The 576716-nt window shown below is 43.2% G+C and overlaps 19 protein-coding genes and 1 non-coding gene across 45 annotated transcripts; 7 read left to right on the forward strand and 13 right to left on the reverse strand.

Annotated features, from left to right (window-relative positions):
- Nucleotides 1-16131: 16131 nt before the first annotated feature.
- On the reverse strand, nucleotides 16132-21037 carry card9 (caspase recruitment domain family, member 9). Its single transcript, NM_001140277.1, is given in 11 exon segments — nucleotides 16132-16723; nucleotides 16888-16952; nucleotides 17159-17268; nucleotides 17462-17507; nucleotides 17893-18081; nucleotides 18409-18534; nucleotides 18878-19030; nucleotides 19448-19618; nucleotides 19803-20128; nucleotides 20471-20608; nucleotides 20836-21037. Coding segments are annotated over 11 exon segments (1596 nt in total). The 5' UTR covers nucleotides 21008-21037; the 3' UTR covers nucleotides 16132-16623.
- A 3017-nt stretch (nucleotides 21038-24054) lies between these two features.
- Nucleotides 24055-52468, reverse strand: LOC106580121 (snRNA-activating protein complex subunit 4). Its single transcript, XM_014160815.2, has 25 exons — nucleotides 52297-52468; nucleotides 51803-51937; nucleotides 44209-44249; nucleotides 44022-44127; nucleotides 43879-43910; nucleotides 43614-43754; nucleotides 43385-43510; nucleotides 40257-40335; nucleotides 40054-40135; nucleotides 38159-38260; nucleotides 36265-36337; nucleotides 36011-36175; nucleotides 35581-35731; nucleotides 35186-35292; nucleotides 33365-33459; nucleotides 33115-33206; nucleotides 32918-33003; nucleotides 32370-32828; nucleotides 31880-31969; nucleotides 31317-31497; nucleotides 31107-31177; nucleotides 28229-28285; nucleotides 28037-28076; nucleotides 25647-27538; nucleotides 24055-25551 (listed from the first exon to the last, which is right to left on the reverse strand). The coding sequence occupies exons 2-25, from the start codon at nucleotides 51921-51923 to the stop codon at nucleotides 25432-25434; spliced, it is 4509 nt and encodes a 1502-aa protein (XP_014016290.2). The 5' UTR covers nucleotides 51924-51937; nucleotides 52297-52468; the 3' UTR covers nucleotides 24055-25431.
- Nucleotides 52469-62956: 10488 nt separating this feature from the next.
- entr1 (endosome associated trafficking regulator 1) lies at nucleotides 62957-67490 on the reverse strand. 2 transcript variants are annotated; one of them, XM_014160811.2, is made up of 9 exons: nucleotides 67356-67490; nucleotides 67114-67276; nucleotides 66471-66589; nucleotides 65842-66267; nucleotides 65658-65731; nucleotides 63833-63944; nucleotides 63584-63646; nucleotides 63365-63504; nucleotides 62957-63186 (listed from the first exon to the last, which is right to left on the reverse strand). In XM_014160811.2, the coding sequence occupies exons 2-9, from the start codon at nucleotides 67157-67159 to the stop codon at nucleotides 63096-63098; spliced, it is 1071 nt and encodes a 356-aa protein (XP_014016286.1). In that variant the 5' UTR covers nucleotides 67160-67276; nucleotides 67356-67490; the 3' UTR covers nucleotides 62957-63095. The 2 variants fall into 2 exon arrangements, with proteins under 2 accessions (XP_014016286.1, XP_014016287.1); XM_014160812.2 differs by lacking the exon at nucleotides 67114-67276.
- On the forward strand, nucleotides 67424-75605 carry LOC106580118 (serine/threonine-protein kinase Chk2-like). Of its 3 annotated transcripts, none has more exons than XM_014160807.2 (15): nucleotides 67424-67591; nucleotides 68374-68625; nucleotides 70160-70284; nucleotides 70395-70527; nucleotides 70718-70808; nucleotides 70939-71038; nucleotides 71121-71174; nucleotides 71904-71968; nucleotides 72149-72248; nucleotides 72443-72529; nucleotides 72689-72852; nucleotides 73079-73197; nucleotides 73374-73459; nucleotides 73605-73694; nucleotides 73907-75605. In XM_014160807.2, the coding sequence occupies exons 2-15, from the start codon at nucleotides 68400-68402 to the stop codon at nucleotides 73991-73993; spliced, it is 1527 nt and encodes a 508-aa protein (XP_014016282.1). In that variant the 5' UTR covers nucleotides 67424-67591; nucleotides 68374-68399; the 3' UTR covers nucleotides 73994-75605. The 3 variants fall into 3 exon arrangements, with proteins under 3 accessions (XP_014016282.1, XP_014016284.1, XP_014016283.1); XM_014160809.2 differs by having other exon boundaries at nucleotides 73605-73691; XM_014160808.2 differs by lacking the exon at nucleotides 67424-67591 and adding an exon at nucleotides 67668-67849.
- On the reverse strand, nucleotides 75458-78151 carry gstt2 (glutathione S-transferase theta 2). The gene is made up of 5 exons (XM_014160813.2): nucleotides 77950-78151; nucleotides 76838-76925; nucleotides 76602-76752; nucleotides 76257-76433; nucleotides 75458-76059 (listed from the first exon to the last, which is right to left on the reverse strand). Exons 1-5 carry the CDS (start codon nucleotides 78077-78079, stop codon nucleotides 75913-75915), a joined length of 693 nt encoding a protein of 230 aa, XP_014016288.1. The 5' UTR covers nucleotides 78080-78151; the 3' UTR covers nucleotides 75458-75912.
- Nucleotides 78152-83228: 5077 nt separating this feature from the next.
- Nucleotides 83229-103007, reverse strand: slc2a11b (solute carrier family 2 member 11b). Of its 3 annotated transcripts, none has more exons than XM_045702960.1 (12): nucleotides 102587-103007; nucleotides 100338-100436; nucleotides 99318-99478; nucleotides 99012-99136; nucleotides 98721-98850; nucleotides 98460-98608; nucleotides 97702-97889; nucleotides 90270-90380; nucleotides 85818-85919; nucleotides 85074-85149; nucleotides 84814-84941; nucleotides 83229-84397 (listed from the first exon to the last, which is right to left on the reverse strand). In XM_045702960.1, exons 4-12 carry the CDS (start codon nucleotides 99121-99123, stop codon nucleotides 84200-84202), a joined length of 1194 nt encoding a protein of 397 aa, XP_045558916.1. In that variant the 5' UTR covers nucleotides 99124-99136; nucleotides 99318-99478; nucleotides 100338-100436; nucleotides 102587-103007; the 3' UTR covers nucleotides 83229-84199. The 3 variants fall into 3 exon arrangements, with proteins under 3 accessions (XP_045558916.1, XP_014016281.1, XP_045558915.1); XM_014160806.2 differs by lacking the exon at nucleotides 102587-103007 and adding an exon at nucleotides 101470-102580; XM_045702959.1 differs by lacking the exon at nucleotides 102587-103007 and adding an exon at nucleotides 100977-101450.
- Nucleotides 103008-103420: 413 nt separating this feature from the next.
- si:dkey-98f17.5 (uncharacterized) lies at nucleotides 103421-120399 on the forward strand. Of its 2 annotated transcripts, XM_014160803.2 has the most exons (12): nucleotides 103427-103592; nucleotides 104896-105007; nucleotides 105578-105671; nucleotides 108189-108243; nucleotides 112874-113014; nucleotides 113484-113644; nucleotides 115682-115780; nucleotides 117070-117215; nucleotides 117482-117653; nucleotides 117865-117977; nucleotides 118118-118205; nucleotides 118353-120399. In XM_014160803.2, exons 1-12 carry the CDS (start codon nucleotides 103451-103453, stop codon nucleotides 118404-118406), a joined length of 1377 nt encoding a protein of 458 aa, XP_014016278.1. In that variant the 5' UTR covers nucleotides 103427-103450; the 3' UTR covers nucleotides 118407-120399. The 2 variants fall into 2 exon arrangements, with proteins under 2 accessions (XP_014016279.1, XP_014016278.1); XM_014160804.2 differs by lacking the exon at nucleotides 104896-105007 and having other exon boundaries at nucleotides 103421-103592.
- A 1545-nt stretch (nucleotides 120400-121944) lies between these two features.
- Nucleotides 121945-174025, reverse strand: LOC106580115 (apoptosis-inducing factor 3). Of its 5 annotated transcripts, none has more exons than XM_045702962.1 (21): nucleotides 173808-174024; nucleotides 173593-173663; nucleotides 138439-138662; nucleotides 132777-132993; nucleotides 132530-132639; nucleotides 132296-132405; nucleotides 132142-132186; nucleotides 131954-132050; nucleotides 130250-130362; nucleotides 128081-128167; nucleotides 127784-127875; nucleotides 127517-127647; nucleotides 127219-127334; nucleotides 126664-126735; nucleotides 126119-126182; nucleotides 125864-125940; nucleotides 125492-125609; nucleotides 124899-124997; nucleotides 124309-124384; nucleotides 123993-124097; nucleotides 121945-123507 (listed from the first exon to the last, which is right to left on the reverse strand). In XM_045702962.1, the coding sequence occupies exons 3-21, from the start codon at nucleotides 138467-138469 to the stop codon at nucleotides 123465-123467; spliced, it is 1803 nt and encodes a 600-aa protein (XP_045558918.1). In that variant the 5' UTR covers nucleotides 138470-138662; nucleotides 173593-173663; nucleotides 173808-174024; the 3' UTR covers nucleotides 121945-123464. The 5 variants fall into 5 exon arrangements, 4 of the variants coding, with proteins under 4 accessions (XP_045558918.1, XP_045558917.1, XP_014016277.1 ...); XM_045702961.1 differs by lacking the exon at nucleotides 173808-174024 and adding an exon at nucleotides 163484-163554 and having other exon boundaries at nucleotides 173593-173799; XR_006760859.1 differs by lacking the exons at nucleotides 173593-173663; nucleotides 173808-174024 and adding an exon at nucleotides 163484-163762 and having other exon boundaries at nucleotides 124238-124384.
- A 3659-nt stretch (nucleotides 174026-177684) lies between these two features.
- On the reverse strand, nucleotides 177685-190382 carry lztr1 (leucine zipper like post translational regulator 1). Its single transcript, XM_014160799.2, has 20 exons — nucleotides 189768-190382; nucleotides 189567-189629; nucleotides 189398-189454; nucleotides 187330-187409; nucleotides 187131-187239; nucleotides 186931-187014; nucleotides 186782-186839; nucleotides 184884-185023; nucleotides 184515-184719; nucleotides 183507-183551; nucleotides 182631-182741; nucleotides 182341-182433; nucleotides 181825-181920; nucleotides 181223-181421; nucleotides 180771-180940; nucleotides 180368-180651; nucleotides 179962-180111; nucleotides 179672-179777; nucleotides 179476-179556; nucleotides 177685-178933 (listed from the first exon to the last, which is right to left on the reverse strand). Exons 1-20 carry the CDS (start codon nucleotides 190055-190057, stop codon nucleotides 178817-178819), a joined length of 2538 nt encoding a protein of 845 aa, XP_014016274.2. The 5' UTR covers nucleotides 190058-190382; the 3' UTR covers nucleotides 177685-178816.
- Nucleotides 190383-192365: 1983 nt separating this feature from the next.
- Nucleotides 192366-213629, reverse strand: gal3st1a (galactose-3-O-sulfotransferase 1a). 2 transcript variants are annotated; one of them, XM_014160797.2, is made up of 3 exons: nucleotides 213249-213629; nucleotides 199440-199587; nucleotides 192366-196233 (listed from the first exon to the last, which is right to left on the reverse strand). In XM_014160797.2, the coding sequence occupies exons 2-3, from the start codon at nucleotides 199565-199567 to the stop codon at nucleotides 195078-195080; spliced, it is 1284 nt and encodes a 427-aa protein (XP_014016272.1). In that variant the 5' UTR covers nucleotides 199568-199587; nucleotides 213249-213629; the 3' UTR covers nucleotides 192366-195077. The 2 variants fall into 2 exon arrangements, with proteins under 2 accessions (XP_014016272.1, XP_014016270.1); XM_014160795.2 differs by lacking the exon at nucleotides 213249-213629 and adding an exon at nucleotides 211971-212325.
- Nucleotides 213630-216737: 3108 nt separating this feature from the next.
- On the reverse strand, nucleotides 216738-235017 carry pes (pescadillo). The gene is given in 16 exon segments (NM_001139866.1): nucleotides 216738-217494; nucleotides 218565-218750; nucleotides 219239-219348; nucleotides 219350-219364; nucleotides 222445-222629; nucleotides 223428-223553; nucleotides 223728-223858; nucleotides 224368-224457; nucleotides 224664-224741; nucleotides 225060-225176; nucleotides 230434-230523; nucleotides 231302-231473; nucleotides 233615-233724; nucleotides 233872-234025; nucleotides 234280-234359; nucleotides 234888-235017. Coding segments are annotated over 16 exon segments (1752 nt in total). The 5' UTR covers nucleotides 234912-235017; the 3' UTR covers nucleotides 216738-217410.
- Nucleotides 235018-237002: 1985 nt separating this feature from the next.
- On the forward strand, nucleotides 237003-241885 carry LOC106580269 (P2X purinoceptor 2). The gene is made up of 12 exons (XM_014161090.2): nucleotides 237003-237209; nucleotides 237957-238092; nucleotides 238421-238492; nucleotides 238747-238822; nucleotides 238946-239042; nucleotides 239172-239252; nucleotides 239468-239615; nucleotides 239948-240078; nucleotides 240360-240450; nucleotides 240574-240639; nucleotides 240761-240838; nucleotides 241287-241885. Exons 1-12 carry the CDS (start codon nucleotides 237070-237072, stop codon nucleotides 241389-241391), a joined length of 1221 nt encoding a protein of 406 aa, XP_014016565.1. The 5' UTR covers nucleotides 237003-237069; the 3' UTR covers nucleotides 241392-241885.
- A 2640-nt stretch (nucleotides 241886-244525) lies between these two features.
- On the reverse strand, nucleotides 244526-273514 carry pole (polymerase (DNA directed), epsilon). Its single transcript, XM_014160794.2, has 47 exons — nucleotides 272917-273514; nucleotides 272184-272319; nucleotides 271590-271670; nucleotides 271439-271483; nucleotides 271250-271342; nucleotides 270730-270884; nucleotides 270219-270363; nucleotides 269922-270002; nucleotides 269586-269693; nucleotides 268018-268128; nucleotides 267819-267904; nucleotides 267592-267711; nucleotides 267295-267427; nucleotides 266875-266988; nucleotides 266570-266782; nucleotides 266366-266473; nucleotides 265851-265979; nucleotides 265600-265702; nucleotides 263395-263541; nucleotides 263141-263286; nucleotides 262715-262863; nucleotides 262465-262557; nucleotides 260430-260732; nucleotides 258593-258788; nucleotides 258078-258292; nucleotides 257822-257924; nucleotides 257567-257647; nucleotides 257192-257314; nucleotides 256676-257104; nucleotides 256188-256331; nucleotides 255826-255966; nucleotides 255314-255467; nucleotides 254940-255046; nucleotides 254583-254759; nucleotides 254033-254256; nucleotides 253567-253787; nucleotides 252284-252488; nucleotides 251914-252087; nucleotides 251498-251623; nucleotides 250851-250983; nucleotides 250498-250693; nucleotides 250222-250353; nucleotides 249710-249903; nucleotides 246087-246287; nucleotides 245584-245709; nucleotides 245247-245336; nucleotides 244526-245151 (listed from the first exon to the last, which is right to left on the reverse strand). The coding sequence occupies exons 1-47, from the start codon at nucleotides 272982-272984 to the stop codon at nucleotides 245032-245034; spliced, it is 6879 nt and encodes a 2292-aa protein (XP_014016269.1). The 5' UTR covers nucleotides 272985-273514; the 3' UTR covers nucleotides 244526-245031.
- On the forward strand, nucleotides 273430-316777 carry LOC106580110 (acetyl-CoA carboxylase 2). Of its 10 annotated transcripts, none has more exons than XM_014160783.2 (54): nucleotides 273430-273543; nucleotides 276793-277441; nucleotides 285030-285162; nucleotides 285443-285581; nucleotides 285792-285901; nucleotides 286102-286183; nucleotides 286325-286423; nucleotides 289379-289488; nucleotides 289813-289923; nucleotides 290140-290349; nucleotides 290580-290750; nucleotides 290985-291146; nucleotides 291254-291417; nucleotides 291743-291893; nucleotides 292009-292112; nucleotides 296110-296191; nucleotides 296399-296544; nucleotides 296683-296833; nucleotides 296956-297090; nucleotides 297420-297566; nucleotides 297864-298052; nucleotides 298740-298840; nucleotides 298944-299032; nucleotides 299140-299264; nucleotides 299608-299721; nucleotides 299917-300030; nucleotides 300122-300211; nucleotides 300307-300425; nucleotides 301641-301664; nucleotides 302214-302354; nucleotides 302782-302881; nucleotides 303184-303294; nucleotides 303538-303594; nucleotides 304085-304126; nucleotides 304258-304473; nucleotides 304653-304808; nucleotides 305113-305316; nucleotides 305767-305922; nucleotides 306017-306139; nucleotides 306291-306560; nucleotides 307145-307242; nucleotides 307610-307730; nucleotides 307867-307977; nucleotides 309230-309373; nucleotides 309659-309779; nucleotides 309976-310072; nucleotides 310540-310636; nucleotides 311084-311219; nucleotides 311557-311734; nucleotides 311875-311987; nucleotides 313594-313748; nucleotides 314896-315066; nucleotides 315321-315457; nucleotides 315585-316777. In XM_014160783.2, the coding sequence occupies exons 2-54, from the start codon at nucleotides 276813-276815 to the stop codon at nucleotides 315709-315711; spliced, it is 7383 nt and encodes a 2460-aa protein (XP_014016258.2). In that variant the 5' UTR covers nucleotides 273430-273543; nucleotides 276793-276812; the 3' UTR covers nucleotides 315712-316777. The 10 variants fall into 10 exon arrangements, with proteins under 10 accessions (XP_014016258.2, XP_014016257.2, XP_014016263.2 ...); XM_014160782.2 differs by lacking the exon at nucleotides 273430-273543 and adding an exon at nucleotides 274247-274391; XM_014160788.2 differs by lacking the exon at nucleotides 273430-273543 and adding an exon at nucleotides 274247-274391 and having other exon boundaries at nucleotides 304100-304126.
- A 1597-nt stretch (nucleotides 316778-318374) lies between these two features.
- LOC106580109 (forkhead box protein N4) lies at nucleotides 318375-341051 on the reverse strand. 3 transcript variants are annotated; one of them, XM_045702966.1, is made up of 10 exons: nucleotides 340669-341051; nucleotides 339870-339970; nucleotides 336545-336732; nucleotides 327818-327930; nucleotides 327580-327690; nucleotides 326564-326691; nucleotides 326248-326344; nucleotides 325587-325794; nucleotides 320965-321348; nucleotides 318375-320543 (listed from the first exon to the last, which is right to left on the reverse strand). In XM_045702966.1, exons 2-10 carry the CDS (start codon nucleotides 339947-339949, stop codon nucleotides 320242-320244), a joined length of 1611 nt encoding a protein of 536 aa, XP_045558922.1. In that variant the 5' UTR covers nucleotides 339950-339970; nucleotides 340669-341051; the 3' UTR covers nucleotides 318375-320241. The 3 variants fall into 3 exon arrangements, with proteins under 3 accessions (XP_045558922.1, XP_014016255.2, XP_014016256.2); XM_014160780.2 differs by having other exon boundaries at nucleotides 318375-320498; nucleotides 340669-341043; XM_014160781.2 differs by having other exon boundaries at nucleotides 320520-320566; nucleotides 340669-341045.
- Nucleotides 341052-358017: 16966 nt separating this feature from the next.
- Nucleotides 358018-404423, forward strand: LOC106580107 (unconventional myosin-Ih). The gene is given in 31 exon segments (XM_045702967.1): nucleotides 358018-358143; nucleotides 358340-358455; nucleotides 361825-362023; nucleotides 362342-362422; nucleotides 362815-362994; nucleotides 363159-363257; nucleotides 363398-363511; nucleotides 363619-363690; nucleotides 363849-363998; nucleotides 364068-364135; nucleotides 364232-364337; nucleotides 375084-375164; nucleotides 375366-375457; nucleotides 375580-375674; nucleotides 375834-375880; nucleotides 376747-376827; nucleotides 377689-377794; nucleotides 377970-378087; nucleotides 385130-385243; nucleotides 385333-385409; nucleotides 385491-385559; nucleotides 387885-387969; nucleotides 388182-388344; nucleotides 388456-388539; nucleotides 397196-397289; nucleotides 401101-401156; nucleotides 401376-401511; nucleotides 401766-401836; nucleotides 402097-402194; nucleotides 402369-402468; nucleotides 403090-404423. Coding segments are annotated over 31 exon segments (3105 nt in total). The 3' UTR covers nucleotides 403117-404423.
- A 1269-nt stretch (nucleotides 404424-405692) lies between these two features.
- On the reverse strand, nucleotides 405693-409380 carry LOC106580234 (uncharacterized). Its single transcript, XR_006760860.1, has 5 exons — nucleotides 409032-409380; nucleotides 408774-408889; nucleotides 407977-408189; nucleotides 405865-405951; nucleotides 405693-405744 (listed from the first exon to the last, which is right to left on the reverse strand). It is a non-coding gene; the product is annotated as an uncharacterized protein (transcript).
- Nucleotides 409381-437222: 27842 nt separating this feature from the next.
- On the forward strand, nucleotides 437223-463909 carry LOC106580104 (ubiquitin-protein ligase E3B). Its single transcript, XM_045702968.1, has 27 exons — nucleotides 437223-437967; nucleotides 438125-438294; nucleotides 438377-438488; nucleotides 438685-438744; nucleotides 438852-438956; nucleotides 439077-439173; nucleotides 439291-439376; nucleotides 439488-439570; nucleotides 439838-439943; nucleotides 440085-440205; nucleotides 440405-440582; nucleotides 448020-448183; nucleotides 448396-448563; nucleotides 448655-448826; nucleotides 449032-449150; nucleotides 449306-449420; nucleotides 454328-454427; nucleotides 454534-454653; nucleotides 454850-455026; nucleotides 455266-455376; nucleotides 456158-456295; nucleotides 456654-456719; nucleotides 456801-456859; nucleotides 457455-457637; nucleotides 457865-457976; nucleotides 460378-460470; nucleotides 460844-463909. Exons 2-27 carry the CDS (start codon nucleotides 438134-438136, stop codon nucleotides 461033-461035), a joined length of 3198 nt encoding a protein of 1065 aa, XP_045558924.1. The 5' UTR covers nucleotides 437223-437967; nucleotides 438125-438133; the 3' UTR covers nucleotides 461036-463909.
- Nucleotides 463910-467632: 3723 nt separating this feature from the next.
- Nucleotides 467633-473944, reverse strand: mmab (metabolism of cobalamin associated B). Of its 2 annotated transcripts, none has more exons than XM_045702969.1 (9): nucleotides 473910-473944; nucleotides 470872-470936; nucleotides 470693-470786; nucleotides 470548-470605; nucleotides 470388-470460; nucleotides 470185-470282; nucleotides 468153-468217; nucleotides 467990-468049; nucleotides 467633-467897 (listed from the first exon to the last, which is right to left on the reverse strand). In XM_045702969.1, exons 1-9 carry the CDS (start codon nucleotides 473927-473929, stop codon nucleotides 467813-467815), a joined length of 618 nt encoding a protein of 205 aa, XP_045558925.1. In that variant the 5' UTR covers nucleotides 473930-473944; the 3' UTR covers nucleotides 467633-467812. The 2 variants fall into 2 exon arrangements, with proteins under 2 accessions (XP_045558925.1, XP_014016253.1); XM_014160778.2 differs by lacking the exon at nucleotides 473910-473944 and adding an exon at nucleotides 471406-471689.
- Nucleotides 471706-498079, forward strand: mvk (mevalonate kinase). Of its 3 annotated transcripts, none has more exons than XM_014160776.2 (10): nucleotides 471706-472069; nucleotides 486468-486615; nucleotides 487011-487158; nucleotides 487957-488112; nucleotides 488715-488818; nucleotides 489164-489209; nucleotides 489650-489740; nucleotides 491208-491327; nucleotides 491542-491695; nucleotides 497083-498079. In XM_014160776.2, exons 1-10 carry the CDS (start codon nucleotides 471992-471994, stop codon nucleotides 497232-497234), a joined length of 1197 nt encoding a protein of 398 aa, XP_014016251.1. In that variant the 5' UTR covers nucleotides 471706-471991; the 3' UTR covers nucleotides 497235-498079. The 3 variants fall into 3 exon arrangements, with proteins under 3 accessions (XP_014016251.1, XP_014016252.1, XP_014016250.1); XM_014160777.2 differs by lacking the exon at nucleotides 471706-472069 and adding an exon at nucleotides 484512-484823; XM_014160775.2 differs by lacking the exon at nucleotides 471706-472069 and adding an exon at nucleotides 484864-485260.
- The last annotated feature ends 78637 nt before the right edge of the window (nucleotides 498080-576716 follow it).

The following is a 576716-nucleotide window of genomic DNA, read 5'->3' on the forward strand; positions in this document are numbered from 1 at the left end:
ACACATGCACATTTGTGGCCTGCTGGAGGTCATTTTGCAGGGCTCTGGCAGTGCTTCTTCTGCTCCTCCTTGCACAAAGGCGGAGGTAGCGGTCCTGCTGCTGGGTTGTTGCCCTCCTACGGCCTCCTCCACGTCTCCTGATGTACTGGCCTGTCTCCTGGTAGCGCCTCCATGCTCTGGACACTACGCTGACAGACATAGCAAACCTTCTTGCCACAGCTCGCATTGATGTGCCATCCTGGATGAGCTGCATTACCTGAGCCACTTGTGTGGGTTGTAGACTCCGTCTCATGCTACCACTAGAGTGAAAGCACCGCTAGCATTCAAAAGTGACCAAAACATCAGCCAGGAAGCATAGGAACTAAGAAGTGGTCTGTGGTCACCACCTGCACAACCACTCCTTTATTGTGGGGTGTCTTGCAAACTGCCTATAATTTCCACCTGTTGTCTATTCCATTTGCACAACAGCATGTGAAATGTATTGTCAATCAGTGTTGCTTCCTAAGTGGACAGTTTGATTTCACAGAAGTGTGATTGACTTGGAGTTACATTGTGAGGTTTAAGTGTTCCCTTTATTTTTTTGAGCAGTGTATAAAAGGTAAATATGACTTGAGAAGATAATATTTTTATTGTATGTGATTGGGAAATAGGCTATAATTTCATAAAATTGTTAGATTTTTTAAATTATGTTTTAATTGTGTGTATTTAGGATACATTGTATGCTAGCTGTTCAACTCGAGTTAGCGTGCTAGAATCCCTGCTATTTATGACCAAATACTGTTAAAATATCATTCCCACCACATGTCATTACCACCACATAATGAACTGTGATGTAAGGGCAGAATGTGGTGGTAATGACAAAATGTACTAGTTCATACATTTTTACTTACCTTAAGACCTGAAAAAAATGGTCTGTCCTACGTTGTAACACTCACTACTGAGTTCCAAACTGCCTCTGGAAGCAACGTCAGCAAAATAACTAAGTCGGGAGCTTTATGAAATGGGTTTCCATGGCCGAACACAAGCATAAGCTCACCATGCACAGTGAGTGGTGTAAAGCTAGCCGCCAGTGGACTCTGGAGCAGTGGAAACGCATTCTCTGGAGTGATGAATCACGCTTCACCATCTGGCAGTCCGACAGACAAATCTGGGTTTGGCGGATGCCAGGAGAATGCTACCTGCCCCAATGCAGAGTGCCAACTATAAAGTTCGGTGGAGGAGGAATAATGGTCTGGGGCTGTTTTTCATGGTTTGGGCTAGGCTCCTTAGTTCCAGTGAAGGGAAATCTTAACACTACAGCATACAATGACATTCTAGATGATTCTGTGGTTCCAACTTTGTGGCAACAGTTTGAGGAAGGCCCTTTTCTGTTTCAACATGACATTGCCCCCATGCAAAAAGCGAGGTCCAAACAAATTGGTTTGTTGAGATCGACGTTATCACATCTACTCCCACTCCTCCCCTCCAGCGTTCGACGTCACCGGTTTACTAACCACCGGTCCTGGCATTCATCATTAGGCACACCTGGACTCCATCACTTCACCGATTACCTCCCCTATATCTGTCACTCCCTTAGTCAATACTGCCTGGGGAATGGAACTATGCGTTTCATGTCTATACACTACTCGTGTTTGTTGTATTGGTCTATGTTCCGTTTATTATTAAACTCACCACCTGCACTTGCTTTCCAACTCCCAGTGTATATGTTACAGGTGTGGAAGAACTTGACTGGCCTGCACAGAGAGCCCTGACCTCAACCCCATCGAACACCTTTGGGATGAATTGGAACAAATGGTCTGTTCTATATCTTCAATCAAATTAAACATGTACAACTGTGACATTAAAATGTTTAAAGATATTTTTCATCAGTTTTGTATGAAATGTAATTTCCACCACACTCAGTTATTACCACAATGCTTAGTCATTACCGTCACGGTACATATTTTTGATGCAAAGGTGTATTAAATTCTAATTGATATTGATGATTTTTTTCACGTGTACCTTATATGATTGTGCTTAAGATCATTTCAAAAGTAATGTTAAATACATGTTTCTGAATATCATCAAGGCATATATAGACATTTAGACATGACAATGAAGAATACATATAATTAAGAACAACAAGAAAAAAAAAGCATTTAATGTGAAACCTTAGGTGTAAGAACTGGAGATGAGCAGGTACAGGGAGTGAACATTTAATGACCGGACATGTGCCAGAACAGGGATCATATTATTCTTAAATAATATGGTCTCAGCCACTATTAGTATCTTGTTTCCAGACAGAGTGAAGAAAAGTGAAGAAATTATTCAGACAGATAAAAAGCAGTTTCAAGAGGATTCATTTTCCAAAATATTTGCCCGTATTTGTAAAATCAACCACAAACTATATACATTTTACGGACACAGTATATTTTACAATAGTTATCTTATGTTTGTTTTTAGTCGCATCCTTCAGCTCCACTCAACCCCTCCCATCTTTCTCTGAACACCATCCGGTTTTGATATCAATTTGCCATATATTTTTCAGATGTGCTGTTATGTTTCACAAACATTCTGAACCATTCTATTCTCATAGATTCTACATATTGTAAATTTAAAAAAAAATGTTTTGCTAAGACTGTCATTATATTATTGATCGATTGTCTATGACTTTTTAAATCACCTAGCAGCGCTATTTGCAGAAGGGGACATAACTTGGCAGGGGTCTAGGGGGCCTCCCATTTTTGGGGGCATCTAAAGCACATTTCCTGCATTTCTACACAATATAAAATGACCCATGGCCCTTCTAGCGTCTCTATTTAGAACAAAAAGTAAGCAAAAATGCCAACAGTCATCAAGCTAGGTAAGAGATTACTAAATATGTTTAACATTTACATTACATTACATTTAAGTCATTTAGCAGACGCTCTTATCCAGAGCGACTTACAAATTGGTGCATTCACCTTATGATATCCAGTGGAACAACCACTTTACAATAGTGCATCTAAATCTTTTAAGGGGGGGTTAGAAGGATTACTTTATCCTATCCTAGGTATTCCTTAAAGAGGTGGGGTTTCAGGTGTCTCCGGAAGGTGGTGATTGACTCCGCTGTCCTGGCGTCGTGAGGGAGCTTGTTCCACCATTGGGGTGCCAGAGCAGCGAACAGTTTTGACTGGGCTGAGCGGGAACTGTGCTTCCTCAGAGGTAGGGGGGGCAGCAGGCCAGAGGTGGATGAACGCAGTGCCCTTGTTTGGGTGTAGGGCCTGATCAGAGCCTGAAGGTATGGAGGTGCCGTTCCCTTCACAGCTCCGTAGGCAATCACCATGGTCTTGTAGCGGATGCGAGCTTCAACTGGAAGCCAGTGGAGAGAGCGGAGGAGCGGGGTGACGTGAGAGAACTTGGGAAGGTTGAACACCAGACGGGCTGCGGCGTTCTGGATGAGTTGTAGGGGTTTAATGGCACAGGCAGGGAGCCCAGCCAACAGCGAGTTGCAGTAATCCAGACGGGAGATGACAAGTGCCTGGATTAGGACCTGCGCCGCTTCCTGTGTGAGGCAGGGTCGTACTCTGCGAATGTTGTAGAGCATGAACCTACAGGATCGGGTCACCGCCTTGATGTTAGTGGAGAACGACAGGGTGTTGTCCAGGATCACGCCAAGGTTCTTAGCACTCTGGGAGGAGGACACAAGGGAGTTGTCAACCGTGATGGCGAGATCATGGAACAGGCAGTCCTTCCCCGGGAGGAAGAGCAGCTCCGTCTTGCCGAGGTTCAGCTTGAGCTGGTGATCCGTCATCCACACTGATATGTCTGACAGACATGCAGAGATGCGATTCGCCGCCTGGTTATCAGAAGGGGGAAAGGAGAAGATTAATTGTGTGTCGTCTGCATAGCAATGATAGGAGAGACCATGTGAGGATATGACAGAGCCAAGTGACTTGGTGTATAGCGAGAATAGGAGAGGGCCTAGAACAGAGCCCTGGGGGACACCAGTGGTGAGAGCGCATGGTACGGAGACAGATTCTCGCCACGCCACCTGGTAGGAGCGACCTGTCAGGTAGGACGCAATCCAAGCGTGGGCCGCGCCGGAGTTGCCCAACTCGGAGAGGGTGGAGAGGAGGATCTGATGGTTCACAGTATCAAAGGCAGCAGATAGGTCTAGAAGTATGAGAGCAGAGGAGAGAGAGTTAGCTTTAGCAGTGCGGAGAGCCTCCGTGACACAGAGAAGAGCAGTCTCAGTTGAATGCCCAGTCTTGAAACCTGACTGATTAGGATCAAGAAGGTCATTCTGAGAGAGATAGCAGGAGAGCTGGCCAAGGACGGCACGTTCAAGAGTTTTGGAGAGAAAAGAAAGAAGGGATACTGGTCTGTAGTTGTTGACATCGGGAGGGATCGAGTGTAGGTTTTTTCAGAAGGGGTGCAACTCTCGCTCTCTTGAAGACGGAAGGGACGTAGCCAGCTGTCAAGGATGAGTTGATGTGTTTAAGTGATTGATAAGACTGAACTAGATCCATGTGTCACGCTCTGACCTAAGAGAGCTGTTTTTTCTCTGTTTAGGTAGGGCAGGGTGTGATAGGGGGTGGGCATTTTATGTTTGTATTTCTATGTTTTGGCCGGGTATGGTTTACAATCAGAGGCAGCTGTCTATCGTTGTCTCTGATTGGAAGCCATACTTAGGCAGCCTTTTTCCCCTTGGTTTCCGTGGGTAGTTTTCTGTTTCGTTGTATTTACCTGACAGAACTGTTGGCTGTCATTTTGTTTATTTTGTCTAGTGTTCGTTTTCATTAAAATATCACGATGAGCACTCAACACGCTGCGCCTTGGTCTCCTCTATATGACGCCTGTTACACCATGATATTTCAATAATCAATATTGTGTTGCACCTTTAACCAATAGCCTAACAAATTAACAGCTCTTACAAATAAAGTACAAAGACAAGTTTTGATTGTCTTTAAGACATCCACTATATCAAATTTCAGCCAGACCGCCCAGACAATCAAATTTTTGCCTGTTATGCATGTTATTTTGGCATTAATACGTGTCACATATCAGTTTGCAAACAATGTTAAAAAAATATATATCACTGAGTTAATAAAGCTGCATACAAACATGGTCTCTTTTTTGTTTTCTTGAGTAAGGCAGCTCCAAAATGCAGGTGTTTCATCCCAGCTCAGTGCTTTCTGTGGTGGTGGGGCAAGCCAGCAGAAAATACAGAGCGTTGCACCGTGATTGGCTCAGTGTTCTGTCAGTCATGGGGAAACTACGTCACCGCGAAGTCTAAGGGGTGACCTCGAGAATTTGAGTCCTTTGGGTATTGACATAAAGATACATTAGAAGTGCCCATCCAAGAAGGCTCAAGGTCATTGGCCACAGATAAAATGACGTCAAATCACGTTATATGTACAGTAGCTTTGATTGAACTGATCATGTCAACATCATACTTTCAAAATCTTAGCAAGCCATCATAATCATGTCGACAATCTACTGGCAAATCCTTTTTAATTCTTGTCATATGAAGAGAAATTATAGATAAAACGTATCGGTGCTCATCGGCCATTGGACATAAACTTTGTTGTCCCTCTCTGTGGTCGCAGGTCCATCTGCTGGATAGTAGTTCATCAGAGAGTCTCTGGTTGCGTTCCCCATAAGTCCCAAGGTCTTTCGTGGTTGTAGTTGTTATAATGGACACTTCAGAATACCATTTGGAAATGTTCTTAGATCGACTGCGTTTACCAGACTAAAGTATTTAAACAGCTGCAGTCTGAATAATTGTTCTTTAGTTTGTAGATTTCTTAGCCATTTCAACGTGGGGGACCTCATCCCCGTGTTTTTAACTCTTGTAGAGTTGCCAACCATTTCAACATGTAGCTACCGCTTCATGGTTTCAGATCTCCTTAACCATTCGAGACGTCCGGCTTACCGTGGGTCTCTTTGGCATAAAATGTCAATTTTGTCACGGGTGGTTTTATACTCTGTGGAAGAAGGGGGCTTTCGATGAAAATGTCTGTACTCACAGGGGCGTGGTCACTGACTTGTTAAACGTTATATGAAAATACATACTCTCATTTAGAAGGCACATCACATTTAATCTTTTCACAAATAGTTTCATATGTAATCATATACGTTTCATAGCATTTAGATGTAAACCCCATAATTGAGACGTGGACACAACCAAAGACACAGTAATGTGTGTTTCCTGTCCTTCATGAGATCGCCAAATGAAACACACTCGACATGACTGTCCCTTAAGTGTCCACGGACCACTCCCACATTCTCAAAAATATAAATACTGTTTAATTATTCAAACTTTTGATGTCCAAGAGTATCTCTGTGTTCCACAGTTTACATTCCAGTCTCAAACACTACAGAGCATAGAGGCAGCGTATTTTACGACCGCCATAAAATAACCGACTTCCAGTTCTGCCCCTACACGAGAGAGAACACGCTGACCCACTGTAACCTCATCCTTCAGATAGTCACAAAAGAGTTATGACAGTGTACAGGGAGAATACTGTTAGAATGGCCCATGTTCTGAATTCTGTCGCTGTACATTTGAAAAATGCGGAACAAATAGTTATATTGACAACGTCCATCCTAGCTCGCTCATTAATGTCTTAATCAAAATTACGGATTGCCTCTTATCCGCTCGTCGTTCCCTTATGCCATAGTTTGTACATCTCAATTGTCAGTAGAAACCACATTTGTTTAAGCAAGTCAGCCATATCAGCTATGTTTTTTTAACAGGCAGTAAATGAGACTGAATGAACTGTTTCACTGCCAGACAAGGCTCTGCTGATAGCCAGGTGTAGCAGTGGTAAGGATTCACTCCATGGTGCTGAAAAGAAAGCTCTGCTGTTGGGACAGCTTTATGTAGGCCCTAACTGTTTGTGGGCACCGTTTGTCACCGTTATAGTGCAATTAATGTATTGTTTTGTTTTGTGTTGTGGCTTTGCTTGCATGCATAATTATTTTTTGTATTTTTCTTGCCCCACCAAGATTGACATGCTAAAATCGCCACTGATAACTTGACATTTCTTCCATACCTTGTGGGAGGATAACCAACCTTTCAATGAATGGCAATGCAGGTATTATAAACTATAAAATGCTAGGTTACACAAGTTACACAACATGTTTGGTGTTCTTAGACGACATCATAGTGTTTGGTCGTACATTCCAAGAGCATGTGAAGCGTTTAGACAAGGTTTTCAGCAGATTGGAGCAGGCCGGACTTAAGGTGAAGCCATCTAAGTGCCATTTGTTCAGGTCGCAGGTGAGCTACCTGGGACACATCATCTCAGCTGAGGGAGTGTCCACTGACCCCATGAAAACAGAGACAGTCAGGTCATGGCCGAGCCCCAAGTCACTCACAGAGGCAAGAAGCTTTTTAGGTCTGGCGTCATACTACAGTAGGTCATACCAGATTTTGCAGCCATGACGGGGCCGTTGTACAGATTGACAGATAAGGGGAACATTTTTGAGTGGAAAGAAGCGTGTGAAGTGGCTTTAAATGACTTAAAGTGCGAGCTTACCACATCCCCCATCCTTGCTTTCCGGACCCAAATCTAGATTTCATAATAGATACTGAGGCATATGACACAGGCATAGAGAGAGAGTAGTAACATATGCTAGTCGGGCACTGTCAAAACAGAAGAGGAAGTATTCAACTACCAAGAAGGAGCTTCTTGCTGTGGTAGTGTTTCTTAAACATTTCAGACACTTTTTGCTGGAGAGGAAATTTCTACTGAGAACTGATCACAGCTCACTGAGGTGGCTGGCTAACTTCAAACAACCTGAGAAACTGGATCAGTTTGACTATGATATTGTCCACAGGCCAGGGAGACCGCACAGTATTGCAGATGGTGTATATCACGCCGACACATGTATACAGAGAGTGTAGACACAGCCATCTCACAGGAGGCCACTGTCAATCTGAGAGCCATCGTAAACAAGCCTCAGGATGTCACTATTGAGCCTGTAGTTGGAGCTCAAACAAGCCAGGCAGTACCCAAAAATGCAGCTTTCCTTCTGGAAGCACAGGATAGAGACCCAGTGGTCTCCCAGATAAAGAAATCGGAGCCAAAGTTCAGGCCTTTCAAACAAGTGTGGGGGCATTACATGTGAAGAATGGGGTGTTATGCCTTAAGAGTCAAAACTATGAGACAGATGACACCATCTGGAGAGGGGTTGTACTAGATGAGCTCATACATGAGATATCCACAATGACAGAACAAGACGCCATTTAGGAATTGAAAAACTCACCAGTAAAATCAGAGCAAGATTTTATTGGCCAGGCAGGCAGAGAGCCATAAAGCAGTGGTTTAAGGGCTGTGTGGCGTGCGCTGCATACAAGTTACAGGGCCCAGCCCCCAGAGCGCCCATGACAAGTTCTGTCACAGGCTGCCCTTTTGAAAGGATAGCTGTGGACTTATTGGGTCCGTTTACAGAGATGACTTTGCTAGGTGGTCAGAGGCATATACCATACCCATTCAGGAAGCAGTAACAGTGGCCAAGAAGCTAGTAGAGGAATTTGTGTTGAAGCTAGGCGTTCCTCGCTCTATCCATAGTGACCAGGGGCGACATTTTGATTGCACATTTCTCTAAAAAGACTACAATCTTTTACAAATGAACAAAACACGAACCACTCCGTATAACCCACAATCAGATGGTTTAGTGGGGAAAATGAACAGAACTCTGATCAATAGGCTGTCACTTTTTCTTGACGACAATCAAAGAAATTGGGATGAGATACTCCCATATGTGTTGATGGCATACAGGAGTAGAGTTCAATCTTCCACAGGTTTCACACCATACAGGGTGCTGTTCGGCACTGAAATTACTTTATCGCTTGATGTGGTTATGGGAACACAAAATGAAGGAAACAGTACGTTTCTCCGTATGTGCAAAAGGTGCAAGGGTATTTAAGCTGTAAAGAGAAATCGCCTAACAGCCACAGGTAAACAAAAGCAATACTTTGATCTAAAGGTGACCCCCCAGAGGTATGAGGAAAATGAATGTGTGGTTTCGAGACTACCAGAGGAAAAAGGGGTTGTCACCCAAACATGAGAAAGAAATTCAAGGGTCCTTTCAAAATTGCAAAGAAACTATCAGAGGTGCTGCATGAAGTAGTTCAGTGTAATGGACTTATCATGCCGTGGTACACTACAACAGGCTCAAACCTTACTTTGGGGTTGTTTCAGAGCATGAGGTCACTGGCACGGGACAACAGACTGAGTTGAGCACTGACTCATTTGTGCCTAGTAAGACATTACTACCCCCCGAAGAAAAAGCAACCAATTTTGCCTAGTTTATCCTTCAGGAGAAGGGTGGGGGACATTGTGAGACTGTGGGCTCCAAGGCATGTTAATGCCTCAGTGGAATGGGAACTGGACACTGTCAGGACAGAAAGCTCAGTTGAAGACAGAGACTCATACCACGCAAACGGATGTGAACACTGAGTTGCCCTGTGCACCTGAAGAGAATGTGTCTCCTTTGAGACGGGTCAAGCACCTGAGTCAATTGCAGCAGAAGATCACATGGGTCAGGGAGGTAGACCCCAAATAACTATTAGGAGGCCTGTTTGGCAAGATGGTTTTGTGTTGAACTTGGTCAATGCATTCTGAATGTGTTTGGTTACTGTACACTTCTCAGAGGTTATTTTGTGTGTGTTTATCCAGTTTAAGAAGTCTCTCAGCCTATCACACAATGTTATGCAAATGAGTTACTGTATGTGAGGATGCGGGAGGTATGCTGGGGGAGAGTTATTGGGAAGGCGTTTTGTGCGGCGGGTCAGTGTTCTGTTCTTCCAAATAAAATACAACTTGATTATTTCATGGGAAATCAGTGTTTACGCTAGCCAACAAACAATGTGCGAATTCCGGTGGCTTTACAGTTTAGTTACAATAGTAGTAATAGCCACCCCATATCGCTATCTGACAGATAACTAGAAGCTAGAGCTGACCTGGCTGTGGTAGCTACTCAGTAGCGTAGCTTATTCATTCACCTCAGTCGAGACCTAACTCAGCTAACTAGCTTACTAGCTCAGTATTGCAAATAAACACACATTTTTTCCCCAGTTAAGTTAAACAGCAGTTGCCTTGCCAGCTACATCAGTCAACTAAAGAGTAGCCCATTTCTGTTCCTTTTACAACTCGGTGGTGAAAAAGCTTAACGGGTACACTGATCTATGCTCAGCTCTCCCTGCTGGTCCAACAAGCCTTCCAGAAGCTTTGCCTTCACACAGCCTGTCAGCCCGCTTTGTGGTGTCCGCATGGTCCTAAATCCAGTCGAATTCACACTCCAAAACAACCTATCCGACGCTCTGGGGCGTTCGCATGGTCCTAAAGCACACCGCTGCCTTGGTTTGTATCACATTCCAATGATAAAACTGTGGGGGACAAAAATGCAATTTCAGAATGTCCCCAGTGAAAGTTGCGTCCCTGGAGAAAACAGAGAAAGACACACACAATGGCACAGATTAAGCCTACTGATGCCATTTAATATTTTGGCTGTATATTACATGAAATAGTAGGCTAACTAATTAGGGAAGGGGGAATTCAGGGGAACACATATGACAGGCACTAACTTGCAATAACCTAAAAAGCTGTTAGATTGGCTTTTATAACACATAAGCGAATAGCCATCTATTAGACTTTAAATACAGTGCTACTGCTTTTTATTAAATGCAAGTCATCATGTTTTACAATAAAACATCCATAGATTTAGCAACAACAAAAAAACAACGACTTGGTCGCATCTCTGGCAACCGAACCGATAGAACAAACGACCAGACGGCTTGGGTAGCAACCCTAGATTTGTGTTGGGACTATATCTCGTGAAAGGATGAAATAGTATGAATAAATTCATCAAAATACATTTTTTACTGAAAACATATCTATCATTATTTGAATATGTTTGTAACCCGTTGTATAAAAGTGATTTGCCCTCAAAGCCGGTGTTTGGAGGATAGATATATTGGCACGGTTTGCCAGCCCTCGACTTTGTCTCGGGCCTAACAACACCGCGCCAATATATCCTCCAAACACTGGCTTCTCGGGCATTATCACTTAAATGGTCATCTATAAGTGATTTATTCTGTGATTTTCTTCTTTGTCTAATATATGTGTTTATTCATTCACAACTAGGATGGGTAACACTTTATTTTAAAGGTCTGTTATAAACCCATTAATTAAAAGGCATTTATACATTGTGTTCGCCATTTATTAATCATTACTCCCACATTAATAAACCATTCACTAATCATTAGTAAAGTATTTTTGCAGTCCCTAATCTAAAGTGAGTGCTATTTATACTCTGTTGTTTTGAGTGACCAGTGTAATTCCTCACAAAAAGATGTGCACGCCATTGGTAGATATTCCTGCTGTACCTGGTAAAAGAATAAGCACACAACGCAGGATGTTTAAGGTAATATCCGCTTTAAATGACATGCAGCTTATAAAGCCTTCATAAACACTACATAAATGTGTTATAAATCTATAACCATATGTCATGCTTTATAAAAGGTTCATAAATGTGGCATAACTGTGTGACATAACTACCAATGTCAAATGTGACAACCCACTATGTGAAATATAACTTAAACCTGTGCTTTATAAAAGATGGCATAAGCGCCGCTTAATAAAGGCCGTATAAATAATATTAAATTGAGGCTTCACAAAGCATTTATAACCCTGTCATGCATCTTGCATTGCCAGGATATTGGGTACGATTCCCAGCCATACGTAAAAATGCTTTGGGTAAAAGCGTCTACTAAATTGTATATATTATATGTCACTAAAACATTTCTAGGGTGGCCCAACCTCTTTTCACTCTTGGGTGCATATTCAATGTTGGCCCTCAACTTGCCCCAAAATGCTGTCCTGCAAGTTAACACACATTCTAAAGTGCAGTCATGCACAGCAAAAAACATTGGTAGGGCCTTTTACAATCCATTTTTTTGGGGCCTACTTATGTTTTCTTCCTAAATTCAATTTTCATGGTTTTTCCAGGTTTCGGATGTCCCCCATTTCTTTCTAGGTTATCAGATTTTTTCACACTTTTCTCTGTAGAAAAATGCTTTAACCACATCAGGGGATGACTTTTGAGGTCTGTGAAACCACATCAGGGGATGACTTTTGAGGTCTGTGAAACCACATCAGGGGGTGACTTTTGAGGTCTGAGAAACCACATCAGGGGATGACTTTTGAGGTCTGAGAAACCCCATCAGGGGATGACTTTTGAGGTCTGTGAAAAATCTAAGAAACTGCGATTTTTGAGTGTAGTTGCCTTATAATTCTGTGAGCATGCCCTGCACTGTTGTTTGGTTAGCGGATTTTCTGTAGCGCAGTTAAGCACATGTGATGTGATTCCGCTGCCAATGGAATGGGTGGAGTAAAAGGGGGCTCCCGAGTGGCACAGGACACCTTACCCAAACCGGTCGCGCACGTGCGCTATCGTGCGCCAATTGATTTTGTCTCCCCACACCAAACGCGATCACGACGCGCAGGTTGAAATATCGAAACAAACTCTGAACCAATTATATTAATTTGGAGACAGGTCGAAAAGCATGAAACATTTATGGCAATATAGCTAGCTAGCTTGCAGTTGCTGGCTAATTTGTACTATTTAGCTAGCTTGATGTTGCTGTTATATTTTAGCCCTTGGCAATGCAGACGCTCGTTGGCATGCGTGAACAGTGTGGGTGTAATAATTGAATAAAATGTATGTTTAACTTTAATTTGCAACGCTCGCACACGCGATGCGAGCGGTGTGGTCAGCATGTGAGGCAGTAGATCTCAGTGCTAGAGGCGTCACTACAGACCCTGGTTCGATTCCAGGTGGTATCATAATCGGCCGTGATTGGGAGTTCCATAGGGAGGCGCACAATTGGCCCAGCGTTGTCCGGGTTAGGGTTTGTCCGGGTTAGGCCGTCATTGTAAATAAGAATTTGTTCTTAACTGACTTGCCTAGTTAAATAAAGGTTAAACACATTTTAAAATATGACACCATATAATATTATGTATATACAGTCTTTTCGGAAAGTATTCAGACCCCTTGACTTTTTTCACATTTTGTTACGTTTTACAGCCTTATTCTAAAATGGATGAAAAAAAAATCCCCTCGTCAATCTACACACAATAACCCCATAATGAAAGAGCAAAAACAGCTTTTTAAATATTTTTGCAAATGTATTAAAAATAAAAAACTGAAATATCATATTTACATAAGTATTCAGAACCTTTACATAGTACTTTGTTGAAGCACCTTTGGCAGTGATTACAGCCTCGAGTCTTCGTGGGTATGACGCTACAAGCTTGGCATACCTGTATTTTGAGAGTTTTTCTCTGCAAATCCTCTCAAGCTCTGTCCGGTTGGATGGGGAGTGTCGCTGCACAGCTATTTTCAGGTCACTCCAAAGATGTTCGATCGGGTTCAAGTCCGGGCTCTGACTGGGCCACTCAAGAACATTCAGAGACTTCTCCCAGAGCCATTCCTGCGTTGTCTTGGCTGTGTACTTAGGGCTGTTGTCCTGTTGGAAGGGGAAACTTCGTCCCAGTCTGAGGTCCTGAGCAGGTTTTCATCAAGGATCTCTCTGTACTTTGCTCCGTTCATCTTTCCCTCAAGCCTTACTAGTCTCCCAGTCCCTGCTGTGGAAAAACATTTCCACAGCATGATGCTGCCACCACCATGCTTCACCGTTGGGATGGTGCCAGGTTTCCTCCAGACGTGACGCTTTGCATTCAGGCCAAAGAGTTCAATCTTGGTTTTATCAGACTAGAGAATCTTGCAGGCTGTCATGTGCCTTTTACTGAAAAGTGGCTTCTGTCAGGCCACTCTACCATAAAGGCCTGATTGGTAGAGTGTTGCAGAGATAGTTGTCCTTCTTGAAGGTTCTCCCATCTCCACTGTGTTCTAGGGGACCTTCAATGCTGCATAAATTGTTTTGTGCCCTTCCCCAGATCTGCGCCTTGACACAATCCTGTCTCGGAGATCTACTTACAATTCCTTCGACATCATGTCTTGGTTTTTGCTCTGACATGCACTGTCAAATGTGGGACCTTATATAGACTGGTGTGTGCCTTTCCAAATCATGTCCAATCAATTTAATTTAACACAGGTGGACTCCAATGAAGTTGTAGAAACATCTCAAGGATGATCAATGGAAATAGGCTGCACCTGAGATAAAATTAGAGTCTCATAGCAAAGGGTCTGAATACTGTTCTCTTGTTATACATTTTCCACAAACAAAAAAGCTGTCGACGTTAGTCAATATTGGGTATTGTGTGTAGATTGATGAGGAAAAACATTTATTTAATCATGTGGAAAAAGTCAAGGGGTCTGAATACGTTCTGAATGCACTGTCTATATATATTTATAAAGTGGGTGGTTCGAGCCCTGAATGCTTATTGGCTGACATCCGTGGTATATCAGGTATATACAGTTGAAGTTGGAAGTTTACACACACTTAGATTGGAGTCATTATAACTCGTTTTTCAACCACTCCACAAATTTCTTGTTAACAAACTATAGTTTTGGCAAGTCGGTTAAGACATCTACTTTGTGCATGACACAAGTAATTTTCCAACAATGACATTATGGGAAAATGAAAAGAAATCAGCCAAGACCTCAGAAAAAAATCTGTAGACCTCCACAAGTCTGGTTCATCCTTGGGAGCAATTTCCACACGCTTGAAGGTATCACGTTCATCTGTACAAACAATAGTACGCAGGTGAACATATTTTGGTGCGAAAAGTGCAAATCAATCCCAGAACAACAGCAAAGGACCTTGTGAAGATGCTGGAGGAAACAGGTACAAAAGTATCTTTTTCCACAGTAAAACGAGTCCTATATCGACATAACCTGAAAGGCCGCTCAGCAAGGAAGAAGCCACTGCTCCAAAACTGCCATAAAGAAGCCAGACAACGGTTTGCAACTGCACATGGGGACAAAGCTCGTACTTTTTGGAGAAATGTCCTTTGGTCTGATGAAACAAAAATAGAACTGTTTGGCCATAATGACCATCGTTATGTTTGGAGGAAAAAGGGGGAGGCTTGCAAGCCAAAGAACACCATCCTAACCGTGAAGCACGGGGGTGGCAGCATCATGTTGTGGGGGTGCTTTGCTACAGGAGGGACTGGTGCACTTCACAAAATAGATGGCATCATGAGGATGGAAAAGTATATGGATATATTGAAGCAACATCTCAAGACATCAGTCAGGAAGTTAAAGCTTGGTCGCAAATGGGTCTTCCAAATGGACAATGACCCCAAGCATACTTCCAAAGTTGTGGCAAAATGGCTTAAGGACAACAAAGTCAAGGTATTGGAGTGGCCATCACAAAGCCCTGACCTCAATCCCATAGAAAATTTGTGGGCAGAACTGAAAAAGCGTGTGCGAGCAAGGAGGCCTACAAACCTGATTCAGTTACACCAGCTCTGTCAGGAGGAATGGGCCAAAATTCACCCAACTTATTGTGGAAAGCTTGTGGAAGGCTACCCGAAACATTTGACCCAAGTTAAACAATTTCAAGGCAATGCTACCAAATACTAATTGAGTGTATGTAAACGTCTGACCCACTGAGAATGTGATGAAAGAAATAAAAGCTGAAATAAATAATTCTCTCTACTATTATTCTGACATTTCACATTCTTAAAATAAAGTGGTGATCCTAACTGACCTAAGACAGGGACTTTTTACTAGGATTAAATGTCAGGAATTGACTTTAAATGTATTTGGCTAAGGTGTATGTAAACTTCTGACTTCAACTGTATGTATGTGTATATATATATATATTTGGAACTCAGTCGGGGTCTCAACTTATTATTGAGAGTTATAATTTTTCTCTCTACCCAATGACAAAATGAGTAGAATTGAATAAAATTTGTTACAAAATTGCAACATTTTCTCTCCACCTCATAGCAAAATGTGTTGAATTGCAGGAAATTAACCGCTAAAATGGATTGGGCAAAAAAAAATATTTGGGCCCCTTAAAGGCTAGTGCCAGCTCTGACTGCATGTGTGGGTATGGATGTGGGTTCACAGACCCACGAGCCACTGCAGCCCCTCATGATGAGTTCAGATTTTTTTGTGGCCCCTACCCCCATCAAAGTTGCTCATCCCTGCTCCAAGTTATGGGGGCTCCATTTGCAACATGTAACATTTTGTGAAAACATTTTATTCCGTGACACAAAATGCAAAGATTGTAACTTTTTGTGTCCATAAATTCCAAACAGTGTCTGCATTTTGTGGACAAAGTGCAAGTGTGTACCACGCCTCTTTATCGAATATTTCTATACAAATTTTATCTTTACTTTTCTTCGCCATTCATTATCCCCACTTTCCTCTGCTTTTGCATTTCTTCTAAAATGCACATGAAGAGATACAAGCAAAGATATCAGAGGAAGGTTTTGATACCATCTCTGGTAGAAGTGACTTGCATCCAAAAACACATTCATCATGCAATCACGGTTCAAAATATAAAAATATTATTGGAAAAATACAAAGATTAAACATATTCATATTCATTCACAACAAAATGATTATTTCAATTGATTAAATAATTCAAAATGTTTTGTTTAAGAATGTAAACTAGCCTGTGTCTGAAGGTCCTTGCCATGTCACCCAGCCCCTCCTCTGTTCCCCCTCTCTCAGTCATATTCCATCCGAGTCAGTGTTGCCACTTCCACTGCTGTTGTCTAGGTGACAAGGTGTGTGTTCCTTCCATGTGGGCTTTGACCTGAGGACACGTTTCCTGTTGTTGAAGAATGAAATTATTATTAAAAAAATTCTAAGAACAAGCAGCATAAAACAAGCCTCGTTACCATACCAAAATCACTCCCATGCATAACCCCTATGGAGACAATTTATGACAAAATACAGATTTCAACAAATGTTCCCTAAAACATATGAACCAACCTTCTGTAGTAGAAGTTACACCTCGATCTGGGCTTGCTGCAGCCTAAGACCTCATCCACTCTTTCCTGGCGCATGAAACAAAGAAAAATACATTTACAATACACATTAACTTCACATCGGTTTCCTTTTAAACTGAAACAAAATTTGACGTGTGTTCCATCCAGATGGAGAGAAGTGATTTCAGTTGACGCGACTACTGATAAGTGGTTTGCTATGTACGGTAATAAGAAAACCTCAACTAGTCAAGAGATAAACAATTGAAGGTACTTACTGTTGAGATATTCTCCTCCCTGGGCCCTCCTGCACACAGCTGGTTGTCTTGCGAAGCAATGCACACATCATACTCCCCTGATGTCGGACTTTGCAGCTCCACACTACTAGCTGTGATAAAAAAAATATATGTTTTTTAAATAGCTAACATAGAATGCTAGGATTTCAAAAAAGCACGGTCAAATCACATCTTAAGCCAAGCTCATGATTAGCCAGAGCACAACAACTAGAACTTTTCTGATCGTTATTGAATATCTTTTTTGTTGTTGTGATGGTTATTTGTCACTTGTCATGGATTACTTGCCTTTGGTTAATTTATCTTTGCAGTCTTCCTCACTGGTCTGACTTTTCTGTGGAAGAGAACACACGGGAAAAAAAGCACACTCAATCTAAAGTGGGTTGCAGAGACAGGAAAACACATGAGTTGCCAAAACAGAAACACCGATTTCAAAAGTAATAATACCGCATTGTTATAAATCAGGAAGCAAATGACATTTACAATTTCTCCAAGGAACCATGCTCAAAGTCTGACGTCTGAGACTGAAAGACGTTAATTCATGTAAATATGTTTCCAAAATCAAAAGGCTATCCTAGGCTATCCTTTCCCAAAACATTTTATGGAAACAATTAATGGAGAGAGAATCTGAGAAGCTTGCAATTCAGTGAATCCAGTAATATTCTAGGTTTGAATTAAAACAGATCTAAATGAAAGCGGTTGGTGGAACCCATTCTCACATCATGTTTGGAGCAGGTGTGTCTGTGAAGCCTGGTCTGTAGTGCAATAACCTCTCCCTCTGTCCGGAACAACTGGACCTGCAGCTCATCACAGCGCTCACCCAGCTCCCGAATCTGTTTCCGGTACTGGTCCTTATCCTGGAGGCTCCGGCAATTCTCCTGGTGGTACTCCTCTCGAGAGGCGATGGCCTATCGCAACAATAGAGGAAAGACAAAACAGGGGCTTTGGTTTGCTTTGCTGTAGTGGTTTATATGAAACAGATGGCAAGTGTGGTTGGATGAACATCTGATCACAACCACTCAGATAGTCAATTCTTTCATTTTGATCAAACAGAAGTAAACTCTTTTGGATCAAATTAAAATAAGCACTATGGGACGAATCTTAGCCTTCACTTGAATTTTCACTTAGTCATGCATTGACATCAATGCATGACTAAGTGAAAGGGGAAGTTAGGATTTGCCACGAAGCCAGTGAAGTCGTAGAATGACACAGTTCTAGAATCACAGCATGTTCACCTTGTCTCTCTCCCTGATAACCTCATCCATCTGTTTCAGGATACCCTCCAATCGGTCACGATACATTTTGGCATCCTTCTTCAATGTTGTGCATTTCAAGTCAAGAACCTCGTTCGCCTCCAAGTACTGCAAGAATAAATCAAACTTACTTATTACAATTAGAACAACAGAACTTTCCCCATCACGGGAAAACCCAACTTGCACAATTTAACACACAGGCAGCTATTCCAATGAATGAGGAACAAGCTTGGGCAGATGACAAAAATAAGGACATTTATGAATTCCGATGCTGAGGATCAGCATTCTGAGGAAATAATGTGATTTGTGTTATACATTTTGCACCTGTGTTGAAAGAACAGTTGAATAACTTATATTTAAAAAAAAATGCTAATATAATTAGTAGTCTTCTCTACAACTAATCCTAAACAGTGCTCATTGTTGTGGAAAAATATCAGGTTGTGATGTATACCCTATTCCGCAGTGCCTCAGCATCGTGCAGATCTCTGCGCAGGGTGTAGATGTTGTCGACCAGCTCCTGGTGCTGAGCCTGAGAGTGCTGCTTGTAGTCCTCTAGACTTTCAGCGCTCAGCCTCTCTTGATCCAAGGGGGCTGGAGCTGTCCCCTGTTGGAACATACAGATGAATCCTGTCACACTACTCAAGACAATACTTTTACCACACTACTGTACCGGCCTGAATCGCACTGTTGCAGATTCAGATATTTTCTTTTCACGTTGTCCTTTTCAGCAGAGTTCCCTCAAACTATAGTGGATGTGTAACCAAGCCAGCACAGTACAGCTCTGCTCTGCTCAGCTCAGCACGACTTGGCTCAGAAGTGCGAAAAGGGTACAATTGTGCATCTGAAAAATCACATGTACTTTATTTGCAAATACATTTTTCTTGCGGCGCACAAAATGGCACTCTTAGTTGTTATTCCAAAATGGGTCTAGTGCAGCGCATTGTCCTTTTTATTTCACTGCATATCCAAACATTTGTTGAGAAATGATCACTGAAACTGATTGAGGAGAGATTAAAGGTACCTGAGCAGACGCCTCCAGTTCCTGGATGCGCGCTGTGAGCAGCTGATTGTGTCTCTGGAGCTGCAACATCCTGTCCTGACTGGGTCTCTGCTCCATGGCGTTCTTCAGTTTCACAGTTCTGATTTTTGAGTCGCTCTCTGCGTTCATCAGGCAGTGCTTCAGCTTCTCTATCTATTGATCAATAAAAATCCCGTAAAAACTGTATTCGCTGTTGCTGATTGAGTTTGTGCTGTTCTCTAACAAAATGTGTCAACATGTATGACTGCAGAGGTATTTTTATACTAAAAATGTTAACCATTCGTCATAAGTTGTTGGGTTTGGGTTTGCCAGAGCTGCAACCCCCCCACCATCTCACCTCCAGCTGCAGATCACGGTTGGACATGAGGGCACTGTTCTTCTCTTCGCTCAGCTTGGTAACATTGTGCATTAGGCTGTAGTTCTCATCCTTCAGGTGGCGTACCTCCTCCCACTGCCGGTCCTTCTCTTCCCGCATACGACGCACACGCTCCTGTTGCTTCCGCAGCTCCCTCTCCCTAACCTGGTGTTGGCGGACAGCGTCCTCCTGCGCGGCTACAGCCGCAGCGGCCTCTTGTCTGCGCCGGCGTTCCTCCTGCAGTCCTTTCTGCAGACGTGTGACCTCATTCATCAAGAACTGAGTCAGTCCTGACTCACCCACCGTGTCTATGATGTCAGAGAGAGGACAGTATGTTATGCAGTGGAGGCTGCTGAAGGGAGGACAGATCATAATAATGGCTGGAACGGAGTAAATGGAATGTCAAACACATGGAAACCATGTGTTTGATACCATTCCGCTCCAGCCATTACCACGAGTCCGTCCTCCTCAATTAAGGTGCCACCAACCTCCTGTGATGTTATATTATGGTCAAATCCATTGTTACAGTCAGACATTGGCACTCTGAAGGATCTGAGCAATACATTTAACTCATAACTTACAAAAATGTATAAAAGCTTGAATGGAAAATTCACAACTTTTCTACAGACAGATGGTTCATAGCTACTCACCAACTAGTATAGAGAAGACCCGGGCAGGTTCTTTGCCAGTAATTTTGCGATACAGTTGAGGATAGTCCAGCTCCAAACTCTCGAGGAATGCAACGTAGCCTTTGTGTCCAGTTCTTTGAAGAATATCCAATAGTGCACCTGTGAGCATGAATCTGAGGTTTAAAAGTAAGGTATGGACATGCATTTCAGTTCATCTTTATTTGGCAAATTATCACATCTCTCAATGGCTGAACTGATATATAGCAATCATCTGAGATGCGCAGTGCAATTGCAATAAAGATGACCTGGAATGCAACTTAATTGTTGTAAAAAGTGGAACACTTGACCGTTTTCTCAGTAACCTGAAATAGAAGACAGTGCCTTACCTACTTTACGTCGGCGGACGACCAGATTGGGGTCATTGAATATCTGCTCCTCATCATCACAGTTTAGCACCTTGCACTGCCGCAGGTAGGGAGTGATTTGCGACGGCTCAATGGTCTTTATCAGCAGCAGTCTGTATTCCTCCAGCTGGACCCAGCATTCCTCATCCTCCATATCTGACACACTGACTGTCAGTCCCAATTGTCTCTGGGTCCCTGCTGCTCTAATAACTCCTTCACTAAGGGTTTATCAACTTGGTGCGAACTCTAGTTGTTAAAGTGGCTACAATCCAAATGTGGAACTGTTAAGTGGAACTGCTGTTTTATGATGCAAGAGTCAAGTTCCTTTTTTGTAGAAGTTATTTCAGTTTTTCCATTTCCCCCATTTCACAAGTATTTGTGCTGAGACAAACTCTTCAAGAAATGTTTAATAGGGAAAATGTAACAACAGTACTGACTTCTTGAAAAGGTGTTTATAATCGACCTACCAACATACAGCATGTTCCTTTTTCCTAATAAGCCAACACAGAATTATGGAGTGATTAGAGTGATAGAGTATTGACAGTAGTACGGACATCTGCAGTTACTCACCCTCTTCTTTAATGACTTTGAGGCAATGACTGACTGACTCGCTCAATCATTTTCTTTCATCTTGTTTGTTGCTAAAACAGTTCTGGTGATAAAACGACTTAATTACTCTAGTTTTGAAAGTTAAGGTAAAATAATGGATTTTCTTCATTGCAAATAATATTCAAAACAAGTTCCTCATTGAGTATTGACTAGTTTATATACACACACAATATAATATTAATACATTTATTAACTAGGATTGCAGAATTCCAGTAACTTTTCCAAAATTCCCAGGTTTTCCCAGAAATCCTGGTTAGAGAATGTCAGATTTCCTGCTTATTCCCTCCTGATCCCGGGAATATTTCAGCCAGGATTTTTGGGAAAGTTACCAGAATTTTGCATTACTATTAGCTCATGGAACCGCACAATTGTTCGTTTTAGGCTAATAAACTTTTGCATCCTGGATAAATAAAACATTTGTTCACAGGCAGAGAGGTGTGCCCCTTTGAGGTAATTTCTGGCCAAACTTTGACCACAATTAAACCAACCTGCCAGATTATAATGAGTGTTATAAACCAGGTGATTTGAGCCCTGAATGCTGATTGGCTGAATGCTGTATTATTTCAGACCATATACCATGGGTGTGACAAGCAATTACTATTTACTGGTCTAATTACAATGGTAACCAGTTTATAATAGCAATAAGGCACCTTGGGGGGTTGTGGTATATGGCTAATATACAGTGCCTTCAGAAAGTATTCAGACCCCTTGACTTTTTCCACATTTTGTTACGTTACAGCCTTATTCAAAAATGCATTAAATAAAAAAATCATCCTCAGCAACGCAAAGTACCTGGATGCAGCCCTTAGCCATGGTACTATAGACAGGTGTGTGCCTTTCCAAATCATGTCCAAGGTTGAATTTACCACAGGTGGACTCCAATCATGTTGTAGAAACATCTCAAGGATGATCAATGGAAACAGAATGCACCGGAGATACATTTCCAGTCTCATAGCAAAGGGTCTGAATACTTATGTAAATACATTTTTTTGGTTTTTTTGTTCTTAAAACCTGTTTGATCAATGGAAACGGGATGGACCGGAGATACATTTCCAGTCTCATAGCAAAGGGTCTGAATACTCAGACTGGAAATGTATCTCCGGTGCATCCTGTTTCTATTGATCATCCTTGAGATGTTTCTACAACTTGATCGGAGTCCACCTGTGGTAAATTCAATTGGTTGGACATGATTTGGAAAGGCACAAACCTGTCTTCAGTACCATGGCTAAGGGCTGAATCCAGGTACTTTGGGTTGCATTGTGCCCAAGAACAGCCCTTAGCCGTGGTATATTGGCCATATATACCACACCTGTTCGGGCCTTATTGCTTAATTAAAGTATTTTTTGCAGATTTATACTACACTGAACAAAAATATGAATGCAACATGTAAAGTGTTGGTCCCATGTTTCATGAGCTGAAATAAAAGATCCCAGATATGTTCCATACACACAAAAATCTTATTTCTGTCAAATGTTGTGTTTACATCCCTGTTAGTGAGCATTTCTGCTTTGCCAAGATAATCCATCCACCTGACAGGTGTGGCATATCAAGAAGCTGATTAAATCGCGTGATCATTACACAAGTGCACCTTGTGCTGGGGGACAATAAAATGCCACTCTAAAATGTGCAGTTTTGTCACACAATGCCACAGATGTCTTAAGTTTTGAAGGCGTGTGCAATTGGCATGCTGACTGCAGGAATATCCACCAGAGGTGTTGCCAGAGGATCGACTGTTCATTTCTCAACAACAGTCCACCTCCAAAGTCATTTTAGAGAATTTGGCAGTACGTCCAACAGGCCTCACAACAGCAGACCATGTGTATAGTGTCGCGTGGGCGAGTGGTTTGCGGATGTCAACGTTTTCAACAGGTTGTCCCATGGTGGCGGTGGGGTTACGGTATGGGCAGGCATAAGCTATGGACAACAAACACAATTGCATTTTATCGATAGCAATTTAAATACAGATACCGTAAAGATATCCTGAGGCCCATTGTCATGCCATCCATCCGCCGCCATCACCTCGTGTTTCACGACAATGCACGGCCCCATGTCATAAGGAGCTGTACACAATTCCGGGAAGCTGAAAATGTCCTAGTTTTTCCATGGCCTGCATACTCACCAGACACGTCACTCACTGAGCATGTTTGAGATGCTCTAGATCGACGTGTATGACAGCGTGTTTCAGTTCCCGCCAATATCCAGAAACTTGGCATAGCAATTGAAGAGGAGTGGGACAACATTCCACAATCAACAGCCTGATCAACTCTAGGCAAAGGAGATGTGTCGCACTGCATGAGGCAAGTGGTGGTCACACCAGATACTGACTGGTTTTCTGATCCACGCCCCTACATTCTTTGAAAGGTATCTGTGACCAACATATCTGTATTCCTAGTCATGTGAAATACATAGATTAGGGCCTAATAAATTTAAATTTACCCCATTTACTTATATGAACTGTAACTCAGAAAAATCTTTGACATTTTTGCTCAGTATATTATTGACCATGGAAATGGGTATATGGACTGTGATCTGCAAATAAATTGCTGAGGGTCAACTTGAGCCGAGTGCTCTGAAGATCCATCCAGACATTTCTTTTTAAACAAGTAGAATGATTTATTACAAAATATGTACAAGTCAACATAACTTTCTCTTTTCACAATATGTATAAGAAAAATTCAATTATGAACAAAAACAAGTACAAATATGAACCATTAGTTTAGTGCAGTGGTCACCAACCCGTCGATCACCAACCATTTCTGTAAAAAAAAAAAATAAGCCACGCTATTTTTTTTTCCCCCGCACTGTTGGCAGTAGGTGCACTTGATTCAGCGGCCCTAGCACAGGGAAGACTGTGTTCCCATTTATCAATTTCATGTGTCCGAAGGTAGAGCAAATCAAGTGAACCTATAGGCCTGCCACTAACCAATCAGATAGCTCAGATCACCATGTCTGCAGTGTCCTTGTGCCTTAGACTGTAAAAAGAAGCCTTGAACTCACAGCAAAGTTGATACTGTCAGAATTAAAAAAACATGACTCGAGACTCAACGAATACAGCAAAAAGCTGCTGTTTTTATAAGTTCATGTTTAAGTTATTCAGCCCTGTCAACACTTTTATAAGCCATCATAGAATGCATAGAATACTTCCAATCACGCTGCAATGAATGAGTATAGAAAAGCATTCCGATAAGCTTATTATTAGCCGCTTGTCTTTAATATCGAGGAATATTTCACTTTCTCTGGTTATAGGAGTAACAACATTCATTTGTGCACGAGGCAGAAATAATGCAGTGCAACTTGACTTTTGCCATCAGCTGGAAGACTGTGTCCCCTTTTCTCAGCAGAGGGCGGGAGAGCGGAGGGATGGCGAGTCGGGTGAGAGGAAGCCTCAGAGCTGCTCCTTCTCCTCAGATTGACCATCAGATGCAGGCCATCAGTCCAGTAAAAAAATAAAGGCAAATTATTATGCTCACTCAGCTGTGCCTCACAAGTAATACAACAAATTATCTATTACCAGTGTGATGATATACCAAATGTTGTGTGTGATATATTTATTTTCAAACTGGTCTATCTGAGAAGGACATTGCCAGGGCAATTCGAACTGAACAAATATGCAGTGATAATGTATTGGGGCCTATAGCCTACTGCACTAACTTCATGGCTACAGAACTGGTTAATGTTACATAGGCTTACATTTTTTAAGTCATGTTTATTTCAAAAATATGAGCGGTAGATCAGCTTGCATTTTGACTCAAAGTGATCTTGATTCAGAACAGGTTGGTGACCACTAGTTCAGTGCAAATTCAACAGCTTAAAATTCGTCTGAACTATTCTGTATTGAGGGAAATAGAACACATCTATCCACTGCTATCTTCTATCAATTCCAGTAACATTGATTTCTATGACAGTGACGTCACAACAAAATTGGCAAGAACTTTCAAACAAAACCTGGTTAACCCGTAAAACCACACGTCATTCCAAAACGACTCCATTTGCTTTGTCCGTGTTGAGGTAGCGACTTTTATTTCTTGTGGTGATTCCAGAGAAGAAGGTGGCAGGAGGTCCTTTTCCGTCAGTGCTTAGCAGAGGAGCCTGAGAAAAGATCATAACACAAGCTAAGCGGTTGAGTGAAAGGAGGAGGACAGCATGGCAGTGTTTACAAACACATGGTTTGAGACTGAACTCACCTGGAGTGTTGTTGTCTGCTCCACTGGATGGTTCCTGAAAGGTTCCTCCTCCACATCACCGTGGTCCGGGGTGGGGGACTTGGAGAGTTTCACCGGATTGATAGTAGCCAAAAGAGCAGGCATGGTGAAACAGGACAAGAAGCGAGCCTTCAGGAGCAGGTAGCCTGGGTTATGGCTGAAGCGCTCTGCCACAAAGCTCCGCACTGCAGCTACCTGCTTCTGCTCTTCCTGGTTCTCTTTCTCCTCTGGGGGCAGGAGCTGCATTGCACGAACTGCCAACGTCTTTTTACATTTCAGGAGGCCCGATAGGGTATTAAGACTGCTGACAAAGGGGGGTAGGTAGGGCAGAGTGACGTCCAAATCCGGAAGAGAAACTCCTCGCTTGCCGCTCAACCACTCTCTCACTTGTGCCGGGTCCTCCATGAACATCAGGTTGGGATCAAACTGCATTAGCTCAGGATTGCGGGGTGGAGGGCCACTTTTAGGGTGGTTAAGCTGCACAATTCGGAGGGCTCCCCCCTGTGGAAATGAGGCTGGAAGGGAGCCTGGAGGGACGTTGAGGACTGAAGCCTGTGGACGGCCAGTCTGTGGTCTGATGGGAGCCGAGATGACCGTGTTCATGGGAACAGGTGAAACTGCATTGAGCTGAGGACAAGTGGTTGCCACAGTCTGCATGACTGGGTTAGTTATTCTCATGCGTTTCACTGGGTTGGTCATTCTTAGAGCAGTGTTGTTTGTGATGGTAATGGAGGTGGAGAGAGAGGTTAACACAGATGGGGAGGCAGTTCCCTGTGCTACGGATGAAGCAGGAGATACCATGAGGGCAGATGGGTCTTTAGGGGTAGAGGGAGATGGGCAGATATAGGTCATATTGGGAGAGGCTTGTGTTGCAGCAGCATTTAGTGTTAGAGGGACTTGCTGGTTGATAATAATAGGAGATGGACAAGCAGGTGCAAGAGCATTTCGTGGTAGATTCTGAGGTGTCATCTGGATGCCAATGCCACTGATTGGCACAAGTCCAATGGGCGTCAGGACCCAGGCAGTTTGTGGAGGGGACAGAACCACGTTAGGCTGGACAACTAGGCTCTCTTTGGTACGGGCTTTCTTGCGTTTGGGCGACTCTTCCATGGACTTTTTAGCAATCGCAGCATCCTTGAGGGCCTGTGCTTTCTCGGTAGGTTTACGATTGCGTTTTTTTCCTGAATGATTCTCATTAGCCTCCTCATTCACCCGGTCTATTGTAGTTGAGGATTGGATGGAAAGGGGAGCAGGGAGTATAGGTCGGTTGGGGGTCGATGGTATAAGTTGACCGGGTGTGGAGGGTATGGGTAGGCTGGGGGTAGAGAGTACAGGTTGACCGGGTGTGGAGGGTATGGGTAGGCTGGGGGTAGAGAGTACAGGTTGACCGGGTGTGGAGGGTATGGGTAGGCTGGGGGTAGAGAGTACAGGTTGACCGGGTGTGAAGGGTATGGGTAGGCTGGGGGTAGAGAGTACAGGTTGACCGGGTGTGGAGGGTATGGGTAGGCTGGGGGTAGAGAGTACAGGTTGACCGGGTGTGGAGGGTATGAGTAGGCTGGGCGTAGAGAGTACAGGTTGACCAGGTGTGGAGGGTCTAGGTCGGCTGGGGGTAGAGGGTCTGAGTTGGGTGGGGGAAGAGGGTCTGAGTTGGGTAAGTGCGGAAAGCATGAGTTGTTGTCTGGAAGTTGGAGTGGAGGGGACCGCAGGATGTGGGATGGACTGTACTACAGGCGGTGCAATGACAAAGGTCTGAGGGATCATCATCACAAGTTGACTGTTCTGCTGCTTACTGTTCTGCTGCTCTTTTCCCTTCTGGTTTAGCATACTGGCCACTGTTCTGGGACCATGGCGTTGCTTTGGGTTTTTCAATGAAGCTAGAAAAAGTAAATAAAAACAGGGGTATTTACATTAAACTCACATTATAAGTGTAATATCGATGAATAGATGTATTTAAAAACAATATATATATAAAATACTGTGCAGTTGACCATCACTGAGTACTGAGCCTCTTAGCTAATGTATAAGTGATTTTGGGTAGTAAAAATACACTGAAAGTAACCAGGAAGTGACTGCCCCTCAGCCTTGTAGTTTTTAAACGTTTGTATTTTTTATTTTTTTATGGTCTTCAATGCCCAAAGACGTAGCGTACTGGTCTTCAAGCACAGAACTTCATAAAAGGCATCTGGTAGAAGTAAATTCCTCTACAAACACACATCATTTTATATCTTAACTGACAGCGTTAAGATGAATTGGCTTTGTGATTGTGTCATGAAATTCAAAACAGCATGGTAAACGATACGGAAGTACAGCGGAAGTGGCCGTCACTTCACAGGGTATGACATATTCAAGGCCATATACAAATATAATGTTACCCTGTTTCGCTTCCCAAGATTTGTTTCCCGTGAGTACAGCCTGAAACAGATAAACTGACATCAGAATTGTTACAATAAGCCCTGTTCAAATTAATTCTAAGTAGAAATGACTTTAGATGCAAAAATGTAAAACCGTATGAAGGTTGTAAAGTAGGATCACTTTTTGTTTATAGCGTAGTAAATTATACTCACTTGGTTGTTACGCATTTTAATGATCTGCTTACAGCCTTCTGCATCTAAACGGAGGACCTGTTTCAGATCACAACATTAGAAAATGAGCAATGCATAATATAATTGGTCATACTATCAGGATCGGCTGACAATGGATTCAAAATATGGTACTTTAATCAGTTAACCTTTTTCAGATATTCTGGGCTGATGTTATGATGCATTAATTGTGTACCATAATAACTAGTCATGTGCTCTTGATATGCCAATAAAGAACATTTGTAAAACGTGTTCAATCTTTCCTGTACACTACCTTTCAAGAGTTGGGGTCACTTAGAAATGTCCTTGTTTTTGAGAGATAAGCACATTTTTTTTCCCATTAAAATAACATCAAATTGATTAGAAATACAGTGTACAGTCGTGGTCAAAAGTTCTCCAAAGTTTGCTGCTTCAGTGTCTTTAGATATTTTTGTGAGATGTTACTATGGAATACTGAAGTATAATTACAAGCATTTCATAAGTGCCAAAGGCTTTTATTGACAATTACATGAAGTTGATGCAGAGTCAATATTTGCAGTGTTGACCCTTCTTTTTCAAGACATCTGCAATCCGCCCTGGCATGCTGTCATTTAACTTCTGGGCCACATCCTGACTGATGGCAGGATGCTAGGAGTTTGTGGGTTTCTGTTTGTCCACCCGCCTCTTGAGGTTTGACCACAAGTTCAATGGAATTAAGGTCTGGGGAGTTTCCTGGCCATGGTTTCCTCAAGCCACTTAGTTATCACTTTAGCTTTATGACAAGGTGATCCATCATGCTGGAAAAGGCATTGTTCGTCACCAAACTGTTCCTGGATGGTTGGGAGAAGTTGCTCTCGGAGGATGTGTTGGTACCATTATTTATGGCTGTGTTCTCAGGGAAAATTGTGAGTGAGCCCACTCCCTTGGCTGAGAAGCAACCCCACACATGAATGGTCTCAGGATGCTTTACTGTTGGCATGACATAGGACTGATGGTAGCGCTCACCTTGTCTTCTCCGGCCAAGCTTTTTTCCGGATGCCCCAAACAATCGGAAAGGGGATTCATCAGAGAAAATGACTTTACCCCAGTCCTCAGCAGTCCAATCCCTGTACCTTTTGCATAAAATCAGTCTGTCCCTGATGTTTTTCCTGGAGAGAAGTGGATTCTTTGCTGCCCTTCTTGACACCAGGCCATCCTCCAAAAGTCTTTGCCTCATTGTGCGTGCAGATGCACTCACACCTGCCTGCTACCATTCCTGAGCAAGCTCTGTACTGGTGGTGCCCCGATCCCGCAGCTGAATCAACTTTAGGAGACGGTCCTGGCGCTTGCTGAACTTTCTTGGGCGCCCTGAAGACTTCTTCAGAACAATTGAACAGCTCTCCTTGAAGTTCTTGATGACCACATTGCCCATCTTAATTATTTTATTGGCCAGTCTGAGATATGGCTTTTTCTTTGCAATTCTGCCTAGAAGACCAGCATCCCGGAGTCGCCTCTTCACTGTTGAAGTTGAGAATGGTGTTTTGCGGGTACTATTTAATGAAGCTGCCATTTGAGGACTTGTGAGGCGTCTTTCTCAAAAACAAGGACATTTCTAAGTGACCCCAAGCTGTTGAACGGTAGTGTATGTTACTATACTGGCCAGAATATCTGCATAGGCCTACATCAGGGGTTCGCAAACCTTTTTGGCCCATGACCCCATTTGAATATATAAAAAGTGAATGTAATCAGCCAATGTTTACTTTTTAATTCTATTCAGTCTATTACAAATCAGTCTGACACCACTTTTGACAGTACAGTATTTCAATACGAAGGTAGTATGGTTTAAATGACTAAAATGCACCAGAAAGGTATTGGGAAGTACAGACGATCATCAGGCAAGAATTTTGAATGATCTTTTGTGTAGAAAAGCACATCATTGATGTTATTTTTTTCCCCCCAGTCCGAGTTAGTGCCTAGTCTGTTCACTCTGTCCTAATGAGTCCTGCTCAGCTTGTGGGTAAATATACACTGAGTGTACAAAAAACATTAAGGACACCTTCCTAATATTTGAGTTGCACCCCCCCTTTTTTGCCCTCAGAACAGCCTCAATTTGTCAGGGCATGGACTCTACAAGGTGTCGAAAGCATTCCACAGGGATGCTGGCCCATGTTTACTACAATGCTTCCCACAGTTGTGTCAAGTTGGCTGGATGTCCTTTGGGTGGTGGACCATTCTTGATGCACACGGGAAATTGTTGAGGGAAAAACAGCAGCGTTGCAGTTCTTGACACAAACCGGTGTGCCTGGCATCTACCACCATACCTCGTTCAAAGGCACTTAAATATTTTGTCTTGCCCATTCACCCTCTGAATGGCACACATACACAATCCATGTCTCAATTGTCTCAAGGATTAAAAATCCTTCTTTAACCCATCTTCTCTCCTTCATCTACACCGATTGAAGTGGATTTAACAAGTGACATCAATAAGGGATCATAGTTTCCACCTGGTCAGTCTATATCATGGATAGAGCAGCTGTCCTTAATGTTTTGTACACTCAGTGAATGTGTTCCTGAAAGTCTTTCAGTGATGGGGTCATAATATTTTGTAGCTTAAACGGTTCAAAAGATAGAGGCACATTTGTAGGAAAAAACATAACACCCCCCCCCCCCGTTTATTACAACCACTGACGTAACCCCGGTTCTATGAAACCAAGCACAATTTGATTTATTTCCCTCAGAGTTTCTCTCACGACCCTATTTTCAAAATCAGGCGATCTCGACCCCTAGTTTGGAAAACGCTGGCCTAGGAGCTTGAATCCTTAAGTAAAACCTGACTGGCATAATATGAAATTACATAATTGTGCTCATTCATAGAAAATGTTATATTTGTGGGTTCATCTCCTACCTGCAGAAAGAACAAGAACACTGGGCTATTGGTGAGTCCAATGCTCTCTGCTCTCTCTCGCACCATGTCCGCTAAAAAAAAACAAGAGATCGTAGGATCAAGTCATCGGTTCAGTCCTGAAACAACTATGAAACCACCAAAATGCAAATTGTCGTTTTCTACAAGTGAGAGAGAAGTTGTGACTTATTGCCTTGACATCTCGTAAAGTACCTTCACGGCGCTTGTTTGAAGAGGGTGGTGGGGGCATAAGCACATTGCCCACCCAGGGAGTGACTGCCAACTGAAGGGAATAGTTGAGAGTGATGCAGGTTTCACTGTTGGCAGAGGACTCCTTTTGTCTTGAGGACTTGTGGGCTGTCCCCTGGTCACCGCTCATAGACCCACTGTTTTTCTGCAGAGACAAATGCATGGGATAGAAAACAGAAGACCTGTATCGCAGGCTTCACAAGGAGAAGACCTCTGTACTAAGAAAGCTCAATCTGTGTCAGACTGAGCTGGATGGGCCATGCAACTAACGCGTCGAGCACACAACTATGACAACATATTTTGTTCACTCCCTTCCAACCTTGATTCAACAGTTTATAATCTACGTATTTGTATGAAATGGTCAGATGCATTGATGGATTGTAATAATAATAAGCAACATTTTTATTAAAATTTATACAGACAAATGAATAAAAATGTACCCACTGGAAACAACTTTGTTTGGGATAAAAAAAAAAGCAATTGAAACACCCGTTTCACCACAAAGAGAGCGTCACCTGGCGACTTACGTGTTTTCTGGCATTGGCTTTCTTCCAAGCGATCAGGTTTCTCACCTCTCCGTAGCACACCTTCAGCATGGCCAGGTCACTGTTGTAATCCTTTAGAAGGAACACGTACAGAGAATGTCACATGCTACTTTATGTCACAAAGCCGGATCAATGGGTTAGCTTGCCAACTTTCCCAACATATTCTGAAATAAGAATCATATTTCAGAGGTCATAAACAGTGACACTCACTTCAAAATGAGCATGGTGTAATTGACGCCACACTCCAAACCGCTGATGAATGTTAACTGCCTAGCTTAATGATCCTGTTTTGTGATACACTCTGATTAAGTAAATATTTATGGTTACCGATGCAGATCCAAAGTGTGCTTTATGATGAGTGCTATTTAGGAACAAAATGACAATAGGGACAGGTGTTGAAAATGTGCACAAGTTCAACACATAATGGTGCAACACACCACATGACTGTTTAGAAATAAATAAATGCCGGTACCTTCTTTGCTAGGATTGGGGGGTTTTGTCCGATGACAGTGGCAGCAGGCTTGCCAAAGCAGTCCAGGATGGTGGAACGTACCACTATGACCTTGCGTGCTGCATCCTGGCTGTCCGTCGTTGCCTGCTCTTGCGTTGTGTTCTTGCTGGGCCGTTCAACCATCATGCTCCTCACCTTCCCCAGCCCTTCAAACTCCTTCTCTAGCACGGGGATCCATTGCTCCATGTCTGGTTGGGTGTAGTCTTTGATAATGTCACTTTCCTGATCAGACCAGTGCGGTTCAATGAACTTCTGTTTCTTCTCGTCGTCACTGTCCATAAACTCAATCTCGAAGTTCTCCTCCTCATCGGAGCTTGAGTGCACATCATCGTCTAGCCTCAGCTTACTCTTGATGCTCCTCACAGCCGCGACCTTTCTCCTTCGCTGCAATGCTCTGTTCCTTCTGTCCCTCTGTCTGGGCTGTTTACAAAAACAAGAGAAGAATTAACTGTGTCCAGTGTCACAGATTGAGTTAAGAGGGACATGAACGCTACATAGTCAACACTGACCTTGTACCCAGTCATTCTCCTCCACTGTTGAAGGACCTGACAGTCAATTCTGTTGGGAATCTCGGCAGCTATCTTAGACCATTTACCTATAAAAAAAAAAAGGACAAAATGAACTGTTAGACGATTATTATCAAGAAAGACGATGGATTATTTTGATATAGTTTCTGTGCGAGTCATCTTTCTATAACAGTTCCTACGTCCATATTTCTCCACCAATCGTCTGAGCTGTGCCTTTTCCTTCTCGTCAAAGGGACCCTTCTTCACGTTCCCAACCAGGACGTCCACGTACCTACAGAACAAAATAAAGTTCGTCAGTGACCGTATGTTCTAACACTTTTTAAGTTTGAGTTAACTAAAATGGGTTGGCCATCAGGGAAATGGTCAGGGAATGTTGTGAAAGTTTGGTCAATGTATTAGCTCTATCAATCAGTCCATATTAGTCCTCACCTGTCCCTACACTGGCCATCATTTCTGCCAGGCACATCCTGACGGATCTTCCACCAGTTCCCCACCCCGTGTTTAGCCACTGCTCTCAGTAGCATCTGCAACAACAACCAAAAATAGGAGCACAACTTATATTATCAAATAACTATACACTACCGTTCAAAAGTTTAGGGTCACTTAGAAATGTCTTTGTTTTTGAAAGAAAAGCACATTCAAATAACATCAAATTGTCCATAAAAATAACACCAAATTGATCAGAAATACAGTGTACACATTGTTAATCTTCTAAATGACTATTGTAGCTGGAAACTGCTGATTTTCTATGAAATATCTACATAGGCGTATAGAGGCCCATTATCAGCAACCATCACTCCTGTGTTCCATTGGCACATTGTGTTAGCTAATCCAAGTTTATCATTTTAAAAGTCTAATGGATCATTAGAAGACCCTTTTGCAATTATGTTAGCACAGCTGAAAACTGTTGTTCTGATTAAAGAAGCAATAAACTGGCCTTCTTTAGACTAGTTGAGAATCTGGACCATCAGCATTTGTGAGTTCGATTACAGGCTCAAAACGGCCAGAAACAAATAACTTTCTTCTGAAACTTGTCAGTCTATTCTTTTTCTGAGAAATGAAAGCAATTCCATGTGAGAAATTGCCAAGAAACTGAAGATCTCGTACAACGCCGTGTACTACTCCCTTCACAGAACAGTGCAAACTGGCCCTAACCAGAATAGAAAGAGGAGTGGGAGGCCCTGGTGCAAACCTGAGCAAGAGGACAAGTACATTAGTGTCTAGTTTGAGAAACAGACTCCTCACAAGTCCTCAACTGGCAGCTTCATTAAATAGTACCTGCAAAACACCAGTCCCAACGTCAACAGTGAAGAGGCGACGCCGGGATGCTGTCCTTCTAGGCAGAGTTGCAAAGAAAAAGCCATATCTCAGACTGGCCAATAAAAAGAAAAGATTAAGATGGGCAAAAGAACAGATACTGGACAGAGGAAGATTGGAAAAAAGTTTTATGGACAGACTAATCTAAGTTTGAGGTGTTCGGATCACAAAGAAGAACATTCGTGAGACGCAGAAAAAATGAAAAGATGCTGGGGGAGTGCTTGACGCCATCTGTCAAGCATGGTGGAGGCAATGTGATGGTCTGGGGGTGCTTTGGTGGTGGTAAAGTGAGAGATTTGTACAGGGTAAAAAGGATCTTGAAGGAAGGCCATCACTCCATTTTGCCATGCCGTGGACAGCGCTTAAATTGGAGCCAATTTCCTCCTACAACATGACAATGACCCAAAGCACAGCTCCAAACTACGCAAGAACGAGTTAGGGAATTAGCAGTCAGCTGGTAGTCTGTCTATAATGGAGTGGCCAGCACAGTCACCAGATCTCAACCCTATTGAGCTGTTGTGGGAGCAGCTTGACTGTATGGTATGTAAAAAGTGCCTATCAAGCCAATCCAACTTGTGGGAGGTGCTTCAGGAAGCATGGGGTGAAATCTCTTCAGATTACCTCAACAAATAGACAACTAGAATGCCAAAAGGTCTGCAAGGCTGTAATTGCTGAAAATGGAGGATTCTTTGGACGAAAGCAGTTATTTCAATTGAAAAAAAAAAAAACATTTATAACCTTGTCAACATCTTGACTATATTTCCTATTCATTTTGCAACTCATTTCATGTATGTTTTCATGGAAAACAAGGACATTTCTAAGTGACCCCAAACTTTTGAACGGTAGTGAACATATCTCAAAGTGTCCTTGTAACAGAGTAGATGAATCACATCAATTTCCCCCCCAAAAATCCCCAAACCCTCCTGACCATACCTCATCTTCTTCTTTAGACCAATAGCCTTTTTTGAGGGTGGGGTCCAGAACCTGAGTCCACCGATACATCAGCTGGCATGAATCCCGGCCCTCCATGAAATAGGAGACTGGAGTAAAACAGAAATCACGGAGAAAGCAAGTGAAATTTCCAGAACCCAACACACGATGCACTACAACGACAAGCTACAGTATCTTGTATTGAACAAGCACTCTGTCTAGAGAAACTAGTTTGTAGACTAGAGCAGTGGACAGTAAGTAGTATCCCGAGAGCTTTTCGCCCCACTGGAGCATAACAGTGAAGGGGACATCAATAACAACAACCGTCACCGATGTGCACAAACAAAAAATGTTCATGCGCAAAACCCCAGGGTGTACACTGGGTGGCGGGGACTTACTCTGGGTGTACGGGATGTAGTTCCCGATACGCATCTTCTCCACCAGCTCTCGAAGGATCTCGTCCTCCACGCCGCCCCACCTCCTCCTCCTGAAGTCGGTGCAGATGTAGCGCTGGTACGTCTGGAGACACATGAAGGCTGTCCTGTTGGTCTGTGTGTGAGACGGGGGGGAGACACGAGTTCAGAATGGATAACGCTGAATCATTTACACATTCAAAGAAATGGTTTGTGTGAAGACGTTCAGGGAATTACACTTCATCTACCTACTACCGAGAAACTTAAACAGTTCAGTCAAGCACTTATCTCTAAGCAAAGTCCAATCAATCAAACTGTGCAAATCAGGACTGGAAATAGCGCCTCTGGATCCCACTGATAGGAAAGGGTAATAACCACGAGTCATGATTGGCCAATACTATACATCTGCTCTTACCCCAAGTTTATCAGCAATCTGATCCCAGTTGCGGTGCCCATGTTTTACAGCGACTTTCTTGAGCATCTCAATTTCGTTTTCCTTCCAACTGGATTTGTTAATGGAGGGATGCAGGTAGTTCTGCCAAAAGCTTTTTATGTGTTCAGCTTCACGGATGCCTTCAAACTGGATAGGAATAAGATTTCAGTCAACACTTAAGCCTTTTTAACAATAGGAAAACTAACGGGGGAGATGACAGAAGTTACTCAACCCACATCAATATTGGAAATCTTTTGCCAATCATGGTCATCATAGCGGCCACCCATCAGCTCATCCTCCTTCAGTGCACTGTAATGTAAAGCAGATCCGGAAACGATTATACAGCAATGGTTTGTGAACTGTGAAGGACCTGATCTCTCTTTTGACAAACATATCAAGACTGTTTCAAGGAGAGCTTTTTTCCCCATCTACGTAACGTTGCAAAAATCAGAAACTTTCTGTTAAAAAATGATGCAGAAAAATGAATCCATGCTTTTGTCACTTCTAGGTTAGACTACTGCAATGCTCTACTTTCCGGCTACCCGGATAAAGCACTAAATAAACTTCAGATAGTGCTAAACACGGCTGCTAGAATCTTTACTAGAACCAAAAAATGTGATCATATTACTCCAGTGCCAGCCTCTACACTGGCTTCCTGTTAAGGCAAGGGCTGATTTCAAGGTTTTACTGCTAACCTACAAAGCATTACATGGGCTTGCTCCTACCCATCTTTCCGATTTGGTCCTGCCATACATACCTACACGTATGCTACGGTCACAAGACGCAGGCCTCCTTACTGTCCCTATAATTTCTAAACAAACAGCTGGAGGCAGGGCTTTCTCCTATAGAGCTCCATTTTTATGGAATGGTCTGCCTACCCATGTGAGAGACGCAGACTCGGTCTCAACCTTTAAGTCTTTACTGAAGACATATCTCTTCAGTAGGTCCTATGATTGAGTGTAGTCTTGCCCAGGAGTGTGAAGGTGAACGGAAAGGCACTGGAGCAACGAACCGCCCTTGCTGTCTCTGCCTGGCCGGTTCCCCTCTCTCCACTGGGATTCTCTGCCTCTAACCCTATTACAGGGGCTGAGTCACTGGTGCTCTTCCATGCCGTCCCTGGGAGGGGTGCGTCACTTGAGTGGGTTGAGTCAAAGACGTGATTTCCTGTCTGGGTTGGCGCCCCCCCCCCTTGGGTTGTGCCGTGGCGGAGATCTTTGTGGGCTATACCCGGCCTTGTCTCAGGATGGTAAGTTGGTGGTTGAAGATATCACTCTAGTGGTGTGGGGGCGTTGTGCTTTGGCAAAGTGGGTGGGGTTATATCCTGCCTGTTTGGCCCTGTCTGGGGGTATCGTCGGATGGGGCCACAGTGTCTCCTGACCACTCCTGTCTCAGCTGCCAGTATTTATGCTGCAGTAGTTTGTGTGTCGGGGGGCTAGGGCAGGTCTGTTATATCTGGAGTATTTCTCCTGTCTTATCCGGTGTCCTGTGTGAATTTAAGTATGCCCTCTCTTTCTCGGAGGACCTGAGCCCTAGGACCATGCCTCAGGACTATCTGACCTGATGACTCCTTGCTGTCCCCGGACGTGCTACTCTGAATGATCGGCTATGAAAAGCCAACTGACATTTACTCCTGAGGTGCTGACCTGTTGCACCCTCGACATCCACTGTGATTATTATTATTTGACCCTGCTGGTCACCTATGAACATTTGAACATCTTGGCCATGTTCTGTTATAATCTCCACCCGGCACAGCCAGAAGAGGACTGGCCACCCCTCATAGCCTGGTTCCTCTCTAGGTTTCTTCCTAGGTTCTGGCCTTTCTAGGGAGTTTTTCCTAGCCACCGTGCTTCTATACCTGCATTGCTTGCTGTTTGGGGTTTTAGGCTGGGTTTCTGTACAGCACTTTGAGATATCAACAGATGTAAAAGGGCTTTATAAATACATTTCATTTAATTGAGTCAGGAATGAACATTACCATACATATTGATTAAACAATTAAAATCCATTTAACCTCTTCGCGTAAAGTGAGAACAAACTCAAAACAGACCTGTCTGACAAGATAACCTGACGCATCTTGGAATTAATAGGCTAGATCATTATTTCCCATTAAAGAGTTATGACGGTAATCACCTGATGGCTTCAATGTCCTTTTCGATTTCAGTGACTTGTTTCCGCAGGATTTGCTTTTCCACATTTTCAGCGTTGACCATTTTCTGTGTAAGGTATTCCACCCTATGAGACAAAAGAAACTTCATGTCATTCATGAAGGCCATTGGGTTAATAATCATAATCTATTCAACTTCTATAGAGCTTTTCTTTACAGAAATAATCTCAAAGTGCTTGAAAACACAAAACAAAGAGGAATAAAATACAACGCTATGACAGTAGGTCTGCACTACTATTTTCAGCCAGAGTAGAACGTTTTCAGTTGTCAAAGCCTCCAGATGGGCCGACACCAATCCTCAATAAATGTTAACCTACATTTCATGCACCCTGTGTAAAAATCAGAAGTTTTGCTACATTTTGAAAAGCACAGGAGCGAATAACAAATAATAATAAATTACCATTTCAAATCCCATCTACACTTTTTTCACATTTTGTTGCTTTACAAAGTAAGATTGAAATCGATTTAACTAAGTTTTTGTCAATGATCTACATAAAACACTAATGTCGGTGGAAGAAAAATTCAAATAATTTTTAAAGATGAATGAAAACTTAACACTAATATAGCGTGAATAGATAAGTATTCACCCCGAGTCAATAAATGTTAGAAACACCTTTAGCAAGTGTGCAAAGCTCATGCACACCTGTATTGTGCAATATTTGCCGATTATTATTTTCTAAATTCTTCAAGCTCTGTCAAGATGTTGGGGATCATGACTAGACGTACATTTTCCAGTCTTGCTATAGATTTTCAAGCAGATTTAAGTCAAAACTGTAACTTGGCCACTCAGTAACATTCACTGTCTTCTTGGTAAGCAACTCCAGTGTAAGTGTGGCTTTGTGTTGGAGTTTATCGTCCTGCTGAAAGGTGAATTCCTCTCTGTATCTGGGGTAAAGCAGACTGAAGCATGTTTTCCTTTAGGATTTTGCCTGTGCTTAGCTCCATCCCGAAAAACTCCCCAGTCTTTGTTGATGTCAAGCATACCCATTCCATGATGCAGCCACCACCATGCCCTAAACATAAGGCTTTGCATTTAGGCCAAAAAGTGTACTCCTTTTCAGTATTACTTTTGTGCCTTGTTAAATACACATTCATGTTTTGGAATATTTTTTCATTCTGCATATTTTTCTTCTTGTCCTTTAGGTCATTATTTTTGAGTCACTACAATGTTGTTGATCCATCCTCAATTCTCCTATCACAGCCACACTCTGTAGTCTTTTTAATACATCATCCATAACATCATTATTAACTTGACCATGCTTAAAGATATATTCAAATGTCTGATTTATTATTGTTACCCATCTACCAATCACTGCCGTTCTTTATGATGCTTTCGAAAATCTCCCTGGTCTTTGTAGTTGAATCTGTGCTTGAAATTCAATACTTGACTGAGGGACCTTACAGATGTTGTATTTATGGAGGACAGAGGTAGTCATTCAAAAATCATGTCAACCCCTATTATTTCACACAGAATCCATATAACTTTTGTGATTTAAGCCAAATTTGACTTCTGAACTAATTTAGTCTTGCCTAAACAAAGTAGGTGATACTTATACAACAACTATACTTTATTTTTTATTTGATTTTTTTAAATATGCATTTTCTTTTCGCTTTGACACTACGGTGTGTTTTATGTAGATCAACGACCCAAAAAATATCACAATTACATCTATTTCAATCCCACTTTAAAATGCAACAAAATGTGAAAAAAGTTCAAACGTTGCAGTTTAAATTTGTGTTATCGATTCTTCTTCCATAGGCTCAAGTGGGTGTAGACTTTCTATAGGCACAGTACATGATGAAAAAAAATAAATGTATAAAATACTTTTCAGGGGAAAACATCCCTTTACTCTTTACTTACTTGGACAGCTTGGGCTGTATCATGCGTTTCATGCTGTCTTTCATGACAGCATTTATCAGCAGAGTCTTCTGCCACCCTTCCCCTGAAAATACAAAATCGGCAATTTAAAAAGTAATCAAGACGCCACATTCTGATAGTGGTGATGTCACATAACAAGGATGCAAGAAGCACTAAGGTCTAACATTTATTATTTTTGTACTCACATCTTTTCATCTTGACGTCGTCAGTAGGTCCGATCCTTTTACTCATCTTCTCTCTGGCTTCTGGATTAGCAGGTGGGCCCTGTGGGAGTCGGAGAGGTAATGTTAAAACATGGAGATATACTGTACCAGTCAAAAGTTCGGACACACCTACTCATTCCTGGATTTTCTTTATTTTTACTATTTTCTACATTGTAGAATAATAGTGAAGACATCAAAACTATGAAATAACACATATGGAATGATGCTGTAAACAAAAAAAAAGTGTTAAACAAATCAAAATACAGTTTATATTTCAGATTCTTCAAAGTAGCCACCCTTTGCCTTGATGACAGCTTTGCACACTCTTTGTATTCTCTCAAACAGCTTCACCTGGAATGCTTTTCCAAGAGTCTTGAAGGAGTTCCCACATATGCTGAGCACTTGCTGGCTGCTTTTCCTTCACTCTGTGGACCAACTCATCCCAAACCATCTCAATTGGGTTGCAGTCCGGTGATTGTGAAGGCCAGGTCATCTGATGTAGCTCTCCATCACTCTCCTTCTTGGTCAAATGGCCATGCCACAGCCCGGAGGTGTGTTGGGTCATTGTCCTGTTGAAAAACAAATGATAGTGGGACTAAGCGTAAACCAGATGGGATGGCGTACCGCTACACAATGCTGTGGTAGCCATGCTGGTTAAGTGTGCCTTGAATTCTAAATAAATCACAGTGTCACCAGCAATGCACCCCCACACCTCCATGCTTCATGGTGGGAACCACACATGCGGCGAACATCCGTTCACCTACTCTGCATCTCACAAACACACGGCTGTTGGAACCAAAAATCTCAGATTTGGACTCATCAGACCAAAGGATAGAGTTCCACCAGTCTGATGTCCATTGCTCGTGTTTCTTGGCCCAAGCAAGTCTCTTCTTATTATTGGTGTCTTTTAGTGGTTTCTTTGTAGCAATTCGATCATGAAGGCTTAATTCACGCAGTCTCCTCTGAACAGTTGATGTTAAAATGTGTGTGTTACTTGAACTCTGTGAAGCATTCATTTGGGATGGAATTTCTGAGTCTGGTAACTCCAATGAACTTATCCTCTGCAGCAGACGTAACTCTGGGTCTTCCTTTCCTGTGGCGGTCGTCATGAGAGCCAGTTTCATTATAGCGCTTGATGGTTTTTGCGACTGCACTTGAAGAAACTTTCAAAGTTCCTGAAATTTTCCGGATTGATTGACCTTCATGTCTTTCAATAATGGTAGACTCGTTTCTCTTTGCTTATTTGAGCTGTGCTTGCCATAATATGGATGTGGTCTTTTACAAATTAGGACTATCTTGTCACAACTGACTGGCTCAAACACATTAAGTAGGAAAGAAATGACAAATTAACTTTTAACAAGGAACACCTGTTAATTAAAATGCATTCCAGGCGACTACCTCATGAAGCTGGTTGAGAGAATGCCAAGAGTGTGCAAAGCTGTCATCAAGGCAAAGGGTGGCTACTTTGAAGAATCTCAAATATATTTTGATTTGTTTAACACTTTTTTAGTTACTACATGATTCCATGTGTTATTTCATAGTTTTTATGTCTTCACTATTATTCTACAATGTAGAAAATAGTACAAATAAAGAAAAAACCTTGAATGAGTAGGTGTGTCCAAACTTTTTTACTGGTACTGTAGTAACCAAAAAAGTGTTTAAACAAAGCAAAATATATTTTATATTTGAGATTCTTCAAAGTAGCCACCCTTTGCCTTGATGACAGCTTCGCACACTCCAGGCATTCTCTTAACCAGCTTCATGAGGTAGTCAATTAACAGGTGTGCCTTATTAAAAGTTAATTTGTGGAATTTCTTTCCTTTTTAAAGCGTTTGAGCCAAATCAGTTGTGTTGTGACAAGGTAGGGGTGGTATACAGAAGATAGCCCTATTTGGTAAAACACCAAGTCCATATTATGGCAAGAGCAGCTCAAATAAGCAAAGAGAAATGACAGTCCATCATTACTTTAAGACATGAAGGTCAGTCAATTGGGGAATTTAAGAACTTTGAAAGTTTCTTCAAGTGCAGTCACAAAAACTGTCTCATGACCGCCACAGGAAAGGAAGACCCAGAGTTACCTATGCTGAAGAGGATAAGTTCATTGGAGTTACCAGCCTCAGAAATTGCAGCCAAAATAAATGCTTCAGAGCTCAAGTAACAGACATCTCAACATCAACAGTTCAAAGAATGCGTGAATTAAGCCTTCATGATCTAATTGCTGCAAAGAAACCACTACTAAAAGGACACCAATAAGAAGAAGAGACTTGCTTGGGCCAAGAAACACGAGCAATGGACATTAGATCGTGGAAATCTGTCCTTTGGTCTGATGAGTCCAAATCAGAGATTTTTGGTTCCAACAGCCGTGTCTTTGTGAGATGCAGAGTAGGTGAACGGATGTTCGCCGCATGTGTGGCTCCCACCATGTTGCATGGAGGAGGAGGTGTGATGGTGCTTTGCTGGTGACACTGTCAGTGGTTTACTTAGATTTCAAGGCACACTTAACCAGCATGGCTACCACAGCATTCTGCTGCGATAAGCCATTCCATCTGGTTTGGGCTTAGTTGGACTATCATTTGTTTTTCAACAGGACAATGACCTAACACACCTCCAGGCTGTGTAAGGGCCATTTGACCAAGGAGAGTGATGGAGTGCTGCATCAGATGACCTGCCCTCCACAATCACCCGACCGCAACCCAATTGAGATGGTTTGGGATGAGTTTGACCACAGAGTAAAGGATAAGCATCCAACAAGTGCTCAGCATATGTGGGAACTCCTTCAAGACTGTTGGAAAAGCATTCCAGGTGAAGCTGGTTGAGATAATGCCAAGAGCGTGCAAATCTGTCAAGGCAACGGGTGGCTACTTTGAAGAATCTCAAATATAAAATATATTTTGATTCGTTTAACACTTTTTTGGTTACAACATGATCAAATATGTGTTATTTCATAGTTTGTCTTCACTACTATTCTACAATGTAGAAAATAGTCAAATAAAGAAAAACGCTTCAATGAGTAGGTGTGTCCAAACTTTTGACTGGTACTGTACCTTTGACCAAAGCTATATTCGCCTGACCCTGCTCATATTGTGCTGAATCTGCAGTCTGATACCCACCAGAAATGTGACTTTATCTCTGAAATAGGGCTTCAGAAAGCTCCCCAAGAAAAGCTTCAGTGTGGGTTGTCCAGAAGTGGTAGCCTGGGGAGTTCCTGTGCCAGAGAGCTGAGTCATAATCTCTTTCTGTAGGGAAAGACGGACATTATTACATGGCACAGCTTCATTTAACAGATTCCATACGGCACCTTTAAGAAAAGCTGTATGCTTTTAGTTGTTGGCCTCTTACTTGTTGGTGTTGATTGGCTGATAACAGTTGCTCCAGCTCCTCTAATTTCTCTTTCAACACTTCCTGGTAAACAAGGTTCATTTGCAGACATGTATCTGTGTTCTGGGGTAGATCCAGCTCCTCAGCACTGTCCTCTTTGCTCTACCAGACGTGGGAGAAAGGAGAGGGCAGGCATTTTACAGACACCTTACTTGACATACTGTATTATTTACATCATGTGATAAACTGGAGTGATAGAATAGTGAAAATGATAATCAATACGAACCGATTCTGTTTCACTTCCTTGGACATCCTCATCTGTTTCAACACATTATAAAAAAAAGTCACACGTGGTAGAAATGCAGGAAAATGTATTCATGAAACAATGCATAACCTGTTTAAAGAACACAAGGCAAGGGCAATGGCTACCTGACATCATCTCAGCATTAGATGCATTTGGGCCAAGAGTGCACTCCAACTCTTCAATCTCTCTCTGTATTTGCTCCCGCTCTGCCTCCAGGTTCCCCGGAGGACCCTAGAAGAGCAGGTTAACATTATTTCTCAATTCATCTGAGCTAAATCACACGGTACTATTGGTGATGTCAATGAGTCTTACCAAATCTTCTGGTTGAGATGCATTATCGTCTGATCCGTCATCTGACAACAGTAAAAAAAATAAAAAAGTTAAAGTACATTTAGGAAGCCCTTAGCCAAGCAAACACAGCCAAGGAGTTGGAGACTAAATTGCATTCTATGATTAGACTAGGGTCCAGTTTTTCAAGTTATCGATAGGATTAAAAGCATAGAAATATAATTAATAGAATGGAAGTTCCCATTCATGTCAATGATTTGTAATTGTTATACATTTAATACTATCCATAGGCGAAACCTATATCGATAACTTCTGAAAAACTGGGGGTCAGGGTCTCTCTCTGCAAGCTCACTGCAACAATAATGCGGAAGCAACCCCCCACCCCCCCTTCCCAAAAAAAGAATGAATAAACATAATTTTCTGTGTTTCATCATTGTCCTTCAATTCGCAACAGGCTGAATGTACTTCACAAGAGAAAGCATCCAAGCGAGCGAAACAGCCCCCCCCCCTCTCGCTCTACGTGTAAGCCATCTATCTGACGCGGTCTGGTCCAAACGAGTATGACATTGTTGTCGCCCGTAACATTGAAGCAAGGGAAGCCAGTGAGGATCTGGCCTCCTTTGACCAAAAAAAGTATTACAAAATGTGCCAATCAGCGTTGAGCTAAACTGAGCGAGCTCAACAGTGAATGGTCCTGGCGCACCAAAAAAAGTATCAAGGGAAGCCAGTTTGGATTTGGCTTCACTCCTATTAAATCCCATTGAGAGCATGCCTCATTGACAGAAAAACATGAATAGTTGCATCATTGCGTTGTTGTCCTCCGGTGGCTACCTAGCCAGCTAGCTAGAATTGACCCTTTCCTAAATTAGCCATGGAGATATGGATTTGGACTTGTGGTTTTACTTAATTCTCCGTACTGGCCAATGATTATAATGGTGATTCTGATCCAACCATTAATTCATACATTGTTGTTGCCCTGGTCTTAAGAGGATGGAAGTTCAATCTGTAGAAGGCTAATGTTGACTAGCTAACGTTGCCCATGAATAGAAGTTAGGCTAGTGAGCAAGCATTTTAGCCAGGTAGCCTAGGACAACAAAAAAACATAAGCATGTACTGTATGACAGAGTGATAGACCGTTTCGTCAACATGAAAAAAAGGTCATTGGCGTTTCTCTACAAGTAGGGTGAGTCAACATGTTTTCGACTTGCCCAAACACACAGAAATCAGAACCATGGACAGCCACATCATATTTAGCTAACATTGATTGGACTAAACAGTCACTGTATTAGACTAAGCAGAGGTGATTTTATGATGTTGAAATTTGCGACTTGCAGTAACTCGGTGATTCTAAATCAATAGTTGTTTAGTGGTCCGAAGATTTCGTTAACATGAACTTGCTAGGTCATGTAACTGTCTGTCACAATACAGGCAATATGCTGTGTGGACTTCTCGGGACAGAGGTTGCTACCGGTTTTGTGATAAACCAAGGTGTGGTTGAATTTATTCTGCAACTGTCTTCTTATAGTCTCGGCCGGCCTTGTGTGTGTGTGTGCGCGTGTGCGTGTGCGTGTGTATATATATATATAGTAACGAACCCTATTGGACTGGTCCCCCCTACCACACGGAACCCCACTAATCTACAGACGGAAACGCACGAGGTGGCTAAAAACAGACTTCCCTCCATCTTCTACCAGCTTGCTACCTATGGCTCGGCTAGCTATCTAATTCTCACTGGACCCTTTGATCACTCGGCTAAGCATGCCTCTCCTTAATGTCAATATGCCTTGTCCATTGCTGTTCTGGTTTGTGTTTATTGGCTTATTTCACTGTAGAGCCTCTAGCCCTGCTCATTATACCTTACCCAACCTCTCAGTTCCTCCACCCACACATGCTATGACATCTTCTGGTTTCAATTATGTTTCTAGAGACAATATCTCTCTCATCATCACTAAATGCCTAGGTTTACCTCCACTGTATTCACATCCTACCATATCTTTGTCTGTATATTATACCTTGAAGCTATTTTATCGCCCCCAGAAACCTGCTCCTTTTTGTCTCTATTCCGGACGTCACAGACGACCAATTCTTATAGCTTTTATCCGTACCCTTATCCTCATCCTTCTCTGTTCCTCTGGTGATGTTGAGGTGAATCCAGGCCCTGCAGTGCCTTGTTCCACTCCTACTCCCCAGGTGCTCTCTTTTGATGACTTCTGTAACCGTAATAGCCTAAATTTCATGCATGTTAACATTAGAAGCCTCCTCCCTAAGTTTGTTTTATTCACTGCTTTAGCACACTCTGCCAACGTGGATGTCCTAGCCATGTCTGAATCCTGGCTTAGGAAGACCACCAAAAACTGAAATCTTCATCCCTAACTACAACGTTTTCAGACAAGATAGAACGGCCAAAGGGGACGGTGTTGCAATCTACTGCAGAGATAGCCTGCAGAGTTCTGTCCTACTATCCAGGTCTGTACCCAAACAATTTGAACTTCTACTTTTAAAAATCCATCTCTCTAAAAACAAGTCTCTTACCGTTGCCGCCTGCTATAGACCACCCTCAGCTGTGCTCTGGACACCATATGTGAACTGATTGCCCCCCATCTATCTTTAGAGCTCGTGCTACTAGGTGACCTAAACTGGGACATGCTTAACACCCCAGCCATCCTACAATCCAAGCTTGATGCCCTCAATCTCACACAAATTATTAATGAACCCACCAGGTACCACCCCAAAGCCTTAAACACTGGCACCCTCATAGATATTATCCTAACAAACTTGCCCTCTAAATACACCTCCGCTGTTTTCAACCAAGATCTCAGCGATCACTGCCTCATTGCCTGCATCCGTAATGGGTCAGCGGTCAAACGACCTCCACTCATCACTGTCAAACGCTCCCTGAAACAATTCAGCGAGCAAGCCTTTCTCATCGACCTGGCCCGGGTATCCTGGAAGGATATTGACCTCATTCCGTCAGTAGAGGATGCCTGGTTATTTTTTTTAAATGCCTTCCTCACCATCTTAAATAATCATGCCCCATTCAAAAAATGTAGAACCAGGAACAAATATAGCCCTTGGTTCTCCCCAGACCTGACTCCCCTTAACCAACACAAAAACATCCTGTGGCGTTCTGCATTAGCATCGAACAGCCCCCGTGATATGCAACTTTCCAGGAAAGTTAGAAACCAATATACACAGGCAGTTAGAAAAGTCAAGGCTAGCTTTTTCAAGAAGAAATTTGCTTCCTGCAACACAAATTCAAAAAAGTTCTGTGACATTGTAAAGTCCATTGAGAATAAGAACACCTCCTCCCAACTGCACACTGCACTGAGGATAGGAAACTCTGTCACCACCGATAAACCCACTATAATTGAGAATTTCAATAAGCATTTTTCTACGGCTGGCCATGCTTTCCACCTGGCTACCCCTACTGCAGTCAACAGCACTGCAACCCTCACAGCTACTCGCCCAAGCCTTCCCCATTTCTCCTTCTCCCAAATCCATTCAGCTGATGTTCTGAAAGAGCTGCAAAATCTGGACCCCTACAAATCAGCCGGGCTAGACAATCTGGACCCTTTCTTTCTAAAATTATCTGCCGAAATTATTGCAACCCCTATTACTAGCCTGTTCAACCTCTCTTTGGTGTCGTCTGAGATTCCCATAGATTGGAAAGCAGCTGCTGTCATCCCCCTCTTCAAAGGAGGGGACACTCTTGACCCAAATTGCTACAGACCTATATCCATCCTACCCTGCCTTTCTAAGGTCTTCGAAAGCCAAGTCAACAAACAGATCACCGACCATTTCGAATCCCACCGCACCTTCTCCGCTATGCAATCTGGTTTCAGAGCTGGTCATGGGTGCACCTCAGCCACGCTCAAGGTCCTAAACGATATTGTAACCGCCATCGATAAGAAACAATACTGTGCTGCCGTATTCACTGACCTGGCCAAAGCTTTTGACTCTGTCAATCACCACATTCTCATCAGTAGACTCAATAGCCTTGGTTTCTCAAATGATTGCATCGCCTGGTTCACCAACTACTTCTCTGATAGAGTTCAGTGTGTCAAATCGGAGGGCCTGTTGTCCGGACCTCTGGCAGTCTATGGGGGTGCCACAGGGTTCAATTCTTGGGCCGACTCTTTTCTCTGTATACATCAATGATGTCGTTCTTGCTGCTGGTGAGTCTCTGATCTACCTCGACGCAGACGACACCATTCTGTATACTTCTGGCCCTTCTTTGGACACTGTGTTAACAACCCTCCAGACGAGCTTCAATGCCATACAACTCTCCTTCCGTGGTCTCCAACTGCTCCTAAATACAAGTAAAACTAAATGCATGCTCTTCAACCGATCGCTGCCTGCACCTGCCCGCCTGTCCAGCATCAGTACTCTGGACGGTTCTGACTTAGAATATGTGGACAACTACAAATACCTAGGTGTCTGGCTAGACTGTAAACTCTCCTTCCAGACTCACATCAAACATCTCCAATCCAAAGTTAAATCTAGAATTGGCTTCCTATTTCACAACAAAGCATCCTTCACTCATGCTGCCAAACATACCCTCGTAAAACTGACCATCCTATCGATCCTCGACTTCGGCGATGTCATTTACAAAATAGCCTCCAATACCCTACTCAACAAACTGGATGCAGTCTATCACAGTGCCATCCGTTTTGTCACCAAAGCCCCATATACTACCCACCACTGCGACCTGTACGCTCTCGTTGGCTGGCCTTCGCTTCATAATCGTCGCCAAACCCACTGGCTCCAGGTCATCTACAAGACCCTGCTAGGTAAAGTCCCCCCTTATCTCCGCTCAAAGCCAATTCCTCCTTTGGCTGTCTCTCCTTCCAGTTCTCTGCTGCCAATGACTGGAACGAACTACAAAAAAATCTCTGAAACTAGAAACACTTATCTCCCTCACTAGCTTTAAGCACCAGCTGTTAGAGCAGCTCTCAGATCACTGCACCTGTACATAGCCCATCTATAATTTAGCCCAAACGACCACCCCTTCCCCTACTGTATTTATTTATTTTGCTCCTTTGCACCCCATTATTTATTTCTACTTTGCACTTTCTTCTACTACAAATCTACCATTCCAGTGTTTTACTTGCTATATTGTATTTACTTTGCCACCATGGCCTTTTTTGCCTTTACCTCCCTTATCTCACCACATTTGCTCACATTGTATATAGACTTATTTTTCTACTGTATTATTGACTATGTTTGTTTTACTCCATGTGTAACTCTGTGTTGTATGTTGTCGAACTGCTTTGCTTTATCTTGGCCAGGTGGCAATTGTAAATGACAACTTGTTCTCAACTTGCCTACCTGGTTAAATAATGGTGAAATAAATAAAATAAAAATAAATAAAATAAGCTTGGATATGGAATCTGCCGCTTGAGCATTATTTTGGGGCACAGTCGATAGTGCGCGGGACTTTGGGCTAGAAGGTTGAGGGTTCGAGACTTGGTCCCTGCCCGTTTCATTACTAGATATTGTAATGAAACAGCAGGGAGCAGGTCTCGAACCCTCGACCTTCTAGCCCAAAGTCCCGCGCACTATCGACTGTGCCACAAAAGCATGCTCAAGCGGCAGAGTCGATATCCGCGCTTATAAACCCAGGGTCGTTACACTACTCCCGCCTTTCAAAGAGCGCGTCCTCGCGCCAGCTTGCAACTAAGTTTTACAGGTACGCGCGCACCGGCCAAGCATGCAAGGTCCGATCACTTCTGACACCAATGTAACGAAGCTGGCAGGGAGCAGGTCTCGAACCCTCGACCTTCTAGCCCTAAGTCCAGCGCGCTATCGACTGTGCCGCAAAAGCATGCTCAAGCAGTAGAGTCGATATCTGCGCTGGACTTCGAGCTAGAAGGTCGAGGGTTCGAGACCTGCTCCCTGCCTGTTTCATTGGTGTACAGTTGTGGCCAAAAGTTGAGAATGACACAAATATTCATTTTCACAAAGTCTGCTGCCTCAGTTTGTATGATGGCAATTTGCATATACTCCAGAATGTTATGAAGAGTGATTAGATGAAAGTCCCTTTTTGCCATGCAAATGAACTGAATCCCCCCAAAAAATGTTCACTGCATTTCAGCCCTGCCACAAAAGGACCAGCTGACATGTCAGTGATTCTCTCGTTAACACAGGTGTGAGTGTTGACGAGGAGAAGGCTGGAGATCACTCTGTCATGCTGATTGAGTTCGAATAACAGACTGGAAGCTTCAAAAGGAGGGTGGTGCTTGGAATCATTGTTCTTCCTCTATCAACCATGGTTACCTGCAAGGAAACACGTGCCGTCATCATTGCTTTGCACAAAAAGGGCTTCACAGGAAAGGATATTGCTGCCAGTAAGATTGCACCTAAATCAACCATTTATCAGATCATCAAGAACTTCAAGGAGAGCGGTTCAATTGTTGTAAAGGCGGCTTCAGGGCGCCCAAGAAAGTCCAACAAGCGCCAGGACCATCTCCTAAAGTGGATTCAGCTGCGGGATTGGGGCACCACCAGTACAGAGCTTGCTCAGGAATGGCAGGCTGGTGTGAGTGCATCTGCACACACAGTGAGGCCAAGACTTTTGGACGATGGCCTGGTGTCAAGAAGGGCAGCAAAGAAGCCACTTCTCTCCAGGAAAAACATCAGGGACAGACTGATATTCTGCAAAAGTTACAGGGATTGGACTGCTGAGGACTGGGGTAAAGTCATTTTCTCTGATGAATCCCCTTTCCGATTGTTTGGGGCATCCGGAAAAAAGCTTGTCCGGAGAAGACAAGGTGAGCGCTACCATCAGTCCTCTGTCATGCCAACAGTAAAGCATCCTGAGACCATTCATGTGTGGGGTTGCTTCTCAGCCAAGGGAGTGGGCTCACTCACAATTTTCCCCAAGAACACAGCCATAAATAAAGAATGGTACCAACACATCCTCCGAGAGCAACTTCTCCCAACCATCCAGGAACAGTTTGGTGGTGAACAATGCCTTTTCCAGCATGATGGATCACCTTGTCATAAGGCTAAAGTGATAACTAAGTGGCTCGAGGAACAAAACATAGATATTTTGGGTCCATGGCCAGGAAACTCACCAGACCTTAATCCCATTGAGAACTTGTGGTCAATCCTCTAGAGGCGGGTGGACAAACAAAAACCCACAAATTCTGACAAACTCCAAGCATTGATTATGAAAGAATGGGCTGCCATCAGTCAGGATGTGGCCCAGAAGTTAATTGACAGCATGCCAGGGCGGATTGCAGAGGTCTTGAAAAAGAAGGGTCAACACTGCAAATATTGACTCTTTGCATCAACTTCATGTAATTGTCAAAAGACTTTGACGCTTATGAAATGCATGTAATTATACTTCAGTATTCCATAGTAACAACTGACCAAAATATCTAAAGACAATGAAGCAGCAAACTTTGTGTCATTCTCAACTGTTGGCCACAAGTGTGTGTGTGATAGATAGATATATATATATATATCTATCTATCATGGTCGCAAGGCATATGAATTAACAGGGTTATAAAGTAAACAACGCAATTATCCCAACACATAGGTTGTAATATGTCTTCCTTAATGATTTTACCCACGCACCCCTAACTTACTGCTTTAATATACTTCAGATACCCACCAGATGAACAACTGTCTGAAGATAGTTCAATGGAGTTGCTTTCGGGACCAAGGGTGCGCTCGAGCACCAAAATTTGGCGTTCGACTTTCTTCCTCTGTGCAATTAGGTCATCCGAGGACATAATGGATGAGACACCTTTATAATAATAAAAATTTAAAAAAAGTTAAATGAATGATAACAAAACCAGGGATACATTTATTGTAGGACAATATGCATTGAAAATACAGGACGTTACAGTAGCTAGCTGACAACATTGAAAGGAAGCTGGGGGAGCGTGCTGGAATCCAACCCCATTCGCGAGCAGCAACATCACATTTGCAGGTAGCTAACGTACTTTAGTAACTAGCAAACAACATCTGAACTAAACCCAACGTGCACAAAAAAGCAACATCCCTCAACTTAAGCATCAGTCAAAAGTGTTCTAATTTAGCTAGCTAGCTAGCCATGCAGTCTTGACCAGGAGGAGCATCTGAAAGCTTGCTAACGCTACTTACCAAGACTGTCATCCAAGTTAACAGATGTGTCTTCTTATGTTATACATAAAATATTATGTAGAAACAAATATATTTAACTAGCTAAGTCCCACTGAAATTGTCTGACATGCTATTTCACTGAAGATCTCTACGTGCTACAAACGACACTGCTGGAATATTAACATATTTCCCAGAGTGCAATTGTGAAGGAATCAAAGTTTGTTGTTTTTAAAAATTATATTATTGTTTATCATGCATAAACAATCTAGACACATATTCACCGAATATTCCTACTCAAATACTATTACTTGATTAAAAATAATCAAATGTTACGTTGTAATATTCAAATATCCACAATGCAACGCGGGTATCATAGTAAACGTCACAGCCTTGTACAGAGTCGCTAATGTTGTTGAAGCCAAAGATGATCGATATACTGACAAGATACATGTCTCTTCGCCATAATAATGGGAGTCGTTGTCCACAAAGAGGCAACGCCTATCCTTTCTTTGGATTGGTGAATACATCCTATTATTGTAATCAGTTTTGGATTATTCGATAACGGTTGTTGACGCCTGTATTCAATGGGAGAGATGCTAGTATGCTACTAGCCTCATACCATGAATACACATAGCCATCTCGAATATAAATTGTTTTTCCTCAAAGTTGCCGGGATATCACGTGTCCTACTTATGTCAGTAAACTCATAACGTAAGCATTACGAAACTTCTATTAGTGCAAATAAACCTCAGGTAGCAAATAAGCCATGAATTACTTTGTTGACCAATTCGACTCTCGTTGGGCTCCATACAAAAACGCTTGGGAGGGTTCGGGTCCCCGTTTTTGGCCTTGTGTGAGATCTGTCGACGTGCCCTTGAGCAGGGCATTGACCGTAGATGTTTCTGTGTGTCGCTCTGAATGGGAGTCTGTTGGGTGACTGGTGTGGTGTAGTTGTTGAGCGGCTTCACTGAAAGTATATTGCATGTTTTGGATATTCAATAAAATGAAAACTCATGACTTGGTGGGCGAAACGCCGAAAAAACGCCACCTGCTAGTGGGAGACAGATTTTTCCTCCGAGTTGGGCCTCTCTCTTCCTCTTCCTCTCTGTTGCAGCACAAGTTTATCAAAGCCACCACACAATTGTGACAAACTGCTGGAGCAGTTCAACCTTATTGGGCACAGGGGGAGGGTAGTGTTTTTTTCCCCCCTGATTTACATTCGCTCTTTTGCAGGTTTTAATATACCATTTCTTCCATTCTTGCCAAATTCCTAATCTGCTTGCATGCACCTCCCCTATATCGAAGTGTTTTGGTACTTCCCTTATGCGCTATGCTTTTCAGTGTGCTAACTTTTATTATAAATAAGGTATATATCTATATATGGTTTTTTTTTAGGTGCAAAAACATCTAAACCTGTTTTTGCTTTGTTGTTATAGGGTATTGTGTGGAGATTGTTGAGGAAATGTTTTAATTTAATTAATTTTAGAATAAGGCTGTAACGTAACAAAATGTGGAAAAAGTAAATGGGTCTGAATACTTTCCGAAGGCACTGTACCACGACTAAGGGCTGTTCCCTGCACGACACAGCCTTTAGCCGTGGTATATTGGCCATATATCACAAACCCCCGAGGTGCATTATTGCTATTATTAGCAACATTAATTAGAGCAGTTAAACTAAATGTTTTGTCATACCTGTGGTATACGATCTGATATACCACAGCTGTCAGCCAATCAGCATTCAGGCCTCGAACCACCTAGTTTATATAAGTATTCAGACCCTTTGCTATGAGACTCAAAATTGAGCTCATGTACACCTTGTTTCCATTGATCATCCTTGAGATGTTTCTACAACATGATTGGAGTCCACCTGTGGTAAATTCAATTAACTGGACATGTTTTGGAAAGGCACACACCTGTCAATATAAGGTCCCACAGTTGACAGTGCATTTCAGAGCAAAAACCAAGCCATGAGGTCGAAGGAATTGTACGTACTGCTCCGAGACAAGATTGTGTTGAGACACAGATCTGGGGAAGGGTACCGAAACATTTCTGCAGCATTGAAGGTCCCCAAGAACACAGTGGCCTCCATCATTCTTAAATGGAAGAAATGTGGAAGCACCAAGACTTCCTAGAGCTGGCTGCCCGGCCAAACTGAGCAATCGGGGGAGAAGGGCCTTGGTCAGGGAGGTGACCAAGAACCCGATGGTCACTCTGACAGAGGTCCAGAGTTCCTCTGTGGAGATGGGAGAACCTTCCAGAAGGACAACCATCTCTGCAGCACTCCACCAATCAGGCCTTTATGGTAGTGGCCAGACGGAAGCCACTCCTCAGTAAAAGGCACATGACATCCCGCTTGGAGTTTACCAAAAGGCACCTAAAGACTCTCATACCATGAGAAACAAGATTCTCTGGTCTGATGAAACCAAGATTAAGCTCTTTGGCCTGAACGCCAAGCGTCACATCTGGAGGAAACCTGGCACCATCCCTACGGTGAAGCATGGTGGCTAAGACAAATGCCTCTCTGTCAAGGATGTTGTCAGCCATTTTAACTGTAAGAACTTCAGCTGGGAAAGTCACTTTTCCACAGTGTTCGGCCTCCATTGTGGGACTAGAGGTCACTGACAGATCGCCCTTGTGAACAGATCACGATATTATTGTAAATATGTGAGAAACTGCCAGACACCAGAGAGCAACTACCATCAAGAGCAGTCACTTGAGAAGTAGTGAAACTTGAGCTATGGCGGCTTGATGCTCTTAATTGAAAATCATGAAGATCTCTGCTTGTGGAGGCCAAAAGTTGAGACTAAATTCCCTCAGCATATTCTGCGACCTTTTAGCAAGCCGAAGCACCACGGGTAGAGATTTCACTTTTGTAAAAACTGATTGTGCGATACACTTCATATGCCTCACAAAGGAATCCATCATTTCAGAGGCTTCAGAACCCACATTAACTGTAGTAGTTAAATGTTCCTCTGGCATAGCTGGCAGATTTGTTTGACTGGCCAGATTACTTGTAGGAGACTCAGGTGTGCAAGCAGAAATGTGTGCAGGTAGACATCTGCTAGACCTAATGAGCACCTCGATAATAGCTTTACTCGCTTCTGACTTCAGGTCAACACTAGAGTTTCTTAACGGTTGACATTACTGTGTCACGCCCTGATCTGTTTCACCTGTCCTTGTGATTGTCTCCACCCTCTCCAGGTGTCACTTATTTTCCCTGGTGTATATACCCCTGTGTTTCCTGTCTCTCTGTGCCAGTTCATCTTGTATGTTTAAGTCAACCAGGGTGGTTGTGCTCCTGCTTTTCTATTCTCTTTTACTAGTCCTCCCGGTTTTGACCTTTGCCTTTTTTTCTGAACTCCATTCCCGCCTGCCTGACCATTCTGCCTGCCCTGACCTTGAGCCTGCCTGACATTCTGTACCTCGGAACTGGTTTTGACCTTTTGCCTGTCCATGACCATTCTCTTGCCTACCCCTTTTGGATTGTTAATAAACATGTTGGACTCTAACCATCTGCCTCCTGTGTCTGCATCTGGGTCTCGCCTTGGGGAGATCCAATCATTGTGTCAGAGGGTGAATGTATGAGCATGTTTTGACTCACCATGCTGCCAGAGGATACTGTCTCTTTTGAATATGCTTTTCTCTGATGCAGAGTCTACCAGAATAAGACCACCAACACAATCCCTTGATGCTAAAATAAGTTTGTGTGCAAATCATGAAACACATCCATTGTTCCTTGCTCTCGTCCCTGGCATTCTCCCGAGTCCAAAATGTCAGCAATGACTTCTCCTGTCAATGGTGCAAGGCAAGCCTTAATGTCCCTATCCTCCTTAGATGCAGTGGTCTTGGATTGAGGCGCAGTCTGGCCAGTGACTTCAAAAGCACCGCAGAGATAAGACACCATCTTTTCAGTGGCTTGTATGGCATATCGCCTCCCAGTGTTACAACACACAGGGCTTGATTTACCTGAGCTGGAACAGGAGATGATCAGTGAGATGTTAGATTTAACCTGACCCACGACATCTCTGACCATAGATCTGGCCAATCCAGGTGAGCCAGAAGAGCTGAATTGATCACCCAGTGCCTGAAGAATTGTGTCCTTGGTGATCCCAAAGAGGACATTCAAAGAATTTGTCAGGGGAGCCTCTCCTCCATGTACCCTCTGCAACAAGGTCAGGGAACTTGATCAATCTTGTCTAATGTTTACATATTGATCACTAACAATTGTTACTTTGAATTAACCAATACTTCATTATCTAACCAATGTGTAATAGTTTGTTATCTTAAGTGGTTATACACTGAGTGTACAAAACATTAAGAACACCTGTTCTTTCCATGACATAGAGTGACCAGGTGAAAGCTATGATCCCTTATTGATGTCACTTGTTAGTCAGTGTAGATGAAGGGGAGGAGACAGGTTAAAGAAGGATTTTTAAGTCTTGAGACAATTGAGACACGGATTGTGTATGTGCCATTCAGAGGGTAAAAGGGCAAGACAAAATATTTCAGTGCCTTTGAACGGGGTATGGTAGTAGGTGCCAGACGCACCGGTTTGTGTCAAGAACTGCAACGCTGCTGGGTTTTTCCACACTTAACAGTTTCCCGTGTTTATCAAGAATGGTCCACCACCCAAAGGACATCCAGTCAACTTGACACAACTGTGGAAAGCATTGGAGTCAACATGGGCCAGCATCACTGTGGAACGCTTTCGACACCTTGTAGAGTCCATGGCCCGATGAATTGAGGCTGTTCTGAGGGCAAAAGGGGGGGGGGGTGCAACTCAATATAAGGAGGTGTTCCTAATGTTTTGTATACTCAGTGTATGTGGTGTCTGCATTCTTTACAATAAACATTTTAGTTTCTTCGCTTTGTAACCTTAACTGTGAAATGCTGTGTAATGTGTGGAAAGGTTAACCTGAATGGAGTAGTGGGGAAAGGGGAATACCTAGTCAGTTGTACAACTGAATGCCTTCAACTGAAATGTGTCTTCTGCATTTAACCCAACCCCTCTGAATCAGAGAGGTGCAGGGGGCTGCTTTTATCAACATCCACGTCTTCGGCGCCCGGGGAACAGTGGGTTAACTGCCTTGCTCAGGGGCAGAACGACAGATTTTTACCTTTCGATTACTGGCCCAACGCTCTAACCACTAGGCTACCTGCCACCCATTTGGGTCAGGCACACCGTTGAGGTGTGGTTGGTGAACAGACAGTACCTTCTAGAAGAATGTGAGGTGGGTGTGTGGGAGCTAAAATAATGTCTGCCACTGCTGCTCTTCCTCAATTCTTTGCTGTGGTAACTGTTCGCGGATCAACACCAAGCTCTGTTCAAATTCAGTGGATGAGGAGTAGGGAGTCTTGATCCCTTGACTGCACAGAAACTTTCCACTGCTAGGCCTTGTGGGTGGATCTTTGTCATTAAACTTCACCATGCGTGACTGCTTAAAGTGAGTGGTGGAGGGGTAGGGAGTCTTGACCCATTGGCAGCACAGAGACTTTTCATTGCCAAGCCTCTTTGGTAGACCTTCTTCATTAAACCTCACCACACGTTCCTGAATGCTTGTAATGGTGTAGCACTCTGATCCAAAAAGATATCCCTTGATGCCGCTTGCTTAGCGGCGTCAAGCTTTAATATGTGTGCAAGGGATGAGGATCTCAATCGCCATATGGGAAACCATGTTCGCTATCACATTTTGGTAAGATGTACTTTGGTCATCTGTTTCAATACAAAAAATAATCTTTATTTTGATAGATTGTGGTGTAAAGTGCTTAGTAATCAATATGATAAACTTTGTGTCAAACTTTCTATGAAATTATCACAGATAAGCTGACCCGATCGCTCATGCCCTCTTGAATCACCTTCCACTGCCTGATAAAGAAAACAAAAGTAAACGTGTTCAGTTGTTTTGTCGTGATGAGCCAGGTTGTTGTATATAGAATGCATAGTACTGAAAGATTTCCTCTATTTTGGTATTGATCCGAAGACTGAGCTCTGGATGAACAGAATACCACATGGGGACCTAAAGGACAACAAGCAAAATGACTGAGGTCTAATCCAAATACCTATACAACATTTACCATGATCTCAATAATCTACTACTAGACCAAATTCATTTTACATTTTTGTCATTGGCTAAACTAGGATATTAATTGCATTAATGAAAGCCACCTGCCCTTTTATCAAATGAATCTTCCTTTGAATTGATTGTGTGACTTTTAAGTGGTTTTGATTGAAATACTGAATCTGCACAAGAAATGGCACACTAATCATACTAAACAGAGTAACATCAAGTCAAAGCAGCCCATTATTTAGCAAATGCATAGACAGATAGATTCAAACCTAGCAAAGAACCCAAATGACCAGAAAACCAATCTTACCTTCCCAGACTTCTCCTTCTTCTCATCTTTTAGCTAAGCAACTGGCTCTTTTTCCTTTACCTCCTTCTCCATCTGTTTCTCCTGGTGACTATCTTCCAAGTCCTGTTATAATCAAGCGTTGTTACAATCATCATAGCCTATACAAAAGGAAGCTTTTTACAATGTTTGTAGACATTGTAGACCATTTTTGTTGAAAACGCTAACTCCAAGCTGCCAAAATAGACCTACCTTCTTTTTCGTCTGACATTAAATCAAGTTTATAAAAACGAAACCAACAAGTGCAGATGTGTGCTAGTGCTAGTCCAGCTAAACATGTACTGTATGTACCGTGGACACAGCAGAGGGTCTGAACTGCAGAAACCAAAGTAGCCTAAAGATAAACCCATATTGACCTTGATGTCATAGTGTACAACAGTGGCCCTTGACAGGAACTTGCATGCATGCAACCATGTCCCATTAAATTAGCCTAATAATGTAGTAATAATTCAGCCTGTTGTAGGCATAGGCCCAATAACTGGTTCTACACAGCTAGGCCTATGTGACAATATTTCCTTCATCACTCGCAAGTCAACTTATTCTTAAAAGTTAAACCTGGTCATTGATAAAAAAAAATTAAAAAGACTGCTATTCCTTGCTCACCATTTTGTACATTCTGTCTTCATCCATGTTCATGCACTATTTTGAAGACCTGTGTGGTGACTTTGTCACAGGACTATTCTTAAAAGTTAGATGGTGCTAAGTAGGCCTAAACAACAAATAGCCGGGATCAGAGATTCAGCACCATTCTACCTGACAGCGACTGAATCAGACTCTCATGATCTGACTTTCAGCACCACAGTGCAGAGGACAGCGGCCCTCTCAAGCGCAGTCCAATTCCTGTTACAGCAACAAACAAAAAAGTGTGGTGGGGCTACCGTGACCTTTGGCTGAAATAAGACAAATGTGGGCAAAAAAAAAACAAGGACATGTGTCGCCCATAGTAGGCCACTAAATCAGTAAATTCTTATTCTAGGGCTATTTTTTACGAATATACAATAAATGGTAACGTGGGTAGGCTAACTTACTGGTAACATGGGTTATAGGCGATTCCATAGCAAGACTAACCTACCAAGATATCAATGCACAGTTCAGTCATAAGCTAACCAAATTGGTATAGTTGTATTCAGGGGTGGAAATTGGAAGAAATCACTCCTGAAACCCTCCAACGTAAAATCCATGAATTCAACGTAACAAAATAAAATAATAATATTTTAAAAAGTGTAAACAATTATTCCACTCACAGAACCTAGAACTTCCTGTGGTTGGATGTATTAGATCAGGTAGTGGTAGCCCCAGGGGTACGCTGAATTCTGTCGGGGGTATGCCAAATAAAAATGTGATTCAAATGTGATTTATTTGAAAACAGTTTTTCTTCTTCACGTTTTCAAACAGTCCATTTATATTTTCCAACGGGGCTATACATTTGGGTGAGGTTTTTTTCTCGCCTGAGTATCCTCGTTTCACTGTCAAAAATGAAATTAAACATTTAGTGTTCAGCGAAATAACAACACAAATACAGGTAGCCTAGTCAAATAATTAACATCCAATCACATTAACCGTTACTCTCTCGAGGGAAACCTTCACTCTTGCACAGACATTTAGAAACAAAACATGATCATTTGAAAAATAAGCCAGTTTTTTGAGCGTGAATAAAGACGACTTTCAAGTTGTAAGACGTATAAAAGCAACAGATACCATTAATAAGAAGGGTCTAGAAGCGTCTTATATGGTGAGCTACTGAGTGGCTAGGACAGGCAAGCCACATACTATTGTGGAGGACTTAATTATTCTTGCTGCTGAGGATATGGCTGGGACAATGCTGGGGGAAAAGGCCAAAAATAACTCTACAGACAATGACTTCATCAAACAACACTGTTTCACAACGTATCAGTGACATGGCAGGAGATGTTTTGGAACAATTACTGCTTTGCATACAAGCCAGTGAATTCTATGCGTTACAGCTGGATGAATCAACAGACGTGGCGGGCCTGGTACAGCTCCTGGTATATGTCCGTTACGTTTATGGGGGGTCAATTAAGGAAGACATCCTCTTCTGGAAACCAGGACAACATGAAAGGGTATTTTTTAAGTACTGGATAGCTTTGTGACATCAAATGGACTTTGGTGGTCAAGATGTGTTGGTATTGTACTGATGGCGCCATGGCAGGGAGACAGTGGAGTGGTAACACGCGTGCAAGCAGATGCTCCTGACGCCACTTGGTACACTGCAGCATCCACCGAGAGGCTCTAGCTGCCAAGGGAAAGCCTGACAGCTTGAAATACAGTGAAAATGATTAACCTTGTTAATTAAAGCAAGGCCCTTGAACTCTCGTGTATTTTCTGCACTATGCAATGATATGGGCAGCGACCATGTAACGCTTTTACAACATACAGAAGTGCGCTTGTTATCAAGGAGCAAAGTATTGACATGTTTTTTTTAATTGAGAGACGAGCTTAAAGTTTTCTTTACTATGCATCATTTTCACTTGTCTGACCGCTTGCATGATGATGAATTTCTCACACGGCTGGCCTATCTGGGTGATATTTTTCTCGCCTGAATGAAATGAATCAAGGATTACAGGGACTCTCCTCTACTATATTCAATGTGCGGGACAAAATTGAGGCTTTGATTAAGAAGTTGGAGCTCTTTTCTGTCTGCATTAACAAGGACAACACACAGGTCTTTCCATTATTTTATGATTTTTTTGTGTGCAAATGAACTCAAGCTTACAGACAATGCCAAATGTGATATAGCGAAGCATCTGAGTGAGCTGGGTGTGCAATTACACAGGTACTTCCCCCAAACAAACAACACAAACAACTGGATTCGTTATTCCTTTCATGCCCTACCTCCAGTCCACTTACTGATATCTGAACAAGAGAGCCTCATTAAAATTGCAACAAGCGGTTCTGTGAAAATTGAATTTAATCAGAAGCCACTGCCAGATTTCTTGATAGGACTGTACTCAGAGTATCCTGCCTTGGCAACTCGTGCTGTTAAGACACTGATGCCCTTTGCAACCACATACCTATGTGAGAGTGGATTCTCGGCCCTCACTAGCATGAAAACTAAATACAGGCAGTGACTGTGTGTGGAAAATGATTTAAGACTGAGACTCTCTCCAATACAACCCAACATTGCAGAGTTATGTGCATCCTTTCAAGCACACCCTTCTCATTAACCTGTGGTGAGTTATTCACCATTTTTGTTAAACAAATCAGGTTTTATATGTAAGATGGCTAAATAAGAGCAAAATTGATTATTATTTTATTATTTGTGACCTGGTCCTATAAGTGCTATTTGTCACTTCCCACAAGCCGTGTTGTGACAAAAACTCACTAATTCTTATGTTTAATAAATATATCGTATAGTGTGTGTGTGTGGCAGGCTTACAATGATGGCAAAAAAAAATAACATTTGAGAGTGCGCTGACCCTGGTGCTAGAGGGGGTACGCAGCTGGAGGTTGAATGTTTGAAGGGGTACAGGACTATAAAAAGTTTGGGAACCACTGTATTAGATTATGATGGAAAGTACAAAACCAAACTTTTCCTTGTCATATTACTGTTATACATCAGAGCAGAGGAGGCTGGTGGGTGGAGATACGTTTGATACCATTCCAGCCATTACAATGAGCCTGTCCTCCTATAGCGCCTCCCACCAGCCTCCTCTGTATCAGAGGTGTGTGTTTTTGTGTTGGGGGGCACAGTATTAAGATTAAGGATTGAGATGTGTACCCGTTTTTATAGCTCTCTGCCTCCCTCCAGTGGTTAAAATAATACATGATACCAGAGATGATTTAGAGCAGGGGTATTCAACTCTAACCAGCAGGATCCAGACCTCGTAGGGTTTCTGTATCAAAGTCACTCATCGCAAATACCCTCATTACTAACCAGACTTTCTGACAGTCTCAGAAAAAGTGGATGAAATACAATACATTAAAGGGGATCAGAGGTCGGAAAACTTGGCCAATAATTTAGCTAGCTACAAACGATCTCCAGAGAATCTCTACTCGCATAGAATGGCTATGTTCAAGCAAAGTTTGTGGAACAAATGCAGTGTAAAATGCTCACAAAATAAAAACAACCAACTTTGAAGGATGTCTAGTCACATGTTTATTAATCACAATATTTGAGTCATATTTGCCTCAGTGGTAAATACATCTGTTGTTAGTATATATTGTTTTCAAATCGCCTGTTAAAGTGATTTAAAACTAAACATTTTATAATGTACAAGTAAAAAAGATGTGCACTATTTTTTTTGGGGGGGGGGGGGGGTCACAAATCAGTGCACCCACCACAACTTCAAATTCTCGTTTGAGTGTTGTGTGACACACCATAGTTGTTTTCCAGTTCCTTGTTGCTGGATGGTACTAGATCAGAAATCTCTAGTGTCCTTTAAACTCCATCAGCCTTCATTGTGAATCTCAGATAGGTTGTCGATGGACTGCAGCAGTTGAGATACTAGACAAAGACTCTCTGCGCTTGTAAGTAATTGCCTGTGGACAGAATCAAACCGATAGCCTGAACTTGGAGCAAATACCACAATGTTTAATTAGGGGTTATGTAGAAAACACTATGAACTGATATTGCACATTACCCAATACCCACACAATCAATATGAGGGACTGTTTTTATCCCACCTGTATGTAGATGACACTATGGGAGAGAACTCACTTGATGGAAGTCTCTGCATTGAGTGCTGCTTTGTTAAGGTACTCCGAGGCCACTTGCGCATTATGTTTCATTGTATTTAAGGCAGCTGTCTCTCCGGCTCGAAGTCTCTCATTCTCATACCGGTACCCCTCTACTTGGCCCTGCAATATAAAGAGGATCACATTATGCAATCATATGTCACTGAAGTTTACCAACCAGTAACACCAGTAAAGGTCAAACCTGTAATTGATGCAGCTCCTGTTTGAGTTTTGATACAATGTTTTCAGCCTTAACTGCTCGTTTCTGTCAAGAAGAAAAAGGTCAAAATAATGAATTAAGACTTCATATCTCAACACACTTCTGTTTAGTAACTAATCATGCCATTTGCTTGTAATCTTATTGAGACATATTACAGATAATCAGTGAACAAAGATTATTCTTCATCTTTGTCAAACGGATGAACTAGGAGAAAGAGGGACAGATGCATACGGTCATTAACTGCAGGTTCTGCTCGACGGAATGAACCATGGTCTCTAAAGCCTGAGCCTCCTTCTCTTCCTGCAGTCTTCTCTTGTGCAACTCATCTGTGACGTGTCGAATTCTATGGGGCAGTCAGAGAGACATGATGATGAGCATAGGTTAAACACTACTCCTTCAAGGGTTATTCTTTATTTTTTACTATTTTCTACATTGTAGAATAAAAGTGAAGACATCAAAACTATGAAATAACACATATGGGATCATGTAGTAACCAAAAAATATAGTAGTATATAGCAATATAGTTTATATTTTAGATTCTTTAAAGTAGCCACCCTTTGCATTGATGACAGCTTTGCACGCTCTTGGCATTCTCTCAAACAGCTTCACCTGGAATGCTTTTCCAACAGTCTTGAAGGTGTTCCCACATATGCTGAGCACTTGTTGGCTGCTTTTCCTTCACTCTGCGGTCCAACTCATCCCAAACCATCTCAATTGGGTGAAGGTCAGGTGATGGTGGAGGCCAAGTCATCTGATGCAGCACTCCATCACTCTCCTTCTTGGTCAAATAGCCCTCACACAGCCTAGAAGTATGTTTTGGGTAATTGTCCTGTCTAAAAACAAATGATAGTCCCACTAAGAGCAAACCAGATGGGATGGCGTACTGCTGCAGAATGCTGTGGTAGCCATGCTGGTTAAGTGTGCCTTGAATTCCAAACAAATCACTGACGGTGTCACCAGCAAAGCACCATCACACCTCCTACTCCAGGCTTCATGGTGGGAACCACACATGCAGAGATCATCCGTTCACCTACCCTGCGTCTCACAAATACAAGGCTGTTGGAACCAAAAATCTCAAAATTTGGACTCATCAGACCAAAGGATAGATTTCCACCGGTCTAATGTCCATTGCTCGTGTTTCTTGGCCCAAGCAAGTCTCTTCTTATTGGTGTCCTTTAGTAGTGGTTTCTTTGCAGCAATTTGACCATGAAGGCCCGATTCACGCAGTCTCCTCTGAAGAGTTGATGTTGATGTATCTGAAGCTTTTATTTGGGCTGCAATTTCTGAGGCAGGTAACTATAATGAACTTATTCTCTGCAGCAGAGGTAACTCTGGGTCTTCCTTTCCTGTGGCGGTCCTCATGAGAGCCAGCTTCATCATAGCGCTTGATGGTTTTTGTGACTGAACTTATTTGTGACTGCACTTACTTATTGACATTTTCCATATTGACTGACCATCATGTCTTAAAGTAATGATGGACCGTTGTTTCTCTTTGCTTATTTGAGCTGTTTTTGCCATAATATGGACTTGATCTTTAACCAAATAGGGCTATCTTCTGTATACCACCCCTACCATGTCACAACACAACTGATTGGTTCAAATGCATTAAGGAAAGAAATTCAACAAATTAACAAGGCACACCTGTTAATTGAAATGCATTCCTGGTGACTACCACATGAAGCTAGTTGACAGAATGCCAAGAGCATACAAAGCTGTCATCAAGGCAAAGGGTAGGTACTTTGAAGAATCTCAAATATAAAATATATTTTGATTTGTTTGACATGATTCCATGTTTTGATGTCTTCGCTATTATTCTACAATGTAGAAAATAGTACAAATAAAGAAAATCCCTGGAATGAGTAGGTGTCCAAACTTTTGACTGGTACTGTATGTGTACAGTTGACATCTTAAATGAACATCTAAAGAGTAATATTCAAAGCATTACTCCCATGCCATAACATAATATAGGCTTTAACACCGTCCCTTAAACCCTTCTCATGCACCAGGTAGGTCTGTACTCTGCAGAACATATCAACTGGCAATTCTATCCACCTACCTTCGATCATCATACTCAGACTTTTTCACAAGATCTTTAATGTGCTTCCTGAGCTGCGCATTTTCCTCCCTCAGCTTAAAAAGAGAAACAGAAATAATCAAAATAAAGGACTTGTGACTAATCCCACGTGATATCCAATCACACGTGTGCATCTGTAAGCAAAGCCTTGAGAGAGGAAAATGACCTTTTGTTGATCCCTATTGCCATTCTCGGTACTACTCTTCTTGGTCTTGTAGGTGAGCTCTGCCATTGATGTCTCGTCATCTCCCTCATAATTCACTGGGGCCCTTCTGGACTGGTGGGCCTCTGGTGAGAACTCTTCATCCACCTGCCATTGGGAGGTTGAAGTCTCCTCTTCTTCCTCTGTGCACAGGGAGGACTGACCAGAGCATGTGCTGCTGTCTGCTGCTGCAGTGCCACACAGTCCAAACTCATGTGCCTCCTCAATGGCTGATGGCTGGTAACTCCCAGCCCACTCCTCCTTAGTGTCATTTTCCAGAAACTGAGGAAACGGTGTGTGGTCCATGTAAAACTGACCCTGGAAATCTTGATCGAAGCTCTTTGGGGCAGTATATTCCCCCTCTGCCAGGAATGTGCTCCCATATGCCTTCTACAACACAAGAAGCAGCAGTAAGGTAAGTCACATTCACACCAAAATTCCACCAAAACTAATATTCTTAACAGTCTGAACAGGCCTTGTATATTATGCTGTGACTTTTTCCAAGGACCTAACACCTCATTTCATGCATAGGCTTTGTAACAGTTCATCTCTAGGGTTTAATGTAAGACTGGTTCATTTGAAATGTTCAGCACCTTTCGCGTTGAGTAATTCTTCTCATCTGGATCCCCTTTCATATCTGGGTACTGGTTTTTACTGCGGATGAACTCCTTGAAGGAGAAAGGATTCATCTCGCCATCTTCTCTGACTTCATCTATGAAATAAGACATGTCGGTAAATATTTGGATGATAGTTATTTTCAAACTGTCTGGCTGCCATTATTGGAGAAATACAAGAGCTGGATTTTGTTGTGGATGTGTAGGGGCCAATACCCCATCCTACTCCAGCAACAAGTGCCATGGGATTTGTAAATCCAGATTGTCTCACTAAAGGATAGCACTGTGCCAGGGCAGGGTGTCTGGGTCATGGAGTTCTTAGACCAGAGGAAAGAGTGCCACACTAATGGCCCTCCAACACCATGCCAGCAGAATTAACTCTGATCCTGGTACCAACCATGCCAAACCCAGCACTAGACACTTGTAACACAAATTAATGCACCATCACTTGCTGATCAGATGTGCCCCTGTCTATTGCATCCAACGATGTGAATATCAAGTAGCCTATGTCTATGGTTGCATGCATCATGTCATTTGAATACTGGATCAGCTAGATATCGCTAGTTTAGAACCTGCAAATGAATATTGGACAGATGGATTTGCTATGGAAGTAACAACTTACCAACTTCGATTATATTATTTTTTTCAGAGGTTTTATGCTTTGCCATGTTGACGGTTAACCAGTCAATCGGTGATGCTATGAGCGGTTGTCAGCTAACTTCAGTGGCTAACGCGTAGTTAGCTAGCTAACACAGACAGTTTACGTTAGCTAGCTAGCTAGCTTGCTGAAAACAGAAGCGTGTGCATTGATTATTAACTATCGAAATAATGTACTAGCAAATTACTGGATGTCGACTAAATTACCTGTCATACGAAAGATAATTGATCAAAATGACATATTTCTGATGTGGTTGTTGTTAGTCAGCTGTGTACGTCGACGCACGAAAGGTTAGCTAGCTGCTGAAAATCACGTGGACAATCCTAAACTTCTCACTGGCTACGACTCAGATGACGTTTTAGGGAAAATAAACAACATTTCCCAGGAGTCGATCCGATTTCCCGGCTAATTTTACACGTGCCGCGATTCATTCGAAATCCTGGTAAGTGTAAAAGTGTATTTGATTAAATTGTCATTCTCATACATGTTTAAAATATTGCCATGTTCAGTTGCACACGTCATAGCCGGCGAGTCGTCACATTTATTCGGTTAGCAAACAACCACTTAATTCCGCCGTCGTGCTAGCTGGACTAGCTAGCTAACTACAACAACGGAAATGAATAGGGCACTTGTGAAACTGATTTAGATTTGCTTTATTTGTGCTTGGTGAGGATAAAAATACAGTTAACTCGCATGACAGGTTAGTCAATAACACTATTGGCAAGAAAGGGGCAGAACGACAGATTTTTACCTTGTCAGCTCGAGGATTTGGTTTGAATACTAAGATCAAATCCCCGAGTTGACAAGGTAAAAATCTGTCGTTCTGCCCCTGAACAAGGCAGTTAACCCACTATTCCTAGGCTGTCATTGAAAATAAGAATTTGTTCTAAACTGACTTGCCTAGTTAAATAAAGGTTAAAAAAAAAACCTTCTCAATGTATCAGTTTGGATAAAGGTCAAATTTAGAAGACAGTGGCATAGGTTTAGAATCTTCTGGCTAGCTACAAGAGTTGCCAAGATTATGGATTTTCCAAAATGAATACATGGGCAGATCATTCATATCAATCTTTCATTCATATTCATGATGCACGGGGGGGGCTAGGATTCTCCGATGCAAGTTATACATGAGGACTTTGCGTAGTTTACGGACGTGGGGAACATTGCTTTGGAAAATTGAAAGATGTCATGATAACCTGAATGATGTGTTATTATTTACTTTAATAGACTCAGACTGAGGAGAAATATTGACCATGTCCCAGGAGAAGCCAGATGCTGGCAGCCAGACACAGACACAGTCGCAGCCTCTGACTCAGTCCCAGACTCAGTCCCAGAGTGGCTCCAGCTCCTCCTCTGGGTCAGGCACTGTCAGCTCAGTGGACACCATCCCTGTTAGGGACCTTGGCTCCATACCAGAGGAGCCTGAGCCACAGCCATGGGGTCGCCTGCTGCCTATGCAGAGAGGCTTCAGAGCCCACAGTGAGTGCAACCACAAGACATGCCCCGGTTTTCTGGGTAGATAGGATACCTTCAGTTTGGTCTGTGACAGTCATGGAATTTTGGTTGACAGATATTGGTCAACCAAATGATCGTGGTCACCGTTTTAATCGTTTGAATAGCCAAAATAATAGACGCACATTTTCTCCTCTGCTCTGCTCCTGACTGTATGTGCTGCTGCAGTAGTCGGGATGGGGGCGTTGCCCAAGGAAACCGAAGACTGTTTGTTACAACACCTTGCTGTTTCAGCCATAGAAATCCATTCTAATTCCTAATTCTATGGTTTCAGCAAGGAGCAACTAAGTTTGATCACGTTGTAGAGTCCATGTTACAGCAGAAACGGACTCAACTGCACAAATGCTCAGCTGGCAATTTTTTTTTTTACGCCATTGTGACTGTTCTTTTATTTTCATGAAGGTCTTCATCCATAACCGTCGGTTATACAGTAATTGTGCCAGCCCTACTTTCAGGCATAGCTGTGGAATTGTAACACGATATGTGATGGCTCCATATCTATCTGGCGTTATGGCTTAGCTTCTGGAAAACGCAGCCACACATTTTTCAACTAACCTGGTCTTGGAGATACTTTCTTCGTTTTGATTCAGAAGAAAGGTGTATCTTATAAATGTCTGTGTAATTACAGGTGGTTCTACAAAAAAAAAAACGGAACATTTTGGAAGCTGTAAAAATCCATGTTTTTGTACTGTGCAAGGAGGTTCCTTGCCATCTTAGCTGCTGCACATCTAGCATTTCCCAGCATCTTTGCGCTAGTCGGTTCTATGCGGTCACGTGTAGAAGTAGATGACAGTGCAGCCAAAACAAAGAAATACACACATGCCATTTTTCACTCGATACAAAACATGGATTTAATATCTTTCTGAATTTTCTGGTTTTTGAAGAACCACTTGCAACTGGACATGGACATTTCTAAGATACTTTCTTAGTCATCGATTTAGAAGAAAAGTGTATCACCAAGACTAGGTAAAAAAAAACATGTAGCAGTGTTTTCTATTAGCTAATCTGTAAACCCAGATACGGAGCCATCACATATCGCGTTACAATTCCGTTGCTACTTTAGGCAGTGAATACAGGGGCACATTTAGTTATTACAAATTTTGCTACAGTTTGTACTGAACGACATGTTTTCCCACCACTGTGCGCACCATTACTCAACATTCTTTGAAGTATATTTGATCCCGTTTGTGTGTGGCGGGGTGGGACCTGATCAATATGGGTGTGGCCATTTTCAAATTGCAAACTTCTGCTGCAGCACAATGTACAAAATCGCCCTCTGAGCCACCATAATCAGTAATAAAAATGTTCTTCAACTGGTCATCCAGAACAGCACTGTTTCCATTCAATTGAACAACGTTGTGTCCTGCTGAACGCGGTCCATGTGGAAACTGTGTGTGTGTCTGTGTGCAGTTTGCTTTGTTTGTGTGAGATTCTTTGTATTTCTCATCTGTGTATTCTCTTCTCTATTGAAGTGATGGTGTTTCGTTTGACTTTTTTTCAGACTGTGTTGAGGACGACACTTGGTTTGGCCGGGACAGTAAATGTAACTATTGCTTTGATGACCCCATACTGAAGGAATCGCCCAGATTTGCGACATACAGCAAAAAACACTTCCGAATATTCCGAGTAGGTCTATTCATTTGACAAAATGATGCATTTCATATTTTGTTTACAGAAGCAAATTGTTTTGTTCACAATGTTTGCTCAGTAATGACGGTTAGATCGTTACCTTGCAGGAGCAGAACATTGTCTATGTCTTTGACAACAGTGGCAATGGCACGTTTGTTGACGGTATACTTCTTGGGCAAGGAAACACTTTGCCTCTAGCAAACAATGCAGTGCTGTCCCTAGCTGAGGAACGCCATAAAGGTAACCTTGTTGCAGAGTTTTATTTTCAAGTCATTTCTGTTTTAGGTCACTGATACTCAAAAGTCTAGCATTCCACTATATTCCCTGTCGCTCTCAATGTTAAGTGTACTGCATCATTCCCTAATTGGTGATGCCTGTTTTAGTTTTTGCATTTATAATCAATGAGATTGATAGTTTCTCCCCTCATTAGTGTTTGTGTTCATTGATCTCATGGCGGATGAACAGTCCAACCTCCCCAAAGAGTTCAGTGAGAAATACCTGATTACCAAAAAGATTGGAGCGTAAGTGAGCATTTTGATTAATTTCAATTTGTGTATTTTACAAAATCCAGATATTTGTTTTGAATTACAGAGTGACATTCTAATATGATCAATGTGTGTAAACGTGGCTGATAACGATTTGTTATACCAGTGGTGTGTGCGGGGAAGTGAAGCTTGCCTTTGAGAGGGCCACTTGCAAAAAGGTGGCTGTGAAGACAATCAACAAGAAGGACTTCCCAGCATCTCTCGGCGTAAGTCTTTTCACCATTTTCCTCGTTTTCTAGTTGATGAATATTACTGCAATAAAAGTAACTCTTCTTTGTGCAATTATAGACTGCCACACGAAATGCGGAACGAGAGATCCAGATCCTCAAAAAGATAGACCATGTAAGTAAGTATTTTTTTAATAGCCTGTTTATACACTGAGTGTACCAAACATTATGAACACCTCCTCTTTCCATGACTGATCAGGTAAATCCAGGTGAAAGCGATGATCCCTTATTGGTGTCACTTGTTAAATCCACTTCAATCAGTGTCGATGAAGGGGAGGAGACAGGTTAAGGAAGGATTTTTAAGCCTTAAGACATGGATTGTTTATGTGTGCCATTCGGAGGGTAAATGGGCAAGACAAAATATTTAAGTGCCGTTGAACGGGGTATGGTAGTAACTGTCAAGAACTGCAACTCTGCTGGGTTTTTCACCCTCAACAGTTTCTTGTGTGTATCAAGAATGGTCCACCACCCAAAGGATATCTAGCCAACTTGACACAACTGTGGGAAGCATTGGAGTCAACATGGGCCAGCATCCCTATGGAAAGACATCTTGTAGAGTCCATGCCCTGACGAACTCAATATTAGGAAGGTCTTCATAATGTTTTTTACACTCAGTGTACATCTAGAACATATTATGCTGTAATGACTGCCAAGGGAAGGAACCTAGTAAAACAATGGTTATATTCATGACCAACCATGTTTTCTGGGGTAGTCAAATACCATAGAAGTAGTCATTTTCAACTTGTTTTCTAATGGATAAAGCCAATCATAACACTTAAAAAAAAACACCTGTAGTATTTGCCTGCAATTTTTCTGTGTAACTTTTTCCTCCTGTCTTTTCCAGCCATGTCTGATCAAAACAGAAGACTTCTTCCAAACAGACGACTCCTACTACATTGTTTTAGAGCTGTGAGTTTAGTATTTAATTCAAGTAGACACTTTCTTTTTTTAATCAATGACAAACCATTATCATTACATTGCATGTAATATTTTCTGTAGCCCACCTCAGAAGTGCAATTTTCACAAGCATCGTATTTCCTTTCCCCTTTGATTTATTCTGTTTCAACTGACCGCATGTATGTGTTTCAGCATGGAGGGTGGAGAACTCTTTGACAGGGTCAAAAGCAAGAACCAGATAGAGGAGTCAATTGCCAAACTCTATTTTTACCAGATGTTGAAAGCAGTAGAGGTGGGTGGATTGATGTATTTCTCAATTTTTTTCCATTCTAATTTCTAGAAGAGTGGTAGGCTTTATTAAATAGGCTCTGCTGTGATATCAAAATACGCCATACCTATCATGTTTTATACTGGAGATAGTTACTGTCGCTTGTGTAGTTTTACACAGCTTCCTTATTCGGGTTTATTTCACATTCCTTCCACTAGTATCTTCACAACAATGGCATCATCCACAGAGACCTCAAACCTGAAAATGTGCTGCTTTCGTCTCAGGATGATATTTGTGTCATCAAGGTAAGATTTGTCAAGTCATCGTGTGGGTAATTTCTCCACAATATTTGAACATGGTAAGTGAGGGTAGATAAAGTTATCCACCTGAAAACTCATTGTCTTCCTGAAGGGGGGGGGGACTGAACACTTGGTTGAAGAGTGACAGGCCTCTCTATGTGACAGATCACAGACTTTAATCAGTCCAAGATACTGGAGGAGTCTGCCCTGATGAGGACCCTTTGTGGAACACCCACATACCTTGCACCTGAGGTGTTCACCGACGCAGTCACCGTGGGCTACAGCAGCGCCGTAGATGCTTGGAGTTTAGGGGTCGTCTTGTTTGTGTGGTAGGGATCCATACTCCTGATGACAGGGTAACATAAATGACAGCGCTGCGTGCTCTGACTAGTAGGAAGTGGCATGTAACTTGTTTCTGTCAACATTTAAAGGGAATTGTAATGCAATTATTTCAAATCATTTACAAATAACTTGGGCCAAGAGCACGCAAGGTTTTCCTGTTCACAGATTCACATAATTTATTCAACTGGAGCTTACTTCCTGTCTCCCTCACAGCTTGGCAGGCTATCCCCCATTCCACCCTAATGCACAAACTGGTTTGTCAGTCAGGGATCAGATCACGCAGGGAATATATACATTTATTCCATCCAAATGGGACGGCATCTCGGATGACGGTAAGAGACTACTGTCAATCCTGTTTGGCTCTGTCGTGTGTGAGAGCACATAGAAATTCGAAAACAGATTCTTCCTGTCTCAGGTTGGGAAAGAACTTTGGGTACTTTACTACAGTCATATTGATAATTCAGTAAATGCTGTCCAATAGTTATTTTACTTATCCAATCATGTCTAGCTAAAGACGTCGTGAAGAGGCTGCTTTTAGTGGACCCCAATGCCCGCCTCACCATTGAGGAGGCTTTACACCATCCCTGGCTGATGGTAAGAGCTTTATTGCCGTCTCTCATTGCCTGGCCCTAGTGCCATCAAGGCGGGTACGTTTACTGGATGGAGGGGTATTTGGGGCTAGACAGTGTTCTAAGTGGCAACAGTGAATAATCTCTGGTCCCATCAATCTCCGTTTCAGGATGAGGCCATGAAGGAGACTGCTGAATGCATCATGTACCCCAGGGACTCCGGAGATGCCGCAGAAGCTGATGCCGCAGAAGCTGATGTAGTGAGAAACAATGTCATTCTACTACAGCAGTGTTTCCCACCCCTCTCAGGGGGGGACCACTAGACAGTTCATATTTTTGTTGTAGCCCTGCACTGACACACCTGGTTTAACGAAGGTATTGGTGATTAGTGATTCCGTGTAGGGCTAGAACGCGCACACACACACAGAGAGGTGTTGCTAACAAAATTGAACTATGTCTCTTGTTACTTTAGGCTTCAACTACAAAGAGGTCAAGAGAAGATGATGATGATGAGCAGCAGCCAGCAAAGAGACCAGGCCCATCCACAGAGGCAACATGAGTCACATTTCATCATCACCACATTGGAGACTCCCCCCAGGTAGTTTTCCACCGGCAACTAGGCCCCCTGGAAATCTACCAGTATATTGTATTTTATCACACTTCTATAGCTCCATTTCCGTTAACTTGTCCAATGATTTTAGACATTTAGAACGTTCGAATAGAAAAATAGATCCGACAATTGCCTTCTGCGGTGTGTTTCCATTTAACTCTCGTCGATAGAAACAGCTATATGTAATGGTCACACGTACTTTTTTTTGCAAAAAAAAATAGTTTATCATAAAAATTGGCCACAGCCTGTATGCCCTCCCACCTATCTGTTTTATGTCTCAGGTAGCCCGCAAAAGCCAGCATGGATAGAATGCAAGAATTGCCATATTTTAGTCATTCTTATGTGCCAACATATCGCCATGGTGAAACTTGCATCCAGCCAACCAGAATAGCAAGGCGAAGCAATTCAGGCTTTCTTGAAAGTACAGACAATTGCCCTGCAAAGAAACATTATTTTTATAGTTGAAAAATAGATTGAGCAAGCAGTAGGCATTTAGAATTAAATGTGGAGTGGAGCTTCCAAATTCGGCAATCATCATTTATTCGAAAAACTACTTTTCCATCAAGTTCGAGAAACGTAAAATCCACCCGTCGAACAGATAAAAATGTTGATCTTTGGAACATGTCTTCTATAGCTGCCGTTTCTATTACATCATGGTGCAATCATCTGAAATGTACTTGATTAACGTTACTATATACTGAACAAAAATATAAACGCAACCATTTTACTGAGTTAGAGTTCATATAAGGAAATCAGTCAATTGAAATAAGAGGCTCTAATCTATGGATTTCACATGACTGGGAATACAGATATGCATCCGTTGGTCACAGATACCTTTAGAAATATGGGAGTCAGGATCTCGTCAGTGTCTCTGTGCATTCAAATTGCTATCAATACAATTTTATTTTGTTTGTTGGCCGTAGCTTATGCCTGCACATACTATAACCCCACCGCCACCATGGGGCACTGTTCACAACCGCTCGCCCAGACAACGCCATACATGTGGTCTGCGGTTGTGAGGCCTGTTGGCCGTACTGCTAAATTGTCTAAAACGGTGGCGGCTTTTGGTAGAGAAATTAATATTAAATTCTCTGGCAACAGCTCTGGTATACATTCCTGCAGTCACCATGCTAATTGCACGCTCCCTCGACTTGAGATGTCTATGGCATTGTGTTGTGACAAAACTGCACATTTTAGAGTGGCCTTTTATTGTCCCCAGAACAAGGTGCACCTGTGTAATGATCATGCTGTTTAATCAGCTTCTTGATATGCCACAACTGTCAGGTGGATGGAATATCTTGGCAAAGGAGAAATGCTCACTAACAGGGATGTAAACAAATTTGAGAGAAATCATATTTTTCTGCGTATGGAAAATTTCTGGGATCTTTTTCAGCTCATGAAACATGGGACCAATACTTTACATGTGCATTTATTTTTGTTCAGTGTATATGTTGATTTCCAACTTGTGGGCACATACTGAGCTATGCCTACTGGAAATCCAGTCCTGTTTTGTAAATAATTGGTTTTGTACAGCTACTATTGAATAAAACATTTTCCACTTGTTTTTGTTATGCATCCCTTAATTCTAGGCATTTTTTGTCATTTGAGAAATATATTATCTTACTCTATTCAACATTTCCCATCTCCACTCCAGATCAAGGTCCATAATGATGAACCATCTAGCTAGTAATTTTGTAGCAGATCATACAGAGGTTAATGTAAGACAATGATCACTCTCCCATTGAGCCAATAAACAACCTCAATCTCGAGGTCAACATGGACAGCACAAACATAATCAGTGAAGACATCTGGTAGTAGTGTTGCTTTCAAGCATTGTGCAAGCTTTTATATAAAACCATATTGAGATTTCATAGCTTTGCTTTGGACCTGTCCCGGAGACTGTACAGCACTGTGTGTGCCTTGTCAAAGGAATCACCCAGCGCAGACTGGACACGACTTTTCCAGCTCAACAGCTTGGGACGATCCTTCAGGATGTCTCTGCCGCCACCTAGGGGCTGAGAACAAAGCAGTCAATTCATTTAGTAGGCTGAAATGGGTAGAAATCCATACATCAAAATGTATTGTAAGTGGTCAAACAGAGTCTGTGATTTGACATATTCCTGACTACATTGTAGGACCATTTTCTCAGCAGAGGTGGCTGGTTCACCCAGTGGCTAAGCTCTGGTGGACCAGTTGACCCACTGCTCCTCACCTGCATGAGTTCACACATGGCCAGCAGGTCAGCCAGGCTGATGTCATCTCCACAGAGGAAGGGTTGCCTCTTGAGGAACATGTTCTCCAGCTTCTCCAGAGTGTCACTCAGGTCTGCCAAAGCCCTCTCCACCTTCAGTGGGTCTGCTGGCTGCCCAGTCATATGGGGCAGTAAAACCTACAGCACAAAGCAGCGATGCGTGCCATAAACAACAACCACAGAACATGAGATATAACATGTTCCATAACAGTAAAATGATAATGCATAAATGTGTAATACCCTGCAAAAAGATGGCTGTGGGACTAGACTACATTTCACCTGCCAAGTTCCATGAGCAAGCCTTACCTCCATGAGAAAGACCTTGGCCGCATGTGGCCGGGTGTTGGTATGGTGCCAGGCTGTGTATTCATCCACTCTCGCCCTCCTCTCTGGGTGGCGTGGGTACCAGTTACCTGGGACATCGTATTTGGTGGCCAGGTATTTTAATATGGCATCACTGTAACAAGATGAGGGAAGGGAAATGCCCCTTTATTTATTTTTTTTGAAACATTTTAAACTACAGAGTGAATGAAGAGTGTTACCTCTCAGTCAGAACAAAGTCCTTGTCGACCATCACAGGGACCTTCTGCATGGGATTGAGTTTTGTATACTCTGGTGTCCTATTCTCCCCTATATATAAACAAAGTTATTGAGATACAGTATGTTAATTACATTTCTTCTACATTTCTAACATTTCAAATTTCTAATTACATTTCTATATTGAACAAAAATATAAATGCAATATGCAACCATTTCAAAGTTAAGAAGCCGGATGTGGAGGTCCTGGGCTGGTGTCGTTACACGCGGTCTGCCGTTGTGAGGCGGGTTAGACGTACTGACAAATTCTCTAAAATTACTTTGGAAGCAGTTTATGATAGAGAAATTAACATTCAATTCTCTGGCAACAGCTCTGGTGGACATTCCTGCAGTCAGCATGCCAATTGCATGCTCCCTCAACTTGAGACATCTGTGGCATTGTGTTGTGACAAAACTGCACATTTTAGAGTGGCCTTTTATTGTCCCCAGCACAAGGTGCTCATGTGTAATAATCATGCCATTTAATCCACTTCTTGATACGCCACACTTGTCAGGTGGATGGATTATCTTGGCAAAGGAGAAACGCTCACTAACAGGAATGTAAACAAATGTGTGCACAACATTTGAGAGAATTAAGCTTTTTGTGCGTATGGAACATTTCTGGGATTTTTTTTTCAGCTCATGAAACCAACACTTTACATGTTGGGTTTATATTTTTGTTCAGCGTATTTGTCCAAATTTGAAGACATGGACGATTGTGAAATAATAATAGCATACTGTTGTCATTCTGAATAGCTAGTTGGCTAGTTAGTAACACATTCGGGACAACTATCAACAGACAACAAGCATGCTGCTGTACAGAGTAGGACAAAGTTCAAGGTACAGTAGGTCTAAGTTCAATGCAGGACAGAGCAGATACATTTAGCTTTTTAAACAATGTGGCGTTCAGTCTGTTTATAAATATATCAAACATATATATGCATTTCCAATTAACATTAACAATCTTGCTTTAGTAGCAACCAAAACGATAGCTATATTGATTGCATGTTTAGCTAGATGATGTTGGTAACTAACGTTAAACGTTAGCTAACGTTCGCCCAGCCCGCTTGAAACTCACCTTTTCGTATTGCAACTGTTCTCACCTTGTGTGGAATTTTATTGCAGTTAAGAAATATATGTATTGCTCTACATGGTTGTGACAATAAATCTAAATACACTTCTAGTTTTACGGCCTTTCTACCAGCCATGATAAACGTATTTGTATTGATTGCCAACGTTAGCTAGGCACTATTAGTATTTTGCCAGCAGCACAAATTATGTCACTTTGTAGGGTAATGACGAAACCTTCCAAATAAAAGCCCCCGTTTCAAACCATTGCAAGGTGGATAACTAATTCAAATTATATTGAATTTGAATCAATGGCCACTTTAATTGTGCCAACATGAAAATGCAAGAAGTAATTTATGAAAACAAATAAAAAATGTGGCGGCAGGCAGCCTAGCGGTTAAGAGCGTTAGTAACCAAAAGGTTGCTGGTCCGAGTCCCCAAGCCGACTAGGTATAAAAATCTGTCGCTGTGCCCTTGAGTAAGGCACTTAACGCTAATTGGTCCTGTAAGTCACTCTGGATAAGAGTGTCATGTAAAAAAAACAATGTTGACACTGCTATGTTGAGAATATTGGTCTGTAGCGAGAATTTTTCTACCCGTCTCAGCTAAAGTGGGGTGGAAAATACTCAGTAGGGTCTCTACTAACCAAATATGGTTAGTTTTGGATGGGGACTGTGTCACACGGCCTGCTGCTGGCTTTTCACTCTGCCCGTCCATAGCTCCCAATGCAATACACTGTAATAGACTGTACATGGGATACATATTGGCTGTAGGAAGAACTGTTCTTCCTGTCTCAGCCGAAGTAAGGTGGGAAATACTCAGTAGGGTCTCTACTAAACAAATATGTGTCCCCCCTCCAAAACGAACCATATTTGGTTAGTAGAGACCCTACTGAGTATTTCCCATCCCACTTTAGCTGAGACAGGTAGAAAAAAATGTCTCTCCACAAGCCAACAAGTATCCCATATACTGTGTATTGCATTGCAGTAAATGGAGTGGGTGGAGTTAGGAGTCACCAGTACTCTGTATTAAACCTGTTGCCCAGCACAATTGACCCATTTAAGTTTTGCAGACTCTATTGAGTAATTCCAATAACAAATATTTGTATTTTATTAAAGTGTATTTCTTTAAATATACACTGAGTGTACAAAACATTAAGGACACATTCCTAGTATTGAGTTGCACCCCCTTTTGCCCCCAGAACAGTCTCAATTCGTCGGGGCATGGACTCTACAAGGTGTGGAAACCGTTCCACAGGGATGCTGGCCCATGTTGCTTCCCACAGTTGTGTCACGTTGGCTGGATGTCCTTTGGGTGGTGCACCATTCTTGATACACACGGGAAACTGTTGAGTATGAAAAACTCAGCAGCGTTGCAGTTCTTGACACAAACCGGTGCACCTGGCACCTACTACCATACCTCAAAGGCACTTAAATATTTTGTCTTGCCCATTCACCCTCTGAATGGCACACATACATAATCCGTGTCTCAATTGTCTCAAGGCTTAAAATACTTCTTTATCCTGTCTCCTCACTTTCATCTACACTGATTGAAGTGGATTTAAATAGTGTCATCAATATGGGGTCATAGCTTTCACCTTTATTCACCTGCTCAGTCTATCTATGTCATGAAAAGAGCAGGTGTCCTTAATTTTTTGTAAACTCTGTGTAGTCTACACAGTAGCTTTCAACATACCAGTATGTGTAAACTTTCAAAATAAATGATTGTATAAATAATCCAACATACAATAAAATACGTCAAATTATATATTTTTCAAAGGTGGTTGCAGTGCGGTTCAAAAACAGTTGTACTGCACTAGACTGCAAAACAAATTATATTCCCAATTTATTGTGTCTTTGCAGAGGGACTCTTGTTTTGAAAAGAAACAACTGCGATCGTACTACCAGCATACTATTCTGTTGCCAGGAGAACGGTAATCTGTAAAGAAAATGGTCATCAACTGAGTCAAAACAAAAGTCATGCAGGGCGTGATCAATGGATGGTCGAGCGGAAGATTTCCCATAATCTTTTTAGATTTTAGCTGAGGGTTTAAGAATTTTTTCTAGTATAAAATAACGCTTAAAATCAATTTCGTGAGTACATGTTTGTAGTTCATGCTCCGTTTTTTAAAGTTTACATTATGGCTGTAAAAACAACAACAACATTATACACCGTCAGTTAAAATGGTATATTTACTTGAACCTAGATAATGAATTTACGCGATAACGTCATGCGAATATTACAAAAGCGTGATTACTAGGCTTCTAAATGAGAACAAAGTTTTTCCAGGAACGACATAGGGGAGAGTTTCTGGGCACATGGCAGAAAGTGCCCTACCGACTGGTTGTCATTCAGCTTGTGCTTTACCATCTTTAGCTGTGAGGTACTCGCAGGTTGACTCTTGTCAGTGCGATAGGTATGCATGAACAGGACGGGGCTCATTCTCAGAATGTACTTTTAGGAAAATTGACTATTAGTTTGTGAGATATCAGTTGAGATCACAGCTTTGCAAATGTCTGTATATAGCAGCAAGCATAAAGCACAGACTGAGCATGGGGTGGCATCAGTTTCTTGTTTTAAATGACAAGGAATATATTAGGTTTCTTGTTTTAATTCACATGGAAGATATATCTCCATCTGTGTTTTCAATATAAAATTGATCTCTCAATTTCTGTAATAACTTATTTTATTTGTATCTATACCCGTTATGGCATTTTCCTTCCTCTTTACCCTGAATTATTCGAACATCATAGTGTGGAAATACATGTAAAACACAGGAAAATCACGTTTTAGACTACTGGGCCTAATAGAATAAACATGGCAAAAACAAATGTAGACATTAATAAATGCATTTATATAGCCTCTAAAATATTTTATACAATGGTGGGGGAGTGCCAAGATGGAGAAGCGATGGTCGTGTCAGCGGTGGTCTCGTCGGAAAATTAAGATGGTTCTGCCGAGTTCATCTTCAGAGTTATTCGAGGAAGGAAAGAGAGGAAGGCTCCGTACCACTCTCTCACTTGAGTATCTTAACTAGTTATTTTCAGATGATCTCATTTTGCTCTTTTGTAGCTTTGAATACTATGTGTGTGTTTTCTATACTTGTTCGCTCCTCTCCCTGTAGACTTTACAGACGCTCCCCAACTCTTGGCTGCAACCCTTCTAATTTAGTGTACCCTGCACACACAACCCATGTGGAATTCCTGGTCTCTGGCAGCGTTTGGAACTGTCAAGTTCATCTCAGCCTATGCTGCCCTTCAGTCCCTTGACTTTTTGGCCCTGAAGGAGACATGGATCACACCAGAGAACTCCAGATGCTCTCTCTTCATCTGACTATGTTTTCTCTCATAGTACAAGAGAATCTGGTCGTTGCGGTGGTGGCACAGGGCCTACTCATTTCTCTTGAGTGGAGATTTTTAATTTTTCCCCTTGCTCACCTGTCCATCTCCTCATTTGATTTCTATGCTATCACTGTCACTTGGCAACTCAAGCTTAACATTGTTGTCATCTATCGCCCAGCAGAGAGTTCCTGAATGAGCTTGACACCTTAATAAGTACATTTCCTGATGATGGCTCACCGCTCTTCATACTTGGCGACTTCAACCTCCCAACATCTGCTTTCGATTTATTTACTCTTTCTTTCTGCCCTCCGTGCCTCTTTTGACCTCACCCTTTCCCAGTCCCCTCCCATTCACAAGGCAGGCAATACGCTTGACCTCATCTTTACTAGAGGCTGTTCGCCTACTAATCTCACTGCAACCCCCCTCCAAGTCTCTGATCACTACTTAATGTCCTGTTCGGTCTCCCTCTCCTCCAACCGTAGCCACACAAACCCCTCCCAGATCATCATGCGCTCTCCGACTACTCTCTCCTCTTCTATCCTATCATCTCTCCCTTCTGCTAAATCCTTCTCCCTCCTGTCTCCTGATTCTGCCTCTTTGACCCTACTCTCCTTCCTTTCCGGTCCTCATTTACTCAGCCTATTGAGTCCAATGGTCCCACACATATAGAGCTACCCTACACCTTGACCGCTTTCTTCCCTCCCTTGACCGCTCAAAAAACTGCCCGCTTGACCCCATCCCATCCTCCCTTCTCCAGACCATCTCTGGATAACTTTTCCCATTCCTCACTTCCCTGATCAACTCATCCCTGACCACTGGCTGTATCCCCTTTGACTTCAAAATGACTCGAGTCGCTCCCCTCCTCAAGAAACCAACACTCAACTCCTCTGACGTCAATAACTACAGATCAGTATCCCTTCTATCTTTTCTTTACAAAACACTTGAGCGTGCTGTCTCTGACCAACTCTCACTATCTCTCTCAGAACAATCTCCTTGACCCTAACCAGTCAGGCTTCAAGATGCGTCATTCAACCGAGACTGCTCTTCTCTGTGTCACGGAGGCTCTCCACACTGCCAAAGCTGACTCTCTCCTCTGTTCTCATCCTCCTAGGTCTATCTGCTGCCTTTGATACGTGAAACATCAGATCCTCCTCTACACCCTCTCAGGTCTGGGTGTCTCAGGCTCTGCACACTCTTGAATTGCATCCTACCCGAAAGGCCGCTCCAAGCAGGTGATGCGGAGAGGATCTGTGTCTGCACCACATACTCTCACTACTGGTGTCCAAAGGGCTCAATTCTAGGCCCTCTCCTTTTCACACGATACACTAAGTAACTCGGCTCTGTCATATCCTCAAATGGTCTCTCTATCATTGCTATGCGGATGACACTGAGCAACTAATCTCCTTCTCATGACACCCAGGTGGCGACACGCACCTCTGCAAGCCTGGCCGATATCTCAGCTTGGATGTTGGCCCACCACCTCAAGCTCAACCTCGACAAGACGGAGCTGCTCTTCCTCCCGGGGATGGCCTGCCCGCTCCAAGTCCTCTCCATCACGGTTGACAACTCCACGGTGTCCCCCTCCAAGAGTGCAAAGAACCTTGGCGGGACCCTGGACAACACCCTTTTGTTCTCTACAAACATCAAAGCAGTGACTCGCTCCTGTAGATTCATGCTCTATAACGGCCGTAGAGTACAACCCTACTTCACACAGGAAGCGGTGCAGGTCCTAATCCAGGCACTTATCATCTCCCGTCTGGACTACTGCAACTCGCTGTTGGCTGGCTCCCTGCTTGTGCCATCAAACCCCTGCAACTTATCCAGAACGCTGCAGCCCGCCTGGTGTTCAACTTTCCCAAGTTCTTCCATGTCACACCGCTCCTCCGCACACTCCACTGGCTTCCAGTCGAAGCTCGCATCCACTACAAGACCATGGTACTTGCCTACGGAGCAGCAATTGGAATTGTCACTCCCTACCTTCAGGCTATGCTCAAACCCTACACCCCAACCCGAGCACTCCGTTCTGCCACCTCTGGTCTCTTGGCCCTCCCAACCCTACGGGAGGGCAGCTCCTGCTCAGCCCAGTCCAAGGTCTTCTCTGTCCTGGCACCCCAAAGGTGGAACCAGCTTCCCACTGAAGCTAGGACAGCAGAGTCTCTGTCCATCTTTAGAAAACATCTAAAACCCTACCTCTTCAAAGAATATCTTAAATAATCCTACAGCACCGACCCTCTCACCCTGACACCCCCCCAAAAAACAGCCTTTTGTGAACAAACACTCACACTTTACCTTTTCCCTCTTACTAGCTCTGACTTTGCTGATAGCTACTTTATTGAGGAAAACACACTAACTGTAAGTCGCTCTGAACAAGAGCGTATGCTAAATGAATAAAATGTCAAATGTAAATCTCATGCATATATAAATCATTGATCTGGACTTATCAGCAACATTAAAGGGATACTAAAGGATTTTGGCTTTGAGACCCTTTATCTACTTCCTCAAAGTCAGATTAGCATAATGTCTGGATTGGCATAATGTCTGCAAGTCAATGGTACTGACTTTAAGTCATTGCGCTAACGTTATTTAGCAATTACGCTAGCACTAGTAAGCAATTTTCGTTAAACTGCACGCAGACACATAAAAATGGTATCTCCGAGTTCATCTGACTCTGGGGAAGTAGATAAATGGCCTCATTGCCAACATCCCAGAGTATCCCTTTAACAGTATCTAGTTAATTTTGTTGATTCCTGTGTTCCAATTACTATAATGTCTACACTTCACAATCCCTGACAAAGAACACACATTCTGGAACTTTGTATCAATATGACAATGAGATATTCATAGCACTGTCAGTTGTTGAATAATAAGTAATGTGGTACAGGTTTGACAAGTCCTTTCAGCAAACACTGGAGCTGTGTTTCACAGAGGGGTTGACAACAATGTTGTCCTTGGGCCGTCATCTGCTTTTGAAGCCTTCCTCTTGTCTCCGGACTGGAACTCCGTATGGATCTCCAGGAAGGTTTTGTTCTTGGTCTCAGGGACTACCAGGAATATGTATACAGCCACCAAGACAGAAATCACCAAGAACACCAGGAAACAGTACTGCTGCAACTTAGTCTGTGGAGGTAAAAGAGCAGACCAAACCCATCTAGAACCAGCTCTCAAAACAGCCATCTCTCCTAATTTAATATCAACCGACAGTACGGATCAAACTACTCTAGTATTGTATAACCTACTGTTACACAATTTTTTATTTTTTTTTATTTAACCTTTATTTAATTAGGCAAATCAGTTAAGAACAAATTCTTATTTACAATGACGGTCTACCCTGGCCAAACCCGGACGACGCTGGGCCAATTGTGCGCCGCTTTATGGAACTCCAATCATGGCCGGATGTGATACAGCCTGGATTCGAACCAGGGACTGTAGTGACGCCTCTTGCACTGAGATGCAGTGCTTTAGACTGCTGCGACACTAACCATACTCCTTAATTTAAAGTTGAAGTACCACGGTTGCAAACACTTGGAACCTACCACAATAAATGGAAACACCATGCCAATGACGAAGAAGCTGAGCCAGTTCACGGACCCACCGATCATGTACGCAGCAGGCCGACTGGTTTGAGTGAATAACTCAGTGGTCAAGATGTTTGTCACACCACCTCCAAAGGACAAAGTGAAGGTATAGTGTTAGTTTTAAATAAATGTATAATCAGATAATGAATAATATTGTTGCCAGATCAAAGTTTGGCAATACTGGCCTAAATGGGCAATAAGTAAGTTCTGTCGGTTACCTGGTCCCAAGCCAAAGCTGAGTATGAAAGCAAAGACGCATCCCATGCTAAGATAAGGCATCCATAGGCCTGCTCCCTGCGTTCAATGAAAGAAGACAACAATTCAATCATAGAAAACTAGTGTTCTCAAAGTGGCCAGCCAAGCAACATGAAATGTCCAATGCAGCCATTTTTATCTCAATATCAAATAATTTATGGGTAACAATTAAGTACCTTACTGTGATTGTTTTCAATTAAAATTGTCAAAAAGAAACAAAAATAGCTTCTTAGCAAAGAGCAATTTCTAAAGCAAGAATTTTGCTTGGACTGTCTGAGAGTGTGGAGGGGAAAACTAGCTGTTATTGGCAGAGGTTTTGAACTTTCTTTTTTATTGGTCTATTAACTAATTTACTGCCTGGTGATGTGACCAGGCAGGCCTAAACTCCATTCCACCAAAACAGCCTAAAATTTCAGGCGGTCTTTTCAAACAACTCTTACACCAAAAGGGCATTATCATAATTGTTTAAATGTCACAGTATTATTCCAACCTCATAGTGTGGAAATATATACAGTAAAACACAGGAAAATCACATTTTTGACTGCACTGGGGCTTGTTACCCAGAAATGATTTGATATTGAGATACAAATTGCTACATTGGACCTTTTAAGGGTTGGTTTAATCAACCATAACTTAAGTGCAACACAGGTCTCTTATTCTGATTAATAAGAGACTGAAATGGAATTGTTAGATCAAATATACTTTACTTGGAAGGTGAGGGTCAGAGTGAAGCAAATGCACCAGAAAGCCATGAGGGTATACCCTCCGATGATAAGCACTTTTCGTCCCAGAGATTCGATCAGCATGCCCTGAAAGACACAGCATCTCATATGGCATACCAGCAGAAGTATACGATCATGGAGAAATAAGATCAGAGTGAAAAAAAAACTACAGCTGTAGGATATTCATTTGATTAACCTGTTTAGGATAGGGGGCAGTATTTTCACGGCCGGATAAAAAACGTACCCGATTTAATCTGGTTATTACTCCTGCCCAGAAACTAGAATATGCATATAATTATTTGATTTGGATAGAAAACACCCTAAAGTTTCTAAAACTCTTTGAATGGTGTCTGTGAGTATAACAGAACTCATATGGCAGGCCAAAACCTGAGAAGATTCTATATGGGAAGTGTCTGACCATTTCTTGTCCTTCTATAGCCTCTTTATCGAAAATAGAGGATCTCTGCTGTAACGTGACATTTTCTAAGGCTCCCATAGGCTCTCAGAAGGCGCCAGAACGGGGAATGATGACTCTGCAGTCCCTGGGCGAAAAACAGTAGGGGTTTTGGAAAGTGGTCGTTCTGAGAACAATGACACTGGCGCACGCGTGCATGTGAAGACTCCATTTTCTATTTTCAGTGTTTGAACGAAAACAAGGTCTCCCGGTCGGAATATTATCGCTATTTTACGAGAAAAATCGCATAAAAATTGATTTTAAACAGCATTTGACATGCTTCGAAGTACGGTAATGGAATATTTTGAAATTCTTTGTCACGATACGCGCCGGCGCGTCACCCTTCGGATAGTGTCTTGAACGCAAGAACAAAACGCAGCTATTTGGATATAACTATGGATTATTTGGAACCAAAACAACATTGGGTGTTGAAGTAGAAGTCCTGGGAGTGCATTCTGACGAAGAACAGCAAAGGTAATCCAATTTTTCTTATAGTAAATCTGAGTTTGGTGAGTGCCAAACTTGGTGGGTGTCAAACTAGCTAGCCATGATGGCCGGGCTATCTACTCAGAATATTGCAAAATGTGCTTTCACCGAAAAGCTATTTTAAAATCGGACACCGCGATTGTATAAAGGAGTTCTGTATCTATAATTCTTAAAATAATTGTTATGCTTTTTGTGAACGTTTATCGTGAGTAATTTAGTAAATTCACTGGAAGTTTTCGGTGGGTATGCTAGTTCTGAACGTCACATGCTAATGTAAAAAGCTGGTTTTTGATATAAATATGAACTTGATTGAACAAAACATGCATGTATTGTATAACATAATGTCCTAGGAGTGTCATCTGATGAAGATCATCAAAGGTTAGTGCTGCATTTAGCTGTGGTTTTGGTTTTTGTGACATTATATGCTAGCTTGAAAAATTTGTGTGTGATTATTTCTGGCTGGGTATTCTGCTGACATAATCTAATGTTTTGCTTTCGTTGTAAAGCCTTTTTGAAATCGGACAATGTGGTTAGATAAAGGAGAGTCTTGTCTTTAAAATGGTGTAAAATAGTCATATGTTTGAAAAATTGAAGTTTTGGGATTTTTGAGGAGTTTGTAATTCGCGCCACGCTCTATCATTGGATATTGGCGAGGCGTTCCGCTAGCGGAACATCTTAACCTGTTGCAAGAGAACTTTCTTTTAATGCAGGACATTTAAAACTTGTAGTGTATTTGAGGTTTAAAAAGGCTTCTGAAGTTTGGAATTTCGACTTTAAAATTTCAGACTTGATTTTCCTTTACTGAAAATGTATCAACTCCTAAAAAAATGGCCATTAATTATAAATCCACATAATTCACATTTCCTGTTGCTGCGGGATAAAGATCCTACAGCTGTAGTCAACACATCTTAAATATGTTAATCCACCAGATGAATAGTAACATAAATCATAGCATAGCATTCAATGAGAACAGTACTGTCATACCAGCATAACATGATGAAATTAGCGATCAGTCATTAAAGAGGATTCTAAAAGACTCATAAATCCATGCAAAGAGGCATGGGGTTGTATGATATTTCCGCTCTACGATGGACTCCATGCATGCTACTAAATACTTGGAAATATACAGTACCAGTCAAAAGTTGACACACCCTACTCATTCCAGGGTTCCTCTTTATTTTTACTATTTTCTACATTGTAGAATAGTAGTGAAGACAAACTATTAAATAACACATATGGAATCATGTAATAACCCCCAAAAAAGTGTTAAACAAATCCAAATATATTTTATATTTTAAATTCTTCAAAGTAGCCACCCTTTGCCTTGATGACAGCTTTGCACACTTGGCATTCTCTCAACCAGCTTCATGAGGTAGTGTAACGAGTGCGCTGAGAGTCGCGAAGCAATTACAGGGAGTGAATATTTAATAAATGGAACATAATACAAAACAAGAAACACGAACAGCACACAGACATGAAACTGAAATAATAACGCCTGGGGAAGGAACTAAAGGGATCCCGGGAATCAGGAGCGGACCTGTCACCTCTGCTGAGGCGCGGGAACCTGTCGAACCGGCTGAGGCACGGGAGCCTGGCGACCTAGAGCGCCGGAGAGGGAGTATATGTGACAGTACCCCCTCCCTGGCGCATGGCTCCAGCCACAGGACGCTGACCAACGGGACGATCCCGGGGGTCAGGAGCGGACCGGTCGCTCCGCTGAGGCGCGGAAATCTGACGAACCGGCCGAGGCGTGGGAGCCCGACGAGCCGGCCGAGGCGTGGGAGCCCGACGAGCCGGCCGAGGCGTGGGAGCCCGACGAGCCGGCTGAGGACACCCGGACCCGACATCCCTTCCAACACACAAAAAAAACACTCCGTGATGCTTCCCTTAGGTGAGGCATTATTCTGTAACGAGTGCGCTGAGAGTCGGGACGCAAGTACAGGGAGTGAATATTTAATAAATAAACAGAACATAATACAAAACAAGAAACATGAACAGCACACAGACATGAAACTGAAATAATAACACCTGGGGAAGGAACCAAAGGGAGTGACATAAATAGGGAAGGTAATCAGGGAGGTGATGGAGTCCAGGTGAGTCTGATGATGCGCTGGTGCGTGTAACGATGGTGACAGGTGTGCGCATCATGAGCAGCCTGGTGATCTAGAGCGTGAGTGACAGTATATGTGACAAGTAGTCACCTGGAATGCATTTAAATTAACAGGTGTGCCTTGTTAAAAGATAATTAAGTAATGCGTTTGAGCCAATCAGTTGTGTTGTGACATGGTAGGGGTGGTATATAGAAGATAGCCCTATTTGGTAACAGACCAAGTCCATATTATAGCAAGAACAGCTCAAATAAGCAAAGAGAAACAACAGTCCATCATTACTTTTCGACATGAAGGTCAGTCAATCTGAAAAATGTCAAATCCTTGGATAGTTTCTTCAAGTGCAGTCGCAAAAACCATCAAGCACTATGATGAAACTGGCTCTCATGAGGACCACTAAAGGAAATGAAGAGTAAGGAAGTTCAGAGTTACCAGCCAGAAATTGCAGCCCAAATAAATGCTTCACAAGTAACAGACACATCTCAACATCAACTGTTCAGTGGAGACTGCATGAATCAGGCCTTCATGGTTGACTTGCTGCAAAGAAACCACTAGTAAAGGACACCAATAAGAAGAAGTGACTTGCTCGGGCCAAGAAACACGAGCAATGGACATTAGACCAGTGGAAATCTGTCCTTTGACCTGATGAGTCCAAATTTGAGATTTTTGGTTCCAACTGCCGTGTCTTTGTGAGACGCAAAGTAGGTGAACGGCTGATCTCTGCATGTGTGCTTCCACCATGAAGCATGGAGGAGGTGTGATGGTGTGGGGGTGCTTTGCTGGTGACACTGTCTGTGATGTATTTAGAATTCAAGGCACACATAACCAGCAAGGCTACCACAGCATTCTGCAGCGATACGCCATCCCATCTGGTTTGCGCTTAGTGGGACTATCATTTGTTTTTCAACAGGACAATGACCCAAACACACCTGCAGACTGTGTAAGGGCTATTTGACCAAGAAGGTGAGTGATGGAGTGCCTCATCAGATGGCCTGGCCTCCACAATCACCCGACCCCAATCCAATTGAGATTGTTTGGGATGAGTTAGACCGCAGAGTGAATGAAAAGCAGCCAACAAGTGCTCAGCATATGTGGGAACTCCTTCAAGACTGTTGGAAAAGCATTCCAGGTGAATACCTCATCAAGCTGGTTGAGAGAATGCAAAGAGTGTGCAAAGCTGTCATCAAGGCTACTTTGAAGAATCTAAAATCCTAAATATATTTAGATTTTTTAACACTTTTTTTGGTTACTACATGATTCCATATGTGTTATTTCATCATTTTGATGTCTTCACCATTATAATGCAATGTAGAAAATAGTAAAAAATAAAGAAAAACTACCAACTGTTGAACGGTACTGTATGTACTATGACCAATAGTTGACACTCACACAGGTAAGGGCAGTGAGGCATTCACAGGCTCCTGTGCCCACAGTTACGTAGGGTATGTTAACATCTGGAATTCCGGCCTCCTCAAACACATAATCTGTATAAAAATAAATCTGCAAGAGAGAGAGTGATAGAAAACAAATGAAACACAGGTCCTTCACACTATACCCTATAGTGTATACCAGGGATAGACATGCAGTCAGAGCGAGCCCTAGCCTTTTGGGGCCCTAAGTAAAATTTTGTTGGGGGGGGGTTGATCCGCAAGCCAACAAAAGGGGGGCTGCAGCCAGTTGCCTATACCTGGTGTATACCATATATCACAGTTGAAGTCGGAAGTTTACATACACCTTAGCCAAATACATTTAAACTCAGTTTTTCACAATTCCTGACATTTAATCCTAGTAAAACATTCCCTGTTTTAGGTCAGTTAGGATCACCACTTTATATTAAGAATGTGAAATGTCAGAATAATAGTAGAGAGAATGATTTATTTGAGCTTTTATTTCTTTCATCACATTCCCAGTGGGTCAGAAGTTTACATTCACTCAATTAGTATTTGGTAGCAGTGCTTTTAAATTGTTTAACTTGGGTCAAACGTTTCGGGTATCCTTCCACAAGCTTCCCACAATAAGTTGGGTGAATTTTGGCCCATTCCTCTTGACAGAGCTAGTGTAACTGAGTCAGGATGTAGGGCTCCTTGCTCTCACACGCTTTTTCAGTTCTGCCCACAAATTTTCTAAGGGATTGAGGTCAGGGCTTTGTGATGGCCACTCCAATACCTTGACTTTGTTGTCCTTAAGCCATTTTGCCACAACTTTGGAAGTATGCTTGGGGTCATTGTCCATTTGGAAGATCCATTTGCGACCAAGCTTTAACTTCCTGACTGATGTCTTGAGATGTGGCTTCAATATATCCACATAATTGCCCATTCCTCATGATGCCATCTATTTTGTGAAATGCACCAGTCCCTCCTGCAGCAAGCACCACCACCACATGATGCTGTCACCGCCGTACTTCACGGTTGGGATGGTGTTCTTCGGCTTTCAAGCCTCCCCCTTTTTCCTCCAAACATAACGATGGTCATTATGGCCAAACAGTTCTATTTTTGTTTCATCAGACCAGAGGACATTTCACCAAAGACTACTATCTTTGTCCCCATGTGCAGTTGCAAACCATAGGGCTATTTACAGATTGGCTATGTACAGGTGCAGTGATCTGTGAGCTGCTCTGACAGCTGGTGCTTAAAGCTAGAGAGGGAGATATAGTCTCCAGCTTCAGTGATTTTTGCAGTTCGTTCCAGTCATTGGCAGCAGAGAACTGGAAGGAAAGGCTGCCGAAGGAGGAATTGGCTTTGACCAGAGAAATATACCTGCTGGAGCGCGTGCTGCGGGTGGGTGCTGCTATGGTGACCAGTGAGCTGAGATATGGCGGGGCTTTACCTAGCAACGACTTATAGATGACCTGGAGCCAGTGGGTTTGGCGACGGATATGAAGCAAGGGCCAGCAAACGAGAGCATACAGGTCGCAGTGGTGGGTAATATATGGGGCTTTGGTGACAAAACGGATGGCGTGATAGACTGCATCCAATTTACTGAGTGAGTATTGTTACTGAGAGTGTTGGAGGCTATTTTGTAAATGAAATCGCAGAAGTCAAGGATCGGTAGGATAGTCAGTTTTACTAGGATATGTTTGGCAGCATGAGTGAAGGATGCTTTGTTGTGAAATAGGAAGCCGATTGTAGATTTAATTTTGTTTTTGGAGATGCTTAATGTGAGTCTGGAAGGAGAGTTTACAGTCTAACCAGACACCTAGGTATTTGTAGTTGTCCACATATTCTAAGTCAGAACCGTCCAGAGTAGTGATGCTGGATGGGTGGGCAGGTGTGGGCAGCGGTCGGTTGAAGAGCATGCATTTAGTTTTGCTTGCATTTAAGAGCAGTTGGATGCCACGGAAGGGAGAGTTGTATGGCATTGAAGCTCGTCTGGAGGTTAGTTAACACAGTGTCCAAAGAAGGGCCAGAAGTATACAGAATGGTGTCGTTTGCGTAGAGGTGGATCAGAGAATCACCAGCAGCAAGAGCGACATCATTGATGTATACAGAGAAAAGAGTCGGCCCGAGAATTGAACCCTGTGGCACCCCCCATAGAGACTGCCAGAGGTCCGGACAACAGGCCCTCCAATTTGACACACTGAACTCTATCAGAGAAGTAGTTGGTGAACCAGGCGAGGCAGTCATTTGAGAAACCAAGGCTGTTGAGTCTGCTGATAAGAATGTGGTGATTGACAGAGTCGAAAGCCCTGGCCAGGTCGATGAATACAGCTGCACAGTATTGTCTCTTATCGATGGCGGTTATGATATCGTTTATGATATCGTTTAGGACCTTGAGCGGTGCTGAGGTGCACCCATAACCAGCTCGGAAACCAGATTGCATAGCGGAGAAGGTACGGTGGGATTCGAAATGGTCGGTGATCTGTCTGCTTTTGAAGACCTTAGAAAGGCAGGGTAGGATAGATATAGGTCTGTAGCAGTTTTGGTCTAGAGTGTCTCCCCCTTTGAAGAGGGGGATGACCGCGGCAGCTTTCCAATCTTTGGGGATCTCAGACGATACGAAAGAGGGGTTGAACAAGTTAGTAATAGGGGTTGCAACAATTTCGGCTGATCATTTTAGGAAGAGAGGGTCCAGATTGTCTAGCCCTGCTGATTTGTAGGGGTCCAGATTTTGCCGCTCTTTCAGAACATCAGCTATCTTTATTTGGGTGAAGGAGAAATGGCGGAGGCTTGGGCAAGTTGCAGTGAGGGGTGCAGGGCTGTTGACCGGGGTAGGGGTAGCCAGGTGGAAAGCATGGCCAGCCGTGGAGAAATGCTTATTGAAATTCGCAATTATTGCGGATTTATCAGTGATGACAGTGTTTCCTAGCCTCAGTGCAGTGGGGAGCTGGAAGGAGGTGCTCTTATTCTCCATGGACTTTACAGTGTCCCAGAACTTTTTGGAGTTAGTGCTACAGGATGCAAATTTCTGTTTGATAAAGCTAGCCTTTGCTTTCCTAACTGCCTGTGTATATTGGTTCCTAACTTCCCTGAAAAGTTGCATATCGCGGGGGCTATTCGATGCTAATGCAGAACGCCACAGGATGTTTTTGTGGTGGTCAAGGGCAGTCAGGTCTGGAGTGAACAAAGGGCTATATCTGTTCCTAGTTCTACATTTTTTGAATGGGGCATGCTTATTTAAGATGGTGAGGAAAGCACTTTTAAAGAATAACCAGGCATCCTCTACTGACGAAATGAGGTCTATATCCTTCCAGGATACCCGGGCCAGGTCGATTAGAAAGGCCTGCTTGCTGAAGTGTTTTAGGGAGCGTTTGACAGTGATGAGGAGTGATCGCTTGACCCGCAGACCCATTACGGACGCAGGCAATGAGTCAGTGATCGCTGAGATCCTGGTTGAAGACAACAGAGGTGTATTTGGAGGGCAGGTTAGTTAGGATGATATCTATGAGGGTGCCCGTGTTTACGGATTTGGGGTTGTACCTAGTGGGTTCATTGATAATTTGTGTGAGATTGAGAGCATCAAGCTTAGATTGTAGGATGGCCGGAGTGTTAAGCATGTCCCAGTTTGGGTTACCTAACAGCACGAGCTCTGAAGATAGATGGGGGTCAATCAATTCGCATATGGTGTCCAGGGCACAGCTGGGGGCAGACGGTGGTCTGTAGCAAGTGGCAACGGTAAGAGACTTGTTTCTGGAGAGGTGGATTTTTAAAAGTAGAAGCTCAAATTGTTTGGGCACAGACCTGGATAGTAAGACAGAACTCTGCAGGCTATCCCTGCAGTAGATTGCAACTCCGCCCCCTTTGGCAGTTCTATCTTGTCGGAAAATGTTATAGTTAGGGATGGAAATTTCAGGGTTTTTGGTGGTCTTCCTAAGCCAGGATTCAGACACGGCTAGGACATCCGGGTTGGCAGAGTGTGCTAAAGCAGTGAATAAAATAAACTTAGGGAGGAGGCTTCTGATGTTAACATGAATGAAATCAAGGCTTTTACGGTTACAGAAGTCAACAAATGAAAGCGCCTGGGGAATGGAAGTGGAACTAGGCACTGCAGGGCCTGGATTAACCTCCACATCACCAGAGGAACAGAGCAGGAGTAGGATAAGGGTACGGCTAAAGGCTAAAAGAACTGGTCGTCTAGTACCTTCAGAACAGAGAGTAAAAGGAGCAGATTTCTTGGCAAGGTAGAATAGATTCATGGCATAATGTACAGACAAAGGTATGGTAGGATGTGAATACAGTGGTGGTAAACCTGTGCATAGGGTGACGATGAAAGAGATATTGTCTCTAGAAATATCATTTAAACCAGGTGATGTCACCGCATGTGTGGGAGGTGGAACTAAAGTGTTAACTAAGGCATATTGAGCAGGGCTAGAGGCTCTACAGTGAAATAAGGCAATAATTACTAACCAAAACAGCAATGGACAAGGCATATTAACGTTAGGGATAGGCATGCGGAGCCGAGTGATCATAGGAGTCCAGTGAGTGGCTTCAGACAGCTAGCGGGCCGGGGCTAGCAAGCTAGCAGAAGGGCCTTTGAGGGACGTCGCGACGGAAGAAAGTCTGTTGTGGCCCCCTCATGCTGTTACGTCGGCAGACGGATCAGCAGGGCTCCGTGTGGTAAACCAGGCCAATTGGCAAAATAGGTATAGTGGCCAAAGAATTTGTCCGATGGGCCTCTTAAGCTAAAAACTATAGTTTGTTAACAAGAAATTTGTGGAGTGGTTGAAAATTTGTTTTAATGACTTCAACCTAAGTGTATGTAAACTTACGACTTCAACTGTATATACTGTACATGTATACTCAGTGTCAAATTTAGGTATAGGCGACATGGGCAGCCGCCCAATGCGGAATCTTGCCGGGGGTGGCATGGGGTGCCGCACAAAAAAAATTGGAATGGTGACATTTGCGCGATCGGTTTTCTATCGCTCATTTCCACGTCACGTCAATGATATCATGTCACCGTGTGGGACTGTGGGTCAATTAACCTTGTCGAAGTGGGCGCCCTGATTCTAGTTTGTGAGGTAGGCAGGCTACTGCCTGGGAAGGTCTCCCACTCAGAAGTACGCGATGGGGAGGGGGGCGGTGGTAGGTTGACCTTAGGTCTCCCCACTGGAAGCCCGAGGTAGTGGGGAGTGGGGAATCTATCAAATAGCACACCTCTAACTTTGTACTGTACTAATGCAATTAGTCAAATCCGTCACACTACGAAATGCTACCAAATAAACCACAATTCATTCATAATACTGTGAATATACAGTTGAAGTCAGAAGTTTACATACACTTAGGTTGGAGTCATTAAAACTTGTTTTTCAACCACTCCACAAATTTCTTGTTAATTAACAAACTATAGTTTTGGCAAGTCGGTTAGAACATCTACTTTGTGCATGACACAAGTAATTTTTCCAACAATTGTTTACAGACAGATTATTTCACTTATCATTCACTGTATCACAATTCCAGTGGGTCAGAAGTTTACATACACTAAGTTGACTGTGCCTTTAAACAGCTTGGAAAATTCCAGAAAATGATGTCATGGCTTTAGAAGCTTCTGATAGGCTAATTGACATCATTTGAGTCAATTGGAGTTGTGTGTACCTGTGGATGTATTTCAAGGCCTACCTTCAAACTCAGTGTCGCTTTGCTTGACATCATGGGAAAATCTAAAGAAATCAGCCAAGACCTCAGAAAAAAATTGTAGACCTCCACAAGTCTGGTTCATCCTTGGGAGAAATTTCCAAATGCCTGAAGGTACCTCGTTCATCTGTACAAACAATATTACGGAAGTATAATCACCGTACTTTGGTGCGAAAAGTGCAAATCAATCCCAGAACAACAGCAAAGGACCTTGTGAAGATGCTGTAGGAAACAGGTACAAAAGTATCTATATGCACAGTAAAACGAGTCCTACATCTACATAACCTGAAAGGCCGTTCAGCAAGGAAGAAGCCACTGCTCCAAATCGCCTTGAAAAAGCCAGACTACAGTTTACATCTGCACATGGGGACAAATATTGTACTTTTTGGAGAAATGTTCTCTGGTCTGATGAAACAAAAATAGAACCGTTTGGTCAAAATGTTTGTAGGAAAAAGGGGGAGGCTTGCAAGCCGAAAAACACCTTCCCAATCGTGAAACACGGGGGTGGCAGCATCATGTTGTGGGGGTGCTTTTCTGCAGGAGGGACTGGTGCACTTCACAAAATAGATTGCATCAGAAATGGGAAATTATGTGGATATATTGAAGCCACATCTCAAGACATCAGTCAGGAAGTTAAAGCTTGGTCGCAAATGGGTCTTCCAAATGGACAATGACACCAAGCATACTTCCAAAGTTGTAGCAAAATGGCTTAAGGACAACAAAGTCAAGGTATTGGAGTGGCCATCACAAAGCCCTGACCTCAATCCCATAGAAAATGTGTGGGCAGAACTAAAAAAGCGTGTGCGAGCAAGAAGGCCTACATCCTGACTCAGTTACACCAGCTCTGTCAAGAGGAATGGGCTAAAATTCACCCAACTTATTGTGGGAAGCTTGTGGAAGGATACCCGAAACGTTTGACCCAAGTTAAACAATTTAAAGGCAATGCTGCCAAATACTAATTGAGTGTATGTAAACTTCTGACCCACTGCGAATGTGATGAAAGAAATAAAAGCTGAAATAAATCATTCTCTCTACTATTATTCTGACATTCCACATTCTTAAAATAAAGTGGTGATCCTAACTGATCTAAGACTGGGAATTTTTACTAGGATTAAATGTCAGGAATTGTGAAAAACTGAGTTTAAATGTATTTGGCTAAGGTGTATGTAAACTTCCGACTTCAACTGTATAGTTTCACAGACATATTGTTGCATTTTTTTTCTGGTTTGTGCGAAATCGTTGAGAATAATATAAAACCAGTCTGAACACCACCAAGGTGAATTGGTTTAGTCTGGACTCTTGGTTGACAGTGTTGGGGGATGGGTCATGTATTGATACTCGAGTGCCAAATCAACACATATTTCTTTCTAGTTCTCTGTTACTTCTTTTTGATATTTATGAGTCTTATTTTTGTATTTATTTTTTATATTTATATAGTTTTCAATGTTATGATTATTTATTTGTGTTGTTCCAATTACAGTTAGTACAGAATTATGCTTTTTGGGGGGGGGGGCTGAAGGGGGGGGTTCGCCCATGGAGCCATACAAGCTAGAACCGCCACTGTGTATGCCCTATAACAATCTGAATGTCCTGCAGGTATATGCATTTAACATGAGAGTTCTGTGAATGGAATATTGTACATTTAAACCAACGTCTTCTGATCTCAACTGACTTCAGTTCATACTGATAAACATGGCAGCCCCGAGGGGACATAGGGTCATGTGTGGAAATTTGGTCTGTTGCTAACGTACAGCGTTGATGCCGTTGAGCTGCTGGGCAGCGTTGAGCAGGATGATGGTGAGGACTTGCCAGCGGAGGCTGCGGTCCATGAACAGCTGCCAGGGCTTCTTGGGTTTAATGCCAATGGCGCTGACCCTCTCCCTCTCCATGTCCTCCCACTCGCGATCAAAGTTATCCGCGCCGTGGAGTTGCTTCATCGCTGTCCACAGGAAACACAAGACACAGCTCACATGGTCTCTCTCCACTCCACGCTTCATTTATTATCCCTCATACTCATAACAGGAATCCACTCATTCACCCAGCCAGCGTAACCAAACCAAATCAGACAGACACAGCGGGATACACAGAGGTATTTATTTGATTAGCTAGGATTGTGTGAGTAATGAGAGACATTGCCGATTCGCAGTGTAACATGCTGTTACAGTATGCACTGCAGTCATGTGCTTGACCCAGTATGTCTCTCAAGGGGAAAGATTTGTACAATTTATGTTTCCCGACCCTTCTGATCTCAGATAAAGGAAGAATCATCACCCCCTCCAAACGTTCCGTAATGTCAAATCAATGTTCAGGTACGGAGTGACACAGCTCGGCTCTCTTTTTTTAGGTGAATGATCGTAGGTTACGTTACAATTTAGGTTTGCACACTTTGATCCTGCTTCTTTGCTAAAACAACTGTTTTCTGTCTCAATACTTTTCAGCACGATGACTGTTGTCAGTCCTTATGCGAGAGAGCTCGTGGTAGATCTTTTGACATGTGATTGGAACATACCTTTTCTACATCCGACGTCATCCCCTCTGTCGATCAGCAGGTAGCGAGGGCTCTCTGGGAACCAGGGCAGTATGATGAGCTGCAGGAACGCTGGGATACAGGTGGTGCAGAGCAGGATGGGCCAGTGTTCTTCTTTACCGAGGAGCTCACTGCAGGATCATAGACACTCATTATAGGAACCACACAAGACATTATGTGCAGTCTTCATTTCAAAGTACTCTGGAAGTTAGTGGGCAATAGTCCAGGATGATCTAAACTTACTTAAGCCCAATCACCTGTCCAGTAAGGATGCCCCCGGTGATGAAAATAGAAGTCCCCATCGCCATGGCACCACGAAGTGCCCTTGGGGCGATTTCCCCCAGATACAGTGGCTGAACGCATATGCCGATACCTGGCAATCAGCATATTATTTGAACAAAGTGTGGCACAGTAACTTACAGACAAGACAGAACCTTCAATAAATATACATTTTTCAACACATCCAGCTTAGAAATAAAGACTGCAAACTGCTGATGTCAACACTTCACTTGACTAACGCACTGACATATTTACCCGCATTTACTCCTGTGAAAAATCGTCCAACGATGAGCAGTTCAAATAATCCAGTGGGGTAGCTCAGGCCCATCAACAGAGCAGCCAGTAAGGCAAATGCGTTGTTCATCATTAGTGTCCCCTTTCTTTGACACAGAATAATTGCCGTTAATTAAACTTGTATTGAAAGTGCCTTGTTTGGCTAAAAAAATGCATGCAGTCTAATGGATATTGCCAAAATAGTAATAGTCTATGTGTAAAATTGGAGACTGACACAAATATCCAAATGAGGATTCAAGGCACTATTAACAAAACACTTCTTTATACCTCCCAAATCTAATGGCCAGTGTTCCACCTATACTTGCTCCAATAAATCCTCCTATTGTGAAAATGGACACGATGTTGGACCACAGGAGAGTGAGGTATTGCTCTGAGATGTCCTCATCATAGCGCTCCAGCCAGGTTTGGTTGATGAAATTCTGCACAGACTGAGAAAAAAAAGCACCCCTAACTCAACATAGCCTTGAAAATCAGATGCACTGCTCACAGCTGAAATGGAATTGTAATTTGCATGACTTAAGAACGTATTATACCTCTGAATGTGCGTGACAAATGTACCAACACACAGCAGTTGCACAATACTGAAATGAAATGGTAGAATTCATCTGTTTTTACTCAAAAGGATTACATGTTACATGCTCGTAAGTGTTACATTTTTTTTTGTCACGATTCCCTTGTAATGTGCCCTAAGATTTACATGGAGCCTCCAGGGCTGCGTGTGACTACTTAGACTGACTGTTTTCTGAACACACAGACATGGTCCAATGAGGACAGAATACAAATGATTATCCAATGTCAGTATCATCTTCTCATGAATTCAATAACACCAAAACATTTTCTATTTAGCCATCTAAGTATATTCAACTTAAAGGAGCAATCTGCGGTTGAAAGAATGACAAAATGTAATCCCCTCCACTGTTTCAGTAAAAAGCTGAGGGAGGGGTCTGGATAAATGTAACCAAGCTCAAATTCATAGACCGAGCTATTGATGCAATGGCTGGACCATCCATGATATACAAATTATAGTTTAAACCATGTTTTAAGGCTATACAGTGTTTACATTGACTTTGTTTACAAACATTGGAATAAAATAAGCTCACATTTTGGGTTGTGATGGGGTACAGCAGTTGAACTAAGTTATATTTAAAAGTTATATTTATAAGTTATATTTAAAAGTGATATTCTTAAAGAATAAGTAGGTCCATGTCATTAATTAAGTCCCAAAATGGATGTAGCAACTTCCGAACCCCCCTTTTAAGTAGACACATATTGACAATGATGTCTTACCTTGGTGGGGGCATTGATGATCGAAATATTATAACCATATTGAAAGGTTCCTCCAATGCAAGCTGCACAAATTGCCAGTAGAAGGGATTTGTTTGGACGCTGCAACCAATAACACACATAATTGGTGGTTTAGCATCAGATAATATGTGCAGATTCTATGCTGTACTTTTCAACTTTCAGTATTGAACAGAAAAAAGGATAACTCTAACAGGTGTAGCCCAATCATGATCATATTTTACTATTAGATAGCTGTTAGAAGTTCAAATGAGGCACAAATACATATCAAATATATTTTAGCTAAGGTTATTAATTACAATAGCCAAGTGTAGACAATGAAATAGGCTATAGGTTGCTTTAATTAAATAACTTTATAATAATTTGAGTCCCTGTTTGCAGGTGAAGGACACCAAAAACAGTGGGCTTAGTTAGTTTAAAACAAGATATGTATTATAATGCATGTATTTATTATTTATCATTGATTAAATATAACTTAGAATTCACACTAATGATAATAATAATAACAACAACAATACAAATAATAACAATACATGCATTATTACTGTTGTTATTATTATTACTAATATAGCAATAACACTTCTTCTTCTTCTTCTCCTTCTTCTTTATTATTATTATACATACCTTAATTTTCTCTTTTGTTTCTGTGCTGCCTTCAAGCAAAAGTTGATATTCCGTATCTCCTTTAGTCATTTTGAGTCCTGTTTTTTGTTTTATCTACAGTATGTACAACTTCAGATTGTATACAGGTTTTTCTGTCTAGCCAAAGGCAAAGTGCAAAAGTTGCTCTCTCCTAGGCTAATGTAGACTACTCATCCTCAAGTGGAGTGCCTTTCGAGGATGTGGTCGGGAAGCGCAGTAAATATAGTGAGGAAAATACAATTGATCAGTTGTTCCTTGGATGACCCAGTGTCCCCTCGTCTGAGCATAACATTGCATTACAGACTTCTCTCTTTTTTACGAGTGGGAAACTCTGCACTCTTTACACACAGTAACCATTAAATATGCCATGAAACACCTTTCTCTATCACACACCGGTTACAGATAATACATTTTGTGCGGAAATCTTCATCAAGCAGTAGGCTATTTTTACCTTTCTCATGAATAAAAGGCCTACCTCTTTCTTTAATTCTGCAGACACTTCATTGCTATCCATTTTGAATCTCGTTCATTGAGCCCAACAAATAAAAAGGCACTATTTATACAAGTAAAGCAACTGCAGCCTACTTATGGATTAAACCTAGGCTATTTATGGTCTGGTCACACCCATACTAGTTGTAGGTGTGATGATTCCATTGTAGCCTAGGCTGTGTTATTATCACTAGCATGAAGGTGTTTAATGAACTCTTGACAGCATTCCTTTAGGCTACTCTGTGCTATCAGTAGGCCTATGAAAGGTGCAATTTAAAAGGTATAGCCCAGGTCTTATTTGAAAACCATGCACAAAAACTAAGAAGAGGTATATTGAATTATTGGATTTGACCTATTTTATGGTCATCAGTGTGGCAATTTTCCTTTTTGATTATAAAGACCTCATTGTTTGTGAAGTCAAGTGACCAGAAAAGCTCATAAGCCCCTTCTTGGTTAGCAGGATGGTCATTCCACTGTTTCCAGATAGGCTACATGCCTTTGCTATAATTTCAATGATTTCCATTTCTACATTAATTTTCACAATGGGAAAAAACTGAAACCTCTTTCTTCAGTTTATTGACTATAGCCTATAGAGTCTAGCTAGCCCTATGGACTGCATACCTTTCACTAGACCTACAGTATATAGTAGCCTAACCTTACAAGTTTACACAAACATATTGGACTTGGAATGTCAAAATGCCTAAATTCTTACCCAATTTGTAGACAAAGAGACCCTTGTATTTACTTATATTATATGATGTAGTCTACTAAATTAATACTACTGTGAACAGTGCTACTGACATAGGCCTTGTTCAATTGAGCTGTACTTCTACATTTTTGTCTCTGGGCGGCGCTGTCAAGCCTTCTAAGGGATGTGACTAGACGGGATACGGTTTATGTCAGAATGGCACAGAATATATTTTTAGAATTTACGCAGCAGGTTAGGATAATTAACGTAGCAAGTTTGGATAATTCAATTATTACACAGATTACACTATTCCAAAACCAAACTGCATAGGATATTTCCTGGTACATCCCCTATGTGTGATAAATGTCAGGCTGAGCAGGGTACACTACTCCACTGCTTTGCGCTATGCTCTAACCTGTATGGGTATTGGTGTGGAATTGTTGGGGTCCTCTCTGAAGTTCTGGAGACATCAATAGACCCAGACCCGCTTCTGATAATCCTGGGAGTGTCCGATTCCCTAAACGGATTAACCAACTCCCCAAAACAACTCATTTCTTACAGTCTCAATTCGGCAAAAAAAATAAAATCTAATCTTGTTGTTTTGGAAAAAGAGGGAAGCGCCCTCTACCAAATGATGGCTCAGCGAATTGGCAAACACTGTACACTTAGAAAGAATTAGATATATTCTGAACAATAAATTATCAACATTTGATCAAATCTGGCAGCCTTTCCTCTCTTACTTGGACCAGGCGGCGCTGTGAATTTGCACTTTTTAACGCAAATCAATTGTCATATGGTAATCTACCTTTGGGCAGCATGTGCTGGCCCCGCCACCAGAGCAGTTGGGAGGGGAATAGGGTGGAATAAAGGGGGGTATAAATGGGGGGGATTACATCGACCCTTTTTTCTCTCTACCTGTCCTTGTTCTGTATGTCTTGTTTTGTAATATTTGTTTTTTGCCCAGAACTCTGGGTCTTTTGGTTAATGTCTGTTCTCTTATGTTTAGATAAGAACTGTAAACTTATTTTATACCTATACACCATTCTTGTGTGTGTGTTCAATAAAAAATATTTGAACGAGGATAATTCAATTAAGGTTCGAGAAAAATGTTGAGTTAGCTAAAATGCTAAACTGCACACAAAACAAATCTACTTTAGACGTCAATTTGGCAACTGTATTCAATCTAGCCGTAACCTCGTCTAAAACGCAAATTGTTCTATCTGTGAGCAAATCATAGACACTGTGCAACACCGTAAACGTTCCCCCTGTCATTTTAAAGATGGTGGAAGGTAGTTATACAGCTGTCATGTCGGGCGGTAGAAAGCCCCGTTCTGTGGCAAACCCTCTGGAATCCGCGATCACCACACCTAGTGAACGAATCTTGAGAGAATGCCACAATTTATATATCGACAGCGAAAACGGTAAATAGCAAGCTATTTCTACACACATAGCCTATAGGATCAATATATCAGCCGTGCATATTCGTCATGCCTGCTGTGCAACAAAGTAGCAATTCATTTAAAAGTTCATGCTTGTGTTACACGTGTTCGAATATTCTACTCTGATCATCAAGCGTTGTCTGTCACTATCCAGTAATGTCACCCACCCCAAACAAACAGGGTATTTTACAGTGGTAAACGTCTTTGTGTTGTTGTTTTAACCAAGTCTTTAACCAAGTGGTTGGGTGTGTATTTGGCATTAAGAAAATGTACAATATTGGTCATATGTCATATTTTAAATAAGAAATATAGCCTACAGTTTGTCAGTGGTGGAAAAAGTACTCAATTGTCATACTTGAGTAAAAGTAAAGATACCTTAGTAGAAAATGACTTAAGTGAAAGTCACCCAGTAAAATACCACTTGAGTAAAAGTCTAAAAGTATTTGGATTTAAATATACTTAAGTGTCAAACGTAAATGGAATTGCTAAAATGTACTTAAGTATCAAAAGTAAAAGTATAAACCATTTCAAATTCCTTATAATAAGCAAACCAGACTACATAATTTCCTTTTTATTTATTTATTGGCAAATAGCCAGAGGCACAATTCAACACGCAGACATCATTTACAAATGAAGCGTTTGTGTTTAGTGAGTCCGCCAGATTAGAGGCAGTAGGGATGACCATTAAGTGTGTTAATTGGACCATTTTCCTGTCAAATTGTAACAAGTACTTTTGGGTGTCAGGGAAAATGTATTGAGTAAAAAGTACATTATTTTCTTTAGGAATATAGTGAAGTAAAAGTTGGCATAAATATAATTAGTAAAGTACAGATACCCTAAAAAAAACAATGTAAGGACTACTTTAAAGTATTTTTACTTCAATACTTTACACCACTGCAGTTTGTTGACCAGATCATGCTCTCGGGGCCTAGGGCCTACTCTATGTTCATGGCCTATTCCCTGAACTAGATAACATCATATGTTCATTTTTGGGAAATGAAGGCATAGATACATTTTTCAACCATTTTTTTTTCTTCTTAAAAATGTGGCATAAGTAAATGTTGTGATATCTGGATAAAGATGGAAAAGGGGTCTTAGAAAACATTGTTGGAAAAAGGACCCATACGTAAGCATTTCACTGTTAGTCTACACCTGTTGTCTACAAAGCATGTGGCAAATAAAATTTGATTAGATTTGATATCACGGCTTGCCTGACCCATACTGAAACGGTAGTGTCCGAATGAAACGAAAGCCAGCTGATCTGTGTATGTCTGTGTGTGTTCAGGGCTGGTGAAGATAGCAAGCCGACTGGGTCTCCGGCTCCTTCCTCCACGGAAGAAGATCATTGTGATGATAATGGGGAACCACTCTGCTGGAAAAAGCTCATTTATTAATTGGTAATATAGCTCCCTAGTATAACTGCTAAGGATCAGCACAGGCTAGGCCACAATCAAGAGCCGAGTCGAGTGTAGGAAGGAAGGAAAGAGAGCAAGAGAAAGAAAAAGGAAGAGGCAAAAATGTTTGTTAAAATGAGGCTGACGAATGTCCACACAGGGACGTGGATTGGAGGTGCTACAAGATACAGTATTAGCCTAGACGTTGTGGTCTAACAATCCGGTGACTTATTTATCCGAGACCTTTCCTAATGGAAAGAAAGGAATCTATCAATTTAGCGAGGATGTGAAATACCTAAGAATGTAGATGCATGATTCTGTTTAATGAATATGACATGTAGAGATTCAGTTTTTGTTTTGCATTTGCTTTGTGTAACATTTTCATTATCACTGTATCCTAAAGGATATCATGAATCTCATAGTCACACATACATTTGAAATCAATAATAACTAGCAAGTTTGATTCTGTGATTTAAAAAAAATATATATTCCCCCAGTGATGGAATTTGTCAATGTGCAGTGGGTTTCACACAATTGTTGACCCAATTTCAATTTCGCTTGCTGCCATTTCAGGTATGTGGAAGAACATATACAGAAAACAGGCGTTGCCATAGAAACGCAGGGATTTACATTCATAACAAGTGGTCGGAAAAGAGAATCACTGACGGTAAGTTTGTAGCACCACGCCACCGCTGCTGCGAATGTCTCTCAAAGCACTTTTAACCACGTTGTGAAAAAACTTGCTTCGTATTCAGCCAGGGGCGATTGAATAGCATAATAATAAGCCTTGTGGTATGCTAATAATTGCTTACCAATGGTTTACTGTTGCTGGCGCCATGAATCTCACTCATTATAGCCATAACTATGATCACTGGAGCCTGTTGTTGGTCACCACTGGTACATATTCAGGAAATCTTTACAGCGTTGGTGCTGTCATGTTAGATGTACACTTTCAAATCATTTCCACTCATTTGGGATTTAGGCAAATGGCTGGATCTACACATTGATGTACAGTGCCCTCCGTAATTATTGAGACAGTGACACACTTGTTGTTGTTTTGACTCTGTACTGCAGCACTTGCAAGTATAAATGATATAATGACTATGAGGTTAGACTGTCAGCTTTAATTTGAGAGTATTTTCATCCATACCGGGTGAGCCGTTTAGAAATTACAGCACTTTTTGTACATAGTCCCCCTGTTTTAGGGGACCGAAAGTATTAGTACAAATTAACCTATACCGTATATATTAAAGTAGTCAAAAGTTTAGTATTTGGTCCCAAATTCCTAGCACGTAATGATTACACCAAGCTTGTAACTCTACACACTTGTTGGATGCATTGGCTCTTTGTTTTGGTTGTGTTTCAGACTATTTTGTGCCCAATATAAATGAATGGTAAATAATGTATTGTGTCCTTTTTGGAGTCACTTTTATTGTAAATTATAATATAATATGTTTCTTAACACTTCTACATTCATGTGGATGCTACCATGAATATGGATAGTCCTGAATGAATCGTGAATAACGACAAGTCAAAGTTAAGAAATGCTAACCACTCACCATAACAATAACAGGGGAGGTTAGCATTTTTGGGGGTATGACATTTGTGTGTCTTAACTTTCTCACTCATCATTATTCACAATTAATTCAGGACTATCTGTAACCATGGTAGCATCCACATGAATGTAGAAGTGTTTAGAAGCATATTATATTCTTATTTACAATAAAAGTGACTTGAAAATTACACTACATTATTTACCATTTGTATTTATTGACTTTTTGTATTTGTATTAATTAGGGATCCCCATTAGCTGTTGCCAAGGCAGCAGCTACTCTTCCTGGGGTCTAGACACATTAAGGCACTTACATTACATGTACAATAAAACAGTACGTCATATGGCATTATTACACTACTACATATCTACAGTACAAAATGTATAATACCACCATACTACAATGTACGTGCGTGTACTAGCGCTTGTGTGCGTATGCAATGTTTCTGTACTTTGTGTGTGTCTCTTCACAGTCCCCGCTGTTCCATAAGGTGTATTTTTACCAATTATATTCTATTGGGCACAAAATAATCTAAAACGCAACCAAAACAAACAGCAAATTCATCCAACAACATAGGTTAACAAGCTTGATGTAATTATTGGGTGCTAGGAATATGGGACCAAATACTACACTTTTGACTACTTTAATATACATATAAGTGAATTTGTCCCAATACTTTTGGTCTCCTAAAATGGGGGGACTATGTATAAAAAGTGCTGTAATTTCTAAACAGTTCCCCCGATATGGATGAAAAGACTCTCAAATTAAAGGGGATAGTCTGCACTGTGTCATTTCAAATCCAAGTGCTGGAGTACAGAGCTAAAAGAAGAAAATATGCTTCACTATCCCAGTAATTATGGAGGGCAATGTATTCACATATGAATGTAAGTTCCTTTGGATAAAAGCTTCTGCTAAATTACATATGATATATTCTGTATATTACATTGGGACGTGGTTGCATCTTGATATATTACTCTACTTTTGAGGTCTGAAAAAAATCGAACAAACTTTCATTTGATGACTTGAATAATGTCACTGCAGTGAAATTGTGCTAGTATGAGTTAGGTTAGTTTAAATAAACCAAGCGTGCATGTACCATGCAACACACAGATAATGCTGCACGCATTACATCTAGTTTTGACATTATTTTAACTCCTTATAGTTGTACAATGCGATGAGATGCATGTATGCCCGTGTAAACGTAATGGTACATACAGTGGTGACGGCTCACTCTGCATGCTGCTACATCCCCAGAAGGGCTGGGCTGCACGCAGAGAGAGAGAGAGAGAGAGAGTGGCATATTTGCAGTATCATCAGGCTAGGCAACAAGCTTCTTTCTTTCTCTCTCTCGCTCTCCCTCCCTCCCCTACCTTGGTGAAGGAGATGAAGATGAATAATGTAATTATAGTGAAGGACTGGAAGGATGATCTGCTTTATATACAGGAAGGGCTTAAAGCCATGCGCGAGCTGCAGCAAAGCCCCTGGCATTGAGACCAAGACTATCGCCTCGCCTGGCTACTCCAGGAGGAAGACATCTTTCTGACCAGCTGGGCTCCCAACAAGTCCACACGTAGCTAGACATTTTCTGTCTGTTCCTACCACCTCTCTCACTATCTTTTTATCTTCCACAGGGAAATGCCACGCTCCATCTCTACCCTCATTTCCGACCACTCCTGGAGTTCAAAGGTAGGGTTTCCCCTGTCGTCAGAAATTCTTTCCAGTGTACCTGGTATGAGTCTGTTTGTGGCACAATTTATGTTTTTCTCTTGCGTGAGTAATTACAGAGTAAAAACTTCCACAGCTTTATATTCTGCCTATTTCACTGTTTTTTTTTTTTTTTAATGCTGTATTCCTATTTTGAACCCATTGTCGTTTTCACAGCGGCAGGAAAGTCTGCACACCTGTAACTTCATGACTCATTTGTGTGCTTCTGTCCATTATTCTTATGGTAGGCACATTTTGGTGCACCTCAGAACCACCTAAATGTGTTTACTCTGGAGCAGATTTTGCTCCTGTTAAGTTTTCATCTATTCTGTTCAGGGAGGACTAAAACACACAAATGTTAGTAAATACAGACCATTTCACGGTAAACTGTTTTAATTCCCTTTAATTAATGCAAACTTTACGCTGGTGTAAAGGCTTAAAAGAGCAATGCAGTCAAAAACATTATTTTCCAGTGTTTTATATATATTTCCACACTGAGGTTGGAATAATACTGTGAAATTGTGAGAATTATGATTAATGCACTTTTTAGTGTATGCGCTGTTTGAAAAGACCGCCGGAAATGTCATATTCATTTTCACTCTGTCAGGCGGTCTATGTTTTTAATAGACCAATAACAAACAACAGATCGTTTTCAAGTTACACGTCCCTCCCATTCGGCTCCTCCAATTAGGCCCCTCTCTCAGACCACTCCCAGACAGTCCTAGCACAATTCTTGCTTGAGAAATTGCATTTTGCTAAGAGGCCATTTTTTATTGTTTTCAATTAAAAGTGTAAAAATTATCACAGTAATTGTTACCCAGAAATTATTTGATATTGAGATTAAAAATGTCCTGGATACAGCTAGCTATTTATCTCCACATCACCACCGACACCAACGCCGTTCTCCAAAGACATGTTGAGATGTTATTAAGCGGTGGAGGATGACTCATCAAAATCTGTCCTCCGTGAGATTATTGCCATTTGTTTGCTGGTTTACACTGTCTTTCAAGACTAATGTCCCTATTTGCTTGATACTCTTGTCAGAACAAGCGTGTGCACTCTTGAGGAACAGGTGTTTAATCAAGTAATATGTTTAGTGTCATTTCCACAGTGTTGGAACAGCATTCTTTAATCAAAGTCATGTCAAGAGGTTACATGTTCAGATCTCAAATTTGATGTACTGCATCGAAATGGCATGTCAAGTTATCCGTTTTGACAGCCGTCAGTTTGGTCCAACTCTGGTTGGGTAACCTATACTACAGTACTTGAGTTTGCCTGGATTGGGTTTAACACAGGCGGCTCTGGAGCCATGTGTATCAAACTAGATCGGCGTCCCCTGTCCCTACAATCTTATTAATTGTGACCTAAAAGGCTAAACTGATCATAAATCGGCACTTCTACTTCGAGACACTTGATATAAACACCCCCATGCCATGTGCTGCCCCGCAGGGTCACGTTGTCTTGCAGTCTTGGGTGATGCAGCATTTTTTCGCAGCCTTTGACCTTATCCTGGTGCACTGGATATGCCGGGTATCTATCCCTCTGTCTGTGGGGGCAAGCCCAGCACTAGCAGGGCCAGAATAGAATATCACTCTCTTTACCTTTTCACCTTTCAAGAGGCTTATTGGTGGGGGCCTCTTGCAATGAAGGATTCTATCCCATACTGGGGCAGCATGTCTGTATCTAATCTATTTGATTTGTCTATTTTTAGATGTTCTTCTTGCATAATGACAATGGTAAAAGCACAAGTTGTCTTCTGTCTGTCAACCCCTATAGGGACGGACACAGGAGTCTGCGCTGCACCCTTAATGTCTTAGAACTGGACCCAACTGGAGCGCAGTAATGGGCGCTGGACCTCATTTAACTGTGTTTGACATGCCCCTCTGTTGTGCCGTGAAAGGGACCTTGTCCTTGAGTCTTGGTTGTGCTGGGATTGGAGACAGGGCCGTGTGGGTGGAAATCTATGGAGACGTCTCATCTCGTCTCGAGCCGCTAGGGAGATTGACGCATTAGGGGAGCGAGCAGCCGCGTTGATATAGGAGAATGTTGGGAATGCTAATGTGCACCAACAGCAAGAGCAGCACAAGGCTGTGATTTGTACTGACTGGTAACACCTGCCTCTCGCAATGATAAAGCCCCAGTGTCATCCCAAGTGGGGGAGGAAGGTGGGTATGTGTCTCTCAACAGTCATCCTGTTCTGATTCTGAGAGGGAAGGGGTTGGGGGGAGGGGGAGTGTCAGTCATAGCTAGAGTACATGGTGTGTGTGTGTGTCATGTAACCCCCACTGTGCGTTGCTTCACAGTCGTTCTTCACTGGCTAGCTTTATGTCTCACTCCCCTCTGTAAAGCTGCCAGTTGAAGAGCTGTTGTGGGTAACTATGACTACAGACCTCTCTGCAGATGGGGACGGTAAAGGCATAATTCAGACCTTACGAGTCAAATTGAGGGTTGATCTGAGGCCGTGTTTTGTTTTTGTCTGAGTAGAGGGTTTTTAGTGAAGTAGCCTACTGCACTGTACTACTTGTTCTGGATCCAATCAAAAGGTTATTGAAATTGTTTACAAATGGTTCATCCTAATTGTTACTGCAGGCGTATGCAAAATCGTAAAAAAAGAAAAGAAAGTAGAGTAGACAGTCTTTGCATTCTTGCAGACTAGCGCTGCGGGCATCGTCCTCAGCTTTCCAAGTATTGACCGCACTGCAGCTTTATGGGCAACAAATAAAACAGATTTTAGTGGTGACAGCCTTCAACGGGACTCCACTTCTTATTTATCACCCACAACTTCTCCAGAAGGGACACACTTTAGTCCAGCCTCCTTTACAGCGCCTTTGACTTTTTCTACATTTTATTGTGTTTACAGCCTGAATTTAAAATGGATTCAATTTTAGATGTTTTTTGTCACTGGTCTACACAAATAATGTCACTGGTCTACACACAATACCACATCATGTCAAAGTGGAATCATGTTTTCCATTTTTTTTTTTACAACTTAATTACAAATGGAAAGCTGAAATGTCTTGAGTCAATAAGTATTCAACCCCTTTGTTTTTGGCAAGCTTAAATAAGTTAGGAGTAAAAATGTGCCTAACAAGTCACATAATAAGTTGCATGGACTCACTCTGCATGCAATAATAGTGTTTAACATGGTTTTTGAATGATTACCTCATCTCTGTACCCCAATTATCTTTAAGGTCCCTTAGTCGAGCAGTGAAATTCACAGATTCAACCGCAAAGACCAGGGAGGTTTTCCAATGCCTCGCAAAGAAGGGCACCCATTGGTAGATGGTAAAAAATGAAAAGCAGACATTGAATATCCATTTGAGCATGGTGAAGTTATTAATTAAAATTGGTGTCTCAATACACCCAGTCACTACAAAGATACAGGCGTCCTTCCTAACTTAGTTGCCGGAGAGGAATGAAACCGCTCAGGGCTTTTCACCATACCAATGGTGACATTAAAACAGTTAGAGTTTAATGGCTGTGATAGAAAACTGAGGATAGATCAACAGCATTGTAGTTACTCCACAATGTTAACCTAATTGACAGAGTGAAAAGAAAGAAGCCTGTACAGAATTTTAAAAAAGATTCCAAAACATGCATCCTGCACTAAAGTAATACTGCAAAGCAATTCACTTTTTGTCGAGAATACAAAGTGTTATGTTTGGGGCAAATTCAATACAACCCATTACTGAGTACCACTCTCCATATTTTTAAGCATAGTGGTGGCTGCATCATATTATGGGTATGCTTGTAATCATTAAGGACTGGGGAGTTTTTCAGGATTAAAAAGAAACGGAAAGGAGCTAAGTACAGGCAAAATCCTAGAGGAAAACCTGGTTGAGTCTGCTTTCCACCAGACACTGGGAAATTAATTCACCTTTCAGCAGGACAATAACCTAAAACACAAGGCCAAATCTACACTGGAGTTGCTTACCAAGACGACAGTGAATGCTCCTGAGTGGCCGAGTTACATTTTTGACTTAAATCTATTTGGAAAATCTATGGCAAGACCTGAAAATGGTTGTCTATCAATGATCAACAACCATTTTGACAGAGCTTGAAGAATTCTTAAAGAATAAATGACAAATGTTGCACAATCCAGGTGTGGAAAGCTCTTAGAGACTTACCCAGAAAGACTCACAGCTGTAATCGCTGCCAAAGATGCTTCGACAAAGTATTGACGCAGTGAATACTTATGTAAATTAGATATTTATGTATTTCATTTGCAAACATTTAAAAAAACATGTTTTCAGTTTGTCATTATGGAGTATTGTGTGTAGATGGGTGAGGGAAAAAATATATTTAATAAATTTTGAATTCAGGCTGTAACACAACAAAATGTGGAATATGTCAAAGGGTATGAATACGGTATGAATACTTTCTGAAGGCACTGTATGCACACAGACAGTCCCGATTCACTCCTTACCTCTTCTTCTTGGCCCGTTCAATGGTTGCAGATATGGAAGGTAGAAGCAATATGGTGGAAGCTCCACCACTACACTGCTTACACCTATACAGACCTTACAGATCTGATCAAGTTAAAGGGTTCGGGCCAAGGGGGAGGGATAGGGAGAAAATTGGGTCCGGCTGACTTTGTTGGCGTGTGTTGTAGGTGTTACGGACTATCTGTCGGCTGAGATCTCCACCTCCAAGCAGAAGAAGTTTAGTCTGGTGACGTTCGTGGACACACCGGGCCTGGTGGATGGGGACATGGTCTATCCCTTTGATGTCAACCGCGCGATCACCTCGTTTGGTATGACTCATTCCCTTCGCTGGTGTGGCTTGATATATTGTTAAAGCACACATTCTCACCCACACACACACCCTGATCCCGTCACATAGGCAGGACTGCATCACCTTGTGTAATCATTCTGTTATGTTGGTGCGTGGGGGAGGATGGGATAGCACAAAGAGGATCTTTTGTAATCACTCTGATGCCTAGTCACTTTACCCTGCCTTCATGTACATATCTACCTCAAATACCTCCTACCCCTGCACATTATCTGGTACTGCTACTCCCTGTATATAGCTACATTTTTATTTATTTTATTCCTCTTGTGTTGCTATTTTTAAACTCTGCAATGTTGGGAAGGGCTCTTAAGCAAGCATTACACGGTAAAGTCTACACACCAGTTATTCGGCGCATGTGACAAATATTTTTTTGGGGGGGATTTGATTGTATCTTTTATAAACGCATTCTACATGGGGGTGCCTCTTTCCAGGGGAGCAGGCGGACCTGATCTTTGTGTTCTTCGACCCCATGGGCCAGGCGCTGTGCAAGCGCACACTCAACATTGTGGAGAAGCTGAGCGATAAGGTTGCGGACAAGCTGCGCTTCTACCTCAGCAAGGCAGATGAAGCCGGGAGGGAGACGGACAGACAGGTCAGTTACTCTTTGACGATGTACTGTCCATTTAACCTCCATCTAGATCCCTCTGCTGTCCATGCAGTGACTGGATCGATGTCTGTGGAGAGAATTGTGTGTTGGTTTATGCTAGCTGGTTCAGAATGGATTAGATTTTGAAGCCCATTATAGCAGTTGCTGTATGGTATAACAAATTTGATTTAACTTGGCAATTTTAATTACATCTACTATTTTTATCACATCCTAATTAAGCAATAAGGCCCGAGGAGGTGTGGTATATGGCCAATATACAACGGCTAAGGGCTGTGTCCAGGCACTCTGCGTATACCATAGCCCTTAGCCGTGATATATTAGCCATATTCACAAATCCCTGAGGTGCCTTATTGCTATTATAAACTGGTTACCAATGTAATTAAAGTAGTAAAAATAAATGTTTTGTCAACCCGTGGCATACGATCCAATACAGTGTATTCAAAAAGTATTCAGACCCCTCCCCCTTTTCCACATGTTGTTACTTTACAGCCTTATTCTAAAATGGATGAAATAAAATAAAAAATCCTCATCAATCGACACACAATACCCCATAATGAGGATTTTAGAAATGTTTGCACATTTATTAAAAATAAAAAAGATACATAAGTATTCAGACCCTTTGCTATGAGACTCGAAATTAAGCTCAGGTGCATCCCGTTTCTATTGATCATCCTTGAGATATTTCTACAACTTGATTGGAGTCCACCTGTGGTAAATTAAAAATGATTGGACATGATTTGGAAAGGCACAAACCTGACTATATAAGATCCCACAGTTGACAGTGCATAACAGAACAAAAACCAAGCCATGATGTCCAAGGAACATAGAGTTCTGAGACAGGATTGTGTCGGCACAGATCTGGGGAAGGGTACCAAAACATTTCTGCAGCATTGAAGGTCCCCAAGAACACAGTGGCCTCCATCATTCTTAAATGGAAGAAGTTTTGAACTACCAAAACTCTTCCTAGAGCTGGACGCCCAGCCAAACTGAGCAATCGGGGGAGTAAGGGCCTTAGTCGGGGAGGTGACCAAGAGCATGATGGTCACTCTGACAAAGCTCCAGAGTTCCTCTGTGGAGAACCTTCCAGAAGGACAACCATCTCTGCAATACTCCACCAATCAGGCCTTAATGGTAGAATGGCCAGACGGAAGCCACTCCTCAATAAAAGGCACAAACCAAGATTGAACTCTTTGGCCTGAATGCCAAGCGTCACGTCTGAAGGAAACCTGGCACCATCCCTATGGTGAATTATGTTGGTGGCAGCATCATGCTGTGGGGATGTTTTTCAGAGGCAGGGACTGGGAGACTAGTTAGGATCGAGGGAAAGATGAGCGGAGCAAAGTACAGAGATCCTTGATGAAAACCTGCTCCAGAGCACTCAGGACCTCAGACTGGGGTGAGGGTCCACCTTCCAACAGGACAACGACCCTAAGCACACAGCCAAGACAACGCAGGAGTGGCTTCGGGACAAGTCTCTGAATGTCCTTGAGTGGCCCAGCCTGTGCTCGGACTTGAACCGGATCGAACATTTTCTGGAGAGACCTGAAAATAGCTGTGCAGCAACGCTCCCCATCCAACCTGACAGAGCTTGACAAGATCTGCAGAGAAGAATGGGACAAACTCCCCAAGTACAGGTGTGCCAAGCATCATACCCAAGAAGACTCGAGGCTGTAATCGCTGCCAAAGGTGCTTCAACAAAGTGCTGAATAAAGTAAGTCTGATATTTCAGTTTTTGCCTTGTCATTATGGGGTATTGTGTGTAGATTGATCAGGGGGAATAAACGATTTAATCCATTTTAGAATAAGGCTGTAATGTAACAAAATGTGGAAAAAGTCAAGGGATCTGAATACTTTCCGAATGCACTGTACACCACGGCTGTCAGCCAAGCAGCATTCAGGGCTCGAACCAACTAGCTTATAATATGTGTTATAGCACATATTACTTCCCCAAGCTTAGAATATTGCATACATGGAATCTCTCTAGAATACTTTTGTTTTCTTTTGTTGTTTTCCCATGAACAGCGTGTCATGATGCAGATAGTTCAGGAACTGTGTCGCCGACCGGGGCTGAACAAGTGTGGCTTTGAGATGCCCACCATATACATCCCTAACCCCCAGAAGGTAAGACATCATGGACTAAGGCTAGATCTATCCCAGAGACCTCGTTCAAAATATAAAACTCTGCGCAAAGTCACAAATGTAGGTTGAAAAGTATTCTCAAAGCATTTCCTGATATTTCAATGTGTGTGGACAATGAGAACAAAATGTATTGGTGTTTTTTCACAGGATATTTAGGCCCTACCGCTCTCTGCCCCATTTAGCTTGCCTCACAGTTAATTTGACAAAGTCATTCAAGTAGTGGTAAAGATGAAGATTGCATTTTCAGCTACTACTTTACCAGGTATTTGTTTTATACATTTCTACAGAACTGATCATTAATAGGGCAAGTAGGATATATATGAGGCTTTTATGTGCAAAATAATTACATTTTGAAACCATGTGGACGGATGAGAATCCCCAAAAATTGCTTTAGTAAAATATTGAACCCATGACACTGTCCTCTGGAGGGAGGCTATGGAGTTGTTTGAGAGCATTTCCGTCAAGTGTAGCCTACTCCCTTTAATCGATCTTCAGCTTTTGAACATAGTTTGGTTAGGTCTGGATTTAAGGCACTCTTGCTGTGGAAGGTAAATCCTCCTGATCAGGAGATCTGATGGCTGTGGATGGCTGAGAACAGGATGAATCACTTGTGTTATGACAGCTGGGAGAGTTATATTCCGTCTCAGTGGGACTAGGGGTTATAAACCAACTGGCCTGATCAGCCACCTTTAGCAGCCTCAGACCTGAGTAATGGTTCCCTCATCCGGTGATCAATGGTCGTCAGGCTGTGCGATGGATGGTCGGTGGATTTTTGCGTTCGTCCTGCACCGATGAATTACTGCTGAGAGAGGGAGGCCCCACTATACCAGAAAGTACACGATGTGACGGAGTCAGTGATCTAAGCACCCGACTCTGGACTACAAAGTCCCCTGGCAACAGGGGTTCGAGCCCCGTCTCGGCCGCTCTCTGTCTATACTCCTACTATCTGTCTCCCTCTCTACATTTACCGCTGTACTGTGAAGAAGAATTTTTTTTTTTTTAAAGTGTATGTATGTATATATACAGACATAAATCAAAGTGCACATGGCTGTTAAAAAGAACTAGATATAACCACAACTAGGGGGGTCAGGGTAGGAGTTAACACCTCTTTAGATTTTAGCACCAAACTTTCCAGTCTTTCCTTCTCAAAACTCCAAGACACATACAGTAAATCAACATCAGAAGTGAATCAAAATGCATTGTGTACTTTATGGACGATGATGTTGTGTGACAAAGAGGTTGGCTGCTTATTCCTCTGTCCTGTTGTCCAGCCGAGCCGGTGTGTGAACCAGATCGACGGAGTGTGTCAGACGATAGAGAAGACCATCAACCAGGCCGTCCAGAAGACTCTGGACCAGCTGGAGAAGGACTGTGACCTCATCTCCTCCACAATCGACAGCAAATTGTCCCAGGACAGGTAAGAGAAGGAAACAGTAGGTATCCTAGTGGTTTGCGAGGTGGACCAGTAACACGAAAGGTTGCTCGTTCAAGTCCCGGGTCGGGTGACGCAAAAGTGGGGCTTGAACTGGCCACTGGAGAGCTGCTGGTGTCATTCTACCCTTGTGCCCTTAAGCAAGGCACTGAACCCCAAAAATATGGGACCAGGCTATTCCTCTCTTATTGCCTTTACATGCCACAAAGCTCCATTAACCCCAGGGCCTCTGTCTGTCTGTGTTCCTGCAGGGCGGACGTGAGTTTCAACAGCAGTGTCCGTCTGCACTCCTTCCTGTGTGGGGCACTGGGCATCCTACTGCCGTGCCTTTTCATCCTCAGCTTCATCGTTAACACCCTCACCCCAGAGGAGCTGCAGGAGCTACTGGGAGATGGGCTGGCCAAAGCCCTTGGGCTCTCCATGGTAGGTAACCTCTGACTCCTAACCCCTGACTCTAACATTCATACCCTGAATTTCAAATCGCCCCCCTAGCCACTCCTGTAGATGCATTACGATGCAGCTCTAATGCATTTTAAGACTTGTCATGAGCATGACCAACCAAGAATAAGAATAATATCCCGTTTGCCTCAAAATACTGTTCTAAATACTGCTGTTGTTATGCTCGTCTCAACAGGGTGTAGTTGTCTTTCTGTGGACCTGGATACCAGAGGATTTCCAGATATTGTTTATGATCATATTTGGTGTACTCTGCTACTTTTTCTTTTGTCTTGCCAAGTATTTTGCCCGGTAAGCAAAATCACTGTTTCTCTCTTTTTCTCACGCACAAAAAAACACACACTAATCCTTTGCTTACTCCATTTTTTCCCCCTCATGGAAAACGTTTCCCACTTTGATTGACAGCCGTTGTCATGTGATTGTGTCCTCAGCCAAGGGAATAGGACTCTGACGAAGAAGGAGAAGAGAAGCCTCACAGAGTACAGCGATTACGTCCAGGATGTCGTCAAAGCCAAGAAGGTGCGATTTCATTGCAATAATTCTCATTCGGCAATTCGGTCGAAGAAGTTGTGTATTCAAGTGTGTCGATTTAGATATATTTCTGAGGCATGAAATGCGCTACTGGGTACATATCATCTGTATTCCATTCTCAACTTATTTCAACAGGGAAAGCTATACGAGGAGTATCTCGCGCAGTGTGCTGCTGAATATGACTTCTGATAAGGGGCGGATCCATCTGAAATCTACATGCCGGACTTTCTCGTGGATTAATTGTTTTGTAGGACGTCTTCGTGTTTTCATAATCACACTGGTCAAGGGCTCACATGCCTAGGATTGCACCATTTGGGAAGCTTGCTGGTACATTTATAAACATTTACATGCCACTGCGGGGGGAGTAGTTATTTCTGTAAAAAAACTCATTCTGATTGGCTGGGCCTGGTTCCCAAGTGTGTGGGCCTATGTAGATTAGGGCCTAATTTATAAATTTATATTGACCGATTTCCTTATACAAACTATAACTGAGTACAATTTTTGAAATTGTTGCATTTTGCATTCATATTTTTGTTCAGTGTATAACTCAATTTGTGAGATACAGTATATACTGTGAGAGAAATATAAAGTGCCTTTTTAGTTGGAAAACTGTGATTTTAAGAAGTATCTCAATCTGAAATTTCTCGTGACTTTTTCAGGACGTGTATGTATTTACATCTGAAAGCATGTATGGGACTGTTTACTTGTTTATAGGCTACCTTTCTTAAATGACTCTCTAAGCTAAAAAAACAAACTATTAGCTAGCAAGGTGTTTCTTGATGTCTTTTTGAAACATCTTAGATTATAATGTTGGAACGTGCTTGGGGGATCCTTTGACATTTTGTAATGAATATGTTGTATTACAAACTACAGTATCAGTAGAAGTGTCTATTCTGGACAAGAAATCAAAAATCTCCATAATGCTGATTAACACGAACAAGTGTGTCGACAGTGATTTTTGTTTTCTTCTATGGGAATGCAAAGGTAGAGATGATGATGACGTGTCAACACTGTGTGGCAGGGAATGCTATTTTATAGCAATATATGGAGACACATCAACTATTTTAAAAGGCCTGACTTTTGTACCAGACTGCTTCCACATGGTTAGCAAATTAAATACAACGGTCAGTTCGGTCAGGGCTTTCTCCTGCCTCCTATTTCCGTTCATGAATAAGATTCCCAAAACAGAATGTAGAATGGTTCGCACAGCACAGTATAGTAGTGAAAGGTGTGAGAAGTATTTTTAAGCAATAACGGCCAGAGGTGTGGTATATCGGCAATATACCACGGCTAAGGGCTCTTCTTAAGCACGACGCAACGCGGAGTGCCTGGACACAGCCCTTAGCCGTGGTATATTGGCCATATATCACAACCCCCCCCCCCCCAGGTGCCTTATTGCTACTATAAACTGGTTACGAATGTAATTAGAGCAGCACAAATAAATGTTTTGTCATACCCGTGGTATACGGACTGATATACCACGGCTGTCAGCCAATCAGCATTCAGGGCTCGACCCACCCAGTTTATAATCCTGCTTGTGAAGTGAAGCCCTGACTAAGCACTGATGTGTATTTCACCTCCTGAATGTCTCATGTTGTTTGGTAGTACATGGTTATAATACTTAATTATATGGATTAGTATACCGTTTGTCTTACTGCTAGTCGTTGGACCAGTGAAACGTAAAATAACTTACCCGACAATGCCTTCAATGAATACAGTATATATTTATTGGCCTCATAAGGTGCCCTGTTTGAGGTCATTTATACTTGTACAATGCAGAATACCTCCACTGTGTGCTGTTTGCAATAATGTTTCAAACTGTAAACACAACGTTTGGATCTGTCTTCGATGTAGCTTTAGGGAATAATCACAACTGAAGTTCTTGTGAAATGGTGCTGTTCTTACATGTATTAGGATTCTTGTGTACTGGTGTTTTCAGATGTTATTTATTTTTCAATATAATATACTTGTTAAATTATGTAAATGTATCCTGTTTTTTGCATTTTCCTTAAAGCATATACTTTTTGCTTGTATAACTTCTAGAATGTCTTTCTTCAACTGTCTGATAAGCTGAAGCCTAGTTTACATGTTGCAGTGCCTCAAAGTAGGAGGCCTCATACATTTTTAAGATATACTCTGTAACAACAATGTAATATAAGTTAATTAAATGTTTTCTGATTAATCCTGTGTATTGTTATTTATATTTTCTATCACGATCACAAACCAGGGATCAGTTTCTGAGAACTAGAACGTTGCATTTAAAACTGGTCCAGTGTCTATATAGGTTCTGACACTGTTTTGTGTAAAGCTCTATTTACATATTTCCCAGAGTGCCTTGCCTTTTGGGTGAAGTGTAGTTACTACCCATAAATGTATTTGACAGAGACATGCTTGTTGTATTCATCCATTTTCAGTCTTGTACCCTTCAAGGGAGATCCTAAGCAAATTTAACACAATACAACAAGCTTTTCGTAAGGCCTTATTTTTGAGGTGTAGTTTTACCCTGAAATTCATGGTTTACAGCAGTGATGGGAAACTGAGGCTTTCTGTCCACAATGCACATTAGTGACATCTGCTGGTCAGCAATATGGCAGTGTGATTTAAAAAAAAGAAATGATTCGCCACTGTTTTAATCAAAACTCCGTGGTGCAGTGGTAAATTGTCCTTAGTAGCCTATAACCAGGTTCTCATCACGCTTCCCTTTTTGCCTTCAAGTTGACCATTTTTTTAAAAATGTAATCGATGTCATTATTTGGGATGCTTAATTAAGCAATAAGGCACGAGGGGGTGTGGTATATGGCCAATATACCACGGCTAAGGGCTGTTAGGCACAGCCGTGGCATATTGGCCATATGCCACAAACTCCCGAGGTGCCTTATTGCTATTATAAACTAGTTAGCAATGTAATTAGAGCAGTAAAAATACATGTCATATCCGTGGTATACGAATATGTAGAGGCAGTTGCTGTGCGTTCTGTGTGGCGCATACGTTTGATTTATCGAAGTATGAGTCAAATTGTATGCGTAGACTGCTAGACAGAAATGGTAGCAGAAGGTAAATGTTTAACTTTTGTTAAACATATCCAGATGATGCTGGATATGTGCAACGACACTGTCGGTGGGATCAAGGCGTTAGCAATTTTGACTCATGCTTTGGAGCTCTGGTATCAACCGTAACATCACTAGTTTACAGGCCACATCAGCCCTGCAAGTCACATTATGCTGGCTTGCAAAGTGATGTGTAATTCCCATTGGAATCCAGCCCGAGTGGGGATAGCCAACATTTGGAATGACTGCTGGGTTGATCAGACTAAGGTAGCCCACAAGACTACCCAAACCATCTTAACAGGAACAACCATTTCAGTAACGGTTGCAAAAGTCATACAGAGAAAGTTGGATTAGTTTAGAAAAACATATGTTATTTATATTTAAGTAGCAAAAAAATGTATTTTGGAAACAGACAATTCCAAAAAATGCACTGTACCTGCAATAGAGCATGCTGGGAAATATAATGATGGTCGTGGTTTTTGTTTAACACCACACAGAGTGAATGAAACACCTGAATCAACACTAGAAATGTTACACTGAAAAATCAACACTAGGTATCGCTGGCCAATTTGCTGTGTAAAAATATCCTCTTTTGTCATTCGTGTAAAGGGCTTTGTGTGGTCTTTTATAAAAGATAATATAGCTTTAATTCCAATACATACTGATAGCAGAACAGGAAACATTGTTGAAGACTTTTATTTCAAAGTTTCCATTATAAAAAAAAAAACTACCATTTAAACTTCTCTGTATGAAGAAGGTCTTTTAAAATGTGGTCTTGTTTTTCACCTCAGGGCTCAAGTATTTTGGAATCTTCCAACATGCCAAAATGGAGATGGGAATACTTCCTCCTCTACACATCTAAGGAAATGATAAGCAAGTTCTGAAAACAAGACCTCTTCAAATACAGAGAACCAATATATGGTAAGAAAATAAAAGCAACAAGTACATTTTTTTTTTTGCCAGAGGACCAACCCCAATGTGACCAGGCCTCGAACTTCAGTTCCCTGAGTTAGTAACAAAGAGCATTCATAGCCTTCAGCAAATATTACATGACCATATCTAAAAGAACAGTCATTTAAGTTTCGTTAGAAAGCACAGACATACCTTTTCTATTGCGCAAGCATTAACATCGATTAAAGTACATTTCAATTTCTCGTTTGTGCAAGCTACAGATGTAGTATCTTAATTTGATCACCCTGATGCAGGAAATGCAAATCTTGTAGCTAGTGTATTCCATTTTTAAAAAGGCTTCTAAAAGTTTTACATTTCCACTTAAACGTTTCAGACTTGATTTGCCCTAACTAAAAATGCATCAAATTAAGATCCTGCATCTGTATGAGCAAGGCAACAAAGGTCACCACCAATAAAAAGGGATGCATTGTATTCCTTAAAAGAATGATTTGTAATCATATTGTGAGGATTTCATGTGTGCGTGCACGTGCATGTACGCTTCAAGTGGGGAAAGGGACATTCAATTGCTGCAACTACGGATTAGGTGTAGTTTATCTTATATTTGCATGGTGGAGGCAAACATTGCAGTTGAAGATCTAAATGCAAAGCTGACAAACCTAAGCGTTGTTTTTGTGTGGCTTCGATAGGTAACGATGTCTTTGTTCAGCCCCAATTTATAGAAGCAATCTATAATAAATCCTATTATTTCAACTACCAGATACTGTACATGGTCTGTTTTAGCCCACATGAGCATACTCAACTAAATTAGTTTGATCTCAACCATAGAAAACTCCAGTTTAAAATTGTACATCCCGGTTTTGTTACAGTGTATTGAGGATTATAACTATATACAAAGTTGCATATACAAAAATATTCAACACCCCTCTCCGGCCCTTTATAAACAAAGTGTACAGGTAGATGCATAACGCAGAAGCACAGAGACTGCATCCAGGATTGCTTTACTGTGAAATCGCAGAACATAGCTATGAGCACACAGTCTGCCACACTGTCGGCATTGGAGCATGTTAAAACCGTGTATGGCTCATGTTATTGGTAAGAATACAGTATGTAATCCATCACCGTAGACGTTCTCTGTAGAACCATCTCAGTCTCGATTCCAGGGGAGTGACTCCAACAGTCCCAGACAGGGGTCTGCTGCTGTATGTCCACACGGCATCTCACCAGCACCAAAAGTGTCCATATTCTAGTGTCCAACAGACCCCAGACGCACTGAGACGTGGAGGCTCGCTCACTGCGACCCTTTGTCTATCAACCAAGACATGTCCCCTGTCCTGCAATGCGGAGGAAACAAAACAAAAAACATCACTCAGAGTGCATATTATGCAGTTTAAACAGGAATGACGTGGATAATGTAGTCTAGGCTCTGAACAACAGAAAACAAGAGTGCAAGACTGGAACTGAACTGCATGTATAGAATAAGCATGCCGAGGCTGATTTTTGTGTGTTCTGACAGTGTTTCACATGAGGTGATTGTTAGTGGAGAGATTGAGAAATGCATGCGTCATAGATTTCATACTTGCGTTGTCGGGTTAACAGCCTTCATTTTTATATGAGTGCACAATTAAAAAAATGAAAGATCAACATTAGAAAGTAAGACGGTGTTTACAGTAAAGCATTGCAGTACACATCTTAAAACGGACAGACACCCACTGGCAAATGTATGTAAACCCTCCTCTGCTTATTAACATAGGAAATGTCTTTCAGTTATCGCACATCATTTGGTAACATTTGTAGAGGAGCATAGACATGCACTTACTCCACATCTCGCTTTCTAATCGTCTTTCCGGACCCTAAGACCTCTGCCACACGGGATACAATGGGGTCATAGTTCATGCTGGCAACGGCAACCACCTCCTCACTCCTATAGGTGGGAGAGATACCCCCGAACAACTTTTAGACAACAAATTAGGTTTAATGGAGCTCATTCTGTGGTAAGGATGAACTCTACTGGATTATATAAGAACTAAACATGACAAACAAACAAAAAAATAGAGGATTTACTTTACAAAACAACCAGGACTGATGGCTGAAAGCATCTCAGTAGATAGCCACGATGGTGTTTGGACACCTACCTGGTGTAAAAGGCCACAAACTTTAGTTCGTCCACGTCCCCTTGTATGACGACATCGTCAAATCCCTCCCCGTAGCCTTGGTGATAGAATAGATACACTTTAGGTCTGTAAACAGAGTGCCACACCACCACCATACCGATCACGATGGCCTACTTCTAAATCCTAAAATGACTGAAAAGCCTCAGTGTCTGACCTCAAAGCTAGGTGGCAGTACAGGCACTACAATCTCAACAGAGGCATTTGGAGGAGAGCATTGCTAGTAGTCTTACCAACTCACTATTTGCAGATTGCTTTCCCCCCCCCACCTATTCAGTCCCAGTTTAACACTTCCCAAACAATGAATACAGTACATGAACAACACTTGTATAACTATGTAAAAATACAAAAATAAATCCAATGGTTCAGTGGGTTAGAATGAGTACGGTGCTGGCAACACCATTGTGGAGGTTTTGAAACGCTCACAGGACACATATACTAAATAGATGTGTCACTGTCACATTTGACAGTTCTGCCATGTGCTTTGGATAAAATCTGCTAAATGACCCTACCTGTATTAAATGATATTACTTGTGGAATGAGGCTCTGTTTACCTGCGTAGCGTAGGCTTTTCCCAAACATGGCCGACCAGAAATAGGGCACCGTTTTGATCTCAGTGGGTCTTCCCATCATGCCGAGCGCTGCCACTCTCCCTGTCAATCACAAACAAATAGAAAAAGGTCCCATAAAAACAATCCCCTGCAAATCCAGCCCCAGATACGCAGCTGAGTGTTTGACCCTTTAGGGCAGGGGTGAGCAAATCCAGTCCTTGAGGGTCTGATTGGTGTCACACTTTTTCTCCATGCCTAGCAAACAAAGCTGATTAATCAAATTGCATTCTAAACTGAAGATCATGACTAGGTGATTATTGGAGTCAGGTGTGTTAGCTGGGGCTGGGGCAAAACTGTGACATCAGTCAGGCCCTCGATGACTGGAATTACCCACCCCTGCTTTAGGGGGAAATGTGAAAATTCTACTCCAAAATGATCTTTTGGTATTTGTTTAATTTGTCCATTGTTGACATAGTCCCAAAATGTTTTGCTAGTCAGCAATCATTTTTTCAAGATATGTAACTTTCAAAATACAGAAATCATCCCTGTGATGCAGTTTCCTTTAACACTTTATTAACAAAACAATAAACACTTACCGTGCACATGGGCCATTTGCCAGTGTGGGATGTTCACCTTCTTATTGCTGCGCCCCGGAAAAGGAAACGTCACAATGTCTCCTCCGGCATAGACACCATCAATGTTAGTCTGCATTGTCTGAGGGTTAGAGGGTTATCCAGAAGAATACAGGAGCCAATGTTGAAATCAGGAGGATCTCTTACTAGACAAGCCACCTGACAAATTAGACAACTGACGAAAAACTCATCAGCTCTAGCTCAACAAATGATCCAGTAACACTTGTACATCATTGCAATACAGTGGCACTGAAATGAATAGTTTGAATAAAATGAGTGCATTCAAAGTATTTGTGTGTCATCAGAATTGTTGCGCGTCGTCATTGTCGGTTCTACCTTGTTGACGGGGACGAAACCCTTGGAATCCACGTGAACTCCGCTCTGTTTCAGGAATCCAGTGGCTGGGCCTGACCCTGCAGGTTGAAGAGACATCGGCCACCATTAATTCACCACCGGGAATCAGAGTAACATTAGTGGTTGAGTTTGTTGAACTCTGCATTACACTCCTGCACGACCACTGAAATGAGCGAGTGTGCTAAAGTTGAGGCTATTGCGGAACGAGCGTTTGTGTGTCGGAGCTAGCCGCCTCACCTGTGCCAATAATACACACGTCCGCCCTTAGTACTTTCCCACTCTTCAGAACCACCTCTTTCAACTGTGGAACATTAAAAAAAAACATTGACAAAAACAGTGAGGCAACACACATAATATTACCACTAGATTACCCGCAATTCTGCTACTTTCCTTCTTGAGTACAAAGTATCATTTTTTTTGTTGCAAAACCAGTATTGGCACATGCTTCTTTTACTGAGTCACACTTCAAATGGAGGTTGTAACTGGTAGTTATCTGGGCTGCTTATCCTTTGTTCGTTGGCACTCTGTGGTCTACTTGGGTCAATCGCATCCATTTATCAGCGTTTAATGGCTGGATACCCATTCTCTTCTTCTCCCCAAGTGTATACTTGCACACTTCCTCTCATAGAGTTGTGTGTCATTCGCAGGAGTTTCCACCAAGCGAAATCCATGGTAGAGAATCTAGGCAAAGCCTGAAAATGGTCTTGACTGGCCAGCAGTGAGAAGGAAGGAGAGAGCCAACTGTGCATCATGTCATGCTGTTTCTCTCACTTTCGGAATACCTGTCCATGATGGCCAACCATCTCCGACACTTCATTCAACATGTAGAACTTCACCCTGTTCATCTCAAACAGCTGAAAAGACAGACAGAGAGAGCACTGGGTTAAGGTTCATAAGATCAAAGCTACTTCTCAAAGAGTTGAGTTTAACTGGCGCTGAGGCGGCAACTCTTCCTCTGAATGCCCTCTTCATAATGGATTATTAACACTGTGTATTATGGTACAAGGCATGACTGTTTCCACAGTCTCCCTCTGCTGTGTCTTATCAGCAGGGAACATGCACACACATGACCGTGCATGCATGCACACACCAGGGATACACCCGGTGTACCCTCCCCTGAAAAAAACAAGATTAATGGACAATATATACCTGGTTGTCTAAATAAGTGCATGAGCACCGATAAGAATATATTGTTCTAGACATATTTCCTTTTGGTGCCTGGTGCATTGAGCCCAACGAACATGATTCACATTTAGAGTATATGTTTCTATGTGTAGAAATGCTGATGAGGGTGTTCTAGAGGTAGTAGGGTAGATTTCCCAGGGGTGGGACCCTACCTTCATTATGGCTTTCCCTACTTTCTCCCCCAGAGCTTTCCGGAAAGGGACTGCTTCTATCCCAATGATGGAGACAGAGTGGGCCTTGTCGGTGAGAGCAGCAGCCACTTCCATACCTAACGCAGAACACTGATGATTACTCATTCACACATAGAAGTGCTGCAAATTACAGTACTACTATAAATACAAAGATTCCACAAACTGCAACCTTTAAGGCTTAACGTAGCCTTCGTAAACCCTTTATAAAAATTAGACATATGTGAATTTACATCTACTGCGTGTCTGTCATCTCTCTCACCAACAAATGATGTTCCCACAATCACAGCATTCTTGTTGTTGGCCAACCTGGCAACGTTATTAGCATCTTCAGGGGTCTTGAGGTGAAACACATTCCTAACGTCCTGGCCTTTATAGTTCATTGGCTTGGGTCTTACAAAAGACAAAGAACAGTTGTATATCAGTGTCAATAGAACAATGAGTTGTCAAAACTGGTCATATCAATTACAACAGAATTTAATTCCATTTTATTGCATTTAACCAAAGACTATTTCCAGTCACTCCTCACTTGCTTCCTGTGGCAATGAAAAGCTTCCTGTATTCCATCCTAGAGCCATCTTGAAAAGTCACAGCCTTCGTCTTGACGTCCACTGCCACAGCCTATGACATCCAAACATCACAGTTAGAAAGAAAACATGGATGTCACAAAGGGGATGTGTTCATTAGGGCACACCGAACTAAAGGTTTTGCAACGGAAAACTCAAATCTTCTTATTGGAAGATGTTCAGGTAGCCAATCCACTTCAAAATTCCCTACTTAACATGGATTCAAATGTAGCCTATATAATCAGTGTTTCAGGTCTCACCTCCTTCTCCGTGAGCAGCTCGATGTCATGGGCTTGGAGGAAGTCTATGGAGCGCAGCTGGAGCTGCTCTGCTGTGCTCTCTAAGGACTGAGGGGGAGACAGTTAGTTACAGTACACCACAGACTGGATTTTATGGGGTGACGTTCATTAAGTTGAAATGTTATAGGTGAAGTTCATTGAAGAAATGGCACTTTTATGATGCTAATGCAACATTAATTTGTTGGTTTCGTTTTCAACATTATCCCAATTTAAATCGCAATGTCAGCAAACCGTTTTCCCATAGATATCATGGACAAATGTCAACATTGGCCAGGACTAATATTATCCCAAGATTACAGGCTAAAGATGGGTTCAGATTGGGTTAATACTAGCAATAACAAAATGGTAAGTATTTTGGACATCTCTGGGTAGAATATACACTGCTCAAAAAAATAAAGGGAACACTTAAACAACACAATGTAACTCTAAGTCAATCACACTTCTGTGAAATAAAACTGTCCACTTAGGATGCAACACTGATTGACAATAAATTTCACATGCTGTTGTGCAAACGGAATAGACAACAGGTGGAAATTATAGGCAATTAGCAAGACACCCCCAATAAAGGAGTTGTTCTGCAGGTGGGGACCACAGACCACTTCTCAGTTCCTATGCTTCCTGGCTGATGTTTTGGTCACTTTTGAATGCTGGCGGTACTTTCACTCTAGTGGTAGCATGAGACGGAGTCTACAACCCACACAAGTGGCTCAGGTAGTGCAGCTCATCCAGGATGGCACATCAATGCGAGCTGTGGAAAGAAGGTTTGCTGTGTCTGTCAGCGTAGTGTCCAGAGCATGGAGGTGCTACCAGGAGACAGGCCAGTATATCAGGAGATGTGGAGGAGGCCGTAGGAGGGCAACAACCCAGCAGCAGGACCGCTACCTCCGCCTTTGTGCAAGGAGGAGCAGGAGAAGCACTGCCAGAGCCCTGCAAAATGACCTCCAGCAGGCCACAAATGTGCATGTGTCTGCTGAAATGGTCAGAAACAGACTCCATGAGGGTGGTATGAGGGCCCGACGTCCACAGGTGGTGGTTGTGCTTACAGCCCAACACCGTGCAGGACGTTTGGCATTTGCCAGAGAACACCAAGATTGGCAAGTTCGCCACTGGCGCCCTGTGCTCTTCACAGATGAAAGCAGGTTCACACTGAGCACGTGACAGACGTGACAGAGTCTGGAGACGCCATGCAGAACGTTCTGCTGCCTGCAACATCCTCCAGCATGACCGGTTTGGCGGTGGGTCAGTCATGGTGTGGGGTGGCATTTCTTTGGGGGGCCGCACAGCCCTCCATGTGCTCGCCAGAGGTAGCCTGACTGCCATTAGGTACCGAGATGAGATCCTCAGACCCCTTGTGAGACCATATGCTGGTGCGGTTGGCCCTGGGTTCCTCCTAATGCAAGACAATGCTAGACCTCATGTGGCTGGAGTGTGTCAGCAGTTCCTGCAAGAGGAAGGCATTGATGCTATGGACTGGCCCGTCCGTTCCCCAGACCTGAATCCAATTGAGCACATCTGGGACATCATGTCTCGCTCCATCCACCAACGCCACGTTACACCACAGACTGTCCAGGAGTTGGCGGATGCTTTAGTCCAGGTCTGGGAGGAGATCCCTCAGGAGACCATCCGCCACCTCATCAGGAGCATGCCCAGGCATTGTAGGGAGGTCATACAGGCACGTGGAGGCCACACACACTACTGAGCCTCATTTTGACTTGTTTTAAGGACATTACATCAAAGTTGGATCAGCCTGTAGTGTGGTTTTCCACTTTAATTTTGAGTGTGACTCCAAATCCAGACCTCCATGGGTTGATAAATTGGATTTCCATTGATTATTTTTGTGTGATTTTGTTGTCAACACATTCATCTATGTAAAGAAAAAAGTATTTAATACGAATTTTTCTTTCATTCAGATCTAGGATGTGTTGTTTAAGTGTTCCCTTTATTTTTTTGAGCAGTATATAATCTACTATGAAACACAGTAGGGCATAACTGGTAGACCTTCGATCAGCAATTTCAACAATGTTTGTATCCAGAAGAATCCTCAACTGAAAGAACCCTCATGGACACGAAGTCTTTATGGGGATAGTCCTTGTGTAGTCTCTGTGGTGTGTTCTGGAGCTCTGTACAAACCTTACTCAGTTTAGGCCTGTCATAGGGTGGGTATTTGTCCATGGTGCACATGACAATGCGATCGGTGAAGCCTTCCTGTCTCAACGTCTCAGCGCACACCAGCCCTGCTGGACCTGGAGACACAAGACACTAATTTAACGTCTATGTAGGATCTTAGATCCTTGCTATCCGAACTGAACCCATGCTCCGTTTACCAGAACTATTGAGAGAAAAAAAGAATAGTGAATCAGAGAGTGTATTAAATTTAGATACCAGACAATCTTAGAGTGGTGTAAACATAAACAAAACTTTGCCAAAGAGCATACAGTAAAATGTGTAAAAAAAGCACCATGAATAGGGTTGCAAAGGGAGGGTATATTACTGGGAACTTTCTACGTTTACCAGTAAACTACCAGAATTTTGGTATCTTTCAAGGATTTTATGTAATCTATCACAAGACATCTAGTGGCCCTTTTGGGTACTTCAGATTATCACAAGTCTCTGTAATTATCTTTGTCCCTCTGTGTGGCCTTATCACATGTAAAATACACTGAGTGGACAAACCATTAGGAACACCTTCCTAATATTGAGTTGCGCCCCCTTTTGCCCTCAGAACAGCCTCAATTTGTCGGGGCATGGACTCTAGGAGGAGTAGAAAGCTTTCCACATGGATGCTGGCCCATGTTGACTCCAATGATTCCCACAATTGTGCCAAATTGGCTGGATGTCCTTTGGGTGGTGGACCATTCTTGATACACATGGGAAAATGTTGAGTGTGAAAAGCCCAGCAGTGTTGCAATTCTTGACACACTCAAACCGGTGCGGCCGGCACCTACTACCATACCTCGTTGAAAGGCACTTAAATATTTTGTCTTGTCCATTCACCCTCTGAATGGCACACATACACAATCCATGTCTCAAGTCATAAAAAATCCTTCTTTAACCTGTCTCCTCCCCTTCATCGACACTGATTGAAGTGGATCATCAATAAGGGATCATAGCTTTCACCTGGATTCACCTGGTCAGTCATGGAAAGATGTCTTAATGTTTTGTACACTCAGAGTATATTAACTCATTTAACAAGAGGATTTTAAAATAAAAAACAGAACGACAAAGCTGTAAAACATTATCCCAAATATAAACCATTAACTTAGTGAATACCATTGGTGTTTAATATGAGGGTTGCAGCATGAAATATCATTTATATATCGTTTTACAAACTTGTATTTATTTTACTATGTCAATACGTATTTGTTGTCACTGTTTTGGCGTCAACCTGGTGGCAGTTGTGAAAAAAGTCGATAGTTGGAAGAGTTGCAGAGTTAAGTTGAAAATAATGCCATTGTTGATGCTTTTTTCATTCATTAGGCTATCTACTAGAAACTCATGGACAATATTGACACAGATATAATAAATTAATACTATATATGAATACATTTTTTAAATGTTATTCGTATAAATGATCAAAGTTACAATAAATTGTCATAGATTTTCTATTAATTACCCAAAATCTTGGTCAATTACCGGTAGCTTTGCAACACTAACCATCACCTAAAAACCTGGTTGTTGCAGTAATGTTTGGGAGCTGCCATCTATCCTTTTTTGGAATACTCAGGACCTATAATGAACTTAACACAGATGGTTCCAGTCCTAGTCGACAGTTTGAACAGACTTCTATTTACCAGCGGTGTGTGAGTGCAAGGAGATGCTCAATGGCCAACTCACCTGATCCAACGATGAGGATGTGGCTGAAGCCAGTGCTGGAGTTAATTACTGCTGAACATCGGGCCATGGCCTTTGACCTCTTCTGTGACTGAAGATCCTGGAAGATGAAAAGGTTTGCCAGGTCAACAAAGGGAGATCAGTTGATTTAGAACAATGATCTGTTCTAGATAGTCCCAGAATATCTTTACCTGTTTATTAGCGCGAATTATCACCTTGTCCTTTTCAACTCGGACCTGAAGCAAACAGACATGAGCGATGTGTACACGGTTTTGACGATGCTTAGAGACAGTATGTGAAGGCAGGGAATGTGAATGGCACGGCGAACCGAACGAGGAAGGTCACCTGGAAGGTGGGCAGGCTGTCCAGCCCAGGAAAGTCCTCAATGTCTCCTGTAGCGATGTTGAAACAAGCTCCGTGCCAGGGGCAACGCACGTGCCCTTTGGACAAGACACCTGCAACACACAAAGATATGTATTCCACCAATCAATCTCAGAGCTTGTTTAGAACATAAGACAGCAAAAAGATACCATACCAATATTCCATCAAAAAGCAAACACAATGCAGAACCGGACTCACCTTTGACCAGCGGTGCCCCATAATGTGGACACTTGTGCCCAATGGCAGAAAACTCTCCATGTTCTTTGATGAGCAGCGCTCTGCCACTTCCCAAATCAACCTCTCGCATCCTATGCAGGGATAAGAGCATACACACACACACACACAAGGAAGAGAGAAAATATCTGAGTGAAAAAAAGTACTGGTTGCAGCCATAACAATTCCAGGTAATTGACCTTCTAATATGTTGTCTTTTGTTTGGTCTTACTGTCCATTTTCCATGTCCTTGACATGACACACTGAGGCCTCCACGTAGTCGCGGGGTTTGTAGAGCCTAAGGGGGGCGGCAGCGGCATCCTCGTCGGAGCAGTGTCCCAGTGCTCCGTTGGGCCTGCAGTCAGAGAAGGGGCTTGCCTTTCCATTGGGTGACATCACATCTGCTTCCTTGTCTTTCTCCAAGAGGGTAAGCTCCACTTTCACCTCAACTGCAGGACAGACCATTAGAAATATGACACACTTTTCAGGCTGATCTTCGCCCCGTCACTTGTTTTTATTCTTATCATATAGTACAGTTCATCATTTTCACCCACATCATCCTCCTCAACTTTTAAGTCACCAGCCGCCCCTGAAATTCATATTTCCTTTGATTACCATACCCAGCAGACTCCCAATGGAGAAGGGGTTCTGTATCGAATGAAACTGACTTGACCATGAAAATGATTTTGCTGTGTGACAACATGCTGTGTGACAAAAGGTCCAGAACAGTCATTCTGAATTCCCTGTAAAATGCCCTTTTGAGTGACTAAAATACACTACATGGCCAAAAGTATGTGGACACCTGCTCGTCGGACATCTCATTGCAAAATCATGAGCATTAATATGGAGTTGGTCCCCCCCTGCTATAACAGCCTCCACTCTTCTGGGAAGGCTTTCCATTAGATATTGGAACATTGCTGTGGGGACTTGCTTCCATTCAGCCACAAGAGCATTAGTGAGGTCGGGCACTGATGTTGGGCGATTAGGCCTGGCTCGCAGTCGGCGTTCCAACTCATCCCAAAAGTGTTCGATGGGGTTGAGGTCAGGGCTCTGTGCAGGCCAGTCATGTTGGAAGCACACCAATCGACAAAACATTTCTGTATGAACCTTGCCTTGTGCACGGGGGCATTGTCATGCTGAAATAGGAAAGGGGCCTTCCCCAAACTGTTGCCACAAAGTTGGAAGCACAGAATCATCTATAATTTAATTGTATGCTGTAGTGTTAAGATTTCCCTTCACTGGAACTAAGGGGCCTAGCCATAACCAAGAAAAACAGCCCAGGTAGCATCTCCTGGCATCTGCCAAACGGTGAAGCGGGATTCATCGCTCCAGAGTCCAATGGTGGCGAGCTTTACACCACTCCAGCCGATGCTTGGCATTGCACATGGTGATCTTAGGCTTGTGTGCGGCTGCTCGGCCATGGAAACACATTTCACGAAGCTCCCGACAAACAGTTCTTGTGCTGACGTTGCTTCCAGAGGACAGCCGATTTCTACTCACTAAGCGCTTCAGCACTCGGCTGTCCCGTTCTCTGAGCTTTTGTGGCCTACCACTTTGCGGCTAAGCCGTTGTTGCTCCTAGACATTTCCACTTCACAATAACAGCACTTACAGTTGACCGGGGCAGCTCTAGCGGGGCAGAAATTTGACGAACTGACTTGTTGGAAAGGTGGCATCCTATGACAGTGCCACATTGAAAGTCACTGACCTCTTCTGTATGGGCCCTTCAACTGACAATGTTTGTCTATGGAGATTGCACTACTGTATGCTTGATTTTATACACCTGTCAGCAATGGGTGTGGCTGAAATAGCCGAATCCACTAATTTGAAGGGGTGTCCACATCCCTTGTTTGCCATGTAGTGAATCACCCATAATATTTTTGGGGAAAGGAAATGCTCAACATTTGAGAAAAATGTATATCTCTCTCATAGTTAACTACCAGGAAGTACTACCAGAAAAGACCGGCTGAGTGGGAGGAGAGCTTATATTTATGAGCTCGCTTGACTGACAGCTCTTTGAAACATCCATGTCAAGCAACTTGGAGGCAGAGAGCAGTGTTGCAGTAAAATCATCGCAAGCAATTTTGATGATGCACAAAGCAACTCAAACAACATTTAAATTGCATCAGTGACGTCAATTTGTTATATACATCCGTAGTTTGGCATGTCTGTTATGGTCGGTTCACAGCAGCACTGACGGATGCGTTGACATGACAACTGCATCAGAGTTTTGAATGACAACCCCCCTTTTGTTCCATGCTGGCTGAAGACCTAGCTAGCCAGTAACTAGCTAACATCAGACACAGATGAAAAAGGAAGCATAAGTATCTTTGCCATAGACAAATAGTGTAAACTTTTCATTATATTTGCAGATAGCTATATAAACCACACCTCTCTGCAAACACACCTCCTCTGACGTTGGTTAAAAGGCTGTATTCATTTAAATTAGGTAAGAGAATATTACGTTACCATTGGTGTATTAAAACGAGAGTTAGAGTGATGTCACTATCCCCTTAATAATCCCGCCTCCTGAATCCAAGTGTTTGACATGGGGGGAGGGGACCAGTAACTTTATGATCACACTTTATCAATGTAGAAGCAACAGTCACTTTTCATACTTTGGTCATCATACTTTGATCTGGTTTCATCCAAATATCATCCAATTTCATGAAAAACATGATTTTGACTGTTCAGATACAGTATATATTTCGGATCACTACACCATGCATTAGATACGTTCCTGAATAACACACAGGGATAAGCCTAAGTGGATGTGTGGGTTTCTTTGTTGTGAGGTGCCCAAGAGCCATTTGATGACAGTTGCCTCTAGGGTTTTGTATTTCTTCATTCGAAGAAATGGTTTTGTAACCCGTTTTCACTGCAGCTAGCTTTATCTCTTCGGCTGGAGAAATGTGCTGACCATCCGGTTCTTACATGGTAATCTGGCAGGAATGTTCACCTGCTGAGCGAGTCTTAATTAAAATCACTGGAAAATCATGAGAGTGACTGCAATCGCAGGAGAGGAAAGGGGAGAGGCTCCATCCCCAGACTAATATGGGATCTTTCTAGACTAATATGAGAGATATTATAGAATCTTACAGAAGAGGAATTCACAATTTGTACATTAGATTTGCTATAGAGATATATATCTTTTTTGATGATCTTTCTTTTGATTTTAAATAGCATAAAAATCCCATCCACAGGTCAGGACCATTCTGAATCCATAAGTTGATACTCAACCATACGCTCCATGCTGAAGTCAGAATCTCTCCTAAACATCAGATGCATCTTTAAAATGTCCAGTAATTGCCACATGTATTTCATAAGAGATATACAGGAAATAAATACAATGACGAGTAACACCATCATTTAACATTAAATAACGAACTCAATCATTATTTCATTCTAATGTAAGCGGCACAGCCCATTCATGTGCATTAGCATTTAATAAAAATATTTTTAAATCATCATTAAAATCATATAGAACGTGTATATTATGGTCCTCTACTCATCTTCTCCTGGACAGGGGTTTATTTGTCAATGATTAGCAAACTATGTCAGATGACTCTGTCCTAAAACCTGTTACATTTAACTGATTCCTTGGCTATCTGCCCATGATGTGTAGCTGTGTAACCAAGCCATTACTTTCATACTGTAAATAACATGTATAAATTGTCTTTTTTACCATCATATACATTGCTAAAAAATAAGGGTGATTTGCAGTTCTATATATCATTTTTTCTTCTAGCAATGCAAACTGCTTTGTTTTTGGATTCTACCTGCTTTGTTAAGGGACCTTTCTCTCCACTGAGATTCTCCAATGCATCAAAGAGCAAAACGGAGTGAATTGTACACCTCAGGACAAACATACCCTTGCTTGTCATTGAAGGAAGAGATACTCCGACATAGGGGAGATTATACTGCATTCTATCACGTCATCCCCCCTTTCCCACACACTCACCCCTTTTCTTTATCTTCCTACTATTTTTTTCCATTCAGAAGCATCATGTGCTGTATCTTTTTGAGTGGGCACTGATGGACTTTCTAGTCTTAGAAACAATTCTGTGTTTACAATATGTTGCTCAAATATTTTATTGGACCAAATTGAGGGGCCACGTGCATGACGACATTTCAGCTCCCACTAACACATCTGCTTTTCACTGATTCTGCAGAAACTCAGTGTTCTGGAATATTTTGACTAAGCCCACGTTTTTCTGAAATTTGCAGCATCGTGACAATACACTTAGATAATTACCATAATTTTCAATGTTCCTCTTTATGATTGAATTTTTAACCCTAAGTACAGTGTAAGCACAGTGTAACAATACAGGGGTTATTACAATACATGTTCATCTGTACTTACAGGAATAACTACAGAGTAGTAAGGACACGAATGTAAAGTTTTACCCTGATGGTGTGATACTGTATTTTACAGATTGAAAACATGTATTTATCTCACATTGTGTAAAATCTGTTTTTGTCTGGTTCAGCGTCTGATTTTGTTGACTATACTGGTACTCATCACTGCTGTGTCCAAGGTTCCATTCAGGGGCCCATTTGTTTCCTACAGACTCTGACTAATTAGACTTTCACAGTGGGGGGCATCTATTCCAACACACCACCCTCAAAAAAATCTCCCTATAGTACTGGAGACAAGTTCCCTATCCCCTACACTTGATCGTATTGCGGTGGTTGTTTTTGTGAAAATTATGTTTAAAAAAACCACAAACGAATTAGTCGCTCTCCCTAAGCACTATTGACAGTCAAAGATTTAAGAACAACCAAAGATTTCATTTCAGCACCTACGGCCCCCCTTCAACAAGTTGACTGCATTTAAACAGCGATGTGTTTGCTTTGAAACAGCCATACATCCGCAATCATAACTTTCAGTTTAACTGCTACAGTATGCAGCCAAATCAGACCCAGTGATCGAGATAGCGTTGCTACCCTTCATAAGTGTCTTAATGACATCAAATGTGGGATGTCGGACAAATTTCAGTGATAAGAAATCAGAGGTTGTTTTTATTTGCCTCTCACCTTGCTCGAACCCATACTGTAAATAACCTTGCTCATTTGGCCACCAATGTAAAGCCTACGGCCAGATACGTTGACGTCTTCTTTGACCCTGACCTGAAGCTCGAGTTCCATGTAAAAAAAAAATGCTGCAGCTAGCCGTTTAACAGGCACCAGGAAATGTAACCATTGCACACCTATTTTGGATTCTCTACGTTGGCTACCAGTCACTTTGAGAATAGATTTTAAAATTGTACTAATGACATTTAAGGCTTTATTATCTCCATCCTATAACTCTGATCTTTTATCTCCCTACGAGCCAGGACACAGCCTGAGATCCTCTGGCAGGGCATTGTTGACCATTCTAAAGTCTAGGTTGAAAACGAAAGGAGACCGGGAATTTGCCATTAGGGGCACTAGACTTTGGAAAGGTCTGCCAGAGGACATCAGGCTTGCAGATTCAACATCTCTTTTGAAATCCCTACTGAAGACACACTTCTATAAAGATACTTTGAATGTAGGATTTCAAATGTATGATTTTAACTAGCTATCTTTTTTCATTCTCCTTCCTCCGGTCTTTGTTTGTACTTTAAATTTTTTATTTTATGATGTGAAGCACTTTGTTACTTGTATTGAAAAGTGCTGTACAAATAAAGTTATTATTGTTACATTGTGCCATACGTTTCAAACTCATATTTGACTATGTAACCCTTTTGAAGGCAATGCAATTGAGAGCATAACAATTCATCCTCCACAACATGCCATGCTACAAAGGCAGTCAGGAGGGGAGTTTGTATGACCTATATATAGCTGGAGAACAAGTGACAATTATTCCAGGATTTTAAAGGAGGGAAGGAAAACGAGGTTGGCGAAGGTGGTCACCTGGTTTGCTTTTGGAGAGGCATCCTCCCATGATGGGCCCAGGGTAGAGCCAGGAGGCCTGGCTGGAGGAAGCCCAGGGGAGGTGAGGGGGAGACGGGGTCAGATCCTGGGGTTGGGTTGCTGGGTTGGGAGGTAATGACGACAACGTTGAAATGGGGGTATCAGCACGTGCAGGTGTAGGTCCAGGCCAGCCATTGTAGACCTCAGCACCTCCACATCACCACCTGGGAAGAGGGAGAGTGATGAACAACGGAGTGTCTGAAAAGCCCAGTGGAGGCTGGTGGAGGGTGAAAAATGTGTTGATTACATTGAGCCCGTCCTCACATTTATCCCTCCACCAGCGTCGCTGGAAAAGCCCGAACATCAGACAGCACCACTAGACAGCTCTATAAAGGTTCTCACATGACTACTCGTCGTTCTATTTCAAATACTCGTTTCGATTTTCTCACTATGGGAATGCGCCTGGGCGTGTCCATAAGCCCGAAGTATCCAATCACATAGCGTCTTATTGGAGACAGACAGGTCGAGTGGCGAATGAGGTGAGCCCCTCTCGAGTTTCAAGTTTTAATGTCACATGCACAAGTACAGTGAAATGCCTTTCTTGCAAACTCTAAACCCAACAATGCAGTAATCAATAACCATGTAATACTAAAAATAACAAGGTAGAACAAAAACACACGAGATATAAAAAGAAGAACACGATAACGTAAGTAAACATACTATATACAGGGTCAGTTCCAGTACCATATCTACAATGTACAGGGATACTGGGTCGATAGAGGTAGATATGCATAGGGGTAAGGTAACTAGGCATCAGGATATATGATAAACAGAGTAGCAGCAGTGCACTGTTTATGATGATTGTATGTGAGTGAGTGTGTAGCGTCAGTATAAATGTATGTGCATATTATGTGTGTGTGTGAGCAAATGATGGAGTGAGTGTTTGTATGTGTGTCAGTGTGCGTAAGTGTGTAGAGCCCGTGTAGCCAAACTGGTCATTCTGGCCTCTCTTTGCTACAGCGCACCTTAGCAAGGATAGCTGCTAGCTAGCTAAACGCAGCACTAGCCTCGCGGCTGTAGCGTTCCCACTGTGCACATCCTAGCTAGCTTTAGCAAGGTTTCTACGAACTAGCTTACGCCTAACTAAAGCCCAGAACTTACACATTGTTTTACAACAGGCATTTTCAGCATAACCCTGTTTTACACAATGGCCACTGCTGCCCCAACCCTTCCCTGTGGCTCAGTTGGTAGAGCATGGTGTGTGCAACGCCAGGGTTGTGGGTTCGATTCCCACGGGGGGCCAGTACAAAAAAGGTGAAATGAAATGGATGCATTCACTATTGTAAGTCGCTCTGGATAAGAGCGTCTGCTAAAATGACAAAAAAAAAAAAAAACATGTAGACGAGCCTACCACAGCACTCAAACAACCACATTCTTGTGCTTGTAGCTCCATGATAGTTGGAAGGATTTTCACCCTCTATGCAACAATTGTCTGTTAAGGGAGCATGCTCAAGAAGCACTCGACAACCCAGTGTCCTGTAAGCATTGTACATTTCTCTAGAGTGTGTTTGAAAAGGAGGCTAAAATGCTCCGCTATTTCCACCCCCTCCCTCCCCTCTCAGCCACCGGCCGAGGCTCAACTCCCCACAACCCACCACAACGTCGAGTGGCCAGCTCCCTTGGGGGCCCAGGATCCCGGAAGGGACCTATACGATGGGAAAAGACTGCCATCCCGCTAAGCAACTGCTTCCCGCGTTCCCAGTCTGCATCAGAGAGGCTAGGAGCTCATGGGATAAGCCCATTGCCAACAATATCCTGGCTAGGGGTTTCCCGAGAATGGACATGAACAATATGGAAGAATCTGGGTTTTCCGACCCTCCCATGGTGGAGCCGTCACTTGCTTACCACTTCCAACCAACACTACTGTCAGTTCCCTCCCTAGAAAGACAGAGCGCTTTTCTGCCTCCATTTTCCATAAGACATACAAAGCCCCGGCCTTATCAATCAGAGCACTTAACGTGACCTCTTTATTGTTGACTTACCAAGCAGAGTTAGTGAAGGATGTGTGGAAGCAACTGGATTCGGGGACCCTGAATAAGGATGCTTGGGATGAGATCTGTATGATTACGGCTCTAAATTTCCGGGCTTCACGTAATGCCATCCCTGGCTGTGGTCATACCGTGAGCCTGGCGGTGTTGGAAGAAAGGGCACTTTGGCTAAGCTTTTCCAGCTTAACAGACAAAGAAATAGTGGACCTCCTGGATGCCTGTGACACCCAAGGAGTTGTTCGGCCCGCTGTCGACTCCATGCAGATGTGTGAAATGCGTATGAAAGAAGGCGAAGCCTCCCAGGCCCCGTGGCAGCCTGTTGGTCACTGTAACTCGCCATAGCCTCACAGCAGGGAGGAGGCAACAAGCTGCCTTTGGGGGCCCAAAACCCATGGCGACTCAGACCACCAATGTCTTCGCTCACATGGGAAAATGGGGGATGTGCACTCTTACCCCCAAGTGCCATCCGCCCTTTCGCTATCCCCTAGGCACCTTCTCATGTTTTAAGCCAGGATGACAGTCAGCATGTCCTCTCTCCCTCCAGTCTCTTCTGACTGACGGAGCTGAATGACACATTGCCATAAACATGGCTCCCCTTGCCTTGCGGCATTTTCGCCTTTTACTGTCTATTGCGCGAGCAACACAGTTTAAACAGGCTCACATGAGTACCTCCTCAGTGCTATCACCAGGAGGTGGCAGTCAATTCCCGTTTCCATACACTAATACAGGTTTCCGGGGTTCACATCAAAGATCGCCGTAACCCACTGGGTTTCTCTGGATGTTTTTGGGGAAATCTTATCATAGAGTTTTCCATCGAGCTACAGGACAGTCAGTAAGGTTTTCCATTACTCATATTTTCTGGTCTGAGGAAATCTGGTACACCAAATCCATTCCTACCTGCGCTTGATCACGCAGTCGGGAAATAGTCAGCTCTACTCTCCCTTTGGGGAAATGTTTGCTCTAATTAGCCCTTCTCTCCGAGGAAGGGCCAAGACAGACCAGACACATAGCTGATCTATTGCTTAGGATTAGGACATCTGGGTTACAAGCATGTTTCCTTCCACCTTTAAGCTACGCCGGTTGAAGCATTGTGTCATTTCGTTGGCTGCTCTCTCGCGCAAAACCCCCAACTCGGTGACACGGTATAGCCATACCCATTGCCACCTACTAGGGACACAGTCCAAGAGGATCAGGCATGTTTTGGATAAAACGTTATGCCCATATGCCTCAGACGCATTACGAGGATATCCCAGCAATGGAACACACTCTCTGCCCTCCCCTGCAATGTTATCCTGTCCTGGGGTGCGCATGACACGCTCGCACTGGCACTTTAAACCAGTTCCTGAGAGCCCGCCCTCTGTCTTTCAAGTCAGTCTGGATAGATGCAGACTGTAAAAAGCGACAACCCTATGGAGGGTTTTGGAGAACCCGTCCCTATTTAGTGTTTATGCACCAGTAGGAGTGGAAGCACTGGCACAGCCTCTCAAGGGTAATGTCCTAAGCTTTTTCTCTCTCCTAGACCTGCCACAGGCTTATCCCTCATCTTCGAGCCCTTCAAATGACCAAGGATACCCTGGTTGGTGGAGATCACTCTCCCGCATTTACCCAGTCCTGGTAGTTACCGTTACGCAGGGATCTGTGGACCCAAATGAGATTTGCCTGTGACAAGCCGACAAGTCAAGACCTTTCACCAGAGTGACAGTGCCCCTCCCACACGCCCCGTTTGGTAAAACAGGAGATGCGTTTTTGGAGAAGTGGTGTGACCTACACAGATCATCCCTTGGAAACAGAGGGAGGATCTCCTAAAAGGTCCAGTTAACTGCCATCTCACCTGTCACAGCTCACCTGTCACACAGGCCTGGACATTTACAGTAGGGTAACACCCTCTGTAGTTGAGGGTGCATGTCACTTACACAAAACCAGTCTTCAAGCATTTAGCCCGTCACATGGAACTAGAGGTCTTCAAGGGTCCACCCGAGACGGGTGCTGTTTGATTGTCATCGGGTCTATGTAACTACAGCTGATAGACTCGGTTGGACCCGAATGGACCGACCACGGCTTTGCATAGCCTATAGAATACTTATTTTACGCTAATAAAGGTGACTTTATTGACTTGTAAAGGCTTAGCCAACATATAAAGACCTATTTGTTAACCAAAAAAGCAACTTGGCTGATAAACATGCTTTTTTTTGTCACTCTGATCCAATTTGGTCTGATTGTCCTTGGGTCCGTTTGGGTCCTCTACATGTTGTGCTTGAGGCTTTCCCATGGTGGCCTGTTGTGCCGCTGGAAAGTGGGGAAATGTCATGTTTCTCTTTCTAACCTGCTTTTCAGTCTACCCTATGGCTGCAAAGCAACCGTTCGTGCCTTCAGTGTTCCCCGGGGTCCTCCTGGGTACCCAAACCCACTCTTTTATGCCTAGGCTCTGTGGCAACTGTGTTGTAGTGCCCTGGAGCTTGTGGTTACACCCACCGCTCTTCCCGTCTATGGAAGTAGAGTGTCTCCACCATTTGCGGCAATGACCCCTGCATTTTTTGGGCACCTCCCTGCAAGGGAAGGCCCTCCTACCTCGTTAACAGCCATCTTTGGATGGTGGAAACTGGTGTATTGGAAAATATAATAGCAAAGGCTACAGCCCCGAAGGGCTCATTACACCAAAGGTATGGCTACCTTTTGGGCACTGTTCGATGGCATCTCATTATTGGAGATTTGCATTTTGGCACGTACAGCAACCCCTCATACATTTATAAGGTCTTTACCGACTGGATGTCTCTGCACTTTTTTTGTGGCATACTTGTGGCATCTGAGGGATGATGCTGTTGGAACTACACTGGCTTCGGAGAGCATGTCTGCATTATGGGAGTTGTCCCATAGTGAGACATCAAAATGAGTATTACTTCCGTAACCCCGGTTCTATATGAATATGAGTGAGATCGCAAGGAAGATGAGCAAGAGTGCAAGGAGGAGAGGCATGCTCGAGAATGACCAGTTTGGCGGGTTAAAGCCTCCCTTTATGGAGAGGAGGAGCTCTCATTCACCACTCGGTATCCAACAGCTGTGTGATTGGATATTTCGAGCTTACGGACACACCCAGGCGCATCCCATAGTGAGACATCTCACAGAACCAGGGTTACGTAAGTAACCTAGAGTTTTCGCAAGCCCTTCTCCTGTAGTGTGTGGTGTGTTTGCATTTATGTGAACCACTGCCCATTTTGGAAATTGAAATACAATACTTACAGTATATCAACCATGGCTCAACATTTTTACAATGAACCAATACGCTTTTCAAGCTATTCATGATGCTGAGAAACATGGACAAAGTCCTGGAAAGGCCACTGTGGTAGTTAAGACTAGCCTAACACTAACAGCCATTAGCATTCACAACACCATCCACAGTCCTCTCAGTGGCATTGTTAAAACATATTTGTTTTTCACCAAAAAAACAGCCTCATCAACCGCTCGTTTGAAAGGGAAAGGGTATGAAGTTGTCCGTCAACCTGCTCGTCTGTACATATATTAGATCGGAGAAGAGAACTCCATATTTTAGCGATTTCTTTAATACAGTATGTCTGTGAGGCCCAAACCTGGTTGAGGTTGTATAGAGCAGCTATTACTATTCCTGTGTGCTCTGCCCTCCAGCAACACTTGGCAACAATGTAAGGCTGAGAAAAGGTTGTCACTTGTTTTCAACCCTTCTCTCTCTACCATGAAGCTAATGAGTGTGAGTGTGTGTGTGTGTGTGTGTGTGTGTGTGCGCGCATGCATGTGTCCAAATGCCCTTAAAGTGGAAGTAATAGTGTTAATTGGTAACATTTTTCCAGTACATTGTTACTTAATACATGACATGTTGCGTACATAAGTGTTAACCATTAACAGCCTTAGCACCTATTCACTTTAATGTCACTCTGTAGTGAAGGGAAGCAGAGGCCCCATGAGTTTCAAAACCACATTTGTTTTGCTGCCAAACACTGCCCACACACCCCTGCCAGAACTTGTGGTATTTCAACCCACTTGATGTTGCTTAACAATACAGCGGTTGATAGGAATATGAGTGCGGTACTACAGTAAGAAGCATAAGAACAGTATGATTCATTAGCAAAACATCCTTTGGTGGTGCAACTAAAAGGGAGTACTTGATATTCAGAGCACAGCTTAATGTCCAAGAGGTAAAAAAACTAAAGAAGGAAAAAAAATCAAGCTTGACCTGTTGAACGGAGCAGTGGTTAAAGTACTAGAGACCAAGTGAGACATGGAAAGATCGTTCTACTGAATGACAAAACACGTTTCACACAGTAAAAAGTTTGTGCCGTGTCATCACTCTCAAACTGTTAAGACTTATTTTGCGGCATGGAATGAAATGATCAAGACTCACTTTTGTCATCTTTTTAAAAAGGTAATATAGAAGCTGAGCATGATAAACAACTGGGTAAGCCTGGTTCTTTTGGGGAATAATGTGGGCGTTTGTTTTTCCCTACACAATTTGTGAAAATCTCCATGGCAACAGTTCATTATTTCCACTCTCAATGACGCACCAACAAACAAACACATCTCAAAATGTAATTTTGTATTAGAACGATGTTTCCCTATGAAGAAATCAATAACAGTCAAAAACTTCATTAAGACTGAACCCTTACAAATAAAATGCAATTTCACATTTGAAAAACGTATTTTCACATGTGAAATAGCTGTTTTCACATGTTGAGCTTAAGATTTCACATGTACTAAATTATAGTTCACATGGTAACACCATCTTTTCACGTGAGAAGAATAACATGTTGTTTTCACCACACATGCGAAATGCAATTTCACATGTAAGAAAACTCCAACTGTGAAAATCTCACTTCCACATGTGGAATTGCAGATTCACATGTGGGGTTGAAATAATGTTATTCTCCTCACATGTGAAAAGATGGTGTTCACATGTTGCAGTAGCAATGTTTCCACCGGTGGAATTAGGGTGACAAAATCTAAAAAGCCCAAATGCAGGACAAGGGAACGATTTTGCAAGACATTCGCAAAACAGTGGACAGAATAATTGTTTTTGGGGCAGGTTAATGGATCACATTCAAATGGCGACATAGTTCTGCTGTCTGAAGGTCACTGCCTGTAAAATGGGCAATCCTTAGTTGCTACATCCGTTTTTGGACTTGTAAATATGAACCCATAAATTCTTGAAGAATACACTGATTATACAAAACATTAAGAACAACTGCTCTTTCCATGACATAGCTTTCACCTGGATTCACTGGTCAGTCTATGATCCCTTATTGATGTCACTTGTTAAATCCACTTCAATCAGTGTAGATGAAGAGGAGGAGACAGGTTAACGAAGGAGTTTTAAGCTTTGAGACAATTAAGACATGGATTGTGTATGTGTGCAATTCAGAGGGTGAATGGGCAAGGCAAAAAAATGTAAGTGCCTTTTGAACAGGGTATGGTAGTAGGTGCCAGGCGCACCGGTTTGTCTCAAGAACTGCAACGCTGCTGGGTTTCACGCTCAACAGTTTCCCGTGTGTATCAAGAACGGTCCACCACCCAAAGGACATCCAGCCAACTTGACATAACTGTGGGAAGCATTGGAGTCAACATGGGCCAGCATCCCTGTGGAACGCTTTTGACACCTCAATATGAAGAAGCTGTTTCTAATGTTCGGTATACTCAGTATACAATGTATAAATGCCTCATGAGCTTAGTTTAACTGTCATTCCCCATCAGAACACAAAATATAAGCTTGTTTTACACCAATGTTTGTAAACAAAGTAAATGTAAACAACCACTGTATAGCTGGTTGGTCCCTGGATGGGAGACCAGCTGTAGCTGGAAGTAAAAGAAAATAAACCTGGGGAAAAAATGTCACATGGGGAATTTAGGGAAAACTTCACAGGTGTCCAAAAACCACATCTGAAATTTCAACAACTATATATATATATATATATATATATATATAGTATTTTTTTGTAAGGGAAGAGCACTATATCTTCCATGTTGCCATATCAATAATTCCGTACAAATTAATATTTTATGAACATCAGAACTGCACCAGAAAGGCTGCTATTATGAGGTTCAAGCAAGCCCGAGATATTTTGTGCTAACCCAAAGTAGGTTAAGCAGATTTGGTCCTCACAACATGACGCAGATCCCAGTCACTCACCATTGGGCCTGTCCCCAAGCAGTGCTAATGATCCTTCCTGAAAACAAGCTGTCAGTTTCACTCACTTCTCCCCACAAATGTAATACCTTTCACTGGAATGTAGCTGGGAATAAGCCATTATGGCTCAAACCTTAGGCAGTACCCCCACCCATCACCACCCTAAGTATGGATCTGTGTGAAACCAAATGTTTAAAAAAAGAATAAATACTTTTTTAAATCAACAAGAATGTTAAACACAGAGGACCAAATTCAAATCGATGGCCACCTCCATTTCTCAGAAAAGGGACTTTACTTTTTTTGAGCAGCCCAGGTAAACATGCTTAATTTCTCAACGGACTCCAGTTGAGGACTCCAACTGCATGAACATTTAACTGCACCAGAGCCAATAGCACCTTACTTGATCACCGATGTGGCACTCCCGAGGGGTTGGTATCACACACCAGGTAAAATAAGGGGGAAAAAAATGTGATTCCCAGATATAACAACTTTCCACACCTGCACCTCCACCTTTTCTATGGTCTTCGAAAGCCAAGTCAACAAACAGATTACCGACCATTTCGAATCCCACCGTACCTTCTCCGCTATGCAATCTGGTTTCAGAGCTGGTCATGGGTGCACCTCAGCCACGCTCAAGGTCCTAAATGATATCATAACCGCCATCGATAAGAGACATTACTGTGCAGCCGTATTCATCGACCTGGCCAAGGCTTTCGACTCTGTCAATCAACACATTCTTATTGGCAGACTCAACAGCCTTGGTTTCTCAAATGATTGCCTCGCCTGGTTCACCAACTACTTCTCTGACAGAATTCAGTGTGTCAAATTGGAGGGCCTGTTGTCCGGACCTCTGGCTCTATGGGGGTTGTGGCCCACTTTTTGGAAGCAAACCACTCGATTTCGTCTCTGCGTTATATTGGCATCGAACATGTCACCCTCCCTAGGAGAGGGGGTGACCTTGATAATTTATTGTTAAAACGAGAGGCTGCCTGGATCTTTAACTTAAAGACCCTTGCACCCTTCGGTCTCAACATAGACTTTGATCTTAAGCCATTCTTGTGATTATTGTGACTTAGCCATTGTAATTGTTTGTAAGCTTGTGTAGTCTAAAATGAATTTATGATCGTATGCTATCCATTTGTTTTTTTGTATGCTGTTCTTTGTATGCCATTTTTATATTTGAGAATTAACCAATGATATTAGGCCACACTTGGCCATGATTACAGACACCTGTGTGTCTTCTGACACTATATAAACGAGTCATCTTGCAGTGTTTGTGATGATACCCTGATGAAGACAGCTTGGCTGTCGAAACGTTGGATATTACATTTTTCCATCTGAGCTCCTAGAGTGTGCGGCTCTCCCTTATTTTCAAGTTTTCTACTCCGCTAGCCAGCACCTCGCCTTAATAGGTGTGCGTTTCTTTTTCTTCTAGATAAGTCTCTATGGGGGTGGCACAAGGTTCAATTCTCGGGCCGACTCTTTTCTCTGTATACATCAATGATGTCGCTCTCGCTGCTGGTGATTATCTGATCCACCTCTACGCAGACGACACCATTCTGTATAATTCTGGCCCTTCTTTGGACCCTTCTGACTTAGAATATGTGGACAACTACAAATACCTAGGTGTCTGGCTAGACTGTAAACTCTCCTTTTAGACTCACATTAAGCATCTCCAATCCAAAATTAAATCTAGAATCGGCTTCCTATTTCGCAACAAAGCATCCTTCACTCATGCTGCCAAACATACCCTCGTAAAACTGACCATCCTACCGATGCTCGACTTCGGCAATGTCATTTATAAAATAGCCTCCAACACTCTACTCAACAAATTGGATGCAGTATCACAGTGCCATCCGTTTTGTCACCAAAGCCCCATATATTACCCACCACTGCGACCTGTACGCTCTCGTTGGCTGGCCCTCGCTTCATACTCGTCGCCAAACCCACTGGCTCCAGGTCATCTACAAGTCTCTGCTAGTTAAAGCCCCGCCTTATCTCAGCTCACTGGTCGCCATAGCAGCACCCACCCGTACCACGCGCTCCAGCAGGAATATCTCACTGGTCACCCTCAAAGCCAATTCCTCCTTTGGTCGCCTTTCCTTCCAGTTCTCTGCTGCCAATGACTGGAACGAACTGCAAAAATCACTGAAGCTGGAGACTTATCTCCCTCACTAGCTTTAAGCGCCAGCTGTCAGAGCAGCTCACAGATCACTGCACCTATACATAGCCCATCTGTAAACAGTCCCATCCAACTACCTCATCCCCATACTGTATTAATTTATGTATCTTGCTCCTTTGCACCCCAGTATCTCTACTTGCACATTCATCTTCTGCACATCTACCATTCCAGTGATTAATTGCTATATTGTAATTACTTCGCCACCATGGCCTATTTATTGCATTACCTCCCTTATCTTACCTCATTTGCACTCACTGTATATAGATTTTTATTTTTTTCTACTGTATGTTTGTTTATTCCATGTGTAACTCTGTGTTGTTGTATATGTCAAACTGCTGTGCTTTATCTTGGCTAGGTCGCAGTTGTAAATGAGAACTTGTTCTCAACTAGCCCATCTGGTTAAATAAAGGTGAAAAAAGAAAAAAAACCATTATACTGTCAGGAGAATGTTGACCCATCCAGGTCATGATGAAACCCACACACAGATACAGCAGGCCACCTTCACTGAACTGCCTTGGGCATTCAGTGACATCAAGAGTCAGATGTACAGTAGCTTCAGTAAATCTGTATCAGAAATGATTTTGGTTCCTCAAGCAACCATTTTCACCAGTGCAGTCAAAATGTTGTTTTCCCTATGCTTTGTATCATATTGTACAACAGCTGATGAAAGTAACACTGTAAAAGTCAGAAGAAAAAAAATATTACTGTTATTTCCATTTGGTTGAAATTACAATTGAAACAGGATCGTCTAATCAGCAGGTTTTACATGGGTGGAGTTTTGGCTTGTCTGCTGACATCACCAGGCTGTATACGTCAACAGACCAATAACAAAGAGAGTTCTAAACCTCTCTGCCAATAACAGCTAGTTTTCAGGTTACATAGCCCTCCAATTGGGCCCTTCACTCAGACCACCTCCAGACAGTCCTAGCAAAATCATAGCTTGAGAAATCATTTTTTGCTAAAAAGGTATTTTTGTTCATTTTTTACCATTTTAAAAGGAAAACTATTACAGTAAGGTACTTAATTGTTACCCAGAAATTATTTAACATTGAGACTCACCGGATGCTCATAGAATAGGGCTGTGGAAAGCTGAGCGAAAATGGAGGAAATCTAAACTTCCGGAGGACCTATCATCCTTCCACTCCCTCTTCTCTACCATCTCTTCTTCTGTATCTGCTGCTAAAGCTGCTTTCTATCACTCTAAATTCCAAGCCTCTGTCTCCAACTCTGGGAGTCTTTTCCTCTCCTCCTCCATCTCTTTGAAAAAAAGGTTGACGACATGAGCTCCTCATTTACTCAGCCTATGGAGTCCACTGGTCTCACTTACACAGAACTACCCTACGGCTTGACCTTTTTCTCCCAAATCAAAATTGTATTTGTTGCGTACACAGATTAGCAGATGTTAAAGCAGGTGCAGTGAAAAGCTTATGTTTCTAGCTCCAGCAGTCCAGTAAGTGTCTAACAGTAGAATACTAATACACAAATAATGCCACCCCCCCAAATTAAAAAAACATTTACAATCAGAACAAACAATATCAGAACGAGCAATGTCAGAGTCCAGAATATAAATATGTATAGACAGTATGGACAATATATAAGTAGGAAATATATGTACAGCAGTAGTTAAGTAGGATGAGCTATGTCGAGAATAAGGTGTGTACAGTGCCTTCAGAAAATATTCATTCCCCTTGACTTATCCTACATTGTTGTTACAGCCTGAATTCAAAATGGATTCAATATTTTTCTTCCCCTCACCCATCTATACAAAATATCCCATAATTAAAGTGAAAACAGGTTTTTAGAAATGTTTGCAAATGTATTGAAAATTAAACACAGAAATATATACATTTACATAAGCATTCACACCCGTGTTAATACTTTGTAGAAGCACCTTTTGCAGCGATTACGGCTATGAGCCTTTCTGGGTAATTCTCTAAGAGCTTTCTATACCAGGATTGTGCAACATTTGCCCATTGTTCTTTTCAAAATTCTTCAAGCTCTTTGAAATTGTTTGTTGATCATTGCTAGACAACCATTTGCAAGTCTTTCATACATTTTTTACTTAAATCTACTTGAAAATCTAACTCAGCCACATTCACCATCTTCTTGGTAAGCACCTTCAGTGTATCATTGGCCTTAAATTTCAGGTTATTGTCCTGCTGGAAGGTGAATTCAACTCCCAGTGTCTAGTGGAAAGCAGACTGAACCAGGTTTTCCTCTAGGATTTTGCCTATGCTTAGCTCCATTGTGTTGTATTGGATTTGTCCCAAACATTTGTATTCAGGACAAAAAGTGAATTGCTTTGCCACTGTTTTTGCAGTATTACTTTAGTACCTTGTTACAAACAGGATGCATGTTTTGGATTTTTTAAATTCTGTACAGGCTTCCTTCTTTTCATGGTGAAATACCTGAGTGGTTTCCTTCCTCTCCGGCAACTGAGTTAAGAAGGACGCCTGTATATTTTAAGTGATGGTGTATTGATGCACCATCCAAAATGTAATTAATAACGTCACCATACTCAAAGGGATATTCAATGTCTGTTTTTACCCATCTACCAATAGGTGCCCTTCTTTGCAAGGCACTGGAAAACCTCCCTGGACTTTGTGGTTGAATCTGTGGTTGAAATTCACTGCTTGACTGAGGGACCTTCCAGATAATTGTATGTGCGGGGTACAGAGAAGAGGTAGTCATTCAAAAATCATGTTAAACACTATTATTGTCCATGCAACTTATGTGACTTGTTAACCACATTCGTATGCCTGAATTTATTTAGTATTGCCATAACAAAGGAGTTGAATACTTACTGATTCAAGGCATTTCAGCATTTAATTTTTTATTACTTTGTAACAAATTCAAAAAACATAATTCCACTTTGTGTAGGCCAGTTCCAAAACTCAGTTTTATCTAAAGTCAGGCTGTAACAACAAAATGTGGAAAAATTCAAGGGGTGGGAATACTTAAGGCACTGTACATGAACTCAGCAAAAAAATAAACGTCCTCTCACTGTCAACTGCGTTTATTTTCAGCAAACTTAACCCTCACACTCCGATCCAACGTGCTCAATGGGATTGAGATCCGGGCTCTTTGCTGGCCATGGCAGAATACTGACAATCCTGTCTCGCAGGAAATCATGCACAGAACAAGCAGTATGGCTGGTGGCATTGTCATGCTGGAGGGTCATGTCAGGATGAGCCTGCAGGAAGAGTACCACCTGAGGGAGGAGGATGTCCTCCCTGTAACACACAGCATTGAGATTGCCTGCGATGACAACAAGCTCAGTCCGATGATGCTGTGACACACCGCCCCAGACCATGTTGGACCCTCCACCTCCAAATCGATCCCGCTCCAGAGTACAGGTCTTGGTGTAACGCTCATTCCTTCAACGATAAATGCGAATCCGACCATCACCCCTGGTGAGACAAAACCGCAACTCGTCAGTGAAGACCACTTTTTGCCAGTCCTGTCTGGTCCAGCAACGGTGGATTTGTACCAATAGGCAACGTTGTTGCCGGTGATGTCTGGTGAGGACCTGCCTTACAACAGGCCTACAATCCCTCAGTCCAGCCTCTCTCAGCCTATTGCGGACAGTCTGAGCACTGATGGAGGGATTGTGCGTTCCTGGTGTAACTCGGGCAGTTGTTGTTGCCATCCTGTACCTATCCTGCAGGTGTGATGTTCGGATGTACCGATCCTGTGCAGGTGTTGTTACACGTGGTCTGCCATTGCGAGGACGATCAGCTATCCGTCCTGTCTCCCTGTAGCGCCTTCTTAGGCATCACAGTACGGACATTGCAATTTATTCCCCTGGCCACATCTGCAGTCCTTATGCCACCTTGCAGCATGCCTAAGGCACGTTCACGCAGATGAGCAGGTACCCTGGGCATTTTTATTTTGGTGATTTTCAGAGTCAGTCGAAAGGCCTCTTTAGTGTCTTAAGTTTCCATAACTGTGACCTTATTTGTCTACCGTCTGTAAGCTGTTAGTGTCTTAACAACCGTTCCACAGGTGCATGTTCATTAATTGTTTATGGTTCATTGAACAAGCATGGGAAACCGTGTTTAAAGCCTTTACAATAAAGATCTGTGAAGTTATTTGGATTTTTATGAATTATCTTTGAAAGACAAGGTCCTGAAAAAGGGACGTTTCTTTTTTTGCTGAGTTTATAAAGTTAGTAATTGATTAGCTTAATTTCTCAGATATCAAATAAAATTAACAAAATAACGTTGCAGGAATGCTAATCTTACCTGTTTTTAACTACAGAAACGATTTGTGACCAATGTTCAATGAGTCTATATACTGTGCATCAGGCAGCAGTCTACAGTCGTGGCCAAAAGTTGAGAGAATGATACAAATATTAATTTCCACAAAGTTTGCTGCTTCAGTGTCTTTAGATATTTTTGTCAGATGTTACTATGGAATACTGAAGTATAATTACAAGCATTTCATAAATGTCAAAGGCTTTTATTGACAATTACATGAAGTTGATGCAGAGTCAATATTTGCAGTGTTGACCCTTCTTTTTCAAGACCTCTGCAATCCGCCCTGGCATGCTTTCAATTAACTTCTGAGCTACATCCTGACTGATGGCAGCCCATTCTTGCATAATTGATGCTTGGAATTTGTCAGAATTTGTGGGTTTTTGTTTGTCCACCAGCCTCTTGAGGATTGACCACAAGTTCTCAATGGGATTAAGATCTGGGGAGTTTCCTGTCCATGGACCCAAAATATCAATGTTTTGTACCCCGAGCCACTTAGTTATCACTTTTGCCTTATGGCAAGGTGCTCCATCACGCTGGAAAAGGCATTGTTCGTCACCAAACTGTTCCTGGATGGTTGGGAGAAGTTGCTTTCGGAGGATGTGTTGGTACCATTCTTTATTCATGGCTGTGTTCTTAGGCAAAATTGTGAGTGAGCCCACTCCCTTGGCTGAGAAGAAACCCCACACATGAATGGACTCAGGATGGTTTACTACTGGCATTACACAGGACTGATGGTAGCGCTCACCTTGTCTTCTCCGGACAAGCTTTTTTCCAGATGCCCCAAACAATCGGAAAGGGGATTCATCAGAGAAAATTACTTTACCCCAGTCCTCAGCAGTCCAATCCCTGTACCTTTTGCAGAATATCAGTCTGTCCCTGATGTTTTTCCTGGAGAGAAGTGGCTTCTTTGCTGCCCTTCTTGACACCAAGCCATCCTCCAAAAGTCTTTACCTCACTGTGCATGCAGATGCACTCACACCAGCCTGCCATTCCTGAGCAAGCTCTGTACTGGTGGAGCCCCGATCCCGCAGCTGAATCAACTTTAGGAGACGGTCCTGGTGCTTGCTGGACTTCCTTGGGCGCCCTGAACCCTTCTTCACAACAATTGAAACGCTCTCCTTGAAGTTCTTGATGATCCGATAATGGTTGATTTAGGTGCAATCTTACTGGCAGCAATATCCTTGCCTGTGAAGCCCTTTTTGTGCAAAGCAATGATGACGGCACGTGTTTCCTTGCAGGTAACCATGTTTGACAGAGGAAGAACAATGATTCCAAGCACCACCCTCCTTTTGAAGCTTCCAGTCTGTTTTTCGAACTCAATCAGCATGACAGAGTGATCTCCAGCCTTGTCCTCGTCAACACTCACACCTGTGTTAACGAGAGTATCACTGACATGATGTCAGCTGGTCCTTTTGTGGCAGGGCTGAAATACAGTGGAAATGTTTTTGGGGGACTCAGTTCATTTGCATGGCAAAGAGGGACTTTGCAATTAATTGCAATTCATCTGATCACTCTTCATAACATTCTGGAGTATATGCAAATTTCCATCATACAAACTGAGGCAGCATACTTTGTGAAAATTAATATTTGTGTCATTCTCAAAACTTTTGGCCATGACTGTAGAGTGTATTGGGGGGAGGGGGAAAGGATATGATTTCAATTTACAATAAGCTGGTCTTAGGGATTCCTGTATGTAGCCTAGTGCACTCATAGTTTTTTCCTACTTCGTCCGCTTCCCGGAGCAGAGGGCTCTCCTCCTTCAACTGGGAAGGTTTCTTGTAGCTAGGGCTTCATTGGCACTTGTGAATTCCATCCTTTGCGTTCCCTTCCATACCCACTGCACTACTGGGAACAGAGCTGAGGCTTGATCCCCTTTTCCTCCAGTGACTGTCTGATCGGAATGTATTCCTTGCGTCTCTCTTTCAGCTTAGCAGACAGGTCCTGGACGAATCGAATGGACCAACCGGTGATTTTGATCTCCTTTCCCCCCTGTGACCTCAGAATGTTTATTTTGGTTTGATAGTTCCACCGTTTGAAGGTTACCATGCTTGGGTATTTAGTGTTATTTTGTTTAATGCCGATCCCGTGGCATCGTTCCATATCTTCTGGTGATATAGCCACGTGAAGTTCCTCTGATATCAATTTGACCACATAGCTGGTATGGTCACCTTTTTCCTCGTCTTCCGGTAAGGACAATTTTCTCATGCTCTTTTGTCTAATTCTATTTTCTAGCTGGTCCAATTCATCTTCGAATGTTTGCAACTTTGTTTCCAAAAGACTCATTTTGTTATCTTGTTCATTCATTCAAATGCCTTGTTTGTGCGTGTCTGACACGATAGCGTCTACTTTCTTTTCGAGCAAATCTACCTTTGTAATAACAAATTATAGAAGTTGTTTGGATTCGTGTCACCGCTCCGTTTTACCAACTCATTGGTTCGCTGTTGTACACAACTGATCACTCATGCTTTTCCAATTGCTTGGGGATATGTTGATTCAGAGATTTTAGAGGCTTACTGTAAACTTTGTTGTCTTGTTTCTACATATAACCACAGTTTTGTCGGTACAAAATGGAAGTACTCACTCCCCATGCGTCCTATCATTACGTGCTATTTTGGGCAAATCAAGTACAACACTGAGTACCACTCTTCATATTTTCAAGCACAGTAGTGGCTGCATCATGTTATGGATATGCTCGTCATAGGCAAGTACTAGGGAGTTTTTTTTGTTGATAAAAATAAATGGAATAGAGCTAAGCACAGGCAAAGTCCTAGAGGATAACCTGGTTCAGTCTGCTTTCCAACAGACACTGGGAGACAAATTCATCTTTCACCAGGACAATAACCTAAAACTCAAGGCCAAATACACACTGGAGTATCTTACCACTGGAGTTTCTTCCACTTTGACATTACAGTTTTTGATTTAGATCGTTGAGAATTTTGGGGGGAATTTAATACATTTTAATCCCAATTTGTAACACAACAAAATGTGGAAAAAGTCAAGGGGTGTGAATACTTTCTGAAGGCACTGTCTTTTTTTAATTAACTTCTGGATTTCCATTTGAAATCAACCAAAGCTTGAAACCCTTTGTGACGATCGTCGTAAGGAGGAGACCAAGGTGCAGCGTGGTAAGTGCTCATGATTCAATTTTATTTATACTCAGAACACTAAACAAAATAACAAACAAAGGAAAACGAACGTCACGTTCTGCAGGCTTTCACTGAGCTGTACAAAAACAAGATCCCACAACTGAAGGAGGGAAAAAGGGCTGCCTAAGTATGATTCCCAATCAGAAACAACGATAGACAGCTGCCTCTGATTAGGAACCATACTCGGCCAAACACAAAGAAATACAAAAACTAGATTGCCCATCACACCCTGACCTAACCAAACTAGAGGAAATAAAACGTCTCTCTAAGGTCAGGGCGTGACAGTACCCCCCCAAAGGTGCGGACTCCCGGCCGCAAACCTGAACCTATAGGGGAGGGTCCGGGTGGGCATCTACCCATGGTGGCGGCTCCGGTTCGGGGCGTAGCCCCCGCTCCGCTCGCTGATCCCTCCGCTTTTGTACTACCGGACCGTGGATCATCGTCGAAAGAACCGGACCGCGGATCATCGCCGGAGGCTCTGTACTGCGGACTGCCGCCGGAGGCTCCGGACTGCGGACCGCCGCCGGATGCTCCGGACTGCGGACCGCCGCCGGATGCTCCGGACTGCGGGCCGTCGCTGCAGGCTCCGCGCCATGGATCATCACTGGAGGCTTTGTGCCATGGATCATCACTGGAGGCTCCGGGCCATGAATTATCACTGGAGGCTTCATGCCATGGATCATCCCTACAGGCTCTGGGCCTTGGATCATCCCTACAGGCTCTGGGCCTAGGATCATCCCTACAGGCTTCTTGCCATGGATTATCACTGGAGGCTCCGGGCCATGGATTATCACTGGAGGCGTCGGACCATGGATCATCACTGGAGGCTTCTTATGTGGAGCTGGAACGTCTCACCGAACTGGGGAGATGCACTGGAGGCCGGCTGCGCAGAGCAGGCACAGGATATACTGGACCATGGAGGCGCACTGGAGGTCTGGAGCGTAAGGCTAGCACAACCCGTCCTGGCTGGATGCTTACTTTAGCCCGGCAAGTGCGGGACGCTGGCACAGGACGAACTGGGCTGTGAAGGCGCACTGGCGACACAGTGTGTAGAGCTGGCGCAGGTTATCCTGGGCCGTGGAGGCGCACTGGAGATCTGGAGCGTATGGCTGGCACAACCCGTCCTGGCTGGATGTTCAGTTTAGCCCGGCAAGTGCGGGGCGCTGGCACAGGAAGAACTGGGCTGTGAAAGCGTACTGGCGACACAGTGCGTAGAGCTGGCGCAGGATATCCTGGACCGAGGAGGCACACTGGAGACCAGGAGCGCTGAGCTGGCACAATCTGTCCTGGCTGAACGCCCACTCTAGCACGGCAAATGCGGGGTGCAGGCACAGTGCGCACCGGGCTATGAATGCGCACTGGAGATATAGTGCACATCACAGCATTACACGGTGCCTGGCTGTTCACCTGATCCCCATGGTAAGCACAGGTCTTGGCACAGGTCTCCACCCTGACTCTGCCAATCTACCCGTGTGCCCCCCATGCCTCTCGTGCTTCCGTCGTTGCCGTGCTAGTTCCTCGTCTCATCGCCGCTCTGCTCTCGCTGCCACCACCTGTTCCCATGGGAGGCAATCCCATCCGGCCTGGATCTCCTCCCACGTCCAGGATCCCTTGCCGTCCAGGATGTCTTCCCAGGTCCATTGCTCTGGACCACGCTGCTTGGTCTTTTTATGGTGGGATATTCTGTGACGATCGTCGTAAGGAGGAGACCAAGGTGCAGCGTGGTAAGTGCTCATGATTCAATTTTATTTATACTCAGAACACTAAACAAAATAACAAACAAAGGAAAATGAATGTCACGTTCTGCAGGCTTTCACTGAGCTGTACAAAAACAAGATCCCACAACTGAAGGAGGGAAAAAGGGCTGCCTAAGTATGATTCCCAATCAGAGACAACGATAGACAGCTGCCTCTGATTAGGAACCATACTCGGCCAAACACAAAGAAATACAAAAACTAGATTGCCCACCCCACATCACACCCTGACCTAACCAAACTAGAGGAAATAAAACGTCTCTCTAAGGTCAGGGCGTGACACCCTTGGCCTATATGTATTGTCTAGTTTTAGTTGAGTCCTGGGTTGAATTGAAACAATAGCTGTGGATTACTTCCCAAATGCTATATAGGCCTAAATAGCATCATTGATGATATATAATTGAAATATGGTTATCTTTCATTTGCTCTGTTAAACCTATCCTTTAGAATGTATTATATAGCAACAGTGAATCTATTAAGTGGAGACTTGGTTAAAGCCCTGGATGGGAAACCAAAGGCATAGCTGTAGACGTATCAACTCTCCAGTAGGAGTTGCTGTTCAGTATAGTTTTTTGCCTTTTTGTGGATATTACGTTGAAAATCTGACGTTGTTTTAAATGTACAAATTCAACATATTTTATGCAAAGTTTGTCTGTGTTGAAAATTGGTTATCATGATGACATAATCCTGTGGGTGAAATTTCACCTTCAAAACAACAGTTGAAACTGCAGCAGGTTGATGACTTTAAAAAAATCCAATGTATTTTCCTCATAGATTCCACGTCACAATACGTTGACAAATGATGTTGAAACAACATTGATTTAATCAGTTTGTTCCCAGTCTCAGGATGGTAAGTTGTGGTTGAATATATCCCTCTAGTGGTGTGGGGGCTGTGCTTTGGCAAAGTTGGTGGGGTTATATCCTGCCTGTTTGGCCCTGTCCGGGGGTATCATCGGATGGGGCCACAGTGTCTCCTGACCCCTCCTGTCTCAGCCTCCAGTATTTATGCTGCAGTAGTTTATGTGTCTGGGGGCTAGGGTCAGTCTGTTATATCTGGAGTATTCCTCCTGTCTTATCCGGTGTCCTGTGTGAATTTAATTATGCTCTCTCTAATTCTAAAGGAAGTTTGTTCTGAAGTGTCTGTCCTATATCTGAGATATAAGAAAGATCAGGAAACACACACACACACACACACACACACACACACACACACACACACACACACACACACACACACACACACACACACACACACAGAGTACCAGTCAAAAGTTTGGACACACCTACTCATTCAAGGGTTTTTCTTTAAATTTTAATATTTTCTACATTGTAGAATAATAGTAAAGACATCAAAACTATGAAATAACACATATGGAATCATGTAGTAACCAAAAAAAGTGTTAAACAAATAGCCTCCCTTTGCCTTGATGACAGCTTTCCACACTCTTGGCATTCTCTCAATCAGCTTCATGAGGTAGTCACCTGGAATGCATTTCAAATAACAGGTGTGCCTTGTTAAAAGTTAATTTGTGGAATTTTTCCTTCTTAATGCTTTTGAGTCAATCAGTTGTGTTGTGACAAGGTAGGTGTGGTTTACAGAAGATAGCCCTATTTGGTAAAAGACCAAGTCCATATTATGGCAAGAACAGCTCAAATAAGCAGTCCATCATTACTTTAAGACATGGTCAGTCAACCCGGAAAATTTCAAGAACTTTGTTTCTTCAAGTGCAGCCGCAAAAACCATCAAGCGCTATGACGAAACTGGCTCTCATGACGACCGCCACAGGAAAGGAAGACCCAGAGTTACCTCTGCTTCAGAGGATAAGTTCATTAAAGTTACAGTGAGGGAAAAAAGTATTTGATCCCCTGCTGATTTTGTACATTTGCCCACTGACAAAGAAATGATCAGTCTATAATTTTAATGGTAGGTTTATTTCAACAGTGAGAGACAGAATAACAAGAAAAAAATCCTGAAAAAAGCATGTCAAAAATGTTATAAATTGATTTGCATTTTAATGAGGGAAATAAGTATTTGACCCCTCTGCAAAACATGACTTAGTACTTGGTGGCAAAACCCTTGTTGGCAATCACAGAGGTCAGACGTTTCTTGTAGTTGGCCACCAGGTTTGCACACATCTCAGGAGGGATTTTGTCCCACTCCTCTTTGCAGATCTTCTCCAAGTCATTAAGGTTTCGAGGCTGACGTTTGGCAACTCGAACCTTCAGCTCCCTCCACAGATTTTCTATGGGATTAAGGTCTGGAGACTGGCTAGGCCACTCCAGGACCTTAATGTGCTTCTTCTTGAGCCACTCCTTTGTTGCCTTGGCCATGTGTTTCGGGTCATTGTCATGCTGGAATACCCATCCACGACCTATTTTCAATGCCCTGGCTGAGGGAAGGAGGTTCTCACCCAAGATTTGACGGTACATGGCCCCGTCCATCGTCTCTTTGATGCGGTGAAGTTGTCCTGTCCCCTTAGCAGAAAAACACCCCCAAAGCATAATGTTTCCACCTCCATGTTTGACGGTGGGGATGGTGTTCTTGGGGTCATAGGCAGCATTCCTCCTCCTCTTCCTCCTCCAAACACGGCGAGTTGAAAGAGCCAAAGAGCTCCATTTTGGTCTCATCTGACCACAACACTTTCACCCAGTTGTCCTCTGAATCATTCAGATGTTCATTGGCAAACTTCAGACGGGCATGTATATGAGCAGGGGGACCTTGCGGGCGCTGCAGGATTTCAGTCTTTCACGGCGTAGTGTGTTACCAATTGTTTTCTTGGTGACTATGGTCCCAGCTGCTTTGAGATCATTGACAAGATCCTCCCGTGTAATTCTGGGCTGATTCCTCACCGTTCTCATGATCATTGCAACTCCACGAGGTGAGATCTTGCATGGAGCCCCAGGCCGAGGGAGATTGACAGTTCTTTTGTGCTTCTTCCATTTGCGAATAATCGCACCAACTGTTGTCACCTTCTCACCAAGCTGCTTGGCGATGGTCTTGTAGCCCATTCCAGCCTTGTGTAGGTCTACAATCTTGCCCCTGACATCCTTGGAGAGCTCTTTGGTCTTTGCCACGGTGGAGAGTTTGGAATCTGATTGATTGATTGTTTCTGTGGACAGGTGTCTTTTATACAGGTACAAACTGAGATTAGGAGCACTCCCTTTAAGAGTGTGCTCCTAATCTCAGCTCGTTACCTGTATAAAAGACACCTGGGAGCTAGAAATCTTTCTGATTGAGAGGGGATCAAATACTTATTTCCCTCATTAAAATGCAAATCAATTTATAACATTTTTAACATGTGTTTTTCTGGATTTTTTTGTTGTTGTTATTCTGTCTCTCACTGTTCAAATAAACCTACCATTAAAATTATAGACTGATCATTTCTTTGTCAGTGGGCAAACGTACAAAATCAGCAGGGGATCAAATACTTTTTCCCTCACTGTACCAGCCTCAGAAATTGCAGCCCAAATAAAAGCTTCACAGAGTTCAAGTAACAGACATGTCTCAACATCAACTGTTCAGAGGAGATTGCGTGAATCAGGCCATCATGGTCAAATTGCTGCAACGAAACCACTACTAGAGGACACCAATAAGAAGAGACTTGCTTGGGCCAAGAAACACAAGCAATGGACTAGACCGGTGGAAATCTGTCCTTTGGTCTGATGTGTCAAAATTTTAGATTTTTGGTTCCAACGGCCTTATCTTGTGAGATGCAGAGTAGGTCAACGGATGATCTCCACATGTGTGCTTCCCACCATGAAGCATGGAGGAGGTGGTGTAATGGTGTGGGTGGGCTTTGCTGGTGACACTGTCTGTGATTCATTTAGAATTCAAGGCACACTTAACCAGCAAGGCTATCACAGCATTCTGCAGCGATACGCCATCCCATGTGGTTTGCACTTAGTGTGACTATCTCTAGTTTAAAATTGACCCATTTTTTTATGGGGATTTGTGTATTATGCTAATTAGATTTCCGTGGGGGCGTGGACATCGACTCTAGGTCAAAGGATGGAAAGAAGCTTTTGAGTTACTTTTTTTTGTTTATTTCCAGAAGCTACCAGTTTTACACTGGATGTATTATACACATTGCATTGGAGCTAATCACATTCCCCAATGAGAGGCTCTAGAAGCATGGGAAACAATCCTACAATTGTGACTAAGTGCATTCACCCTTTGTCTTGTATATGGTGGCATGCTTGTTTAAGTTTGTTGTCCAAAAACGATAGTTATTTAAGGTAAGATCAGAATCTAACATTGCCTTTTATGTTGTTTCGCCACTGTAAAATGTGTCTTCGGTCATGGCAGTTCCATGGAAACAGAAGGTTCATAATTGTACAGTAACGTTTACTCCATCACAGTTAATTCATGTAATAATGCATATGTCCAAGATGAACAAGGTTCCATGTAGATACTACGCCTAATAGACAGTTAAGTTGCCATTCAATAGATGCTGAAAGTTGTTAGGTCTGGAATGTAACATATGATCTCTGAAATGTGTTTTTTCCATGATCAGGCTGCAGAGGTCAGGTTGTTGAACTTGTTGTGGAAATCAGAGGGTAACCATTAGTACACTTGGTGGGATAAGGCAGGAATACCACGTGGTACCAGAGAAGTTCTATCTACTTACAATTAGTGGTGTTAACCATGTAACTTCACACCAAATTTGAAACTGAACTGAATTTACTTAAATTAAATAAGAGCACTATCTGGAGAAAAAAAAACATGCACAGAAACATTGAGTCTGGTTTTGAAGTTGACAGATAAACAAAAAATAATGAAGAATTAAAGAAATATGTAACGCTAAGTAGCTGGCAGCGGCACTATAGAGATGTAGTGTCAGGGCATTTGTGCTACTTTCAGCATTTGCCTCCAAATTAGGCCAAAGGAGTTGTGATGTCATGGAAAACCAGAATAGAATTTTACAGAGGGGTGTCCACTCCTGCAGGGGACCAGTTTCCATGGTCAGAAACAACGATTGAAACAACCAATTTCTCAGGCATTTCACACATTCAGCACCTAGGTACACATGAATTGCACACACTCACGTGAGTACACACACACACGCACACACTATATCAAAATGAAACTAAGCAATTATTATCTCCCTCAGTGGACCATTCATTGTGTTGAATGAAGACTTCCTAATTGAGGCAATATTACTGTAATTTCCCTAACATAAACACACACTTGCCACTGTATAAGTGTACATATTTGTGAAGTGCCTTGTGTTTATTGGTGTACTGTGTGTCAGAGTATTTCATATATCACTGCACCACATTTCTCCACTTCTTTAAGCAGGACTGCAGAAATATGTGGAACTGGCCCAGAAACAAGGTACTTCCTTGGCTCTATAATGCTGAATGGACATAGTGCTGTACCACATGCAGAACACAGAATGTAGTATAGTCCATTTGATATACTAAGCACCACACTAAGATATATCAGCAGTAACAAGCACAATCATAAAATCAGCCCTTGCTGACTGTAAAAGAGGAAAATAATTTTACCCAACAATCCAGTGTGGAGCAGGTGCACTGTCGAGTGCCTGTCTGTCAAACGTCCCAATGTTCAGCCTTCCCTGTGGAGCACAGTAGCATACTATGAAACCAGTCCTCCGAGAATCCTGTCCCTCCTCCGGGATTGGCTCGCTCTTATAGAGTATTCCCACTCCGTATCTCCCGTTCAGCTCTCCTCCTGTCCCCACTTCCTCCTATGCAGCAGTAACGGCCGGTGCTCTAGTGGATGTGCTATCACTGAGAGAAACCTCTCGAGCAGCACAGTGATCGGGGGGGGGTCGTAGAAGCTGCTCTCTCTCACTGACGGAGCCTGCGAATGCAGCACCAGGGACCTCTGCCAGTTTCCAAGCTGTATGCAGTATTGACGGAGTTGCTGGGTGGATGCTAACATGGCACAAATACTCACAGTGCTCGGCTCTCTTCCCCCCTGACTCTTTCACTCTCTCCCACACACACAGACAAACACACACACACACACTCCCCCTCCTGCTTAGATCCTTTCAGCATCGCCTTCAGATGCTAAAAGCCTGACTGCCAGTTAAGCCTGTTTAAAGACTGGCTCGGCTCCCCCCTGCACTGCCTGGGCTCCCCCCTGCACTGCCTAGTCTGCCTGCTTGCTTTGCTTGTCTGCCTGCTTGGTCAGACTGGTCTCATAAACTAGACATAACATAGTAAATGTAAATCCAGGACATTGAAATGATGTTTAATTTTTTGAAAACTTTTCACCCCTTTTTCATGATATCTAAATTGGTATTATAGTCTTGTCCCATCGCTGCAACTCCCATACGGACTCGGGAGAGGCAAAGGTTGAGAGCCATGCGTCCTCCGAAACATGACTGTGCCAAGCCGCACTGATTCTTGACACACTGCTCGCTTAACCTGGAAGCCAGCCGCACCAATGTGTCGGAGGACAACTAGCAACCTGGGATCAAACCCGGATCTGTAGTGACGCCTCAGCACTGCGATGCAGTGCCATAAACCGCTGCGCCACTCGGGAGGAGCTAGCACGATATGTTGGTTGCGTGTTCGAATCTCATCACGGAAAACTTTAGCATTATAGCTAATTAGCAACTATGTTAGCTAACCCTTCCCCTAACCGTAACCCTAACCTACAGTGGCAAGAAAAAGTATGTGAACCCTTTGGAAATAGTTGGATTTCTGCATAAATTGGTCATAAAATTTGATCTGATCTTCATCTAGGACACAACAATAGACAAACACAGTCTGCTTAAACTAATAAGACACAAACAATTATACGTTTTCATGTCTTTGTTGAACACACCGTGTAAACATTTACAGCGCAGGGTGGTTAAAGTATGTGAACACTTGGATGTAATAACTGGTTGACCCTCCTTTGGCAGCAATGACCTCAACCAAATGTTTTCTGTAGTTGCGGATCAGACCTGCACAACGGTCAGGAGGAGTTTTGGACCATTCCTCTTTACAAAACGGTTTAAACTGCAATATTCTTGGGATGTCTGGTGTGAACTGCTCTCGAGGTCATGCAACAGCTTCTCAATCGGGTTGAGGTCAGGACTCTGACTGGGGTACCCCAGAAGGTGTATTTTCTTTTGTTGGAGCCATTCTGTTGTTGATTTACTTCTGTGTTTTGGGTCGTTGTCCTGTTGCATCACCCAACTTCTGTTGAGCTTCAATTGGTGGACAGATCGCCTAATATTTTCCTGCAAAATGTCTTGATAAACATGGGAATTCATTTTTCTGTCAATGATAGCAAGCTGTCCAGGCCTTGAGGCAACCCCAAACCATGATGCTGCCTCCACCATACTTTACAGTTGGGATGAGGTTTTAATGTTGCTGTGCTGTGCCTTTTTTTCTCCACACATAGTGTTGTGTTCCTTCCTTCCAAACAACTCAACTTTAGTTTCATCTGTCCACAGACTATTTTGCCAGTAGCGCTGTGGAACATCCAGGTGCACTTTTGCAAACTTCAGAAGTGCAGCAATGTTTTTTTTGGACCGCAGTGGCTTCTTCTGTGATGTACTCCCATGAACACCATTCTTATTTTGTGTTTTACATATCGTAGACTCGTCAGAGATGTTAGCATGTTCCAGAGATTTCTGTAAGTCTTTAGCTGATACTCTAGGATTCTTGTTAACGTCATTGAGCATTCTGCGCTGTGCTCTTGCAGTCATCTTTGCAGGACGGCCACTCCTACGGAGAGTAGCAACTGTGCTGAACATTCTCCATTTATAGACAATTTGTCTTACCGTGGACTGATGAACATCAAGGCTTTTAGAGATACTTTTATAACCCTTTCCAGCTTTATGCAAGTCCACAATACTTAATCTTGGGTCTTCTGAGATCTCTTTTGTTCGAGGCATGGTTCAGATCAGCCAATTCTTCGTGTGAATAGTAAATCAAATTTTGTGAGTGTTTTTTATAGGGCATGGCAGCTCTAACCAACATATCCAATCTCATTGATTGGATTCCAGATCAGCTGACTCCTGACTCCAATTAGCTTTTGGAGAAGTCATTAGCCTAGGGGTTAACATACAGTTGAAGTCGGAATTTGCATACACTTAGGTTGGAGTCATTAAAACTCGTTTTTCAACCACTCCACACATTTCTTGTTAACAAACTATAGTTTTGGCAAGTTGGTTAGGACATCTACTTTGTGCATGACACAAGTAATTTTTCCCACAATTGTTTACAGACAGATTATTTCACTGTATCACAATTCCAGTGGGTCAGAAGTTTACATACACTAAGTTGACTGTGCCTTTAAACAGCTTGGAACATTCCAGAAAATTATGTCATGGCTTTAGAAGCTTCTGATAAGCTAATTGACACAATTTGAGTCAATTGGTGGTGTACCTGTGGATGCATTAAGGCCTACCTTCAAACTCAGTGCTTCTTTGCTTGACATCAAGGGGAAATCAAAAGAAACCAGCCAAGACTTCAGAAAACAAATGTAGAACGCCACAAGTCTGGTTCATCCTTGGGAGCAATTTCCAAACGCCTGAACCTGAACGCCACATTCATCTGTACAAACAATAGTACGCAAGTATTAAAACCATGGGATCATGCAGCCGTCATACCGCTCAGGAAGGAGACGCGTTCTGTCTCCTAGAGATGAACGTACTTTGGTGCGAAAAGTGCAAATCAATTCCAGAACAACAGCAAATTACCTTGTGAAGATGCTGGAGGAAACAGGTACAAAAGTATCTATATCCACAGTAAAACGAGTCCTATATCGACATAACCTGAAAGGCCGCTCAGCATTGAAGAAGCCACTGCTCCAAAACCGCCATAAAAAAAGCCAGACTATGGTTTGCAACTGCACATGAGGACAAAGATCGTACTTTTTGGAGAAATGTCCTCTGGTCTGATGAAACAAAAATAGAACTGTTTGGCCATAATGACCATCGTTATGTTTGGAGGAAAAAGGGGGAGGCTTGCAAGCCAAAGAACACCATCCCAACCACGAAGTATGGGGGGGGGGCAGCATCATGTTGTGGGGGTGCTTTGCTGCATGAGGGACTGGTGCACTTCACAAAATAGATGGCATCATGAGGCAGGACAATTATGTGGATATATTGAAGCAACATCTCAAGACATCAGTCAGGAAGCTAAAGCTTGGTCGCAAATGGGTCTTCCAAATGGCAATGACCCCAAGCATACTTCCAAAGTTGTGGAAAAATGGCTTAAGGACAACAAACCCAAGGTATTGGAGTGGCCATCAAAGCCCTGACCTCAATCCCGTAGAAAATTTGTGGGCAGAACTGAAAAAGTGTGTGCGAGCAAGGAGGCCTACAAACCTGACTCAGTTACACCAGCTCTGTCAGGAGGAATGGGCCAAAATTCACCCAACTTATTGTGGGAAGCTTGTGGAAGGCTACCCGAAACGTTTGACCCAAGTTAAACAATTTAAAGGCAATGCTACCAAATACTAATTGAGTGTACGTAAATTTCTGACCCACTGGGAATGTCATGAAAGAAAAGCTGAAATTAATCACTCCACTATTATTCGGAAATTTCACATTCTTAAAATAAAGTGGTGATCCTAATTGACCTAAGACAGGGAATGTTAACTAGGATTAAATGTCAGGAATTGTGAAAAACTGAGTTTAAATGTATTTGGCTAAGGTGTATGTAAACTTCCGACTTCAACTGTACTTTTTCCAACCTACACTGTGAATGTTTAAATTATGTATTCAATATAGACAAGAAAAATACAATAATTTGTGTGTTATTAGTTGAAGCACACTATGTTTGCCTATTGTTGTGACTTAGATGAAGATCAGATCAAATTTGATAACCAGTTTATGCTGAAATCCAGGTAATTCCAAAGGGTTCACATACTTTTTCTTGCCACTTTACATGCCCGTCTGTGTGGAAATGTTCTGCCTACTGTAAATACCTATCTGACTGCAACATGTAACATGTTGGTCCCATGTTTCATGAGCTGAAATAAAATTTCCCAGATATGTTTCATATGCACAAGAAGCTTATTTCTCAAAAATGTCAACTAATTTGCTTACATCCCTGTTAGTGAGCATTTCTACTTTGCCAAGATAATCCATCCACCTGACAGGTGTGGCATATCAAGAAGCTTATTAAACAGCATGATCATCATTACACAAGTGCACCTTATGTTGGGGACAATAAAAGGCCACTATAAAACGTGCAGTTTTTCACACAACACAATGCCACTAATGTCTCAAGTTGAAGGACGTGCAATTGCATGCTGACTGCAGGAATGTGCACCAGAGCTGTTGCCAGATAATTTAAATGTTACTTTCTCTACCATAAGCCGCCTCCGTAATTTTAGATGATTTGGCAATACGTCCAACCGGCCTCACAACCGCAGACCATGTGTAACCACGCCAGCCCAGGACCTCCACATCCGGCTTCTTAACCTGCGAGATGTTCTCAGACGAGCCACCTGGACAGTTGATGAAATTGTGGGTTTGCACAACCGAAGAAGTTCTGCACAAATTGTCAGAAACTGTCTCAGGGAAACTCATCTGCATGCTCGTCAAGCTCACCAGGGTCTTGACCTGACTGCAATTCGGCGTCGTAACCGACTTCATCGAAGGTGAGCATTTGCCCACTGAACACTGGCATGCTGGAGAAGTGTGGTCTTCAAGGATGAATCCCGGTTTCAACTGTACCGGGCAAATAGCAGGCAGCGTGTATGGGGTAATATGAGCAAGTGGTTTACTGACGTCAACGTTGTGAACAGAGTGCCCCATGGTGACGGTGGGGTTATGTATGGGCAGGGATAAGCTACGGACAACGAACCCAATTGCATTTTATCAAAGGAAATTTGAATGCACATTAGAAACTGTGACGAGATCCTGAGCCCCATTGTTGTGCCGTTCATCTGCCGCCATCACCTCATGTTTCAGCATGATAATGCACAGCCCCATGTCGCAAGGATCTGTTCACAATTCCTGTAAGCTGAAAATGTACCATTTCTTCCATGGCCTGCATACTCACCAGACATGTTACCCATTGAGCATGTTTGGGATGCTCTGTGTGGTACACAATCAACAGCCTGCTCAACTCTATGCGAAGGAGAAGTATCACGCAGCATGAGGCAAATGGTGGTCACACCCTTACTTTTTTTTAAGGGATCTGTGACCACAGATGCATATCTGTATTTCCAGTCATGTTTAAGCCATAGATTAGGGCCCCATTTTATTTATTTCAATTGACTGATTTCCTTATATGAAACTGTAACTCAGTAAAATCTTTGAAATTGTTGCATGTTGCATTTATATTTTAGTTCAGGAAGCAACCAGAAGACATTTCTTACTGGTTGTAAATCTGACCAGTTAATAATCAAAATACGAAATATTTCCAAGACGTTAGGGAAAAATACATATTTGCTTGGTTGTAATCTTATGTCTTTATCAAAAGAAAACCAGTTTGCAACCAGAAAAGTATAGTTTTCCCCTGCTTGGAGGATAGAGTGGGAAAAGGAAACACTGAAGCAGTCCTTGTTGTCCTTGACAAGTTTTCTTGGGGGAAGGGGCATAGCTGTGCTGATTTCTCTGATTGAATTGTTTATTTACAATGATTTATTATTATCCGGGTGGATTGTCAGATCCCCTCTGTAATTTATGACAATGGCAAGGCCTCATATCATAATTCATGTAAAGTGATTGATTTTATGGAAATACTGCAGCAACAACCCACTGCTGGGTTATTCTTGAATTGCGTTGGCATTTGAGCCTCTTGGCTTTGCAACATGAAAGACAATTAAATTGACAAATAGTTAGACATCATACATGATTTTGTTCATAGGGAACTGTTTATTAATGATAAAACATAAATGCAAGACCTTTATACTGCAAATCTTTAAAGTACTACGGGCAAGCAAATTGGCTTGTCCCAGTGAGTTGTATTGACAGGTTTTGGGGAATTAAAGATAGCTTTCTATTATTTTGAATGCTAGAAAGTAAACAAAAAGTGTTTAAAATATTATATAGGTCATTAAAAACAAAGACTATTAAAATACCTGGACCCAGAGGTGACACCTGAACCATAACGTTGCAAATGAAATGCTTCGATTTGGCTGTCATGCTCAGCCACTACAAACAAGCATCACTTGGGCTCTCTTGTGTATTGCTGCTCTGCTAAAAATACCCTCTGCTGGTCACACAGAGAAAGAACAGCGCCACTGGGGGTGTGTGTGTGTGTGTGTGTGTGTGTGTGTGTGTGTGTGTGTGTGTGTGTGTGTGTGTGTGTGTGTGTGTGTGTGTGTGTGTGTGTGTGTGTGTGTGTGTGTGTGTGTGTGTGTGTGTGTGCACATGTGTCTCTGTCAAGTGTTATTGTTACTATAAGGTAAGCAAGATGACCGATCATCTCTCCCCAACGGCAGGAGGAGGGTCACAACATGCCATCACTGGTACATCACTCAGTTTAATTTAATTATGGTAGTACTCCTATCTGTGCACTTGCCCAGGGACAGCCAGCCATGCACTCCAAAAACCCAGATTAAAGTACTACAGGCAAGCAAATGGATGACTCATTTACAAGCTACGATCTCCAAATGTTAATGTCAGCAGCTTTAAGTGTAGGCTTAACCCCTACCCCTGTCTGGGCAATACTAGGCTGTGTAAATACAAAACATCTGATTTAACTTACTTTGATACAGAGTGACTCATTTGACTTTACTCTTATTGGTGATAAATGATTGTTTGAACTTTCTCCCTTTTACACTTACAGTAGACTACATAGTCTTTCCTCAAACAATTTTTTTTTGTCTAGCTCCTCTCATGCCTATAGGCCTACTGCATTGTTCCTGAGCCTAAACGTGCATTAAGAACTCAGGCTGCCTCATGTGGCCAAGTGCACTAAAAAAACGTTGGAAGTATCAGATGAGGTTTACAATTAATTTATCTTCCCTGTTGCAATGAATCTCAGCAATTGCCATACTTAAAGGGGAAGTTCCGTATTTTACAACACGTATTGTTAGACGGTCCCTCACGCTGAAAGTAGTCTTTGGGCCCAGACTAACTGTAATCCATGGTTCGGTTTTCTTTAAACAGCCCGTAGAAACTTCAGCTAACTTTAGCCACCACTAGCTAAAAATCAATGGGAGTAGTAAAGACGTGCGGCATGGCCAAATCAACTCAATCATTTAGCTTGATGTTACTTAAAGGTGATATGGCAACAAAATAAATTAACAGCTACCACATGACTCTACCACTCCCATAGATCTTTAGGTAGCAGTGGCTAAGGTAGCTGACGTTAGTTGTGGCAAAGTTAGGCTATCCAAAGTCAAACTATATCTGGAGATCGTTAGGGACCGTCAATAAATTACGCTAAGGAAATAACTGCAGTTTGCATTAGAAAATAAATAGCTCCCCCTTATGTTATGTAATATTGATCAGGGACCCTAAAAAAATAACATACCATTTCAAATTGTATCAAATTTTATTTGTCACATGTGCCGAATACAACAGGTGTAGAGTATGGTGAAGTTATTAATTACACTTTGAATGGTGCATCAATACACCCAGTCACTGCATATATACAGCCGTCCTTCCTAACTCAGTTGCCGGAGGGGAAGGAAATCGCTCAGGGATTCCACCATGTAGCCAATGGTGACTTTAAAACAGTTACAGAGTTTAATGGCTGTGATTGGAGGAAACTGAGGATGGTTCAACAACATTGTAGTTACTCAACAATATTAACCTAACTGACAGAGTGAAAAGAAGGAAGAAGAAGAACAAATATTCCAAAGCATACATTCTGTTTGCAACAAGGCGCTAAAGTAATACTGCAAAAAATGTGGCAAAGCAATTCACTTTTTGTCCTGAATACAAAGGTGTTATGTTTGGGGCAAATCCAGTCATTACTGAGTACCACTCTTCATACTTTCAAGTATACTGGTGTCTGCATCATGTTATGGGTATGCTTGTAATTGTTAAGGACTGGGGAGTTTTTCCAGGATAAAAAATAAACAGAATTGAGCTAAGCACAGGCAAAATCCTAGAGGAAAACCTGGTTCAATCTGCTTTCCACCAGACACTGGGAGATGAATTCACCTTTCAGCAGGACAATAACCTAAAACATAAGGCCAAATCTACCCCGGAATTGCTTACCAAGAAGACAGTGAATGTTCCTGAGACTTGAAAATGGTTGTCTATCAATGACAAATTTTACAGAGCTTGAAGAATTTGGAAAATAATAAAAATTGGCAAATATTGTACAATCCAGGTGTGCAAAGCTCTTAGAGTCTTATCCAGAAAGACTCACAGCAGTAATAGCTGCCAAAGGTGATTAACATGTATTGACTCATGAGTTTGAATACTTATGTAAATGCGCTATTTCTTTATTTTATTTACAATAAATGTGATTATTAATTTCTTTACTTGTTAAGTTATATGGTATGTTCAACTTCGAAATCAATGGTTTTAGTTTGGAATACATTTTAAACTGAGTCTCAGCGTAATCCCGTTACCATCGAATTGTCCATATCAAGAGACCAGACATGCAGAAACCAAGCAGGCACACAAATTACAATGACCAGAGGCTCATGCAATTAATAAAATGAGTGCAAACGGGTTACGGTTACCGACAAAAGCTTTCATTGCACTTTTCCATCAGAAATACAGGACTTTATCCATGTCAAACAATATCAAAATATACAAATGGTGGCTAACATTTCAAAAAGTGGTTTTAATTAGGGTTGCAAAGGGAGGGTATATTCCTGGAAATGTTCAAAATGTACCAGTAAACTACCAAGGATTTGATGTAATCTATCACAAAACATCTAGTGGCCCTTTTGGGAACTTGAGATTATCACAGGTGTCTGTAATAATCTCTGGCCCTCCATGTGGCTTTATCACGTCAAATATATTGAATAAAATGAAAATAGAATGACAACGCTGTAAACATTATCCTAAATAACTTCAGCTTTAGTGAATACCATTGTGTTTCATCATGAACTATGGTCTATATGTATTCGTTGTCAATGTTCGTTCTGGGGTCAAACTGGTGGCAGTTGTGAAAAAGTCACTGGAGAGTTAATTGAAATAATGCCATTATTGATTAGATGCTTTTTTCATTAATTAGGCAATTCTCTCTTGAACCATATGGTCTATCTACTAGAAGCTAATAGACAACATAGACACAGATATAAATGATTCTATTTCTTTAATATTCAAGTATAAATTACCAAGGTTACGATAGATTGCCATATATTTTCTATTAATTACCAAATGTACTGAAGATTCCGGTAACATTGGTAAATTACCAGTAGCTTTGCGACCCTAGTTTTAATAACTCAAAATAGACCCAGGTAGTCAACAGTCTGAAGTCAACTTCACACAGTCAACTGTTGCTTCTTTTACCGTTCTCATTCAAATAATTAAATGAGTCATTCAAAGCTGCGGCTCCAGATAGCAGGCGTTTGTGTTACACTTTCTGTTACTATGTTGCTTGTAAGGTCCCAAGTGAGTCTGTTTTTGTCCAGTTAGACGTGGTAAATGTTCTAAATGTTTGAGATCATTCGTAAAATGGAGATACTTTTTTCACTCGTTTGGTTGATTATAACGTTACTGAATCTCTCCATTGGCCTTCATGAACTCTTGCCACTCCCAAACAAACAAAACAATACTCACTGGAGTTCCTGCTGCAATGGGATCGCCCGGCTTCGGTGGATAAATCCCTTAACAAGTCTGTGGACTCTCTTCTGAAACACATGAAAGTGTTGGCAATCGATGAATAGATTAATGCTCTGAACCGTGGAAAGGATGGCCGTTGTTCGCGAACAGGGGAGGAGAGGTGGCGTTCGACTACGGATTAAACATCAGCAGCAGGCGACGCATCCCCTTACCTTATATTATCCTGGCGAATGTGCAATCCTTGAGGAATAAAACAGACGAATTGCAGGCAAAGGTCAATCATCTTCAAGAGTGCTGAGTCGCCTGTTTTATGGCTTTTAATGAGTCTTGGCTGACTGACTCGTCTTTGGAGATAAAATGATTCGGGTGTCTGTTCCGACCGGACCGGTACAGCAGTTCGACTGGGGAAATCACGGGGGCAGAGTCTGCTTGTGCATAAATCACCGATGGTGCAACAATGTAACTGTCATGAGAGACTATGTCTACCTGATATTGAGCTGCTGTCACCTTTCTGTCTCCCAAGAGAGTTTCCCCAAATATTTATCATGGTCGTTTACGTTCACCGTAAGGCCAATGCGAAGAATGCTGCTAATCTTATTTATACTGTGACACAAAATGCAATCTGTGTCTCCTGATGCCCCCAATATTATTTTAGGACATTTTAATTCACTGTAACATGAAGAAAACTCAGAATAACACCTATTAATATGTCACCTTCCCAACACACCTCAACAAGACCCTGGGCCTATGTTATGGCTCCATCAGAGGGGCCTACAAGTCTACAGCGAGAGCTCATCTGACCACAACACAGTGCATCTTCTGCCTCTCTACAGGAATGTGCTGAAGAGTGAGAAAGCACAAAAGCTGTAAGTGAAGGTTTGGACCAATGAAAGCAATCTGGAGTAGCAGCAATCTGAGGGCTGCCTGGAATGGAATGAGAACTGTGGTTGGGCTACAAGACAAGGGAAACAAGATGATACAGGTTGATGGTTTTAACTCAAACAAAGGACTGGCTGATGAGCTAATCTCAGATCTGACAATCAGAACTTTAGTGGAGGAATTACTGAGATGCGTATGAGGACAATCCTCACACTCTCTGTCCCTCTCTTTGTATTGGCCAAAGAGAAGCTAGCGAGCGACTGGGAAGCCTGTCCCCCTATCCTGTGGTAGCACTTGGACCGACTCAGCCAGCCCGCCTCATCCAGCATCTTAATAAAATACACCTGATAACAGGGAGATAATCCCAGGTCCTGAGGCAATACAACAGACATACTGCTTTGTCATATTGATAAATATCGTTGTAGGGAACAATGAGCACTGTTCTGATATTAAACCAGATATGTCCAGTGTGAAGGAAACATGAGCAAGTTGGGCATGGGGGTACAAACATAGAGAGGAAAGGCCAGAAACTCTCGCAAGGGTGTCCAGAGTGGCCCGATTCAATGGACTCTGAGTGGCTACTGCTGCCTCATGTATAACTAATTTTTTCAAATGAAACCATGTGTTGATGTTACTGATATGAGTTTTTGAGATTGGCTCTTTATGCGAGTCCAGTTTTTTTTTCATCTAGAGAAAATCATTTGATTTGCCAAAATGTCTCAAGTGTCAAGACTATTGTAAAGTGGTTGTTCCACTGGATATCATAAGGTGAATGCACCAATTTGTAAGTCGCTCTGGATAAGAGCGTCTGCTAAATGACTTAAATGTAAATGTAAATGTAAACTATGAATAGCACCTCGTGCTCAAAGCAATAGTACTTAGGCTAAACAAGAGCCCAACACTTGGTGAGGTCCTCATTTAGGTTTTAGAGCTCTGGGTTTGTAGCTGGCAGGGAACATGAAATCCTATCTGGCCACTAAGCCCTTGAGTCTTTCATTCATTGACTTTAGGGAATTTATACTTACATTTAAAAAAAGTTATTAATATTTAGTATTCATTTAATATGTGTACATGAGTTTCTAGTAGAAAGACCACATGTCAAACTCATTACACAGAGGGCTAAGTGTCTGTGGGTTTTCACTCCATCCTTGTACTCGATTGATTAATTAAGATGACTAATTAGTAAGTAACTCTCCTCAAAACAAAAACCCGCAGACACTAGGCTCTCCGTGGAATGAGTTTGACACCCCTGAAATAGACCATATGGTTCAAGAGAAAATAGCCTAATTAATGAAAGAAATCAACAATGGCATTATTTTCAATTAACTCCAACTCTTCCAACTATTGACTTTTTTCACAACTGCCACCACCAAAAGGTTGCTGGATCGAATCCCCGAGCTAACAAGGTAAAAATCTGTCGTTCTGCCCCTGAGCAAGGCAGTTAACCCACTGTTCCCCGGGCGCTGAAGACGTGGATGTCGATTAAGGCAGCCCCCTTTCTGATTCAGAGGGGTTGGGTTAAATGTGGAAGACACATTTCAGTTGAAGGCATTCAGTTGTACAAGTGACTAGGTATCCCTCTTTCCCAGTTTGATGCCAAAACATTAACATATTGACATAGTTTGTAAAAAAAAAAAAGACCTTTTCATGCTGAAACCCTCATATGAAACACCAATGGTATTCTCTAAGTTGGTTTATTTTGAGGATAATGTTTTGTCATTTTATTCAATATATTTTACATGTGATATACCCTCCCTTCGCAACCCTAGGTAAGGTTGACTACCGGTATACAGAAATATCAAAATATCATTCAGTATGTCATACATTTTTGGGGAGTGCAAGCTTATCTTCCACATATCATTGGTACCTGACACTACTGGAATACACTGCTAATTTGTTTAGACAAAGGTCAAGGATTAACCTGTGCAGACTTGAAGGTCTCCTTCAGCTTTGGTGCAGCGCCTGGTGTGCACCATTTCCCTCAAGTGGTCCCCTGATTCAATATCTATTGGATTTCAAAAAGTCTAATATTTCAAGTTTCTAATGCCAGCTTGCTGCAGCCCAACAGCTAAAGCATAGCGACGGTTAGAGGACGCAATATGTCTGTGAGCGCACGGGCAGCGCCATTGAGGCCATCTCAATTTTGAAGAGGTCCATTTTCTTCTACTACTTCTATGAGTTAGTAAACAAACTGAAAGGCTGCATACTGCCACCTGGAGTGTGTTGTTTGAACAGGTATAAAGCCTAGGTTGGTGATTTACTGCCCTCTGGAGGGTGTTGTTTGAACAGGTATAAAGCCTAGGTTGGTGATTTACTGCCCTCTGGAGGGTGTTGTTTGAACAGGTATAAAGCCTAGGTTGGTGATTTACTGCCCCCTGGAGGGTGTTGTTTGAACAGGTATAAAGCCTAGGTTGGTGATTTACTGCCCCCTGGAGGGTGTTGTTTGAACAGGTATAAAGCCTATGTTGGTGATTTACTGCCCCCTGGAGGGTGTTGTTTGAACAGGTATAAAGCCTAGGTTGGTGATTTACTGCCCCCTGGAGGGTGTTGTTTGAACAGGTATAAAGCCTAGGTTGGTGATTTACTGCCCTCTGGAGGGTGTTGTTTGAACAGGTATAAAGCCTAGGTTGGTGATTTACTGCCCCCTGGAGGGTGTTGTTTGAACAGGTATAAAGCCTAGGTTGGTGATTTACTGCCACCTGCAGTTATGGAACGTTTGCTCATGAGTCTAATTAATTGGCTAATGACCTGGATGGAATTATGTGAACCTTAACCCATAAGAAGACCTATCCAGTTGACTACTTCAAAATGATGTGTCCTCAATGACGATGCCCATGCTAAAACAGGGTTTTGGGCACTTGGGTTCTGTATCTATCTCTATGGGCTAAAGGCAATATTGGTTGCGCACTACTGGCAGCCGGTGAGCAAGAGATACATTGTGCTAGAATCAAGTCAGTCTCTTTTCTACTTATGTTTCAGGTCAGGAACGGGTAGACACAGTACACAGCAGGAGAAAGAGAGACCTAGTAGTTAAACTGTATAAATGTTTTTCTTCAAAAAGTGTTCTCCTTTAGATTGTTGCTTATTGGGGTTTTGGGAGCCTTCACAAAATTACTGATAATCTCCCTCATAGCAAAACAACAATTGAAACAATGCTAACCTATTATGGGTGACAAGATGGGGTGTACGCTAAGTATACAGACTAATTGATGAACTTCATATAGGTCATTTATTAAAGCTTTGAGTACACGGCACCAACATGAACAAACATTTGACTTAGCAGCATGTCGTCATAACTAAAACGGAGTATTTGAGTGGGCTTATTTCTGCAAACTGTACAGCCGCTGCTGGTTCAGAGACTGAGAAATATAGGCCCTTGTGTTTGCCAATGTTAAACATCCATTCAATTCCTATGTTAAACAAAACATGGTTCTCCCAAGCTTAGATAAACACCACTCAAGTACTAGACATGCCATAGCTAATCTGAAACCATCTTGACCGCAAAGCAGAGGGGGGAAATACTTAGCAACTAATTCAGGGTGTTCATTGAATGGCTAAGGGAAACAGAATCCCCTCGGAATAATGACCACTATGTCTTAAACACTTTGTAAAATGTATTTTGTAATAGTGCAACCATAAATAATTATTCTATGATAGATACATATACAGTATGTACCAGTGGAGGCTGCAAAGGGGAGGACGGCTCATAATAATGGCTGGAACGTAGCGAATGGAATTGCAGCAAAGACATGGAATCCATGTTTGATGAATTTGATACCATTCCACTGATATCGCTCCAGTCATTACCACAAGCCCGTTCTCCCCAATTAAGGTGCCACCAACCTCCCGTGGTATGTAGTCTTACTATGCAGGAGAATTCAACTTTCTTTTTTTTTTACACCACTTCTGAAATTAGAAGATGAATATATGAGGAAATAAGTAGATGAAAAGGGTACTTATAAACCATGCTAACTGAAATCAGGCTAACTGAACAAGGATGAACGGAAGGTTACTTCATGCTAGCGCAATCGTGAAGATCAGCATTCTCAAGCCTGGCCCAGATGTACACATTCAGGTGATCATCTTCCAATAAGAGAGCTGATACAAGGTAACCCAGCATAGATACAAATTGACATTTAGGACAAGGTTGAAGAAATGCTATGTAAGGCCCACTGTAACGTATAAGGCAGTGGCTGCTAGTGGAAGGAGAAATGGGGAGGGGGCAGGGGAGTCCGTCCTCCCCACTTCTCCTTCCGCCAGCCTCCACTGGTGTAAGGGAATGACTAAAGAGGGAGGGAGCAGACACGGAGGGCTTCGTGAGGGAGAAGTGAGCAGCCTGGTCCTAGATGTCGGAGCCCATCTCTGCACACTGCTTGTCTGATATGTGTGAGGCAAGAGACTCGATGATGTCCAGCAGCAGCAGCTGGCTGAGGGACCTCAGGTTGGGGAGCTTGGACACCTTCAGGAGGGAGGGGGAGGGGGGAAGGAAAGAAGCAACAAATTAAAGAAAACTGTCATGATCAAACAAAGACTCAGGAAGAGCAAAGTTGTCGAGCAAAGCCAAAAGAGGGAGTGAAAAAAAATAGCGGCTCAAAACAGAGAAGTGCAAAACTGAAAACCCTGACGAGTAAGACATTACCAAGACAACTGCGGGCCGCATGAAATCGGCATGCGGGCCGCATCTGGCTCGAGGGTGGCAAGTTTGAGACCCCTGGCGTAAAAAAAGAGGAACGTAGTATTTCGCTTGGTTAGTTAAGACAAAAAGATATTCCCAAATGGCACTGTAAGGAGAGCCGACAAGCGTGAAGGATAAGGTGCTTGGACTGCGTGCTTGGCTGTAAAATGTCTCTTCTCTAACCACTGTGTAGAGAGGAAGACTGGGGTAATCCATTTGGGAACGGGGGGGGGATTCCCCACAGAGTTTCCCCTCAGGGGCTTAGCTTAGCTGTGGAGTGGGAGGCAACACGCCCCCAGGGCTCCGGACACCAGTAGCCCACCCACCTTGATGAACTGGTGGACGATGATGTGCAGGCAGTGCTTCTTCATGTCCCAGGCCTGGGTCTTGTCCGCCGCCTCCAGGATCTGAAATGAAGGACACGGAACTGAAGGGGGATGAATGCGGCACACACTAACAGGATACAGCTACAGGCTAGATTGGAACACGTGAGCGGGGATTAACGTTGTGGGTGCAGTATACCTGGAGGACGTTCTCCACCGTCACATTCATCTCCAGGTTCTGCTTGCAGTAGGCCTGTAGCCTGTTGTTGGAGAAACCATAGTAATATGGCGCTGCGAACAGGTAGCTGTTATCAAGAGTCAAGGCCGTCATTGCACACAAACATCAGTACCGTTAAGTGATAGTGTTGCCACTTTTAATGACACAATATGCGTGTAGCATTGTACAAATTGGCTCCCCCATAGTATTGGACACTATAACAAATGAATGCGGAAGATGCTGGCCACGTATGGGCCGAGTGGGGAGGATACAGAGAGTCTTCCGGAGGCATGTTAACGTCGCCGTAGTAGATATAGCGGAGCATGGACTCGAAGGCCTGCTTGCTGGGCACCATCTCCCCGATGGAGATGTTCACCTGGCCGTCCTCGGGCATGAAGGAACGGAACATCGCCTCAAAGTAGCTGTCCAGAGAAAAGAGACACATCAGCCCCATATAGAAGCCTGCACACATACAAACGAATGCACACGCAGTCAGGGAAAGTAACTCAACACAAATAATCAATGGGATTCAGTGGGATTCAAATAGACCTGGGTCGTGTTCAGTAGGGCACGAGACGTTACCGCAACAGTTTTGCAATGGGGGGAAAAATAATCAGTTAGGACATCCATGTCAAAACGTTTCTCCCCACTGATCACAGCCCTGTACAGTGACAGTACCTTGAGCGGGCGGCTAGTATAGCTTTATGGGCGGGCCGCGGGTGTCCGTCCAATAGCAGGACGATGTCACAGAAGTCCAGGCCGCCGCCCTCCAAGTAGGCCTTCATGTCCTGCACCAGGGAGGTGCCGATGTCCACGGGCTGATCCGAGTACACCCTGGGGGGAGGCTGCTGCTTTCGCCGGACTATCTCCACGATCAGAGGGGTGGACAGGTGCTCAAACTCCTTGGTCATGATCACCTGGTTGAAGTGAGTCTCCTTCACCACAAAGTTAAGACAGTGCTCCTATGGTGGGACAGAAGAACAGGTCGTGTGAGCGATAGATTACTGACAGAATCATTCTTTTGCTAATGCTTGATTTTACAACCTGGAATTAGCAAAACCCTCTTTTACGGTCGTCCTACCTTGAGCTGATCGAGTTGCAGCTTGTTGGCTTGTTCGCACACGCTCAGAACGTTCTGGAGGTCCACCGACGCCTCGATGTACTGCACACACAGCTGCTCCAGCCGCGACAGCTTGAAGCTCAGAGCCAGCTTGTAGACATCCATGATTAGCAGAACATCCTGGACGTGACCTGAGGAGAGTCCAAGAAAACATCGACATTTTAGTAATTTGCAGAGGATCTTAAAAAGAGGTTCCGTATGCAGTATGTGTGAGGGTAAATATTTCACTAATCCCAAATCGATCCCCTAGCTCTTACCCCCTGTGCACTCCTGTTGACCTGAGAGGAGTTGCTGGGTTCAAGCAATATGGTAATTTCTCCACCTTGCCTTCTGATAGGGGTGCCCTGGGGGCTGGGAGCTAAGGGTTGATTTGGTTATGAATAGGTATGAGGAAGCGGTGGGTGAACTCTGACCTCTGCGCGGGTACTGGATCTTGTCTGTGTACAGGAACTGCATCAACACCTCGAAGGGCTGGGCCTCGGCCTCTCTGATGTGCACCTCCAGCATGGGTTGGTTCCCCGAAGCCCTGGTGCCCCCTGGGATATCCCTGGGACCTCCGGCCCCTGCTCCCTCCTCGCCCCCCTCCTCACTGTTCTCCTGTTGTTTAATCCTCTGCACACAGATATAGGACACTTACTACCAGTCACTACTTCACGGGCCAGTTTCCCAGACATATTAAGCCTAGTCCTGGACAAAAAAGCCCTTTCAATGAAGGTTCTCCATTGAAAAGGCTTTGTAGTCCAGAGCTAGGTTCAATCTGAGTCACAGGAATCAGCCCCATGTGTGTTACATTCAAATAATTAGGAAATGGTCGTCCCATTGGCTCAGTGAGTTAAGGGCATGGTGCTGGCCACACCAGCAATGTGGGTTCAATTCTTGCATGGACCACATGATACTGAATAATGTTGACAGTTGTGTAAAGTGTGTGTGTGCTCGACCATGTCATTATATAATGGTAGACTGACGACTAAAGCATGACGAAGGTGAGAAGAGGACCCAAGCGCTCTCCACTGACCTGTCTCTGTCTATCCCGGGCCTGCAGGATCTTCTTTCTCAGCCACTGGCATCTTGCAGTCACGATGGCAATATGACCAAGGACTCTCTCCTCCCTCTGCAGTCGGAGAAAGAAAAGGGAGTGAGAAAGAGAGGAGGTCAAAATAAAGAGGGAAAAAAAGAGAAAGGGAAGCAGAAAGCTGGACAATCACTTAAAAAGCAGCTGATCCACCTTTGTCCTCTACGAGGCAGGGTCGTGTTCATTAGGGCATGCAACAGGAAACGTTTTAAAACGTTTCGCAAAGGAAGACGAAAATTAGCATTTCTTATTAGACAAGTCCTTGTTCCAGTCCGTTGTTTTTTTGTTGTTTTTTTGCATTTGCATTTGGTGCCTACATACAAATCATTAAAATCCAGACAGAAAATATTTACACAAGAAGCAACCTAATATCACATGGTCAACCTCTCAGTCCTTTAGTAAGTTCACCATTCTACCATTCTGTCTCCCAGCAGCACGTAGATAGCTGTGAGGACCCACCTCTCCCAGGATGAACTCCACATCGCAAAACTGACGGTTCTCAAACAGCTTGCCATAGTCCTCGTGGAGCGTGCACTTTGGGTAGCAAGAAAACTGACGGAAAAGAATAACAAAAGTTCATAAGGGTTAATATGGGTAGTGAGTGACTAAATAGTCCTATTTAACCCATTTAATTTTCTTCAATCAATACTTCGATTGTTCCCATCATGCAGAGCAACACAGTGACACGTAGGGTAGCTGATTGTGTGTTTTGACCTTAAAAATGTTTTTCAACTCCCACAGACGCCCACCTGGAATCTGTACATCTCCCCGCTGCGCACATTATTGTCCACCGTTCCCCCAAAAATGTACATGGCATCCTGGATCACAGCGGCCGCATGGAAAAGTCTTCCACTGGGCATCTAGAGGGAGAGACAGGATGGGCGAGAAAGAGGGAGTGATTAGGACAGCATGGACAAACGAGACCCCCACTGGTTTAGCTGAAGATCCCTTCAAAATGACTAGAAAGAGAGGAAAGCGGATGAGGTCAGTTCGTGGTACAAGAGGCAAGAGATGCAATGGCTTTTTTCTCCTCAGCCATGTTTTAGAAATCCCCTAGGTCGTGTTCATTAGGCACCAAACAGAAGAAAACTAAATGAAACAAGGAGGGACTACCTGACCTGAACATTTTTATTTTCCTTTGCACAACGTTTTAAAGCGTTTTTGTGACTATGTGCCCTAATGAATATGACCCAGCAGTTAGTGGCTCATACCGCATAGACACAGGTCTATAGGCAAAGGAAGATCCAAGGTGGACAATCAATTAGTCTATGGGGTTTTTGGCCATAACTTATTATTTTGCTCCCCAATTATGCGCATGCCTAACCAGTGGCTTGTTGAGCTATTACATTCTGACTGTATACACAATGATGTTCTTAAAGCTGCACTCCGTAGATTCTTTTTTATTTCCTCTGGAGCTTGTTTGTTTCTGTTTTTGAGTACTCAGAAGGGAGGGTATGTGCGAGGAGGAGAAGAAGAACCACCCAGATTGGCTTAAATCAAACAGAGGTTGTTTTTTGTGTTTGTTTTGAGCTGCAACTGTATGGAGAAGAAAAGCTACGGGAGCTTACAAGACGAGAGAGAGCAAACAGAAAGAGACATTTTCTATTTGATTAAAGATATTTTACCAGGATTGACCCTTGAGATGAGGTCATCTCGTTTCCAAGGGGATCCTGGAAAAGGTAGAGAGCAGTGGGACTTCAAAACATATACATGTAAATCAATGGCACAAACGTAATGGATGGTATGCAAAAATATGCACATATCTTAATGGAAAACTCCACCCAAAAACTATCTTTTGGTATTTGTTTAATTCGTGCATTGTTGATATAGTACCAAAATGTTTTGTATGTCAGCAATCAAGTTTTCAAGATATATAACTTTTAATATAGAAATACAGCCGGTATGATGCATTTTGCACAATATGATGTTGCGTTTTGCGTCATACAGGCTGTATTTCTGTATTTTGATATATAACCAACTATAGAAAACTTGATTGCTGACGTACAAAACATTTTGTCGACTATATCAACAATGAACTAATGAAACAAATACCAAAAGATCATTTTTGGGGTGGAATTTTCCATAATCTGAAGTTATGTCAGCAACTCTGATACACTCCCACAGTGATTTATTGAGACGCACACAAAGTTGTATGTTAGGTGTGCGTCTCAATAAATCACTGTGGGAGCTTATTAAAGTTGCCGTCTTTTTTCCCTGCTTGCTATGCAACTCATCTCTCTAATGTTCTGTAGTATTGGCAGCCCGATCAATACAGACACATGGGTACCTCTGACATCAAATTAGGGCTACGTCCAAAAATATGACAATCCACCCGACAATGCAAACATGCCACATTTTCACTTCTTTTCGGGTATAGAGAATACATTACAACCCCTAGGCACTTCTGGACATCTGAGATTATTTGATAGGTTTAAGCAATATAGAGAAAATTCCACCTAGCCCCTATCAGAGAGCAAGGTGGAACTAATCCCAAATTGCTTACACCAATCATATTCTCTACAACTGCACGGGGGTAGGGGCTAGGAGTGGATTTGGGAATGGGTTTAAGACTAATCAGTACTAATAACTAGGGGCCCTACTCGGTGACCAGTGGACACCCGCTGAGCACATACCTCGCTGTCCAGGCTGGGCTGGATCACCTCCCAGGTCTGGGAGTCCACGTCGTAGGAGTGCAGCTCGTTGGGCAGCGTGTTGTCGGCCGCGCCTCCAAACACGTACAGGTGACGGTCGAAGGCCACCATGGTGTGGCCATAGCGCCTCTGGGGGGGCGGCGGGGGGGAGCCCCGCAGCAGGTGTTCAGTCGGGATGCGCGTCCACCTGGGCGAGACCGCGGGAGGATCGACAAGACAGAATCTCGGTCATCTGACCCTCGGACATCATCAGCACAAGCTCTCCCCTCGTAGTGTCATTAAATGCCTCTCTTTTGTGTCTACTCGTTCAGAATGGCTTTATTAACGTTCAGTCTGATCTGGCTTACTCACATGTGGCCCTTGAACTCAAACTGGAAGAGGTTGTTGGTGATCTTGGCTCCACTCTGGCCGGAGAACACAAACATCTTGTCCCTGCACACGGCTACAGGGAAGTTGCAGCAGGAGGGAGGGATCTCACCGCTCTGTTCAATCTGAGACACCACAAAAACAGAAATGACATCAGCATTTGCTTTCCTACGCATTTTTTTGTTGTTGCCATGTACAGTGCCTTCGCAACATAATCAGACCCCTTGACTTTTTCCACATTTTGTACCGTTAGTCTTATTCTAAAATGGATTATATATTTTTTTTAAATCCTCACACACAATATCCCATAAAGACAAAGCGAAAACAGGTTATTTGACATTTTTGCAAATTTATTACAAATAAAAACAGAAATACCTCATTTACATAAGTATTCAGACCCTTTGCTATGAGACTTGACATTGAGTTCAGGTGCATCCTGTTTCCATTGATTATCCTGGAGATGTTTCTACAACATGATTGCAGTCCACCTGTGGTAAATTAAATTGGACATGATTTGGAAAGGTACATGCCTGTCTATATAAAGGTCCCACAGTTGACAGTGCATGACAGAGCAAAAACCAAGCCATGAGGTCGAAGAAATTGTCCATAGAGCGCCGAGATAGGATTGTGTGGAGGCACAGATCTCGGGAAGGGTACCAAACATTTTCTGCAGTATTGAAGATCCCCAAGAACACAGTGGCCGCCATCATTCTTAAATGGAAGAAATTTAGAACCACCATGACTCTTCCTGGAGCTGGCCGCCCGGCCAAACAGAGGAATCGGGGGAAAGGGACCTTGGTCAGTGAGGTGACTAAGAACCCGAAGGTCACTCTGACAGAGCTCTAGAGTTCCTCTATGGAGATGTGAGAACCTTCCAGAAGGACAACCATCTCTGCAGCACTCTATCAGGCCTTTATGGTAGAGTGGCCAGACGGAAGCCACTCCTCAGTGAAAGGCACATGACAGCCCACTTGGAGTTTGCCAAAAGGCACCTAAAGATTCTCAGAACATGAGAAACAAGATTATAGGGTCTGATGAAACCAAGATTGAACTCTCTGGTCTGAATGCCAAGCGTCACGTCTGGAGGAAACCTGGCACCATCCCTACGGTGAAGCATTGTGGTGGCAGCATCATGTTATGGGGATGTTTTTCAGCGGAAGGGACTGGGACACTGGTTAGGATCGTGGCAAAGATGAATGGAGCAAAGTACAAAGAGATCCTTGATGAAAACCTACTCCAGAGCGCTCAGGACCTCAGATTGGGGCGACGGTTCACCTTCCAACAGGACAACGACCCTAAGCACACAGCCAAGACAACGCAGGAGTAGTTCCGGGACAAGTCTCTGGATGTCCTTGAGTTGCCCAGCCAGAGTCTGGAACTGAACCCGATCTAACATCTCTGGAGAGACCTGAAAATAGCTGTGCAGCAACGCTCCCCATCCAACCTGACAGAGCTTGAGAGGATCTGCAGAGAATGGGAGAAACTCCCCAAATACAGGTGTGCCAAGCATCATACCCAAGAGTCTATGCTGTAATCGCTGCCAAAGGTGCTTCAACAAAGTACTGATAAAGGGTGTGAATACTAATATAAATGTGATAATTTATAAATAAAAATAAACTATCCAGAATTTCTAAAAACCTGTTTTTGCTTTGTCATTATGGGGTATTGTGTGTAGATTGAGGGGAAAAAAATGTTTTAATCAATTTTAGAGTAAGGCTGTAATGTAACAAAATGTGGAAAAAGTCAAGGGGTCTGAATACTTTCCAAAGGCACTGTATGTATATGCATTATGTGTGGTTGGTTGCGTTTCTATAATCTTGAGTGTGCTTGAAGATTCTCCTGTGAGTGTGTCCCTTTGCTAAGAGAAGGTTCTGCATAATGACCTCCTCCCAACAGGCATGCTCTCGGTCCTGAAGACTGATGGTCCACATGTCATTTAACCTGCAGGTAGGGAAAACCATGAAATCAGTTATCTTTTTATGTAAATATCAGGACATTATCAATAAATATGACAATTGTCAAACAAACCTACCTGGCATTTCCATCGTAGCCAGCAAATATCCATAGCTTATCACTGTACACTGTGGCACCATGTGCTGACCTGGCCACAGGCAAACTGAAATATAAACAAAGACATGATTACACCACTGCTTGAAGCAATATGACGGACTAAGAGGTGATATATTTTGGTAAGCACATGTATATATTGTACTTCCCTATATCATAAATTACCTGCCCTCCACTTTCCACTCCGTCCACTGTCCTGTTGCAAACTTGTACTCAAAAAGGTCATTTTTGTTTTTAAGATTGGAGTTTGAGTAGATATCGCCAGTGTAGCCCCCTGAAAGGTTAAAATACAAGATTAAGGCCATTGTGGACCACATGTAAAGTTAGACGAACACAAACTGGCAGGCAGTGAAGAAAAACTCACCAAACACAAACATGCTGCTGCCATACACCACGGCAGAATGGTGATACCTGGGTGCAGGTGGCGTGCCGGTGGTGAAGGCTCTGGAACACATTCAGTTTGTCAGCCCTCAGTTCAAATATGATGGATCTTATAGAACAGTATCGTCAGTGTCATGTACAATGCCATCAGAAAGTATTCATACCCCTTGACGTATTCCACATTTGTTGTGTTACAGCCTGAATTCAAAATGGATTAAATATCCCCCCCCCATCTACACACAATACCCTACAACGGCAAAGTCAAAACATGTTTTTAGAAATGTTTGCAAATGTTGTGAAAATGAAATACAGAAATCTAATTTACCTAAGTATTCACATGCCTGAGTCAATACTTTGTAGCAGCACCATTGGCAGCGATTACAGCAGTGAGTCTTTCTGGGCAAGTCTCTAAAGGTGCGTTGCACCAACATGGAATAATTCTTAAACTGGGTTAAATCAAGGTTTATCTATTAATCTTATTGCACCAAATTTGAAAACTAGTTTTAAATTAAATCATTCCTGTAATCTAAGTTTAGTTTTCACTTTAAACCAAGACTCATTTTTAGCCTGTTGCTCAAAGAATTTTTGTAAAAATATAAACTTAGATTGAAGATTAATTCTAAACTACCACTTGAGGTGGTTTAACTGATAGAATGGCAGCATATCTCCTGTGGAGAGACCAAAACAAGAGAGACTAATTAGAGACAGGTTGAATCCTGTTGAGTACACCTGGATTGTGCAACATTTGCCCATTATTCTTTTCAAAATTCTTCAAGCTCTGTCAAATTGGTTGTTGATCATTGCTATACAACCATTTTCACATCTTGCCATAGATTTTCAACTAGATTTAAGTCAAAACTGTTACTCAGCCACTCAGGAACATTCACTGTCTTCTTGTGTTGTTTTGGATTTGCCCCAAACATAACACTTTGTATTCAGGACAAAACGTGAATTGCTTTGCCACATTCTTTGCAGTATTACTTTAGTGCCTTGTTCTAAACAGAATGCATGTTTTGAAATATTTGTATTCTGTACAGACTTCCTTCTTTTCACTCTGTCAATTAGATTAGTATTTTGGAGTAGCTACATGGTTGTTGATCAATCCTCAGTTCTCTCCTGTCACAGCCATTAAACTCTGGAACTGTTTTAAAGTCCCCATTGGCCTCATGGTGAAATCCCTGAGCGGTTTCCTTCCCTTGAGTTAAGAAGGACACATGTTTATTTGTAGTGACTGGGTGTATTGATAAACCATCCGAAGTGTAATTAATAACTTCACCATGCTCAAATGGATATAAAAACTAAAAAAATCCATAGGTGCACTTTGCGATGCATTTGAAAAGGTCCCTGGTCTTTGTGGTTGAATCTGTGTTTGAAATTCACTGCTCAACTGAGGGACCTTAAAAATAATTGTATGTGTAAGGTACAGAGATGAGAGTCATTTAAAAATTATGTTAAAACACTATTATTGCACAAGAGTGAGTCCATGCAACTTTTATTGGTCACATACCTGTGTTTAGCAGATGTTATTGCAGGTGTAGCGAAACGCTTGTAAAAATGTCCCGGCTGTATGTAGTAACACAAATCATTTTCTGGGCTAATAATGTGAGAAATAATACATAAAAAAAAAAAAATACTGCAAAGTTTCCTAAGAGCTAGAAGCAAGGCAGCCCTCTCTGTCGGCACCATCCCCCTATGTGACTTGTTAAGCAAATGTTGACTGCTGAACTTATTTAGGCTTGCCATAACGAAGGGGTTGAATGCTTATTGACTCGAGACATTTAAGCTTTTCATTTTAAATAATTTGAGAAAAAAAATCTAAAAACATAAAACCACTTTGACAATATATATATATATATATATATATATATATATATATAAAATGCCATTTAGCAGACGCTTTTATCCAAAACGACATACAGTCGTGCGTGCATACATTGTGTGCAGGCCATTGACAAAAACATCTCTTAGGCTGTAACAACAAAATGTGGAGGGGTGTGAATACTTTCAGAAGGCACGGTATATTTAAAGGAATTGATGAAGGTGATTCTTACCGGCACCATGAGCAGTCTTTCACATCGAAGCGCAACAAGTCATTCAGCATGTTTTTCCTGTCGGAAGTTAATAGGGGCTTAATTAGATCACTGAGGATTTCCACACGACCCCAACATTGCAATGAAACCATGATATGAGACATGAATATGTGACTCAAACATGTCTTACCCATTATCTCCCCCGAATACATATATGGCATCCCTGTATGCCACAACGGTGTGCTTGCTGCGTCTGCAGAATTGAAAATGTTTTACATATGGAACTATCACAATGGTCACACCAGCAATCACAAGGAATAGCCTAACAACATTGTCGTCAGCACCGCACTAGCTACAAAGAAATATGTAATGACATTAGCTGTCAACTCACCTGGCACCGACAAACTCATCACACGGTGGGAGCCTTCTCCAGCGATGGACAGTCTCGAATGGGCCGAAATTAAGTGTCAAATATTCCACACTGTCCGAGCAGCTATGGTCGAAATCAACACTTGGTGCAACTTTGGTGGATTTACAAGACATTGTTACATGACCATCACATCCAACCAATCTCTTCTTAGCTGTCCATAGCAAGACCGTGCCCTCTAGGTCAAAAGCCACCCACCCTGGGATTATGCTGATACAGTTACTAGATGAATTTGCAGATACACTGTTTGTCATTCAGTTAGCTAAGCTTTCCTTTCATTTTAAAATCGTCCTTTTTACTGGCGAAAGGGCAACCAAGAATAGGCGATGTAACTTAGCTAACGTTACCCTAACCGGCTAGCTAGCTAAGCTAGCTAGTTAACGGCCACTGAATAGCCAGCAACCTACAAATAAATACATCGGGATGATAAATCTTTAATATGTTCCCCTCTATCTAAAAAAAAAAAAAAAAAAAAGAATACTCCTACAATGTATATACCATTAATATCTATCTTACCAAAAAGTGGCATTTACTAGCTACAACAATCGTAATGTTTTTCTTGCAGCAAAACAAAAAGTGTCACAAATCGCCCACGCCCCTGAAATTGTTGCTGGAAGTTGTAGTTTATACAATAGAGTTTCTTATACTTCCCAATTTATCTTGAAATGTATTAGAACATCATTTCCCATGAACAACAGAGTCTCATCCATTGGCTCTCAATGGGGAATATTTAGCCAATCACAGTAAGAAAGTGAGTTGCTCGCTTGTCTCTTTGCTTTATCCGCACGTCATCATGTGTGGTAGAAAATGAAACGTTTTTTTCCCCAAGTACTGCACTGTACATACAGTACGTTCCTCTGGTCTATGCCTTCAGAAAGTATTCCTACCCCTTGACTTAATCCACATTTTGTTGTGTTACAGCCTGATTTCAAAACTGATTAAATATGTTTTTCTCACCCATCTACACACAATACCTCATAAAGACAAAAACATGTTGTTTTTTAAAATTTTTGCAAATGTATTTAAAATGAACATAAATATCTAATTTATATAAGTATTCACCCACCTGAGTCAATACATGTTAGTATCACCTATGGCAGTGATTACAGCTAAGAGCTTTGCACACCTGGGTTGTACAATATTTGTACTTTTGTTTTTCAAGCTCTGTCAAGTTGGTTGTTGACCATTGCTAAACAGCTATTCTCTTGTCTTTCCATAGATTTTCAAGCTGATTTAAGTTAAAACTTTAACTAGGCCACTCAGGAACATTCAATATCTTCTTGGTAAGCAACTCCAGTGTATATTTGGCCTTGGGTTTTAGGTTATTGTCCTGCTGAAAGGTGAATTTGTCTCTCAGTGTCTGTTGGAAAGCAGACTGAACCAGGTTCTCCTCTAGGATTTTGCATGTGCTTATCTTTATTCAATTTTTTTAATCCTATAAAACTCCCTCGTCATTAACGATTGCAAGCATACCCATAACATGATGCGGCCACCACCATGCTTGAAAATTCGAAGAGTGGTACTCAATGATGTGTTGTGTTGGATTTAACCCAAACATAACAATTTGTATTCATGACATAAAGTACATTTCTTTAGCCTTATGGTGAAATCCATGAGAGGTATTCTTCCTCTCTGACAACTGAGTTAGGAAGGACGTCTGTATCTGTGTAGTGACTGGGTGTATTGATACACCATCCATAGTGTAATTAATAACTTCACCATGCTCACCATTGGCTTCTGAGTGGAGCCTAGTTAAATAATAAAAAAAGATATATTTAATGTCAGATTATTTTTATTTTTACCCATCTACCAATGGGTGCCCTTCTTTGTGAGGCATTGGAAAACCTTCCTGGTCTTTGTGGTTGATTCAGGTGTTTGAAATTCACTGCTCAACTGAGGGACCTTACAGATAATTGTATGTGTGGGGTACAGAGATGAGGTAGTCATTCAAAAATCATGTTAAACACTATTATTGCTAAGCACATTTTTACTCCTGAACGTTATTTATACTTGCCATAACAAAGAGTTTGAAAACTTATTGACTCAAGACATTTCAGCTTTTCATTTTGAATTAATTTGTAAACTATTTCGAAAAACATAATTACACCTTGACATTATGGGGTAGGCCAGTGACACAAAAACTCAGTTTAACCCATTTTAAATTCAGGGTGTCAAGGAGTGTGAATACTTTCTGAAGGCACTGTAAATTCCACACTGATCACCGCTGTTCGTGTAAACTCGTGGGATCACCGCTGTTCGTGTAAGGTCGTGGGATCACCGCTGTTCGTGTAAGGTCGTGAGATCAGGCAACACACGAAACATCTTTGTACGCAGAGACACTGAACTAAGTTACTGTAGAGCTACACACTCACAGACAAAATGACACACACACATTTGTGTTTACACATTATCTGTTGTTAATATCATGACTTTACTGTAAAGTGGATGTAAAATAAAGATGATAAAACGGCTTGAAAAGAAAAGCAGAATGCTGCATATCAAGATATCATTTTTGAAATATTAACACAGGGAACAACATTCTTAATAAAGCAATACAACAGACACCTTTTTCATTTGGTCTTTATTTCGAAAATACAAGAGTATCACTTTCTAAAATTGGCAGGGCTGATGGGTTAGATCCGACTATTCAGTATTCACATTTTATTGTCCTAAATTTGCCCTCAATATGTTCTTGAATGTGTCTTTCATAAAGGGAAATCTGAACTTGTTGTCATTGAAACCAACCAAATAGACAAATGGGGAAATGGTTCGGGTCAGTTTTCAATAGTATTCAATTTCACCATAAATAAATAGGGGGGAAATAAAAGGGACCATTTGCCCCCTATAAACACAACACACATTTTAAAGCGGGAGAGTGGGGTATGTTACAATGGTATGCATATCTTCAGATTGTAACTGAAAACGTTGCCGTTCTCAAGCACCTACCGGGTACATTACATTTTACAAACATGCACTGTATTTATGGGAAAATATATTTTGGTATTTGTTTCATTAGTCAATTGTTACAGTGCTTAATTTGAGCCGGATCCTGCTGGAACAGGTCCGGCACTTCTCATTTTTGGACATTTTCATTCCAGAACCCATTTGCCAGGATCCGGTACATCTTGTGGCATGAACAATTATTTTCACTGTTTGCAATGTAAAAAATATAATAAAAGCAATCAGAGTTAATTCAACTTTGACTCCTCTGTAATTCTCCTGCCCCGTAAAAAACGTAATGGGAAAACGTGCCTGATATTCTAAGAATGTATTCATGTTGGGCTGGCCCGGGTTTATGGTTTGCCCAACATTGTGCCCTATACCAACGCGTGACCATTGCTGTGGTGAGAGAAGGAAGCACGACTGTGTCCTTTACATAACTAAAATGAGATTCACTTTCTATGATCTCTCTCTCCCTCTTTCTACTCTGATAGGCATGAACCTTCAACTCTCTTCTCTCCAGCTTTGCACTTCATCATTTATTTCCTTATATAATCATAGCCACAGGAAGGTTGCTGGAGGTGCCGCAGCAACCCTGATAGATTGAAATAGCCTACATTTGCCAACGCTATATACTTACTGCTGTCTGTTCAGGAAGAACTGAAACAATTCTGAATACTACATCAGGAGTAAACCTATAATTTACCCACAGAGGATCAATAGCTTATAAAAAAATTGGCTAGGTGTGGATTGTGTGTAGCCCAACCGCAAGGCATGCCTACAATCAGGAACGCGCGGAAATTCTGTCAGTGAACAAACAGCATGCGGCCAAAACAGACATTTCGCAATATTTCAAATACAATCGCGGGAAAACACAGGTTGGAATGCTAATGGATCCTGCTGAAAAAAAAGCTAATCTGTTATCAACTTCCAAATAGGCTTATTGTAAAACAAGAGAGAGATAAGCTTTTTGGCACGAGCGCATCCGCCATCACCGGCGAGTGAGCAGCGCATCATTGGGAGAGTCAGTGAAACTGCAAAGCTTTTTTAGGACTATAATTTCCTCTTCATATTGTATAATACGTGACTCCCCCGCACACCTAGGTCTAGGCTATTGATGGATTTAAGACAAACTCATTTCTAGTGATCTCAGAATCTCAGTTTGTCAGTGTCAAAATAGCCTGTCATTTCGATCATTTGTGAGGTATTAATAAATAGTATTGTCACCTCCTGACCATGGTAAGCTGTTATTTTCTATGGTAGAGTAGGTCAGGGCGTGACAGGGGGGTTTATTCTATGTGTTCTATTTCTATGTTCTTAGGTTCTAGTTTTTGTATTTCTATTTTGGTTTGTTAGGGATGATCTCCAATTAGAGGCAGCTGGTTCTCGTTGTCTCTAATTGGAGATCATACTTAAGTAGGGGGTTTTCTTCCTGGGTTTTGTGGGTGATTATTTTTGAGTAGTGTTTGTTTCTCTGCGTCACGGTTTGTTGTTTTTGTCTATTCAGTTATTTGATGTATTGCATAGTTTCACAGAGTAAATAAAATGTGGAACGACACACACGCTGCACCTTGGTCCTCTCCTTTTGACAGCTGTGACAAGTATGCTAAAGTCTCCATTAATCTAAAATGATGTAGAATTAATTTCATTAAATGTTTTAATAAAAGGCCACATTTTTCACTGACACTAGGCTACATTTTTTTCCTCTCTACCGCTCTATGCCAGTAGCAAAAGCTATGATAATGCTGCATGGAATTTATTATAAAGGTGTTTTTTTTCATGGATTCTGGTACATCAGAGCCCCCCCCCAAGTCACCCCCCTCTCTGGCACACTTTGTTCTGGCACCTACCAATTTACAAATTAAGCACTGCATTGTTGATATAGTCCCAAAATGTTTTGCTTGTCAGCGATCAAGTTTTCAAGATATAAAACTTTCAAAATACAGAAATACAGCTGGTATGCAAAACACAGCATCATATGATTCAAAATGCATCATAGTAGCTGTATTTCTGAAAGCTTGATTGCTGACATGCAAAACGTTTTGGGACAATATCAACAATGGACTAATGAAACAAATACCAAAAGATAGTTTTGGGGTGGAGTTTTCCATTTAGGCAAACAAGTCAATACTGCTGACACATAGGAAGAGTTCATCATTCCATGATTGAGGAGGCTATGCTAAACAAACCCCCTTATGACCTTATTCAGGCCAAGGATATGCCACACACTCAGCCTCTCTCTCTCTCTTTCTCTCTCTCCCTCTATGCTCTCTAATGTAAAATTGTCCCCTGTCTCTCAAATCACCCTCCAGTCACCCGCTTGTCACCCGCTTGTCACCAGTTGATCATGTCTCTCACATGACCCCACAGCTTAGTGATCCACAGGTTGACCCCCAGCTCTGTCAGGTATTGCAGCTCGGGTGTGAGCATCTTACGGCACAGCTTGAGGTGGGCCTTGTCCACGTTCTTTTTCAGGTTGTAGCCCATGATGGACTTCTCCCCGATGGGCTGCCAGGGCTGCATGACTGTCTCCTGGATGCTATCTGCATCCACAGCATGCCCTCCCTCAATACAGACGGCCGCCATCTCTGCATTCCTCCTCCGGAGCTCCGCCACATCGTCAGCCATCCGCTGGTGCCCGTATGCCTCCACCTTCCTCCAGAAGGTGGCATTGAAGTGTTGGTACAGCCTCCAGTCCACGGCGTTCCACTCCAGGGCCTTGGCCCTCAAATCTGGGGTCAGTTTGGACACGGTGGAGCCCTTCCGGGCGTTGAGCTTGAAGAAGAGCAGGTCGTCCATCTCCCAACAGAGGGCGTCCATGAGCAGGATGAGGGACTCCTCAAAGTGCTCCACCAGCATGACCAGCTGGAAGCAGCCTGCGATGGCCCGGATGCCCTCCTCCACCCTCGGGTCGCCCAGCTCCAGAGTGTTGTCCTGCCCGAAGTCAAAGAACAGAAGATTCTTGAGGTAGAAGGAGTTGAAGCCATCAGGGTCAAAGTAGTGGTGGGGGTCACGGAGGAACTCCCTCACCTTGTCCTTGCCTGGTATTTTCCAGGTCATGGGCACCAGGCGGCCAAAGTAGTGGAAGGAGGATTCAAAGAGCTCAGCCGGGTCTCTGAGGACGGTGATGTAGGAGGTGTCTGTTGGGAGCACCTTGGCCACCTCCGGTGCATTGAAGCGCATGTGGTTGCATATGATATTGAAGCACATGCCAGGCCTGTAGTCCTTGACCTGGGAGCGTTGGAATGGGGATGGGTAGAAGAAGTCATTACGGCTGTCTGGAAAGGCAAACTTGAGCCTGTGCTTTTCTCCGAAGCGGAAGAGGATGTTGAGGAGCGTGCTGCTGGCCGTCTTGTGGGTCTTCATGAACATGACATCCACTTTGGGAGTGCAGAGGCCCGTCTGTCCCGCGGCATGCTGGGAGTCATTTGTGAATGGTGTGGCGTGGGCTTGAGCAGGCCGATGAGCGCAGGAGTAAGGCACTGGCACCCTATGGAGAGCAAGCGTACACATACAGTAACAGTCAAAAGTTTGGACACACCTACTCATTCAAGGGTTTTTCTTTATTTTTTACTATTTTCTACATTGTAGAATAATAGTGAATACATCAAAACTATGAAATAACACATATGGAATCATGTAGTAACCAAAAAAGTGTTAAACAAATGAAAATATATTTTATATTTGAGATTCTTCAAATAGCCACCCTTTGCCTTGATGACAGCTTTGCACTCTCTTGGCATTCTCTCAACCAGCTTCATGAGGTAGCCACCTGGAAGGCATTTCAATTAACAGGTGTGCCTTGTAAACAGTTTATTTGTGGAATTTCTTTCCTTCTTAATGCATTTGAGCCAATCAGCTGTGTTGTGACAAGGTAAGGGTGGTATACAGAAGATAGCCCTATTTAGTAAAATACCAAGTCCATACTATGGCAAGAACAGCTCAAATAAGCAAAGAAAAACAACAGTCCATCATTACTTTAAGACATGAAGGTCAGTCAATCTGGAAAATTTCAAGAACTTTGAAAGTTTCTTCAAGTGCAGTCGCAAAAACCATAAAGCGCTATGATGAAACTGGCTCTCATGAGGACTGCCACAGGAAAGGAAGACCCAGAGTTACCTCTGCTGCAGAGGATAAGTTAATTAGAGTTAACTGTACCTCAGATTGCAGCCCAAATAAATGCTTCACAGAGTTCAAGTGACACATCTCAACACCAACTGTTCAGAGGAGACTGCATGAATCAGGCCTTCATGGTCAATTTGCTACAAAGACACAACTTCTAAAGGACACCAATAATAAGAAGAGACTTGCTTGGGCCAAGAAACACGAGCAATGGACATTAGACCAGTGGAAATCTGTCCTTTGGTCTGATGAGTCCAAATTTGAGATTTTTGGTTCCAACCGCCGTGTCTTTGTGAGATTCAGAGTAGATGAACGGATGATCTCCGCATGTGTGGTTCCCACCGTGAAGCATGGAGGAAGAGGTGTGATGGTGTGGGGGTGCTTTGCTGGTGACACTGTCAGTGATTTATTTAGAATTCAAGGCACACATAACCAGCATGGCTACCACAGAATTCTGCAGCGAGTCGCCATCCCATCTGGTTTGCGCTTAGTTGGACTATCATTTGGTTTTTTTTACCAAGAAGGAGTATGTTGGAGTGCTGCATCAGATGGCCTGGCCTCCACAATCACCCAACCTCAACCCAATTGAGATGGTTTGGGATGAGTTGGACCACAGAGTAACCTGTTAGGGATAGGGGGCAGTATTTTCACGGCCGGATAAAAAACGTACCCGATTTAATCTGGTTATTACTCCTGCCCAGAAACTAGAATATGCATATAATTAGTAGATTTGGTTCGAAAACACCCTACATTTTCTAAAACTGTTTGAATGTTGTCTGTGAGTATAACAGAACTCATATGGCAGGCCAAAACCTGAGAAGATTCTATATGGGAAGTGCCCTGTCTGACCATTTCTTGTCCTTCTATAGCCTCTTTATCAAAAATACAGGATCTCTGCTGTAACGTGACATTTTCTAAGGCTTTCATTGGCTCTAGGAAGGCGCCAGAACGTTGAATGATAGCTCTGCAGTCTCTGGGCGAAAAACAGCAGGGGTTTTGGTGAGTGGTCCTTCTGAGAACACTGGTGTGCGCGTGCATGTGACGACTCCATGTTTTACTTTCAGTGTTTGAACGGATACAACGTCTCCCGGTCGGAATATTATCGCTATTTTACGAGAAAAATCGCATAAAAATAGATTTTAAACAGCGTTTGACATGCTTCGAAGTACGGTAATGGAATATTTTGACATTTTTTGTCACGAAACGCGCCGGCGCGTCACCCTTCGGATAGTGATTTGAACGCACAAACAAAACGGAGCTATTTGGATATAACTATGGATTATTTGGAACCAAAACAACATTGGTTGTTGAAGTAGAAGTCCTGGGAATGCATTCTGACGAAGAACAGCAAAAGTAATCCAATTTTTCTTATAGTAAATCTGAGTTTGGTGAGTGCCAAACTTGGTGGGTGTCAAAATAGCTAGCCGTGATGGCCGGGCTATATACTCAGAATATTGCAAAATGTGCTTTCACCGAAAAGCTATTTTAAAATTGGACACTGCGATTGCATAAAGGAGTTCTGTATCTATAATTCTTAAAATAATTGTTATGTTTTTTGTCAACGTTTATTGTGAGTAATTTAGTAAATTCACCAGAAGTTTTCGGTGGGTATGCTAGTTCTGAACAAAACATGCTAATGTAAAAAGCTGTTTTTTGATATAAATATGAACTTGATTGAACAAAACATGCATGTATTGTATAACATAATGTCCTAGGAGTGTCATCTGATGAAGATCATCAAAGGTTACTGCTGCATTTAGCTCTGGTTTTGGTTTCTGTGACATATATGCTAGCTTGAAAAATGGGTGTGTGATTATTTCTGGCAGGGTACTCTCCTGACATAATCTAATGTTTTGCTTTCGCTGTAAAGCCTTTTTGAAATCGGACAATGTGGTTAGATAAAGGAGAGTCTTATCTTTCAAATGGTGTAAAATAGTCATATGTTTGAGAAATTGAAATTATAGCATTTTTAAGGTTTTTCGTATTTCGCGCCAGGCGCTACCATTGGATATTGGCGAGGCGAAACGCCTGTCCATAAGGAAAAGCAACCAACAAGTGCTTAGAATATGTGGGAACTGTTGGAAAAGCATTCCTCATGAAGCTGGTTGAGAGAATGCCAAGAGTGTGCAAAGCTGTCATCACGGCAAGGTTGGCTAATTTGAAGAATCTCAAATATAAAATATATTTTGCTTTGTTTAACACTTTTTTGGTTAGTACATGATGCCATATGTGTTATTTCATAGTTTTGATATCTTCACTATTATTCTACAATGTAGAAAATAGTAAAAATAAAGAAAAAACCTTGAATGAGTAGGTGTGTCCAAACTTTTGACTGGTAGTGTACAACACATCAAATCACAAATATTATCTGATTTACCATTATACACTGATGTAGAAGACCCAAAACTAATTTTGCCTCTCATAGTAGCTTATTACCATCATTCATGTGGCAAATAAAGCAATCTGCATCATCTGTATATCATATATATTACTACTGAATGTTGTTGATGCAATATTTATTGCAAAGTATGCCCAACAACTTCCCCTAGTAAACAGTGTCGGAAAGGGGCTTACTCAGGCAGGTTGAAGTGGACCTGTGGAGCAGAAAGGCAGTAGACCAGGACCATACAGCTGGTAAGTAGGGTACCCAGGACAAGGCCTTTGCACATCGACCTCCATTGCCTCCCCTGTTTGACAACCATGGTCCCAAATTGAGGGTTATCTGAAACAAAAAGCAGTGTAAGTTATCCACGGTGTACCAAAACAATCGGCTGACAGTCCTGAAATCAACAATCGCCACTTTTTCATTGACATGGAATCTGTTGGTCACTTGGATCCACTGTCTCCTGTTCCTAATTATTTGGGAACACACGTAGCAGCTCAGTCAAATGGTTGTTTCCAATGAGCACATTGTGTGCCTTTAGTAATGAAACATCTATTAGGTTTATGTTGAGCAAATGTCAAGAAATCTACATTCCGTGATCATTTGAACACACATACTGTATCCTTCATACAATTCCTTGAAAAAGGACGCAATGGGAAATTGTCCAAAGAAGATGCATGTCCCAGCACCTACTCATTAAAGCTATACTCAAGAATTTATCATCATTTAAGTTGACATTTTGATACATAAGTTGACATTGTATAAGTCTTATTGTAAGACGTTGTAAGGGCTCACACATATTCTTCCAATTATAAAGCGTTATACCTGCATGCTTTTGAAAGTGTTACAACTATGCCTTTACCCTGAACACAGCACGGTGTAGCCACACAACAGCATGGACTGATATACCCTGTGTTTAAATGTCATCTGTCCCTTAGATGAATAATGCACGGAGCTGGAAAGTGATCTGGTGCGGATCTGCAGCCATTCAACCTGCAGCCTGAAATCAGATCGGACTGGACAGTGACCCAGAATAAGCTGGCACCATTAAGTACGTAACGTGCGTCACCCAGTTGCCACCTAGAGCGTGCTCGAGCAACTATACTAAAGACAAACCAAGTCAAGAAAATCTGTGTCAAAATGTTCTTTATTTCACAGAAAGCTCCCACGGCTTTGTTGAAGTTTGAGGTTTCCTCAATACTGAAATCTTCTGTGAACAATTAGGTCTAACATCAGTTAGAATCACCATCCCCATTTTGCAGACATTTGTGTGATAAAAATTTTTTCTGATGGAAAAGAAAACATTCTGCGGCTGCTGGTCACTCAGTGATGGAGTTGAAAATGGGGCTACGTCTTTTGCTCCTTTGTCTGGGAGTTCCATGACGGGGCCGTTATAGAGGCATGTGAGGGGGCATTCTGCCTGCCCTTAGAGTCAGCCCAGGCACTGGGATATATGGGAGACATTTAAGCGCTAGTCCCCCTGAATCAGGGATCTTTCCATGGAGCTGTTTAACCTGCCAATGGACCTTGGTATAGATGTGTGCTTCGTTAGGCTGAGCACTTACTCTGCCTCTGGGAAGGATGCACACCTTTGTTTGGCAGGTGTCTGTTATTGTCTAATGTTTCATGTAGTATATTGTATCTACCAAGTATTGTCTGATATGGGTAGGTGCTAAGAAGCAACAGTGACTTTAGAAAGTATTCACACCCCTTGACGTTTACCACGTTATGTTGTGTTACAGCCTGAATTTAAAATGGATTCAATTGAGATGTTTTTGTAACTGGCCTACACACAATACCCCGTAATGTCAAAGTTGGAATTTATACTAATTAATTAAAAATGAAAAGATTAAATGTCTTCAGTCAATAAGTATTCAATCCTTTGTTATGGCAAGCCTAATTAAATTCAGGAGTGAAAACTTGCTTAACAAGTCACATAATAAGTTGCATGGACTCAATAATAGTGTTTAACATGATTTTTAATGACTAACTCGTCTCTGTACCCCACACATACAATTATCTGTAAGGTCCCTCAGTTTAGCAGTGAATTTCAAACGGGGAGGTTTTCCAATACCTCACAAAGGAGGGCACCTATTGGTAGATGGGAGAAAAAAAGCAGACATTGAATATCCCTTTGAGCATGGCGCAGTTATTAATTACACTTTGGCTGGTGTATCAATACACCCAGTCACTACAAAGATACAGGCGTCCTTCCGAACTCAGTTGCCGGAGAGGAAGGAAACCGCTCAGGGATTTCACCATGAGGCCAACGATGACTGTAAAACAGTTACAGAGTTGAATGGCTGTGATAGGAGAAAACTGATGATGGATAAACAATATTGTAGTTACTCCACAATACTAACCTAATTGACAGAGTGAAAAGAGGGAAGACTGTGCAGAAGAAAAATATTCCAAAACATGCGTCCTGTTTGCAACAAGGCACTAAAGTAATACAGAAACAAATGTGGCAAAGCAATTACCTTTTCGTCCTGAATACAAAGTGTTATGTTAGGGCCAAATCCAATGCAGCACATTACTGAGTATCACTCTCCATATTTTCAAGCATAGTGGTGGCTGCATCATACTATGGGTATGCTTGTAATCGTTAAGGACTGGGGAGTTTTTCAGGATAATAATTGGCAAATGTTGCAAAATCCAGGTCTGGAAAGCTCTTAGAGACTTACCCAGAAAGTCTCACACCTGTAATCGCTGTATTGACTCAGGGGGTTGAGTACTTATCTAATCAAGATATCTAATCAAGATGTATTAGTGTTTTATTTTTCATGATTTCTTTTTACAAATTTTCACATTCTTCTTCCACTTTGACATTACAGAGTATTTTGTGCAGATGGTTGACAAACAATGACAATGACATCCAATCCCACCTTGTAACAGCAGCATGTGGAAAATGGGGTAGGAATACTTTCTGTATGTCTACAACACCATTCAAATGGAATTGTACGGTGAAGGGCAATGGTAAAAGTCCCTCTCTCTACAAATCGTATAAGCAGTAATGTATCCATTATCTAATGATATCATAACTTTCAGTCACAAAAGCACATATTGACATACTGTGCATGAAAACATTCATGGTCATGAACCCCAAACAGAGACATTCAGGAAAACTTTCAATGTGAGGGCTAAGTTGCTATGCACACCGTCACAGTCATTGCCAATGCTCAAATAACTCATGTCTGAATGAAACCTGCTATGGAATAGGTTAGGAAGGTTAGGTCTGAGGAGCATGATTAGACACTAGCACTACCACTTCCACACTCCAGTCCCAGGGGACCAGCAGCAACCAGGTCCAAATGCTCTGTCAAGCCTTGATAAAGTTTGCAGGTGTGGGCAATTAGGAGTTTAGTCAATCCTTGAGAGAGAGGTGGACAGAGCCTCTCGGCATGACAGATTTAGTTTTTTTTAGTTAACCTCTTTAGTTTCCGCAATGTACAGTTGAAGTCGGAAGTTTACATACACCTTAGCCAAATACATTTAAACTTAGTTTTTCACAATTCCTAACATTCAAGCATAGTAAAAATTCCCTGTTTTAGGTCAGTTAGGATCACCACTTTATTTTAAGAATGTGAAATGTCAGAATAATAGTAGAGAAAATGATTTATTTCAGCTTTTGTTTCTTTCATCACATTCCCAGTGGGTCAGAAGTTTACATACACACAGTATTTGGTAGCATTGCCTTTAAATTGTTTAACCTGGGTCAAACATTTCGGGTAGCCTTCCACAAGCTTCCCACAATAAGTTGGGTGAATTTTGGCCCATTCCTCCTGACAGAGCTGGTGTAACTGAATCAGGTTTGTAGGCCTCCTTGCTCGCACACGCTTTTTCAGTTCTTCCCACAAATTGTCTATGGAATTGAGGTCAGGGCTTTGTGATGGCCACTCCAATACCTTGACTTTGTTGTCCTAAAGCCATTTTGCCACAACTTTGGAAGTATGCTTGGGGTCATTGTCCATTTGGAAGACCCATTTGTGACCAAGCTTTTACTTTCTGACTGAGGTCTTGAGATGTTGCTTCAATATATCCACATAATTTTCCATTCCTCATGATGCCATCTATTTGTGAAGTGCACCAGTCCCTCCTGCAGCAAAGCACCCCCACAACATAATACTGCCACCTCCGTGCTTCACAGTTGGGATGGTGTTCTTCGGCTTGCAAGCGACCCCCTTTTTCCTCCAAACATAACGATGGTCATTATGGCCAAACAGTTCTATTTTTGTTTCATCAAACCAGAGGACATTTCTCCAAAAAGTACGACCTTTGTCCCCATGTGCAGTTGCAAACCGTAGTCTGGCTTTTTTATGGCCGTTTTGGAGCACTGGCTTCTTCCTTGCTGAGCGGCCTTTCAGGTTATGTCGATATAGGACTCGTTTTACTGTGGAAATAGATACTTTTGTACCTGTTTCCTCCAGCATCTTCACAAGGTCCTTTGCTGTTGTTCAGGGATTGATTTGTACTTTTCGCACCAAAGTACGTTCATCTCTAGGAGACCGAACGCGTCTCCTTCCTGAGCGGTATGACGGCTGCGTGGTTCCATGGTGTTTATACTTGCGTACTATTGTTTGTACAGATGAATGTGGTACTTTCAGGCAATTGGAAATTGCTCCCAAGGTTGAACCAGACTTGTGGAGGTATACCATTTTTTTCTGAGGTCTTGGATGATTTCTTTTGATTTTCCCATGATGTCAAGCAAAGAAGCACTGAGTTTGAAGGTAGGCCTTGAAATACATCAACAAATACACCTCCAATTGACTCAAATGATGTCAATTAGCCTATCAGAAGCTTCTAAAGCCATGACATCATTTTCTGGAATTTTCCAAGCTGTTTAAAGGCACAGTCAACTTAGTGTATGTAAACCTCTGACCCACTGGAATTGTGATACAGTGAATTGTAAGTGAAATAATCTGTCTGTAAACAATTGTTTGAAAAATGACTTTCGTCATGCACAAAATAGATGTCCTAACTGTCTTGCCAAAACTATAGTTTGTTAACAAGAAATTTGTGGAGTAGTTGAAAAACGAGTTTTAATGACTCCAACCTAAGTGTAGGTAAACTTACGACTTCAACTGTAAATATGTATTTTGGCCATCCTTTTGTACAACGAACAATAATCCACTTGGTCTGGCCGACCAATGGGAGTCAGGACAGAGCTGGCCCTGGATCCCAGTAAATGTACTTTCTCCTGGGCAAGGGTACATACACTACACCCCTTAAAAGTTGTGGATTTGGCTATTTCAGCCACACACGTTGCTGACAGGTGAATAAAATAGAGCAAACAGCCATGCAATCTCTACAGACAAACATTGGAAGTAGAATGGCCTTACTGAAGAGCTCAGTGACTTTCAACGTGGCACCGTCATACAAGTCAGTCCGTCATATTTCTGCCCTGCTAGAGCTGCCCCAGTCAACTGTAAGAGCTGTTATAGTGAAGTGGAAATGTCTAGGAGCGACAACGGCTTAGCCGAGAAGTGGTAGGCCACACAAGCTTACAGAACAGGACCACCGAGTGCTGAAGCTCGTAGCGCGTATAAATCTTCTGTCCTTGATTGCAACACTTACTACCGAGTTCCAAACTGCCTCTGGAAGCAACTTCAGTACAAGAACTGTTCATCTGGAGCTTCATGAAATGGGTTTCTATGGCCGAGCAGCCGCACACAAGCCTAAGATCACCATGCGCAATGCCAAGGGTCGGCTGGAGTGGTGTAAAGCTCGTCGCCATTGCACTCGCGTTCCCTGGAGTGATGAATCACGCTTCACCATCTGGCAGTCCGACAGACGAATCTGGGTTTGACGGATGTCAGGAGAACGCTATGTGCCCCAATGCATAGTACCAACTGTAAAGTTTGGTTGAGGAGAAATAATGGTCTGGGGCTGTTTTTCATGTTTCGGGCTAGGCCCCTTAATTCCAGTGAAGAGAAATATTAAGGCTACAGCGTACCATGACATTCTAGACGATTTTGTGCTTCCAACATAACTGGCCTGCACAGAGCCCTGACCTCAACCCCACCAAACACCTTTGGGATGAATTGGAATGCCGACTGCTAGCCAGGCCTAATCGCCCAACATCAGTGCCTGACCTCACCAATGCTCTTGTGGCTGAATGGAAACAAGTCCCTGCACCAATGATCCAACATCTAGTGCAAAGCCTTCACAGAAGAGTGGAGGCTGTTATAGCTGCAAGGAGGGGGGCAACTCTATATTAATGTCCATGATTTTGTAATGAGATGTTCGATGAGCAGGTGTCCACATACTTTTGGTCATGTAGTTTATATATATATATATATATATATATATATATATACAGTATATCTATATAGATATATATATATATCTATATAGTGCATTCGGAAAGTATTCAGACCCCTTGATTTTTTCCACATTTTGTTACATTACAGCTTTATTCTAAAATGGATAAAATAGTCCTCCCACCCCATCATCAGTCTACACACAATACCCCATAATGACAGAGCAAAAACAAGTTTTTAGAATTTTTAGCAAATTTATCAAATAAAAAAAACTGAAATACCACATTTACATAAGTATTCAGACCCTTCAATAAGGAATTTGTTGAAGGATCTTTGGCAGCGATCACAGCCTCGAGTATGACGCTACAAGCTTGGAACACCTGTATTTGGGGAGTTTCTCTCATTCTTCTCTGCAGATCCTCTCAGGCTCTGTCAGGTTGGATGGGGCGCGTCGCTGCACAGCTATTTTCAGGTCTCTCCAGAGATGTTCAATCGGGTTCAAGTCCAGGCTCTGGCTGGGCCAATCAAGAACATTCAAAGACTTGTCCTGAAGCCACTCCTGCATTGTCTTGGCTGTGTGCTTAGGGTTGTTGTCCTGTTGGAAGGTGAACCTTCGCCCCAGTCTGAGGTCCTGAGTGCTCTGGAGCAGGTTTCCATCAAGGATCATTCTCTACTTTGCTCCGTTCATCTTTCCCTCGATCCTGACTAGTCTCCCAGTCCCTACCGCTGAAAAACATCCCCACAGCATGATGCTGCAACCACCATGCTTCACCGTAGAGATGGTGCCAGGTTTCCTCAAGACGTCACGCTTGGCATTCAGGCCAAAGAGTTCAATCTTGGTTTCATCCAACCAGAGAATCTTGTTTTTCATGGTCTGAGAGTCTTTTAGGTGCCTTTTGGCAAACTCCAAGCGGGCTGTCATGTGCCTTTCACTGAGGAGTGGCTTCCGTCTGGCCACTCTACCATAAAGGCCTGATAAAGACCTGACTGCTGCAGAGATGGTTGTCCTTCTGAATGGTTCTCCCATCTCCACAGATGAACTCTGGAGCTCTGTCAGAGTGACCATTGGGTTCTTGGGTCACCTCCCTGACCAAGGCCCTTCTCCACCGATTGCTCCGTTTGGCTGGGCGGCCAGCTCTAGGAAGAGTCTTGGTGGTTCCAAACTTCTTCAATTTAAGAATGATGGAGGCCACTGTTCTTGGGGACCTTCAATCCTGCAGACATGTTTTGGTACCCTTCCCCAGATCTGTGTCTTGACACAATCCTGTCTTGGAGTTCTACGGACAATTCCTTTGACCTCATGGCTTGGTTTTTGCTCTGACATGCATTGTCAACTGTGGGACTTTATATAGACAGGTGTGTGCCTTTCCAAATCATGTCCAATCCATTGAATTTACCACAGGTGGACTCCAATCAAGTTGTAGAAACATCTCAAGGATGATCAATGGAAACAGGATGCACCTCTCGACTTCCGCCTCTCCCGAGTCCATAGGGGAGTTGCAGCGATGGGACAAGACTGTAACTACCAATTGGATATCACGAAAAGGGGTAAAAATTGTAAAATAAATTTAAGAACTTAGCCTCTCCTTTTGCCCTCAGAACAGCCTCAAATCATTAAGGCGTGGACTCTAAAAGGTGTCAAAAGCTTTACACAGGGATGCTGGCCCATGTTGACTAAAATGCTTCCCACAGTTGTGTTAAGTTGGCTGGATGTCCTTTGGGTGGTGGTCCATTCTTTATACACACTGGAAACTTTTGGGTGTGAACAACCCAGCAGCATTGCAGTTCTTGACACAAATCGGTGTGCCTGGCACCTACTACCTCACCCCGTTCAAAGGCACTTAAATGTATTTTTTTGTCAATTCACCCTCTGAATGGCCATGTCTCAATTGTCTCAAGGTTTAAAAATCATTCTTTAACCTGTCTCCTCCCTATTATCTACACTGATTGAAATAGATTTAACAAGTGGCATCAATAAGAGATCATAGCTTTAACCTGGATTCACCTAGTTAGTCTATGTCATGAAAAGAGCAGGTGTACATAATGTTTTGTACATCATTTAATAAGATTATTAAATTAAAAGATGTTGCTGACTTCACAACAGAACACTTAAACTGGAACGATATTTTCAGTAACAGTTGCACAAAAGTACAGTTGAAATCGGAAGTTTACATACACTTAGGTTGGAGTCATTAAAACGCGTTCAACCACTCCACAAATTTCTTGTTAAAAAACTATAGTTTTGGCAAGTCAGTTAGGACATCTACTTTGTGCATGACACAAGTAATTTTATATATAAACAATTGTTTACAGACAGATTATTTCACTTATCCTTCACTGTATCACAATTCTAGTTGGTCAGAAGTTTTCATACACTAAGTTGACTGTGCCTTTAAACAGCTTTTTTAAATGATGTCATGGCTTTAGAAGCTTCTGATCGGCTAATTGACATCATTTGAGTCAATTGGAGGTGTACCTGTGGCTGTATTTCAAGGCCTACCTTCAAACTCAGTCCCTCTTTGCTTGACATCATGGGAAAATCAAAAGAAATCAGCCAAGACCTCAGACTTCTTTTGTTGTTGACCTCCACAAGTCTGGTTCATCCTTGGGAGCAATTTCCAAACGCCTGAAGATACCACGTTCATCTGTACAAACAATAGTACACAAGTATAAACACCATGGGACCCTGTGGCTCAGTTGGTAGAGCATGGTGTTTGCAACGCCAGGGTTGTGGGTTTGATTCCCACGGGGGGCCAGTACGGAGAAGAAAAAAAATGTATGAAATGAAATGTTTGAAATGTATGTATTCACTACTGTAAGTCGCTCTGGATAAGAGCGTCTGCTAAATAACTAAAATGTAAATGGACCACGCAGCCGTCATACTACTCAGGATGGAGACACGTTCTGTCTCCTAGAGATGAATGTACTTTGGTGCAAAAAGTGCAAATCAATCCCTGAACAACAGCAAAGGACCTTGTGAAAATGCTGGAGGAAACAGGTACAAAAGTATACACAGTAAAACGAGTCCTATATTGACATAACCTGAAAGGCCGCTCAGCAAGGAAGAAGCCAGTGCTCCAAAATGGCCATAAAAAAGTCAGACTACGGTTTGCAACTGCACATGGACACAAAGATTGTACTTTTTGGAGAAATGTCCTCTGGTTTGATGACACAAACATAGAACTGTTTGGCCATAATGACCATTGTTATGTTTGGAGGACAAAGGGGGTCGCTTGCAAGCTGAAGAACACCATCCCAACAGGGAAGCACGGGGTGGCAGCATCATGTTGTGGGGGTGCTTTGCTGCAGGAGGGACTGGTGCACTTCACAAATAGATGACATCATGAGGAATGGAAAATGATGTGGATATATTGAAGCAACATCTCAAGACATCAGTCAGGAAGTTAAAGCTTGGTTGCAAATGGGTCTTCCAAATGGACAGTGACCCCAAGCATACTTCCAAAGTTGTGACAAAATGGCTTAAGGACAACAAAGTCAAGGTATTGGAGTGGCCATCACAAAGCCCTGACCTCAATCCTATAGAAAATTTGTGGGAAGAACTGAAAAAGCATGTGCAAACAAGGAGGCCTACAAACCTGACTCAGTTACACCAGCTCTGTCAGGAGGAATGGGCCAAAATTCACCCAATTTATTGTGGGAAGCTTGTGGAAGGCTACTTGAAACGTTTGACCCAAGTTAAACAATTTAAAGGCAATGCTACCAAATACTAATTGCATGTATGTAAACTTCTGACCCACTGGGAATGTGATGAAAGAAATTAAAGCTGAAATAAATCATTCTCTCTACTATTATTCTGACATTCCACATTCTTAAAATAAAGTGGTGATCCTAACTGACCTAAGACAGGGAATTTTTACTAGGATTAAATGTCAGGAATTGTGAAAAACTGAGTTTAAATGTAGTTGGCTAAGGTGTATGTAAACCTCCGACTTCAACTGTATCTTCTGAACTATAAGGTTCTATCTGAAAAAAGATTATTCCAAGATAATTGGCTTTAATGTTCCAAACCCTCATTAGTTTGAATGTATTCTGTCAGAATTTTTTAACTTAACAACATGAATTGTGGTATTTGCAAACCACGCCCCCCAAATATTCTAATGAGTCCCTGCCTCTACATTATAAAGTAACTGGGCTTGGTGTGGGCTAGCCCTTGCCCTTGTTTGGTTTGGTGTGGGCTGGCCCTTGTTGGAGTTGTGATAACAGCGTAAATCTCTCTAGGACAAGGTGACCTTCATCAATATATTCACCTGTATTTACCCCAAAATGCTAATTAGCTCTTAATTTGGCTATCATAAAGAACTACAAATGCCATGATGATCTGGACGAGACTGCCGAATCGAGTCTGTTAGGTTCTAATTATCAGAGTAAGAACTCGACGGACACTATGAAAGCTTACACCAAGTTTATTGTCCCCCAAAGAATCGAACAGCTGAACCGACAAAAACATGTTTACTATAGTGGTGGTATATGTACCCCACTTTGAGGTGGAATCTCCTCCTTCTCTCCAAACACTACATCTCTGTTGCTAGGCAGGAAATGAAGTGACGCGAGCTAAAAACTGTTCCTTCTCCCTTAATGTGACCTGACCTGCTCTAGACCCCCTTCATCACTACTCCATGGCTCTCTCCCCTTATCAATGCCTGCCACGTGATCGTTTTCCCAAGCTTAATTGCCCCCACCATATACCTTCCTCCTACAGATAACCATTAACTCCTGGTGTAGACCCTCTAAACCTAAGCACTCAATATTTCAATAGGATACCTGATAATTAACCCTATTCCAAGTTTAGGAGTTAGAACCCAGAAACATCAAGGTTTAGGTAAGAATTTATGGATGAACTATCTAATGTTAGCTAAATGTAGTAATTAATAAATTGGCTGCGCTTCTTTAAATGGACAATTCTGTGAACTGTCTTGTGCAAGTTCTAAATTGACACAATACCTGTTAGCAAAGGTGTCCGTTAGAGATGACGTGCAGGAGCTTGCAGGGATTTGTAGTCTTGCATGATGTCTACTTTGATGCTAATTAGTATTTTTGAATATGAGAGCAAATAGAGCCAAATATATTGATAAAAGTCACCTTGTCCGAGAGAGATTTACATGGTTATCAAAATGTCATGCCAGGGTAAGCCTACGGTACACGAAACAAAGCCCTTATTTTAAGTGTTTCTAAAATGGGAAAAAGTAATGGTGGAAAAACGATTGGAATCATTTCCCTGTTTGACCGCTCATTTTTATGGGTATTGACACCTACACTGTGGGGCTCTATGGCAACAGCTAGTCTTCAAGGATACTATCGGCAGAGCAAAATGTACTTGGCGGTACAGTAACTGGAAAAGGTTGGGAACCACTGCACTAGCCTGTGTTGTACTGGTGTAGGCTTGCCCATGTTGTACTGGTGTGGGCTTGGTATGGGGAAAGCCCATGCTGGTGGGGTTGTTGTGGGCTAGCCCATGTTTAGCCCATGTTTGGCTGTCTAAGCCCCTGCCCACCTTGCCCACCAAATACCCAAATGGGGCCAACAGGGCCATGTTTGCTGGGTGGTCAGGTTACAGAACAATTAGGCAAGCCTAGGCTCCCTAGACCCAGCGAGTATAGTGTAACAGTAGGTTTGTCTTATCAGTCTTGTAACAGCCCATATTGGCTGCTCTATCATTTGAAACAATTTTCTTCAGGCCAAATTTCAGAACTCAAACTTGAGATAAAATATTTTAGTTGCACATTATGATCATTCTATTATACCTATGTCGAAATATAAGACAAAAAAATAGATGTTTAGAACCAGTGGTGGAAAAAGTACTAAATTGTGATACTTGAGTAAAAGTAAAGACACTTTAATAGATAATGATTCAAGTAAAAGTGAAAGTCACCCAGTAAAATACTACTTGAGTAAAAGTCTAAAAGTATCTGGTTTAAAAAGTACAGTTGTGAAAAAAGTAATCAATTGTCATACTGCTATATATCAGATTCCTTATACTAAGCAAACCAGATGGCATTTTTTTTTGTTTATTACTTTTATGGACCGACAAGGGTACACTTCAACACTCAGTTTACATACGCAGTATTTGTGTTTAGTGAGTCTGCCTGATCAGAGGCAGTAGAGATGACAACGCATTATATTGATAGGTGTGAATTGGACCATTTTGCTGTCCAGCCTGAGCATTTGAAATGCAACGAGTACTTTTGCGTGCCAGGAAAAATGTAATGGAATTAAAAGTACATATTTTCTTTTGGAATGTAGTGGAGTAAAAGTAAAAATTTTCTAAAATATAAATAGTCAAGTACAGATACCCCCAAAAACGACTTAAGTAGTACTTCAAAGTATTTTTACTTAAGTACTTTACATCACTGTTTAGAACCATAAATAGGTCTGTAGTATAAATTTCAATATACAAATCTCAAATGATCCTCAGTGATTCTCTTTGTGAAAAATAACACTTACCCTTTTGTGCATAAATCCAGCAACTGCAGTTAGATTAAAAATGCCACTGAAGTTGAAACCTAGGACGGTTGTTTCTCCTCAGAGTGTATAGCAGTGAGTATAAGAAGAGCTGTCCGGTCCACTGGTGCCTTTTTCCTGCTCCCGTTGGGTCACACATGCTGTCACAACCCCACCACATGGTCCAGTACTTTCCTTATTACATATGACAGCCCAACGCTCCGAAGCCCATTCACCTGGCAGGTGATCTCTCTCTCTCTCTCTGTATATTATGCAAACCTGATGTCTCTGGCACCCTCCTCCTCCACTTTCAACTCTCAAAGTGATCAGGCTCCCTGTCAGGGAACTTGCACTTGTCAGTGTGTGAAAGAGAGAGGCACATAGAGAGAGAAAGAGATGGAGAGAGAGTGGGGGGGGTAGAGGGACAGGGGAAGGGCTCTTTTCTGTCTTTATACAGAAGGCTATTGAGAGCAGAAACTGGACTCAAGTCTCAGATGCAAGCTGATAGGAGGGCTAGCAAATAGTTTAAAAAAATAACAAATGCAGAGAGCCAAAGCACAAAGCCCTCGATTGTGCCAACTTATCAAGCCTGCTCTGTCTCACGACCGTATTGTTCTAAAGACTACTTTAGCAAGCTGTGCATATAGATCATTTACCCAAAAAAAATGAAGATAGGATTAATAACATAATGAAATACGAATGAAGCAATAAGGCATGAGAACCCATGGATTATCAAAAATACACACGGCTAAGAGATGTTCTTGGGCACGACAAGAACAATAGGTTACAAATACACTGAAAAGACATGGGTATTGCATTTCATGTAGTCTTTGTTTTGTGGTCGAACCCAGCTACAGTACAGAACAATAGCCACAATTCATTTTTCAACTAAACATCTGAACCTGAGGGATGGGCTTGAAAAACTTTACTATTTTCAAATGAAGGACCAATAGCTTATGTATATTTTGAAACTATACATTGTTTTGGTTACGATATGATATGGATTCTGTACTAAGCTTGTAAGTTATATTACTTAAGAATCAAATGTACATATAATACATTAATAAGAAAGACCAAGTTAAGCTGCAGCTGGCCCAGAACAGAGCCGCATGTCCTGCTCTTCATTGTAATCAGAGGGCTAATGTTAATACTATGCATGCCAGTCTCTCCTGGCTAAGAGTTGAGGAAAGACTTCTTGTTTTTGTAAGAAACATTTATTTGTTGGAAATTCCAAATTGTTTGCATAGTCAACTTACAGACAGCACTGACACAAGCACTTACCCGACCAGACATGCCAGCAGGGGTCTTTTCACTGTACACAGGTCCAGGACAAATTCAATGAAACGTACAGTATTATACAGAGCCATGTGTGCATGGAACTCTCTTCCATCTCATGTAGCGTAAGTGAAAAGCAAACCTGATTTCACAAAACAAATAAAGCAACACCTCATGGCACGCCTCTCCCACACGTGACCTACAGTACTTGTGTGTATGTACTGACATGTATGTGTAACGGATAGATGCAAACACACGTTTTAAACGTATGTAAATTGTAGTCTTTTGTCTGTAATGTCTTGGATCCCAGTGTAACTAGCTGTCGCCCATTGGCGTCGGATAATGGGGATCTAATAAATCTAATTGTGAGGAACAGCAGGAAATCTGACGTAAAAGCTGATTTTATTCATTCTGCATTTTCAGTTTCATAATAAAGTCGTGTTACCGGACTCAGATTAAGCCTACTCCTGGATCAAAATGCACTTTCAATGGAAATTTGCCTACTCCTTTGGACTCGTGAGAATATGGACAACTGTATTTGGTACCACTACCGTCCATTTAACGGCAGTATCACGGTGTCAATAGAGAATGATCCAGACATACGAGCCAAAGGATTGATTAGTCCATTTTACTCTGGGAAGCGGGATGTGACAATATGTTGTCATACAGCACTGACTATTACAGTAAAGGGAGGTGGGCACTGTCCCTCTTTCCACACACTAAAGCCTTTCAATCTAGAAGGAGAAAGCATAGGGATCACGCTGATCATCCCACCCTGCCTCTAACCCTTCCCCCCACAACACTCAGTCTTTTGTTGAATGGGGTGCGTCCTGGCGAGTGCCAGGCTGAGACTCGGACTAGGCGGGCATGTGTGGAATGCAGATATGGCATGCTGGTAAATGGTGGGGGGGATGGGTAGCAGCAAAGGTGGATGGGTAGCTCGGTTCACCCGCGTGAAAAAGCTAACAGTGAAACCATGGCAACCTCCACCTCCGTCCACGCCACGATCCTCATGTGGCGGCATCAGATTCCACATCTCTGGTATCAGAGTTGGCCCAACTGCACATATGAAACCAAGAAGGCTACCATCTGCTATTTACAGACAGAGCCAGTGTTATGATACTGATGATTTGTCGAGATCAGGGGAAAATGACTCTCCGCTCTCATTGAAGCCACAAAGGTCAAGGCGGACCGTGGTACTGCTGGCATTGTTCTCAAAAAACAGTATACCCATTCTAGTGAATGGGGAAAAAATCTTTGAGGTCAATCTTCGTGTAAAAAGAAAAATCAGGGTACCAATAATTGCTTCTATTACACCAGATGTATGTCCTTGAACCGGTTATTTCAAAATAACACACAGAAGAAGTTAAGGATTATTCAGTTGCTACTGGCAGCACCACGGTCAACCTTCGACTGGAGATACTCAAGGAGAGGGCAGCACCAAACTAGCCTGCAACGTCACTTCCTGGACTAACTCAAACTGTGCATGTCGTCTTGAAACTCTACCCCATGAAACACCATCTTAGTTGCTCAAACTGACTTCCTTGCCTTCAAAAGGCACTATCTTCACATAGCAATGAATGGGGCCATGTGATCGATGGGTTTGTCCATTCATACACAGTCATTGGTCGAGACTGATGGTTCTTATGGTTGTGGCTACCAGTACAGCGCCATCTAGTTGTCACGTCGAAAAATAAAGTTGACAACTTCAGCATATTAGCTAGAGCCTAACCCTTTTCCATTCTCCTAAACTACTGCATTAGGGCTCTTAACCTGCTATGTAGTCACTTCTGTCCATAGCTGGGTTAGGCTAAGCTAACATGCTACGGTTGTCAACAAACCATCATTCTAGACAAACCAGTATCACAACGGCACCAATATATACTGCTCAAAAAAATAAAGGGAACACTTAAACAACACATCCTAGAGCTGAATGAAAGAAATAATCTTATTAAATACTTTTTTCTTTACATAGTTGAATGTGTTGACAACAAAATCACACAAAAATAATCAATGGAAATCCAATTTATCAACCCATGGAGGTCTGGATTTGGAGTCAACCTCAAAATTAAAGTGGAAAACCACACTACAGGCTGATCCAACTTTGATGTAATGTCCTTAAAACAAGTCAAAATGAGGCTCAGTAGTGTGTGTGGCCTCCACGTGCCTGTATGACCTCCCTACAACGCCCGGGCATGCTCCTGATGAGGTGGCGGATGGTCTCCTGAGGGATCTCCTCCCAGACCTGGACTAAAGCATCCGCCAACTCCTGGACAGTCTGTGGTGCAACGTGGCATTGATGGATGGAGCGAGACATGATGTCCCAGATGTGCTCAATTGGATTCAGGTCTGGGGAATGGGCGGGCCAGTCCATAGCATCAATACCTTCCTCTTGCAGGAACTGCTGACACACTCCAGCCACATGAGGTCTAGCATTGTCTTGCATTAGGAGGAACCCAGGGCCAACTGCACCAGCATATGGTCTCACAAGGGGTCTGAGGATCTCATCTCGGTACCTAATGGCAGTCAGGCTACCTCTGGCGAGCACATGGAGGGCTGTGCGGTCCCCCAAAGAAATGCCACCCCACACCATGACTGACCCACCGACAAACCGGTCATGCTGGACGATGTTGCAGGCAGCATCACGTCTGTCATGTGCTCAGTGTGAACCTGCTTTCATCTGTGAAGAGCACAGGGCACCAGTGGCGAATTTGCCAATCTTGGTGTTCTCTGGCAAATGCCAAACGTCCTGCACGGTGTTGGGCTGTAAGCACAACCTCCACCTGTGGACGTCGGGCCCTCATACCACCCTCATGGAGTCTGTTTCTGACCGTTTGAGCAGACACATGCACATTTGTGGCCTGCTGGAGGTCATTTTGCAGGGCTCTGGCAGAGCTTCTCCTGCTCCTCTTTGCACAAAGGCAGAGGTAGCGGTCCTGCTGCTGGGTTGTTGCCCTCCTACGGCCTCCTCCACATCTCCTGATGTACTGGCCTGTCTCCTGGTAGCACCTCCATGCTCTGGACACTACGCTGACAGACACAGCAAATCTTCTTGCCACAGCTCGCATTGATGTGCCATCCTGGATGAGCTGCACTACCTGAGCCACTTGTGTGGGTTGTAGACGCCGTCTCATGCTACCACTAGAGTGAAAGCACCGCCAGCGTTCAAAAGTGACCAAAACATCAGCCAGGAAGCATAGGAACTGAGAAGTGGTCTGTGGTCCCCACCTGCAGAACCACTCCTTTATTGGGGGTGTCTTGCTAATTGCCTATAATTTCCACAACAGCATGTGAAATGTATTGTCAGTGTTGCTTCCTAAGTGGACAGTTTGATTTCACAGAAGTGTGATTGACTTGGAGTTACATTGTGTTGTTTAAGTGTTCCCTTTATTTTTTTGAGCAGTGTATTATTCAAGCCCCGCCAAACTCAGGAGAATTTGACTCCCAGTGAGCAGCAGTGACTAGAAGTAACAGTAAGTAATTCAGTACAATGGACACTGATGCAAGAATTTTAATCCAAAGGATCTGCCCCACTTAAACTTTCATGAAGGAAAGTCTTCAGAACAAGCCTTAACGCGTAAAACAAAGAAAGATTGGACATAAGTGACAGGTTGATAGGGGTAACTAAGCCCTGCCGTGTGCATTGCTGCCGCACATTTACCCCCCTCAAGTTAAAAGTGGGCCAACTTGAACCCCCAAAAAAGTCCATGAACAATTTATTTGAATTACATATCAAGCAAAGAGTCACTTTTTAGGCAATACAAAATGTTTGTCAGGGTAAGCTTCATACAAATTTAAATTTGTCTGATGACACCAACAAGTTATTCTACTAAAGTACTCAGAACCACCTTTAATTACACATGCCATAGATTAAAAATAGGGTGAATCATGGGGGGGGAATTCAGGTATAGAGTACTGACCAGAATATCTGAGTTCACACATAAGAACAAAGCAAAGTCACCTCGCGATGGTTGAGGCAGGGTGGATAATATTTCACAACAATGTGACTCCTCCACCTGCCACTACGCGTGACCACATGGTGTTAACACTCATCATATTCAATGGGACCAACTTTTTCTGAATAAACCTATGAGTTTCAACCTTGTATGATCAACGACCATACAAATACAAAAAAAATTGTCCTTGATGAATATCCAGTGTCAAGCGGCTACTGTTTCTTGGCTTTTTTCTGCTTCTTCTGAGCCTTGCTGGCGTCTTCGTGGGCCTTTCTCTTCGCCGTCAGCTTGTTAACCTGCGAGGGGAAAGTAGATCGAGTTAATGAACAGCGCAGTAAATCGAGAATTCATGAGTGTGCAACCAAGGTGACATGCCCTCTAAAAGGGCTATTGTTTTAGCGTGCACGGTTTCCAGGGCCTGGCTATTCAAACCCTGTTAATCATTAGCCCTACAGCTCAATAGGTAGGTACAAGGCACAAAGATAGCAGCCTAGTGGAAAGTACACTGCCAGTTATCCCAAAATGCCAGGCCTGATCCTCTACCTCCATGTATATTAATATGGCTGTGAGACTAGCTGTTCCCGAGGCAAATGTACTAATGCGTCTGACACGGTGATGTGCGGCGTCTGACACGGTGATGTGCGGCGTCTTAAAGCATTTGCCCCCTTACTGACTTTCTCTATTTTTGACACTAATTGTTAGACCTTCAACTAAAACCTTATATTAGATAAAGGAAACATGAGTGAACAAATAACAAAATGTGTTACTTATTTGATTTATTTAATAAACACATTTAAGAAGGAACCAATGCCCGTGTGAACAAGTAATTACCCCCTTACGCTCGTGTGGTTCCGGAGTTACTGGTTTTTTTTGTTGCATAAACTACTCGTTTCAGTTCCTGCCACAACAGCGCAAATCAGGTTTAGGTCTGGACTTCGACTTGGCCATTCAAACTTGAAATGTGTAGCTTTACAGCCATTCTGATGTAGACTTGCTTGTGTGTTTTGGATCATTGTCTTGATTGAGATGTGGCAGGACCTGAAACGTGCATTTTATGCTCGAAAACACCCAAATGTCGCAGAGTTAAAGAAGCTCTGCATGGAAGAGTGGGCCAAAATCCCTTCACAGCGACGTGAGAGACTAATCAACAACAACTGTTTGTGTTATTCCCTCAGGTTTATCTAATATTAGGTTTTGGTTGAAGATCTGAAAAATATGCTAAAATAGAGAAAATCAGAAAGGGGGAAAATACTTTTTCACAGCACTGTATCTATGTAAATATCTTTCCATCGACAGGCAACGGGACGCAGTGATGTCATGTGAAGTGCTATGTCGGTTTGGCCGGTGCGCAGCGGAGGGGACTCACCTCTCGGGTCGTCCTCTTCTTGCCAAACATGATCTTGTCGTACAGGTACTTCTCCTTCTTCTTCATCATCATGATGGCCAGACGCTTCTCCTCTGCCTTCTCCTCCTGCTCAAGCCGCACCTTGTTCCCCACGGAACCAGTTTCCCAGGGTTTCACTTTGCCGGGGGTCACCTTCACCGACAAAGTCTGCAGGGACAGGAGAGAAAAGATACATCTAAGGGTGTGTCCAAAATGGCACTATGGTGCACTACGCCTTACGATAATGTTTTATGTTAGATGAAACAGGCCATTCAGATGGTAAAACTGTAAAGGAGGGATCATCTAGATTCAGCCACGGGTTGATTCTTGAGTGGATGGTCAGGAACATAAGTCTAAATAATTTTTAGACTGCAAATTGACCGGAGGAAACCCAAACTGATATAATATTTGACTAAAACAATTTCAAAACCTTGCTTAAATTTCTATATGATCAAATATCTCCCCCTATTATGTGAGAATATTATTTATTATTAAAAAAAATATTCAAAATTGAAACCACTTGTAGCAGACTTTAAATGTATATATTTTGTTGAAAACTTGGGGGAGGGGGGCAGATCAAATCACCCGAGGCCAAATTTGGCCCGTGGGCCACCAGTTGGGGAACCCTGGTCTAGAGACTGCTAGGATTCTCTCACCTTGCCCTGGGCTCGCGTATCCTCCATCTTCTTCAGATTCTTCTCCTCGGTGAACTCTTCATCGTCCACATCGTCATCCTCTTCTTCTTCGTCTTCATCCTCTTCCTCTTCCATCCTCTTCTTGTACTGATATTTAAAAAAGAAAAAATGGTTGAACATTTTAGTTGAACGCAACATCCATCATGCAGGTGCAGAAACATGGGAAGCAGAGAGGGATACAAAGTATATTGAAAGCAGGCGCATCCACACAGGTGTGGTTCCTAAATTAATTAAGGAATTACAATCCCAATCTCATGTATAAAAATGCTCAGCAGGCCACTATTTTGGCCACCATGGCTATGCCCCAATAGGATGACAATGCCCCCATCCACAAAATTGGCTGTTCCAAGTCCACAACAATGCTTAAACCACATCAGGAGACCTCGAGGGTAAAAATCGAAGAAATGTGGATTAAAATGAGCACCAGCCAGAGACCGTTGTTTGGTTAGTGATGTTTCTGTAGCACTCATGTGATTGCAGAGTTTGCTAAACAAATGGCCACTGGATTGATGCAAATAATAATATTCTGCCAGGTAGGCATAGGCTACTTTGTAGTAAACATTTAATTAACATAAGACGGTTGTCATTACATTAGCCTCATCGCTAACGGCTACAAAAAGTGGTAGACAAACGCGCAGACAGACGAGTATTCCTGCGCCGTTGCCTCTTCAGAATGTTCAGAAAGGAAAATACAAATCACTGATGCATTTTTGTTCATGTCTTAAGATAATAATATTGGGCAAATTAATGCATTTTCGAATAAGTTCAATACATTTACTCGATTTCTTTCGTTCAACAATTTATTCAGTTTAAAAAATCTGGTTTCGATCTGCAATGCAGATTTTATAGGGCCCTACGAGTAGTCACTGAATGGTTGGATGAGCATGAAAATGATGTAAACCATATGCCATCTCAGTCACCAGATCTCAACACAACTGAACACTTACGGGAGATTCTAGAGCAGCGCCTGAGACAGTTTTCCACTTCAAAACACCAAATGATGTAATCTCTTGTGGAAGAACAGTGTCCCATCCCTCCCATAGACTTCCAGATACTTGTAGAATCTATACCAAGGTGCATTGAAACAATGAGCCCAAAGCCCTATTAACTTCTCTAGGGTAGGGGGTAGTATTTAGACATCCGGATAAAAAAGCCTTCCCAAATTAAACTGCCTGCTACTCAGGCACAGAAGGTAGGATATGCATATTATTAACCTGTTAGGGCTAGGGGGCAGTATTTACACCGCCGGATAAAAAAACGTACCCGATTTAATCTGGTTACCACTCCTACCCAGTAACTAGAATATGCATATACTTATTACATATGGATAGAAAACACCCTAAAGTTTCTAAAACTGTTTGAATGGTGTCTGTGAGTATAACAGAACTCATTTGGCAGGCAAAAATGTGAGAAGGTTTCATTCAGGAAGTGGCCTGTCTGACAAGGTGTCGTTCTTCTTGTCTCTGTTTATTGAAGAGTGAGGATCTTAGCTGTCCCGTGACACTTCCTACGGCTGCCATAGGGTCTCAGAAGGCGGTAAAAAGCTGAATCGTGGCTTTGCAGGCTCTGGCTGAAACAAAGTAGCGCGTTTGGGTAGTGGCTGGTTACAGTACTGTGAGACTCAGGCTCGTGCCCGCGTCGACCAAAAGCTTTGTTTACTTTCCTCTGTTTAGCTAAATGGACATTCCCGGTCGGAATATTATCGCTTTTTACGAGAAAAATGGCATAAAAATGGATTTTAAACAGCGGTTGACATGCTTCGAAGTACGGTAATGGAATATTTAGATTTTTTTGTCACGAATTGCGCCATGCGCGCGACCCTGATTTACCATTTCAGACAGTGTCTGGGACGCACGAACAAAACGCCGCTATTCGGATATAACGATGGATTATTTTGGACCAAACCAACATTTGTTATTGAAGTAGCAGTCCTGGGAGTGCATTCTGACGAAGACAACAAAAGGTAATCAAACTTTTATAATAGTAAATATGATTATGGTGAGTGCTAAACTTGCCGGGTGTCTAAATAGCTAGCCCGTGATGCCTGGGCTATGTACTTAGAATATTGCAAAATGTGCTTTCACCAAAAAGCTATTTTAAAATCGGACATATCGAGTGCATAGAGGAGGTCTGTATCTATAATTCTTAAAATAATTGTTATGCTTTTTGTGAACGTTTATCGTGAGTAATTTAGTAAAATGTTAGCGAATTCCCGGAAGTTTGCGGGGTATCTAGTTCTGAACGTCACATGCTAATGTAAAAAGCTGGTTTTTGATATAAATATGAACTTGATTGAACAAAACATGCATGTATTGTATAACATAATGTCCTAGGAGTGTCATCTGATGAAGATCATCAAAGGTTAGTGCTGCATTTAGCTGTGGTTTGGGTTTATGTGACATTATTGCTAGCTTGAAAAATGGGTGTCTGATTATTTCTGGCTTGGTACTCTGCTGACATAATCTAATGTTTTGCTTTCGTTGTAAAGCCTTTTTGAAATCGGACAGTGTGGTTAGATTAACGAGAGTCTTGTCTTTAAATAGCTGTAAAATAGTCATATGTTTGAGAAATTGAAGTAATAGGATTTTTAAGGTTTTGAAAATCGCGCCACAGGCTTCAACTGGCTGTTACGTAGGTGGGACGAATTCGTCCCGCCTAGCCCAGAGAGGTTAATAGATTTGGTTAGAAAACACTCTGAAGTTTCTAAAACCGTTTGATATCTGTGAGTATAACAGAACTCATGTGGCAGGCAAAAACCTGAGAAAAATCCAACCAGGAAGTGTGGAAATCTGAGGTTTGTAGTTTTTCAAGTGATTGCTATACAGTGACTTAGGGTTAATTTTGCACTTCCTAAGGCTTCCACTAGATGTCAACAGTCTTTAGAACATTGTTTCATGCTTCTACTGTGAATATGGATAGAATAAGAGCTCCTGGAAGTAGATGAGTGAGAAAATGACATGAGCTCAGAGGCGCGCGTTCACGTGGGAGTTAGCCGTGTTCCTTTTCTTTTCTGAAAACATTGGAATTGTCCGGTTGGAATATTATGGAAGATTTATGTTAAGACACTATGTTGCAATGTCTTTTATTTTGGCGGTTAACTGTAGGTTGCACCCTATTCCCGCTACAGTGCACTACTTTTTTTGAGTCTAGCTCTGCTCAGCTCTTACCGGGCTTCTCCCCGCGCTGCAGGGCCATGAGCTTTAACTTCTCCGGGGGCACGTAGTCGCCGTCCTTCTCCTCCACGAAGGGCGAGAGGTGGGGCGGCAGCATCGTCCCCAGGAAGTAGTCCTCAACGGGCAGGCGCATCTTGGCGTTGACTGAGTCAAACACCCACTGGGGCTGGATGTAGTACCTGGAGCAGGACACGACCACCAGACACACGGTTACAGTTACACACCTGCCTGCCTCCTTTACGACCCAAGGTTACTACACAGATATGGATCAAACTGTGTTCAAATAATAGCCGTTTTCCTTCAAATACTTTAAGTTTTTGATCCAGACGGTCTGGAGTGCCAGATGGGCGGAGTTGGCACCCATGGGACTATTCCATTGTGCCAGGTGGGCTCCATTGGGAAATGTATACCGTCAGTCAACCCAATCCACCTTTGAATGTAACATTTAAACATTCCAAAAAGATTTGAGACCATTCACACATTGGCAAGGTGAGATGATCACAACAGCTGAAGACAAAGGTCTGGACAGGGTTAACAGGCCCATAGTGTCGGCATTATGTACCCTGTTTAAAGCTAAGCTCTACGAAGAGCGATAACGGGGACAAGAACTGTCACACGTGGCTCTGCCCACAGACTCCACCCCCTGGAAGCCCTGGATAACAGGGGCCTTTGAGCAGCCAGAGCAGGAAGAGCCCCTTTGAAAGGGGGCATTGTGGGGATGAGCTGAGCCCATCTCTGAGGGGGGACTGAAGGAGAAGGAAACCCCCCAACCAGAGCAACAGTTAGCAGCCGGGCAACAAAACACTTTGGTCTGTAAATAGCCCTGGCTGAAATAAAATCTGGTGATTTGAACGAGGGGCGTGGGTTGTATTATTTTTTCCCAAAGATCATGCAAAGATTTTGAATGAATGGCAAGACATTGGCAACGACTGTAATGACTGCAGATAAAGTTATATGAACCGTCGGGTTCCCTTCACCTGTTGATGTACTGCTTGTCCATGTCAGGCCTGTCTACAATCTGATGAGTGATTGTCTCGTCGGTCACTTCATAGGTGCCACCGATACAAAGAGACTTGTCCCAGGACACCTCGGCACCAAAACACCTGGCAGACAGAGGGATGGAGATTAAAAAATTTTTTTTAAAAAATGGTTCACTTCATGGTGCGTCAAAGCTCCCCTTTGAGGTGCGGTGTGGCATGGAAACCATCCCCAAAAGCTTTGGCTTGCTTTTACTTCCCAGGGTGCCATAATGTCTGTGGCACTGGGCTGGTTCTCACCTCAGGATAAAAGCCAATGACTCTCTGGGAACTTCCCTGTTCAGGAAGAACTTGAGCCCCTCAAAAAGCCTTTTCTGGGCCTCCTGCTCTTTCTGCTCCTTCTCTCTGGCCTGCATATTCTCCTGGTCCTCCTGAAGAAAGACAGACGGTGTGGGTGAAAGGAGGAGACAGGAAAAGCTTTTAGAAGGGTACACAGGCAGTTAAAGGGATGGTTTGGTTGCATCATGTTGTTTATAAAACAGCTTGTAGTCATAGAGGAGTGCTGCCCAGTCTAACACTGCTAATGAGGTGAATCCACCGGGGAAAAACGTGAGCCTCTCTCTATAGACCCACTGATTTTCAGAGTGTTGCCTGTATGTTTGGCCTTTCTGTGAGCAATTAGTTCAAGCAGCTATTTTTATCCCATCTTCAAATTGCCTAACAATGATTTACAAAGAACATCAACGTCAAATACCGACGACGACTTTTGTATCGGAACTATCGATTTATCGACGAGGGTGCGCTACAAATAGTTCCTCCACCCACAAAGATTTGGGAAAGAAAGGGCTTTCTAAACAGAAGGAATGAAAGGTGAACGTGGGAGGCATTGGTCATAACACTCCCGACCACCTGGTAGATAGCTTATTCAGTGTCTCCTTACCTCCTCGGTAGGGAAATTGTCCAGCTGGTTCTCCTCCTCCTCTACGGTGGCAACCACCCGTGCCAGGCTGGCACTCAGGGCTGACAGTTTCTGTTTAGAGCATGAAACTCACAGGTTCAGTTTACACACAGCTTAAAAACACATTTCTACTGATAAGAGTACCATCAAGGACGGGCTGGTAGCCCAGATCAATAAAGAGGGATGTCGTCCTGTCCGACATATACAGGAATCCTCAAGTTAATATTTAGTTTACTCATTGATTTGTGCCAATCCATAACAGTGATGAAAAGGCCCACCTCCAAGTAGCTCTCTGAGTCCATAGCATAGTCCTCCTCGTGCTCTGCCTTCAGCTCCGACTCAGCTTTGCTGTCCAGCTGGAGAGATGGGTGGAGTTAGCAACAGCGCAGACAGACAACTAGCAGGCCAACAATCTCTGTATACTACAAGACAATATAATGTTCATCGACAAAAAGAACATGGTTACAAAAAGGCGCCACTTGTGACGCGAGATAGCTGAAATGGTTCACCGGGATCGTATTCATTAGGGCACACCGTAGCAAAATGTTTTGCAACGGAAAACAAAAACAAGCATTTCTTATTTAACTTCCGTTAGCCCCTCCCGGTTTCAGTCCGTTTTCTTCCGCTTGTTGCGTAATGAACACGATGCAAGTTAAGGCCAGGTACTGGGTTACCTTGGGCGGGTAGACCAGGTTGAGGGTCTGGTAGAGGCGGAAGTTAATGAAGCCAAAGAGGGTAGTGTACATCTCTGTGAAGGTGGCCATTACTCTGTAGTCCACATCTGTTGGGTGCTGGGGGAGAAAGGATAGATAATTATGCCTGAAAGCTTGCATTGTAGAGTCAATGTTAAGGAGAGCCATTGCCACGTACGCTTAGCAAGTTCCTCTAATTTACCCACAATTAGCAGCATCAACTTAAATTTACCTTGAAGCAATGTCTCACTCCATTCTCAGAGAAAATAATCTATAGGTATAGTGTGAAGGAATGTGGGTCTGGGATATCTGATGTATCAGACCATACATAGTATCATTTCTATGGCCATACATCTAAACCGTAGGAAAATAAATACCGTGTGGAGATGGCCTAGCTCAATTCTCACATTCAATGGTAAATCAAATAAAAATAAGGAGATGTATAGAGGAAAATGATAAGTTGAATCCTAATATTCTATGGGATGCAGTGAAGGTTGTCATTTGTGCGAAACTAAATCACACTTACAAGATTCCAGAAGAAAGCTAGATTGGCTATATATATCAGAATTTGATTAAGAAGCTGGAAGGTATGGAACAAAAAGAAAAGATCACTCAATCCATTGATCCACAACAAATTAAAGAAACAAGGAGAAAAATAGATGATATTCTTAGTAACAATTTTAAAACAGATTTCATGAGGGGGGCCGTAAAGCTACAAGACTGCTAGCTAGACGAATACACAGATATACACTGCTCAAAAAAATAAAGGGAACACTTAAACAACACAATGTAACTCCAAGTCAATCACACTTCTGTGAAATCAAACTGTCCACTTAGGAAGCAACACTGATTGACAATACATTTCACATGCTGTTGTGCAAATGGAATAGAAAACAGGTGGAAATTATAGGCAATAAGCAAGACACCCCCAATAAAGGAGTGGTTCTGCAGGTGGTCAGAAACAGACTTCATGAGGGTGGTATGAGGGCCCGACGTCCACAGGTGGGGGTTGTGCTTACAGCACAACACCGTGCAGGACGTTTGACATTTGCCAGAGAACACCAAGATTGGCAAATTCGCCACTGCCGATAATTTTTTTACACCTTTATTTAACTAGGCAAGTCAGTTAAGAACACATTCTTACTTTCAATGACGGCCTAGGAACGGTGGGTTAACTGCCTTGTTCAGGGACAGAACAAAGATGTTTACCTTGTCAGCTCGGGGATTCAATCTTGCAACCTTACGGTTAACTAGTCCAACGCTCTAACCACCTGCTTTACATTGCACTCCATGAGGAGCCTGCCTGTTATGCGAATGCAGTAAGAAACCAAGGTAAGTTGCTAGCTTGCATTAAACTTCTTATAAAAAACAAATCACTAGTTAAACTAGTAATATCAACCATGTGTAGTTATCTAGCCTGTCCTGCGTTGCATATAATCGATGCGGTGCGCATTCGCGAAAAAGGACTGTCATTGCTTCAACGTGTACCTAACCATAAACATGTCTTTCTTAAAAATCAATACACAAGTAAATATTTTTTAAACCTGCATATTTAGCTAAAAGAAATCCAGGTTAGCAGGCAATATTAACCAGGTGAAATTGTGTCACTTCTCTTGCGTTCATTGCACGCAGTCAGTGTATATGCAACAGCTTGGGCCGCCTGGCTCATTGCTAACCAATTTGCCAGAATTTTACATAATTATGACATAACATTGAAGGTTCTGCAATGTAACAGGAATATTTAGACTTATGGATGCCACCCGTTAGATAAAATACGGAACGGTTCCGTATTTCACTGAAAGAAAACATTTTGTTTTCGAGATAATAGTTTCCGGATTCGACCATATTAAATGACCTATGGCTCGTATTTCTGTGTGTTTATTATATTATAATTAAGTCTATGATTTGATAGAGCACTGAGCGGTGGTAGGCACCAGCAGGCTCGTAAGCAAAGCATTTCAAACAGCACTTTCGCGCGTTTTGCCAGAAGCTCTTCGCAATGCTTCAAGCATTGCACTGTTTATGACTTCAAGCCTATCAACTCCCAAAATTAGGCTGGTGTAACCGATGTGAAATGGCTAGCTAGTTAGCGGGGTGCACGCTAATAGCTTTCAAACGTCACTCGCTCTGAGACTTGGAGTAGTTGTTCCCCTTGCTCTGCATGGGTAACGCTGCTTCAAGGGTGGCTGTTGTTGATGTGTTCCTGGTTTGAGCCCAGGTAGGAGCGAGGAGAGGGACGGAAGCTATACTGTTATACTGGCAATAGTAAAGTGCCTATAAGAACATCCAATAGTCAAAAAGGTATATGAAATACAAATCGTATAGAGAGAAATAGTCCTATAATAACTACAACCTAAAACATCTTACCTGGGAATATTGAAGACTCATGTTAAAAGGAACCACCAGCTTTCATGTTCTGAGCAAGGCACTTAAACGTTAGTTTCTTACATGGCACATATTGCACTTTTACTTTCTTCTCCAACACTTTGTTCTGCATTATTTAAACCAAACTGAACACGTTTCATTATTTGAGGCTAAATTGATTTTATTGGTGTATTATATTAAGTTAAAATAAATGTTCATTCAGTATTGTTGTAATTGTCATTACAAATAAAAATACATTTTATAATAAAAAATATATATATTATATATAAAACATTTTTTTTTAAAGGTATAAAAATTGAAAAAATTAAATCGGGAGTGGCTTTTTTGGTCCTCCAATAATCGGTACCGGCATTGGAAAATCATAATCTGTCGACCTCTATACTCAACCACCCACAGCAGATGAGGATATAATCTAGTAGTTTCTCAATTCTCTAAATTTGCAATTTATTAGGGGGGAAAAAAACTGAATGATGCGCTCACGGCACCCATTACAGAGGTGAGTGCAGTTACTAGACTTAAAAACAACATCTTCAGGGAGCGACGGATTCCTATCAGAGTGGTACAAACCCTTTGCGGAATTGACCCCATTGCTCAGATCACCTTTCAATTGGACCTTGAATGAGGGCCTTACTCCCACATCGTGGAAGAAAGCTATTATTTCAATAACCAAAAGGCAAAGAAATAATTATGTAATAGCTACTGCCGTGTCAATTTTAAATGTAGATTATAAACTCTATACCTCAATTATATCCAAGAGATTTGAGAAGTTCATGCCAGATATGATTGATTAAGACCAAACTGGATTCATTAAGGGTTGTCTCAAACAAGACAATATTAAGGACTTTACATTTTATCAATGCTATTCAAAAATGGGAGGAAAGTGAAGCTTTGGTTAGCCTAGATGCAGAGAAGGCTTTGATTGTGTGAATTGGACATTTCTATGCATCAAAGTCATTTATCAGAATCCGAAAGCTGGAATAAAAGGTGAATGGGAATTTGACAAACAAGATTAATCTCAAAGAGGCACACGACTGGGTTGCTGCTTGTCGCCCACACTTTTCACCCTGTATATAGAGCCTCTAGCGCAGGCAATTAGAGAGAGAACCTAGGGGTTTTCACTGTGGGAGAGGAACATCATTTGACTATTTGCAGATGATGTCATAGTGTACTTGAATAACCCAGAGGCAAGTTTCCCTAAGCTGATGAATCTATTACAGGAATATGGTCATTATTCTGGATATAAATTGAAGGCGCTTAAAAACGCAGATCCTGACATAACTTCTTCTCCAGAAATGAAAACCAAATTTGGTTTGAAGTGGAATTCCAAATCATTTAAATACTTGGGTGTGATTTCAACCAAATATTCCCTCGAAGATATACAAAGCGAACCTCGACCATATAAATGTAGATCAAGAGAGGCGTTTTGAGATGGTCCATGGTACAATTGGATTTCAGCTCCAGAATAGAAGTATGAATATTGTACTCACTCCAATCTCTTCCATTTATAAAACCTCAAAGTCAATATAGAGTATGGGACAAACTGATATCGAGATTTATCTGGGATGGCAAAAAACCTAGGATTAGATACTACACATTGCAACTTCCCAAGGATAAAGGAGGTCGGGTACTACCCAACCTGAGAGAATATTTCTATGCAGCAAACTCAGATCCATAGTTTAATGGTGTGATCAAAGTTATTGTGCAATATGGAAGGATATAGCGAGGAGCATAACGGGAAAGCCAACCCAAACGTTGGTGGGAGATAAGGAAATAAGACCATGGAGGACATATTGGACCCAATAACAACATTCACGTTAGATATTTGGTTTGATATGGTCTGGAAACACAAATTGGAGAAGAATTGTGATGATGTAAATTTGACATCATATGCACATCTGGCACATATGATCAGAGTTAATCAGGGTATAACAGCATTATGTACCACTGTTGAGAATGGGAAGATTTAGATACTGAAAACTCAAGGCAACATACAAAACCAGGATTTTTTTTTTTTTTAGATACTTACAGTTAAATGGATTACTATATCAAAGGAGCTAAAGCATATAAACTCACCCATGGACTAAAATGGAGTTGAGAGCAATTAGTAAAGCATATAAGGCAAGTAAATTTAGGGTAATCTCAGTATTGTACCACGACTTGCTAGAAAGTAAAGAAAACTCAATGTTGTAGATCAAGGACATTTTTGAAAAATGAATCCACTTTAATCTCAGGTGATGAGTGGAAGAACGTGTACAACAACAGGCAACCACTAATTCAAGAATATGGACAGAGTTACATTGGAAGAACCTGACTTGATTCTTTATTACAGCTAAAATTAAGAGTAAACTTTGTACGCAACAAATGTGTTGGAGAATGTGTGGACACATGGGAGCTAACCACTATCATATCTTCTGGAAATGCAAAGAATGTGTTTTGGGATAACGTGTGTCCTACTATTAAAGACATCCTGGGCTATGGTGTGCCTAGGACTTTGTTGTCTACCTAGGAAATGTACAGGATGAAATAAGGGGATGTGAATAGTATATGATTAGGAACCTTCTTGCAACTAGTAAGAAAGCTATAACAAACAAAAAAGGTATAAATTAGATCCTCCCAAACTATATGATTCGTTAGCCATTATACAATAAATCTATATGGAAAAGATATCTTATTTGTTAAGAAATAAGGGAAAACGAGTTTGAGGCCAGATGGGAGAAATGGATACGGTTTGAGGCTCAGTAATGGGACATTAATTACTAAATGTGGTTATGACAACTGTATGTACGTTGTGATGGGAATATTGTACACAATGTATCCCTGAACCCCGGTCTTTTGCATTGTTTTTGTATACATTTTTCTATGGTGAATTTCTGTACATTAGTGGAAAAATCTATAAAAATCTGAAGTATAAAAGCAAAAAACAAAAAAGAAAATGGCTTTTTGAGCTGCTGTGATATGACTCAGCACTTACGTCATGGGCAAACTGGTAGGGTACGAGCCAGGTGATGAGCTGTCCAAGGACCTCTGCCTGATAGTAAATCCCCTTGATGGAGAGGAAAACCTGCCAGGGAAAGCAAAACAATGTCAAGTGTACTGCGGAATACCAGCAATTCTCTTTTCTAAAGAGCATGTATCTCATTCAGACTAATTCAATGTTAACTAACCACTCCAAAATTGCTTTCACAACACTTAATAGGCTAACACTGCTAAGTCTATAAGTACACTGAACAAAAATATTAAAAACGGCAAGTGTTGGTCCCATGTGTCATGAGCTAATTTATTTATTTTGGGCACAAATTCGTTTACGTCACCATTAGTGGGCATTTCTCCTTTGCCAAGATAATCCATCCACCTGACAGGTGTGGCATATCAAGAAGCTGATTAAACATGATCATTACACAGGTGCACCTCGGGCTGTGGACAATAAAAGGCCACTTTAAAATGTGCAGTTGTGTCAACCAACACAATGGCACATATGTCTCAAATTGAGGGAGCGTGCAATTGGCATGCTGACTGCAGGAATGTCCACCAGCGCTCCTGCCAGATCATCTAATGTTCATTTCTCTACAATAAGCTGCCGCCACTGTCGTTTTAGAGAATTTGGCAGTACGTCCAACCAGCCTCACAAGCGCAGACCACGTGTAACCACACCAGCCCAGGACCTCCACATCCGGCTTCTTCACCTGCAGGATCATTTGAGGAGGGGTTGGAGAGGTCCTGAGGAGTGTGTGTGTAAAAACAAATTCTGATTGGCTGGGCCTGGCTCCCCAGTGGATGGGCCTAAGCCCTCCCGGGCCCACCCATGGCTGCACCCCTGTCCAGTCATGTTAAAGCCATACCTTCCTGAGAGAGCGAGATGTGACTACATAGTTCATCCACTCCACAGTGAGGCGTCGGCATAGCGTGATGGTCTGTACGTGGCACTTCCCCGTGCGGGCAAAAGTGGAGAACAGGAAGCACATGGAGAGGGCGTCGTCAATGTCACGGAGGGCATCGATGAAAGTGGGGTACCTGGCACACAAATAGACCCAAACATAACCCTCATCAGAAATGTAGGACATCCTTTACAAATGTTATGTTGACATGAGCCGTAAACAGGGCTTAACACCATAGAGATCTTGTCACTTGCCATAGCTATTGATATGGAGATCTCAGTGCACGTGCAGGATTTTTATTTTTACGTAGCTGCTGCCCGCTCTGCTGCATTCATAGCTTCTGCTCAGTGCTGCTTCCCTCATTGATATGGAGGGGTAACGTCATGTTGGTAACAGACCAAGTCCGTATTATGGCAAGAACAGCTCAAATAAGCAAAGAGAAACGACAGTCCATCATGAACAGCAGCTACATAGGGTAAGGGCTGGGCGACATAGCCAAAATGTGCTCTCACGGTATTTAAAAAATACATTTACGGTATGACTATGTTTTTGAATAATAAAAGTTACACATTTTCTATAAGTAGTGCGTGACCCTATGGTGGAAACACATACATTCTATGTGATTTCAATGATCTCTATTTAATTGTTTAATACTGTTCAATTAAAACTACAAACAAAAATAATTCCCTGCATTTTCATACATTTCCCCCACTCATTTGAGATCATTTCCACACTGCCATGTAGGGCTGCACGATATGGGGGGGCAAAAAGGCATATTTTTAACCAAATGTTTCAATTGCGATTTAGTTCAAAACACTGGGGTGAACTGTTGGAATCATGGAAAAATACTGATTATTATAATTCTACAGTTAGAAGATAGTGGGCACTTTGAATACAGTGTTAATTGACATGACAACAAATGAAAATGCCAGAGGAGTTATTGTGACAGGGTAGGAAGCAAAGTGTTGGTCAGTGCTTCCTAGGGGACCCTATAATCTTTGGCAACATTAAAACGTTATCTTAGCTACTTCATGTAGCTAACATTTATGCTGTGCATACTCCTCTTTCATTTAGAAGATACTGTTGCACAATCAACATGCTGATTTAGGCCTACATCGTCACTGGTATTTTCAGGCTCTATAGCTAGCCCTGTTTAATCTGACTCAGTACATTTAGCCAGTTTACTAGTTATTAGGAGCTAACACAACTTAGCCACAACATGCTAAGAAAAGACAATCTAGCTTTAGCAGATATAAGAATTGAATCATGTTATTATAGAATGCTCATGGATTTATATTAAAAAGCATTGTAGTCATCAACATTGCTGCATGTGGTGCATTGGCCAGACAGACTGAAAGCAAGTGTCTCAGTCGACCAACAAAAAGGGCACTCCTTGAGTGACAGTGGGCAAGGCAAGTTCTGTGTGGAAAGTAACATGGAGAGAGAGCGGAGAGAGACCTCAAGTAGCGGAGTAAACTATAACATTCAACTACAGATATAGAAGGTAAAGTAAAAACCCAAAACAGTCCATGCATCAATACCGGTATATCGTAAAATACGGTATACCGCCCAGCCCTACATAGTGTGCGTAAAATAACATGCACAGAACGTGATCTAGCTTTGAGAAAAAGGCTTCCAGATAGGCGGGAGCAAAAAGTCAGTATTGGCAGTCACTGCCTATTTTCTATTCCCTGAGTGTAGAAAACATTAGGAACACCTTACTAATATTGAGTTGCTCCCCCATTTTCCCTCAGAACAGCCTCAATTCATCGGGACACGGACTCTAAAAGATGTCGAAAGTTGTCCACTGGGATAGTGGCCCAGATTGATTCAAATGCTTCCAACAGTTGTGTCAAGTTGGCTGGATGTACTTTGGGTGGTGGACCATTCTTGATATACACGGGAAACTGTTGAGCATGAAAAATCCAGAAGCGTGAAGTTCTTGACACAAACTGGTGCGTCTGGCACCTACTACCATACCCTGTTCAAAAGGCACTTAAATATTTTGTCTTGCCCTCTTACCCTCTGAATGACACACATACACATTCCGTGTCTCAAGTTTTTAAAATCCTTCTTTAACCTGTCTCCTCCCCTTCATCTACACTGATTGAAGTGGATTTAACAGGTGGCAATACAGGATCAGAGCTTACATCTGGATTCACTGTCGTGGAAAGATCCAAATGTTCCTAATACTTTGTACATTCAGTGTATGTAATTATATGCTCAACATTGCCATCTCCTGTTTTCAGTTGGCACTGCAGTGGATTGAGACCTCACCTCTCCTTGATGATGTGGTCCAGTTTGTAGCCAGGCTTGTTATCTCTCAGTCTCTCCACCCCTGTCCATTCTGCCTTTCCATATGCCTTCCTCAGTTTACGCACAAACACCTAGCAGAGACAGAACAGGACAAGGCAGCCTTACTAGATTTGCCCCTTGATTTGAAAATAATGGACTGAAAATTCACTGTATGGTACAAAAATGTCAATAAACAAACATGTCTATATAGTAGTCAAAACACTAGTATAAAAAATTACCTTGTACTCTCTAAACTTTCGAACGATGGGCTCGTGCAGGAGGAACCGGATGTCTTTGAGCAGGTAGAATGTGCGAGGTGCCGTGGAACCCTTGTTCACCTTCTTCTTGTGCTTAGGCTCATGAGGGTAGATGCCTTTCAGAATACACAGGCGTCTGTGGAACACAGGACATAGATGCAGACTCAATTTGGCATAGCAGAAACTAATACCAGAGGCAACCATGCGATTCTATTCACAACCAGAGTACAAGGCTGTTTATACCAGACACCACAGGGAAGAAAACGGACTGAAACCAGGAGGGCCTACAACTCACAAAACACGTATTTTCCATTGTAAAACTTTTGCTACAGTGCGTACTAATGAATACGACCCAAGTTGTGGTGGGTCAGTAGCAACGTTACCCAGTACCTGAAATCTGCCAGGCTTAGCTGCAGCTTCTTGCGGGCTTTGTTCCTTGTGATGTAGTTGGTGGCAGAGCCCCTCTCATACTGAAGACAAATGGGTTTACAGTTACTCACAAGACATGAAGACAGTAAAAGATGTAGGGTATTGGAGAAAACGGGCTTTTAGCGAGGATGTCATTCTTAGATTGTTACTACAACACCTGTAACCATACTAAATAGCAAAATGCTTGATGCTGACAATGTTCTGCACATCTTTTATCACTATTTACTACTGTCTTTTTTATTCACCAGGTGAAGATGTATCGTACTACCGTAGCAGCTAGGCTAACGTTAACTAGCTAGCATAGAAGGGTTGAAAATCTGAATCAACGGCATATGACTCGACCCACGTAGAACTACAATAGTTGAGTACAAAGACGTGTTTCATGCAAGCAATCTATTTTTTTAAAGTGATTTTTAGCAAGATTATAGTTTTACATCTAACTAGTAACAGCTAGCTAAACATGTTCGGCCTAAAGTAAAATCATAGCCATTTAATGCTGTGCTCAGATAAAACTACTGTAGCTAGCAAAATCGTTGGATAATTAATTTGACAAACAGTGACAACCGTACCTTCTTTTTCTGTAGACCCCCCATTTAGAACAGATATTTTCGTGTTACTCTATAAATTACTTTTTTTAAATGGTTTTACTTCTCTAGACAATCATGTAAACACAACCACCACGAAAGAACACCGTGGCTGATGCACGTGTTGTGTGACATGCACGGTATAAACTCGCAGGACCCCGACACCTCAAGCTGTCCATTTTAAAGCCTGAATATAAAAGACATAAAACGTAAAAGTAAATCAGTCAAATTTGGATGACCCATGTGTGTCTATCTATTCATTGGAAGTGAGTTTGATTTTGAAGAATTCATTCATAATTCATTCAAACACACACAACCAGCCAAAAGTTTGGACAGACCTACTCATTCAAGGGATTTTCTTTATTTTTACTATTTTCTACATTGTACAATAATAGTGAAGACATCAAAACTATGAAACAACACATATGGAATCATGTAGTAACCAAAAAAGTGTTAAACAAATCAATATATATTTTATAGTCTTCAAAGTAGCCACACTTTGCCTTGATGACAGCTTTGCACACTCTTAGTCATCTCTCAACCAGCTTCATGAGGTATTCACCGTGAATGGATTTCAATTAACATGTGTGCCTTGTTAAAAGTAAATTTATAGAATTTCTTTCCTTCTTAATGCATTTGAGCCAATCAGTTGTGTTGTGACAAGGTAGGGGTGGTATACAGAAGGTGGCCCTATTTGGTAAAAGACCAAGTCCATATTATGGCAAGAACAGCTCAAATAAGCAAAGAGAAATGACAGTCCATCATTACTTTAAGACATGAAGGTCAGTCAATACGGAACATTTCAAGAACTTTTCTTCAAGTGCAGTCGCAAAAACCATCAAGCGCTATGATGAAACTGGCTCTCATGAGGACCGCCACAGGAAAGGAAGACCCAGAGGATAAGTTCATTAGTGTTACCAGCCTCAGAAATTGCAGCCTAAATAAATGCTTCACAGAGTTCAAGTAACAGACACATCTCAACATCAACTGTTCAGAGGAGACTGTGTGAATCAGGCCTTCATTGTCGAATTGCTGCAAAGAAACCAATACTGAAGGACACCTATAATAAGAAGAGACTTGCTTGGGCCAAGAAACAAAAGCAATGGACATTAGATCAGTGGAAATCTGTTCTTTGGTCTGATGAGTCCAAATATAAAACATTTGGTTCCAACCGCTGTGTCTTTTTGAGATGCAGAGTAGGTGAACGGATGATCTCCGCATGTGTGGTTCCCATGGAGGAGGAGGTGCGATGGTGTGGGGTGTTTTGCTGGTGATACTGTCAGTGATGTATTTAGAATTCAAGGCACACGTAACCAGCATGGCTACCACAGCATTCTGCAGCGATACGCCATCCCATCTGGTTTGCTCTTAGTGGGACTATCATTTGTTTTTAGACAGAACACTGACCCAACACACCTCCAGGCTGTGTAAGGGCTATTTGTCCAAGAAAGAGAGTGATGGAGTGTTGCATCAGATGACCTGGCCTCCACAATCACCCAACCTCAACCCAATTGAGATGGTTTGGGATGAGTTGGACTGCAGAGTGAAGGAAAAGCAGCCAACAAGTGCTCAGCATATGTGGGAACTCCTTCAAGACTGTTGGAAAAGCATTCCAGGTGAAGCTGGTTGAGAGAATGCCAAGAGTGTGCAAAGCTGTCATCAAGGCAAAGTGTGGCTATTTGAACAATCTAAAATGTCAAATCTATTTTCTGTTGGTTACTACATGATTCCATATGTGTTATTTAATACTTTTGATGTCTTCACTATTATTCTACAATGTAGAAAATAGTCAAAATAAAGAAAAACCCTTGAATGAGTTGGTGTGTCCAAACTTTTGACTGGTACTGTACCCACACGCACACGCACACACACACGCACACACACATACACACATAAATAAACCATCAGGAATAAAACTGTGCATCCTAATCAATTTTATGCTATGTATTATTGAGAACAGTACTACAGGGGGTGAGGCAGAGAGAGAGAGAGAGAGAGAGAGAGGGAGAGAGAGAGAGAGAGAGAGAGAGAGAGAGAGAGAGAGAGAGAGAGAGAGAGAGAGAGACTGACTCTGACTCTGACTCATTGCATAAACTTGGAAGTATCTGGGAACAAGTCACTCAGGACCTCACATCTGAACAGACAGCTGATAAACTCAGAAATCATAATGGGACTGCTTGAGTTTATTAAGGATTATTTTCTTGGTTTCTGGGACTATGAGACCCCGAAGGTAATGGTGGTTAAAAACCAAAAACTTGGAGTCATATATAGGGGGGTTCAGTTTCTTGTGATCACCTATTTCATCTGGTAAGTATTGGCCTCCTGTTTATGCATGCATACAAATATACCATTTTAAATAGTTTTGTCTTGGTGTGTAACTATCCTGTTTTTTGTTGTTGTGATTGAGTATTTATGCTGCATTATCTATGACCTGCCTTGGATATTGCAGATACTGTGCTTAACAAGGCAATGTTAAGTCTGGTTTTGGAAAGCATAAGAAGTAAAGAATGATAACTTAAACAAAAAACATTGGTTGACTTTTATGCTCAGATCAAATGTTCTGTCAGTGGACCCATATTTTTTGCTTTCAATAGCTATACTACCCATAACACTGTGATGTGAAATGAATAATTTGCTGAGAATAGCCACTTTGTGGTGAGGAAATACCTTTCACTCGCAATTAAATCGCAAAACAAATAGACAGCATAATTGATGGTAAGCACATAACGATTGCTGTGGTCAAGACGGACAGCTGTAGTCTCACTGGCCTTCATTGTGTAATGTGATCCAAGTAGGCCAATTTTCATCGATTTTCGTTTTCCTAATGGTCCTTTTGAAGGAGATTTGTGTCTGTCTACCCATAAACATAATATTCCGTTTTTTCAAACATTTTAAATCAAGTTTCACATTTTTAAGTCTGCCTCAAAGTCATCAGTATATCATAAAGCCCAAAAGTGTGGGCATGCATTAAAGTACAATTAAAATCACTTGGAAAGACTGAATTTGTCCACAGAACAGAAGTTAATCTGTGGCTGTCATATCACCCTTCTACAGGTATGTCTTTATCAGTCAGAAAGCCTATCAGGACAGTGAGACGAGGCCAGAGAGCTCAGTCTACACTAAGATGAAAGGCACAGCACTGCAAGGGGACCACATCCTGGACATGGTGGAATACGTCCGACCCTCAGAGGTGAGCCCAAACTTTTGACTGGTACAGTACATTTTGCTCAGTCGCATGATCACTGATTAAGAAAACGGACTGATTTACAAATAATAATGAGTCCTTTAGGAAACAAGATGATTTGTAGATCAGTACGTCTGCAGTCACCGACTGCAATGTAGTCGATCGTGAACACGCACGTTGGCTCTAATCATAAAGCAAGGATCATAGGTAAAATAGATGTCAAAAAGATGATGCAATATGTAGCTATACTGTATGTTTTCTACATGTAGCCTATGTGATTAGTCACCATCATATACTGTACTGTACTTTCTTCTCTGTGGCATTTCACCTCTAGGGCGGTGACGTGATCAGCACAATACTGAGACGAGAAGTCACACACAACCAGAGGCAAGGCACGTGTGCTGAGGTGAGAGGTCTCAACCATTCCCGACACTCATGTGTTCTCCTGAAACCAAGAAAACAACTCAATTAAAATACTGCAGTCATTTTACATTGATCAATTCTAGGGCTTTATATTAAGTTGTGTGCCTTGCTCCATACTCTACTGTCTCCTGGAAAAGATAATGTGATAAAGATGTATCAGTATCACTACCACCCCACAGCAGGACAGCTGGGAAAAGCTGATAATGTCTAAACAATGATACTTTCCTCTTTTCTTAGCATTTCACCGTTCCCCGTGCCAACTGCTCAAAGGATGCTGACTGCATCTCAGGGGAAGTGAACTTTGATGGCAATGGTACGGACTGAAAAAGAGGGAAAAAGAGGGAACTAAGTGAAAAGTCCCACTAAGCCAGTTCTATGAATCTGTCTGTCAGTAGATGGTCCAGCTAATGCATTCAGTCTGATGTGTTTCCTGTAGGACAGAGAACTGGGCGCTGTGTTCCCTACTACAACCAGACCTTCAAGACCTGTGAGATTCAGACCTGGTGTCCTATTGAGGACTATGCCGCAATATGGTGAGGGTCAATATCAATATGACATTTTAGATAGTAGGCAGTCACAAACAAAACGACTGTCTCCCTCGTCTGGAATATGTCACTTGTAAAATAATAAAATAAAGAGAAATCTGCTGTTGTGTCCTTCAGGGAGCCGGCATTGGCAGAGGCCATCAATTTCACTGTTTACATCAAGAATGCCATCCATTTCCCCAAATTTAAAGTGCTGAGGTATGAACCCCCTCACCAACACACACACACACACACACACACACACACACACACACACACACACACACACACACACACACACACACACACACACACACACACACACACACACACACACACACACACACAGCAGTAAAGGGTAAAGGGAACTGTTTCCCTGTTAATATGCAGCCTCAACTGTTTCTGCAAGCAATTCTCTCTTATCTCTTTCGCAGAGGAAACATCAAACCAAACAAACGAAATGGGCAGAAATATCTGAATAAGTGTCATTACAATGAGAAGAAACACCCCTACTGCCCCATCTTCCGGCTGGGCTACATCGCAGAACAGGCCAGGGAGAAGTTCAGCGAGCTCTGCAGGACTGTACGTTTACACCCGCAATCTACATCCAGACAGTGACACTGTATATCCCATTTTACAAATCATATTAAGCATAGAGAACCCTTGTTATTCGGGGCTCACATGAACGACAGAACACATGATCTAGGTCTAACGTCTCTGACAATGTGTGTGTGTGTGTGTGTGTGATGTTTCAAAATCAGACGGTGTTCATAGCTCATGGAAATAAGTAGCTAAATAGATAATGGCAATCAAAACTAATAGAAACAATCCACATTAAGGAGGAACGAGAAGATGTGTTGGATAGAGCAGCAATAATGGTTCAGTTAGATAGCTCATCAATTGTGTCCTGTCAGGGGGGAGTGATTGGAGTGTTCATCAACTGGAAGTGTGACCTTGATCTGGACCCCTCAGAGTGTACCCCCACGTACTCCTTCCGTCGCCTGGATCTTCGGAAGAACCTGCCCAGCTCTGGCTACAACTTCAGGTGAGCCTCTTCAGAGCATCTTGTGAACGCCTGGGTCGTATTCATTAGTGCACACTATAGCAAAATGTTTCGCAACATAAACCAGGAAACGTGTGTTTCTTATTCGTCAGGTTGGTTTCTCTCTGTTTTAGTCCGGTTTCTTCGGTTTGGTGCCCAGTGCATACGATCATGTCTTTACTATTGCCTTCTCATTGACATGACCTGCTGTAACATTTAAGACTATCTCTGCTGTAACTTGGTTATGAAGAGGCATACAGGTCTTGACTTATAATATGGTGTAGGTTTGCCAAGTATTACAGTAAGGACGGAGAAGAGTTCCGGACACTTATCAAGGCCTTCGGGATTCGTCTGGACGTCATAGTTCATGGACATGTAAGAAGTTCCTCCTTCAACATCCTTCAATTACCCAATAACCAGTTGTTAAGAACGATTACTCAGTGACATAAAGCGATACGGACTCTGTCAATCTCATTTTCTGCAATAATTCCTCTCCAGGCTGGACGATTCAGCATCATCCCAACTATCATCAACACAGTGACAGCCATGACATCTGTTGGAATAGTGAGTTTGATTCTCAGCACTGTCGTGGTATGTGTTGATGTAGTCTGTTTGTACCAGTTTCCCTTAAATGGTTGTGTCATCTCCTAGTTATTCATTGATATATTACTTTTATTCATTCCAGTGTTCCATTATCTGTGACTGGATCATGCTCACTTTCATTGACAAGAACGACATCTACAGTGACAGAAAGTTTGATGACGTAAGAAAATAACAATTTGATTCCATACATTCACGATCATATTTTCTTTTGTTAACCATTTTCTGCTGTAGCACTTATCATTGCACACCCAGTTAGGTAATGTAGTTCCCAAAGAATATAGTAGTGTGTAAAAGTATGTGTATTGTGTAAAAGTATTCATATAATATTGTAATAGTTCAGCCGTAGTCCCTACCTGTGTGTTAGCATTGTTCTAGCAGAGTTTCCTGAATTCGGTCCTGGGGGCCCATCCTGGGTGCACGTTTTGGTTTTTTCCCTAGCACTACACAGCTGATTCAAATAACCAACTCATCATCAAGCTTTGATTATTTGAATGGTGTAGTGCTAGGGCAAAAACCAAAACGTGCACCCAGGATGGGCCCCCAGGACCGAGTTTGGGAAACCCTGGTCTAAAGTAATGTTATGCTATTCTGACTGTATATTTCTTCAGGACAGTAAAGTGCCCAGCCCCAGCCAGCTCCTCACAGTTCCCACAGAATTCACCATCAGCTATGGCTCCAACCACTCAGACCTGTCAGAGGGAGTGGCCCTGTGATGTCCTGCCGCTACAGTGCTCTTTGGCCACATGCATGGAGGATGCTATTCCTCAGACACCTGACTGTTGGACGGACAGACAGACAGACAGACAGGACGGCCTTTCACCCAATCGGTCTCAGACGTCCGCAGAGAGGCCTCTGATGGGTCAACCAATTCCGTCTCTGCGGAATTTAACTGAAAGACAGCCAAGACGTGATGGGTTAGTGTCAATTCCATGTCAATTCCTGTTGGTTCAGGAATTGAATTATACACCAATAAATTCCATGTCCAATTGACAGGGACTGAAATTATACTGTTATACCCAATCTCAAATGATTGCAAATTGTTTGAATTGAACACAAGAAAAATAAACCAAATAGCAATCAGCTAAACATGTTGGAGTACATTTTTACTGAGAACCCTCTTTCCACAGTCTAACCCGAACCAGGTCAATAACTGTATACTGTAATCTATATATGCTAACATAACAATAAATGTCTAACCAACTGGTAATGTGATCTTTGCCAGTCAATCATTTACATGTCAGATTGGAAGGAATAAAGAAAACATGATTTTTCTGGTTTGAAAACACAGAACTATGCATTTCAAAAGGCTGACCATTTTAGTATATATATATATATATACACACACACACACACACACACACACACACACACACACACACACACACACTATACATACACATACATATATATAGATACATAGACACATCTTTTTTAAATACATTATCCTTTATTATTTCCCACAAAACTTACCACCCCTCCCCTAATTGGAGTAAACTAATAAACAAGAACACTTAGGCTTCTACTTCCAACTTATACATACTGTATACCTTTTACGGACACAATCTATTTTACAATAGTTATATTTGTTTGTTTTTAGTCCTGGCCTTCCACTAACCTGCACCTCTCTTATCTATTTCTGGTGTCCATCCAGTTTGATTTTTGATTTGCCATACATTTTTAACTGTTATTTCACAAAAGTTCTGAACCTATATACATTTTACAGACACAGCATATTTTACATTAGTTATTTGTTCTTATTAGTCCCACTCTTCAGCTCCATTCAACTCCTCCCATCTCTCTCTTAATTAACACCATCCATATTGGGTTTCTATTTGCCATATATTTTTCAACTGTACTGTGATGCTTCACAAAGGTTCTGAACCTTTCTATTCTCATAGTTTCTACAGATTGTAAATTAAAGACAAACATTATTGCTAAAAGTGTTATTATAATATTGATCGATTGTCTATGACTTTTCAAATAACCCAGCAGTGCTGTCTGCAGCGTTAGCTCCAGGTAAATGATGCAATTAATCATGACTTTTAATAATTGGATCAATCAAAAAAGATGACTATGCAAAACACAGTATACTATATTCAGGGAGACAATATTCTCTGGGACTCATATTGCCTCCTTCAGTGTTCATGTAGATTACTGATGCTGAGCATATACGGGAATAAAAAGGCACACAGGTCCAAGAGGAGAGCTACACTCAGAGAGAGTAATCAAATAATGATTACATTTCCCACAAAATGGTTTCTATAACAAGATTGTGGGACATCCATCTGGACTCGTCGAGAGTAATAGAAACATCGATAGTGAAAAGGACTGACGTCTGAGGTCTAATGGACCAGTGTCTTACGCAGTAGATGGATTGCTGTTGACAGCCACAATGACACTTTGGAACTAGGTGATACGAACACACAAAGTCAGATATCATGGACGCAACAAGAAAAATCAAGGCAATGCTATTAATGCTGTTTTAATAAAGAGTTCTATATTTATTTCATTTTGGAACATTCAAAGTAGATACCCTTCTCCATTCAATTGCATTGGCATTTTTTTCGCTTGCAGCATGTCATAGGAAAACAAAGCGTAAAAAGTGAAATTGTAAATATCTTGAGCTCCGTACTTCACTCCATCGTTTAAAACGAACTGTCGGTCGGCAGGGAACCAACCCAATGCAACCAATCTAATTGTGAGACTCAGCTCCAGTCTAGATGTGCAATTAGATTACTGGTCTGAGAGAGAGGCCCATCTGTAAGCAGCAAAGTGAGTTCTCTGGAACAATGAGGTTATCGTGATGGAGGTAGATGGGTTAACATAATTTTGATCAAGACTGGGATATGCCATAACCAGTAGATGTTTTCTTTACAGATGACAACAAAGGGAGCCAGGGATGAATGTGCACTCTTCCTCATCATCCTCACTCCAGATAGGCTAAATCAACAAACGCTAAAGCCAAGCACTTCTGCACTAAACTGTCATTTCAATTCCAGGCATATCATCCTCACAATATCAGCAGTATAGTCATGATAAACCGTTGGTATTGGAGCAGCAGGCTCCGATAGCCTTCTGTGTTCTAGTTACACTGAAACTCAAATCTAAATGTATCTCCCCTAATTGTCTATGACCCTGAAGACTAGGGTTCAATCCCTGTGTCCACCCCACATAATTCTATTTTAATCTCCATTAAATAAAAACTCAGACTATTCCTCTGAGCCACATTAGCATCCAATTACAGAGGAAGGAGAGTCACCATGTTGTTTAGGACTGATGGGGTTTCCAAATCTGGGCAGCAGCACTCAATTAGTGTTTAATTGCGCCCAAATAATTCGATATTGAACAGATTATTGCAGTAGGCAGATTATGCAATAGACATGTCAACACCTTACTGTTTATTTTAAATCGGCGTAAGGTCAAAATCAAATAAACATACGCCGATTATAACACCTGGTTTTCTGTGCAATCTTTTGAATAATTAGGACATGTAATCACCTTAAAAATCGGCGTTCCAGTGGTATATATAATCTGCGCATATGCCAGCACCGGACGAGCTAGCCTCCCTATTTACTGTGAGTGAAGTGAGTTCGGAACAACTGAATGTATACGAACTAGTTCACAAACTTTGCCCGAACTAAGAATAAAATATGCTTCCCAAAAGATACCATGTTCGCTGTGGTATGAGGTTTATTTTGAGTGCCGATTTTCTGCATTTATCAGCGTCATCAGGTAGCCTGATTTCAGATGTGTCCATGTAAACAGAAACTGATAAACGGGACTGATAGAGGATTCCTCACAAACTTTGCCTTCAGAAAATGTGCATTGAAAGAAACTGTCCATTGTGTACTCATTACAAAAAAAATATTTATTGACAAAAATATTAAGACAAGATGAAACACTTGACCAGAGGCCGATAATTTTTTCTCATCAATAAGCATTCCTATACAAAGTCAAAACACCATATCTACAATTTCGTATGGAGACTGGAAAGCTGATTGACAACTCATTTACATTTCCAGTACTTGGGTGGTCAAGAAATGTACGTTTATGTTGTTTTTACAGCTACAGTATAGAAAAGCATAAAGGAATAAAGATGCATTACCATAATTTATTGTCACATCAAAGCTAGTTTGTCTCAAAGTGAGCAATATTCCCATTCTGTCCATTCAACCCATTCTGCATTTAAATATCGCCAGCAGTGAACATTCCACGAGTGACATCTGGGTGAATTTGTCCAATAAGAAAAAGCCTGCAGTGTGCTTTAATGAACACAACCCTGGTAACTGACAGGATCTCCAGATACAGCCACAAAAGCCAGTTAAGCTCACAGACGACTCAGATTGTGGCTCATCATCTAGACTGGTTTATTTGTGGACTCATGACCAGTAGCCAGTCAATGGTCTCTTCCAGGAAGTTCATGTTGTAGTGTGCGGCGATGTTCCGGAACACTTTGATCTGCTCTGAGAAACTCTGTGGATGGAGAAGAGGAGACCTTTACAAATCCGAGAAACACGTTTCATAAATCTTATAACGGCTAGGGACACATGGGTTGGAGGAGCACGAACCTTGGTGGGGAAGGTGAGTTCAAAGTCTCCTGCACAAGTGCAGTAAAGAGGCATGTTGGCCTCCTTCACTCCTTTACACTTGGCACAAGCCTGCAATGGAACACAAGGCACGTTTTAGGACTTCACAGTGAGACACGATCACAATTCCTGAAAACAGTAGTTACTGAGTAGTGAACCTGGGATGTGTTCATTAAGCGCCAAACTGAAGAAACAGGCAGGGACTACCTGGACCTCTCCTTTTGAAAACATTTTCTGTCGCTTTCCTTAATGAACACGACCCAGGTCATATGAATCCCAAAGGATGTGTCAGATGTGAAGGTGTGGGTTGTTTCCTCACCAGGTCCTGCAGAGTGTAGCTCATCAGTTTCTTCTGCAAGGCCTCCACCAGGGCCATCTCAATGGACTCAGTCTCATACTGGGTCTGGCAGTTGGAGCAGAACCACTGGGGCAAAACAGAGCCGTCCTGTGAGCACAGAACAGATGATTTACATAGTGAACACGAAGGAGCACACACACACACTTTAAACCAAATTGAACATATTTCATTATTTGAGACTAAATTTATTTTATTTATGTATTATATTAAAATAAACGTGTTCAATCAGTATTGTTGTAATTGTCATTATTACATATGATAAAATAATAATAATTAAAATAAATAAATAAATAAATAATAACAACAACAACAACTCGGCCGATTAATCGGTGCCGGCTTTTTTTTGGTCCTCCAATAAATCGGAGTTTAAAAATCATAAAATCGGTCGACCTCTACTTTGAGCATCTGTAAAAAGCACTTCATCATTCCAATGGACTGAATGAGCTGTAGGGGGGGGCACTGACCTGTGCCACCGAGGGGTCCTTGCAAAGGTCGAGGTCGCGGCAGAAGTTGCAGTGGTGGCAGATGACCTCGGGCAGGATGTAAGAGTTGCAGGGGTCGCGGAACTGGGCTTCCTCCGAGAACTCACCCACGTCTACCAGACGCAGCAGGTCCCTCTTCAGCTTGTTCACCTGGTTCACTATGTTGGCATCCAGGGAGAGGACCTACAGGGGAAGGTTGTGTTCATTAGGCACCAAACGGAAGAAAACAGAACTGAAATGCAAATTTTGTTTTCCGTTGCAAAATGTTTTGAAATGGTATGCACTAATGAATACGACTCTGGCGTGTATTCACTAGGCACAAAACGGAAGCAAACGGGCTGAAACTGGGAGGACTACCTGAACTTTTTTTATTTTATTTATTTATTTCACCTTTATTTAACCAGGTAGGCAAGTTGAGAACAAGTTCTCATTTACAATTGCGACCTGGCCAAGATAAAGCAAAGCAGTTCGACAACATACAAAAACACAGAGTTACACATGGAGTAAAACAACATACAATCAATGATGCAGTAGAAAAAAATACAAAAATAAAATAAGATTATATACAATGTGAGCAAATGATGTGAGATAAGGGAGGTAAAGGCAAAAAAATGCCATGGTGGCAAAGTAAATAAAGTATAGCAAGAAAAACACTGGAATGGTAGATTTGTAGTTTGAAGAAAGTTCAGAGATAAAATATAAATAATATGGTGCAAAGGAGCAAAATAAATAAAATAAATAAATACAGTAGGGGAAGAGGAAGTAGTTTGGGCTAAATTATAGATGGGCTATGTACAGATGCAGTGATCTGTGAGCTGCTCTGACAGCTGGTGCTTAAAGCTAGTGAGGGAGATAAGTGTTTCCAGTTTCAGAGATTTTTGTAGTTCGTTCCAGTCATTGGCAGCAGAGAACTGGAAGGAGAGACGACCAAAGGAGGAGTTGGCTTTAGGGGTGACCAGAGAGATATACCTGCTGGAGCGCGTGCTACAGGTGGGTGCTGCTATGGTGACCAGTGAGCGGAGATAAGGGGGGACTTTACCTAGCAGGGTCTTGTAGATGACCTGGAGCCAATGTGTTTGGCGACGATTATGAAGCGAAGGCCAGCCAACGAGAGCGTACAGGTCGCAGTGGTGGGTAGTATATGGGGCTTTGGTGACAAAACGGATGGCACTGTGATAGACTGCATCCAGCTTGTTGAGTAGGGTATTGGAAGCTATTTTGTAAATGACATCGCCGAAGTCGAGGATTGGTAGGATGGTCAGTTTTACGAGGGTATGTTTGGCAGCATGAGTGAAGGATGCTTTGTTGCGAAATAGGAAGCCGATTCGAGATTTCACTTTGGATTGGAGATGATTGATGTGAGTCTGGAAGGAGAGTTTACAGTCTAGCCAGACACCTAGGTATTTGTAGTTGTCCACAAATTCTAAGTTAGAACCGTCCAGAGAAGTGATGCTGGACAGGCGGGCAGGTGCAGGCAGCGATCGGTTGAAGAGCATGCATTTAGTTTTACTTGTGTTTAGGAGCAGTTGGAGACCACGGAAGGAGAGTTGAATGGCATTGAAGCTCGTCTGGAGGGTTGTTAACACAGTGTCCAAAGAAGGGCCAGAAGTGTACAGAATGGTGTCGTCTGCGTAGAGGTGGATCAGAGATTCACCAGCAGCAAGAGCGACATCATTTATGTATACAGAGAAAAGAGTTGGCCCAAGAATTGAACCCTGTGGTACCCCCATAGAGACTGCCAGAGGTCCAGACAGTAGGCCCTCCGATTTGACACACTGAACTCTGTCAGAGAAGTAGTTGGTGAACCAGGCGACGCAATCGTTTGAGAAACCAAGGCTACTGAGTCTGCCGATGAGGATGTGGTGATTAACAGAGTCAAAAGCTTTGGCCAGGTCAATGAATACGGCAGCACAATATTGTTTCTTATCGATGGCGGTTACGATGTCGTTTAGGACCTTGAGCGTGGCTGAGGTGCACCCATGACCAGCTCTGAAACCAGATTGCATAGCGGAGAGGGTGCGGTGGGATTCGAAATGGTCGGTAATCTGTTTGTTAACTTGGCTTTCGAAGACCTTAGAAAGGCAGGGTAGGATGGATATAGGTCTGTAGCAATTTGGGTCAAGAGTGTCACCTCCTTTGAAGAGGGGGATGACAGCAGCTGCTTTCCAAACTATGGGGATCTCAGACGACACGAAAGAGAGGTTGAACAGGCTAGTAATAGGGGTTGCAATAATTTCGGCAGATAATTTTAGAAAGAAAGGGTCCAGATTGTCACGCCCAGCTGATTTGTAGGGGTCCAGATTTTGCAGCTCTTTCAGAACATCAGCTGAATGGATTTGGGAGAAGGAGAAATGGGGGAGGCTTGGGCGAGTAGCTGTGGGGGGTGCAGTGCTGTTGAATGCAGTAGGGGTAGTTAGGTGGAAAGCATGGCCAGCCGTAGAAAAATGCTTGTTGAAATTCTCAATTATAGTGGGCTTATCGGTGGTGACAGAGTTTCCTATCCTCAGTGCAGTGTGCAGTTGGGAGGAGGTGTTCTTATTCTCCATGGACTTTACAATGTCACAGAACTTTTTAGAGTTGGAGTACCACGAAGCGAATTTCTGTTTGAAAAAGCTAGCCTTGGCGTTTCTAACTGCCTGTGTGTATTGGTTTCTAACTTCCCTAAAAAGTTGCATATCGCGGGGGCAGTTCGATGCTAATGCAGAACGCCACAGGATATTTTTGTGTTGGTTAAGGGCAGTCAGGTCTGGGGAGAACCAAGGGCTATATCTGTTCCTGGTTCTAAATTTCTTGAAAGGGGCATGCTTATTTAAGATGGAGAGGAAGGCATTTAAAAAAAATAACCAGGCATCCTCTACTGACGGGATGAGGTCAATATCCTTCCAGGATACCAGGGCCAGGTCGATTAGAAAGGCTTGCTCGTTGAAATGTTTCAGGGAGCGTTTGACAGTGATGAGTGGAGGTCGTTTGACCGCTGACCCATTACGGGTGCAGGCAATGAGGCAGTGATCGCTCAGATCTTGGTTGAAAACAGCAGAGGTGTATTTAGAGGGCACGTTGGTTAGGATGATATCTATGAGGGTGCCAGTGTTTGCGGCTTTGGGGTTGTACCTGGTGGGTTCATTAATAATTTGTGTGAGATTGAGGGCATCAAGCTTGGATTGTAGGATGGCTGGGGTGTTAAGCATGTCCCAGTTTAGGTCACCTAGTAACACGAGCTCTGAAGATAGATGGGGGGCAATCAGTTCACATATGGTGTCCAGAGCACAACTAGGGGCCGAGGGGGGTCTATAGCAGGCGGCAACGGTGAGAGACTTGTTTTTGGAGAGGTGGATTTTTAAAAGTAGAAGTTCAAATTGTTTGGGTACAGACCTGGATAGCAGGACAGAACTCTGCAGGCTATCTCTGCAGTAGATTGCAACACCGCCCCCTTTGGTCGTTCTATCTTGTCTGAAAACGTTGTAGTTAGGGATGAAGATTTCAGAGTTTTTGGTGGACTTACCCAATAAGAAATTCAAATTTTTCATTGCAAAACTTTCTCTGTTGCAAAAATGCTTTGCTACGGTGTGCACTAATAAATATGACCCTGGTTCCCAGTCACTGACCTGGCAGACGTATTTGATGAATTCCAGAGCTGGGTTGCTGAGAGGCAGGTGGGAGCCAGGCAGGACAGGGAACATTTCCGAGGGCTGGGTCACGCTCCGGGTGCCCGTCACCTTCTTTTGGATCTTCTGGGTGATGGTGAAGAAGTTCTGGGTCAGCTCGCTGGACACATACTCTTGAGAGAAGGAGATCATACCTGTGAAGGAGAGACGGCTTATTTTCATCTGTAGACTGCTAGACTGGATATGGGGGGAAACTATTGAAGGTTATAGCTGGCTAATAATCAGGTATTGCTGGGTTTTCCAGTGTAGGCCAGGTAGGGGAGACTATTGAACAATGTAGCTATCTAGTAGTCACAGGAAGTAAGTGGTGGACAGCAATCTAAACGCTATTTGGAGATTAGACACAAACCAGATCACCTTAGAGACCTGTGGTGGTCACTCCTCTGTTTTCACACCAAAATAACTTTGTTTATGGCTGTGTACGGTTGTGGTACCGTTCTCTCGTTACTTACCGGGAAGTGCTGTGGAATCTCCGGCTGCTTGCTGGGAAGTCTGGCTTCCGCCCCGCCTCTTAATGGGCGTGGCTCCCGGGGCGTTGCGTCTTAGCTCCTCCCGCATGCTGTGGTAGATGGCAGCAATATAGGCTGAGAGGAAACAGAGACATGGTAAAGGACAAACGAGTACAGGAAATCAGGGAGCTGTGCCCACGGACCCCCTCCAACTTCATTCTGGATCAAACACTGTACACGTGCTATGCTAATGATGCTTGCGATAATGCGCTGGCCTACCGGAGATGATCATGAGGAAGTATTTCTGACAGGAGGCGGTCTGAGGCAGATACTGCATGATGTTCCAGCTGCTTTCGATCAGCTCCTCCACCTCATCCACTTCTCCGGCTCCATCCTCCTCCTCCTCGTCAGCTTCCTCCTCGTCCTCGCTGCCCTCCTCGCCATCCTCCTTTCCCTTCTTCTGGGCTGTCCCGTTCTGAAAGCCAATGTAGGTAGTGAGTGTCAGTTCTACCCCAAATATTTTCATTGGTTATGAGACATAGGGAAAAAAAACACACACACACACACACACGTTAAATATCAAATGAAATTGTACTGGTCGCATACACATATTTATCAGAACTAGAAGGTACCTCTCCATACAGGACGCTGGAGGGCAGTTTGCCCTTCACTCCTCCATAGTTGGCCAGATCCATCCACATAAGGAACTCCCAGCAGCGGGAGAAAGAGATGGAGAGGGAGTGGAAGATTTCCCGCGAGTGAATGCTAAGGAAGATTAAAAAAAAAAATATCCTCAGTCAGAACAAGTTGAAAAAAAAAAAAATTGCTCATAAAACAAAACCTTGCCTACTAATTTATGGTTAGTGCTTGATCCCACAGGTTGACGGTATGCTTGGCTGCATGAAATCCAAAAAGGTGACGACTAATTTACACGAACCTTCACCCCATGCGATCTAGCTCTGAATTTATTAAAAGAACAAACTCAACAGGGCTTGCACTCACTCTCTAACCACGCATCACTGATTTACGAACGCCGTTTGTTGATTAGGTCAATAATATTGTTTTCTCCGGCTTTGATAGACAGCATACTGATACGTTATAAAATGACAAAAGTACTTGTATAGAGGCATTGTAGTACATTTAACCTTCATTTTACTTAACTAGGCAAGTCAGTTAAGAACAAAATTCTTATTTTACAATGACGGCCAAACCCTCCCCTAACCAGGGATGACGCTGGGCCAATTGTGTGCCTGCCCTACGGGTAGGTTAGCTAACCAACCTGTTGGTGATGTACTCCACGTAGCCGATGGCGTCGTCAATCCTCCGCTTCTTAGTGCAAAGGAGGATGCGGTTAAAATTCCCGTACACCACGGTGGAGCCCAGCCGCTTGAACTCTGCCACCAGCCTGAGATAGGAGAGCAGAGACAGCCATTACATCAAGGGATCCTTCCGTCTTTCAAGGAACGGCCGTTTTCAATACATGACAGACCGTTTAGAATTAGAATAAATTAATACAATTAGAGTAAAATTGTTTTGTGTCCAATCACATAAAACGATACGAACAATTAGAATTCTGATCACGTTTAACCTTTTATTCCCCCCCAGATAAAGCTGCATTTGAAATGTCTACAGTTGACTCCAACGGAAACAACCAAGGGCCAAGTAGGGTTGTGTGTGTTGGGCAGTGTCACTTACTGGAGGAATACCTTCTTCATCATGTTGTGTAGGGTGCGGTGCAGCGCCGGGTCGTAAAGCAGCGAGCTGGGCGAGCGCAGCCAGCGGTAGAAGTGCATCACCTGGTTGTCGGCGTAGACGTTGTGGTACCGCGTGATCTCCCGCACCCAGCCAACCACCATGCTCTTCAGGATCCTGCTCGCAGACATACAGCCAATCAAATCAAACTTGATATAAAGTACATTATTTTAACCTGTGCTGGGCTACAGTGCATGGAAATGTTTGTAAAAATCAGCCCTGTTTAGTTTAGAGCCGAAACGGGTCGCTTGAGGGATCTGGGGTGTTTCGAGGTGTCGGCGGCAGTGGTTGCATGTTATCACGAAGCAGTCACCTGAAGGTGTTGGAGCAGAGGGCGGTCTCGTCGTAGCTGGCCACGGCACTGGCTCCCTGGTTCCCCGACATCATTTCCTCCAGCGAGGCCTGCTGGATGACGTCAAAGCTGACGCCCAGGCTGGCTCCTCCCTCCATGTCGTTGACATGCTGCGACTGCAGGATGGTGTTCACAGCCAAACTCTGCAGGTCCAGCTCCACACACACTGAAACACAGTAGAACGACACGGAAAAGCGTATTTCCTTTTGTTCCAATTAAGTTGTTTTAAATGTACCGCATCACCGGTTGCTATGTACAGCTGATTAATTCCCAACTACAAGAAAATGGTTGGGGCTACTTCACTGTGTCAGTGTTGTCCATAATGTTTGTGTTAGAGCGGGGATGATAAACCCAAAAATTACAGGCGCCATCATTTTTCATATCTCTTTCTACAATTTTGCATTTGTCAGTTATTTTTTTGTGATTATGCTACACAAGGTTCCTGCAGATTAAAAAAAAATAATAATTCTAAAACCATTATTTGGTCATCGGTAATGTGAATTATATGGATTCCTGCTATGACAACATCTGAAAGTATCTGCCTGTCTTCGGTCTCGATGCTGTGTGAGTGAGCCACTCCATCACCCACTTCGTTGACGTTGTGCAACCTTTCAAAATGCAATTACAACTACTGTCATTTTGGTTAAAGATGGGAGAGTCTCAGCTTTCTGTGCGCGTCATCTATTTCTCAACTCTCAATATCGAGCAAACGGCACCACTTTACAACGGCAGCTGGCTAAGCAGTACGGTTTTGGTGTGCACACGGAGCGTGGCATTCGCAGTGAACACATCAAGCAGGCTACGCCTAGGAGCTGGAAAGTTTGAGTAGGACATTCATTAATGACATAGCTATCGAGCAACAAAATCATAATTAGCACAATCTAGCAACGTGTTTTGGATTCCCACTTCCTCTGGTGGTGACTGATGTAGCCTACGCCAGTTTGCACAAATTCATCTATAAAAAGAGCCAAAAGAAATGTGATAATTCTGGGTCATATTTTAAAATGTTGCACATCAAAATATCAAGTCATGCATCCCCTGGATATGATGGATGAAATAGACATTTTTTCTTGAATCAAAGACATCTCAGTTGTCTTACTTGGCACAAGAAAAACTATTTCACTAAGGGGAAGCAACTGTGTATTCATGTATTTTTTATTTATTGTTATCAAGCATAATGTGTAAATGTATCATGATTTGACTGTTTGTTTATACGGTGTGTGTGAATGAGTAAGGCTGGCTACCTGTTGAGTAGCAGCCCTGAGCGTTGATCTCCATGGAGCCCCTGTCGTCAGCCTCCATCACCAGCCTGCTGTCGTCGGCCTCCTTGCCCCCCAGGTCAGGCCTGGCGGTGGGGGACAGCCACAGCAGGTGGTTGTGCTTCCTCAGGTGCCTGGCCAGGAACAGGTCAGAACCAAAGATGGACACGTCGTGGGGCAGGTTCCCCACCGGCAAGTGGTAGTATCTGAGGTGGGATGGAGGAGAGGGAACAGTAAGCGACCGTAGCACAAAACGAGCATAAAAGTTGCAATGATACTACACAAATGAAACCCCAGACTAAATACGTAAAGTGTGAAGATATATATATATTTTTTGTATATACAAATATAACGGAGAAAAAAAAATAAACCCACTAGGGTACTGTGGGTTTAGACTGTTCTAGGTGTACAGAGCCAGCAGACAGACCTAGTCTAGTGCTGTGTTACCTACCTGGCCATGTCAAAAGCCTGCGACAGGCAGCTGTCCAGGTTGAGGTAGTGGCGGACCATGCGGCGGGCACCGTGGCGCTGCCAGTCCAGCACGTTGTAGCTGATCTCGTCCACCATATGCACCGGCACCACCGGGAACTCCTCCAGCACCGGCATGCCCGCTGCCAGCCGCCGCAGCTCCCAGTTGGACTGCACTGCGATCAGGGTGGGCCCGCGGCGCTCCCCCTGAATACAGCGAGAGAAGGACAACGGTCAATAGTGTTACCAGGGCTGTGTTCATTATGCACCAAACGGAAGAAAAATGGACTGAAACACAGAGGGACAACCTGCACTTGTCCAATAAGAAATGCTCATTTACGTTTTCAGTTGCAAAACGACACTGCTCTATCCTATTGATCTGTGATAAGCATACAACCTTACACCTTCAATAGCAAGTTTGAAAACTTTAGAGAGAGAAGGCCTAAACAAAGCAACACATCCGAGAACAAGCCAGAGAGAGCAATATAGTGGCAGAACCATGCAGGTGAGAGGGGTGCAGTGGATGGGGGTACCTTGTAGTTGAGCAGTATGCGCTGCAGGGCTCGGTGGATGGCCTTCACGTCATTCTCGGCCCGCACCTCAAAGGTGTGTTTCTCAGGGGGCAGGAGCTCTTCGCTGGTCTTCTCCAGCAGGGCTGTACGCTCTGCCCCATACAGGGTGTTCAGGTTGGGCATCTGGTTACTGCGAACCTAAGGTAGGAAGACGAAGGGGACTTGGATGTCTTTTTTTCCTTCAACAATTTCCTAGGAAATGACTTAAAAATCACTCTCGCATCACATTTGTGTAATGAAGCATTACAAGGGCAACTATTTTAAGGGGAAATCTGATTTGTAAGGTTTTTGGGTAGAGTAGATGAGGTGTGGTCTTACCGTGTCCAGGACAAAGATGCTGGCCTTGCGCTGTGAGGGGATGAACAGGCCGAACAGAGCTTTGTGGCCCTGGCTGTGGTGGTAAAGGTAGATGTGTCGGACGCTCCCTGGGGAAGACAACACAACGATACTGATTCAACGCTCCCGTCGTCACGTTCCATATAAGGGGTCGTATTCATTAGGCTCCAAATGGAAGAATGCCAGGTTTAGGTTGATTTACATCATAGTAAATGTCAAGTCAGTCACACAATAACTTTAAAAAAAAGACAGGTAAAAGAAGATTCCAAATAGATATCAAATATATGGACGACACATTGAGAAACAGTAGAGAAACAGTGAAGGGAATCTGCAGTGCCAGTGGGAGCTAGTCCTACCAGGCTCCAGGTAGCTGAACTGGGCCAGGGACCTCATCTCCAGGTGCTCCAGGTCGTACGTCTCAGCCTCCCGGCCGCCCAGGTCCCGGACCAACTGCTTGTTGACCATGCACATACAGCCCAGCTGTACCAGGGCCCGGAACAGCAGAGGGACCTGGGGGAAAGAGAGTTGTTCATTAGGCACCAAACAAAATAAAAACTGATTAAAAACATGCAGGGCTACCTGGACTTTAATTTTTTTTACTTGTTTTTAAATTATTATTTTTTTTAACTTGTACTACACACACACACACACACACACACACACACACACACACACACACACAACACACAGAGACTAATACTCAAAATACAGCCATTGATTATATTTCCCTAACTATGCAATGTTAACATGCTAACCAAGACACACAACACTGGATTCGGCAATAAAGTACAATCCCTTAACCCCACTAACAGCTTCTTGTACACATCCAGGAGGAACACGACCTTGTCCTATCCTAACCCGGAGGTACCTGTGTCTCGTAGACCCCCTCTATGTCTGGGGCAGAGAGGTCAGCGTTGATCTCGTTGATGTGCTCCTGGTACATGTCCTCAGGGACAGAGTACTGGTACAGGTAGTAGACGATGTTGGAGCGCGGCAGAAGACGGTTCACCTGCACAAAACAAAAACCAGAGTGCTCAGTCATCAAATAATAACACTAACAATGAGAAATTGAACTTTTATAGTGCTTTTCATTCCAAAAATAACCTCAACCAGCTTTAAAGCAACCGACGGCATGTCATTCAAGAGTAGACGGAGGGCTTGAGCAGTCAGCCGGAGGGAGGTGGTCACCGATCTATTAATCAACCCGTCTCTCATGAGGCTAACATGTACCTTCCTGTATGTGGTTCCCTCCTCCTGCTTGGGGACCTTCTGGTTGACGTAGAACACCCGTGGGATGTTGAGCTTCATGCAGTGCAGGTCACTGCCGATCACAGCCCACAGCTTATACAGCCCAGGGTGACTGGTCTCTGCAATCTGGGGTAGAGAGAGAGGAGAGGACAGGACATCCAGTCACACACACACAGACAGCAGGGTTTAAGCATTTTGGAGCGTGGCCAGAGAGGAGCATTCACAAGATGTATACAGTGCGTCTTCCTTTTGCTCTGTACAGTTCCCATGAACTATTCTGAAACAAAACAATGGTATTTGGAGTTTTAGTCAATATGGACACAGTTTAAGCCTAGTCCTGTACAAAATACTTTAAACAGATTCTTCATTGAGCAGCAGCATGCTTTTTAGTTCAACACTAGGCTTGATCTGTGTCCCGGAAACTGGCCTAACTAAATATTATTTGACCCCCTGGGACCAACCTAACCCACCTGTACGATCTGCCAGGGCATGTCCAGGATACTGCGCGCCGTGCGGCGGAGGAAGCTACCCAGGCCTGTGGCTGGACCCGCGTCCCGGATCACCCCTCCCCCCATGGCCTGGACCTCGCCGTCCTGCAGGCGCCGGCGCTTCCGGCGCTCCTTCCTCTGCCGCAGCTGCAGCTCCCACTTCTTCTTGTGGTAGCGCAGCCACACCAGGCGCGCCTCCTGTGTTTCCCCCGTGGGTGGTGGCGGGCCGAGGATCTCCCGCCAGGACTGGGTGAGCTCCGTCTCCTGGGACTCCACGGCCTGGCTGTTCTCTCCTTGCGACACCCGCTTGCGCTTCGTGCTGATCAGTATGGCCGGCTGCAAGGGTCGGGCAGGCATCCCAAAGTCCTCAATGTCAGCCGCCTGCCCTGCCTCCAGGGCATGATGGGCCACCTGAGAGGGGGAGGCAAGAGAGGGGGAGTGGCGTGAGTGTGTGTCTTTCTGTGTGTGTCGCCGCTACCGTTGGCTAGGCGGGTGTACCTGTCTCTTGCCCTCGCTGGTGAACAGCTCGCTGATCTTCTTCTGCTTGTAGATGTCGTTCTTCTCCAGCAGCTTCTTGTGGAGCCAGTCCGGGTGGCGCACTCTGGGCACGGGGTTCTTCACCTACAGCCCGGATCACAACGGGACCAGATTGGGTGAGCAGCGAGCATGGAGCAGGTACAACCTGAAAGAATCTACTCGCACATGGATCAGGAGTAGGGTGAAGTTACACCTAGGTACTGGTCTCGGATCAGTTTTGCACCCCCCCCCACTAAATGGGCAAGGTTAGGATTTGGGGAGGGCGAGCTGATCCTAGATCTACACCTAGGGGCAACTTCACCACAGAGCCACGGATCAGAGCTGCTGTGGGTTTACCTGTTGCAGGGCTGCTGGAATGGTGATGATTTTCTGGATGGCACTACCCAATCTCTCAATGTAGTAGCTCCAGTCAAGGATCTGGAGAGAGTCCATGGCTAAACTCGTTAGTAGCTGTGACTCAGCTAAAACGCTGTAAGAATAGCGTCGCTCTTATAAAAATCGCTCATGCAGTACATCAACAGTCTTTGTATCGCTGTATTGAAGCGCGCCAATATGGAAGCGCGATGAAGTGAAAATCGCCCAGAGACTTACGGAGCGGATGTCCAGGTCGTGGAGGCTGGGCATCTTCAGCCACTTGCGCAGGAAGTGTTTCTTAACACTGGGTTCAGCTTGGAAGATGGCCAGGGGGATGGCCCTGTCACACAGATAGAGACAGACGAATTAACACTTCTCCACTGTCGTCATTAGCAATAAGAGACACTACACTAAAATGAGCTGAAGACTAAATGTGAAGCGAGGAGCCATGACTGTCAGTCGGTGGTAGTGAGTGTGGGTCGGTCCGCCTCACCTCTCTGTGACCGGCGTGCCCTCTGGCTTGCGGGAGATGATGTAGCGGCAGCTCAGCCCGGCATCCTTCACCATCTGGTCACCCAGGAACTCGGCCAGCCGCTTGGCCGTGCTGATGGTGTTGGACTTCTGCTCGCCATAGTCCTCCAGCTTCCGCGACATGGAGCGGTTCTCCGAGATGAGCTCAAACAGCTCCGCGTCCGGCATGTTGGCAGCCTGGGCAAAATACAAAATCCCATCAGGACACAGCATTGTAGAACTTTCAGATATAGATTACGTCGAACAAGGAGGAATCCCGTCAGCTCTCTACTATTGACAATCTGCAACTTTCCACAACGTTTTTCCCGACTGAACGTGGTCCGGCTGATGTAGCCTTCAACATGCAAGCAGAGATGGGGAATATTGTTACAACGGCCCAGGTTGGATCGCTCTTTTAATACATGGATGAATGAACAACAACAACTATTAAAATGTAAAGCTATCACACACACGCACGCCGGGAAACAAACACGTTACCTTGCTGTAGAGCACGTCGAGCCAGTAGTCGGCCACCTTGGCCACCGAGTCATAGACCTCCTCTAGAGTGGTGCCTTTGAGGAAGGCCTCGAACACGGACGACTGGAAGATCTTGATGAGCTGCAGCTCGCCTCGCCTCTTCACCTCGAAGCCCTTCAGTTCGGCCAGAGAGCCGTCCTCGTTGAACACGGCGTACCTGGACACGGGACAATGTCGAAATCATGTTATCGTCAGGAGAATGTTGTAATCGGTGTTATTACCAGGAGAATATTGTAATCGTGTTATTACCAGGAGAATATTGTAATCGGTGTTATTACCAGGAGAATGTTGTAATCGGTGTTATTATCAGGAGAATATTGTAATCATGTTATTACCAGGAGAATGTTGTAATCATGTTATTACCAGGAGAATGTTGTAATCGGTGTTATTACCAGGAGAATGTTGTAATCGGTGTTATTACCAGGAGAATGTTGTAATCGTGTTATTATCAGGAGAATATTGTAATCATGTTATTACCAGGAGAATGTTGTAATCATGTTATTACCAGGAGAATGTTGTAATCGGTGTTATTACCAGGAGAATGTTGTAATCATGTTATTACCAGGAGAATGTTGTAATCAGTGTTATTATCAGGAGAATGTTGTAATCATGTTATTATCAGGAGAATGTTGTAATCGTGTTATTATCAGGAGAATGTTGTAATCGTGTTATTATCAGGAGAATGTTGTAATCGTGTTATTATCAGGAGAATATTGTAATCGTGTTATTATCAGGAGAATATTGTAATCGTGTTATTATCAGGAGAATGTTGTAATCAGTGTTATTATCAGGAGAATGTTGTAATCAGTGTTATTATCAGGAGAATGTTGTAATCAGTGTTATTATCAGGAGAATGTTGTAATCAGTGTTATTATCAGGAGAATGTTGTAATCGGTGTTATTACCAGGAGAATGTTGTAATCATGTTATTATCAGGAGAATGTTGTAATCATGTTATTATCAGGAGAATGTTGTAATCATGTTATTATCAGGACAATGTTGTAATCGTGTTATTATCAGGAGAATGTTGTAATCAGTGTTATTATCAGGAGAATGTTGTAATCAGTGTTATTATCAGGAGAATGTTGTAATCATGTTATTATCAGGAGAATGTTGTAATCATGTTATTATTAGGAGAATGTTGTAATCGGTGTTGTTATCAGGAGAATGTTGTAATCATGTTATTATCAGGAGAATGTTGTAATCATGTTATTACCAGGAGAATGTTGTAATCATGTTATTACCAGGAGAATGTTGTAATCGGTGTTATTACCAGGAGAATGTTGTAATCGGTGTTATTATCAGGAGAATGTTGTAATCGTGTTATTACCAGGAGAATGTTGTAATCAGTGTTATTATCAGGAGAATGTTGTAATCGGTGTTATTATCAGGAGAATGTTGTAATCGGTGTTATTACCAGGAGAATGTTGTAATCAGTGTTATTATCAGGAGAATGTTGTAATCGTGTTATTATCAGGACAATGTTGTAATCAGTGTTATTATCAGGAGAATGTTGTAATCGTGTTATTATCAGGACAATGTTGTAATCAGTGTTATTATCAGGAGAATATTGTAATCGTGTTATTATCAATGTAATTGGCTGGATTCTCTCACTCTGATTGTTGGGAAGGGTCTGTAAGTAAGCATTTCAATGTTAGTCTACACCCATTGTTCACAAAGTATGTGACTAATTCGATTTGATTTGGATAAATGATACCAACTGGCCACCAAGAAAGGAGAACCATCACTCTCCATATTCTTCCCCCATCGCCTGTATATACAGAATCGCTTGTATGTACCTTTTCTTCAGTTTCTTTCCCTCCTCTTTGGAGGCGGGCAGGATCATGGCCAGGTAGGGCCCGTCCACCTCGAAGAAGATGCTGTTTTCCGCCCGCGTCTCGTAGGTCAGCGAGGCAGGGTCCACCAGCTCCTGGTACTGGTCGTTGGTGAAGCCTTCCTTCACCATGATGTTGAGCATGGCGCCTGGGTAGGAGATGGTCACCTTGGGCTTCTTCTCGTTGCTCGTCTTCACCACAAAGTTCTCGGGGAAGGTGTTGGGCAGGACGCACCAGATGCCATCCGTGTCCAGCTCCAGAGGCCTCCTGTTGTGCCACAGATAAAACACAGTAACGTAAGTGGTCGAGTTGGCATCGAAAACAGAAAATATATTAGGGGGGTACTATACTTCCCTACCAAGCAAAAAGGCAGTAAGTGCTCATAGCGTGGAACTGAGAACAATTGCTTTTATTTACCTTGGTTTCACAGTAACTTTATGCAGTTACTGCCTACATGACCCCCATTTTTCTCCAAAACACAATACAGGTAGGATACTTGTCCACATGATTAAGCATGTATTTAATGTAGAAACAATGACATTAACTCATTTTCGACCAAATGAGCAGTTACTGCATTTTTGCTTGGTAGGGCAGTATACTGAACTAAAATAGAAAACACAAAATGCAACAAATTCAAAGATTTTACAGAGTTACAGTTCATATGAGGATATCAGTCAATTGAAATAAATTCATTAGGCCCTAATCTATGGATTTCACAAGACTGGGAATACAGATATGCATCTGTTGGTCACAGATGCCTTTAAAAAATAAAAAGGTAGGGGCGTAGATCAGAAAACCAGTCAGTATCTTGTGGGACCACCATTTGCTTCATGCAGAGTGACATCTCATTTTCATAGAGTTGATCAGGCTGTTGATTGTGGCCTGTGGAATGTTGTCCCACACCTCTTCAATGGCTGTATGAAGTTGCTGGATGTTGGCGGGAACTGGAAGAGGCTGTCGTACATGTCGATCCAGAGCTTCCGAAACATGCTCAATGGGTGACATGTCTGGTGAGTATGCAGGCCATGGAAGAACTGGGACATTTGCGCCCAGATCCTCACGACATGGGGCTGTGCATTATCGTGCTGAAACAGGCGATGGTGGTGGATGAATGGCACGACAATGGGCCTCAGTTTATCACGGTATTCATGTGCATTCAAATTGCCATCGATAAAATGCGATTGTGTTCGTTGTCTGTAACATATAGCTGCCCATACCATAACCCCACCGCCACCATGGGGCACTCTGTTCACAACGTTGATTTCAGCAAACCGCTCGCCCACACGACGCCGTACATGTGGTCTGCGGTCGTGAGGCCGGTTGAACGTACTGCCAAATTCTCTAAAATTATGTTGAAGGCGGCTTATAGTAGAGAAATTAAACATTCAATTCTCTGGCAACAACTCTGTTGGACATTCCTGCAGTCAGCATGCCAATTGCACGCTCCCTCAAAACTTGAGACATCTGTGGCATTGTGTTGTGTGACAAAACTGCACATTTTAGAGTGGCCTTTTATTGTCCCCAGAACAAGGTGCACCTGTGTACTGATCATGCTGTTTAATTGGCTTCTTGATATGCCACACCTGTCAGGTGGATGGATTGTCTTGGCAAAGGAGAAATTCTCACTAACAGGAATGTAAACAAATTTGAGAGAAATAAGCTTTTTGTGCACATGGACAATTTCTGGGATCTTTTATTTCAGCTCATGAAACATGGGACCAACGCTTTACATGTTGGGTTTATATTTTAGTTCAGTATATAATGTTCGCCCCCAAAGAGTCGCTACATTGGCAAAGTTAGACACCGTAACAATAAAAAAAATACCAGTGACCATGCCATGTACTGCCACGGTGAAACAGAGTGCTGTTCATGCATGATCCGTGACCTACCCAGCACTACACACAGGTCTCTCTAAAAAGACAAATCTCTATAACATGAGCGTATAAAAAAAGAAAGCATTAAGAGGCCTTCTGTAAGAGGATGGACATTATTAAGTTACCCGATCTGTTCCACGAGCTCTCTGGCCTGGGTGATGATGTTGGCTCCGGTGTAGCACACTATGCCAGCCATCTCCATGGAGTACCAGCGGGCCCTAGTGGAAAGACATGGCAACCACACAAACACAGCAGCACTGTCAACAGGTTGCAAAAACGTTTTCTACCTACTGAATACAGCCCAGATCATTTTCTCTCTCTCTCTCTCTCTCTTTTAAAACATGGATGGGAGGGGGACGGTGCAGCTGCACCTACCCTTTCCTCATGACGTAGCCATAGAAGGAGTTGAGGATGCACTTGTGGGCGAGCTGGAGAGAATCGTAGAGGATCTCCATGTTCTTACAGCGCTTCACCAGGGCAGCGTCACCACTTTCCTGGGCTGCAGACAGTTTCTTCTTCCACACCTGCAGTACCACAGAGGACGGGAGAGGAGAGAGGTAAACACTTAACACGCTACGGACAGGCATAGTCGCTGGAATCATGCTAAAAGTAAGAAAGAGAATGTAGCGACAACAACAAAAAAGATCAGAGCCAGCAACACACGGTTCGGGTTGACACTAGTGTAAAAATGGTATTCCTCCCCATGTCAAATGCACACCTTGAGTTGTATGCATGACATCTTGGGGGCTACTTTCTAGTGGGAGAAGAGTAAATAAGGTACGGTAGCTCTTTGGCAAGTACCTTGTGCAGTCCCTTAAACTCGTAGCGGCGGTCTCTGAAGGCTCGCACAGTGTCCACGTAGAAGGAGTTCTCCCTCTGGCAGATGGTGGTGACCCGCTCCTCCAGCTTGGTCTGGCGGACCTTCTTATAGGCCCTCCTGCAGTAGTCTGGGACAGAACAGACCGTGCGCGAATGTCATGAAGTTAAGTGAAATGCACAACAGTAACTCACTGACAACTTCTGTGCCAATCTAAAAAGATTTCTCCCTCGCTCACCGCCCAGGCGTTTCTTCTCGTGGCGGGCCTGCTCCTCCAGGTTGAGCTCATGGAAGGCCCGCGGCCTGCCGTTAGGGAAGAGCGGAGGAAACTTCTCTGATTCCAGCTGCTGCTGGATGCGATGGAACTCACTGCGGCTGGCCGGCACTGCAGACAGGGCGGAGCAAGCAGGTGAGCGGGAAGGGAAGAAAGAGGCAATTACAATTAGGGCAATATATTGAATTAATTCAAATTAATTTTGAACACGATAATCCAAATGCTTGTATTTCAATAATAATTTTATTTTTTTATGAGGGTCTATGTCAGCTTGTTGTCTTTTGGTCTCGTCTCCTTCTGTGCTGCGTGCCCCTTCCCATTTACTCGCATGCACCCACACAAAGCCCCTGCCACTCATAACAACAAAGATGAGAGATCACTTCTTCCTCTCTGACAAGCGGTTTCAACTCGCTATTTGCATTTGAGGTTTGGTCCAACAGAAATCGGTTATATGGACACTGAAGACTGTTCAGATGTTGAAATCAGGTGGCCTAAATGGACAGGCTAGCACGCTGTTCAAACCGTTGGAGACAGACAGAAGGGTGTCCTCATGACAATTCAACTGTTCTACCTTACTAGCTAGCAAATGGATCCAAGTTGGCTAAACTTGAAATATAGAGATTAGCTGGCTACTCACTAGCACGTGGGCTTGTGCTTGAGACACTTAAATGAGAGTTGAATTGATTTTCTATAATGCCTGCTGCTAGAAGTCATTCATTATTAGTGAATGTGCAGTATGCACGGTTCTGGTTAAATTTGGAACAAAAATTGCATTTTCATAGACTGAGTTGGAAGCCAGATACATGATTATTGTAAAAAAGCAGGTTAAACTATTAGTGGGTTTTATGGTTGTGGAAGACATATTTAGCCTAGGTATAATTTCACAAGCCCTGAATTCACTTGATTATTGCTTGAACGTTTTAAATGCAGTGTATTTCAATTGTACAAAAAGCTTATTTAAAACAACTAAATAGATTTATGGACAATTCATAGCCATATTGCCCTGCCATAATTACCTTTAAAAACAAAAAACTGTTTTAAGTGAGAAGTAGGCATTGTAGGTCTGAAGCCCCCCTCCCCCCCAAAAGAGAAGAAATTCACATGGAGCTCCAAAATGCCTACTTCACCCATGCTCTACCAAGGTTTTCCAGCACACCGCTTTGACCTACTACAGTAGCTATGTTGGTCTATTGTACTTCCAACAATATGTACGAAGGTTGCTTAGGATTCAAACCTTCTCAAACAGCTAGCTGCTAAAGGCTTAAGTAATTTGTGTAAAAACCTTCCATAACAAAATATATATTTTTTCCTGTTTGTTAGTTAACTGTTAGCCATCTTTCAGATGACTGGTGTTAGCTAGTTACAGAGGCTAGCTGTTGTACTTTGGGTACGCAAGCAAACGTTAGCTAGGTAAGGCTAGCTAGCCATCTAATTGGTCGACATGAAAAATATGTTAGCATTGTCGGAAATGCTTCAAAAAGGAAGCACATGGTTGGTTCTTAAATGGACAGAAATGGGCACGTGAGAGCGCTAAATTATCAAAATGTAAGAAACTATTGCATCTACAAACTTAGTCAATCCAACATGTTATGTCAAATGGTCACTTTATGGACACTATAGTCTCGTTTTAATCCGACAACTGGAATTTGAGCTAGGTGGGTGCAAAAAATAATTCTGAAAACTACCTTGTTAAAATTATGGTATGTGGTTCTTGGTAACGACCGGACAGCTAATGATGAAAGGTTTGTTGTGTACCTCCAATTTTTTTATTTAACTAGGCAAGTCATTTAAGAACAAATTCTTATTTACAATGATGGCCTAGGAACAGTGGGTTAACGACAGATTTTTACCTTGTCAGCTCGGGGATTCGATCTAGCAACCTTTCAGTTACTGGCCCAACGCTCTAACCACTAGGCTACCTGTCGCCCCCAATCAAGTTGATTTGCAAATTTTCATCGACATTGGTGTCATATTGGCTTGGATACAATGGTAGGTAGATATGAATTTAACATTGAGCTTCAGCCAATGCCATACCATTGTGACAAGTTACATCTCGGATGACTGTCTCTAAAACAAAGCAAGGGCTTCGGGTGACACTGGTATAGCAGCAGAAAACAGAAGTCAGTCTAAAAAGAGCTGACCACAGCAACACACACTACAGAAACTTACTGATCTCCCCCCTCCATTGCCAGCTCATCTTCCTCTGACAGTTGGCCCCCGGCTTGTTGAAATCGCAGGCAGCACACGTGGCCTCGTCAACCATAGCAGAGGGCTGAGGAAGAGAAAGGGAACAGAACAGTATTACTTTCTGGAGCGTTGCCAGACCAAGTCCTTTGAAATGTCACATGTGGGAGCATTCGACATTGAACAGGGGGTATCCATTTTTGACATGCGCGCATGCACACCGCGGTGTAGTTTACCTGCAGGCGGTTGGTGAGGATGATGTTGGGGTACATGGCCGCCACGTCCAGATGGTAGATGAGTGGACACTCGATCCTGTTGGGGACCTCCTTCAAAGAGATGAGCTTCTTCTTGATCTCGTCACACACCTGCAGACAGGGCAGATGATGATTCATGGAAAGTACAGCATTTCATTGCGGAGAAAAGAGAAAGAATGCATTTTCCATTTACACGCACACTATGGGGGTCAATTCTAACTTTCCCCTTTCTTTAGGGGAACATTTTTACTTTGACAATAAGAAAGTGGATGGTGTTTTGTGGCCCGAGATTGTACATGAAGAGAAGTTGGTAACGCTATAGATGTCACCGTTTTTAAAATGTAAGGAGACGTAGATTGATGGCATGATAATGGGCAGACCACAATGGAAACAAGACTTTTTGTCTATATAATCCTCAGCAATTTTGGTACATGTATTGGTTGGCCTGGTGTGGCTTCTTTATGTACTGTATTTTAAATCGTTAAATCAAATCAAACCTCGTTGAAGTTGGTGACTTGCTCCAGGGGAATCTTCTCCTCCTCCTCGATGGCGTGACGCAGCGTTTCCTCCACCCGCTGAAGCAGGAAGTCGAATGCCGCCGGATTCTGTCCAACACACCAGAAAGAAAACCGTGTCAACAAAACACGTAAACTAAATACCTACACAGGCAAATAACGGACTGGGGCCGAGCAGTGCCATACCATTTTGAAGCGGCAGGGGATGTCGCTGCGGAACACGCCGGACTCCAGGGCCTCCACGTGACCCCCCACGTAGGTCTCAGAGTCCATGACGTGGCCATCGTCTGTCAGCTTGTTGAACACCTGCTCCTGCTTGTTGGGGAAGACGATGTTGGCATGGTAGGCCTGCACCATGAGCAGCGCCTCACACAGGGTCCCCGAACCCTTACGCAGCACCTGCACACACAACCACACATACCAGTGAGCAATAGTCCAATCTCACCACCCCATTGTCCATGTTTCGACTGACAAAGTGATAAGAGACAAACCTCATCCGGCTCCATAGGGATGATGGTGCAAAGAGCAAAGATGAAGGGGTGGACGTACTTCATGTAAAGATAATACGTGGCCACGGCATCCGACACAGAGTAAGTGGCCAGAGTCTGGGGACACAGCCATGAGAAAACCAGTCAGACAACCAACCTGCATCACATCTACACCCACAACTTGGACTCGTTCTCAATTCACCTTTCCTCCATTCCTTGCAACCTCTCTACACGCCTCCTTCTCAAAATACACTGGAGAATGAGGTTCGAGAAGAGGAGGGACCTTTGACCTTCTCCAATACGATTGAGAAAGCGGCGAGAGATCGGATATCACGACTCAGAGAAAGACATTGAGATAGGTCCTATCTCACCGCTTCTAAAAGCGGTGCCTGTGTTTGTGTCTCCCAGAATGCACCAGCTGACCTGTGACTCCTCTGTGGCCATGCGGCACATCTCCTCGGGGTCCAGCTCCACTGGGTCATAGCCCAGCTTGGCCTTGGCCGCCGCCTTCAGGTTGTGACTGCCCACCGGCAGGTAGCTGTCACGCTTCACCCACCTGACACACACACACACACACACACACACACACACACACACACACACACACACACACACACGGGTTAGTCAGTTTATGTTAGTGTGCGCGTATCATTATTTGTGTAGGTACAACACCACACAGATAACGAGGTACCCTATTATGAGATGCATGGTGGCCCTTACCTAAAGGCGTCCATGTGGATGGCCTGGCTAGCCCTGTACTCGCCCTGGTTGTCCTTCTGGAAGCCAATCTCTCTGTACATGTCCAGGCCGTGGTGGGCAGCCCTGGTCTCCACAAAGGGCCTTTTAGAGGAGAGAAGTAGAAGAGGGAAAGAGAGAAGGATGAGGGGAGAGTGATGAGGCAAGGGGGTGGGAGGGGGGCAGTTGAGCACACCCCCAGACCGACTCACCAATCGAAAAAGTCTCCGTTGTAGGTGACAAAGATTTCGGGCTTGGTTTCTTGGACGTGCTCGAACCATCGCTGAATGAGACCCGCCTACAAGCACAGAACACAGCATGTCATCAAGTATGCATGTCTTTATATTGTACGTATTTAGGTATGCCCGTAGGCGTTTACTTGTCTTTTGTTATTGATGCTCCCCTCCTTACCTCATCAGGCTCATTGAATACAGTGAAGGGTCCCTCGTACTCTGGCTTAGGGGTGAACTCAAAGTCCTCAATGTCCTCAGAGACAATCTCTCGGTTTGTGATCAGGTAGCCCTGGCAGGGATCATGAACAGTAAAGACATCAGTTAAAGGAGCAGACAGGAAACAGACAGGAAATTCAGAGCTCCAGATTGGGAGTGAAAATGGGACATCTTCACAGTAGATCGGATTGTGCTTTTGTGCTGTACAGCCAACTCCTATGGTCGTTGTTAACGACAACTAAGATAGAGGGATGCAAACTACTGAGGGCCCAAAAAGGTGACACTTTTTTTTTTGGCACTGAAACATGCAAAAAAAAAATCCCTGCTAGGTGGAAATGCAGCTTTTACCTAATTAAACAACAAAGAATATGATCTACATGATCAGTCTCTGTGTGTAATATAAAAAGTGGTTCATGTGAACCTAACTCACAGCTAAAAAAAAATGTAAGAAAGAAATCCAACTTTACTGCAAATGAGAAGAAAAAAACAATACACTAATATTGCAGTTAGCCATGACAGCCTTTACAATAGAACACTTGTGACCACACACATCTAAATATTGCACTTAGGGAAAAAAACATCTTTAAGTAGAAATAGAATGAAACAAACAGGCATTCTATTGTTGCTCTATTATAGTGGCCACTATAGTAGACATCGATCAAGTGCACAAGGCTACATGTGTGCAAAAATAACGTTCATTGAGTAAAAAATTTAATAATCCCCCCTCACTCACAAAGTGGTACAGTCCAGTTCAACACAACGAAAGCATTATCTTTGGGCTACACTGAACATTATTACATTGTACACTTCCTGCCTGTGGACATCTGTTCTACAATGTGCCAGCAGAGCATGATACCGTTTGTTGGCATAATTGATCTCTTTCAGGCAGAGTACACCTGGCATACCCCTTTATATCCACTGTATTGAAAAGGTGAGAAAAAGGTTAAGTGTGTGGTGTTCCTTTCACCATACTGTCATCCAGCATAAACCAGGCCCAGCTCCAGCTACACTTGATCCCTGAATCCACTTGTTTAACAAGCAACGCCTCATTTTCACCTAATTCTCTCATTCTGAAAATTAACCACATACTGTAGAGGGAAAGCCTTAGTTTGTTAGCTAGTTAACATTTCACACAGATTGCCAGGGTCCAGTAAGCAACTATAGTATTTGCGTTATAACTTGAGGAAGGGCAAGGAGTTGTATACCAGTTAATATTATAGCGAATTGGTTAGGTTACTAATGTTAGCTCATCTGATGCTGCAACATCAGCTAGCTAACGTTAGCTGTCTGACTTTATTAACAAGCTAATTTTCACACCATAAACTCAATTATTTGATCAGATAAGTTGGCTAATGTTGCTCAACATTTCTCTCCCCCCAAACTTTTCTCATCGGATCTGCACGAATCACGTAGGTCACCCATTTTGGATTCAAAACGGCAAACTTAGCCAATAGGTGACTAGTTTGCATCCCTGAAAATAGCGGTTTGTAATGTCTTGCCAAATCCTGAGACCAGGCTGGTCCAACATACCTGTCCGTCGATCATGTAGGATATCATCATAATCTGGTCTGTTTCTGCATCAGGGAATTTCAGAGGAAGCTTGGTGGTCTCTATGTCAAAGGCCAGCACAACTGGGTCCTGAGAAACAGGGAAACAAAAATCACAACTAGAAACACCGCTGGGACTGTTAGTCAGATTGTGAGTTCGGTCAATTAAATTAGAAAAATGAAGATAGAGAAAGACCATGGTATCTTGACAACAAGAAACCTGGACGGCTCAATGAAAATCCCAAACAACTGGAAATCAGTTTAAAACATCAGATAGATGGCCATCGACATAAGTAAAAAAAATAAAACATGTTCTTACTGGTCGTTCCACCAGGTCGCTTCTCAGTATGATCTCTGGAGGGTATGCACTACCCCTGTACCGAACGTTGTACCAGTGAGCCTAGGGAAGAAACAAAGAATGTGAACGGTAAGTCTTCATAGGGGATTACTGGGGAGAGAAAGCCCATCATTCCACAGAGCATCCACTGCCTAGCCTGGTCCCAGATCGGTTTGTTCTGTCTGGCCAACTCCAATGGTCATTGTGGCGACATAACACAAAAAGGACCTGGGAGCCCGGGCTATCCATTGGCCACGCAGGAACGTCAAAGGCCCTTACCACGTGGATCTTAAGGTCGATGGACAGGCGCACGTGGTAAGGCACGTCGTACTCTCTCATGTCCACTATGTTGTCCATCTGGTCGGAGGTTTTCTTGGACATGCCATCTTCATCTGCTGCCGAGACACTGCCTCCTGCCAACGCACTGATGAGCAGAGAGCTCGTCAAAAACGTATAGAAAGACCCAGAAGAGTAGAATTTCAAGATGATACTGTACTACCGCACTCCACATCACAGTAACACTTTATTTCACAGCCTGTGAGGTATTTACCGAGAAACTACACGGTAACACCATAATGAATACCCAAGAATTACTATATTGTAACAAATATCAGGAGGTAACAATTTTTACCACAAAGTTATTAACTCTTAAAGTCTTTCAAATGATTACCAGAAAGTACAACATTTTACCAAGTATTTTCACATTAAATACTGGATTAAAAAAGTGGCAATAGGGCTGTAAAATAAAATGTTTATCAAAATCAAACTGTCGGTCTGCGAGACACTGTACCTTGATAACATTGAGGTGTAGGTATCGTTGGACTTCTCCCTCTCCCGGTTCTTGCGCACCGCCGGCGAGATCTCCCGTTTGACCTTCATGAGGTCATCCACAGTGTTGAATGAAAGCTTGACGTAGCTCCTCTTTAGTCCCACCAGGTGATTGGGCTATGGAGAAAACATATGTTGACATGTTTATCCAACAGTAATACTGGATGCCATCTCCCAGAGGTCAATGTCTGAGCTGGCGTGGACGTTGTTGACGTGTGTTTACGCTAGAGACGTCCTGCTGCAGCGTAACAGACTGAATCTGCCGGTATTAGCCATTAGCCAAAGTGGTATATGTGTTTCAACCTGCCCTGAAATTAATAGAATTGATTCACACATGATTTTGGTACTTAACATGCGTGTCATGATCACGTCTGGTGGGGAGAGACAAAATGATAATGCACGTGCGGGGCCGGTCTAGACTGTATACGTCCATTATTCCGTGACTTATCCATTTCTAAATGGCCTATGGTTTGGTTTCTCACCAGATCCAGGTCCTCCTTAGGGAGCATCTCCAGCTTCGCCACCTTCCCTTGGAACTTCTTGGACAAGAATGAGATGACTTCTCTCTCACAGTTCTGGATGGGGCACACAGGTGGTCGACGTTGTCATTCATACGAGAAGTAATAAAGCCTGTTCATTTTAAAACGAGTACCTGGTCATCCCTGACTTACCTTTTTAGTGGCTATGTAGAAATAGGGCTTAAAGGGGAGGGGTACCTACAACAAAAGGAAAGTGAAACAGAAGGATGAGATTGCAGCAGCTGAACATCGCCATTGTGATCAGTCTTGCACTAGTGTTTATATCAGGTGGTCAGATCCTCACCTTGAACCTGCTGCCATCTTCCTGGATGAAATAATAGTCCACAGCGCTGACCATCCGTTTGTCATCGTCCAGAATTTCTGTCTGAGATGGGAACAGGAGGATTAGATATTGACAATAGGCACATTAAGATGAGGTGATCAAGCCTTGCTAAAACATTTCTTCAATTCAGGCACAAGAACAAGACTTGTATTATAAATACTGTGTCATCAGGACAATGCCCTTATTTGTCTATGTAGGCCTAAGAAAGAGTCTTCCACAATGCAATCCCCACTTTTGGGGCGGTAGTGGTTAGAGCGTTGGGCCAGTAACCGAAAGGTTGGTGGATCGAATCCCCGAGCCGACAAGGTACAAATCTGTTGTTCTGCCCCTTAACAAGGCAGTGGCAGAACGTTCCCCGGTAGGCCATCATTGTAAATAAGAATTTGTTCTTAACTGACTTGCCTAGTTAAATAAAGGTTAAACAAATATATACAAATAAAACTAACATAAAAATAGCACATAAAACACATGAAGCTAAATGACAGCAGGTCCAACTTAAGGGCATCCTGATCATGTGCTTTCCAGAGCCCACTCTGGTCTGTGTGATTGACCTACAGGGTGCATGTTGATGAGCCAGCCAGTCTTCTCTCCTGGGTCCTTCATCCTCTCGAACCCGAAGCGGGAGTCCATCTCGTCTGTGAACTGGCTGCGCTCCAGCCGGATAGCAGCCGACATGGATGACCGGTCATCCCTATGGAGGAGAATACATAACATCAGAAATACCGGTACATGCCGTACACAAGAGTGTGACTGTTTTGCGAATGTGTAATTAACTATTAATTTAGCCACGCAGCAGGGCTGGGGTCATTTCGACGAAGGCAGTCAACTCAGGAAGGGATTTTAATTCAACATAACTTCTACTCCTAAGTTATTTGATAAGTCATTAAATGTTTGTTTTTTTCAAATTTTGAATTGTTATTTAAGTTTACTTCGGGAACTGAGTACCACCATTTCAAGTGGACCCCAGCCTAGCATCTAAAAAAAGGGATGTAATAGTTTGTTCATTGCTCAGCGATTCTCCAGTAAAAACCGTCTACAATTTTATGAGTGTAACTTCAGCAGCATGTCCCGCTCTGAAACTAGCTATCAAGTACAAAAAAAAAAAAATATATATATATATAGTACAGGCTCACACGCTGTCGCCATAGAATGCCCTTAGTTCTTGTCTCTTTAAGTAAGTAATTAATCAAAGGTCTAATATTGGGCTAACCCCAGCCCTGCTAAGCAGAGATGTTTTGTTGACATGTGAATTGAAACTTGCATGCAGCCATTTCAGGCAGTGACTTACTGTTGATTGTCCTGGTCACCCCCTTGTCCTCTCTCTGACTTGTACCGTCCACTGTTTTGTAAAACCATCTTGGACGGGATTCTGTAGGTAACGTGGCCCAAAAAAAAGTAACTTGCATTCAGTGAAAAGTAGTTTGTGAGAGATATGCAAATCCACCTCGCAAGTGATAGGTACAGCTAACGTTAGCTAGATATCTGTTAGCTAACGTCGCTAGTTGCCACGCAAAACTGCTGACCGTGTTGAAAACACAAAATATACAACTGCTCGCTAACATTTGCAAACGGTTGTCATATGGCAAATAACTTCTCTCTTGTACAACCCTACTTAAAACTTGTGTCGTTCAAATTCTCATTAGATAGCTAGCCTAGCAGGCTTTGACAGATGCCTGTGTTGTTCTTTGCAAGTCAGAATTTGGCGCGTTCTCTCCTGTTGCCGCGAGAATGTGTTGGGAGTGGTCACGTCGACGTCTCTGCGGATGCCCCGCCTTTGGGATGGTACTTGGCAAGCCCTTCCCTCTCCTCGCCCCTTTGAAACGTAGCAACTCGGGTTCGTTCAGTTCGCTTGGACGTTTGCTACGTTACTGGACGACACGTTTTCCCCACCAAAAACGTTCTTGAACAGACTGAGGTACGTTTATTCCATTCGGTGGATGTGCTGGGGGTTTGGCTTGAGCAATGATTGGGGTATTTTTTTAAAGGGCAAAGGTGCATTTTTAAACCACAACTGAACCCCTCCCTGCTTTACAAGTGGTCGTTCAGTACAGCACTCCTTGTTCTATTACGTGTTTATGTAATGAACGCAGCCCTGTTTTTAAAAAATGTTATTTTACAGGTAGTGAAATCTCATAAAATCCATGCAATTCATCCAGGCAATACTAGATGTAGACAACTTCAGACATCTGCCCCTTTAGAATAAGGATGTATCATTGATTGATGGCAATATTGTTATGCATAATAGCTACAAGGATTTAATTTAGTCACTAATGAAAAATTGATTATTTTAGCGAGAAACCAAAACTATTTTTAGCAGCACAACACGACAGAGCGAACTAACATGTTGCGGATTCGATTATGTCGAGCCGCGGGTCGCCGTCTATGGCCCGTGACTTGAACGATAATCTAATCCCCTCAGTAACTATGCCAACAATCGCGACCCCGAACCTCAGATTTATTACGTTAGCCCACTAACTAGAAATAAATATACTCTTGTCGAATACATGAATCATGCCAAGGTGAGCATGCGATGTAGCTAGATATAAAATGTGTACTCTTTGACACCGTTTAACAAAAACGAGATGTTCAATTGGACACATTCAGGTAGGTCCCGCCCTGTTTCGTTCGGTCGTTCCAGTTTCTCTGTTTTGCTTCCGTTTGGTTCCGAATCGGTAAACGGTTTATCTGTTGCACGCGTGTGGCTAGTCGACATCACAATTGTAAGCATCACCACGCCCAATAAGGCTACAATGTACGGTAGAGGTAAGCCTACAACTAATTAGTTAACTAGCTACAGTACTGAACTAACCTTAGTCATCGGACAATAGTTGGCTCTCAAAAACGCTGTAAAGAGTGTAGATTGCTAGCTAGCCAGGCTATTCTTGCTTCCATATAAGTAGTCAATGCCCAGTTTGGTTAGTAATGTTTACTATATATTGTTGCCTATTTTAGCATTGGGGGGTTTCAATTTAATGCGACATGAAGTCTAGGCCTGAGGTCCAGGATTATCCATCCACATTTTTGTGTGAATTTTTTTTTTTTTTCACCAAATCCAGAGATTGATAGTCTACTGTAATCAATGTCCGAGATACCTAACGTTAGTACTTTTGTAGACTACCCCATCTGAAATATTGTTGAGATGAGTATCACTTCTGACCTAGTCTAGTTGATGTTTGATAAACTTATTCAACTATTTCATGGTCCTACTTAGAGCATTGAGCGCATAACAACCTACTCAAGAAAGACTATATTAGAAATTGCACTCCGGCATTCATTCTGAGTCAGGAGCCTGTTCACTTTGAAGGTCAAACTTGGCAGAGAAGAGTATGCCTTTTTGTAGGAACGCAAGGTTGTCTTTGCTTTACTGATTTTTTTTTTTTAATGTGAAGTGGTATCATTTGGCCCTTTCGTCCTGTACTTCATCCTATACCACTGTTGTTTACATGACTTGTCTGTCCCTCTCCCTCCCCACTCCATTCCCTCACTGCTGACCTTTCCCCCATATGGGACAAGGACAGCTGTCAGCCGTGCTCATGTGAATAAAACCCACTAGTGAATTAAACCCACTCGGTTCTCTCTCTTCAGCTGCCAGAGACCGGTTGTTTACTGGTCACAAGGTAGTAGTGAAGGAAAAGCCTGCCTGCCTCGTACCATGTAGCCTAGTCCCTGAAAACACTGCAAAAGGTTTTTCTGCAAATGATTCCATTTGGGTTAATTATACACTAACTTACAGGCTACCTTGTACACATATTTGGCTTCGTGTTTTTTTTTACCGCCTATTTGTGTCTAGTGCTTTTAGACTGTCCTTTTCATTGTAAGGTAGAAGTTGCCCTTTACCACAGAACTAGGATCAGATTACGTTACTCCCTGACCTTGACAATTAGCAGGATAAAGACCTAAGAAGATAACTGACCCTTGATCAGTGGTTGGGGCAACCTCCACATAGTCAGTTCTCTATAGTGTTGGTAAAGCATTGAGAGAAAGGCTAATCTATTCAGATTGTATATCTGATTTTCTACAAGGTACACTATATATACAAAAGTATGTGGACACCCCTTCAAATTAGTGGATTCGGCTATTTCAGCCATACCCGTTGCTGACAGGTGTATAAAATCGATGACAGCTATGGAATCTCCATAGACAAACATTGCCCGTAGAATGGCCTTACTGGAGAGCTCAGTGACTTTCAATGTGGCACGGTCGTAGGATGCCACCTTTCCAACAAGTCAGTTCGTAAACGTTCTTCCCTGATAGAGCTTCCCTGGTCAACTGTAAGTGCTCTTATTGTGAAGTGGAAAGGTATAGGAGCAACAACGGCTCAGACGTGAAGTGGTAGGCCACACAAGCTCACAGAATGGGACCGCCGAGTGCTGAAGCGAGTAGCACGTAAAAATCGTCTCCTCGGTTGCAACAGTCTTGAGTTCCATACTGCCTCTGGAAGCAAGATCAGCACAATAACTGTTCGTCGGGAGCTTCAGGAAATGGGTTTCCATGGCCGAGCAGCAGAATAATGGTCTGGGGCTGTTTTTCATGGTTCGGCTATGCCCCTTAGTTCCAGTGAAGGGAAATGTTAACGCTACAGCGTACAATTACGATTCTGTGCTTCCAACTTTGTAGCAACAGTTCAGGGAAGGCCCTTTCCTGTTTCAGCATGACAATGCTCCCGTGCACAAAGCGAGGTCCATACAGAAATGGTTTGTCGAGATCTGTGTGGAAGCGCTTGACTGGCCTGCACAGAGCCCTGACCTCAACCCCATCGAACACCTTTGGGATGAATTGGAACGGCGACTGCGAGCCAGGCCTAATCGCCCAACATCAGTGCCCGACCTCACTAATGCTCTTGTGGCTGAATGGAAGCAAGTCCCTGCAGCAATGTTCCAACATCTAGTGAAAAGCCTTCCCAGAAGAGTTGAGGCTGTTATAGCAGCAAAGGGGTGGACTAACTCCATATTAATGCCCATGATTTTGGAATGAGATGTTAAACGAGCAGGTGTCCACTTACTTTTGGTCATGTAGTGTATTTTGCATATGGTAACAATTGCTTGTTCACTTAACTGAATTCCTTACATCATTTTGAATCAATATTAATTTCATTGTTGGTACAGTGACGACATTTGGATTAGAATCATACTTTGGTTAATTCTTTCTTTTCATGGATTTGCAGTTTCAAGAGGATGTCTGTGAATGCTCCCACTTCTACTCTCGGGATTTCTGCTCATACTGTGGCTACTCTGGAGGATTAAGGACAAGATGATGCTGGACCAAGATGGGGAAACTCCGACTGGCTGTGGAAGCCCTGCAGCTGCAGCACAAGAGGAGATGCAAGCGGCCGATGGACCCACCGCAGCGGTACACGCCCCTGTTGAACACTCCACACCAATGGGTCTTGCATCATCTACCTCAGACAGCGGGGCCAACAGTCCCCAAACCCACATTGACCCCTCTGAGGGACCCTTGATACCCAGGGCAGGGCCTCCTCAGGCCTCTTCAGAGGGGATGACAGAGCAGTACACACAGACCCAACCATCTCCCTTCGTCGTTCCTCAGCCTCCCAGTAGAACGACCAGGCCCAAGTTCAGCTCAGGCCCCGAGGTTCGACGAGCCTGTCTCAAGTTCATCCTGGGGGCGTCGGAGGACAATTCATCAGATGACGAGCCGCCTTTGACCATGAAACCCCCTACAGGTTCGAGTTCTTCTGAGGCAGCAGCCACCGCCTCCACCGTACGACAAACTGCATCAGCAACCTCAAGCGCCTTCTCCCCCCCACAGCAAGTTCAATCAGTAACGTTAACCACCACCTCCCCTGGCATGAGGTAGGCCAATGCAATGTTGTTTTACCTCTTAGTTCAAGTTAACTTTGTTTTCATAATTGAGAACCGGTTTAGACATCGTCAATTTCTCTAGTCTGGTGACATCTGAAATGTATTTTGTTCAGAATGTGTTGGTGGTGAATGCAAGTGCCTGCTCCATTAACCCAGTATGAAGAAATAAATGGACCATTGAGCAAATTAGCTCGTATCTCATTGACTAGTGGAGGTGAGGGTACCTGTCAGTGCAGTAGCCTCTCACTGACAGTAGAGTGCGCTGTTGCCCAACAGGGGACACCAACCACATTGTGGTATGATTGCTGCCTTGTGTTCTGTCTCCACACAACCAGCATGCCATCACCTGACCACAGCGTGCCGCTGACAGTGAACTGTATTCTTGTCGCATGCCTCACATCTCAGCACTATTAATGGAACATGTCTCTTGACTGACCTTGAGAAGCAGGGTCTGAGTCCCAAGGGGCACACGACAACGTATTGTATGTTAGCTAGACAAACCTTAATCCCGCCCTTGGAAGTTCTCTGCAAATAAATGTGACTTGCGGTATAGCCCACGAGGAGCTGTTGTTTATCTTTTTTTGGCGATATCGTGATGGATATCAGGGGTAGTTGGTCAGCTAAGCTTATCTAAGTCTACTTCTTTGACCGCCCCAGTCCACTCTGAGCCAAGTATTAAACGCTTGTTTGTAGACTTGAGCCACGTGCAGGAATTACCATGGAGGTGAAGCTGAAAGAGGAGGAAGGTAAGAACTTACCGTGTTTTTATTTTTTAAATTAAATAGAGCCTTTTGTTTTTCCTAATATTAAGAAGTAGCATAGGCCTATGAATTGCACTGACCGACATCATGCTACTGTGTCGGCTTACACAACAATGTTTTGGCAATTTCAGTCAGTTTGCAGAATTGCTACATGAAAGGATTAGCCTTCCAAGTTTTTGTTTACAATGTGCTAGACGGTTATGATAAGCTTGAGTTTGGTGGTTCGTGAAGGGACAACTTGGATTTAACTTTAATGATAATTGACGCACCCACTGTGTGTGTGTGTGTGTGTGTGTGTGTGTGAGAGAGAGATATCAGACAAGATTATTAAACACGTCTAAACAGACACAAAAACACACACACAGACTGCGGTGTTCTGTTCCATGTGAGTCTGGGTGAAGAATGTTTTGCTCTGCCTGTGGGACTGGAGAGGGGAGGTTGTGGCTCAGCTGAGAGGAAAGGACTGGTGAAGGTCTTATTGTTTTGGTCTCAGATTTTAACTCTTGCTATTCACACATCAGAAACAATCTGCCATGGAGGGAGATGGAAGGCTAAGCTGGTTTCAGTATTGAACTCCTCTCACCTGGTTGTCTTAATTGAAAAGAAAAAAACTAAAACCAGCAGACACTAGCACCCTCCCTTGAATGAGTTTGTCACCCCAGTTTTAACATGTTGCAGTAGCAATGTTTTCACTGGTGGAATTGGTGACCACATCTAAAAAGCCCAAATGGAGGAAGGGAACTGTTTTTGCAGAACAGTGGACAAAGTAAATGTTTCCCATTGTTTCTGCAGACATCTTTGAATCTTAATTGTTGTCCTGTTTCTCTGTACAAGTGTGAGGTGTGACATAGAAATGTTTTTTGTTGTTGCATATCCTAATTCCTCCTGAGACACCCTCAGAGAGTGGGGTCACGCCAGGCATCAGCCATTATTGACGGCGACCCTGGAGCAATTAGGGTTAAGTGCCCAGCTCAAGGTCAAAGAATTCTAATTTTTTTACCTTGTCGGCTCTAACTGCTAGGCTACCTGCTGCCCTGGTCTCAAACTGTGGGAGATTTTACTGTCATTCTGTTACCGAACTTTGTATCTGCACTATTCCTCAAGTAAATGTGTTTTACTAAAATGTTCTGTGTCAATTGTTACAAGAAGACTTCTGCAAATAGGTGTATGGTTTGTTGCCATGAAGTTTTTGCTTGGCATATTTTAAAGTGAAAAGTCTCAGCGTCACTCTTATCGCGTAATTGTCCATTATCAGACAGATGTAGGCTCTGAGTTGAAAGACTGCAAAACTAGCCAAACAGAATGTCTGGAGCTTGACAAGTGCACTTTCATCATCACAGGAATATGAAACCCCAAAGTACTGTATCTCGTTTGACTTCTGGCTTGAATTCCGGCAAACCTACAGTGCTATAGTCTAACAGAATATGCCCCCCCATTTCAGACCTCACTAAAATAGAACATTGGCAAGCCAAGCAATGGCATTGTAATGCCAGACTTTTCCATCCTGATCATTTTAGATTGGATGGAGGAAGAATGAGCTGTGGCGCCCAGTGAACACTACCCCGTGTCATTACAGTGATGTTTGTCAACATTTTACTCATTGGCAATGCCAGGATTGTGACTTACACTGCATGACACTTGTTATTTAGGCACATGTAATGTCTTTCAGAAGTTCTGCTAGGCTGATTGCCTGAGGGCTGAAATAGAATGTTCTAAATATTATGTCCAAAATCATCCGGAGTAACAGCAATTCATTCTAGCTGAGCTTTGGATCAGTCGACCTTGATCAGAGCATATCTCCACAAACAGCAGTGGGACAGATTAGGCCACACAGCGAGTCAGAGGTAATTGCAGACACCTGTGGTAATATAAAGTACCCAAAACGGCCATTGGATAGAAATACAGGATAGAACAGAATAGAGGTCGACCGATTATGATTTTTCAACGCCGATACCGATTTATTGGAGGACCAAAAAAAGCCGATACCGATTAATCGGACGATTTTTGTATTTTTTATTTATTTTGTAATAATGACAATTACAACAATATTGAATGAACACATTTTAACGTAATATAATACATCAATAAAATCTATTTAGCCTCAAAAAAATAATGAAACATGTTCAATTTGGTTTAAATAATGCAAAACCAAGTGTTGGAGAAGAAAGTAAAAGTGCAGTATGTGCCATGTAAGAAAGCTAACGTTTAAGTTCCTTGCTCAGAACATGGGAACATATGAAAGCTGGTGGTTCCTTTTAACATGAGTCTTCAATATTCCCAGGTAAGATGTTTTAGGTTGTAGTTACTATAGGAATTATATGACTATTTCTCTCTATACGATTTGTATTTCATATACCTTTGACTATTGGATGTTCTTATAGGCACTTTAGTATTGCCAGTGTAACAGTATAGCTTCCGTCCCTCTCCTCGCTCCTACCTGGGCTCAAACCAGGAACACATCGACAACAGCCACCCTCGAAGCAGCGTTACCCATGCAGAGCAAGGGAAACAACTACTCCAAGTCTCAGAGCGAGTGACGTTTGAAACGCTATTAGCGCGCACCCGCTAACTAGCTAGCCATTTCACATCGGTTACACCAGCCTACTCTTGGGAGTTGACAGGCTTGAAGTCATAAACAGCGCAATGCATTGCGAAGGGCTGCTGGCAAAACGCACGAAAGTGCTGTTTTGAATGAATGCTTACGAGCCTGCTGGTGCCTACCATCGCTCAGACTGCTCTATCAAATCATAGACTTAATCATAATAACACACAGAAACACGAGCCTTAGGTCATTAATATGGTTGAATCCGGAAACATCACGTTTATTCTTTCAGTGAAATACGCAACCGTTACGTATTTTATCTAACGGGTGGCATCCATAAGTCTAAATATTCCTGTTACATTACACAACCTTCAATGTTATGTCATAATTACGTAAAATTCTGGCAAATTAGTTCGCAACGAGCCCAAGCTGTTGCATATACCCTAACTCCGCGTGCAATGAACGGAAGAGAAGTGACACAATTTCACCTGGTTAATATTGCCTGCTAACCTGGATTTCTTTTAGCTAAATAAGCAGGTTTAACAATATATATACTTCTGTATATTGATTTTAAGAAAGGCATTGATGTTTATGGTTAGGTACAGTCGTGCAACAATTGTGCTTTTTTCGCAAATGCGCTTTTGTTAAATCATCCCCCATTTGGCGAAGTCGGCTGTCTTTGTTAGGAACAAATAGTCTTCACAGTTCGCAACGAGCCAGGCGGCCCAAACTGCTGCATATACCCTGACTCTGTTGCAGAGGTGACACATTTTCCCTAGTTAAAAGAAATTCATGTTAGCAGGCAATATTAACTAAATATGCAGGTTTAAAAATGTGTATTGATTTTAAGAAAGACATTGACGTTTATGGTTAGGTACAAGTTGGAGCAACGACCGTCCTTTTTCGCGAATGCGCACCGCATCGATTATATGCAACGCAGGACAGGCTAGATAAACTAGTAATATCATCAACCATGTGTAGTTAACTAGTGATTATGATTGATTGTTTTTTATAAGATAAGTTTAATGCTAGCTAGCAACTTACCTTGGCTTCTTACTGCATTCGCGTAACAGGCAGGCTCCTCGTGGAGTGCAATTTAAAGCGTTGGACTAGTTAACCGTAAGGTTGCAAGATTGAATCCCCAAGCTGACAAGGTAAAAATCTGTCGTTCTGCCCCTGAACAAGGCAGTTAACCCACCGTTCCTAGGCCGTCATTGAAAATAAGAATGTGTTCTTAACTGACTTGCCTAGTTAAAAAAATATTTATAAAAAAAACCCGAAAAAAATAAACATTCGGCAAATCGGTGGCCAAAAATACCGATTACCGATTGTTATGAAAACTTGAAATTGGCCCTAATTAATCGGCCATTCCGATTAATCGGTCGACCTCTAGAACGGAACGTTATGGATGTATTTCTACTAGAACAAAACGCATGTACGCAGGAATGTGGTGTTCGTATAAGGAACCCATACTCAGAGAGGACAATAAAGCAGAAAAACTTTGAGTGGCCCGATACTTAAACCCAGAAGCATCAGGCCACTAGAGCTGTCATGAATACAGGACACCCTAATACCAGGGAGGCAGTGTGTGTGAAGCTAAGATGATAGGAATTACAACATGACCCTCATCAAAATCCTCAAGTCCTCACGGTTATAGGGTGCCTAAAGTATGAATCCAGAAGAGTTCTCTATGGCAGAGTTTACAATTGTCGTCTCCTCCTCTTGGTCACACTTCCACCTTCTCAATACCCTGGAATTGTAAAGAAGACGCACTGGACAAAGTCCAAATCATCCCAAAGTCTCAGAGTTGTGTATCTCAATGAAGTTACTTTACGATAATTTGTGTAGGATGTTTGATTTTGTAATTTGGGTGAACTGTCCCTGATATTTTATTTCCCTAGGCCTAGCTATAGCTTCAAATCTCATTTGTATATGGATTGAGGAGACTGAGTACAGATTTCTTTCTGGTCTTGACATTGTTTTCCTCAGTGATCCATAATTTAGTCACTAGAATCAACTTCACTGGAATGGTGGAAGTGGCAGGCTTCCTCTTAACCCTTCCCTGGTACGCTATATTGTTCAGTGAACTCCTTATCGTTTTATGTCTTGTGTCAGTTTATTGAAGTGGACAGAGTTTCTGAATGAGTCTTGCTACTTATTAAGTCATCACGTGATCATGTTGAACCCTGTTATTGTATCATATCTTTTTTTATTAACTTGGTTCATATTAATATTATTGGTGGCTTGGCACAATGGAGAGATTGTAAAATGACCTGCCAGGGCTTGCGTGTGTAACTAGACTATGTATTTTTGCTGATTGCACGTTAACTCTTAATTGGCTCTGTGGTCTGGGAAGTCTTGTTTATACGTGCTGTGACTACCAGAGCCACACTATCTCTGACGCACCTCCCTGAAGGTAACAGAGAGGATTAGCACTTTGTTTTATTGACATCTGTCTGATTGTAGCCGAGTTGGTACATTCGTCTACATAGAGGTAGGCTGAACACCCTGTGTAAAACATGGCTGACGAGATCTTTGGCTTACAGAGAAGGTAAGGGACTTGTGACTTGAGCAACAACAGCACAGCTGCTACCCGCTGTAGAGACTGAACTTTGTCTGACTACTGCAATGGTCCATCGATTTATTTTTTTTAACAATGTCGCCGCTGTTTCCTTGTTATGGGTTGTCGCAGAGTCCGATGTGTTTTCCCCCTGGGACAGTAAAGTAGGCTATAGCATATTGTAACTTGCTAGCGCTGGACGGGAATGTTCTTCTAGTAGTCTTATGTCCTACTTTACCGGGACATACTTTACATGCGTAGATTTGTCACAACACAGACATTTGTGTGTCAGTTGCTTGATGTTTCGATTGAGTAGGTACTAGGTTACAAAATGAAATACTGTAGGTTACAACATTTGACATATAAGAGGACACACATGTCATGTATACTCACTTTAACCTACTTCACTGGAATAGGGTCTGACGACATTCTTCCCTGAGCACTCCTTTTTGCTTTATCAAATGGCCTGTTCAATAGAAGTGCCAGACTTCCTCTTACCCCCCTTCCCTGGTAGACTATATAGTTGAGTGTTGGATCTTTCTCGGTAGTGAACTTCTGAATGAGTCTGGCTACTAATTTTAAGTAATCACGTGTTCATGTTAAACTGAGTTTTTGAAATCCATTTCCAGGTTAATTCTAACTAAGTTGTCATTGTTTCCATTTATCTTTTTCATATGAACTTAGTTCATGTGGTTGTTATTTGGTGGTTTGGCACGATGGAGAGAGAGCCTAGTTACACAAGTCCTTAATATGTATAGTTGCTGATAACACGTTAACCTTTGCTTGGCTCTGTGGCCGGCGAAGTCTTGTTTATGCGTGCGTACTTGCAGTGTGCAGGAATTACCAGAGCCACACTTATCTTTGAGACTCCTCTGTAGGCAAGAGAGGATTAGCAATGTGTTGTGTTGACAGTTGTCAGATTGTAGCAGAGGTGAAACATTTGTCACGGTAGACTGAACACCTTGCGTAGAATATGGCTGACGATAGGGCCAGGACGATACCAGTATCGCGATACTCGTTGGTATTGCGGCAAGGAAATAAAACGAAGCGTATTTAACTTTTTGTGGGGAAAAATAGCCCTAATGTTGCAAACAAACATTGTTGTCATCCAGAGTCACATGTATTTATTTTCCAAGCTGTAGCGCACACAATTTTACATACAGCAAGTTTTTAAAAGACGAAAGAGTTTGCTTTGCGTTTTTCATTTTTGCCATGAATAAAAATATTGCGATACTGGCGTCTCGTCCCTGCCCTAGCTGACAAGATTTTTTTGGCTTACAGAGAAGGTAAGGCACTTACTTGTGACCTGAGAAACAACAGCACAGCTGCTACCCGCTGTAGAGACTGCAATTGACTGCTGTAACGGTCCATTGATTACTGATGCTGCTGTTTCCTCCTTGTCGTGGGTTGTCGCTGAGTTCGGTAATGGTTTTCCCCCTGGGACAGTAAAGTAGGCTATAGCATATTGTAACTTGCTAGGGCTGGACGGGAATGTTCTTCTAGTAGTCCTACATCCAATTTTACCGGGACATACTTTACATGCATCGCTTTGTCACATCACAGAAATGAGCGATTGCCAGTTCCTTGATGTTTCGCATGAGTAGGTACTAGGATCCAAAATGAAATAGTATAGGTTACAACACGAAATGTTGACACAAAATGAGAGGCATTGACACATTTGTGGTCTTCGCCAACAACTCCTCTGTTTTTCTCCAGGCCCAGCATGTCTCACCCACACCTGGTGAAGAAGGTTCGCGACAGCCGGAAAATGGAGCTGCAGAGAGACTTCACAGTGGCCTCGCCAGCCGAGTTTGTCACCCGCTTCGGTGGAAACCGGGTCATAAATAAGGCAAGACGTTCCCTGTCTGTCTGGGCCTTTTGGATGAGTGTGGCAAAATTGTTGTCACTTTTTTACTAAACTCCTCATCAATCTACGTGCAACAGACTAAGCCACCAAAATACAGCGTCAACGTTCTAGAGTATTGTCGTTTATTCTCAAACTCTTTTCCTTTCTCTCTCTCATCTCCCTTTCACTTTTGCTCTCCACCTATTTCTCTTTCTCAAGGTGCTGATAGCTAATAATGGCATAGCAGCGGTCAAATGTATGTATGCTATTTCTCTTTCTGCAGGTGCTGATAGCTAATAATGGCATAGCAGCGGTCAAATGTATGCGTTCCATCCGCCGTTGGTCCTACGAGATGTTCCGGAACGAGAGGACCATCCGTTTTGTGGTGATGGTCACCCCTGAGGACCTGAAAGCTAACGCAGGTCAGTGAGACAGGTTTTCGCAGGTCATCAGCAGCAGCTCCAGAAGGTTGTTCCTCATTGTGCCACTCAGCAGGTCTGGAGATAAAGTCTACAGCGGGAAACGCCATAAATTATTTTCATTAAATGACTCCATGGAAATATCTAAATCATTTCCCTGGAACCTCTGGGGAAAATAACTGGTGTGACTGTCTTTGTGTGGCTCTTCTATAGAGTATATCAAAATGGCGGACCACTATGTTCCCGTCCCAGGCGGAGCCAACAACAACAACTATGCCAATGTAGAGCTGATCGTAGACATCGCCAAGAGGATTCCTGTACAGGTCAGACTGTGTTCCTCCCTCTCCACTCTCACCCACCGAGACGTACCCAATCCCAAATCAAGTCACAATATTCTATGATAAGTGGACTGGCGGCCACGAGTGTTCCAGTCAAATTCCCATGTTCTTAGGGCTTTGGTCTTATCAAGTAATTCAATTTTTATGGCTCAGACTCTGATCTCTGCTTTTTTTATTGTTCATAGGGGGTCTGGGCCGGGTGGGGTCACGCCTCTGAGAACCCCAAACTACCTGAGCTCTTGGACAAGAACGGGATCTCTTTCTTAGGTACAGCCCAGCATTAAGCCGTTTGTGGATTATTGGATTGTAATGATTTCCCATTGGTAATTTCAGGTTTAATGACATTATAACACAAGCGCCATTCATTGCGATGTAGATATCGTTGTTGTTTTTGTTGTTGTGTCACAGGGCCGCCCAGTAAGGCCATGTGGGCTCTGGGCGATAAGGTGGCCTCCTCCATCGTAGCCCAGAGCGCAGACATCCCCACCCTGCCCTGGAGTGGATCAGGTAATGTACCCCTCTGCCTGCACCCTTACCCCCAGATAACTCTGCCACATTCCTTATCGCCTATTACATAATACTTCTAACATGCAGTAGGACTCAGTAGTAGGACTCTGACTGGGTTGTATTTTGAGACTAACAGTTGTAAGGGACTGTCAAGTTATTACGAGGCCCAGAATTGAAAGGAGTTGGGAAAGAATGGCTTGTCTGTGGTACATCTAGGCTAATATTTTAGCCATAGGAATACATTTTGCAGTTCAATAATCAATACACAGAATCATCAGATAACAGGTTTTGTGACTGCACCAAGAAGATACAGACATTTATTGACATAATTTGTTATGAACAGAACCTAACTCAGCCACACCTTCTTTCACACTTGGACTCAAATGTGAAGGACTGAACTGAAACTCGACCAATCAGAGGGCAAGTAGACAGTCAAACCCCTCCCTGGAACTACAATATAATGTGAATTACTGAAAAAGAGCTGATGTGATTGGTCTAAAGACCAATTAGGTGAAAAAAATATCAGAATTTGGCTTCCTCTGTGTCCTTTGGAAAAATAGAATTTAAGGTTTTGTAAGTACACTAGCCTCAGTGCCTTTCGACTGTAGCCTGGTCCTTTGCTGAATTCCAAGGCTTACACTCTACACGTCTTTGGGCTTTTTTGCCGCTGCCGCCTTTATCCAACTGTGGCCAATGTGGCAGCAATCGAATCTCAATTTGAATGAGGGGGATGAGGTGAGGCCATTGAAGTAGAATGGGGAGCCTCCCATAGATATCCTGTTCAATTACTAGTGGCTATGCCATCAACCCTCAAAGTTCCAGAATGGGGGGAAAATTTCAGCCATATTGGTCCGGGAGAAATATAGGCCTGTCTGATTGTAATGAATGGCAGTAGAGAAATAATCCTGATTTTACTTACGCAGAAAAATAAAAGGCATATGATATCAGAAATTGTGTAATAGTCATAATTATAAATTCAATTAATACAGGTTTTATACAAATTGTCTGTATAAATAGGCTCTAAAAGATGGTGCCTTTGGAAAGTATTCAGACCCATTGACTTTTTCCACATTTTGTTACGTTACAGCCTTATTCTAAAAATTATTAAATATTTTTTTTCCCCTCCTCAATCTACACACAATACCCCGTAATGACAAAGCAAAAACAGGTTTTTGCTGTGTGCTTAGGGACGTTGTCCTGTTTAGAAGGTGAACCTTCGCCCCAATCTGAAGTCCTGAGCGCTCTGGAGACGGTTTTCATCAAGGACCTCTGCTCCGTTTACCTTTGTCTCGATCCTGTTTTGTCTCCAGTCCCTGCTGCTGAAAAACATCCCCACAGCATGATGCTGCCACCACCATGCTTCACCGTAGTAATGGTGCCAGGTTTCAGGCCAAAGAGCTCAATCTTGGTTTCATCAGACCAGAGAATCTTGTTTTTACTGAGGAGTGGCCTCCGTCTAGCCACTTTACCATAAAGGCCTGATTGGTGGTGTGCTGCGGAGATGGTTGTCCTTCTGGAAGGTTCTCCCATCTCTACAGAGGAACTCTAGAGCTCTGTCAGAGTGATCATCTTGTTCTTGGTCACCTCCCTGACCAAGCCCTCCTCCCCCGATTGCTCAGTTTGGCCAAGCGGCCAGCTCTTGGAAGAGTCTTGGTGGTTTCAAACTTCTTCCATTTAAGAATGATGTATGCCACTGTGTTCTTGGGGACCTTCAATGCTGCAGACATTTTTTTGGAACCCTTCCCCAGATCTGTGCCTCGACACAATCTTGTCTCGGAGCTCTATGGACAATTCCTTCGACCTCATGGCTTGGTTTTTTGCTCTGACATGCACAGTCAACTGTGGGACCTTATATAGACCAGTGTGTGCCTTTCCAAATCATGTCCAATCAATAGAATTTACCACAGGTGAACTCCAATCATGTTGTTGAAACATCTCAAGGATGATCAATGAAAACAGGATGCACCTGAGCTCAATTTCGAGTCTCATGGCAAAGGGTCTGAATACTTATGTAAATAAGGTATTTCTGTGTTTTATAAATCTGTAAACATTTCTAAACCTGTTTTCGCTTTGTCGTTATGGGGTATTGTGTGTAGAATGCTGAATATTTTTATTTATTTGATCCATTTTAGAACAAGGCTGTAACAAAATGTTGAAAAAGTAAAGGGGTCTGAATACTTTCCGAAGGCACTGTATGTAAACAGCCATGCATGTCTACATTTTTGGTTTCTTGGAAAGCTGTGAGTGCTATTATATGATACAATATCAGTACTTGTTGCATTTACAACTTGTCTAAGTCTTATCATGAGCTGTTTTCAACCAGTGTATGGCTGTGGGTTGACTGCATTGTTTGAATGGAATGTTGGCATATTAGCAGTTATTTAAAACAATTATGGAATAATTTCTCTAAAATTGGCTGGCTAGCTAGCAGGTAAATTCTTCAAATTCATTATTTTACTATATCTTATCACAGCACTGGCAAACCATGGTTGACCAACTCCCTGACCAAAATGGCTGACCTTTTTGTCCCATCATAAGAAGGTTCATTTCCATTCTAGTTCCTAATTCTATGATTTTGGAGATTGTTCGACCGTCTCCATCTTGGTGTTTTAATTTGTAGATTGTGAAATGCGGATTGGGAAATGCGAGGGGGGGGGGGCGACTGCATTTGAAATTTGTGTCGCTGCGTGGTTACATGCTTTTGAAGATTATTCTAATGTGCCTACACAGCCTATTGTTTATCTCTGTCATAAGTATATTTGTATAATGCGAGGTCTCGTGTTGTATCACATCCGGCCGTGATTGGGAGTCCCATAGGGCGGCGCACAATTGGCCCAGCGTTGTCAGGGTTTGGCTGGTGTAGGACGTCATTGTAAATAAGAATTTGTTCTTAACTGACTTGCCTAGTTAAATAAAATTTGAAAAAAATGTATTTTTCCCCGGCCTGTGCTGTAGGTCTGAGAGTAGACTGGACAGAGGACGACCAGAGGCTGGGCCACGTGATTAGCGTGCCTCCAGAGGTCTACGTGCACGGCTGCGTGCGCGATGTTGACGATGGACTGGCGGTAAGCAGCTCCACACCATCACCCGCCTCACTAACGCTGAAACCACAGAGACAACCTTTTCTAGGCAATCACTCTGTTTTGAAATAATGCCCCTTTTTTTTATTTATAAAAAAAACTTTTTTTTTTAAGGATGTCTGAAACAATATATTTCAATGTACTTTTCCCAGAGAAAATGAATTAAGGCCGCTATTCGGTTACAAAACAAGGTTCATGAACGTAGGAGCAAACTGAAGAAATGCGTTGGTTTTATACAGTAAAATATTTGATTTTAAGGGTAGGGTTGCTGAATATCCTTTCATTTTCAATGTGCTTTCTCCTTTAAAGGGAGCAGACAGAATTGGCTACCCGGTGGTGATAAAAGCGTCAGAAGGAGGAGGGGGCAAGGGTATCCGGAAGGTGGACAACGCTGAGGACTTTGCCAGCTTCTTTAGACAGGTTTGTGTCGTCGCACTGTTGCACCACACACCTGTATGCTGATTCTCATTGCTGCTGGGGGACGTAGTGTTCCGTGACCACAATCAGGAAATGAATTGTGCGACTTGGTGTTGCCTTCGACCAATGTTTAACGCAGCGTATCTGCTTGTGTGTGTGGTTGAACTTGTTTTTAGTAAATGATCTAACAACAATCATGTGACGGATCCCCATCCTCAGGTGCAGGCGGAGGTGCCCGGCTCGCCCATCTTCGTCATGCAGCTGGCCCAGCATGCCCGTCACCTGGAGGTCCAGATCCTCGCCGACCAGTACGGCAACGCCATCTCCCTGTTTGGCAGAGACTGCTCCATCCAGCGGAGACATCAGAAGATCATTGAGGAGGCCCCAGCCACCATAGCATCTTCCACCACCTTCGAGCACATGGAGCAGGTGAGACACAGAGGAGCTTTCCTCATCTTTAAATTCTCCACTTTGACATTTAGATACTTTTCTCTGTCATTTCCAATTCCATTTGAACAGTTAAAGTGTTAGGGCATGCAATGGAAAATGTTTCACAATGGAATGCCTATCCCTGTTTCAGTCTGTTTTCTTTCGTTTGGTGCCTAATGAACATGTGCCCTCTCTCTCTCTCTCTCTCTCTCTCTCCCTCCCCATGTCAGTATGCAGTGCGGCTGGCTAAGATGGTGGGCTACGTGAGTGCAGGCACTGTGGAGTACCTCTTCTCTGAGGACGGGAGCTTCCACTTCCTGGAGCTCAACCCCCGTCTGCAGGTGGAACACCCATGCACAGAGATGATCGGAGACGTCAACCTGCCCGCCGCCCAGCTCCAGGTACGCTTCAGCCAGAGGTCAGGGGTCACACCCTGGCTATCACAGCCTCGTGATTTAATCTCTGGCCCTTTGACTTAGTCAACGGTCACATTCCAGGTTATATTTTTCCGCAGTCTCAGTAAAGTTGCTATGTCATATTAATGTGGTTGTTGAGATGATATGTTCTGGAAACCCTAGGGACTGATTGGGGATAGACCATGTTGGGCCTAACTGGGTCAGTTTCCTTTGTTGTAGATAGCCATGGGGATCCCCCTCCACAGGATCAAAGACATCCGCGTGCTGTATGGAGAGACGCCTTGGGGGGACACCACCATCAACTTTGAGGCCCCCGACTGTGTCCCCAGTCCCCGGGGACACGTCATCGCAGCCCGCATCACCAGCGAGAACCCAGACGAGGTGTGCATTCTTAATTCTACAGGGCTGGCCGGCCATATTCTAAACAAGCGATGGCATGGTTTCTGTAGGCTCACAACTGGCCCGTTCTCTCTCCTTGTAACTCGCAGGGCTTCAAGCCCAGCTCGGGCACGGTGCAGGAGCTCAATTTCCGCAGCAGTAAAAACGTGTGGGGCTACTTCAGTGTGGGGGCTGCTGGGGGTCTGCATGAGTTTGCTGACTCCCAGTTTGGCCACTGTTTCTCCTGGGGGGAGAACAGAGAGGAGGCCATTTCGTGAGTTTTTCCTTACCTTGTTGTGCCGTAGACTATCAGTGCTTCCGATGATGGTTCTATCGACCCCTAGCCCCTACTTCCTAGCCACTCCTGGAGACCAGAGAGGATTGGATAGGTGGAAGCAACAATTCCACCCGGCCAATCAGAAGGCAAGGTGAAGCTATTATCGTAAGACTTTTCCAATCCTCAGATCTCCAGGAGCGACTAGGGTGTATGGGTTAGGCCTGGTTCCGTTTGGAATGCAGCATGAGTTAATGGTGTGTGTGTTGGTGTCTTACTGTACCTGGGTGGTGATAGTGGTGGTGGTTACTGTGTGGTGGTGCAGGAACATGGTGGTCGCCATGAAGGAGCTGTGTATCCGTGGGGACTTCAGGACCACGGTGGAGTACCTCATCAAGCTGCTGGAGACTGAGAGCTTCAGGAACAACGACATCGACACCAGCTGGCTGGATAATCTCATCGCTGATAAAGTTCAGGTAGAGCACCCTTGTGAAGTATGAATGTGAATCTTAACCATTTCAATCCTGTAAATCTACTGTTGGTCAAAACAAATCTTCTAACGTGCTTGTGTGTGGTGTGTTTTCCCCGAAGGCAGAGAGGCCAGACACCATGCTGGGCATTGTCTGTGGGTCGTTACACGTGGCAGACGCCAGCTTCAGGAAGAGCATGTCTGACTTCCTGCACTCACTGGAAAGGTATCCCTACTACTTTACTGACTTTGTTGTCCCCTTATTGTCCCCTTTTGTCACAGTTTCATGTACACGTTTAAAGTGCCGTTTTAAATAACAAAACAAATTGACAATACAACTTTCATAACAGTTACATACCAATAAAAAGAGACTAGCCTGCTGGCCTTACTGGGTGGATAGGAACATTAGCCCCAGCTATTTAGGAGGGATATCACACCCGGCACAAATGATTGTCTAGTTCTGTTTTTCCTGCCGAGGGGAGTAGTTCAAAGTCCAGGTACAGGGGGTGGCTTGGGTCTAAAATGATTTTGTGAGCCTTGCAGTGGGCCCTGACTTTAAAGATCTCCTCCAGGCCTGTCTGTTTGACTCCATGTACCTTGCTTACTGTGGCAGCATAATACTCTGGCTGTGGCATTGCCAAACCAACAAACAATACAAAAAGTTAAAACCCTCTCATTGGAAGATTTGTAAAACAGAGTCCGTATAGTCGTCTACATTAGAAGACCCCTGCTTTTTGAGAAAGTACAGTCTTTGACTCTTTTTGTAGATCAGGTCTGTACATTTACTCCACTGAAGCTTATTGTCCAAGAGGACACCCAGATATTTGTATTCCTCTACAATCTCTATGTTCTGACCTCTGATACATCTGATAGATGTTGCAGAGGTAGGTGTTGTTCGCTTCCTGAAGTCTACGCACATCTCTTTGGTCTTGTTGGTATTGAGGACCAAGTGTGATTGGTCACACCACTCTACAAAGTCATCTAGGACCGGGCCATGGTGTTCCTCGTCGTCATGCAACAGGCTGATCAAGGCGGTGTCATCAGCGAACTTAACGAGGTGTCTGTCAGGATGGGAACTAGTACAACTATTAGTGTACAGGACTGGGAACAAAACACATCTTTCAGGAGAGCCTGTGTTGGTGGCGCGTATGTCCGACACGTGGGGACCTACTTTGACCTGCTGTGACCTCTGGCTCAGGAAGTCCAACAGCCACAAAACCAGGCAGAAGAAAAGTCAACAAACAGAACTCTGACATGGGATTTGGCACCCTCTAGATGTCTACAGACCATGTTGAGGAGTGTAAGAATGGCATCATCAACTCCTCTGCTGGGCTGATAGGCAAACTGAAACGGGTCGAGGAACTTCTGGGTGATGCTGAGAATGACTTTTCACAATTTTTCTCAAGGCATTTCATTACTAACGATGTCAAGGTGACAGGGCCGTAGTCATTCAGCACAGAGGGATCGAGCGATTTAGATGCTTTAGGAATGGGTATTATTATTGAGGTTTTCCGCAATACTGGCACGTGTTGCTGGTCGAGCGAGGATTGGAAAATGTCTGTAAAACACCAAGCCAATTGTTCAGCACAGTGCTTTAACACTCCTGAGCCTGTGTGCATTACACCCCCTGAACAACTTCAAAACATTGGCCTGTTTAACACCAACCCTCAAACATTTGTAATGATGCTTCCATTTGTTTTACCTCCGACACAAAGTCGTCAGATTAAAATCTTGAGAAGAAAACATTCAGTTCATTTGCCATGTTCTGTCCCTCAGGTCAGCACTGGTTTTTCCCCTGCCTATGTAGGGGGCACTAGCCATGGATTTAATCCATTGCCAAGCCACCCTTGAGTTTCCTGAGGAGAGGCTCCTCTCCACCCTTTGCTTGTATGCCTCCTTGTCCACCAGTAGGTCTTTTGACCTCACGTTGTATATCTCTTAAAGCCTGTCTATCACCCTCAGCATAAACTGCCTTCTTCCTATTAAGTAGGGATTTTTAGAGGTTTTGATAGCCAAGGCTTATTTTTAGGGAAGATTTGACAGGTTTTAGTAGGCACAACTGACTCAACACAGAAGTTTACATAGTCTGAAACAACATCTGTGAGTTCATGAAGATCGGAGCTGCTGTCCTCATACCTCCCACAAAGTACAGTCAAAACACCCTTGGACACCAAATACAGTTGAAGTCGTCGGAAGTTTACATACACTTAGGTTGGAGTTATTAAAACCCGTTTTTCAACCACTCCACTAATTTCTTGTCAACAAACTAGAGTTTTGGGAAGTCGGTTAGGACATCTACTTTGTGCATGACACAAGTCATTTTCCCAACAATTGTTTACAGACAGACATTATTTCACTTATAATTAATTCACTGTATCACAAATCCAGTGGGTCAGAAGTTTACATACACTAAGTTCTTCTGTACACTTCTGGCCCTTCTTTGGACACTGTGTTAACAACCCTCCAGACGAGCTTCAATGCCATTCAACTCTCCTTCCGTGGTCTCCAACTGCTCCTAAATACAAGTAAAACAAAATGCATGCTCTTCAACCGATCGCTGCCTGCACCTGCCCGCCTGTCCAGCATCACTTCTCTGGACGGTTCTAACTTAGAATTTGTGGACAACTACAAATACCTAGGTGTCTGGTTAGACTGTAAACTCTCCTTCCAGACTCACATCAATCATCTCCAATCCAAAGTGAAATCTCGAATCGGCTTCCTATTTCGCAACAAAGCATCCTTCACTCATGCTGCCAAACATACCCTCGTAAAACTGACCATCCTACCAATCCTCGACTTCAGCGATGTCATTTACAAAATAGCTTCCAATACCCTACTCAACAAGCTGGATGCAGTCTATCACAGTGCCATCCGTTTTGTCACCAAAGCCCCATATACTACCCACCACTGCGACCTGTACGCTCTCGTTGGCTGGCCTTCGCTTCATAATCGTCGCCAAACACATTGGCTCCAGGTCATCTACAAGACCCTGCTAGGTAAAGTCCCCCCTTATCTCCGCTCACTGGTCACCATAGCAGCACCCACCTGTAGCACGCGCTCCAGCAGGTATATCTCTCTGGTCACCCCTAAAGCCAACTCCTCCTTTGGTCGTCTCTCCTTCCAGTTCTCTGCTGCCAATGACTGGAACGAACTACAAAAATCTCTGAAACTGGAAACACTTATCTCCCTCACTAGCTTTAAGCACCAGCTGTCAGAGCAGCTCACAGATCACTGCACCTGTACATAGCCCATCTATAATTTAGCCCAAACTACTACCTCTTCCCCTACTGTATTTATTTATTTTATTTATTTTGCTCCTTTGCACCATATTATTTATATTTTATCTCTGAACTTTCTTCAAACTACAAATCTACCATTCCAGTGTTTTTCTTGCTATACTTTATTTACTTTGCCACCATGGCATTTTTTTGCCTTTACCTCCCTTATCTCACATAATTTGCTCACATTGTATATAATCTTATTTATTTTTTTATTTTTTATTATTATTATTATTTTTTATTTTTTCTACTGCATCATTGATTGTATGTTGTTTTACTCCATGTGTAACTGATTTCATTTGATTTTCCCATGATGTCAAGCAAAGAGGCACTGAGTTTGAAGGCAGGCCTTGAAATACATCCACAGGTACAGCTCCAAATGACTCAAATGATGTCAATTAGCCTATTAGAAGCTTCTAAAGCCATGACATATCATTTTCTGGAATTTTCCAAGCTGTTTAACGTGTATGTAAACTTCTGACCCACTGGAATTGGGATACAGTGAATTGTAAGTGAAATAATCTGTCTGTAAACAATTGTTGGGAAAATGACTTGTGTCATGCACAAAGTAGATGTCCTAACCCACTTCCCAAAACTCTAGTTTGTTAACAAGAAATTTGTGGAGTGGTTGAAAAAACGAGTTTTAATGACTCCAACCTAAGTGTATGTAAACTTCTGACTTCAACTGTACGTACTGTATATATTTTAAGGACACAGTGTATTTTTAAAATGGGTATCTTTTTTGGTATTAGTCCTTCAGCTAGTTAGATCGAGTGTCTATCTACCATATTTCTTACACCAGTCCTATGCTTTTAAATCCTTGGTGGGGAGCGAACACCTCTGTAAGCAGCAAGAGAATCTCAATGTCTCCCTAGCCTGTCTTATTACTGTAACGCTTGTTCTATGTACTTTTCTAAATCCAGTATGTGAAATGTCTTCTTGTAGAGGCCAGGTGCTGCCTGCAGCCAGTCTGCTGAATACTGTTGATGTGGACCTGATCTACGAGGGGGTCAAATACTGCCTCAAGGTAGAAGAACCTGATGTAACACCTCTTTCATTCTTGACTGAACTTCCTCATTCTCTCAGGGACAAATCCTAACCAGTCAAGGTTTCACTGAGTCATGCACTGATGTCAATGGGCGACTAAGTGAAAATGTGTCTTAAGTGGAAGTTAGGTCTTGAGGGGCGGATCCTATCAACCAATTCAACCCCAACTGTGTTTTATGACTGACAGGTAGCTCGCCAGTCCCCCACTACGTACGTCGTCATCATGAACGGCTCGGACATCGAGATCGACGTCCACCGGCTGAGCGACGGCGGGCTCCTGCTCTCCTACAACGGCAGCAGCTACACCACCTACATGAAGGAGGAAGTGGACAGGTGAGACTTCCTGTCCATCTCAAATCTGAATGGATGGATGGACTGGCCATTTTAAGTCGATACTTTCAAAATGGTCATAATTTGTCTCACTTGGGAGTTGATGCTCCATCATGAACGTATGCGTTTGTAACCCTCTAGCTACCGGATCACTGTTGGCAACAAGACGTGTGTGTTTGAGAAGGAGAGGGACCCCACGGTGCTGAGGTCATCCTCTGCTGGTAAACTCCTGCAGTACCTGGTGGAGGATGGAGGCCATATCTGCGCCGGGAACTCGTATGCGGAGATCGAGGTGAGCAGAGGGTTCCATGAGAACATACTGTATGTTTACCAGTTTGGGTAAGACAATTAGATCCTCATTTAGATTGGTAGTGTGTGTGAGCACATGGACTGACTTCTGCGTTATGGTTGCAGGTGATGAAGATGGTGATGACGCTGACGGTGGTGGAGTCGGGCTGTGTCCACTATGTGAAAAGGCACGGGGCGGTGCTGGAGCCTGGCTGTGTGGTGGCAAGATTGGACCTGGATGATCCCAGCAACATCCAACCAGCAAGTCACCCATTCACCAACTTCTATACAACTCTGGCTGCGTCTGAAATGGCAACCTATCCCCTATATACTGCACTTGGCCTATATCGGGAACAGGGTGCCATTTCGGACGCAGCCTTTAATACAGCTATTATAGGAGGCAGCCTTTTTAAGAAATATCATGTAATACGATACAAATCACATAGTACAAAAAAATGATGCTACACGTTTAAAACACACGTCATGTAAATCATACACTTTCAGTCAGTCAATCGCAGGGTGGCTTGGTGGTCAGGTCCACATTTGGAGGCTGTTTTTATCCGATCCCCATCTTCCTGTGGATCTCCTAGGTGGAGCTGAACACGGCCTCCTTCCCGGCCCAGCAGCCGCTGCCCATCGTGGGGGAGAAGCTCCACCAGATCTTCCACATGGTCCTGGAGAACCTGGTCAAGGTCATGGCCGGCTACTGCCTCACCGAGCCCTACTTCAGCAACAAGGTGAGGGCCTCCACCCACTGCAGCTGTGCAGCGCGTACCAATACAGTGGCTTACTGCTTTTTTCCAGTTCGTCGTTATTAGCAGACGATCAGATCTCACAACATCCCAAAAAAGTGCTTTAAGTTCTCTGGAACCACGTCATTCTTGGATGATTTCTATAAAGACGTGTATGGAACGCAGGCAATAGAATGGCATGCCTTGTGCACACTGTAGAATAGGGATTTCGGTCAAGCTGTGGGACGGGGGGGTGTTATTGGGGTGTGTGATGGCAGCATGTCCCCCCCCCCCTGCCTGCAGGTGAAGCAGTGGGTGGACACCCTGATGAAGACCCTGCGGGACCCCTCGCTGCCCCTGCTGGAGCTCCAGGAGTTAATGACGAGCGTGGCCAGCCGCATCCCGCCCAGCGTCGAGAAGGCCATCCGCAAGGTCATGGCCCAGTACGCCAGCAACATCACCTCGGTGCTCTGCCAGTTCCCCAGCCAGAGGGTGGGTGACTTAGCCTTAAGCTATAGCTAACGCTCAAAGTATCTGGAACTTTTCTAATGGTGTGTATTTGAATCAGGGGTTGGAACCGGTTCAGGGAACAGAACCGAAAACTGGAAAATAACAATATTCTTTGAAGAACGGAAACAGAACCGGGTACAAAGTTCCTCCATATTAGCCACTAGTATATAGGAATCTAGTAGAATATAAAGAATTATGGAATTCATTGAAGTAATGTTAGGCCTTATGCTAATATCCTAAACGCATTATAATGCAAGTCATATCGTGAGGCCCAGTGCTTCAAGCCAGGCCTCCTCCGTGCCCGCCCGTCTCTTTTCGCTCTCTCCTCACCCTGCAGAATTTCAGTCGCATCTCACGCCCAGCACTTGTCTGTATGAGTCAAGCATGTAAACTAGCTTTTCCGGTCTATAGAAAACAGCTCTATCTCTACTGATTGGTGGAGTAATTTAATGCGCTAAATGTAAAAATGATGTTGCTTTTTGTAGTTAAAAAAGGAACAATATAAACCGGTACCCTTTTTTTTTCCTGGTTCAAACCGGTTCAGAACTTTTATGCTGGTTAGAACAGTGGAATGAAACGATTGGAAATAAGTTGGGTTCCAACCCCTGATTTTTGAACCCAGGTCTGCTCTACAGTACACTTGGTGAATTGGTTTCCCATCCATTTCAGATTGCCTGTATCTTGGACAGCCACGCAGCCACCCTTCAGAAGAAGGCCGACCGGGAAGTGTTCTTCATGAACACTCAGAGTATCGTCCAGCTGGTGCAGAGGTCGCACTTCTCTTAATTCATTATCTGAATCATTGCTCCATGACATGTACGACTTCAGATAGGATGTTGGATTGTGATAGTGGGTGGATGAATTTGCCCGCAGGTACCGCAGTGGAATCCGAGGGTACATGAAGTCTGTGGTGCTGGATCTGCTCAAGTGTTACCTTCAGGTGGAGACGCAATTCCAGCAAGGTGATTTGGTGTTTCACTGTGGATATAATTGAGACAATATCCTGCTGTTTATGACTTATTTTATATCGCGGTGATGCATTATGGCCACATTTTCTTTTTGTGAACAGCTCACTACGACAAGTGTGTGATCAACCTGAGGGAGCAGTACAAGCCTGACATGACCCCTGTGCTGGAGAGCATCTTTTCTCACGCTCAGGTCTCCAAGAAGAACATCCTGGTCACCATACTCATCGTAAGGCTACTCTCTCTCTCTCTCTCACTCGGCTAAACACCCACAGCTTCGCGTCCACTTGATGAATAACAATGAAATGAAGCTTAAACATAAATTCAATATAAAGGGAACTGCATTGCGCTAATGTTTTTGCTGTTTTGGAGGGGTCAACCAACGCAAACTGCAAACTGTTCCTCTCATTGACTTTGTCACTGGGTAATGAACCCACACTTTTTAAAAATGGTGTAATTTTCAGTGTAGACACCGCAGTTTTCCTTCATCTGCAATTGATGGTGACGGGGACATGTTTCAAGGCTCACCAATGCTAATAGGAAGTGTGCTGTGTGTCCCTGGTGACGTTTAGGATCAGCTGTGTGGGCGGGACCCCACCCTAGCAGACGAGCTGATGGTCATCCTGAATGAGCTCACACTGCTCAACAAGATGGAGAATGCAAAGGTGGCACTGCGTGCCAGACAGGTACGTTTCGCAACCGTTTGTGCCGAACGATGTTTTCGCACAACGAAATGTACCGTTCTTCAACATTCTAAGACCCCCAGTCAGTCTGTTAAGATGGTAGATGTAATTCACTTAGATGGGCACTACATATTGTATGTAGTTTAGTAGCTTCAAAACAATGTTCTGAATATTGATGGACAAGTGTGTATTTTGCAGGTTTTGATCGCTTCCCATCTGCCCTCTTATGAACTGAGGCACAACCAGGTGGAGTCCATCTTTCTGTCTGCCATCGACATGTATGGACACCAGTTCTGCCCAGAGAACCTGAAGGTGAGCGTCAAGTATTTCTCCAAAACAGCTATTTTGTTTTGTTATACTTCCGTAAGATCCGAAGGATAATATTGCTTTTGTCCTCGGGCAGAAACTCATCCTGTCTGAGACTTCCATCTTTGACGTCTTGCCCAATTTCTTCTACCACTCTAACCGGGTGGTGTGCATGGCTGCCTTGGAGGTGAGCATAGTGAACAGCGTATAAACCTGACATGGCTTCTTCCTGATGTAGATTTGAGCTAAGATGTCTGCCTACCGTGGTCCCCCTACCTATAGGTGTACGTGCGAAGGGGCTACATTGCTTACGAGCTGAACAGCCTCCAGCATCACCAGTTGCCGGACGGGACGTGTGCCGTAGACTTCCAGTTCATGTTGCCGTCGTCCCACCCCAACAGGTACCCAGACACCAGTTCTCTACCAGCGTCACAAAGCAGCTCTACATCAAACGTAACCTACAATGTCCCAACTCTGGAGTTGCCACTTTCAATACAAGGTTTCCATAGCTGCCAACTATCCCCGGTTAAAAAGTATTGAGTTGAGAAAGAAGGGACACGGTGGGTGCAATTTGAAATAGACAGGAAAGATGGTTAGTTTACAACCTAAAGTTACAACTGTGCCATGATGATAACTGTTGTTAATGAAAAGAAAGTTGGTTATATTTAGTTAGCTAATTTACTTTTCACCACATAAGGATTTGAATTATTCTCAAGCGATGGGAATGGAAATCTTTTGTATATTTGTTAGTGAATGAGCCAATCGTTGTATTTTATCCTTTTAAAAAAAAAAAATTTGGTACGTTTTTATACCATTTCTCTGCAGTCCAGTATTCCTCTGGTTCTCATTGATTTGCTCCTGTTTCCCATTTCTCCACATCAACAAGCGAGAGATTCACCCGAGTGATTCACTCAGCGCGCGCCAACACGTAATCCACTCAACTCTACATGCTCAGCATCTCTGAGAACGTGTTCAGTCTCTATACTGAGAGCACTAATAGGGCCTGTGAACCCTGGTCATGGTACAGTCTGTGTGCTGCTTCCTTTTGTGTAGAGCAGTAGATCATCTTTGTCCTTCCTGACACCCCCATAACCCTCTCCCCTTTGGGACAAGCCCTTCAATGTAATCGTTTCTCCGCTGCCATTTTAGGGCAAACCGTCAGACATAAGTAAACTATTGGGATGGACTCAAGATGCCAAAGCTCCATTCCACAAACCAGGAAGCTGACTTCCGTTTTGGTTTAAACATTTTCTTACAGGTTATTTTTATCTTAATTTTTTGATTTTCAGTTGCGAAAATTCAATTCACTGAAAGTCAGGCCCAATTGCAAGGAATTGACTTTCGGCTTTCCCCTCTCCTCTGTCCTGTCTTGTTAGAAGTCAGGTTTTGTAATTGCAACTTGATAAATCACAATGGATCTCAATCACACCCAGTAGTTAAAATAAAATGACTCATTTGCTGCTTTTAACATTTTAACTTCGGAATGGTTTTTCATGGTCATTATTAATGTGCAAAGCTAGAGTATGCCATAAAGTGCTTTGACACTAATAAGAATGCATTGTGGTCAAGGTGGATGATCCACTGCTTACATTCACCTGTCAATGATCTGATTTCAGAGGGAGCAGCCCTACTCTGAACAGGTAGAGTACAGCTCCTCCTTCCAGGCAGCCTGCCACACTGTGTCTGGCTCCGTCTGTGTATGTCTCCTAGCAATGCATGGCTGAATGCGCTGTTGTGCTCTTCCCCCATCTTTAAAAAAAAAAAAACCATAAACCTCTGCCCAAGGACTCTTCCAACACGTCCTTCCTAATTTATATTCTTCCCATTTTTTTTCCTTTCTCAACTTTCATAGAGATGTAGCTTTTGAGAAGCATATGTACTTTGTCTGACCTACTGTTTGCAATGTGTGTTTTAAACCCCCTTTTTTTGTGACAAAAAGCGCAAAAAGTATTCTCCTGTTGCAGATTTGACCCTCATAGGCCACTATAGTAATCTGCCCGGCCTCTTTCAATCAACCATAGTCAGTTATACACAATCAGTCAGTTCATTTCAAACGTATTATCAAACAAAACAAATGTATTGTTATGCTTTGTGGAAAGAAAACAGGTACAGTATGCTATACCATTACTCCCAGTGCCCACCCCAACCCTACCCAGGAGTCACCAGTGTGTTGTCCTCCCTTCCCCCAGGTTGGCGATGCCGGTGAACAGTGTGGGACAGTTTGAGATGAGGCGGCAGGGTAGCGAACTCTTCCTAGATGGGGTTTTCTCTCCCCCCTGTCAGCGCATGGGAGCCATGGTGGCCTTCCAGTGTTTCGAAGACTTCAAAAGGTAAAAAAACCCAGAACAACTCTTGGATGTCTTGTAATATGGGGTAATAATAAGCCTTGTCCCGACCTGAGGCGAGTTCAACAAGGCTTCTGTTTGCAGCTTACATGTTGTCACAATTTCAGTTGAACGATTTGAATGAACATTCCAAAATGTTATGGTGAAACATCAAACAGCTACTTTTTTGGATTACTGTGGCTTTCTAGCGACAATATTCAAACTGTAAACGACTTAACTATTCCTACTAATTATAGTAGAAAGTCTACATGGCCACTTGATTATTTTTAGTGGAAGTTTAGACCCGAAACAGACATTTACGTTCGCGGCACACAATCTTCTCAGGCTGTTAGCCAACTTTAGCGAACAGTCGCGGTTAACACAAAACAAATGGAATATTGGGTGTATGTCCATCTGCTGGGTGTGTGTGCAGGAACTTTGATGAGGTTATCTCCAGTTTTGCTGACCCGGTTCTGGAGAGCCCGCTTTTCCCCGAGGCCTGCTCCAGCCTCTACGAGGAGGATAACTGCAAGGTGACCATGTGATGGGATCGTGTTAGAGGCTTTATGGAATTGTTGCTTCTGGGGGTGCTCTCAAGCCACAAGGGGTCTACTAAATGGCCAGAAATATTGGCGAGAAAATACCTCGTTAGAACAACAACAAAAATGTATTGTTTGCCTAAAACGAATCATTTGTTTCATTAGATAAGAAATGGATATTATATAATATTGACATCTTTGCATATGAACTATACAGCTACAATCTGAGTGTTTTGTATACGAGGTGAAGGCTGACATTTCTCACTAAGCTGTGATTATTTCCCCGTGCGCTCCAGCAGAACATGAAGGAGAACCCCATCCACATCATCAATGTGTCCATCAAGTCAGCGGACACGGAGGATGACGATACCTTGGTCACAGCCTTCGCTGCCTTCGCCCAGTCTAAGGTCAGCAGCACGGTTCATCCCACCAAACTCTCACAGTATAATTATGTCTGGGCTTTTTTCTCATAGGGGTGAATCCTAGCTTCTGCTCACGTTGACTTTGAACTTAGTCTCCCATTGACCTCAACACAGGATGAAGTGAATATTTGACTTAAGTGGAAGTTAGGATTCTCTTCATTATTCTCCCAGTATGTCCTATGATTTCTGCACCAGGATTATACTTGATATGATCATTTCTTATTACAGAAAGTGTTACTCTTTGAGCACGGCATCCGAAGGATCACGTTTTTAGTCGCACAGAGGGTAAGATGTTTCTACGAGACCATTATGAAATAGCCTCGTACGACCATCCTGGTCTCGCAAGCTTCCATTCTGTTACATGGAATCCATGAAGCGAAACGGATTGTAAGTTCGCGAGATCGAGATGGTCGTACGAGGCTACATTTTGAAATATCCCTTTGCTGTTGTTGAATACGACTGTGAATAGTGCTCCGTCATCTCTTACTATTAATCTGATTTGACTTACTATTAACTTAATTTTAATCTACTTTGGATTTACTATTAATATACTATTAACTTAATATTAACTTACAATTAAACTATGGCTAATAAAAGCACGGTCGTTTCCATTAGTGCACACCGCAGCAAAGCGTTTTGCAACAGAAAACGAAAACAAGCGTTTCTTATTGGACAACGTCAGGTAGTCCCTTCCTGTTTCCGTCAATTTTCTTCCATTTGGTGCCTAATGAATACGACCAAGATGAATCTAATTTTCCTCTTTGATTTTTACCAGAGGGAATTTCCCAAGTTCTTCACTTTCAGAGCCAGAGACGGGGTAAAAAAAAAAACTTCTTTACAATTGTTTATTTTTTATTTTTAACAATACCCAGACATTTGTTATACATGAACAGCCTTAAAACACTAGTAAACCCACTCTCTCTCCACCTGTGTGCGTGTCTCTCTCAGTTTCAGGAGGATCGTATCTACAGGAACCTAGAGCCTGCTCTGGCCTTCCAGCTGGAGCTGAACCGCATGCGTAACTTTGACCTGACGGCCGTGCCCTGTTCCAACAGCAAGATGCACCAGTACCTGGGTGCCGCTCGCGTGCAGGAGGGCGCTGAGGTCACAGACTACCGCTACTTCATCCGAGCCATCATGCGCCACTCTGACCTCATCACAAAGGTACAGGAGGGAGGGGGGAATAAACGCCGCAAGGAGGTCCCTTACAAAAAAATCTCTTCTAAACCGGAGTTAAAAATACATGTATTGATTTTGCTCCCTTTCATTGACGATAAATAATTTATCTTGCTTGGAATATGACTTTTCTCTCAAAACGCTAGCACCCCTTTCTCTCTGTCCAGGAAGCGTCATTTGAGTACCTACAGAACGAGGGTGAGCGTCTTCTCTTGGAGGCCATGGATGAGCTGGAGGTGGCCTTCAGCAACACCAAATGGCGCACCGACTGCAACCACATCTTCCTCAACTTTGTCCCGACCGTCATCATGGACCCCTCCAAGGTCTGTGTGCCTCTGCTCTCTGTGCTGTTGGCTCCTCTGAGACAAGGGATTTTGACAACAATCCCATTTAGTAATAGTCCATCTTAAAGGGGCTTATGTGACTCCTGAGCCAAAAAGGGTTCCATAAATGGACAGAAATATTGCCCAGAAATGACTTCATTGGACAGAAGGGGCACACCTGCCCATACCCACGAGGAAAAGCATATCTTGTTTGCCTAACACAAAGGATTGTGGGGTTTCATGAGCCAGTTAAAGTGACGTTATATCATGATGTGTGTGTGTGTTGCCAATCTGTGTCCTGTAGATTGAGGAGTCGGTGCGCTCCATGGTGATGCGTTACGGCAGTAGGCTGTGGAAGCTCCGGGTGCTCCAGGCCGAGCTGAAGATCAACATCCGGCTAACGCCCACTGGGACCGCCATCCCCATCCGTCTGTTCCTCACCAACGAGTCCGGCTACTACTTGGACATCAGCTTGTATAAGGAGGTCACAGACCCCTCAACGGGACAGGTAGGCCGATCAGGAAGAGCACTATAAACCGGTACGCAGGCTGGGATCAGCTCACTGGCACAGATCGGTGCACAATGCGCAGCCAGAGAAATAGTGTTGAATTAGCAGTGCAGCAGGGTCTACAATTTGCTGAACGCTTCACAGGGTATTCCTGTGGCTCAGTTGGTAGAGCATGGTGTTTGCAACGCCAGCATGGTGTGTGCAACGCCAGGGTTGTGGGTTCGATTACCACGGGGGGCCAGTACAAAAAAAAAATGCATTGTATGAAATGTAAGTCGCTCTGGATAAGAGCGTCTGCTAAATGACTAAAATGTAAATGTAAATTCCTGAAAACTATATGGATGCTTCACAAATAATTTATAAATTATTCTTTCTATTTCAGTTTCTCTATCCATTCGATGCAATGAGCTGCAGCTGACCACTGACCTCCGTCTGCCCTCTGACCTCTAGATCATGTTCCAGTCGTACGGGGACAAGCAGGGCCCTCTGCACGGCATGCTCATCAACCATCCCTATGTCACCAAGGACCTGCTGCAGTCCAAACGTTTCCAGGCCCAGACCTTGGGCACCACCTACGTCTACGACTTCCCAGAGATGTTCCGACAGGTGGGGGTTCCTCTCTCTTTTTGACACTTGACCCTTTTTAACTGCAGGGACTTTTTGTTTTTTCTATTTGTTTTTTACCTTTTGTGTCTTATAGGCCCTCTTTAAGCTTTGGGGTCCGGGGGACAGCTACCCTAAAGACGTGCTGATGTGCACCGAGCTGGTGCTGGACCCGCATGACCGACTGGTGCAGATGAACCGCCTGCCTGGAGACAACGAGGTAGAGCACATAGCGTGCTCGGAACGACAACATATTCTAGTGTTAGAGACGAGCAGGGCCATCTTTCTTTTAAAAACCCCCTATGTTGTCCCGAACCCCCCCCCCTGGCAATCCTGAATACTCTCCTTGGCTCTCTATCCCTCTCTCCCAGGTAGGAATGGTAGCCTTTCGGATGCGGATGAAGACGCTAGAGTATCCCGAGGGCCGCGACATCATCGTCATCTGCAACGACATCACCTATATGATTGGCTCGTTCGGGCCCCAGGAGGACCAGCTGTTCCTGAGGGCGTCGGAGATGGCCCGGGCCGAGGGCATTCCACGCATCTACATCTCAGCCAACAGCGGGGCGCGCATCGGCCTGGCCGAGGAGATAAGACGCATGTTTCAGGTTGCCTGGAACGACCCCCAGGACCCTTACAAGGTGACTTATCACCAGTCACTACTAAACAGTAGATTCTACAGTGTACGTAAGACCTTTTTTACAAGGACTGTTCAGTTGAGCACGCCTGCTACTGAGTTGTCTTCAGTGGCCTTGTAAAAAGGTCTTTGGGTGCAGGTTTGTGACTTGTAAGGGCATACCATGCAACCATATACTTTATCTTAGTCTACTTGGTAAATATTTTCTTCACTCTTCTTGAACTGCACTGCCGGTTAAGGGCTTGTAAGTAAGCATTTCACGTTAAAGTCTACACTTGTTGTATTCGGCGCATGTGACCAATAAAGTTTGATTTGAAAGGTGGAAAAAAGTCTTAACGTTATTCCTTCCGTCTGTGTGACACTGGCAAAGCTGATTTTGTTACCATGTGCTGGCGGCATGGTCTACTGTGTCGGGCAAACTGACTGGTGATCAGAAGAGTGGGTGTGATTTGATTTTTCTCTGTGGGGCATAATGGCAAGGTGTAATCCTGTTGTAACCTCTTATCAGCCTCTACACAGACATGCCCCGTTTCTGTGTTAGCCCACTTTCTTGGAACTGATAACCTTTTTGTTTGTCTCCACCTGTAGGGTTTCAAGTATCTGTACCTGACGCCCCAGGACTACACCCGCATCAGCTCCACCAACGCTGTCCACTGCCACCACGTGGAGGAGGGCGGAGAGAGCAGGTGGCACACGCAAGCCCTTCACCTGAGGAGTAGACAACAAAGAAGGATCAATTAGTTAGCCAGCTGACTTTGAAAAGCAACCAGAAATAACTATTGATTTGATGGGACATTTAAAAAAAAAAAAAAAAAATGCTCAACTTAGTCTAATTGAAAAGTCATATCTATACCCATTTTCAAGCTTATCTTGAAATATCAAAATGTTATGGCAGGTCAGCTGGCTAACTCCTTGAACCTGCTTTGTAGTATACCCCTCTGGTGCTAGTCACCCTTATCAACTAGCACAGCTAACAAAGACAGTGTGGTATCCCAGAGGTTCGCTGACTGTCTCTCTCTGTCTCTCTCTCTCTCTCTGTCGACTGTACTCCAGGTACATCATCACTGACATCATAGGGACCGAAGATGGTCTTGGGGTGGAGAACCTGAGAGGATCAGGCACCATCGCCGGGGAGTCTTCCCAGGCCTATGACGAGATCATCACCATCAGCATGGTCAGGAGGACACGGACACACACACACACACACACACACATCTCTTTGTATGGTGTTAGATAACCCAGGTCGTTAGGCATAGCATGCCTCGTAGCTTATGTTGAAGCCATGGTACTGTATGTCCTGGGTACTGCAGGTGACGTGCCGTGCCATTGGGATCGGGGCTTATCTAGTGCGTCTGGGGCAGAGGGTCATCCAGGTGGAGAACTCCCACATCATCTTGACCGGGGCTGGAGCCCTCAACAAGGTATGTCTCTGTCCCGTCTGCTTGGATTCATCATGCGTTTTTGAACTCGGTGAGACTGACACAAGAAGTAAACACAGGCCCACTGTTAGGATAACTATGGAGCTCGTATGTTCAAAATAATATATGAAAATATGTTTTTTACCTAAAATACCCCTCTAACCCTCATACTACCAACATAATTTACATACATGGGTATGTAAACTTGGGTCATTTTGACAAGCAACAATCATCTATTAACTTGATAATAATTAAGACCTCATTAGACATATAAATAATGTTATCAGATTTTTTTCAAATATCAAAACCGACTTATTTTAGCAAAAATTTGTTAATTAGCATATTCTATAAAAACGAAAATATTAATGTTAACCTTCATTAATGTGCAGCTTTTTTCCCAAAGTACAAACCATATTAGTACTAAAAAGCTGATTTACCATGAATTGACTGTAGTATCATTTTGTTTTTCAGAATTTTGAAGTAAATATTCATTTTGACATATTGAGCTAAAAAACGACTGCATTTTAAAGGGGCGGTACATCAAAAATGTAAATATACCTAATTTTATTGACAATGTTTAATCCATTGATCATGAAACAATTACCAAAAATATGGCTTAATTTTATTTATTTACTTATCGTGAAGCCAGCATTAGCATCGCTTCTAGTGAAACAATGGGAGTGGTAGGGCCTATGGTAGGATGCTTCTAAAAGCATGTCCAAATCCTCAGTCACTTCAAACCAAATGTTATAGCAACCAAAACACCATTTAAAAAGTTGCACATATAGAATATTATAGGAATTCTGGTATTTATAAAATATTTCCCATAGAATAACTATGGATAACTTGTATTTATGTCTCCAGAGAAAGCTAGATTCAAATAAAGGTCCTATTTATCTAATGACTATAGGCGGATTAGGTGTTTTTGGCCAGGGTTCAAAATTACCCCAAAGGTCTTTATTTAAAAAAATATATATATGTTTTGTCCATATTGATACAGAAACACTAAACAATTATTTAGATTGGTTGAGAACAAGTTGATTGACAAAGTCAGGAAGAATTGAATAAATCACCTTTTGGGCTATGATCAAAAATATGACTCTTGTGTCAATGACCCCAGTATGACTGTTAAGGAGTCTCATGTTTCATAAGTAGTGGAACCTATTTTAAGTCGTTATAACTGCAATGTACTATAATCCTCTGGATATGTGTCGCGTTTCCACTGTCCTTGACAGTGAAGCTGTTGTCGTCACAGGTTCTGGGTCGAGAAGTGTACACCTCCAACAACCAGCTGGGAGGCGTCCAGATCATGCACAACAACGGAGTGACGCACACCACGGTGCCCGATGACTTTGAGGGCGTTTTCACTATCCTGCGCTGGCTCTCCTATATGCCGAAGGTACATTAGAAAAAGAGGAAGACCAGGTCTGACCCCATATTCATAAAGATTATCCGAGAAGGAGCGCCGATCTAGGATCATATCCCCTCTGTCCATGTAATCATATTCATTATGAGCGATTGGACAGAACTGATCCTAGATCAGCACTTTTACTCTGAGACGCCAATTTGGTAAGACAGCCCAAACGGATCTCGGTCCAGGCTGAAGATGTCCCGTAAGGGGTCAATCTCAGCCGACCAACCCCCAGATAGGAGTTGTCAGAACATTGTTCTACTCTGATTTCAGACCAAGCATTCTCCGGTGCCGGTGATACCACCCAAGGACCCAGTGGAGAGGGAGATCGAGTTCACCCCCACGAAGGCTCCCTATGACCCCCGCTGGCTACTGGCCGGGAGGCCCCACCCCAGTGAGACACACGCTGCAGCATACATAACCCTCTTAACTCTGCCCAGATTCTATTTCCCCCAGCCCCTGAGTTGATAGACATGGCTATGTCCCCAGTGCAGTGTACTGTATATTGAATTAAACCAAATCCAACTTTTTAAAGTGCATATAAAAAAAAAATGCTGTCAAAGACTAGACTTTTTGTGTGTTGTGTTTAGCTGTAAAAGGAGCCTGGCAGAGTGGATTTTGTGACCATGGCTCGTTCATGGAGGTGATGGGGTCTTGGGCCCAGACAGTAGTGGTGGGCAGAGCCAGGTGAGTGTACTGTATAGAGACCATACATACATGCATTCATGCATGCATACATACATACATGCATACATACATACATACATACATGCATACATACATCCATACATGCATGCATGCATACATACCCATATGTCTTCTGTAAGCATGTAACAATTTCTTAAAACCTGCAGGTACAATGCATTATGATGCAGTTTTAATACATTCATGCATTTTAAGACTAGTCATGAGCATGTTTGACCCCGTTACGTCTTACAATCATCTCATAATGACCCTTACTAAGTATCAGTCATTTCGAGTCAGTTGATACATGGAGAGAGAGGGACATAACATTTTAATTATTATATACAATTATCAAGGCTCATAGATGCTTATAACAACTTGTTCAGCGTTATACCTGCAGGATATGGAATCACTGAGATGTAGTCGTTCCGAAGGCAGACTGCCAACTAATTTGTAACACAACACCACAGGTTAGGAGGGATTCCCCTTGGTGTCATCGCTGTGGAAACGCGCACCGTTGAGGTGGCTATCCCGGCCGATCCAGCCAACTTGGATTCTGAGGCCAGAGTGAGTGGCTTTGTGTCCTCCATTATACGTTGTGTGCATTAGCGATTATGCAATGGACCTGCTTGTGTCGTATGCCAAGGCGACATGTTAGTAAACCATCATGAGTTAAGTTTTGATGCCGTTTGATAGTTTTCGAAAAGGGAAACGTGATCTGACAAGGTAATGCAGACTCATTCGACGCCTGCAGCAGAGTTTAACATCCCTCTGTGTGTCTCTCACTCTCACTCACTCTCTCTCTCACTCTCTCTCACTCTCTCTCACTCTCTCTCACTCTCTCTCACTCTCTCTCACTCTCTCTCACTCTCTCTCACTCTCTCTCACTCTCCCTCACTCTCTCTCTCTCTCTCTCTCACTCTCTCTCTCTCTCTCTCTCTCTCTCTCTCACTCTCTCACTCTCTCACTCTCTCACTCTCTCACTCTCTCACTCTCTCACTCTCTCACTCTCAGCTGGTGCAGCAGGCCGGACAGGTGTGGTTCCCGGACTCTGCCTTCAAGACGGCCCAGGCCATCCGTGACTTCAACCGCGAGCGGCTGCCTCTGATAGTGTTCGCCAACTGGAGAGGCTTCTCCGGGGGAATGAAGGGTACTGACTGGCCGACCTGGGATCAAATACTATTCAAAATCATTTCAAATACTGTATCTGTGCTGGATTGAGCTTGCCTGTTGCAATGGGACTACTAGGACATCTCAAGTGCAAGTATTGCTCACCTGGCTCTCTCCAGCCAGACTAAAGCAAACGCTCAATGCATTTGAAAGATTTCAAATAGTATTTGAACCCTAGTCTGGTACTGACTGGAACCCCCCCCCCCCCACTACAACACAGCGTTTTTTTCCCCCCGTTTTTTTTTCTTCTAAATCTCAAAACAATATTGTAAATATTGGTGTTACCACAACTGCAAGTCCGTTTTTATTTCTCTCAGACATGTACGACCAGGTGCTGAAGTATGGGGCCTATATCGTGGACGGCCTGCGTGAGTTCCGCCAGCCTGTGTTGATCTACATCCCGCCGCACGCTGAGCTGAGGGGGGGATCCTGGGTGGTGATCGACCCCACCATCAACCTTCTGTGCATGGAGCTCTACGCAGACAGAGAGAGCAGGTGGGCCTTTTCTTTAACATGGCAGGGCAGCTTCTCTCCGGAGTCGATGTGAATGAGCTGCTCTCTTAATCCTTTCCCCTTTCTACTCTCTCTCATCCCCCTTTCCCTACTGTCTCATCTCCTCCCCTCTCCCTGTCAAGGGGTGGTGTGCTAGAGGCAGAGGGCACTGTGGAGATCAAGTATCGCAGGAAGGACCTGTTGAAAACCATGCGCCGGATCGACTCGGTCTACGCCGGTCTGGCTGAACAGCTTGGTAAACAGCCTGGTTAACTCTTACAACAGTACCTGTAGTTCCACACATATGGGCATCGTGTTGTGTTTTTTTTTTTTTTGCATTGTAAAAAAAAATCTAAAGGTCACGAACAGTCAATCGTGTTTTTCAAGTTATGAAATTTGAAGGAAACCTGATCAAAGTATGAACAGTGACTGTTGCTTCTACATTGATAAAGTGTGATCACAAGGTTACTGGTCCCCTCCCCCCATGTCAAACACTTGGATTCAGGAGGCGGGATTATTAAGGGCATAGTGTGACATCACTCATTTTAATACACTGATGATAACGTGATATTCTCTTGCCTAATTTAAATAAGTACCACCTTGTAAATAAAATCGTAGAGGATGTGTTTGCAGACTGGCATTGTTTTATATAGCTAGATAGCTACTCTACTGGTGCAAAAATTTCACTGTGGGGTATCAGCAAATCAAATTTTAAGTTTACCCTGTTCATCTATGGCGAAGAGACTTAGGTTTCCCCTTTCATCTGTGTCTGGCTAGTTACTGGCTAGCTATGTCTTCAGCCAACTTGGAACAAAAGGGGAGGGGGGGGGGTTTGTTCAAAACTCTGACGCAGTTGTCAAGTCAGCACATCTGTCTGTGATGCTGTGAACCGCATCACAAGAGACATGCTAAACGGGAGATGTTGATGCAATTTCAATTTTGTTTGAGTTGAGTTGTGTATCACCAAATGATTTTGATGATTTTGCTCACGACATCCAATTTGCTTGACAGGCATTTCAAAGAGCTGTCAGTCAAGGTCATGAATATAAACTCCCTGCCCACTTTTCAAACGTCCTGGTAGTTAGCCATGAGAGAAAGTACTTTTCAGAATGACTGTTCAAGACCTTTAAAGGTTTGCCATGTCTACAGTCCAGTGGTGTAAAAATACTTTAAAGTACTACTTAAGTAGTTTTTTTGAGGCATCTGTACTTTACTATTCATATTTTAGACTTTTGCTCAACTACAATCCTTTAGAAAATAATATACTTTTTACACCGTACATTTTCCATGAAACCCAAAAGTACTTGTTACGTTTCAAATGCTTAGCAGGACAGGAAGATTGTCCAATTCACACACTTATCAACAGAACATCCCTGGTCATCCCTACTGCCTCTGATCTGGCGGACTTACTAAACACACATTTTTCATTTGGAAATTATGTCGGAGTGTGCCCTGGCTATTTGTAAATTTAAAAAACAAGCAAATTGTGGTGGCTGGTTTGCTTAACATCAGTAATGTGAAATGATTTACTTTTGAAATATTTAAAACCAAATAGTTTTACTCAAGTAGTATTTTACTGGGTGACTTTTACTTGAGTCATTTTCTATGAAGGTATCTTTACTTTTACTGTGGGTACATTTTCCACCAGTGCTAGAGTCACAGGGGTTCGACAACCATTCAGAAAACAGCTGGGTCGTGTTCATTAGGCACCAAACGAAAGGAAACAGGGCATGACTTCCTGGACTTGGCCAATAAGAAATGCTAATTTTCCGCTTTCCATTGCAAAATGTTTTTAAACATCTTTAATTCTGTGTCCTAATGAACATGGAGACATTGGTTAATAAATCCTTTTGACTGGCCAGGTACACCGGAGCTGACAGACAAACAGCGGCGGGACCTGGAAGCCAAGCTGAGGGCCAGAGAGGAGTTCCTGCTGCCCATCTACCACCAAGTGGCAGTGCAGTTTGTGGACCTCCATGACACCCCTGGTAGAATGCACGAGAAGGGTGCCATCACGGTAAAAAAAAAAATCCTCCCTTTGTGTTTTACTACAACACTCTGTGTTATGATCGTAGTTGGAACCCCCAAAAAATTTTGAATTGTTTCGTTCTGAACAGAACCCACATTTAAATTCCTTTCCACTGTTCCGACTTGCAAAATAAAGTTCTGAACCAGTTTGAAAACAAAAAAAGTAATGGTTTATATTGTTCCTGTCTGTTATTTTTTTACATTTTAGCTCAACATAAAATGTCTTAACCAATCAGTGTAGATTGAGCAGCTTGCTATGGAGCGGGCAAGCTATAGTTGACATGCAACTATAGCGAGATGCGACTGAAATTTTGTGGGTGGGGAGCGAGAGATGGTGGAGGAGGCTTGAAGCTCTGGGCATCTTATGACATGCATTATCTGAATTAGGCACACAGAATTATACCTACAGAAGAACGGCTTCTATGAAGGAACTTTGAATGTCTTTGAACTTCCAAGAGTTGGCTTAACGTTGGACCAGAGCTAGCTGCCTAACCTTTTTTTAGTTAATAAATCCAATGTGGAATGTGGTAACTATAGTATCCTTAACTAGCATGAAAAAGTTAATCCATTCTTGTCATTAAAAATCTCTCTCCCTAATTTCTGAGTCATGCTTGTAACGTCATTAGAATACAGTAGCCTATGCTTTGGAGGGGGAGGGGCAGGTAGCCACAGCTGGCAGGCAGACAGTGGAATACATTTCTGAGTGACAGTGTGAGGGCTTTGCGTAGGTGCTTTGTTGCGGTTTTTTTGGTACTGGAAAGAACGCTGGAACATAAAATAACTTTATTAACCGGTTGCCATTCTTTTAAAATGGCAGTTCTGTTCCAGAACAGTGTAGATCACTTTCGTTCCCGGTTCTGATTCTGTTCCTTGAAAGATTCCTTTCTTTTCCGGTTTTTGGCTTTGTTCCCTGAACTGGTTCCAACCCCTGGTTGTGATAGTCAATCAAACAATGGAAGGTGACAGAACAAACCCTGGAAAGCTAAATAAAGTTCAATGAGACCTCAAAGGGTGCACATGGGCAGACAGGAGGAGATGAATGTGTGATGTCCGGTCCCATTCTCCACACCTACAATGGGGCAGGGGAATTAGTGTCCCTCACTCTATGGTCTATGTAACGTGGTTGTCACATGCAGGACATCCTGGACTGGAAGAATGTGCGGAGCTTCTTCTACTGGCGTCTGCGGCGCCTCCTGCTGGAGGGCGTGGTGAAGTGCGAGGTCCTGCAGGCCAACCCAGAGCTGAGTGACGGACACATCCAGTCCATGCTACGCCGCTGGTTTGTGGAGACCGAGGGCACGGTCCAGGTATGGATGTCACAACGTAATGGCTCTGTTCATGTGATACAAGCAAGGTTATCCTATTGTAATGGAGTACCCCTGTCTGAAACATGTAATCCCAATTGTCACCCTCGGAACATTTAGTTATTTTTGGTCCAGTGTTTAAGACGTTGGGTTACTGCGTGGGGGACCCAGGTTCGAATCCCACTGGTTACACAATCTATTCCAATCCATGGTGTCTAGAAGTGTTTTTAGAGTTAGGTTCTGTGCTTAATTTCCAGGCGTACCTTTGGGACAATAACAAAGCGGTGGTGGAGTGGCTGGAGAAGCATTTGGCCAAAGAGGACGGCACACGATCCGCCATCAGAGAGAACATCAAGTACCTGAAGAGGGACCACGCCTTGAAACACATCCGCAGGTACACACACACACACACACATAATTTGCTACACTTGAAAGTACTGTGTGCATATAATCCTATGTATGTATGTGTGTGTGTACTGTGTGTATGTATGTACTGTGTGTGTGTGTGTGTGTTATCCCAGCATTGTGCAGGCCAACCCTGAGGTGACCATGGACTGCATCATCCACATGAGCCAGTCCATCACTCCATCCCAGAGGGCCAAGATCTCACACCTGCTGGCCACGATGGACGGCACCGCCCCCAGTTAAACTCCAGATCTGAGGCTGAGCTGCCCAATGCCTTACACAGGAAATCCCTGAAGTTCTAGCATAGGGGAGAGAATAGATAAGTAGGTCTGTGGGATGTGGACCTAGGGCAGGGGGACACATGCAGGATCTCCCCATCGGTGCTGCCTACTTTCTATTGTTGAGTTGAGACAAAGCTAAGACGCCAAAGAAGTCAAACGTGTCGAATTCTCAGGGTTAGGGCTAGTTCGGGCTGCTCATATGCTATAACCATGCAGCACTATACACTACACATGCACTACATCAAGGGTCCCTGCCTTGGGTAGATTATTATTTTTTTTCCGCGGATGGTCGGGGGGCCCGGAACATAGTTATAAATCATTTGTACACTGCAAATTGACTGCAACAATCCAAAACATATATAGTATTTGACATAAACAGAATTTTAAACCTTGATTTCATTGGGATACGATCACTTATGCCTCTCTATTTATGCGTGGGAATACTTGGGTACAGATACTAAATTAAAATCCCTTTGAGCTGATTTCCTGGCGAAGTTAGTCTTCTATGTTCAACAACTGAAATACATTTTTTTAAGTCCTTAACTTGGGGGGCCAAATAAAATCGCCCGGGGGATTTCGGAAAGTATTCAGACCCCTTGACTTTTTCTACATTTTGTTACATTACAGCCTTATTCTAAAATGGATTCATTTGTTTTTTCCCCCCTCATCAATCTGCACACTAACCCATAATGACAAAGCAAAAACAGATTTGGGGATTTGTTTTCTACATTTATACAAAAATAAACTGATATCATTTTTCATAACCTTTACTCAGTACTGTGTTGAAGAACCTTTGGCAGTGATTACAGCCTCGAGTCTTCTTTGGTATGACGCTACAAGCTTGGCACACCAGTATTCTCCCATTCTTCTCTGCAGATCCTCTCAAGCTCTGTCAGGTTGGATAGAGAGCGTCGCTGCACAGCTATTTTTCAGGTCACTCCAGAGATGTTAGATTGGGTTCAAGTCCGGGCTCTGGCTGGGCCACTCAAGGACATTAAGACTTGTCCTGAAGCCACTCCTGTGTTGTCTTGGCTATGTGCTTAGGGTATTTGCCCTGTTGGAAGGTGAACCTTCACTCTGGAGCAGGTTTTCATCAAGGATCTCTCTGTACTTTGCTTCGTTCATCTTTCCCTTGATCCTGACTAGTCTCCCAGTCCCTGCCACTAAAAAACATCGTCACAGCATGATGCTGCCACCACCATGCTTTACCGTAGCGATGGTGCCAGGTTTCTTCCAGACGTCACATTTGGCATTCAGGCCAAAGAGTTAAATCTTGGTTTCATCAGGCCAGAGAATCTTGTTTCTCATGGTCTGAGTCCTTTAGGTGCCTTTTGGCAAACTCTAAGCAGGCTGTCATTTGCCTTTTGCAGAGGAGTGGCTTCGCTCTGGCCACTCTAAAATAAAGGCCTGATTGGTGGAGTGCTGCAGAGATGGTGGTCCTTCTGGAAGATTCTCCCATCTCCACAGAGGAACTCTAGGGAGCTCTGTCAGAGTGACCGTTGGGTTCTTGGGTCACCTCCCTGACCAAGGCTTTTCTCCCCTGATTTCTCAGTTTGGCTGGGCGGCCAGCTGTAGGAAGAGTCTTTGTGGTTCCAAACTTCTTCCGTTTAAGAATGATGGCCTCCGTGTTCTTGGGGACCTTCAATGCTGCAGAAATGTTTTGTTACCCTTCCCCAGATCTGCGCTTCGACACAATTCTGTTTCGGAGCTCTACGGACAATTCCTTCGACCTCATGGCTTGGTTTTTAGTTCTGACATGCGCTGTCAACTGTGGGACCTTTTTATATAGACAGGTGTGCCTTTCCAAATCATGTCCAATCCATTGAATTTACCACAGGTGGACTCCAAGTTGTAGAAACAGCTCAAGGATGATCAATGGAAACAGGATGCACCTGAACTCAAGTATTTCTTTTTTTTATATACATTTTCAAAAATGTCTAAACCTGTTTTCGCTTTTTCATTATGGGGTATTGTGTGTAGATTGAGATTTTTATTTTATTTAATACATATTAGAATAAGACTAACGTAACAAAATGTGTAAAAAGTCAAGGGTTCTGAATGCTTTCTGAATGCACTGTACATGGCAACATTGGTGTGGTATTGTAGCTTTAGCGGTTCAAGACCAGTGGTGAATCCAAATACTTCCAAATCAAGCATATGGAGCTTTTATGCACTTTTTTTTAAAGTTCAAAAAGTATAAAAGTTATCAAAAAGCTGTAAACAAGCAACCTATTCCAGACTGGTCTACACGTTTGAAAGGTGTTTCTAGCTTAAACGGTATAAGACTAGTTATAGGCTACATTTTTACAATTCAAGTCTATGGCCATTGGGAAAGGGCCGTTTTGGTGTTGGTAGCTTTTACGGTTTTGGCACTACAGGTTCCAGTGGAATAATAATGATAATAATAATTATTATTATTATGATTAAAAAAAAATGTTTTAAGAGTAAACCGTTTTCAACAATCACACCCAATTATCAAAAGTACAACCCCCGCCCACCTGACACTGCAGGCAGGTTAAAGTAAATGGTCAAAGTATTTGAACTCAGGTCTGGTTCCATGTAGTTTTAACATTGCTATGATCAGAGGGAACCACCACTACTCTTTAACATTTCTGATTCACTTCATCAATAGGATTTGAAAACGTGCCTTTTTTTATTAGTATTCTATCAAGCTTCTCATCGCTAATGCTGTACACTGGCATTTTACAACGGGGGTGACCAGGGTTTTTGCTATGGTGTGTTGATCATTCTGTTGATATCTGGGAGAATGTGTGCCGACCTTTGAATGTACGCCAGCCAGGGGCCGAACAAATACCATGTTAAATACATTTTTTTTAAGTTATGTGCCAGTGCAAAGACGATACACAAGCCTGTCTGGGGGTTGGGTGATGTGTAGCCTTTACTTCATTATGTATCCTTGTGACAATATTGACCAAAAAAAAGACAAATTTCAGTGACATTACATTTAAATTAAGTTTAATTCATTTCATTTACAGAATCATTTCAGTGACACAATGGTCTAGTAGGGAATTTTCATATTTTCCCCCTCATTAATTTAATCCAAAAATGGGATATGTCAGTATTGCCCTTAAGACTAACCAGTACAATTTGAAAGTCAGGTAATATTTTTTAGTTTTTATTAACCGGTGTTTGTGTGCCCTTGAATTTCTTTCTTTGTATTATTGTTTTTTTGACTGAATAACAAATACGCCTGTGTTTTTCCTGAGTCATTTCATTTGTGTTTTTTTTGTTGTCGGTGATGGTGTATGCTGGAGTCAGTGAATAATCCTAAAAAATGCTAATGAATAAATTCACACCCATAGTATTTGTATAGTAATCATTTGGAACAAATTGACATTCAAATATGACTTTTTCTCTGTGATGTGTTTTTAATATAATGCTGATTGTTGCTTCAACTCAGGTGGACAGGGGCAGAGAAGGGTAGAATGGGTAGACGACAAGATTGTAACCAAGAGACCCCAAGCCGTTCTGCTGCTGTTGCCTTCGTCAAAATGCCAGATATCCATTTTAAATTGTCAATAATATATGTCAAATCTGCCATGTACTTACCCCTTATTAGAGTAATGTATAGTATCTGTAAATAAATGTAATGAATCTGTTTTCAGCGAGTAGCTCTTTTTATTTATCCATTGTGATTTTACCGTACATGTAGCCTGACATCCTCCCAAAAGTTGTGAATAATTCAATGAATATTAGGAATTCGGACAGATTTTAGCATATTTTCAAATGCAGAAATGTGTAAAATGGCCTACAAATGCTATTATTAGACAGGTTTTGATATTTGCGTTTTGGAATGTAAGGATTAAAAACTGTTTAAGAAACAGGCTTTTCAGTGGAGATCACAGGGATTTGAAACACAAATGTACAGTAAACGGTGTTTGATAAATTCCTCCCCTTTTCCAGCTGCCATTTATAAATATAAATAAAACATCACAGTAATACTGCCTAGCACAATACAGACAATGGATAAGAACAGGGAACTAACAGTACCATGGTAAGGCTTACAAACACAGGAAAGTCAACATTGTACAAAACTGGCAGAGATGCTACGTGTAGCCTGCTAAGTTTGTGTACAACAGCTCTTGAGTCTTTGCTTGGCAAAGTTCACCCAGAGACATCAGTATATTTGAGTAAATTTCCTCCCGAATTTCAGTTTTCCTCATTGGTTACTCCTATTGTAAAACCACACACGTAAAAGCAATGACTTTGATCAAATCACCCTCCAAGCAGACTTCTTTCTCTCATCTGAAATAGTGGCTTAGGCATGGCAACACAAGTTGCTCTGTCATTGGGGATAGAGAAAAGCAATGAGGATTCAGGCTTTTCAGTGGAAGATGTGGGGGCTTTTTGGCGCCAGGAGTGGGATTAACAAGTAGAGCCACAGCAACAAACAAAGTTTTTGTATTGTTGGTGATGTCTCGTTGCCGCTCTCACCGTGTGGTTCCACTCTGTGGTGCGGGGGATGTTTTCATTAAAGCAGGGCAGTGATGGGCTTGCTGTTGCCTGGCGTGCCCATGTATTGGGAGGAGAGGGTGTCCAGGGCGGCGTAGGAGGTGTACATGCCCGTCACCTGTAGGTCTGAGAAGGGCATGCTGCCCCCGCTGTAGACTGGAGGGAGGCTGCCCGTCATGGTGCCAATGTCACAGTCAGACAAACGCAGGGGAGAGTTACTGAAGGTGCCCAATGCCTCCAGATTAAAGCTGTCGTCTTTCATCTCCCACAGGTTACCTGGGGAAGGAGGTAATCGTGTCACGTCACTGGTCATCACTGCTTCTGAAAGCCAAGAAAATGGCCAACTGCCGTGTAAAGTCACGTTGGTATGCAGATTGTTAAAGGCCCAATGCAGCACTTTTTATCTTGTTCAAATCATCTCTGGGTAAAAATCAAGTAACTAACTGTGATTGCTTTCAATCAAAATGGTGAAAAAGAAACAAATAGCTTTTTGGCAAGAGCAATTTTATTGGCAGAGGTTTGGAACTCTAGTTGTTCTATTAACCAATTTACTGCCTGGTGATGTCACCAGGCAGGCCAAAAGGTTTTCAGGTGGTCTTTTCAAACGACTCTTACACTAAAAGGGCATTATCACAATATTATTCCAACCTCAGTTGGAAATCACAGGAAATCACATTTTTGATTGCACTGGAGTTTTAAGACGGTATAAAATGTTGTTGTGACTAGTACTATGGCTGCCCACCTTGTAGAGCGAAGTCCATGATGCTGGGGTCCAGCGTGTCCACCTCTGCGTTGACCTCACCATGGAGACTGTAGAAGTCGTGCGGCTGCTTGCCGGGATGCTGGGTAGCGAGGAGGCTGTTGGAGAGGTCAGGAACGGTGTGGAGGGGGGGCGTTTGGGCAGGGGGGGGGGACACCGGGGCCAGCCTGGCCTGGGCATGGAGCTGGTGGTGCTGGTGCATGGGCAGGCACTGCAGGGACAGGGTGACCATGGGCTGGGGTTGCATCTGGCCCGGGACAGGCAGGGATAGGCCAGATGGACAGCTGGGCAGACGGGTCATCCCGGGGTCCATGGGCTTCCGTCTGCAGCTCTCCGGCCGGTCCGTGATCAACCTGTCCAACTCATCTGACAGGGAAAGAGGGAGCAGACCAGTTCAGTGACTGATGACTCCATTTAAAATGTAAAAAAAACGAAGCAGATTCTGTGATGTTGCTTATCGCAAGGGCCGGCTTACCAGGGCCCAAGAGGCAGCTATTTATTTTTAATAAATAAAGTAAATCTATACAGTATAGATTATATTTACAATATATATTTGATTATTTTACTACAACCGCCAACCAGAGGAGGATTCAGGAGCCCGCTGTGTAGACAGCCTGCTGCTGCTGCTCTGCTAATTGTCAGTTGTCAGATGGGGGAAGGAGAGGAGGTAGGGGGGGACATGTGGGTAACTGGGGGGCCATGCCTTGATTGGGTAACTGATTCATAAAAAATTAACTGCATAATAAACTCATGTGACTGGTCAATTGTGTGAGTCGGGGGCTGGGCACAAGAGGCAAAGAAAAATAATGATTGCATTTGTTATTCCAACTACAGGCGCCCTCTCTCAATGTTCAAGATGCACCAGAGAGCATCATTTAGCCACAGAGGATCAATAGTTTCTCAAAAATAACAGTGGATTACATTTTAGCACAAGCACATACAATACAGGTAAATGTCAAAATGAAGGAAAAACCAACATAGTGTCTTAAAAGGCCACCACGAGCTGCACCTTGGCATAGATTCTACAACTGGACCTAAACCATGCCAGGAAAATGCTCCCCACACCCTAACATATTATTTGTATCCGTCATTTACTCAAGTGTTTCATTTATTTTGGCTGTTACTGGTTGCCTACAGTCGGGAAGGCCACAATTTGGCCAGCATTCGTGCCAAATATATAGCTTGTTGCGTTGTAGCCATAGACATAATCCATAGAAGGGTTTTGGAACTTCTCACCCTGGCAATTTGACTATTAAACTCATGGGTACACTAGCAATGGCTGCCAGTCCTGACTTGAATGGGAACTGCCATCTATGGATTATATTTCTATGGTTGGTTGCTGCTGTCTGTTTGCCTTTTGAACATTTTGCAGGAAAAACATACAGTTTGGAAAGCCAATGCCTTCCGCTGAAAAGAGAAGACTAATCTGTCTTTAGAACTAATAGAAACATTTTTTTCTCAAAAACTTGTTTTGCCCACAGCATGCCAAGAGTGTGCAAAGCTGTTATCAAGGCAAATGGTGGTTACTTTGAAGAATCACAAATATAAAATATATTTTGATTTGTTTAACACTTTTTTGGTTACTACATGATTCCATATGTGTTATTTCATAGTTCTGATGTACAATGTAGAAAATAGTCAAAATAAAGAAAAACCTTTGAATGACTTGGTGTGTCAACTTTTGACTGGTACTATATATACTGCACAAAAATATAAATGCAACATGCAACAATTTCAGTGATTTTACTGAGTTACATATAAGGAAATCAGTCTATTGAAATAAATTCATTAGGCCCTAATCTATGGATTTCACTTGACTGGGCAGGGGCACAGGCCTAGGTGGGCCTGGGAGGGCAAAGGCCCAGCCAATCAGAATTTGTTTTTCCCTACAAAAAGGGCTTTATTACAGGCAGAAATACTTCTCAGTTTCATCAGCTCTCCGGGTGGCTGGTCTCAGACGATCCCGCAAGTGAACAAGCCGGATGTGGAGGTCCTGGGCTGGCGTGGTTACATGTGGTCTGCGGTTGTGAAGCCGGTTGGTCGTACTGCCATGTTCTCTAAAACGACGTTGCCAATTGCACGCTCCCTTAAAACTTGAGACATCTGTGGCATTGTGTTGTGTGACAAAACTGCACATTTAAGAGTGGTCTTTTATTGTCTAAAGCACATGATGCACCTGTGTAATGATCATTCTGTTTAATCAGCTTCTTGATATGCTACACCTGTCAGGTGGATGGAATATCTTGGCAAATGAGAAATTCTCACTAACAGGGATGTAAACAAATTTGTGTACAAAATTGGAGAGAAATAAGCTGTTTGTGAGTATGGAAAATGAATAGGATCTTTTATTTCAGCTGATGAAACATGGGACCAACACTTTACATGTTGTGTTTATATTTTTGTTCAGTATACAGTGCCCCATCATGACAAAGCAAAAACAGGTTTTTAAAACTGAAATATTACATTTACATAAGTATTCAGACCCTTTACTCAGTACTCTGTTGAAGCACCTTTGGCAGCTATTACAGCTTCGAGTCTTCTTGGGTATGACGCTTGGCACACCTGTATTTGGGGAGTTTCTCCCATTCTCTGCAGATCCTCTCAAGCTCTGTCAGGTTGGATGGGGAGCGTCGCTGCAAAGCTATTTTCAGGTCTCTCCAGAGATGTTCGATCGGGTTCAAGTCCGGGCTCTGGCTGGGCCACTCAAGGACATTCAGAGACTTGTCCCGAAGCCACTCCTGCGTTGTCTTGGCTGTGTGCTTAGGGTTGTTGTCCTGTTGGAAGGTGAACCCCCACCCGTCTGAGGTCCTGAGCGCTCTGGAGCAAGTTTTCATCAATGATATCTCTGTACTTTGCTCCATTTATCTTTCCCTCAATCCTGACTAGTCTCCCAGTCTCTGCCACTGAAAAACATCCCCACAGCATGATGCTGCCACCACCATGCATCACCGTAGGGATGGTGCCAGTTTTCCTCCAGACGTGACGCTTGGCATTCAGGCCAAAGAATCAGACCAGATAATCTTGTTTCTCATGGTCTGAGAGTCTTTAGGTGCCTTTTTGGTAAACTCCGAGCGGGTTTTCATGTGCCTTTTACTGATGAGTGGCTTCCGTCTGGCCAATCTACCATAAAGGCCTGATTGGTGGAGTGCTGCAGAGATTGTTCTCCTTCTGGAAGGTTCTCCCATCTCCATAGAGGAACTCTGGAGCTCTGTCAGAGTGACCATCGGGTTCTTGGTCACCTCCCTGACCAAGGCCCTTCTCCCCCAATTGCTCAGTTTGGCCGGGTCGGCCAGCTATAGGAAGAGTCTTTGAGGTTCCAAACTTCTTCCGTTTAAGAATGATGAAGGCCATTGTGTTCTTGGGGACCTTCAATGCTGCAGAATTCTTTTTTGTACCCTTCCCCAGATCTGTGCCTCGACTCAGTCCTGTCTCGGAGCTCAAGGGACAATTCCTTTGACCTCATGGCTTGGTTTTAGTTCTGATATGCACGTTCAACTGTGGGACCTTAAATAGACAGGTTTGTGCTTTTCCAAATCATGTCCAATCAATTGAATTTACCACAGGTGGAGTCCAATCAAGTTGTAGAAACATCTCAAGGATGATCAATGGAAACAAGATGCACCTGAGCTCAATTCTAATGTTAGTCTCATAGCAAATGGTCTGAATAGTCATGTAAATAAGGTTTTTATGTTTTATAAATTTGCTAAAATTGATAAAAAAGCATTTTTTTGCTTTCTCATTATTGTTTATTGTGTGTAGATTGATGAGGATTTTTATTTATTTAATCGATTTTAGAATAAGGCTGTAACGTAACAAAATGGGGAAAAAGTCAAGGGGTTCGAATACTTTCCGAATGCACTGTATATAGCCTCATAATATTGTACAATCTGTGTGTCGCTTCTTTGGCCTGGGCTATTGTTTGTTTGAATTCAAGACCAGCTTGATCTCCGTTTGTCAGAGTAGCCACTCATTTCGGTCATTTGTGTGGTATTAAAAAAGATTCAGCTAATGCATTCTATCATGTAAACGACATAGAATTACATGAAGTGCATTTTTTAAAAGGCTAACAAATGATCCCCATGTGTGGAAATCCTAAAAACGCCTCTGCTCAACTGTAGCCTATGCCACATCGCAAATGTTATTATGGCTTTATTATAAGGGTTCTTGTTGTTCTTTAACGTTAAATTTACCACGCATCCTATTGCATCTTGGTGCACAGATTTGTTTACCGAAAATGATGGTGTGACGGATTTCTTAATCCGGCCCTGCTTATAGCAGTCCACTAAATGTGACAAATGGATAACCTCTTTCGTTTATTCTTGAATTAGAATGTTGTCATCAATTGTAACATAGCTAACTGTAGCCATGACACTTGCCACACTGACATATAAAACTGAATGGGCATAATCATCTTAACTGGTGGTGGTGCGTGTTCTTCATTGATGGGCTGTGTTCATTTGAGTACACAAAGGAAAAAGTTTTTAAACATTATGCAATGGAAAAGGTTGTCCCTCCCGGTTTCCTTCCCTTTTCCTTCATTTTGTGCCTGGTGAACAGGACCCAGGTTATGTGTGAATGGGCCTCAGTCAGTCCTGTGGTCTCACCTGGGTTAGCCATGCTGCGGCGGATGGCTGGGAGGTCCTTACGCTTCCACTTCTGCATCTCCTCCTCCATCTTGTCGATCTTGACCGGGTTCAGGGCCCAGAGGCAGCCCTTACGAGACGACCCACTCGTCTTGTTCTCCACCTTCTCAAAGCACTTGTTTAGCGACAGGTTGTGTCGGACTGAGTTCTTCCATCCGTCTGGTGCTGTCTTCAGGTGGATGAAAACCCAGGAAGAGGAAGGAGACATTTAAACAACTGATTTAGCACAATGCTTACCTAAAATATCTGCTTCCCCAATCCCTATTGAATATTAGGCCAGTTTCCCAGGCCCAGATTAAGCCTAGTCCTGGACTAAAAAGCATGCTCAATGGAGATTCTTTATTGAGCATGCTTTTTAGTCCATGGCTAGGCTTAATCTGGGTCTGGGAAACCAGCCCTTAGAGCAGGGGGTGTCAATCTCATTCCATTGAGTGCCCAGTGTCTGCAGTTTTTTTGTTTTTCCTTTCAATTAAACCCTAGACAACCAGGTGTGGGAAGTTCCTTACTAATTAGTGACCTTAATTCATAAATCAAGTACAAGGTAGAAGCGAAAACCCGCAGACACTCAGCCCTCTGTGGAATGAGTTTCACACGTGCCTTAGAGGATCCGACCGAGTCATACCTTAAAGTAGGGAAAATGTTCCTTCATAAAGGTGTAGATCTCGCTGACTGGGAGACTGCCTGTCTTGCTGTTCTTCAGAGCCATAGAGATCAAACAGCTGAGGATGGATCAAAGTAGCGAGACAATAAGTGGATTAAGCTACATATACTGTTGATAATTAGACCAGGTTTGTGTTCACTGGGCATCAAAGGGAAGAAAACTGACTGAAACAGGAAAGGACTACCTGAATTTGTCATTTTCCATTGTGTGCCCTAATGAACACGACCCAGGCCATACAATAATACCATAATGCCACTTGGCCCAGGGGGAAGCTCACCTGTAGGAGTAGATGGGCTTGGGGAAAGTCTTGGGCTGCAGGTCCTGGTTTTGTGGAGCCAGGCGCGGCTGTGTGAACAGGCTTTGGTTGTTGAAAGAGACATTGCCATAGAGCCCAGCAGGAGTACACTGAGAGGGAGAGAGGGCAAAGAGAAATTAGTGAACAATCTAGAAAATCTGTATTGTGTATTATTTGCTACTTATTTCAAAAACATATTTCTTGTTGTTTGAATGAATGGCATCTAAATATCAAACCCTTAATCAGCAGCAGGCAGTAAACTGGTAGAGTAATCTCTAACGAATTACATTAAGTTGCTCTTATACCCATGTAATAACACTGTAATTACTCTAGTAACGATACTATATTAACAGGTTTACATTGTAACTTAATTATCCACTGGACAGCTCTTATAACTATTTTAGTAACACTAAATACTCGAACAATTCTGTGTACAAAATATTAGTCACAGCTTCCTAATATTGAGTTGCACCTCCTCAGAACAGACTCAATTCGTTGAGGTGTTGAAAGCGTTCCACAGGGATGCTGGCCCATGTTGACTCCGATGCCTCCCACAGTTGTGTCAAGATGTCTGGATGACCTTTGGACCATTCTTGATACACATGGGAAACGGTTGAGCGTGAAAAACCCAGCAGCGTTGCAGTTCTTGACACACTCAAACCGGGGCGCCTGGCACATTCTACCATACCCCGTTCGAAGGCACTTTCGGCCTTGCCCATTCATCCTCTGTATGGCACACACACATAATCCATGTCTCAATTGTCTCAAGGCTTAAAAATCATTATTTAACCTGCCTCCTCCCCTTCATCTACACTGATTGAAGTGGATTTAACAAGTGACATCAATAAGGGACCATAGCTTCGCCTGGATTCACCTGGTCAGTCTGTGTCATGCAAAGAGCAGGTGTTCCTAATGCTTTGTACACTCAGTGTATGTAACAACTCATCTCTAATTAACAAATTGTATCCACAGCCCGGTTGCAGGGATGACGTAGTTACCTGCTGGCTAGTCTGGGTCAGAGTGAACACTTGTTGGGGTGTAGGTTGGTAGACAGAGGCAGGGCATTGGTACCCTGGGGAGGGCTGCCCATTCATGGAGAATGGAGACATCTGTGGAGTAGACCGAGGACAAGTTTAATATATTATTAAGTATATCCTATACTTTACTGTCCTAGAGTATAAGCATTGATTAAAAAAAAACGTGTTGATAAATAATTGGTCGGGAAGCAAAACGTACACTTCCGCTTTGGGCGGTGATGACGTTAATTCCCAGGGGGCTGTGCTGCATGTTGCTCTGTAGGTGGATCATGGCTCCCTGTCCCCCTGCCATGGTTATGTTGTTCAGCTGAGCTGTGAGGAAGGAAGAAGTACAACATCCAGGTCAGTCTCCAATCAATCTCCACACATCGGCCCTGTTACAGTACTCTCGAAATGCATCCTTTCTTCCTCGTTTCCTCTAGGTAAGTCTAGATATATAGGTGATGGGATAAGTTTAAGCAAGACTAACACCCTATTCCTTTCACCAATCCAAACATTCAGATCTGTGATTGTACTTCAAGGAGGATGCATTTGCAAAGTATTCAAATAGGGCCCATGGCCCTATCAAGATTTAGCACAGGCCCGAGTCTATACCCCCTTATACTTTAATGATTTTATTTGTCTTGCAAGTCTTATTATCCAGGTTGGCAGTTATAGCTTGTTTCCAACTGTAATGGGTTTGGCTAACTTGTCCTCCTCAACATCAGGGCCTAGCAGTACTCCTGAACTATCCAATTAAAGCGTATGTGTGTGGATTTGAAACGGCGCTGCCCCACTGACGTGGAGTGTGTGTGCGTCTCACCTTGAATCCAAGATGGCATAGCAGTAGAAGGTGTGTGTTTGTCTTTGTCTTATCCCGTGTAAATAGACGGTCTTTTTCGTATATATCTTAATCTCACTTTCTATCTACGAACTAAATATACTTTCCTGCAACCCGCCTCACCCAATGTGGTACGGATCTGCTATTTTTATTCCTTATAACTGGAACTTCCATCAGGAGCTAGCCAGCTAACCAGCTACTAGTCTTTGTTAGCCACGGCTAGCGGTCTTCACCTTTTTCTCGGTCACCAGTCAGCCTTATTTCGGACAACACCTGCCAGTCTGCACAGCGCGATATCAACCCAGAGCATATCAGACTGCTTCTCTCTACCATATCACCAGATTCCTGTCGCTCTGGATCATTACACCGGATCATCGCGGCTAGCTAGCTGCAAACGAGTGGCTACTGTCAGCTAACGCCTCTGTCCCGAAGCAAGCACCAGCTAGCCTTGAGCTAGCCTCGAGCTAGGCCCATATACCTGCTAATACTAGGGCTACAATACCTCCTTTGCTAATTGGCCTGGACACTTTATTGTTGAAACACGGAGCCCCGCCGATCCATCACGACTCAACTGTCTCAACGGCTATTCTGTTACGATATCGCCGAAGAACCATCTACTAGCCCCGGCCCGCTAGCTTTTCTGAACACTGTGTCCCCTGCTCACCTAGCGTAGTAGTGACTACCGAACAGCACCCTGACTCACCTATTCCTGCTCTTTTGACCCTATGATCACTCGGCTATGCAGCTGATGCCCCCTGGACTGTTTCAATAACACGGTACCTCATTTTGTTTACCTGTCGGCCCCAGCCTCGAACTCAGGTCCTGTATGTACCTAACTGACCCGATCTGCCCATTCATCGCCATTTACCCGTTGTTGTCTTAGCTCTCCTGATTAACACCTGTGATTGCTTTATGCCTCTCTCTAATGTCATTATGCCTTATCTACTGCTGTCTTGGCTAGTTGTCATTGTTTTATTTCCCTGTAGAGCCCTCAGTCCTGCTCAACATGCCTCAGATAGCTCTTTTGTCCCACCCTACACACATGCGGAGACCTCATCTGGCTTAACTGGTGCCTCCAGAGACGAAACCTCTCTCATCGTCACTCAACGCCTAAGTTTACCTCCACTGTACTCACATCTTACCATACCATTGTCTGTACATTATGCCCTGAATCTATTCTACCACGCCCTGAAATCTGCTCCTTTTATTCTCAGTCCCCAACGCACTAGACGACCAGTTCTTATAGCCTTTAGCCGTACCCTTATCCTACTCCTCCTCTGTTCCTCTGGTGATGTAGAGGTTAACCCAGGCCCTGTAGCCCCCAGTTCCACTCCTATTCTCCAGGCGCTATCATTTGTTGACTTCTGTAACCGTAAAATCCTTGGTTTCATGCATGTTAACATCAGAAGCCTCCTCCCTAAGTTTGTTTTATTCACTGCTTTAGCACACCAACCATGATGTCCTAGCCGTGTCTGAATCCTGGCTTAGGAAGGCCACCAAATATTCTGAAATTTCCATCACCAACTACAACATTTTCCGCCAAGATAAAACTGCCAAAGTGGATGGAGTTGCAATCTACTGCAGAGATAGGCTGCAGAGTTCTGTCATGCTATCCAGGTCTGTGCCCAAACAGACCTACTTTTAAAAATCCACCTTTCTAGAAATAAGTCTCTCACTGTTGCCGCTTGTTAAAGACCCACCTCAGCCCTCAGCTGTGCCCTGGACACCATATGTGAATTAACCCCCCCCCCATTTATCTTCCGAGTTTGTACTGTTAGGTGACCTAAACTGGGATATACTTAACACCCCGGGCCATCCTACAATCTAAGCTAGATGCCCTCAATCTCACACAAATTATCAAGGAACCTACCAGGTACAACCCTAAATCCATAAACACTGGCACCCTCATAGATATCGTCCTGACCAATCTGCCCTCTAAATATACCTCTGTTGTCTTCAATCAGGATCTCAGCGATCACTGCCTCATTGCCTGCGTCCGTAATGGGTCCGCGGTCAAACGACCACCCCTCATCACTGTCAAACGCTCCCTAAACTTCCGGCGCCGACAAAGATGGCCGCCTCGCTTCGCATTCCTAGGAAACTATGCAGTATTTAGCTCTTTTATGTGTTATTTCTTACATTGTTACTCCAGGTAATCTTAGGTTTTACTACATACAGTCGGGAGGAACTATTGGATATAAGAGCAACGTCAACACACCAACATTACGACCAGAAATACGACTTTCCCGAAGCGGATCCTCTGTTTGGCCCACCACCCAGGACAATGGATCGGATCCCAGCCGGCGAGCCAAAACAACGGCACCGCAGAAGAAGGGGCAGACGGAGCGGTCTTCTGGTCAGGCTCCGTAGACGGGCACATCGCACACCGCTCCCGAGCATACTACTCGCCAATGTCCAGTCTCTTGACAACAAGGTAGACGAAATCCGAGCAAGGGTAGAATTCCAGAGAGACATCCGAGACTGTAACGTTCTTTGTTTCACGGAAACATGGCTCACTCGAGACACGCTATCTGAGTCGGTACAGCCACCTGGTTTCTTCACACATCGCACCAACAGAAACAAGCATCTCTCTGGTAAGAAGAAGGGTGGGGGTGTATGCCTTATGATTAACGAGACGTGGTGTGATCATAACAACATACAGGAACTGAAGTCATTTTGTTCACCTGACTTAGAATTCCTCACTATCAAATGCCGACCGCATTATCTACCAAGAGAATTCTCTTCGATTATAATCACAGCCGTGTATATCCCCCCCAAGCAGACACATCGACGGCCCTGAAAGAACTTCATTGGACTCTATGTAAACTGGAAACCACATATCCTGAGGCTGCATTTATTGTAGCCGGGGATTTTAACAAGGCTAATCTGAAAACAAGGCTCCCCAAATTCTATCAGCATATCGGTTGTGCTACCAGGGCGGGCAAAACCCTAGACCACTGTTATTCTAACTGCCGCGATGCATATAAGGCCCTCCCCCGCCCTCCCTTTGGAAAAGCTGACCACGATTCCATTTTGTTGCTCCCAGCCTATAGACAGAAGTTAAAACAGGAAGCTCCCGCCCTCAGGTCTGTTCAACGCTGGTCCGACCAATCGGATTCCACGCTTCAAGATTGCTTGGATCACGTGGACTGGGATATGTTCCACATTGCTGCGAACAACAACATTGACGAATACGCTGATTCGGTGTGCGAGTTCATTAACAAGTGCATCGGTGATGTCGTACCAACAGCGTCAATTAAAACATTCCCCAACCAGAAACCATGGATTGATGGCTGCATTCGCACAAAACTGAACGCGTGAATCACTGCTTTTAATCAGGGCAAAGTGACCGGAAACATGACCGAATATAAACAGTGTAGCTATTCCCTCAGCAAGGCAATCAAACAAGCTAAGCGTCAGTACAGAGACAAAGTCGAGTCGCAATTCAACGGCTCAGACACGAGAGGTTTGTGGCAGGGTCTACAGTCAATCACGGACTACAAAAGAAAAATCAGCCCCGTCGCGGATCACGATGCCTTGCTCCCAGACAGACTAAACAAGTTTTTTGCTCGCTTTGAGGACAATACAGTGCCACTAACACGGCCCACTACCAAAACCTGTGGGCTCTCCACTGCAGCCAACGTGAGTAAAACATTTAAACGTGTTAACCCTCGCAAGGCTGCAGGCCCAGACGGCATCCCCTGACGAGTCCTCAGAGCATGCGCAGACCAGCTGGCTGGTGTGTTTACAGACATATTCAATCAATCCTTATCCCAGTCTGCTGTCCCCACATGCTTCAAGAGGGCCACCATTGTTCCTGTTCCCAAGAAAGCTAAGGTAACTGAGCTAAATGACTACCGCCCTGTAGCACTCACTTCCGTCATCATGAAGTGCTTTGAGAGACTAGTCAAGGACCATATCACCTCCACCCTACCTGACACCGTAGACCCACTCCAATTTGCTTACCGACCCAATAGGTCCACAGACGACGCAATCGCCATCACACTGCACACTGCCCTAACCCATCTGGACAAGAGGAATACCTATGTAAGAATGCTGTTCATCGATTACAGCTCAGCATTTAACACCATATTACCCTCCAAACTCGACCCCGCCCTGTGCAACTGGGTCCTGGACTTCCTGACGGGCTGCCCCCAGGTGGTGAGGGTAAGTGACAACATCTCCACCCCGGTGATCCTCAACACTGGGTCCCCACAAGGGTGCGTTCTCAGCCCTCTTCTGTACTCCCTGTTCACCCACGACTGCGTGGCCATGCACGCATCCAACTCAATCATCAAGTTTGCAGACGACACTACAGTGGTAGGCTTGATTACCAACAACGATGAGACGGCCTACAGGGAGGAGGTGAGGGCTCCCGGAGTGTGGTGTCAGGAAAATAACCTCGCACTCAATGTCAACAAAACAAAAGAGATGATCGTGGACTTCAGGAAACAGCAGAGGGAGCACCCCCTATCTTCATTGACGGGACAGTAGTGGAGAGGGTGGAGAGTTTTAAGTTCCTCGGCGTACACATCACGGAAAAACTGAAATGGTCCACCCACACAGACAGCGTGGTGAAGAAGGCGCAGCAGCGCCTCTTCAACCTCAGGAGGCTGAAGAAATTCGGCTTGTCACCAAAAACACTCACAAACTTTTACAGATGCACAATCGAGAGCATCCTGTCGGGCTGTATCACCGCCTGGTACGGCAGCTGCTCCGCCCATAACCGGAAGGCTCTCCAGAGGGCAGTGAGGTCTGCACAACGCATCACCGGGCGCAAACCCTCTGCCCTCCAGGACACCTACACCACCCGATGTCACAGGAAGGCCAAAAAGATCATCAAGGACAGCAACCACCCGAGCCACTGCCTGTTCACCCCGCTAACATCCAGAAGGCGAGGTCAGTACAGGTGCATCAAAGCTGGAACCGAGAGACTGAAAAACAGCTTCTATCTCAAGGCCATCAGACTGTTAAACAGCCATCACTAACATTGAGCGGCTGCTGCCAACATACTCACTCAACTCAAGCCACTTTAATAATGGGAAAATTGATGTAATCAATTTATCACTTGCCACTTTATATTATTTATATCAGATAATGTTTACATAACCTACATTATTCATCTCATATGTATATACTGTACGCCATACCATCTACTGCATCTTGCCATCTTGATGTAATTAGATGTATCACTAGCCACTTTAAACAATGCCACTTTATATGTTTTCATAACCTACATTACTCATCTCATATGTATATACTGTAATCTATACCATATACTGCATCTTGCCATCCTGATGTAATGTATCACTAGCCACCTTAAACAATGCTGCTTTATATGTTTTCATACCCTACAATACTCATCTCATATGTATATACTGTACTCCATACCATCTATTAGATCTTGCCTATGCCGTTCGGCCATCACTCATTTCTATATTTGTATGTACATATTCGTATTCATTCCTTTACACTTGTGTGTATAAGGTAGTTGTTGTGAAATTGTTAGGTTATGTTACTTGTTAGATATTACTGCATGGTCGGAACTAGAAGCACAAGCATTTCGCTACACTTGCATTAACACCTGCTAACCATGTGTATGTGACAAATTGATTTGATTTGATTCAAAACACTTCAGCAAGCAGGCCTTTCTAATCAACCTGGCCCGGGTATCCTGGAAGGATATTGACCTCATTCCGTCAGTAGAGGATGCCTGGTTATTCTTTAAAAGTGCTTTCATCACCATCATAAATAAGCATGCCCCATTCAAAAAATGTAGAAATAGGAACAGATATAGCCCTTGGTTCACTCCAGCATTAACTGTCATTCACTAGCACAAAAACATCCTGTGGCATACTGCATTAGCATCAAATAGCCCCTGTGATATGCAATTTTTCAGGGAAGTTAGGAACCAATATACACAGGCAGTGAGGAAAGCAAAGCCTTGCTTTTTCAAACAGAAATGTGCATCCTATAGCACAAACTCCAAAACGTTCTGGGACACTGTAAAGTCCATGGAGAATAAGAGCACCTCCTCCCAGCTGCCCACTGCACTAAGGCCAGGAAACATTGTCACCACCGATAAATCTACGATAATAGAGAATTTCAATAAGCATTTTTCTTCGGCTGGCCATGCTTTCTACCTGGCTACCCCTAACCTGGTCAACAGCTCTGCACCCCCCACAGCAACTTGCCCAAGCCTCTCCCATTTCTCCTTCACCCAAATCCAGATAGCTGATGTTCTGAAAGAGCTGCAAAATCTGGACCCCTACAAATCAGCTGGGCTAGACAATCTGGACCCTCTCTTTCTAAAATTATCCACCGCAGTTGTTGCAACCCCTAATACTAGCCTGTTCAACCTCTCTTTTGTATCGTCTGAGATCCCTAAAGAAAGCTGCCACAGTCATCCCCCTCTTCAAAGGGGGAGACACACTAAACCTCAACTGTTACAGACCTATATCTATCCTACCCTGCCTTTCTAAAGTCTTCAAAAGCCAAGTTAACAAACAGATCACCAACCATTTCGAATCCCACCGTACCTTCTCCGCTTTGCAATCTGGTTTCCGAGCTGGTCATGGGTGCACCTCAGCCACGCTCAAGGTCATAAACGATATCATAACTGCCATCGATAAAAGACAGTACTGTGCAGCCGTCTTCATCGACCTGGCCAAGGCTTTCGACTCTGTCAATCACCGCATTCTTATCGGCAGACTCAATAGCCTTTGTTTCTCAAATGACTGCCTCGCCTGGTTCACCAACTACTTCTCAGATGGAGTTCAGTGGGTCAAATCAGACGGCCTGTTGTCCGGACCTCTGGCAGTCTCTATGGGGTGCCACAGGGTTCAATTCTCGGGCCAACTCTCTTCTCTGTATACATCAATGATGTCGCTCTTGCTGCTGGTGATTCTCTGATCCACCTCTATGCAGACGACACCATTCTGTATACTTCTGGCCCTTTGGACACTGTGTTAACAAACCTTCAGATGAGCTTCAATGCCATACAATGACCCTTCCTTGTCCTCAAACTGCTCTTAAATGCAAGTAAAACTAAATGCATGCTCTTCAACCGATTGCTGCCCGCACCCGCCTGCCCGTCTAGCATCACTACTCTGGACGATTCTGACTTAGTATATGTGGACAACTACAAATACCTAGGTGTCTGGTTAGACTGTAAACTATCCTCCCAGACTCACATTAAGCATCTCCAATCCAAAATTAAATCTAGAATCGACTTCCTATTTCACAACAAAGCAACCTTCACTCATGCTGCCAAGCATACTCTTGTAAAACTGACTATCCTACCGATCCTTGACTTCAGCGATGTAATTTACAAAATAGCCTCCAACACTCTATTCAGCAAATTGGATGTAGTCTATCACAGTGCCATCTGTTTTGTCACCAAAGCCCCATATACTACCCACCACTGCGACCTGTATGCTCTTGTTGACTGGCCCTCGCTTCATATTCATCGCCAAATCCACTGGCTCCAGATCATCTATAAGTCTTTGCTAGGTAAAGCCCCACCTTATCTCAGCTCACTGGTCACCATAGCAGCACCCACCCGTAGCACGCGCTCCAGCAGGTATATTTCACTGGTGATCCCCAAAGCCAACTCCTCTTTTGGCCGCCTTTCCTTCCAGTTCTCTGCTGCCAATGACTGGAACGAATTGCAAAAATCACTGAAACTGGAGTCTTATATCTCCCTCACTAACTTTAAGCATCAGCTGCCAGAGCAGCTTACCGATCATTGCACCTGTACACAGCCCATCTGTAAATAGCCCACCCAACTACCTCATCCCCATATTGTTATTTTTTTCTCCTTTGCACCCCAGTATCTCTACTTGCACATTCATATTTTGCACATCTATCACTCCAGTGTTAATTGCTAAATTGTAATTATTTCGCCACTATGGCCTATTTATAGCCTTACTTCCCTAATCTTACTACATTTGCACACACTGTATACAGATTTTTCTATTGTGTTATTGACTGTAAGTTTTTTTTATCCCACGTGTAACTCTGTGTTGTTTGTGTCGCACTGAACTTGTTCTCAACTGGCCTACCTGGTTAAATAAAGGTGAAATTAAAAAAAAGACAAAAATCAACCTGTCTGCTGCTCCAGCAGGCTGCCCCCCTGCCCCTGGGAAGGCCCGTTGAAGTCTCCTCCGCCACCACCGCGACCATCGGCCATCTGCTGCAGCCGGGGAACGTCTACAGAGGTGAGCCACGACAAAGACTGCAGGTCCCCGGGGAGATCCTCCTCTCGGAGCTGGGAGGGGTCTGTGGTCAGAAGTCTGCGGAGGTCGGACACAAGCAACACAACCACTCAGATACACAGCCTAGATTACAACTGTTCATTATATCCAGACCTGGGTTCAAATAGTAGTTGAAAGCATTGTTGCGATGGAACCAATACCACAAGTCCCAAAAGTGCAAACTCTTAAACAAATGAGAAAGTAACATTTTAGAAATAGTACTCAAACCCAGGTCTGGTTATATCTTGGGCAAATATAAAATACACTGACTGAACAGCGAGTTATTGTAAAATAATACATTCAATAATGGAAGGGGAGAAGTGAGAACAAATCATTATTCAGGAGTATCGTCTTATCTGGGATTTACCACCAGTAGATTATAGAGTGCTATTTAATTAGGTCTATTTAATTAGGTAGTAACATTATGGACACGAAGCCAAGATTCTCAACATTATTAATCCCTCTTCAAATTTGCTTGTGAACTTCCTCATCAACATTAGACATTTTAATGGTTACTTCCCCAGTTTTGGGAAATACTGTACAACCCCCCCCCCCCCCCCCCTAGATTAACTACACAACCACAACCTAATGATTATTTAGTCTAGTCTAAAATTAATTTCCTTACCAGCGTACAATGAAATGAGTTAAGATATACTGTATAATTTCTGCTTAATCAGGGGCATGGGCCTGCCTCTCAGCTTTTTATCATTGTTTCTTTAAAAAAAGTAGGGCTCTGCGGGAAGAAAAGAGAGGAATCCTCTTGAATCCTCTCCAGTTGTCTTTGCACACACTCACTGTAGAAGAGTTCAGTAATTGGGGTCGCTATGACAACACTCACTATTCAGTTACTTTGTGGGCCTGGACACCGTAGGTCCCCACCCCAACCCCAACTGCAAACAAAATCACCCCTATGTCAGGTGACCACAATCTCCCTCTAACCATTGGCTGAATCATAAGTACACAGCGCATGAGATCATTTGAAAACATGGCAGAGCGGCACATGTTGCTCTGTAACAGTTGGCCTTGTCTATTGAAAAGTGATTGTGTCCCAAACGACAAATCTGCCCAGTGGCACGTGGCTCTATTGTTTCCCCCCAGACCCTTCCTTGATTGTCTTTGCCGTTTAAAAAAAAAACAGTCCCTGCATTAATCTGTTGGAATGACAGCTCTCACACAAGAGAGACAAGTAGGATGCCATCTGCTTCCCTGTCCCTTTCCAGCCTCTCTCCTCACTGCCCCCCCCCCCTCCCTCCAGAAGGGCAGTAGACAAGGCCCTGGAGGAAGGTGGGGGTAGGGGGTTGGAGGTCAGGCCACACTGCTCACTCAACCTGTCACCTGAATAAATTACATCATTTCACAAGGTTTTGGACACCTTGACTGCGTGTGCCAGTAAAGGCTTGTGAATAACCGTCTCTTTCAAAGCAGAGTGACAGAAGCTCCTGTGAAACTGTACACCACAGACAACACCTATTTCATCTTGAGCTTTGAAGTATGAGCTTCCTGTACCCCCCCCCCCCCAAAAGACACATGTACATCCGCCACATACATTCTCTCTCTTTCTCTCTTTCTCTCTTTCTCTCTCTCTCTCTCTTTCTTTCTCTCTCTCTCTCTCTCTCGCTCCAACGGGAAAAAACACCCAAAATATATATAGTTACGGCTAAATACAAATTGGTAAAACACATTTTAGAGAGCACTAGTTCCAATGGAAGCATATGCCAAAAATATTATTATTTTGGCCTCAGAGGAGCAATCTGCAGTTGCTACATACATTTTTTTGGCTTAAAAATTAATAATAATACTAATTGATTCTTGAAGAATATAACTCGTGGGTTTAGTTCAGTTGTTGTACCCCATCAGAATCCAAAATATAAACTTGTTTTACTCTGTTTGTAAACATCGTAAATGTAAACAAACACTGTAAAGCCTCAAAGATGCTTAAAAATATCATTTGGATATCTTGGATGATCAGTCCTTTCATCAATAGCTCTGTTTGTCTATATGTTTAAGAGTGGTTATACATTTAAGAAGCTTTTTTATTGTTTCAACTCAATACAACTTCACATAATTTTTCCACATACCTTGGCTGTAGTTGGATCCCCAACACAGTCCTTGGGATATGTCTTTTGTTTAATTTACTTAGGTAATTGATAGTCATTGTGTTTTGTCAGTATTCCAATAGCCCCCCCCCATTCATACTGAAATACGTCTAAAGTACCTTACAAGCACACCAATCCAAATCATATTACACAAGTATCCCTTTCTCAAGGACATCTGACATTTATGGTGGTTCAATCTACTTTTGAATGTTGGAATTGAGATGCATCAAATGCAGACATGACCTTCAGAAGGGATTCATGAATGAGTTATTGAGGTGTTTGTAAGGTGTTTTGGACATATTTTCAAAATGAAAGAGGTACAAAAATCATGTCAGGTTGTGTTTTCAGTAAAACATGAACATCCCTTTTAACGATTAGTGGGATTTGAACAAAATATTTCAACTCGATTGGAAACAGTCCTAGCCTATGACTCATACTTGACATGTTAAACGAATGAGAACTATGCAAGGAGGTCCCATTCTTAACGCTTGTCTGAAAATCTCACAAACAACTCTAGACCCCTCCTCCCTCCCTCCCACACACTTAACCCACAATAAAGTGGATGTTCAGCGAGGCAAGGCATGTTGGACTAGCACTAGTCGCACGTTCAACACCGCAGCTCACCCCGCTCCACCCCCTCCCCCTCTCATTCCCTCCGCCTCCTCCTCCTAATTGGGAGCCACTTCTCTGCAGTAGTGACCCGGAGAGGCTCAGTCTCTCCGTGTGCCGACAGCGGGAGTGTAAACAGAGCTGATGGTTTCTGACAGATCCATTCAGACTGAAAATCATTCATTCTAAGGTTGTTGTTTTTTCTTTCCACTTTTTCATAAGCCCCCTCCCTTCACGGAAAGAGCTGCTCATCTACATTTAGACTAAACTTATAGGGAGATTTTGGGAAATATATCTTGGAATTATCCTTATGCCTGAACATTTTGAACCATATTTTCAGTGTTAAGTGTTGCCAACTTTACAAAATACAAAATGTATCCAAAACCTTATATCTGGGGTTAGGATTTAGTCTGATTAAAATCATTCAAAGGCTGTCTTTAAAGTAACTGAATGTTATAAATCCAGTCTTACCTGTAGTCTTGTGGAGAGGGATGATGACCTGAATTTTCGAGAATTCCTGACATGCTGGTCGTAATTCTACTTTCTATCATTTCTTGGGATGTTTGGTAATCCTGCAACAAGGGAAAAAGTGCTACTGCATAAGACATTCCTTTGTTTCCTTGTTTTAGCAACACATTATATATGTTATTATACTAGCATTTAGATAAATAAAATATTAGCACATCAAACAGACTACTTATGGGGAAAAACAAGCATTTTCTATTATTTATTTAATCATATAAGCTACAATGAATGTCTAAAGAAAACAATCTGCATCTGATTATGACCAGTTAATAACGAGACCTACTGTTATATGCTAATGACAATCATATCACCTATTATGGCAAAAACATAACAATTTAATATTAACATAGAAAACAACACGTGTGATCTTTTTGGTGTAAAAAAAGAAGCAAAGTTAAAGGTTTATTCTCAGTTCACATGATGTAGGCTGTGCTTCAAATTGATAGGCTATACAATCGAGTTTTATGTTATGGGAAACAAAATGATGGAAATGTATTGATTTTGCCAATGATGGCTTTTTATTTCATTTCAGTTCACAAGGCTATTTATTAACTTGACTGCTTAAAAAATGTCTACTTGTGGTGCAATCCCAAAATATCGCCGCGTTTCCCACCCTTACTGACATATCAATTGGCCTAACGGAAAAGTCCTCCAATTGAAATAATCCCCTCTCACTCAAACTCTTAGGCCTACAACTATTTGCTGATAGTCGTTCTCGTAATACCGAAAAAAATTCAAATCTTACCTGTTTAGAATAATCTGCAGCAAATTTGAGCTGGCGATGAGCCCCGTTGTAGCCTACTGTATTTTCACTGTGCTGCACTTGTTTCCCAAAAACCGTTTTTAAATTTCCCTCTCTGGAACTGTCCAGCAGACTGTCATGCGCAGTAGGCCAACCTCAACGGAGCCTATTGTTGCTCAAGGGGCCTGCTGCCAATGTAACAACTTGTGACAGTCCCGTGGAAGACAGCAAACACACCATTCGCACAGTCTAACCAGATCTGTGCTTACTTTTTGTATTTAGGCCTATATGCTAGTTCTTCCTTTAATTATTGTGATTATGCAGTTCCTGGATAAACTGTCGGTACTGCGCTCAATAGCTGCAGCCACTGAGACTTTATCCAATATTGTTGACAATTGTCATAGTAAGATGACAGATGATAACTTATGTGTGGTACTTTTTGTTGGTCAGCTAAAATAAATTGTTTTGGTCATGATCGATGCGCAGGTGCACTTTAGATGCGTCGCTAGAATACAATAGGCTACAAAACACTTAAATATTGCCAAATCTTAAATGAAAATCAGCACTAGATTGTAAAAAAAAAGCATATATATATATATATATATATATATATATATATATAGAAGTAAGAGGAATAATTGATCAAGTAAAATGTATAGCCTATTTTTAGCCTATACAATTTTCCATCAATAAGTTAATGTGGAGTCCATCTTCATAAGTTCCAGTTTTGAAGTATTCCAACAAATAGAGACCCTCGACAGTGATGGTGTCTCGCTACTTGTGAGCGTCTAAATGAATGTACATTTTAGGCGAGTGTTTGCAGACAATTGTTTCCCCGCCGCTGCACCCGCGTCTTTCTCTGCACAAAAGCGGGAGAAACGGCCTGGGATGCGGGCATGGGAGGTAGGAGCCCAGGAAACCTCCAGGCGGAAAGGTTGACACTTGTCAGAGGAGATTTGCGCTGGTGAGGTCAACCTGTTTTATGGAACACAGACAGTATTTCGACAAGTCTTCAAGTGACAATAAATAGTAGCAATAGACTCTTATGGGCTATAAGCTCCCAGAGATAGAGTAAAAACTGTTAAGGAAAGGAGGAAACGTTTTCCTTGTTTAGGACTATAGGCTACTTTTTTAAAATATATATATTTTTACTTCACTTATTTTGTGGGTTTACCAAATTTAAAATCTGTTGACCACGTTCACATACACAAATATAATTGGAAAGACCTCTACAAGTAAAATTCACAACGGGAAATTAACATAAATTCCTCTAAGTCTGTGGGGATAGAGCCAATGACAGTGTCAACCCCATGGGACACCACAGATGGTAAATTGCGCTGTCACAATAGAAACAATCAATGATTACATGCATGAACGTAACGGACAAAATAAGACCATCAAAGACTCTGAACGCTTAGGTCCTAGAGCCTGTGGACTTCCACTGTACTCTTCACAGGGCTCCGGTTAGATTATTTGCCGAGGGACCCAAACCCCTTCACTGATTCATGCATGTCTATTGTCTTTCTAGGGCTCTCCCATAGATATGTAAAATGATAATGGTTTATTTATCACTACAGTCTATTTTATAACATTGTTGCTGTTATGAGAGAGAAACACATATGTTGACAGAGAAATTATGTGATTGTAACTAAATATTTCGAGTTCTGCTTGTGTGTTCAACATTTACATTTTAGTCATTTAGCAGACGCTCTTACCCAAATGAATACATTTCATACATTTTTTAAAAATTATTTTTTTCGTACTGGTCCCCCGTGGGAATCGAACCCACAACCCTGGCGCTGCAAATACCATGCTCTACGAACTGAGCCATACGGGACCACTATGGTGTGCTTTTCACGGTGCCCTTTGCACTCTGAAAGGATTTCACAAGTGGTTACATTAGTTAAATTATACTGGTAAAGGATTGGAGTGTGTGACATACAGACACTGTCTACAGCCAAGGCAAGCAGGGCCCGGTTTCCCAATAGCATTTTGAGGCTAAGTTCATCGTTGGAACCTTCGTAGGAGCATTATTAAATCGCCGAGCTGTTTCCAAAAACCATCGTTTTTAACGTTGCACTTGAAAACTCTCACAATCTAACGCCTGCCTCAAACCACTCGTAGAATAGCTAAGTGCGCCGTTAGATGTTTTTTTTTTGCGTCACTTTATACACAGAAGTTATCCGCCAAACACAGAATCACAGTGTTTATTCGTCTCTCTGACCGCCGATCACTTCACAACTAAGTTCATTTTAAATGCACAGTTGCCAATGTCTTTGCGATTGTTACAAACAAGCGAATGATAAAAATATGCTTGAAATGAAAACCAAGATGATTGCGTTACAACATAAATAGCCTACCTACAGTATAGGCTATAGGTGTATACAGTATATTTCAATGATATTGAAATACATTTTCATGCTCTTTGAATTTAGTTTGATTTTGCTATTTGGCTACTGTCACATTTTTTTGCCTCAATATATTTCATAATGTGTAGCCTAACGTGCGCAATGATGTGCCAACTATTGATTTAGTGTATTATTATAGGGTAATTATTAGAATAAGCCGCCTCAGTATTTGCAGCAGCAGGTGGTAATATCTTTCTAGGAGCTGATCTATTGTCAGTAGGCCTATTGTGAAATAATTACAATGTTAAGATTTTCATGGCGAAAGCTTTAACAAGAGCAGCACTCACTTTCGATCCTATAAGTATCGACACGTATGCTCCAACGACGCACGTAGAGACCTTCTCTCTGTGTGGTGTTTTGGGAAATGCATGTTACATCTTCGGCCCTTGCTTTTCTTTCGATCCTATCAGTATCAACACATGGTCTAACAATGAACAAGGGGGTCCAAAATTGTTGTCACAGGGGCACTGGCCCCCCCAGAACCGCCCCTGCTCCCTGGGTTCAGTGAACACGGTGATGACATTCCGCTCTCTCAGGAACAATGGGGAAAACAACGGGATTCCCTCTCTAAAGGAGCAACAACCAGTGTTTGGTGGCTTTGTTTTTGTCTTCCACCTAAGTGTTTACCAAAACACCCCTGTCTGTCCTTTGGACACTTCTAATAGGCACCCCAGCCAGAGAGCCAGAGTGTCCCCCGGAATGACACATCACCCAGGGTGACCTCATGGCCAGAAAGAGGAAGCTAGCTGTCAGCAGTGCTTAACCAAAGTGCAGCAGGAGAGTCCAGCATGCAGCCAAAGCCTTTCTGTTCCTGATTAGACCAGGGTTGACCTGATGGGCTGTCCTCAGACTTGGGGTCATTCGGACCAAAGGTCTTGTTGCTTTTGGCAGTGTAGAAGTGACCACTGAACCAACCCATATGGACGTTTACACATTTATTGATGTATGGACAGTATCTAAAAATCTTGAACACTCCAGTAGGTCGACATCAGTGTCAGCGCTGACTATTTAAGGTGAAAAAAGTGAGGGATGACTGGACATGGTCTCTAGCAGTACACCCAAATAAGCATTTGGGGACAATCAGACATTACAAGATGCTATCCTGACATTATATTCATACTCCATTATGAAAAAGACAAAAACACCAAAAAGAGTTACAAAAAAGTGACTGCCACTAGTCCATCCATTCTATATTCTCCATCTTATGCGGAGGCAGGTAACCTCGTGGTTAGAACCGAAAGGTCACTGGCTTGAATACCCAAACCGACAAGGTGAAAAAAATCAGTCGATGTACCAGGGGCGCCTTACTACAACGCCTGACCCTGTAAAACAACACATTTCACTGCACCTACCCGGTTTATGTGACAATAAAAACATATTTTTTTTATAGTTCTAAAATGGTCTAGAGAGAGCAAATATAGACTCCTTCAGGACTGTCAATGTCATATGCGTCGTAAAAAGTGGACCAAAATGCAGCGGGTGCAGTGCTCATCTTCTTCTTTTATTTTAATAAACGTGAACACTTAACAAAAATAACAAACAACAACGAACCAGATCTATAAGGCTTACCAGCTATACAGAAAATAACTACCCACAAAAACAGTGACAAAACCCCCTACTTAAATATGGCCTCCAATTAGAAGCAACGAAGAACAGCTGCTTCCAATTGAAGGCCAAACTAAACCTGAACATAGAAATAGACTAAATAGACATTCAAACATAGAAATAGACAACTTAGAACATTACCCCAAAACCCAAGACACATAAATCAAACACACCCCTGCCACGTCCTGACCATACTATAATAACAAAATGACCCCTTACTGGTCAGGACGTGACAGTCAATGACGTTCTCCTGGAGTAGACTCTGGAGGACAGCTAACAACTGCCATAAACTTTTGATGTTGAACTGCTCGAACACAGGCAGTTATCTGTTAGCTTCAGACAGAGAGGAAACAGTCAAAGAGGTTGAACTTCAGGGGTGACTCTCTCAGACAGGCTATTCTATTGATCTATCCCCCATTAAAAGTCCTCTCCTGCAGTTTCAACCCTTATGGAAGCCCTGAAGCCCAAGGCAACAACAAAAAAATTGATTCTTGGACTTATCTCATCTGGATGACTTAATATCTCATTCGAACAACTTAGTATTTGGTTTGAACGACTTAGCATCTCGTTTGAACGACTTAGTAATTTTTGAAAACATAATTGTTCTTTTGTCTAATTAGGCCTCATTTGTTACGCAGCACCAGTTATGTTTGTAAGACCGTTGCTGCAGCCGTTCATTCACTGATTCCATCCATTGATATCATCATTCATTACCAGTCCTTTTGATAGCTTAAAGCATGTGCTGCTTTTGAATGCCAGAGCATGTTAGTGGGCGAGTGTGGAGCAAGGAGCGCAGTGTAATTCATTCTGGTACTGCTCAGCCACAAGCTCTGGGCATGTTTCTTTTAATTAGGTCTATTCACTTGTATTTATTTATTTTACTGCACCCACAGTAGCCTATATCTAGTTTATATTCAACTTTCTACTCGTATAAAGTTATGGAAAAATATGTTCTATTTAATTTTAAATATATTTAATTGTATATTATTATTATTATAAAATACTATAATATTCACATTTTTATTAAGAATTGGGCGGGACTACACGGGTGTAACTAAAAAAATGCTGGGAGATTCGGAAAGCAAGTGCAGGTGGTGAGTTTAATAATAAACAGAACATCGAACAATGTAACAAACAGGAGTAGCTATAGACATGAAACACATAGTCAATACTGACTGGGGAAAGAACATAAGGGAGTCCCAGATATAGAGGAGGTAATAAGTGGGGTAATGGAGTCCAGGTGTGACTGATGATGATGTGCAGTTACACGTAATGATTGAAGCCAGGTGTGCGTAATAATGGATCCAGGACCGGTGGTTAGTATACCGGCAATCGGAAGGGAGGAGCGGGAGTAGACGTGACAACGGGCAAGAAAGGCAATGAATAGCCTACTTCCTAAAAATGTGACTTGTTATGTTATGATTTTGATGATGTCAAGGTTTGTAATAATATGCAATTTGCCAATCAAATCAAAAAAAAAATAATAACAATAGACACTAAGAAATATCAGATTTTTTTGGAACTAGCGATCACCACATGGTTGCAGCTTCATCTCAATGTATTTTTCAATTTTAGGCTTTTCAAATATATTCCATTCTCCTGTTTATATTCTGGGTATGTTCCCATTAATATTCCTTTATGTAATTAAGCTTTCACATGTGTTTTTCTGTTTAAGAATCTTGTTGGTGCTTGCTTCTGTGCACAAATCAATTGACCGCTGCAGTTTGAGACTATTTATTCAATTTCTTTATCAAAAGAAGCTGATGCTGGCCTTCATTATTTATGATTATTTTAGCTTAATTAAATTGATTAATATTATGGTGTTTCTATTCCAAGAAAAAATACATTTGACAGTAGCTCATAGCTCATGCAGTGGCAACCCGTCATTCAGGGCAGGTAGCCCCACCTGTTTTGCAAAAATGAATAAATATGTCACATGTCAGTTTGCAAACAATGTAAAGAAATATATCATTCAGTTAATAAAGCTGCACACACATGGTCTCTTTTTTGTTTTGTTGAGTCAGGCAGCTCCAAAATGCAGGTGTTTCAGCCTAGCTTCAGTGGTGGGGCGAGCCAGCAAAAAATAGGAGCATTGCGCCGTGATTTGCTCAGTGTTCTGTCGCTCATGGGGACAGTATGTCATCGCCAAGTTTAAGTGCTTTGTAAGGGTAGACATCCCAAATTTCAGCCCTTTGGGTCCTGCCATAGAGTTGTATCACAAGTGCCCTTCCAAGAAGGCTCAAGGTAATTGGCCACAGATAAAATGATGTCAAATCACATTATATATACAATAGCTTTGATTGGACTGATCATGTCAACATCTTACTTTCAAAGTCTAAGCTAGCAGTCATCATCATGAATCAAGTCGACAATCTACTGGCAAATCCTTTTTAATCCTTGTCATATGAAGAGAAATAATGAAGAGAAATGATAGATAAAACGTATCGGTGCTCATCGCCTGTTGGACATAAAGATTACACAACAAGTTGGAAATCGCAAATTCAACAATGAGTCGTTTGGAAGGAAACCGTGGCCAACTGTAAGCATTGCAATGCAACCACTAATGTTAGCCTGCTATTCAATGGAGTGGCTCTGTATTTTTCCCCCTGAGTTCTCATCATAAATCCAGAGAATGCCAGACTTTGATGACAAAATTTTCCCACAAGGAACCGCTGCCCCACCTTGTTACGCTTGTCGTCTGTAGAAGAAGGGGACCAAAGCGCAGCGTGGTGAGTGTTCATGTTAATGATAAGAAACACTTCAAGAAAATGAACGACAACCAACAGTTCTGTCAGGTCACAAAATGTACAAAACAGAAAATAACTACCCACAAACCCCAAAGGAAAACAGGCTGCCTAAGTATGACTCCCAATCAGTGACAACGATGTACAGCTGTCCCTGATTGAGAGCCATACCAGGCCAAAACAAAGAAATATAAATCATAGAATAAAGGACATAGAATGCACCCCCAAATCACACCCTGACCAAACCAAAATAGAGACATAAAAAAGGCTCTCTCAGGTCAGGGTGTGACACACCTTCACAAGGTGAGTCCAAAAATGTCTCGTATGCTGCTGCATAAATGATGTAATATGCAATGGAGATATGTATACTGTCGCTAAGAAAGTAATACTAAGTGTATGTTGTGTAGTAAGCTGTTAGTAGCCCATGTGCCTCACCCTAATAATTTGGTCTATTTTCACCAACGCGGTACTGTAAACACATCGTTCATGGCCGGTGTGTGCTTGTTTGCCAACTTATTTGTACAGTTTTGACAGTGCTACTGATAGTAGTGGTGGTGCAAATTCAGCACACACAACATTCTATAATAGAATTGCGTTATTTCACGTGTCAAATGAAAAGCTTATTTGACGCATCAAATAGTGTTATATGACGTGTATCTTCTTTGACACGCAATGTTCAATGTGCCTCACCCTAATAATTTGGTCTATTTTCACCTCTTAATTTCACCTACTGTTCTGACTTGGTGGTGCACATGTAGCCTATAACCTGTTTTAGAGAAATGTCATCATCGAATATTGTAAGAGCTTTCATTGTCTTCTTATATGCCCCCTTTATTTATCCTACAGCTCTGACTTGTTGTACAGGGAGTACACGTAAGAACGGCTGTCACGCCCTGACCTTGGAGATCCTTTATTCTCTATTTTGGTTAGGTCGGGGTGTGACTAGGGTGGGCATTCTAGTTTCTTTATTTCTAGGTTGGCATGATATGGTTCCCAATCAGAGGCAGCTGTCTATCGTTGTCTCTGATTGGGGATCATATTTAGGCAGCCTTTTCCCACCTGTTGTTTGTGGGATCTTGTTTTTGGTTAGCTGCCTGTGAGCAGCCCAGAACTTTACGTTTCGGTTGTATTCTGTTGTTTTTTCGGTATTCAGTTAATAAATTAAGATGTACGCCTACCACGCTGCACCTTGGTCCAATCCTTCCAACAACAAGCGTGACAATGGCCCATGTTCTGAATTCTGTCGCTGTACATTTCAAAGTGCTGAACAAATTGTTTTATTGATTACGTCCGTCGTCGCTCGCTACTTAATGTCATAATCGAAATTATGGATTGCCTCTTACCCACTTGTCGTCCCCTTATGCCATAGTTTGTACATCTCAATTGTCAGTAGAAGACACATTTGTTTAAGCAAGTCAGCCTTATCAGCTAAGTAAAAAAAAAAAGCAGTACATGAGGCTGAATGAACTGTTTCTGTCATGTCCTGGCCAGTATAAGGGTTAATTGGTATTGTAGTTTGGTCAGGACGTGGCAGAGGGTATTTGTTTTATGTGGTTCAGGGTGGTGTTTTTGTAGTAAGGGCATTTGATTTAGTATTCCGGGGTTTTTGGGCACTGTTTGAGATTCACTTTGTTGATCTAGTTAGTTGTATGTCTATGTTTGGTTAATTGGGGTGGACTTCCAATTGAAGGCAGCTGTGTGGTGTTGCCTTTGATTGGAAGTCCTATATTAGTTGGGTGTGTTTGTCTGTTTAATTGTGGGAGATTGTTCTGAGTTTAGCCTTGTCAGACTGTGTGTTGATCGTTCGTTCTCTTTTGTTATTTTGGTGTTCATTTTGGAGTTAATAAACCTCAAGATGAGCTTACATATACCTGCTGCGTTTTGGTCCTCCTTAACCAACGACAACCGTGACAGAATCTCCCACCAAACCAGGACCAAGCAGCAGAGGAAGGAGCAGAGGGAATTTGGATTGGATACATGGAAGAAATGGAGCAAAGACCGGGAATGCTACCGAGGAACACGACTGGCGATTAAACCCGAGAGGCAACCCCAATAATTTTTTTTGGGGGGGCATATGGGTAGTTTGGCGGGGCAAGTTTGGAGCCCCAGGCCAAATCCCCGGACTGTTTCTCGGAGGCCAGTTAATGGACAGGTATTATGCTTCGGGGTAATGGGTGTTATGGCGAGGCCAAGTGTTTTTAGGCCAGTACGCGCTTTACCAGCGCCCCGCAGTTACCAGGGGGTAGTAGGCATTCAGCCAGAAAGGGCGATGCCAGGTTTAAGCTCGAGACCGCCAGTAAGCCTCCATGGTCCTATATATCCTGTTCCCGCTCCACGCACTAGCCTAGAAGTGCGTGTTCACAAGCTGGCATATCCGCTATCAGCACCACGCACCAGGATTATAGTGCGTCAGCCCAGTCCAGTACGTCCTGTTCCCGCTCCACGCACTAGCCCTAAGGTGTGTGTTTCACAGCTGACATATCCAGCACCACGCATCAGGCATCTAGTGCGTAAACCCAGCCTCGTCAGTCTAAAGTCAACAGTCGCCAGAGCTGGCCGCCAGTCAACAGTCACCAGAGCTGCCCGCCAGTCATCTGTCACCAGAGCTGCCCGCCAGTCAACAGTCGCCAGAGCTGCCCGCCAGTCAACAGTCGCCAGAGCTGCCCGCCAGTCAACAGTCGCCAGAGCTGCCCGCCAGTCAACAGTCGCCAGAGCTGCCCGCCAGTCAACAGTCGCCAGAGCCGCCCGCCAGTCAACAGTCGCCAGAGCCGCCCGCCAGTCAACAGTCGCCAGAGCCGCCCGCCAGTCAACAGTCGCCAGAGCCGCCCGCCAGTCAACAGTCGCCAGAGCCGCCCGCCAGTCAACAGTCGCCGGAGCCGCCCGCCAGTCAACAGTCGCCGGAGCCGCCCGCCAGTCAACAGTCGCCGGAGCCGCCCGCCAGTCAGGAGCCGCCGGAGCCGCCCGCCAGTCAGGAGCCGCCGGAGCCGCCCGCCAGTCAGAAGCCGCCGGAGCCGCCCGCCAGTCAGAAGCCGCCGGAGCCAGACTGCCCGGAGCCGCCGGAGTGGCCAGACTGCCCGGAGCCGCCGGAGTGGCCAGACTGCCCGGAGCCGCCGGAGTGGCCAGACTGCCCGGAGCCGCCGGAGTGGCCAGACTGCCCGGAGCCGCCGGAGTGGCCAGACTGCCCGGAGCCGCCGGAGTGGCCAGACTGCCCGGAGCCGCCGGAGTGGCCAGACTGCCCGGAGTGGCCCGACTGCCCCGAGCTGCCAGAGTGGCCCGACTGCCCCGAGCTGCCAGAGTGGCCCGACTGCCCCGAGCTGCCAGAGTGGCCCGACTGCCCCGAGCTGCCAGAGTGGCCCGACTGCCCCGAGCTGCCAGAGTGGCCCGAGCTGCCAGACTGGCCCGACTGCCCCCCGGGTCTGCAAGAGTGGCCCGACGGCCTGGAACGGCCAGAACCGGAGCCACCTCCAGATATAGGTGGGTTGGGGAGGGGGGGTGTAGCACAGTGCCGTCGTTGACTGCAGCCACCCTCCCTTCCCTCCCTTTAGTAGGGGGGAATTTTTGTTTTGTTGTTGTTTGGGGTTGTTTTTCTTAAGGTGCTTCCGGGGTTAGCACCTTTAAGGGGGGGGTACTGTCACGTCCTGGCCAGTATAAGGGTTAATTGGTATTGTAGTTTGGTCAGGACGTGGCAGAGGGTATTTGTTTTATGTGGTTCAGGGTGGTGTTTTTGTAGTAAGGGCATTTGATTTAGTATTCCGGGGTTTTTGGGCACTGTTTGAGATTCACGTATTTCTATGTTGATCTAGTTAGTTGTATGTCTATGTTTGGTTAATTGGGGTGGACTTCCAATTGAAGGCAGCTGTGTGGTGTTGCCTTTGATTGGAAGTCCTATATTAGTTGGGTGTGTTTGTCTGTTTAATTGTGGGAGATTGTTCTGAGTTTAGCCTTGTGCCTTGCCAGACTGTGTGTTGATCGTTCGTTCTCTTTTGTTATTTTGGTGTTCATTTTGGAGTTAATAAACCTCAAGATGAGCTTACATATACCTGCTGCGTTTTGGTCCTCCTTAACCAACGACAACCGTGACAGAAAGCCAGGTGTAGCAGTGGTAAGGTGTTGGGGCTGCTGTTGGAACTCTGCTGTGGCGACTCTGCTGTGGGGACAGCTTTATGTAGGCCCTAACAGTTTGTCGGCACCATTTGGCACCGCTATAGTGCAATTAATGTATTGTTTAGTGTTGTTTTTTTTGCCCCACCAAGATGTACATGCTAAAATCACCACTGAGCCCATGTAAAGCCTACCTAAAACATGTATCGCCTACCCTACATTTGAAGTCCTTCAAAATAGAAACTAGATATCCTAGTGGTAGAATTGAAACTGGATATAGGCTACTCTGGGTGGGGTAGGTTAAATAAATACAACCAAACAGGCCTAATCAAAAGAATAGTGATGAAGGAAAGAAAAAATGATAGGCAGAGCTTGTGTCTGAGCAGTACCGGAGCAAAATTGGAGAGGGAGAGAAGGCCGTTTTTAAATTTTTTTTTAATCTTCTCCAGCCATTCCAGACGAATTACACTCCGCTCCTCGCTCCACACTCTGGCATTCAAAAGCAGCACTGCTTTAGGCTATCAAAAGAACTGTCAGTGAGTAACCATATCAATGGATGGAATCAGTGAATAAATGGCTGCAGCAACGGTCTGGTAAGCACAACTGGCGCTGCAAAACAAATAAGACCTAATTACACAAAATAACAATTACGTAGTTTGAACAAGATAATCAGTCATTCAAACGAGATACTAAGTCTTTCTAACGAGATACTAAGTCGCGCTGACGAGGTAATTCCAAGAGGCTGGTTTATTTTTTTTGTTGCCACCGCTTCTATGTGACATGGCAGATAATGACAGTGCTCTGAGAGACTGCTGCATATACCTAATATCAAAAGGTTGCTTCAGTTCCTCTGTCACAGTGCTATTGTATTGGGAGATCACACACGCTCCATCTTTCAGGTTTTGAGGTGGTAAATGGGGTCTACCTTTGGGTGACCAGGGTCAAGACCAATCAGCTGTGTTCTTTGGGAGGACAGCCCTTTTCATGGGCTTAGGAGGGTAAGATTAAGACAAATTATTCTCATTCACGAGTGATCTCCGCGCAACGACGGCTTTAGACATAGCCTCAACTCCAAAATATTTCTCAATATGCCCTTTGAAAAAGACACAGCAGTCGCTGTGTATTTCAGAGGGATGGATGGGTCATGGACACTTCAATGTCAAGCTGCCAGATTGTTTCTCTGTATTTAGCCTTGTCTATGATGGGCTGCATCCTTATAGCGCACTACTCTTGACCTGGGCCAATAGGGCATAGTGCAATGGCCATAGTACAACGTCGGCCATGTTGGGAATAACTTTTGGTCACTTTTTCACTCTTATCCTTTGTGCGTTCCTATTTTTCTGCACTGTGGATAGTGCAGGGGTAAATGATATTGCCACCGCTGGAATGTATTCAGTGCTGTATATTGAATAAGGAGAAGTGCTGTTCACACATATATCTGAAATCATACTGTAAGTTAAAAGAAATACAGGTGTTTTTTTTAATGTCATATAGCTCCTCAGCTAAGAGAGAGACAAACGTTTTGTGAAAGTAAAGAACTGCCTTCGATGTGCTGTATACAGGGAGTAAGTAAACTTGCTGACCCTATACTCCAAGGCGGGGACCTGAATTGAAGACGGGGGCCCATCCTTCGTTCCGCTGCTCGGAAAAAATTACTATGATGGACTCTGAGAGAAAGAAAAACAGAGCGTGCGAGAGAAAGAGGAATAGGGGGAATGGGAGAGAGGGAGAGAGAGAGAGAGAGAGAGAGAGATAAGAAAGAGAGAGAGAGGGACCTGGGAGTAATGGTCTGATGATGTGAGTGGTATCATCCAGCCTTCATTCTCAGCATGGAATCTCTAATGGGAAAATCAACCTCTCTGACTCCTGTGTAATTGGATTTAACCGGGTCTCGTGCTGAATCAGAGCCCAGTGGGTAGCTCAAAGCTTGTTAAGATTGGACAAGCATTGCTGGGCTCCCTGGTTGGGGAGAGTGAGGCGGGGGGCTCAGGCAAAAGTAGGCCCCTGACAACTTCTCGGAGTGGAGGGTGGATAATTGAAATGGGCAACATCTGAACATCCATTATGTCTAACTTTACTCTAATGCTGGGAAGCAGCTCCAACTGCCACAAATAGAAGGAAATTGGATCTTTTCATTTGGTCATCGTGTCAGTGGAAACGGACACCTGTGCTTCCCCTTGTGTGTGTGTGTGTGTGTGTGTGCGTGTGTGTGTGTTTGCTACTACAGGTTACCATGTTATTGAGGTAACGAGGTTACTGCTCCCTTATGGTCTTTCCCTGTGAATAGCAAATGGGGGGGAACACCACAAACAGTCTTCAGGCTAAAGTTTTTATTTTAAAAGTTGTCTCTTTTTTTATTTCAACTGTGTGTTTATAGTGCAGAAAGTTGACTAATATGATGTGAGAGAATGATTGGACTATAAAGGGCCATTATGTTTGTATTCCTTGGCCTTTTGGAGATTATTTTGTAAACATTGGGCATTTCTTGTCAAGCATGTGTAGTTTTTCATTGTGCAAACTCAAAGCAAAGTTTCTTGAATCAACAATTAACAGCATCTGATCAGAGGTCTCTGAGATTTGATATTAGGATTGTATTCATTGGGCCCCAAATGGAAGAAAACGGATTGAAACAGGGATTATCTAAACTTGTCCAATAAGAAACACTCGTTTTTGTTTTCTGTTGCTAAACATTTTGCTACATTTTGCAATGGTGTGCATGAATGAATATGACCCAGTTTGGCATCATGAAAACAGCCTTATGTCGAGCAGGGAGTATTTGCAGCAGCAGTCAGGGACCCTTATGAAATAGTGGTGGCCCGGTAGAACTATAAATTGAGTAGTTTTGTAATTAGCCTGTCATTTATCTGTCTAATCAAATATCATTAACAGGACCTATGCTGTGCCAGCAGGGGCTTGCTGTGGTGGTGGTGCTGCTGCAATGACACACACACACACACACACACACACACACACACACACACACACACACACACACATGCTTAACGAGAGCGACTCGGAGGGCGGTTGGATTGGATTGTGTTTCTGCATCTTTGTGTTACACCCCATCGAGCTAGTAGACCACTCAGGTAAGCACTGAATAAGATCTCCCTCCACCTCCGTTCTCGACGGCATGAATGATAGATTAAGCAGCTGGGCTGCAGTCTCCTGAGGCTGGGTCAGTGCGATCACGGTGTGGAGGAGCAGAGCACGCAGGTAGACAGCACCACCATACCCTGTGGTAGATCCTTACTGAATGGGTCACTCAGTAGCGGCTACAGAGGAGAGAGGACCGTACTGTAAATACACAATTTCTTCAGAATTTGATTTTTGCCAACTAACTGTCAGCACACGTGTGACGTAACTCTGGTCCAGAGAGGGTGAAGGAAGAATTTATATCCAACCTGGATGTCATCATCCCATTCCTGAGTTTGACTGAGAACTTACCCACACAGATTTGGAGAATGCAGGTATGATTCCAATGTACTGTATGTGTACCATTTTGTCTTTTCACAGATAGGATGTTAACTTTTCATACGTGAAGGTCAACTGTAAAACATATTTTGCTGCTCCTTGGCCACTAAGAGCGTTAACTAGTTTAAATTCTTTGAAGTTGAAAGTTTGATTCATGCTAAAAGATAAAATAACCAATATCATCCCATTGGGGGCTCACTGTCTGACCGTGTTAGATTTAGAGGGGGGGCATAGAGGCCCAGCCAGAGGACCATACATAGATAAAGTGCTTACGACAGAGATGGAGGCCCACTCTTTGTTAGTGGGGCGTAACAGGATCGTGTGGGTCAAGTAAAGAGATTGGCTTCCATACCGCGGGGCAGAATAAAAGGGAGGGAGGCAGATTCATTCCATCCATAGAAGACGGATAGGTTTTCTTGTTTCCTGACTGAGGAGCAGTCTGCCGTGGAGTTGGGTACCTCCTCATGGTCCTGTGCATTAGGGCACGCAATGGAAAACGTTTGAAAATGTTTTGCAACAGAAAACAAACATGAGTGTTTGGTAGTCCCTCCCTGTTCCAATCCATTTTCTTCCGTTTGGTGCCTAATGTTTAGGACCTATTTTTCACCGGGTCTTGCTAGCTTGTTTTCCCCTCCTGCACTTATCTCTCACAGGGACGAGATGAGGTCAACACCGTCTCAGGTGACGTTGTTTGACACTCTAGACCGAGACGAAGGGGCGTCTCTTAATTCATTCATGTACATTTTAATTGGGCGGGCTGCAGCTAGCCTAGCGGTTAGAGCATCGGGCCAGTGACTGCTAAGTGCTGGCTCGAAATACCTGAGACTGACAAGGTGAAATATCTGCCGATGTGCCCTTCATCAAGGCGCTTAAGCCTAATTTGCTCCAGGGGCGTCGCACTACTATGGCTGACCCTGATAAAACGACACGTTTCACATATGACAATAGAAAAGAATCATCGTTTTTAAAAGGCAATCGGTCCCCTGATCTGACAATGAGTCACTTTTATCGGTCTATAAATTCTGTATAGCCTAGATGGAGAGACACGTGGAAAAAATATATCTGTCCATTGAATTATGTTATACTGTGTTGAGTCTGTCTCCAGTACAGTTACGTCACAGATCCAGTGTCTTGTACGCAGTTATTGGTTTACTGTGGCCACTCTCCAAATACAGGAATTGTGCATCAAGGTAGCTGTATTAACAGTTGTATTTACCACTGTCCAAGCGATCTGTTCTGGAGCTGTACGGTAGACTCCAAAATCCCCCGTTTCTGAGCGTTGCACATCATCTGCTTGCACTGCCTTGAGAGATGCTTGTTCCCATGAAGGAATGGGGTGTCACAAATACCCCACACAGCCAACACTGCTAGCATCATATTAGTAGATTGATTTTGACGTCTCAAATGGGCTGCCTTCAATGATATTGTTCACCTGTCTCATTGGCTTAAAGTGGGGGGAGAATGCTGAGAGGGGGTTGGTGAGGGTTATTGTTAAGAAGAGGGGGTGAGATTGGGGGGTGGGTTAATGGGGGGGATCTCATCCGACCAGCCCCCCTCCATCCATCCATGAGGCCCCATGTGAGGAGAGTAATGAAGTCCAAATTGCAGCACAGGATTGCTTGGAACAAGCCCCTATTGTCCGCCCCCAGGGCACACTAAATGAGTGTCACAGCAAACAGCGGGACACAGACCGTTACTGCACTATTTAGTCTGCCCCGTTGTCTCAAGACGGCCCCATTTCAGAGGGTTCTCAGATCAGACAAATACTGCCCCTCTCCCTCATTCACTCCCTCCTTTGCCCTCACCCTTCCTCTGTCCAACCGACCCCCCCCCCCCCCTTCTCACCCAAACATAGGGCAAATCTTCTCTATTGTGTTTTGACTGGCCAGCCTGAAATTGATTGTGACATTAAATGTTTTCTAATGAATAATTACTGAATGGATATGCTGGGGGAATATATGTAATGGACTGTAGACTGCATTTTAAAAACCTTATTTTTGTCTCTGCTCCGTGGTATTTACAGGACAAAAACACTTGGCCTTTCTCAGAAGTAATGAGGGCTATGGAATAGGAAGGGGGGCTGGGGGCTGGGGGGTGGGGACTGGGGGACTAAAGGGCTTTGTGTCAATTACATCCAAGGATTATCTTTTTAAAATGTTTAAATGAGAGTTGAGAATCAAAGGATTTCTGCCTTCCAAAGAAGGAGAGAAAAAAAAAAAAAAAAAAACCTAAAGCTGGGAAAAAACCTTTGGACCAAGTGTTGGTGTTGAGAATGCAAAACAGATTGGTGGAATTTTTCCCACTCTGCTTTCGCAAATGTGCCGCTGTTTTCGAGTTCCCCTGTTCTATTTGCACAGGGTGAGGGTGGCGTGGTGGTTTACGGGCCGCTGGCCGACGCCTCCGTACTATGTGCTCTGTAGCAGTCCTTACCTTCTGTCTGTAGACTACCTCTGCACAATCAGAGGGGCTCTGCTTCAAAGCCCTCGTTTCAATAGAGCGAACAGCTTACTTTGCTTTTTCTGCTGATTTCACACCTCCGCCGGGTAACCAAGGACTCCTCTGCAACTTGACATAAATATACAATATGGAGGTGTGGTTGCTAACTGTTTACGTCAAATGTTGGCTGTATGGTTATGCAGTACATATGATATACATATGATTATAATATTCATCCATTTCTTATCTCATGAAAGCACACAAATCCTTAGTTTTAGGCAAACAATATATGATTTTGCTCATGGAGTGGAGAGGTGTGCCTCGTTCTGTCCAATTAATTTATGGACAATATTCAAGTTTTGTGTAGCATCTTAAAGTCATCCTTCTTATCCATCCACTTTTGTTTGGATGCCTGTAATAATTATGTAGGACTACATAACTACATAAAAACATCCATAAAATGCATTCATAAGCAGTTCATAAAATGCTTATCTTCTTCATTCTTCGAGTCCTTATGTAGGTACCCTTCAAATCAGGTTTTACTGCCGTGTGCTTGCCTGCAGGGGTGTGCCCAGGGTCAGCTGGACATGGAGGGGGCTCTGACCGCCCGGGACCGCGTGGGGATCCAGGACTTTGTCCTGCTGGACGCCCACACCAGCGAGACTGCTTTCCTAGACAACCTGAAGAAACGCTTCAGTGAGGACCTAATCTATGTGAGTTTGGAAGTGGTCGACTTAGTACCAACATTTAATAACATACATAGCATGATGTATAATGACGCCACTTGCAGACCCCTATTTGTTGCAATAGTTGAAGGAAAGATATGTTATCAGCAACGTTCTGGGAAACATTTAGCGAATGTACAACTATCAATTGACAGATATTAACCAGGTTTTTCTTCACATGAAGACCTATATAGGCACTCTGCTAGTGTCTGTGAACCCCTACAAAGAGTTGGATATCTACAGTGAAAAACAGATGGATATATACATGGGCGTAAACTTTTTTGAGCTTCCACCGCATATGTGAGTGTCATGTAATTAGCACGCCAATGTGTGTGTGTGTGTGTGTGTGTGTGTGTTTTTGCATGTCTATTTGATTGTCAGTTGTGAGAGGGTATGCCAAACCATGGGATAAGCCCACACATGGTATACTGGTCATTCTACAGAAGTGGTACAAATTGGGGGTTGAATTTTTTTCTCCAAATTTGTATCCTATTCCTACACATCTTTCAACATATGTCAGGTAGACATATATACTACTGACACACTTTGTTAGTATTGCATATTTGAAATATTTACCTGAATTCCATACCACCCCACTAAATTTGTCACTACCAAAACATAGTGAAAAATCTGCAATGAAGGGACCATGCACAGTAGTGATTACTTTTATTAACCTTCTATTACAGAGACATTTTTAGAAATGTTATTTACATAACAAATTTACAAAATACTGAAAACATACATTTTTTTAACTGATTTTCAAAACCTTTAAATAGAATTTACAGAAATATGATTTCTATTGTTGTCTTTAAAATGTTCAATGTTGATTTTATGAATCTGAAACTTGTTGATTGATTGAATTACTTAAACATCTAATTGATTATGTTGTTAGCTGTTTATCTGTCTTTATCTGTCTTTATTTTGGCAAAATAACAGGTGTTTCAGTGTCAAGTGTCAATCAGATAAATGGAGGACTGTAGATGGGTATAACACATTTTAGTATAGACATTGCAAATTGAGGGCTTCCACCATTTAAAAGTAATCTACTGGGAGGGAATTCCTATGGCTTGGGAGTGATCAGCCAATGATCAGAGAGCATTGTCTTCTTCAAATTGGGATGCCTATGGTTTGTAAACCAAAGACTAAACTAATATCCAGAAGCCAAGACCAAGATTTATACCAAAACATTAGTCCCAAGCTCCAGACCCAGTGAGTTGAGACCATTACAAGTTAAAAAACAAATGTATGTGGTCTTGAGTAGTTTCAAGACGAAGACCAGTAAATCAAGAGTCCATTGGCACTTTTTTCAATTGAAAGAAAGTAAATTAGAGTAAACTCAAGTACAGTACAGTAGAGCACAGTACAGTACAGTAGAGCACAGTACAGTACAGTAGAGCACAGTAGAGTAGGGTACAGTACAGTAGAGCACAGTACAGTAGAGTACAGTAGAGCACAGTAGAGTACAGTAGAGCACAGTACAGTAGAGTACAGTACAGTAGGGTACAGTACAGTAGGGTACAGTACAGTAGAGTACAGTACAGTAGAGTACAGTAGAGTAGAGTACAGTACAGTAGAGTACAGTAGAGTAGGGTACAGTATAGTAGAACACACTAGAGTAGAGTACAGTAGAGTAGGGTAGAGTACAGTAGAGTAGGGTACAGTATAGTAGAACACAGTAGAGTACAGTAGATTAGGCTACAGTACAGTAAAGAACACAGTACAGTAAAGTAGAGTTGAGTACAGTAGATTTGGGTACAGTACAGAACAGTATAGTAGAGCATGCTACAGAAGAGTAGAGTACAGTAGGGTTCAGTAGAGTAGAGCATGGTACAGTAGACTACAGTGCAGTACATTAGAGTAGGGTACAGTAGAGCATGGTACAGTACAGTACAATACAGAGTACAGTAGAGTAGGGTACAGTAGAGTAGAGCATGGCACAGTAGAGTACAGTGCAGTACAGTAGAGCATGGTACAGTAGAGCATGGTACAGTAGAGTACAATACAGTAGAGTACAGTACAGTTCAGTAGAGTAGGGTACAGTAGAGCATGGTAGAGTACAGTACAATAGAGTAGGGAACAGTAGAGCATGGTACAGTACAGTAGCAGTACAGTACAGTAGAGTACAGTACAGTACATTAGAGCACAGTACAGTATACCACATAATAGATATCAGTGTTTGGGCTCTTGGAAGGCTGGAATCCCCCTGCTGGCTATGCATCTCAATACTTGACACTTTTTCCTGAAGCGTGTACTTGCCCACTAACCACACGGTGGTCCTCTTCTTTGACTTATTTTGGAATACCCATCGCTGAAGAAACAGGAAAAAGTCTCTGCACACTTCCAGTCAGATGCTAATTTATTTAAATTATAGCTGAGCTTTAATTAAAAGATAGTGGGACAGATAAGGCCACACAGCAAGCTAGAGGTAATTGCAGACACCTGTTGTATTCTGAAGTACCCAAAAGGGCCACTGGATGTCATAATATCAGATGAATTACAGGATATTTATTTATTTCTACTAGAACAAAACACATGTACACAGGGAATACCCATAGCTAACATATGGCTGGCTATCTTTCATTAGGAAAGATGTACATCCCAGCAAACATATATTTTAGTCCCCAAACCATACATGACATATTTCTTGATATAGGTGTTTGGTAGTGATGTAACCGATGTGAAATGGCTAGTTAGTTAGCGGTGGTGCGCGCTAATAGCGTTTCAATCGGTGACGTCACTCGCTCTGAGACGTGAAGTGGTTGTTCCTCTTGCGTTGCAAGGGCCGCGGCTTTTGTGGCGCGATGGGTAACGATGCTTCGTGGGTGTCAGTTGTTGATGTGTGCAAGGGTCCCTGGTTCGAGCCCAGGTTGGGGCGAAGAGAGGGACGGAACCTACACTGTTACAGTGACACTTAAAAAAGACGATTTACCAACTTGCTCACTAATCTTCTCCAAAATGTTGGCAGGCAGACTACTCACCAGGTGGGCATGCTGGAGAGGGGTGCAATCCCGTCACCTGTGGATATTTGTAGGGGTGTGGCTTAAGGCACATTCATTTTACACTATTTTAATGTGTGTTTCGGTAGTGACATCAAAAGGTAAATTTTTTGGAGAATGTTTAAAAATGAACGAAACTACTTGTTCAGTATGTTTCAATGTAATAAAATAACAACTCAATATGTTCTACTGAAGCAAAAGTGTTAATACAAATGTTAAATCATTAATAGCTTTATCTACAAACATGAAGTATAGGAGCAAGGGATTGGAACAACCTCCACTCAATTGAAATAGGTGTATAAACACTGACTTTGTACTATATTAATTTAATAATATGTTTATTATTGCCTTGGATTGAATTAGAATGTATCATGATGTAAATAAATGTCCGACATTTGGAGACTTAACTGTTTTGTTAAATCGTTTTTTTGGGGGGTGGGACTGCAATTTGCACCACTTCTGTAGAATCATCCATATACAACATGGTGTTGTATACAGTGTTATTACGGCTGTCTGACAAAATACAATTTGTGGGTCCAGACCTAAAGCATGGGAGCAGCATGAGAGCAGCATGGGAGCAGCATATACCATTATTATCATCATTGCATCGTTGAAGAAATTTGAAATCTGCAATGTAAATATGCATTTCACTTGACACACTATATTTCTGTAGTTTTGCCCTGGCGGACAATGCCTACCACACCATGCTGACTGAGGCCAACAACCACTTCATCCTCATCTCTGGGGAGAGTGGTGCTGGCAAGACAGAGGCTTCCAAAAAGATCCTGCAGTACTACGCTGTGAGCTGCCCCAGTACCACCCTACTGGACAATGTCAGGGACCGGATGCTGTTGTCCAACCCTGTGCTGGAGGTCTGATCGGACAGTTCCCATCATTCACTGTTATCACACATCTGGTCAGATCTTGTCCCAGATCTGTTTGTGTTCTCTCACCATTGTGCTGTGCTATGGTCACTGCCATCATGGCTATATAGTACAAACAGATCTGGGACCAGGCTATCACACCCTGGATCACATAGTTTAGTTTGGGGCGGCAGGTAGCCTAGTGGTTACAGCGTTGGAACTGTTCCTAGGCCGTCATTGAAAATAAGAATTTGTTCTTAACTGACTTTCCTAGTTAAATAAAGGTTAAAAAACATTGTAGTTAACCTCTTAGTGCTTCCTCCACAGGCTTTCGGCAACTCCAAAACACTGAAGAATGACAACTCTAGCCGCTTCGGGAAGTACATGGATATCCAGTTTGACATCCAGGTAAGGATGGATGGAGACTATGGGCTTATGTTCTTAAAGTAAGCAGAAGGCATACCAGGGTATTGATCCTTTCAAATATTTTTGCTGTGCTTGATTGCGCAATGGAGAAAAATTGCAATCCCCACCCATCTGGCACTCCAGATAGGCTCAAAAGACGAAAAAGAATACCACCACTATTTCAACCCAGGGCCCATATTCACAAAGCTTGTTAGAGTAGGAGTACTGATCTAGGATCAGTTTTGCCATTATATTGAATAAGAGGGATGACCTGATCTCGATCAGCACTCCTACTCTGAGACGATTTGGGAATTCAGATCCAGGTCAGATCCAGGTAAGCAGTTTGTTGAGACTAATTTGATCATTAATCATTGTCACATGTCCGGCACTCTCAGGGGGATGCCGTGGGTGGGCACATCCTGAGCTACCTGCTGGAGAAGTCCAGAGTGGTCCACCAGAACCACGGAGAGAGGAACTTCCACATCTTCTATCAGCTGGTGAAGGGAGGAGAGGAGGACCTGCTGCATCAGCTAGGCCTCGAGAGAAACTGCCAGCACTACAGCTACCTGGTGCAAGTATGGCCTACCACTGTGGTCAACTGATGTGCTAGCTCGGACTAGGCTAACTGGTGCATGCATGGGCAACCACTCTAGTCCGCTGACAGGCTAGCTAGAGCTAGGCCAACTGGTGAGTGCCATGCATGGGTGCCACTGTAATGTTGACCCCCTCTCTCAAAAAGGGCGAGTGTGCCAACGTGACCTCAATCAATGACAAGAATGACTGGAGGACAGTCAGAAATGCCCTGTCTGTCATCGACTTTGACGAGAGTGACATACAAGTGAGTTGCTGTCACACTGTTCGTGGAAACAGCTTTTGTGATGACATTCATTAAATTGCTTATTGTGCTTATACTGTGCGCTACTATGTTGGCCACCACCTCAACCCTAACCCTAACCCCCACGTCTCCATTCTTCACAGCACCTGTTAGGGGTCATAGCAAGCGTCCTCCACTTAGGGAACGTGCAGTTTGAGCCTGACAGCAAAGGCTACGCCACGTTGAGCAACAGCGCTGAGCTCCTCTGGGTGTCAACAGTAAGCCTTGTTAGTCCTTAGACACTCCACAACAACACCATGCCTATGCTTTGCAGACCACGCTCCCTGCACGTTGCTGACTTTGTGTTGTGTGTGATCGTCTGCAGTTGCTGGGCGTCAATGTTCAAGTGCTGCAGGAGGGGCTGACATCCAGGAAGATTGAGGCCAAAACAGACGAGGTGAGAAGGAGAAGAGCGGTGGTGAATTAACAAATTAATGAATGAATGTCAAGAGAGAAGGCAGGGACTACACTCACTAATAATAGACATTTCTAAATTAACTCCCTTGTCAGGTCAGGTAGTTGTTAACGTGTGCCTTCTTTTTCATCAACATCCAGGTGCTGAGCCCATTCACAGCGGACCATGCCGTCTATGCCAGAGATGCCCTCGCCAAAGCCATCTATGGACGCACCTTCACCTGGCTGGTCAATAAAATCAACGACTCCATGGGAAATAAGGTTAGCAGATACAGTAAGTGAAAAGTACACGTCAAGATAGAACAGGAGCATGGGTGATCCGTGTGAATGACCACTGTTTCCTGAAATCTTTTCCCACAGGACTCGTCAAGGAAGACAGTAATTGGTCTCCTAGACATATATGGCTTTGAAGTTTTCTCTGTCAACGGGTAGGTGGGAACTAAGTTGTGCAGTACATTGTAGAAAACTATTGGGCTACATTTTAACGTGCACTTCAGTTGAAATATGTTGTCTGTCAATTCCAGTTTTGAACAGTTCTGTATAAACTACTGCAACGAGAAACTGCAGCAGCTTTTTATCCAGCTGACCTTGAAGTCGGAGCAGGAGGAGTACGAGGCAGAGAGCATTGGGGTAAACGTAATTTACTCACACACCGATATTTGTCTATTCTATTCTTTTAGGTTCTATTTGGTTCTGTTTAATCAACACGTGTAATATGGCATTTTTACCTTGTCAAAGTATTACTTTGGCATTATAGGTATTGTTGAATCCTAAAATGCCTTCCCACCCAAATCAAATCAAATCAAATGTATTTATATAGCCCTTCTTACATCAGCTGATATATCAAAGTGCTGTACAGAAACCCAGCCTAAAACCCCAAACAGCAAGCAATGCAGGTGTAGAAGCACGGTGGCTAGGAAAAACTCCCTAGAAAGGCCAAAACCTAGGAAGAAACCTAGAAAGGACCCAGGCTATGAGGGGTGGCCAGTCCTCTTCTGACTGTGCCAGGTGGAGATTATAACAGAACATGGCCAAAATGTTCAAATGTTCATAAATGACCAGCATGGTCAAATAATAGTAATCACAGTGAACAGGTCAGGGTTCCATAGCCGCCGGCAGAACAGTTGAAATTGGAGCAGCAGCACGGCCAGGTGGACTGGGGACAACAAGGAGTCATCATGCCAGGTAGTCCTGAGGCATGGTCCTGGGGCTCAGGTCCTCCGAGAGAGAGAAAGAAAGAGAGAAAGGGCGAATTAGACAGAGCATACTTAAATTCACACAGGACACCGGATAAGACAGGAGAAATACTCCATATATAACAGACTGACCTTAGCCCCCTGACATATAAACTACTGCAGCATAAATACTGGAGGCTGAGACAGGAGGGGTCAGGAGACACTGTGGCCCCATCCGATGATACCCCCGGACAGGGCCAAACAGGCAGGATATAACCCCACCCACTTTGCCAAAGCACAGCCCCCACACCACTAGAGAGATATCTTCAACCACCAACTTACCATCCTGAGACAAGGCCGAGTATAGCCCACAAAGATCTCCGCCACGGCACAACCCAAGAGGGGGCGCCAACCCAAACAGGAAGACCACGTCAGTGACTCAACCCACTCAAGTGACGCACCCCTCCTAGGGATGGCATGGAAGAACACCAATAAGCCAGTGACTCAGTCCCTGTAATAGGGTTAGAGGCAGAGAATCCCAGTGGAGAGAGGGGAACCGGCCAGGCAGAGACAGCAAGGGCGGTTCGTTGCTCCAGTGCCTTTCCATTCACCTTCACACTCCTGGGCCAGACTACACTCAATCATAGGACCCACTGAAGAGATGAGTCTTCAGTAAAGACTTAAAGGTTGAGACCGAGTCTGCATCTCTCACATGGGTAGGCAGACCATTCCATAAAAATGATTAAATCAATGTTGTTTCAACATCATTTGTCAACATATTGTGACGTGGAATCTACGAGGAAAATACATAGGATTTTTTTAAAGTCATCAACCTGCTGCAGTTTCAACTGTTGTTTTGAAGGTGAAATTTCACCCACAGGATTATGTCATCATGATAACCAATTTTCAACACAGACAAACTTTGCATAAAATATGTTGAATTTGTACATTTAAAACAACGTCAGATTTTCAACGTAATATCCACTATAAGACAAAAAACTACACTGAACAGCAACTCCTACTGGAGAGTTGATACGTCTACAGCTATCCCTTTGGTTTCCCGTCCAGGGCTTTAACCAAGTCTCCACTTAATAGATTCACTGTTGCTATATAAGACATTCTAAAGGATAGGTTTAACAGAGCAAATGAAAGATAACCATATTTCAATTATATATCATCAATGATGCTATTTAGGCCTATATAGCATTTGGGAAGTAATCCACAGCTATTGTTTCAATTCAACCCAGGACTCAACTAAAACTAGACAATACATATAGACCAAGGGTGTCACGCCCTGACCGTAGAGAGACGTTTTATTTCCTCTAGTTTGGTTAGGTCAGGGTGTGATGTGGGGTGGGCAATCTAGTTTTTGTATTTCTTTGTGTTGAGCCGAGTATGGTTCCTAATCAGAGGCAGCTGTCTATCGTTGTCTCTGATTGGGAATCATACTTAGGCAGCCCTTTTTCCCTCCTTCAGTTGTGGGATCTTGTTTTTGTACAGCTCAGTGAAAGCCTGCAGAACGTGACATTCGATTTCCTTTGTTTGTTATTTTGTTTAGTGTTCTGAGTATAAATAAAATTTAATCATGAGCACTTACCACGCTGCACCTTGGTCTCCTCTTTACGACGATCGTCACAAAGGGTTTCGAGCTTTGGTTGATTTCAAATGGAAATCCAGCAGATAATTAAAAAAAGACAGTGCCTTCAGAAAGTATTCACACCCCTTGACTCTTTCCACATTTTGTTGTGTTACAAATTGGGATTAAAATGTATTAAATTCCCCCAAAAATTCTCAACAATCTAAATCAAAAACTGTAATGTCAAAGTGGAAGAAACTCCAGTGGTACGCTACTCCAGTGTGTATTTGGCCTTGTGTTTTAGGTTATTGTCCTGGTGAAAGATGAATTTGTCTCCCAGTGTCTGTTGGAAAGCAGACTGAACCAGGTTTTCCTCTAGGACTTTGCCCGTGCTTAGCTCTAATCCATTTATTTTTATCAACAAAAAAACTCCCTAGTACTTGCCTATGACCAGCATATCCATAACATGATGCAGCCACCACTGTGCTTGAAAATATGAAGAGTGGTACTCAGTGTTGTACTTGATTTGCCCAAAATAGCACGTAACGATAGGACGCATGGGGAGTGAGTACTTCCATTTTGTACCGACAAAACTGTGGTTATATGTAGAAACCAGACAACAAAGTTTACAGTAAGCCTCTAAAATCTCTGAATCAACATATCCCCAAGCAACTGGAACAGCATGAGTGATCAGTTGTGTACAACAGCGAACCAATGAGTTGGTAAAACGGAGCGGTGACACGAATCCAAACAACTTCTACAATTTGTTATTACAAAGGTAGATTTGCTCGAAAAGAAAGTAGACGCTATCGTGTCAGACACGCACAAACAAGGCATTTGAATGAATGAACAAGATAACAAAATGAGTCTTTTGGAAACAAAGTTGCAAACATTCGAAGATGAATTGGACCAGCAAGAAAATAGAATTAGACGAAACAGCATGAGAATATTGTCCTTACCGGAAGACGAGGAAAAAGGTGACCATACCAGCTATGTGGTCAAACTGATATCAGAGGAACTTCACGTGACTATATCACCAGAAGATCTGGAACGATGCCACAGGATCGGCATGAAACAAAATAACGCTAAATACCCAAGCATGGTAACCTTCAAACGGTGGAACTATCAAACCAAAATAAACATTCTGAGGTCACAGGGGGGAAAGGAGATCAAAAACCCCCGGTTGGTCCATTCGATTCGTCCAGGACCTGTCTGCTAAGCTGAAAGAGAGACGCAAGGAATACATTCCGATCAGACAGTCACTGGAGGAAAAGGGGATCAAGCCTCAGCTCTGTTCCCAGTAGTGTAGTGGGTATGGAAGGGAACGCAAAGGATGGAATTCACAAGTGCCAATGAAGCCCTAGCTACAAGAAAACTTCTCAGTTGAAGGAGGAGAGTCCCCTGCTCCGAGAAGCGGACGAAGTAGGAAAAAACAATGACGGCACTAGGCTACATACAGGGATCCCTAAGACCAGCTTATTGTAAATTGAGACCATATCCTTTCCCCCTCCCCCCAATGCAATCTACAGTCATGGCCAAGGGTTTTGAGAATGACACAAAGTATGCTGCCTCAGTTTGTATGATGGCAATTTGCATATACTCCAGAATGTTATGAAGAGTGATCAGATGAATTGCAATTAATTGCGAAGTCTGTCTTTACCATGCAAATGAACTGAATCCCCCAAAAACATTTCCACTGCATTTCAGCCCTGCCACAAAAGGACTAGCTGACATCATGTCAGTGATTCTCTCGTTAACACAGGTGTGAGTGTTGACAAGGACAAGGCTGGAGATCACTCTGTCATGCTGATTGAGTTCGAATAACAGACTGGAAGCTTCAAAAGGAGGGTGGTGCTTGGAATCATTGTTCTTCCTCTGTCAAACATGGTTACCTGCAAGGAAACGTGCCATCATCATTGCTTTGCACAAACAGGGCTTCACAGGCAAGGATATTGCTGCCAGTAAGATTGCACCTAAATCAACCATTTATCGGATCATCAAGAACTTCAAGGACAGCGGTTCAATTGTTGTGAAGAAGGCTTCAGGGCGCCCAAGAAAGTCCAGCAAGTGCCAGGACCGTCCCCTAAAGTTGATTCAGCTGCGGGATCGGGGCACCACTAGTACAGAGCTTACTCAGGAATGGCAGCAGGCAGGTGTGAGTGCATCTGCACGCACAGTGAGGCGAAGACTTTTGGAGGATAGCCTGGTGTTAAGAAGGGCAGCAAAGAAGCCACTTTTCTCCAGGAAAAACATCAGGGACTGACTGATATTCTGCAAAAGGTACAGGGATTGGATTGCTGAGGACTGGGGTAAAGTCATTTTCTCTGAATCCCCTTTCCGATTGTTTGGGGCATCCGGAAAAAAGCTTGTCCGGAGAAGACAAGGTGAGCGCTACCATCAGTCCTGTGTCATGCCAACAGTAAAGCATCCTGAGACCATTCATGTGTGGGGTTGCTTCTCAGCCAAGGGAGTGGGCTCACTCACAATTTTGCCTAAGAACACACCCATGAATAAAGAATGGTACCAACACATCCTCCGAGAGCAACTTCTCCCAACCATCCAGGAACAGTTTGGTGATGAACAATGCCTTTTCCAGCATGATGGAGCACCTTGCCATAAGGCAAAAGTGATAACAAAGTGGCTCGGGGAACAAAACATTGATATTTTGGGTCCATGGCCAGGAAACTCCCCAGACCTTAATCCCATTGAGAACTTGTGGTCAATCCTCTAGAGGCGGGTGGACAAACAAAAACCCACAAATTCTGACAAATTCCAAGCATTGATTATGCAAGAATGGGCTGCCATCAGTCAGGATGTGGCACAGAAGTTAATTGACAGCATGCCAGGGCGGATTGCAGAGGTCTTGAAAAAGAAGGGTCAACACTGCAAATATTGGCTCTTTGCATCAACTTCATGTAATTGTCAATAAAAGCCTTTGACACTTATGAAATGTTTGTAATTATACTTCAGTATTCCATAGTAACATCTGACAAAAACATCTAAAGACACTGAAGCAGCAAACTTTGTGGAATTTAATATTTGTGTCATTCCCAAAACTTTTGGCCACGACTGTATACTCTACTTTCCCCAAATAACTGTTCTTCTCCATGAAGTAACGATAGAAGTAGCCGATGCCAATGGGCTACATGGACACTGAAAATACAAGGGGGAAATATAGCATGTATGTCAATAACTGTTCTATGGATGTGTGTGCGTTTGTGTGTGTGTGTATGTGTGTTTGTGTATATAAATGGGAGTTTGAGGGAAGAGTGAGGGATGGTGAATATGAATGTGTAAGAGGGTGGGAGAGAATGAGTGTGTGGATCCATAGGGTATATGTTGGGCAGGAATGATGGAGAATGGATGAATAAGTCGATGGGTGTAAGTGTGGCTGAGAGGTAGGGAGGGTGGGAAAAGATGAGCGGTTGGGACAAGCTTGGCTTGGATGGGCAAGGATGGGAGGTAGGGACATAGGGACAAGCTTAGCTTGGGTGGGCAAGGTCGGGCAAGGATGGGAAGTTGGGACAAGCATGGCTTTGGTGGGCAAGGATGGAAGGTTGGGACAAGCTTGGCTTGGGTGGGTAAGGATGGAAGGTTGGGACAAGCTTGGCTTGGGTGGGTAAGGATGGGAGGTTGGGACAAGCATGCCTTAGGTGGGGTGAAGGGGCTAGAAAACAGGGAGAGTGAGGTGGAGAGGGATGGGTTTGGCTTGGAGAAAGAGAAAAGAAGGATTTAACGATACTACAATGTATTTATTTAAATTTTTTGCAAACCTGACGTAAAATGAATAAGAGTTCTGGACAGATTAGGAGATGTTGAGTAATTATTATTCCTTGTTTGTCTTTATAGCTCAGTTGGTGGTTATTGGTGAGAGTGGAGAGGGGCTCTATCCGAGGGAGGCCTGATTCACGCAATCTCCTCTGAACAGTTGATGTTGAGATGTGTCTGTTACTTGAACTCTGTGAAGCATTTATTTGGGCTGCAATCTGAGGTACAGTAAACTCTAATGAACTTATCCTCTGCAGCAGAGGTAAATCTGGGCCTTCTTTTCCTATGGCAGTCCTCATGAGAGCCAGTTCCATCATAGCGCTTGATGTTTTTTTGTGACTGCACTTGAAGAAACTTTCAAAGTTCTTGACATTTTCTGGATTGACTGACCTTCATGTCTTAAAGTAATGATGGACTGTCGTTTCTCTTTGCTTATTTGAGCTGTTCTTGCCATAATATGGACTTGGTCTTTTACCAAATAGGGCTATCTTCTGTATACCACCCCTACCTTGTCACAACACAACTGATTGGGTCAAATGCAGTAAGAAGGAAAGAAATTCCACAAATTAACTTTTAACAAGGCCCACCTGTTAATTGAAATGCATCCCAGGTGACTACCTCATGAAGCTGTTTGAGAGAATTCCCAGAGTGTGCAAAGCTGTCATCAAGGCAAAGGGTGGCTACTTTGAACAATCTCAAATCTATTTTGATTTGTTTAACACTTTCTTGATTACTACATGATTCCATATGTGTTATTTCATAGTTTTGATGTCTTCACTATTATTCTACAATGTAGAAAATAGTAAAAATAAAGAAAAACCCTTGAATGAGTAGGTCTGTCCAAACTTTTGACTGGTACTGTATGTACAACGTCATAATCCACACACTTTTGGTATAGAGGAGTTGGATCTTAAAAGCCCTAAAAAGGCATAGTGCCTCAAATTACAAAGAAGTACGTTGCATTATGTTTTTTGTACGTTTTCTGTTAAACGTCCACTCAGCCCACATGCTCGCATGCTTTATGTATGTGTCGTGTCTTTGGCTATGCCGGATTAAGTGATATGACATGCTAACCTATAAAATTCTTTCTCTGTAATTAATATTACCTGATTAAGCTAATCATGTAAATGTAATTAACTAGAAAGTCGGGGCACCACGGAAGAACGTTTCTAGAGCCGTTATCTTCCGAATAAACTCTTAAAATACTTAGTAATATTTTACATCGATAGCAGTCAATATTAACCCTTATCTTATTTTCAGTCTCATAATGAAAGTTGTAAATTCTTGGCTATCTTCACGAACCCTGGCTAACAAGTTGAATCAGCAATACATAATTGGGTTTAATTATTTATTTAGGGAAGACTTAGGAACGAAGAAACAGCAGCTATGCTAACGTAAATACATTATCTTATGCATTACTAAATTACCGCCCATTTGGAAAAGGAAAATGCAATAAATATTTACTCTGAGCTGCGCTTCGGTAGGTTGGTCGTAGATGCTGGCCGGGTTGGCCAACAGATCTTCCTGTCCTCGGAAGAATGTCAATGGTGGTAAAGTGGATACGTGGTGGTATCTTCGTCTGGTTGTTAGACTGGATCCGTCGTCCGTCCTTTCCTAGCCCACGTCTACAGCGGCCGCTGCTAACTCAACGGCTAGGAAGTATCACTTCTGTAGTGAATAAGGTCAAAGTTCATACCATTCGCCACCAAAGCTCACGCTGAGGTTGGCTTAATTCTGTACTTGACGTGTGTCCTTCTAACGTAGAGGCTGCAGACCTCACGTACTGGAACATGTGGTTATCTTTTCGTCAAAGGCTTATATAGTGGAGAGGGGGAAGGATGTGTTTCATCGTTTATAACCCCTGTCTCTTCACAGGGGTGGGCCACTGATCAAGCAGGGCACTTTCCTTATGAAAACCCAATTCTCTCATTTGGAAGCTAAAATTACATTTAATCTCCTAACAAACAATTTCAATATCAAACATTTCAATTGCATAACAATTCCATGTTACTCTGATAACTAGAGGGTGTATACTTTCTCAGGTACAGTTTATGTCGTCCTGTCATCAGTCATAATGTCTCAGATGACAACCGAACTGACATCCATACTCATTACGTTCCCAAGCATATTTCCAACTGGTTTTATTACCAAAATATGGTTCCTTTTCCCCATTTGTTTGATGTTCCCAGACTCTCTATATTTAACACAGGCTATTCAAGTCCTTCAGTAGGGTCAGAAAGAGAGGGGAAGGGAGAAAGGTATTTATGGGGGGGTCATAAACCTTACCCACAGGCCAACGTCGTGACATATGTAATGTATACAATAACTATGTGTTCATACTCTAACTCTCCCATACCATGGAATGCCCACCACCCTCATATGACATGTCTGCTAAAATGTTTTATCTGGTTCTTTAATGATAGACAGAACAGGCAAGGAAGGTTCAATTTGATTTTATACAGGACCAACAACTTATTGCATGGAATGTGCACAGGCTCAAAAAAAAGAGAAGCCTATTGTTCTTGAACACTTAAAGAGATTGTCAGAAAATGTGGTTTTCCTGCAAATGTTACATTTAAAAAAAAGGAGAAATGTAATATTTAAAGAGGAGCTGGGTTGGAGAGGCCTATGCTGCCACCTACTGTAGTAACAGCAGAGGTGTAGGCATCCTGATAAATAAGAATACACCCTTTTCCCATATCCCAACACAAAGACCAAGAAGGCCATTTTTCCTGTACCTGATATGGTGAAAAATACACATTGATTCCATTGTATATCCCACCAGGGGCAAATCTTTTTTTGTTGTTGATAGAATTCAAGCTATATTAGATAAAATCCAGACAGGAACTATTATTTTAGCAGGTGATCTAAAGCATAATGTACATTCGATAAGATTGGCAGACATAGCTGTCACGCTCGTTGTAAAGATGGGACCAAGGCGCAGCGGGAATGTGTATGCTCATCTTCTTTTTATTATGAAGAGAACCAAAACAAACACTTAATACAAAACAACAACGACGAGAAACAGTCCTGTTAGGCACACAGCTAAACACGGAACAACTACCCACAAAAACCCATGAAAAAACACCACTACTAAATAGGACCTTCAATTAGAGGCAACGAGAAACAGCTGCCTCCAATTGAAGGTCAAACCAATAAACTAAGCATAGAAATAGATAAACTAGACACAGACATAGAAATAGACTAACAGAACATTGCCCAACAAACCCCGAAACACATTAAACAAACACCCCCTGCCACGTCCTGACCAAACTACAATAACAAATAACCTCTTTACTGGTCAGGACGTGACAATAGCAATAAAAAAGGCACATTCAAGGGACCTCCAAAGAGGCTGAAAAATCCGATCTCTACAAATAATTTACAGGACACCTGGAGATTACGATTCCCAACTACAAAAGACTACTCCTATTTTTATCAAAGTAAGAAAAGCTATTCAAGAATTTACTACATTTCTATTTCCAAAAATGCTCTCAACAACATTCCATGATATAGTGATATTGGATCATTCCATACACTTTAAAATGAAGGCCAGGCTGTTAGGAGGGGTAATGCAACCCCTGGGCCAGACTACACTCAATCATAGGACCTACTGAAGAGATGAGTCTTCAGTAAAGACATAAAGGTCGAGACATTTGTGTCTCTCACATGGATAGGCAGACCATTCCATAAAAATGGAGCTCTATAAGAAAAAGCCCTGCCTCCAGCTGTTTGCTTAGACATTCTAGGGACAATAAGGAGGCATGTGTCTTGTGACCGTAGCATACATGTAGGTATTTACATGAGGTCCAAATCAGAGAGATGCCTGACAGGCAGCACTGTCTCCCAGGCTGAATGTCACCCCCAAGACCACAGCCAATCGCATGCAAGGAACAACACAGCTAACTTGGCTAGTTTTGTGAGCTAGGTTATTCAAGCTAACAACCAGCACAGATAACAAGCTAGCTAGCTAACAAGACTACCTCGCTAGCTAGCTAGCTCGCTCACAAGACTAGCCAAGTTAGCTGCGTTGTCGCTTGCATGAGATTGGCTGTTGTCTTGGGGGTGGCACACAGCCTGTTAGGCATCATTCAGGACTTAAATGCCCCATGAGGGCTTAGATGCCCCACAAGCTTTTAACTCAAGATAAGGGACATTTAGCTTGCTAACATTCTAACTTAGAAACGGATAAAGAACTCCAAATACAAATAAAAGCATGGTGTTAGCATGAAATGTACCATCGCTTAGTGTAGCAATCAATAAAAACGTATGCGCTGTGGGCTCTGCCGCTTCAGCCATAGTATCATCAATACGTCCACACTCAAATTTATAGAGTTTATTTTGTGATCTTGACAAAACAACTTTATTTATGTCACGATCATGAGAAATAAGTTGTGATCTCGACATAATGAAGGAATTTATTTGTTTATTCATATATCCTTTCTGGACTTCTGTATGTTAGATTGTAATTACACATGTAATTACACTGTAATAAGGACCCCTGAAAATGAAGTGTTACCGAACCTTGTTGTGCTTTCAAATGGTTGAAAGCGCAGTGACAAAACAGTTAGGTGACAACTAAACCAAAAATTTGACATTGATTTTCCATAGGAATTTGGTCGTTTTTTAGATGGTTGAAAGCATAGTGATAACACGTTGGGAATTGAACAAACTTTTGGCTGTCTTTTTGATGTTGTAATCTCATTGATCACGTAACAACCAACTATTACCCAATTGTCAACGCTGAAATGACGTGGTGTGCCCAGTGGGTTGTGTGTGTTTCTGTTGAGTTTGGCTCAGGTAGTATTCCCCTCACTTACCCATGTTTTCCTATCACCTATTTCCTTTCCTCTTCAGTGGGAGCCTGTCCAGTTCTTCAACAACAAGATTATCTGTGACCTAGTGGAGGAGAAACACAGGGGCATCATCTCAGTGCTGGTGAGTGCTATCTAGTGCACTACGTTTGATCAGGGCCCATAGGGCTCTGGGCAAAAGAAGTGCACTACATACGGAATAGGGTGCCATTTTGGACGCCCATAAAACTGAACCCATACAGTAACATGAAGCATCCTATTGGTCTTGGAAAGGACATAGGCTGAAATGAAATGGCGAGCGGTGATAATCTTGTTGCTTTCTTAGGATGAAGAGTGCCTGAGGCCTGGAGAGGCCACTGACCTCACGTTTCTGGAGAGGCTTGAGGAAAAGTTAGACAGTCACCCTCACTTCGTCACGTGAGTACAGCTACCTCCCCTCCCTCCCGGCCCCACAGTCCTGCATACGTACATGTTGAGCTAAGGCTCTGTCCTTAAATTCCTCTCCCTCTTCATCCTTCTCTCCATCCCATTGACTGCAGGCACAAGCTGGCTGACAAGAAGACACGTAAGACGCTGGAGAGGGGCGACTTTCGCCTTCTGCATTATGCCGGGGAGGTCACCTACTGCGTTGTGGGTAAGGGAAACCATGGCCTCAGGCCCAGTGGTGGCATTACTCTGCTCCTCAATGTCCCTACATGTCCTACTACTAGATCTCACTGCCACTATCATGTGTCCCTTCTCACTCAGGACACTCTCTCACATGTTGTTATGGTTGTTATTTGTGTCATCCCAGGGTTCCTCAACAAAAACAATGACCTGTTATACAGAAACATCAAAGATGTGAGTCTGCAGGTTTCTACTCATGTATTATGTGAGACAGGGGAAGACAGGAAGAGAGGAAGGGACACTTCAATTGGTTCCTTAATTATTTACTCTCATGTAGACTTATTGTAAATAATAGAGGAGGAGGGGAATGCAGTGAATTTGGTCAATGGGTCTTGAGTATACACTTGGTGTGTGTGTGTGTGTGTGTGTGTGTGTGTGTGTGTGTGTGTGTGTGTATTTATCCCATAGAGAGCCTATTAAATCACTAGAGGGACTATGTCATAAAACCTCAAAGTTCCAGAATGAGTGGAAAACGGCAGCCATATTGGTCAGGGAGAAATCTAAACTAGTCTAATTGGAATAAATGGCAGGAGAGCCATAATCCTGATTTTACTTATGCAGGAAAATGAAAGTAAGTCATGTGATATATCAGAAATGGTGTAATATAATTAGAAATACAGTTTATATGGGTATTATACAAATGTACTGTATAAATAGCCTCTATGTATATATGTAAACAGACCATAAATTATATATATGATACAATATCAGTACTTGTTGCATTTACAACTTGTCTAAGTCCTATCATCAAGTGAGTTCAGCTGAGGATTGACTGCATTGTTCGAATGGAATGTTGGCATATTGGCAGTTAATAAAAGAAAAATGTATGGAATCATTCCTCTAAAACTGGCTAGCTAACATACAGTGCTGATAAATTCTTCAAACTCTTTATTTTACATAATATCTTATCACAGCACTGGCACCTCCTTGACCAAAACGGCTGACCTTTATCCAATCATCAGGTTCATGTCCATTCTGTTATTTTAATTCCTAATTCTATTGTTTAACATCCCCCCCTCCCCCCCTTTCCCTACTCACAGATGATGCGGCAATCTAAAAATACCATAGTCAGAGAGTGCTTTGCATCAAAGGAGTCGGATGGCAGGCGGCGACCAGAGACGGTGAGAGCTCACCAAGTTTTTCTCCTACCTCTTTCCCATCTGTCACCCTGAAGTCACGATTACATTGTTTCTTTCCTTGTACATTGCCTCAATAGTATAACATATTGTATATAGTATGGCTGTATGGGGACGCACCGTTTTCAGAATGACCAATAACTGAGAAAAGCAATAGATTGCTCTGTGTTTAAATTGGATTATTTATTGTCCCCTTGAAACAACACAAAATTGTAAAAGCAGTCTGCTGGGACTGACACTGATCTGAGGACTGCTTTTCTGTAGTTTGCCAGAGAGTTTAAAGCTGTAATCTGTAGTGGCGAAACTGCCATATTACAACAACAAAGATGTTACTTCAAACAACGAACACCGTTTTTTCCCCTCTGACATCCCTGCACATCATTGCACATTGTTACACATGCGATAGAACAGCAGAGTGTGTTCTATGATTATTTTTTTTACAACGATGGAGGATGCTCCTCTGCCCTGTTTCAAAAAATAAGTGCGTCTGGGGTGACCGGTGGCGCTGTTTCACCTTATGCAGATCTCAGCTTTAAGAGCAGTCTGCTGGGACTCAACAACTGATCTGAGGCCTGTTTCTCTATAGGTTGCCAGCCAGTTTAAGAGCAGTCTGCTGGGACTGACACTGATTCCAGGCCTGTTTCTCTGTAGGTTGCCAGCCAGTTTAAGAGCAGTCTGCTGGGACTGACACTGATTCCAGGCCTGTTTCTCTGTAGGTTGCCAGCCAGTTTAAGAGCAGTCTGCTAGGACTGACACTGATTCCAGGCCTGTTTCTCTGTAGGTTGCCAGCCAGTTTAAGAGCAGTCTGCTAGGACTGACACTGATTCCAGGCCTGTTTCTCTGTAGGTTGCCAGCCAGTTTAAGAGCAGTCTGCTGGGACTGACAGACATCCTCATGTCTAAGGAGCCCTGGTATGTGCGCTGCCTCAAATCCAACGAGTCCAAACAGCCAGGTGAGAGACCCTCTGACCTCCACCACATGCACCACATCATCACCAGCTGGTGGCACTTCCAAACGGCAAAACGGCAACCTGTCAACTGAGTTTATGAAGCAATTTCTCCTTCTTTCTTTCTCTTTTTCCCTCTGTCTTTCTCTCTTTGGTGTGCACGCGCGCACACTCACAACAGGGCAGTTTGACAACATGCTGGTTCAGCACCAAGTCAAGTACCTGGGGCTGATGGAACACCTTAGGGTCAGACGGGCAGGTTTTGCATACCGATGCCGCTACGACGTTTTTCTGCAGAGGTAGGCCAACAGAACTTATTGCTTTAGCAGACCACATTGATTACTTTGTAGAGGGAGGAATTTCACCCTATGATTTTGCCTTCACTTGAGCTGTTGATATTAGGGGCCTGGTCAAAATATTGCATCCACCTCCCAAACGTAAAAATAAATAAATTGCACACCATCCCCACTCATAGAATGAACTCAAAATAAGTCAGATGTTCAACATTGTGATGCCTTATTTATTATATATATGCAACAAATTTTCCACCAACAGATGTCAATGCAGCACACAACCATTAAACAAAGCATACTGACTTCGGCAACTTCAATATCATGGTTTGCGTTAACACCGCTATAGATAGACTATGTCAATCTTGACCAACAGAAAATCCATCCCACCCTACCATGTAGGCCTACCCAGTATTGATAATCAAGGAGGTGATGGAGTCCAGGTGAGTGTCATGAGGCGCTGGTGCGCTTGACGATGGTGACAGGTGTGCGGGATAATCAGCAGTCTGATGACCTAGAGGCCGGAGAGGGAGTAAACGTGACACTATCCCTCCCCGATGCGCAGACAAAGGGGACGAACCCAAAGGGGACAAACCCAAAGGGGAAGAACCCAGGGATCAGGAGCGGACCGGTCACCCGGAACCTGTCACGCAGGCTGAGGCGCGGGAACCTGTCGAGCCGGCTGGGGCGCAGGAACCTGACAGACCGGCTGGGGCGCGGGAACCTGACAGACCGGCTGAGTCAGGGGAGCCTGACGAGCCGGTGGAAGCAGGGGAGCCTGGCGATCTGGCTAAGACATGAGAGCCCAACGAGGCGGCTGAGGCAGGGGAGCCTGGCGGTCTGGTTGAGGCATGAGAGCCCAACGAGGCGGCTGAGGCAGGGGAGCCTGGCGGTCTGGTTGAGGCATGAGAGCCTGTAGCAGTTCCCGGACCCAACGTCATTACTCTGACACAAAAAATGTTATGAAAAACACTCCCTGATGCTTCCCTTAGGTGAGGTGTTATTCTGTAACGAGTGTGCTGAGAGTCGGGAAGCAAGTACAGGGAGTGAGTGTTTTAATAAATAAACAAAACAATGAACACGAAACATAAACAACGCATCGACATGAAACAGAGTCAACAACACCTGAGGAAAGAACCAAGGGGAGTGACAGATATAGGGAAGATAATCAAGGAGGCGATGGAATCCAGGTGAGTGTCATGAGGCGCTGGTGCGCTTGACGATGGTGACAGGTGTGCAGGATAATCAGCAGCCTGATGACCTAGTGGCTGGAGAGGGAGTATACGTGACATCATTCTTAAATTAATCATTCTTTATTAACAGCAAGCTGGAGAGGTCACAGTCAAACTTAGATGCATAAAGTACCGGTCTGAAGTGAGCTCTGTCAGGGCAGTCCCGTTAGTTCTCATATATACGTGTCTGGCACCGTCTCCTATCTTCATTTCTAGAATATATTCTGGGCATTATGCCAGATGGTCCTAAGTAAGGGGTCATGATGCCCCGCCCCCTCATATCATTACCAAGTACATGCAGGAACCAAGGATTATTTCTGAAAGACCAGATGAAAATGTTCAACGCTGTCTCTTCATATGATAAAAGTGACCGGGATTGCACAATAAAGTCGGGGACTTATTTCCATAGTGGTCCTTATTTTCTGTAGCTAATTCTTAAGATGTTTGTGGCTGCTGTTGAACCATAATCAAAGTGACACTGGACTAGCGCACTTTCCAGAGTTGTTAGGGGGACTATAGCTAGGCTTCCATCAAATTGGCGATAAATTTCATGCGAATAATCTAAAATCTGCCCCCCAAAAAAATCCCATCAGAGTTGTTTCCATCAAATTGACTTGTTGCCGGATAAAAGTATGTGCATAAATATGAAGCGCACATAAAAATCAATTTTGCAGTTAAATTCCCATGTACCGAATAAAAAATACAAGTTAAATGGGTTTCCATCGCATGTTCAACTCTAGGCATACTGATGGTTTTGTCACAAAAAATGTTGTGTAAGTATAGCGAATGTTCCCACTCTGCTATTAGCATGTGTGTTCTAGCCAACAGCTCGCAGATACAGTGCGGATTAGCTTAGTACATGATGTGATTATTATGGACAAAAAATATTTGTATTTATCAAACGGCAGCCAAACATCAATCATCAGCCGCGTCCTCAGAGAATGCGCAGACCAGCTGGCTGGAGTGTTTCCGGACATATTCAATCTCACGCTATCCCAGTCTGTTGCCCCCACTTGCTTCAAGATGTCCACCATTTTCCTGTACCGAAGAAAGCAAAGGTAACTGAACTAAATGACTACCGCCCCATAGCACTCACTTCTGTCATCATGAAGTGCTTTGAGAGGCTAGTTAAAGAGCATATCACCTCCACCTTACCCGACACCCTAGACCCACTGCAATTTGCATACCGCCTGAAAAGATCCATGGATGATGCAATCGCCATTGCACTGCACACTGCCGTATCCCATCTGGACAAGAGGAATACTTATGTAAGAATGCTGTTCATTGACTACAGCTCAGTCTTCAACAACATAGTACTCCAAGCTCATCATTAAGCTTGGGGACCTGGGTCTGAACCCCACCCTGTGCAACTGTGTCCTGGACTTCCTGACAGGCCGCCCCCAGGTGGTGAAGGTAGACAACAACACCTCCACTATGCTGATCCTCAACACAGGGGCCCCACAAGGGCGCATGCTAAGCCCTCTCCTGTACTCCCTGTTTACCCATGACTGCGTGGCCACGCACACCTCCAACTCAATCATCAAGTTTGTAGACGACACAACAGTGGTAGGCCTGATTACCAACAACAATGAGACAGCCTACAGGGAGGTGGTGAGGGCCCTGATGGAGTGGTGCCAGGAAAATAACCTCTCCCTCAACGTCAAAAAAATGAAGGCGCTGATCATGGACTTCAGGAGACAGCAGAGGGAGCACGCCCCCATCCACATTGACTGGGCCACAGTGGAGAAGGTAAAAAGCTTCAAATTCCTTGGTGTGCACATCACTGACAATCTGAAATGGTCCACCCACACAGACAGTGTGGTGAAGAAGGAGGCTGAACAAGTTTGGCTTGGCCCCTAAGACCCTCACAAACTTTTACTGATGCACCATCGAGAGCATCCTGTCGGGCTCTATCACCGCCTGGTACAGCAACTGCACTGTCCGCAACCGCAGGGTTCTCCAGAGGGTGGTGCGGTAAGCCCAACGCATCACCGGGAGTACACTGCCTTTCCTTCAGGACATCTACAGCACCCAGTGTCAAAGGAAGGCCAAGAAGATCATCAGGGACCTCAGTCACCCAAGCCACGGCCCGCTATCATCCAGAAGGCGAGGTCAGTACAGGTGCATCAAAGCTGGGCCAGAGAGACTGAAAAACAGCTTCTATCTCAAGGCCATCAGACTGTTAAATAGCCATCACTACCCGGCCTCCACCCAGTCCCCTCTCATGAACTTAATCACTGTCTCTAGACGGCTACCACCCGGTTACTCATCCGTGCACCTTAGAGGTTGCTGCCCTATGTGCATAGACATGGGACACTGGTCACTTTAATAATGTTTACATACTGTTTTACCCATTTCATATGTATATACTGTATTCAAGTCAAGGCCATCCTTTTCAACTATTGCTGTACATATACTATTCTATACATGTATTCTTCAGATATACTATATATTCTATCCACATGATGCCCATAATGTCTATGCATCCCATCACACACACATATATATATATACTGCTCAAAAAAATAAAGGGAACACTTAAACAACACATCCTAGATCTGAATGAAAGAAATAATCTTATTAAATACTTTTTTCTTTACATAGTTGAATGTGCTGACAACAAAATCACACAAAAATAATCAATGGAAATCCAATTTATCAACCCATGGAGGTCTGATCCAGGCTGATCCAACTTTGATGTAATGTCCTTAAAACAAGTCAAAATGAGGCTCAGTAGTGTGTGTGGCCTCCACGTGCCTGTATGACCTCCCTACAACGCCTGGGCATGCTCCTGATGAGGTGGCAGATGGTCTCCTGAGGGATCTCCTCCCAGACCTGGACTAAAGCATCCGCCAACTCCTGGACAGTCTGTGGTGCAACGTGGCGTTGGTGGATGGAGCGAGACATGATGTCCCAGATGTGCACAATTGGATTCAGGTCTGGGGAACGGGCAGGCCAGTCCATAGCATCAATGCCTTCCTCTTGCAGGAACTGCTGACACACTCCAGCCACATGAGGTCTAGCATTGTCTTGCATTAGGAGGAACCCAGGGCCAACCGCACCAGCATATGGTCTCACAAGGGGTCTGAGGATCTCATCTCGGTACCAAATGGCAGTCAGGCTACCTCTGGCGAGCACATGGAGGGCTGTGCGGCCCCCCAAAGAAATGCCACCCCACACCATGACTGACCCACCGCCAAACCGGTCATGCTGGAGGATGTTGCAGGCAGCAGAATGTTCTCCATGGCGTCTCCAGACTCTGTCACGTCTGTCACGTGCTCAGTGTGAACCTGCTTTCATCTGTGAAGAGCACAGGGCGCCAGTGGCGAACTTGCCAATCTTGGTGTTCTCTGGCAAATGCCAAACGTCTTGCATGGTGTTGGGCTGTAAGCACAACCCCCACCTGTGGATGTCACACTCATGGAGTCTGTTTCTGACCGTTTGAGCAGACACATGCACATTTGTGGCCTGCTGGAGGTCATTTTGCAGGGCTCTGGCAGTGCTTCTCCTGCTCCTCCTTGCACAAAGGCAGAGGTAGCGGTCCTGCTGCTGGGTTGTTGCCCTCCTATGGCCTCCTCCACGTCTCCTGATGTACTGGCCTGTCTCCTGGTAGCGCCTCCATGCTCTGGACACTACGCTGACAGACACAGCAAACTTTCTTGCCACAGCTCGCATTGATGTGCCATCCTGGATGAGCTGCACTACCTGAGCCACTTGTGTGGGTTGTAGACTCCGTCTCATGCTCCCACTAGAATGAAAGCAAAGCCAGCATTCAAAAGTGACCAAAACATCAGCCAGGAAGCATAGGAACTGAGAAGTGGTCTGTGGTCCCCACCTGCAGAACCACTCCTTTATTGGGGGTGTCTTGCTAATTGCCTATAATTTCCACCTGTTGTCTATTCCATTTGCACAACAGCATGTGAAATTTATTGTCAATCAATGTTGCTTCCTAAGTGGACAGTTTGATTTCACAGAAGTGTGATTGACTTGGAGTTACATTGTGTTGTTTAAGTGTTCCCTTTATTTTTTTGAGCAGTGTGTGTGTGTATATATATATATATATATATTCCGGACTCCGACATTGCTCGTCCTAATATTTCTACATTTCTTTTATAACATGTGTATGTGACCAATACAATTTGATTTGATTGGATTTGATTCATGTCACCTGAACCCTCGATATTTATTGAAAGGAGCATCAAGCTCATCATCGTGCACTTTCACCACCTTGTGAAGTTCATCATAACTTAGTTAATCTGTAGCCTAATAAACGACATACTTTCCCATGATTTTGTGACATGTTTTATCCTACATGTACACTCTTAGAAAAAGGTTTCCAAAAGGGTTATTCGGCTGTCCCTATAGAAGAACCCTTTTTGATTCCTGAGAGAATCCTTTCTGATTTCACGTAGAACCCTTTTGGGTTCCATGTAGAACACTCTGTGGAAAGGGTCCTACATGGAACTCAAAATGGTTCTAGCTGGAAACAAAAGGGTTCCACCTGGAACCAAAAAGGGTTCTTCTAAAGGGTTCTCCTATGGGGACAGCCGAAGAACCCTTTTAGGTTCAAGATCGCACCTTTTTTTTCCTAAGAGTGTACTTTACTCGCATAAAAATGTTGGATGGAACCTGATTAATGTGAAGCCATTTTGAGGATGCTGGAATGACATTTTGGACAAACGTGTGCATGCCTATGGGAGACTTTTGAAGTAGCCTAATCCCTAATCAGATGAAAACATTTTGAATGTTTATTCCACATATAAAAGGTAATACATTTTCAAAGTTAAATTATACTGTAAATATTTAGGCTATATTAAAGTGTTAGGCCATTCCTCGCGCACCTAGAGCCTATGTTGCCACACACAACAGACAGCGCATCAGTACCAGAATGAAAAATACAGCGACTGGCCTGCTACTGTGTCTTTCTAAACCTTATAAACTGTCGAGAGTAGATCCACAACTGATCCAAATGGAATGAAACATTCAAGTCAATGCCTTTGTCAAGTTATATTTTCACTGCAGCCTAGAGTAGAATTTTGTACACTTGAAAACAATAATACAATTATTCATTGCATTGTGGTGTTGTAGGCTAGTCTAGGTAGGATAATTGTATTGGCCCTAAACAAGATCTACAGGGGAGCTTTCTGAGCTGTGTGTCTCATGTCATAACTGTTCTTTCATGCACAGTAATGCAGCTGGCCTCTACACTGCCTATCAGCTATTCCTATTTGTTATTGGGGATTCATATTGAAGATTGATGCTGCTTTGAATGCTTTTATATGTGGTATGATTGCTAGTTAGCCTATTGCATATCTTGACAAACGACACACCTAAAACTACATATGTCACTATGACAGTTAGACTGGAAGACTAATACTGTGGTATAGTAAAGGTTAGTGTGTAGAGAAGTGTAGTGCATAAGGGAAGTACCAAAACACATTGATATGGTGGAGGCATATGCAAGCAGATAAGGAAATGTGACTATGTGTAAGAAATTGTAAACGGAAAATGATATAGTAAAACCTGCAAATGACTGAATGCAAACATAAGGAAAAAAATGCACTACCCTCCCCTGTGCCCAATAAAAAACCCACATAACACTCCCCAAAGTAAAAAAAAGTTTGACAACCCTCCTCTATTTTTTAAATTTCTATCTGTCCATTGTTATTTCTTTTTTATTGTGTCCCCCTTGGGGAAATGTGTCTTGTGTCTCAACACAAACAAGCGCAGGTACTACATTCAGTACAACATACTGTAGAGCATTAGGCCTACATCCATCTAGGTCTTGGACATTTAGGTGATGTGTGATCCACCTCCAGATACAAGCCCCTATGCCCAGCCACCTGGCCTTATTGGAGAGGAGTGGCTGCAGAAGGAGTGGAAGTGCTGGTGCAGCACCTAGGTTACCTGCCAGATGAGTACAAAATGGGCAGGTGAGAGCAGCTAACCAGTGTGAGCAACTCATTTCTCCTTGACTAAATGTGTTCATACAAACCTCTGTTACCTTTCCATTTCACTGTAGAACCAAGATATTTATCCGCCACCCCAGGACACTTTTTGCCACAGAGGATGCCTTTGAGGCCTGCAAACATTTACTTGGTAAGGACAGGAAAACTAAGATAAATCAAGAGGTTTTATTGATTTGCATAGAGATTGTAATATTACTCATTGATATTACAGCATCAAGGATTCAGGCCCAGTACAAGGGATACTGGCAAAAAGGACAATTCAGAAGACAGAAAGAAGCCGGTAAGTGACTGCTAAGCTACATGATGTGGTCCTCTGTAGCCATTGTTGAGGAAGCTACTCTGAAAATCTAGTTTACCAAGCTACCAATTACTTTACACAAGAAGACGTTAAGATACACTAAAACTACCCTTAAAGGGCAATTCCGCCACATTTCAACCTCATATTCATCATCTCCAGCATCAAACCAGTGTCTACATATGTTAAATCAGTGCATTTCTATGATCTGTGGTAAAAAAATATAAGAAGGATTAAAAGTAAAAAAAACTGGGATTTTCAAAAGCTGCAATGCGTTTCAAGCCAAAGGGAGGGTATTTTCTTGCTCCTCACATCACTGCGAATCTCATAGTGTTTTAAAATAACTGTTCATCTTTAATGATGTCATCGGGTAGAACTTTTTCACTTTATAACTTCTACAAAACGTAGAAATGTGCCGTTTTGAAAATAGTGTTGACACTGGTATTGTGCTGGAGGTAATGAAAATGAGGTTGAAAAGTGGTGGAGTTGCGCTTTAAGAAAAACGTTGAAAAAGTCGTTCACTACATCCGAACTACTCCATCGTGATAAATTATATATCATAGACTACAAATCGGAAGAACAGATTAATTTAGGTTCATATGTTAACAGAGGGGTTAACATGGCAAAAAGGTAATTGACTACTGAAAAGATTACCTAGATTTGAATTAGGTTCAAGTACCACTAAGCTACTGTAAAATGTAGTTAAATTACTAGTTGAACTACAGGTAGTTAGTTCACTATTCCCAAACACTGCCTGTAGCTCAGTTGGTAGAGCATGGTGCTTAAAACACCAGTATAGTTGGTTTGATTCCCAGGAACACCCACATGTAAAAAAAAATAAATAAATTTTTAATGGATGCATGCATGACTGTAAGTTACTTTGAAGAAAAGTGTCTGCTAAATGGCATATATTTATTCAATATACACTGAACAAAAATATAAACGCGACATGTAAAGCGTTGGTCCCATGTTTCATGAGCTGAAATAAAAGATCCCCAAAATTGTCCATATGCACAAAAAGCTTATTTCTCTCAGATTTTGTGTACAAATTTGTTTACATTACTGTTGGTGAGCATTTCTCCTTTGCCAAGATAATACATCCACCTGACAGGTGTGGCATATCAAGAAGCTGATTAAACGGCCTGATCATTACACAGGTGCACCTTGTGCTGGGGAGAATAAAAGGCCACTCTAAAATATGCAGTTTTGTCACAACACAATGCCACAGATGTCTCAAGTTTTGAGGGAGTGTGCAGTTGGCATGCTGACTGCAGAAATGTCCACCAGAGCTGTTGCCAGAGAACTGAATCTTAATTTCTCTACCGTAAGCCCCCTCCAATGTTGTTTTAGAGAATTTGGCAGTACGTTCAACCAGCCTCACGACCGCAGACCAAGTGTATGGCGTCTTGTGGGTGAGCGGTTTGCTGATGTCAACGTTGTGAACAGAGTGCCCCATGGTGGCGGTAGGGTTATGGTATGGGCAGGCATAAGCTACGGACACCGAACACAATTGCATTTTATCAATGGCAATTTGAATTCACAGAGATACCGTGACGAGATCCTGAGGCCCATTGTCATGCCATTCATCCGGCGCCATCACCTCATGTTTCAGCATGATAATGCACAGACCCATGTCGTAAGGATCTGTACACAATTCCTGGAAGTTTAAAATGTCCCAGTTCTTCCATGGCCTGAATACTCACCAGACATGTCACTCATTGAGCATGTTTGGGATGCTCTGTATCGACGTGTACGACAGCGTGTTCCAGTTCCAGCCAATATCCAGAAACTTCGCACAGCCATATTGAAGAGAAGTGGGACAACATTCCACAGGCCACAATCAACAGCCTGATCAACTCTATGCGAAGGAGATGTGTCATGCTGCATGAGGCAAATGGTGATCACACCATATTCTGTGGTTTTCTGATCCACACCCCTACCTTTTTTTAAGGTATATGCGACCAACAGATGCATATCTGTATTCACAGTCATGTGAAATCCATAGATTAGGGCCTAATTAATTTATTTCAATTGACTGATTTCCTTATATGAACTGTAACTCAGTAAAATCTTTTCAATTGTTGCCATGTAGAGTTTATATTTTTGTTCAGTATATTATGACGTGTGTAACATGACATAGGATAAATGGTACATTTTTGGAGAGCAGGAACATTGTAGACAAGCTATATATTAATTTCACTGGCCATGCAAACAGAATGAAGTAGTCTGAACTAAAACTAAATATACAGAGACATTCAATAAGTTCACCGTTCTCTCCATTTTTAATAAAATACCTGTTGTGATCCTTAGCCACCAAGATTGAGACTTGCTGGAGAGGAGTACAAGCCAGGAAAGAGAAAGGGAGGAGACAATGGGCAGTCAAGATCATCAAGAAGTAAGATGGAGGACAAGATTATATCTTCGGGCTCTAACACTACAATGTTGATCCATCAACCAAAATGACATAACATAATTTATACTCTAGACTAGAGTTTATGTCATAGTTTAGGTCCATAGTGGATTGAAGCCTATCATTTACAGCACAGTCCCGGAAGGCAGAAGGCAGTGTTACAAATACATGATCAATTTGATCATTTTCTATCCCAGGTTTATTAAAGGATACATGGCCAGAGGGGAGGCAAAGACCACCGATAACTCAGAATACCTGGCCTTTGTCAGACAGAACTACCTAAACAGGCTGAAAGACAATCTCCCCAAAATGGTTCTGGATAAAACCAGCTGGCTAACCCCTCCACCGGTATTGACGGAGGTATGTATTGATATTGGAATTAAGTTACATTGAATTGAGGATGGCTGTTTTGCTTAAAGGGGAAGCTCAGTGAAACATGGCTGTTGAACTGTGCTTGCTCTACTTGTACAGACCTCAGAGATCCTGCGTCAGCTCAACATGCGTCTCATGGTGAGGAAGTATATCAGAGGTATCACTGCACAACAGAAAGCACAGGTAAAACCAGAATTACTCCTTCATTTTCCATTTTAACCCAATGAGTCCCACCATCACGCCGGTCTTGAATTAGGAACAGAAGTTGAAAGAATGCTGAAATATCTTACTCAAGTAGATGTACTGTTACTATGTATAATGACATTTTACTCAAGTAGAAGTAAAACTGCTGGTGTGCGACACCGGGTGTTAGCTAAATAACTAGCTTGCTAGTTAGCGACATCGCGTGCTAGCTATCACACGGTGTTGCTCCGGCCTGCGGTGTACCGGACTAGCTGGCTAAACTAACACACGGTGTCCGTCTGCCGAACACCTGCCCTCGCCGTCGTTAACAGAACTGCAGGAAAACAGTGCCCGACAGGCGGGGACGAAGGTCACTGTATACCGGTGCACGGCTAGCTAGCTACCGTTGTTACCCCCGCCCTTTCTTCTGTGGGGTTTATCGGCGGCTGCCATACAACATTATTGTGCATTAACGCCACCTACTGTACTGGAGCGCCCCCCGCCTCCCATCTGTCCTCGCGTAAAAATGTACCAATAGAAGTATGAAGAGGGGTTCCTGCAGATACAGGAATGTCGACATGCCGGAACCGCCCGAATCGCAGGCCGCAATTGCACCCTTCTCAATCTGGGGAGTGCCAGGGCACACTGGACATACCGAAAATATTTGATGTCAAATTAGCTCTAAAGGCAACAACAGAACCTCATGGAAATGCAACAAATAACAATTAACCAAACGCGGTGTGCGTCTGTGACTCTAGTGACGAGGGGAGCAGGGAGGCGGAGAGGGAGATATCAACCAAGTCGACTTGCACTGGTAGATTAAAGGGCTCTCCACAGTGATTTCACAGTCTTTTTATTTATCATGATTTAACTAGGCAAGTCAGTTAAGAACAAATTCTTATTTACAATGACGGCCTACCAGAAGGCAAAAGGCCTCCTGTGGGACGGGGGCTGGGATATTATTATATATATTTTTTAAATATAGGACAAAACACACATCACGACAAGAGACACAACACAACACTATAAGACCTAAGATAACAACGTAGCAAGGCAGCAACACATGACAACACAGCATTGTAGCAACACAACATGATAACAACATGGAAGAAACACAACAGACAATAGCACAAAATAGGGTACAAACGTTATACAACAGACAACAGCACAAAGGGCAAGAAGGTAGAGACAACAATACATCACGCAAAGCAGCCACAACTGTCAGTACGAGTGTCCATGATTGAGTCTTTGAATGAAGAGATTGAGATAAAACTGTCCAGTTTGAGTGTTTTGTTGCAGCTCGTTCCAGTCGCTAGCTGCAGCAAACTGAAAAGACGAGTTGCCCAGGGATGTGTGTGCTTTGGCGACCTTTAACAGAATGTGACTGGCAGAACGGGTGTTGTATGTGGAGGATGAGGGCTGCATTAGATATCTCAGATAGGGGGGAGTGAGGCCTAAGAGGGTTTTATAAATAAGCATCAACCAGTGGGTCTTGCGACGGTTATACAGAGATGACCATTTTACAGAGGAGAATAGAGTGCAGTGATGTGTCCTATAAGGAGCATTGGTGGCAAATCTGATGGCAGAATGATAGAGAACATATAGCCGCTCGAGAGCACCCTGACCTGCCGATCTATAAATTGTCTCCGTAATTTAGCATGGGTAGGATGGTCATCTGAATCAGGGTTAGTTTGGCAGCTGGGTTGAAAGAGGAGCGAATGCGATAGAGGAAATCGATTTAACTTTAGCCTGCAGATTTGATATGTGCTGAGAGAAGGACAGTGTACCATCTAGCCATACTCCCAAGTACTTGTATGAGGTGACCACCTCAAGCTCTAAACCCTCAGAGGTAGTAATCCCACCTGTGGGGAGAGTGGCATTCTTCTTACCAAACCACATGACCTTTATTTTGGAGGTGTTCAGAACAAAGTAAAGGGTAGAGAAAGCTTGTTGGACACTAAGAAAGCTTTGTTGTAGAGCGTTTAACACAAAATCTGGGGAGTGGCCAGCTGAGTATAAGACTGTATCATCTGCATATAAATGGATGAGAGAGCTTCCTACTGCCTGAGCTATGTTGTTGATGTAAATTGAGAAGATCGTGGGGCCTAGGATCGAGCCTTGGGGCACTCCCTTGCTGACAGACAGTGGCTAAGACCGCAGATTTTCTGATTTTATACACTGCACTCTTTGAGAGAGGTAGTTAGCAAACCAGGCCAAAGACCCCTCAGAGACACCAATACTCCTTAGCCGACCCACAAGAATGGAATGGTCTACCGTATCAAAAGCTTTGGCCAAGTCAATAAAAATAGCAGCACAACATTGCTTAGAATCAAGGGCAATGGTGACATCATTGAGGACCTTTAAGGTTCCAGTGACACATCCATAACCTGAGAGGAAACCAGATTGCATACCAGAGAGAATACTATAGACATCAATAAAGCCAGTCAGTTGATTATTGACAAGTTTTTCCAACACTTTTGATAGACAGGGCAAAATAGAAATAGGCCTATAATGCAATTGCCAAATGCAATTCTTGAGGTGGAGTAACTTTGCAAGATCACAGTCGAATTAGGGGCTGAACCTGTTTTTAGTTCTCATTTTCTTTATGGGGGCATGTTTGTTAACAATACCACTGAAAATATCAAAAAAGAAGGTCCAAGCGTCTTCGACAGAGGGAATCAAGCTGATTCTATACCATTTTACAGAGGCCAGTTCATGAAGGAAGGCTTGCTCATTAAAGTGTTTTAGCAAGCGTCTATGACAAATCAGGACAGATCATTTCACTGAGCAGCCATTACGAACACAGGCTGTAAAACAGTGATCGCTAAGGTCATTACAGAAAACACCAGACTGATACCTATCAGGAATATTTGTGAGGATAACATCTCGGAGAGTAGTCTTTTCTGGATGTTTGGAGTCATACCTTGTGGGATTGGTAATAATCTAACAAAGATTTAGGGAGTCCCATTGCTTTAGGACTTGGTCAGGTAGATTTAAGTATGTCCCAGTTCAGGTCACCTAGCAGGACAAATTCAGACTTTGTGTAAGGGGCCAGGAGAGAGCTTAGGGCAGGTAGGGTACAGGCCGGTGCTGATGAAGGACGATAGCACCCAGCAACAGTCAACAAAGAGCTATTTGAAAGTTTAATGCTTAGAATCAAATTGTTTGGGGATAGACTTCGTGGAGACAACCGAGCACTGAAGGTGATCCTTGGTAAAGATTGCCACTCCCCCACCTTTGGAAGATCTGTCTTGCCGAAAAAGGTTATAACCAGAAAAGTTAACATCAGTATTCAAAACACTCTTCCTTAACTACGTCTCAGTAATGACCAACACATCTGGACTGGATGAACCCATACTTTCAATTGATCCATTTTAGGTAATAAGCTTCTAGTGTTAACGTGCAGAAAACCCAGGCTTTTACGAGAGCAGAAATCAGTGAAGCAGATATCAGAGCACAAGTCAGAATTGGGGCTTGCAACAGTAGATGGGCCAGGGTGTGCATGCACATTTCCAGATATCATCAGCAGTAACACAATCAAGGCACGGCAGAAGACAGGGAGAGCTCTGCAGTGCTGATTTATGACATCTGAATGTGCATTAGATGGCAACAAGATCATATTGTACAGCAATTTCATCAGGTAACATGAATACAAAGCCGGCGAGAGGTGGTTAGAATAGGAGCTATGGAGTGTTCCAAAAATTCTGCTGCACAAAAGTACGAAGAACTACAGAGCTACACAAGCGAAGCTCCGTTGGATCTGTCACGGATCCGTTGACTGCGTGGAGCCCTTAATTTATGGTTAGATATTTATAACCTCATCTGAGGAGATAGTACCTGTCTTGACCACATCAAACCAAAATAAGCTAGTTACACTAGCTAGCCAGCTAGCTAATGTTAGCTAGGCTAATTGAGACTAGCTACATAACTTTAACTGTGTGCTAACTCCACTCCATTCAGATTATTAAGTAGCAGCCCACTGTTGGCTCTTGGTGTTGTAGCCGTTCCTTCTCATTTAACTTTTAGTTCTGTTATTATAATTCCATCTTCCATTGACTAGCCGAGATATCTAATAAATTGCCACATGGAGGCTCTAGCTCTATAGACGGGTTAGCTGACAACATCACGAAAACAATGCTTCAATGGGGCAGAAGTCCTGTGTTGTTGTGATTCTGGATGGCCAGATAGCTAGCAACAATGACAAGAAGCTGCCATGTGGGGAATCGTAGGTGGATAGTTTCAGTTAGATTTTATCTTGTTCTTGATACCATGTCTTGTTTTGAGGTGTTTCGACACTTTTACGCTAATATAACTCAAATTAGCTAGGTAGCTAACCAACAACTGTAACAATGTACAGTACCAGTCAAAAGTTTGGACACACCTACTCATTCAAGGATTTTTCTTTATTTTTACTATTTTCTACATTGTAGAATAATAGTGAAGACATCAAAACTATGAAATAACACATATGGAATGATGTAGTAACCAAAAAATTGTTAAAAAAATCAAAATATATTTTATATTTGAGATTCTTCAAAGTAGCCACTCTTTGCCTTGATGACAGCTTTGCACACTCTTTTTTTGTCTGTTTTGCATGTTATTTTGGCATTAATATGTGTCATATCAGTTTACAAACAATGTTAAATAATATATATCATTCAGTAAATAAAGCTGCATACACACGTATTCTCTTTTTTGTTTTCTTGAGTAAGGCAGCTCCGAAATGCAGGTGTTTCAGCCTAGCTCAGCGCTTTCTGTGGTGGTGGTGGGGCGAGCCAGCAGAAAATAGGAGCATTGCGTCGTGATTGGCTCAGTGTTCTGTCACTCATGGAGACAGTACGTCATCGCCAAGTTTAAGTGCTTAGTAAGTGTAGACATCCAAAATTTCAGCCCCTTGGGTCCTGCAATAGTTATATTTCAAGTGCCCTTTCAAAAAGGCTCAAGGTCATTGGCCACAGATAAAATTACGTCAAATCCCGTTATATGTACAGTAGCTTTGATTGGACTGATCATGTCAACGTCATACTTTCAAAGTCTTAGCTAGTAGTCATCATCATGAATCAAGTCGACAATCTACCAGCAAATCCTTTTTAATCCTTGTCATATGAAGAGAAATAATGAAGAGAAATTATAGATAAAACGCATCAGTGCTCATTGGCCATTGGACATAAAGATTACACAAGAAGTTGGAAATCACAAATTCAACAATGAGTCGTTTGGAAGGAATCAGTGGCAACTGCAAGCATTGCAATGCAACCACTAATGTTAGCCTGCTATTCAATGGGGTGGCTCTGTGTTTTTCCCCCGAGTTCTCACCATAAATCCAGAGAATGCCAGACTTTGATGACAAAGTTTGATGACAAAATTTTCCCACAAAGGACCGCCACGCCACCTTCACAAGGTGAGTCCAAAAATGTCTTGTATGCTGCTGCATAAATTATGTAATATGCAAGGGACATATGTGTACTGTAGCTAAGAAAGTAATACTAAGTGTATGTTGTGTAGTAAGCTGTTAGTAGCCCATGTGCCTCACCCTAATAATTTGTCTATTTTCACCAACGTGGTATTGTAAACACATCGTTCGTGGCTGTTGTGTGCTTGTTTGCCAACTTTTTTTGTACAGTTTTGACAGTGCTACTGATAGTGGTGGTGGCGCTTGGCTTGCACGTGCAAATTCAGCACACACAACATTCTATAGTAGAATTGTGTTATTTCACGTGTCAAATTAAAAGCTTATTTAATGTGTCATATAGTGTTATATGACGTGTATCTTTTTTGACACACAAAGACCCAAATGGCGTTCAATGTGCCTCACCCTAATAATTTGGTCTATTTTCACCTACTGTTCTAACTTGGTTGTGCACATGTAGCCTATAACTTGTTTTAGAGAAATGCAATCATCGAATATTGTAAGAGCTTTCATTGTCTGTTTATATGCCCCCTTTATTAATCTTATGGTTCTGACTTGTTGTACAGGGAGTACACTGGAAAAACGGCCCATGTTCTGAATTCTGTCGCTGTACATTTCAAAAGTGCTGAACAAATAGTTATATTGACTACATACGTGGTCGTTTGCTCATTAATGTCTTTATCGAAATAACGGATTGCCTCTTATCCGCTTGTCTTCCCCTTATGCCATAGTTTGTACATCTCAATTGTCAGTAGAAACCACATTTGTTAAAGCAAGTCAGCCATATCAGCTATGTTTTTTTAAAAGGCAGTAAATGAGGCTGAATGAACTGTTTCGCTGCCAGACAAGGCTCCGTTGAAAGCCAGGTGTATCAGTGGTAAGGTGTTGGGACTGCTGTTGGGACTCTGCTGTTGGGACAGCTTTATGTAGGCCCTAACAGTTTGTGGGCACCATTTGTCACTGTTATTTTGCAATTATTGTATTGTTTAGTGTTGTGTTGTGTAGTGTAGTGGATTTGCTGGCATGCATCCCAATTTATTTTTTTTGTCCCACCAACATTTACATGCTAAAATCACCACTGCTTATTATTCTCAGATACTGAGACTGTAATGAGTCTGTCAGATGTTCTCTGATCTAAAAAGTTGCCTAATGGGATGAGCCCATGTCTAGCTGTAGCTATTGTGTTGACACACACAGTTATATGCAAGATGAATTAATGTATTGTTCTCTCTCACTTCACATGCAGACACACACTCAATGAAATGAGATTGATGTGTAGACAATACATTATTTGTGAGAAACACTGATGTTGAATGAATACATCAATCATGAAGGTTAATGTAATGAATGATAGCCCTACTTCAACTCTCATTAATGTGTCATGAACGGCTGCACATTTTATGTGATTGAATTATGTGATACTTGGCTATTCTATGCTTTCATACATCATCTGAGTGATCTAACCAAATATAAAAGAATAATTAAACTTGACCCATTCTATTTGATACTTACTGAGTCTGGCTTTTAGATTAGCATTATCATAATTTACACAAGACTAAGTACATTATATAGCTAAAAATCCTAAATCTCTCTAAATATGTCATGACCAAGTAAGCTAATGTTAGCTAAATAGCTAGCTAGTTCACTTGTTTTTGATGTTAGCCTAGCTAATGTTGTTACCTAGCCCACCACATATAGTGACAATGATGTGCTAGTCACAATAACGGCTAATATTTTCGGGTGCTGGTTAGCCATGCAGCTAGCTAGCTAACTTACTGTAGCTGCAAGGATAGCCTCTCTTGTACCTGAAGGAGAACTGGTCACTGAAATGCGACCAGGGATTCTCCTCCTTGTCTTCTTCAGAAGACACAGACACTAGGTATGTGTCTGGATTGTCTCCTGACTCTCCTCAGAGTCCGCTTTGATAAAAAATAAAAAAAATGTACTCTCCTTCATGACATGTCAGACTAACAAAGTAATTTTTGCGTTTTTGAAAATCTGCCTATCATCATCGTTCAGTTTGTGTGCACGGCCTAACTGGATAGGCCTGTTTGGTGCGTGATGCGTGACATTTTATTTGAGGGGCTCCAGCCCACATAACATCATGATAAACTATGGATAGCCTAGAAAATTGTAGTCTGTAACTTATGGTTTTAAAAAGGTAGCGAAATACAAAAATTAATTCAAAACATACTTAAATAAAAACGTAATTACTGACTTAGAAGAATACTCAAAAAAGTACAAGTACTCGGGAAAGCTACTCAATTACAGTAACAAGAGTATTTGTAATTAGTTACTTCCACCCCTGTTTAGGACTTTTAACACACAAAGTGTGCTTGAGCTACAGACTTCTGGGTTGTACCATTGGGATTAACGGGGGCTGAGCTAGAGCAGTGTTTGTGAGACAAGAGCAGATCCCGAAAAGGCTCCGGGCTGGGTCTTTTTACTAAAACACCCGAATGGTTAAGCTACTAAAAACGATTAAAAGCTATCTATGAAAAGATGAGACTCTCATATAAATGCTCTATCTACACAAGAGTTTTTAGCAGGTAAGGGGTTCTTCTACATAGAAGATCGTAGGAAATCCCAGAACATAGTGTCTATAATACAGTAATAAACTCACATAGTTGCTGTCACTCCAAACTCCTGAAAGTTGTCACTGACGAGTTGGATATTAATTTCCCACTGAGCAAACAATTTCTGTACTTACAGCTTCATATAAATTCATTCTGATCAGGTTTTTGCTTTGGCGGACAGTATTTTTTTTAAATGACATTTGTGAATCAAACTCACGAAATCAACAGTCCCGTGTGGCTCAGTTGGTAGAGCATGCTGTTTGCAACGCCAGGGTTGTGGGTTCGATTCCCACGGGGGACCAGTACGGAAAAAAATGTATGAAATGTATGCATTCACACTGTAAGTTGCTCTGGATAAGAGCGTCTGCTAAATGACTTAAATGTAATGTGAAATTGTTGTTAAATCTAAGTGCTGGACATGCAGATAAATGGAACTCAGATAAATAAAAACTATATTTTTGCTATCCATTACATCATGGAAATAGTAGACAACAGACTTTTGTTGTAGTACTGTACATTTTTTATTTTATTTACTGTGTTGTAGGCATAGGGGCCTAAAAAGTTAGGTTTTTAAACCTTGTATAGCCTGTATAGCCTATGCAGATGTTTGTGATCACATGAATGTGTTATTCCATCTTTGTGATGTTTATTAATTGTGTCTCCCTCCCAGCTTCAACTCAAGGGGATCACCAGTGTCATCTTCAAGGGCAAGAAGGACAGCTACCCACAGAGTGTCTCCCAACCCTATGTGGACACCAGGATCAGTTAGTATATAGTAGCACAGCGGTTCCCAAACTAGGGGTCGCGACCCCATCTGGGTTCACCTGATATGAAAATAGGGTCGGAGGAGAATTTCCAATATATATATATATATATATATATATATATATATATATACAGTACCAGTCAAAAGTTTGGACACACCTACTTATTCAAGGGGTTTTCATATTTTTTTACTATTTTCTAGGCACAGTAGTGCACAGTCGCGAAAGCCAACATCACCCACGACAGAGAACGGTTGATTGTCAAGGGCAATGAATTCCATTATCTTGGCGTTAATGGATCTCGCCTTTGAGTTGTCTCGCTGAAATGTTGTTACTCTTTCAAATGACTGCTCGACTTGTTGACTGCTTGATCCACACAGCAGACATTGTGGGCTAGGTTAGGAATGCTGTGTTGCAGGTGTAGCGCAACATTTTACATGGCGTCATTACGTCATGTACCTACGTTATATAGGTATGCACGTCAGCTTTGACATTGGTTTTTCACATCAGCGTTAAACTAGACATCGGGCCGATACCGATGTTGGCATTTTTAGCTAATATCGTCTGATTCCGATATGTTCACCGATATATTGTGCATCCCTAATGGACACTTTTTAAACAATGCAGGTTTCTCTGACCAAATAGCCTAACCTAAATGGTGCCAAATCCAACAAAAACAAATGTGTTGTTATGTAATAAACTATCCTAAAAGAAAAAAATCCTAAAAGCAGGCCAGGTCAAAGTAAAATGGACAATATGGAATGGACAATCACAATTGCTGTCCAGGAGTTTCACCCCATTGTCATAATCAGTGGTTTAAAGTTTGTCAATTTTTGACAATCTGTCATAGCAAAAATAAAATACTTCTGCACTTCCTGCTGTAAACATGTTGCAAATAGAGTCATGATAACTCCTGATAATAATAGTGACGACATCAGAACTATGAAATAACACGTATGGAATCATGTAGTAACTGTCACTTTGGCATGAAGAGACTCGGGAGACAGGCACAGGAATGCGTAATAGTTTTTTTTATTATGCTCACATTACGGCGTGCCATTTTAAGGCACGGGGACAAAGACCAAACAAACACGTAACAAAAACACAGGGTTGAAACCCAAACAAAGGAGCGAGGAGTACCTCGAATAAATTACACTTGCGCACAATGATTAACACACGGGATGAGATCCGTAATCATCTGCACAATCCACAAGGGCATGAAAGCCCAAAACACACAGCACAGTTACTCACACGCACCAACAGACATAGTAACTATAATCGACAGCACCATGGTGAACAAAGGGCACATATATACAAATACAATCAGTGGGAATAGGGGCCAGGTGTGCGCAATGAAAGTTCCAGAGGGATCCGCGACAGTAACCAAAAAAGTGTTAAACAAATCAAAACATATTATATTCTATATTCTTCAAAGTAGCCACTTTTTTCCTTGATGCACACTCTTGGCATTCTCTCAACCAGCTTCATGAGGAATGCTTTTACATCAGTCTTGAAGGAGTTCCCACGTATGCTGAGCACTTGTTGGCTGCTTTTCCTTCACTCTGCGGTCCAACTCATCCCAAACCATCTCAATTGGGTTGAGGTTGGGTGATTGTGGAGGGCAGGTCCTCTGATGCAACACTCCATCACTCTCCTTCTTGGTCAAATAGCCCTTACACAGCCTGGAGGTGTGTGTTTGGGTCATTGTCCTGTTGAAAATCAAATGATAGTCCCACTAAGCAGCAGGTAGCCTAGTGGTTAGAGCATTGGGCCAGTAACCGAAAGGTTGCTAGATTGAATCCTTGAGCTGACAAGGTAAAAATCTGTTGTTCTGCCCCTGAACAAGGCAGTTAACCCACTGTTCCTAGGCCATCATTGTAAATAAGAATTTGTTCTTAACTGACTTACCTAGTTAAATAAATAAAAAATAAACACAAACCAGATGGGATGGTGTATCCCTGCAGAATGCTGTGGTAACCATGTTGGTTAAGTGTTTTCTAAATAAATCACTGACAGTGCTCGTGTTACTTGGCCCTAGCAAGTCTCTTCTTCTTATTGGTGTCCTTTAGTAGAGGTTTCTTTGCAGCAATTCAAACATGAAGGCCTGATTCACATAGTCTCCTCTGAACAGTAGATGTTGAGATGTGTCTGTTACTTGAACTCTGTGAAGCATTTATTTGGGCTGCAATCTGAGGTACAGTTAACTCTAATGAACTCATCCTCTGCAGCAGAGGTAACTCTGGGTCATCCTTTCCTGTGGCGGTCCTCATAAGAGCCAGTTTCATCATAGCGCTTGACGGTTTTTGCGACTGCACTTGAAGAAACTTTCAAAGTCCTTGAAATTTTCCGAATTGACTGACCTTCATGTCTTAAAATAATGATTGACTGTCATTTCTCTTTGCTTATTTGAGCTGTTCTTGCCATAATATGGACTTGGTATTTTACTAAATAGGGCTATCTTCTGTATACCACCCCTATCTTGTGACAACTCAACTGATTGGCTCAAACGCATTAAGAAGGAAAGAAATTCCACATATTAACTTTTAACAAGGCACACCTGTTAATTGAAATGCATTACAGGTGACTACCTCATGAAGACAAGAGTGTGCAAAGCTGTCATCAAGGCAAAGGGTGGCTACTTTGAAGAATCTGAAATATAAAATATATTTTGATTTGTTCAACACTTTTTTGGTTAATACATGATTCTATGTGTGTTATTTCTATGTGTGTTATTTCATAGTTTAAGCAGACTGTGTTTGTCTATTGTTGTGACTTAGATGAAGATCAGATCAAATTTTATGACCAATTTATGCAGAAGTCCAGGTAACTCCAAAGGGTTCACATACTTTTTCTTGCCAATGTACTTCCCAATCTGTTTCAATGTGATCCTGGCTCTGCTGACATGCGGGTAAGTGGAATCGAACAGCTGATTGAGCTGTCATGTGACCGAATGCATTTACGGGTCACTGCAGAGGAGTTTTGGTTCCTGCCTCAACGGGAATACCCTGCCGTTTCCCTCTGAGCATTTATGTCGCATTCAAAACAACTGGGAACTCGGAAATCTCTGACTTTAGTGCGTTCAAGACAACTGGGAACTCGGAAAGAAACGAGCTCCGACTGGGATTTTTTTTTTAACGGTCATCCAACTCGGAATTCCAACTCGGGACCTCGGGCCTCTTTCTAGAGCTCTGACTTTCCGACCTGAAGATCACTAACGTCATAATTTGACCTCGAGTTCCCAGTTGTCTTAAAAACACCATACAACTGGTGGTAGGCTACCCTTCACCAGCTCAAATCTGTGTGAAGCTGGATTCAGTGCTCTCTCCTGCATTAAACCAAATATTGATCCAGTTTGGATGTGACCTCAGAGATGAGGTGCGCACTGTTGACTACGCCCCTTGACTTTGAGAAACTCCGACACGACACCCATCAAGCACACCCATCAAGCACACCCATCTCCTTAGTGGTGGTGAGATAAGAGACTTTGTCAGACTAATTTTCAATTGACTGTCATAGCCCCACATTAAAATGTGATGGTGAGTTAAAAAGACAATCAGAAACACTGTTAGAATGTTTTTCAATTGACTGCCATAGCCCCAAATAAACAAGTTAACATCGGCTGTTAATTACATTTTTTTTTTTTTCACCAGGTTGGGGTCGCGGGAATTTTCAGATATCAAAATGGGGTCGTGGGCCAAAAAAGTTTGGAAACCCTTGTAGTCGTGGATAGTATCTGTGTATTATGTGGTGTCTTACTTAAACTCGTATTTTAGAGTCAAATGCCACATTTTGCACTATGTTCTATTTTCAGGTGAACAGGACATAAATATGAAGGTCCTGCAGATGATTCGCCATGAAGGAATCAAGGTAATCAAGACACTTGTGTTGCAGTGTGTCCTTGGCACTTAAAACTCATAGAAAGATTGTTTCAATCACTTAAAAATATTTTCTCTCTTTTTCTCTCCTGCTCCCTCTCTCTCTCTCTATTTATCTTTCTGTCTCTCTCCCTCTCTTACTCTTACACCATCTCTCTTCTCTCTCTCTCTCTTCCCTGTCCCACCATCTTTCCTCTCTCTCGCTTTGCAGTACAGCATACCAATAGTGAAGTATGACAGGAATGGGTTTAAAGCCCGACCTCGGCAGCTCATCCTCACACAGACTGCTGCCTATGTGGTGGATGATGCCAAGGTCAAGCAGAGAGTGCTGTACACTACTCTGAACGGTGAGCATCCAGCATGCTATGGATGGGGTTCTAGCTTGTCTGATCTCTCTTGCAAAATGGATTTGATCTCAATGAGACGAATCTTAACTTCCATTTCAGTCACATTTTCACAATGGATTACTAGGTGAAAATTCTACTTAAGTGGAAGTTAGGATTCTTCCCAATGAGACTAATGTGGATAAATACTGGGTGTATAGAATAGATTTGGTTTTAAAGTTTACTGACCTGTGTGAGTGCTGCTTACTCGATTACAGGTGTGTCGGTCAGTACCTTGAGTGATGGCATCATCATTTTCCATATTGCAAGTGAAGACGATAAGCAGAAGGTAGGGGGACACGGTATCCACACACTCACACAACATATAGTATAATAGCTTGGTAATGTCTGTGTAGTGCCTCTGTTATTCAAGTGATTCTAACCAGGATACGCTCAAAATGGAATCCGATGTGCATCCAAAATGGCCCCCTATTACATATAGTGCACTACGTGCCCTGGTCAAAAGTATTGCACTATACAGGGAATATAATGCCCTTTCGGACACAGCTCTAATGCTATCCAATGTGTCCTGACCTCGTGTGTGTTCAGGGGGACCTAATCATGCAGTGTGACCACCTGTTTGAAGTGTTGACCAAACTCAGCGTGGTTGCCAACAAGCAGAGCACCATCAATGTGGTCCAGGGCAGGTAAGGCTGTGGCTGACAGGATTGATTCTGGGAGTTATAGTCGGATAGATCAAGGGGCCAGATGAGCTTACTTATGAATGTTATTTCATTTAGGATAGTCCACTCAGTAACACTTGCCAGTGTTTTCCAAGGAGTCCTGGGTGAATATGACTATGGTATGTGGTTATTTTCTAGCATCAAGTTTCAGATGCAGGCAGGGAAAGAGGGCATTGTGGAATTCAGCAGTGGCCAGGAGCCCATGGTGTACAAGGACAAGAATGGACATCTCATGGTGGTGAGTGATGCTGTTACTGCTACTGAGAGGGGCCTGGTTGCCTGTTCCCAGACCTGTTTGTGCTGTCTTGCCAACTCCTATGGCCATTGCCATGTAATTTGCCTCAGATCTGGGACCAGGCTCGTGCACAGCTGGTTAGAATCACATGATTTCTGCTGACTTTTATTTTAGCTGCTAGAAGAAGACATTTTGTTTTTATTATCCACATAAAGTAGAACGTTTCCTTTGGCTTCCCAGTGGCATTATACACAGAACAGACAAACAAATATTGAAATGACTGTGATCGCATTGATATGATATCAAACATAGGAAACGTTAACAAATGTTTGGAGTAAGATGCAGTTATTGTATGGTTTTTATGAGGACATGCACTACCTTGTGTTATGGACATACTGTGAACCATACAAAAAGGTCATTTTTGCAGCAGGCAGCTCCAGGATCGCGTTCATTAGGCACCAAACGGAAGAAAATGGACTGAAACAAAGAGGGACTACCATGTCCAATAGGAATATTTCATTTACTTGCAAGGGTTTTCAAATGTTTTCCGTTACATCCCCTAATTAACACAATACAGGTGATCAACACATGCAGGCTGAACGAATGACATATTCGTCACTCTAGGTTTCCACTCGGACCAGGGCTCGATGACCTGTGCAGGGTCCAGGACATAGAGACACACTAAGGAGAGGATGGACAGGCTCCCAGGAGACTGACCACCTGGCCACTGACTGACCAGACACATCTGGATTAGACCAAGAATTCTGCTCTTGTATTGCCTGATTCCAGATCTGTTTGTGTTGTGCACAAACTCAAGAGCCAGTTGCAAGACCCCACAAACAAATCTGTGATCAGGCTGGTTTTTGTTAATGATGAACACCCACAAAATACCTACAGCTGTTGCTTTCAGAAAACCCGAAACTACTAATGTACAAACCATTGAATCAATTTATTTAATGTCAATCAGGCAGAGCTCTTAAGAAAATATATTTCAGTTCTTCTTATGCACCAATCCTGTGTGAGAGAATTGACTGGAGCCAACCAAGTGTTCATTTAAAGACATGCTCCGGTACTTTGGCGACTAAGAAAGTATTTTTTAAACCTACACATTGGGCTGAATGTGTCAATTTGTAATTCATACATGAATCATCTATGAGCAGAATTACTGTCTTACCTCAATTAGCCAAGAAATTCCTAGTTTGAAAGCGACTTTTCTTAAAGCTGTGCTGCGCAATTTTCCCTAAATGTATCCTCACATGGACAGCCACCTAGCAATTTAAGTTCTAGCCAATGAGCTTGCATTTGAGTGACAGCTCAAGAGACCTGCCCAGTGTTATCCAACAAAGTTGCAGGGTGGGCCCAACGGCTCAGTGGACACAGCAGAGAAAGAGAAATGACGTCGTGCACAAACAATATGTGACATATACCACTTTTGGCTCATGAGCGCTACTTTCATACTGACTAATAAGTATATAAAAGTACCGGAGAATCTCTTTAAGGGACCCAAGAAAAGCACAAACCTGTGTCATGCCTATGATCTACCACACACTCGTATATTTCAATTCATTTGTGTTTGTGATTTCAAGGCTAAGGGAGCCTTATGTGTCTGCTGGTTTAGTATTTCAGATGTAAGTACTATATTCACATTACACTGTTGTTGAATTCAGAGTAAAGTGTAATACTCTCAAACAGTACATTATATATTTTTGTACTATAGCAAACTGTCAGGATGTGTATCATAATTTTGTTCTTCAACCAACATTCAAATGAAATTAGAAAAATAAAACAAATCACAACATTGTAGAACTCTTTAATTTATTTGATAAGGTACCGCATTTAAATGTTTTACATCTGTAGACAGATGTCTTTACAAGTATTGTTTCCTAAAAGAGAGCACATGTGGACATACAGTTACATTCCTTATTAATGAATACCCTGATGAGGGGCAGGTCTAAATGATCTGTTAAAAGCTTGTAGGAGAGAGCTCTCCTCCTTGGAGGGGGGGAGCTTTAGTTTCAACCATTCTTTTCAGCCTTGGAGCTCCAGCATTCAATCAACCCGGATAACACTTCACAGCTCAAGTTCTTCCCTTGTAAGCAATCACTGGCAAGAAGGGACATTGGGTTAAATGGGAAATCTAATTAATTAAAAAGAGGTTGCGTGAGAGTAAAGGTACTCTATTGTATGATATCTGTTTAATCGACTAAATATTGACTGATATTCAATAGGGTGAATAAAAAAATGCTATGAAAATCGTTGGAAATTGATAGAACATATGAAAGGCTGCGAGCAGCGACTGTCTACAATGACATCATCTGATTCAATACTGCCCCCTAGTGGACTTATTGTAGAACACCTGATTGACTGCCATCTACTTTGTGCATGAAACAAAAATAGAACTGTTTGGCAATAATGACCATCATTATGTTTGGAGAAAAAAAGGGAGAGGCTTGCAACCCGAAGCACACCATCCCAACTGTGAAGCACGGGGGTGGCAGCATCATGTTGTGGGGGTGCTTTGCTGCAGGAGGGACTGGTGCACTTCACAAAATAGATGGCATCACGAGGATGGAAAATTATGTGGATATATTGAAGCAACATCTCAAGACATCAGTCAGGAAGTTAAAGCTTGGTCGCAAATAAATGGGTCTTCCAAATGGACAATGACACCAAGCATACTTCCAAAGTTGTGGCAAAATGGCTTAAGGACAACAAAGTCAAGGTATTAGAGTGGCCATCACAAAGCCCTGACCTCAATCCCATAGAAAATTTGTGGGCAGAACTGAAAAAGCATGTGCGAGCAAGGAGGCCTACAAACCTGACTCAGTTACACCAGCTCTATCAGGAGGAATGGGCCAAAATTCACTCAACTTATTGTGGGAAGCTTGTGGAAGGCAACCGGAAAAGTTTGACCCAAGTTAAACAATTTAAAGGCAATGCTACCAAATACTAATTGAGTGGATGTAAAATTCTGACCCACTGGGAATGTGATGAAAGAAATAAAAGCTGAAATAAATAATTCTCTATTATTATTCTGACATTTTACATTCTTAAAATAAAGTGGTGATCCTAACGGACCTAAGACAGGGAATTTTTACTAGGACTAAATGTCAAGAATTGTGAAAAACTGAGTTTAAATGTCTTTGGCTAAGGTGTATGTAAACTTCCGACTTCAACTGAACCACAATTTACCGACAATCTGTCTTTATAGATGTAAGAGTCTCACCTGGTGTATGAGTATTTATTGTTGCTTCTGTTGTATAACAGTTTGACAGTAGCCTGTGTAGAGACAAAACAACAGAGGAAGATGTCAGTAAATATTCAATATGTGAGACTGGATCTTCCCCAGTAAATACTGGACGTGTACTTCACTCTGATGCCTGACTCAGCCAACAATACCTTACTAGAGGTGGCAATGAGTCTCTGTTCTTCCTTCGATGATGTCACCAGGGGAAGTTTACAGAACGGCTCGTACGACTCTTTGTTCTAGAACACCAATAAAAAAAATAAAAACATGAGTCATAATTTGGACATAGGTCCTCCAACAGATTGGGTGAGTTGGCTGGGCAAGTAATGGTCTATTTGTAGTAGGTAGAGGCAGCGGGAGGAAGTAGAGCTAGACAAAGGCAGAGTGTGGGTGTAGGGATGAGACTTAGACTATTTCACACCATTGTGCCGACCAAAACCATACTGGCGCTGATATTTTCCTTTTGACATGATTCTTTCCTGCACGATTCAAGCAACTATGGTGGCTGCATGACCAAGCCAGTGCAGTGCAATTTGGTTCAGCTCAGTAGTGTGAAAAGGCTGTAAAGAGGTGTGACAGGAGGAAAGACCAGTCTTGAGGGTGAGGGTACCCGAAGGGCAGCCTGACACTCATCAGCCAGGCCCTGGGGGTTGGGCTTGAATGAAAGAGCGGGAAGACTGAGGAACAAAGACTGCAGCTATGCTATCGTAAATACAGTATCTTATGCATTCTAAATTACCGCCCATTTGGAAAAGGAAAATGCAATAAATATTTACTCTGAGCTGCGCTTCGGTAGGTTGGTCGTAGATGCTGGCCGTGTTGGCCAACAGAGATCTTCCTGTCCTCGGAAAAATGTCACTGGTGGTAAATTGGATACGTTGTGTGTTATACTGGATACGTCGTCCGTCCTTTCCTAGCCCACGTTTACTGCGGCCGCTGCTAACGCAACGGCTAGGAAGTATCACTTCTGTAGTGAATAAGAGTTCAAAGTTCATACCATTCACAACCAAAACTCACGCCGAGGTTGGCTTAGTTCTGTACTTGACAGGTTAGTCCTTTTAACGCAGAGGCTTCAGACCTCACGTACCCGGAACCCCCTGGTTACATTTTAGTCAAAGGCTTATATAGTGGAGAGGGGAGGAGGGTGTGTTTCATCGTTTATAACCCCTGTCTCTTCACAGGGGCGGGCCACTGATTGAGTAGGGCTCTTTCCTTATGAAAACCCAATTCTCTCAATTGGAAGCTAAAATTACATTTAATCTCCTAACAAACAGTTTCAATATCAAACACTTAAATTGCACAACAATTCCATGTGAATCTGATAACTAGAATGTGTAGACTTTCCCAGGTACAGTTTATGTCGTCCTGTCATCAGTCATAATGTCTCAGATGACAACCGAACTGACATCCATACTCATTAAGTACCTGGTGTATTTCCAACTGGTTCTATTACCGAAATATGGTTCCTTTCCCCCAACTTGTTTGATGTTCCCAGACTCTCTATATTTAACACAGGCTATTTGAGAGTCCTTCAGTAGGGTCAGAGAGAGAGAGGGGAAGGGAGAAAGGTATTTATGGGGGGTCATAAACCTTACCCACAGGCCAACATCATGACACTACAAAGGGACAAGCACCAGATTAGAGACCCCTTTCATTTGTAATTAGTGTATGGGGGCAATTCCATGGTAGTGATGCTAAGATTCAGAGTTCTTGCTTTAAAAATGTATCCCAAACAAAAAACTGTTTGCTATGTTAAACAAACCATACAACTCTTTGCACAAGGATGACTTTGAAAAATGTCCACAGAAGATTTTACTAATACATTTACTTAAAGAACAGTGCAGATGCACAAGTTTGATAACAGAATGATGGCACCAAGAGCACAAACCATCACTGTTCTTAAAGTAAACGTGTTTTTGTAAAAATGTCTGGAAATTGTTAAAAGTAGTCATTGTGCATAGAGTTTTATGGTTTGTTTAACTCTGCAATCATTGATTTTTGTTTCACATACATTTGAAAGTGAAAAAGCTGAGATGCAGCATCACTCTGTTCCTCAAGAAATGCCCATAGCCAACTCCTAGGCTCGTTGTCATGCTCGTCTCGACTCTTGACAATGAATATTTAGGAGTTGGCAAGACAGCACAAACAGATCTCGGACCAGGATAGCAAAATACAGAAGCATGTTACAAAGACTCCTCACTCAGACACTGTGGATCCCTCCAACCATGCATTGTGGTGCCACTGACGTCTGACAGATACAGTACCTTCACTGTCTGTGAGGACCTCGATCCCGCCGCTGAACATGGCCTTGAGCATGGTGTCCTGCTTGGTGAGGGTCTGCATGGTGGTGTAGTAGAGCGCCCCGCCCACGTTCAGCTTCACATACTTGGAGCTGGGACTGGAGCACTTGAAGGAGGTGGTCGGGTTGTAGCCGCCGGCACTGCCGAGCTCACCACGATCTCTCCTGACATCTGTTCCTGTAATGGAGGCACAACATCAAGTCAAGTGTCACGATAACAAACAAGACAATGAGCTGCATGGACAGGTTGACTTTGGAAAACCAGTCCATTCAAACCCACATTGACCCCAAGCTTCAAGACTTGAGATCTTAAAGGATTCGCTAGATACAGTAGGTAGGACCTGCTATGGCCTAACCCAAAACCAATTTGATTCTCAGTTCTCACAGTTGGTTGTCTTCCCCACTTAGTTTCCCTGCCACGTACCCTCCACTCACCGAATGGCAGCTAACTTTTGTTCTGGCGAGATCACAGGTCACATACATAACCAGAGCTTTATATTCTAGACATAACTAGACGACTCCCAGGTAACTAACGTTAGCAGGCTAGCTAGCTATAGAATAACCCATTCATAGTAGCGCCTATTGACGATAATACCTTCTGGCCGGGGTTGGCCGCAGGAGTATTGTTAAAAGAGCCCCAACGTTCGTTCTTAACGTTAAAACGCATCGCTTGCGGTACGGTTTTGGAAACATAAGGAACGTATCTTTAAAATCAGCGACAAATCATTTTCAAAAAAAACAAAAGTTTAAATTAGTGCACACCTTTATAGGGTTAGAGTTCCCACACGGCCATATTTCCATGTTACAGCGCTTGTTTATGGAAACGGGGAAGACAGTGGACGACCTGTTCTAACTAAGCCATCTGCATCTCCGAACACCTGTGTGTAAATGGAATAGAAGCCACAAATGTGTTGAAGCTGACAGTATTTTTCAGTGACAACTGTTAAAACAATGTATAGTAACTGTGTATTTTGCATTTGTGAAATTATTTGGACGTGATATAAAAGAACCATACAGTACCGCAAATGAGAACCGAATCATGTTTAGATGGAATATTTGGCTTCCAGGGCCAATTCGCCCTTTAAACAGAACATGTAAGGTCCTTTAGTCCAATACTGGGCTAAACCAAAAAGACTAGCTAATAAATAATCGGCTAGCTAAAGTTAGGCCAAAGAGACAAGAATGTCCACATTTGACAAATGAGTGATCATTGATTCAATTGTTTTCTATTCCCGAAAGTGCTAGCTAACTACCATGTGATTTAGAACAATAACATTATTCAGTCATATCCACCCCCAACAGATTTAGGTAATCTAGCACCAGCCCGAGTCAGGAATCACCCACTTCCAGACAATAGTATTTTGCCAGGGGAACTTCTTCTTATGTGATGTTTAACGGTGGTTTGCATTCAACAAATGCTGCATTACCGCCACCTACTAGACTGGAGTATAACTCCCTTATACTTTGCTTGAATAAATAAATAAATAAATACCCTACAATCTACAACACTCACAAAAAAATTCAAATGAAATAATAATAATGTTAAAAAATACCACCCTACTCCACTATTTAAATCTATTTAGTCCTACTTCAGGCCAACAACCTAAAAGGATGGGACAACCCCACCTTAACACACCCTGTAACTTTTCTGTCAAGTCTCGCACACCCAAATACCTCTCTGCAGCTGCCACCACAACCTCAATTTTCTGTGAGTTATATTCCATCCCTGCAGTACAGTTGATAACCATTGCTATAAATGCCAAAAATCCAATCTTACTGAAACATATATCACTTGTTGGCCTATCCCTCGTAACCGGTACAGATCTACTACTCACACCACTCCTCTCAGCATCCCCTCCCCTTGACACATATTCCTCTACTTTCTTCACTGCCTCAGCATATGACAACTTCTGCTCTACTCTAACCCTGGAAACCTCAATCTGCCTCTCTGGCACGGGACATTTCTGATCCCAAGCCCCATGGGCACCCCTACAATTAACGCATACCACTACTTTCCCCAATGCTACACATTCCTTTGTCTCATGCCCTTCTGCACACTTCTAAACTCTCCTTCCAGACTCATATTTAGCATCTCCAATCCAAAATTAAATCTAGATTTCGGCTTCCTATTTCGCAACAAAGCCTCCTTCACTCATGCTGCCAAACATACCCTCATAAAACTGACTATCCTACCGATCCTTGACTTTGGCGATGTCATTTAAAAAATAGCCTCCAACACTCTACTCAACAAATTGGATGTAGTCTGTTACAGTGCCATCCGTTTTGTTACTAAAGCCCCATATACTTACTACCCACCACTGTGACCTGTATGCTCTCGTTGGCTGGCCCTCACTACATATTCGTTGCCAAACCCACTGGCTCCAGGTCATCTATGAGCAGCAGCAGCTGAAAAATGAGCTCCTACAAATATTGAAATTTACATGGTTTTTAGAGTGAAGTACATCGGAAAAAAGCAAAAGAAAACTGCAAGACTGAATAGGAGAAAAAACAAGCAACAAACAAAGAAGATAGGCTTTTGAAAAATAACTATTTTTCATAAAATTGTAGTTATCTTAGCTAGCTGAATTGTTTACCAGTTGCTAAGCAGTTGCTAGGGACTCTTTTGGAAGAAGCTAGCTAGCTAACGAAGAACAACAAAGAATATCTAGTTAACAGAAGAAAAGAAAGAGAAAATCAGGACAGAAGAAAAAGGATATCAAAGTGAAACAGTTCTCTAAAGACACAGGAGACAATAATACAAGAAACAACACTTCTGTAGCTTGTCAACTATGTGTCTGTCTATCCCTGTTCTCTCCTCTCTGCACAGGCCATACAAACGCTTCACACCGCGTGGCCGCTGCAACTCCAACCTGGTGGTCCCAGCGCGCACGACCCACGTGGAGTTCCAGGTCTCCGGCAGCCTCTGGAACTGCCGGTCTGCAGCCAACAAGGCTGAGTTCATCTCAGCCTATGCTACCCTCCAGTCCCTAGACTTCCTGGCGCTGACGGAAACATGGATTACCACAGATAACACTGCTACTCCTACTGCTCTCTCTTCGTCTGCCCACATGTTCTCGCATACCCCTAGAGCATCGAGCCAGCGGGGTGGTGGCACTGGAATCCTCATCTCTCCCAAGTGGACATTCTCTCTTTCTCCCCTGACCCATCTGTCTATCTCCTCATTTGAATTCCATGCTGTCACAGTTACCAGCCCTTTCAAGCTTAACATCCTTATCATTTATCGCCCTCCAGGTTCCCTTGGAGAGTTCATCAATGAGCTTGACGCCTTGATAAGTTCCTTTCCTGAGGATGGCTCACCTCTCACAGTTCTGGGTGACTTTAACCTCCCCACGTCTACCTTTGACTCATTCCTCTCTGCCTCCTTCTTTCCACTCCTCTCCTCTTTTGACCTCACCCTCTCACCTTCCCCCCCTACTCACAAGGCAGGCAATACGCTTGACCTCATCTTTACTAGATGCTGTTCTTCCACTAATCTCATTGCAACTCCCCTCCAAATCTCCGACCACTACCTTGTATCCTTTTCCCTCTTGCTCTCATCCAACACTTCTCACTCTGCCCCTACTCGGATGGTATTGCGCCGTCCCAACCTTCGCTCTCTCTCTCCCGCTACTCTCTCCTCTTCCATCCTATCATCTCTTCCCTCTGCTCAAACCTTCTCCAACCTATCTCCTGATTCTGCCTCCTCAACCCTCCTCTCCTCCCTTTCTGCATCCTTTGATTTTCTCTGTCCCCTATCCTCCAGGCCGGCTCGGTCCTCCCCTCCTGCTCCGTTGCTTGACGACTCACTACGAGCTCACAGAACAGGGCTCCGGGCAGCCGAGCGGAAATGGAGGAAAACTCGCCTCCCTGCGGACCTGGCATCCTTTCACTCACTCCTCTCTACATTCTCCTCTTCTGTCTCTGCTGCTAAAGCCACTTTCTACCACTCTAAATTCCAAGCATCTGCCTCTAACCCTAGGAAGCTCTTTGCTACCTTCTCCTCCCTCCTGAATCCTCCTCCCCCTCCCCCCCCTCCTCCCTCTCTGCGGATGACTTCGTCAACCATTTTGAAAAGAAGGTTGACGATATCCGATCCTCGTTTGCTAAGTCAAACGACACCGCTGGTCCTGCTCACACTGCCCTACCCTGTGCTTTGACCTCTTTCTCCCCTCTCTCTCCAGATGAAATCTCGCGTCTTGTGACGGCCGGCCGCCCAACAACCTGCCCACTTGACCCTATCCCTCCTCTCTTCTCCAGACCATTTCCGGAGACCTTCTCCCCTTCCTCACCTCGCTCATCAACTCATCCTTGACCGCTGGCTACGTCCCTTCCGTCTTCAAGAGAGCGAGAGTTGCACCCCTTCTGAAAAAACCTACACTCGATCCCTCCGATGTCAACAACTACAGACCAGTATCCCTTCTTTCTTTTCTCTCCAAAACTCTTGAACGTGCCGTCCTTGGCCAGCTCTCCTGCTATCTCTCTCAGAATGACCTTCTTGATCCTAATCAGTCAGGTTTCAAGACTGGGCATTCAACTGAGACTGCTCTTCTCTGTGTCACGGAGGCTCTCCGCACTGCTAAAGCTAACTCTCTCTCCTCTGCTCTCATCCTTCTAGACCTATCTGCTGCCTTTGATACTGTGAACCATCAGATCCTCCTCTCCACCCTCTCCGAGTTGGGCATCTCCGGCGCGGCCCACGCTTGGATTGCGTCCTACCTGACAGGTCGCTCCTACCAGGTGGTGTGGAGAGAATCTGTCTCCGCACCATGCGCTCTCACCACTGGTGTCCCCCAGGGCTCTGTTCTAGGCCCTCTCCTATTCTCGCTATACACCAAGTCACTTGGCTCTGTCATATCCTCACATGGTCTCTCCTATCATTGCTATGCAGACGACACACAATTAATCTTCTCCTTTCCCCCTTCTGATAACCAGGCGGCGAATCGCATCTCTGCATGTCTGTCAGACATATCAGTGTGGATGACGGATCACCAGCTCAAGCTGAACCTCGGCAAGACGGAGCTGCTCTTCCTCCCGGGGAAGGACTGCCCGTTCCATGATCTCGCCATCACGGTTGACAACTCCCTTGTGTCCTCCTCCCAGAGTGCTAAGAACCTTGGCGTGATCCTGGACAACACCCTGTCGTTCTCCACTAACATCAAGGCGGTGACCCGATCCTGTAGGTTCATGCTCTACAACATTCGCAGAGTACGACCCTGCCTCACACAGGAAGCGGCGCAGGTCCTAATCCAGGCAATTGTCATCTCCCGTCTGGATTACTGCAACTCGCTGTTGGCTGGGCTCCCTGCCTGTGCCATTAAACCCCTACAACTCATCCAGAACGCCGCAGCCCGTCTGGTGTTCAACCTTCCCAAGTTCTCTCACGTCACCCCGCTCCTCCGCTCTCTCCACTGGCTTCCAGTTGAAGCTCGCATCCGCTACAAGACCATGGTGATTGCCTACGGAGCTGTGAAGGGAACGGCACCTCCATACCTTCAGGCTCTGATCAGGCCCTACACCCAAACAAGGGCACTGCGTTCATCCACCACTGGCCTGCTGGCCCCCTACCTCTGAGGAAGCACAGTTCCCGCTCAGCCCAGTCAAAACTGTTCGCTGCTCTGGCACCCCAATGGTGGAACAAGCTCCCTCACGACGCCAGGACAGCGGAGTCAATCACCACCTTCCGGAGACACCTGAAACCCCACCTCTTTAAGGAATACCTAGGATAGGATAAAGTAATCCTTCTAACCCCCCCCCCTTAAAATATTTAGATGCACTATTGTAAAGTGGTTGTTCCACTGGATATCATAAGGTGAATGCACCATTTTGTAAGTCGCTCTGGATAAGAGCGTCTGCTAAATGACTTAAATGTAAATGTAATTTAAATGTAAATCTATAAGTCTATGCTAGGTAATGCCCTGCCTTATCTCAGCTCACTGGTCACCACAGCACCCACCCGTAGCACGCGCTCCAGCAGGTATATTTCACTGGTCATCCCCAAAGCCAACACTTACTTTGGCCGCCTTTCCTTCCAGTTCTCTGCTGCCAATGACTGGAACGAATTGCAAAAATCACTGAAACAGGAGTCTTATATCTCCCTCTCTAACTTTAAGCATCAGCTGTCAGAGCAGCTTACCGATCACTGTACCTGTACACAGCCAATCTGTAAATAGCACACCCAACTACCTCACCCCCATATTATTACTTACCCTCTTGCTCTTTTGCACCCCAGTATCTCTACTTGCACATCATCATCTGCACATCCATCACTCCAGTGTTAATGCTAAATTGTAATTATTTCACCTCTATGGCCTATTTATTGCCTACCTCCCTACTCTTCTAGATTTGCACACACTGTACATAGATTTTTCTATTGTGTTATTGACTGTACGTTTGTTTATGTGTAACTCTGTGCTGTTTGATTTTATATAATGTGAAAAAACTAAAATATATAAAATAACTTCTCACACCTAGGAACCTCCCTCCTACACACTTCTGCCACGTGCCCATAAGCTTGACACCTGTAACAACGTAATTGTCACGCCCTGACCTGAGAGAGCCGTTTTATTTCTCCTTTTTGTTTGGTCAGGGTGTGGGGTGGGCATTCTATGTGATGTATTTCTTTGTTTTGGCCGAGTATGGTTCCTAATCAGAGGCAACTGTCTATCGTTGTCTCTGATTGGGAATCATACTTAAGCAGCCTTTTCCCACCTGTGTTTGTGGGTAGTTGTTTTCTGTTTAGTGATTCTGTACCTGACGGAACTGTTTGGCGGGTCGTTTGTTCTGGTTCGTTCGTTTGTTTGTTTGTTTCATAGTAAATAAAATATGAACACTTACCACACTGCGCTTTGGTCCACTCCTTCAACTTCAGACGACAGCCATTACAGTAATGTATTTGGCACAAAAGCTCATACAGGATAACTTATATATCCTGATATCAATTTGTCAGGCAAAGACTCAACATCAAAACTCAAAAGAACAGACAATGACTCTTCTGTTTCACCACCCTGTCTGTGTCACACTAAATGACGAGCGTCACAAACACTGGGAAACTTCCCCTTCAGTTGGTCAACTTTTACATTTACTGCTACCCCAGTAATCACTCCTTTCAATAGTGCCCTTTTCTTGAGATCAAAACAATTCACATTTCTTGCCCCCATTCGTTTAACGTTGAGCGTCTTCTCCCTCTGACCAGCAGAAACACAAACAATTATCACGACCACTTCTGGTTCCCCTCACCGATTCCACGGCATCCAACTCTGTTTTCACCCACCCTGAAACCACAAATGGATCGGCCAAAAGCCAAGGGTCCACTTTTTCAAAAAACCTCACTCCAACTGTCAGACTCATCTTTATCCTGATCCTCGGTGCAAGCCTCGGGCTCCGAGAACTTCACCACACCTATCATCTTCACATTTCGCCCTCATTCACTTCCATTTCTCCTCCTGTCTTCAGCTCACTCTGCTTACACATTCTACCATTCTCCACATCTCCCCTTTTCTCGCAAATTTTAACCGACTCAAGCCACCCACTTCCTCCCTCTCTCTCTTAGACCTCTTCCGCCTCTCCTTTTCCCTCCATTCCTCCTCTGTATTGCAAGTATATGTCTCCTTATGATAATAGTGCACTTCTCATGACATTTGCCAGGAGAACAAACTATGACGTCAGTTTAGTATGATAATAAGGAAACCTCATTCAAAAGATATTACCAGTGGTGGAAAAAGTACCCAATTGTCATACTTGAGTAAAAGTAAAGATACCTTAATAGAAAATGACTCAAGTAAAAGTTAGAGACCCAGTAAAATACTACTTGAGTAAAATCCTTAAGAGGTTTTAATATAAAATGACTCAAGTAAAAGTGAAAGTCACCCAGTAGAATACTACTTGAGTAAAAGTCTATATTGTTTTTATTTAACCTTAATTTAACTAGGCAAGTGAGTAAAGAACAAAGTCTTATTTACAATGACGGTCTACCAAAAGGCAAAAGTTATCCCGCAGGGATGGAATTAAAATTAAAATAAATACAATTAAAATATGGGACAAAACACACATCACAACAAGAGAGACAACACAACACTACATAAAGAGAGACCTAAGACAACGATACAGCATGGTACCAACACAACATGACAACAAAATGGTAGCAACACAACATGGCAGCAGCACAAAATAGGGTACAACCGTTATACAACAGACAACAGCACAAAGGGCAAGAAGGTAGAGACAACAATACATCATGCAAAGCAGCCACAACTGTCAGTACGAGTGTCCATGATTGAGTCTTTGAATGAAGAGATTGAGATAAAACTGTCCAGTTTGAGTGTTTGTTGCAGCTCGTTCCAGTCGCTAGCTGCAGAGAACTGAAAAGATGAGTGACACAAGGATGTGTGTGCTTTGGCGACCTTTAACAGAATGTGACTGGCAGAATGGGTGTTGTATGTGGAGGATGAGGGCTGCAGTAGATATCTCAGAGACGGGAGAGTGAGGCCTAAGAGGGTTTTATAAATAAGCATCAACCAGTAGGTCTTGTGACGGTTATATAGAGATGACCAGTTTACAGAAGAGTATAGAGTGCAGTGATGTGTCCTATAAGGAGCATTGGTGGCAAATCTGATGGCCGAATGGTTAAGAACATCTAGCCGCTCGAGAGCATCCTTACCTGCCTACCTATTATGTCTCCGTAATGGTCATCTGAATCAGGGTTAGTTTGGCAGCTGGGGTGAAAGAGGAGCGATTACGATAGAGGAAACCAAGTTTAGATTTAACTTTAGCCTGCAGCTTTCATATGTGCTGAGAGAAGGACAGTGTACTGTCTAGCCATACTCCCAAGTACTTGTATGAGTTGACTAGCTCAAGCTCTAAACCCTCAGAGGTAATAATCACACCTGTGGGGAGAGGGGCATTCTTCTTACCATACTACATTACTTTTGTTTTGGAGGTGTTCAGAACAAGGTTAAGGGCAGAGAAAGCTTGTTGGACACTAAGAAAGCTTTGTTGTAGAGCGTTTAACACAAAATCCAGGGAGGGGCAAGCTGAGTATAAAACTGTATAATCTGCATATAAATGGATGAGAGAGCTTCCTACTGCCTGAGCTATGTTGTTGATGTAAATTGAGAAGATCGTGGGGCCTAGAATCAAGCCTTGGGGTACACCCTTGGTGATAGGCAGTGGCTGAGACAGCAGATGTTCTGACTTTATACACTGCACTCTTTGAGAGAGGTAGTTAGCAAACCAGGCCAAAGACCCCTCAGAGACACCAATACTCCTTAGCCGGCCGACAAGAATGGAATGGTCTACCGTATCAAAAGCTTTGGCCAAGTCAATAAAAATAGCAGCACAACATTTCTTAGAATCAATGGCAATGGTGACATCTTTGAGGACCTTTAAGGTTGCAGTGACAGATCCATAACCTGAGCGGAAATCAGATTGCATACCAGAGAGAATACTATAGACATCCAGAAAGCCAGTCTTTTTTCCAACACTTTTGATTAACAGGGCAAAACAGAAATAGGCCTATAGCAGTTAGGATCAGCTTGATCTCCCCCTTTAAATTAAGGGCGAACCATGGCTGCCTTCCAAGCAATGGGAACATCCCCAGAGAAGAGAGACAGGTTTAAAAAGGTTGGAGATAGACTTAGCAATTTATAGGGGCAGCAACCTTAAAGAAGAAAGGGTCTAAACCATCTGACCTGGATGTTTTTGGGGGTCAAGTTTAAGGAGCTCCTTAACCACCTCGGACTCAGTGACTGCCTGCAGGGAGAAACTTTGTAGCGGTGCAGGGGAAAAAGAGGGAGGAGCATCAGGGTTAGTCGCATTAAAAGGGGTGGGAGATGAGGAAATGTTGGACGGGCAAGGAGGCATGGCTGAGTCGAATAGGAATCCTGACTTAATGAAGTGGTGATTAAAAAGCTCAGCCATTTGCTTCTTGTCAATAACAACCACATCATCAACCTTAAGGGACATGGGCAGCTGTGAGGAGGAGGGTTTATTCTCCAGGTCTTTAACCGTTTTCCAGAACTTCTTGAGGTTAGGCTCTCAGAGAGAGAGCTGCTCCTTAAAGTAACTAAGTTTGGCCTTCCGGATAGCCTGAGTGCACTTATTTCTCATTTGCCTGAACGAGAGCCAGGCAGCCTGAGTATGTGTCTGCCGAGCCTTTCGCCAAATGCAATTCTTAAGGTGGAGTAACTCTGCAAGATCATGGTCGAACCAGGGGCTGAACCTGCTTTTAGCTCTCATTTTCTTTACTGGGGTGTGTTTGTTAATAATATAACTGAAAATATAAAAAAAGAAGGTCCAAGTGTCTTCGACAGAGGGGATCAAGGTGATTCTATACCAAGGGATGACCAGGGATGTTCTCTTGATAAGTGCGTGAATTGGACAATTGTTCTGTTCTGTTAAGCATTCAAAATGTAACAAGTACTTTTGGGTGTCAAGGAAAATGTATGCAGTAAAAAGTACATCTATATGAATGTAATGGAATAAAAGTAAAAGTTGTCCAAAATATAAATAGTAAAGTTAAAAAAAAGTTTTTTACAAAATTTAACTAGGCAAGTCAGTTAAGAACAAATTCTTATTTACAATGACTGCCTACACCGGCCAAACCCGAACAATGCTGGGCCAATTGTGCGCTGCCCTATGGGACTCCCAATCAAATCAAAATCAAATCAAACTTTATTTGTCACATGCGTCGAATACAACAATGTAGACTTTACCGTGAAATGCTTACTTACAAGCCCTTAACCATCAGTGCAGTTCAAGAAGAGTTAAGAAAGCATTTACCAAGTAGACTAAAATAAAAAGTTATAATAAAAAGTAAAACAATAAGAATAACAATAATGAGACGATATACAGGGGGCACCGGTACCGAGTCAGTGTGCTGGGGTACAGGTTAGTTGAGATAATGTGTAGACCTTACTGTGAAATGCTGACTTACAAGCCCTTAACCAACAGTGCAGTTCAAGAAGAGATATGAAAATATTTACCAAATAAACTAAAGTAAAAAATAACAAAAGTAACACAATAACATAACAATAACGAGGCTATATACAGGAGGTACTGGTACCGAGTCAATGTGCGGGGGTACAGGTTAGAGGTTATTTGTACATGTAGGTAGGGGTGAAGTGACTATGCATAGATAATAAACAGCGAGTAGCAGCAGTGTACAAAACAAATGTAATAGTCTGGTGGCAATTTGATTAATTGTTCAGCAGTCTTATGGCTTGGGGGTAGAAGCTGTTAAGGAGCCTTTTTGTTCTAGACTTGGCGCTCTGGTACCACTTGCCGTGCGGTAGCAGAGAAAACAGTCTATGACTTGGGTGACTCGAGTCTCTGACAATTTTATGGGCTTTCCTCTGACACCGCCAATTATATAGGTAATTGTCACGCCCTGACCATAGAGAGCTCGTACTTTTCTATGGTAGAGTAGGTCAGGGTGTGACTGGGGGGTTTTGTCTAGTTTATTTATTTCTATGTTTGGTTCTAGTTTCTTTTTTCTATGTTTTTTTTTCTAGTTTAAATTTTCTATGTTGTGTTCTAGGTTCTTTTTTCTATGTTGGGTTTTTGTCTAGTTTACATTTTCTATGTTGTGTTCTAGGTTCTTTTTTCTAGGTTGGGGTTTTTGTCTAGTTTAAATTTTCTATGTTGTGTTCTAGGTTCTTTTTTCTATGTTGGGTTTTTGTCTAGTTTACATTTTCTATGTTGTGTTCTAGGTTCTTTTTTCTAGGTTGGGGTTTTCGTATGATTCCCAATTAGAGGCAGCTGGTCATCGTTGTCTCTAATTGGGGATCATATTTAAGTTGTTGTTTTTCCCACTAGTGTTTGTGGGAGATTATTTTGAGTTAGTGCATGTTGCATCTCTGTCGTCACGATTTGTTTTTGTTTATTGTATGTCTGGCATAGTTTCACATTAAAATAAATATGTGGAACGATATTCACGCTGCGCCTTGGTCCATTCCTACACACAATCGTGACAGTAATGGATTGCAGGAAGCTTGGCCCCAGTGAAATACTGGGCCGTACACACTACCCTCTGTAGCGCCTTACGGTCAAATGCCGAGCAGTTGCCATACCAGGCGGTGATGCAACCGGTCAGTATGCTCTCGAAGGTGCAGCTGTGGAACTTTTTGAGGATCTGGGGACCCATGCCAGATCTTTTCAGTCTCCTGAGGTTTTGTCGTGCCTTCTTCACAACTGTCTTGGTGTGTTTGGACACCAAGGAACATGAAACTCTAGACCCGCTCCACTACAGCCCCGTTGATGTTAATGGGGGCCAGTTCGGCCTGCCTTTTCCTGTAGCCCACGATCAGCTCCTTTGTCTTGCTCACATTGAGGGAGAGGTTGTTATCCTGGCACCACACTGCCAGGTCTCTGACCTCCTCCCTATAGGCTGTCTTATCGTTGTCGGTGATCGAGCCTACCACTGTTGTGTCGTCAGCAAACTTAATGATGGTGCTGGAGTCGTGTTTGGCCATGCAGTCATGGGTGAACAGGCAGTGCAGGAGGGGACTGAGCACACCCCCCTGAGGGCCCCCGTGTTGAGGATCAGCTTGGCAGGTGTTGTTACCTACCCTTACCACCTGGGGGCGGCCCGTCAGGAAGTCCAGGATCCAGTTGCAGAGGGAGGTGTTAGGTCCCAGGGTCCTTAGCTTAGTGATGAGCTATGAGGGCACCATGGTGTTGAACACTGAGCTGTAGTCAATGAACAGCATTTTCACATAGGTGTTCCTTTTGTCCAGGTGGGAAAGGGCATTAGGGATTGTATCATCTGTGGATCTGTTGTGGCGGTATGCAAATTGGAGTGGGTCTAGGGTTTCTGGGATAATGGTGTTCATGTGAGCCATGACCAGCCTTTCATAGCACTTCATGGCTACATACGTGAGTGTTACGGGTCGGTAGTCATTTAGGTTACCTTAGTGTTCTTGGGCACAGGGACTATGGTGGTCTGCTTGAAACATGTTGGTAGTACAGACTCAGTCAGGGACAGGTTAAAAATGTCAGCGCATGCTCGGAGTACACGTCTTGGTAATCCATCTGGCCCGGCGGCCTTGTGAATGTTGACCTGTTCAAAGGTCTTACATTGGCTACAGAGAACGTGATCACACAATCGTCCGGACCAGCTGATGTTCTCATGCATGCTTCAGTGTTGCTTGCCCCGAAGCGAGCATAGAAGTAGTTTGGCTCGTCTGGTAGGCTTGTTTCACTGGGCAGCTCGCGGCTGTGCTTCCCTTTGTAGTCTAATAGTTAGCAAGCCCTGCCACATCCGATGAGCGTCAGAGCCGGTGTAGTACTATTCAATCTTAGTCCTGTATTGACGCTTTGCCTGTTTGATGGTTCGTCTGAGGCATTTCTTATAAGCGTCCGGGTTAGAGTCCCTCTCCTTGAAAGCGTCAGCTCTACCCTTTAGCCAGTGTGGATGTTGCCTGTAATCCATGGCTTCTGGTTGGGGTATGTATTGGGGCAGACGTCATCGATGCACTTATTGATAAAGCCAGTGACTGACGTGGTGTACTCCTCAATGCCATCGGAAGAATCCCAGAACATATTCCAGTCTGTGCTAGCAGAACAGTCCTGTAGCTTCGCGTCAATGTCATCTGACCATTTCTTTATTCACCGAGTCACTGGTGCTTCCTGCTTTAGTTTTTGCTTGTAAGCAGGAATCAGAGGGATAGAATTATGGTCAGATTTTCCAAACGGAGGGCAAGGGAGAGATTTGTACATGTCTCTATGTGTGGAGTAATGGTGTTCTAGTTTTTTTTCCTCTGGTTGCACATTTAACATGCTGGTAGTAATGATGTACAATGGATTTAAGTTTCCCTGCATTAAAGTCCCCGGCCACTAGAAGCGCCGCCTCTGGATGAGCATTTTCCCGTTTGCTTATGGCATTATACAGTTCGTTAAGTGCGGACTTAGTGCCAGCATCGGTTTGTGGTGGTAAATAGACAGCTATGAAAAATGTAGATGAAAACTCTCTTGGTAAATAGTGTGGTCTACTGCTTATCTTTGATGTGGTAAGGTTGGACCCAGATACAGAGAAGAGACCATACGAGGAATCAGTGGTTAAGGATAAACGTAATACTTTACTGAGAAACGGTAGCCGCAGGATCACAGTACACTTGAAAAAACAACAAACAGTAAGTCTCAAACTCACTCAGGAAACAAACGCACACAGATAACAATTCAAGCTTCTGCAAAGGACAACAGAAAACACTTGTCTTTTAACAGGAAAATCATAATGAGTGAATTGGACACACCTGAGTGTCGGTAATGTCTCTAGGACGGTATCTGCTCCCCTCTGGTGACCGCTGGAACCATGAGATTATCATTAGATACTCTACATCAGGCGAGCAAAACCTCGAGACTTCCTTAATATTAGATTTCGTACACCAGTTGTTGTTTACAAATATACACAGACCGCCAGGCCTTGTCTTACTGGAGGAAATTATTATAGTGTATTTTGTCATTATGTAACAGCTAACAGAAGCATGCTATTAAATGCAGGGATTTCTAGTGGTGGGTATATGAATTAAGATAATGTGTGAGCATGGAAGAAGTTTTATCCATAGTTTATGCACTTGACTTCTGTGTGTTAAAAGCGTTCGAAAATGAGGTTGCTATCAGTCAGCTAATAGAGGACTAATAAAATCCCATTGCACTACTTTTGTGAGAAAAAATAAATAAAAAAAAATCATATTTTTTTCTTAATTAAAAAAAATACATGATTCTTCAGGGTGTGTTGCAGCACCCTCAGCGCCCCTACTTCCCTCTAAAGTACAGCTTCACCAGGTCATCTAACTCAGGCATTTCAATGGTGGGGCACACAGCACAAACCACTTTATTTTAATGTCGAAATATTGCCACTTTATTCTCAAAATATTGCCACTTTATTCATACAATTTAATTTAGACTTTATTCTCGAAATATTGACACTTTATTCTTGAAATGTTGCCGCTTTATTCTCAAAATATTGCCATTTTATTCTCGAAATATTGGCACTTCATTCTAGAAATCGCATTTTATGTATTTTTTTCTCTTCACTTGGTCCTAATACTCTTCTGTATTATTGCAAACAAGATGCATTAAAAAGCTTCCTTCTTTTCACTATGTCCGTTTAGGTTAGTATTGTGGAGTAACTACAATGTTGCTGACCCCTCCTCAGTTATCTCCTATCTGTAACGGTTGTCTTCATGAATGGACCAAGGCGCAGCAGGTATGTGAATACTCATGGTTATTTTATTACCAAAAAAAGAGTAAAGCATCCACTTGAAAAAACAATGACGGTGACAACAGTAGCAGTTTTACAGGCTATACACGCAGTGTAAAAACAACTACCCACAAACCCAAGTGACAAACATACTCCTACATATATGACTCCCAATCAGGAACAACGATCCCCAGCTGTTCCTGATTAGGAGCCACAAGACCAACACAGAACACAAGACTGCCACGTCCTGACCCCAAAACTACAACAACAGCTCCATCTGCTGGTCAGGACGTGACAGTACCCCCTCTCAAGGTGCAGACCCCGGAATGCACCTAACAATGAAAAAAACACCAACAAACAAAAATCCCCAACAAAACCCATAAACAATAACCCCTAAACAATAAGGGAGGGAAGGGAGGGTGGCTGCCGTCAACGACGGCACTGTGCTACACCCTCCCTCCCCAACCCACCTATCCTGGAGGTGGCTCCGGTGCAGGACGTGGACCCTGCTCCACCCTCGGCGTCGCCCACTTTGGTGGAGCCGATAGCTGCACCAGGCAGACGGACCCCTCGAGCCGGGCCGGGAGGACAGGAGGGCCCCTTCGGGCTGGGCCGGGAACAGGAGGGCCCCTCGGGCTGGGCCGGGGGACAGGAGGGCCCCTCGGGCTGGGCCGGGGGACAGGAGGGCCCCTCGGGCTGGGCCGGGGAGCAGGAGGACCCCTCGGGCTGGGCCGGGGAGCAGGAGGACCCCTCGGGCTGGGCCGGAGAGCAGGAGGGCCCCTCGGGCTGGGCCGGAGAGCATGCGGGCCCCTCGGGCTGGGCCGGAAGGCATGCGGACCACTCGGGCTGGGCCGGAAGGCATGCGGGCCCCTCGGGCTGGGCCGGAAGGCATGCGGGCCCCTCGGGCTGGGCCGGAAGGCATGCGGGCCCCTCGGGCTGGGCCGGAAGGCATGCGGGCCACTCGGGCTGGGCCGGAAGGCATGCGGGCCACTCGGGCTGGGCCGGAAGGCATGCGGGCCACTCGGGCTGGGCCGGAAGGCATGCGGGCCACTCGGGCTGGGCCGGAAGGCATGCGGGCCACTCGGGCTGGGCCGGAAGGCATGCGGGCCACTCGGGCTGGGCCGGAAGGCATGCGGGCCACTCGGGCTGGGCCGGAAGGCATGCGGGCCACTCGGGCTGGGCCGGAAGGCATGCGGGCCACTCGGGCTGGGCCGGAGGGCAGGAGGACCACTCGGGCTGGGCCGAAGGGCAGGAGGACCACTCGGGCTGGACCGAAGGGCAGGAGGACCCCTCGGGCTGATCCTGACAGGCCGGGCACCCTGGCAGATCAGGGCAGGCGGGCACCTCTGGCAGAACCGGGCAGTCCGGCCACTCTGGCAGAACAGGGCAGTCCGGCCACTCTGGCAGAACAGGGCAGTCCGGCCACTCTGGCAGAACAGGGCAGTCCGGCCACTCTGGCAGAACAGGGCAGTCCGGCCACTCTGGCAGAACAGGGCAGTCCGGCCACTCTGGCAGAACAGGGCAGTCCGGCCACTCTGGCAGAACAGGGCAGTCCGGCCACTCTGGCAGAACAGGGCAGTCCGGCCACTCTGGCAGAACAGGGCAGTCCGGCCACTCTGGCAGAACAGGGCAGTCCGGCCACTCCGGCAGAACAGGGGCAGTCCGGCCACTCCGCAGAACAGGGCAGTCCGGCCACTCCGCAGAACAGGGCAGTCCGGCCACTCCGGCAGAACAGGGCAGTCCGGCCACTCCGGCAGAACAGGGCAGCCCGGCCACTCCGGCAGAACAGGGCAGTCCGGCCACTCCGGCAGAACAGGGCAGTCCGGCCACTCCGGCAGAACAGGGCAGTCCGGCCACTCCGGCAGAACAGGGCAGTCCGGCCACTCCGGCAGAACAGGGCAGTCCGGCCACTCCGCAGAACAGGGCAGTCCGGCCACTCCGGCAGAACAGGGCAGTCCGGCCACTCCGGCAGAACAGGGCAGTCCGGCCACTCCGGCAGTTCAGGGCAGTCCGGCCACTCCGGCAGTTCAGCGCAGTCCGACCACTCCGGCAGTTCAGCGCAGTCCGGCGACTGTTGACTGGCGGGCAGCTCCGACGACTGTTGACTGGCGGGCAGCTCCGACGACTGTTGACTGGGCGGGCAGCTCCGACGACTGTTGACTGGCGGGCAGCTCCGACGACTGTTGACTGGCGGGCAGCTCCGACGACTGTTGACTGGCGGGCAGCTCCGACGACTGTTGACTGGCGGGCAGCTCCGTTGACGACTGTTGACTGGCGAGGCTGGGTTGACACACTAGACTCCTGATGCGTGGGGCTGGTATAGGACGTGCCAGCCTGGAGACACGCACCTCCATGCTAGTGCGTCTGGCGGGAAACACCGGACCGAAAGGGCGCACTGGCGGTCTTGAGCGCAGGGTTGGCATCACCCGTTCCGGCTCGATGCTCCTCTTGCCCTGGCACCTGCGGGCGCTGGTACTGGGCGCACTGGGCTGTGCGTCCGTATAGGCGAGATGGTGCGCACCTCAGCGTAACATGGCGCCCCTCCACCTCGTCACGCACCTCCCTGTAGTCACGGGTAGCTGGCTTACGGCTCTTCCCTGGCCTGGCCAAACTACCCGTGTGCCCCCCCAAAAAAATCTTGGGGCTGCCTCTCGGGTTCCCTCAGCTCCCTTAACTTGTCCGCCCAGAATTTTCTCTCGTCCTGCCAGGTCCATTCTTCCATTTCCTTCTCCTGTGGCTTCCTCCTCTTCTGCTGCTTGGTCCTTTGGTGGTGGGTAGTTCTGTAACGGTTGTCTTCATGAATGGACCAAGGCGCAGCAGGTATGTGAATACTCATGGTTATTTTATTACCAAAAAAGAGTAAAGCATCCACTTGAAAAAACAATGACGGTGACAACAGTAGCAGTTTTACAGGCTATACACGCAGTGTAAAAACAACTACCCACAAACCCAAGTGACAAACATACTCCTACATATATGACTCCCAATCAGGAACAACGATCCCCAGCTGTTCCTGATTAGGAGCCACAAGACCAACACAGAACACAAGACTGCCACGTCCTGACCCCAAAACTACAACAACAGCTCCATCTGCTGGTCAGGACGTGACAGTACCCCCCCTCAAGGTGCAGACCCCGGAATGCACCTAACAATGAAAAACACCAACAAACAAAAATCCCCAACAAAACCCATAAACAATAACCCCTAAACAATAAGGGAGGGAAGGGAGGGTGGCTGCCGTCAACGACGGCACTGTGCTACACCCTCCCTCCCCAACCCACCTATCCTGGAGGTGGCTCCGGTGCAGGACGTGGACCCTGCTCCACCCTCGGCGTCGCCCACTTTGGTGGAGCCGATAGCTGCACCAGGCAGACGGACCCCTCGAGCCGGGCCGGAGGACAGGAGGGCCCTTCGGGCTGGGCCGGGGAACAGGAGGGCCCCTCGGGCTGGGCCGGGGGACAGGAGGGCCCCTCGGGCTGGGCCGGGGGACAGGAGGGCCCCTCGGGCTGGGCCGGGGAGCAGGAGGACCCCTCGGGCTGGGCCGGGAGCAGGAGGACCCCTCGGGCTGGGCCGGAGAGCAGGAGGGCCCCTCGGGCTGGGCCGGAGAGCATGCGGGCCCCTCGGGCTGGGCCGGAAGGCATGCGGACCACTCGGGCTGGGCCGGAAGGCATGCGGGCCCCTCGGGCTGGGCCGGAAGGCATGCGGGCCCCTCGGGCTGGGCCGGAAGGCATGCGGGCCCCTCGGGCTGGGCCGGAAGGCATGCGGGCCACTCGGGCTGGGCCGGAAGGCATGCGGGCCACTCGGGCTGGGCCGGAAGGCATGCGGGCCACTCGGGCTGGGCCGGAAGGCATGCGGGCCACTCGGGCTGGGCCGGAAGGCATGCGGGCCACTCGGGCTGGGCCGGAAGGCATGCGGGCCACTCGGGCTGGGCCGGAAGGCATGCGGGCCACTCGGGCTGGGCCGGAAGGCATGCGGGCCACTCGGGCTGGGCCGGAAGGCATGCGGGCCACTCGGGCTGGGCCGGAGGGCAGGAGGACCACTCGGGCTGGGCCGAAGGGCAGGAGGACCACTCGGGCTGGACCGAAGGGCAGGAGGACCCCTCGGGCTGATCCTGACAGGCCGGGCACCCTGGCAGATCAGGGCAGGCGGGCACCTCTGGCAGAACCGGGCAGTCCGGCCACTCTGGCAGAACAGGGCAGTCCGGCCACTCTGGCAGAACAGGGCAGTCCGGCCACTCTGGCAGAACAGGGCAGTCCGGCCACTCTGGCAGAACAGGGCAGTCCGGCCACTCTGGCAGAACAGGGCAGTCCGGCCACTCTGGCAGAACAGGGCAGTCCGGCCACTCTGGCAGAACAGGGCAGTCCGGCCACTCTGGCAGAACAGGGCAGTCCGGCCACTCTGGCAGAACAGGGCAGTCCGGCCACTCTGGCAGAACAGGGCAGTCCGGCCACTCCGGCAGAACAGGGCAGTCCGGCCACTCCGGCAGAACAGGGCAGTCCGGCCACTCCGGCAGAACAGGGCAGTCCGGCCACTCCGGCAGAACAGGGCAGTCCGGCCACTCCGCAGAACAGGGCAGCCCGGCCACTCCGGCAGAACAGGGCAGTCCGGCCACTCCGGCAGAACAGGGCAGTCCGGCCACTCCGGCAGAACAGGGCAGTCCGGCCACTCCGGCAGAACAGGGCAGTCCGGCCACTCCGGCAGAACAGGGCAGTCCGGCCACTCCGGCAGAACAGGGCAGTCCGGCCACTCCGCAGAACAGGGCAGTCCGGCCACTCCGGCAGAACAGGGCAGTCCGGCCACTCCGGCAGTTCAGGGCAGTCCGGCCACTCCGGCAGTTCAGCGCAGTCCGACCACTCCGGCAGTTCAGCGCAGTCCGGCGACTGTTGACTGGCGGGCAGCTCCGACGACTGTTGACTGGCGGGCAGCTCCGACGACTGTTGACTGGCGGGCAGCTCCGACGACTGTTGACTGGCGGGCAGCTCCGACGACTGTTGACTGGCGGGCAGCTCCGACGACTGTTGACTGGCGGGCAGCTCCGACGACTGTTGACTGGCGGGCAGCTCCGTTGACGACTGTTGACTGGCGAGGCTGGGTTGACACACTAGACTCCTGATGCGTGGGGCTGGTATAGGACGTGCCAGCCTGGAGACACGCACCTCCATGCTAGTGCGTCTGGCGGGAAACACCGGACCGAAAGGGCGCACTGGCGGTCTTGAGCGCAGGGTTGGCATCACCCGTTCCGGCTCGATGCTCCTCTTGCCCTGGCACCTGCGGGGCGCTGGTACTGGGCGCACTGGGCTGTGCGTCCGTATAGGCGAGATGGTGCGCACCTCAGCGTAACATGGCGCCCTCCACCTCGTACGCACCTCCCTGTAGTCACGGGTAGCTGGCTTACGGCTCTTCCCTGGCCTGGCCAAACTACCCGTGTGCCCCCCAAAAAAAAATCTTGGGGCTGCCTCTCGGGTTCCCTCAGCTCCCTTAACTTGTCCGCCCAGAATTTTCTCTCGTCCTGCCAGGTCCATTCTTCCATTTCCTTCTCCTGTGGCTTCCTCCTCTTCTGCTGCTTGGTCCTTTGGTGGTGGGTAGTTCTGTAACGGTTGTCTTCATGAATGGACCAAGGCGCAGCAGGTATGTGAATACTCATGGTTATTTTATTACCAAAAAAGAGTAAAGCATCCACTTGAAAAAACAATGACGGTGACAACAGTAGCAGTTTTACAGGCTATACACGCAGTGTAAAAACAACTACCCACAAACCCAAGTGACAAACATACTCCTACATATATGACTCCCAATCAGGAACAACGATCCCCAGCTGTTCCTGATTAGGAGCCACAAGACCAACACAGAACACAAGACTGCCACGTCCTGACCCCAAAACTACAACAACAGCTCCATCTGCTGGTCAGGACGTGACACTATCACAGCAATTAAACTCTATAACTGTTTTAAAGTCACCATTGGACTCATGGTGAAATCTTTGGGCAGTTTCCTTCCTCTCCGGCAACTGAGTTATGAAGGACACCTATATTTTTTTAGTGAGTGGGTGCATTGATACACTATCCAAAGCGTAATTAATAACTTCACCATGCTCAAAGGGATATTCAATATCCACTTCTTTTTACCTATCTACCAATAGGTGCCTTTCTTTGTGAGGCATTGGAAAACCTCCCTGGTCTTTGTTGTTGAATCTGTGCTTGAAATTCACTGCTCAACTGAGGGACCTTACAGATAATTGTATGTGTGGGGTACAGAAATGAGGTAGCCATTACATTTTTTTATGTTAAACACTATTATTGCACACAGTGAGTTCATGCAATTTATGTGACTTGTTGAGCACATTTTTACTCCATAACAAAGGGTTTGAATACTGACTGACTCAAGACATTTCAGCATACATTTTCTTTTATTAATTTGTAAAAATGTATGAAAACATAATTCTACTTGACATTATTGTGTGTATTGTGTGTATTGACAGTATTGTGTGTAGGCCAGTGACACAAAATCTAAATTAAATCATTTTAAAATGCTGTAACACAACAAAATGTGGAAAAAGTCAAGGGGTGTGAATACTTTCTAAAGGCACTGTATATGGTGTTATTTCATGGGGGACTGAGGTCTAAATACAGCACACTCCATTGGTCCCAATGCAATTGGGTCCCAATGCAATACACCATACACCTATAAATTACAAATTGGCTTGTTGATAAGAAACGAGTCTATGTGCCAAAGTAAACACGGGGTTATTTAACAATGGTGTTGTTTCTTGGGGGACTGATGTCGTTATACCCAGAAGCACTTTATAATCCACCCATTCCAGTGGTCACATTGCAATACACTGTAAGGCTATAAATTACATATTGGTTTAAAAAAAGAAAGAAAAAAACAATTGTATGTGCCAAAGTAAAATGGGGTTGGGATTACTCAGTAGGGTCTGTAGAATCTATATACGATTTTATTTATTGGGGGACTGTGGTCTAAATACCCATCAACACTTTCTACCCCACCCACTCCATTAGTCACAATGCAATACACTATATGCCTAGAAATTACAAATTGGCTTACAGAGAAAAAAACATTTGTGCCGAGGTAAAAGTGTGGTTGGGAATACACAGTAGGGTCAGTAGAATGTATATACTGTATGGTGTTATTTCATGGGGGACTGAATAATACAGAGCACAGTATAATGATTACTATATATTAATCCTGAATGTTATATTAATCCCAAACCAATTAATTAATTGACTGTTGGGAATAGAGTCGGGAATATAAATATATAAATACAATATATATGCAGTGCATTCGGAAAGTATTCAGACCCCTTTACTTTTTCCACATTTTGTTACGTTACAGCCTCATTTTGATTAAATATTTTTTCCTATATCTATCCTACCTTGCCTTTCTAAAGTCTTCGAAAGCCAAGTCAACAAACAGATTACCGACCATTTCGAATCCCACCGCACCTTCTCCGCTATGCAATCTGGTTTCAGAGCTGGTCATGGGTGCACCTCAGCCATGCTCAAGGTCCTAAACAATATCTTAACCGCCATCGATAAGAGACATTACTGTGCTGCCGTATTCATTGACCTGGCCAAGGCTTTCGACTCTGTCAATCACCACATCCTCATCGGCAGACTCAATAGCCTTGGTTTCTCAAACGATTGCCTCGCCTGGTTCACCAACTACTTCTCTGATAGAGTTCAGTGTGTCAAATCGGAGGGCCTGTTGTCCGGGCCTCTGGCAGTCTCTATGGGGGTGCCACAGGGTTCAATTCTTGGGCTGACTCTTTTCTCTGTATACATCAATGATGTCCTCTTGCTGCTGGTGAGTCTCTGATCCACCTCTACGCAGACGACACCATTCTGTATACTTCTGGCCCTTCTTTGGACACTGTGTTAACTACCCTCCAGACGAGCTTCAATGCCATACAACTCTCCTTCCGTGGCCTCAAACTGCTCTTAAATACAAGTAAAAATAAATGCATTCTCTTCAACCGATCGCTGCCCGCACCTGCCCGCCTGTCCAGCATCACTACTCTGGACGGTTCTGACTTAGAATATGTGGACAACTACAAATACCTAGGTGTCTGGTTAGACTGTAAACTCTCCTTCCAGACTCACATCAAACATCTCCAATCCAAAGTTAAATCTAGAATTGGCTTCCTATTTCGCAACAAAGCATCTTTCACTCATGCTGCCAAACACACCCTCGTAAAACTGACCATCCTACCGATCCTCGACTTCGGCGATGTCATTTACAAAATAGCCTCCAATACCCTACTCAATAAATTGGATGCAGTCTATCACAGTGCCATCCGTTTTGTCACCAAAGCCCCATATACTACCCACCACTGCGACCTGTACACTCTCGTTGGCTGGCCCTCGCTTCATACTCGTTGCCAAACCCGCTGGCTCCAGGTCATCTACAAGACTCTGCTAGGTAAAGTTCCCCCTTAGCTCGCTGGTCACCATAGCAGCACTCACCTGTAGCACGCGCTCCAGCAGGTATACCTCTCTGGTCACCCTCAAAGCCAATTCCTCCTTCGGCCGCCTCTCCTTCCAGTTCTCTGCTGCCATTGACTGGAACGAAGTACAAAAATCTCTAAAACTGGAAGCACTTATCTCCCTCACTAGCTTTAAGCACCAGCTGTCAGAGCAGCTCACAGATTACTGCACCTGTACATAGCCCATCTATAATTTAGCCCAAACAACTACCTCTTCCCCTACTGTATTTATTTATTTTGCTCCTTTGCACCCCATTATTTCAATTTCTATTTTGCACTTTCTTCCACTGCAAATCTACCATTCCAGTGTTTTACTTGCTATATTGTATTTACTTTGCCACCATAGCCTTTTTTGCCTTTACCTCCCTTATCTCACCTCATTTGCTGACTTTGTATATAGACTTATTTTTCTACTATATTATTGACTGTATGTTTGTTTTACTCCATGTGTAACTCTGTGTTGTTGTATGTGTCAAACTGCTTGCTTTATCTTGGCCAGGTCGCAGTTTTAAATGAGAACTTGTTCTCAACTTGCCTACCTGGTTAAATAAAAATAAATAAAAAAATCCACACAAAATATCACATATTGACAAAGCAAAAACAGGTTTTATAAATTTTTGCTAATGTTTAAACAATAAAAAACGGAAATATCACATTTACATAAGTATTCAGACCCTTTTCTCAGTACTTTGTTGAAACCTTTGGCAGCGATTACCAGTGGCGACCCGTCATTCAGTGTAGGTGGGGCAGAGCTCCACATTTTTTTCAAAAAATAAATAATAATGAATAAAATAAAAATCTATAAATATTTTTTTTGGGGGGGCTTGCCTGTTTTGCATGTTCTTTTGGCAGTAATACGTGTCACATATCGGTTTGCAAACAATGTAAAATAATATATATCATTGAGCTAATAAAGCTGCATACATACCTGGTCTCTTTTTTGTAAGGGTAGACATCCAAATTGCAGCCCTTTGGGTCCTGCCATAGAGTTATATTACAAGTGCCCTTCCATGAAGGCTCAAGGTCATTGGCAAAAGATAAAATTATGTCAAATCACGTTATATGTACAGTAGCTTTGATTGAACTGATCATGTCAACGTCATACTTTCAAAGTCTTAGCTAGTAGTCATCATCATGAATCAAGTCGACAATCTACCGGCAAATCCTTTTTAATCCTTGTCATATGAATAGAAATAATGAAGAGAAATGATAGATAAAACGCATCGGTGCTCATCGGCCATTGGACATAAAGATTACACAAGTTTGGAAGGAGTCAGTGGCAATTGCAAGTATTGCAATGCAACCACTAACGTTAGCCTGCTATTCAATGGAGTGGCTCTGTGTTTTTTCCCCTGAGTTCCCACCATAAATCCAAAGAATGCCAGACTTTGATGACAAAGTTTGATGACAAAATTTGCCCACAAAGGACCACCACGCCACCTTCACAAGGTGAGTCCAAAAATGTCTTGTATGCTGCTGCATACATTATGTAATATGCAAGGGAGATATGTATACTGTAGCTAAGAAAGTAATACTAAGTGTATGTTGTGTAGTAAGCTGTTAGTAGCCCATGTGCCTCACCCTAATAATTTGGTCTATTTTCACCAACGAGGCCGATGTGTGAAAGCGCCACCATAGTAGTGGTGGTGCTTGGCTTGCACGTGCAAATTCAGCACACACAACGTTCTATAATAGAATTGTGTTATTTGACGTGTCAAATTAAACGCTTATTTATGTCAAATAGTGTTATATGACGTGTATCTTTTTTTACACGCAAGACCCAAATGGCGTTCAATGTGCCTCACCCTAATAATTTGGTCTATTTTCACCTACTGTTCTAACTTTGGTTGTGCACATGTAGCCTATAACCTGTTTTAGAGAAATGCAATCATCGAATATTGCAAGAGCTTTCATTGTCTGTTTATATGTCCCCTTCATTAATCCTACAGTTCTGACTTGTTGTACAGGGAGTACACTGTAAGAACGGCCCATGTTCTAAATTCTGTCGCTGTACATTTCAAAAGTGCTGAACAAATAGTTATATTAACTACGTCCATCGTCGGTCGCTCATTAATGTCTTAATCGAAATTACGGATTCCTTCTTATCCACTTGTCGTCCCCTTATGCCATAGTTTTTACATCTCAATTGTCAGTAGAAACCACATTTGTTTAAGCAAGTCAGCCATATCAGCTATGTTCTTTTAAAAGGCAGTAAATGAGCCTAAATGAACTGTTTCGCTGCCAGACAAGGCTCACTGAAAGCCAGGTGTAGCAGTGATAAGGTGTTGGGACTGCTGTTGGGACTCTGCTGTTGGGACAGCTTTATGTAGGCCCTAACAGTTTGTGGGCACCATTTACATTTACATTTACATTTAAGTCATTTAGCAGACGCTTTTATCCAGAGCGACTTACAAATTGGTGCATTCACCTTATAATATCCAGTGGAACAACCACTTTACAAATACCATTTGTCACTGTTATAGTGCGATTAATGTATTGTTTAGTGTTGTGTTGTGTAGTGGCTTTGCTGGCATGAATCCCACATTTTTTGTTTGTTTGCCCCACCAAGATTGGCAATTACACCCTTGAGTCTTCTTGGGTAGGACGCTACAAGCTTGGCACACATGTATTTTGGCAGTTTTTCTCCTTCCTCTCTACAAATCCTCTTAAGCTCTGTCAGGTTGGATGGGGAGCGTTGCTGCACAGCTATTTTCAGATGTTCGATCCAGGCTCTGACTGGGCCACTCAAGGACATTTAGAGCCTTATCTCGAAGCCACTCCTGCATTGTCTTGGCTGTTTGCTTAGGGTCGTTGTCCTGTTGGAAGGTGAATCTTCGCTCCAGTCTGAGGACCTGCGCGCTCTGGAGCAGGATTTCATCAAGGATTTCTCTGTACTTTGCTTCGTTCATCTTTCCCTTGTTCCTGACTAGTCCTCCAGTCCCTGCCGCTGAAAAACATCCTCACAGCATAAATATGCCACCACCATGCTTCACCGCAGGGATCATGCCAGGTTTCCTCCAGACGTGACGCTTGGCTTTCAGGCAAAGAGTTCAATCTTTGCTTCATCATACCAGAGAGTTTTGTTCCTCATGGTCTGAGAGTCTTCAGGTGCCTTTTGGCAAACTCCAAGTGGGCTGTCATGTGCCTTTTTCTGAGGAGTGGCTTCCATCCGGCTGCAGAGATAGTTGTCCTTCTGAAATGTTCTCCCATATCCACAGAGGAACTCTAGAGCTCTGTCAGAGTGACCGTTGGGTTCTTGGTCACCTCCCTGACCAAGGTCCTTTTCCCCCGATTGCTCAGTTTGACCGGGCGGCTAGCTCTAGGAAGAGTCCAAACTTCTTCCATTGAAGAATGATGGAGGCCACTGTGTTCTTGGGGATCTTCAAAGCTGCAGAAATGTTTTGGTACCCTTCCCCAGATCTGTCCCTCGACACAAACCTGTCTCAGAGCTCTATGGACAATTCTTCCGACCTCATGGCTTGGTTTTTGCTCTGACATTCATTGTCAACTGTGGGACCTTATATAGACGTGTGTGCCTTTCCAAATCATGTTCAATCAATTGGGTTTACCACAGGTGGACTCCAATCAGGTTGTAGAAACATCTCAAGGATGATCAATGGAAACAGAATGCTCCTGAGCTCAATTTCGAGTCTCATAGCAAAGGGTCTGAATACTTATGTAAATAAAGTTTGTAAAAACCTGTTTTCGCTTTGTCATTATGGGATATTGTGTATAGATTGCTGAAAAAATTGTCGAAAAGTCAAAGGGTCTGAACACTTTCCGAAAGCACTGTATATACAGTATATGTGTGTGTGTGAATGGTAGTACAGTATAGACATCATGGACAGTTTGTGGATAGAAGATGTACTGGATAGAATATGTATAACAATAGTTGAATAGGATGGCCTTGACTAGAATACAGTATATCCAGTACATATGAAATGTGTAAAACAGTACTGTATGTAAACATTATTAAAGTGACCAGTGTTCCATTATTAAAGTGATCAGTGTTCCATGTCTATGTACATAGGGTATCAGCATCTAAGGTGCAGGGTTGAATAACCAGGTGGTATCCGGCTAGTGACAGTGACTAAGTTCCGTGCAGGGTACTGGGTGAAGGTCGGCCTATGATGACAGGGCGAGACCCAGATGCAGACACAGGAGGCAGATGGTTTGAGTCTCTGATATTTATTGAAATACAAGGGGCAGGCAATGGGCAGTTCGGGGACAGGCAGAAGTTCATAACCCAGGTCAGAGTCTGAAAGGTACAGTGGGGGAAGGCAGCCTCGAGGTCAAGGCAGGCTGAATGGTCAGGCAAGCGGGCTCAGTGTCAGGGCAGGCAGAACGGGTCGGAACTGGTAGGGCTATAAAAACAGAGACTAGGAAAACAGGCGCATGGAAAAACATGCTGGTAAGCTTGACAAGACAAGACGAACTGGCAACAGACAAACAGAGAACACAGGTATAAATACACTAGAGATAATGAGGAAGGTGGGCGACACCTGGAGGGGGGTAGAGACAAGCAAAAAGACAGGTGAAACAGATCAGGGTGTGACACGGCCAGTGACAGCTATTTAACAAGCTGATGGCGTTGAGATAGAAGCTGTTTTTCCGTCTCTCGGTCCCAACTATGATGCACCTGTACTGACCTCGCCTTCTGGATGATAACGGGGTGAACAGGCGGTGGCTCGGGTGGTTGAGCCCTGTGGTTGCGGGAGGTGATACAGCCTGACAGGATGCTCTCAATTGTACATCTGTAAAAGTTTGTGACGGTCTTAGGGGCCAAGAACCCACCTCCTCCCAGTAGGCTGTCTCGTCATTGTTGGTAATCAGGCCTACTACTGTTGTGTCGTCTGCAAACTTGATGATTGAGTTGTAGACGTACGTAGCCACACAGTCATGGGTGAACAGGGAGTACAGGAGGGGGCTGAGCCCGCACCCTTGTGGGCCCCAGGTGTGGTTAGCGTGTGTGCGCTAATAGTGTTTCAATTGGTGACATCACTCGCTCTGAGACCTTGAAGTAGTTGTTCCCCTTGCTCTGCGATGGGTAACGCTGCTTCGTGGGTAACTATTGTTGATGTGTGCAGAGGGTCCCTGGTTCGAGCCCAGGTAGGGTCGAGGAGAGGGACAGAAGTAAAACTGTTACATTTGCAGGGGACTCTTATATAGAGAAAAATAAATACGCTATTGTGCTGCCAGCATAATATCCTGCTGCTATGAGAACGGTAAACATAAAAAAATAAAAAAATTAACAAGTTATTTTTTATATCCCATAAATAGCGTTGGATTGTTATACGTCACTAATTAGCTTCTGCCCCACAAAGGAGTAACCAATAATAGCTCCCCCCTTTCCATAGCAATATCTATAGTTCCTATAAGTTGCATCAAACGCTTTAATTGAAGAGATCCTGTTCAAACGAGTAATTGTGACAAAATAAATGCAAATAGTTCAGTATACATACAATGTATCAATACTGAAATGATTATCTAAGTGTCTACTCTCACACAATTACATCCCACTCACAATATTTTCAGTGCGACAGTGCAAGGATTAATGGTTGAATTGGATGCAGTCAATGTACGGATCTCCTGTTATTGTTTACATTTTGAAACAGCGTACGGACTCTACTTAATGAGGGTGTCATTTCCAGTGAACGTTAGGTTATTATTGAGTAATGTTTTACTTCGTTTTTCATGGTCGTAAAATGCTTTGACAAGTATATCAATAAATTGGTGGTGATGAAGTAGCTCATCTGCTATGCTAACCAACACAGCTAGCTAGCTAACCATAATAGCTAGCTGACTGGCGACAAAAGCTAGCGAGTTATTTGCCGGGTCTAGTTATCTACCTAAAGCTACTGTAGTAAGCCAAATAACCGATACAATTGGTTGGTACCACATTGTCAGTTTGTCCATTGGATAAAAAACATCGTTTATGTTGCTAGCTAGCTACCTGCCTTAGGAATGTCAACGTTTGAGACCAGACAACATCGTCAATTTAGCTAGCTAGCTAAAATGGTCTCAAGTTGTAATGATGTGCTAACATGTTAATGTTACATATGTTATTTAAATAGTTATTTTCCTAGTTATTTTCCTAGAGTTGACAAGTTTAGCTTTTGCTGGGCTAACCGAAGCGCAGTTAGCTATAGCTCTTGAAGGGTGTCTAAAAACTTGGATCTCGAGAATGTTCAAATGACTCGAGAAGCGTAGCGCATTCAGAGCTGCAAAGGTCTAGGCAAGACCAGAGGAAAACACAGGTATACCTTAATTTGAATGTATTCATATTCTATTCTAGTGTATGGTTCTCCCCCCCTTTCCACACTGAGAATATAGATGTGTTAATTTTTGTTCATGAATATTCATCACCATTATGTTTCAGCACCAACTAAATCTGTCCATTTTGCCTGACCTTAGGGGTGCACAATGTTTAGTGCAGCTCAGAGTTCCAAGTCTGAGTTCCTGGACAAAGCCAGGCAGGCGCGTGAGGAGAGGAAGGGGTACAAAGCAAGGGACAGAGCAGCCACCCTAATTCAAGCTCTGGTCAGGAGATTCCTCTGTCGCTGCAGACTCCAGAAACAAATAAGGTTCGCTTTACAAGCAATGCTTGACGTTACGCATGTGAATAAACCTTTTGAAGTAATGTATGAATGCTTTCTTTCTTACTAGGAAAGAAGTTGATGACTTATTCCAAGATGCCGGGACCACAAAAAGAAACGCACTATCCATTTTTAAAATTGCACGGAAGTTACTATTCATCTTTTGCCAAGATGATAAATTGGTAAGTTCTCGAACACCTACACTTTACCCTCACTGATTTTAATGTATGTTTTGTACATTGTTATTAATTATCTCTTACAGGACGATGTCTCTTATTTACTAATTGAAAGGCAAATGAATGATTACATATCAATATAGTACTTGAGATTGTTTAGTGTACATATAACTAACAAGCTATGATGCTTTTAACTACACAGAGATTTGAAAAGCTTTGTCGCTCCATTCTTGGCAGCATGGATGTTGAAAATGAGCCCAAAGTGAGTATGATTATAATGAAGGAATCATCAGGGAGAACAGATTTTTAATTAACCCAGAGTGTGATTGACTCTGACTTGATATATAATAATTTATTGTTCTTTATCAGGTTTGGTATGTGTCATTGGCCCTTTCTAAAGACCTCACCATCCCTTGGATCAAGCAGATTAAAGATGTCCTGTGGATCTCCTGTCAGTTCCTGAAAAAATTAAAGGTAAATCAGATTTTTTTAATGATAATAACCTTCTTTAAGAAAACAGGTGTATGTATCATTTTAAATATTGAAATGTTATAATTGGATCTTTACACCCCTCCTTCCTTCTGTCTCTTGTAGCCTGACATCATGCAGGACAATAAGCTGGTGACTCTATACCTCACCATGCTGGTGACCTTCACAGACACATCAACCTGGAAGATAGTGAGAGGGAAAGGTTGGTCTCAGGTCAAACCACTGCTGCAGTACACACACATCCTCTATATAAGTGTCTTGATGTTGAAAGGAAAAAGACAAAGTGGAATCCTCAATTTTCTTTCTCCCTCTGTGGTAGGCGAGGCCCTCAGACCAGCATTGACCCGGATCTGTGAGAACATCATGGGGCATCTCAATCAAAAGGGATTTTATTCAATACTGCAGGTACAGTGACTCATACGACATCTTCCATCTTTTCCCCAGGGCTTTTAGAATGATTATTATGATTTTGCTGACATTTATTGGTGGTTTCTTCAAATTTGTATTCCCTGGTAGATTCTACTCACCAACGGATTGGCACGCTCCAGACCCTCTCTTACCAAGGGCACACTCACAGCAGTATTCACGCTGGCATTAAGGTGAGTGGCCACTGGAAGCTCTCATTCCCATTCGACCTCCACCAATTGTCTCTGCATCACTAGAGCCTGGGCCAGATCTATTGTAGTTTATACCCACTGTTCTGCTTGCTCATGCTTCCCTCTGTAACTGGGTTTATTGGAGAAAAAAATTATAAAGTGGCTTAGCTTCATGGAATATGAAGTCCTATCTTATCATAGTGTATGATCTGCTTGGTTACCTTTTTAGAATGCTTGGAGCAATTAGTGTCTCTTGTTTTTATTTTTCAGACCTGTCATTGCTGCTCACTTCTCTGACAACTTGCTGAGGTCTCTCCTCATCCACATCATGTCTGTCCCAGCAGTTGTCTCCCACATCTACACCATCACCCCAGAGGTAAACGCTAAACACTCAAAATGAAGAAACGACAGCCAATTCTCTACCTAGTGCACTGTGTAGGGTGCCACTTCAGACATATAGACATATAATAGCTTGTGCAATGACAAAGCCTCTGAGTGTGTGCTTGTCTCTGTGCAGTGCATGACCACCATCCAGACCCACGACCTGTTGAGGAAGTTCATCCTGTTCCTTAGCCGCGAGGAGCAGTGTGTCGACATCTGTGTCTGCCTGGAGGGGAGCCACACACTGTGCTTACTGGGTAAGGCCGTTTACACTGACTCTCATATCTATTCTATGGCAATATTGGCTACTACAGTGAGTGTGCATGTTTGAGTTGCCTTTTCTTTTTGTCTCACTCTTTCTTGTCTTTCTTTGTGCGGTGCTGTGGGAAACATACTGAATCAGTTATTTGGGGTTGCTGCTTTGCGGGGCTTCCGTTTCATCCTGTTGTACTGTAGGTAACCTGATTCACCTGGGCTACCTCAACGAGAAAGTACTGGAGGAGGAGGCCAACCACTTTGTGATGGAACTGACGGACATGCTGTCCTACTGCCAGAGATACGTGTCCCAGAAGAAATCTAACCTCACCCACTGGCACCCTGTCCTGGGCTGGTTCTCCCAAACCGTAGACTACGGGTCAGTGAGACATCCTCATAGCCTGATCACAGATCGGTTTGTGCTCTCTTGCCGACTCTTATGGTTGTTGTCATGCCAAAATCAAGTGTTAATGACCATAGGCGCAAAACAGCACAAACCGATCTGGGACTGAGGACACGAGTCATGACTGCAGTCAAATTCCATGTCACCGTAATTAGGCTTCTCCAAGCTCTGATGCTGCTGATGGTCATTAGTAGCTTACCAAACTTGCTATCTGCCTTGTACTCAGCACTCTATTGTCCCTCTAATCACTCTGACAAATGCGAACGTAATCAAAAATCTAATCAAATACTTAATGAGAGCCCGTGAGCTCATGTTGTGCAACATTTCGATAGGCTATGCTATTGAGAAAACAAGAGTTTTGATGGCCTCTATTAAAAAGAGGAGGATCCCATTAGCTTTCTATAGGCTAGGCCTAATATATTTATTTCTCAACTTTCCTAATATTAAGCACATTGCATCTCTTTAAAACAGGAGTATAGCCTACCTGGCTGGCATGAAAATGAACCACGAGAAAAGTGTCCGCCATTCCCTATTTAAGTGCGTAGATCACATGTATTTCTTTCCCATTCCCCTGTTTTGAGACGGGTGCATGATAATGGTCCATTCTCAATCAAAACAAATTTCACACATATAGGTCAACTTTTGGACTATGGGAGTTAGTAGATTGACATAGGCTAGAGCTTTTGCTGTTCATTTGGCCTTCCAACATCTTCAATATGTCAAAATCAAATCAAATCAAATGTATTTATATAGCCCTTCGTACATCAGCTGATATCTCAAAGTGCTGTACAGAAACCCAGCCTAAAACCCCAAACAGCAAGCAATGCATGTGAAAGAAGCACGGTGGCTAGGAAAAACTCCCTAGAAAGGCCAAAAACCTAGGAAGAAACCTAGAGAGGAACCAGGCTATGAGGGGTGGCCAGTCCTCTTCTGGCTGTGCCGGGTGGATATTATAACAGAACATGGTCAAGATGTTAAAATGTTCATAAATGACCAGCATGGTCAAATAATAATAATCATAGTAGTTGTCGAGGGTGCAACAAGCACGTCCGGTGAACAGGTCAGGGTTCCATAGCCGCAGGCAGAACAGTTGAAACTGGAGCAGCAGCACGGCCAGGTGGACTGGGAACAGCAAGGAGTCATCATGCCAGGTAGTCCTGAGGCATGGTCCTAGGGCTCAGGTCCTCCGAGAGAAAGAAAGAAAGAGAGAGAGAGAGAATTAGAGAGAGCATATTTAAATTCACACAGGACACCGGATAAGACAAGAGAAATACTCCAGATGTAACAGACTGACCCTAGCCCCCCGACACATTGCAGCATAAATACTGGAGGCTGAGACAGGAGGGATCAGAAGACACCGTGGTCCCATCCGATGATACCCCCGGACAGGGCCAAACAGGCAGGATATAACCCCACCCACTTTGCCAAAGCACAGCCCCCACACCACTAGAGGGATGTCTCCAACCACCAACTTACCGTCCTAAGACAAGGCCGAGTATAGCCCACAAAGATCTCCGCCACGGCACAACCCGGGGGCGGGGGGCAACCCAGACAGGAAGACCACGTCAGTGACTCAACCCACTCAAGTGACGCACCCCTCCCATGGACGGCATGGAAGAACACCAGTAAGCCAGTGACTCAGCCCCTGTAATAGGGTTAGAGGCAGAGAATCCCAGTGGAGAGAGGGGAACCGGCAAGGCAGAGACAGCAAGGGCGGTTCGTTGCTCCAGCCTTTCCGTTCACCTTCACACTCCTGGGCCAGACTATACTTAATCATAGGACCTACTGAAGAGATAAGTCTTCAGTAAAGACTTAACGGTTGAGACTGAGTCTGCGTCTCTCACATGGGTAGGCAGACCATTCCATAAAAATGGAGCTCTATAGGAGAAAGCCCTACCTCCAGCCGTTTGCTTAGAAATTCTAGGGACAATTAGGAGGCCTGCGTCTTGTGACCGTAGCGTATGTGTAGGTATGTACGGCAGGACCAAATCGGAAAGATAGGTAGGAGCAAGCCCATGTAATGCTTTGTAGGTTAGCAGTAAAACCTTGAAATCAGCCCTTGCCTTAACAGGAAGCCAGTGTAGGGAGGCTAGCACTGGAGTAATATGATCAAATTTTTTGGGTTCTAGTCAGGATTCTAGCAGCCGTATTTAGCACTAACTGAAGTTTGTTTAGTGCTTTATCCGGGTAGCCGGAAAGTAGAGCATTGCAGTAGTCCAGCCTAGAAGTAACAAAAGCATGGATTAATTTTTCTGCATCATTTTTGGACAGAAAATTTCTGATTTTTGCAATGTTACGTAGATGGAAAAAAGCTGTCCTTGAAACAGTCTTGATATGTTCTTCAAAAGAGAGATCAGGGTCCAGAGTAACGCCGAGGTCCTTCACAGTTTTATTTGAGACGACTGTACAACCATCCAGATTAATTGTCAGATTCAACAGAAGATCTATTTGTTTCTTGGGACCTAGAACAAGCATCTCTGTTTTGTCCGAGTTTAAAAGTAGAAAGCTTGCAGCCATCCACTTCTTTATGTCTGAAACACAGGCTTCTAGCGAGGGCAATTTTGGGGCTTCACCATGTTTCATTGAAATGTACAGCTGTGTGTCGTCCGCATAGCAGTGAAATTTAACATTATGTTTTCGAATGACATCCCCAAGAGGTAAAATATATAGTGAAAACAATAGTGGTCCTAAAACGGAACCTTGAGGAACACCGAAATTTACAGTTGATTTGTCAGAGGACAAACCATTCACAGAGACAAACTGATATCTTTCCGACAGATAAGATCTAAACCAGGCCAGAACTTGTCCATGTAGACCAATTTGGGTTTCCAATCTCTCCAAAAGAATGTGGTGATCGATGGTATCAAAAGCAGCACTAAGATCTAGGAGCACGAGGACAGATGCAGAGCCTCGGTCTGACGTCATTAAAAGGTCATTTACCACCTTCACAAGTGCAGTCTCAGTGCTATGATGGGGTCTAAAACCAGACTGAAGCGTTTCGTATACATTGTTTGTCTTCAGGAAGGCAGTGAGTTGCTGCGCAACAGCTTTTTCAAAAAATGTTGAGAGGAATGGAAGATTCGATATAGGCCGATTTAGTTTTTAATAATTTCTGGATCAAGATTCGGCTTTTTCAAGAGAGGCTTTATTACTGTCACTTTTAGTGAGCTTGGTACACATCCGGTGGATAGAGAGCCGTTTATTATGTTCAACATAGGAGGGCCAAGCACAGGAAGCAGCTCTTTCAGTAGTTTAGTTGGAATAGGGTCCAGTATGCAGCTTGAGGGTTTAGAGGCCATGATTATTTTCATCATTGTGTCAAGAGATATAGTGCTAAAACACCTTAGTATCTCCCTTGATCCTAGGTCCTGGCAGAGTTGTGCCTCAGAATATGTGCCTCAGAATTTGATAAGCACGAGCGCAGTTGCATCTCAGATGTGTCTTCACTTGTAGCCTGTGAGAAGGACCTGATCACGTGACGGTAATTGGCTAATAAGAATTGCGGTATCTGAGAAAGCCACGTGAGTGAGAGGTGCTTTGGAGAACTCAGCTGGGAGAAGGAATTATTATATTTAGCCAAGGGCACCATGGCCACTAGGCATTATCAAGTGCTTGTCAAATTGTGAATGAGAGACTGATAGTGTGTGCAGCCTGCTCAAAAAACTAAACAAAACAAAGCAGAGCTCATGCCTTTCATGCGGGAAAAAGAAAATCATTAGTCACATCATGCAGAATGTATTAAAAATCAGCATGTAGCCCAACGTTTGTTTCACAACTAAAGTTGCATAGATAAATCTGAATTAAGCATATATGAGGACTTGTTAATTTGTTAACCTCTCAACACAGAATAGCTGCCTGTGCGCACTTCGTAAAATCATTTGGAGAAAATATACAGTGCCTTGCAAAAGTATTCATCCCCCTTGGCGTTTTTCCTATTTTGTTGCATTACAACCTGTAATTTAAATTTATTTTTATTTGGATTTCATGTAACGGACATACACAAAATAGTCCAGATTGGTGAAGTGAAATTAAAAGAATTACTTGTTTCAAAAAATTATTTAAAAAATTTAAATGGAAGTGGTGCGTGCATATGTGTTCACCCCCTTTGCTATGAAGCCCCTAAATAAGATCTCGTGCAACCAATTACCTTCAGAAGTCACATAATTAGTTAAATAAAATTCCACCTGTGTGCAATCTAAGTGTTCCATGATCTGTCACATGATCTCAGTGTATATATACACCTGTTCTGAAAGGCCCCAGAGTCTGCAACACCACTAAGCAAGGGGCACCACCAAGCAAGCGGTACCATGAAGACCAAGGAGCTCTCCAAACAGGTCAGGGACAAAGTTGTGGAGAAGTACAGATCAGGGTTGGGTTATAAAAAATATCCTAAACTTTGAACATCCCACGGAGCACCATTAAATCCATTATAATTTTTTTTGAAAGAATATGGTAACACAACAAACCTGCCAAGAGAGGGCCGCCCACCAAAACTCACGGACCAGGCAAGGAGGGCATTAATCAGAGAGGCAACAAAGAGACCAAAGATAACCCTGAAGGAGCTGCAAAGCTCTAGAGCAGAGATTGGAGTATCTGTCCATAGGACCACTTTAAGCCGTACACTCCACAGGGCTGGGCTTTACGGAAGAATGGCCAGAGAAAAGCCATTGCTTAAAGAAAAAAATAAGCAAACACGTTTGGTGTTTGCCAAAAGGCATGTGGGAGACTACTCAACCATATGGAAGAAGGTACTCTTGTCAGATGAGACTAAAATTGAGCTTTTTGGCCATCAAGGAAAACACTATGTCTGGCGCAAACCCAACACCTCTCATCACCCCCAGAAAACCATCCCTACAATGAAGCACAGTGGTGGCAGTATGATGCTCTGGGGATGTTTTTCATCGGCAAGGACTGGGAAACTGGTCAGAATTGAAGGAATGGTGGATGGCGCTAAGTACATGGAAATTCTTGAGGGAAACCTGTTTCAGTCTTCCAGAGATTTGAGTCTGGGACGGAGGTTCACCTTCCAGCAGGACAATGACCCTAAGCATACTGCTAAAGCAACACTCGAGTGGTTTAAGGGGAAACATTTAAATGTCTTGGAATGGCCTAGTCAAAGCCCAGACCTCAATCCAATTGGGAATCTGTGGTATGATTTAAATATTGCTGTATACCAGCGGAACCCATCCATTTTGAAGGAGCTGGAGCAGTTTTGCCTTGAAGGGGCAAAAATCCCAGTTGCTAGATGTGCCAAGCTTATAGAGACATAGCCAAAGAGACTTGCGGCTGTAATTGCTGCAAAAGGTGGCTCTACAAAGAATTGACTTTGGGGGGCTGAATAGTTATGCACGCTCAAGTTTAAAATGTTTTGTCTTAATCAAATGATACAACCCCCCCCCCCCAATAAATACATTTTTATTCCAGGTTGTAAGGCAACAAAATTTTAAAAAATGCCAAGGGGGGTGAATACTTTCGCAAGCCACTGTATTTTCTAGTTTATTCAGCTATAAAATATACAAAACTGTTGACAACTCTTCAAATTAGTGGATTTGGCTATTTCAGCAACACCCGTTGCTGACAGGTGTATAAAATCGAGCACATAGACAAACATTGGCAGTAGAATGGCCCGTGCTGAAGAGCTCAGTGACTTTCCACCTTTCCAACAAGTCAGTTCGTAAAATTTTTGCCCTGCTAGAGCTGCCCCGGCCAACTGTAAGTGCTGTTATTGTAAAGTGGAAACGTCTAGGAGCAACAATGGCTCAGCCGTTAAGTGGTAGGCCACACAAGCTCACTGAATGGGACCACCGAGTGCGGTAGCGCATAAAAATTGTCTGTCCTCGGTTGCAACACTCACTACCGAGTTCCAAACTGCCTCTGGAAGTAACGTCAGCACAAGAACTGTTAGTTGGGAGCATCATGAAATGGGTTTCCATGGCCGATTAGCCGCACACAAGCCTAAGATCGCCATGGGCAATGCCAAGTGTTGGCTGGAGTGGTGTAAAGCTTGCCCGCCATTGGATTTTAGAGCAGTGGAAACGCATTCTTTGGAGTGATTAATCATGCTTCACCATCTGGAAATCTGACGGATGAATCTGGGTTTGGCGAATGCCAGGAGAACGCTACCTGCCCGACTGCATATTGCCAACTGTAAAGTTTGATGGATGAGGAATAATGGTCTAGGGGTGGTTTTCATGGTTCGGGCTAGGCCCCTTAGTTCCAGTGAAGGGAAATCTAACACTACAGCATAAAGTGCATTCGGAAAGTATTCAGACCCCTTCACTTTTTCCACATTTTGTTGTGTTACAGCCTTATTCTAAAATGCAGTTTTTTTTCTCATCAAGCTATTTTTTTTTGTTGCACATTTATAAAAAAATAAATAGAAATACCTTATTTTCGTAAGTATACAGACCCTTTGCTATGAGACTCGAAATTTAGCTCAGGTGCATCGAGGCACAGATCTGGGGAAGGGTACCAAAACTTTTCAGCAGCATTGAAGGTCCCCAAGAACACAGTAGCCTCCATCATTCTTCAATAGAAGAAGTTTGGAACCATCAAGACTTCCTAGAGCTGGCCGCCCAGCCAAACTGAGCAGTTGGGGGAGAAGGGGCTTGGTCAAGGAGGTGACGAAGAACCCGATAGTCATTCTGACAGAGCTCCAAAGTTCCTCTGTGGAGATGGGAGAACCTTCCAGAAGGACAGCCATCTCTGCAGCACTCCACCAATCAGGCCTTTATGGTAGAGTGGCCAGACGGAAGCCACTCCTCCGCAAAAGGTAAATGACAGCCCGCTTGGAGTTTGCCAAAAGGCACCTAAAGGTCTCTGACCATGAGAAACAAGATTCTCTGGTCTGATGAAACCAAGATTGAACTCTTTGGCCTGAATGCCGGGCTTCACATCTGGAGGAAACCTGGCACCGCTTATCACCTGGCCAATGCCATCCCTATAGTGAAGGATGGTGGTAGCAGCATCATGCTGTGGGGATGTTTTTCAGCAGCAGGGACATGGAGACTAGTCAGGATCGAGGGAAAGATGAACGGAGCAAAGTACAGAGATATCCTTGATGAAAACCTGCTCAGGACCTCAGACTGGGGCGAAGGTTCACCTTCCAACAGGACAACGACCCTAAGCACACAGCCAAGACGACGCAGGAGTGGCTTTGGCACATGTCTCTGAATTTCCTTGAGTGGCCCAGTCAGAGCCCGGACTTGAACACGATCTAACATCTCTGGAGAGACCTGAAAATGTAGTGGAAAGCCTTCCGAGAAGTGGAAAGCCATCCCAGAAGAGTGGAGGCTGTTATAGCATCAAAGGGGGGACCAACTCAATCTCTCACACACACACACACACACACACACACACACACACACACACACACCCTTCCCGCCCCACTCAACCTTTACTTCATCCCTCCAGTCTGAATGAGTCCATGCCACTGGTCACGAAGCAGCTGCAGTACCTGTGGGGCATGCCTGTGATCCGGACGCTCTTCAGTGACGTCCTTAGCAAAAAGCTGGAGACCCAAGAGCCCACGCCTCCGCCACAACCTACCACGTCCCAAAACAACCTGCCAGTCAAGAGTAAGTCAAATTTGTATTTCAGTTTCTCTTTTTTTTTCTCATCAGGCACTTAATCATTTAATGTCATGGGTTATTTATTTTGACACCATTATCAGATTTATTATCACTTAAATGTGTTGTTGTCTATTGATCCAGATTATATTATAGAAGTGCATAGTATAAGTTGTGTTTTAAAACAATGAACTAACCTTATTGGATCGGTTTTCTCTTAGGTCTATTCAAGCGGGCGTTTCAGAAGTCTGCCTCAGTGCGAAACATCCTGAAGCCAGTTGGCGGGAGACGGGTGGACTCCGCAGAGGTTCAGAAAGTGTGCAGTATCTGTGTACTGTACCAGACAGCCCTCACCACGCTCACCCAGATACGACTGCAAATCCTCACTGGTGAGTCCCTGCCTAGTTCCATTTGAATCAGGCACGCATACACACGCACATGAATGTTCTCTCATGTTGTGTCCGGTGCTGTCCCCCTCAGGCCTAACCTACCTGGACGACCTGCTGCCTAAGCTGTGGGCCTTCATCTGCGAACTAGGACCCCAAGGAGGGCTCAAGCTGTTCATAGAGTGCCTGAACAACGACACAGAGGAGTCTCAGCAGCTGCTAGCCATGCTCATGCTGTTCTGCGACTGCTCCAGACACCTCATCACGTGAGCTCCATGAAATGCTACCACATAACTTACACGTTATACAGTATGGGGTAGTTTCCTAAGTATAGATTAAGTCTAGTCCTAGACTAAGAAGCACCTCTTGCAGTCCTAATCTGTATCCACGAAACTGGCCCTAAATACAATATCCCATCTCTGTGCTTAATTATATATGTTATATGTTGACCATCCTTTGTGTGTTATACAGGATCCTGGATGACATTGAAGTTTACGAAGAGCAGATCTCGTTTAAGACGGAAGAGCTCGTAACCATCTCCTCGTTTCTCAACACGTTTGTTTACAAGATGGTCTGGGATGGCATCTTAGGTGAGTCTCCTCCCTCTGTTGAATTCTTGTCATACTCAAAGGCGATTTGATAGACAGTGACAGAATTGCCAATCCCAGGTTCCGGCACTATGAGAAATGTCTTGGGGATAGGCTCGTTGAGTGTGTGCATTAACTTAATGTCTTGTCTGTGACAGAGAATGCCAAGGGAGAGAAGCTAGACCTGTTCCACAGTGTTCACGGCTGGCTGATGGTGCTTTACGAGCGGGACTGCAGGAGGAGGTTCTCCCCTGATGACAACTGGCTGCGCAAGTAAGTGCCCCTCCGGGAAACATACTTATCCTAATGCCTGATCCTTCCCATAGTTAGTCTGCACTTCCCAAAACCTGCTAAGGTGATCCTAGTGATCAGTAGCGGTCAAATGCTTGAGGAGCGCTTGATAAAGCTTGCCCAACACAATGGATCCAATGGAATATTAGTGCTAACTTTGGCCACCCTGTACTCCCCCGCAAGCCATGTTGGGCCCACCTCCAGCACTTTGAGGTGTTTGACTGAATTGAAAATTGATTGAATTTAGATTTTGTGTCACACACAATAACCCATAATGTCAGTGGAATTATGTTTTTAGAAATCTTTACAAATTCATTAAATTGAAAAGCTGAAATGTTGTGAGTCAATAAGTATTCTTATGGCAAGCCTAAATAAATTAAAGAGTTAAAATGTGCTTAACAAGTCACATAATAAGTTGCGTGGACTCACTCTGTGCAATACGTTTTTGACATGATTTTTAAATACTACCCCATCTCTGTACCCAGGGGCGAAAATCTGATATCAACTTTGGAGGGGACAATTACATGAAATTTTCTCAAGAGCAATTCCTGAGGGGGACACCAAAAGTAGTGCTGTAACACATAGCCTACATTGTAATAGGGTAAATGTATATTGAGGAACCAAAGAAATAAGGTGTTTGCCGTACTCCTAACTACCGTTACCCAAAACTACATAACTAATCACAACAGTAATACCATTGCCTTTAACAAATCTTAGTTCAGTCACCAGTTTAAGTTGAGAGTGGGGGTATCCATGGCATTTTCCAATTATGTTCCTATTTTACAAGTCAAAAAATTGGAGAACCTTTCATAATGTTGCCAAACAAAGACTCAACAAACTTACCTGAGACTCCCTGTCTCTGCCAGTCTGTCCCTACATATCTGTCCCCAACTCTGCTGTCTGTGTGCCATCTGTTGCCTGCTCTGCCTAATGACATCATTGTGAAACATTTCCATTAGAATTTGATTTCTTTCTTATAAACATTTTATCAACTAGTCTTTGAGATATTAGGCTACTCGGGTTCTTACTTTGCGTTTTGGTGTACTGAAAAATACTCTGATGTCCGTCTTTTATTTTTCTGCCATTTTTCTACCTGGCTGGCTGGCTACACACACACACAGTGTGTAGGTTATTTACAGTAGGAGATGGGCTTCTATCATCTTTTCTTTTATCATTCTATTTGGACTTCGATCTAAAAGGTAGCTAGCAAATGTGAAACAGATTAAAATGACAAGAGTTGACAGCTGTATGAGTTCACCATTTACACAACATATGCTGCAACCTTTTGTAATTTTAATAGTTTGTTTCATATTGGCTGGCTTCCAACAATAGCTGAATTTGCAAAGCTAGCGAGCACCAATTCCGTTTCAGTGGTGTTTGCTATAATCTTTGCTACCCGGGTTAAATAAAGGTAAAATAAAATAAATAAAAGTTCCCTTGCGACAATTTAGCTTTTGCAACGAGACCATTAAATATATTTAAGACAATGGTAGAAGAGAGTGTAGTTCTGTTCAGTTTGGACTCCAGTTTATCGCTAACCTTATCACAGGGACTTTGAAGCACTAACTTACATCATCTGCATGCTGATCTTGGAATAAATTGACGATAGCAAAGATTCCATTTTTAACGAGGCCACATAAATGGAATAGGTACTAGCTAGCTTAATAGTTAATATTTGCGCGCTAGCTCTGCATATTCAGCTAGTGTGTGTGCGCGATTGACTGGATTAACCTCACGTCAGTTATGTTCATTGAGTGCCTTTCAGACAGTGGATACGACCCCTCTGTTACCTTGCCAACTAAGGAACTGGCAGTGGATCAAACCATTGTGAGGCAAAGGGTGGGGGGGTCGCAATCTTTTGAAACTTAAAAATGCGCTATTAAGTGTCTATAATCAGCACAATTGCTTTCATTGCGTATTATTAATATTATTTAAATTACATAGTTATGTTTCAGTGATATATTGGGGGGGACAAATCATATTTTTCCCAGGATGGGGGGGTCGTGTCCCCCCCCGGGATTTCCGCCCCTGTCTGTACCCCACACATACAATTATCTGTAAGGTCCCTCAGTCGAGCAGTGAATTTCAAGCACAGAATCAACCAAAGGCTAGGGAGGTTTTCCAATGGTTTGCAAAGAAGGGCACCTATTGGTAGCTGACATTAAATGTCCCTTGGAGCATGGTGCAGTTATTAATTACACTTTGGATGGTTTATCAATACAGCTAGTCACTACAAAGATACAGGCGTCCTTCCTAACTCAGTTGCTGGAGAGGAAGGAAACTGCTCAGGGATTTCACCGTGAGGCCAAAGGGGATTTTAAAACATTTATATAGTTTTTAATGGCTGTGATTAGAAAAAAACTGAGGATGGATCAACAACATTGTAGTTACTCCTAATACTAGCCTAATTGACAGAGTGAAAAGAAGGAAGCCTGTACAGAATACAATTTTTCCAAAACATGCATCTTGTTTGCAATAAGCCACTAAAGTAATACTGCAGAAAATGTGGCAAATAAATGAACTTTTTGGCCTGAATACAAAGCGTTATGTTTGGGGTAAATCCAACACAACATATCACTGAGTTACCAGTCTTTATATTTTCAAGCATGGTGGTGGCTACATCATGTTATGGGTATGCTTGTCATCGGCAAGGACTAAGGAGTTTTCTTTATGATAAAAAGAAAAGGAATAGATCCAAGCAAAGGCAAAATCCTGGAGGAGAACTTAGTTTAATCTGCTTTCCAACAGACACTGGGATACAAATTCACCTTTCAGCAGGACAATTACCCAAAACACAAGGCCAATTATACACGAGTTGCTTACCAAGACGACATTGAATGTTCCTTAGTGGCCTAGTTACAGTTTTGACTTAAGTCTGCTTGAAAATATATGTCAAGACTTGAAAATGGCTGTCTAGTAATGATCAACAACCAACTTGACAGAGCTTGAAGAATTGTACAATCCAGGTGTGCAAAGTTCTGAGATTTACCCAGAAAGACTAACTGCTGTAATGTATTGACTCGGGGTTGAATACTTACATAATCAATATACACTGCTCAAAAAAATAAAGGGAACACATTACATAACACATCCTAGATCTGAATGAATGAAATAATCTTATTACATACTTTTTTCTTTACATAGTTGAATGTGCTGACAACAAAATCACACAAAAATAATCAATGGAAATTGAATTTATCAACCCATGGAGGTCTGGATTTGGAGTCACACTCAAAATTAAAGTGGAAAACCACACTACAGGCTGATCCAACTTTGATGTAATGTCCTTAAAACAAGTCAAAATGAGGCTCAGTAGTGTGTGTGGCCTCCACGTGCCTGTATGGCCTCCCTACAACACCTGGGCATGCTCCCGATGAGGTGGTGGAAGGTGGCGGATGGTCTCCTGAGGGATCTCCTCCCAGACCTGGACTAAAGCATCCGCCAACTCCTGGACAGTCTGTGGTGCAACGTGGCGTTGGTGGATGGAGCGAGACATGATGTCCCAGATGTGCTCAATTGGATTCAGGTCTGGGGAACAGGCGGGCCAGTCCATAGCATCAATGCCTTCCTCTTGCAGGAACTGCTGACACACTCCAGCCACATGAGGTCTAGCATTGTCTTGCATTAGGAGGAACCCAGGGCCAACCGCACCAGCATATGGTCTCACAAGGGGTCTGAGGATCTCATCTCGGTACCTAATGGCAGTCAGGCTACCTCTGGCGAGCACATGGAGGGCTGTGCGGCCCCCCCAAAGAAATGCCACCCCACACCATGACTGACCCACCGCCAAACCGGTCATGTTGGAGGATGTTGCAGGCAGCAGAACATTCTCCACGGCGTCTCCAGACTGTCACGTCTGTCACATGTGCTCAGTGTGAACCTGCTTTCATCTGTGAAGAGCACACTGCGCCAGTGGCGAATTTGCCAATCTTGGTGTTCTCTGGCAAATGCCAAACGTCCTGCACGGTGTTGGGCTGTAAGCACAACCCCCACCTGTGGACGTCTGGCCCTCATACCACCCTCATGGAGTCTGTTTCTGACCGTTTGAGCAGACACATGCACATTTGTGGCCTGCAGGAGGTCATTTTGCAGGGCTCTGGCAGTGCTCCTCCTGCTCCTCCTTGCACAAAGGCGGAGGTAGCGGTCCTGCTGCTGGGTTGTTGCCCTCCTACGGCCTCCTCCACGTCTCCTGATGTACTGGCCTGTCTCCTGGTAGCGCCTCCATGCTCTGGACACTACGCTGACAGACACAGCAAACCTTCTTGCCACAGCTCGCATTGATGTGCCATCCTGGATGAGCTGCACTACCTGAGCCACTTGTGTGGGTTGTAGATTCCGTCTCATGCTACCACTAGAGTGAAAGCACAACCAGCATTCAAAAGTGACCAAAACATCAGCCAGGAAGCATAGGAACTGAGAAGTGGTCTGTGGTCACCACCTGCAGAACCACTCCTTTATTGGGGGTGTCTTGCTAATTGCCTATAATTTCCACCTGTTGTCTATTCCATTTGCACAACAGCATGTGACATTTATTGACAGTTTGATTTCAAAGAAGTGTGATTGACTTGGAGTTACATTGTGTTGTTTAAGTGTTCCCTTTATTTTTTTGAGCATTATATATTGGTGTTTTATTATCCATAAATATTTTTAAATGTCAGAATTTTTCTGCCACTTTGACATTACAGAGTATTTTGTGTAGATAGTTGACAAAAAAAATGACAATTAAATCCATTTTAATCCCACTTTGTGACACAATAACATGTGGAAAAAGTCAAGGGGTGAATACTTTCTCAAGGCACTGTATTTGTCCCAGGTCTGATCTGTAGGAAACAATTGTGATATTTGAAAAGGTACACTCACTGACTCATTCTTTCACCCTTTGTGTCCAGGGATCTAAAGCCGAGCCTTTTGTTCCAAGAGCTGGAGAAGGGCAAGAGGAGAGCCCAGCTGTTACTTCAGTACATCCCACACGTCATTCCACACAAAAACGTGAATCTGCACAGAAATAATATTTGTCCTTCCCGGCCATTCGTATTTGTCGTTTCACTATACCAATATGCACATAGTGTCTCACTCGTTCTCCTCCCCACTTTAGAGGGTCCTGCTGTTCCGAAACATTGTCACCAAGGAGAAGGAAACCTTGGGATTGGTGGAGACCAGCTCCGCCTCTCCGCATGTCACCCATATCACCATTCGCCGCTCACGGATGTTAGAGGTATGAAATGGATGTATCCATCTTTTGCATGTTTTCCCCCACACTAGCATATCACTAAGAATGTGTTCTCGAAACAGTGTTATGTAAAGGGTACATATTGGCACAGAGCCTGATGTCAAATACAGTCCAGCGTGGTGGTTGTGACTGTTACCCAAACCGATCACCCAAACTCTTTGTGTCTGAACTCTCTCATAAGGATGGTTATGACCAGCTCCGCCGGTTGCCTGTCAACTCCATCAAAGGTGTGATCCGCGTGAAGTTTGTCAACGACCTGGGTGTGGACGAGGCCGGCATCGACCAGGACGGCGTCTTCAAGGAGTTCCTGGAAGAGATCATCAAGAAAGTCTTCAATCCAGCTCTCAACCTCTTTAAGGTTGGCTCTCCAGCTCTCCATAATTTTGAGTGCTGTATCTGTGCTTGATTGAGCTTGCCTGTTGCACTGGAACCAATAGACAAGTCTCAAAGGTGCATACACTGCCCACCTGGCACTCCAGGTAGGCTAAAGCTAACGCTCATAGTCGTTTGAAAGATTTCAAATAGTGTCAAGGTACTTTTATCCATTTTATGTGAACCATGCTCCTACTGCTGCTGATTTTATGTCTCCCCCCATAGACCACCAGTGGCAACGAGAGGCTGTACCCCTCCCCTTCGTCCTACATCCACGAGAACCACCTGCAGCTCTTTGAGTTTGTGGGGAAGATGCTTGGAAAAGCCATGTATGAGGTGTGTCTGCGCTCACAGAGGATGTTATTCATGTGAAATTACCATATATGTAACAAGAATGACTTATTTTAAAGCCACAAGCCCAACTCACCACTTTTTCCCCCTATAATGCTGAGGGATGGGTCTGGAGGAATGTTGCCACAATTTATTACATTTACATTTACATTTAAGCCATTTAGCAGACGCTCTTATCCAGAGCGACTTACAAAATGGTGCATTCACCTTATGATATCCAGTGGAACAACCACTTTACAATAGTGCATCTAAATATTTTAAGGGGAGGGGGGGGGGTTAGAAGGATTACTTTATCCTATCCTAGGTATTCCTTAAAGAGGTGGGGTTTCAGGTGTCTCCGGAAGGTGGTGATTGACTCCGCTGTCCTGACGTCGTGAGGGAGCTTGTTCCACCATTGGGGTGCCAGAGCAGCGAACAGTTTTGACTGGGCTGAGCGGGAACTGTGCTTCCTCAGAGGTAGGGGGGCCAGCAGGCCAGTGGTGGATGAACGCAGTGCCCTTGTTTGGGTGTAGGGCCTGATCAGAGCCTGAAGGTATGGAGGTGCCGTTCCCTTCACAGCTCCGTAGGCAATCACCATGGTCTTGTAGCGGATGCGAGCTTCAACTGGAAGCCAGTGGAGAGAGCGGAGGAGCGGGGTGACGTGAGAGAACTTGGGAAGGTTGAACACCAGACGGGCTGCGGCGTTCTGGATTTATAGATGGAGCTATCGACGCAAAGCCTGATAGTCCATGAGATCAATGTGTGTGTGTGTGTGTGTGTGTTTCAGGGTATCGTGGTAGACGTACCCTTCGCCTCCTTCTTCCTCAGCCAGGTCATGGGCCACCATCACAGCACTTTCTACAGCTCCATTGACGAGCTGCCCTCCCTGGACTCTGAGTTCTACAAGAACCTCACCTCCATTAAGGTCAGAACCCCCCCCCCCCCTCCCCACACACACACCAACACACACACACTGATAAGTCATTTAGTTCCTGGGATCATATTCATTACAGCACTCAATGGAAAACGTTTCAAAACAATTTGCAATTGAAAGGGAGTTTCTTATTGTACAAGTCCAGGTGGTCCTTTCTCCCTGTTTGTCTGTTTTGTTTTTGCTTGGTGCCTGATGAACACGACCCTGGTTTATGGTGACCGCTACTTTGATTTGAGAAGGTTTTTTTGCTTTGCTGTTATCCATCGCTACTTTCTGTGATCAATATCATTCCGAAGTTGTAGAAGTCGACTCAAAATAGTTATTTGATCTTCGTCTTGTCCTTTTCCAGCGCTACGACGGGGATGTTGGTGATCTAGGACTGACGCTATCGTATGACGAGGATGTTATGGGACAGGTAGAAGCCATAGTTTTTCTCTGAATGTAGAAAAGCAGAACTCTTCTCTCGTCTCTTAATACTGTCTTCGTGTCATCGCAGCTGGTCTGTCATGAGCTGATTCCTGGAGGAAAGACGATGCCAGTCACCAATGAAAACAAGTGAGAAAGATGCAGATTCAGTATCTAGAACAAACGTATAGATTTTACATTTGTTAATGTCATTTGGTGTTAACACCCTCGTCCTCTAAGCACAAGATTTGTTTATTGTCCCTGTAGTTAGAACAAGTTGGGTTGGATGATAACGTGGGGTTCCGTCCGGAAACAACCCCTAGCCCCTACACCCGGCCCTTTGACACTTGTGGAGATCTGATAGGTGTAAGCAATATGGTGTATGTCCTACCAAGCCTATCACAGGGCAAGGAAGATGTACTAGCATATTACTTATTATACCTATCAAAACCTTTCAGTTCTTCACAAGTACCTAGGCGGAAGGACTAGAGGGTTGCTTCTAGACAGTCCCAGGGTTCTCCCCAAAGAATGTAAATGTTCGCTGTGCCATCTTGTGGACTGTCTGCACCACTATGTTAAAAAGTGAAAGAAATGTTTGGCTCTAGATGACAGGAAATGGCCCCCCTGGGCCTCCCCCCGCAGTACTCGGCAGCACCACCTTGTTAAAAAATGCTGGGGAGAAAACTGAGGCCCATGGTGTTCCGAGTCTGACTTAACCTCACCTTTGACCTTGTCCGTGTTGCAGGATCAGCTATATCCATCTGATGGCGCACTTCCGCATGCACACGCAGATAAAAGAGCAAACGGCAGCTTTCATCCGAGGGTTCCGCAGCATCATCAACCCTGAGTGGCTGCACATGTTCTCCACCCCCGAGGTCCAGCGCCTTGTCTCCGGGGACAATGCTGAGATAGACCTGGACGACCTCAAGTGCGTGACCTTCCACCCCCTTTCCCCTCGATCAGCCCTTCGACCTGCTAATTCCCAAACATTTTAGGGAAATCCTGAAATCCTATAATCTTAGGTTTGAATGTCCCATTTGATTGGGTAATGGACAATGAGTTGACTGTGTAAGGTTGTAAAGCCAAGGTTAAGGTGCTTGCTGACATGGTCTCTCTCGCTCTCTCTTTCCCGTCCGCTCTCTCTCCTGTTGTCAGGAAACACACAGTGTACTATGGAGGTTTCCACAGCAGCCATCGGGTCATCATCTGGCTATGGGACATCCTGTCCAGTGACTTCTCCTCTGAGGAAAGGGCCATGTTCCTCAAGGTAATAACAACCTCCAAATGTTACTATACTGAACAAAAATATGAATGCAACATGTAAAGTGTTGGTCCCATGTTTCATGAGCTGAAATAAAAGATCCCAGAAATGTTCCATCTGTACAAAAAGCTTATTTTTCAAAAATGTTTCTTTACATACCTGTTGGTGAGCATTTCACATTTTCCAAGATAATCCACCCACCTGGCAGGTGTGGCATATCAAGAAGCTGATTAAATAGCATGATCATGACACAGGTGCACCTTGTGCTGGGGACAATAAACGGCCACTCTCTAAAATGTACAGTTTTGTCACACAACACAATGACACAGATGTCTCAAGTTTTTAACCTCTCTAGGGTCGGCGGGACGAAATCGTCCCACCTACGTAACAGCCAGTGGAATCCTGTGGCGCGTTATTAGAAATGCTATTACTTCAATTTCTCAAACATATGACTATTTTACAGCATTTTAAAGACAAGACTCTCGTTAATCTAACCACACTGTCCGATTTCAAAAAGGCTTTACAACGAAAGCAAAACATTAGATTATGTCAGCAGAGTACCCAGCCAGAAATAATCAGACACCCATTTTTCAAGCTAGCATATAATGTCACAAAAAACAAAACCACAGCTAAATGCAGCACTAACCTTTGATGATCTTCATCAGATGACAACCCTAGGACATTATGTTATACAATGCATGCATGTTTTGTTCAATCAAGTTCATATTTATATAAAAAAACAGCTTTTTACATTAGCACCGCAAACTTCCGGTGAATTTACTAAAAATTTACTAAATTACTCACGATAAACGTTCACAAAAAGCATAACAATTATTTTAAGAATTATAGATACAGAACTCCTCTATGCACTCGATATGTCTGATTTTAAAATAGCTTTTTGGTGAAAGCACATTTTGCAATATTCTAAGTAGATAGCCCGGCATCACAGGGCTAGCTATTTAGACACCCAGCAAGTTTAGCACTCACCAAAGTCAGATTTACTATAAGAAAAATGTTATTACCTTTGGTGTTCTTCGTCAGAATGCACTCCCAGGACTTCTACTTCAATAACAAATGTTGGTTTGGTCCCAAATAATCCATAGTTATGTTCAAATATCCTCTGTTTTGTTCGTGCGTTCAAGACACTATCCGAATGGTAAAGAAGGGTGACGAGCACGACGCATTTCGTGACAAAAAAATTCTAAATATTCCATTACCGTACTTCGAAGCATGTCAACCGCTGTTTAAAATCAATTTTTATGCCATTTTTCTCGTAAAAAAGCGTTAATATTCCGACCGGCAAAGCCTGTTTACATTCAACGAGAGAGAAAGTAAAAGCATGGGATCCCCTCGTGCACGAGCCTTAGTCTGATGGCCCTCTGATCGGCCACTATCCAATCGCGCTAATGTGTTTCAGCCTGGGGCTGGAATCATATCATTCAGCTTTTTCCCGCCTTCTGAGAGCCTATGGGAGCCGTAGGAAGTGTCACGTTACAGCAAAGATCCTCAGTCTTCAATAAACAGAGGCAAGAAGCTCAAGGAATGGTCAGACAGGCCACTTCCTGTAAGGAATCTTCTCAGGTTTTTGCCTGCCATATGAGTTCTGTTATACTCACAGACACCATTCAAACAGTTTTAGAAACTTTAGGGTGTTTTCTATCCAAAGCCAATAATTATATGCATATTCTAGTTACTGGGTAGGAGTAGTAACCAGATTAAATCGGGTACGTTTTTTATCCGGCCGTGTAAATACTGCCCCCTAGCCCTAACAGGTTAAGGAGTGTTCAATTGGCATGCTGACAACAGGAATTTCCACCAGAGCTGTTGCCAGAGAATTGAATGTTAATTTCTCTACCATAAGCCGCCTCCAATGTCGTTTTATAGAATTTGGCAGTATATCCAACCAGCCTCACAACCGCAGACCACGTGTAACCACGCCAGCTCAGGATCTCCACATCCGGCTTCTTCACCTGTGGGATCGTCTGAGGAGGGGAGGGTGGTTCTGAGGAGTCTGTAATAAAGCCCTTTTGTGGAGGAAAAAGTCATTATGATTGGCTAGGCCTGGCTTCCCAGTGGGTGGGCCTGGTTACCATTTGGGTGGGCCTATGCCCTCCCAGCCCCCCCCATGGCTGCGCCCCTGCCCAGTCATGTGAAATCCATAAATTAGGGCCTAATGAATTTTCAGTTTGACTGATTTCCTTCTATGTACTGTAATAAAGTCAAATATTTTAAATTGTTGCAATTTACGTTTATATTTTTGTTCAGTTTAAAATGCTATTTTACTGTTCATGCGTTAACTGCATTACGTTAGGTTGCGGGGCTGTCAGTTTGAGACCCCTGCTCTAGGGGTCTGCACTTGTATGGACCTGTTATGTGATCCTCCGTTGTTGTTGTTCTGCTTTTACAGTTTGTCACCAGCTGTTCGAGACCACCCCTCCTGGGTTTTGCCTACCTCAAGCCCCCTTTCTCCATTCGCTGTGTGGAGGTGTCCGATGATCAGGTGAGAACACTTGGATCATTGGAAAGTCCTAAGCCACATGTTTGTTAAATATAGGCAAGTCAGTTAAGAACAAATTCTTATTTTCAATGACGGCCTAGGAACAGTGGATTAACTGCCTTGTTAAGGGGCAGAACGACAGATTTTTACCTTGTCAGCTCAGGGATTCGATCTAGCAACCTTTCGGTTACTGGCCCAACGCTCTAACCACTAGGCTACCTGCCGCCCCAGCACACAAAACCAGTATGCCTACTACTCTCCATTAAACTTTGGCATTTTAGTTGAAGAACTTTGGTTTGGGATGTCAGTCCCTTGAGACTACTTTGGTTCTCTGTGTGTTTATGTGTGCACGCTCCTGTCACCTGTCTCTCTCTAGGACACGGGGGACACCCTGGGAAGTGTCCTGCGGGGTTTCTTCACCATCCGGAAGAAGGAGCCTGGCGGCCGCCTCCCCACCTCATCCACCTGCTTCAACCTGCTCAAGCTGCCTAACTACAGCAAGAAGAGCATCCTGCGTGACAAGCTCCGCTATGCCATCAGTATGAACACAGGTTTTGAGCTCTCCTAAAATAAACTCCCCCCTGCTCGTGGTCTGCTGCCAGCAAACCTAAAGGATAAACAACTAAAGAGCATCCTCCTTACCCAGGCTAGGGGAGGCAGCCGGTCAAGTCAGTGGAGCTTCACCAAAGCTGAAGGCGAAACAAATAGGATACCCCCCTTAACCTTGATCCCAGCCTAGGAAACCAGAAGAGCTCCACCCTCTTTTACCCCAATCAGTCTGGATTCTGGAAACTCCACCCACCCCAAGGGCTTTCAACCCTATTTGCTGCCTGTGCAACCATGGTAACATATTTTCTGACCAGTGGCAGTCACTGCCCATGTGAGTTTATTTAAATTTTTTATAGACAAGTAGCTAAAGAAATTGTGGGAACAGCACAATTGAAACAGTCACTCTTTACTCTCACACACCCGAAAACCAAACCCATGCTAATAATCGTAACAAGGAGGAATGTTTAACCGAAAACACATTGCTGAACTAAAATGGCTCAGTGTCTTACTATTTCTTCTCAGGCTTAACAGAACGATACTTGGATCTAGCACTCCCACGTCAAACAAACTGGAAAGCAATATAGATGCAATGCAAGCCATTACACGCGATAAGACTCCTCACTGGAGCAAAATCATAGGAAGCTTTGTTCTCCCTGCTGGAATAGGATGTTACCCGAGCAACTTTCCGCTGTCATTCGGTGAGTCTTAATAACCTTGTTTAACATGACGAAAGCACCTTTTCATAAAGAGACGACAAGTCACTGCCTCATGTTCAAGAACAAGTTCTGACCACGGAGACATGGTCACGTGTTGCCGCCTGTGTCGTATCTGTTTATTGTCCCTCATGGGTTAATTAAGGAATTCAATCTGATGATCGGTCTGTCTCCCCATACACACACTACAGTCAGTCACCTGACAACAGCTTTGGAGCCTGTATGTCTCTGTTCTCTAATGTATTAGAATTCATGTTACACAGCAGTGCATTTGTGACCCAAAGTGATGCCATCAATACTTAAACCAAACTCCATGCTGTTATTTGATACCAGATGTCCCGTTATCTTCTGTCATGGTTCCGGAGTCTTTTTTTCTTGTTGCGTTTGAAAATGGATAATACAGTGGCTCTGGAATGTTTTGCTCTGAAATATCTGGGTCCTCTAACTCCAGCAGACACAACATTGACAACCATTTTTTTTTTCTCTACTTAGCATGTCCCTAATTTGTGACATTCCCAAACTAATCTGTTACAGTGAAGTCAATCATGAACATTTCTCTATATCCACTAGGATTGGCCATGCCTCTTGGAATGGAATCAAGCCATGAACACATAGGACAAGGTATTTATAAGGACTTGAGCCTGCTTACAGACAATTGAATTCCCATGTTCCCTTTACCGCCACTGAACCGTCCAACCCAGGAAGGTTTGGTGTCAAACATGTACTGATTCTCCCTTGTGTCTGGTGACCTTACAGCCACGTGGAAAAGGGGATGCACAGAGAGCAAACCATACTATTTGTCATGGGCTGGTTGATCATGTGAATCTGAAAGCATTGCTTTTGTGTCTCTCTCTACCCTCTCCTTTCTTACCCACTCTCTCTTGCACATAAAACCCTGCTCTTTTTGTGGGGGGGACACACAACATTTTTTCTAAAGATCGGAAATAATTATACCATGCAAAACGTGAAAGGGTCAAATAAAAAGAGACAATTTGGGGCAGTTGTTAGTGACATGTAGTTCCAACGTCAAGGTGGTTGGAGACAAGGCAGCAAAGGGTGTTGAGTTTTAATAATGTGAAAGATAAACGGGCTGATTTAAAAGCAATAGCCTATTTGTTGATTCAGTATTTTATGCAAAACTGTTTCATGAGGGGTGTACGTGTGCGCTGAGTGGTTGTCAGAACCATAGACATGGCTCTGGTTGTGGTCATTAAAAAAAAGAGTATAAAGCCTTTTCAAGCACCATTAATAACTATCTCTTATATATCCTTGCCGCTAGTTAACAGAACAACTCCGTTCTGATGATTATACAGGCATTTTATGGGCATTAAACAAGGTTCTATATGGTTTTGTATTGCTTTGCTAACTGAAATCTGTGCTCAATGTGTCTGTGTATAGGAATATTAAGGGGGTACAACCTACCTGTACAGGCATTTCCCCCCATTTATAAATGCCATCAATCTCATTTGACAAATAGAAATGACAACTTGTCTTAGTGACTCTATGGGAAGACCTTACCTCAATGTTCACTCTGTTGTGATCACTGCGATATATTTCCTTAATTCCCAAGGGCCTCTGACTAATCAGTGCTCATTCCCTTACAAAAAAAGATTGCCGTTTTGAAAATGCAGTAACTGCAGTCGACTGGTATCTTGAACTGCCGTTACACTGCAAAATTACTGCAGTAAACAAAAGTGTTATTTTGGACAGTTATACTGCAATCTGACTGCATTTTTTTCACTTCAGTGGTGCCAGTCTGACTAAAGTTACCCATTTATTTCAATCAATTGTTTCAGCAGCCTGAAATGGGTTAGAAATGAATCATGGAATGGAAATGGTCAGTGTCCCAGAGAAGACTGGAAGATTCTTCACAGGCTCTGTCAGGTGTTTTAATGGGGGCACTCCTCCGTTTTAAACGATGTCATGAAATCGCTCTATCTTTTTATGAATTAGAAGAAAAATAAATCCAGGAAATGTGCAACATACTTCTATGAAAGTACTGTCCCCTCACAATTTGTTAAGTGTCTTTGGAACTGGTTGCACTATGTGAAATACAGGTAATTGAAAACTCTATTTCAATGTAAAACATGTTTGTGTAAGATACTATTTATTCTGTAAAAACAGTAACATAATTGTTATGTTAACCATAATTATTCTAAAAACGTTACTTATCAACTGAAGTTAGTGTGTCTTGGTTTTATTTCTAGAGGAATCAAGCCATTTATTTTCTCACTTCAGGACAAGTTCTGTATAGCCCAGAATGGTATTTATTTATTTATTAAATAATGATATAACAGTTGTGAAGAACAGGTTCTGTCAGTTCCATAGAGATAGAGGATTCATCTTTATCTGCCATTATAGCGTCTGACACACCATGGGCAGCGCCATTGAGGTTATCTCCATTTTAACGTAGTACATTCCCTTCTTCACGATTGGCTGATCCTTCCTGATGACCCGGTTGGACATGACTCCAGGTATTCAGGAGGGATCAGCCAATGAAGATGCAAGTCACACCCAGTTGACTACGTTAAAATGGTGGAAGCCCACAATGGCGCTGCCTATGCTAAAATTGCCTTTTGGCCACTAGAGGCCTCTATCATTCTCTATGGTCAGTTCTCTATGAAAGTCGTTACTATCTGCGAAGTTTGATTGTGTCACATGCTGGTTTATACTGTGCACACCCGAAGCACCCCAATCTGTCAGTCGACTGACGTTTGGGTTGTGAGCATGAATATCAATGCGTCCTTTTCAGAAACAGTTGTTTGTTTTTACGATCATTTTATCTAAAAAAAAAAACACTAAAAAAAAATAAACATGAGTACCCCTCCAAGTCCTTCTCCAACTCGCTGGTTCAAAGCTTTGCGGAGGTAAGTGCATTAAAACTAGTCAGACGCATCGAAAATCGCTGTCAAAATTCACTTGAATTACTTTATTACTACCAATCTGTAATGTTTTGATTTACTTTTGTTTCTCAATCTTAAGGATATTGTTCATCTTTGAGATCAATATTACTTTCAGAAAGTTAAGGAGACGGGATCGAACAACTTGAATTTCTTAATCACATCTTTGAGTGATTTACTTGCATTGCCTGATTTGGAGTCATTTCCCTCTGACACTGGGGGTTTAATGGTATGCTTACTGCCTAGGGTCTGTCCTCTGTTTAGTATACTTTTTTTCAGCAGGCTTATATCTGTTCGAGAGGTAAACATTCTACAGCATTAGTGGGAAAGCAAGAGCATGCCATGCATGCAAGAGTAATGGTCGCCTGACATGCAGAAGGTATACTGAATTATGATTTGTTATGGACTACTACAGAACTTGTTTGGTTTACACAAGAATACACTGGCTTTTGTCTATGTGTTGAAGGACCAGGCTGGGGAGCCCTGCATGAAGACTTATCTTTTAGAATGTGTGGAGGGTGAATGGGCAACTGGGTATGGTTGTTAGGTGCCAGTGGCACCGGTATTTGAACACCCCTTCAAATTAATTGATTTGGCTATTTCATTCACACCTGTTGCTGACAGGTGTATAAAATTGAGCACACAGCCATGCAATCTCCATAGTCAAACATTGGTGGTAAAATAGCCTGTACTCAAGCTCTGTGACTTTCAACGTGACACCGTCATAGGATGCCACCTTTACAAGTCAGTTTGTCATATTTTTACCCTGCTAGAGCTGCCCCGGTCAACTGTAAATGGTGTTGTTGCCGCTTTACAATTTCTAGGAGAAACAACAGCTCAGCAGCTAAGTGGTAGGCCACACAAGCTCACGGGACGGACGAGTGCTGAAGAGTGTAAAAATCGTCTGTCCTGCATTGCAAAATTCACTAACGAGCAACGGCAGCCCAATAACTTCATCGGGAGCTTCATGAAATGGGTTTCTGTGGCCGAGCAGCTGCACACAAGCCTAAGATCATGCGCTTGCTGCCTTTGGACTCTGGAGCAGTGGAAACATGTTCACTGGGGTGATGACTGACGCTTCAGAATCTGGCAGTCCGACGGACGAATCTGGGTTTGGCGGATGCCACGAGAACACTACCTGCCCGAATGCATAGTGCCAACGATAAAGTTCGGTAGAAGAGGAATAATGGTCTGTGACTGTTTTTCATGGTTCGGCCTAGTCCTCTTAGTTCCAGTGAATGGAAATCTTAACGCTACAGCATACAATTATATTCTACACGATTCTGTGCTTTAAATTTTTGGGCAACTGTTTGGGGAAGGCCCTTTCCTGTTTCAGCATGATAATGTCCCTGTGCACAAAGCGAGGTCCATACAGAAATGGCCCTGACCTCAATCCCATCGAACACCTTTGGGATGAATTGGAACGCCGACAGCGAGCCAGGCCTCAGTGCCCGACCTCACTAATGCTCTTGTGGCGGAATGGAAGCTGTGTAACAGTTTAGCTTCCGCAACAGTGTTCCAACATCTAGTGGAAAGCCTTCCCAGAAGAGTGGAGGCAGTTTTATCATATAGTAGGTCATGTGGGTTGAAAGTTTTTCTTTTTTTCTCAGACAGACATAAAGGTCATAGTGTTCTAGGGGGGGAAACACGACATTAATAAAATATTGCCATCTTGCTAGATTGATGACTAAACCCATACCTAAACAGTTAATCTTAACGAACAGTAAATTGAGACCACGACTGACTTCCTAAGGGGGGGCTTGTTCCTAGAAAAGGCAGGGATTATACACATACTATACGCTGCTCCAATGACAGGGTCCGGCAGAGCCTGATGGTGGTCCTGCCTTTTCGGGGAGTAGGTAGGTTCTAGAATAGTCTGGGTCAGATCGCTGCCTCTGGTCTTCAATCTTTTCTCAGTGCGGAGACATGGGTCACGCTCAGTAAGGCAGAATGTTTTTGTAGCAGAAAGCAAAATGTGTTATTGGGACAAAAAAATAGTATCTCCCTTTTTTCAAAACATTTGCTCCCTACTGAACACAACCCTGGGCTTTTGATCTACTCGTCCATAATAAGGTCTGGTAAGCAGCACCATAGTAAATGAATAAATACGTAAATATTGTCACATACACATGAAAGGTGAAGTGAAATGTGTTTTTACAGGGTCAGCCATAGTTGTACGGTGACCCTGGAGCAAATTAGGGTTAAGTGCAATAATCCTTTTTTTTTTTTTTAACTCCACTTGACAGGAACCCATTCCACTGGCACCTATCATGGGCGCTACAGCTTTGATACCTTCTCACACAGGAAATCATGCCTGCTCAATCACCTACCTGCATTACCCGCCATACGAGGACCACAATCTGTCTCCCATGACTTGGGCCAGAAGAGCCAGGCCTGGTGCCAGATACTGTGAGCTGGAAGACGGAGCTCTTTTCACAATACTGAGCCGTACTATGCTTGCTTGGTTAAACATCCACCATAGTTGTTGAAACGATGTTGGAAAGCCCAGTGTGAAATGAGGATACCTGAACCTACAGTACAGTTCTGAGAACCAGTTGTAACAGGTCTCCAATATGACCTTCAGCACTTTACGTTTGAGATGTAGAAGATAATGGTAATGTGATGATGGAAAAAATGAAGTTCATTTACTGCAGCATCGGATGACAGCATAAGAGTTTGTAGAAAAGCTATACAAGTATATAGGTTTATGATCATTCAATATGGAGTCTCGTCTGTTTTCATTAGAAAAGTGTACTTTCTGATGCCAAGTGATACAGCTAGTCATCCAGTTCTCTGAAATACTTGATAAAGAAATTGTATTGAAAGCTTCTTGTGATACAACCTGTGCTTCATATACAGGATTAACTTGTGCGCTTCATTACATAAGTTCATTTTATTATTATCCTGTTCAAAAATGGTTGTTGCATCAATTTAAAAAGTGTACCACATGACATTAAAAGTAAAGTGTCAGTACGTTTAGATTTTGTCTCTGGCGAAGTCAAATTTGGATTCAAGTCTTTATTTGAAATGTAGGAAAAGTTCCATCACGAGATACAGTATTTAAACTTAGTTCGATGGGTCTGTTTCACATAAAGCAATCCGATTTGATTAATTCAACCTAGAAGCAGAACAAAGGTTGTTCCACAAAGGTCCCCGGTTTGTTCTTTCATGTGTAGACGTGTGTCACTCAGGTCTTTTGTAGATCGTCTCCTCGTTGCCTTCTTTCATGGCTGTGTACCTGGCCACTGTGAACAGGTAGTCGCTCAATCTATGGGAAGACGGGAGGTAAATGATTATCAGCAAGAGCACCACTTCCTTAATGCACGATAATACATCTGCACATTAATACAAGGAACATACCTGTTCAAATATTTGGCAACATCAGGATCGGCCTCACCTGACCGCACAATAGGGGAAACACTGGAAAGATAAGACAAGTGTTATGGCTGTTTCTGGGGCTATGTTCAGGATCAATGTTATACAGTGTTGGGTCTAAACAACCGTATGATTCGTTGGAACTCACCTGCGTTCTGCTCGGCGACACACTGTCCGTGCTATGTGGAGGGCCGCACTGCTCTTTCCTCCAGACTAACCGGACAGAGAAGTTAAGATAACACATCAAACTAAATATGCATAGACAATGTATTCACCCACAAAGGGACCTTATGAATAACACCAATATATACAGTGCATTCGGAAAGTATTCGGACCCCTTGACAATACTTTCAAGGTAAAACAGCATGAGGCACTGATTTGTGAATCCATGTGTAAAGCAACTCAATGCATGTGTATGGACTTGTACTACAGTGCATTTGGAGTATTCAGACCACTTGACTTTCCATATTGTTACATTACAGCTATATTCTAAAATGAACATATTTCCTCAATCTACACACAATACCCCATAATGATGAAGCACACATTTTTGCAACTGTATTAAAATAAATAAAACATACCTTATTTACATAAGTATTTGGACCCTTCGCTATGAGACTCAAAATTGAGCTCAGGTTCATCCTGTTTCCATTGATCATCCTTGATGTTTCTATAACTTGATTAGAGTCCACCTGTGGTAAACCCAATTGATTGAACATGATTTGGAAAGGCACACACGTCTATATAAGGTCCCACAGTTGACAGTGCACGTCAGAGCAAAAACTAAGCCATGAGGTCGAAGGAATTGTCCGTAGAGCTCCGAGACAGGATTGTGTGGATCTGGGGAAGGGTACCAAAAAAAAAATGTCTGCAGTATTGAAGGTCCCCAAGAACACAGTGGCCTCCATCATTCTTAAATCGAAGAAGTTTGGAACCACCAAGACTCTTCCTAGAGCTGGCCACCCGGCCAAACTGAACAATCGGGGGAGAAGGGCCTTGGTCAGGGAGGTGACCAAAAACCCTGACCGAGCTCCAGTGTTCCTCTGTGGAGATGGGAGAACCTTCCAGAAGGACAACCATCTATGCAGCACTCCATCAATCAGGCCTTTATGGTAGAGTGGCCAGACAGAAGCCACTCCTCAGCAAAAGGCACATGACAGCAAGCTTGGAGTTTGCCCAAAGGCACCTAAAGGACTAAGACTATGAGAAACAAGATTCTCTGGTCTGATGAAACCAAGTTTGAACTCTTTGGCCTGAATGCCAAACGTCACATCTGGAAGAAACCTGGCATCATCTCTACGGTGAAGCATGGTGGTGGCAGCATCATACTGTGGGGATGTTTTTCAGTGGCAGGGACATGGAGACTAATCAGGATCGAGGGAAATATGAACGGAGCAAAGTACAGAGAGATCCTTGATGAAAACCTGCTCCAGGGCGCTCAGGACCTCAGACTGGGGCAAAGGTTCACCTTGCAACAGGACAACGACCCTGAGCACACAGCCAAGACAACTCAGGAGTGGCTTCGGGACAAGTCTTAATGTTCTTGAGTGGCCGAGCCAGAGCCTGGACTTGAACCCGATCGAAACGTCTCTGGAGAGACCTGAAAATAGTTGTGCAGCGACGCTCCCCATCACACCGATCTGCAGCTTAAGAGGATCTGCAGAGAAGAATGGGAGAAACTCCCAAAATACAGGTGTGCGAAGCTTTTATTGTCATACCAAAGAAGACTTGAGGCTGTAATAGCTGCCAAAGGTGCTTCAACAAAGTACTGACTAAAGGGTCTGAATACTTAAGTAAATGTGTTTAAAAAAAAAATTATACATTTGCATAAATGTCAACCTGTTTTTGCTTTGTCATTATGGGGTATTGTTTGTAGATGAGAGAAAATGTAATCAATTTTAGAATAAGGCTGTAAACTAACAAAATGTGGAAAAAGTCAAGGGGTCTGAATACTTTCCGAATGCACTGTAGTACAAGTCCATACAAATGCATTGAGTTGCTTTACACATGGATTCACAAATACAATTACAGTACCTCATCTGCCTCATGCTATTTTACCTTGAAGGTATTGTTAGCTCATGTATTTGGAATATGAACCCCTAAGCCTCTCACAATTCCACATCACATTATAAATAACATTTCAGTTTTCTAAAATGTTCATCCAGTGTGTGAGTGCTTACAGGTAATATGAAGCTTGTCAGTGGTGGTAGCTTCTCTGTGAACTCATCAATCCACCTTTCAAGGTCTGCCACTGGTTGGGAACTGAACTTAGTTTTTTCTGTTGACAAGAGTGAGAGAGAACATAAGGACAATGAGAAGACCATTGACTGGGGTAAGCTGTGTGGAATGATTCTTCAAAATGATTTTACACAAAGCCATTTACTTATATGACTTTCTCGTGCAGATGACTGAGGTGTGGCAATGTTGGATCCCACATCTTGTAAGACACACTGAATCTGTGGGGTTAGAAGGGTAAACATTGAGTAAAAGATAACGTTCATCATTACTCCCCCAAAATGAACTGAAAAAGTTACAACTCTGACCTTGTCCAGCTGATCTGTGAACGAATGGCCTTTATCAATACAAAACTCTCTGGCCAAGCTGTAGAAGACAACACAAGACGGTGAATAAATTCCGTAAGGGGGAACAAAGCATAATACCCAATAGAAGGAATGGACATCACATTACCCTATCGCTGATGACAACTCATCCGTTGTTCCCAATGCTTCAAACACACGATCTTCCTTGGGTCTTCTCTCTCCAGTGTAAGTGCTAGAGAAACCTTTGGCAATGACAGGAAGATGATAAACAAAGCCTTCTTTGTTGAAATTACCATATGATGTGCAATGACTTGTATGCATACTCACCTTTATCACCAGTTTTAGTGTATATTTTGGGGATCCTGCTTTCTCCATCAGTTTTGGAGGCATAACTTTACAGGAGAAAAATATAAATCAAGAGCTTCATGCTAGCTTGTCTATCAGTGCAGGCAAGATCATTTCAGCTGTCTGTCTGTAGGCAACATTATTGGCTAGCATAGTTAGCCGTCATCTACAATAATTTCAGGTGTGTTTCTTATCCCATTCTCTTGCACTACCTGTGTGACTGGTACTAACGTTATTTGTGTAGCAGAGGAGGCTGATGGGAGGAGCTATAGGAGGACAGGCTCATTGTAATGGCTGTTATAGAATAAATCAAGGGTATCAAACATATGCAAACCACATGTTTGACTCCGTTCCATTTATCCAATTCCATCCATTAATGAACCCGTCCTCCTATAGCTCTTCCCATCAGCCTCCACTGGTGTATAGCTTAACTGTGTGTCAAATAACTGTGGCACATAGCTAGCTAGCTACCAAACAAGATAAAATATTTGTATAAGCGATGGTCCATACAGCTACCTTCTTTCTGATCCAAATGATGTCTTCGTCCAAGTCACAGCTAAATATTTGCCAGTCCTTGTTAGGATACAACGTAGGTGAGATGATTTGGTAATCATTGAAGCCATGTTTACATAAAATAAAAACGCGCGTTGTTCCTCTTGTTTATCGGTGGTATCCGTAGGTGGGTGGGATGGACATCTTATCGCACGACCAATGGCACGAGGGAGAGAGTAGGATGTTGATTGGCTAGCAAAAGATCTGTACATCTCACCTCTAGTGCTGATTGGACGTGAAGCAGAGATACGGCCCGCTGGCTGCGTGCGTTGTGTTGACAGTTCACTGTCGCATGATGTTTCCAATATTATTACGGTAGCAAGCTATTTAAGTGGCAACAGCTTCAAAATTACGTTTGATCCCTTTTAAAAATACATCGGGATTGTGTATAGACGACTCCTCATCATTCGGAGTGGTTGAGGTATTACTAATAATAGCTAGAGAACGTTTTCCTGGCGAATTGTCTGGAGGCTAGCTAGCTAGTTACCTTGCTAACAACTAATAATTTACGTAGCAAATGAACTGTAATACAACGTAGCCCGCTATCAGAATGCAAATCAAGGAATGTATCATGTCTGCACCTGGGAAAGCTATCCTGCACGGAGAACACGCTGTCGTGCATGGCAATGTAAGTACAGTAACTTTGGAGCTCAGTATCATCAGTGGACCACCTAGCTAGCGTCTGCCTTCTTGTGTTACAGCCTGAATAAAATTGATTCAATATTTCTCACCCATCAACGCACAATACTCCATAACGACAAAGTGAAAACATGTTTAGACATTTTAGCAAATATATTGAGAATGAAATGGAGAAATCTCATTTAAATAACTATTCACATCCCTGAGTCAATACTTTGTAGAAGCACCTTTACATCTTTGAGTCGTCTTGAGTATGTCTGTATAAGCTTTGCATATCTGGATATGGGGATTTTCTCCCATTCTTCCTTGCACATTTTCTCAACCTCTTAAGTTGGATGGGGAGTGGCGGTGAACAGCAATCTTTATGTCTTTCCACTTACTTGAGATTCAAGTCTGGGCTTTGGCTGGGCCTCGCAAGGATTTTCACAGTCTTGTTCTGAAGCCATTCCAGCCTTGCTTGGGGGGCATTGCCCTGTTGGAATGTACATATTTGCCCCAGTCTGAGATCGTTTGCACTCAGAAGCAGTTTCTCATCAAGGATTTGCCTGTATTTGGCTCCAGACAGTGTTCCCTCTAGCCTTACCAGTCTCCCAGTCCCTACCACTGAAAAGCATCCCCATAGCATGATGCTGCCACCACCGTGCTTCACGGTAGGGATGGTGTTAGATGGGCTTTGCATTCAGGTCAGAGTTACATTTTTGTCTCATCAGACCAGAGTCTTTTACCTTATGCCCTGTCTTTCACATGCCTTTTTGTAAACTCAAGGTGTGCTGTCATGCCTTTTTCTCAGGAGTGACTTCTATCTGGCCATTCTCCCATAAAGTCCAGATTGGTGAAGTGCTGTAGAGACTGTTGTCCTTCTATCAGGTTCTCCCATCTCAGCCAAGGAACTCTGTAGTTCTGTCAGAGTGGTCGGGTTCTTGGTCACCTCCCTGATCAAGGTCCTTCTTGCCCGGTTGTTCAGTTTGGTTGGATGGCCAGCTCTAGGCAGAGTCTGGGTAGTGACATATTTTTTCAATTTCCCGATGATGCAGACCACTGTGCTCTTAGAAATGTTCAACACTCTAGAAATTATTGTATACCCTTCCCCAGATATGCCTCATCACAATTCTAAGTTGGACCCATTCCAAAATGGACCTGAGGAGAACTAGACCTGGTCGGATCCAGACCCGTTCCGATCTGACCCGAGTGAGGGATGCAGCAGAATTGTTTTTATTTTTTTATTAAAGGGAGAGGATGGAGGGAGAGATGTGCTGCTCTAGCTGGCAGGGAGGGGCCGTACTGTGAGTGAGTGACACGGGGAGGAGGAAGCGAGAGATGAGACAGCAACCAACCAAGCTGACTCGCGCTATAGTAGGCTAATAGCTGCCATAGCTAGATTATTTATCATTGTATGATTACGTAGTATCTGTCTTGACTGGATCAAACCGTGAGAAGTTAGCTAGGTAGGCTAACTGAGGCTGCAGTGCATGCATTTTCTAATCCTAGAGTTACAAATAACTCCATTCAGAATATTAAATAGCAGCCTACCTGTTGGCTCTTGGTCGTTTTAGCCTATCCTTCAACTTATCATTTCGTCAATTTAATTCCATCTTCCATTGATTAGATATCTCCTAACTTTTGCAACACACGGAGCGAGGCTCTATGACTGTAGCCTATTGCCGCTTTGATGACCCATGGGTTGGCCAACAACAAGCTACACGCACCACGCTCCACTCTTGTAAAAAGCAAGAGCAGCAGCATAAATGATACCATTTCTCTCTTGCTCTCTACTACAGCAGTCACGTTCAGATCCTTCCGGACAAGTCAGTGAAAAAAATTACACATACCTTAGACCCGTGACAATCATATCAAATCCAACCCAGACCTGTGACATTATTTAGAATTCTGGATCTGGGTCCAGGATCGGGTCTCGGGTATTCGTATACAGGTGGATTCGTGAAGAGCTCTACTGGACATATCGCTGCAGTTGGGTTGCAACGACTGTGGGCGGAGTGTACCTCCGACTACATCGAGTCGCTGTCAGTTGATATGGGGAAACAGTCGGTGGTTGTATTTTGATTAACGGTTTATAAAAAAAAAAGAGATTTCAGCAAACAAAGGCACACAGCTACAGAGGACAAACATAGGTAGAATTAGTATTTTTAGAAGTATCGACTGACAATGACTCGACGTAGTCAGAGATGCAGTCCACACACTTGTCTACCACTCAACTCCATTGATGTGATGTAACTACATCGCGGAGTTGAGAAACCCTCAGCTAGCCAATGAAGTAGAATTATTTGCTAGAATCAACAAACACAATTTGAGCCTAAGGGTGTTTTCACACTTGGTCCCTTTCAGACAATTTTTGCGAACTCAGTGCTGTTAGCTTACATTTTTGTGCAGTGTGAACACTCAAAAGGAACTCAGACACCTCAAAAGAGCCCCCGAAGTGAACCGAATGGAGACCATCTCAAGAGATGGGCTGAGTTCGGTTCGGCTGAATTCCTTAGTCTGTTCCCTTTAAGGCAACGTGAAGGCAAAGCTCCCCAGGTTCACTTGTCATTATTCCCGCACCACACACTAGACTACTGCAACACTGTTTCCCCAGCCATAAACCCTTACACTGGTGCCACAAAAGAGAGAAGATGTGCAGTTTCACAGGAAAATATGTGTAGCCTTTTTTCTTCCCATTAATTGAATATCGTTTATTGGTGGAATTATCAGACAATACCGATATAGAGGTAAAAGGCCAATATCAGCCGATAATATAGATTAACTTTATATATTGGTCGGGCTCTATGTAAAAGGACACATGAGTACTAACGTGAAGTTTAGGAGCATGTCAAATTGGGTGTCAAATGAAAGCTGAGTCATTTAAAAAAAAAGGCATTCTTGTCAAACAGTTGGAAAAGGATTCTTAGAAAACATCTACCAGAAAAAGTCTTAAAGGTATTTGAAATACATAAACATAAGAATGTTGAAGCCCCTGCCAAACTATCAACACTTATATTTAGTTCAGGATACTTTTTTCTGACACCGCCTAGTATACTGGTCCTGGATGGCAGGAAGCTTGGCCCCAGTGATGGATTGGGCCGTATGCACTACCTTCTGTAGCGCCTTACGGTCGGATGTAGAGCAGTTACCATAACAGGTGATGACGCAACCGGTCAGGATGCTCTCGATACTGCAGCTGTATAACTTTTTGAGGATCTGGGGACCCATGCCAAATCTTTTCAGTCTCCTGAGGGGAAAAAGGTGTTGTCGTGCCCTCTTCACGACTGCCTTGGTGTGTTTGGACCATGATAGTTCATTGGTGATGTGGACCCAAGGAACTTGAAACTCTCAACCCGCTCCACTACAGCCCCGTCGATGTTAATGATAGCCTGTTCGGCCCTCCTTTTCCTGTAGTCCACAATCAGCTCCTTTGTCTTGCTCACATTGAGGGAGAGGTTGTTGTCCTGGCACCACACTGACCACCTCCCTATAGGCTGTCTCATCATTGTCGGTGATCGGGCCTACCACTGTTGTGTCATCAGCAAACTTAAGGATGGTGTTGGAGTCGTGTTTGGCCCTGAAGTCGTGGGTGAACAGGAAGTACAGGAGGGGACTAAGCATGCTCCCCTGAGGGGCCCCGGTGTTGAGGATCAGCGTGGCAGACGTGTTGTTGCCTACCCTTACCACCTGGGGGTGGCCCCAGGAAGTCCAGGATCCAGTTGCAGAGGGAGGTGTTTAGTCCCAGGGTCCTTAGCTTAGTGAGGAGCTTTGTGGGCACTATGGTGTTGAACGCTGAGCTGTAGTCAATGAACAGCATTCTCACATAGGTGTTCCTTTTGTCCAGGTGGGAAAGGTCAGTGTTGAGTGCGATTGAGATCATCTGTGGATCTGTTGGGGCGGTATGCGAATTGGAGTGGGTCTAGGGTTTCTGGGATGATGGTGTTGATGTGAGCCATGACCAGCCCAGTGCTACGGGGCGGTAGTCATTTAGGCAGGTTACCTTCACATTCTTGGGCATAGGGACTATGGTGGTCTGCTTGCAACATGTAGGTATTAGACTCGGTTAGGGAGAGGTTGAAAATGGCAGTGAAGACACTTGCCAGTTGGTCCGCGCATGCTCTGAGTACACACCCTGGTATCCATCTGGCCCCACGGCCTTGTGAATGTTGACCTGTTTAAAGGTGTTGCTCACATTGGCTACGGGGAACGTGATCACACAGTCGTCCGGAACAGCTGGTGCTCTCATGCATGCTTTAGTGTTGCTTGCCTCGACGCGAGCATAAAAGGTAAGCGTGCATCACTGGGCTCGTGGCTGCGTTTCCATTTGTAGTCCGTAAGCCCTGCCACATCCGACGAGCGTCAGAGCCGGTGTAGTAGGATTCAATCTTAGTTCTGTATTGACGCTTTGCCTGTTTCATGGTTCATTTGAGGGCATAGTGGGATTTCTTATAAGCATCCAGACTAGTGTCCTGCTCCTTGAAAGCCGCAGCTCTAGCCTTTAGCTCGGTGCAGATTATGCCTGTATTCCATGGCTTCTGGTTGGGATATGTATAGTACCAGTAAAAAGTTAGGACACACCTACTCATTCCAGGCCTTTTCTATATTTTTACTATTTTCTACATTGTAGAATATTAGTGAAGGCATCAAAACTATGAAATAACACATGGAATTATGTAGTAACCAATGGTGTTAAAAAATATATCTAATGCTATTTTTCAAAGCAAAGCTGACATCAAGGAAAAGGGTGGCTACTTTGAAGAATCAGTGTGGAAATAATTTAAACAATCACAATGGAGAAAGACTCATTGAAATAACTTAATGTATGTGTTGCCACCCTAGAGTCACTACTTTTAAATACTGTGATATATTTTGGTCCTATCACCTAAAAACGCAATCTAACCAGTTTTCAAATAATGTTACCTGTATATGCAGTTATCTTAGCCAGCCAGCTAAAGTTAGTTATTTTAGCCTGCTAGCAAGCCTAGCCAGAGAACTAGCTTAGCTAGCCGACCACGGTCGACATAGCTAAGTAGTAAGCCAGGGGACAACTAGTCTAGCAGGAACCCACAGAACACAACAAAAAGCTAGTCAAGATATAAAGTAGAGAGAGCAGAGACTTACCAACTGAAGGCTGAGTTAGCTACCAAAGAAGAGCCCAGGAGAGAAAAGCTTCAGATGGAAAGGCCATTTAATCCAATGGTAATATAGTGAGGTTAATACAAAGTAGATAGATTCCAGAGACAAAAATCCAGAGGCAGCATTGGGCACAGGAGACAGTTGGGGTAGGTTCCCTGTTCCTTGTCAATCATTGGCTTATTAGTGAAATCAGCAATCGGACAATATCTTCTTTAAGTAAATCAATCAAACCTTTATTAATGCAATTGCAGACAGAAGTTGACAATGGAAACATAGCACGCATGTTTCAGAGTAAGTTCTGCAAAATAAAAAAGGTCAAAGTTGCTTTAACCTCTCTAGGGTATGTGGGACGAAATCGTCCCACCTACTCAACAGCCAGTGGAATCCCGTGGCGCGTTATTCAAATACCTTAGAAATGCTATTACTTCAATTTCTCAACATATGACTATTTTACACCATTTTAAAGACAAGACTCTTATTAATCTAACCACACTGTCCGATTTCAAAAAGGCTTTACAACGAAAGCAAAACATTAGATTATGTCAGCAGAGTACCCAGCCAGAAATAATCAGACACCCATTTTTCAAGCTAGCATATAATGTCACATAAACCCAAACCACAGCTAAATGCAGCACTAACCTTTGATGATCTTCATCAGATGACACTCCTAGGACATGCATGTTTTGTTCAATCAAGTTCATATTTATATCAAAAAACAGCTTTTTACATTAGCATGTGACGTTCAGAACTAGCATACCCACCGCAAACTTCCGGTGAATTTACTACATTACTCACGATAAACGTTCACAAAAAACATAACAATTATTTTAAGAATTATAGATACTGAACTCCTTTATGCAATCGCTATGTCCGATTTTAAAATAGCTTTTCGGCAAAAGCACATTTTGCAATATTCTGAGTAGATAGCTCGCCCCATCACGGGCTAGCTATTTTGAACCCCACCAAGTTTGGCCCTCACCAAACTCAGATTTACTATAATAAAAATTGGATTACCTTTGCTGTTCTTCGTCCGAATGCACTCCCAGGACTTCTACTTCAATAACAAATGTTGGTTTGGTTCAAAATAATCCATAGTTATGTTCAAATATCCTCTGTTTTGTTCGTGCGTTCAAGACACTATCCGAAGGGTGACGAAGGGTGACGCGCCCGACACGTTTCGTGACAAAAAAATTCTAAATATTCCATTACCGTACTTCGAAGCATGTCAACCGCTGTTTAAAATCAATTTTTATGCGATTTTTCTCGTAAAAAAGCGATAATATTCCGACCGGGAAACCTTGTTTTCGTTCAAAGACGAAAAAATAAAAACATGGTGTCGCCTCGTGCACGCGCCCCCAGTCTCATTGTTCTCTGATCGAGCACTATCCAAATGCGCTACTGTTTTTCAGCCAGGGGCTGCAAAGGCATCATTCACCGTTTTGCCGCCTTCTGAGAGCCTATGGGAGCCGTAGGAAGTGTCACGTTACAGCAGAGATCCTCAGTTTTCAATAAAGAGAGTGTAGAAGCCCAAGAAATGGTCAGAGAGGGCACTTCCTGTAAGGAATCTTCTCAGGTTTTTGCCTGCCATATGAGTTCTGTTATACTCGCAGACACCATTCAAACAGTTTTAGAAACTTTAGGGTGTTTTCTATCCAAAGCCAATAATTATATGCATATTCTAGTTTCTGGGCAGTAGTAATAACCAGATTAAATCGGGTACGTTTTTTTATCCGGCCGTGCAAATACTGCCCCCTATCCCCAACAGGTTAACATGCTTGCAGTCAACTCCTGGTGATGTAACTGCCTAAGTCAACACCTTCTACTCATGAGACCAAGCCCATGCATATACAGTTATACAAACTAAGAGGCAGAGACTAGAAAAGAACTGTGGAACAGTATTAAAACTTATAATGCATATATTGTTAATCTGTGGTCCAGGACCCTATAAATGTAGTAGGGGAGGGTCTTATAGCCCTTCCCCATCTATTAATACAACATAAGCATAATCAATTATTATAATACTACAATCATTTGGTGCAGCCCCTACCATGACCCCAAGGTGACCCCCATCAAGACAATGGCAAGAGTCAACAATAAAGCCCTATTCGCACAGGACTATTAATACTAGAGAACGTTGGTTATGTAATTATTACCCCAGAATGTCTGTTATTCCAAAGTACGATTGTGACGGGATTATTTTTGTCTTCCAAACTGCCCACTGTAATTGTTTTCTTCAATAAATTGACAGTTATGACGGAAGTGTTGAGATAATATTTGAATTGAGGAAGTGTGATCATAATCATTAGGATATTTTGGCGTTCCGCATTAGAAGACGTCCTAAATGCCCCCCAGCCTTCAGATGTGAGCTAAACAGTGCACTTGCACTTGATATGCATTGTTAGGCTATGAATGAGAAAGTGAACTTGTCACTTCCCATTGTTTAGCTCAGTTTTATGCTGCTTTGCGATCTATTAACAGCAAGGGTGCATTAAATAGGCACAATATTTTTTTATGATGCATTTGGCATGTTCAATTAATTCGTACAAAACATATAAACAAAAGCATTCACTGTGACAGTTGATACATGTAGGCCCTTCATACAGTGCATTCGGAAAGTATTTACTCCATTTTGTTACGTTACAGACATATTCTAAAATTGATGAAATATATTTTTTTACACATAATACCCCATAATGACAATGCGAAAACAGGTTTGGACATTTTTGCAAATTAAACAAAATTAAATACCTTATTTACATAAGTATTCAGACCCTTTGCTATGAGACTCGAAATTGAGTTCAGGTGCATCCTGTTTCCATTGATCATCCTTGAGATGTTTCTACAACTTGATTGGAGTCCACCTGTGGTAAATTCAATTGATTGGACATGATTTGGAAAGGCACACACCTGTCTATATAAGGTCACACAGTTGACACTGCACGTCAAAGCAAAAACCAAGCCATGAGGTTGAAGGAATTGTCCGTAGAGCCCCGAGACAGGATTGTGTCGAGGCACAGATCTGGGGAAGGGTACCAACAAAAATTATCCCGCATTGAAGAACAATGTATATATTTTGAATGAAGCTGCAATAGGCTATTCAATTGGATTATTTTCTTACAGTAGTGTATTATCTGCAGTAAACCAAAAACTTTACCTCAGGCTACACTGTCACTTAAGATCTGTCAAAAACCCATCATGCATAGTCACACTGTTACTACTTCCTACACCTTAGCTAGCTAGCTTAGATTTCTACTGCATCAATGGATTCGCAGGAAATGGTAATGTTGTGCTGGGAGCTGTTTCAGACAATCAGTGCTGTCAACTTATTGCCGACTACATTTTGACACCTGAGCCAGAGTGTGTGTCCATCAGCGACTCCAGACAGCACAGACACCGAATCAGACGAGCCCACCAAAGTTGAGGCCAAGCCCCTTGAGGAGGCAACCGAGGAAGACCACCCGTTAATGTTGGATCTTTCAATTACGGTGCTTCAGTCGGTCGGGGGGGAATATGTCAGTGATTCTGGACAAGAAATTGAAAAGGTTTGCGAGTTCAGGTGCACTTGCAAGTCCAATGAAGGGAGCCCCGCTATTTGCTTTTTAACCCCGAGGAGATGGTCGAGACGTGACCAGTTTTAATGAACTCACCAATGGTAAGTGATTGCCAATCAACTATTAGTCAAGTTTAGTTTGCTGTGAGTGAGTAATTTGTACTGTGTGTGTGTGTGTGTGTGTGATGAGACAAATAGACTGACTAGCTAGCTAGCCTATTAAAGCCGAGAGAGACCTTAAAATATTTGCAGTAACTTATTCGACCTGTGTGTGTGGTGGGTGCTTATATTTGTCCTAACGACAGGTTACATAAATGCATGAAATGGCCATCAATAACATGATCAAATACCTTTATCAATACTAGTAAAACTGTGTGCTGTTTGTGTTCACGTATGCATTTGAATGAGTGCAGGTTGTGTAATTATTGAAATTTGAAAATGTATTGACTAGACTAGATGACGATGACTGAATGTTAAATTATATACTGTTATGTCTTTATTTTTCCAGAGGAAAAACGAGTAGCTTTTTCCATGAACCTCTGCAAGAAAACGTTAAGCTCTAAAAGGAGCAAACAAACAGAAAGGAAACATCAGAGGACATCATATTTCCATGATGGCCAGCAAATCTGAAGAGAAACATTCAAGTTCCAACACTTAAGCTTTCTTTAGAGTAGTACAACTTGATGTTTTCTGTTATTATTGGAGCTGCAACAGTATTAAAAAGTTAATGATGTACTTAAGGAAGAGTGAGTAGTAGGCTGTATGATGACTAGAAATAAGAGCTCAGAATACATTGTTCCTTTCAGTACATATTAAAGGCATGTTTTAAATCATTTATTTTCTGGTTTCAGAATTTCTACAAATAAGCTGACAGCACTGATAACATTCTACAAGGAACATGGTGTGGTTCCAAGGAAGAAGTAGTGTGGTGGTCGTCTCGCCAGCAAATGGGTGCTGTCCTACGAGGACATTCAGCGAATCGTCCACTATGTCAACAACTTCGCCAATGTCCACGCGATGCCGCTCCCAGGATGGATCCCTGGATTTAAAAAGGCAGACATCCGGGTGCTACTGACAATTACAGACCAAGTCCTCTGTGTGGCACAAGTACAAAATATTGATGCATGAACTTGGTGTTTTCCTGAATCTTGATACTTAGAATTGTATCAAAAGACTCCCACACAAATTGGATCCAAAAAGACTATCAGTCCTTACTCTCTGGGGATGTGTATGGACATATTTTCTATAACATTTCTCATTTTAGTTGCTGCTTAGAGAGACCAGAGCTTACTCTGACCCTTTTTAGCTCTCATCCCCTCTGTCCTCTTCGCTCTTTTCAGATGTAGTTTACTCTGTGCCCGGGGACATGTCAGACTGAAACAATTTGTTTGAGTATAGCCTATACACATTCTGCGACATGTATTTTATGAAGAGATGTTATTTAACGCGCTAATTATTTATCCTACCAAGCCTTCTCCCTGAATGTAATCTGACATGGAAAAAGTACGGGCCACAACCATGATATGTGTGAGGACTACATGGGATGTGCACGCATTTGTCTGCACATGCACCATGAACGCGTGCACACCGCATGTAGTCCTCACACATATCATGTTGTGAACATGTGCAGTATGAGTTTCTCTGTCATACATACTGTGTGTACATGTGTGAAAATAAGTGAATGTAGCCAATATATCTGTTGCTTGTATGTGTACAAACGTATGTATACATGTATCGTGTATGCATATTCGTGCGCGAGAGCGATGCAGACAGACACTATGTCTGTATAGTTAGAGCAAGATGTAATTTTGTGTGTGTGTTTAAGAAGTAGAATACAGGCACGTCATGTCAATGGATTGCATGGTTTGGTGATACTCAGTATGTAATAGCACCAATGGAAGCTGCTTAGGGGTGGACGGATCATAATAACGGATGGAACAGAGTGAATGGAATGGCATTAAACGCACAGAAACCATGTGTTTGATATGATTCCGCTCCAGCCATTACCACGAGCCCGTCCTCCCAAATGAAGGTGCCACCAACCTCCTGTGAATGGCACGTAACTTGCCTGATATTTGGAGTAGAGAGAGAGATCATGTTGGTCTCATAAGGAAGCTAACATTCTCTTTCTGTCACTGTATTAAACTCCATGCGCTTTGGGGTCAATGTGACTGATTATGATACAGCAAGTCACATTACCCAAAATATGCTAATTTCAAAGTTGATTCCCACCAAAACTTTATTAATTCACTTAAAATCGGTCTCCCAAAGATGATCTATTGCTTCAGCGAACAGACTATGTGTGAATGGGGCTCTGATGGGCAGCCTCCCTCTTCCCTCTTGAACTATGCCATTACTGGTTAAAGAGACAGCACACATTTTTATAAATGAAGCTAATTTCTATTTAAATGTTGTTGATCAGTCCAATAAAACAAGTTGCAAATGGTAGGGAAACAGATTGTTTCATACTATTTTCTACATTGTAGAATAATAGTCATCAAAACTGTGAAATAACACATGGAATCATGTAGTAACCAAAAAAAGTGTTATACAAATCAAAATATTTTATTTGAGAGTAATCAAATAGCCACCCTTTGCCTTGGTGACAGCTTTGCACACTCTTGGCATTCTCTCAACCAGCTTCATGAGGTAGTCAAATGGAATGCATTTCAATTAACAGGTGTGCCTTAAGTTAATGTGTGGAATTTCTTTCCTTAATGCGTTTGAGCCAATCAGTTGTGTTGTGACAAGGTAGGGGTGGTATACAGAAGATAGCCCTATTTGGTAAAAGACCAAGTCCATATTAGGGCAAGAACAGCTCAAATAAGCAAAGCGAAACGACAGTCCATCATTAATTTAAGACATGAAGGTCAGTCAGTCTAGAACATTTCAAGAACTTTGAAAGTTTCTTCAAGTGCAGTCTCAAAAACCATCAAGCGCAATGATGAAACTGGCTCTCATGACAACCGCCACAGGAAAGGAAGATCCAGAGTTACCTCTGCTTCAGAGGATAAGTTCATTTTAGTTACCAGCCTCCAAAATTGCAGCCCAAATAAATGCTAGAACATAGTTCAAGTACCACACACATCTCAACATCGACTGTTCAGAGGAGACTGTGTGAATCAGGCCTTCATGGTCGAATTGCTGCAAAGAAACCACTACTAAAGGACACCAATAAGAAGAAGAGACTCGCTTGGGCCAAGAAACACGAGCAATGGACATTAGACCGGTGGGAAGTTTGTCCATTGGTCTGATGAGTCCAAAATTGAGATTTTTGGTTCCAACCACCGTGTCTTTGTGAGACGCAGCTCTCTGCATGTGTGGCTCCCACCGTAAAGCATAGAGGAGGTGGTGTGGGGGTGCTTTGCTGGTGACACTGTCTGCGATTTATTTAGAATTCAAGGCACACTTAACCAGCATGGCTACCACAGCATTCTGCAGCGATACGCCAGTAGGACTAAGCACAACAGGACCATGACCCAACACACATCCAGGCTGTGTAAGGGCTATTTTGCCAAGAAGGAGAGTGATGGAGTGCTGCATCAGATGTCCTGGCCTCCGCAATCCCACGACCTCAACCAAATTGAGATGTTGGGAAAGCATTCCAGGTGAAGCTGGTTTAACGAATGTCTAGAGTGTGCAAAGATGTCAAGGCAAAGGGTGGCTATTTGAATAATCTCAAATATAAAATATATTTTGATTTGTTTAAACACTGGTTACTACATGATTACATATGTGTTATTTCATAGTTTGCACTATTATTCTACAATGTAGAAAATAGAAAAACTCTTGAATGACTAGGTGTTCTAAAACCTTTGACCGGGTAGTGTACATCCAGTGAAATATCTGTCGCGTTGTTCAATCTGTGGACGGGATGTGACAAGTGTACCATTTTTCTTAACGTTTATAAACAGCCATTTTGTTGAAGTTTAAACCATAAGAAAAATCTTAAAATGACGTGATTCAGATGTGATCCTGCGTTTGACCGCTAGTTGGCAATGCAGTTTAATCTACTGAAGTCCTGGATACCTATCAGACTGCACTCTTACTGCTGTCCCCCACACACTTGGCAACAATGGTAGTTAATGCCGTTTTAGGTTTCCTGCTGTGTGCCTCTCCTCCATGTTCTCAGTACATGGGCTGTGTGATGGCTCGTTTCAGTGATGCATGACAGCGTGTTCATAGATGTCCAACAATCTCTTGTTAACGCCACGTATGGTGTTTGAGAGCTCCCGGTTTTTTACTTGCAGAGCAAGCATACAATTTCTCCATCCGGGCTGTCACGGTTTTTTTCGGCATCTTCCGTCTGGTTATAGATATGCCATTCGGACGTTGACGCAGTCATCCTCTGGCATTGACAACGTCTGCATATCAATTGCAATACTTTCTGTAGTCAGTGCTTTGATTTTTCTCACTACGTCCCTTATTGCACTGCTGCCAGCAACGGGTTGGGTCTCATGTTCCCTCCCTTTCACAGCGTTGCACCTGTACCGCAGCTCAGCTTCACCTCGCAAAGTTAGCAGATTTCACCACCATTTCATTTCTCAAAGTATTCCCATACAGGATTTTCCTGCTGTCGCTTCACTGTCTCACTCTCTTGCCATTTCTCCAACTGTTAATGACGAGCGGAGCGCTTTATATTCGTGGCAAATCATTTGAAAGATACGTATTTCCTTCTAACGTTACAGCATTGTTGCATTAGGTATTTGTTTAATTCGTTTTTTCCCCTTTATGATGATGATCGGGACCTGTTAGTGGTATGTTAACTGCACTTTGATTTTAATTTTGTGAAAAAAACTAAAACGATCGGTTAGGGATCTTTTCTAAAAGTTAACGATCCCAATTGAATTTAAACGTCACAATCCTAGTACACAGTAGAGCCCACTAGAGTTGAGTACACTACACTATACTGTACTTGACTGTACTCTACTGAGCTCTTCTGTGCTGTCCAAACTTGTGGAACATATAGACGTCTATGATTGGTTCAGTTTTGGTCCGGACCAAACAAATTTGGTCTTGTTTGGTGGCAGAGCTCATTTAAAATAATAGCCAGTGTGTAGGATAATACCCAACTATGCAAAATAAGGATATTGCGTATTTCTGCCTTTGTGTACCTGTTTAGGATACGTCACCATGAAGAGAATGACATTCATAACCATAATTATGCATTTCTGTGCAGTACAGATCAGAAACCCATGATGAAATTCTTTACTGCAATTCTGTTCCCGGGTGTAAATCCAGTTCACTTACTGTAGTTCAATAACCAAAATAGTTTTTGTTCTAAGTCAAGGTGTCATCATAGCTGACACCTCATTATTTTCTGCAGACATATTTGAATCTTAAGTTTTTGTAAAATGGTCACAAAAAACAGTGGCAGATCTCCATTTTTTTAATAGTACATGTGCTTTTGAAACATTTTCTGTGTAAATTGTTGAAAGTATTCATTGTGCGTAGAGTTGTATGGCTTGTTCAACTTTGAAAACAATGTTTTCAGTGAACAACCTGAGTCTCAGTGCAACTCCTTTACCATGGAATTGCCCCCAGGCTAATACAGCATCTTTATACACTCATGTATTCATGAGAGTTGTTCATCATATGACCCCCAGTACAGACACAGTCTATTCTGTGTTTCCACTGAAAGAAGATTGGTTGTTGAAATGAAAATGATTTGACTATAACCACAGCAACAATTCAGAGGTCTGTTTTCTCCAACCCCTGCTAGGTGGCTCTGGCTGTGAGTTTGAACTTGCGCACATACCTACGGTTGCAAGCCACATCCACCAGTAAAGTCTGCATCAATCTCCCCAACATCAACACTTTCCTCAGCTGGGATGTGACTGAGTTGAAGCAGCTGCTTCCTGACTCTGGAGGTGAGAGACACTTTCTGGCTGGAGGATTGAAATGTACTGTAGTGAATTTGAAGGGTAGCCCGAGTGGGATTGGAACCCTGTGACTCAGTCCAACAGCTTAGCCGTTACACCAAGAGGTTTAAACATCCTGACAAGGTAGGAGTTGTACTAAGTTTGCTACACTACCCCCTTGGAAAGTCATATCCTTGTGTCTGTGCTATGGGACATAATGATCTCCCAGCAGCTTCATTCCACTTATGACACCAATGCAGCGAATTTGGGAGAGAGCCTGAACTGGACTTGAACCCCAAAGCTATTGGCAAAGCTGTAAAACAACAGCTCAAAATATAATTGTTGGTTTTCTTTGTTTTATTCTTCTATGGTAACGTTGTCTATTTTTGTAATTCTGCTTACAGCCGAGCTGGGGAATGTGAATGAGCTTGATGCAGAGCTTGTCAGGAGGCTGCGAGATTTGGTTGGTGTATCAAATGGAACCTTGGATACTCGCAGCATGGCCATTTTAGCCTTCCTCTACATCTACCTCTCTGTCTTTGCTGGGTCAGGGTAAGAATTGAAATTGATAGATATAATTAATATAGGAGTGTTAACATAGGGTAATACTAATCTTGACACCCAAGAACCAAACCTCTAATGCCCTAATGAACAATACAGACCCCATGCTAGTGAGGAAGACTTAGGCAGCTGGGAGCTGGGCGGATGCTAAAGAGAAGGCCTAATCGGGGCTGACGCGGGCGGCGCTAGGCTAGCGTGTTTGAGAGAGGAGTGGACGGGCTCTGACAGGACGGACAGCCACTAATTAGAGGCTGGCACTAGGCCCCGCTGCAGCCTTAACAAGTCTGGATTTGTTTGTCCCTGGGGAGAAGAGCTCCACAATTAGCTTAGAGCACCCGCGTTTCCTGTCTGCCCAAAAGGAGTCTGAGTGTCATGGACATTGACAGCGGAGCAAGTAAACTCAGCTCACACCCAGCACATATGCACACCACACTAGTCATTCCCAATGAGAAGTACTGCTGTGCCTCGGTCTTTTGGCCGGTTTCATTAAGATCACAGGAAGTGTGCTTTCTGGATATTTTTGCTGTATAAGCTGTTGCAAAGTGTGAGGTTTTTGTGTGAGATTGGGTGCCCAAAAGCCTCTTACAAACAGTAGTAGGTACAAACAATAGCACAGTTTGAGAGTGATTTCATGGAAAGTGTTTATTTATTGTATCTTTTTCACCCAAATGATATACTTTCCCCCCCTAGCCTATCTAAGTAGTCTTAATAAATCATACTACTTTCCTATTCCTAGATATAAGCACATCTAAGCTGAGAATTTGGTTCATGGTTCTTGCTCCATCTCAGGGAGTTACCCAGCCTGACTGTGTCTGTGTGGTCAGAGTTGCCAACTGGAGCGGGTCTGGGGTCAAGTGCTGCCTACTCTGTGTGCCTGGCTGCAGCTCTGCTCTCTGCCAGTGGGACCATCCCTTCTCTACTGAGTGACCAGGAAAGCACAGCCAGGTATTGACTGCACAACGAATTGTCTACTAGATCTTATAACATTGCCACATTTAAATTGTTGTCCATTGGAAGCCATATTTGTCTTAGTCTGCATGTACTGTAGTTTTATGTAGAGTACTTGCACCACTAGCAGAGTCCGACAATGCACGGTTCTCTCACCGTAACTTACGTATGTCCTAATATATATACCTGCCCACAATGTGAATGATTTACTTCCGTTTGGCTGCAGTTTCTCCAGCACTTGTAATTCATTTGTAGTTTTAGGGTTATGAAAAATGGCACGTTGTTTTTCCAGAAGAATTCTTGCCATTGTGTTGTTAGTGGTACAGTGGGTCCTACATATTGTTTTCCAGTCCTCTTCAGAGATGTTGATCGTTTTCAAATCCCTATTTATCTTAAACGTATTGGGTACTGCCGCCACTGAAGGATGCTATTCCGAAAATCAGTTAGGACTTTGTTACTGATGTCCTCACATGTTAGTATGGGTAGGGCTCATCACAAGCACAGCGTGAGGGACAGCAGGGCAATGCTGATAGGGCTTGAATGCCCAGTGTAAATTCTCATTGTAATCATCTCTACTATATTTCATCATGTTTCAATAGGTGGGGTGAGGTGGAGATGGAGCTGATCAACAGGTGGGCGTTTCAGGGGGAGAAGATCATCCATGGGAACCCGTCAGGGGTGGACAACGCCGTGGGGACATGGGGTAAGACCCGGATCCCTCAACACCACAGACACCACACAGCTTTGTATTGTGATGTATGATACCATGAGCTGTGTATGTGGACACTACAATGGAATGATATGATCCAATCTGGCAACATTTGTTGTCTGCAAAACTCACAGTATTGTAGGGATTTATCTTGTTGTAGGATCTCTGTGAGAAGGCAGACGTTATTTATGCGGATGCTACAGTAAACGGAGGGGAAATGTGCTGCAGTATTCCTATGTGTGTTGCGAGGGCTGTTTTGCAGTCAGAAAATGTATGCTCCATTGTGTTCTTTATTTTCATCCGATGCCCATTTCTTTCACTTTGTTTTGACTCTTTTAGGTGGCATATTGAGATACCATTCTGGGAAAATAACACCCTTAATCAGGTACTGAACAGTGTTTTGCTTAACAAATCACCTTTCCATGAATATGCTCGCTGGGCCTAATTTACATTGACAGATTTACAGACTGTGATAGCAGACATCATTTTAAAGTAGTCTACTGGGTTGGGAAGGGATCCCAGAATGTCATCCAGGTCAGTGGGGGGGATCAGCCAATGAATTACACACTTGAGCGAACATTCCAGCACGGCAGGTGGAATTTAAATCCCCAAGTGAAGTTGAAATGAACTACTTTAGAATGAAGACGGCGTTGCCCATGCCGTCACAAAAGTGATCAATGGAAAAGATAGGCAATGCTCCCTCTGTGGACTCTACTATTGCCACTCATATGAGGGAATTCATAACAGTTGCAACACCTGGACATATACAGGTGCATCATGTGGTATTATATTGCTAACCTGCCTTTTTTATTTTCCTATTTGCAGGGTCCCAATGTTAAGGATCCTACTCACAAACACCAAGGTCCCTCGCAGCACCAAGGTACTTGTTGCTGGAGTGAAGGACAAAATGAACAAGGTACTAAATGGCTGCCATGTCGTCTCCCCTGTGTTCACCTCCCCAGCCCTGTAATTAGTGTAATCGCCCGTGCTTTCATTTGTATGGGAAAGGCACTCTGGGGCCTGGCATTGAGTGCCTTTGGGTCATTCTGTGTCATTTCAATCACTTTTTGACTGCACAACTTTTAGATTTGAACAAAACCTTCCATACATGTTTGCCCATGGTAGAAGTGGTCAGAAAGTGACATTTTGGACCTGAATGCCAAAACATTCAGGAGATAGAGGTGCTCAAAGTTGACCCATTTTGTGTAAACCACCCTACCATGTCTTCATCACTGAAAAAGATAAATGTTTGAGTTTGATATAATCGGAACGCTTACAAACAGGGTTGTCAAAAAGTCTTTTTTTACCTTTAAAATGAATTATCTAAATCAGATTTTTTTTTTTTAAATGTTCATACATTTGAACATTTGAACAGCTACTGTTGTAGCTTAGACACAATTTGACATAATCAGAGGTGTTTGTGTTGTGCCCACCATGAGACTGCATGCTCTTGAATACGGGGTGTGTGTCATGTTTTGGCTGATTTAATGAACAAAAAAATTCAATACAATTTACATTTCTACTTTCAAAATGGTTGGAGGTCCACACATCAGAGAATGTTGACCTGAGTAGGAATATCCATTGTTTTAAAATAAACTGTCAATCTTCCCCAATAAACCTATTGAAATTGTAGAAATATAGATAATAGAATAGACATTCCCATTCAAGTTGAAATTCAACGGTGGGTGGACTGGGGTCCATCTTTCTGTTAGTAATTGAAATGGAAATACATCCCGTTCTATGAATTCTGTTTCTATGACTGAAATGACACCCACCCTGTATTCAAGATAATGCCGTGTCTCAATTTATGACAACACACATACATTTTTTTATTTTAAACAAGTATCTAGAAATTCAAAAATTATTTGACAACCGTCTTTGTAAGCTCAATCTCCTAAATGTTTTGGCATTCAAAAAGTCACTTTCTGACCACTAAAATGGGCAAACATGTTTGTCAGGTTTTGTTGAAATCTAAAGGGGTGCAGTCAGAAGGTAATTGAATTCATATGGAATGGCCAGTTCATAAAACATGGAGATGAAGCACTCAGCTAGCACCCCTCTGTGGCGTTGCCTTGACGACACCCACAGGGGTGAGCACTTCTGTTCTGTTAGATCGACATAGGTGGTGTTACTGGCAGTGTTATGATTGGGGGGGAAGAGCAATGTTTTTCACTCGGCACTGAGTGACTGGCTTTTTGTGCTGCTGCTGTACAGTATCTACTGACTGTTTAAATGAGTATGACCACTAGGTGAGATATGGGTATTTGCTGCTTTAGTCTGCACTGTTGACTTCCTTTAGTATATTTAGTGTTGTTCAATTCCTTTACATTGAATTCCCAATTATTTGTAAAAAGTATGTTTATTTGCTGTTCTCCCCCCCCAGTTTCCCTCTATTATAAACCCTGTACTGGAATCTGTGAATGCAGTCTCCTGCACCTGCGAGCAGACCTTATCAGAGATGACCAATGACACCCCCACACCAGAGCACTATAATATCCTGGAGGTACTGTATGGAAACGCATCCACACGTGTTGCCTGTAGACAGTGTGTTCTGGTGCTGCAGTCACACTACCAGTGTGACACAGCAGAGGAATGATTCCCTTCTTCTTACACACGATAAAGACTACAGCTGCATGTAAAGATAAAATAGTATTTTCATGCCACAACAAAAAAAACAGCTGAAATAAAAATGACAGCTGCTATTATGTCTACCGTAGGAACTCATTGACATCAACCAGCACCACCTGAATGTGATGGGTGTAGGACACCCGGCCCTGGACACCCTGTGCCGGGTCACCTTGGCCAGAGGGCTACACAGCAAGCTGACTGGTGCCGGCGGAGGGGGCTGTGGTATCACCCTGCTTAGACCAGGTACTGTAGCTCGCTATCTACTTACCTTCCTATCTGGCTTACAGTAATCAAGTGGGGGGGTATCCGTCCCTATTTGTCCTTACACTGCATTGCCATCATCTTTGGTCCTCACCTTCATTTTGGGTTGGAGTTACCATTTTCTATTTGTAATGAATCCTTTTAAAAGTGAGAGATCTGTGAAATGATGTCTGCATGCTGATTATATGGTGTTACTTCAGTAGATTTGGCTTCAGCGTATTGATTGAACGGCGAGCCAAAAGATGTGGGGGGGGGGGTTCTTTCCTGCTGGAAATATTGTATGTCCTGGAAATCTCTACCTTAGTCATCCTTATCTTCTTCCTCGTTTGAGGCAAAAGCTCTGTAGTCTCAAACCGACGGCGTAGAGAAGTAGGGATATGTCAGTACGCCAAGAGAGTGACAAACAGGATCCTATCTTCCACAAAAACAAAACAGGCAGAGAACCTGTCTGAATCCACTGCCTTCTTTGTTTATGCCTGCAGCCTGTAACACATTGAATTTTAAATCAGCTAAAGATCTCCTAAATATATCCCCAACTGATGTTGATTTGCTTTGTTGTACTAGCAAGCAAGTGTTGCACATTTTTGTGGTTTGAAGCTATTTTCCCAAAAGTTTACTTAAGTGTCTGTTTTCCCTCCCAGTGCTCTCAGATCAGCTTTGGGCTGAAAGGCTTTGATTTGAGGCAGAGCAGGGATGAGCATGCAGTAAAGTAGCCTGCTATCCTCCTGCCTTGTTCAAATCCACCACTGTCTGGTGACGTGCTAAATATATATCATTTCTTTGCTGATAAGCATTGTGTGCAATGTTTTTTCCTCTACATAGAGATGTACTTTAGCTTACGGTTGGCTCTTCAGCTAAGTAAATACTAATAATACAGTATATGCTATTTCGCAGATGCTTTTCATCCAAAGAGACGAGTGAGAGCATCATTTTATTTTGTATATTTGACCCCTAACGGGAATTGAAACCACGACCCTGGCGCTGCTAGTGCCAATCTCTTTCCAACTTATGCCGGGCATACACTACACGGTTTCGCCACGTTTTTGCTGTCCCAGGCTAATTTTCATGATCGGGGTGAAATCCTATGAACTTGGGCTAGTATCAGTACGTCGGGACTTGCATAGTTTGAGCGGATCAAGGACTCAACGATGATGGCTGTTCCATTCACCAGACCCCTGTTGGTTGTGCATCTTGTAGTATGAGCACTGCTACGACGCGATTAGTCAAGGACTACTTCTAATAGCCAATGAGCACTCAGCATGTGAGACCAAAACAATGATGGCTAACACGGAACCCAAACCGGCGCCATCGTGCATAAATGTATTTTGTCCCCCCACACCAAACACGATCACGACACGCAGGTTTACAATATCAAAACAAACTCTGAACCAATTACATTAATTTGGGGACAGGTCGAAAAGCATTAAACATGTATGGCAATTTAGCTTGCTAGCTAGAACTTGCTAGCTAATTTGTCCTATTTAGCTAGCTTGCTGTTGCTAGCTAATTTGTCCTGGGATTTAAACAGTGAGTTGTTATTTTACCTGAAATGCACAAGGTCCTCTACTCCACCAATTAATCCACACATAAAACGGTCAACCGAATCATTTCTAGTCATCTCTCATCATTCCAGGCTTTTTCTTCTCTTGACTTTATATTGCGATTGTCAACTTTCATAAATTAGGTGCATTACCGCACCACCGACCTATTTCCTCTTTCAGTCACCCATAGGGTATAACCAATGAGGAGATGGCACGTGGGTACCTGCTTCTATAAACCAGTGAGGAGATGGGAGAGGCAGAACTTGCAGCGTGATCTGCATCAGAAATAGAACTGACTTCTATTTTAGCCCTTGGCAACGCAGACGCTCGTTGGCCACGCGAGTGGTGTAGTCAGCCTGTAAGAGAAAAGCAACAACAACACGCAGGTTGTCACTAGTTACTACAGCCACAAAGTCAAAATTGGCTATATCGTAGAAATTCAGGTAAACAAACATTTGTTTTTTGGTCTTCATTTAACCCTTGCCCTACAATGGTCGCGCCCCTGTGGAAATCTAATTAACATTTAAAAAAATCCCCATAAAAATCCATCTGTTTAAGCGATGTTCATGGGCTCCGTCTCAATCCACCACATCCGCTGATATCGCCCTTCCGCATCTGAGGTGAAAGGTGGCAGAGCTAGAGGGGTGTTTGTCAGATCAGTGGTCTTCTCACGAAAACGTCTGTAGCGTCCGAACGGTTTGGGCTACACACTATTATGACCCCTCTGTGGAAAGCTGAGACTCTCACGGACATGGTGTTCTCCATAGGATGCCCACAAGACTCATCTGAAGGTCCCCGGTGCCAGTTTAAATGTATGGAAGTATATATGGAGATAGTTTAGTGCCTAAAATAAAGGGCTAAATACATGTACATTTTTTTTAAAATATAATAATAGTTTACTGATCTTTCTTAAATCTCTCAGATATAGGACAGACACTTCAGAACAAACTTCCTTTCGATTTTTTGGGGGATTATCTGTTGTTCCATGTAGTGAATCTGTTATTCAATGCGTTTGTATGGGCTAATAGCAGAAAGACCAAATTCAATGTTTCATCCAATAATTTTTTTCTATACTTTTTTGATACCTTAAGGATCCTTGGTATGACAACTCCACATGTTACTTCAGAACTCCCGCTCCCCTGGCTTAGACAGGACTTAGACTCTAGACTGAGGGTTAAAGTTAGGCATAATGTTAGCAGTGTGGTTAGGTTTAAAATCATATTTTAAGGAGATACATTTTTGAACTAGAAGGGGGTTAGCCAGAATTATGATAGATTGGTGGAGCTGTGGATAAAATGTGGCTGTCTTTTCAACATTAAAAGTTTTCACCTCCAATTTCCTCTGTAAAATATACAGTCGTATGAAAAAGTTTGGGCACCCCTCTGAGGCTGCATAATAATTTACTCTGTCGTCACAGAAAATGATCACAGAGGCATGCCATTCATTTTCTAATAAAAGCTGAGTACTGGGGTATTGTTCAGACAAAGATTTTTAGTGTAGCAATATTAAGTTGTATGAAATTAAATCAGATGTGAAAAATAGGCTATGCAAACATTTGGGCACCCTTGTCATTCTGTTGATTTGAATACCTGTAACTACTTAGCACTGATTAATTGGAACACGCAATTGGTTTGGTGAGCTCATTAAACCTTGAACTTCATAGACAAGTGCATCCAATCATGAGAAAAGGTATTTAAGGTGGCCAATTGCAAGTCGTTGTTCTCTTTGACTCTCCTCTGAAGAGTGGCAACGTGAGGGCCTCAAAACAACTCTCAAATGACCTGAAAACAAAGATTGTTCAACATTATGGTTTAGAGGAAGGCTACAAAAAGCTATCGCAGAGATGTAAGCTGTCAGTGTCCACTGTGAGGAACATAGTGAGGAAATGGATGACCACAGGCACAGTTCTTGTTAAGGCCAGAAGTGGCAGGCCAAGTAAAATATCGGTGAGGCAAAGGCAAAGGATGGTGAGAACGGTCAAAAACAGCCCACAGACCACCTCCAAAGACCTACAACATCATCTTGCTGCAGATGGTGTCACTGTGCATCGTTCAACAATTCAGTGCACTTTGCACAAGGAGAAGCTGTATGGGAGAGTGATGTGGAAGAAGCCTTTTCTGCAGACACGCCACAAACAGAGTCGCTTGAGGTATGCAAACGCACATTTGGACAAGCCAGCTTCATTTTGGAATAAGGTGCTGTGGACTGATGAAACAAAGATTGAGTTATTTGGTCATAACAAGGGACGTTATGCATGGCGGCAAAAGAACACAGCGTTCCAAGAAAAACACTTGCTACCCACAGTAAAATTTGGTGGGGGTTCCATCATGCTGTGTGGCCAGTGCCGGTACTGGGAATCTTGTTAAAGTTGAGGGTCGCATGGATTCCACCCAATATCAGCAGATTCTTGGGAATAATGTTGAAGAATCAGTCACAAAGTTGATATGGATATTTCAACAAGACAACGACCCAAAACACTGCTCAAAATCTACCCGGGCATTTATGCAGAGGAACAAGTACAATGTTCTGGAATGGCCATCCCAGTCCCCAGACCTGAATATCATTGAGAATCTGTGGGATGATTTGAAGCGGGCTGTCCATGCTCGGCAACCATCAAACCTAACTGAACTGCAGATGTTTTGGAAGGAGGAATGGTCCAAAATACCTTCATCCAGAATCCACACACTCATTAGAGGCTATAGGAAGCGTCTAGAGGCTGTTATTTTAGCAAAAGGAGGCTCTACTAAATATTGATGTGATTTCTCTATTGGGGTGCCCAAATTTATGCACCTGTCTAATTTTGTTTTGATGCATATTGCAAATGTTCTGTTAATCCAATAAACCTCATTTCACTACTGAAATATTACTGTGTCCATCAGTTATTTGATAGATCAAAATGAAATTGCTGATCCAAACACCCAATTATTTATAAATGGAAATCATGGAAATTGTCAGGGGTGCCCAAACTTTTTCATACGACTGTAAGCAATATTGTCCACGTCTGCCGAACCATTTGCAGGTCTATATTCTACACGTCTCTTTTTGATGTTACAGCACATAATAATGTGCACACTTATAAAGCAGATCGCTGTTTGCGTGTTTGCGTTTTTTCCCCCATGACAACTGAAAAACGCAGGGCAGGATCAACTAGGGGATCATTGTGTAATGTGAGCACCTACGTTCTGGGATTGAGGATGGACGGAATGAAAGATTTGGGACAAGGAAATCGGGAAATGTGAGCACGTCCAAGTAGTTAAGATTTTACAAATCATGAAGCGTATGCCCAGCATTAACCACACATGACCACAGATATCCTGAGGCGGTTCAGGTTAAATGCCCTCCTCAAAGGTCAGTTTCTTAAAGCCCTAGTCATGCAAACATTTCCTTTGCTGCATGACGAGAGGCTCTCCGCAACTTTCCTTTCGGGAATAGTTTCCTTATTTGACACATTCACACCCTAAGTGTTTTTTTTTTTACCCCTAGCCTGTTTTACACATTTTTTAAATCCAGTTATTTGTTTTGTCCCATTTATTTGGCACCGCTGGTGTGCGCCCTTCTGCTGTTTGCTAGAGAGGGCTTTGTGAGCAGCTTTCACAGCAGCCATCAGACTCCCAGCACAGAGCTCTAGGGTGCATCCAGGGCATAGGGTGCCAATTGTGTAGCAGCTGAAGTCATTCTCAGAGATGAATTAAGTAAAAACCTACGCAGATGTAAACTAATCCTCTTGCACAGTAGGTACGAACAGAGGGGCAAACACTGACGAGTTGTGTGTTGTGAATGTAGCTCACTGTATGTGATTTTGTTTTTCTTTGTGATTTCCTCTGGTAGAAACGGAGTGCTCGGTGGTCCAGAACACTATCCAGGACTTGAGAGACTGTGGCTATGACTGCTGGGAGACCAGTATCGGTGCGGAAGGCGTGCAGCAGCACTCTCCCCTCGCCGTCAAAAAGGAGGCCCTGGAGGTTTTAGCACGCTACTGAGACCCACTGGCCACGGGTCTGCCCTTCCTATGGGTGAACAGGGGACACTTTGCTCCATGACTTTGGCCTACCAAGTCTTCTATTGTTAAGGCCTGACAACTACCAACAGAAGAGTTGGCTACAGCACAATGCAGCATGGGACATGCATAAATGCTAATAGTATAAATGCTAATAGCGCTTCTCTAACGACCCACGATCAAGACAGACTCTTTGTTTCAGGGGAGGACAATTGCTAATCACCCACTCATCATTTATTTTTCTGCCATTTCACGAGGTCATGGAACTAAGATTGTAGGGGCACTAGGCAGGTGATCACACCTCCCTTTGAAATAAGTGGTTTTCTAGTTTTCAGTATTTGGTATGCACTGTAGCCCTCCCTATCCCCTGGCTTGAAATGATAAACCCAGTGCATAGTCCCAGTGTGTCTAGGTGCTGGTTTTGGCAGGAACAGCTAGTATTTAAAAACGAGTAAAAAATGTATTGAAAAAAAGACAGGCGACCTTGACTCTAGTGTATATTTGGTTTTCTTTTTAATATTTGCATCAAACTCAGTTGTTCACCTGATTATTATATTTTTTTCCCGTTTGCAGTTTACCCTTGTTTTTGAATATCAATACCTTGGTTGACTTGTTCTTTCTTCGTTTTAAATGAGGGTGCTGTGAGCCATTTGTCATATAGATGGCAGCAAAATGTAAGAATTAACTAACCTCTCGTAACTGACATTGAGCAAATCGTAGCGAAGAGATTGTCATTCAGTTTTTGCTTCAGGTGTCAATACAATGCCAAAGCAGATGCATTCCTAGGTATACAAACCTTTTAAAACTGAAAATAAAATGTGCATCATTTTCTGTGTCACATAAGGGTAATTGTTTTCTCAAGGTCCAAAGCAAAAATGTAATTCCTCCATATTTTTGGTGGCGAGAGACCATCTTTTGAAGACAGCCCCTCAAGCTCTTCTTTCCAAGAGATGAGTATGAACTTGAAAATGACGGCATTTCTCTGATTTCTTTGGTCCTCAAATATGTCCGACACATCACGCCACAGTCCAAGAATTGCAAGGCCTTTAAAAAGAACTATTGGTAGGTAGGCTACCTCTCTGCCTCCGCCTTTCACATTGGTGTTCACGGTTGTAATATACACTCATTGGCCAGTTTATTAGGTACTCCACTCGGTTCACGAAAATGGTTCGCTCCTACGGACAGTGAGTCACGTGGCCGTGGCTTGCTATATAAAGCAGGCAGACAGGCATCGAGGCATTCAGTTACTGTTCGATTGAACGTTAGAATGGGCAAAATGAGTGACCTAAGCGACTCTGAGCATGGTATGATAATCGGTGCCAGGCGCTTCAGTTCCAGTATCTAAGAAACGGCCGGCCTCCTGGGCTTTTCATGCACGACAGTGTCTAGGGTTTACCGAGAATAATGTGACAAACAAAAAACATCCAGTCAGTGGCAGTTTGGTGGGCGAAAACGGCTTGTTGATGAGAGGTCGAAGGAGAATGGCAAGAATTGTGCAAGCTACCAAACAAGCAAATAATGGCGCAGCACAACAGTGTGCAGAATGGCATCTCGGAACGCACAACTCGTCGGTCCTTGTCACGGATGGGCTATTGCAGCAGACGACCACACCGGGTTCCACTCATATCAGCTAAAAACAAGAAGAAAAGGCTCTCGTGGGCACGCGATCACCAACACTGCCTGGTCCGATGAATCCTGTTTCCTGTTGCGTAATTATGATGGTAGAGTCAGGATTTGGCTTAAATAGCATAAGTCCATGGGCCCCATCCTGGCTGGTGTCAACGGTACAGGCTGGTGGTGTAATGTGGGGATTGTTTTCCTGGCACACGGTCCCTTGATACCAATTGAGCAATGCTTCCATGCCCCAAAGAATTCAGGCTGTTCTGGAGGCAAAGTGGTGTCCGACCTGGTACTAAATGGGTGTACTTAATAAACTGGCCACTGAGTGTATATGAACCATGATATGCTGGGTTTGAAATAGATACATTTTTTGTTGTCATTGTTCTACAGAAAATACTCTAATGTCCAAAACAATTCTACAAATGAAGGAAAACAAAATAACTAAAATATAGTCGTTACATAAGTATTCACCCCTTTCGTTTGGGCAAGCCTAAATTAGTTCAGGGGTCAAATTTGACTTAACAAATCACAAAGTTACATGGTCCCTCCAGTCAAGTATAGAATGTTAAGTGCAGATTCAACTACAAAGACCAGGGAGACTCGTAAAGAAGGGCAGTGATTGGTAGATGGGTAACAACAACAAATCAGACATTGAATATCACTTCAAGCATGGTCAAGTTAATAATTATGCTATGGATGATTTATTAAACTACCCGGACACAGCAAATATAGTTGTCCTTCTGAACTGAGCTGCATGACGGTAAGGAAACTGCTCAGTGATGTTACCATCGTGATTTTGGAATGGCTGTGATGGGAGGTGGAGCTAAGCACAGGAGAAATTATAGAGGAAAACCTGCTTTACACCAGATGTGGGAGAGGAATTCAACTTTCAGCAGGAAAATAACATACAACACAAAGCCAAATCTACAATGGAGTTGCTTACCATGAAGACAGTGAATGTTCCTGGCCAAGTTAGTTTTGACTTAAATCTGCTTGGAAATCTCTGGCAAGGCTTGAAAATTGCTGTCTAGTCATGATCTCTTGACAGAGCTTAAAGAATGTTGAAAAGAATAATGGGCAAATATTGCACAATCCAGGTGTGTAAAGTTCTTAGTCTTCTTGGGTTAGCCTCTAACAGCTTTAATCGCTGCTAAAGGTGTATTGACTTGGTGGTGATTTTTCATTCATCTTTTAAAAAAAATTATAATAATTTTCTTCCACTTTGGCATTAGTGTTTTGTGTAGACATTGACAAGAAAGAGCAATTCAATTCGTTTTAATCCCACTTTGTAACACAATAAAATGTGAACAATCCAAGGGGGGTTAATACTTATGATACCCACTGTAATAGTCATAGGGGGAAAAGTGAAACTTGAATTGCTAAATGTATAACAGTACACATGCATCCCATGTTTCTCGTGATGTCTTTTCAAAGTTAGGAAAGTAATTGATCTTAGTTTAAAACATTTTTTTTTTAATGTTTAGTGAGAAAAGTGGTGTAGGACATGAGGAAGTGGAGGCTGGATCGGTAAGGCTTTTCAGGGAGCCTCTGGAATAGCGTCCCTCTAATGTGGATAAACATCTCTGTGGCGTGCAGAGACTCACGCTCACATTTCTTCTGACAAATTTGTTCCAATCGTTTTACTTAACTGCTCACCCTCTAAGCATAACAGAATTTTCTGCCTATGCTGCGTATACAGTAAAATATGGATTAGCTTAATATAGAAAACCTCTCATTTTGGAAAGGGTCAGTTGGGGATATCTGAGTCTTGAATTTCCATTTAATTTAATTTTAAATGTCATAAAGATTGAGTAGTGTGGACCTGGCATTGTGTATGAATGAACGCCATTTGTCACATTCCCCCACCACCCCTTTCCGCCTGTCGCCCCTTCCATCCCCCTGAATTGTGTCATCTATATGTCAGGGCAGCCCCCGTCACTGCTCGGCACAGTCGCCCCTAACCCCTGCTGCAATTTAATTACCACTGCGCTTTTCAATTGAAATGGCATTGACAAGGGGGGAGAAGAGGGAGAAAGCTTGCCCAGTCACGTCCGTTTCATTTGAAGACCCTCTTTCTTCTCTCTCTCTCTCTCTCTCTCTCTCCCTTTTACCCCTGTGGCACAGATGTTTTCTTTTATCAATGTCAGCGCCCGCTTCTTTCTGCTCTGATGAATAGATTCTAAGGAGACCCTGACATTATTTCAGATAACAGAGGGAGCACGGAAAGGGGGTCAAGGATAGAGGGAGAATGTCAACACTGGAGATGAAATGAGGACACTACCCAAGCCTAAAAGACTTGTCCCAGGAGATAAGAGAGATGTAAAATTGTCATTTGGGGGGGGGGGTTGATTTCACGGTGTGCAGTTTGAATCGTTGTGGGAGAGTAATAAGTAATGCAGAAGTCTTACTGATCATGCAAGAGTAATGCGATGGTTCATTTTGCGTGTGAAATGGAATGGTCATGAATCGTGATCACTGTGGTCTTAACCCCCTTTTTCTCCCAGTTTCGTGGTATCCAATTGGTAGTTACAGTCTTGTCTCATCGCTGCAACTCCCGTACGGACTCGGGAGAGGAGAAGGTCGAGAGCCATGCGTGTAGAGTAGATCTATATGTCAGGGTGAGGGGTGATGGTGTGTGTATATGTAGAGTAGATCTATATGTCAGGGTGAGAGGTGGTAGTGTGTGTATATGTAGAGTAGATCTATATGTCAGGGTGAGAGGTGATAGTGTGTGTATATGTAGAGTAGATCTATATGTCAGGGTGAGAGGTGGTAGTGTGTGTATATGTAGAGTAGATCTATATGTCAGGGTGAGAGGTGGTAGTGTGTGTATATGTAGAGTAGATCTATATGTCAGGGTGAGAGGTGATAGTGTGTGTATATGTAGAGTAGATCTATATGTCAGGGTGAGAGGTGGTAGTGTGTGTATATGTAGAGTAGATCTATATGTGAGAGGTGGTAGTGTGTGTATATGTAGAGTAGATCTATATGTCAGGGTGAGAGGTGGTAGTGTGTGTATATGTAGAGTAGATCTATATGTCAGGGTGAGAGGTGGTAGTGTGTGTATATGTAGAGTAGATCTATATGTCAGGGTGAGAGGTGATAGTGTGTGTATATGTAGAGTAGATCTATATGTCAGGGTGAGAGGTGATAGTGTGTGTATATGTAGAGTAGATCTATATGTCAGGGTGAGAGGTGGTAGTGTGTGTATATGTAGAGTAGATCTATATGTCAGGGTGAGAGGTGGTAGTGTGTGTATATGTAGAGTAGATCTATATGTCAGGGTGAGAGGTGGTAGTGTGTGTATATGTAGAGTAGATCTATATGTCAGGGTGAGAGGTGGTAGTGTGTGTATATGTAGAGTAGATCTATATGTCAGGGTGAGAGGTGATAGTGTGTGTATATGTAGAGTAGATCTATATGTCAGGGTGAGAGGTGGTAGTGTGTGTATATGTAGAGTAGATCTATATGTCAGGGTGAGAGGTGGTAGTGTGTGTATATGTAGAGTAGATCTATATGTCAGGGTGAGAGGTGGTAGTGTGTGTATATGTAGAGTAGATCTATATGTCAGGGTGAGAGGTGGTAGTGTGTGTATATGTAGAGTAGATCTATATGTCAGGGTGAGAGGTGGTAGTGTGTGTATATGTAGAGTAGATCTATATGTCAGGGTGAGAGGTGGTAGTGTGTGTATATGTAGAGTAGATCTATATGTCAGGGTGAGAGGTGGTAGTGTGTGTATATGTAGAGTAGATCTATATGTCAGGGTGAGAGGTGGTAGTGTGTGTATATGTAGAGTAGATCTATATGTCAGGGTGAGAGGTGGTAGTGTGTGTATATGTAGAGTAGATCTATATGTCAGGGTGAGAGGTGGTAGTGTGTGTATATGTAGAGTAGATCTATATGTCAGGGTGAGAGGTGATAGTGTGTGTATATGTAGAGTAGATCTATATGTCAGGGTGAGAGGTGGTAGTGTGTGTATATGTAGAGTAGATCTATATGTCAGGGTGAGAGGTGGTAGTGTGTGTATATGTAGAGTAGATCTATATGTCAGGGTGAGAGGTGGTAGTGTGTGTATATGTAGAGTAGATCTATATGTCAGGGTGAGAGGTGGTAGTGTGTGTATATGTAGAGTAGATCTATATGTCAGGGTGAGAGGTGGTAGTGTGTGTATATGTAGAGTAGATCTATATGTCAGGGTGAGAGGTGATAGTGTGTGTATATGTAGAGTAGATCTATATGTCAGGGTGAGAGGTGGTAGTGTGTGTATATGTAGAGTAGATCTATATGTCAGGGTGAGAGGTGGTAGTGTGTGTATATGTAGAGTAGATCTATATGTCAGGGTGAGAGGTGGTAGTGTGTGTATATGTAGAGTAGATCTATATGTCAGGGTGAGAGGTGGTAGTGTGTGTATATGTAGAGTAGATCTATATGTCAGGGTGAGAGGTGATAGTGTGTGTATATGTAGAGTAGATCTATATGTCAGGGTGAGAGGTGGTAGTGTGTGTATATGTAGAGTAGATCTATATGTCAGGGTGAGAGGTGGTAGTGTGTGTATATGTAGAGTAGATCTATATGTCAGGGTGAGAGGTGATAGTGTGTGTATATGTAGAGTAGATCTATATGTCAGGGTGAGAGGTGGTAGTGTGTGTATATGTAGAGTAGATCTATATGTCAGGGTGAGAGGTGGTAGTGTGTGTGTGCCAGCCGGCCCCATGGCCATCCTCTCCCACCCCCTCCAAGCCTGCAGACAGACGCACGGACCGACAAACAGGGCTGACAGACATCAGCCTCTGAAAGCCCTCGCGGGTCTAGCCTGCGACCCCTCTCACTCATTACGTGCTCTGTGACCCTCCTGCGGGGAGGTTGCCCTTTTGGGGGAAGTGACAGGGGCGGAGGGGGGCAGGGGGCGACTGATTGTGTTGAAAGCAGGGGTCTGCTGACCCAATTAAGGCCAGCGGGTTGTGGTGGAATCTGTGACAGAATTCCCCACGCTTCGTTTAAAGAGGTCTGAAAAGCAATGGGTCACTCTTGTGACTTATCACATGAGTTAATCCGAGTTCAACCTAGACAGAGCTACCAGAACCACATCAACATAGAGAATGTTGATCCACCACAATGCATGAATGGTTTCCACTCCACATACCATATTCCATCATGGAATTGTATCATGTCATTGCATCGATCGGGTAATTGATTTTGTGAAGTAGTGAAGGACACCTGCGTAGTAGAATGTCATCCCCTTAGTGCCGGCAGCTCTCTTCTTTAATTGCAGGCTAAGGCCTCTCTTTTTCTTGTTGCCTTTTGAAGAGCCTCATTGATTTGTATAGCACCCCTCATCCATGCTCTCCTTGTTTTAAGAGCAAATCCCTTATGGCAAAGTTGCCGGGAATGTTGAAACATGAAATCTGGCGGCGCTTTTTCCCCCTCTTCACACAGGCTTTCAGGTGTCGTCTTGACATTAAAGTTTAGAAAAATCTGTCTCCTCTGCTTTTTAAAAAGAGTGAGAGGATGTACTGAAGCTGTATTTTATTCCCCCCGTCTGTGTTGTAGAAGGGGCCGCTCAAGGCACTGTTAAAAAATATATATGTTAAAGGCTTCTACTGAACGAGCCAAGTTCAACTCGACTCTAAAGCAGCGACGCTCCTGTTGTCATGGTTAAATGAGCAGACCCTGTAGAAAATAAACCCCCGGTTGTGTGGTTGTCTTCTGTAGAATGAACGGTATCTAGTTTAGAATTTGGGTGGATATTTAAAGTGAATATTGAACTTGCTCACTTGTGATATTATTACATCAATTTAAGTGATTTATCTTGATCTCTGTTATTACGCTTCAATCGGAAATATGCACAATTCGTTGCGTCGAGTATTCCAAATGCAGCGACGCAAAATCTGATGACAATTCTTTCGTCATGCTACCACCCTGCGCCGAGAAGAACTCAATGTAATTACATTTGGCTCTCTAAAGAACCAAAATATCCAAGCAGAAATGTTATTAGCGTTCATTTAATAAGAGACGGCTTACTCTAACATGCATACTTTGAACTGCCTTTTGAATTGAAAATGCACCCATTTCCCCTGGAATATTTGCCAATTCATTGAATCCTGCTGTGTCTCAGTTTGTCTCCGAGGTTTTGAGAGGTAGATGTTGATCTTTGTATTTAATCACGTGCCGCCACAGTGTGATTTGATGGACAATAAAAGACAGCATTAAAGGCCCAATGGGAGCCATTTTTATATCAATATAAAATTATTTCATAATTAAGTACCTTACAGTAATAGATTTCCATTGAAATGGGTAAAAATAGCTTTTTAGCCAAAAACCTTCTCATGCAATAAGTGGGGTGGGGAGAGGAAAACTGAAAAGTAGCTGTTATTGGCAGAGAGGTTTGGAACTCTCTTTATTGGTCTAGTAATCAATTTACTGCATGGTGATGTCACTATGAAAAACTGAAACTCCTGCCCATGCAAACCTGCTGATTGAACGGTCCTGTGTAGATTTTATTTTTCAACCAGCAACTATCAGGAAATAACACTGATCAAATGTGTTCACACTTTTACAGTGTTATGTTCATCAGCTATTGTACAATATGATAAACACAGGAAAAACTGGATTTTGACTGCACTGTGCCTTTTTAAAATGAAGAAATCAAGCGAGGAAAAAACGGGATCCATAGATGGGGGAAACACATTCATCCCCATCACAAGCTCTGTCCACATCCCTATATCCTGCTGTTCTGTGCTCCACTGGGGGCCACACACACACACAATTACTACCACCCCCCATCTATTTCTCCCCAACCCTTCTCTCTCTCCCACTGCCTGTTTAGACCACTCGGGCTCATGTAATTACTATGGGACAGGTAGGAGTGTTTGTATTTCATCCGCTGCATTCACGATAACATCTCAAATCTGAAAGCGTTGCAAAATTTGTATCTCTTTTTTTTTCATGCATTATGAATGAGTCACTGATTGCTTTTTTGCATAAGATTAGCAATCATTTCTCAGAAACCTTTCATATCAAAATATGCCAGGAAGTTTCGATCTCTCTCTACGACACGAGGTGAGGCATCCCTCCTCTTTTTAAGATGCGACAGATCAGGTGATACTGTCTCTCCACCGGCTGTCTCTTTCCTATTTTCCCTCTTGCGCTGCTCTCTGATTTGTTTGTCCATGCATGTTATCATCGGGGGGAATATGTTAATCTGCCGTGTTGTTGTGTCTGGGTCTGAGTGGCTAAGCACCGCAGGGATGTTTTAATATCAAAGTAAACATTTCCCACAACCCAGGAAAAGAAAGATAGCCTCCTGATACAATCCTTTAAGTTTCCCTCCTTGATGTTTGACTTTTAGTTGTCCCAGCACGTAGAAAGATCAGCATGAAGCATATTAAAGGGCTGGTATGGTCCGGGGGTTAGGAAAATGGACTGGTGACTAGACTGCCATTGTTACACACACACACATGAACCCAGTTGTCCTTTCACTGCATTATACAGTGACTGGACTGTGTGCGTGCATGCGGTTGTGTACCTTGTGTCTTCAAATATTGACCCCTGACCTTTGCCCATCTCCCTCAGCTGGCAGGTCCTCAGCCAGAGCCCTGTGGAGGTTGGTGCCCTCTGTCTGACAGCCCGTCACTGTGCCATGGTGGCAGCGTTTTTGTTACCCCCCCCCCCTTTCTTTCTGCAGACGATTCTGTCTGATTGGGAGCATTGTGTGAATAGCCCTGTCACACTCGATAAGCCAGCAGGGCAACCTGTGATGGGGACATATGGCATGCTTGACAGGGAGAGAGGGTGTGAATGGTACTGAATGATAAAATTGTGTCTTTCCCCCCTTCGGCAATGTCATTCTTTCAGACAAGTGTGTGGACCATCGCTCAGTCAATTGGCGGACTTACTCCGGCCTCCTCGTGACATCTCCTTCAAGGTCCTGGGGGTTTCAAGGTCCTGCCTCGCGCCTGGCCAATTCTGACACTCCGGGCCAACGCTGTGCCGGCGGCAGAGCTGGAGCGGCTCTCCACTGCTCGGTTAGCCTGTCAATGTGGGGAACATAATTGGATATCAGTTTAGTTTAGTAATGCGGAGAGGGAAATTCATCTTAAGAGCCCGGTTCATCTCAGTTTCCTCATGCAGCTCTGTCTGACTGCAGCACACCAGCTCCCCTCCTCTGAGCCAGTCACACTTCACAGGCGGTCCCTTCAGACGCCTATGGCTGTGGACCTGAACCCAGTAGGAACCTGACATGTTTTAAGAGGGAGAGAAGGCGAGAGACAGAGGCTGGGATTCCAGTGGTCGATGGAGGGTTGTTTAGCTGTGTGCACCTCCTCCACGCTGTCACCCGGGTCTTTATTTCTAGTGCTGCAGCCTCAACTGCTGTCCTGTCATGTGCCACATAAGTCTGTGTTTGTAGCCCTGTGACAGACAGCCCAGGTGTCACACTCAGGCTTCAGTGCACCGTCGGTCCCATAGCTTGCCTGCGATCCCCAGTGGCTCACAGTCAGAGAGACAGCGCAGCCCTTTTTCTCCCTTACCTGCCTTGCCAGGCCCCCACCTCCCCTGCCAGGAAACCCTGAGGAGACCTGAGGCGGGTGACAATCTGGGGGCACACTTGGAAGCACGACAGTCGATGCAATATTAAAACTTGCTGGAAAGTCTACCCTGATCACTGCATCGACGTTTTTGCAAATCTATATAGACCTACACAACATGCTTATAAACTATGGGTTCTGAACATTTTAGAAAGTAACTTTGTTATAACGTCTCTTTTTCTTTCTTGGTGAGGGAAAAGCAGAGTCTGTCTTAAAGTGTCGCAGAGTAGGTGTGTTGATCTAGGATCAGGTCCATTTGTCCATATAATTGTATTCATCATGATCTAAAAACCTGATCCTATATCAACACTCCTTCTCTGAAGCTTTTTGTGAATATGGACCCAGGTCTTTATTTTATATTTGTTGTATTCTCTACCTGAATATGATTAGTGTATAGTGTCCTTATACACCAGTATCCTCCTAGTCCCTATGTTCTCTGTGATTGCAGCTGCGCCATTGGCACTCCATTGTGGTCATAACACCAGAGACACCTCTGGCCCTCATTGACACGCTGCTCCCACTTCTTTCTCTCTCCACCAGTACACACCCAGTCAATAACGCTTTGAGTGACAGGCTCTCTTGTCACGTGTGCTGTCTAATGAATCCCAAAAGCAGACTATGGGTGTGCCCCAAATCAAACCCTATTCCCTATATAGTGCACTATATGTGGTGCCATTTGAGATGCAGTCTATAGGGTTTTACAGGAATTATTGACCTCGGTGTTGTGACAAGTCCCACTGCGGTGCGGCTAGCGGACAAAGGAAGGGCCAGTGTCGTCCACTGATCGCCTGTTGAAAGCAATCAGATGCTCTTCTCGGAATGGAAGAGAGGATGGTGTTTTTCTTCTGTCGTGCAGCGAAGGGTATTTGGGAGAGGTTTGGAGGGAGTTTTTTATGTAGGTGGTAGCAATTCAGAATAAGCACTGCATGTCACTATCTACGTACAGTGCATTCGGGAAAGTATTCAGGACCTACATTTTGTTACGTTACAGCCTTATTCTAAAATGGATAAAAGAGAGAATGACACATTTGTTATGATCAATCTACACACAATACTCTATAATGACAAAGCGAAAACAGGTTTTTAGAAGTTGTAGCAAATGTAGAATTTTTGAAAAACAGAAATGCATTATTTACGGAAGTATTCAGACCCTTTGCTATGTGACTTCACATTTAGCTCAGGGACATTCTGTTTCCATTGATCATTCTTGAAATGTTTCTACAAATTGACTGGAGTCCACCTGTGGTAAATTCAATGGACATGATTTGGAAAGGCACACACACCTGTCTATATAAGGTCCCACAGTTGACAGTGCATGTCAGAGCAAAAACCATGCCATGAGGTCAAAGGAATTGTCCGTAGAGCTCAGAGACAGGATTGTGTCGAGGCACAGATGGGGAAGAGTACAAAAACATTTCTGCAGCATTGAAGGTCCCCAAGAACACAGTGGCCTCCATCATTCTTAAATGGAAGAACTTTGGAACCACCAAGATTCTTCCTAGAACTGGCCACCCGGCCAAACTGAGCAATCGGGGGAGAAGGGCCTTGGTCAGGGAGGTGAACAAGAACCCGATGGTCACTCTGACATAGCTCCAGAGTTCCTCTGTGGAGATTGGAGAACGTTCCAGAAGGACAGCCATCTCTGCAGCACTCCACCAATAAGGCCTTTATGGTGGAGTGGCCAGACGGAAGCCACTCTTCAGTAAAAGGCACATGACAGCCCGGTAGGAGTTTGCCAAAAGGTATCTAAAAACTCTCAAACCATGAGAAACAAGATTCTCTGGTCTGATGACACCAAGTTTGAACTCTTTGGCCTGAATGCCAAGCGTCACATCTGGAGGAAACCTGGCACCATCCCTACAGTGAAGCATGGTGCTGGCAACATCATGCTGTGGGGATGTTTTTCAGCGGCAGGGATTGGGCGACTAGTCAGGATCGAGGAAAGATGAACGGAGCAAAGTACAGAGAGATCCTTGATGAAAACCTGTTCCAGAGTGCTCAGTACCACAGACTGGGGCGAAGGTTAACCTACCAATAGGACAACGACCCTAAGCACACAACGCAAGAGTGGCTTCGGGGCAAGTCTCTGAATGTCCTTGGGTGGCCCGGACTTGAACCCGAACGAACATCTCTTGAGAGACCTGAAAATAGCTGTGCAGCGACTCTCCCCATCCAACCTGTCAGAGCTTGAGAGGATCTGTAGAGAAGAATGAGAGAAACTCCCCAAGTACAGGTGTGTCAAGCTTGTATCGTCACACCTAAGAAACCTCGAGGCTGTAATCGCTGCCAAAGGTGCTTTAACAAAGTACTGAGTAAAGGGTCTGAATACTTATGTAAATGTCATATTTAAATGTCATGTTTTTTATAAATTGGCAAACATTTCTAAAAACCAGTTTTTTCTTTGTCATTATGGGGTATTGTGTGTGTAGAATGATGAGGGGGAAAAAACAATAATCCATTTTAGAATAAGGCTGTAACGTAACAAAATGTTGGAAAACGTCAAGGGGTCTGAATACTTTCCAAATGCCGTGTATATGACAGAATTTGAGATTCCAACATTGACCTAGCTCTACCCCTATGAATGAATTTCTCTCTAACTCCTTGAATGGTAATGTTTTGCCATGTCCATTAATTACTCACTGGGCCCCATTGCTACAGCAATAAACTCTATGTATCCCACATGAGCCTAGAAGACACACACGTATGCACTCATCACTAGTCATGAGTGCATCAGCATCACACTACTCAGGGTCACAGCACTTACACTAAACATGGATGGCCAGTACTTGTAATCACATCACATATACAGTCAGGTCCATAATTATTGGTGGCCTTGATAAAAGGTAAGAAAAACATTCCATAAAATAAATAAATCATAATGCCGTTGACCTTAACAAGGGCCCCAGGAGCAGTGGAAGCAAAATAGTCCAATAACCTCAAAGATTTACCCTAGGTATTAGGTACTTTTCTGCATATGCTTCCGTTTTTCAACAGCCAACCCACAACTAGTATGCATGGCCAGAGAGCTCTATCTTCCATGTCATCTGACCATAGCACCGGTTCCAGTCCAAGTCCCAATGCTGTTTATCATTGGGACATGGTCAGGTGACATGAAAATATAGCTCTTTGGCCACACACACATTTTAGAAAAACTGTCGGTGTTGTTATTCTCACAAGAGTAGGATGCTGGAGCACTGAAAGCGGGTGCAAATAATATTGACCCCTATCTTTAATATATATATATATATATATATATATATATATATATATATATATATATTAAAGATAGGACACCAACAATATATACACTACCGTTCAAATGTTTGGGGTCACTTAGAAATGTCCTTGTTTTTGAAAGAAAAGCAATTTTTTTTGTCCATTAAAATAATGTGAAATTGATCAGAAATACAGTGTAGACATTGTTAATGTTGTAAATGACTATTGTAGCTGGAAACGGCAGATTTTTTATGGAATATCTACTTAGGCGTACAGAGGCCCATTTTCAGCAACCATCACTCCTGTGTTCCAATGGCACGTTGTGTTAGCTAATCCAAGTTTATAATTTTAAAAGTCTAATTGATCATTAGAAAACCCTTTTGCAATTATGTTAGCACAGCTGAAAACTGTTGTCCTGATTAAAGAAGCAATAAAACTGGCCGCCTTTAGACTAGTTGAGTATCTGGACCATCAACATTTGTGGGTTCGATTACTGCTTCAAAACTGGCCAGAAACAAATAACTTTCTTCTGAAACTTGTCAGTCCATTCTTGTTCTGAGAAATGAAGGCTATTACATGCGAGAAATTGCCAAAAAACTGAAGATCTTGTACAACGCTGTGTACTACTCCCTTCACAGAACAGCGCAAACTGGCTCTAACCAGAACAGAAAGGGGAGTGGGAGGCCCCGGTGCACAACTGAGCAAGAGGGCAAGTACATTAGAGTGTCTAGTTTGAGAAACAGACGCCTCACACGTCCTCAACTGGCAGCTTCATTAAATAGTACCCGCAAAAAACACCAGTCTCAACGTCAACAGTGAAGAGACGACTCCTGGATGCTGGCCTTCTTGGCAGAGTTGCAAAGAAAAAGCCATATCTCAGACTGGCCAATAAAAAGAAAAGATTAAGATGGGCAAAAGAACAGATACTGGACAGAGGAAGATTGGAAAAAAGTGTTATGGACAGACTAATCTAAGTTTGAGGTGTTCGGATCACAAAGAAGAACATTCGTGAGACGCAGAAAATTTGAAAAGATGCTGGAGGAGTGCTTGACGCCATCTGTTAAGCATGGTGGAGGCAATGTGATGGTCTGGGGGTGCTTTGGTGGTGGTAAAGTGGGATATTTGTACAGGGAAGTTATCATGAAGAAGGAAGGCTATCACTCCATTTTGCCATACCATACCAAGTGGACGGCTCTTAATTGGAGCCAATTTCCTCCTACAACAGGACAATGACCCAAAGCACAGCTCCAAACTATGCAATAACTATTTACAGAAGAAGCAGTCAGCTGGTATTCTGTCTATAATGGAGTGGCCAGCATAGTCACCAGATCTCAACCCTATTGAGCTGTTGTGGGAGCAGCTTGACTGTATGGTATGTAAGAAGTGCCCATCAAGCCAATCCAACTTGTGGGAGGTGCTTCAGGAAGCATGGGGTGAAATCTCTTCAGATTACCTCAACAAATAGACAACTATAATGCCAAAGGTCTGTAAGGCTGTAATTGCTGCAAATGGAGGATTCAAAGCAAAGTTTCATGGACAATTATTAATATAATTATTTATAACCTTGTCAACATCTTGACTATATTTCCCATTCATTTTGCAACTCATTTCATGTATGTTTTCATGGAAAACAAGGAAATTGTGTGACCCCAAACTTTTGAACGGTAGTGTATATTACTTGGTAAACAAAATCTCTTTCTCTGAACATTTCCCAATTTTTTGTAGAATGAAATATAGCTCAGTATTTGTATTATTTATTTTATAGTATTTTTTTGCTCATCATTATGAAGGGTGCCAATAATTATGGACCTCACTATATGAAGATCTCATTCACAAGTGGAGCTGCCATTCAACGCATGCAAATGTGTTTAATGCATGGACCATGCATCTATGAGGTTAAATTTGTCTGGGTATGGAGTGTGTGTGTGTGTGTGTGTGTGTGTGTGTGTGTGTGTGTGTGTGTGTGTGTGTGTGTGTGTGTGTGTGTGTGTGTGTGTGTGTGTGTGTGTGTGTGTGTGTGTGTGTTGTTTGTGTGTTCTGCATAGCGTTGGGAAGCAGAATATATGGGGGGAGGCATACATAAGAGCTCCAGGCCTTTCCTTGCTGCCTCTCCCCCAGCCCTGTAATTAAGAACAACATTTGGTGTTAGATTATAGGGGGACCCAGCGTGCCATTGTGCTGGCCTGCCTGATTAATAAAAGGCAGCTAATTTCGGTGGTGGAAGGCAGTGCTCCAAAATGGCTCCTAATTACACATTAGGAGTGTGAAAGGCCCCCCCAACCCCCTACCCCCCCTGCTGGGGTGCGCGTGCTAGCGTGCCCACCGGCATGTTAGCGCCAGCTCCCAGGAGTTGCTAATTCCAGCTAGCCCCACCAACATGGCAGATGATGAATATCCTTGATGTTGTGGGTAGAATAGCAGCGCAATGGGAGAAAAAGCTTCCCTTTTCTCCGGTACCATTTCGGTCAGCCAAACAAGCATATACTGTATATATTTAAAAAAAACTTGAGTGATTTCTATTTGTCATTTCCAAATGGGGTCTGACTGCAAATTGGATGTTTTAGTCAAGTTGTCAAGGACTTTATGAGTTGGAGCGGCTGCCTGGCGGTATGAAGAGTGCACCCGCTTGGGCTGTGATAGTGCTGATCTTCCCGTTCTCCCCTCCCCTGGGTGGTCAAGTCAAGGGCTCCGGCAGCTGGGAATAATGTCCCCGAGAGGGGAACACAAACCTCTCACCGCACAACATTTGCATGGCTACATGATTACAGTTGAAATGGAAGGGGGAGGGAGTGACTGCAACAGCTGCAGAGACCAGGAACCCACAGGAAATTAGAGCTGTTTTTTTTGGTCGCTGCTACTACAGACAAGATGAGAGGGGAAGAAGAGAGTGGAGTGAACCAGAACCAGACTTTGAATATGGTGATTATCCTTTAAGCCCAGGAAGCAGCCATTCAAATTGCCATTCACCAGCTTTTCAAGCCAAGATGGTAGGATGTCAAAATACGTTCGGTACATACCAAAGAATCGAGATTCGCTGAGCAACTATCGCCTTTACTGCCGTCCCGGCCAGTATGTACTTCCAAAAAAAGTCTAAATAAAAAGTTACATGCAACCGAAGAAATGCCTTGTTTGGAAAGAATCAACATATTGTTTTTGACCAAGTGCAAGTCGCCAAATCCACCTCTTCTGTACTTCCTGTAATATTAGTAATGTAATTAAAATACACTAAATAAAGACTATATAGAATTATACAATCACTGGGAAAGGGCACCGTTTTATTTTTTTAACATTTTATTTCACCTTTATTTAACCAGGTAGGCTAGTTGAGAACAAGTTCTCATTTAAAACTGCGACCTGGCCAAGATAAAGCAAAGCAGTTCGACACATACAACAACACATAGTTACACATGGAATAAACAAACATACAATCAATAATACAGTAGAAAAAGTATATATACAGTGTTTGCAATTGAGGTAGGATAAGGGAGGTAAGGCAATAAATAGGCCATGGTGGCGAAGTAATTACAATATAGCAATTAAACACTGGAATGGTAGATGTGCAGAAGATGAATGTGCACGTAGAGATACTGGGGTGCAAAGGAGCAAGATAAATAAATAAATACAGTATAGGGATGAGGTAGTTGGATGGGCTATTTACAGATGGGCTATGTACAGGTGCAGTGGTCTGTGAGCTGCTCTGACAGCTGGTGCTTAAAGCTAGTGAGGGAGATATGAGTCTCCAGCTTCAGTGGTTTTTGCGCAGTTCATTACAGTCATTGGCAGCAGAGAACTGGAAGGAAAGGCGGTCAAAGGAAGAATTGGCTTTGGGGATGACCAGTGAAATATACCTGCTGGAGCGCGTGCTATGGGTGGGTGCTGCTATGGTGACCAGTGAGCTGAGATAAGGCGGGGCTTTAACTAGCAGAGACTTGTAGATGACCTGGAGCCAGTGGGTTTGGCGACGAGTATGAAGCGAGGGCCAGCCAATGAGAGCGTACAGGTCGCAGTGGTGGGTAGTATATGGGGCTTTGGTGACAAAACGGATGGCACTGTGATAGACTGCATCCAATTTGTTGAGTAGAGTGTTGGAGGTTATTTTGTAAATGACATCGCCGAAGTCGAGGATCGGTAGGATGGTCAGTTTTACGAGGGTATGTTTGGCAGCATGAGTGAAGGATGCTTTGTTACGAAATAGGAAGATTTAATTTTGGATTGGAGATGCTTAATGTGAGTCTGGAAGGAGAGTTTACAGTCTAACCAGACACCTAGGTATTTGTAGTTGTCCACATATTCTAAGTCAGAACCTTCCAGAGTATTGATGCTGGACAGGCGGGCAGGTGCGGGCAGCGATCGGTTAAAAATAATGCATTTAGTTTTACTTGCATTTAAGAGCAGTTGGAGGCCACGGAAGGAGAGTTGTATGGCATTGAAGCTCGTCTGGAGGTTAGTTAACACAGTTTCCAAAGAAGGGCCAGAGGTATACAGAATGGTGTCGTCTGCATAGAGGTGGATCAGAGAATCACCAGCAGCAAGAGCGACATCATTGATGTATACAGAGAAGAGAGTCGGCCCGAGAATTGAACCATGTGGCACCCCCATAGAGACTGCCAGAGGTCCGAACAACAGGCCCTTCGATTTGATGCACTGAACTCTATCACAGAAGTAGTTGGTGAACCAGGCTAGGCAATCATTTGAGAAACCAAGGCTGTTGAGTCTGCCGATAAGATTGTGGTGATTGACAGAGTCGAAAGCCTTGGCCAGGTCGATGAATACAGCTGCACAGTATTGTCTCTTATCGATGGCGGTTATGATATCGTTTAGGACCTTGAGTGTGGATGAGGTGCACCCATGACTAGCTCTGAAACCAGATTGCGTAGCGGAGAAGGTACGGTGGGATTCGAAATGGTCAGTAATCTGTTTGTTAACTTGGCTTCCGAAGACCTTAGAAAGGCAGGGTAGGATAGATATAGGTCTGTAGCAGTTTGGGTCTAGAGTGTCTCCCCCTTTGAAGAGGGGGATGACCGCGGCAGCTTTCCAATCTTTGGGAATCTCAGACTATACGAGGCTAGTAATAGGGGTTGCAACAATTTCTGCAAATAATTTTAGAAAAAGACGGTCCAGATTGTCTAGCCCGGCTGATTTGTAGGTGTCCAGATTTTGCAGCTCTTTCAGAACATCAGCTATCTGGATTTGGGTGAAGGAGAAATGGGGGAGGCTTGGGCGAGTTGCTGTGGGGGGTGCAGGGCTGTTGATTGGGGTAGGGGTAGCCAGGTGGAAAGCATGGCCAGCCGTAGAAAAATGCTTATTTATAGTGGATTCTCAATTATAATGGATTTATCGGTGGTGACAGTGTTTCCTAGCCTCAGTGCAGTGGGCAGCTAGGAGGAGGTGCTCTTATTCTCCATGAATTTTACAGTGTCCCAGAACCTTTTTGAGTTTGTGCTACAGGATGCACATTTCTGCTTGAAAAAGCTAGCCTTAGCTTTCCTAACTGCCTGTGTATATCGGTTCCTAACCTCCCTGAAAAGTTGCATATCACGGGGGCTATTCGATGCTAATGCAGAATGCCACAGGATGTTTTTGTGCCAGTCAAGGGCAGTCAGGTCTGGAGAGAACCAAGGGCTCTATCTGTTCCTGGTTCTACATTTTTTGAATGGGGCATGCTTATTTAAGATGGTGAGGAAGGCACTTTTAAACAATAACCAGGCATTCTCTACTGACGGGATGAGGTCAATATCCTTCCAGGATTCCCGGACCAGGTCGATTAGAAAGGCCTGCTCGCTTAAGTGTTTTAGGGAGCATTTGACAGTGATGAGGGGTGGTCGTTTGACCGCAGAGCCATTAAGGATGCAGGCAATGAGGCAGTGATTGCTGTTTTCAACCAATATCTCAGCGGAGGTGTATTTGGAGGGCAAGTTGGTTAGGATGATATCTATGATATGCGGTGACATAGGGGGATAGATATGTGGGAGGTGGAACTAAATGGTTGGTTAAAATGAGAGCACCTGGGAAGTAGGAGTGGAGCTAGGCACTGCAGGGCCTGGATTAACCTCTACATCACCAGAGGAACAGAGGAGGAGTAGGATAAGGGTACGGCTAAAGGCTATCAGAACTGGTCGTCTAGTACGTTCGGAACAGAGAGTAAAAGGAGCAGGTTTCTGGGCGTGATAGAATAGATTCAAGGCATAATGTACAGACAAAGGTATGGTAGGATGTGAGTACATTGGAGGTAAACCTATGCATTGAGTAATGATGAGAGAGATATAGTCTCTAGAGACGTTTAAACCAGGTGATGTCACCGCATATGCGGGAGTTGGAACGAAATGGTTGGTTAAGGCATATTGAGCAGGGCAAGAGGCTTTACAGTGAAGTAAGACAATAATCACTAACCAGGACAGTAATGGACAAGGCATATTGATATTAGGGAGAGGCATGCGTAGGCGAGTGATCATAGGGGTCCAGTGAGTGGTTGGGCTGGCTGGAGACACGGCGATTCAGACAGCTAGCAGGCCATGGCTAGCAAGCTAGCAGAAGGGCCCTAGAGGGATGTTTCGACGGAGTAAAGTCTGTTTTAGCCTCCGCGTGCGGTGACATTGATAGACGAGTCGTGACGGATTAGTAGGGTTCCGAGTAGCAGAGGGGTCCAAGTCCAATTGGCAAAATAGGTATAGTGGCCCAAGAAATTGGCTGATGGATCTATTCAGCTAACAGTCCAATAAGCTCTAGACAGCTAGCGGGCCGCGGCAGATTATGTCGGTAGTCCAGTCGTGAAGGATCGGCGGGGTTCCGTGCCCCGTACCGGCAGTAGGAGGGGTCCGGGTATTGTAGCCCAGGAGTGGCTGATGGGCCGCTTCAGCTAGCCAGGAGAATGGGCCTAGCATGGGCTAGCTCCAGGCTAATTGGTGCTTGCTTCGGGACACACATTAGCCAGGAGTAGTCACTCATACTGCAGATAGCTAGCTGCGATGATCCAGGTGAAAAGGTTCAGCGCTTGCGGTAGGAATCCGGGGATATGGAGAGAAAATAGGTCCAGTATTCTCTGGTTTGAGTCGCGTTGTACAAACTGGCGAGAGCTTTCCGAGCTAAAGGTTAGCTAATGACCGCTAGCAGTGGTTAGCTGACTACTAGCTAGTAGCTAGTGAGCTGGCTAGCTTCTGTTGGGGGATTCCGGTTCCGAGGTAAATAGAAATACTTTAGAAAAAACAGATCCACACCACATTGGGTGAGGCGGGTTGCAGGAGAGTATTTTGAAGTTGAGGTTTAGAAAAATATAAAAAAATATATGCAAAGAAAAATATATGAAAAGATATATACATGGGACAAGACAAGACGAAGGACAAAGACGTCTGACTGCTACGCCATCTTGGATTCAAATCCTATATTGTCTACCTAGTAAACTCACATGAAATATTATTGCATTCCGTATAGCGTAGGTAAAACTTCAGATTTATATGATGTTCATACACGGTTGTAGGTGATAAAACTGAGATCTGTGTATAATAACGAGATTCTCATGTCTCTGCCCTAACAATGGGAGTCATTGTCCCAAAGACAGGAAGGCAGCTTAGGTTCTAAATAAATCCATAGAAACGCATTGGGCTTATTTTTGCCTCTTCCTCTCTGGATAAAATCAATGACCTTTCCTTAGATTAGATTAGTTTATTATTCACATGCACAGGGTTGCAGATGTAATCACAGGGTACAGTGAAATTCTCATGCTCCGAGCTCCAACAGTGCAGGTCAAAAATGGATCAGCCTGCTGCTGGATCAGTCAACCTGGCGTGGCAGTAATTAGTGATTTTATTGGAGGTGAAGAAGAGGGCGATTTGGCCTTTGGACCTTTTTTGAGCAACTAGATCAGGGGTTCTCAAACGTTTTGGGGACCCCTTTTGTGATGGCAAATTCATCAGGAACCCTTCATAATCAGAATACAACTCGAGTGAGATACAAATGGCATATAAGGAGGTTTACTGACTTCGGCAGTGCATGGCAGGACGAACAGAGTCTCGGGGTCCTGGGAATGAAAATGTTAAAGGCTCATATCTTGGTATTAGAGAGAAAATGATGCAGTTTCCAAGCTAATTTCCTGCAATTCTACATATTTTGTCATGGGGCAGAGAGATTTTTTGTTGTTGTTGCAGCTCTAAAGCTAAGATCATCCATATCCATCCATTTTGCCATGAGTCAGAGAGGAAACCGTTTCAAAGCTTAAATTACAATGCATTTATGTAAAGAAATATAAAATGTTTTGAGGGAATAAAACAATTATTGGTTGAGTACTATGAATACCAATATCCCTGTGAGCCTCCCAGGCCCATGTTGCCCAGGGTTAAGAACATAATATGTAGATGAATACATTGTATTGTATTACACACTATATACTTATTTCACAGAATCCTTTGCCAAAATTTGTTTAATCTGTTCTTAGTAATATTAGTTAAAAAAAAGTGAAATGTAAATACATCTCTCTCTCATATACTGTATATATTTCTTTATACACTTTGAGATCTGGCTGCGGACCCCTGGGGACCCTACTTTGTAAACCCGTGGTCTAGATAATACTGTATTTAAGCTACTGTTTCTATTTGTTTGTACTATAGCTTCCTTAAAGACAGATGTGTGGTTTCATATAATGTATATTTTAGTGTGATGAAATAAAGCCAATATAGGATCATGTGCATTGCTTTCCAGGCAGGTGCAGGATACTTCGTGTTAGGTCTGACTACCTTTTGATATGGATGGGAGAGCAATAGACACTAGACTTACTATATCTGCTGTGTCCAAGCAAGGTCCCTGAGACGTGATGATCAAATTGGACACCTTGTCAAAACAGACGCCCGGCTGATGATGTAGGTTGGCTGGCTCGCTGGCTGACTGGCGTGCTGATGGTGTGTGTATTAGATGTGCACCTGGAAACCCCACAGGGGGTCACTGCCTGGACCAGTGGCGTGGGTGGATGAAGAGGTGAGGTGGAAGACGGGCAATCTGCCAGGCCGGACCTCACCTTGCCACCCCAACTGATCCCAGAGGCCTATTACCTCACATTTCCTACCATTCATCATCAGGTGGCCATGACAGGCAAATTCATTTGAGCAGGAAGAGCAGCCTTGCCTCGAAGACTAGACGTAACATAGTAAACATAAATTTGTAACCCTAAAATTAGTAAAATATGTTACGTTTTGTATGGTTACGTAAGACAGAGGTTACTTAAGCCAAAAACGAAAGGAGGGAGGTTGGTCGGGGGAAGATGGGTGGGTGTATAAAGCATGAAACACACCGAGAATCTGACTGCCGATAGGTACTTATCACAGTAGGAAGCCATTCCTTCTCTTGCTAGAACAAAATATGTACCTGCTTTGTACCGACCTGGTACTGACAAACCTGCTATTTCTACTTGTAGAATCGCAATGCTTGGCAGTGGCTGACAACTTGACTTTGAGCCAATCAGATAGCACAAACCTCCACATGGGGGAGCCGACAGGAGTGACAAGAAAAAGGAAGGGCACTTTTTCCAGTCTAATCCACCCTCTTATTTTATTTGTATAATTTTTTTAACCCCTTTTTCTCCCCAATTTCGTGGTATCCAATTGGTAGTTACAGTCTTGTCCCATCGCTGCCACCCCCGTACAGACTTGGGAGAGGAGAAGGTCGAGAGCCGTGCATCCTCCGAAACACAACCCAGCCAAGCTGCACTGCTTCTTGACACAACGCCCGCTTAACCCGGAAGCCAGCTGCACCAACGTGTCGGAGGAAACACCGTACACCTGGCGACCTTGTCAGGGTGCAGTGCACCCGGCCCGCCACTGGTGTTGCTAGTGCGCGATGGGACAAGAACATCCCTGCTGGCCAAACCCTCCCCTAACCCGGACGACGCTGGGCCAATTGTGCACCGCCCCATGGGTCTCCCGGTCACAGCCGGCTGCAACAGAGCCTGGACTTGAACCAGGATCTCTAGTGGCACAGTTAGCACTGCGATGCAGTGCAGTAGACCACTGCGCCTCTCGGGAGGTCCCTAATCCACCCTCTTAATCAGAATTGTTCTGACAAACAATAAAGCTGCATAATACATATTTTTTTCTAGTCTTTATGTCTTCTACGTCTGGCAAAGTAGTTTTGTGCTTGAAGAAGGATTTTTTTTATTACATTTGATCATGTGCACTAGCTTATTACTTAACTAGCTAGCTAGCTAACGTTAGCTTGCTAACTGAGCAAGGCAGTCACACACATTTCATATGAAATGAATGGGGTGGTGAGTGCAATACAATACACACAACACTAAATGCTTTACCAAACTAGCTGTCTGGCCACTGTAGCTAATACATAGTAATTAAATCACAATGGGTTCGTTTCCATGAAGCAGCTGTCTGTAGCTGGCTGCTGAGCGTCTTTGCAGTGTCTTTACCTAGCTAGCACAACAGCTAGCTAGCTAGCTAGCGAATCATGCTAACCATTTAGCTAACATTAGCCAGCTTGCTTAACATTTATCTTTTGGGCTGTATGCGATTATGGAGAGTGAATTCTATTATTTATTTGCCATCTTGCTAGCTAGTTATCTAGCTGTGGCCATCTGGCTATTATCAACAAAGGCTTTCTACAACAATAGCAACATTAGCGTCGCTAGCTAACATTGACTAGACCATAAAGCAACACACACGGACATGCTTTGCCAAACAACGCTACTGCCACCAGGTTTGGAGTATTTTAAAAAGGCTGAGTGGCTGACGACTTCAAGGTCTTTGCTGTGTGAACACGAAAGAGATTGACTGCCGACACTGTTCATAGGTGCTAAGTACTGTCGGCAGGCAAACGTTTGACAATCCTACCGGTGTGTCTCAGCTATAACGCATGTTTCTAGCAACCCAAAGGTTGCGTGTTCGCATCACATCGCAGACAATTTTAGTATTTTAGCTAATTAGTAACTTTTCATATACTTGCTACTTTGCAATTACTTAGCATGTTAGCTAACCCTTCCCCTAACCTTAAACTCTAACCTTAACCCCTAGCCTAGCTAATGTTAGCCACAACAAATTGTAATTCATAACATACAGTGTGTCACGTCCTGACCAGCAGAGGGAGCAATTGTATTAGTTTTGGTCAGGACGTGGCAGGGTTTTTGTGTGTTAAGTGTTGTGTTGGTGATTGGACTCACAATTGAAGGCAGGTGTGTTGAGTTGCCTTTGATTGGGAGTCCTATATAGTAGTGTGTGTTTTTCTTTGGGGTTGTGGGTAGTTGTTTTTGCACTGCGTTTTGTGAGCCTGCAAAACTGTTCCTGTTGTCGTGAGTACTGTTTATTGTTTTCCCTGTGGATGCTTTGCGTGTTTTCATTAAAAGAATATGAGTATCCACATACCCGCTGCGATTTGGTCTATTCAACACGGCTACACCTGTGACACAGTGCTTTAAGAAAGTATTCAAACCCCTTCCCTTTTTCCACATTTTGTTACGTTACAGCCTTATTCTGAAATGGATTAAATAAATAAAACTCCTCATCAATCTACACACATAATGACAAAGCGAAAAACAGTTTAAGAAATCTTTGCAAATGTATAACAAATTAAAAACAGATTTACATAAGTATTCAGACCCTTTGCTGTGAGACTCAAAATTGAGCTCAGGTGCATCCTGTTTCCATTGATCATCCTTGAGATGTTTCTACAACTTGATTGGAGTCCCCCTGTGGTAAATTCAATTGATTGGACATGATTTGGAAAGGCACAAACCTGTGTATATACAGTATAAGGTCCCACAGTTGAGAGTGCATATCAGATCAAAAACCAAGCCATGAGGTCAAAGGAATTGTCCGTAATGCTCAGATACAGGATTGTGTTGAGGCACAGATCTGGGGATGGGTACCAAAATATCTCTGCAGCATTGAAGGTCCGCAAGGACACAGTGGCCTCTATCATTCTTAAATGGAAGAAGTTTGGAACCACCAAGACTCTTCCTAGATCAGCCCGCCCGGCAAAACTGTGCGGAGGGGAAGAGGAGGAGAGCCTTGGTCATGGAGGTGACCAAGAACCGATGGTCACTCTGACAGAGCTCCAGAGTTCCTCTATGGAGATTGGTGAACCTTCCAGAAAGACAACCATCTCTGCAGCACTCCACCAATCAGGCCGTTATGGTAGACTGGCCAGACGGAAGACACTCCTCAGAAAACGGCACATGACAGCCCACTTGGAGTTTGCCAAAAGGCACCTAAAGGACTCTCAGATCATGAGAAACAAGATTCTCTGGTTTGATGACACCAAGTTTGAACTCTTTGGCCTGAATGCCAGGAGTCACATCTGGAGGAAACCTGGCACCATCCATACGGTGAAGCATGGTGGTCGCAGCATCATGCTGTGGGGATGTTTTTCAGTGACAGGGACATGGAGACTAATCAGGATCAAGACAAAGATGAATGGAACAAAGTACAAAGAGATCCTTGATGAAAACCTGCTCCAGAGTGCTCAGGACTGGGGCAACAGGACAGTGACCCTATGCACAGAGCCAAGACAATGCTGGAGTGGCTTCGGGACAAGTTTCTAGCGTCATACCCAAGAAGACTCGAGGTGGTTATCGCTGCTAAAAGTGTTTTAACAAAGGTCTGAATACTTAGGAAAATGTCATATATATATATATATATATATTATATACTGCTCAAAAAAATAAAGGGAACACTAAAATAACACATCCTAGATCTGAATGAATGAAATAATCTTATTAAATACTTTTTTCTTTACATAGTTGAATGTGCTGCCAACAAAATCACACAAAAATAATCAATGGAAATCCAATTTATCAACCCATGGAGGTCTGGATTTGGAGTCACACTCAAAATTAAAGTGGAAAACCACACTACAGGCTGATCCAACTTTGATGTAATGTCCTTGAAACAAGTCAAAATGAGGCTCAGTAGTGTGTGTGGCCTCCACGTGCCTGTATGACCTCCCTACAACGCCTGGGCATGCTCCTGATGAGGTGGCGGATGGTCTCCTGAGGGATCTCCTCCCAGACCTGGACTAAAGCATCCGCCAACTCCTGGACAGTCTGTGGTGCAACGTGGCGTTGGTGGATGGAGCGAGACATGATGTCCCAGATGTGCTCAATTGGATTCAGGTCTGGGGAACGGGCGGGCCAGTCCATAGCATCAATGCCTTCCTCTTGCAGGAACTGCTGACACACTCCAGCCACATGAGGTCTAGCATTGTCTTGCATTAGGAGGAACCCAGGGCCAACCGCACCAGCATATGGTCTCACAAGGGGTCTGAGGATCTCATCTCGGTACCTAATGGCAGTCAGGCTACCTCTGGCGAGCACATGGAGGGCTGTGCGGCCCCCCAAAGAAATGCCACCCCACACCATGACTGACCCACCACCAAACCGGTCATGCTGGAGGATGTTGCTGGCAGCAGAACGTTCTCCACGGCGTCTCCAGACTCTGTCACGTCTGTCACATGTGCTCAGTGTGAACCTGCCTTCATCTGTGAAGAGCACAGGGCGCCAGTGGCGAATTTGCCAATCTTGGTGTTCTCTGGCAAATGCCAAACGTCCTGCACAGTGTTGGGCTGTAAGCACAACCCCCCCCGTGGACTTCGGGCCCTCATACCACCCTCATGGAGTCTGTTTCTGACCGTTTGAGCAGACACATGCACATTTGTGGCATGCTGGAGGTCATTTTGCAGGGCTCTGGCAGTGCTCCTCCTGCTCCTCCTTGCACAAAAACGGAGGTAGCGGTCCTGCTGCTGGGTTGTTGCCCTCCTACGGCCTCCTCCACATCTCCTGATGTACTGGCCTGTCTCCTGGTAGCGCCTCCATGCTCTGGACACTACGCTGACAGACACAGCAAACCTTCTTGTGATTGACTTGGAGTTACATTGTGTTGTTTAAGTGTTCCCTTTATTTTTTTGAGCAGTGTATATATATATATATATTTTATACATTTGCAAACATTTCTAAAAACCTGTTTTTGCTTTGTCATTATGGGGTGTTGTTGTAGATTGATAAAAACAATTTAATCAATTTCAGAATAAGGCTGTAACGTAACAAAATGTGGAAAAAGTCAAGGGGTGTGAATATTTTCTGGATGCACTGTATCATACGTATTGCAAATTCGTAACATGTCATACAAAATGGGTGATGGACATCCACAAATTAATACATACCATACGAAAGGTAACGTACTAAACATACTAAATAGAGGGTGCAAATGTATGTTAACTGTGTTACTTCTTCCTCCAAGTCCAGGTTGGGAGGAGAGAGGGGACTAGGCTAGCTAATCCTCTCGTCCAGACAGTGATAGACGGGGTGCTCCGGAGGACAGTAGGAAAGAAATTAGGTTAAAACTGCTGGTGCTGTGTGGTGGGGACCACAGGAAATTGGTTGTGTCAGTCACAATGAGTAACGTACAGTGGCAATTTTAGACTGGTTGGCATTTATCGTCGTGAATCTTGACCCGGAGGCAGCTCTGTGGAGTGGTCACTTGCTAGCACAGCCAGAAAGTCATGACATCTGATTTTAAACCTAACTTTAACCACACTTCTAACCTTAAATTAAGACCAAAAAGCACATTTTTGTTTTCAATGGCATTTTACAATATAGACAATTTTGACTTTGTAGCTAGCCCATCTAGCGAAAATTGTTCAGTTCTGCCTCCAGGGCAAGATTCATGACAATAAATGCCAACCTGCCAATTTTAGACGCCTGTGGCTAACTCTGACTTATTGAAAGAAATGTTTTTAAACCCAGTTTCATTGCAAGTCATCTCCCCGAAGCAGAGGAATAGATAATGGTGTTTGTCTTCTCTGATCATTTGGGTTTCTTTCCTGGGTACAGACATGGCATCGTCATCCATCAAAGAGGTTAAAGTTAGTGTTGTTTCAGGGTTCTGCTACTTTACCTGTAGGGCTGTATATTGATGTATTTTCCTGATGAGTGCCTCGCTTCTGACGCCCACTCGGCTCCTCATAATCTCAGTGGTCAGCATATAATTGGTGTCTCCACCAGCAATATTGCGAAGTGAAAAAAAATCTATTCATTAACATGTTCATCTGAATACAGAGTGGAATCCCCAGAAGGGTTGAGTCGTTACTGTATGTAAAATAACCCCAGTAGAATCACTGTGAATACAATGTCCCCCCTTGAAGGCCATGTGCTTTTCCCCTAGCCTGCTGTCTCCCAGACTCCAGACTTCTGACTTAAGGCGTGTGAATGCAGTCTTGCAGCAGACAGGCCTCTCCAAATAGAAGACTGAGGAGCACAGGGGTGATCATTTCTGGAGGTTTTTCCTCCTTCCCTCGAGTGACTCTGAAATACAATCTGGGTGCCCTTTTGTTGGAGGAAGACTGAGTGGCGCGCGGCCCGAGTTTCTCCTCAACAAGGAGGAGGAGGAGGAGGAGGCCCAGAGTAGACTAATGAGAGAGAGAACAGAGGCTCGGCTCCTTCGGCCTCCTCGCCTCATTTTTCTTTCTCTGCACAGGGTTCCTGCTGGTCAGGTGATGGCAGTGCCAGCTGGGGCATCCAGCACTGATGGCCGCCGATTCATTTCACCCGGCCGGTGATTTATGGGCCGGCAAAAGGCACCGGGTGGAGCCGGTGCGCATGGCACCGGCCACCGGAGTTAGTGCACTATCCGGCTCCCGTCATGCTTTACAACACAGCGGGCTGGACTGTCTAATTTACGCTGGCAGACAGTCACATATATCACCCCCCGTTTGGCTGATGAAGATTGGTGATGTTTGAAAGGGTCTGTGTACAGTCGATTTTACCCATGCGTTACTGCCTGCCTGCTAACCTGGACTGAGCAGGACTTTTTTAGTTGCTTTTGTGTCTCCTTTTCTTTCGTTTTTTTTCTGTATATTCTTCCTTTTTCTATCTATCCTCTTTCTCTCTGCTCTCTCTCTCTCTCTCTACCCCCCTTCTCCCCCCCTCTCTCTCTGTCCCTCTACCTCCCACTCTCCCACTCTCTCTGTGTGTGTCTCTCTCTGTCCCTCTCCCTCCCACTTTCACTGTGTGGATGTAATGTGAAGTGACTGTGGTGGAGGGAGGCACTCTCACGGGCTGACTCCGGCTCTTGAGGACTGGGCCCTTCTGCACGGGGGAAGCCCGGGGAGGTCACAGTAGGTAGCTCCCCCGAGCCGCGGCGTATTAATGCCTGCACTGACCTTGGCGATAAGAGGGGAGGCTTCAGGCACATGTTTGATTCATGAGCCCATCCTCAGTTGGCCTGGGGGGGGCTTTCTTCCACTGGCTGTCCTTTTACTGGCAGAGCAAGAGAGGAGTGCTGCTGGGGAGATCAGCACTGTCTGTCACAGAGGGGCTGGGGTGTGATGAAGGTACAGGGATGTCTGGGAGAGGGGCAGGGACCTCTGAGCGGCCCCTATGTGGAACACATGCGATGGACTTAATGTCGGGTGGTGATGCGGTGAAGTGTTGAGGATTATTGGAATGGATGTCAGCGACGGGGCCTCTCCCCCCCCCGTCTCTCCTTCCCGCTTGCCTGCCTGTCTGCCTGCCTGGAGGAGGGAGTGTATGGGGTGGGGTTGGGTGGGTGGGAGGGAGACTTTGAAAGAGGGATGAGAGAGTGGGTTGAAGGGCAGTTGACAGTTCCACTTGTGACATCTTTTTCAATGTTTTTATTTTCATGACTGACATGTTTTAGGCCTGGCAAGGGGCATGGATCTAAACAGAGATGGGATGGAAGATGGGTTTTTTGGGGGGTAAGCCGACACTGTTTCGGTGCCAGCGCATATCTCCAAATTACATCCTCTAGAGTTTGGTTGGGGATTACCCCTGTCTAATCCTGACAAATGCTGCAGAGTGAAACGCCTCTCTGACAACAGAGCAAACTGCACAGACTGTGATGACCATGGTGATCAGTTTAAACAAGTGTAAGGCACAGGATGTACTCTCGCCCACGCAAATCTCAGGATGCTTCGGCTTCGCGTTTGCTAGGCTGAAAATACAAAGGGAAATTGAGATGTTTATTTTGAACTGGTACAAAATCCTACATTGTAATGACAGTGATGAACTAGACCTAATTAGTGATTCATTTTAGAGTTTCACTATATAGTCAGTCAGTGGAATATCAGCTAAAAACAAAAGCAAAACATCTGACCAAGCTTTTATGCTTTAAGCAAATAGTGATTTTCCAAAGGCACAGATTTCAGTAATTACATAGACGCACAGAGAGACATCCATCCTTGAAGTATCTTGCCAAAATATACATCAGCTCCCAATGCCAGCTGTTTGAGCAGCGCTATGTAATTCATAATCCCGATTAGTGTTCTATTCAGTCACCCAAAAATCCGTACACGCCTCAAAGAAACTTGTCAAGGCTTTTCAGTGTGCGTCGCATATTTACACTCAAGTTGATGCGTGCCAATCCTACTGCTATCAAAAAACGAGTGACAATCCACGTTTCACATGTCCCATTGCTGTCACCTCATTCTGCCTGTCACTAATCTTTCACAGCTATTTGCAGTTTTAATATGAATCTCAAATCCCCTTTCCTCTCTCTCCCTCTCTCGTCTCTCTCCCTCTCTCTTTGTTCTTCTTTTGTGGTTTGCTGGAGAGCTGAGATCGGTGTATAGAGTGATCCGTTTCATTCCTCAGTGCGTTCCCATGGTCGTGCTTTTGTTTTTGCTAAACTGGTGCCCCCCGGATTTAAAGGGAAAATAATCTTTCTTTCATTGTCTTTTTTGTTTTGAAAGGCCGCCGAAAAGCGATCTGTTGATTCTTCTCTCATCTTTCACAGATTAAGTTGAAATTGAAGGAGAATTTGAGGCTAACGTCTGTTTATGCTTGTGCATGCTAAGGCAGGGGTAATGTTGACATTGTTTTTTTACGTTATGGGTTTTAGGTTCTGTTTATTTAGCAAATCTCCTTTTTGGCTCTGCTTGGTCGACATCGTTTTTGGGCGGATTTCTTTTTGAACACCGTTCTGCATCAGAAGAGGATATCAGCCTGAGAGCCATTCTAAATCTTATATGCATAACACTGTAAGATGTCTGTTGGATTTAATACGTTCAATAAAATCTTTGAGTCCAATATGTTATTGTCTGCATGCCCCCCCCCCACCCCACCCCACCCCCCCAGCCATCAGTGTCAGATGGCAGACTAATGCTGAGATTAATGAAGCCATTGCTTTAGTCAGAAAATCAATAGTCACTCGAAACAGTAGACATATCTCGGCGGGCTTGGATGCTGACCCAGTACCCATACAACGACCTATCTTAACCCACAGAGTATTGTCTGACGCTCACAACGTCTGCTACACTATACGATACATTTTCTATTCACTTTATGTTGCGAAACCACTTGAAAATACAATACAAAGAAGAACAGAGACTAGATGACAGAGAATTGGGGCAGCTGTAATTTAGAGGGGGTTTATGAGTGGAAACAAGCACACACGGAGATTACCTGGATTTACTAATGCTTTAGACAAATAGGAAGACCAACTCTACATCATTTCAACATCCACTAAAGACAGGTAGGAAGGATGGACTGAGATGTTAACCTGGCTTTGGGATGAAACCTCCTGTCTTATTGTTGGATCTCCTTAGTTTGTGAACGACCCAACGGCGTCTGTGTTGGAGTCGGGCCACTGAGAGGTCAGCTGTCCTGGGAGGTCGAAGCAGGCACATGAAACACTCACATGCACACCTACACTGATACCCACAGACATATACACACACTGTACATTTCCGTCAGAACCCATGAACAGCATATTGTATTATTATTACTTTAGTGGCTTCTGAAATGAACCCACTACAATTGAAATGAAAAGCTTTGGAGTACATGTGAAGCAAGATGAGTAGGAAACTAATTCTGATTTTCCAGCTTGAGCAGCATGAGCGAGCCACTATGGGTTGTGGGGGATCTGAAGGAGTGCATACTCAGATCACCCACATCCGTATAAAAACATTCGTTTTAACTAGAGATGAAGGATAAAAATCGATATATCGTATCATTTTGACAATATCGCAATATTTTCCAGTATTTTTCCACAATCTTCTTTTTAAATTTGTTTTCAGCACTTTTATTTGACTGATCAAAGCTCGTTTTCTCAATGCTCTCTCTTGTTCCTCTGCAGCAGACATATGTTGAGCAATATGTTTGGAGCATCGAATCACAATGAAAATCATAGTATCGAATCGCAATACATATAGAATCGTGAGTATCGCAATACATATTGTATTGGCACCTAAGTATCGTGATAATGTTGTATCGTGAGGTCCCTGGCAATTCTCTGCCCTAGTTTGAACCACATATCTTTCCCAGCTCTTTGGAGGAACTGTGAACTAACATACCCACCGCTTTAGAATTGATTAGGATCTTCATGTGATGATTTCCGTGATCAAGCCTCATCCTATGTAAGCTACCCCAAAATAGAAGTACTAAGACATTTCTGTATGTAGGGAGACCAGGGAATTTCCCCCAAAACTTTGTAGCAACGGTAATGTGCTATCCTTACTACTTTCAACGAAGAGCTTCGTTTGACGAACGTTGTTCGTTCACTCACGGAAGATTTGTAATATTGTTACTGTCTCGCGGCTGGGTGGGGGCCTGGTGGTCGAGAGAAATAAGGTGAAACACATCCCTGGTTGCTTTACACAGAGGCCAATACCATAAATGACAATGAGGGGTAAGTCAGAGGAATGGTGTAGAGTAGACAATAGGCATCCCCCAAAGCCCACAGAACACAACCTGGTCCTGGTAGGCTAAACACTCCCCCCCCCCCTTCCCCACTACCCTTCCCTCTAATTTCCACATTCTAATACAATAGTGTGTTTAGAGCAGAGGGAAATGATAGTTAGGGGGAAATGCATGACCTGCAGAGGAGAGAGGAGGAGGAGGGTGTGTAGCTACGGTGTGGCCTTAGTTGCACTGTTTCACTTCTAGTCTTACATTGAAATATTTGCAGACAAATTTGCTGGATATCATTCCTGTTTCATCTAACAGGTTTATTTGTGAATTATTCAGATATGTTGTACTATATGTGTAGTGTGCACAGTGCCTTCAGAAAGTATTCACACCCCTTCACTTTTTCCACATTGTTGTGTTACAGCCTGAATTTAAAATTGATTAAATAGAGGGTTTGTTGTCACTGACCTACACACACACACACACACAATATGTCAAAGTGGAATTATGTTTTAAAACATTTTTACAAATAAATAAAAAGCTGAAATGTCTTGAGTCAATCAGTATTCAACCCCTTTGTTATTAAAAAAAACTTAAGTTCAGGAGTAAAAATAACGTGCTTAACAAATCACATAGTAAATTGTATGGACTAATAGTGTTTAACATGATTTCTGAGTGCCTTAATCTCTGTACCCCACACATACAATTATCTGTAAGGTCCCTCAGTCAAGCAGTGAATTTCAAACACGGATAAAACCACAAAGACCAGGGAGGTGTTTCAATACATCGCAAAGAAGGGAACCTATTGGTAGATGGGTAAAAATAAAAAAGCAGACATTGAATATACTTTTGAACATGGCAAAGTTATTAATTGCACTTTCGATGGTGTATCAATACACCCAGTCATGACAAAGAAACAGGCGTCGTTCCTAACTCAGTTTCCGGAGAGGAAGGAAACCGCTCAGGGATTTCACCATGAGGCTAATGGGGACTTTAAAACAGTTGAATGGCTGTGATAGGAGAAAACTGAGGATGGATCAACAACATTGTAGTTACTCCACAATACTAACCTAAATGACAGAATGAAAAGAAGGAAACCTGTACAGAATAAAAACATTCCAAAACATGCATCCTGTTTGCAACAAGACATTAAAGTAATACTGCAAAACAAGTGGCAAAGCAATTAACTTTGTCCTGAATACAAAGTGTTATGTTTGGGGCAAATCCAATACAACACATCACTGAGTACCACTATCATAGTGGTGGCTGCTTCATGTTGTGGGTATACTTGTAATCGTTAAGGAGTTTTTCAGGATGAAAAATAAATGTAATGGAGCTAAGCACAGGCAAAATTCTAGAGGAAAACCTGGTTTAGTCTGCTTTCCACCTGACACTTGGAGATGAATTCACCTTTCAGCAGGACAATAACCTAAAACACAAGGCTGGAGTTGCTGACCAAGAAGACAGTGAATGTTTCTGAGTGGCAGAGTTACAGTTTTGACTTACAGTGCCTTCAAAAAGTATTCATACCCCCTTGATTTATTCCGCATTAATGTTGTTTTACAGCCTGAATTAAAAGTTGATTAAATATTTTTTTTCTCACCCATCTACACACAATACACCATAATAAAAAAAGTGAAAACATGTTTTTAGCAATGTTAGCAAATGTGTTTAAAATGGAATACAGAAATATCTCATTTACATAAGTATTCACATGACTGAGTCAATACATGTTAGAATTCCCTTTGGCAGCAATTACAGCTGTGAGTCTTTCTGGGTAAGTCTCAAAAAGTTTTGCCTACCTGGATTGTAAAATATTTGCAATATTTTATTTTTTCCCATCTACAAATAGGTGCCCTTCTTTGCGAGGCATTCAAAAATCATGTTAAAGACTATTATTGCACACCGAGTGAGTCCATGCAGCTTTTTAAGTGACTTCTATGGTAGAAAAATTACGAGATTGATTTAATACTGTTTATGCATTGAATAGCTTTGATGAGGACTCTCTCATGTGGGACTGAGTTGGGCCTCTGCGCTTGGTGCTGGCAATTGATTTACGATGCCTTGGTGATAGAACCTACAGTAATGTGCACTATTTGCGGGATTTACTGGTCACTTCAATAGCATTGGGTCTATGTTACTGACTGAAATCTGGGTTTGTAATTGTAATTCAACTATTGCCTTGGTTTTCTTAGCTAGATACAGCAGACAGTGTTTGTTTTAAGATGTAAACTGAACAATTTAGCAGCTTGCTTAATTCAAATTGAAAAGCTAATTTATTCAACATGAATAGCGAGGCGATTTTGAGGTAATACGTTTTTGTGTTGCCTAATCACCTGATAGGATGGGCTACTGAGAATGGTGTCATAATTTAAATCACTGAATCAAAATTAATAATATGGATATGAACTGTATATATGCTTGTCAACAATAGCAAGTGTTTGTTTTATTACCTGTAGTCTAATCAGAAGGGACTGTTACCTAAATCTAATCCATTCTAATAACTGCTGATTGGCAATTGCGATAGAGCTGTAACCATGATTATGATAAAACAAGGCTACAACACCAATGGATTGAAGTTGTGGGTAGTAATCGGCTGTAATATTGTGAACTATTTTAGCTCACACTGAAATGTGTCTTTTCCCTTAAGAATTGGCTGATGTATTTTATAAATTTGGCACATTGCATGTTAATGTTAAAATAATAGGTGTTTAATATGTGTGAAGCAGAAAGGGAACATCCAATAGAGGTTGGTATTACAAATATAGAGTATTATTGTTTGGGTACACTGAAATGAAATCAATGCCTTCTAATAATGTGATTGGAAATATGTTATTAGTTATTAGTGTTTTTTGGATGGACTCTAATAATGCCATGTTTTAGTCTGCGGGTGAAAGCGAGTCATGCTCGCTTGGCTATATCAGGCTGTAGGGGACGCAGTGGGACATTTGGAGCAGAGGTCTGAATAGTTGAATCGGAAACGTTCTTTGACAGTTTCTGATTATTGTTGCACGGTTTTGTAGTTTAGGTAACACCAGAGAATTTGAGGAGGAAGGTAATGTCATTTAAAACGATAATCTGTTTCCATTACGTGGAACAGTGTTAAGTATTAAAATGAGTGTTTTAGTATTGAATATTGAGCTGATGAATATTGAGCTGACAGTGCCAACTTTTTGAAGGTCCTAGATTTGTTAAAACAGGTTTTATATTTTGACTAAATTAATGCAACAGGTTAAAATGATAAGATTACCAGAAAGGGGCTCTGGGACTGTTTAATTTAGAAGGTGTCTATTCCACTTAATGGAACATGGTATTATCTGATGTGTCTTGAGTAAGATTCTTTCTTCCAGGACTGATGGAACTCCACGACAGTATGTATGTTAAGGGAGCTCCCAAATTAAATAAGGCCTGGCCGAATTGTTCTAGTTTTACCCTACATAAGGAATATTTGTTAGTGGTGTTAATACCGTATTTGATTGATTGTGTGGGGTCTTTTTTATTTGGTTTTAGTAGGTTTTTCACAGGTTAGAAAGGATGCACCTTAAGGGGCACACAAATTACATTTTCTGAAGTTTCTATTGTCTAACACATGAATTATTTTGATAAGGAATGTACTGAAAAAAAACTATGTAAACCTGGTACACAAAATGTATGAAATGTTTGACATGTTTTAAAATAATTTGTCTGAGGTACAGAGACAGGACAGGGAGAGAAACACTCACTTGAAGGGGTTGAATGACCTCTGAACTCTGTTCTGACTTTCTGGTGATGCCTGATCACCTTCACTAGAGAGCCCAGAAACATTGGCTAAGATTTATATGTAGCATGTAAATACTCATCATTACGGAGACGTTTATAATTAATAGTTCTATGTGTGATTCGGACCACAAGAAGGACAGACCTGTCTCTAGTCTATTTTACTATGACCTATATATTTTGGGATACAATTATTTCCTTATGGAGTTATTATTAAGGGTAGTAATTCTAATTTGATTTGTTGTGAGTTGTGTCAAAATGGGGGAATTACCAGTCCTCTGAGGTTTTTTGGATTGAAGATTACACACCTCGAGTGATATGTAGGAGTGTATCGAGTGATATATGAAGGTGTGTATTGTTGTGTTGTTTGTTCTGTTTCCATTTTGTTTCGATACAAATCTCACCAGATTGGGTCTGCTGGATGATCGGGATTTCTCCCTAAGGATTAGCCCTCTAACTTCCTGACCCTGTGACTCTGTGATGAGGTCGACAGTATGATAGGGGAGTGTAAGCCAATTTGAAAAAATGGTTTAAACAGAATGTGTTGTTATTTTCTTTGACATTTGTCTTAGAAATTTGTATTAGGAATATTAGTAGTAGTAATAATTTGTCATACAGTAAATAATTTGTCTGCATTTCTTGAATCGGAAATGCCTAAACTAAATTGTAGTTTTGATCTGTCCTCTTTCGAGGTTATGGCAAAGGTGACCACAGATGGTATCTAGATGCATGGCAGGGACAAGTTGACCAAGTAACGGTGTGGACCTCAAACCCTCTCTAACCGGCTGAGGTAATGGCGAAAATGGCGTTCAGTATGGTCCTTCACCACTTCTACCTGAGACCTGAGTCCAAGCCGACAACCTGTACACAGCATCCAGTCGAAGCTATCAACTGCCTTTTCTCTCATGCTTTTTCTCTCAGGAGTGCGACATGAGTCCACGTGGAGGGAGCATGGAGAGAGTTCCGGTCCGAATTTCTCTCATGCTGCTGGTATACTGGTTGGCAAATGGACAAGACATAATGGGTGGTAAAGATAGTGGTGGCCCAGGTGAGACATTGACATTGTCATGGGCATTGTCATGAGACATCGGGACATTGTCATGGGCCATCCACTTTGAACTGTGAAGTTATCTTGAAGAAGACCATGAAGAAACGCCAGAAGAATGAGTGCCTGAAGGGGGGATTGGTCAACTGTGCCCGTAATTGATTTAGACTTGTCCAAAATTGTTTATTTGGGGTCTCAGGTTGATTGTGGAGGTCTACACACTGCACAATTTATAATAATTTAGACTAAGAATGCATTGAGATACTGATCTGTAATTATAACCCTGATTAAAAAGTTCATGCTAGAATTATAAGATTGGCATGACTCTCCTGGGTGAGGATCCAAGGCTCAGATCAGCGTGGCAATGGCTGACGAATGCCAGATCCCCTCTCACCCACAGAAGACGAGAGAGGGGGCTGGGCCGGTTATGGTCACCTTCACACCCTGTCGTAAATCAAGCAGGAGATAACTATTTCTTGCTCTCTAGTATTGGGATTGGAATGTCTTAGTCTGAGAGACTGTTGCACCCCTAAAACTCTAATGTCCAAAGACTGAACTTTGGAACAATATTTCTAACATTCAAATGTGGAAAATGGTCAGTGGGGACCTAAAGAATAATAATGTCATGTTGCTTTACATTTTGTGACATTATTAAAAACTATATGAACCAAATACTGTAACAGGAAGGAAGCCCACTTTATCTGTCAAGTTTCCATCCGATACGTTGTCTATGTGATATGAAAATTGATGAAACTATTGTTGTTAAGATAGGAAGGTAATTTTAGGAGTCATAAGAGATTACTTCTAATCATATCCTTTGCACATTAAGTAGCCAAACCTCCCGAATGAGGTCAGAGAGCTTGTCAGTGTGATGGAACTGCCCTTTTCGACCAGAGTGCTTAAAAGGACTGGGTAATAATTAACATATCATACCAGAAGACGTGAGACTGTGGTCCACATGTTGAAATGGTTGGAAACTCTGAAACTCTCAACCTCAATACAAGGTGAAGAAGATAAACTCACCAGATAATACCCGAACTTTAACAGGCTGCAGCTGTCCATGTAAAGGGGGTCAAACTCTGACTATCCACATGAGCTAAGAACAAGTTCTGAACAAAAACAGCCCATTGGAGACCGGACAACTAAGAAGAAGGACATTGTGACCTCTGGTGGACAATCAGAGCCTTACACTCACGGGAGAGCCCACCAAAACAACCTTCTGAGAGGGCTTGGTTCTGACCGAGATAAACGATGAACGAAGACATTCAACAAGTAAATACATTTGTTATTTTCTTACCCAAACGGGCAGCGGTTCATGTGCAAGGTGCATGATTAATGTGAGAATGTATCCACGATAAATGTCCCTTTTTCTTCCTCTCTATCCCTCTTCCCCTCCCCCCTCCATTTATGTTGTAACAAGCGTCATATCTTGTCAGTTCAGGGACTTTTTAGCGACTTTTGTCTCATGTACAGTTGAAGTTGGAAGTTTACATACACTTAGGTTGGAGTCATTAAAACTCGTTTTTCAACCACTCCAAAAATGTCTTGTTAACAAACTATAGTTTTGGCAAGTCGGTTAGGACAAGTCATTTTTCCAACAATCGTTTACAGACAGATTGTTTCACATAATTCACTGTATCACAATTCCAGTGGGTCAGAAGTTTACATACACTAAGTTGACTGTGCCTTTAAACAGCTTGGGAAATTCCAGAAAATTATGTCATGGCTTTAGAAGCTTCTGATAGGCTAATTGACATCATTTGAGTCAATTGAAGGTGTACCTGTGGATGTATTTCAAGGCCTACCTTCAAACTTAGTGCCTCTTTGCTTGGCATCATGGGAAAATCAAAAGAAATCAGCCAAGACCTCAGAAAAAAATTGTAGACCTCCACAAGGCTGGTTCATCCTTGGGAGCAATTTCCAAATGCCTGAAGGTACCACGTTAATCTGTACAAACAACAGTACGCAAGTATAAACACCATGGGACCACGCAGCCGTCATACCGATCCGGAAGGAGACATGTTCTGTCTCCTAGAAATGAACGTACTTTGGTGCGAAAAGTGCAAATCAATCCCAGAACAACAGCAAAGGATCTTGTGAAGATGCTGGAGGAAACAGATACAAAAGTATCTATATCCACAGTAAAACGAGTCCTATATCGGCATAACCTGAAAGGCCGCTCAGCAAGGAAGAAGCCACTGCTCCAAAACCGGCATAAAAAAGCCAGACTACGGTTTGCAACTGCACATGGGGACAAAGATCGTACTTTTTGGAGAAATGTACTCTGGTCTGATGAAACAAAAATAGAACTGTTTGGCCATAATGACCATCTTTATGTTTGGAGGAAAAATGGGTGAGGCTTGCAAGCCGAAGAACACCATCCCAACCATGAAGCACAGTGGTGGCAGCATCATGTTGTGAGGGTGCTTTTCTGCAGGAGGGACGGGTGGACTTCACAAAATAGATGGCATCACGAGGAATGGGAAATTATGTAGATATATTGAAGCAACATCAGTCATGAAGTTAAAGCTTGGTCGCAAATGTGTCTTCCAAATGGACAATGACCCCAAGCATACTTCCAAAGTTGTGGCAAAATGGCTTAAGGACAAAAAAAGTCAAGGTACTGGAGTGGCCATCACAAAGCCCTGACCTCAATCCCATACAAATTTTGTGGGTAGAACTGAAAAAGCGTGTGCGAGCAAGGAGGTCTACAAACCTGACTCAGTTACACCAGTTGTGTCAGGAGGAATGGGACAAAATTATTTTGTGGGATGCATGTGGAAAGCTACCCGAAATGTTTGACCCAAGTTAAACAATTTAAAGGCAATGCTACCAAATACTAATTGAGTGTATGTAAACTTCTGACCCACTGGTAATGTGATGAAAGAAATAAAAGCTGAAATAAATCTTTCTCTCTACTATTATTCTGACATTTCACATTCTTAAAATAAAGTGGTGATCTTAACTGACCTAAGACAGGGAATTTTTACTAGGATTAAATGTCAGGAATTGTGAAAAACTGAGTTTAAATGTATTTGGCTAAGGGGTTTGTAAACTTCCGAGTTCAACTGTAAGTGTGTATGTGTATTCTGTGTTATTATTTAGTTGGTTAGAAAATGAATTATTAAACCAATTTATGTAGTACTGAATAATCAACAAAGGTGTTCTTCGGGCTCTGGTTCTTGCGAATCCAAGAAGGTTACGACTGTTCAGAATGAGAACTGACATGAGGTAATGATTAATAAGTGACTGTTATCGATATATAATTAATATAAATCTTCTTGACTTTAAATACGGGAGATGGTAACTCGTTAAATAACTTATTCCGTGGTGCCCCAAATTCCTAATGAGTTAATTGTTCCATGATTAATTTAATCAGGTAACAATTAAACATAGTTAGTGGATTGAATATATAACAGTCATCAGATTACTGAAAGTCACGTCACAACAATATATTAATCTTGTATGTTAATATAAATGTACATTCTGCCTGTGTTGATGTGTGTTAAGTTGAGGGTTTTAACTTTGAGTGATAGAACTAAAGTGAATCACTAAGCATTGTCATTCTAAATTTGGGTTGGATAATTAATTGGGTTTTAATTATGATTTTTTGTAAACTGACTGATTGATTTGAGTAAGTTTTTAGTATGTTAATAACGATATGACTGGAGCAATTAATGTTTTATGGATTGATTGTTTTGATTCTTGTTATGCTAATTGTGACGTGTGCTAAGAAGTTGTACTAAAGCTGTTGACATTGTTCTCACCATGCCCTGCTGAGTGGAGAGGGGGAACCCTCTGATCCTGAGAGTGAAACTGATCCTAATTTATTTGACTTATATCCATTACCAAATTACATTTGAATGATAATGATAATACTTAGGAACTATAGCGGGTTTGTGCTAATGACACAGAGTCCATAGGTAATGCCCTTGTAAATAGTGGGATCATTATGCTTGTCCTGGGTCGTATTGATGCCTCATGTGTTTTTCTACATTTGGTATTAATGTCTTTTTAAAAATTGTAATTATATTTTAAGTTGATAAAAGTCTCAAAATGGGGGATTATGGTAGAGAAATTACAATATTATATTTTAATTCTGTTTATGCATCAAATAGCTTTGATGAATACTCTCTCATCTGTGTCTGTAGGACTGAGTTGGGCCTCTGGGGCTTGGCGCTGGCAATTGATTTACGATGCCTTGGTGATATAACCTACAGCCTGCATTCCATTGAATGGCTAGTATCTCTGTGTTAAGCGGAGCGAAACTGAGAATATAACCCTGTATAAACAAGCAGTAAATGACCTAGAGACAGAAACCTGGCGCAATGTAAATCTGTCTGTCTGTTGCTTGATAGCACAATGTACCTTTGTATAATTCTATACATCTCTTGTTTGTCATTAACATTCAGGAGGATGTACTTCGCTATAAAATTCTGTGGCTCAAATCTGCTTGTTGAGCTCTCGGCATCACACTTCAGAGTGTGAGTGTGATCAACCAGCTTCATTATTGTAAATAAGAATGATTGTTTGAAGAAATGGGAAAGTCTCTCTCCTTTGAATCAGAAATATTCGATGACACATCATAACCTGTTGGGGCTAGGGGGCAGTATTTGCACGGCCGGATAAAAAACATACCCGATTTAAACTGGTTACTACTCTTGCCCAGAAACGAGAAAATGCATATAATTAGTAGATTTGGATAGAAAACACTCTAAAGTTTCTAAAACTGTTTGAATGGTGTTTGTGAGTATAACAGAACTCATATGGCAGGCCAAAACCTGAGAAGATTCCACACAGGAAGTGCCCTGTCTGACAATTTGTTGTCCTTCTGTTGCATCTCTATCGAAAACACAGCATCTCTGCTGTAACGTGACATTTTCTAAGGCTTCCATTGGCTCTCAGAAGGCGCCAGAAAGTGGAATGGGGTGTCTGCTGTCTCTGGGCGAAGAACAGCAGGAGAATTTGTGAGTGGTCAGCCTGGGGACTGTGACACTGGAGATGCGCGTTCATGAGAATTCTCCATTTTTTTCTTTCAGCCTTTGAATGAATACAATGTCGCCCGGTTGGAATATTAACGCTATTTTATGAGAAAAATAACATAAAAATTGATTTTAAACAGCGTTTGACATGCTTAGAAGTACGGTAATGGAATATTTGGATTTTTTTTGTCACGAAATGCGCTCGCAACCCTTCGGATTGTGACCTGAATTCACGAACAAAACGGAGCTATTTGAATATAACTATGGATTATTTGGAACCAAAACAACATTTGTTGTTGAAGTAGAAGTCCAGAATATTGCAAAATGTGCTTTCGCCGAAAAGCTATTTTATAATCTGACACCGCGATTGCATAAAGGAGTTCTGTATCTATAATTCTTAAAATAATTGTTATGTATTTTGTGAACGTTTATCGTGAGTAATTTTGTAAATTCACCGGAAGTTTGTGGTGGGTATGCTAGTTCTGAACATCACATGCTAATGTAAAAAGCTGGTTTTTGATATAAATATGAACTTGATTGAACAAAACATGCATGTATTGTATAACATAATGTCCTAGGAGTGTCATCTGATGAAGATCATCAAAGGTTAGTGCTGCATTTAGCTGTGGTTTTGGTTTTTGTGACATATATGCTTGCTTTGAAAATGGCTGTGTGATTATTTTAGGCAGGGTACTCTCCTGACATAATCTAATGACATAATCTAATGCTTTCGCTGTAAAGCCTTTTTGAAATCGGACAATGTGGTTAGATTAACAAGAGTCTTGTCTTAAAATGGTGTAAAATAGTCATATGTTTCAGAAATTGAAGTTATAGCATTTTTGAGGTATTTTTATTTCACGCCACGCGATTCCACTGGCTGTTGACTAGGGTGGGACGCAAGCATCCCACCTAGCCCAGGGAAGTTAAGCACATTTTTACTCTTGAACTTATTTTGGCTTTCCATAACAAAGGGGTTGAATACTTATTGACTCAAGATATTTAAGTTTTTCATTTTTAAGTAATTTGTAAAAATTTCTAAAAACATATTTCCACTTTGACGTTATGGGGTATTGTGTGTAGGCCAGTGCCCCCAAAAATATATATTTATTCCATTTTAAATTCAGGCTGTAGAGCAAAACAACCGACATAGGTGTCATTGAGAGTCTCACTTTTTAGATGGTGGGGTCATATTTGTGTGTAACCCAACCCGTTTGTGCCACAGAAGTTGGCACATTGGCGGTACCGATTTTGTGGGGGTCGTAGAGCAAAACTGAGAACACCAAACATTTCGGACGCTACAGATGTTTTCGTGAGGAGTGATTTTCAGTATGTCTCCTGGTCTGACAAAGACCGCTCTTGCTCTGCCACTTTCCCCTACAGATGTGGAAGGCCGACATTGACAGATGCGGTGGATTGAGATGCAGCCAATGCAAAAAAAACAGACATCTTTAGACGTTCCGCTAGCGGAACACCTGCTCCAATATCCAATGATGGGCGTGGCGCGAAATACAAAGTCCTCGAAAATCCGAAAACTTCAATTTTTCAAACATATGACTATTTTACACCATTTTAAAGACAAGACTCTCCTTTATCTAACTACACTGTCTGATTTCAAAAAGGCTTTACAGCGAAAGCAAAACATTAGATTATGTCAGCAGAGTACCCAGCCAGAAATAATCAGACACCATTTTTCAAGCAAGCATATAATGTCACAAAAAACTAAACCACAGCTAAATGCAGCACTAACCTTTGATGATCTTCATCAGATGACACTCCTAGGACATTATGTTATACAATACATGCATGTTTTGTTCAATCAAGTTCATATTTATATCAAAAACCAGCTTTTTACATTAGCATGTGACGTTCAGAACTAGCATTCCCACCGAACACTTCCGGTGAATTTACTAAATTACTCACGATAAACGTTCACAAAAAACATAACAATTTTTTAAAGAATTATAGATACAGAACTCCTTTATGCAATCGCGGTGTCAGATTTTAAAATAGCTTTTCGGTGAAAGCACATTTTGCAATATTCTGAGTAGATAGCTCGCCATCACAGGCTAGCTATTTTGACACCCACCAAGTTTGGTACTCACCAAACTCAGATTTACTATAAGAAAAATTGGATTACCTTTGCTGTTCTTCGTCAGAATGCACTCCCAGGACTTCTACTTCAATAACAAATGTTGGTTTGGTTCCAAATAATCCATAGTTATATCCAAATAGCTCCGTTTTGTTGTGCGTTCAAGACACTATCCGAAGTTTGTTCGGTTTCACTAATAAAGTATGTGGAATTACCGGCACGCTGCGCCTTGGCTGATCTATGATCTAATTTTTATGCGATTTTTCTCATAAAAAAGCGATAATATTCCGACCGGGAGTCGTTGTTTTCGTTCAAAGACTAAAAATGTAAACATGGAGTCGTCTCGTGCACGCGCGCGCCAGTCTCATTGTTCTCAGATCGACCACTTACCAAATGCGCTACTGTTTTTCAGCCATGGCCTGCAAAGTCATCATTCAACGTTCTGGCGCCTTCTGAGAGCCTATGGGAGCGTTAGAAAATGACACGTTACAGCAGAGATCCCCTGTTTTGGATAGAGATGATCAAGAAGGCCAAGAAATGGTCAGAGAGGGCGCTTCCTGTTTGGAATCTTCTCAGGTTTTGGCCTGCCAAATGAGTTCTGTTATACTCACAGACACCATTCAAACAGTTTTAGAAACTTTGGAGTGTTTTCTATCCAAAGCTAATAATTATATGCATATTCTAGTTTCTGGGCAGGAGTAATAATCAGATTAAATCGGGTACGTTTTTTATCCGGCCGTGAAAATACTGCCCCCATCCATAAAAAGTTAAGGCCCTGTTATCAAATATTAATAATGAGCAGGATGCCATGTACATGTATATACTTAATTTAATGGTTAACAAACTGTCATAATGTTTATAAGCAGTTTATAAGCAGACCTTCAAAAACAATACTGTACTGCTTAATGGGCATTTTTAATATCTCCTCCCATTTGTTCCATGCCACTAGTTTCTTTCTTGTTGCATCATTAATGTACATTATTTCTCACCATTTCCCCCTGTTCTGCTTTGTCATTATGAAACAATTCATGCGAGCCCTAAAATGGGCTTTAGTGGAATAGCACATTTGAGGAGCATAACGCTAACCCAGTTTGTCATTAACACTCCATTGTTTCCGCAGCCTCATTAAAGCAGCACTATTAGACGATGATGCCACCACACTCTGTGTGTACATGAACGTTCCACTAAGGCGTCTGTGAGAATTGCATTGGGAATCACAGATTCCATTGATAATGTACGTGGGCACTCAGACGGGCTCTGCTTAAACCAATCCCCTTCATTGCTCTCTGCAGTAATGCAATTAGGTGATATTCTCATTGGCACAATGGGAGCAGAGCGGGGCAGGGAGAGAAAGAGGGGTGGCGGGGGGGGGTGTGGGGGGGGGGGGGCGGGGGCAGACAATTGCAGGCTGCACCCAGTCTATTTTTGTCAATTCAACAGTTGCCATCTCACCATGCTGGAGAGTAGCGTGTTTGGAGACAGTTCAGTGCGTAATAACGTGAAGCTCAGAGCGACAGGGAGAAACATCTGGGACAGTCAGCTCGCTCTGCTCAGGCACATGTGGATAATGGATAAATCTCATGCCATCGCTGATGCGTTTGCACAAGTTAGAGGGAGTAGAGAAGGGCGTGGAGGGAGACCAGGATATGTTAAATTAAATGTGGAGTGAATGCATAATGAACTGTTAAGGACGGGGGGAGGGGGAGCAAAGCCACATGGCCAACTAAAGGGGTTACTCCACAAAGTGCTTTCACCCCTCAGAGAGGAGTCCTGGTGAGGGAGAGGGTTTGTGTGTGTTTGTGGGGTGATCTCATGTGCTGGTTGAATTTAGCGTTTTCATAATTTTAGGTCAAACCTCACCCCAGGCCCCTGACCATCTGCTCCTGGGATGGTGGCCAAGGAAGGGCCATGGGGCAGGGAAGCAAAAAGAGCGCTGGCCCTCTGGAGGAGGATGCCACCATGCATGCCAGGGAGCTGGGAGGGCGAGCAGGCTCTGAGACTGAGTTAGTGAGAGCAGTAGCGGTGCGTGGGTAAGATGACCTATGTGTTATGATAATTGCATTGTTTGCTCTATAACTTGTTTGTTCATATGCCTCGCGACTGTGATATATAGGCCTAAAGGCAGAGACAATAAGAAAACACAGTGGCATAATACATTTAACCACACCTTTGTTTAATCTCAAAACCGGAGAGCAACCTCTGTCCGGTGAAGAACAGTTACATGACCTACAGCATGGTCCAGCAAGTTAATGTTTCCGACTGTCTGGTCCATAGATAGATGGCCTAAACATAGAGACAGAGGGGCGCTGTTTTGCTTGATCAGACGCTTTCTCCTGAGAGATACTTTCAGCCTCTTGCGAATTGAAGAAGAATTGTGAAACACAGTGTCCAAAGATAAATTGTATATGTTTTTGGTCAAGCCTGCCTATCCTTGGCATCCATGAATACACACCACTGACTGACAGACACACACACAGAGAGAGAGAGAGAGAGAGAGAGAGAGAGAGAGAGAGAGAGAGAGACACACACACAGAGAGAGAGACACACAAAGAGAGAGAGAGAGAGAGAGAGAGAGAGAGAGAGAGAGAGAGAGAGAGAGAGAGAGAGAGAGAGAGAGAGAGAAGCATAAAGCTGAGATCAGCACAGCCCCGCTCTGAGGGTGTGTCTGAAATGTCCACTAAGCGGGAAGTGGTCTAAAGTTGTGTACATTATAGGAAATAGGATGCCATTTCACAGCCTGACTCTACACTCCGCCAGCTTGGTGTTTCACGTGTTCTCCCTTTTTACCAGCCTCCTCCAGGGACCCTCTCTGGGCTAGAATGGATGACTGCCTGCGCCCGCCGCATTAGACGCATTAATCCCCACTCTTGTCAAGCAGGAAATGATGAATTGGGAGCGTCAGCGCTGGGCTCACCTTTGTTGTCATTTGAACAGAATCAAAGATTTAAATCACAGGCACTGCACCTGGTAATGGGAGGGGGTTGGCATTCTAATACGGCGTGTGACAGAGCTGCACTGCTTCCTGCTGATTTAATAACTCTGGGGGCAGGGGGTGTAGTGGGGGAGGGCGCTAGGCTAAATGAACATTTGAGCACCGTCTAGAAAAACTATGATTGCCGGATGAAATGGCAGTTGCCCTCGTTTCTTTGGTAAATGTGCCTATTCTCTCTCGGTGTATTACAAGTCGCCCAAGTTTTGGCTGTCAATGTCGGGCCCTTTTTAGTGGTTGCCATGCCGTTCCCAATTTTCTGGATCCCGACTTGACGGCATGTGCAGGATTCTTTTTAACGTAGATGATGCCCACTCTGCTGCCTACATAGCTTCTGCTCAGCGTTCCCACTGCTCCACTGCCACTTCCCTCTCATTGACATGGAGGGGGAAACTTTGTTGTACACTAAAGATATGGTCGACATGTTCGAACTATGCAATCCATGCCTCAAGCATGTAGCCTACACAAAAGACATTGGCATGTTCATTCACACTTTGTTGTCTGTTGTAACAGTACATTTAGGCAAGTAGATTGAACACAAGCAAGACACATACAGACAGTCAAAATAGCTTTTATTTTCTCATCATTGCAAACATTAGCTAGTTATTTTTTCAGCAACTCTCGCTACAATAGTGCAGAATAACTGTGAAATAGTAGGCAGTCTAAAGCAATAGTTGACAAACAATGTAAGGAATAGACAATATCCAAAGTTAAAAGTGTATTATTGATATCATGAATTTGGCATCCTATTTATAGGGCTACGGGTAACTAAACTTCCAAAGATCCAATCAACCATTAATGAATGATAGTATACCTAACTACACATTGAAATGATGGTGTCCTATGTTGGGCAAATCAGATGTCAGTGTAACCTACATAAACCCAATCCCACTCTGAATTGACTTTCACATACAGCTTGTGTAAGAAATGTCAGAGGATTTACTTTCAACTATTCAATGTTATTTACGTAGTCTACGCAAATGAGTATGGAAGCTGTGTCACGCCCTGACCTTAGAGAGACATTTATTTTCCTCTAGTTTGGTTAGGTCAGGGTGTGATGTGGGGTGGGCAATCTAGTTTTTCTATTTCTTTGTGTTGAGCCGAGTATGGTTCCTAATCAGAGGCAGCTGTCTATCGTTGTCTCTGATTGGGAATCATACTTAGGCAGCCCTTTTTCCCACCTTTAGTTGTGGGATCTTGTTTTTATGTAGCTGCCTTTGAGCAGCCCCAGAACGTCACGGTTACCACCTGTTTCTTGGTTTGTTCGGTTTCACTAATAAAGTATGTGGAATTACCGGCACGCTGCGCCTTGGCTGATCTATGACAGGGAGTTCGAAGATAGCGATCGTGACAAGCTGATCAATGTTTAAATGTTTTGACATGATAGCTCAGCTGAAACAAACACAGCTTGTGTCCAAAGCTAAGCAGGGTACTTAGAGGTACAGTGAGGGAAAAAAGTATTTGATCCCCTGCTGATTTTGTACATTTGCCCACTGACAATGAAATGATCAGTCTATAATTTTAATGGTAGGTTTATTTGAACAGTGAGAGACAGAATAACAACAAAAAAATCCAGAAAAACGCATGTCAAAAGTTTTATAAATTGATTTGCATTTTAATGAGGGAAATAAGTATTTGACCCCCTCTCAATCAAGAAAGATTTCTGGCTCCCAGGTCTCTTTTATACAGGTAACGAGCTGAGATTAGGAGCACACACTTAAAGGGAGTCCACAGAAGCAATCAATCAATCAGATTCCAAACTCTCCACCATGGCCAAGACCAAAGAGCTCTCCAAGGATGTCAGGGACAAGATTGTAGACCTACACAAGGCTGGAATGGGCTACAAGACCATCGCCAAGCAGCTTGGTGAGAAGGTGACAACAGTTGGTGTGATTATTCGCATATGGAAGAAACACAAAAGAACTGTCAATCTCCCTCGTCCTGGGGCTCTATGCAAGATCTCACCTCGTGGAGTTGCAATGATCATGAGAACGGTGAGGAATCAGCCCAGAACTACACGGGAGGATCTTGTCAATGATCTCAAGGCAGCTGGGACCATAGTCACCAAGAAAACAATTGGTAACACACTACGCCATGAAGGGCTGAAATCCTGCAGAGCCCGCAAGGTCCCCCTGCTCAAGAAAGCACATATACATGCCCGTCTGAAGTTTGCCAATGAACATCTAAATGATTCAGAGGACAACTGGGTGAAAGTTTTGTGGTCAGATGAGACCAAAATGGAGCTCTTTGGCATCAACTCAACTCGCAGCGTTTGGAGGAGGAGGAATGCTGCCTATGACCCCAAGAACACCATCCCCACCGTCAAACATGGAGGTGGAAACATTATGCTTTGGGGGTGTTTTTCTGCTAAGGGGACAGGACAACTTCACCGCATCAAAGGGACGATGGACGGGGCCATGTACCGTCAAATCTTGGGTGAGAACCTCCTTCCCTCAGCCAGGGCATTGAAAATGGGTCGTGGATGGGTATTCCAGCATGACAATGACCCAAAACACACAGCCAAGGCAACCAAGGAGTGGCTCAAGAAGAAGCACATTAACCTGTCTGGGCGTATTTTCACGGCCGGATAAAAAACGTACCCGATTTCACTCTTTCCCAGAAACGAGAATATGCATATTATTAGTAGATTTGGATATAAAACACTCTGAAGTTTCAAAAACTGTTTGAATGGTGTCTGTGAGTATAACAGAACTCATATGGCAGGTAAAAACCTGAGAAGATTCCAAGCAGGAAGTGGCCTGTCTGAGAATTTGTAGTTCTTCTTTCTAGTCCCTTTCGAAACTACAGTATCTCTGGGGTTACGTGGCACTTTCTAAAGCTTCCATTGGCTCTCTAAAGCCTTCAGAAAATGGATTGAGGTGTCTCCTGTCTCTGGGCAGATAATAGGAGCTCAGTTTGTCAGTGGTCTGCCTGGTGACAAAGAGATTGGATATGCGCGGTCCCACGACCATGCTGTTTTTTCTTTTCCTCTTTGAATGAATACACTATTGTCCGGTTGGAATATTATCGCCATTTACGAGAAAAATACCATAAAAATTTATTTTAAACAGCGTTTGACATGCTTCTAAGTACGGTAAAGGAATATTTGGAATTTTTCTGACTCGAAATGCTGGATAGTGACCTGAACGCACGAACAAAACGGAGGCATTTGGACATAACTATGGATTATTTGGAACAAAAACAACATTTCTTGTGGAAGTAGCAGTCCTGGGAGTGCATTCTGACGAAGATCAGCAAAGTTAATACAATTTTTCTAATAGTATTTCTGAGTTTAGTGAGCCCCGAACTTGGCGGGTGTCAAAATAGCTAGCCGTGATGGCTAAGCTATGTACTCAGAATATTGCAAAATGTGCTTTCGCCGAAAAGCTATTTTAAAATCTGACATAGCGATTGCATAAAGGAGTTCTGTATCTATAATTCTTAAAATAATTGTTATGTATTTTGTCAACGTTTATGATGAGTAATTTAGTAAATTCACCGGAAGTTTGCGGTGGGAATGCATGTTCTGAACATCACATGCCAATGTAAAAAGCTGTTTTTGGATATAAACATGCATGTATTGTATAACATAATGTCCTAGGAGTGTCATCTGATGAAGATCATCAAAGGTTAGTGCTTCATTTAGCTGTGATTTGGGTTTATGTGACATATATGCTTGCTTGGAAAATGGCTGTGTGATTATTTGTGGCTATGTACTCTCCTAACATAATCTAATGTTTTGTTTTCGCTGAAAAGCCTTTTTGAAATCGGACAATGTGGTTAGATTAACCTCTTATGGCTAGGGGGCAGTATTTTCACGGCTGGATAAAAAACGTACCCGATTTAATCTGGTTACTAATCCTACCCAGTAACTAGAATATGCATATACTTATTATATATGGATAGAAAACACCCTAAAGTTTCTAAAACTGTTTGAATGGTGTCTGTGAGTATAACAGAACTCAAATGGCAGGTCAAAACCTGAGAGATTCCTTTACAGGAAGTGGCCTGTCTGACCATTTCTGGAACTTCTTTGCCATCTCTATCTTTTACTAAGGATCTCTGCTCTAACGTGACACTTCCTACGTCGTCCATAGGCGCTCAGAGCCCGGGAAAAACCTGAATGTCGTCATCCCAGCCCCAGGCTGAAACACATTATCGCCTTTCTCAAGTGGCCGATCAAGGGACTGTGGGCTTAGGCGCGTGACCTGGCCGCCCCCGTCTTTGTGATTTTTTCCTCTGTTTGCCGAAAAGGAGATTCCCGGTCGGAATATTATCGCTTTTCTACGAGAAAAATGGCATAAAAATTGATTTTAAACAGCGGTTGACATGCTTCGAAGTACGGTAATGGAATATTTAGAATTTTTTGTCACGAATTGCGCCATGCGCGCGACCCTTCTTTACCATTTCGGATAGTGTCTGGGACGCACGAACAAAACGCCGCTATTCGGATATAACGATGGATTATTTTGGACCAAACCAACATTTGTTATTGAAGTAGCAGTCCTGGGAGTGCATTCTAACGAAGACAACAAAGGTAATGAAACTTTTGAAATAGTAAATCGGAGTTTGATCAGGGCTAAACTTGGTCGGTGTCTAAATGGCTAGCCGTGATGGCTGGGCTATCTACTGAGAATATTGCAAAATGTTCTTTCACCGAAAAGCTATTTTAAAATCGGATATATCGAGTGCATAGAGGAGTTCTGTATCTATAATTCTTAAAATAATTGTTATGTTTTTTGTGAACGTTTATCGTGAGTAATTTAGTAAATTCACCGGATGTTTGTGGGGGGTATGCTAGTTCTGAACGTCACATGCTAATGTAAAAAGCTGGTTTTTGATATAAATATGAACTTGATTGAACAAAACATGCATGCATTGTATAACATAATGTCCTAGGGTTGTCATCTGATGAAGATCATCAAAGGTTAGTGCTGCATTTAGCTGTGGTTTTGTTTTTTGTGACATTATATGCTAGCTTGAAAAATGGGTGTCTGATTATTTCTGGCTTGGTACTCTGCTGACATAATCTAATGTTTTGCTTTCGCTGTAAAGCCTTTTTGAAATCGGACAGTGTGGTTAGATAAAGGAGAGTCTTGTCTTTAAAATGCTGTGAAATAGTCATATGTTTGAAAAATTGAAGTTTTTGTATTTTTGAGGAATTTGTAATTCGCGCCACGCCTATCATTGGATATTGGAGCAGGTGTTCCGCTAGCGGAACGTCTAGATGTAAGAGGTTAACGAGAGTCTTGTCTTTAAAATGGTGTAAAATAGTTGTATGTTTGAAAAATGGAAATTATTGCATTTTTGAGGTTTTGTATTTCGTGCCACGCTGTTCCACTGGCTGTTGAATAGAGTGGCACGGTGACGTCCCACCTAGCCCATAGAAGTTAATGTCCTGGAGTGGCCTAGCCAGTCTCCAGACCTTAGTCCCATAGAAAATCTGTGGAGGGAGCTGAAGGTTCAAGTTGCCAAACGTCAGCCTCGAAACCTTAATGACTTGGAGAAGATCTGCAAAGAGGAGCGGGACAAAATCCCTCCTGAGATGTGTGCAAACCTGGTGGCCAACTACAAGAAACGTCTGACCTCTGTGATTGCCAACAAAGGTTTTGCCACCAAGTACTAAGTCATGTTTTGCAGAGGGGTCAAATACTTATTTCCCTCATTAAAATGCAAATCAATTTATAAAATTTTTGACATGCGTTTTTCTGGATTTTTGTTGTTATTCTGCCTCTCACTGTTCAAATAAACCTACCATTAAAATTATAGACTGATCATTTCTTTGTCAGTGGGCAAACGTACAAAATCAGCAGAGGATCAAATACTTTCTTCCCTCACTGTAGGCACCTGGATGGTAGACTTGTTCTCACTGAAGTGCATTACCCCTCCTATTCCAGAAGGAGTTCAGGCAGTGTATGTTCAGGCAGAAATTGTTGGACTGTGACTTCACTTTTTATTTCAATATAGCTTTTTATTTTCGGTTGATGTTGAAACATTGACATTGATTCAAACATACCATTTCACTATCAACATTGAAACAAGGTCAAATAAAATGTCCCTTTCAAATCTAAAATTCGACTTAATTTCAACCACCCAATAAACTGCATATTGAATATATTCTGAACAAAAATATAAACATAACATGCAACAATTTCAAAGATTTTACTGAGTTACAGTTCATATAAGGACATCAGTCAATTGAAATAAATTCATTTGGCCCTAATCTATGAATTTAATATGACTGGGAATACAGATATGCATCTGTTGGTCACAGATGTCTTTAAAAAAAGTCAGGGGTGTGGTTCAGAAAACCAGTCAGTATCTGGCACGACACATCTCCTTCGCATAGAGTTGATCAGGTTTTTGATTGTGGCCTGTGGAATGTTGTCCCACTCCACCTGTGGAAAATGCAATTGACTGGACATGTTTTGGAATGGCACACACCTGTCTATATAAGGTTTTGACAGTGCATGTCAGAGCAAAAACAAAGCCATGAGGTTGAAGGAATTGTCCGTAGAGCTCCGAGACAGGATTGTGTCAAGACACGGAGGAAGGGCACCAAAACATTTCTGCAGCATTGAAGTTCCCCAAGGACATAGTGGCCTCCATCAGAAGTTTGGAACCACCAAGACTCTTCCTAGAGTAGGCTGCCCGGACAAACTGCGCAATCGGAGGAGAAGGGCCTTGGTCAGGGAGGTGACCAAGAACCCGATGGTCACTCTGACAGAGCTCCAGAGTTCCTCTGTGGAGATGGGAGAACCTTCCAGAAGGACAACCATCTCTGCAGTACTCCACCAATCAGGCCTTTATGGTATAGTGGCCAGACGGAAGCCAATCCTCAGTAAATCGTACATGAAAGTTTGCTTGGAATTTGCCAAAAGGCACTTAAAGACTCTCAGACCATGAGAAACAAGATTCCCTGGTCGGATGAAACCAAGATTGAAGTCTTTGGCCTGAATGCCAAGCATCACATCTGGAGAAAACCTGGCACCATCCCTATGGTGAAGCATGGTGGTGGCAGCATCATGCTGTGGGGATGTTTTCAGCGGCAGGAACTGTGAGACTAGTCAGGATCGAGGGAAAGATGAATGGAGCAAAGTACAGAGAGATCCTTAATGAAAACCTGCTCCAGAGCACTCAGGACCTCAGACTGGTGTGAAGTTTGACCTTCCAACAGGACAACGACCCTAAGCACACAGCCAAGACAACACAGGAGTGGATTCGGGACAAGTCTCTGAATGTCCTTGAATGGCCCAGCCAGTGACCAGACTTGAACCCGATCAAAAATGTCTGGAGATACCTAAAAATATCTGTGCAGCGATGCTCCCGTCCCAACCTGACAGAGCTTGAGAGGATATACAGAAAAGAATGGAAGAAATTCCCCAAATACAGGTGTGCCAAGCTTGTAGCGCCATACTCAAGAAGACTTGAGGCTGTAATTGCTGCCAAAGGTGCTTCAACAAAGTACTGGGTATAGGGTCTGAATACTTACGTAAATGTGATATTTCATTATTATTATTTTTTTTGCATAGTCATTATGGGGTATTGTATGTAGATTGATGAGAGGGAAAACTATTTAATCAACTGTAGAATAAGGCTGTAACGTAACAAAATGTGGAAAAAGTCAAGGGGTCTGAATACTTTCCGAATGCACTGTACGTGTCAGCAACCACAGCTAATGAAGTCACTGAAACCCTTAACAAGGAGTTGCAGTCAGTTTTAGAATGGGTGGCCAGTAATAAACTGGTACTGAACATCTCTAAAAGTAAGAGCATTGTATTTGGTACAAATCATTCCCCAAGCTCTAAACCTCAGCTGAATGTTGTGGCTGTGGAACAAGTTGAGGAGACTAAATTACTTGGTGCTACCTTAGATTGTAAACTGTCATGGTGAAAACACATAGATTCAATGGTTGTAAAGATGGGGAGAGGTCTGTCCGTAATAAAGAGATGTTCTTCTTTTTGGAGTCCACACTCCACAAAACAAGTCCTGCAGGCTCTAGTTTTGTCTTATCTTACTGTCCAGCCATGTGGTCAGTGCTGCTAAGAAAGGCCTAGTTAAGCTTCACATCTTGCTCTTCATTGTAATCAGCGTGCTAATATAAATACTATGCATGCCAGTCTCTCTTGGCTAAGAGTTGAGGAGAGACTGACTGTATCACATCTTTTTATAAGAAACATGAATGTGTAGTGAATTCCAAATTGTTTGCATAGTCAACTTACCCACACGTCTGACACACACAATTACCCCACCAGACATGCTGACAGGTGACTTTTTCATAATCCCAAAATCCAGAACAAATTCAAGAAAGCGTACAGTATTATATAGAGCCATTATTGCATGGAACTCCGTTTCATCTCATATTGCTCAAATGAACAGAAAACCTGGTTTAAAAAACAGATAAAGAAACACGCACAACGCCTCGCCCCTATTTGACCTAGATATTTTGTGTGTATGTATTGATGTGTTGGCTATGTGTGCTGTTTTTAAATCTACAGTAGTTCTGTCCTTGAGCTCTTCTTGTCTATTAATGTTCTGTATTATGTCATGTTTCATGTTCTGTGTGGACCCTGGGAAGAGTAGCTACGGCTTTCGCAACAGCTAATGGGGATCCTAATAAAATATCAAATACCCTCCTGTATGCCCTGTTCACCAACAACTGTGTGGCCACGCACGACTCCAAATCCATCATCAAGTTTGCTGATGACAAGACGGTGGTAGGCCTAATCACCAACGCCGATGAGACAGCCTACAGGGAGGAGGTCATAGACCTGGCAGTGTGATGCCAGGACAACTACCTCTCCCTCAATGTCAGCAAGACCAAGGAGCTGAAACAACTTGGCATGGCCTCTCTGTCACGTTATATAATGATAGGAGACAGGTGCAGGAAAATGTAATAGGTGTTTTTTTATTTCTCCACCCAAAATAAAGTATGTAATGAAACGACGGGGATGAAGCTCAAAACAAACACGTGTGTATATATATATATATATATATATATATATATGTTTATATATATATATATATATATATATATATATATATATATATATATATATATATATATATATTAGAGGTCGACCGATTAATCGGAATGGCTGATTAATTAAAGCCGATTTCAAGTTTCATAACAATCGGTAATCTGTATTTTTGGCCACCTATTTGCCGATTTTTTTGTATTCTTTTTTTTACATCTTTTTTAAAAATAATTTGTAAAAAAAAATAAATGTACACCTTTATTTAACTAGGCAAGTCAGATTAAGAACACATTCTTATTTACAATGACGGCCTAGAAACGGGGGTTAACTGCCTTGTTCAGGGGGGGGATTCGCTTTTGCAACCTTCAGTTATCAGTCCAACACTCTAACCACCTGCCTTACATTGCACTCCACAAGGATTAACAGGCTGACTACTTGTTACGCGAGGGCAGCAAGAAGCAAAGGTAAGTTGCTAGCTAGCATTAGACTTATGAAAAACTATCAATCTTATCATAATCACTAGTTAACTACACATGGTTGATGATATTACTAGTTTATCTAACGTGTCCTGCGTTGCATATAATCGATGCGGTGCCTGTTAATTTTCATTGAATCACAGCCTACTTCGACAAACGGGTGTTGATTTAACAAGCGCATTTGCGAAAAAATTACTGTCGTTGCACCAAAGTACCTAACCATAAACATCAATGCCTAACAGGAATATTTAGACTTAGCCACCCGTTAGATAAAATACGGAACGGTTCCGTATGTCACTGAAAGAAAAATACTTTTGTTATCGAGATGATAGTTTCCGGATTCGACCATATTAATGACCTAAGGCTCGTATTTCTGTGTGTTTATTATATTATAATTAAGTCTATGATTTGATAGAGCAGTCTGACTGAGCGGTGTTAGGCAGCAGCATGCTCGTAAGCATTCATTCAAACAGCCCTTCGCTGTGCTTCAAGCATTGCGCTGTTTATGACTTCAACCTGGGTGGGTATAATTTGTGGAGCGTTCCAACAGGAAGATTCCAAAAACTTCGTAAATAACAAGGTTTCCAAAAAACAACGCATACAAAGTTGTATAGCGGCAGAATAAGATACCGGGTAGGGAGTGGTCTATTTCATTGCGTTTTTCACTCATCATGTTTATTCCGAAAAATGTCTCTCCTCACATGTCTGTTTGCCTATGGACAAACATTAAGAATAAGCTACGTGGTGAGTTGACGCCTATTCGGCAGCTAGTTAGCTAGGTTTGTATGCGTTGCTACTTTGTATGCATTGTTGGTTGGCAACCTTTTACTTTACGTTTTTTGGAACAGATTCCTGTTGGAACGTTCCACAAATTATACCCACCCCTTCAAGCCTGTCAACTCCCAAGATTAGGCTGGTGTAACCGATGTGAAATGGCTAGCTAGTTAGCCGGGTGCACGCTAATAGCGTTTCAAACGTCACTCGCTCTGAGACTTGGAGTAGTTGTTTCCCTTCCTCTGCATGGGTAACGCTGCTTCGTGGGTGGCTGTTGTCGATGTGTTCCTGGTTTGAGCCCAGGTAGGAGTGAGGAGAGGGACGGAAGCTATACTGTTACACTGGCAATACTAAAGTGCCTATAAGAACATCCAATAGTCAAAGGTATATGAAATACAAATCGTATAGAGAGAAATAGTCCTATAATTCCTATAATAACTACAAGCTAAAACTTCTTACCTGGGAATATTGAAGACTCATGTTAAAAGGAACCACCAGCTTTCATATGTTCCCATGTTCTGAGCAAGGCACTTAAACATTAGCTTTCTTACATGGCACATATTGCACTTTTACTTTCTTCTCCAACACTTTGTTTTGCATTATTTAAACCAAATTGAACATGTTTCATTATTTATTTGAGGCTAAATTGATTTTATTGATGTATTATATTAAGTTAAAATAAGTGTTCATTCAGTATTGTTGTAATTGTCATTATTACAAAAAATACAAAAACCAAAAAAATAATCGGCCGATTAATCGGTATCGGCGTTGAAAAATCATAATCGGTCGACCTCTAATATATACACTGCTCAAAAAAATAAAGGGAACACTTAAACAACACAATGTAACTCCAAGTCAATCACACTTCTGTGAAATCAAACTGTCCACTTAGGAAGCAACACTGATTGACAATAAATTTCACATGCTGTTGTGCAAATGGAATAGACAACAGGTGGAAATTATAGGCAATTAGCAAGACACCCCCAATAAAGGATTGGTTCTGCAGGTGGGGACCACAGAGCATGTGTCTGCTCAAACGGTCAGAAACAGACTCCATGAGGGTGGTATGAGGGCCCGACGTCCACAGGTGGGGGTTGTGCTTACAGCACAACACCATGTAGGACGTTTGGCATTTGCCAGAGAACACCAAGATTGGCAAATTCGCCACTGGCGCCCTGTGCGCTTCACAGATGAAAGCAGGTTCACACTGAGCACGTGACAGACGTGACAGAGTCTGAAGACGCCGTGGAGAACGTTCTGCTGCCAGCAACGTCCTCCAGCATGACCGGTTTGGCGGTGGTTCAGTCATGGTGTGGGGTGGCATTTCTTTGGGGGGCCGCACAGCCCTCCATGTGCTCGCCAGAGGTAGCCTGACTGCCATTAGGTACCGAGATGAGATCCTCAGACCCCTTGTGAGACCATATGCTGGTGCGGTTGGCCCTGGGTTCCTCCTAATGCAAGACAATGCTAGACCTCATGTGGCTGGAGTGTGTCAGCAGTTCCTGCAAGAGGAAGGCATTGATGCTATGGACTGGCCCGCCCGTTCCCCAGACCTGAATTCAATTGAGCACATCTGGGACATCATGTCTCGCTCCATCCACCAACACCACGTTGCACCACAGACTGTCCAGGAGTTGGCGGATGCTTTAGTCCAGGTCTGGGAGGAGATCCCTCAGGAGACCATCCGCCACCTCATCAGGAGATACTCGTAATGGCCCGTGGTCATGGAAAAGGCTGCTTTCCATTCGTCGCCTGCACGAATGTGCACCAGATTGTAGGCACTCCTCAAGTCCAGTTTCGTGAAGTACTGCGCCCGTGCATTTGTTTGATGATGGTTGGGATGAGGGGTTTATTCAGTGTTCGATAATCATTGCAGGGGTGCAGTCCCCCATCTTTCCTCTTAACAAAAAATAAGCTTGAGGAGGCTGGTGATGTAGAGGGGCGGATAAAACCCTGCTGGAAGCTCTCATGTACATAGGTCTCCATGGCCTTGGTCTCCGCATAGGAGAGGGGAAAGACGTGTCCTTTCAGGAGGGCTGCGTCATACAGCAGCTCAATGGCACAGTCCCAGGGGCGATGAGGAGGCAGGCGTGTAGCCTGGGTCTTAGAGGAAATCCGGTGCAGATCCTGGTATTCCTCCGGTAAATTCACTTGAGGGGCGTGGTCTGGACTTTCCACCGTAGTGGTGTTGACAGACATCGCGAGACACCTCCCCTGACACTCCTGCGACCATCCCAGCAGTCTCCTCTCGGACCAAGAAATAACAGGCTTATGCCAAGTCAACCAGGGGAGTTAAAAAAATGTCATTGTAACCTTTATTGAACTAGGCAAGTCAGTTAAGAACAAATTCTTATTTACATTGACGGCCTACCCCGATCAAAGCTGGACGACGCTGGGCCAATTGTTCGCCACCCTATGGGACTCCCAATCACGGACAGATGTGATACAGCCTGGATTCGAAACAGGGACTGGTTCTTACGTTGAGATGGTTACCTTAGACCGCTGCGCCACTCGGGAGCCCCACTACAATCAAGGCCTCAGGTAAATGTGTTTTACAAATATGTTAAACATAGAACTGTATTGAAATTGTATCTCTTTATCAAACACTTACTGTGGCCTTAAGGGGCAAAGTAAACGCTATATTGTGATATCAGGTGCTATGTCCACGAGAAAGTTGACAAATCTCTTGTTAATATGAATATCTTTTGCCGCCATGATTGATTTGACAGTATGTATCAGACATGTCACTGCCTGCCTCTCGCTGTTTATTAAAGCTGCCTAAACCTTACTTAGATGATAGGTGAATGAATCACATAACAGCGCCTGACCAGAAACAGATCAGTCTGTGGATTTATTTGTCTTGTGCTCCCTTGTTTGAAACAATGAACAGTTTAATTGCATAATCAAAGTTAGTTCAGCCTAAATGGTTCATAAAGTTGTATGTTGCAGAAAAACGCAAGAAAGTCTAATGAGGAAAGAAATAGCAACGTTATGTATTAATCTAAATAAAGAGAACTATATAACAGTTTTTAAATGAAAACATGTATTTTTCCTTTCCGTATATTCCCAGATCAAAAGAGCCTATTACATTGAACTAATAAAACAGATCAAATGTGCACGTTACTAAGTCATTTCTTCCTGATTTAGCCTAGGTTTAAGTTCTCTTCATTAGGAAATGCGACAGAACAAGATTTGGGTTTTGGAGGTGTGCTTTGACGTTGGTTTCTCTTATGTGTGTGTGTGTGTGTGTGTGTGTGTGTGTGTGTGTGTGTGTGTGTGTGTGTGTGTGTGTGTGTGTGTGTGTGTGTGTGTGTGTGTGTGTGTGTGTGTGTGTGTGTTCGAACGTGGGAAGCGTTTGTACTTTCACTCTGCCAAAACAGTACACAGTTACAGCCACTCATCCTTCTAGATAACTTGAAAAAGGTCTTGTTTGGGTATGGTTGTAGCCTTGACTAGTGGCCAAGTTCTTTCGCCTATTAGCTTCAGCCGGCCGGTGTGCCAATTAGCACATACACACTAACACTCTTACACTTACATACACACACCCACCACTTATGCTGCTGCCACACTGTTTATTATTATTATTATTATTTATCCTGCTACCAGTCACTTTCTCCTAATCCTGTCTAAGTACATATGTACCTCAAATACTCCAGCATCCCTGCACATTGTACATTTGGTACTGGCACTGACCCTGTAAAAAGCTGCCTCTTATTTGTTGTTTCTCTGTTTTTTATTTAATTATTTGTATTTTCTTATTTGTTCTACTTTTTTGATATTGAATATTGCACTGTTGGGTAGGGTTTGCAAGTTAAGCATTTCACTGTGCTTGTGCATGTGACAAATAATACTAGAAATGAGCCCAACCTAAGGAAAACTGTTACCCTACCTACCCTTCATTCCGTGGCATACAATGTCGCAAATCTCTGTTTTGGATGAGACTAACTTTATTTTGACACTAGAATATATGGTTCTGACTCATTATCGATGCCACAGAGGCCGTTTTAAAAAGGAGAAATTGCGTTCTGTTTGTCTTTAAAGTGTGAATTGAGTTTTGAATAATTTGCCAGGACATTTCACTCAGCTGAAAGTGAATTTCCACTTTCTATGATTCATTATCATTCCCTTATCCTCCTCCACCTCCTCCCCTGCTCCTCCTCCCCCTTCTCCTCCTCCAACTCCCCCTTCTCCTCATCCTCCCCTTTATCCTCCTCCAATTCCTCCCCCTTATCCTTCTCCTCCTCCTCCTCCTCACACATCACACTGGTTCTCTGTCCGCCTCTCTACCAAACACCCACAAGGTCTATAGGTCACTCTACCTGCTCAATTCATACCCTTCATGTGGAATACAAACCTCTTCTTACAGTCTCATATAACAACAAATAAATATAGGACAGTAATAATGTATGTTGCTCTGAATGGCTCTGGGATATGGTGTATATTTTAGGACATCCTCAGCCTCAAGCCTCGCACGATGGACTCAAGTAGGGGTGAGACTTAAAGCTGAGGATGTCCTAAAATGTACACAGTGCTGAGAAGTGTATACTCTCTGCTAAACATGAGGATTGGGTTGACACGTAGCCAAAGATAATTTAAATCTGGGGAGGTCACAGGAAACAATAGCAAATGATCTACCCAACACGTTCCAAGATCTCCAAACAGATAATGAAAAAAGCCAATCTATTCTGCTGATCTATATCTTATCGGAATAGGCTGAGAAAAGCTCAGAGTATGTCACGGGATTCGAAAGGGACAGACCAAAACGCAGCGGGTATAGTGCTCATCTTCTTTTATTGCTTAATAAAGTGAACACTTAAACGAAAACAATAAACCGACAAACAACAGTTCTGCAAGGTACACAGACTATGCAGAAAGCAACCACCCACAAACCCAAAGGAAAGAACAGGCTGCCTAAGTATGGCTTCCAATCAGAGACAATGAAAGACACCTGCCTCTGATTGGAAACCATACTCGTCCACACATAGAAAATGAACATAGAAAAAGAAAACTAGAACATATCCCCTGGAAACAAACAAACCCCAAAACACACAGAAACAACACCCCCGCCACGCCCTGACCATACTACAATGACAAATGAACCCTTTTACTGGTCAGGATGTGACAGAGTAATTTCACTTGATATGATAGGAGATTTCTCCTCTCTTTCAGACCGGGTTCATGGACTCGTAGGCCTCAGGGTTCTGTACCATAATTGTAAGCATCTAACAAGACGAACATTTGTGGAATTTACAACCGCCTTTTAGAGTAAATATTCAACGCACAAGTCGACAGTCATCGTCAGAGCTGCCCGCCAGTCGACAGTCATCGTCAGAGCTGCCCGCCAGTCAACAGTCGTCAGAGCTGCCCGCCAGTCAACAGTCGCCAGAGAGGTCAGACTGCGCTGAACTGCCGGAGTGGCCAGACTGCGCTGAACTGCCGGAGTGGCCAGACTGCGCTGAACTGCCGGAGTGGCCAGACTGCGCTGAACTGCCGGAGTGGCCAGACTGCCCTGAACTGCCGGAGTGGCCAGACTGCCCTGAACTGCCGGAGTGGCCAGACTGCCCTGAACTGCCGGAGTGGCCAGACTGCCCTGAACTGCCGGAGTGGCCAGACTGCCCTGAACTGCCGGAGTGGCCAGACTGCCCTGAACTGCCGGAGTGGCCAGACTGCCCTGAACTGCCGGAGTGGCCAGACTGCGCTGAACTGCCGGAGTGGCCAGACTGCGCTGAACTGCCGGAGTGGCCAGACTGCCCTGAACTGCCGGAGTGGCCAGACTGCCCTGAACTGCCGGAGTGGCCAGACTGCCCTGAACTGCCGGAGTGGCCAGACTGCCCTGAACTGCCGGAGTGGCCAGACTGCCCTGAACTGCCGGAGTGGCCAGACTGCCCTGAACTGCCGGAGTGGCCCGAATTGCCAGACTGCCCAGACTGTCCCGAATTGCCAGACTGCCCAGACTGTCCCGAATTGCCAGACTGCCCAGACTGTCCCGAATTGCCAGACTGCCCCGACTGCCCCCCGGCGATGCCAGACTGGCCCGACTGCCCCTCGGCGATGCCAGAGTGGCCCGACAGCCTGGAACGGCCGGAACCAGAGCCACCTCCAGAAATAGGTGGGTTGGGGAGGGGGGGTGTAGCACAGTGCCGTCGTTGACGGCAGCCACCCTCCCTTCCCTCCCTTTAGAAAAGGGGATTTTTTTTTTTGGTGTTGCTTGGTGTTATTTTTTAAGGTGCTTCTAGGGTAGCACCTTTAAGGGGGGGTACTGTCACGTCCTGGCCAGTATAAGGTTAATTGTTTTTGTAGTTTGGTCAGGACGTGGCAGAGGGTATTTGTTTTATGTGGTTCGGGGTGTTGTGTTTGTGTAAAGGGTGTTTGATTTAGTATTTCCGGGTTTTGGTTTATGTTTAGTTAATTCTATGGTTAGTCTAGTGTGTGTGTTTCTATGTTTGGTTGATTGGGGTTGGGACTCTCAGTTGAAGGCAGGTGTTGTCTATCTGCCTTTGATTGAGAGTCCCATATATTAGGGTGTGTTTGTATGTGTTATTTGTGGGTGATTATTCTGTGTATAGCCTTGTGCCTTACCAGACTGTTTATTTGTCGAGTGTTCGTTTTTTCGTGTTTTGTTATTTTGTATGTTCATTTTTGAGAGTAATTAAAAATCAAGATGAGCATTCACGTACCTGCTGCGTTTTGGTCCTCATTCACCGACAACAACCATGACATGATATGATTAATTAATGATTAACAATTTTCACTATTTTGTTATTTTGTAATGTTGATAAGTATTATAGTACTAAAGATAAGTTCGGTCTAAAGACCATTATTGTCTTGGTCTTGTCTCAGTGTCTGATAAATCTTTACTCGGTTCTTGACTCGGTCTCGGACAGTGAGCACTTGTCATTTCTTCCAGAGACCAGCCAAGGCCAGAGGAGTAAAAAAACTCATACAGGAGTTATCAGGTTCCATTCAGTCAGAGCATAAAACAGCTTCGCCAGGCCAAATATATACACTCCTTTTATGAAACATTCATATCTTATCGCCTATTGAAACCTGGGCCTCCTACTTTACTCGTAACATTACTGTTCTTTACTTTAGTTGAAAAATATCCTTAAATCCTTTCTGGTTGGGAAGAGTGGGAGGAATTATATGAAAGTTGTGCGTTACTATTATACTGAACAAAAATAGAAACACAACATATAAACTGTTGGTCCTATGTTTCATGAGCTGAAATAAAAGATCCCAGATTTTTTCCATGCGCACAAAAAGCTTATCTCTCTCATATTTTGTGCACAAATTTGTTCACATCCCTGTCCTGTTAGTGAGCATTTCTCCTTAGGGCCTAATGAATGTATTCAATTGACTGATTTCCTTATATGAACTGTAACTCAGTAAAATCATTGAACTTGTTGCATTCATATTTTTGTTCAGTGTAGTAAGGGGAGACCGAGGGGGAATTGTAACAGTCTTTATATCTATTATAGACATGTTTGAGCAGTGGCGAATTGTGGCTTTAGGACCTTCAGTGGGCATAGTAGTTTTGGAAGCAGTTTGGGGGTGCAATTTGGTTGCCCACGCTGAAGACGTGTATATCGGTCCACTAATACAGGACGAGTAGGCCCAGATAATACTTTTGTGAAAAACATTTTAACTTAATGTATTTGAGTGTTTACCAGCATTTGTAACTCGAGTATGATAATTATCTGTACAAAATAGTTAATCTGATAATACCTCTGGGAAATAAAAATACTTGCTTGATATATGTTTTCCAGTTTCTTGAAATACTTTGCAAACGCAACTTATTTCTATGTGAAAACTGAAATGGTCTATTCATTCCTTTTCAGTAGATGCTCTTATCCAGAGCAACTTACAGTAGTGTTCATACATTTTTGTACTGTTCCCCCGTGGGAATCAAACCCACAACCCTGGCATTGCAAGCACCATGCTCTACCAACTTAGCCGCATCATCACATCACATCATCACAAACCAATAGTTTTTCTTCATGGTGATGGAAAGTCTACAGGTACAAATCTAGAGGGCCAGCCGATGTACAATACAGTAATGTACATTTACATTAAGTAGTTTGTAAGGATGGTAAATTAATACTGCACAAGAAGTGGTTGTTTTCCATGTTATTTGATCAAGAAATATATTTAATTTGATGTGGATGTTTTGTGTCTTTGCCCATAACTTTGCACATTGTGATGTAAGTGTTTGAAGACAGGGTTTTGTTCTTTCTGGATTCCATTAGAATGACAATCACAGAGAAAGGGACAGGGCAACAACTCTTACAATTCCAACTATTGAATCCTGAAAGATACTGTTCTTAATTATACAACTACCTTTTTTGCAAAAGTGGAGATAATGAGTGAAAAAAAAATACACACATTTGTCTTGACTCAGACTCGATTCACTCCGGTCTTGAATCGTGAGCAGTCCCCCAGACCCTGTTCGTTGCCCAATTGATCTACTGCTACAGTAGAAGGAATGCGGTATCACTGTTTCCATAGTCTGTGACGATATATATAAAGCGCATTTTTCAAACAGATGGCCAAGTTATTCTACGGGTCAATTCAAAACACCATGACATCATTTAAGCATAATTTTTTTAATGTTCTACCTTACCCTGACATGACTATGATGGTCATTTGTGTGTACTGTTTTCACTGTCTATTGGTCAAAACATTTTCTTTGTCTGACCTTAAAGAAATGGAAATCCACCATCAATGAACCGGGAGCCATCTGTCTCCCATCTGTAGGAGAGATGGGAATGTCGGGAACATCGGGAACGTCAACTTCCAGGGAGAGAAAGAGGGAATCTTATCTGTCCAGTCAGCGCAATTCCATTAGACCGGTTCCTTCCCAATATTCCTTCTGCACTCCCAGCTTTTGTTTTTAGTTAGGCACGAGCGAGCCACCGCTCAGATGCAGAGGTCTGAGATTGATCAGAATTGGGTGTGACAGCCGCGGCTATAAAGTGGAAACAGATCCATCGCATTCTATACAATTGACGTTGGAATTCCAGTGCTCTCTGGGGTAAATCAGCTATCCATTAGACCAGATCGATTGGATTCCATTGATTCTCCAGCCTATTTAATTTGGTTTCTGATGTCTGATTGGTAATGACTTACAGAGCCCTGTGTGCTGTCAAATGTCATAAAAAATCAACAGTGCAGAGCTCTCACTGTCCTCTGCAGTGTCTGGATTGTATTACTGCTAATGATATCTTGAAATGTGCATGTACACCCTGGCCCATCTACTGTTGCTAGCCCCAATTCTGACTTGTGCTCTGATATCTGCTTCACTGATTTCTGCCCTCGTAAAAGCCTGGGTTTTCTGCACGTTAACACTAAAAGCTTATTACCTAAAATTGTTCAATTGAAAGTATGGGTTCACAGCTCCAATCCATATGTGTTGGTCATTAAGAAAGAGTGTTTTGAACACTGATGTTAATCTTTCTGGTTATAAGCTTTTTCGACAAGACAGATCTTCCAAAGGTGGGGGAGTGGCAATCTTTACCAAGGATCACCTTCAGTGCTCGGTTGTCTCCACCAAGTCTGTCCCCAAACGATTTGATTAGCTGGTTTTAAGCAAATTGACTGTTGCTGGGTGTTATTGTCCACCATCAGCACTGGCCTGTACCCCAAATGCCCTAAGCTCTCTCCTGGCCCCTTACACTAAGTCTGAATTTGTCCTGCTAGGTGACCTGAACTGGGACATACTTAAATCCACCTGACCAAAGCAATGGGACTCCCTAAATTTTCCTCAGAATATTACCAATCCTACAAAGTATGTCTCCAAACACCCAGAAAAGGCTACTCACCAACACCACAGCCACTGCTAGCTAGCCAACTTTACCAACTAGCAGTACTGTAGTAACTAAATACATTACAACGGAACGTTTTGATTAGTGTATGTTAGCTAGCTACATAGTTGTCTTTGTATCAAAGATAAAGGTAAGATAAAGGTAAACGCAGCCATTGCTAGCTAGCCAACTCTAGCAGCTAGCAGTACTGTATCATTTTTAGTCAAGATTTTTGCAACGTAAGCTTAACTTTCTGAACTTTCGAGACGTGTAGTCCACTTGTGTAGCTAGCAGGACTGACTTTGTGTTAGCTAGCCAACGTTTACTCACTTCTGAGTTATGAAAGGAACTAGACACGGACACGTATGATCCATTGGTAGTTTGTTGTAACCAAGTATTGGTGCTAACATTGTGTATTGGTGCTAACCGTGTGTTATTGGATGCTAGCATGCTAGTTAGCTACGGCGTCATAGGACACGGTGCACTGGGTGGGTTTCACGGAAGAATACTGTACCAAGTTATCTAGCTGAATAAACTAAGTTTGAGCCTATTCCTGGAAACATTGAACCACTGTAGTTTACATCAATTATATTTCTAAAGTGGAAGTTGGAAAAGTTATATGAGTGTTTCAGTGAATGGTTAGTGAGGGAGGCCCTGCGCTCTCGCTTCCCCAGTTGTTTAGTTAATTTTCATTCTAATCTCCTTTGCATTAGCGTAGCCTCTCCTGTAGCCTGTCAACTATGTGTCTGTCTATCCCTGTTTTCACCTCTCTGCACAGGCCACACAAACACCTCACACCGCGTGGCCGCTGCCACTCTAACGTGGTGGTCCCAGTGCACACGACCCACGGGGAGTTCCAGGTCTCCGGCCGCCTCTGGAAATGCCGGTCTGCGGCCAACAAGGCAGAGTTCATCTCAGCCTATGCTACCCTCCAGTCCCTCGACTTCTTGGCGCTGACGGAAACATGGATTACCACGGAAAACACTGCTACTCCTACTGCTCTCTCCTCGTCTGACCACGTGTTCTCGCATACCCCGAGAGCATCTGGTCAGCAGGGTGGTGGCACTGGAATCCTCATCTCTCCCAAGTGGACATTCTCTCTTTCTCCCCTGACCCATCTGTCTATCTCCTCATTTGAATTCCATGCTGTCACAGTCACTAGCCCATTCAAGCTTAACATCCTTATCATTTATCGCCCTCCAGGTTCCCTTGGAGAGTTCATCAATGAGCTTGAAGCCTTGATAACTTCCTTTCCTGAGGATGGCTCACCCCTCACAGTTCTGGGTGACTTTAACCTCCCTACGTCTACCTTTGACTCATTTCTCTCTGCCTCCTTCTTTCCACTCCTCTCCACTTTTGACCTCACCCTCTCACCGTCCCCCCCTACTCACAAGGCAGGCAATACGCTTGACCTCATCTTTACTAGATGCTGTTCTTCTACTAATCTCACTGCAACTCCCCTCCAAGTCTCCGACCACTACCTTGTATCCTTTTCCCTCTCGCTCTCCTACAACACTACAGATGGTATTGCGCCGTCGCAACCTTCGCTCTCTCTCTCTTGCTACTCTCTCCTCTTCCATCCTATCATCTCTTCCCTCTGCTCAATCCTTCTCCAACCAATCTCCTGATTCTGCTTCCTCAACCCTCCTCTCCTCCCTTTCTGCATCCTTTGACTCTCTATGTCCCCTATCCTCCCGGCCGGCTCGGTCCTCCCCTCCTGCTCCATGGCTTGACAATTCATTGCGAGCTCACAAAACAGGGCTCCGGGCAGCCGAGCGGAAATGGAGGAAAACTAGCCTACCTACGGACCTGGCATCTTTTCACTCCCTCCTCTCTACATTTTCTTCCTCTGTTTCTGCTGCTAAAGCCACTTTCTACCACTCTAAATTCCAAGCACCTGCCTCTAACCCTAGGAAACTCTTTGCCACCTGAATCCTCCTCCCCCCCCTCCTCCCTCTCTGCGGATGACTTTGTCAACCATTTTGAAAAGAAGGTTGACGACATTCGATCCTCGTTTGTTAAGTCAAACGACACCGCTGGTCCTGCTCACGTTGCCCTACCCTATGCTTTGACCTCTTTCTCCCCTCTCTCTCCAGATGAAATCTTGCGACTTGTGACGACCGGCCGCCCAACAACCTGCCCGCTTGACCCTATCCCCTCCTCTCTTCTCCAGACCATTTCCGGAGACCTTCTCCCTTACCTCACCTCGCTCATCAACTCATCCTTGACCGCTGGCTACATCCCTTCCGTCTTCAAGAGAGCGAGAGTTGCACCCCTTCTCAAAAAACCTTCACTCGATCCCTCTGATGTCAACAACTACAGACCAGTATCCCTTCTTTCTTTTCTCTCCAAAACTCTTGAGTGTGCCGTCCTTGGCCAGCTCTCTTGCTATCTCTCTCAGAATGACCTTCTTCATCCAAATCAGTCAGGTTTCAAGACTGGTCATTCAACTGAGACTGCTCTTCTCTGTGTCACGGAGGCTCTCCGCACTGCTAAAGCTAACTCTCTCTCCTCTGCTCTCATCCTTCTAGACCTATCTGTTGCCTTTGATACTGTGAACCATCAGATCCTCCTCTCCACCCTCTCCGGCATCTCCGGCGCGGCTCACTCTTGGATTGCGTCCTACCTGACAGGTCGCTCCTACCAGGTGGCGTGGCGAGAATCCGTCTCCGCACCACGTGCTCTCACCACTGGTGTCCCCCAGGGCTCAGTTCTAGGCCCTCTCCTATTCTCGCTATACACCAAGTCACTTGGCTCTGTCATATCCTCACATGGTCTCTCCTATCATTGCTACGCAGACGACACACAATTAATCTTCTCCTTTCCCCCTTCTGATAACCAGCTGGCGAATCGCATCTCTGCATATCTGGCAGACATGTCAGTGTGGATGACAGATCACCAGCTCAAGCTGAACCTCGGCAAGATGGAGCTGCTCTTCCTCCCGCGGAAGGACTGCCCGTTCCATGATCTCGCCATCACGGTTGACAACTCCATTGTGTCCTCCTCCCAGAGTGCTAAGAGCATTGGCGTGACCCTGGACAACACCCTGTCGTTCTCCGCTAACATCAAGGCGGTGACCCGATCCTGTAGGTTCATGTTCTACAACATTCGCAGAGTACGACCCTGCCTTACACAGGAAGCGGTGCAGGTCCTAATCCAGGCACTTGTCATCTCCCGTCTGGATTACTGCAACTCGCTGCTGGCGGGGCTCCCTGCCTGTGCCATTAAACCCATACAACTCTTCCAAAACGCCGCAGCCCGTCTGGTGTTCAACCTTCCCAAGTTCTCTCACGTCATCCCGCTCCTCCGCACACTCCACTGGCTTCCAGTTGAAGCTCGCATCTGCTACAAGACCATGGTGCTTGCCTACGGAGCTGTGAGAGGAACGGAACCACCGTACCTTCAGGCTCTGATCAGTCCATACACCCAAAGAAAGGCACTGCGTTCATCCACCTCTGGCCTGCTCGCCTCCCTACCTCTGCGGAAGCACAGTTCCCGCTCAGCCCAGTCAAAACTGTTCGCTGCTCTGGCACCCCAATGGTGGAACAAGCTCCCTCACGATGCCAGGACAGTGGAGTCAATCACCACCTTCCGGAGACACCTGAAACCCCACCTCTTTAAGGAATACCTGGGATAGGATAAAGTAATCCTTCTAACCCCCCCCCCAAAAAGATATAGATGTACTATTGTAAAGTGGTTGTTCCACTGGATATCATAAGGTGAATGCACCAATTTGTAAGTCGCTCTGGATAGGAGCGTCTGCTAAATGACGTAAATGTAAATGTTATTCTCACAAACAATCCTGATAGGTATCAGTCTGGTGTTTTCTGTAATGACCTTAGTGATCACTGTTTTACAGCCTGTATTCGTAATGGCTGCTCAGTGACATGACCTGTCATTTACATTTACATTTACGTCATTTAGCAGACGCTCTTATCCAGAGTGACTTACAAATTGGTGCATTCACCTTATGATATCCAGTGGAACAACCACTTTATAATAGTACATCTTTATCTTTTTTGGGGGGGAGGGTAAGATAATCCATCCACCTGACAGGTGTAGCATATCAAAATGCAGATGAAACGGCATGATCATTACACAGGTGCACCTCATACAAGTACTTGGGAGTATGGCTAGATGGTACACTGTCCTTCTCTCAGCACATATCAGAGCTGCAGGCTGAAGTTAAATCTAGACTTGGTTTCCTCTATCATAATTGCTCCTCTTTCACCCCAGCTGCCAAACATACCCTGATTCAGATGACCATCCTACCCATGCTAGTTTACGGCGATGTCATTTATAGATCATCCGGTAAGGGTGCTCTCGAGCGCCTAGATGTTCTTTACCATTCGGCCATCAGATTTGCCACCAATGCTCCTTATAGGACACATCACTGCACTCTATACTCTGTAAATTGGTCATCTCTGTATACCCGTCGCAAGACCCACTGCTTGATGCTTACAGTGGGGGAAAAAAGTATTTGATCCCCTGCTGATTTTGTACGTTTGCCCACTGACAAAGAAATGATCAGTCTATAATTTTAATGGTAGGTTTATTTGAACAGTGAGAGACAGAATAACAAAAAACAAAATCCAGAAAAACGCATGTCAAAAATGTTATAAAATGATTTGCATTTTAATGAGGGAAATAAGTATTTGACCCCCTCTCAATCAGAAAGATTTCTGGCTCCCAGGTGTCTTTTATACAGGTAACGAGCTGAGATTAGGAGCACACTCTTAAAGGGAGTGCTCCTAACCGCAGCTTGTTACCTGTAAAAAAGACACCTGCCCACAGAAGCAATCAATCAATCAGATTCCAAACTCTCCACCATGGCCAAGACCAAAGAGCTCTCCAAGGATGTCAGGGACAAGATTGTAGACCTACACAAGGCTGGAATGGGCTACAAAACCGTCGCCAAGCAGCTTGGTGAGAAGGTGACAATATTTGGTGCGATTATTCGCATATGGAAGAAACACAAAAGAACTGTCAATATCCCTCGGCCTGGGGCTTCATGCAAGATCTCACCTTGTGGGGTTGCAATGATCATGAGAATGGTGAGGAATCAGCCCAGAACTACACTGGAGGATCTTGTCAATGATCTCAAGGCAGCTGGGACCATAGTCACCAAGAAAACAATTGGTAACACACTACGCCATGAAGGGCTGAAATCCTGCAGCGCCCGCAAGGTCCCCCGCTCAAGAATACATATATATGCCCGTCTAAAGTTTGCCAATGAACATCTGAATGATTCAGAGAACAACTGGTGAAAGTGTTGTGGTCAGATGAGACCAAAATGGAGCTCTTTGGCATCAACTCAACTCGCCGTGTTTGGAGGAGGAGGAATGCTGCCTATGACCCCAAGAACACTATCTCCACCGTCAAACATGGAGGTGGAAACATTATGCTTTGGGGTTGTTTTTCTGCTAAGGGGACAGGACAACTTCACCGCATCATTTGACGGGGCCATGTACTGTCAAATCTTGGGTGAGAACCTCCTTCCCTCAACCAGGGCATTGAAAATGGGTCGTGGATGGGTATTCCAGCATGACAATGACCAAAAACACACAGCCAAGGCAACAAAGGAGTGGCTCAAGAAGAAGCACATTAAGGTCCTGGAGTGGCCTAGCCAGTCTCCAGACCTTAGTCCCATAGAAAATCTGTGGAGGGAGCTGAAGGTTCGAGTCAGCCTTGAAACCTTAATGACTTGGAGAAGATCTGCAAAGAGGAGTGGGACAAAATCCCTCCTGAGATGTGTGCAAACCTGGTGGCCAACTACAAGAAACGTCTGACCTCTGTGATTGCCAACAAGGGTTTTGCCACCAAGTACTAAGTCATGTTTTGCAGAGGGGTCAAATACTTATTTCCCTCATTAAAATGCAAATCATTTTATAACATTTTTGACATGCGTTTTTCAGGACTTTTTTGTTGTTATTTTGTCTCTCACTGTTCAAATAAACTTACCATTAAAATTATAGACTGATCATTTCTTTGTAAGTGGGCAAACGTACAAAATCAGCAGGGGATGAAATAATTTTTTCCCCCACTGTATTTATAAAACCCTCTTAGGCCTCACTACCCCCTATCTAAGATATCTATTGCAGCCCTCAAACTCCACATACAAACACCCATTCTGCCAGACACATTCTGTTCAAGGTCCCCAAAGTACACACATCCCTGGGTCGCTCCTCTTTTCAGTTCGCTGCAGCTAGCGACTGGAACGAGCTGCTAAAAACTCCATCTCTTCATTCAAAGACTCAATCATGGACACCCTTACTGACAGTTGTGGCTGCTTTGCGCGATGTATTTTTGTCTCTACATTCTTGCCCTTTATGCTATTGTCTGTGCCCAATAATGTTTGTACCATGTTTTGTGCTGCTACCATGTTGTGCTGCTGCCATGTTGTGTTTCTACCATGTTGTTATCATGTTGTGTTTCTACCATGTTGTTATCATGTTGTGTTTCTACCATGTTGTTATCATGTTGTATTTCTACCATGTTGTTATCATGTTGTGTTTCTACCATGTTGTTATCATGTTGTATTTCTACCATGTTGTTATCATGTTGTATTTCTACCATGTTGTTATCATGTTGTATTTCTACCATGTTGTTATCATGTTGTGTTTCTACTATGTTGTGTTTCTACAATGTTGTTATCATGTTGTGCTGCTACCATGTTGTGCTGCTGCCATGTTGTGTTTCTACCATGTTGTTATCATGATGTGTTTCTACCATGTTGTTATCATGTTGTGTTTCTACCATGTTGTTATCATGTTGTATTTCTACCATGTTGTTATCATGATGTGTTTCTACCATGTTGTTATCATGTTGTGTTTCTACCATGTTGTTATCATGTTGTGTTTCTACCATGTTGTTATCATGATGTGTTTCTACCATGTTGTTATCATGTTGTGTTTCTACCATGTTGTTATCATGTTGTGTTTCTACCATGTTGTTATCATGTTGTGTTTCTACCATGTTGTTATCATGTTGTGTTTCTACCATGTTGTTATCATGTTGTATTTCTACCATGTTGTTATCATGATGTGTTTCTACCATGTTGTTATCATGATGTGTTTCTACCATGTTGTTATCATGTTGTGTTTCTACCATGTTGTTATCATGTTGTATTTCTACCATGTTGTTATCATGTTGTGTTTCTACTATGTTGTGTTTCTACAATGTTGTTATTATGTTGTGTTGCTACCATGTTATGTTGTTGTCTTAGGTCTCTCTATGTAGTGTAGTGTGTTTTGTTCTGTATTTTATTAAAAAAAATTAAAAAACATCCAGTCCCCGCAGGAGGCATTTTGGTAGGCTGTCATTGTAAATAATAATTTGTTCAAAACTGACTTGCCTAGTTAAATAAAGGTTAAATAAAAAAATTGCAGAATCCCTCAAAGATATGGGTGAAAGTCATGCTACCTTTGATGAGCCTTCTTGATTTGAATTTCTTTCAAAGCAAGCTGGAAATCTTTGGATTCTAACCCTACAGACAGATGATGGGTATCACATTCTACACTCTGTGGCTTCTGCATGTGTGTGGGGGGGGGGTGTGAAGGCCCTATCTTTTGATCTCCTGTAGGGAGTGAGGGAGGTTTTGGGGTAGGGTGAGGGAAGGGGCAAGGGGGAAGGACTCTCTCCCCTGCTGTCAGTGGAGAGGAGGAAGCGGAGCACCTGCCTGAAAAGCTGCGTTTCAGAAGAAGTGGCCTGTGGGTAAATGGAACAGCACAGTTGGAGCCCCCCTGCCGTGCCGTTGTTGGCCCCTACTGCAGGTTACCGTGGTGCTTACTTCCCTGTGATAAAACACAGAGACAACACGTGCTGAGAACAAAGCACGTGAACAAAGAAGGAAAAATATCAAAATAAAGACTATAAATTATTTCATAAACAATGTTAGCGATGTTGAACCTTGATGGGCCAGTGGTTAAGTTATTCACTGTTGGGTTCTGTCTGCTCCTTGATCACTCATCGCTGACGATGCTCCCATATAGATTTTTTTGCACAGCAAACAGTGCACTGCTGACTTTGATGTTTTTACAAGACACTTTCAATGCCTCTGCTGTTTATCTCTACGTAGAACCTTATTTTGATCCATGGGTTCTATTTGATGTGTGCTGTGGGATTTAAAACTAGTCGGTTGACTTCAATCCCCATCAGTGGAGACATGTGAACCACTAACGTTGTACTTCTAAAGGCGTCCGCATGCTTCTGCTGAAACATTTCAGCAGAGTTTGTGCATACACAGTGCATTGTGAAAGTATTTCAGACCCCTTGACTTTTCCAAGTTTTGCTACATTACAGCCTTATTCTAAAATTGTTTTTTGTTTTTTGTTTTTTAAATCTTAGCAATCTACACACAATACCCCATAAAGACAAAGCAATACCAGGTTTTTAGAAATTTTTGCTAATTTATTAAAATCTAAAACTGAAATATCACATTTACATACGTATTCAGACCCTTTACTCAGTATTGTGCTGAAGGACATTTTGCAGCGATTACAGCCTCAAGTCTTCTAGGTTATGACGCTACAAGCTTGGCATATCTGTATTTGGGGAGTTTCTCACATTCTTCTCTGCAGATCCTCTCTAGCTCTGTCAGGTTGGATGGGGAGTGTTGCTGGACAGCAATTTTCAGCTTAGATCAGGTTCAAGTCCAGGCTCTGGCTGGGCCACTCAAGGACATTCAGAGACTTGTCCCAAAGCCACTCCTACGTTGTCTTGGCTGTGTACTTAGGGTCTTTGTCCTGTTGGAAAGTGAAACTTCACCTCAGTCTGAGGTCCTGAGTGCTTTGGAGCAGGATTTCATGATCTCGCTCTACTTTGCCTCTATCCTGACTAGTCTCCCAGTCCCTACCACTGAAAAACATTCCCACAGCATGATGCTGCCACCACCATGCTTTACTGTAGGGATGGTGCCAGGTTTCTTCCAGACATGACGCTTGGCATTCAAGCCAAAGAGTTCAATTTTATTTTATTTAACTAGGCAAGTCAGTTAAGAACAAAATATTATTTACAATGACGGCCTATCTTGGTTTCATCAGACCAGAGAATCTTGTTTCTCATGGTCTGAGAGTCTTTAGGTGCCTTTTGGCAAACTCCAAGCGGGCTATCATATGCCTTTTACTGAGAAGTGGCTTCCGTCTGGCCAATCTACCATAACGGCCTGATTGGTGGAGTGCTGCAGAGATGGTTTTCCTTCTGGAAGGTTCTCCCATATCCACAGAGGAACTCTAGGCTCTGTCTGAGTGACCATCGGGTTCTTGGTCACCTCCTTGACCAAGGCCCTTCTCCTCCGATTGCTCAGTTTGACCGGGCGGCCAGCTCTAGGAAGTCTTGATGGTTCCAAACTTGTTCCATTTAAGAATGATGGAGGCCACTGTGTTCTTGGGGACCTTGAATGCTGCATTAATGTTTTGGTACCATTCTCCAGATCTGTACCTCAACACAATTCTGTCTCGGAGCTCAATGGACAATTATTTCGACCATCATGGCTTGGTTTTTGCTCTGACATGCACTGCCAATTGTGGGACCTTATATAGATAGGTGTGTGCCTTTCTAAATCATGTCCAATCAATTTAATTTTCCACAGGTGGACTCCAATCAAGTTGTAGGAACATCTCAAGGATGATCAATGGAAGCAGGATGCACCTGAGATACATTTCCAGTCTCATAGCAAAGGGTCTGAATACTTATGTAAATAAGGTATGTTTTTTTTCAAAAATAATCTAAAAACCTGTTTTCGCTTTGTCATTATTGGGTATTGGGTGTAGATTGCTGTGGATTTTTGAATACTTTCGAAAGGCACTGTATTATGACAACATTTTGTGACGTTTTGGACTTCGGTGAGGGTTTTTTCGGGCGTTCAGGCACACACAAAAAATGCCTGAAGGCAAGCCGAAGTTTGGAGCCGAAGTTTACACCCCTTCGTTGGTGATTGGTCAACGGTAGGGATTCTTCAATGGAGTCTTTCTTGTTATTCAACGAGAGACGACTCATTTCATGCAAATTTTTCAGTGAAAAATACCGCACAAAAACATCTTAGTTAGATGTACAATTGCGCGACTAAGATCTCCTCGGCAAAAACGTCAAAATGTATGACAAATTTCTTGAGTTATCTTAGATTTATTCTGACTATTTTGAGGAAGTCTATACTGTCTACGGTGTCTCAAAATTGACAAATGATACTATTACTGCTTTTTTCAAATTTTTCAAGCGATGGTCTTTTAAGGGAGTATGCGAGCACACTCGTTTCAGTTTGGCTAGCCTTAACCCAGGCTGTTCCTAGATGTTATGTAGTCTCTGGGCTTTGTGGTTTGGCCATCAGCTGACTAATCAATTCTTCCGGAGGCTACCTCTTCCACTTTATTGAAATTACATTAAAATGCTGCTAGTATCTCATGCTAAAAGTCTCTCTTATGCAAATGCAAACTTAATCTCACAGAGGTAATTTCCAATATGTGCAGCTCCACGTGAATGACTTGCAGTCTCCGGTGTAGAGGCTGATCGTGTGTTCGTGTCATTTGACTGCCAACAGGCATGAAGACACAGAGGAAATGAGGCGTGCCACACGAGTTCTCACCCGCCAGCCAGGTGATATGGCGGTTGCTGGGACTCTGAGTTCAGGGCTTGTATTCATAAAGCAGTAGAGTGCTCATCTAGGATCAGTTTTGCCTTGTAGATCATAATGAATAAGATTACATATACAGGGGGGGACCTGATCCAAGATGTGCACTCCAAATCCGACTCTTTGTAAATATGGGACCCAGGTTCGTATAGGCTTATGGAGATCCAGTTGGAACAGATCTCGATCACCCTACGTTGACAGTAAATATTACAATGTTGTTCCATACCACAGAAGAAAGGGGGACAGTGTTATAACTGTCCATTTGTATTCTTAATGAGGCGTTGACGGTTCGGATGACTTTCCCCAACTACGTATCTCAAAGCTTATGGTTTGTAGATTCTGTATGAAGGCGAGGTCAGTGCAGGTGCATCAAAACTGGGACCGAGAGACTGAAAAACAGCTTCTATCTCAAGGCCATCAGACTGTTAAACAGCCATCACTAGCACAGAGAGGCTGCTGCCTACATACAGACTTGAAATCATTGGCCACTTTAATAAATGGATCACTTTAATAATGCCACTTTAATAATCTTTACATATCTTGCATTATTCATCTCATATGTATATACACTGTACTCTATACCATCTATTGCATCTTGCCTATACCGCTCGGTCATCGCTCATCCATATATTTATATGTATATATTCTTATTACATCCCTTTACTTAGATTTGTATGTATTGGGTAGTTGTTGTGGAATTGTTCGATTACTGTTAGACATTACTGCACTGTCGGAACTAGAAGCACAAGCATTTCGCTACACTCACAATAACATCTGCTAACCATGTGTATGTGACAAATAAAATTTGATATGTATGTGGGCAATATGATTTTGCCAATGGGTGAGAATTATATTGCATCTGATTCAGTGTCATAACCCCCATAAACGACGGTATACCATTATA

The sequence above is a fragment of the Salmo salar genome, chromosome ssa20 (assembly GCF_905237065.1).
Source record: "Salmo salar chromosome ssa20, Ssal_v3.1, whole genome shotgun sequence".
Classification (NCBI taxonomy): domain Eukaryota; kingdom Metazoa; phylum Chordata; class Actinopteri; order Salmoniformes; family Salmonidae; genus Salmo; species Salmo salar.

Bases quoted from the DNA above. Each gene is read 5' to 3' on its own strand.
- LOC106580121 (XM_014160815.2), bottom strand. From the start codon at position 51,923: ATGTCCTCGGATGACCTAATTGCACAGAGGAAGAAAGTCGAACGCCAA. The intron at 43,755-43,878 runs GTTCGTATTGAT...CACGTCTGGTAG, and splicing joins AAGGAAGTGAAACAGAATCG to AGCAAAGAGGACAGTGCTGA. The intron at 27,539-28,036 runs GTAACATTATAT...TACTTTTTCTAG, and splicing joins ATCTTGGGAAGCGAAACAGG to CTTCATTGAAAAACCCAAAG.
- entr1 (XM_014160811.2), bottom strand. From the start codon at position 67,159: ATGGCAAAGCATAAAACCTCTGAAAAAAATAATATAATCGAAGTTG. The intron at 63,505-63,583 runs GTTTGACCTTTA...TTTATATTGCAG, and splicing joins AGGAGCTGCATCAATTACAG to GGCCAAGTAGAGGGGTACCG. The intron at 63,187-63,364 runs GTGAGTTCTCTC...TTCTGTCCACAG, and splicing joins AATGCAGAGACTTCCATCAA to GCAATTACTTACAAGCGCAG.
- LOC106580118 (XM_014160807.2), top strand. From the start codon at position 68,400: ATGTCCCAGGAGAAGCCAGATGCTGGCAGCCAGACACAGACACAGTCG. The intron at 72,249-72,442 runs GTGGGTGGATTG...TCCTTCCACTAG, and splicing joins AGATGTTGAAAGCAGTAGAG to TATCTTCACAACAATGGCAT. The intron at 73,460-73,604 runs GTAAGAGCTTTA...TCTCCGTTTCAG, and splicing joins TACACCATCCCTGGCTGATG to GATGAGGCCATGAAGGAGAC.
- gstt2 (XM_014160813.2), bottom strand. From the start codon at position 78,079: ATGGCTGGTAGAAAGGCCGTAAAACTAGAAGTGTATTTAGATTTATTG. The intron at 76,926-77,949 runs GTGAGTTTCAAG...GTTTATATATAG, and splicing joins AACAGTTGCAATACGAAAAG to GGGAGAATAGGACACCAGAG. The intron at 76,753-76,837 runs GTAACACTCTTC...ATCTTGTTACAG, and splicing joins GACTTTGTTCTGACTGAGAG to TGATGCCATATTAAAATACC.
- slc2a11b (XM_045702959.1), bottom strand. From the start codon at position 101,045: ATGACTAAAGGAGATACGGAATATCAACTTTTGCTTGAAGGCAGCACA. The intron at 97,890-98,459 runs GTATGTTCCAAT...TCCTGTGGACAG, and splicing joins TGACGTCGGATGTAGAAAAG to CGATGAAGCAACTCCACGGC. The intron at 85,920-90,269 runs GTGAGTGTCAAC...TGTGTCTTTCAG, and splicing joins GCCTCACTGCCCTTACCTGT to GGCATGCTGATCGAATCTCT.
- si:dkey-98f17.5 (XM_014160803.2), top strand. From the start codon at position 103,451: ATGGTGGAAGGTAGTTATACAGCTGTCATGTCGGGCGGTAGAAAGCCC. The intron at 115,781-117,069 runs GTAAGACATCAT...CCTGTTGTCCAG, and splicing joins ACATCCCTAACCCCCAGAAG to CCGAGCCGGTGTGTGAACCA. The intron at 118,206-118,352 runs GTGCGATTTCAT...TTATTTCAACAG, and splicing joins ATGTCGTCAAAGCCAAGAAG to GGAAAGCTATACGAGGAGTA.
- LOC106580115 (XM_014160802.2), bottom strand. From the start codon at position 138,469: ATGGGAGGATGCCTCTCCAAAAGCAAACCAG. The intron at 124,385-124,898 runs GTAAACAGAGCC...TCTATCACCAAG, and splicing joins GAAAAGCCTACGCTACGCAG to GCTACGGGGAGGGATTTGAC. The intron at 123,508-123,992 runs GTAAGTGCATGT...TCCGCATTGCAG, and splicing joins ATTAGAAAGCGAGATGTGGA to GACAGGGGACATGTCTTGGT.
- lztr1 (XM_014160799.2), bottom strand. From the start codon at position 190,057: ATGACAAACAGTGTATCTGCAAATTCATCTAGTAACTGTATCAGCATA. The intron at 189,455-189,566 runs GTAAGACATGTT...AACTTCCGACAG, and splicing joins GTATTCGGGGGAGATAATGG to GAAAAACATGCTGAATGACT. The intron at 187,240-187,329 runs GTGAGTTTTTCT...TTAACCTTTCAG, and splicing joins CAGCAGCATGTTTGTGTTTG to GGGGCTACACTGGCGATATC.
- gal3st1a (XM_014160797.2), bottom strand. From the start codon at position 199,567: ATGGTTGTCAAACAGGGGAGGCAATGGAGGTCGATGTGCAAAGGCCTT. The intron at 196,234-199,439 runs GTAAGCCCCTTT...TGCTCTCCATAG, and splicing joins GTCCACTTCAACCTGCCTGA to GGTGCCAGTGCCTTACTCCT.
- LOC106580269 (XM_014161090.2), top strand. From the start codon at position 237,070: ATGGGACTGCTTGAGTTTATTAAGGATTATTTTCTTGGTTTCTGGGAC. The intron at 239,253-239,467 runs GTATGAACCCCC...TCTCTTTCGCAG, and splicing joins CCCAAATTTAAAGTGCTGAG to AGGAAACATCAAACCAAACA. The intron at 239,616-239,947 runs GTACGTTTACAC...GTGTCCTGTCAG, and splicing joins TCAGCGAGCTCTGCAGGACT to GGGGGAGTGATTGGAGTGTT.
- pole (XM_014160794.2), bottom strand. From the start codon at position 272,984: ATGGTTTTACAAAACAGTGGACGGTACAAGTCAGAGAGAGGACAAGGG. The intron at 257,105-257,191 runs GTACACCCGCCT...TCCCCCTCTCAG, and splicing joins CCAGCGAGGGCAAGAGACAG to GTGGCCCATCATGCCCTGGA. The intron at 256,332-256,675 runs GTGGGTTAGGTT...TCTCTACCCCAG, and splicing joins TGCCCTGGCAGATCGTACAG to ATTGCAGAGACCAGTCACCC.
- LOC106580110 (XM_014160783.2), top strand. From the start codon at position 276,813: ATGCTCCCACTTCTACTCTCGGGATTTCTGCTCATACTGTGGCTACTC. The intron at 296,192-296,398 runs GTAGAAGAACCT...TATGACTGACAG, and splicing joins GGGTCAAATACTGCCTCAAG to GTAGCTCGCCAGTCCCCCAC. The intron at 304,809-305,112 runs GTCTGTGTGCCT...TGTGTCCTGTAG, and splicing joins TCATCATGGACCCCTCCAAG to ATTGAGGAGTCGGTGCGCTC.
- LOC106580109 (XM_045702966.1), bottom strand. From the start codon at position 339,949: ATGATAGAAAGTAGAATTACGACCAGCATGTCAGGAATTCTCGAAAAT. The intron at 327,931-336,544 runs GTTGATTTTTGT...CCTTCCTCACAG, and splicing joins CCTGCTGGAGCAGCAGACAG to CTCAGCTGAACAACATAACC. The intron at 327,691-327,817 runs GTACGTTTTGCT...TCTACTCCACAG, and splicing joins TCACCGCCCAAAGCGGAAGT to ATGTCTCCATTCTCCATGAA.
- LOC106580104 (XM_045702968.1), top strand. From the start codon at position 438,134: ATGTTTAGTGCAGCTCAGAGTTCCAAGTCTGAGTTCCTGGACAAAGCC. The intron at 438,745-438,851 runs GTGAGTATGATT...GTTCTTTATCAG, and splicing joins ATGTTGAAAATGAGCCCAAA to GTTTGGTATGTGTCATTGGC. The intron at 440,583-448,019 runs GTCAGTGAGACA...TCATCCCTCCAG, and splicing joins TCCCAAACCGTAGACTACGG to TCTGAATGAGTCCATGCCAC.
- mmab (XM_014160778.2), bottom strand. From the start codon at position 471,653: ATGTACAGATCTTTTGCTAGCCAATCAACATCCTACTCTCTCCCTCGT. The intron at 470,787-470,871 runs GTGAGTATGCAT...TCATTGCCAAAG, and splicing joins CACTAAAACTGGTGATAAAG to GTTTCTCTAGCACTTACACT. The intron at 470,461-470,547 runs GTCAGAGTTGTA...CTAACCCCACAG, and splicing joins TCACAGATCAGCTGGACAAG to ATTCAGTGTGTCTTACAAGA.
- mvk (XM_014160775.2), top strand. From the start codon at position 484,931: ATGTCCAACAATCTCTTGTTAACGCCACGTATGGTGTTTGAGAGCTCC. The intron at 488,113-488,714 runs GTATTGACTGCA...ATGTTTCAATAG, and splicing joins GACCAGGAAAGCACAGCCAG to GTGGGGTGAGGTGGAGATGG. The intron at 489,741-491,207 runs GTACTAAATGGC...CTCCCCCCCCAG, and splicing joins TGAAGGACAAAATGAACAAG to TTTCCCTCTATTATAAACCC.